Source organism: Homo sapiens, chromosome 19 (genome assembly GCF_000001405.40).
Source record: "Homo sapiens chromosome 19, GRCh38.p14 Primary Assembly".
In the NCBI taxonomy this organism is placed as follows: domain Eukaryota; kingdom Metazoa; phylum Chordata; class Mammalia; order Primates; family Hominidae; genus Homo; species Homo sapiens.
The window spans coordinates 54,638,282-55,070,928 of NC_000019.10; the positions used below are offsets into that span (position 1 = coordinate 54,638,282).

The 432,647-nt window shown below is 47.3% G+C and overlaps 14 protein-coding genes, 2 long non-coding RNA genes, 1 other non-coding gene and 7 pseudogenes across 74 annotated transcripts, besides 20 other annotated features; 19 read left to right on the plus strand and 5 right to left on the minus strand.

Annotated features, from left to right (window-relative positions):
- The first annotated feature begins 7,027 nt into the window (after positions 1-7,027).
- Positions 7,028-7,102, plus strand: MIR8061 (microRNA 8061). Its single transcript, NR_107028.1, has one exon. It is a non-coding gene; the product is annotated as a microRNA 8061 (primary transcript).
- On the plus strand, positions 9,630-10,584 carry VN1R105P (vomeronasal 1 receptor 105 pseudogene; annotated as a pseudogene).
- Positions 24,704-30,437, plus strand: LILRB4 (leukocyte immunoglobulin like receptor B4). 17 transcript variants are annotated; one of them, NM_001394933.1, is made up of 12 exons: positions 24,704-24,786; positions 25,251-25,286; positions 25,473-25,757; positions 25,905-26,204; positions 26,518-26,568; positions 26,849-26,899; positions 27,534-27,650; positions 27,959-28,034; positions 28,118-28,155; positions 28,413-28,468; positions 29,354-29,512; positions 29,592-30,437. In NM_001394933.1, the coding sequence occupies exons 1-12, from the start codon at positions 24,753-24,755 to the stop codon at positions 29,736-29,738; spliced, it is 1,350 nt and encodes a 449-aa protein (NP_001381862.1). In that variant the 5' UTR covers positions 24,704-24,752; the 3' UTR covers positions 29,739-30,437. The 17 variants fall into 17 exon arrangements, with proteins under 17 accessions (NP_001381862.1, NP_001265357.2, NP_001265355.2 ...); NM_001278428.4 differs by having other exon boundaries at positions 29,357-29,512; NM_001278426.4 differs by having other exon boundaries at positions 28,416-28,468.
- Positions 46,261-46,461: a silencer, noted in NCBI's record as "peak3558 fragment used in MPRA reporter construct". NCBI's record gives its function as "represses an SCP1 promoter by STARR-seq MPRAs in K562 erythroleukemia cells {active_cell/tissue: K562}" and the evidence as "EXISTENCE:reporter gene assay evidence [ECO:0000049][PMID:32103011]".
- LILRP1 (leukocyte immunoglobulin-like receptor pseudogene 1) lies at positions 58,314-60,217 on the plus strand (annotated as a pseudogene).
- LILRP2 (leukocyte immunoglobulin-like receptor pseudogene 2) lies at positions 69,635-75,171 on the plus strand (annotated as a pseudogene). Its single transcript, NR_003061.2, has 7 exons — positions 69,635-70,157; positions 70,321-70,605; positions 70,755-71,064; positions 71,274-71,570; positions 71,826-72,128; positions 74,616-74,666; positions 74,815-75,171. The product of NR_003061.2 is annotated as a leukocyte immunoglobulin-like receptor pseudogene 2 (transcript).
- On the plus strand, positions 86,161-98,351 carry KIR3DL3 (killer cell immunoglobulin like receptor, three Ig domains and long cytoplasmic tail 3). The gene is made up of 8 exons (NM_153443.5): positions 86,161-86,249; positions 86,966-87,001; positions 87,772-88,056; positions 89,330-89,629; positions 91,212-91,505; positions 96,972-97,076; positions 97,539-97,591; positions 97,690-98,351. The coding sequence occupies exons 1-8, from the start codon at positions 86,216-86,218 to the stop codon at positions 97,813-97,815; spliced, it is 1,233 nt and encodes a 410-aa protein (NP_703144.3). The 5' UTR covers positions 86,161-86,215; the 3' UTR covers positions 97,816-98,351.
- Positions 97,086-98,285: an enhancer, noted in NCBI's record as "BRD4-independent group 4 enhancer chr19:55246834-55248033 (GRCh37/hg19 assembly coordinates)". NCBI's record gives its function as "activates an origin of replication core promoter dependent on BRD2, P300/CBP, MED14 and CDK7 cofactors, and independent of BRD4, by STARR-seq in HCT116 cells {active_cell/tissue: HCT116}" and the evidence as "EXISTENCE:reporter gene assay evidence [ECO:0000049][PMID:35650434]".
- Positions 100,232-114,771, plus strand: KIR2DL3 (killer cell immunoglobulin like receptor, two Ig domains and long cytoplasmic tail 3). The gene is made up of 8 exons (NM_015868.3): positions 100,232-100,298; positions 101,226-101,261; positions 103,699-103,998; positions 105,514-105,807; positions 109,054-109,104; positions 113,368-113,472; positions 113,935-113,987; positions 114,086-114,771. Exons 1-8 carry the CDS (start codon positions 100,265-100,267, stop codon positions 114,236-114,238), a joined length of 1,026 nt encoding a protein of 341 aa, NP_056952.2. The 5' UTR covers positions 100,232-100,264; the 3' UTR covers positions 114,239-114,771.
- On the plus strand, positions 116,475-129,600 carry KIR2DP1 (killer cell immunoglobulin like receptor, two Ig domains pseudogene 1; annotated as a pseudogene).
- Positions 125,524-126,723: an enhancer, noted in NCBI's record as "BRD4-independent group 4 enhancer chr19:55275257-55276456 (GRCh37/hg19 assembly coordinates)". NCBI's record gives its function as "activates an origin of replication core promoter dependent on BRD2, P300/CBP, MED14 and CDK7 cofactors, and independent of BRD4, by STARR-seq in HCT116 cells {active_cell/tissue: HCT116}" and the evidence as "EXISTENCE:reporter gene assay evidence [ECO:0000049][PMID:35650434]".
- Positions 131,141-132,783, minus strand: LOC101928804 (uncharacterized). 2 transcript variants are annotated; one of them, NR_110738.1, is made up of 3 exons: positions 132,741-132,783; positions 132,460-132,656; positions 131,141-131,610 (listed from the first exon to the last, which is right to left on the minus strand). It is a non-coding gene; the product is annotated as an uncharacterized LOC101928804 (long non-coding RNA). The 2 variants fall into 2 exon arrangements; NR_110737.1 differs by having other exon boundaries at positions 132,389-132,656.
- Positions 131,512-146,041, plus strand: KIR2DL1 (killer cell immunoglobulin like receptor, two Ig domains and long cytoplasmic tail 1). The gene is made up of 8 exons (NM_014218.3): positions 131,512-131,603; positions 132,568-132,603; positions 135,052-135,351; positions 136,884-137,177; positions 140,331-140,381; positions 144,641-144,742; positions 145,205-145,257; positions 145,356-146,041. Exons 1-8 carry the CDS (start codon positions 131,570-131,572, stop codon positions 145,530-145,532), a joined length of 1,047 nt encoding a protein of 348 aa, NP_055033.2. The 5' UTR covers positions 131,512-131,569; the 3' UTR covers positions 145,533-146,041.
- Positions 148,081-152,137, plus strand: KIR3DP1 (killer cell immunoglobulin like receptor, three Ig domains pseudogene 1; annotated as a pseudogene).
- On the plus strand, positions 165,329-176,236 carry KIR2DL4 (killer cell immunoglobulin like receptor, two Ig domains and long cytoplasmic tail 4). Of its 2 annotated transcripts, NM_001080772.2 has the most exons (8): positions 165,329-165,410; positions 165,610-165,645; positions 166,512-166,796; positions 167,670-167,963; positions 170,552-170,602; positions 174,844-174,947; positions 175,409-175,461; positions 175,561-176,236. In NM_001080772.2, exons 1-7 carry the CDS (start codon positions 165,371-165,373, stop codon positions 175,418-175,420), a joined length of 822 nt encoding a protein of 273 aa, NP_001074241.1. In that variant the 5' UTR covers positions 165,329-165,370; the 3' UTR covers positions 175,421-175,461; positions 175,561-176,236. The 2 variants fall into 2 exon arrangements, with proteins under 2 accessions (NP_001074241.1, NP_001074239.1); NM_001080770.2 differs by lacking the exon at positions 174,844-174,947.
- KIR3DL1 (killer cell immunoglobulin like receptor, three Ig domains and long cytoplasmic tail 1) lies at positions 178,187-192,497 on the plus strand. The gene is made up of 9 exons (NM_013289.4): positions 178,187-178,253; positions 179,253-179,288; positions 180,034-180,318; positions 181,432-181,731; positions 183,284-183,577; positions 186,747-186,797; positions 191,080-191,184; positions 191,647-191,699; positions 191,818-192,497. Exons 1-9 carry the CDS (start codon positions 178,220-178,222, stop codon positions 191,992-191,994), a joined length of 1,335 nt encoding a protein of 444 aa, NP_037421.2. The 5' UTR covers positions 178,187-178,219; the 3' UTR covers positions 191,995-192,497.
- KIR2DS4 (killer cell immunoglobulin like receptor, two Ig domains and short cytoplasmic tail 4 (gene/pseudogene)) lies at positions 194,426-210,294 on the plus strand. 2 transcript variants are annotated; one of them, NM_001281971.2, is made up of 8 exons: positions 194,426-194,517; positions 196,798-196,833; positions 199,295-199,594; positions 201,147-201,418; positions 204,587-204,637; positions 208,903-209,007; positions 209,470-209,522; positions 209,621-210,294. In NM_001281971.2, the coding sequence occupies exons 1-6, from the start codon at positions 194,484-194,486 to the stop codon at positions 208,927-208,929; spliced, it is 720 nt and encodes a 239-aa protein (NP_001268900.1). In that variant the 5' UTR covers positions 194,426-194,483; the 3' UTR covers positions 208,930-209,007; positions 209,470-209,522; positions 209,621-210,294. The 2 variants fall into 2 exon arrangements, with proteins under 2 accessions (NP_001268900.1, NP_001268901.1); NM_001281972.2 differs by lacking the exon at positions 204,587-204,637.
- KIR3DL2 (killer cell immunoglobulin like receptor, three Ig domains and long cytoplasmic tail 2) lies at positions 212,162-228,926 on the plus strand. 3 transcript variants are annotated; one of them, NM_006737.4, is made up of 9 exons: positions 212,162-212,228; positions 212,939-212,974; positions 213,717-214,001; positions 215,466-215,765; positions 217,338-217,631; positions 220,798-220,848; positions 227,524-227,628; positions 228,089-228,141; positions 228,241-228,926. In NM_006737.4, exons 1-9 carry the CDS (start codon positions 212,195-212,197, stop codon positions 228,448-228,450), a joined length of 1,368 nt encoding a protein of 455 aa, NP_006728.2. In that variant the 5' UTR covers positions 212,162-212,194; the 3' UTR covers positions 228,451-228,926. The 3 variants fall into 3 exon arrangements, with proteins under 3 accessions (NP_006728.2, NP_001229796.1, XP_047294751.1); NM_001242867.2 differs by lacking the exon at positions 220,798-220,848; XM_047438795.1 differs by lacking the exons at positions 220,798-220,848; positions 227,524-227,628.
- Positions 230,660-230,763, minus strand: RNU6-222P (RNA, U6 small nuclear 222, pseudogene; annotated as a pseudogene).
- Positions 235,954-253,139, plus strand: FCAR (Fc alpha receptor). Of its 12 annotated transcripts, none has more exons than XM_047438406.1 (6): positions 235,954-236,042; positions 236,986-237,084; positions 242,555-242,758; positions 246,954-247,244; positions 249,726-250,013; positions 251,368-253,139. In XM_047438406.1, the coding sequence occupies exons 4-6, from the start codon at positions 246,965-246,967 to the stop codon at positions 251,580-251,582; spliced, it is 783 nt and encodes a 260-aa protein (XP_047294362.1). In that variant the 5' UTR covers positions 235,954-236,042; positions 236,986-237,084; positions 242,555-242,758; positions 246,954-246,964; the 3' UTR covers positions 251,583-253,139. The 12 variants fall into 12 exon arrangements, with proteins under 12 accessions (XP_047294362.1, XP_047294363.1, XP_011524927.1 ...); XM_047438407.1 differs by having other exon boundaries at positions 237,049-237,084; XM_011526625.4 differs by lacking the exon at positions 242,555-242,758.
- Positions 237,258-237,458: a silencer, noted in NCBI's record as "peak3560 fragment used in MPRA reporter construct". NCBI's record gives its function as "represses an SCP1 promoter by STARR-seq MPRAs in K562 erythroleukemia cells {active_cell/tissue: K562}" and the evidence as "EXISTENCE:reporter gene assay evidence [ECO:0000049][PMID:32103011]".
- Positions 242,992-243,286: a silencer, noted in NCBI's record as "tiled region #15416; K562 Repressive DNase unmatched - State 4:PromP". NCBI's record gives its function as "represses a minimal TATA promoter and a strong SV40 promoter by Sharpr-MPRA in K562 cells {active_cell/tissue: K562}" and the evidence as "EXISTENCE:reporter gene assay evidence [ECO:0000049][PMID:27701403]".
- Positions 254,358-255,108: an enhancer, noted in NCBI's record as "NANOG-H3K27ac-H3K4me1 hESC enhancer chr19:55404005-55404755 (GRCh37/hg19 assembly coordinates)". NCBI's record gives its function as "activates a minimal SCP1, AML or CMV promoter by ChIP-STARR-seq in primed H9 embryonic stem cells {active_cell/tissue: H9 hESC(primed)}" and the evidence as "EXISTENCE:reporter gene assay evidence [ECO:0000049][PMID:30033119]".
- Positions 255,109-255,861: an enhancer, noted in NCBI's record as "OCT4-NANOG-H3K27ac-H3K4me1 hESC enhancer chr19:55404756-55405506 (GRCh37/hg19 assembly coordinates)". NCBI's record gives its function as "activates a minimal SCP1, AML or CMV promoter by ChIP-STARR-seq in naive and primed H9 embryonic stem cells {active_cell/tissue: H9 hESC(naive and primed)}" and the evidence as "EXISTENCE:reporter gene assay evidence [ECO:0000049][PMID:30033119]".
- Positions 259,917-299,927, plus strand: NCR1 (natural cytotoxicity triggering receptor 1). 8 transcript variants are annotated; one of them, NM_004829.7, is made up of 7 exons: positions 267,867-267,940; positions 268,018-268,053; positions 268,242-268,526; positions 270,964-271,242; positions 271,737-271,784; positions 273,887-273,937; positions 274,409-274,792. In NM_004829.7, the coding sequence occupies exons 1-7, from the start codon at positions 267,907-267,909 to the stop codon at positions 274,588-274,590; spliced, it is 915 nt and encodes a 304-aa protein (NP_004820.2). In that variant the 5' UTR covers positions 267,867-267,906; the 3' UTR covers positions 274,591-274,792. The 8 variants fall into 8 exon arrangements, with proteins under 8 accessions (XP_047295683.1, NP_004820.2, NP_001138929.2 ...); NM_001145457.3 differs by having other exon boundaries at positions 273,890-273,937; XM_011527530.4 differs by lacking the exons at positions 273,887-273,937; positions 274,409-274,792 and adding an exon at positions 299,855-299,927.
- Positions 282,046-282,547: an enhancer, noted in NCBI's record as "H3K4me1 hESC enhancer chr19:55431695-55432196 (GRCh37/hg19 assembly coordinates)". NCBI's record gives its function as "activates a minimal SCP1, AML or CMV promoter by ChIP-STARR-seq in naive H9 embryonic stem cells {active_cell/tissue: H9 hESC(naive)}" and the evidence as "EXISTENCE:reporter gene assay evidence [ECO:0000049][PMID:30033119]".
- Positions 282,548-283,047: an enhancer, noted in NCBI's record as "H3K4me1 hESC enhancer chr19:55432197-55432696 (GRCh37/hg19 assembly coordinates)". NCBI's record gives its function as "activates a minimal SCP1, AML or CMV promoter by ChIP-STARR-seq in naive H9 embryonic stem cells {active_cell/tissue: H9 hESC(naive)}" and the evidence as "EXISTENCE:reporter gene assay evidence [ECO:0000049][PMID:30033119]".
- Positions 285,234-327,962, minus strand: NLRP7 (NLR family pyrin domain containing 7). Of its 5 annotated transcripts, NM_001405531.1 has the most exons (13): positions 327,759-327,962; positions 309,362-309,568; positions 309,188-309,224; positions 303,154-303,469; positions 302,650-302,724; positions 300,607-302,185; positions 299,763-299,960; positions 297,980-298,150; positions 296,208-296,378; positions 295,288-295,458; positions 292,218-292,385; positions 289,324-289,494; positions 285,234-285,591 (listed from the first exon to the last, which is right to left on the minus strand). In NM_001405531.1, the coding sequence occupies exons 4-13, from the start codon at positions 303,428-303,430 to the stop codon at positions 285,459-285,461; spliced, it is 3,114 nt and encodes a 1,037-aa protein (NP_001392460.1). In that variant the 5' UTR covers positions 303,431-303,469; positions 309,188-309,224; positions 309,362-309,568; positions 327,759-327,962; the 3' UTR covers positions 285,234-285,458. The 5 variants fall into 5 exon arrangements, with proteins under 5 accessions (NP_001392460.1, NP_631915.2, NP_001120727.1 ...); NM_139176.4 differs by lacking the exons at positions 309,362-309,568; positions 327,759-327,962 and having other exon boundaries at positions 299,763-299,876; positions 309,188-309,249; NM_001127255.2 differs by lacking the exons at positions 309,362-309,568; positions 327,759-327,962 and having other exon boundaries at positions 309,188-309,249.
- Positions 300,856-301,565: an enhancer, noted in NCBI's record as "H3K4me1 hESC enhancer chr19:55450505-55451214 (GRCh37/hg19 assembly coordinates)". NCBI's record gives its function as "activates a minimal SCP1, AML or CMV promoter by ChIP-STARR-seq in naive H9 embryonic stem cells {active_cell/tissue: H9 hESC(naive)}" and the evidence as "EXISTENCE:reporter gene assay evidence [ECO:0000049][PMID:30033119]".
- Positions 312,341-313,031: an enhancer, noted in NCBI's record as "NANOG-H3K27ac hESC enhancer chr19:55461990-55462680 (GRCh37/hg19 assembly coordinates)". NCBI's record gives its function as "activates a minimal SCP1, AML or CMV promoter by ChIP-STARR-seq in primed H9 embryonic stem cells {active_cell/tissue: H9 hESC(primed)}" and the evidence as "EXISTENCE:reporter gene assay evidence [ECO:0000049][PMID:30033119]".
- Positions 313,722-314,411: an enhancer, noted in NCBI's record as "H3K27ac-H3K4me1 hESC enhancer chr19:55463371-55464060 (GRCh37/hg19 assembly coordinates)". NCBI's record gives its function as "activates a minimal SCP1, AML or CMV promoter by ChIP-STARR-seq in primed H9 embryonic stem cells {active_cell/tissue: H9 hESC(primed)}" and the evidence as "EXISTENCE:reporter gene assay evidence [ECO:0000049][PMID:30033119]".
- Positions 327,003-362,857, plus strand: NLRP2 (NLR family pyrin domain containing 2). Of its 6 annotated transcripts, NM_001174083.2 has the most exons (14): positions 328,093-328,186; positions 331,718-331,872; positions 331,942-332,014; positions 336,219-336,263; positions 339,471-339,542; positions 343,336-343,401; positions 343,881-345,447; positions 346,766-346,936; positions 347,870-348,034; positions 351,741-351,911; positions 352,221-352,391; positions 355,988-356,158; positions 359,036-359,206; positions 362,479-362,857. In NM_001174083.2, the coding sequence occupies exons 2-14, from the start codon at positions 331,735-331,737 to the stop codon at positions 362,615-362,617; spliced, it is 3,120 nt and encodes a 1,039-aa protein (NP_001167554.1). In that variant the 5' UTR covers positions 328,093-328,186; positions 331,718-331,734; the 3' UTR covers positions 362,618-362,857. The 6 variants fall into 6 exon arrangements, 5 of the variants coding, with proteins under 5 accessions (NP_001167552.1, NP_001167554.1, NP_060322.1 ...); NM_001174081.3 differs by lacking the exon at positions 328,093-328,186 and adding an exon at positions 327,003-327,096 and having other exon boundaries at positions 331,718-332,014; NR_145325.2 differs by having other exon boundaries at positions 331,718-332,014; positions 351,741-352,112.
- Positions 335,504-335,793, plus strand: RPL36AP50 (ribosomal protein L36a pseudogene 50; annotated as a pseudogene).
- GP6-AS1 (GP6 antisense RNA 1) lies at positions 367,946-406,036 on the plus strand. Of its 2 annotated transcripts, none has more exons than XR_001754012.3 (3): positions 367,946-368,018; positions 368,136-368,183; positions 404,519-406,036. It is a non-coding gene; the product is annotated as a GP6 antisense RNA 1 (long non-coding RNA). The 2 variants fall into 2 exon arrangements; XR_001754013.3 differs by having other exon boundaries at positions 367,946-368,008.
- Positions 373,576-374,135: an enhancer, noted in NCBI's record as "OCT4-NANOG-H3K27ac-H3K4me1 hESC enhancer chr19:55523225-55523784 (GRCh37/hg19 assembly coordinates)". NCBI's record gives its function as "activates a minimal SCP1, AML or CMV promoter by ChIP-STARR-seq in naive H9 embryonic stem cells {active_cell/tissue: H9 hESC(naive)}" and the evidence as "EXISTENCE:reporter gene assay evidence [ECO:0000049][PMID:30033119]".
- Positions 375,424-399,983, minus strand: GP6 (glycoprotein VI platelet). Of its 3 annotated transcripts, none has more exons than NM_016363.5 (8): positions 399,922-399,983; positions 394,225-394,257; positions 393,858-394,115; positions 389,297-389,581; positions 386,937-386,990; positions 380,371-380,430; positions 377,402-377,452; positions 375,424-376,884 (listed from the first exon to the last, which is right to left on the minus strand). In NM_016363.5, the coding sequence occupies exons 1-8, from the start codon at positions 399,953-399,955 to the stop codon at positions 376,640-376,642; spliced, it is 1,020 nt and encodes a 339-aa protein (NP_057447.5). In that variant the 5' UTR covers positions 399,956-399,983; the 3' UTR covers positions 375,424-376,639. The 3 variants fall into 3 exon arrangements, with proteins under 3 accessions (NP_057447.5, NP_001077368.2, NP_001242946.2); NM_001083899.2 differs by having other exon boundaries at positions 377,398-377,452; NM_001256017.2 differs by lacking the exon at positions 386,937-386,990.
- Positions 376,697-377,261: an enhancer, noted in NCBI's record as "H3K4me1 hESC enhancer chr19:55526346-55526910 (GRCh37/hg19 assembly coordinates)". NCBI's record gives its function as "activates a minimal SCP1, AML or CMV promoter by ChIP-STARR-seq in naive H9 embryonic stem cells {active_cell/tissue: H9 hESC(naive)}" and the evidence as "EXISTENCE:reporter gene assay evidence [ECO:0000049][PMID:30033119]".
- Positions 377,741-378,241: an enhancer, noted in NCBI's record as "H3K4me1 hESC enhancer chr19:55527390-55527890 (GRCh37/hg19 assembly coordinates)". NCBI's record gives its function as "activates a minimal SCP1, AML or CMV promoter by ChIP-STARR-seq in naive H9 embryonic stem cells {active_cell/tissue: H9 hESC(naive)}" and the evidence as "EXISTENCE:reporter gene assay evidence [ECO:0000049][PMID:30033119]".
- Positions 378,242-378,742: an enhancer, noted in NCBI's record as "H3K4me1 hESC enhancer chr19:55527891-55528391 (GRCh37/hg19 assembly coordinates)". NCBI's record gives its function as "activates a minimal SCP1, AML or CMV promoter by ChIP-STARR-seq in naive H9 embryonic stem cells {active_cell/tissue: H9 hESC(naive)}" and the evidence as "EXISTENCE:reporter gene assay evidence [ECO:0000049][PMID:30033119]".
- Positions 389,336-390,040: an enhancer, noted in NCBI's record as "H3K4me1 hESC enhancer chr19:55538985-55539689 (GRCh37/hg19 assembly coordinates)". NCBI's record gives its function as "activates a minimal SCP1, AML or CMV promoter by ChIP-STARR-seq in naive and primed H9 embryonic stem cells {active_cell/tissue: H9 hESC(naive and primed)}" and the evidence as "EXISTENCE:reporter gene assay evidence [ECO:0000049][PMID:30033119]".
- Positions 400,822-431,239, minus strand: RDH13 (retinol dehydrogenase 13). Of its 6 annotated transcripts, none has more exons than XR_007066569.1 (8): positions 424,687-424,867; positions 420,876-420,994; positions 418,372-418,527; positions 410,378-410,482; positions 410,048-410,260; positions 409,106-409,207; positions 406,624-407,028; positions 400,822-403,855 (listed from the first exon to the last, which is right to left on the minus strand). XR_007066569.1 is itself a non-coding variant. In NM_138412.4 (8 exons), the coding sequence occupies exons 4-8, from the start codon at positions 418,496-418,498 to the stop codon at positions 406,793-406,795; spliced, it is 783 nt and encodes a 260-aa protein (NP_612421.1). In that variant the 5' UTR covers positions 418,499-418,527; positions 420,876-420,994; positions 426,015-426,131; positions 431,041-431,239; the 3' UTR covers positions 406,035-406,792. The 6 variants fall into 6 exon arrangements, 3 of the variants coding, with proteins under 3 accessions (XP_011524710.1, NP_612421.1, NP_001139443.1); NR_027381.2 differs by lacking the exon at positions 400,822-403,855 and adding an exon at positions 409,765-409,976 and having other exon boundaries at positions 406,035-407,028; NR_027382.2 differs by lacking the exon at positions 400,822-403,855 and adding an exon at positions 409,765-409,976 and having other exon boundaries at positions 406,035-407,028; positions 408,824-409,207.
- Positions 406,244-406,745: an enhancer, noted in NCBI's record as "H3K4me1 hESC enhancer chr19:55555893-55556394 (GRCh37/hg19 assembly coordinates)". NCBI's record gives its function as "activates a minimal SCP1, AML or CMV promoter by ChIP-STARR-seq in naive H9 embryonic stem cells {active_cell/tissue: H9 hESC(naive)}" and the evidence as "EXISTENCE:reporter gene assay evidence [ECO:0000049][PMID:30033119]".
- Positions 423,210-424,177: an enhancer, noted in NCBI's record as "H3K27ac-H3K4me1 hESC enhancer chr19:55572859-55573826 (GRCh37/hg19 assembly coordinates)". NCBI's record gives its function as "activates a minimal SCP1, AML or CMV promoter by ChIP-STARR-seq in naive H9 embryonic stem cells {active_cell/tissue: H9 hESC(naive)}" and the evidence as "EXISTENCE:reporter gene assay evidence [ECO:0000049][PMID:30033119]".
- Positions 427,877-428,077: a silencer, noted in NCBI's record as "peak3563 fragment used in MPRA reporter construct". NCBI's record gives its function as "represses an SCP1 promoter by STARR-seq MPRAs in K562 erythroleukemia cells {active_cell/tissue: K562}" and the evidence as "EXISTENCE:reporter gene assay evidence [ECO:0000049][PMID:32103011]".

Consider the following 432,647-nt stretch of genomic DNA (forward strand, 5'->3'; position numbering starts at 1 on the left):
CACTGCAGTCCCAGCTACTTGGGAGGCAGAGGCAGGAGAATCACTTGATCCCAGGAGATGGAGGCTGCAGTGAGCTGAGATCCCGCCCCTGCGCTCCAGCCTGGTCAACAGAGCCAGACTCTGTCTCAAAAAATTAAAAAAAAAAAAAGTCATGACATATAAAATAGAATTTTCCATTCTATAACAGGCATATTTTAAACTCTACAGTTTTTCTGTTTCAAAATAATATTTTTTTAAATTTTATTTTAATGTTTTACTTTATTTTATTTGGCAGTTTAAAATTCTACATATTTAGGATGTGCAACATGGTATTTTAATATGCCTGTGAAATCGCTAGGTCAAGCTAATTAACATCTGTAACATCACGTAGTTATCTTTCTGTTAAGAGAACATTTAAAATCCACTTTCTTACCAATTTTCGCGTATGCAATCCATTGTTAGCAACTGTAGTCACCATACTGTACAACAGATCTCCTAAACTTACTCCTCCTGTCCAACTGAAGTGCGGTATCCTTCGATGCAGCTCTCTGATTCCACCCCAGCCCAGCTCCCGGGGACCACCTTCTACTCTCTACTTCCATGAGTTCAACTGGGGCAATCCGCACATAAGTGAGATCAGGCAGCAGGTGTCTTCCCGTGCCTTCTTTATTCCGCGTAGCGTGACGTCCTCTAGGCTCGTCCATGTTGTCACAAATGAAACAATTTCCTTCTTCTAGAAGGCGGAATAGTTTTTCGCTGTGTTTATACTGAGCGCTTCATTTTCTGTATCCATTCGCCTGCTGATGGACGCTTGGCCGGGTTCCATGTCTTGGTTATGGTGGCTAAAGCTGTCATGAACATGGGAGGGCGGGCATCTCTTCAACGTACTGATTCCATTTCCTTTAGATACACACCCAGCAGTGAAATTGTTGAAACACAGGGTAGCTCTGATCATTAACTTCTGAAAAACATCTATAGTATTTTTGTGGTCATTGTACTCATTTACATTACCACTAGCGGAGGGCAGCGGTTCTATTTTTTCTACATTCTCGCTAACACTTGTTATTCTACTCTTTTTCATAGTAACCATCCTAACAGATGTGAGGTTATAGCTTCTTAAAGTTTATATGTATGTAAGTATATGCCTATATGTATATATGCAAATGTATGTATTCATACATAAACATCCATACGTACATATGTGCAGATACGTATGTACATATATATGCATGTGTATTGTATGTATATATGTATACACAGGTATACACATATATGTGTAGAAAGTGAAATTTTGCAGTGAGATATCACCTCACAGCTGTTAGATTGCCTATTATCAGAATGGTGAAAGATCAGTGTTGGTGAGCATGAGGAGAAAAAATCCTTACACACCATTGGTGGACATGTAAATTAACACAGCCATTTTAGAAAACAGTATGGAAGCTCCTCAAAAAACTAAACATGCCACCACCATATAATCCAGCAAGCCCACTGCTGGGTGTATACCAGAAGAAATGAAATCGGCCACAGAAGAGACGTCCACACTCCTAAGCTCATTGCAGCACTATTCACAATTGCCAAGTTACAAAAACAATTCTATATTTTTGAAAAAGGATTCATTTCTCCTGTCCCTGTAGAGAAAACGGGCTCAAATTACACATTAGCTGAGCTCTGAGTACTCACTCATGTGTGTATCTATGAGGGTGCATGTTCGTGTGTGTTTCAGTATGTGGTTTTTCCATTCTGTGTACTCACCCATGTCTGTAACTATGAGGGTGCATGTTCACGTGTGTGTGTGTGTGTTTCAGTGTGTGGTTTTTCCCATTTTTCCTCCCTTGAGGATATCGCATTGTATGTTTTGGATTCTTTGATCTTCCAATTAAATTACATCATTTAGAATTGCTTTCACTAAGTGTGAAACAATAAAAATTTTTTTTAATTGTGGCTCTGGAAATACCTTCCTTTCCCTTTCACTCTGTATCAAGATTTGTAAATTTTTTAAAATTTTTGTTGTTATTTTAAGTTCTGGGGCACATGTGCAGGATCTGCAGGTTTGTTACACAGGTAAACATGTGCCATGGTGGTTTGCTGCACCTGTCAACCCATCACCTAGGTATTAAGCCCAGCATGCATTGGCTGTTGTTCCTAATCCTCTCCCTGTCCCAACTCACCCTCCTCCAACAGGTCCCAGTGTGTGCTGTCCCCCTCCCTGTGTTCATGTGATCTCACTGTTCAGCTCCCACTTATAAGTGAGAACATGCAGTGTTTGGTTTTCTGTTCCTGCATTGGTTTGCTGAGGATAATGGCTTCCAGCTCCATCCATGTCCCTGCCAAGGACATGATATTGTTCCTTTTTATGGATGCATAGTATTCCATGGTGTATATGTATCACATTTTCTTTATCCAGTCTATCATTGATGGGCATTTGGGTTGATTCCAGGTCTTTGCTACTATGAATAGTGTTGCAAAAAACATATGCATGCATGTATCTTTGTAATAGAATGATTTATATTCCTTTGGGTATATACCCAGGGATTGCTGAGTCAAATGGTATTTCTGGTTCTAGATCTTTGAGGAATCACCACACCATCTTCCACAATGGTTGAACTAATTACATTCCCACTAACAGTGTAAAAGCATTTCTATTTCTCTGCAACCTCACCGGCATCTGTTTCTCCTTGACTTTTTGATAATCGCAATTCCAACTGGTGTGAGATGGTATCCCATTGAGGTTTTGACTTGCATTTCTCTAATGACCAGTGATGTTGAGCTTTGTTCCATGTTTCCTGGCCACATGAATGTCTTCTTTTGACAAGTGTCTGCTCATGCCTTTTGCCCACTTATTAATGTTTTATTCCTGTAAATTTGTTTAAGTTCCTTGTGGATTCTGGATGTTAGACCTTTGTCAGATGGACAGATTGCAAAAATTGTCTCCCATTCTGTAGCTTGTCTGTTCGCTCTGATAATGGTTTCTCTTGCTGTGCAGACGCTCTTTAGTTTAATTTGATCCCATTTGTCAATTTTAGCTTTTGTTGCAATTGCTTTTGGTGATTTCGTCATGAAGTCTTTGCCCATCTTTGTCCTGAATTATATTAAATAAAGTCTTTGTCCTGAATTATATTAAATAAAGCATAAGGGAAAAGATGTAGAAGGGAAAGTACATGTAATGGTTAAGGCGTCTACTGCCAATCCCTCCCCGTTCCTCAAGATGAAGCCTGACATGCTGGGTTTAATGTGTGAGACAAGCTGCCGACAGGTCGTTTGCCTTTGTCTTTAATAATTTAGATTAACACAGAAATCTTCACCATGAATTTCTGAAGGCCTTTCTTTAGTATCTCCTGGTGTTGAATTTGCTGTTGGAAGGTCCAATCCCAGTGAGCATGCAAATCCATTGGAAATAATTTGCATTTTTACAAATAAATAATTTTAGGATTTTTTTTTTGTTTCCAGGACAGACTTCCTTGTATTTTTTTAATGAGTTAAAAATTATATAATATAAAAATAACATTTAAAAACCCACAATTCAGGCCGGGCACGGTGGCTCATGCCTGTAATCCCAGCACTTTGGGAAGCCGAGACGGGCGGATCACTTGAGGTCAGGAGTTTGAGACCAGCCTGGTCAACATGGCAAAACCCCGTCTTTACTAAAAATACAAAAATTAGCCAGGCATGGTGTCAAGCACCTGTAATCCCAGCTACTCGGGAGGCTGAGACAGGAGAATTGCTTGAACCTGGGAGGCAGAGGTTGCAGTGAGCAGAGATTGTGCCACTACACTCCAGCCTGAGTGACAGAGCAAGACTCTGTCTCACACAAAAACAAAAACAAAAGCAAAAACAACCCCTCACAATTCAGCCTAGGATATGTTTATTAAATTTACATTTGTCTTTTTGCTTAAGATTGCTTTGGTATTCGTCCTCTTTTTGGTTCCATATGAATTTTAGGATTGTTTTTTCTAATTCTGTGAAAAAAATGATGTTGATATTTTGATGGGAATTGCATTGAATCTAAATATTGCTTTGGGAAGTGTGATCATTTTCACAATATTGATTCTTCCAATCCATGAGCATGGGATATATTTCTATTTTGCTGTGTCATCTACAATTTCTTTCAGCAGCATTTTGTTGTTCTTCTTGTAGAGATCTTTCACCTCCTCGGCTAGGTATATACTTAGATATTTTTAATTTTTGCAACTGATGTACAAGGGATTGAGTTTTGCAGCAACCTGGATGAGCTGGAGGCCATTATTCATGACACCACATCCAGCTAATTTTTGTATTTTTTGTAGAGATGCGGTTTTGCCATGTTGCCCAGGCTGGTCTTGAACTCCTGGGCCCAAGTGACCCGCCCGCCTTGACCTCCCAAAGTGCTGGGACTGCAGGCATGAGCCACGGTGCCCGGCCTATCATAGCACTTTTGATCATTGGGATAATTCCTCCTCCTTGTCATTTTTGGACACATGCTTCCCACATGCCTCATCTTCCAGAGAGGGTTTCCACCAGGGCTGTGCTGGGAGTTAAGGCTGGAAAAGGGGAGATGGTTCCAGCTGCCAGTGCCACATGAGTCTACTCAGGGCTGTAACCAGCAGGGAAGGTCCAGTGTGAGCCTCAGACTCGCATGTGGGACAGACGCCCATGTGTGACAACGCTGCAGTGAATCTGTTTCACACACATGGAGGAGGCGGCTCAGGGCTGACCATGGACCTGAGTCAATGAGCAGAGATATCCCAGTGCCATCCACAAACACAGGGGAGAAGGAGCCACAACTTCTCACTTTCATCCAAAACCCCGACCCCTCCCTGTCTGTGAGGGCCTGGGGTTCTCCTCTGTCTCATACAGAGGCAGAAACCTCCCCCTTAGTGACCCCCAGACTTTGCAAGTCACCAGCAGCCGCTCGGCTCTGGCCTCTTCTGCTTCTTAAGGTTTCCTGCCTATGACAGGAAGTCTCATTTCTCATTTTCTTCATCGGACCATGGCTACATATTTCAGACACATTATAAGTAGGTTTTCCCAATGTTAGGAGCAGATGTGGGCTGTTGAGCATTTAAGTTGCTCACCGTGACTGTGCAGTCCAACACCAGGATCCACTCATGTTTCAGCCCCTCAAGACTTAACCCGGTCTGGAAATGTACCATGACTGAGGCCCTCCCATGACCCAGGCACCACTGGCCCCCAAAACCACTCAGGAGGGGGGTTCATGACAACAGGCTCCAAATGAGGAAACCGAGGCTCAGAGATGGGACTTACTGCCCAAGGTCATGCACGCAGGGATGAAGGTGAGCAATTCAGAAAAAATTAACTCCCTATCCCACCGCCAAATCAGAGCTCAAGACAAGTACTTGTTCCCAAAACCTTGAAGGCAGACTGAGATGCAGGGGAATGCCCAAGGAAGCGGGGCTGGGGGTGGGAGGGACCCCGAGGAGGCAGGAATGACTCAGAGGTTACTTTTAAGGGAAGGGGAGCTGAACGCTATTAAAAAATAGGAAGAAAAAAAGAAGGGAAGTCTAAGAAGGAAACTGGAAGAAATAAAACCCATACTCCAAAGACAAAAGAAGAGTCAGCATTTCTTTATTTCTCCTTTTTTTCTCATTGCCAATTGCAGCTCAACTTGAATTTCACAGCCCGATGTGAGATGCGTCTCTGCTGATCTGAGCCTGTCCTGCAGCATGGACCTGCAACTTTCCTGAAGCATCTCCAGGGCTGGATGCCATGGTAAGGATCCCGCAATGCTGTGTTGATGGACGGGCTGAAGGAGGGAAGGAGACCCCACGGGGAGGCTCTGAGAAGAAGAAAAAGCCCCCAGTCACTCTCACTTGGACAGGACAGACTCAGAAAGGTGCTGTGTCCTGTGTCCTGACCCTTGATGAGATGAGGACAGATGAGGCAAATCGCAGAAAAGGGTCAGGGAGATACCATTTCTGTATGAAATATCTGAAGACAGCCTGGTGCCTGCCCCAGTCCCAGCCTTGGGGAAATGAAAGCCAGGCTCCTGGAGAGGGCAGTTCCCCTTCTTGTGGGGCTGATGACGGGACAACCTCGTGATGGAGAACCCAGGCTCCCAGTAGATTTACTCCATCCAGGAACTGTGGTCTCGTCCATCTGCACAGCCAGGGGCTGTGGAGGAGATGCCATGACTTCCACCCGCAAACCTCTGATCTGTCTTGATGAAATTGAAAGAGGGAGAGGGGAGACTGTAGCCTGGAAGGAATCCCACCTCACAACTTGGTCCTGATTGAATAGAAGACCCCAGAGGTTCACAGAGATCCCAAGGTGGGGAGGATCTGCCCAGGGTTCAGGAGGCGAATCTCCCTCAGGAAGCTCCGTGACCCCCTCCTTAGTGTCGCTCCTGTGCCTCAGTGGGATTTGGAGAGGATGCCTTAGATTAGAGGGTATTGTTCAGTGGGATTTGGAGAGGATGCCTTAGATTAGAGAGTATTGTTCAGTGGGATTTGGAAAAGATGCCTTAGATTAGAGGGTATTGTTCAGTGGGATTTGGAGAGGATGCCTTAGATTAGAGGGTATTGTTCAGTGGGATTTGGAGAGGATGCCTTAGATTAGAGGATATTGTTCAGTGGGATTTGGAGAGGATGCCTTAGATTAGAAGGTATTGTTCAGTGGGATTTGGAGAGGATGCCTTAGATTAGAGGGTATTGTTCAGTGGGATTTGGAGAGGATGCCTTAGATTAGAGGATATTGTTCAGTGGGATTTGGAGAGGATGCCTTAGATTAGAGGGTATTGTTCAGTGGGATTTGGAGAGGATGCCTTAGATTAGAGGATATTGTTCAGTGGGATTTGGAGAGGATGCCTTAGATTAGAGGGTATTGTTCAGTGGGATTTGGAGAGGATGCCTTAGATTAGAGGGTATTGTTCAGTGGGATTTGGAGAGGATGCCTTAGATTAGAGGATATTGTTCAGTGGGATTTGGAGAGGATGCCTTAGATTAGAGGATATTGTTCAGTGGGATTTGGAGAGGATGCCTTAGATTAGAGGGTATTGTTCAGTGGGATTTGGAGAGGATGCCTTAGATTAGAGGATATTGTTCAGTGGGATTTGGAGAGGATGCCTTAGATTAGAGGATATTGTTCAGTGGGATTTGGAGAGGACGCCTTAGATTAGAGGTATTGTTCAGTGGGATTAGGAGAGGACACCTTAGATTAGAGGGTATTGTTCAGTGGGATTTGGAGAGGATGCCTTAGATTAGAGGGTATTGTGTCTTTCAGCAACAAAACCGTACAAAAAACACCTGGGCATTTCACATCAGTGGATAAAGCATATCTTGTGCCAAATCAGGACCAAACTGCGGTGAAATTTAGGGTTCACACTACAGTTAATCACTTTTGAGGAAAGCATTCCAGGTTGGTGCCTATCTCTGTGATAAACATCTCCCTTCCTGGCTACAGGTAATGGATTAAAGTAACACTGGCCGAACAGACACTATCTTCACTTGATGATTATACTGAAAAATAGCCATAAAATTGTTCCCTCCAAATCCAATTCCCCTTTTGACTTTAGACAATTCTCTAAAGAAGATATACAAATGGCCAACAAACATATAAAAAACATGTATATATGCGTATATATACATATATATACACACACACACACACACACACACACACACACACACCATGGAATACTTCAGTCATAAAAAGGAACAAAATAATGGCATTCGCAGCAACCTGGAGGCAGTTGGAGACCACTATTCTAAGTGAAATAACTCAGGAATGGAAAACCATCATCATATGTTCTCATAAGTGGGAGCTAAGCTATGAGGATGTAAAGGCATAAGAAGGATATAATGGACTCTGGGGACCCAGGGGGAGCAATGGGAGGGGGTGAGGGATAAAAGACTACGCATTGGGTACAGTGTACACTGCTCGGGTGATGGGTGTTCCAAAATCTCAAAAATCACCACTAAAGAACTTATGCATGCAACCAAACACCACCTGTTCCCCCAAAACTACTGAAACTTAAAAATAAATAAATAGATAAAAATAAATTCACCACATTCAAAATGACAACCGCTGAAGCCCCAGTGGGCGCATGTTACAGGGTGCTCTTTTAGTTTCGGCCTTCCATAGGCAACTTGTGTGTATCAGCTCCATTAGACCCCTGCCTTCCTGCAAGGACAGACGGCTCTCTGTATCCCAGGGTTCTCGCCTTGGTGTACCGGAAGAACCGGATCACATGAGGGCTTGGAGAATGAGTGCAAGGTTTGATTGAGTGGAAACAGCTCTCAGCAGAAGGGCGATGGTTTTCTCCTGGAGTCGGGCCCCTGGCGGCCCGGGATCCTCTCTGACTGTCCCAGCCAAGCTCCATGTCGTTCTGCCAGTCGGTGGCCTGTGGTGTGCTGGTGCCCGTCCTTGCGTTCCTCTCGACATCCAGCCATCTGTGTGTTCCTGCACTGACGTGCTCCTCTCAGCCGCCAGTGTCTTCTTCTTCCGCTGATCTGCGGACGTCCAGCTGCTTGTGTGTCTGCCTGCTCAGGTCTCGGAGTTGTTTTTTTTGTTTGTTTGTTTGTTTTTTAATTATACTTTAAGTTTTAGGGTACATGTGCACAATGTGCAGGTTAGTTACATATGTATACATGTGCCATGTTGGTGTGCTGCACCCATTATCTCGTCATTTAACGTTAGGTATATCTCCTAAAGCTATCCCTCCCCACCCGCCACCCCACAACAGGCCCCGGTGTGTGATGTTCCCCTTCCTGTGTCCATGTGTTCTCATTGTTCAATTCCCACCTATGAGTGAGAACATGCGGTGTTTGGTTTTTCGTCCTTGCAATAGTTTGCTGAGAATGATGGTTTCCAATTTCATCCATGTCCCTACAAAGGACATGAACTCATCATTTTTTATGGCTGCATAGTATTCCATGGTGTATATGTGCCACATTTTCTTAATCCAGTCTATCATCGTTGGACATTTGGCTTGGTTCCAAGTGTTTGCTATTGTGAATAGTGCCACAATATAGTTCAACCATTGTGGAAGTCAATGTGGTGATTCCTCAGGGATCTAGAACTAGAAATACCATATATTAATCACCTCAGTTAGTTATTATTTCTGTGTGCATGTGTGTGTGCAGTGAAAATACTTAGGATCTACTCTCAGCTAATTTTAAGTGTACAATACAGTATTGTTACCTATAGCTTTCATTCCATACATTAGCTTTCCAGAATTATTCATTTCGGAGAATTGAAACTTTGTATCCTTTGACCAACATCTTATTTTTCCCATTTCCAGCCCCTGCTAACCACCATTCTACTCTCAGCTTCTATGAATTTCACTATTTAGATTCCACAATTATGTGAGATTATAAGATATTTATCTATTAAGAGTTGGATTCATTTCACTTAGCATAATGTCATTTGGGTCCAATCCTGCTATCACAAATGATCTGATTTTCTTCTTTTTCAAGACTGAATAAAACTTTATATTTATTATACTATGTTATCTTAATCCATTCCTCCATCAATGGGCATTTATGTCATTTATTTACCTCGGCTATTGTGAATACTGGTGCAGTGAATTCATCAGTGTGGATATATCTCTTCAAGATCTTGATTTGAGTTCTTTTGGATAATTATCCGGAAGTTGAAATCTGGTGTCTTATAGTTCAATTTTTAACATTTTGAGGAAATGTGATACCGTTTCTATAATGGATGGATCGGTTTCTGTTAACTTAAATCAGGGTATTGTCTTTCTCACTCAGACCGCTGCTGGAATCCTTGGAAATTCTTCACTCCTTTACTTTTTTAGCTTTACTTTTATCACTTCACAGATATTGAGACCCAGAGACCTGATTCTCAGCCAGCTGGTCTTAGCCAACAACCTGGTTCTTTTCTCTAAACGAATCCCCCAGACAATGGCAGCTTTTGGAATGAAATCCTTCCTGGACGAGGCTGGATGAAACTTGTCTTCTATCTATACACAGAGTGGCCAGAGGGGTTTCCCTCAGCACCGCCTGTCTCCCCAGTGGCTTCCAGGCCATGAAGCTTCAACCTCAGTATCTCTAGGAGGATGGAACTCCGAATTAGGTCCACAAAGTGCATTGTTTTCTGCTGCCCCCTCTGCTGGATCTTGCAAATTGTGGCATATACCCATATTGCAATGCATGTAACTGGCCCAATGAAGAGCAAAAACGTGAGTATGGAATAAATGTATAGGTACTCTCCTCACCCATTCTAGGATGATTGCTATTCTTAGCAAATGCAGTCATTTTCTCCCTTGTGGATGGTATGTCTTTGGCCCTCATGGACTACACCAGCAGCTCCATGATCCTCTTCTTATATAGACACAAGCAGACAGTCCAATGCATTCGCAGCCACGGCCTCTCCCCCTGAAAATCTCATGAAACTAGAGCCACACACACCATCCTCGTCCTGGTGAGCATGTTTGTCTCCTCTCATGGTCTAGCTGGTATTTTATCACTGTGGGTAACCTGGATTCAGAACCCAAGCCATTGGCTGAGAAGCATCTCTTTCCTGGTGTCTGCAGGATTCCCGACATTCAGCCCCTTTGGGTTCATTGTCAGTGATGCCCGCGTCTCACAGTTCTGCACTGTCTGCTGGACAAGGAAGACAAATGCTCCAAGTGTGGTCTCTGGGCTCTAAGTTCCCTCTAGACAATTGCGTCCTTTATTTAATCACTTCTCCCCACAATATCTGTTGGATCATACATTATGCCAGTTAATACGCAAGGACTTTGGGACTCAGTATTGAATAAAAATGATAATAACCATAGCCTCATATTGCTTCTTAGGCTCTCAAAAAATGAACGCAGTGTAAAAATTACCCAGATGTATGTCAGTTCCTCAGAAGATTAAACACAGAATTACCATATGACCCGGCAATTTCTGGGAAAATTAAAGCAAGGATTTAAAAGGATGCTCATATACTCATGTTCATAACAGCGTTATTCACATTAACAAAAAAGTAGAAAAAACCCAAAGATGGATAAATGGATAAACAAATGTTATAGAAACTAGGAAATACTGTTCAGTCTCTCAAAGAAATGAAATTGTGACTGACATACACTATAATATGGAGAGCCTTGAAGATATTATGCTAAGTGAAATAAGCCAGTCTCATAAAGGACAAATATTGCAAATATTGCTAAGATTCTATCTATATGAGCTACCTGTCAAACTCACAGACTCAGGAAGTAGAATCACGGTTAACAGAGGCTTGGGGGCCTGGAAACTGAGAGTTGGTGTTTACTGAATATAAAGCTTCAATTGGAAAGATAAAATACTTTGGGGATGGTGATGGCGATGGTTGCATAGCAATGTCAAACCACTTCACAATACTGCACTGTAGAGTTAGAAAGAGTAAATATGGTAAATTTTATTTCATTTGTTTTTTTTTTTACTATAATTTAAAATGAGAAAGAGTAGTAAAAACACACAAAAGAGAGGAGCTAACAGATAAAAAGTGCACTAAGTTAGCCAAGCCAGAGCTTTAAGAACCATTATCACTTCTCTCTCTCTTTCACCCCACAATCAACATTAATCAGGTCCAACCATGTGTTCTGCCTTCTTAGCACTGCTCACGTGTGTCCCCTCCTCTCTTATTTCCATGCACTCTGGCCCAGCTGGGCTTCTTCTCTCTTTGCCTGTGATTTGCTCTGTTGTCCTCCCTGGCTCAGACGTGCAGTCCCAGTCTCTCCTGATGCTTTGTCCCCACATTGAGGGCACTGCTGTTTCCCCACAGGCCACTCCTTTTTTTTTTTTTTTCTTGAGACAGAGTCTTACTCTGTCACCTAGGCTGGAGTGCAATGGCACGATCTCGGCTCACTGCAACCTCCACCTCCCAGGTTCAAGTGATTCTCCTGCCTCAGCCTCCTGAGTAGCTGGGATTACAGGTATACACCACCACACCCAGATAATTTTTTGTATTTTTTTTAGAGACAGGGTTTCACTGTGTTGGCCAGGCTGGTCTCGAACTCCTAACCTCGTAATCCTCCCACCTCAGCCTCCCAAAGTGCTGAACTCCTAATACACCCTCTGTCCTTTCCCACCTTGTCTGTGCCCTGGAGGCTGACTCTATGGATTGCATCATCAGTGTCTCCTTGCCTTTAGCGTCTGATTGAGTTCAACCATGGAGGCACTGTCAGGAGAGCAGAGGGTGAGAGGAGAGAGAGGCCGGGGAATCAATTCCCACACATATGCCCTGCCAGGCTGTGGTTTGTCAGCAACTGTGCTCCTCTACCCATGACATCAGCTCCCGCAAGGCACCTCCCATCTCCCACACAGGGCTCTCTCCACCCCTTGACCTCCCATCCTGGGAGTGGCAGTGGCTTCCTGGGGTGCTTCATCCCTCTCATTTGCCCACACCTTTATACACTTCTTTTTCTTTTTTCTTTTCTTTTTTTTTTTTTTTTTTTGACGGAGTCTCACTCTGTCACCAGGCTGGAGGGCAGTGGCACCATCTCAGCTCACTGCAAGCTCTGCCTCCCAGGTTCACGCCATTCTCCTGCCTCAGCCTCCAAAGTAGCTGGGATTACAGGCGCCCGGCTAATTTTTTGTATTTTTAGTAGAGACAGGGTTTCACCATGTTAGCCAGGATGGTTTTGATCTCCTGACCTTGTGATCCACCCGCCTGGGCCTCCCAAAGTGCTGGGATTACAGGCGTGAGCCACCGCGCCCGGCCTATACACTGCTTTTTCTATTTCCATTTTTATTTTAGAATTGGGGGTACATGTGTAGGTTTGTTACCAAGGAATATTGTGTGGCATTGAGGTTTGGAGTAAGACTGAGCCCCTCACCCAGGTAGGGAGCATGGTACCCAACAGGTAGTTTTTCAGCCCCATCCCCCTCCTCTCCACCCTCAGTGGTCCCCAGCGTCTACTGTTGCCATCTTTATGGGAAGATGTGTACCTAATATTTAGCTCCCACTTATAAGTGAGAATATGTGGTATTTGGTGTTCAGTTTCTACATTAGTTTACGTAAGATAATGGCCTCCAGCTGCATCCATGTTGCTGCAAAGGACATGAGTTCATTCTTTTTTATGGCTGTGTAGTCTTCCATGGTGTATATGGACCACATTTTCTTTATTTGGTTCACTGTTGATGGGCAACGAGGTTGATTCCATGTCTTTTCTATTGTCAATAGTGCTGCAATGATCATCCAAGTGTGTGTGTTCTTGACTAGAATGATTTATTTTCCCTGGATATATACCCAGTAATAGGACTCCTGGGTCAAATGGTAGTTCCATTCCTAGTTATTTGAGATATCCTCAAACTGCTCTCCACGGCGACTGTTAGTCCTAGCTCTTTGAGAAGCCAAGGTGGGAGGATTGCTTGAGGCCAGGAGTTTGGGGCCATTCGATTCTCTAACTACTACCCCTGCTGTATAGAAATGTCATTGATATGGATTTGTTTTTATTTTCTTATAAATCCTAATGGACTTTGAATTTTCTATTTAGAGAATCTTACTACCTACAAGTAATGAAAAAATCTCTCTAGCCCTCATATATCTTATTTTTAGTTTTTTACTTTTACTGATATTATTACATCAGTTAGGACACCTCAGTAGAAAATGGAATAAAAGTGGAAAGACCATTAAGCCTCGTTTTGTTCATATTTTAGTGGAAATTGATCTAAGCTTCATCATTAAATATAATATTTGCTATTGATTTGTTGCTGGGCATCCTTTAACATGTTTATGATGTTTCATTCTATTCCTAATTCATTAAGATTTTTTAAACCATAAATAAGTGCAGATTATAGTAATATTGAGCAAATATTTTCTTCTCACCTCCAATGGGCCACCCTCTAGACCCCCTACCCTCACCCTCATCTCCCCTACCTCACCGCGGGTCTCTGTCCTCAGACCCCTGCTGCAGGGGACCCCTGGAGGTGACATATGCTCAGCTGGACCACCAGGCCTTCACTTGGAGGACAGCCCAGGCTGTGTCCCCAGAGTCCATGGTGCCCATGGCTGAGTCTAGCATGTACACAGCCCTCGCCAGGCACTGACTCCGGGACCACTGCCCCCTGCGCCTGAGGAAGTCATGCTTGGAAAAGCCTCAAGAAGCCATCTGGAGGGCTTCCCCTTGGAATCATCCTGGTCTGCAAAACCAGTCAACTGTTCTGGAGATAAGAGGTAGAGCCCAAAGTTCTCTAGTCAGCATCTAGAAAGTTCATTAACCAGGTGATTCCTTCCACAACTGACCAGCACCTCAAAGAGGTGGCATTGCAGCTACTTCTAGAAACCCAGCTGCAATCACCTGGCTGTTTCCAGACACCTAGTTCCAGTCACCTGGTTGTTTCCAGTGATCCAGCTGCTGTCACTTCTCTGTTTCAAGACACCCAGCTCCAGTCTCCTGGCTGTTTGCTGAGTCTCAGCTATAGCCATCCCAGCTGATTCCATTAACAATGTTGCATCCCCCTGCAGTTTCCAAATGTCTTCTGTAAATCCCCCCAGCTGCCCCAGCAATCGTCTACTCAGCTGATCCTGAACATTCTCCTAGAGTTTAGTTGTTGACCTTGAGAATGAGCTATACATATGGATCTGAGAGCTGAGACCAGTCCTCTGGGTCATGCTTTACTTCATGCACCAATGAATAGTTTAAAGACCTCACATCTGGCAGTCCTGTGTCATGTTCTGGGGTGTATAGATCACTTGGACCCAATCTCTGCCTTCATGTTGTTCAAGGTTACATGGGGTTAACAAGAGCTACAAAGGAGGTGTCAGTATTTTTTTAAGGATTTCATTGGCAGTGATTGCATATATTCAAGATGCACAAGGTGATAATTTGATATACATATACATTGTGAAATAATAGCCACGGTCAAATGAATCAGCGCATCCATCACCAGCTACGCTGTACATAAGATCCCCTGAACTTGCTCATCTTAGGCCTCCAAGATGGAGCATATGATCAGGGATCAATTAAGGTGTCTGAGCGGATGCATGGATGGGTGAAGACAGAGAGCTAATCCCACTTATGCACTTACACACATATGCACATGTACTCACACATTCACACATGCACACACATGCACAAACCTGAACGCACTCACACATGTCAGGAGACCTCTGAATCCTCTGTGCGCTGGGACTTGGTTGTCTCCACCCCTCTTAGAAAGTTAGATGCTCTCCCTATTCAGATTAAAACGGAAAATTACTTGAGAACCACTAGGGGGAGACAGTACCTCATTTGAATTAATTTTTGTGCACATTTAAAATAAACAATAACACACTTACCATGGGCATGCCTTTGGCCGGATTGCAAAGGTAAACATATATCAAAGCATCTCATGGTACCCAATAAATATATACAATTATTATTTTTCAATTAAAATATCGTAATAAAATAACAGAAAAGAAACCTGCATACTTGTAACAGAGTGGATTTTTAAATGTCGTTTTATACAAGAAAAAGAATATTTTTTAAAAAACTCAACAATAACTCAATCAGCTTATCCTATGGAGCAATTACTAGTTGAATACTATGCAAACATCAACACATTCACTAGTCTTACATATGCCCCACAGCTTGTCCTATTTTTTCCCCACTTGTGGGGATTTTGATAGTTGTTGAGTATGTCTAATCCAATTATACATTCCAGAGCAAGGAATAAAGCCACAGGATGCATTTGGTGGCCAAGAAAATTCAACAGGAGACAAATCTGAGCTAAAGGTTCATTGACTACCTGACCTCCATAAGCTTCTAATCTGACTGGAGGGTCACCATGATGTTTTGGGTCTTCTGAAGTTAGTGTTAGCTCAGAGCCAGTGTCTAGTTGCACCCAAAATATCTGATCATTTCCTTTACCCAGTACACAGCTACCATGATAAAGGCCATAGGTCCATTTAAGGGAAGCTGAGATAAATATAATTGTTTAACTTTTTATAGTATATACCGGGGCAGCGCCTTCAAGGATACCTGGTCTTCCCTTTAATTCAAGGGGTTCTGGGTCTATAAACTGGTGAAATTCTAGTAATTGATTAAGAGACTGTAACTGTCTATTTTATGATTTTAATTAGATTCTTGTTCTCTTTGCCAAGAAATGTTCTGCTTATACAAATCAAGTAAGAATGAAGTAAGTTTCCTATCTATTTCACGTCTTAGAACGCTGCGGTCAACTAGACAACACTAAAGGGCTGCATGAGACAGTCTATTCTGATTACTGCCTTGATTCTGCTTTCCATTATGATCACCACACCCAGTTCTATGATAACCACACCCAATTCAACACACCAGATTCTCACCTTTGTCGACTGACTTCTGACACTTGAGTCCTGCCACTCTAGGATCCAACTACTCCCCTTACATTTAGGTTTCTCGGTTCAGTGGCAGCAGTTCCCACTGGAAGTTCTGGCCTCTCCTAATACACCCTCTGTCCTTTCCCACCTTGTCTCTGCCCTGGAGGCTGACTCTATGGATTGCATCACCAACATCTTCTTGTGTCTAGTGTCTGGTTGAGTTCAGCCATGGGAGGCACTGTCAGGAGAGCAGAGGGTGAGAGGAGAGAGAGGCCGGGGAATCTATTCCCACACGTACGCCCTGCCAGGCAATAAACTGTGCTCCTCTACCCATGACATAAGCTCCCACGAGGCACCTCCCATCTCCCAGCTCAGTCCTCAAGGTGACTTTCCAGAGACCTAGTTACATTCGGCTGTTACTAAAGAGTCAGCTACAGTCATCTAGCTGTTTCCAGTGACCACCCCCAATCCCCCATAGCTGCCTGCCTGTTTGCAGAGACCCAGCTACATGCACCTAGCTGTTTCTAGAGACCCGGCTACATCCACCTGGCTGTTTCCAGAGACCCGGCTACATCCACCTGGCTGTTTCCAGAGACCCGGCTACATCCACCTGACTGTTTCCAGAGACCCGGCTACATCCGCTGGCTGTTTCTAGAGACCCGGCTACATCCACCCAGCTGATTTCATTATCACTGACGCAGTCCCCAGCTGCTCCTATGTCTCCTGGAAATCCCCAATTGCCCCAGAGACTTTGTTGTAATTTTCTGTTCAGCTGACTCTAGGGATCTTCCTGGAGCTTAATTGCTGGCCTTAAGAATGGGCCATATTTATGCAACTGAGAGCAGAGCCCAGTTCTCTGGGCCATGCTTTCCTTTGTACATCAACAAATAATCCTAAAGACCTAAAGTCTGGCAATCCCACGCCAGGTCCTAGGGTGCACAGGTCACCTGCATCCAGTCTTTGCCTTCACAGTTATTCAAAGCTGAGCAGGGAAAAAGGAGAGCCACAGAGAAGTTCAGTGTTTTCCTTTTTATCTTTTTAAAAAATCCTTTTTTATCCTTAAAATGATTTAATCAACCAAGATTGTATATATTGAGGTGTACAACATGATGATTTGATATACGTATACATTGTGTAATGATTGCCACAATCAAATTAGCACACTCAGGACAACCAGTGCCCTAAATAGATCCCCTGGATTTGTACACGTTATGCCTTAAAGTTGGTGCCAGAGTTCCATTTATTTATTTTTATCCATATATAATAGTTGTATATAGGTTTGGGGTACTTATGATATTTTGATACTTGTATGCAATGGGTAATAATAAAATCAGGGTAATTAGAATATCCATCACCTCAAATATTTATCTTTTCTTTTTGTTGGGGAGCATTACAATTCTTTTATTCTAGTTGTTTTGAAATACACAATATATTATTGTTAACTATACTTCCCCTACTGTACTGTCAAATACTCAGTTATTTCTCCTATCCAGCTGTATTTCTATACTCCGTAACTAACATCTCCTTATCTCCCACCCTTTCCAGCTCTAGTAACCACCAGTCTACACATTTTTTTTTTTTGAGACAGAGTCTTGCTGTGTCACCCAGGATGGAATGCAGTGGCGTGATCTTGGCTCACTGCAACCTTTGCCTCCTGGGTTCAAGAGATTCGCCTGCCTCAGCCTCCTGAGTAGCTGGGATTACAGATGCATGCCACCACGCCAGGCTAAAGACAGGGTTTCACCATGTTGGCCAGGATGGTCTCGAACTCTTGACCTCAAGTGATCCACCCGCCTCAGCCTCCCAAAGTGCTGGGATTACAGGCATGAGCCACCACGCCCGGCCTTTTTTTTTTCTTTTGAGACAAGGTATTGCTCTGTTGCCCAAGCTGGAATGCAGTGACACAATCATGGCTCACTGCAGCCTCAACCCTCCAGGGCTCAAGCGATCCTCCTGCCTCAGACTCCCGAGTAGCTAGGACCACAGTGCACACCACCACGCCCAACTAATTTTTGTATGTTTCGTAGAGAAGGGGTTTTGCCACATTGGCCAGGCTGGTCTGGAACTCCTGACCTCAAGTGAACCACCTGCCTTGGCCTCCCAAATCACTGGGATTACAGGCACAAGCCACCACACCTGGCCAACCAGTCTACTCTCTCTGTTTAGGAATCCACTTCTTTAGCTCCCACGTATGAGTGAGAACATTCGAGATTTGTCTTTCTGTTCCTGGCTTATTTCACTGACCATAATGACCTCCAGTTCCAACTATGTTGCTGTAAATGTCAGGATTTCATTCTTTTTTATGGATGACCCCTCTTCCATTGTGTATACATACCACATTTTCTTTACCCTTTTATCCACTGATGGACACTTAGGTTGATTCCGTATGCTGACTTGTGAAGAGTGCTGCAATAAACACACGGGTGCAGGGACTCTTGTGATGTCCTGAGATTTTTTTCCTTTGCATGAATATTCAGTAGTGAACTCACTGGATTTTACGATAATTGCAGTTTCAGTATCTTGAGGAATCTCCGTGTTTTTTTTTTTTTTCTTTTTTTGAGACAGAGTCTCACTGTCGCCCAGGCTGGAGTGCAGTGGCGTGATCTCGGCTCACTGTAGGCTCTGCCCCTCGGGGTTCACACCATTCTCCTGCCTCAGCCTCCCGAGTAGCTGGGACTACAGGTGCCTGCCACCTCGCCTGGCTAATTTTTTGTATTTTTAGTAGAGACAGGGTTTCACCCTGTTGGCCAGGATGGTCTTGATCTCCTGACCTCGTGATCCGCCCGCCTCGGCCTCCCAAAGTGCTGGGATTACAGGTGTGAGCCACCGCGCCCGGCCGGAATCTCCATGTTTTCCATAATGGCTGTACTAATTTATATTCCCACCAACAGTGTCTAAGAGTTATTTTGTCAGCACATCCTCACCAGCATGTTTTTATTTTATTTTATTGATCTATTTATTTATTTGTTTGTTTGTTTAGATGGAGTCTCACTCTGTCGCCCAGGCTGGAGTGCAGTGGTGCCATCTCAGCTCACTGCAACCTCCAGCTCCTGGGTGCAAGCGATTCTCTTCCCTCAGCCTCCCGAGTAGCAGGAGCCTCCTGATTACAGGCGGGCGCCACCACGCCCGGCTAATTTTTGTCTTTTTAGTAGAGACGGGGTTTCAACATGTTGGCCAGGCTGGTCTCAAACTCCTGACCTCGTGATCCGCCTGCCTCGGCCTCCCAAAGTGCTGAGATTACAGGCGTGAACCACTGTGCCCAGCCCAGCATGTTTTTATATGTTTCTTTGATAATAGACATTTTAACTGAAATAAGATGATACTCATTGTAGTTTCGATTTGATGCCAGTGATGATTGTGGGTTTTTGTTTGTTTGTTTGTGTTTTGAGATGAAGTCTCGCTCTGTCACCCAGATTGGAGTGCAGTAGTGTGATCTTGGCTCACTGCAACCTCTGCCTACTGGGTTCAAGTGAGCCTCCTGCCTCAGCCTCCTCAGTAGATGGGACTACAGGTGTATGCCACCACGCCCAGCTGTTTTTTTTTCTTTTTTTGTATTTTTGGTAGAGATGAGGTTTCACCATGTTGCCCAGGCTGGTCTCAAACTCCTGGGTTCAAGTGATCCACCTGCTTTGGCCTCCCAAAGTGCTGGGATTACAGGTGTGAGCCACCGCGCTTGGCCGATGATTAGTGTTTTATATAGCTGTTGGCCATCTGTACATTTTCTTTTGAGAAGCAACTATTCAGATGCTTTGCATACTTGTTAATGGAATTATCTGGGGATTTTTTGTTGAGGTGTGTTTCTTCTAGGCCTAATTTGTTGATAGTTTTAATGATGAAGGGATGTTGAATTTTGTCAAATGTTTTTTTAACATCTATTGTGATGATCATATAATTTTTTTTTTTTTTTTTAGACAGAGGGTCTCTCCTTCACCCAGGCAGGAGTGCAGTGGCGCGATCTTGGCTCACTGCAACTTCCACCTCCTGGGTTCAAGAGATTCTCCTGTCTCAGCCTCCCGAGTAGCTGGACTACCGGTGCACACCACCACACCCAGTTAATATTTTGCATTTTTGAGAGAGATGGGGTTTCATCATGTTGGCCAGGCTGATCTCGATCTCCTGACCTCAAGTGATCCACCCATCTCAATCTCCCAAAGTGCTGGGATTGCAGGCATGAACCACCGCGCCTGCCCATGATTATATGTTTTTTGTTCTTCCTTCTGTTGACATGAGATATCATATCTATTGATTTGAGAATGTTGAAATATCCTCCCTTCTGGCTGCTGTGTGGACTGCGAGCTCTCCTACCCTCCATGGTCTTCCAATCCCACTGTCCCCAGGCCAACTGCTCCCAGACTATGCAGTAGTCTCATGTGCATGGAGCAGTTGCAATTGATCCTGGTGGTGACAGAGGGGTTGGTGTTTCAGGCATGGCACAGTCAGAGGAGGTCCCAAGGAGAGACCAAGAGGTAAACTTAAGTAGAGCTGCACCCCTTCCTTGGCATCTGTAGAACCCTGGATAAAATCAAATACGCCAACCCAAATGCCCATCAATGATAGACTGGATAAAGAAAATGTGGCACATATACACCATGGAATACTATGCAGCCACAAAAAAGGATGAGTTCATGTCCTTTGCAGGGACACAGATGAAGCTGAAAACCATCATTCTCTGCAAACTAACACGAGAACAGAAAACCAAACATCACGTGTCCTCACTCATAGGTGGGAGTTGAGCAATGAGAACACATGGACACGAAGAGGGGAAAATCACACACCGGCACCTGTCACGGGCTGGGGGGCTGGGGGAGGGATAGCATTAGAAGAAATACCTAATATAGACAACAGGTTGATGGGTGCAGCAAAATACCATGGCACGTGTATACCTATGTAACAAACCTGCACGTTCTGCACATGTATCCCAGAACTTGAAGTATAATAATAAAAAAAAAGAAAACGAAACAATGAAACATGGGTTCTTATGAATCACAGAACACCCGTGACCCCAAGTTAAGATGGAAATTTATGATTCATTCCAACTAGGTCCTGTTTTCAGTATCTCACAAAAGCTTGACTCTAGAGTGAAATATACTTGGAAATGAATGAACGACTCTTGTGGTCTTTTTACTTCTTGTAAGGCTTTAGGATCCACCCGTTTGAATACCTATGACCAGGACCTCCTGCAATGCTTCTCTCTCCACCTCCAGGCATCCCTTCATTCAGATAATACCAATTCATCATCACCATCTGACCTCTCCTTCAGCTTCTTCACCACCCTCCATCTCAATTGCTTTCTGTTTTTCTTCTTTATTTTTTGAACTTCAACTTTTATTTTAGATACGAGGATACATGCTCAGGTTTGCTACATGGAACTATTGCACCCAGGTGGTGAGTGCAGGACCCAGTGGGTATTTCTTTTATCCTGTCCTATTGCGTTAAATCTTTCCTTCCCGGGACTGGTCCTATCTCTAAACTTTTTGCGTAGTGATTTTATCAACTTAATTTTTGCTAGGATGCTAGATTTTCTAGGAGGGGAGGTAATTTGAAATGAAGTCTGGGTTACTGTGAATCCAGTATATCTGCTTTGCTCGCCTTTATCTCTTGTGTCCTGGGATGGCCACAGGTTGACATGTTTAAATGTTTCTTAAGTGAGGATGGATAAGATTTACTGAGTGGTGAGTGCACGAATACAAAAGCAAAATGAGGCCGGGCGCGGTGGCTCACGCCTGTAATCCCAGCACTTTGGGAGGCCAAGGCGGGCAGATCACCTGAGGTCAGGAGTTCGAAACCAGCCTGGCCAACATGGTGAAACCCCATCTCTACTAAAAATACAAAAGTTAGCCGGGTGTGGTGGCAGCTGCCTGTAATCTCAGCTCTCAGCTACTCGGGAGGCTGAGTTAGGAGAATTGTTTGAACCCAGGAGGCCGAGGTTGCAGTAAGCCAAGATTGCACCACTGCACTCCAGCCTGGATGACAGAGTGTCACCCTGTCACAAAAAAAAAAAAAAAAAAGAAGCAAAATACAAGAAGTCCAGGACTGGTAAAGGCAAGGCATGTTGAGCGGTTAGAAAAGGGGTGATGACATCGAAAAACCTCCTGGCATTTCCCAGTCCTTGCCTAGCACAGGTTACTCTGAAAGCAGGACTTAAGACAAGGATATGAGCGCAGGTAACTGATTTGGGAACCAAGTTTAAGGGAATAGGGTTCCCTTATGAAAGAGAGAAGGAGAGGAATTCCTGAAATCAGCATGCATTGCGGACACCACTACAGCAGGTAATATGGACAGGTCCACACCAGGATCTCTGATAATGTGCAGACCATCATCCAGAACTTCCCGCCAAAACAGGAGATACTCGCCAATATGTGTATGGCTTTCTAGCCCCCATTTCTGGGAGTTTCTTTTTCCCCAGCCACTGTCAGACGCATCAAGCTTTGGCTGAAATAGCTTCCAATAAGGTCCTTACACACAAATGTGGAGAGACACATGGAAATCCTCGAAATGAGATACTGTCCCGTGATTCTGAGAGTGACCCAAAAGGATACGGAATGAGGTACTAAAAGCAGGTGCTTGGAAACCTGAGGGCAGTGGTGTTCATGCGTTTCCCGGCACTTTGACTTTCAGCCTCCTGCAAGCCTCTCCTTCTTTGCCTTCCTGACCGTTAGATACAATTAATTTGGGGTTTGTTTTTTCTGCTTCCTCTTTCCCCTCCCACCCTATGTTTCAGTTCTAAAGTTAGAAGGTCCTCTCATCCTTTTAAGAAGAACAGAGACAGAAAATGGTTAGTCACCATCTAGGACAGACTACAATTCCAGATCATTGCAGGACGTGCCCACTCAAATGGATGATTATTGAGAGCTGGCCACCTGAAGTGTTTTACACAGGCAGTGATCTAAGGGTTGAAGCTATCTGGCCTTTTTGCTTGCTTGTTATGTATTTATGGCTTTTTTCCTTTTCAAAATAATTTTACTAAATATTTAATTCACCAACTATATATATTTATGGGGTACAATGTGTTATAAATGTATACACTGTGGAATGATGGAATCAAGACAGTTAACATGTCCATCACTCCGCATACTAACATCTGTGAAAACATTTAAAATCTATGCTTGGCTGGGCGTGGTGGCTCATGCCTGTAACCCCAGCAACTTTGAGAGGCTGAGATGGGCGGATCACCAGAGGTCAGGAGTTCGAGACCGGCCTGGCCAACATGGTGAAACCCCATCTCTATTAAAAATACAAAAATTAGCTGTGAGTGGTGGCGGGTGCCTGTAATCCCAGCTACACAGGAGGCTAAAGCAGGAGAGTCTCCTGAACCCAGGAGGCGGAGGTTGCAGTGAGCTGAGATCACACCACAGCACTCTAGCCTGGGCGACAGAGTGAGACTGCATCTCAGAAAAGAAAAAATATATATATATATTTTGGAGCTACATCGTGCTAGCGCTGCAGAGAATGAGTTTTGTTTTGCGACACAGTTTTTAGATGTCTACCGGGCTCTGGTGGAGATGGAATGTTTGGCCTCAAGTGGGCAGGTCCCATGGGACATGAGTAGCCGACCATGACCTGGCTGCGTACTGGCCCACCAAGCATTCGACTGGCGTGCCCAGCCACTCTCCGTCATCGCAGAGAAGTGCTCTATGTGAGATTTGGTTAAAGGAGTCCCTGAAGGCCTGTGGGAGGCAGAATAGTGACCTCCCAGAGATGTCCACCTCCTGAGGCCCAGACCCTGTGAGTTGGGGAAGCTTATGTGGCAAAAGGGACTTTGCAGATGTGATTAAGTCAAGGATCTTGGGTTGGGGAGATTACCCAGGTGGGCCTGATGTAATCACAAGGGGCTGAGTAAGTGAAAGAGGAAGACAGGAGGGTCAGAGTGAGAGAAGGAGGTGAGTGCATGGAAGCAGGGGGCAGATAACGGGACTGGTGGCTTTGAGGTTGGAGGGAATGGAGAGGCAGGAATGCGGGAGCCTGCAGAGGCTTGAACAGGCGAGGGAACAGATTCTCCTTGGAGCCTCCAGGAGGACACGGCTCTGATAGCAGCTTCATTTTAGCCCAGGGAGACCCATTTTGGACTTGTGACCTCCGGGACGGTAAGTCAATAAACCTACATTATGTGAAGCCACTAAGCTTGTGGTGATTTGTTATGGCAGCAAAAGGAAGCTTTATGGTTCATCTGTACCCTGAAAATGCAGGTTTTTGGTTTTTTTTTTTTTTCACTTGTTCAATGATGTACCCCCAGTGTCAGGCGCTTTGCAAACACACGATACATACGGGTTGATGTTTGGTCAAGAGAGGAATTAAGACCAGGCAGACAGCAGGCTGGGATCAGAGAGACCCCATTTCTGTCTGAAATGTCTGCAGAGAACCTGGTGCCTGCCTCAGCCCTAGCTCTGGGGAAATGAAAGCCAGGCTGGGGTTCAAATGAGGGCAGTTTCCCTTCCTGTGGGCTGCTGATGGAACAACCCCATGACGAGAAGGACCCAGCCTCCAAGCGGCCACACCCTGTGTGTCTCTTTGTCCTGCCGGCACTGAGGACTCATCCATCTGCACAGCTGGGGCCCCTGGGAGGAGACGCCATGATCCCCACCTTCACGGCTCTGCTCTGCCTCGGTGAGATTTAAAGAGGGGGAGGGGAGACCCGAGTCTTGGAGGAAATTTGCCTCACAGCCAGGCCCTGGTTCTTTAGGAGACTCAAAAATCTCAGGGTAGCCGGGCGCGGTGGCTCACGCCTGTAATCCCAGCACTTTGGGAGGCCGAGGCGGGCGGATCACGAGGTCAGGAGATCGAGACCATCCTGGCTAACACGGTGAAACCCTGTCTCTACTAAAAATACAAAAAATTAGCCGGGGGTGGTTGCAGGCGCCTGTGGTCCCAGCCACTCGGGAGGCTGAGGCAGGAGAATGGCGTGAACCCGGGAGGCGGAGCTTGCAGTGAGCCAAGATCGCACCACCGCACTCCAGCCTGGGTGACAGCGAGACTCCGTCTCAAAAAAAAAAAAAAAAAAAAATCTCAGGGTAAAGAGAGGACCTGCTCAGGCTTCCGGGGCAAATCCCTCACAGGGAACTCTCTTCCAGGGCTGAGTCTGGGCCCCAGGACCCACATGCAGGCAGGTGAGTCTGTCCCCAGCTGTCCCAGGTCCCTCCTCCTCACTGGGACAAGGGGCCACCCATGGGCAGCTGGGGGAGGAGACAGCAGTTCTGGGTGACTGATGAGGATGACGGGGGGGTCCTGGGGCTGAGAGCTGGGATCTGAGGGCTGAGGAAGGTCTTGGGATCCAGCCTCTGATTTTCTTCCAGGGCCCCTCCCCAAACCCACCCTCTGGGCTGAGCCAGGCTCTGTGATCAGCTGGGGGAACTCTGTGACCATCTGGTGTCAGGGGACCCTGGAGGCTCGGGAGTACCGTCTGGATAAAGAGGAAAGCCCAGCACCCTGGGACAGACAGAACCCACTGGAGCCCAAGAACAAGGCCAGATTCTCCATCCCATCCATGACAGAGGACTATGCAGGGAGATACCGCTGTTACTATCGCAGCCCTGTAGGCTGGTCACAGCCCAGTGACCCCCTGGAGCTGGTGATGACAGGTGAGAGGACACTCAGGGGTCCCAGCCCCAGGCTCTGCCCTCAGGAAGGGGGTCAGCTCTCAGGGGCATCTCCCTCTCACAGCCCAGCCCTGGGGATGATGTGGGAGGTGGGAGCCCCATTTAACACGGTGCCTCCTTCTCTCCTAGGAGCCTACAGTAAACCCACCCTTTCAGCCCTGCCGAGTCCTCTTGTGACCTCAGGAAAGAGCGTGACCCTGCTGTGTCAGTCACGGAGCCCAATGGACACTTTTCTTCTGATCAAGGAGCGGGCAGCCCATCCCCTACTGCATCTGAGATCAGAGCACGGAGCTCAGCAGCACCAGGCTGAATTCCCCATGAGTCCTGTGACCTCAGTGCACGGGGGGACCTACAGGTGCTTCAGCTCACACGGCTTCTCCCACTACCTGCTGTCACACCCCAGTGACCCCCTGGAGCTCATAGTCTCAGGTGAGGCTCCTGACCCTGTCCTCTCTGAGCTCAGTGGCTCCGTTCATGCCCTGCTGCCAGGAGAGCTCTGGGCAGGGATGGAGGGAGAGGGGCTCAGCCAGTGGGGGACTCAGCCCTCAGAGGGGAGGAGGACAACAGGGGCCCTCCCAGGCATGCCCATGCTCTTCTCCCTCACCTAGGGTCCAGAAGGTGCCAGGTGGACAGAGAAATGGTCCTTGGGAAGCTGCAGGGCAGATATAGGGAGAGGTTCAATTTGATGTGGAGACCCAAGGGCAACCCCAGACTCTCACCCTCCTCTTGTCCTTCTACCCAGGATCCTTGGAGGGTCCCAGGCCCTCACCCACAAGGTCCGTCTCAACAGCTGGTGAGTCTCAGAGGCCTCTGTCCAGAGAGTTTCCAAAGCCCGAGGCCTGTCTCAAGACATGCTCAGTGGATCTAAGTCCTCGTTCCAATTCTCAGCTGGGCTTGCTTCCACGGGTGTGGGAGTCGGGCAGCGACTTGGGAGGCACCACAGGCTCCCAAGGCCCTGAGGCTGGGCTGGTGAGGGGTGAGGGGGTCAAGGCTGAAGGAGATGTTGCGGGGAGAAGCCGAGCTGATGTGGGGAGCAGGGCAGCCCCAGCCCTCACATCCCTGTTCTAACCCAGCAGGCCCTGAGGACCAGCCCCTCATGCCTACAGGGTCAGTCCCCCACAGTGGTGAGTGAGGGGCTCTGAGTGGGAGGTGGGCAGGGTCTAGGGGAGCCAAGGGTGGGTTCTGTCCTAGGTTAAGGCTCCTCTGGAGGTGGTGATGTGGACAGGCCCCTCCCCTGCATGGGCCTCAGTTTCTCCAAGTGTAAAGGAGAGAGGCCTGCGGGTGGGAAAGTTCCTTTCAGCTCTGACTCCCAGCTGTGCCCTCCTGGGAGAGGAGGCCTCCCAGGGAACCTCCCAGACCCGATTCCGCAGGGGCCTGTCCGGTCCCACCTGCAGCAGAGACGGTGACCTGGGGCAGGGGAGGGGAGCAGGGCGGTGGTTCAAGACAGTCAGGCTCTTTCCCTGCAACTCTGGGGCTTGGCTCTGGTGCAGGAACAAGGGCTGCAGCTCAGACTCCCGGGTTTCCTTCCCAGCTCTGCCGCTTCCTGGCTGGAGGGGTCTGGGGCAGGCGATTCCCCTCTCTGAGCCTCAGTTTGTGCATCTGTGAAATGGGTGGAGAGAGGGTGGCAATCTCAGGTTGCACAACTGCTGTGAGGGTTGGAGGTAATGAAAGAAAGACCCAGCACACACAGTAGGTGCACACACAGTAGGTGTGCACATCAATGACATCATCCCCATTCCTGATGTCATCACGCCCAAGGTCTGAGAAGGCACTGGGAGGTACTGATCGGGGTCTTGGTGGTCTCCATCCTGCTTCTCTCCCTCCTCCTCTTCCTCCTCCTCCAACACTGGCGTCAGGGAAAACACAGGACATTGGGTAAGTAGGAAATTGGGGGACCCGTGGGCTGATGGAGGGTGGGCTCAGGGCACCAGCCAAAGGGACTCCAGATAGGAGAGGTCATCTTAGAAACTCTGCTCCAGAAATTCCCAGTGAGAAAATCTAGAAAGAAGAAAATGAATGAGGGAGTAATGGAAGTGCTTTATTCTTTCGGTTTTTCTAAACTTAGAAAGTATTTAAAACATCCTTGCAAGTGTATTTTCAGGTTTCCTTTCCTCTTGACTTGCATGTGCAAGGCAGGTGGTTCTAACGTTCCCAGAGCTGAGACTCTGTCCATCTTCCCCCAGCCCAGAGACAGGCTGATTTCCAACGTCCTCCAGGGGCTGCCGAGCCAGAGCCCAAGGACGGGGGCCTACAGAGGAGGTAATTCTGCCCAAAGACCTCAGACTCCCACCCATCCCAACAGCCACCTCACTGTCCCCTTACACTCCCGTATCCTCCCCCAGGTCCAGCCCAGCTGCTGACGTCCAGGGAGAAAACTTCTGTGAGTGAGAGGCAGAGAAGGTGCACCTGGGGTGGAGCTGGGGGTCCCAAAATTTCAATAGCAATGGGGGCAGGAGCACAGGCTAGGATTGGTCAGGGACTCAGGGAGAAGTGGTCTGAACCCACATTGTGGGACCTCGGGGACATCACAGCCCCTCCCTGCGTTGCAGTGGCACTAATGGGAACAGGGCAGGGACCAGCAGGAATGAGAGGTCCCAGGGAACCTTCCCAGGAGATGAACCCCTTGCTCTACCCCAGCAGGTGCTGCCGTGAAGAACACACAGCCTGAGGACGGGGTGGAAATGGACACTCGGGTGAGAACCCGCCCCTGTCCCCGGCACCAAAGGCCTCCTGGTGCCAGATCTAATCCTGCAGGACTTCTCTGTCCTCCTTCCCCCGGCTCTCAGCATCGTCACGGTGGACCCCTCCTTGTCCAGCACGCTGCCTCCTGCCTGCTGGGACCTCACTCTCTCCTGCTGTCCTGGGACCTCATGGGCCTCCTCCCGGGTCCCCTTCCTGCTCCTCATCCTCTGTTTGGCCATCTGGTTGTTAGAGAGCTCCCCAGGCCTCAGGAGGATGACGAATAAATGAACCACTCCAGTCCCCTGGGCTCCCCTTCATTCATTCATCTAGTGAGTGTTCCCAGGGAGCTCACTGTGGATGGGGCTCCCCATGGGAGCTGCAGACACAGCAGGGAGCAAAGCCGCCCCCGCCTCCTGAGCTCACCTCGTGGTGGGAGACAAAATGCAAATAAATGCATCGTGTCCAGGAGTGCAACGTGCTGTAAGGAACATAAACCAGGTAAAGGGCAGAGAGTGTGGGGCAGTGGGGCCAGTCTGAATGGAAAGGGAGGGCTGTCTGCTCAGCTGTCATCTGAGAAGCCTGGACGGAGAGGGCCACGTGATCCTCTAATGGACGAGCCCCTGCAGGCAGAGGAAACAGCCGTGCAAAGGCCCCGAGGCAGCAGCGAGCTCTTGCAGGAAGGCCGCGTGAGGCTGCAGCCAAATGGGCAAGGTCAGAGTGAGGAGCAGAGACCAGAACCACAGGGAGGGAGCGGCCAGACCCTCCACGGCCTTAGGGCATCCCTGAGATTCCGTCAGGAAAGGGATGTAATCGGATCACCCTGGGAACAGTGGGGAAAATTGACTCCAGGGAGTCAGGAGGATTCAAGGACACCCCCCACCACTGTCTCTCTCCAGCAGAGCCCACACGATGAAGACCCCCAGGCAGTGACGTATGCCAAGGTGAAACACTCCAGACCTAGGAGAGAAATGGCCTCTCCTCCCTCCCCACTGTCTGGGGAATTCCTGGACACAAAGGACAGACAGGCAGAAGAGGACAGACAGATGGACACTGAGGTGAGTCCTTTCCTCTCCAGGCCCCCAGGCCTCCCCCACCCCCACCACGTTCCTTCCCTCTCACTCTCCCCCGCTGCAGGCTGCTGCATCTGAAGCCCCCCAGGATGTGACCTACGCCCGGCTGCACAGCTTTACCCTCAGACAGAAGGCAACTGAGCCTCCTCCATCCCAGGAAGGGGCCTCTCCAGCTGAGCCCAGTGTCTATGCCACTCTGGCCATCCACTAATCCAGGGGGGACCCAGACCCCACAAGCCATGGAGACTCAGGACCCCAGAAGGCATGGAAGCTGCCTCCAGTAGACATCACTGAACCCCAGCCAGCCCAGACCCCTGACACAGACCACTAGAAGATTCCGGGAACGTTGGGAGTCACCTGATTCTGCAAAGATAAATAATATCCCTGCATTATCAAAATAAAGTAGCAGACCTCTCAATTCACAATGAGTTAACTGATAAAACAAAACAGAAGTCAGACAATGTTTTAAATTGAATGATCATGTAAATATTACACATCAAACCAATGACATGGGAAAATGGGAGCTTCTAATGAGGACAAACAAAAAATAGAGAAAAATTAATAAAGTCAAAATGTTTATTCTTGAAAACATTAATGATACATGAATCTTGGCCACAATGAGAAAAATAAAAATGAAAAAAGAGCAGGCATCCATTTCCATACAGGAACAAAATAGGAGGCAGCACTACAGACCCTACACACAGCTTTACAGAGGTGAAAGAAAACTGTCAGCAATTCTATGCTGACATAACAGAAAATGTAGATGAGATAGATGAAATACGAAAAATTACAGTTTACTTAATGAACATAAGGATAAATAGAAAAACTGAATCATCATACATAAACATATATAAAATGCATTGATCCTGTAATCAAAAATGTTCCCACAAAGTAAATGCCACTTCAGCAAGGTTTGTTGGTGGTTTTTTCAAACTCTTATGCACTCATGAAACACACAGACACACACACACACAAACTTGCATAAATTTTCCCTGAGAATATTTTGTATATATTTACACAAATACATTTGATCAGACTAGGAACAAGTTGATACCAAAACCTGAAAAGGAAACTACAGAATGGGAAAGTCATAGAAGATCTCTCACAGAAATATAAATCCCTTAACAAATATTAACAAGTAAGATTCATGTCTCTATAAAATAGACAGTATATCATGACCACACTGGTTTTTTGTTATCCTTTGATTTTGTTTATGAAAAGCAAGGATAGCTTAATTTTCAAAAACTCAATCAATGTAATTCAGTATTTTAACAAAAGGAATGAAAAATTATCATCTCAATAGACAAAGCTTTTGTCTGAGCACCTTTTCATATAGCTGCTGACCATTTGTATGTCTTCTTTTGAGAAATGCCTGTTCAGCTACTTTGCCCATGTTTCAAGTAGTTTTTGGTTTCTTGCTGTTGCTTTGTTTTAGTTCCTTACATATTTTTGCATATTAACCCTTTATCAGGTATACAGCTTGCAACTATTTTCTCCCATTTCTGAGTTGTCTCTTCATTCTGTTTGCAGAAGCTGTTTAGAAGCCACACCTTTTGTCTATTTTTGCTTTTGTTGCTTGTGTTTTCAGGGCCATATCCAAAAAAACCTTGCCCGGACCAACGTCTTGAAGCTTTTCTCCCACCCATTTTTGTATATGGGATAAGGGTTCAATTTCATTCTTCTTCATATGAATATCCCCAGGATGTGTCCTATGCCCAGCTGCACAGCTTACCCTCAAACAGAAAATAATGAAGCCTTCTTCCTCCCAGGAAAGGGGACGTTCAGCTGAGCCGAGTGTGTATACTGCTCTGGCCATCCACTAGCCCAGGGAGGACCCAGACCTCCACACTCCATGGAGACTCAGTTCTCCTAGGACCATTTATTCAAAAGGACTGCCCTCTCTTGTTCTTGGAAACTTTGTTGAGGATCAATTCACCATAAATATGTGTGTTTCCTTCTTTGCTTTCATCCCTGTTGCACTGATCACTGTACCTGTTTCTATTCCAGTTCCATGATGTCTTCCTGGCTGTAGCTTTGTAGGATATTTGGGGATTCCATAGTGTGATATCCCCTTCTTCCCTTTGCTCAAGATTGTTTTGGCTATTTGGGGTCCTTTTGTAGTCCCATTCAAATTTTAGGATTGTTTTTCTATTTCTGTGGAAAACGACCTTGGAATTTTGTTAGGAATTGCATTGAGTCTGCAGGTATGAACTTTTTTTTAAAGTTCCAGGGCACATGTACAGGACCTGCAGCTTTGTTACATAGGTAGGCTTGTGCCATGGTGGTTTGCTGCACCTATCAACCCATTACCTAGTTATTAAGCCCAGCATGCATTAGCTCTTTTTCCTGATGCTCTCCCTCCCTTCATCATCCGCCCTCCCACTACAAGCCCCAGTGTGTGTTGTTCCCCTCCCTGTGTCCATGTGTTCTCATTGTTATACGAACATTTTAACAATGTTAATTCTTGCAGACCATGAACATAAGCTACCTTCCCATTTATATGCGTCTTGTTCAATTTCATTCATCAATGTTATAAAGATTTTAGTGCAGAGATATTAAACCTCCTTGGTTAAATTTAATTCTAAGTAATTTTTTAGCTATTATAAGTGTAATTTTTCTTTCGATTTCTTTCTGGATAGTTTGTTTTTAGTATATAGAGATGCTACCAATTTCTGCATGTTGATTTTGTATCCTGCAACTCTACTAAATTCGTGGATCAGTTCTAAAAGTTGTTTGGTTGAGTCTTTAGAGATTTTTATATATAAAATCATGTCAGCAAACAGAGACAATATCACTTTTTATCTGATTTGGGTGCTTTTGTGTATTTTTATTGCCTAATTGCTGTGTCTAGGACTTCTATTACTATGCTGAATAGAAGAAGTGAGAGCATATACTTTTGAGCAAGGATTCTTCCATCCTCCTCCTACAGAAAGGGCAGGTTCTAATTGCACTCTGGCTGAACTATTAGCACTTCTCATGCACTTGTGTGCTCAGCCCTCAGTCAGCCTCATTGGAAAGGGTCCAACTGAGGAAGGCACCAGATGTATTTGCTGCTAAGTCCTGGCCACAGACAGTGGATGACAGATGATTATTTAAATAAAGATTAGCTTTCCTTTCAAAGTTGGAGTGCTAACCCACCCAATGTCCCTAAGGCTTCAGGGCAGGACCATGGAAAGAGGAGGAGGAAGGTTCTGAGAACTAGACAAGGGGCACTGAGGAGGCAGAAATGAATCAAGTGCTGTATCCAGGGAGATGTGGAGGAGACTGTTAGAAAATAGTAACAAAAAAAGGGAAGCCCAAGCAGAGAATTGTTTGGTAGAAAGAATACCCACGACCCAGGGTCAGTGGAGGAGTTATGTTTTCTTCCCCTATTTCCCTGCATTTCTGCACTATGCACAGTGATATCGCTGTCACTTTCTCAGCCCTGCAGGCTTGTCAGAACCCAGTGACCGCCTGGAACTGGTGGTGACAGATGAGAGGACACTCAGGGATCCCAGCCCCAGGCACTGCATTCAGGAAGGGGTTCAGCTCTCAGGGGGTGTCTCCCTTCTCACAGCCCAGCCCTGGGGTATGATGTGGAAGGTGTGAGCCCCATTTAACATGGTGCTTCCTTCTGTCCTAGGATTCTACAGCAAATCCACCCTCTCAGCTCAGCCCAGCCCTGTCCTGACCTCAGGAGGTAAGGTGACACCATTATGTCCTTCACGGCTGGGATTTGACAGGTTCATTCTGACCGTGGAAGGTGAACACAAGCTATTCTGTCTCCTGGACCCCGAAAAACAGTCCGATGGACAGTTCCAAGCCCTGATCCTGGCAGACCCCATGACTTCTAGCCACAGGTGGAGGTTTACCAGTCTGGTTTAGCAGACTTTAGCACCTGAGACCAAGAGCTCCAGCAGCTCACTAGATTCTGACCATACCTGGAGGCAACCTGGTGAAAGAAGAGGCTTGGAAGGAACCAGCCCTCTGAGTCCCAGCTCCTCGCACACTCCAGGTGTGCCTAGGGAGCCCTCCCATTTGACTCCACAGGGTCCTGTCATGGCCCATGGAGAGAGGTTGACCCTCCTGTGTTGCTCTGATGTTGGCTGCAAAATATTCTCTCTGTCCAAGAAAAAGATACATCACCTTCCCCAGAGTTCTGGCCAGAAGTTCTCCCAAGATGACTTCCCCTTAGGCCCTGTGAGCATCTCCCATGGGGGCCAGTACAGATGTTCAGTGGACACAACCTCTCCTCTAGGTGGTCAGCCCCCAGTGACCCCCCTGGACATCCTGATCGCAGGTGAGAAGCCCAGCGGGTTCAGTTAGGGACCCAGGCTCTGTACAGGCCCTGCCAGGGGAGCCTAGGTGGTGATGGTTGGGATGAGGGGTGGGGGTCTCAAGGGAGGGAGAGGCAGAGAGAGAGAGAGGATGGATTGGGCGGGGACGGGGAAACTCAGAGAAAACAGAGACAGAGATACTGAGGGTCCCAGAGAGAGGCCTGGGGAAGTCTCAGCTCAGAACAAGGTGGGGCGGCTCCTCACCCATCCTTCTTCTCTCCAGGACAGATCCGTGAGACAGCCTCCCTCTTGGTGCAACCAGGCCCCACTGTGGTCTCAGGAGAGAACATGGCCCTGCTGTGTCAGATGCAAAGCTGGGTGGACAGACACTTTCCTTCTATCTGAGGAGGATGCAGCTGACAAGACCCCACCCTCGTATCTAATATCAAAGTACCCTACTCTGTGGTAGAGGTTGAATTCTCCATGAGTCCTGCGACCTCAGCCCATGCGGGGACCTACAGGTGCTATGCCTCATAGAGTGTTTACCCCAAGCTGTTGTTCCCCCAGTGACCTCCTGGTAATACAGGAGTTACTAAGAAATTGTTTTAGGCAGATAGTAAGGGTAAAGGTTCTTGGTGGAAATTTTCCAGTAATAAGGAACAATCCCTGAACCATCTCTTTTCTAACAGAAATGACAGCTTAAATGGCCCGGCCAGCAAGCTTTAATGTGCAAATGCCAACCATTAAAAACTGGGTTCACTCAATATGGTGATTCCTACTGTCTTCTCTTTGTTACCACCTGTGCCAAGTGTGATGGCCACCTCCAGACAACACCATGTATTCAAAACATCATGGTGACCCAAATGAATGAAAAAGCCCTTTTTAATATGCATTTTTAAAGGCCTACAGAAAACCAGGGCCAAACCTCTCAATTACTCTAAACTGTCTATAATGGAACAAAAGCCAAATAAAAATCTTGTAGCCTTTATAAAAAGGCTAAAAGAGGCACTAAAAAAGTATATCTTTTTATTCTCTAATCCAGTTAAGTAACAGCTCATCCTGAGGGACAAATTTATTACACAGGCAGCTCCCAATATTAAAAAAAAAAAAAAAAAAACTACAAAAGAAAGCTACAGGACCAAATAGCACCTTAAAAAACCTCCTGAAGGTGGCCACTTTGGTCTTTTATAATATGGACCAGGAGGAGTCCCAAAAGAAAGAAAAAAAGCTCAGGAGAAGGACAAAGTCTCTAGCAGCAGCTTTGAAGGCTCGCAAAGTCCCAGATCACCAAGATGCATCCTCTAGTTGCTATTAGTGTAGCAGGCCAGAATGTCCAGTCAGCAAAATGAAGCAACCTCCACTCTGTCCAGCCTGTGGCAAAAACCACTGAAAACAGAACTGCCCCCAGACATGGAGGTCACTGAGTTCAAAACCAGTCTCACAGATGGTCCAGCAAAACTGATGGATCCTGGTGCTTGAACCTAGGCTCCAGTAGCTCAAACTGCCATTATAGCACAAGAGCCCTGGATAATTCTGGAAATTAAAGGAAGGAAAGTAGACCTCCTTCTAAACACTAAAGCTAGTCTCTCTCTCTTTTCTATTCTCTAATCCAGGCCTCCCTTCTTCCTTCATCACAACCGTAAGGGGCATCTTAGGAAAAAGTCTAATCCAATATTTTCTCAATCTTAGTTAAAACATGCTTTCGGTCAGGCACGGTGGCTCACGCCTGTAGTCCCAGCACTTTGGGAGACTGACGTGGGTGGATCACCTGAGGTTGGGAGTTCAAGACCAGTCTGGCCAACATGGAGAAACCTCATCTCTACTAAAAATACAAAAAATTAGCCAGGTGTGGTGGCACATGCCTGTAATCCAAGCTACTTGGGAGGCTGAGGCAGGAGAATTGCATGAACCCAAGAGGCAGAGGTTGCAGTGAGCCGAGATCGCTCTATTGCACTCCAGCCTGGGCAACAAGAGTGAAACTCCATCTAAAACAAACAAACAAACAAACAAAAAATCAAAAAAACATGCTTTCAAGCCATTGAAGCCATTGTCATGATAGCTCTACTAGTCAGAAAAGCCTGCAAGTTAACCCTAGAAAATAAAAATAATTTAACTGTTTACAGCCCACATAATGTAGCAGAATCACTGTCCTCTAGGGGGAGCTCTTAGCTGGTAAACAGCCCGTAAAGCAAAAAGTAAATAAGGCAGAATAAGCAGTAGTCACTCTCTCCAGGCACAAACACTCAATTAGCTGAGTTAATAGCTCTTTAAAAAGCACTTAAATTAAGCAAGGAAAAGGCAGCTAACATTTACACTAACTCCAAGTATGCTTTCTTGGTTCTCCATGCTCATGCTGCCATTTAAAACAAAAAAACATGTTCTTACTGCTAATAAATCTCCTATAAAAAATCACCAAAAAATTAGCAAGTTATTCTTATTTTTTCTTCCACAAAAAGTAGCAGGGATGCATTGTAAGAAACATCAAAGAATAAACAATAAGGTAGCCAAAGGAAATAAGTTAGCCAATCGGGCAGCTAAGTCAAAGGCATAAAAGCTTCAAGGCCTTAATGCACTTCAAGCCCCTTCTAATCTAAAAAGGCTCCATAAGAGAAATCACACCTCAGTATTCCCCTGAAAAAATAGAATAAGCCACTTCTCAAGGGCATACTTTTCAGCCCTCAGGATGGCTACAGTCAGGATGGCAAATTTATTGGTCAGCCTCCAGCCAACAGAAAGTTCTTGAAGTCCTAAGCTTTTCACTCAGGAAAAAATAAAACTTATCAATGGGCTCAAACATTGTTTTCAGACGGGAAACCTCTAGAATGGTTAACCACGTAACCTCTCTAGCTCACTTCCAACAAAAATTGACACAATAGCAGAAGCCCAGCCCTAGGAAATAAAACCACCTTTATTTAACTCAGGAAATTTAGTATTAGTAAGAACTCTCATCTCTGTCTCCTTCCCTAAGCCAAGCTAAAAAGGGCCCTACACTGTTCGTCTTTCAACCTCCTCGGCAGTAAAAGTTACAGGAATCAACTTCTACATGCATCACACTCAAGTCAAAGCCAAAAAGCTAAAAAACCAACCCCTAACAGTAAAAAAAAAAAAAGCTAAATATTAATGTAAAAAAATAGAAGATCTTAAGCTAAAAATCATAGAAGATAAGTAACTAAGTAAGGGCTACACATCTTACTCAGTCCCACTCCTACCCACCAAATATGTTTTATTATTTCTAACCTTTTCTCACAAAGTTCACGGCCAAATATTAAAACTTCTTTTTAACACTTATTTGCAGCAAAATTTAAATATTCATAAAATCACATTTGTAACTTTCTGAATCCCCAAAGGAAAATGTTATATCTTGGCAAGTTTTTTTTTTTTTTTTTTTGAGACAGAGTCTCGCTCTGTTGCCCAGCCTGGAGTGCAGTGGTGCAATCTCAGCTCACTGCAAGCTCCGCCTCCCGAGTTCACACCATTCTCCTGCCTCAGCCTCCCGAGTAGCTGGGACTACAGGCGCCCGCCACCACGCCTGGCTCATTTTGTGTATTTTTAGAGAGACGGGGTTTCACCATGTTAGCCAGGATGGTCTCGATCTCCTGACCTCGTGATCCACCCGCCTGGGCCTCCCAAAGTGCTGGGATTACAGGTGTGAGCCACCACACCCGGCCAGCAAGTAAAGTTTTAAACAAAAATTACTGGCCAGAAAAAAAAAAAAAGCCATTCTTGTGAAAATTGTTGTAGTCACACTGCTATTTGCAATGAAACTATACTCTGTGGCACCCACAATGTAGAATTCTGGTTGTAAAATTGTAATTGTGGTAATATTTTGCCTGATTATCATCCTTATAACAAAATTAATAATTGCAGAAAAAATTTAATCAAGGTTGTTTTGCTTATAGCAGAAGTAATAGTAACGAATAAAAAGCAAGCATTAAAGTTTTACTAGCATTAAGTGTAATAAAACTTTTTACCAAAGGTTGGTGATATAATGCACTGTAAGCTATAAAAAGGTTATAAAAACATTTACATAAAAAAGGATTTTGTATGGTGAATACTTGTCCTAAAAGAAAATAACTGGTTGTTTAAAGGAAGAATGTTTAGGACAAGTCTAAAAGTTTAAGTGTGTTGTAAGAGAGTCTGTGAAAGTCATAAAAAATTTAATAATTAAAAAAAGTCAAAATTAACGCTAAAGTTATTTTAGCCACCCAATAATGTATTTCTCCCAATCATACTGCAAGTAGTAAAAATGGCCTAAGCCTAAAGTTATTCTCTACTGGCACGTTAAGGAGGAAACATATGCTTTTCTCTAGGAAAAAGTTACTTTTACAGTAACGTTCCTGGTAATGTACACCGACATCTAGTGGAGGAAAACCTGTATTGCAATCCATTGATACAACAACAGGTGTCAAACTCCACTGTCACTTAGGGTCTGTAGGACTGCCACTAACGATGGTATTTTTTTTTTTTTTGAAACAGAGTCTTGCTCTGTTGCCCAGGCTGGAATGCAGTGGCACAACCTCAGCTCACTGCAACCTCCGCCTCCCGGGTTCAAGTGATTCTCCTGCCTCAACCTCCCAAGTTGCTGGGATTACAGGAACTCACCATCATGCCCGGCTAATTTTTGTATTTTTAGTAGAGATGAGGTTTCACCATGCTGGCCAGGCTGGTCTTGAATTCCTGTCCTCAGGTGATCTGCCCGCGTTGGCCTCCCAAAGTGCTGGGATTACAGACATGAACCACCACACCCAGCCCCAATGGTGGTAATCTTAATACTCATATTCTAACCCTATATTTTAAACCTTCTTGTAAAATTTCTCTCTTTTTGCCTAAAAGTAATTAAACTCCAAATGGTGCTGCAAGCAAAGCCACACATGGACACGCCATTCTTTTGAGAAACCTTAAATCAACCTCAGAAAAAGGCCCAACTGCTGTTCCCCCACACAACACCCCTTTTCAGCAGGAAGTAGCCAGAAAGAAACATGATCCAACACGCACTAACAGCAGTTAGCTTTGCCTCTCTTTAAGGGGAGGAATAATACAGGAGTTATTAAGGAATTATTTTAGGCACATAGTAAGGGTAAAGGTTCTTGGTGGAAATTTTCCTGTAATAAGAAACAACCCCTGAACCATCTCTTTTCTAACAGAGAAGCTGTCTTAAAGAGCCTGGCCGGCAAGCTTTAAAATTCAAATGCTGGCCATTAAAACATGGGTTCATGCAATATGGTGATTTCTGCCATCTTCTTATCACCACCTGTGCCAAGCGTGATGGCCACCTCCAAATAACACAAAGCATCATGGTGGCCCACATTTGCATATTAAAAGGCTAAGGTGGGAGGAACAAGTTTTTCGAGGGCTATGTAAATGACACACCTGGCCTAACCAATCCCCTGGGCCCTATGCAAACCAGACACTTGCCTCCTCCAGCCTCCCAATATAAGCAACCACTTTTCCACCACACACGGGGTTCTTCTTTGTTCCAAGCTCCCCTCCCTTGGCTCTGTACAGAGGAGCTCTTTTCTTCTTTCTTTCTTCTTTCTTGCCTATTAAACTTTTTGCTCCTTAAAACCACTCCACGTGTGTCCTTATTGTTTTATCTAAACTGGCATGAGACCAAAAACCCTAGTCACCAAAGCCATATCACTGGAGCTCATGGTCTCAGGTAAGAAACCTCCAACCCGTGTCCATTGAAGCTGGCATTAGTCGTGTGAATGTAGAACTTCATGTTAGTAACACAGCTTTTAAAATGTTTCCCTAAATTGAGGCGGAGCTTGCAGTGAGCCAAGATTGTGCCATTGCACTCCAGCCTGGGCGACAAAGAGAGACTCCGTCTCAAAAAAAAAAAAAAAAAGTTTCCCTAAATTGTATATTTTTACTGTATACAACATGTGGTATTGCAACATTCCTATTTGTGGGTTGGCTAAATCGATCTAATAAACATACACATCAGTTCACATACTTACTACTGTTTGTGGTGAGAACTCTTAAATCTACTCTCACAGTGATTTTCAAGAATAGAATATATCGTTATTAACTATAGTCACCATGTTGTAGCATAGATCTGGAAGTTATTCTGTCAAACTGGAATTTTGGACCCCTCTATCAACATCCTCCCAAGATATAGGAATAAATGTGAGCACATCAAAAGACACCCAAACCATTACTTATTATAAAAATTCATAGGAATCCACAGTGAGACACTACTTCAAACACTGGATTGGCCATATTCTGAAAAATAACAAATGTCAGGAAGGGTGTGCGGAAAGAGAACCTTCACGCACTGCTGGCATGATTGTGAAATTTTTCGGTGACTGTGAAAAGTGGTTTGGAGGCCGGGCGTGGTGGTTCACGTTTGTAATCCCAGCACTTTGGGAGGCCGAGGCAGGAGGATCACCTCAGGTCAGGAGTTTGAGACCGGCCTGGCCAAAATGGCAAAACCCCTTCTCTACTGAAAGTGCAAAAATTATCTGGGCACGGTGCAGGTGCCTGTAATCCCAGCTACTCAGGAGGCTGAGGCAGAATAGCTTGAACCCAGGAGCAGAGGTTGCAGTGAGCCGAGATCGTGCCGCTGCACTCCAGCCTGGGTGACAGAGCCAGACTCCATCAAAAAGAAAGAAAGAAAGAGAGAGAGAGAGAGAGAGAGAGAGGGAGGGAGGGAGGGAGGGACGGAGGGGGAGAGAGAGAGAGGAAAGAAAAGAAAGAAAGAAAGAAAAAGAGAGAAAGAAGAAAAAGAAAAAAGCGGTTTGACAGTTCCTTAAAAGATGAACCTAGGAAGGCTTATATGCTGTTGGTGGTAAATTAGCTCAACTTCTATGGAAAACAGCATAGAGGTTTCTCAAAGAACTAAATACAGAACTGCCGTTTGACCCAGCAATCCCACTACTGTAAAAGAAATAATTATATTAAAAAAGACACACGCACTCGTATGTTCACCGTGGTGCTATTCACAATAGCAAAGTCATGGAACCATCCTAGATGTCCATCCATCGTGGCATGGATAAAGTAAAAGTGGTAAATATATAGCCCAGAATACAGCATAGCCATAAAAAATAGTGAAATCATGTCCTTTGCAGGAACATGGATGGAGCTGGAGGCCATGATCCTACGTGAACTAACTCAGAATCAGAATACCAAACACTGCATGATCTCACTTACAAGTGGGAGCTACACAATAGGCACTCATGGACATAAAGATGGAGATAAACACAGGGAAACCCAAAAGGGGGGAAGGGTGGGAGGAGGGCAAGAGGTTAAAAAAATATATTAGGGCTGGGTGCGGTGGCTCACGCCTGTAATCCCAGCACTTTGGGAGGCAGAGATGGGGGGGATCACCTGAGGTCAGGAGTTCGAGACCTGCCTGGTCAATGTGCAGAAACCCCATCTCTACTAAAAATACAAAATTAGCTGGGCATGGTGGTGCATGCCTGTAATTCCAGCTACTCGGGAGGCTGAGGCAGGAGAATTGCTTAAACCTGGAAGGTGGAGGTTGCGGTGAGCCGAGATCGCACCACTGCACTCCAGCCTGAGCAACAAGAGTGAAACTCCATCTCAAAAAAAAAAAAATCTATCTATCTATTTATATATATATATACACACACACACATACATACACCAAACAAGCACATGTACCTTTTGAATATAAAATAAAATAAAATAATAATATAAAATAAAATAAAAAATAAACCTAGAATTACTCTATGATCTAGAAATTTCACTTCTAGGTATGTGACTAAAGGTTTAGGTTATACAAGACGAATGAAGTTTGCAATGTACCCTACAACATTTTGTCTTTAGTTAACAATACTGCATCATGAAGTTAAAAATTGGTAGGAGAATTAACTCTTCCTACCACAATAAAAAAAAAGACTGATAGTAGATATTGTGAAAGGAAATTAAATTTTGGGACCCCACACTCATTTAGCTAAGGGGGAAAGTCAAGCTGGGGACTGGGTCACACAAACCTGCCTCTCCATTTTGGTTCGTGAATAAGATGGCTACAAGGTGAAAAGCTACATGCCTCCCCCACGTTTTGCCCACAAGAAGATTCCTAGTGAGCTGTTAAAATTTCACCATGGCAATGTAAATTGATAGCTTATCTTTCCAATGTATATTGATAGCTTATCTTTCCAGTGTATACTGATAGCTTATCTTTCCAGTGTATATTGATATCTTATCTTTCCAGTGTATGATAGCTTATCTTTCCAATGTATACTGATAGCTTATCTTTCCAGTGTATACTGATAGCTTATCTTTCCAGTGCATACTGATAGCTTATCTTTCCAGTGTATACTGATAGCTTATCTTTCCAGTGTATGTTGATAGCTTATCTTTCCAGTGTATATTGATAGCTTATCTTTCCAGTGTATATTGATAGCTTATCTTTCCAGTGTATATTGATAGCTTATCTTTTCCAATGTATATTGATAGCTTATCTTTCCAGTGTATATTGATAGCTTATCTTTCCAGTGTATACTGATAGCTTATCTTTCCAGTGCATACTGATAGCTTATCTTTCCAGTGTATACTGATAGCTTATCTTTCCAGTGTATGTTGATAGCTTATCTTTCCAGTGTATATTGATAGCTTATCTTTCCAGTGTATATTGATAGCTTATCTTTCCAGTGTATATTGATAGCTTATCTTTCCAATGTATATTGATAGCTTATCTTTCCAGTGTATATTGATAGCTTATCTTTCCAGTGTATATTGATAGCTTATCTTTCCAATGCATATTGATAGCTTATCTTTCCAGTGTATATTGATAGCTTATCTTTCCAGTGTATATTGATAACTTATCTTTCCAGGTACAGTCTCCCCAGCCCATCAGACACAAATGCATATCTGATCATTCCCCCACCCAATTTTGTCTATGTTTATCTTATGTAAAATGCAGATTCACTGCATATTTTCCTCTGCCCCATTTGTTTTTGTCGTCTGATGTAAAAAGTGCAGATTCACTGAACCAGACAAAGGCATGAATGACTATTTTTAAAAAAAATACAGATTCACTGAGCTAGACAAAGGCATGCGTAACTATTTTTCCTTACCCTCCTCTTACATGAAAATTGTGTGCTTCTCAATATCCCGCCCTTTACCCTTTAAATTTGGATCCCTCAAAATCATCTTCAGAGAAAGGCATAGATCTGTCTCCCAGGCACATCTTTAACTTTGGCAAATAAATCTCCTGAAATGATAAGAGACTTATCTCATTGGACAATATCCAAACACTTGTGCCCAAGTGTTTATAGAAGCATTATTCACAATAAAAAGATAAAAGTATCACAAATGTCCACCAACCAACGTGTTGCATCCATATGTTAGAAATTTACTCATCCATAAAAATGAAGTACTGATGCATGCTGCAATTTGGAGATTCAAAATATGAAGCTAAGTGAAAGAAGCCAGATCCAAAGGTCACATACTATATGATTACATTTATATAAAATGTCCAGCAGCTGGAAATCCACAGAGACAGAAAGCAGATTGATGGTTGCCTGGGGCTGAGCAGGGGTAGGGAGAGGAGAGGGACTGCTCCGTGGAACGGGGTTCCTTTTGGGGTGATGAAAATCTTTGGGAACTAGAGGTGGCAGTTGCTGCAATGAAAATCTACTAAATGCCACAGAGTTGTATATATATATATATGTATTTTTTTTTTGAGACGGAGTTTCACTTTTATTGCCCAGGCTGGAGTGCAGTGGTGTATTCTCGCGTCTCTGCAACTTCCGCCTCTCAGTTTCAAGCGATTTTCCTGCCTCAGCCCCCCAAGTAGCTGGGATTGCAGGTGGCCACCACAACACCTGTCTAATTTTTCTGTATTTTTAGTAGAGACGGAGTTTCACCATGTTGGCCAGGCTGGTCTTGAACTCCTGACCTCAGGTGATCCACCCGCCTCGGCCCCCCAAAGTGCTGGGATTATAGGCGTGAGCCACTGCGCCCGGCCTAGAGTTGTATACTTTTAAAGGGTCAATTTTACATTATCTGTATTTTACTTCAGTGAATGGAAATTTAAGAAAAAAGAGCATGGTTCTATGCAGATTTCTTTTATCTTAAAAAGTTGCAACATGACCCAGTGTTTTTTTTTTTTAATGTGAGGTAGGATTCCTAATAAGTGAGAGACGTCCTAAGTCCCACAGTGTTCAGACATGAAGCTGATCTTTTCACCTTACATCTTAAATTCTAATGTGGCTGAGTACAGAATTCGGGATGAGCTCCAGGATTCCTGCAGTCTGTAACTTTTTCTGACACTTTACCATTCCACCCGTGATGACGGATTGTTCCTGACTTACCTTTGGAACATAAAGGCTCTTACACCACGTGTCTGGATCTGGTAAAAGAGATTACACGAGATTGAGAGCCTTACATGTCTCAGGCAATACTCATCCTCAAACCAACCCTGAGATATGGGTCATTATCTTCTTCTATAAGGAGGAAAATGGGAAAGAGGTGTTACATGATCAAGGTCAACCATCAGTAAATTCCACCCTCATGTCTTACATTAACACCTGTTCATTTCCTCCAGGGATCACTCTTGCCCAAAGCATGGAGACAGAATCCATGGTATCAGCTGAGGGCTGTGAGCAGGGAAGAAAAGAGGTAGTAAGGAAGGAGAAATGACTCAGATGTTTTGACAGAGAGTGACCCTGTTTGCCCCAAGAACACTTGCGGGTTACAGTCCTAATCTTACCCCCAAAGTGTTCCCAGACCAAACTGAGGGTGGGGCTGCTATTTCTCATGGCCCAATAATGAGATGCGGATGAACTGGGGAGGGAGAGAGTTTTTATTTCTGTTACCGGTTACAGGGAGAAGGCCTGGAAAACATTGCCAGACCAACTCAAAATTACAAAGTTTCCCAGAGCTTATATACCTTCTAAGCTATTTATTAAAAAATGCAGCTATTTTCTAAGCTATCTTCTAAGCTAAGCTAAGAAGATAGCTAAGCTTCTTCTAAGCTAAGCTAAGAAGATAGCTAAGCTTCTTCTAAACTATCTAAGCTAGATAAGCTTCCAAACTATCTTCTAATAAGTTTAGAAGATTCTAAGCCATTAAGCTACCTAAGCTATAGTCTTCTAAGCTATCTTCTAATCTAAGCTTAGAAGCTTAGCTATCTAAACTAAGCTAAGATATTCTAAGCTTCTAATATCCATCTTTCACATCACCCATTTCCTGCATGGGATATGGCACGCCAGAGACCCAGGGGATGTTTTCTGCATGAATCTAGTAATAAACAAATACCTGCATCCCTCAGGGCTGATAAAGAGTCTATAAACCTCAGATGGAGAGTCTAGAATGTTAGAACATAAACCAGGGAATGTGTCAGATGCCTAAGAACCTTCACAGCAATTCTAGCAATTCTTCATAAAAGCAGCTGTCATTTACTGAGCATAGTTCATCAGGTTATCTCTAGGCATATAATGAAAATAATAATCATAGTAAAAAATAGCCCACATTATTGAATGACTGCTAAGAACATGGTAGAATTTCACTTTGTACATCACATGTATTAACTATGTAGTTCCCCACCAAAACCATGTAAGGTAGATACTAGCACTATACTAAGTTTATATATGACACAATAGCAATGTGGGTAACTTTCCCTAACTCACGAAGTTAAAAGGGGCAGAGCTGTGATCAAATCTCAGGCTTCCTGGCTCCAGAGTCTTCCCTGTTAGTTCAACTGATTGCTTCCTATGAGAGGTAGAATATAATAATCTCTGATTGTCAACCCACCAAATATCCTTACAAAGAAGACATTTTTATTATTGCAATTTTATAGAAAAGCAAAGTGAGCCTCAGAGAGGCAAAGTGACTTTCCCAAGGAGACAGAGATAGCAAGAGGCAGATGTAGGTTTTGAAAGTACTGTGATGTAACTCCAAGCCTGTTGCTTTTTTTTTTTTTTTTGAGACCGAGTCTTACTCTGTTGCCCAGGCTGGAGTGCAGTCACGTGATCTCAGCTCTCTGCAAGCTCTGCTTCCTGGGTTCATACCATTCTCCTGCCTCAGCCTCCCAAGTAGCTGGGACTACAGGCACCCGCCACCACGACTGGCTAATTTTCTTTTTTTTTTTTTTTTTGTATTTTTGGTGGAGACAGGGTTTCACTATATTAGCCAGGATGGTCTCCATCTCCTGACCTCATGATCATCCCTCCTCAGCCTCCCAAAGTGCTGGGATTACAGGCGTCAGCCACTGTGTCTGGCCCCAAGCCTGTTGCTTTTTAGTCAATACCCTATAAACTGGTTTCCTGAACATGGTCTGGAAAGAGATGACCTGAGGTGGATGAGGAAGAGCCAACTCTAAATGCCACCCTGGGCCGTGCTAGTGGTTGTCCTGCTGGGTGAGCGGCTAACATCATAAGCTTCTGAATTCCATTCCTATTCAGAATCCATGGAGTGGATGTGTCTTTTTCCAATTTATTCTGATGCATTCGCTAAATATTTATTAGACACCTTCAGGGAATCTCTATTTAGGAGTCTCTAAGAGGGGGCCCAGCTCATACAAATGTATCAACTAACACACCAGAAAACAGTGGAAGCCTTGTTGCTTCCTGGACTCTGACCATGGTGCTGAAACTAGAGTTCATGGCAACATCCCAGTCAGTGCTGTGGACAGCGACCACAGGAGCCACTCTCCTGGGGCTGGGGCCTGATAGAGGAAATAGGAATGGTGTCTAGATACAGGGCCAGGTCTGTTGGAGACCTTGAATAGGAGCCAAAATTGAACAGGATGTGGGGAAGCTCAAGAGGTTGATGACGTCTAGCTGGACCATGGAATGTTGCTATCTAAATAGGCAATTATTTTTGTACTCTACACCAGGGTAGGCAGACAGGAAGCCAAGAGGGAAGCATCCTGGAACTTCCTTCGTCATACAGAATACTGAGTTTCCTTGGCTGCTCATGAGTGTATATTATGAGTGCAATAAAGTTTGAGTGCGATTATCCCTTAGACTAAAATCTGTTTTTGCAAGAGTTTTCTTCAGAGAAATGGAACCAATCAGATGTTTATTTATGTATATACCTATCCTCTGTCTATCTAGCTATCTGTTTATTTCTCTAGGAATGTGCATTATGAATACAATATGGCCCCTCTTACTGTGGGCCAACGTTTGTTCCATGTTTTAGCCAATGAACCAGACAAACTGTTAGAGCCATGTCTAGCTCACTGAGATGCAACATTAAATGCAGGATCTCTCCTTAGTAGGTCCATATCAATAACATTGGCCTGGCTCAACTTTATCTTCCTTTCACCATTATCCAACACCCTTAATGTCCATTCGCACACATGTTCCCTAGATTTCTAGGTGTATAAATCAGAAGAACTTAGTAGTCACTTTGGAGTGTAGCACATTTCCCCATGGATCACACATTGAACCTATGGCTTAGAAGCAAAGATGGGTAGTGGGGGCGGATCCTGAGGAAAATTAGCACTGTCTTGCATGGCAACTGCCTCCGCGGAGGCCACTATTGTTTCCTCAGACAGTGCAGGGTTAATCTCCTCAGATGCACGGGGAGAGAATGCTTCCATTGTCAAAGAGCATGATTAAGGAACTCACTGTCCTTACCTTCATCAGTGTCTTTCACACATCCCTATTCCAAATGTCAAGATTCCACACCTTCCGAATCAATACCCTTAAAGTAGACACCCTTTGAGGCTGGGAATTCCATTTGTATTGTAATTTAGCCACTTGAAGGGTGAGTTTCTGGGTTTGCTTTTTCTTTTTCTTTTTTTTTTTTTTTGAGACAGAGTCTTGCCCTTGTCCCCCAGGCTGGAATGCAATGGCACGATCTCGACTCACTGCAACCTCCACCTCCTGAGTTCAAGCAATTCTCCTGCCTCAGCCTCTTGAGTAGCTGGGATTACAGGCACCAGCCACCACACCTGGCTAATTTTTGTATTTCTAGTAGAGACGGGATTTCGCCAAGTTGGCCAGACTGGTCACGAACTCCTGACCTCACATGATCTGCCCACCTCGGCCTCCCGAAGTGCTAGGATTACAGGCGTGAGCCACCGCACCTGGCCCCAGGTTTGACTTTTCAAAGGCCTCAGCCCTGTGGCTACAAATGATGAGTATCTTTTAGGGCAGATATAGAAGTCTTAGCTCATTTATGTTTGCACTTGAACTGAAAATTCAAATCTTTGAATTCATCCTCTTCTTTCCCCAACTTTGTCCAGTGACAACCCAGCCAATCTCATTATGCTCATTAGTTTTCAAAAACATTCAAAAGTATTATGTACATGATCACTCAGATTCTTTTTTTTTTTTTTGAGACGGAGTCTTGCTCTGTCGCCCAGGCTGGAGTGCAGTGGCATGGTCTCCGCTCACTGCAAGCTCCGCCTCCCAGGTTCATGCCATTCTCCTGCCTCAGCCTCCCAAGTAGCTGGGACTACAGGCGCCCACCACCACACCTGGCTAATTTTTTAGTATTTTTTTTTTTTTTAGGAAAGATGGGGTTTCACCGTGCTAGCTAGGATGGTCTCGATCTCCTGACCTCGTGATCCACCCGCCTCGGCGTCCCAAAGTGCTGGGATTACAGGGGTGAGCCACCGCACCCGGCCCACTCAGATTCTTATAAATGTTTGTTAGGCGTTTCCAATGATGACATTTGGTGTATCCCTATGGCCACATCATGTTATGCACTATCAACACTACTGGAAATGGAGTCATTAGTGTTTTTAAATCTAATCAAATTAGAAAGCCGATTTCAGAAACTTTGGATCCAATTCAGAAAACTCATCCTTAAAAATTCTGTTCCTTTGGAATCATCCCTGGAACCAAAATGATTTTTTTTTCAAGGGTTCTCCAGAGAAATTGAACCAGCAGAATGTTTATTTATGTGTCTATCTGTGTATCTATGTATCTATCTATGTATCTATCCATGTATCTATGTATCTATCTATTTATCTATCTATCTATTTATTTGTTTATCTATTCATTTACCTAGGAATTGGCTCATGTGATTGTAGGAGCTTGGTGAGTCCAAAATCTGCAGGACAGTAGAGTATCCTGGAGACTCAGGAAAGAGTTGTAGCAAACTAAAAAATCCAAAGACAATCTGCTGGAAGAATTTCTTCTTGCTCAGGGGAGCTCTCTGCTATTACTTTATTGTTATTTTGCTCACAAGACATGTATCATCCTATAACATATTGGATTTTCTATTAATTTTTGTTGTTGTCTAATATCCATCTTTCTCAACTATAATATTGATTCAATACAGACACTTTTTTAGAAGTCTTTCTGTCTTTTTTCTGATACATCTTATACACCAAGAATCACGTTTGACCCATTAGATACTTAATGTGTGCCCATGAAAACAGTGAATAAAAGTGTCTCCACTTCTTCCAAGTTTATTTTTAACACTGGAGCAAATGATTTCTACTTGATTCTCTCTTTTTTTCTCCCTTCCAGGCTGCCTTTAGTGCAAAGTCCTCAGAATGGAAAAATATTCTTGGGGGAGGCAAAACCTTAAGGTTGGCAAGAAACAAACCCCAGCCTTATCCTTACTTTCCTTCTCTCAGTTAGATCTCAATGTCCTTGGCTGCAATGCCGTCTCTACCTAGTCTACTTCAAGCTTCCCAGATATGATTTCCTCTCTAAGTTTCTCTGTCTCTTCCTGTCTCTGTCTCTCTATTGTTCTGTTTCTTTCCATCTCTCTCTTTCTTGCTCCAACTTTCTCAGTCGACTAAAACTAATAGCTACGAATAGCTTTCAGTAATTTGAACATTTCACGGATGTTTTTCTAGATCAACTGAAATCCCTATGCAAACACTGTCACTGTACTTGCAGATGAAATGATAATCACTTCCCGGCAAGAAAAGGATCTCATGGTAGTCTTAAGCCTTTATCTCAGGGTTAAGATGCCCCCTTTTGTGGAGGTGCTTAGACTGTGACTATGGCAGTTGCTTTCCCAGCAAGAAACTGCATTTGGTAAGTGGACCTTCTTTCAGTTAGAGAGCCATATTCTTAGAGATGTAGAATATTTGTTGCAACATATATGTGTGTGTGTATATATATATATATATATATATATATATATATATATATATGGTGTAAACATCCCGGTCTATTTCCCCTAAGGTCAAAACTGAACATGGAAAAGAAACATGGGGCAGGGGTATTTTCTGAGAGTTCCTGAGACACAGAACCACCCCAGCCTTCCCACTCAGGGCTGCCTGGCATCTCCTGTTTACCTTCTCTGTCATAGCCCCATCTGAAAGACTCTGTCTGAATAAATATACCAAACCTCATAGTCTTAGCTCTCCTCTTTGTACGAGGGGTAAGAGTGTGTTCAGGTCTTGGCTCCTGTTCACACACCTGTTGTCTAATGGCAACTGGTACTTAGGACATTTGAAATATCTCTGGTGGCTGCATGCTGCACTTTGGTTGGCAATGGCTGTACGTCTCTGAAAACCTTCTGTGATGATTGCAAAACGGTACACTTTCATCTCCTTTCTTATGGGTTCCGGGGAGCCGAATGCACTTGATTTCACCAGTAATATATGTCTATAGACAATTTCTCAGATCGGCGTGAAGAAGGTAAATTATATCTTTCATTTAGAAAAATATAAATCTCACTTTTACAAAACGTGACTAAGAATTGTCAAGGCTTAGAGAGCAGGAATAATCAGGGACTATATGGGTGTTCATGTCTAATAAATGCAACTCTGATCCTTAACCGTATTTAAAAGCGCTTTCAGAGTTCCGAAACCTTTTCATCTGCTCCAGATTCACTGGGTTCTGAAGCCAAAGCTTTCTGAAACTGTTCCTCCTCTCAGCCCCTAAGTGGTGAACGCTTGGTCTGTTCTGACAGCTGAGATCCTAGCCACGGGAGCGTGAGGTGAGGAATTTCCTGTCACCATCCCAGAAAGTAAAATATAGCCTCATTATTTCCTAATTGTGTTTCCATAAGAAAAACAAAGAATTCGATAAAAGAAACAAAGACCAGTATTTACTTTTTCATAAATGATTGTAGTTACTGAAGGACATATGGGGCCCGTAATCACAACGGGTCTAGGACTCACAGGTATTTTCTCGTCTCCATTATTTACCATAATTGTGTCATTCTCACTCCTGCTTACATGATTTATTTGGTATAATTTAAATGTATTTGTATGTTTTCTCTATGACTTAATGGGCAACATGCCCCTTTCTCTAACTTGTGTTTGTTGGTTTGTTGATCTCTGATACAAATTTGCTAAATATATTCTAGTTGTTGTTATAAAATATTTTCTTTCCAAGAAAATTTTTCAACAGGTTCATGTGCACACCATATATGAAATTCATATTCTTTTCTTATTCTCTTATTTTTCTCCCCATCCTCTACAACACTTGGGCCAAACTGTTATGGATTATTGTGTATCCACCAAGAAATGGCTTTGAGTTTTTAAAGTATCTATTTCTCTGAACTAATCTGTAATTTCCAAGAATCTAATATTTCTCAATTTTTAACACCAATTATTTTACTTTGTAATTTAACAACTTGTTAATTATTAAACAAGTAAAAAATGCAAAAATAAAAACTATGTTTTGATAGTTTCTAATTTATATTCTTTGGAAAATGTCTAAATTTTAGGAAATTAAAATTTTTTTCGAATTGAATGTGGCTAGAAATAATAATTTTTCACTGCATGGCATTACGTAAGTGTAATAGAATTCTACTCTCATCCTACTTTAGATAATGCCAAACTGAGAAACCATTATTAATTTATTTTGTTTTTGTCTAGACATGAAAATGAAAAGTTGCCATCAGAAGAATCATTATGGAAAGTGAAAATATGGTGCTAAATTAAATATGTGGCAAATAAATGTGTTTTTTTAACTTTTAGGTTCAGAGGTACATGTGCAGGTTTGTTATATAAGTAAATTGTGTGTTACAAGGGTTTGAAGTACACATTATTTTGTTATCCAGGTGATAAGCATAGTACCAAATAGGTAGTTTTTCTGTCCTCACCCTCCCCACTTCCTCAACCCTCAAGGAGGTCCCCCTGTGTGTGATTACCAAGGAGGCCCCACTGTGTGTTATTACCTCCTATGTGTCCATTATGTATTCAGTATTTACTTCCAACTTATAAGTGACAACATATAGTATTCAGCTTTCTTTTTCTGTGTCAGTTCTCTTAGAATAATGACCACCAGGTCCATTAATGTGGCTGAAAATGACAGTATCTTATTCTTTGTTTTGAGGCAGAATCTGTCTGTCACCCAGGCTGGAGTGCAGTGGCACTATCTCAGCTCACTGCAGCCCCCGCCTCCCAGGATCAAGCAATTCTTGTGCCTCAGCCTGCCGAGTAAATGGGATTACAGGTATGCACCACCACACCCAGCTAGTCTTGTTTTGTTTTGTCTTGTTTTTTGAGATGGAGTCTCGCTGTGTCGCCAGGCTGGAGTGGAGTGGCGTGATCTCGGCTCACTGCATCCTCTGCCTCCCGGATTCAAGCGATTCTCCTGCCTCAGCCTCCTGAGTAGCTGGGACTACCAGGTGCACACCACCATGCCCAGCTAATTTTTGTATTTTTAGTAGAGACGGGGTTTCACCATGTTGGCCAGGATGGTCCCAATCTCTTGACCTTGTGATCCGCCCACTTCAGCCTCCCAAAGTGCTGGGATTACAGGCATGAGCCACTGCATCTGGCCAGTTTTTGTATTTTTTTTTTTTAGTAGAGATGAAGTTTTGCCATGTTGGCCAGGCTGGTCTCAAACTCCTGTCCTCAAGTTATCCACCCGCCTCGGCCTTTCAAAGTGCTGGGATTACAGGTGTGATATATATGATATATATGTGTCCTCATGGACACAGAGAGGGAACTTCACACACCAGGGCCTGTCAGGGGGTTGGGTAGGGGGGTAGGGGAGGGATAACATTAGGAGAAATACCTAATGTAGACGACGGGTTGATGGGTGCAGCAAATTGCCATGGCACTTGTATACCTATGTAACAAACCTGCACGTTCTGCACATGTATCCCAGAACTTACAGTATAATAATAATAATAATAATAAAAAGAGTGGTCTCTGGGCTATAAGTTCCCTGCAGAGGATTGCATCATCTATTTTGTCACTGCCCCCACCCTAATGTTTGTAGGCTCATATATTATGCCAGTTAATATGCAAAGACTTAGGGATTCAGTACTGAATAAAAATGAGAATGGCCATGGCCTCATATTGCTTATGAGACTGCCAAAACCGAACGTGGTGTACATAATTACCCAGATGTATGGTGACTTCTTAAAAAATGAAGCATAGCCTTGCCATGTAATCTTGCCATTTTACTTCTGTGTATATATCCAGGGGAAGTCAAAGCAAATACTTGAGCAGATATTTATACCTCCATGTGCACAGCAGCATTACTTACAACAAACAAAAAGAATAAACCACCCAATGTTCATAGATGGATGAGTGGAGACATAAACTGTAGTGTAGACATACAGTAGAGTATGTATGTCTTACAAGGAATGAAATCATGATTGCCACATTCTACAACACGGGTGAAACTTGAAGATGTTATGCAGACTGAAATCAGGCAATCACAAAAAGACAAGTATTGTATGATTCTATTTATATGAAGTGCATAGAATAGGCAAACCCATAGAGACAGAAAGTAGAATATTGGCTTCCAGGGGCTGGGGTTGGGGGAGAGAAAATGGGAATTGGTATTTAATGCATACAGATTTTCAGTTTAGGATCATGAAAAAGATCTGGAGATGGATGGGGATGATGGTTGCGCAACGGTGTGGATGTACTTCAGCAAGGTGCTGTGGCTCACGCCTGTGTGTCTGCGTGCTAGGGTCTCGGGGGTTTTATAGGCACAGGATGGGGGCGTGGCAGGCCAGGGTGGTCTTGGGAAATGCAACATTTGGGCAGGAAGTGCCCGTCCTCACCTAGGTCTGTGAGGGTGGAGCCCTAGCCAGGGACCACGCCCTCCTCTGCCCAGCACTTCCCTTCCCTCTTCTGTATTATTTAAAGGGACTACACCCTTCCCTTCCCAGCACTTCTTTATCACCACTTAGAAAGGCCATTATCAAAAAGACAAAAAATAACAAGTGGTGGCTAGGATGCAGAGAAAAGGGGACTCTTGTGCACTGTTGAAGGCAACAAGAAGGAGTGTGGTCATTACAGGAAACAGTACATAGGTTCCTCATAAAACTAAAAAGAGAACCACCCTATGACCCAGCCAGCCCAGTTCTGGGTATAGATCGAAAGGAAAGGCAATCAGTATATTGAAAGGATAGCTTCACCCTGGTGTTTACTGCAGCACTATTCACAATAACCAAGATTTGGAAGCAACCTAAGTGTTTATGTACAGATGAATGGATAAGGAAAATGTGGTACATTTACACAATGGAATATTACCCAGTCGTTAAAAAGAATGAAATCCTGTCATTTGTGGCAACACGGATGAGCCTGGAGGAAATAAGTGAGATAAGCCAGGCATAGAAAGACAAAGGTAGCGTGTTCTTACTCATGTGTGGGAGTTAAAACAGTTGATCTCAGAAGCAGAGAGCAGAGTCGTGGTAACTAGAGGCTGGGAAGGGTGGGAAGAGGGGAGAGGGAAATGCTGGTTAAAGGATACAGAATTACAGCTAGATGGAGGAAATAATAAGTTCTGGTATCCTACAGCACTGTAGGGTGACTATAGTTAACAATAGTTTACTGTACAGCTAGATGGAGGAAATAAGTTCTGGTATCCTATAGCACTGTAGGGTGACTATAGTTAACAATAGTTTACTGTACAGCTAGATGGAGGAAATAATAAGTTCTGGTATCCTACAGCACCGTAGGGTGACTATAGTTAACAATAGTTTACTGTACAGCTAGATGGAGGAAATAAGTTCTGGCATCCTATAGCACTGTAGGGTGACTATAGTTAACAATAGTTTACTGTACAGCTAGATGGAGGAAATAAGTTCTGGTACCCTACAGCACTGTAGGGTGACTATAGTTAACAATAGTTTACTGTACAGCTAGATGGAGGAAATAAGTTCTGGTATCCTACAGCACTGTAGGGTGACTATAGTTAACAATAGTTTACTGTACAGCTAGATGGAGGAAATAAGTTCTGGTATCCTATAGCACTGTAGGGTGACTATAGTTAACAATAGTTTACTGTACAGCTAGATGGAGGAAATAATAAGTTCTGGTATCCTACAGCACTGTAGGGTGACTATAGTTAACAATAGTTTACTGTACAGCTAGATGGAGGAAATAAGTTCTGGTATCCTACAGCACTGTAGGGTGACTATAGTTAACAATAGTTTACTGTATATTTTCTTTTTTAGATGTTTTTATTATACTTTAAGTTCTAGCGTATCCTAGAAGCTTTATTCAGTACTGAATCCCAAAGTCTTTGCATATTAACTGGCATAATATATGAGCCTACAAACATTAGGGTGGGGGACAGTGAAAAAATAAATGATGCAACCCTCTGCAGGGAACTTATAGCCCAGAGACCACTCTTTTTTTATTATTATTATACTTTACGTTCTGGGGTACACGTGCAGAACGTGCAGGCTTGTTACATAGGTATACATGTGCCATGTTGGCTTGCTGCACCCATCGACTCGTCATTTACATTAGGTATTTCTCCTAATGCTATCCCTCCCCCAGCCCCCCAGCCCCAGACAGTCCCCAGTGAGTGATGTTCCCCGCCCTGTGTCCAGGTGTTCTCATTGTTCAATTCCCACCTATGAGTGAGAACATGCGGTGTTTGGTTTTCTGTCCTTGTGATAGTGTACTGAGAATGATGGTTTCCAGCTTCATCCATGTCCCTGCAAGGGACATAAACTCATCCTTTTTTATAGCTGCATAGTATTCCATGGTGTATATGTGCCACATTTTCTTAATCCAGTCTATCATTGATGGACATTTGGGTTGGTTCCAAGTCTTTGCTATTGTGAATAGTGCCACAGTAAACATACGTGTGCATGTATCTTTATAATAGCATGATATATAATTCTTTGGGTATATACCCAGTAATGGGATTACTGGGTCAAATGGTATTTCTAGTCCTAGATCCTTGAGGAATCGCCACACTGTCTTCCATAATGGTTGAACTAATTTACACTCCCACCAACAGTGTAAAAGATTTCCTGTTTCTCCACATCTTCTCCAGCATCTGTTGTTTCCTGACTTTTTAATGATTGCCATTCTAACTGGTGTGAGATGGTATCTCATAGTGGTTTTGAGTTTATTGTATGTTTTCAAAGAGCTAGAACTCCTGGGCTCAAGTGATCCACCTGCCTTGGCCTCCCAGAGTGCTGGGATTAAGTGCGTCTTTATTATAACTTATAATTGACACATAATAATTGTATATATTTGTAGGGTATAGAGTTGATATTTCAACACATATATATAATGTGTAATGGTTAAATAAGAGTAATGAACATATCCGCCATTTCAAACATTTATCGTTTCTTTGTGTTGAAAACATTCAAAATCCTCTCTTCTAGCTATCTGAAAATATACAATAAACTCTTAATGAGTCAATAGGTTGTCGTTGGTGGCACTTCTTGTGGTTATAGGGATTACTCTTTGCTGTCCGTGTTTGTTGAATGGTTCATTTCTTACACACCTAATTATCCATGGAAGGTAGTTCTTAGTGCTCTCCTGGGGGTCAGACTGAAAAAGAGGGGATTGTTCCAGCTATCCCTGCTGCATGATCTCAACTCCTCCAAACATATCATCTGCTTAGGGTTTTGCCCAGCACAGGAGGGTCTAGTGTGAACCTCACACTCACACGTGGGACAGACACCCATATCTGACAATGTCGCGGTGAATCTGTTTCACACAAACAAGGGAGATGATTCAGTGTGGACCACGGGCCCATGTCAATGAGCAGAGATATTTCCAGCGCCTGTCCACACACACAGGGGAGGAGGAACCACAGCTTCCAGCCTCACCCAAAGCCCTGACTCCTCCCTGCCTGTGAGGACCTGGGGTTCCTCTTCTGTCCCACACACAGAGGTGGAAATCTCCCCCACTAATGAGCCCTGGGTGGTCCCAGGCACCAGTGGTCCCTCAGCTCTGGTCTATGATCTGTCTTACGGCACCCTGTCTATTTCAGGAATTTGTTATTTAACTTTTTCTACATTAAGACCATGACTACAGGATTCAGAAATATCGTAACTAGGTTTCTCAGTGTTCAAAGTTGACGTCGGCTCTTCATGGGGGCATCAATCATCGTCCTCCACTGTGGAGCCCAACATCAGGATCCTCTCCCATCCCCACCCTCCTGTCTTAACTGGTCTAGAAATTAACCATGGCTGAGCCCCTCCCATGTCCTGGGCACCACTGACCCCCATAGCCACTGTGATGAGTGGGGATCATGACAACAGGCTCCAAACGTGGAAATTGAGGCTCAGGGATGGGATATTACTTCCCAAGGTCACACAGGCAGGGGATGATAATCAGGAATTAAATAAAAGTCACCTCCCAACCCAATGTCCGAAATCAGAGCTCAAACCTAACGTAATTGCTCCAAAAACCTTAAACGTGGATTAAGGCACAGAGGAAGGCCCAGGAAGTGAGGGGCACTGAGAAGGCAGGAATGACTTAGAGGTTTGTTCTCAGGGGTGGGGGGTGGATGCTGCTGCAAAAAGAAAGGAAGGAAAGACAGAGGGAAGGAAGGAGGGAGAGAGGGAGGGAGGAAGAGGACGGAAGGAAGGAAGGAAAAAAATAGGAAGTTTGGTAGAAAGGAAGAGACTGTTCTTGAAGGGACAAGAAAGGGACTGTTTGGCAGAAAGGAAACACACACTCCAGGGACAGAAAAACATATGTTTTATTCTCTTTATTCCCTGCATCTCTCTTGTGTTCTCACTGCCACATGCAGCTCAGCCTCGGCTGCACAGCCAGGTGTCAGGTGCGTCTCTGCTGATCTGAGTCTGCCTGCAGCATGGACCTGGGTCTTCCCTGAAGCATCTCCAGGGCTGGAGAATCACTGACCATGGTAAGGACCCCGCAACGCTGAGCTGATGGATGGGCTGAAGGAGGGAGGGAGACCCCATGGGGAGGCTCTGAGCGGGAGGAGGTCACCCTCGCCTGAAAGGGGCTGACTCCGGAAGGCATCAGGTCTATTTGCTGTTGTGTCCCGGCTCTCGGTAAGATAAAGACAGATCAGGCAGACAGTGGCCTGGGGGCAGGGAGACCCCATTTCTCTCTGAAATGTCTGCAGAGAGCCTGGTGCCCACCCCCATCTCAGCCCTGGGGAAATGAGAGCCAGCCTCCTGGGGAGGGCAGTTTCCGTTCCTGTGGGCTGCGGATGAGATAACCCCATGACAAGAAAGACCCAGCCTCTGAGGGGCCACACCCTGTGTGTCTCTCTGTCCTGCCAGCACCAACGGCTCATCCATTTGCAAAGCTGAAAGGAGGCAGAGGAGACGCCATGACCGCCGCCCTCACAGCCTTGCTTTGCTTTGCTTTGGTGAGATTTGAAGAGGAGAGAGGAAACCCCACAGGCCCTGGTCCATCAAGAGATCCCAGGGCTTTAGGGAGCTCCCAGGCAGGGGAGGACTTGCTCAGGCTTCACGGGGCAAATCCCTCACTGGGAATTCTCTTCCAGGGCTGAGTCTGGGCCCCAGGACCCGCATGCAGGCAGGTGAGTCTGTCCCCAGCTCTCCCAGGTCCCTCCTCCTCACCCTGGACAGTTGGGGATGGAGACAGCAGTTCTGGGCAGGCAGCTGGGATGATCTGAGGGGTGGGGAAGGTCTTGGGATCCAGGCTTTGATTTCCTTCCATGTACTCTCCCCAGGCCCACCCTCTGGGCTAAGCCAGGCTCTGTGATCAGCTGGAGAAGCCCCATGACCATGTGGTGTCAGGGGACCCTGGAAGCCCAGGAGTACCATCTATATAAAGAGGGAAGCACAGAGCCCTGGGACAGAACGAATCCACTGGAGACCAGGAACAAGGCCAGATACTCCATCCCATCCATGACACAGCACCATGCAGTGAGATATCAGTGTTACTATCTCAGCCCTGCGGGCTGGTCAGAGCCCAGTGACCCCCTGGAGCTGGTGATGACAGGTGAGAGGACACTCAGGGGTCCCAGCCCCAGGCTCTGCCCTCAGGAAGGGGGTTGGCTCTCAGGGGTGTCTCCCTCTCACAGCCCAGCCCTGGGGATGATGTGGGAGGTGGGAGCCCCATTTAACATGGTGCCTCCTTCTCTCCTAGGATTCTACAGCAAACCCACCCTCTCAGCCCTGCCCAGCCCTGTGGTGGCCTCAGGAGGGAAAGTGACCCTCCGATGTGGCTCACAGAAGGGATATCACCATTTTGTTCTGATGAAGGAAGGAGAACACCAGCTCCCCCGGACCCTGGACTCACAGCAGCTCCACAGTGGGGGGTTCCAGGCCCTGTTCCCTGTGGGCCCCGTGACCCCCAGCCACAGGTGGAGGTTCACATGCTATTACTATTATATGAACACCCCCCAGGTGTGGTCCCACCCCAGTGACCCCCTGGAGATTCTGCCCTCAGGTGAGGGAGCCACGGCCTTCTCTAACACACTTTCCGGACAGCTGACAGGTTGTGGGGAGTTTGGCTGGTGACTGAATCTGGAAAGGACCCACAGTGATGTGTTGATGGATGGGCTGAAGGCATGAGGGAGACCCCATGGGGAGGCTCTGACATGGGAGGACAGAGCTCTCCCCCTGTCCTGGCCCCTGGAGAGACCCTGACCCTCCAGTGTGGCTCTGATGTCGGCTACGACAGATTCACTCTGTACAAGGAGGGGGAATGTGACTTCCTCCAGCGCCCTGGCCAGCAGCCCCAGGCTGGGCTCTCCCAGGCCAACTTCACCCTGGGCCCTGTGAGGGGCTCCCACGGGGGCCAGTACAGATGCTCCGGTGCACACAACCTCTCCTCCGAGTGGTCGGCCCCCAGTGACCCCCTGGACATCCTGATCGCAGGTGAGGAGCCCAGCGGGTTCAGTCAGGGACCCGGGCTCGGCACAGGCATTGCCGGGGGAGCCCAGGTGGTGATGGCCGGGATGAGGGGTGGGGGTCCCAAGGGAGGGAGAGACAGACAGAGACAGGGGATGGGGGGAGGGGGAGACTCAGAAAACAGACACAGAGACTGAGGGTCCCAGGGAGAGGTCTGGGGAGGTCTCAGCTCAGAACAAGGTGGGGCAGCCCCTCACCCATCTGTCTTCTGTCCAGGACAGATCCCTGGCAGACCCTCCCTCTCAGTGCAGTTGTGGCCCACAGTGGCCTCAGGAGAGAACGTGACCCTGCTGTGTCAATCACAAGAGTGGATGCACACTTTCCTTCTGACCAAGGAGGGGGCAGCCCATCCCCTGCTGTGTCTGAGATCAAAGTACGGAGCTCATAAGTACCAGGCTGAATTCCCCATGAGTCCTGTGACCTCAGCCCACACGGGGACCTACAGGTGCTACGGCTCACTCAGCTCCGACCCCTACCTGCTGTCTCACCCCAGTGGCCCCGTGGAGCTCGTGGTCTCAGGTGAGGGCGCTGACCCTGTCCTCTCTGAGCTCAAAGGCTCAGCTCAGGCCCTGCCCCCAGCAGAGCTCTGGACACTAAGGAAAGAGGGGAGTGAAGGGAGAGGGTCCGCAGGGGAGGGTCCAGCCCATGGGAAGATGGAAATAGACAGGGACCTCCCACCCCTGGCTCCCACCCCTGAAGTCTCAGTAGAGTAAAGTGCAGGGAGGGCTGGGAGGAGACGGGGGGTGAACCTCAAAGGAGTTGAGATTAGACTGAGGGTGGAAGACGGAGGCCCCACCTGCTCCCATCCTGGTGTCTCCACCTCAGAATCAGAGCCTCTGTGTCCCAGTCCCCAACAGACGCCCTCCTGGAGAGAGAAGCATCCAGGCTGCCGGTGCCACCTGCATCCACCCCCGACCCCCCCCCACCCCGCCCCACTTCCTGCTTTCCCCTGCAGCCTCCCCAGCACTCAGCGCACACCTGAGCCTCACAGGGACTTGCACGTGCTCCCGCAGCAGCTCAGGGAATGTGCACCGCTCCTCTTCTGCGCCGTTGACATTTTTTATTTGGGTTTTTAAAATCTCATATTGGCCTTTTTGTCCAAGCTGGTGAAAGTAGATTTGCAGCATCACCTATTTTTATTCTCACCCGGTTTCGTAATAGCCCTGATCTCACGTGCTCCCTGAGGTTTTGTAAACTTCAGGTAGAAATGTGGACTTCCTTCGTTCTGGACATTTGCTATGGAGGGGGTAGGGCTTATCTTTTCAGAAAAAGTCAAATGACTGGTACCACTCCTTGAAACCCTACAGCACTTTCCAGACCTCAGAGGGAGGGAGAGAGAGGCAGAGACAGAGACAGAGAGACAGAGAGAGAGATATTGGGGCCGCTCTTTCCTGGCCGGTTCATCCTGGCCTATTCTCAATCCACCAAGGCCCCGAAGCTCATCTCCCCTCCTCCTCTGCCTCCTCCTCCACCCTGTAGACAAGCGGCCATTCCTTTCTGAAGAACAGGCTGAGACCTTTCTGGGACCTGCTCTTTCTGGAGCCTCTGTTGCTCCCTGTCTGGGTCTCCACACGCCTCCTTCCTGGCCCTTTTTCCTATTGAGGAATCAGCTTCAATGTCACCTCCAAGTGTGACCTTCACTGACGACACAGCTCAGCCCAGTCCTGCCTGCTTCTCATTTATGTCAAGTAATTAACCAACCTACACCATGCGGCTGAATTCCTTCTCTCTCTCTTCCACTCTCTGCATATACGTGTGTGTGTGTGTGTGCGCGTGTGTGGTCACACCAACATCTTACGTGACATTGAAACCTAGTTATCCGTATATCTATACAAATAATATATATTCACACATAAATATAGGTCTCTACCAATATATCTAAAACCATTGCTACGACTAGTAAATTTCCACTGCTGTGTTTCTATATGTTTGCTGTTTGTCTCCAGGTGAACCCACACTTCAAGAAGGCAGAGATAGTTTTTAAGGCCCACTATATATATAAAACAGATATATATTTGTGTTTGTGTTTTTCTGTGTGTGTATCACATTCTACCTGTTGCTGCCTATACGAATAATTAGCTACCTAGAGATTAAATGGACAATGAAACTCCAGGTGAAGTGGCTGAGGGCATGAAGGGGAGGCAGCCCCAGAATTTCACCCCTTTGTGCTTCTGACATTGAGGCTCCCCTGATGACTAACCCTCATCCACGGAGCCTGGGTCCTCAGCTGGTGGATCCGTGAAACTCTCATCTCCGGGGGAGTTGGCTCATGTTCTCCTGTGTCCCAGGCTGCACAGAGAGCACACAGGCCTTAGTGACCTCTGTACTGGGGACCACTTTCCTTGCAGATCCTGAGCTCTCAGGATGCAGGAAAACTCTCTCCCAGATGACTCAGGAGCAATGTTTAAATCCATAGAACACAGGAAAACTGAAATCGTTCAATGAGGAGACTAGAGGGAATCCTGCTAGCGGAGGAAGAGGTTTTTTTTTTTTTTTTTTAGAAATTCTGTAAAAGTCACATCATGAGACATTAAGTAATAAAAAAAAAATTGCAGAGCCCAGGTGAGAGGCTGGGCTCAGGTCTCTTTTTCTCTGTTTTGATTCTCTGGAGCAGCTGATACCCTCAGCCCATCACAAAACAAGTCTGACTCTGAGACTGGTATGTGAGGAGATACTCTCAGTGATGGGGCTGGCACTGAGGGTTGGGTCCTGTGAAGGGGAGGTGGGTGCCCTGGGTGGACAATCTGATCCACCCTGACCTCTGTGACCTCTTTGTCCACCATCCCCAGCCTCACACCTTCAGGATTACGCAGTGGAGAATCTCATCCACATGGGCGTGGCTGGCTTGATCCTGGTGGTCCTCGGGATTCTGTCATTTGAGGCTTGGCACAGCCAGAGAAGCTTCCCAAGATGCAGCCGGGAGGTGAACAGCAGAGAGGATAATGTACTTTATAGAGTCGTGAAGCCTCAGGAACAGATCTGATGATCCCAGGAGGTTCTGGAAGAAAATCTAGGGCCGATGCTATCTGGACTGTCTGCTGGTCATTTCCAGAGGAAGGAATCAATGTCCGAGTGCAGGGACATTTTCTGGGGTGATCCATGGAGAACCATTAAAATGTGATACCTTTCCTCTCCATTAATGTTGACTTTCCTTGGTTGGATCTGCCTCTTTTCCCACACTTAGACATGAGGCTCCATCCCACATGGCAGCGTTGGGTCCACACCTCTGCACACCTGCATGCTCTGGTCCATGGCGTGTCACACAGTCCTCTTCATTTCTCATTGCCACACTTCCTGGTGTACTTTACTGGGTCTTCATGTCTTCAGTTCAGAGTTCCGCACCTGGTTTAGGAACTAATTCAACGGGAGAAGATCAGAGTCCGACCAGGAAAAGATAAATGCACCGTGATGCCCTCACCTCCTGTGTGGACCCTATGAGCTCTTCCCTCCTTATCAGATGCTATCTGTGTAGTTTCTCCTGAAATATCACCACCTGGAATCAACACACTGGCATTTGAAGTCACGACCCAATGGTATGCTAATTCTGAAAAAGACATTTTTTGAAATGCTATGATTAGTGGCATTTACCAATTTCCTTGACGTAAATTCTTTTTTCATGGCCATAATCAAGATGCCAACGAGACATCCCTGAATGCAGGGTTGGGAAGCGTTGGACAGACTTGTCTTCACTCATAAGCACCAGGCATCTGATAGCTCACGTATACATCTTATTACCTTCCATTTTAGAGTGAATAATCATTTCTACTTCAGTATTTTGGCACAGGTAAAAGCAGTCCCATTACTGCGCGTATACCCAAAGGAATATAAATCATTCTATTGCAAAGATACATGCACACATGTGTTCATCGCAGCACTATTCACAATAGCAAAGACATAGAATCAACCCAAATGCCCATCAATGATAGACTGGATAAAGAAAATGTGAGACATATACACCACGGAATACTATGAAGCCATAAAAAGAAACAAGATCATGTCCTTTGCAGGGACATGGATGGAGCTGGAAACCATTATCCTCAGGAAACTAACACAGGAACAGGAAATCAAACGCTGCATGTTCTCACTTACAAGTGGGTGCTGAACAATGAGAATGCGTGAACACAGGGAGGGGAACAACACACACTGGGGCCTGTCGGGGGGGGGGTGGGGTAGGGGTAGGGAGAGCATTAGGAAAAATAGCTAATGTATGCTGGGCTTAATACCTAGGTGATGGGTTGACAGGTGCAGGAAACCACCATGGCGCACATTGACCTATGCAATAAGCCCACACATTCTGCACATGTACCCCGGAACTTAAAATAAAAATAAAAATTAAAATTAAATTATGACACCATGATCCTAGCATATCCAAAAAAGACAAAAATGCCAATATCAAATGTCGGAGAAAATAGGGCTGAATTAAAAATCCAATACAACGCCGGGCGCAGTGGCTCACGCCTGTAATCCCAGCACTTTGGGAGGCCAAGGTGGGTGGATCACTTGAAGTCAGGAGTTTGAGACCAGCCTGGCCAAACGTGGTGAAACCCTGCCTCTACTAAAAATACAAAAATTAGCCGGGTGTGGTGGCACTCGCCTGTAGTCCTAGCTACTAGGGAGGCTGAGGCAGGAGAATCACTTGAACCCGGGAGGCGGAGGTTGCAATGAGCTGAGATCATGCCACTGAACTCCAGCCTGGGTGACAGAGCGAGACTCCGTCTCAAAAAAAAAAACAAAAAAAAAAAACCCTCAAAAGCTCAGGCAGCAAAAGCAAAAATAGGCAAATGAGATCATAGCAAACTGCAAACCTTCTGCACAATCAAGGAAACAAACAGCAGAGTGAAGAGACCACCTACAGAATGGGAAAGAATATTTGCAAGCAAGAGATTAATCTCCAGAAAATACAAGGAGCTCAAACAATGCAGAGGTTTTGAAGGATGGTGATGAGAAGGTTCTGCTACTTACAGAAAGGAAGTTTAGGAGAAACAAAACCACAAACCTAGGTGGTGGGATGGCTTGATCTGCTTCTGTCTGTGACTCACTTAACAGTCTTAAACACATCTCCCTAAGCCTCCTTCCCCCGGTGGGATTCCTGGGTCTTGTGAGGACCTCATCGGTCCCTCTGGTAAACCCAGGCACAGAGTGGAGCAGCTCTTGTTTTCTCAGGATCTTCCCCTTCACATACAATTAACGCACCCACACGATGCTACTCTTAGAACCCTTCAAATAAATGTTTCCCGGTTCATTCACTACCAGAATCCAAGCTCAGCTTGTTCCCCAGCTTAGGACTGAGTGGTATCTTGGAGGTAGTTTCCACCATAGCCCCCTTCCTCTGCTATAAGGCTCAGTGACACACCAGAGACACCCCCTCCAGCCAGGCTCCTGGAAGGTCTGGATGAAGACTGGGATGCTGAGGCATTGCTCAGCAATGTGGCTTAACTCAAACTTCTATGTGAAACTTCCAACCACTTTCAGCAAGGGGTCACTTCCAGCGTCTTGGGGTGTGAGGGCACTTTGGTTGGTCCCTGCAATATCAGACCCTATAAAGATCCTACAAACATGTTGCAGACTCTTTGAAGATTCTGGCACTTTCAGACATGCTGTTGGGAAATGGTGACACCCATAACCTTCTAGTTCCAGGACAGGGAGCCTTAGCCCAGGGCTATGTTTTCTGAGGGTCCTCAAAGTAAACAGTTCTATGTGCCAGGAGAACCCTAAATCTCATATGGTTCTAAGGGCAGAAAGCCACACACGCACCGGCAAAAAGCAAGAGATTCAAGGAAAAGCTGAGCAAAGACAGACAGGAAAACACACACATGATGAGCCAGCTTGTAGAGCTAGAACTGAGATGGAGAGAGGCACGAGTGGGTAACAGAGTGTGCTCCCCAGAACAGGTGGAGAGAATGCCTTTTTCATGCCCTGAGGATAGGCTGGGTAAGGCTTGTGCTCGACAGTCAAGGACTATTTTTTTCCCCAGGCGTCTACAAGAGACCTTCCTTCTCAGCTCAACTGTGCCCTGCAGTAAGTAATGATGGAGAGAATGTGACTTTGCTCTGCAGCTCTGGAAGCTCATTTGACCTGTGCCTTCTAACGAGGAAGGTAAGGCCCCTGGACACTGGCTCACTGGGGTGCAGAGACAGAGTGGGGCATTCAGGCCAACTTCTCTCTGGGTCTTGGGGCTGGTGATGGGACCTCTAGATGCTGCAGCTCTCTGTCGATGGCTCTGCCTGTGAGTGATCAGCCCTAGATGACCACTGTTACTGGGGGTAGCCCATGCCTGCTGCATGCCCTGTGAAACACTAAATCATATAGCCACGTCTGAGGGACAGCCTGCTGGAGACATGGGAATCTTAGGGATTCCAGACAAAATGAAGCAATGAGAAACACAAAGAGGAAAAGAGAGGTTGAGTATGACAGTGGTGTCAGGGTGTAGGGTGGTAGACAGGGCAGCTCCACACTCTCCACTGCTTCCTGTCTGGAGGCCCACTTTGGGGTCCTACTTATCCAGGTGAGTGAAGGAAGAGGTCAGGACAAACACAGGAGGTGAAGCCAGATACAGTGTGGGGAGATAAGCAGTGGCCTCAGCCTCTAGCCCTTTTCCATCTTCCAGAAGCCCCTCCTGAGCTCTCATCACAGACAGATTTCCCATTTGGAAACCCAGATATTTATCATGCCGGGGGGGGGAGGCAATGTCTCTTGATTATGGGGACTTTCCATCACCAGGCACCTGCTAGTCCTCTCTATACCTTCCCTTCAGGAAAGGAATTGTCCCTCATGGGATTCCAGGGAAGAGACCCCAGGACCCCTATCAGTCACTAGGGAGATGACAGAGTAGAGGAAGTCAGGGGACCAACCCTCCACAGAGAATGGTCCTACTTCAGTGGGGTGAGGGAAACTCTCACTCATCCATTTGCTGTCCTGTTACCTCGGAACCCTAAGAGAACTTGTTAGTCACACACAGAATCTACCCCTGAATGTGGTGTGCAAAGTGGGGCTCTTAGCCTCCAGTGTGAAGTCCCTGGGAAGATGGAATGTCCCTGTGTGAGTGAAGGCTGTGCCACCGCCCAGCTATGTGGCCTTGGGCTAGGCAACCCCTCCCAGGTCCCCAGTTCCCCATCTGCATCGGAGACTGTGGCCAGTGCGGGAATCCACAAGGCCCTTCAGCCTCCAAAGCTCTGGGACAGAGGCCTCGTCCACAGGGAGGAAGGGGTCAGAGTGACCTGAGTCCCTACTCAGGAGCGAGTCTAATCCACTCTCCATCGGGGCCTGTGGGGAAGGGAAGATGAAGAAACGGAGCCTGCACCTGGCTATGTGGGCGCAGTAGATTAAGGGGAGGATGAGGGTTCCTGAGAGTGTGTCATGTGGCAGAGACCCTGCAGCACACTCAGGAAGGGCTCTGGAAGGATCCAAGGAAATTTTCCAAGAAGAGGGCAGAGTAAGTGACAGAGACCCTCAACCATGGATTTCACTGAGGTGCCCATGATGACATAGGGAGAACGGGGGTGTCTGGGCAGGAAGAATATCGTCAGGGTGAAATGAATGGTGATGAGCTTCGTGTCAGAGCTCCTGTGGAGGGAGGGGCCTGGCCCACATGAAAAGGTCTCTGATCCTACCCCAGCCCCCAGCCCCTGTTCTCCAGGATGACACTGTGGGAATTCCATCAGGAGGGGTGTGATAGGGCTGGTCTTCCTGGCTCGATTCACAACACTGGCTGGGGACTGGGAACCCATGGGGAGCCACAGGTGGAAAGGGAGGAGCCTCAGTGAACCCAGCAGGAACAAACATAGGGTCTGACATGATGGAACTCACTTCCTGGAGGCCAAGAAAGACACTTGCGGGACAAAAGGGAAAGAGCGGTGGCTTGCTTAGTTCCATTCACTGACAACCCACAGGAGATGTCCAGTCCTTTTTTGATTTATTATTTTATTTTATTATATTTTATTTTATTTTATTTTATTTTCACATGGAGTTTTGCTCCTATTGGCCAGGCTGGAGTGCAATGGCACGATCTTGACTCACTGCAACCTCCACCTCTCAGGTTCAAGCGATTCTCCTGCCTCAGCCTCCTGCATAGCTGGGATTACAGGCGACTGCCACCACAGCCAGGTAATGTTTGTATTTTTAGTAGAGATGAGGTTTTGCCATCTTGGCCAGGCTGGTCTCAAACTCCTGATCTCATGTGATCCGCCTGTATCAGACTGCCAAAGTGTTGGGATTACAGGCGTGAGCCACCACACCCAGCCTTTTGTATTTTTAGTAGAGATGGGGTTTCACCATGTTGGTCAGGCTGGTCTTAAACTCCTGACCTCAGGTGATCCATCCACCTCGGCCACCCAAAGTGCTGGGAGTACAGATGTTAGCCACCGTACCCAGCGAGAGTTTCAGTGCTCTATCGGATTCCCTGCCTACTCCATGTTGCATGTAATGTTCCACCTCAGGGATGTTTCTCTCCTTTCTGTCTCCTTCCTCTTCTCCTTCTCCTTTTTTCTTTCTAATTTTTATTTTTTTGAGACAGAGCCTTGCTCTGTTACCCAGGCTAGAGTACAGTGGCACGATCCCAGCTCACTGCAACCTCTGCCTCCTGGGTTCAAGAGATTCTCCTGACTCAGCCTCTCAAGTAGCTGGGATTACAGGCACCCGCCATCACACCCAGCTAGTTTTTGTATTTTTAGTAGAGACGAGGTTTCACCATGTTGGCCAGACTGGTCTTGAACTCCTGCCCTCAGGTAATCCACCCGCCTGTGGCCCCCCAAAGTGCTGGGATTACAGGCGTGAGTCACCACTCCCAGCCCTGAATGATCTTTCCTCTTTAGTGTGTTCTCACAACCACCTCTCACTGAGCTTTCTTGTTTTTTGTTTTTGTTTTTGTTTTTGTTTTTGTTTTTGGCAGAGTCTGGCTTTGTTGCCTATGCTGGAGTGCAGTGGTGCAATCTCAGCTCACTGCAACCTCCGTCTCCTGGGTTCAAGCGATTCTCCCACCTCAGCCTCCTGAGTAGCTGGGATTACAGGCACCCACCACCACACCCAGCTAATTTTTGCATTTTTAGTAGACACAGGGTTTCACCATGTTGGTCAGGCTGGTCTCGAACTCCTGACCTTGTGATCTGCCAGCCTCAGCCTCCCAAAGTGCTGGAATTACAGGCATGAGCCACCACTCCCAGCCCTGGATTATCTTTCCTCTTTAGTGTGTTCTCACAACTACCTCTCACTGCTGGGTTTTCTCTCTTTCTTTTTTTTTTTTTTTTTTTTTTTTTTTGAGACAGTCCGGCTTTGTTGCCCAGGCTGGAGTGCAGTGGCGCGATCTCGGCTCACTGCAAGCTCCACCTCCCAGGTTCAAGCGATTCTCCCACCTCAGCCTCCCTAGTAGCTGGGATTACAGGCGCATGCCAGCACACCCAGCTAGTTTTTGTATTTTTAGTAGAGACAGGGGTTTCACCATGTTGGTCAGGCTGGTCTTGAACTCCTGACCTTGTGATCTTCCTGCCTCGGCCTCCCAAAGTGCTGGGATTACAGGTGTAAGCCACTGCACCCAGCCAGCTTTCTCATTCTTATCCCTTAGTTCTCTGCCAGGGAATAAGATAGAAACCATTCCCTCAACCACATTCTAGTCATGGTCCCTATTCTCATGTTTCCACTTCTCTCTCTTTGGTAATAAATCAATTAATTGAGAAACAAGTAGCTAAATGTTCATCTTCTGCTAGTCTGCATCCCCTTATTTTCCCAGAGCCTCCCCTAATGAAACTGACTTTATTTACTGAACGCAGGAAATGGGTCTCTCCAGATCAGGATGACTTTCTGCTGGGAAATATTTGTCTTTGCATCAGTGGGGAAAAAGAAAGCCGATGTCATGAGTGGAGGCTCTGAGAAAATAAGGGCTGTGTTTTCAGTTTAGACCCAGCTAAGTTGGGAGCTGACATAGATATGATGTTGGGTCCACCCTCCACGGGCAGGTTTTCAGACAAAGGATCCCTGGCAATCAGGGGACACCTCAGGTCTGGGCTGAGATGTGTGCAGAGGGCCTGGGTCCTCCTGAGCCCCTGCACTGGGGGGGGAATAAGAGACAGGCCCAGCAAGGGGCTGTCCACTTCCTGTGGGTTCACAGCTGTGGGGACCCAGGCAGGCGGCAGCAGGCTCTGACTTAACCACATCCGTGCATCTGTCTGTCATGGAGGGCCATGTGGTCACCTGTCCCACAGCTGGAGCACGCAGAGCAGGCATCATGGTGTCCATCCTCACTGTTCTTCTGTGCCTCAGTCAGTGGTGGAGAGACGAGGGACAGGAGGGGCACTGGGCTGAGGTGGGGAGGGTCCCACAGCAGCCTTGTTCACCAGAGAGCCTCAGGGCTCCAGTGGCTACTGGTGCTCCAACAGGAAGGGAAGCAGCCACACCTCTGTGTTCCAAATCCCCCACAGGAAACTCTTCTCCATGGCTGAGTCTGGGCCAGAAAGCCCAAGCACTTGCAGGTGAGTCTCTGCTAACCTCCCATGCCTGACCTCACACTCAGCACCTGGACTCTCATCTCAGGGGCTTCTGAACTGAGGGTGAGAAAATCAAGAGGGTCTGTGACCTGAGCTGGGAATGAGGAGCGGGGGAGGTCTGTGGACCCCAGCCTGTGGTTTCTTCCAGGGACCCTCCCCAAACCCAGCCTCTGGGCTGAGCCAGGCTCTGTGATTACCTGGGAGAGCCCCATGACCCTCTGGTGCCAGGGGACCCTGGATACCCAGGGTTACTATCTCACCAAGGAAGGAAACCCCATGACCTGGTACCAACAGAGCCCACCAGAGCCCAGGAACAAGACCAACTTCTTCATCCCATCCATGAGAGAGCACCATGCAGGGAGATACCACTGTCACTATCTCAGCCCTGCAGGCTGGTCAGAGCGCAGCGAGCCCCTGGAGCTGGTGGTGACAGGTAAGAGGACACTCAGGGGTCCCAGCCCCAGGCTCTGCCTGCAGGAAGGGGGTCAGCTCTCAAGGGCATCTCCGTTCTAATAACTCAGCCCTGGGGGATGATGTGGGACGCGTGAGCCCCATTTAAGACAGTGTCTCCTTCTCTCCTAGGAGCCCACAGAAAACCCACTCTCTCAGCCCTGCCGAGCCCTGTGGTGACCTCAGGAGAGAACGTGACCATCCAGTGTAGCTCAAGGGTGGGATTTCACAGGTTCATTTTGATTGAGGAAGGAGAAAACAAGCTCTCCTGGATGCTGGACTCACAGGAACTCTCCAAGGGGCTGTCCCTTGTCCCTGGCCCTGTTCCCTGTGGGCCGTGTGGCTGCCAGTCACCGGTGGATGTTCAGATGCTATGGGCATTACACGAACTTCCCCTGGGTGTGGTCGGAACCCAGTGATACCATGGAGATCCTGGTCTTAGGTATGGATGTCTTCCTCCTTGCCCTATTTATTTTTGAGAACTTACTCTCACGGAGCCCCATGTAGGAGGGTGGAACAAGGGAAGTTTGGGACTCCTGAGCCCAGAGACACTGAGTGTGAGAGACAGTGAGACCTGCAGGGCCAGGAGGGGAGAAGGAAGGGGTGTGGGAGGAACCAGCCCTCCTAGTCCCGACTCTTCTTTCCCTCCAGGCGTGTCTAGGAAGCCCTCCCTCCTGACCCTGCAGGGCCCTGTCGTGGCCCCTGGGGAGAATCTGACCCTCCAGTGTGGCTCTGATGTCGGCTATGACAAATTCACTCTGTACAAGGAGGGGGGACATGACCTCGTCCAGGGCTCTGGCCGGCAGCCCCAGGCTGGGCTCTCCCAGGCCAACTTCACCCTGGGCCCTGTGAGGGTCTCCCACGGGGGCCAGTACAGATGCTACGGTGCACACAACCTCTCCTCCGAGTGGTCGGCCCCCAGTGACCCCCTGAGCATCCTGATCGCAGGTGAGGAGCCCAGCAGGTTCAGTCAGGGACCCAGGCTCCGCACAGGCCCTGCTGGGGGAGCCCAGGTGGTGATGGCCGGGATGAGGGGTGGGGGTCCTAAGGGACGGAGAGACAGACAGAGACAGGGGATGGGCGGGGAGGGGGAGACTCAGAGAAAACAGAGACAGAGACACTGAGGGTCCCAGGGAGAGGCCTGGGGAGGTGTCAGCTCAGAACGAGGTGGGGCAGCCCCTCACCCATCCTTCTTCTCTCCAGGACAGATCCGTGGCAGACCCTCCCTCTCGGTGCAGCCGGGCCCCACGGTGGCCTCAGGAGAGAACGTGACCCTGCTGTGTCAGTCACGGGAGCAGTTGGACACTTTCCTTCTGACCAAGGAGGGGGCAGCCCATCACCCACTGCGTCTGAGATCAGAGCACCAAGCTCAGCAGCACCAGGCTGAATTCCCCATGAGTCCTGTGACCTCAGCCCACGCGGGGACCTACAGGTGCTACAGCTCACGCAGATTCTTCCCCTACCTGCTGTCTCACCCCAGTGACCCCCTGGAGCTCGTGGTCTCAGGTGAGGCCGCTGACCCTGTCCTCTCTGAGCTCAAACCTCAGCTCAGGCCCTGCCCCCAGGAGAGCTCAGGACGCTAAGGAAAGAGGGGAGTAAAGGGGGAGGGTCGGCAGGGGAGGGCCCAGCCCATGAGAGGGTGGAAATAGTCAGGGACCTCCTAATCCTGGGCTCCCACCCCAGAGACCTCAGATGGGGCTAAAGGCCAGGGAGGGCTGAAATGAGATATGGAGAAACCTTGGAGGAATCATGCTTAGGCTGAGGGTAGAAGATGGAGGCCCCACCCACTCCCCACCTGGGCTCCCCTGGCGGCCCCAAAATACTCAGTGCATACCTGAGACGAAGGGGAGATCATGCACCTGCTCACTGCAGCAATGCAGGCAAATTATTCAACAGCAAACCTCGTGTGCAATTCCTTTCTGTCCTTTATTTTTTATGTCCACATATCTAGTTTCTCTTTCTGTTTCTGAAGATTTCAAAGCAATGCTGGCATTTATAATTTACACATTTAATTTGTTAGGTAGCGTTATGATGTAAAATAACTGTGCTCTGATTTTCTTTGGGATTAAATTAAATATGTGCATTCATGATGGAGAATAACTTCTCATTAATAATGTCTTTGTATCCAATACATTTAAAATTAAACTTTATACAGTTAGCAGATGCTTGAAGTTGTATTCATAAAAATTGTGGACATTGTGAATTTTAAGCATTGTTTTACTACTTGAATAATTTGAAAGTCTTTGATTCCTTTCTATTTTCTAAAATTAGTTACGTATGGATGAGAAAGCTATTGGTTTGGGTATGCTAATTTTAGTTCCTATTAACTTACCACAGACACACTCCCTTTCAATCCTTTCCGAAATGATCTCTTCTGATTTATTGATAATAATTACATTAACCACAAGAAAATGGAGGACAAACTTGTTTGTTTCTAAATTATATAATACTCTTCTCACTTCAAATATATATGTATGTGTTTATATATACTCACACACTATTATATATCTTATAATATATATTATGTATTATATATTTATATATACACTATTATATATCTTATATATTATGTATTATATATTTATATATACCCACACATTATTATATCTTATAATATATATTATGTATTATATATTTATATATACCCACACATTATTATATCTTATAATATATATTATGTATTATATATTTATATATGCACTATTATATATCTTATATATTATGTATTATATATTTATATTACCCACACATTATTATATCTTATAATATATATTATGTATTATATATTTATATATACACACACTATTATATATCTTATTATATATTATGTATTATATATTTATATATACTATTATATATCTTATAATATATAATGTATTATATATTTATATATACACACACTATTATATATCTTATATATTATGTATTATATATTTATATATACATACTATTATATATCTTATAATATATTATGTATTATATATTTATATATATACACTATTATATATCTTATTATATATTATATATTTATATATGCACACACTATTACATATCTTATTATATATTTATATGTATACACACACTATTATATATCTTATTATATATTATGTACTATATATTTATATATACTATTATATATCTTATAATATATAATGTATTATATATTTATATATACACACACTATTATATATCTTATATATTATGTATTATATATTTATATATACATACTATTATATATCTTATAATATATTATGTATTATATATTTATATATATACACTATTATATATCTTATTATATATTATATATTTATATATGCACACACTATTACATATCTTATTATATATTTATATGTATACACACACTATTATATATCTTATTATATATTATGTACTATATATTTATATATACTATTATATATCTTATAATATATAATGTATTATATATTTATATATACACACACTATTATATATCTTATATATTATGTATTATATATTTATATATACATACTATTATATATCTTATAATATATTATGTATTATATATTTATATATACACACTATTATATATCTTATTATATATTATATATTTATATATGCACACACTATTACATATCTTATTATATATTTATATGTATACACACACTATTATATATCTTATATATTATATATTTATATATACTCACACTATATCTTATAATACATATTATGCATACACATATGCATAATACATATTATCTATACACATATGCATAATACATATTATGTATACACATATGCATAACACATATTATGTATACACACATATTTACACCTATGCATATATGTATGTATGTATGCGAATGTACCTCTGCCACGGCAGGGAAAGGTTCTATCACACAACTACAGAGCAGTTAGGAGAAGTGTAGACACAAAGGAATGCAGCAACTGAGGGACATGTTGGCTTAAGTCTCTTCAACTCCTCACACACCTCCCCCTTTTTTGGTTGATTCTCAGGAGCAGCTGAGACCCTCAGCCCATCGCAAAACAAGACAGACTCCAAGACTGGTGTGTAAGGAGATGCTCTCGGTTATGGGGCTGGCACAGAGGGTCAGGTCCTGTGAAGGGGAGGTGGGTGCCCTGGGTGGACATCCAGGGGTCCCGGGTGATGTTGATCTGCCCTGACCTCTGAGACCTCTTGGTCCACCATCCCCAGCCTCACACCCCCAGGATTACACAGTGGAGAATCTCATCCGCGTGGCTGTGGCTGGCTTGGTCCTGGTGGTCCTCGGGATTCTGCTGCTTTAGGACTGGCACAGCTAGAGAAGTCCCCAAGATGCAGCAAGGAGGTAAATACATGAGAGAACAATGCACCCTTCAGAGTGCCAGAGCCTTGGCAATGAATCTGATAGTCCTAGGAGGTTCTGGAAGAAAGTCTGGACCATCATTCGGGAAACCGTCTACTGAGAAAGTCGAGAAGGGGAGGCTTGGGTCAGGTTCAGGAAGATGTCTGGGTGCCTGTAGAGAACGCTTCCTCCATTAAACTTCCATTAAATGGCAGTGCTTTCAGTCCTGCTGTTGTGGATCCTCCGTGTCTGCCCCTCCCTTCCTTTCGCTCTCTGTGATGTGAAGGCACGTCCCCCATGGTGGGTTTGCATCCACACCCCTGCGATCACGTGCTCTGGTCCACTGTCATGTAATACATTTGTCTTTGTTTCCAACTACCGCATTCTCTAAAGTGAACTATTGATTCTCCATCTTTTCAGTTCTGAGCATAGATCTGGATTAAATAACTGGAATAGGTGGGCAGATTTGTATTTGGGACTTTGAAACATGAGTCTGAGGCCAGGCACAGTGGCTCACACCTGTAATCCCAGCACTTTGGGAGGCTGAGGTGGGCGGATCACTTGAGGTCAGAAGTTCGAGACCAACCTGGCCAACATGGTGAAACCCTGTCTCTACTAAAAGATACAAAAATTAGCTGGGTGTGGCAGTGAGCACCTGTAATCCCAGCTGCTCAGGAAGCTGAGGCGGGAGAATAGCTTGAACCCGGGAGGCGGAGGTTGCAGTGAGCCAAGATCTTGCCACTGCACTCCAGCCTGGGCAACAGAGCAAGACTCCATCTCCAAAAAAAAAAAAAAAAAGGGAAATATGAGTCTGAAATGATGCCCTAGCACCCTCTCTGGACCCTGAATTCCCTTCACTCTTCATCGGATGATACCTGTGTACTTTGTCCAGAAATATCATCTCTCAGAATGAGCACACTAACGCTCGAAGGCTCAGCCTCATGGTATTCTGTTAAACTGGCTCTCTGAAAAAATTATTTTCTTAAGAAAACTCTGAACATATAAAGCCCCAGATTTATGGTATTTGCTGATTAGTGTGGTATAAATACGTCCTTTATGGCCAACTTCAGGGTGCCCATATGACGCCATTGAATGCACAGTTGGGAAGTAGTCAAAAGAATTGTCGTTCACACGAGTATGAACCAGTTGTAAAGTTTATTTAAAGGTTATAATAATTTCTGCTTCATTCTTATGGTGTAGTTTCAGTAAAATTGTAATGTCAAAAATCATAGCACAATGGAGGGAAAAGAAAAAAATAGGCCGGGTGTGGTGGCTCATGCCTGTAATCCCAACACTTTGGGAGGCCGAGGCAGGAGGATCACCTGAGGTCAGGAGTTCGAGACCAGCCTGGCCAACATGGTGAAACGCTGTCTCTACTAAAAATACAAAAATTAGCCAGACATGGTGGCGCCTGCCTGTAATCCCAGCTACTTGGGAGGCCAAGGCACGAGAATCGCATGAACCCAGGAGGCGGAGGTTGCAGTGAGCCGAGATCACTACAGCCTGGGTGATAGAGCAAGACTCAGTCTCAAGAAAAGAAAAAAGTAGCAAAATCATTTTTTGGAAAGAATATTGAACATGTAGAATTTTAGTACATTAATAGTAAGAGTACAAATTGCTTTAATCAATTAAGGAAGTGTATTGGAATTATCTAGTTAAAAAGAGGAGGCACATGGCTGTGACCCTTCTTAATTATGTACTTAATTATGTACCCTAGAGATAAATGTCTACTTATGTGTCATGATACACTCACAACTGTTATAGGAATGCTGTTCCTATTAGCCAAAGCTATAAAATACCAAAGTCCACCTACGAAAAAAATAAACATAGTGTGGTAAATAGACTCAGTGGAATATTACAAGGTAGTAAAATGCATAAATGAAAATAACAAACAGCACCATACTTCAATTTTCAAGCATAAAGTCAAGTAAATGAAGTATTATTTGAAAATGTGTGCATGGTTATTTCATTACATAAAGGTCAAAAGGAGGGTACATTTATTATTTAGGAAAACACACCTAAGATATCTTTGTAAAATCTGTAAAATCAATAGTACTGTTTCCCCTCTTTCATTCCTTATCTTGAAAATGCTTGTCTCTTTTTCTGCCATGGCTTTCTACCTTGCTTGATATATTACAATTTTGTAACCTGCTTATTTCATCATATGTCATAAGTTCACATGTATATCCCATGAATTATTGAGGGTCTTATTCATTTCAAGTGGCATTTAGGTTTTTAAAAATATCTTTTGGCGACCAGGTGCAGTGGCTCATGCCTGTAATCCCAGCACTTTGGGAAGCCAAGGCAGGTGGATCACGAGTTCAAGAGACAGAGATCATCCTGGCGAACATGGTGAAACCCCGTCTCTACTAAAAATACAAAAAAAAAAAAAAAAATAGCTGGGCATGGTAGAGGGTGCCTGTAGTCCCAGCTTCTCAGGAGGCTGAGGCGGGAGAATGGCATGAACCCGAGAGACGGAGGTTGCAGTGAGCCGAGATCGTGCCACTGCACTCCAGCCTGGCAACAGAGTGAGACTCTGTCTCAAAAAAAAAAAAAAAAGAAAGAAAGAAAGGAAGAAAAAAAAATCTTCTGGCATTAACTATTAAGAAATTGCACTATAAAAAGAGAATATAATGCATAAGACGGCAATTTGAAAAGATTCAGATATAATTTTTTCTTATCTAGTAAATACTTAGTAATTTGTCTAATGCATGCCTTAAATACATACCACTTTATGCAGAGGTTGCCATGAGCCGAGATCGCGCCGTTGCACTCTAGCCTGGGTGGCAGAGCAAGACTCCATCTCAAAAAAAAAAAAGAAAATCTCACAGAAGGAGACCCAGAGCTTCCAGCCTCGCCCAGAGTCTTGGCTCACTCCCTGTGTGTGTGGACCCTAGGGAGCCTCTTCTGTTCCCCACAGAGGTGGAAACTTCCTCCTTAATAACCCCTTGATGGTCCCAGGCACTGGTGACCACTGAGCTTTGCTCTCTCTTTTTTCTTATGGTTCCCTGTCTACTTCCAGGGCTATCACTTTACTTTTTGTGCATTAGACCATGAATAATGTTTTAGAAACATTCTATCAAATTTCTCAGTGCTAGGAACAACTGAGGTTTTTGATTGGGTGCCTCAAATGTCTACCCTTACTGTGGAGTCCGACAACAGGATTCTAACAAGTCCCAACCCCTTCATGCCTTAACCTGGTCTGGAAATAAATTATGTTTAAGCCATCCCATACCCCAGCCACATCAAGCCCCACAACCACTCTGAGAAGTGAGATTTATAGCAAAATGCTCCAAACAAGGTAACTAAGGTTCAGACAAGGGATGTTAATGTGTCCATTTACATAAACAAAAAATGGTAGATGATCAGCTTTCCCTTTGAAATCAGAGTACTAATCTGACTCATTGTTCCCTGAATTTTAGAGGCAGGACCTCAGGAGGAGCTAAGAATCCTACCCCAGGAAAATTACCAATATCAGAAAGGAAACAATGACATCAGTACAGATCCTACAGAATTCAAAAGATTCTAAGTGGACATTATGAAGACATTATTCAGCTTAGATGAAGTGGTCACATATCACAAGAAAACAAACTGTCTAAAACAATCTCTGAAATACCTAGACATTCCCTGAATCATTGAGTTATTAAATAAAATACATTTTAAAATTAAACTCTTTTCAGGAAATAAACTTCAATGTCCCCTAGTGCACTCTCCAAAACATGTAGATGGGAATAAATACTGTTCTGAAAGACATTTCCCTGGAATTACAACCATTCAATATATTTTAAAAGGCAATCATAAAAATATAAAAAGGATATATCAGGAGAAGAAATGTAAATGGCCTAAATTCCCCACATAAAAGGCATAGAGTGGCAACGTGGATAAAAAGCCAAGAGCCAACTGCCTGCTGTCTTCAAGAGACCCATCTCACATGTAATGACACCCACAGGCTCAAAGTAAAAGGATGAAGAAATATTTACTAGGCAACCAGGAAACAAAAAAAAGGAAGGCATTCCTATTCTTATATCACATGAAACACACTTTAAATCAACAGCAATCAGGAAGGACAAAGAAGGGCATTACAAAATGATAAAGGGTTCAATTTGACAGAAGACTTAACTATTCTAAATATATATGCACCCAAATTTGGAGCACCCCGATTCATAAAACAAGTTATTCTTCACCTATGAAAAGAGTTAGACAGCCACACAATAATAGTAAGGGACTTCAGTATCCCACTAACAACGTCAGATGAATCACTAAAACAGAAAACTAACAAAGAAATTCTGGTCTTAAAGACAACACTTGACCAATTGGACCTCATAGACATCTACAGAGTACTCCACCCAACAACTGCAGAATATAGATTCTTCTTATCTGCACACACAAAAAACATATCATATTCTAAGACTGGCCACAAAGCAAGTCTCAATAAATTCAAAGAATCAAAATCATAACAAGGCACACAATAAAAATAGAAAAAAATACCAAGATGATCTCTCAAAACTACAGAAAAACATGGAAATTTAACAACTTGTTTCTGAATGAATATTAAGAGCCATCTATGACAAATCCACAGCCAACATCATATTGAATGGTCAAAAGCTGGAACTGTACCCCTTGAGAACTCTTGGGTGAACAATGAAATTAAAGCAGAAATCACAAAACATTATTTAAAATTAATAAAAATAGAAACAAACTTACCAAAACCTTTGGGATGCAGTTAAAGCAGTGATAAGAGGAAAATTTATAGCAATACATGCCTCATCAGAAGTTTAGAAAGATCTCAAATTAGTGACTTAACACTGCATCTAGAGGAACTATTAAAAAAAAGGAACAGTCCAAACCCAAGGCCAGCAAAAGATGAGAAATAACTAAAGTCAGAGAGAACTGAATAAATTGAGACCAAAAAGTCCATACAAGAGATAAATAAAACCAAGAGTTTTTCTTTGAAAAAAAATAAACAAAATTCATAGACTGTTAGCTAGATTAACAAAGAAAAAGAGAAAAGATCCAAATAAACACAAATAGAACTGACAAAACAATGTTACGAACAATCCCACAGAAATAGAAAAGATCGTCAAAGACTATTATGAACACCTCTATACAAACAAGCTAGAAAACCTAGAAGAAATGGATAAATTCCTGGTAACACAAAATTTATCATATTTCAACCAGGAAGAAAGTGAAAACCTGAACAGACCAATAACAAGTTCAGAAATTTAATCAGTAATAAAAACCCTACTAACTAAAAATAGCCCAGGACCAGATGGATTCACAGCCAAAATCCAACAGCCATACAAAGAAGAACTGATACCGATCTTACTGAAACTTTTGGAAAAAATCAAGGAGTGGGGGCTTCTTCCTAACTCATTCTATGAAGCCATCATCACCATGATACCAACATCTGTCAGAGACATAATGAAAAAAAGAAAACTACAACTAAATATCCTTAATGAACATAGACATAAAATCCTCAACAAAATGCTAGCAAATTGAATCTGTCAGTGCATCAAAAGTTAATTCACATGATCAAGTAAGCTTTATTTTTGGGATGCAAGGTTGGTTCAACCTACAAAGTCAACGAATGTGATTCACCTCATAAACATAATTAAAAACAAAAACTATATGATCATCTCAATAGATGCAGAAAAAGCTTTCTGTAAAATCCAACATCCCTTCATGATAAAAACTGTCAATAGGCATCAAAGGAACATACCTCAAAATATTAAGAGCCATCTATGACAAACCCACAGCCAACATCATATTGATGGGCAAAAGCTGGAACCATACCCCTTGAGAACCGAAACAAGACCAGGATGACCACTCCCGCCATTTTAATTCAACATGGTACTGGAAGTCCTAGCCAAAGCAATCAGGCAAGAGAAGGAAATAAAAGGCATTAAAATTGGAAAAGAAGTAGTGATACTGTCTCTCTTTGCTGATGAAATAATTTTATACATAGAAAACCCTAAAGACTCTGTCAGAAGGCTCCTGAAACTGATAAACAAATTCAATAAAGTTTCGGGATTAAAAAAATGTACACAAATTAGTAACATTTCTATGCACCACTAACATTCTAGCTGAGAACTAAATCAAGAACACAATTCCATTTACACTAGCCACAAAGAAAATAAAATACCTAGGAATCCATCTAACCAAGAAGGTGAAAATTCTCTACAAGGAGAACTACAAAACACTTCTGAAAGAAATAAGAAATGATACAAACAAATGGAAGAATATTCCATGCTCATGAATTAGGAGAACAAATAGTTAAAATCGCCATACTTCCAAAAACAAATTGCAGACTCAATGCTATCCATTTCAAAATGCAATGTCATTTTTCACGAAATTATAAAAATTTATTCTAAAATGTATTTGGCACCAAAAAAAGAGCCTGAATACACATAGGAATCCTAAGCACAAAGAACAAAGCCCAGGCATCACATTACCCAACTTCAAACTATACTACAATGCTATAGTAACCCAAACAGCATGATACTACTACAAAAACAGACACATAGACCAATGAGACAGAATAGAGAACCCAGAAATGAGGCTACATACCTACAATCATCTTTGAAAAAATTGACAAAAACAAGCAATGTGGAAAGTACCCTTTCTTCAATAAATAGTTCTGGGATAACTGACTACTCATATGCAAAATAATAGAACTGGACCCCTAACTCTCACTATATACAAAAATTAACCCAAGATAGTTTAAAGATTTAAATGTAAAACCTCAAAATATTAAAATTCTAGAAGAAAACCTAGGAAATATCCTTCTCAAGATAGACTTTGGCAAAGAATTTATGGCTAACTCCCCAAAACCAATTGTGACAAAGACAGAAATTGGGACCTAACTCAACTGAAGAGCTTCTGCACAGCAAACGAAAGTATCAACAGAGTAAACAGATAACCTACAGACTGGGAGAAAATATTTGCAAACTATGCATCTGACAAAGTTCTAATATCCAGAATCTATAAGGAATGTAAACAAATCAACAAGCAGAAAACCAAAAAACCTCAATTAAGTATGACATGAACAGACACTTCTCAAAAGAAGATGTACACATGGCCAAAAAACATATGAACAAATGCTTATTATCAGTAATCATCAGAGAAATGCAAATTAAAACCACAGTGAGATACCATCTCACAACAATCAGAGAAGCAGAAGCAATTACTAAAAAGTTTTTTGTTTTTTTTAATAACAGATGCTGACAAGATTGTGGAGAAAAGGGAACACTTATACACTCTTGGTGGGAATGTTAACTAGTTCAGCCAATGTGATAAGCAGTTTGGAGACTTCTCAAATAACTTAAAATAGAACTACTATTCAATCAAGCAATCCCACTACTGGGTATATACCAAAAGGAAGGTAATTAACTATGTCAAAAAGACACATGCACTAGTATATTCATTGCTGTGCAATTCAGAATAGCAAAGATTTGCAGTCAACCTAAGTGCTCACCAACAGTGGATTAGTTAAAGAAAATGTGCTACATATACACATGGAACATTACATGGCCATAAAAAATAATGAAATCATGTCCTTTGCAGCAACATGAATGTAGCAGGAGGTCAATCTCCTAAGTGAACTAACCCAGGAACAGAAAACCAAATACCACATGTTATCACTTATAACTGAGAACCAAACATTGAATACACATGAACATAAAGATGGAAACAACAGATACCGAGGACTACAGATGGGGGGAGGAGTAGGGAGGTATAGGCTGAAGAAACACCTGTTGGATTCTATGCTCATTGCCTGGGTGATGGCATTGTTGGAACCACAAACCTCAGAGTCACACAATATGCCTATGTAACAAACCTGCATGCATACCTTTAATCTACAGTAAAGGTTGAAGTTATTTAAAAATAGGAAGAAGAATTACCCTATACCTAAAGCTAAGATTTTTCCCTTTGAATATTCGTTTCTTCATCACTGTAGATAAGCAGGGAAAGAAAAATTATTATACTATACTAGCCTTTTATGTGACCATGAGGATTTGGGGTAGGTAGGTGGACAGCTTAGATAATTCACCAGGATATTGATACAGGCTCCATGGCTGGAAATAACCAAGGATGAGTGCTGTGTTTTGAGTGGTCTCCCCCAGAAACGTTTGTTGAAATCCTAACCCCTGGTATGTATGAATGTGAATTCATATTATATAAAAAGGAATAAATAGCCTGAGCACAGTGGCTCACACCTGTAATCCCAGCACTTTGGGAGGCCAAAGCAGGTGGATCATTTGAGGTCAGGAGTTCTGGCCAATATGGCAAAACTTCATCTCTACAAAAAAAAAATACAAAAAAAAAAATTGGCTGGGTATGGTGGCGCATGCCTGTAGTCCCAGCTACTCAGGAGGCTGAGGCAGGAATTGCTGAAACCTGGAAGGCAGAGGTTGCAGTGAGCCAAGATCATGCCACTGCACTCCAGCCTGGGTGAGACGGCAAGATATTCTGTCAAAAATAAATAAATAAAAAACAGAAGAAGAAATACAAGAATGACAGCAAACTTTGTATTCAAAACTATGAAAGTAAGAAATAGGTGGACCAACATTTTTAAAGTGCTACAAGAAAATATTTCAAACTAGAATCTTTCAACCTGAAAAGGAAAACATTTTCCTGCAATAAAGGTGCCATTAAAAATGTCTCACAATTTATTACATGAAGCATTGTTCTACAATAAATGTTAAGCTCTTGAAGCAAAGATTAATGATACCATTTAGTAACTTGAAATTCAAAAAAGTGGAAGTATCCCAAGAGGCAAATACGTGTGCAATTATTAAATGTTTCATATCAACACCCAACCTTATGCTGTCTACATAAGCTGCACTTCAAATACTAATCCACAAGATGTAAATATTGAAAGAATGACATTACATTGTCATGATAATGCCCAGTGCAAAATATGCTTCTAGTCAGTTGTATACATAGAATAGGTAAATGTTTGTAATAAAAAGTATTCCTCAATAGAAGTTTCTTAACTCAAAGAATGAAATATTTCACCATGCACATACAAAGAAGAGATATATGGAGATATGAAGAGGAGTACTTCATAATGACAAAGAGGCAAATTCATAAATAAGACATAATAATCCTAAATGCCTACACACCTAAAGCTGGAACCTCAAAACACATTAAATTAAAGGCATAATTCAAAACATAATCAATCACATCCAAATTGCAGCTAGAGATAGCAACATTCACCTCACTTCCAGAACAAGTACACAGAAAATTATTAAGCATATGAAAGACTTGAAAAACATTTGTGTAGGCGGCGGGTGCATAAGGTTGGGTGTTGATATGAAACATTTAATAATTTCAATAATCCTAGCACTTTGGGAGGCCAAAATGGGAGGATCACTTGAGGCCAGGAGTTTGAGACCAGCCTGGGCACCATAGTGAGACCCCGTCTCTATTTTTTTTAAATAAAGAAAAACATTTGAATGATTTTTTTCTTAACTGACATTTAGAAAACATCCACCTCAAATCTTCCTAATCCACAAACTTGTCTAGCACCCCTGGAACATTCACCAAAATAAATTTTTAAATGCTGAATCATAGGTAATATGATAGATGAAACAGTTGAATTAAATTATAAATGTACAACAAGGAAATGCTGGGGAAATTATCAAATATTTTAAAATTAATAAACACACATAGCAATAAACAATGAGTGGAAGAAAAACATTTCAAAGAAAGGTGGAAAATATTTTGTATCAATTAAAAATGAAAACACATCTCGGCAAATGACTGGGGATACAGATAGAACAGTGTTAAAGGAAAATAAGCCTCAAATGTCTGTGTTAGAAAAGAAGGAAGAGCTGAGTAAATAGGTAACTTTCGCTTGCAGAAATACTACACATCAGCAAATTAATTCCAAAGTAACGTCGAGGAAAAACATAAAATGGCAAGCAAATATATACGTGCATATGTACGTATATTCATAAATGACAAACAGGACAGAAAAATCAGTGACATCAATTTTGTTCCTTAGAAGAAACAGGAAAATTGACCCCAAAAAACTTTCCAGGCCACATTTGGTCATGATGGAAATATTTTGGCACTTCCTGGTTAAGCTCAACACCAACTTGCACCCAAAACCAATAATTTCATTCCTAGGTAAATATGTCTAATTAATTCAGCATATGTATGCAAGGGATCACACAGAAACACGATTATCAAGGCCCGAGTTATAAAAGAGAAAATCCGGAAACAACACAAATGTCCATGATAAAAAGAGTGGATAATTACATGTTGATAAAGTTATGTATGGACTATTAAACTGCAATCCAAAAGAATAAAATAGAACTATAAAATTCAATATGTATATGGTGTCATAGAAACACAAATGTGAGAAAAAGAAAGAAAAATACAAAATTTATATTTTTTAAAATTTGAAACAACTATATATGTGAGTGCTTAGGGTGTGTGTGTGTGTGTGTGTGTATAACCATATGTATATAAACGCACACATACGCACACATATAGAATGTCCCGGCCAGGCATGGTGGCTCACACCTGTAATCTCAGCACTTTGGGAGGCTGAAGTAGACAGATCACTTGAGGTTAGGAGTTCAAGACCAGCCTGGCCAACATGGAGAAACCTCCTCTCTACTAAAAGTACAAAAATTAGGTGGGCGTGATGGTGGGTGCCTGTAAATCCAGCTACTTAGGAGGCTGAGGCACGAGAATTGCGTGAACCTGGGAGGTGGAGGCTGCAATGAGCCGAGGTCTCACCACTGCATTCCAAACTGGGTGACGAAGTGAGATTGCGTCTCAAAAAAAAAAAAAGTTCTAAAAGTTGTGACTTGGGTGTGGCAGATTGTGACATACTGCCAGCTGCTAGAAATGCTGGGGCAGGAGGATTGCTTGAACTCTGAAGTCAAAGAACAGCCTGGGGAAAATAGCACATGAAGAAGAGTTTGAATCTCAGATAAAAACAACAAAAATACATCAAAAGTCTTTAATGTAAGCCAAGCATTCAGTCATCTCCTGTATGAGAGATTGGATCTGAGACGTGTTTTGAGTTGGTTATAGTGAAGGATGCAAGGTGTCAATTCTAGTTGGAACAATTTCCAGGAAGCCATGTTCCGCTCTTGACCAAACAGCCACTGGGCCTCATGCAAGGTAGAAATAGCCTGCATACGTCATCCTCCCATGATGTGGTCAGCATGTAAACTGCATGAGCCCCTCACAACATCCTGTGTGCTGCTGAACTGAGCTGGGGCGCAGCCGCCTGTCTGCACCGGCAGCACCATGTCGCTCATGGTCGTCAGCATGGCGTGTGTTGGTGAGTCCTGGAAGGGAATCGAGGGAGGGAGCGCTGGGGTGGAGATCTGGGCCTGGAGTGGAGATCTGGGCCTGGAGTGGAGATATGGGCCTGGAGTGGAGATATAGGCCTGGAGTGGAGATATGGGCCTGGGGTGGAGATATGGGCCTGGAGTGGAGATATGGGCCTGGAACTGTAGATATGGGCCTGAAGTAGAGATATGGGCCTGGAGTAGAGATATGGGCCTGGAACTGTAGATATGGGCCTGGAGTGGAGATATTGGCTTGGAGTGCAGATATGGACCTGGAATTGAGATACGGGCCTGGAGGTGGAGATATGGGCCTAGAGTGGAGATATGGGCCTGGAGGTGGAGATATGGGCCTGGAACTGTAGATATGGGCCTGGAGTAGAGATACGGGCCTGGAGTGGAGATGTTGGCTTGGAGTGCAGATATGGGCCTGGAATGGAGACACGGGCCTGGAGGTGGAGATACAGGCCTGGAGGTGGAGATATGGGCCTGGAGTGTAGATATGGGCCTGGAGTAGAGATATAGGACGGAGGTGGAGATATAGGCCTGGAGTGGAGATATGGGCCTGGAGTAGAGATATAGGACGGAGGTGGAGATATAGGCCTGGAGTGGAGATATGGGCCTAGAGGTGGAGATATGGGCCTGGAGTGGAGATATGGGCCTGGAGGTGATGTACAGATGGATCATCCATCATGATCTTTCTTTCCAGGGTTCTTCTTGCTGGAGGGGCCCTGGCCACATGTGGGTGAGTCCTTCCCCCAAACCTTAGGTTGTCATCTCCCCACATAAGATGATGCTCCTGAAACGGGAGGCAGGCGACACAGGGGGTTGACTGATGGGCTGACCATGGGAAGCCATGTGGGAATCTCTCATGAACTAGGAAAAGGAAGCCAGGGGAAGCTTCGCCACAGTTCTGTCCTAGCCCTCCCCGGCCTTTCTTTCCCTTGGCTGAGTCTGTGGGGACCCAGGGGGAGACTGAAGTGCTCAAAGGAGTGGTGTGCAGGGAGGAAGTGGTGTCACCGGCAGAGGAAGGGAGAGAAGCAGTGCAAGGAACAACAGGCCTCTGAGGACAAGAGCATAACTCACACCCTCCAGCGTTTCCATGACGGTAGGGGCTGCAATGTGGCTGCTGTCATTCTACCTAAGAGGTGGGGGAACCACAGTCATGACCCTGACATTCCAGATCTTCTAATAGGGGCTCAGTTGTTTATTATGGTTCATGCATTAGCTGATCATGCCCTCCATCCTGTGTCTACCTTGTGTTCTTTTATGTAAGTAATTTTGCAGTGTTAAAATCTAGTAAGAGTCGCTTCTTCAGCACCTGCTCAAAGTTCTCAGCTGACACTTGCTGTAGGGAGACGCCATGTCTATGCGGGATGGGTCCTTCCTGTAGCCCTGGGCACCCAGGTGTGGTAGGAGCCTTAGAAACGTGGAAATGGGAGAATCTTCTGAGCACAGGGAGGGAGGGGCGGCTCCACATCCTCCTCTCTAAGGTGGTGCCTCCTTCTCCCCCAGGTGGTCAGGACAAGCCCTTCCTCTCTGCCTGGCCCGGCACTGTGGTGTCTGAAGGACAACATGTGACTCTTCAGTGTCGCTCTCGTCTTGGGTTTAATGAATTCAGTCTGTCCAAAGAAGACGGGATGCCTGTCCCTGAGCTCTACAACAGAATATTCCGGAACAGCTTTCTCATGGGCCCTGTGACCCCAGCACATGCAGGGACCTACAGATGTTGCAGTTCACACCCACACTCCCCCACTGGGTGGTCGGCACCCAGCAACCCTGTGGTGATCATGGTCACAGGTCAGAGGCTTTCTGTCTGGGCTTCTCACTGTCCCACCTCCTGAATCCCAGAGCTTCTGGTGGGGGCGTCCATCAGGGTCCAATCATCCAGGCCCCGACTGTATTTGGGGTAAAGGGGGATTCAGTACAGAGAAATAGTTGCTGTGGTGGGAAGAATAATTGTCCCCAGTGATGGCTACATGGTAATCCATGAACCCTGTGACTATTTATGTTATAGGGCAGGGGACTGAAGAGGAAGATGGAGCTCAGGTTGTTGATGAGTTGACCTTGCGATGGGGAGACAGCCTGGACTGTCCTGCTGTGCTCAGAGTAATCACAAGGGTCCTCATGAGAGGAGGAGGAAGAGGAAAGTGGGGTTAGAGCAACGTCGTGGGAGGGAGACTCCATCAGCCACAGCGGGCTTTGAAGATGGGGGAAGGCCATGAGCCACAAAGGCAGGTGGCCTCTAAGGGCTGGAGAAGTCAAGGGAACTGATTCTTCCCTGAGTCTCCAGAGGAAACACAGCCCTGCAGATGCCTTGATTTTAGCCCAGAGAGAACTGGGTCCGATTTCTGTTCTCCAGAAGTGGAAGAGGTCATTGTATTCTCTCCTGCCCCATGTTTGTGACAATTTTCTCCAGCAGCAACAGGAAACCAACACAGGAACCCAGGTGAAGCACAGGTTAAGAAACCAAACAAGGAGAAGGTTGGCTACACTGATTTTAGCATGGGTGGGATACTGATGCTACCACCAGGCTCGATCCACATAGGGAGGGGTTGATGCTCCTGGAACCAGCACCAGGGGCCACCCTATGGAAGCTGGGGCCATGGAGAAGGCACAGACATGAAAGGAGAGGCTCCCAATCCCCATCAGGAACAGGGACACTGATGCCTGCCTTACTGATGAGTTCGTACCTCCTGCCGGCCTTTCCAATCTGTCCAAAAGAGATTGATTCAGGCTGCTAAGAGCCTGGACATGCAGCCTGTCATGGTTCCTCTTCCACCCCCACATAAACACCAGGAAAGAGATTAGTGGGAAACAGATACAACAGCCTAAGAGGTGACACTGAGCACAGTGGGAAGGGAATCAGGGCTACTAGAGACAGAGAGACAGGGAAGAGGGAGGGAGACAGATGGAGGGACCTGCAACAGGGGTTATGGGCACAAAAGAACACGGAGACACAGACAGGAAGGAGAGAGATAGACACCATGGAGGGGAAGCCTCACTTATTTCAGGTCCCATGAATGGGATGAGAAAGGGAGACGCCTTCTGAACTCACAACCTCTCTTCTTAGGAGTCCACAGAAAACCTTCCCTCCTGGCCCACCCAGGTCCCCTGGTGAAATCAGGAGAGACGGTCATCCTGCAATGTTGGTCAGATGTCAGGTTTGAGCGCTTCCTTCTGCACAGAGAGGGGATCACTGAGGACCCCTTGCGCCTCGTTGGACAGCTCCACGATGCGGGTTCCCAGGTCAACTATTCCATGGGTCCCATGACACCTGCCCTTGCAGGGACCTACAGATGCTTTGGTTCTGTCACTCACTTACCCTATGAGTTGTCGGCTCCCAGTGACCCTCTGGACATCGTGGTCGTAGGTGAGAGAATACAGACCTGCCTCTCACCCTTGCTGGGAGATGGAGTGAATGATCTAGGACTGGAAGCCCCAGGTGGTCATGAGGAAGATGAGTGTGGGGTTCCTATGGAGAGAAAGTGACTTGGTGAGGTCTGTACCAACAAAGGCAGAGAAACAGGAGACACAAGTACAGACCTCATGTCATAACATAGAAGCCAGACACAGGGGCCATACAAGGTGTTAGAAAAAGAGATAAAGAGGTAAAGAAGACACAGAGAGACAGACATATCCCAGAGAGAGGTGTCCTTCTATGCTGACTTTGTTCAGAGACCAGGCACAGGTTAGAAGGTTCCATTCTGTTTTACCTCTACAAAGTGTTCTCTCCCAGGAGAACCCAAAGAGACACATCTATCTGGCCTGAGTTGGGCCATGTGGCCCCAGGCTGGTGGCACCTACAGATGTTGTGTTTATTCTTAAACCTCTGCCTTCCGTGCAGTGGAGCTGTCATCGTCCCAGGACACCATGGCCCCAGGTGAGGGAGCAGAACACCAACCCCTGTATGCTGTGAGTTCCTGGAGTCCCCATACTGGATTCTGAGGCTCATATTCAAATAGCACCACATGTTATAGGATTACTGAGAACAAAAGCCCACAGAGAGACACGGAGTGAAATCAGGGAAATCAAAAAGCAAAGACATGAACACACACACAGAATGAGCCAGAAGAAGGGAATTGAGAGACTCACAGACACATAAAGAGATAGAAAAAGAGGGCAGAGAAGTGGAGCGTATGATGGAAGGAAGCAGAGAAAAGCCCTAAAATCAGAGCCCTGAGGGAGGGGCACAAAGACAGGGAAAGATAAAGATGTGAGGATGGATTGCAGAGACTCCAAAAGGGAACTAGAGAGACTGAGAGGCAGAGAAAGACAAGGAGATGGAGAGAGACAGATGATAGATGGACAGATAGATATAGATAGATGAAAGATAAAAGGTAGATGATAGATAATAGAGAGACAGGTGATAGACAAATAGATGATGAATGACTGATAGATGATATAGATAGACAAGTAGAAAGACAGACAGATGATATATAAATAGATATAGAGAGATAGAAAGACAGATAAACACATGATGATAGATGGATAGATGCATACATACATACATTGATTGATAGATGATAGATAACAGAGAGATAGGTCATAGATACACAGATGATGATAGATGATAGATACATACATAGATAAATGATAGATCGATCAATAGATAATAGATAGAAATATGCAGAAAGTTATGAGCAAGACAGAAAGTGAGAGACTCAGAATTAAAGAAAGAGGAAGATCAAGTCAACCAGTCCAAGGAGGGTCAGAGAGAATAAAATGGTACAAAAAAAGAAAACATAGCTAGGGATGGAGAAGTGAGGTCAGAGACCTAGAGAGACAGAGAAGGTGGAAGGAGGAAATAGACATGAAGAGAGATGGGGGTGGAGGGTGAGAGAGAGAAAGAGAGCATTAAGTCATAGAGCAGGGGAGTGAGTTCTCAGCTCAGGTGTGAGGAGAGCTGTGACAAGGAAGAACCTCCCTGAGGAAACCACCTCTTCTTCTTCCAGGTCTATATGGGAAACCTTCTCTCTCAGCCCAGCCGGGCCCCACGGTTCAGGCAGGAGAGAATGTGACCTTGTCCTGCAGCTCCCGGAGCTTGTTTGACATTTACCATCTATCCAGGGAGGCGGAGGCCGGTGAACTTAGGCTCACTGCAGTGCTGAGGGTCAATGGAACATTCCAGGCCAACTTCCCTCTGGGCCCTGTGACCCACGGAGGGAACTACAGATGCTTCGGCTCTTTCCGTGCCCTGCCCCATGCGTGGTCAGACCCGAGTGACCCACTGCCCGTTTCTGTCACAGGTGAGAAAACACCATGCCTGTCCCATGTCTTGTGATCCTAGAGCCATAGCTGAGGAGCTTCCTGCTGATGATGGAGAGAAGCATGGACAGATGCCGAGACAGAACACACAGCATGGGTGTAAGGGCGGGGTCAGGGCGCAGGATGGCAGACAGGGCACCTCCAAACCCTCCTGTATGGCCTGCAAGGATGCCCTTGATCAGGGTTCCAGGCACCCAGGCAGATGGAGAAAGAGGTCAGAACAGACCCAGAGGAGGGAGACTGGGCTCTGCCTGGGGAGATCAGAGGTTCTCTCAGCCCCTCAACCTTACCCACTTCCCAGAAGCCCATCCTGGCCTGTCACCCACAGAGAGATGTCATCACCAGCAACGCCTACACCCTTTTCTTTTTGTTTGAAGAAATATTTATTGAGGTGAAATATACCTATGTAATTTACCACCTTTACCATTTTTAAGTGTGAAGTCTACTGTTCATAAATACATTTATAGGCTGGGCACGGTGGCTCACGGTTGTAATCCCAACACTTTGAGAGGCCAAGGCAGGTGGATCATTTGAGATCAGGGGCTCAAGACCACCCTGGCCAACATGGGGAAAATCCATCTGTACTAAAAATACAAAATAATAATTATAATGATAATAATTAGCCGAGCATGGTGGCACATGCCTGTAGTCCCAGCTACTTGGTAGGGTTGGGCAGGAGTTGCACTTAATTGCAGGAGGCGGAGGTTGCAGTGAGCTGAGATCATGCCACTGCACTGCAGCCTGGGCAACAGAGAGAGACACTCTCTCAAAATTAATTAATTAATTAATTAGTATTCTTTTTTTTTTACCCTCCACCCTTCCCTTCCTGGCCTCTGGTAGCCACCATTCTACTCTCTACCTTTGTGAGATCCACCTTTTAGCTCCTGCATATGAGTGAGAAATGGAAATACTTGTAATGACCTCCAGTTCCATTCATGTGGCTGTAAATGACAGGATGTTACTCTTTCTATGGATGAGTTGTCCCTATTGTGTGTGTGTACCACATTCTCTCCATCCATTCACCCACTGATGGGCAGGTAGGTTGATCCACATCTTGGCTACTGTGAACACTGCTGGAACAGTCATGGGAGTGCAGATGTCACTTCGATACGCTGATGTCCTTTCCTTTGGGTTTACACCCAGTCATGGAATTGCTAGATCCTCTGGAAGTGTCTTTTTACATTTTGTTTTATGGTTTTTGTTTTTGTTTTTGTTTTTTTTAGACTGTTTCACTCTTGTTGCCCAGGCTGGAGTGCAGTGGCGCCATCTGGGCTCACTGCAACCTCCACCTCCAGGATTCAAGAGATTCCCCAGCCTCAGCCTCCCAAGTAGCTGGGTTACTGGCTCCCACCACCACACTCGGCTAATTTTTATATTTTTAGTAGAGACAGAGTTTCGCTATATTGGCCAGGCTGCTCTTCAACTCCTGACCTCAAGTGACCTACCCACCTCGGCCTCCCAATGTGCTGGGATTACAGGCATGAACCACTGTGCCCGACCTCATTTTATTTTTTGAGGAACTTCCATACTCTTCTCCTCTGTAATGGCTGTACTAATTTACATTCGTATCAGCAGTGTACCAGATGCAACCCTGGTTGACTCAGCAGAGCAAGAGACGTGCAGTAAGAGAGAATTTAGCTTATTTATGCACACGACACTTCCACTCACTCACTCGTTCAGCCAATGCCCCATGCTCAGGCTGTGCAGTGTGGAATCTTTTCCTATTGTTGCCATAACAAATTTCCACAAGCTTCGTGGATGAAAACATGTTTTTCTTAATTATCTCACAGTGCTGTAACTCAGAAGTATGAACTGCATTTCACTGGGCTGATATCAAAGGGACAGTAAGGCTGGATTTCTTTTTAAGGTTCCAAGCAAGAATCTGCTCCTTAACGTTTCCCAGCTCCTAGAGGCTCCCACGTTCCTGGGCCCCTGGTCCCCTTCCTCCTTCCTCCTTCCTCAAAGCCCACAAAGGCTGGTCACGTCTCACATGGCATCATTCAGACTCTTCTTCTTTACCCACACCTTTTTCTCTGAATCCTGCTCTGCCTTCTTCCTCATCTTTTAAGGACTTTGGGATTCTATTGGGGTCACCAAGATAATCCATCTCAATCTCCCTAAAATCATCCAGCGTACCCTCTTTTTAAGTTCAGCTGATTAGCAACCGTAATGCCATCTGCAATCTTCATTCCTCCTTTCCTGTAAAATAACATATTCACAAGCTATGGAGGCTAAGACAGGGACATTTTGGGGGTGGGGCAGCATTCTCCTGCCTTCCACAAATGGTAAACAGGATGCATTTGGCCTCTGCTCTTGGGACGCTGATATTGCAGATGGGTAAATGCGAGGGCAGAGAATGAATGCACAAGGGTACCAATAAATGAATGATCCATTGGGAAGCATCTGTGCACCAAATCTGGGGTTTTTTGTGTGTGTGTGTGTTTTTTGTTTTCTTTTTTTTTTTGAGTAGAGTCTCTCTCTGTTCCACAGGCTGGAGTGCAGTAGCACAATCTCAGCTCATTGCAACCTCTGCCTCCTGGGTTCATGCAATTCTCCTGCCTCAGCCTACCGAGTAGCTGGGATTACAGCTGTGCGCCACCACACTCGGCTAATTTTTTTGGTATATTTTTTTAGTAGAAATGAGGTTTCACCATGTTGTGCAGGCTGTCTCAAACTCCCAATCTCAAGTGATCCCACCGCCTTAGCGTCCCTAAGTGCAAAGATTACAGGCGAGAGCTACTGCGCCCAGCCAGGATTTAAAATAAGTAATAGATAATGCTGAGTATATAATTTCAGGTGACAGAGAAGGTCTCACTGATCAGATAATATTTGTGACCTTAATGGAAAAAATGGATTCAACCCTTGGAAGATTGGCGGAAGGATTTTCCACACTGAGCTCTCAGCCGTGAAGGCACAAAGGTGGAAACATTCTTAGTTCAAGGAAGAGGCTCTGCCTCAAATGCTGGGAATGAGATGGGGAGAATGACAAGACAACTGTAGAGAGATGGAGAGCACACTGGGTACACAGGAAACTAAGGAGGAACAAGGAGCATGTTTTTGATACTCACAGCCCTTGGATTCAACTCAGAGCTAACTAGGAATCCCTACCTGATTAACAGTGACCGACATGAAAATAAGGGAGGCCCAGGTGCGTAACTGGAATCTAGGAGACCGTGGAAAAGGCAATTCCCGCCCCACTGGTGAAACGTAGGGTTGATTTACACACTAAATGAATGAAAGATGGATATAAGCTATGCTTGTGAGGTAGAATCATTTGCAGGGAGGGCTTGCTGGGTTTGATTTTTCCTAGTAGTTTAATCCTTGTTTCATTAATTTCTTTCTGAGATGTGTTTTTTTTCTACATCTAAATCAATACCTGGCAGAGGAGCGATAGACACATGAGGGGTGGTGCAAATGAAGGGACCTAGTATAATATAATATACAAGACTGTGGATGGGGGCTCACACCTGTAACCCAACACTTTGGGAGGCCAAGGCGGGTAGATCACTTAAGGGTAGGAGTTTGAGACCAGCCTGGCCAACATGGTGAAACCCCGTCTGTACTAAAAATACAAAAATTAGCCTGGTGCATTGGCACCTGCCTGTAATCCCAGCGACTGGGGAGGCTGAAGCAGAAGAATGGCTTCAACCCTGGAGGCAGAGGTTGAACTGAGATCGCATCACTGCACTCCAGCCTGACACAGGGGGACTCTGTCTCAAAAAATAAAAATAAAACATACATAATTATGACACACAGAAATTACAAAGGCAACTGGATACCAACCATCATTTTTCTATTTCTCTGTGTTTAATTCTTTGACCCTTTATCTTATCCATTAAACAATCAGGTTAAACCTCTTCCTTATTTGGCTTTCTGTGAGCTTGGGATCATATGGAAAATGTGAAAGCCTCCTGAACCCACCAGCACAGGTCCTGGAATAGAGAACGTGCTCTGTTCATGGCATAAAACTTGCCCCTTCACCCAAATCCCCCAATTCATCTCTACTTCCAATCACCTATGGAGATACAGATAGATCATGGGGAGGTAAACACTAATACTCTTTGGAGTGAGCTCAGATCTTGGACTCAGAGACCAGTGCCAGCACTAGCCCCTGGTCACATTTCGTACTAACTCACAGAAGGACAGGCTGTATTGAAACAATAAACGACGGAGAGGGCGGTCCTTCCCCGTGCTTCTCGGGTGGAATAGCAGCCTAATATATGTCTCAGCAGATCACAAAAAGTAGCATGTTGTTCCTGGGCTACATCATTATTTCATGGCTGTTTGATTTAAGTCAGTTCTACTTCACTTTTTTTATCTTGATTTCATTTTTTCTTTCTTTTCTTGGAGAATGTAATTTTTTTGAGTCAAGAGGGTTGTGGTGGTAGAAACTGTAAAGCACATTCGCTGTGTATCAATCCCAATCCAGTCTTCCCAGAGAAGATTCTAAACACCTCCTGGAATGCACCTGGGCCTATACCAATTCCTATCACTCACCGTCACTCCAGGGAGACAGAACACACAGAGAACACATTACACAGGCAGGTTCATTACTAACAGATAAGCAGCGAGTGACAACAGAAACCTACATTTCAATGTGAGCCAGTCCCTCAAGGCTCAGAAAAGCTGCTCGAGACATGTGGAGTCACCCCATATGCAGTGTATCTGGGGGAAATCAAAAAGCAGCCCAGCCTGGGTTTTGTACCCTGGAGCCACAGGAAGCACTCAGCTAAAGCACTGCATGACGTCCTCCTCCAGGAAGAACAGGAAGACAGCCCAGGCTGTTCTGGGATGTTCCTCCTGATCTCAGGACGTTGCTGTCTTAGTCCATTTTTGTTGCTCTAAAGGAACACTTGAGCCTGGGTAACTTCTAAAGACAAGAAATGTGTTTGCCTCACAGTTCTGCAGGCTGTACTGGAAGCATGGCACCAGCATCTATTTCTTGTGACGGCCTCAGGCTGCTCCCACTCTGGCAGAAGGGAAGGAGGGTCTGTCTGTGCAGAGACCACAGAGATCACACGGCAAGAGAGGGACCAAGGGGGAGGGGGAGCGATGGAGCTTCCAAGCTCTTTTAACAACCAGTTCTCCAGGAACTAATAGAGGGGGAACTTGCTAACCCCGTCTCCTTGGAACAGCATTGATCTGTTCATGATGGATCCACCTCCATGACCCAAACAACTCCCAAGAGGCCCAACCTCCCACTCTGGGGGTTACATTTCAATGTGAGGTTTGAAGGGGTCAAACATCTAAACTAAAGCAGTTGTATCCTCAGCACGTTCTATGGTTACTACAACTGAGAAAGCAGGAGGAAGCTAGGTCTCCCGCCATCTGGGTGCTTGTCCTAAAGAGACGTTGTATGTGGTTACCTGTCAATCAAGAAATGTGAGACAATTCATATAGAGGAACTGCTATGATTAGCTTCTTATTGGTGTCTTGTCTTCCTCCAGGTAACTCCAGAAACCTGCACGTTCTGATTGGGACCTCAGTGGTCATCATCCCCTTTGCTATCCTCCTCTTCTTTCTCCTTCATCGCTGGTGTGCCAACAAAAAGAGTAAGTCTCACGAAGCAGAAGCCAGAGAGCTCAGGGCCATGTGGGGAAGCAGGATGGGAGCACTCAGGTGTGTGTTCCTCACAGACTGGATGGTCCCTGGCCCAAGGCAGGAGCCACAGAGGCAGGACTTTCTAGAGAGAGCACCAGACTCCCTGCCTCTGCCTTCAGCTCACAGACCATTGCCTGATTCTGAACCGTATCCTCACATCCCCTGCAGCCACTCACATCCAGGAGAAGGTTCCATGACAGGCAGAAAGTGGGACACAGAATCAATAGGATGGGAACTCAGAGCTATACATGGGATGGATCCTTGAGCTCAGAGAGATAGAATGTCTGAGTCTGCTGTTGGCAACTGAGGGACCTCAGGCACCTATGGCCTCCCCCTGTATGTTGGTATCTGCTTATGAAATGAGGACCCAGAAGTGCCCTCCGAGCTGTTTTGACGACTTCCGTCTTCTACAGATGCTGTTGTAATGGACCAAGAGCCTGCAGGGAACAGAACAGTGAACAGGGAGGTAGGTGCTCCTCCGCCCAGCCTCGTGGCTAGTCTTATTCCCAAAGAGTCCTGGAAAATGTGAGCACCCTCCCTCACTCAGCATTTCCCTCCCTCCAGGACTCTGATGAACAAGACCCTCAGGAGGTGACATACGCACAGTTGAATCACTGCGTTTTCACACAGAGAAAAATCACTCGCCCTTCTCAGAGGCCCAAGACACCCCCAACAGATACCAGCGTGTAACACGGAACTTCCAAATGCTGAGCGCAGATCCAAAGTTGTCTTCTGTCCACTAGCACCACAGTCAGGCCTTGATGGGATCTTCTAGGGAGACAATAGCCCTGTCTCAAAACCGGGTTGCCAGCTCCCATGTACCAGCAGCTGGACTCTGAAGGCGTGAGTCTGCATCTTAGGGCATCGCTCTTCCTCACACCACGAATCTGAACATGCCTCTCTCTTGCTTACAAATGTCTAAGGTCCCCACTGCCTGCTGGAGAGAAAACACACTTGCTTAGCCCACAATTCTCCATTTCACTTGACCCCTGCCCACCTCTCCAACCTAACTGGCTTACTTCCTAGTCTACTTGAGGCTGCGATCACACTGAGGAACTCACAATTCCAAACATATAAGAGGCTCCCTCTTAACACGGCACTTAGATACGTGCTATTCCACCTTTCCTCAGAGTATCTTTCAGCCTTCTGTCAGCAGTAAAACTTATAAATTTTTTTTATAATTTCAATGTAGTTTTCTATTCTTCAAGTAAACATGTCTGCCCTCATGGTTTCTTCAATGGGACTCTTTTCTTGCCTAAGGCTTCCGGTGTTATCATTACCACGTCCACATAACCCCATCTGTTCTCCGCTGGGTTCTCAGCCCTGGACTCTGAGCTTCTGGAAGCATGGTGGAGCCTGAATTGTCTCTGAGACTCCAATTTCCATCCAAAGATGCAGCACATAGGAGGTTCCAAGGATGGTGAATCAGATGAACAAGTGATATTCTTACTCTCTGCAGATCTGGAAAGCTGGCAGAGTCATTCCACGATGAAACATTTGTAGAGTCATAGGCCTTGTTAGTCTCATCTCCACAGGGACACGTATCAACACATCATCTTTCATACTACTATAAATAGACAGTCACTCCTCCATATCTCTGGGGTTTACACATGTTTATTGAATCAGCAATAAATCAAAAATATTTTGAGAAAAAAAATCCCCGAAGTTTCAAAAAGCAAAAAACTATGTTGAATCGACACAAATTGAGTGGCGTGTAGGCTGTGTCAGGAATTATAAGTAATCAAGAGATGATTTCATGTATACAGGAGGATGTGCATGGGTTCTATGCAATTGCTATGCTATTTTTTTTTTTTTTTTGAGACAGTCTCACTCTCTCACCCAGGCTGGAGTGCAGTGGCGTGATCTCAACTCACTGCAACCTCCGCCTTCCAGGTTCAAGCGATTCTCTTCCCTCAGCCTCCCCAGTAGCCTCCCCTAGGATTACAGGCACGTGCCACCATGCACAGATAAATTTTTTTGTGTGTATATTTTTAGTAGAGATGGGGTTTCAGAATGTTGGACCAGCTGGTCTTGAACTCCTGACCTTGTGATCTACCCAGCTCAGCCTCCCAAAGTGCTGGGATTACAGGCGTGAGCCACGGTGCCCAGCTTCACTATGCCATTTCATGCAAGGGGCTTGAGCATCTGCAGATTTTGGTATCTGAATGGGGATCCTGGAACCAATCACCCAGGTATAGTGAAGGACCATGGTATATAATTTTTATTTGTCAATCTTAAAAATAAAGCATAAAAAATTTACAACAACAAGATAAAAAATAAGAAGTGTTTTTATAGTGTGAGGATAAGTTTAGATTTATTTTTTCCTACGTGTAACCCTATGGTCCTGTGTTATTTGTTGAGAAAATATTCTATTCCACCTTAAACTACATGGCAGCCTTTGTCAACTATAAAGGGACTGTGTATCCACAGATGTATTTTAGACACAGTTTTCTGTCCAGTGGTTCTCTGTATCCCCTCTCATGAGGATGCTGCATTTTATATAAACTTATAGAACCCCTTAAAATTTGGTAACCTGAGTCCTCTGATTTGTTATTATAGGTTATTTAGTTTGCTTTTTTTTTTTTTCTTGAGACAGACTCTTCCTCTGTCACCCAAGCTGGAGTTCAGTGGCTTGAGCTCAGCTCACTGCAACCTCCGTCTCCCAGGTTCAAGCTATTCTGATGCCTCTGGTTTAGTAGTAGAAACTCAAGCAGGAAAATTAGAATGGCTTCTTGTCACAATTACTCTGATAATGTTAATAATACCTGTTAGACATTTTGCACATTACATATGAAGAAGAGTTTGAATCTCAGATAAAAACAAAAATACATCAAAAATCTTTAATGTAAGCACAGAATTCAATCATCTCGTGTATGAGAGGTTGGATCTGAGACGTCTTTTGAGTCTGGTCGTAGTGAAGGACGCAAGGTGTCAATTCTAGTGAGAACAATTTCCAGGAAGCCATGTTCCGCTCTTGAGCGAGCACCCACTGGGCCTCATGCAAGGTAGAAAGAGCCTGCGTACGTCACCCTCCCATGATGTGGTCAACATGTAAACTGCATGGGCAGGGCGCCAAATAACATCCTGTGCGCTGCTGAGCTGAGCTGGGGCGCGGCCGCCTGTCTGCACAGACAGCACCATGTCGCTCATGGTCGTCAGCATGGTGTGTGTTGGTGAGTCCTGGAAGGGCATCGAGGGAGGGAGTGCGGGGATGGAGATCGGGGCCCAGAGTTGGAGATATAGGCCTGGAAGTGGAGTTATGGGCCTAGAGATGGAGTGATGGGCCTAGAAGTGGAGATCTGGGCCTGGAGTGGAGATCTGGGCCTGGAGTGGAGATATGGGCCTGGAGGTTGAGATATGGGCCTGCAGTAGAGATATGGGCTTGTAGTGGAGACATGGGCCTGGAGATGGAGATATGGGCCTGGAGATGGAGATATGGGCCTGCAGTAGAGATAGGGGCCTGGAGTGGAGATATGGGCCTGGAGTGGAGATATGGGCCTGGAGTGGAGATATGGGCCTGGAGGTGGAGATATGGGCCTGGAGGTGGAGATATGGGCCTGGAGTGGAGATATGGGTCTGGAGGTGGAGATACGGGCCTGCAGTAGAGATATGGGCCTGGAGTGGAGATATGGGCCAGGAGTGGAGTTATGGGCCTAGAGGTGGATATCTGGGCCTGGAGTGGAGATATGGGCCTAGGAAGGAGATATGGGCCTGGGTGTGGAGATATGGGACTGGAGAGGTGATATGGGCCTGGAGTGGAGATATGGGCTTAGGGTGGAGATCTGGGCCTGGGGCGGAGATATGGGACTGGATTGGAGATAGGGGCCTAGGGTGGAGATCTGAGCCTGGATTGGCGATATGGGCCTAGGGTGGAAATATCAGCCTGGAGTGGAGATATGGGCTTGGGGTGGGGATATGGGCCTGGAAACTGGGTCTCTGCACAGCCGACAGCCCTGTTCTTGGGTGCAGGTAGGCACTGAGGGTGAGTTTAACTTCAGCCCAGGAAGGGCCTGGCTGCCAAGACTCACAGCCCAGTGGGGGCAGCAAGGGAGGCCTGGTTTGCCTGCAGATGGATGGTCCATCATGATCTTTCTTTCCAGGGTTCTTCTTGCTGCAGGGGGCCTGGCCACATGAGGGTGAGTCCTTCTCCAAACCTTCGGGTGTCATCTCCCCACATAAGAGGATTTTCCTGAAACAGGAGGGAAGTCCTGTCGGGGAGTCTCTCATAAACTAGGAAGAGAGGACCCTGGGGTGCTCAGCCCACATTTCTGACCTCGCCTCCCTGGCCTCTCAACCCCTTGGCAGAGTCAAGTTCTGTGGGGACCAGGGTTAGACTGGGGTGCTCAAAGCTGGGGTGTGTGGTTGGGAAGTGGTAGGAACAGCAGATCCTCTGAGGACAAAGGTGTTACTCACACACTTCAGCGTTTCCATGATGGTAGGGGCTGCAGTGTGGCTGCTGTCATTCTACCAGAAGAGGTGGGAAACCACAGCCATGGCCCTGACATTCCAAATCCTCTGATGGGGGCTCAGTTGTTTATTTTCGTTCAGGCATCCGCTGATATCCATTCACAAAGGACATGCCCTCCACCTCATGTCTACCCTGTGTTGTTTTATGTGAGTAATCTTACAGTATTAAAATCTAGTAGGAGTCTCTTTACTCAGCACTTGCTCAAAGTTCTCAGCTGAGGCTTTTGTTGTAGGGAGACACCATGTCTTTGCGGGATGGGTCCTTCCTTCAGCCCTGGGCACCAAGGTGTGATAGTAGCCATAGAAACGTGGAAAGCGAGGAGAATCTTCTGAGCACAGGGAGGGAAGGGCAGTTCCACATCCTCCTCTCTAAGGCGGCGCCTCCTTCTCCCCAAGGTGGTCAGGACAAGCCCTTGCTGTCTGCCTGGCCCAGCCTTGTGGTGCCTCTAGGACATGTCATTCTTCGGTGTCACTCTTATCTTGGGTTTAACAACTTCAGTCTGTAAAAGGAAGGTGGGGTGCCTGTCCCTGAGCTCTACAACAGAATATTCTGGAACAGCCTTTTCATGGGCCCTGTGACCCCCGCACACACAGGGACATACAGATGTCGGGGTTCACACACACACTCCCCCAGTGGGTGGTCAGCACCCAGCAACCCCCTGGTGATCGTGGTCATAGGTCAGAGGGCTCCTGTCTTGGATTCTCCTTGTCCCACCTCCTGAATCCCAGAGCTTCTGTTGGGCATGTCCTTGAGGGTCCCATCACGCAGGCCCTGACTGTATTTGTGGTAAAGGGGGATTGAATACAGGGAAATGGGTGCTGTGGTGGGAAGAATAATTGTCCCCAGTGATGACTACATTCTAATCCCTGGAGTCTGTGACTATTTATGTTATAGGGGAAGGGACTGAAGGGGAAGATGGAGCTCATGGGGAGACAGCCTGGACTGTCCCACTGGGCTCAGTGTAATCACAAGGGTGCACATGAAAGGAGGAGGAAGAGGGGAGTGGGGATTAGAGCAGTCCAGTGGAAGTCTTCACCAGCTTTGAAGGTGGAGGAAGGCCAAGATCCATGAATGCAGGTGGCCTATAGAGGCTGGAAAAGTCAAGGAACTGATTCTCCAGAGTCTCCAGAGGGAACAAAGCCCTGCAGATGCCTTGATTTTAGCCCAGGAAAAATAGGGTCCAATTTCTGTCTCCAGTACTGGAAGGTGTCAGTGTGGTCTCTCCTGCTGCCATGCTTCTGATAATTTTCTACAGCAGCAACAGGAAACCAACACTGGAACCCAGGTCAAGGACAAGTTAAGAAACAACCCAAGGAAAGCCAGGCATGGTGGCAGGTGCATGTAATCCTAGCGACTCAGGAGGCTGAGGGCAGGAGAATCACTTGAACCCAGGAGACAGAGGTTGCAGTGAGCCTAGACCACACCACTTCACTCCAGCCTGGGTGAAGGAGTGAGACTCTGTCTCCATAATTAATTAATTAATTAAAGAAACCAAACAAGGAGAAGGTTGGCTACCCTGAGATCAGCAAGGGTGGGATGATGATGCCACCACCAGGCTCCATCCACATAGGGAGGGGTTGATACTCCTCCAACCAGCACCAGGAGCCAGCCTATGGAAGCTGGCACCATGGAGAAGGCACAGGCATGGCAAGAGTGGCTCCCAGTCCCCACCAGGAACAGGGTGTGTGGACACTGGTGCCTGCCTTATTCATCAGTTCATACCTTCTGCCAAGGATTGCAATTCATCCAAAAGAGATTGAACCAGGCTGATAAGAGCCTGGATGTGCAGCCTATCCTGGTTCCTCTTTCACCCCCACATAAACAGCAGGAAATACATTAGTGTGAAATAGATACAACACCCCAAGAGATGAGGCTCAGCCCAGTGGGAAGGGAATCAGAGGCTACTAGAGACAGAGGGACAGAGAAGAGGGAGGGAGACAGATGGAAGGACCTGCACCAGGAGTTAAGGGCACAGAAAAGAACATGAAGACACAGAGAGGAAGGAGAGAGACAGACACCAGCAAGGGGAAGCCTCACTCATTCTAGGTGCCATGGATGGGATGATAAAGAGAGACACCTTCTAAACTCACAACCTCTCTTCCTAGGAGTCCACAGAAAACCTTCCCTCCTGGCCCACCCAGGTCCCCTGGTGAAATCAGAAGAGACAGTCATCCTGCAATGTTGGTCAGATGTCAGGTTTCAGCACTTCCTTCTGCACAGAGAAGGGAAGTTTAAGGACACTTTGCACCTCATTGGAGAGCACCATGATGGGGTCTCCAAGGCCAACTTCTCCATCGGTCCCATGATGCAAGACCTTGCAGGGACCTACAGATGCTACGGTTCTGTTACTCACTCCCCCTATCAGTTGTCAGCTCCCAGTGACCCTCTGGACATCGTCATCACAGGTGAGAGTGTCCGGACATTCTCATTGTCATTGGGATGCAGAGTGAATGATCCACGACTTGGAACCCCCAGGTAGTTGTAAGGAAGATGAGCTTGGTATTCTTATGGAGAGAGACTGACTTGCTGAGGTTTGTACCAACAGAGACAGAGAAACAGGAGACACAAGTACAGACCAGGTGTCATAACAGAGGACAGACACAGGGGCCATACAGGGAGTTAGAAAAGACAGAAAGAGTTAAAAGAGACAGACAGACAGACATGTCCCAGAGAGAGGTGTCCCTCCATGCTGACTTTGCTCACAGACCTGGCACAGGTTAGAAGTTTCATTTCTGTTTTACCTCCACAAAGTGTTCTCTACCAGGAGAACCCAAGGACACCCATATTTATGACCTGAGTTGGGCCCTGTGGCCTCAGGCCTTGTGGCACCTACAGGCCATGTTTATTCTGACACCTCTGCCTTCCATGTAATGGAGAGTAATCGTCCCAGGATATCATGGCCCCAGAACACCAACCCCTGTATGCTGTGTGAACTTGTGGTCTCCAGACTGGATTCTGTGGCTCACATTCCAAATAACCCCACATATGAAAGGATCACTGAGAGGCACAGAGAAAAATCAGGAACACCAAAAAGCAAAGACATAAACACACAGAGAATGAGCCAGAGGAAGGAGATTGAGAGACTCACAGACACATAAAGAGAGAGAAAAGAGGGCAGAGGAGTGGTGAGAATGATGGCAGGGAGCAGAGAAAAGCACTAAAATTAGAGTCCTGAGAGAGAGGCACAAGGACATAGAAACATGGAGATGTGGGGATGAATTGCAGAGATTCCAAAGAGAACTAGAGAGACCGAGAGGCAGAGCAAGACAGATGATAGATGGATAGATATAGATAGATGATAAATAGGTAGATGATAGATAATAGGTTAAAGATACATAGATGATGATTGATTGATTCATTAATAGATAATACATAGAGATGATGATGATGAAGACAGATAATACGTACAGATAGAGAGGCAGACAGAAATCATAGAGAGAGAGATGATACATACATATAAATAACAGATGATTGATGGATAGATAGACAAGTGATAGATACATAGATGATATATAGATATAGATGACAGGTAGAGAATTTGTAGATAGGCACCGAATAGATAAATAGATAGATCGACAGATAATAGATAGAAATATGCAGAAAGTTATGAACAGGACACAACGTGAGAAACTTAGAATTTAAAAAAGTAACATCAAGTCAACCAATCCAAGGAGAGTCAGAGAGAATAAAAGAATCCAAAAAGGGAAAACATATCTAGAGGTGGGGAAGCGAGGTCAGAGACCTAGAGAGACAGAGAAGGTGGAAGAAGGAAATAGACATGAAGAGAGATGGGGTGGAGGGTGAGAGAGAGAGAGAGAGAGAGCATTAGGTCATAGAGCAGGGGAGTGAGTTCTCAGCTCAGGTGAAGGGAGCTGTGACAAGGAAGATCCTCCGTAAGGAAAATGCCTCTTCTCCTCCAGGTCTATATGAGAAACCTTCTCTCTCAGCCCAGCCGGGCCCCACGGTTCTGGCAGGAGAGAGCGTGACCTTGTCCTGCAGCTCCCGGAGCTCCTATGACATGTACCATCTATCCAGGGAGGGGGAGGCCCATGAACGTAGGTTCTCTGCAGGGCCCAAGGTCAACGGAACATTCCAGGCCGACTTTCCTCTGGGCCCTGCCACCCACGGAGGAACCTACAGATGCTTCGGCTCTTTCCGTGACTCTCCATACGAGTGGTCAAACTCGAGTGACCCACTGCTTGTTTCTGTCACAGGTGAGGAAACCCCATATCTGTCTCATGTCCTATGATCCTAGAGCCTTAGCTGAGGAGCTTCCTGCTGATGATGGAGAGAAGCATGGACAGATGCAGAGAGAAGACGAAGCTTGGGTGTGAGGGAGGGATCAGGGCACAGGATGGCAGACAGGGCACCTCCAAACCCTCCTACACGGCCTGCATGAAGGCCCGCGGCCAGGGCTCCAGGCACACAGGCAGATGGAGAAAACGGTCAGGAGAGACCCAGAGGAGAGAGACTGGGCTCAGTTTGGGAAGATCAGAGGTTCCCTCAGCCCCTCAACATTACCCATTTCCCAGAAGCCCATCCTGGCCTCTCACCCACACAGGGATGTCATCACCAGCAACCCCTACACCCTTTACTTTTGTTTGAAGAAATATTTATTGAGGATAAATATACCTATATAGCTTACCACCTTTAACATTTTTTTTTTTTTTGAGGCAGAGTCTAGCTCTGTCCCCTATGCTGGAGTGCAGTGGCACAATCTCAGCTCACTGCAACTTCCGCCTCCTGGGTTCAAGTGATTCTCCTGCTTCAGCCACCTGAGTAGCTGGTGCTACAGGCGCGCACCACCACGCCAGGCTACTTTTTGTATTTTTAGTAGAGAGGGGGTTTCACCATGTTGGTCGAGCTGGTCTCCAACTCCTGACCACGTGATCCACCCGCATCTGCCTCCCAAAGTGCTGGGATTACAGGCATGAGCCACCACGCCCAGCCACATTTACCATTTTTAAGTGTAAAGTCTAGTGGTCATAAATACATTTATATATATATATATATATATATATATACACACACACACACATATATAAACATATATATATATATATATATATATATATATATATTTTTTTTTTTTTTTTTTTTTTTACCCTCCACCCTTTTATTCCTGGCCTCTGGAAGCCACCATTCTACTCTCTACCTTCATGAGATCCACCTTTTAGCTCTGTATATGGGTGAGAAATGGGAATCTTTGTAATGACTTCCAGTTCCATCCATGTGGCTGCAAATATCAGGATGTTATTCTTTCTATGGATGAGTAGTCTCCACTGTGCGTATGTACTACATTCTCTCTATCCATTCATCCACTGATGGGCAGGTAGGTTGACTCCACATCTTGGCTACTGTGAACAGTGCTGCACCAATCATACGAGTGCAGATATCACTTCGATATATTGATTTACTTTCCTTTGGATATAAACCCAGTAGTGAAATTGCTGGATACTATGAAAGTTCTCTTTTTAGTTATTCGTTTGTTGTTTTGTTTTTGTTTTTGAGACAGTTTCCCTCTGTGCCCAGGCTGGAGTACAAGTGAAGTCATCTTGGCTCATTGCAACCTCCGCCTCCTGGGTTCAAATGATTTTCCTGCCTCAGCCTCCCTAGTAGCTGGGATTACAGGTGCACGCCACCATGCCTGGCTACTTTTTGTTTTTTTTAGTATAGATGGGGTTTCCCCATGTTGGCTGGGCTGCTCTCAAACTCATGACCTCAACTGAGGTGCCCGCCTCGGTCTCCCAAAGTGCCGGGATTACAGGCATGATCCACCTCACCCAACCTCTTTTTAGTTCTTTAAAGGACTTCCACACTTTTCTCCGTAAAGGCTGTACTAATTTACACTCCTACCAACAGGGTATTAGGGTTCTCCTTTCTCTACCACTTTGGCAGGATTTCCTTTGCCTGTCTTGCAGCTAAAAGCCATTTTATTTTATTTCATTTTATTTTGAGATGGAGTTTCGCTCTTGTCACCCAGGCTGGAGTGCAGTGGTGCGATCTCGGCTCACCACAACCTCCACCTCCCAGGTTCAAGCGATTCTCCTGCCTCAGCCTCCCGAGTAGCTGGAATTACAGGCACACGCCACCACGCCCAACTAAATTTTGTATTTTTAGTAGAGACAGTGTTTCTTCATGTGGGTCAGACTGGTCTCAAACTCCCGACCTTATGAGGTTCACCCACCTCAGGCTCTCAAAGGTCTAGGATGACAGACGTGAGCCACCACGCCCGGCCTAAAATCCATTTTAATGGGGTGAGATGAAAACTCACTTTGATTTTAATTTGTGTTTCTCTGATGATGAGTGAAACTGAGCACTTTTTAGTATGTGGGGAAATTTCATGTGTTTTGCTCCTTTTTCAATTAAATCGTTTGTTTTATTGAGTTGTTTGAGCTTCTTATATTTCTAGTTATTAATCCCATCTCAGATGCATAGTTTGCACATATTTGCTCCCAATCTGTGGGTTGTCTCTTCACTTTGTTGGTTTATTTTTAGCGGTGCAGAAGTTGCTTAGTTTGAGGTAATCCCAATGGTCTATTTTTGCTTCGATTACTTGTGTTTTGAAGGTTTAAAACAAAATGTCTTCCTTCAGACAAATGTCCTGGAGCATTTCCCCAATATTTTCTTCTACGTGTTTCATAGGTTCAGGCCTTAGACTCACATCTTTAATCCATTTTCATTTGAGTTTTGTGTATAGTGACAGGTAGAGGTGCAGTTTCATTCCTCTGCATGTAGATGTCCAGGTTTCCCTGCACTGTTTATTGAAAAGACTGTCCTTTCCTGATTGTGAGTTCTTGGCACCTTTGTCAAAGTCCATTGGATGGGCTGGGCATGGTGGCTGACACCTGCAATTTCAGCACTTTGGGAGCCCAAGGCGGGTGGATCACCTGAGGCCAGGAGTTCAAGATTAGTCTGGCCGACGTGATGAAACATTGTCTCCACTAAAAATATAAAAATTAGCTGAGCATGGTGGTCAGCACCTGTAATACCACTACTCAGGAGTTTGAGGCCAGAGAATTGATTGAACCCAGGAGGCTGTGGTGGCAGTGAACCGAGATTGCACCTCTGCACTCCAGCCTGGGTGACAGAGCGAGACTCCATCTCAAAAGAAAAAAGAAAAAAACATTGGAGGTAAATGCATGGATTATATCTGTGTTCTTCATTCTGCTCCATTGTTCTACGTGCCTTTCTTTATGCCAATGTGATGCTGTTTTGCTTACTACAGCTCTGTAACATATTTTGAGATCAGGTAGTGTGATGCTCCTGTTTTCTCTTTATACCTTGAAGTCTCAAGACAGTGGGCGTCACATACAAAAATTACGGAAAAAAGGATCCCAGGACTCCCAGGGCCCAATATTAGATAACAGAGTGTTGGCCATGAACCAACCTCAAAGATTTCCATTGAGTAGAGGACAGACACCCTCATTTCCTCACCTCTCTCCTGTCTCGTGTTCTAGGAAACCCTTCAAATAGTTGGCCTTCACCCACTGAACCAAGCTCCGAAACCGGTGAGTACAGAACCCTCTTATATCCGCTTTTGGAAACCTGGGGAGGTAGAAACCTTCGATGCAGGCATTGACTCAGCATCTCGCAGCTCTGACATTGTACGCCTGTCTTCTACCATCTCCGAACTCCAGATACTCCAACAGCGAAAGGGATCTGGGCCCAACCTAGGGCTCAGTGAAATCTCTTAATCTCTCATTTTATGGAGCTGAGACCTCCTACAAGCTAGAAGAATGATTGCCAATCTGACATCCTTCTCAGGAAAAATGCAATGTTTGTTCTGCCTGCATTCCTAACTGGAGGATAAATTCCTGGGGGCTTGAGAGAGGGAAGGGAAGGGAACATCTGATGAGGGCGAGGTGTTTTAGAGAAGTTCCACTTGCCAAGGAATGAATTACTGTTGGTCATGAAGCAACCCTGGCTGACTCAGCAGAGCAACAGCCTTGCCGTAACAGAGAACGGAGCTCATGCACGCACACTTCGACTCACTGACTCATTCAGCCACGGCCCCATGCTCAGGCTGTGCAGTGCGGAACCTTTTCCTATTGTTGCCATAACAAATTTCCACAAGATTCGTGGGTGAAAACAAAACGGTTTTTTAATTATCTTACAGTGCTGTAGCTCAAAGTAGGAAGTGCATCTTACTGGGCTAAAATCAAGGTGACAGCAAGGCTGCCTTCCCTCTGAGGATTCCAGGCAAGAATCTGCTTCTCACTTATCCCAGCTTCTAAAGGCTCCCAGTTCCTTGGCTCCTGTTCCCCTTCCTCCTTCCTCAAAGCCCACAAAGACTGGTCACATCTCACATGGCATCACTCAGTGCCTTCTTCCTTACCACACCTCTTTCTCTGAATGCTGCTCTCCCTTCTTCCTTATCTTTTGAAAACTTGGGGATTCTATTGGGTTCACCAAGATGAAAATCCCTCATAATCTCCTGGAAATCATCCAGGATACCCTTGTTTTAAGTTCAGCTGATTAGCAACCGCAATTCCATCTACAATCTTCATTCCTCCTTTCCATGTAAAATAACATATTCACAAGCTATGGAGGCTAGGACAGGGACATTTTGGGGTGGGACAGCATTCTCCTGCCTTCCACAAACGGTGAACAAGATGCATTTGGCTTCTGCCCTTGGGACACTGATATTGCAGATGGTTAAATGGGAGGGCAGAAAATGAATGCACAAGTGGATCTATAAATGAATGATCCATTGGGAAGCATCTGTGCATGAAATCTATTTTTTGTTTGTTCTTTTGTTTATTGAGACAGAGTCGCCCTCTGTCTTCCAGGCTACAGTGCAGTGTCACGATCTTGGCTCACTGCAACCTGCGTCTCCTGGATTCAAGTGATTCTCCTGCCTCCGCCTCTCGAGTAGCTGGGATTACAGGCAACTGCCACCGTGCCCGGCTAATTCTTTTTGTATATTTTTTGTAGAGAGGATGTTTCACCACGTTGGCCAAGCTTGTCTGAAACTCCCAACCTCAAGTGATCCGACCGTCTCAGCATGCCAAAGTAATGGGACTACAGGCGTGAGCCACTGTGCCCAGCCAGAATTCAAAATCAATAATAGATAATGCTGAGTGTATGATTTCAGGTGACAAAGAAGGTCTCACTATTCAGATATTTGTGACATTAATGAAAAACACGGATTGAACCCCTGAAAGATTGGCGGAAGGATTTTGCACACACAGCTGTCAGCCGTGAAGGCACAAAGGTGAAAACAATCTGATGTGGAAGGAAGAGGCTCTGCCTCAAATGCTGGGAATGATGTGGGGAGAATGACAAGACGACTGTAGAGAGACGGAGAGCACACTGGGTACACAGGAAACTAAGGAGCAACAAGGAGTGTGTGTTTGACACTCACAGCCATTGGATTCACCTCGGGGTAACCAGGAATCCCTACATGATTAATATGACTGACATGAAAATAAGGGAGGCTCAGTTGCATAACTGGAATCTAGGAGACCGTGGAAAAGGCAATTGCCACCCCACTGGTGAAATGTGGTGCTGATTTAGACACTAAATGAATGAAGTAGATGGATATAAGATATGTTTGTGAGGTAGAATCATTGACTGGAAACGCTTACTGGGTTTGATTTTCCTACTTGTTTAATCCTCGCTTAATTAATTTCTTTCTGAGATTTATTCATCCTACACATAAATCAATACCTGGCAAAGGAGTGACAGATATATGAGTGGTGGTGGAAATGAAGAGACTTATTATAGCATAATATACAAGTCTGTGAACAGTGGCTCACGCCTGTAACCTAGCACTGCAGGAGGCCAAGGTGGGTGGATTCCATGAAGTCAGGAGTTCCAGACCAGCCTGGCCAACGTGGTGAAACCCTATCTCTACTAAAAATACAAAAATTAGCCGAGCACGATGGTGCATCCCTGTAATCCCAGCTCCTATTCTGGAGGATGAAGCAGGAGAATGACTTCAACCCAGTAGGTGGAGGTTGCAGTGAGTGGAGATTGCATCACTGCACTCCAGCCTGGGGGACACAAGGAGACTCTATCTCAAAAAATAAAAATAAGAAATACATAAATATAATAAAACACACACGAATGACAAAGGCACCTGAATTCCAATCATCGTTTTTCTATTTCTCTATAATTACTTCTTTGATCCTTTATCTTATCCATTAGGCAATGAGCTTAAAACCTCTTCCCTATTTGGCTTTCTGTGAGAATGAGATCACATAGAAAATGTGAAAGCCCTCAGAATCCTCCAGCACAGATCGTGGAATAGAGAAAGTGCTCTGTTCATCGCAACAAAAAACTTGCCCACTCACCCAAATCCCCCACCTCACCCCTACTTCCAATCACCTGTGGAGATTCAGATAGGCTATGGGGAGGTAAACATTGATACTCCTTGGAGTGAGTCCAGATCTTGGAATCAGAGATCAGTGCCAGCACTAGCTCCTGCTCCCCTTTCCTACTAATTCACAGGAGGACAGGTGGTATTGAAGCAATAGATGGCCGAGGGGGTGGTCCTTCCCCCAGCCTCTCGGGTAGAACAGCAGCCTAACATGTGTCTCCCGAGATCACAAAGAGTAGCACGTTTCACACGGGCTTCAACACTATTTCCTGGCCATTTGACATAAGAGAATTCTACTTAGCTTTTTTTATCTTGATTTCACTTTTGTTTCCTTTTCTTGGAGAATGCAAGTTGTTTGATTCAAGAATGCTGTGGATGTAGAAATCCTAAAGCACATTCGCTGTGTATCAATCCCAGTGCAGTCTTCCCAGAGAAGACTCTAAATACCTCCTGGACTGCACCTGGGCTTATGCCAATTCCTATCACTCACCGTCACTCCAGGGAGACAGAACACACAGAGAATACATTACACAGGCAGGTTCATTACTAACAGATAAGCAGCGAGTGACAACAGAAACCTACATTTCAATGTGAGCCAGTCCCTCAAGGCTCAGAAAAGCTACTCGGGACATATGGAGTCACCCCATTTGCAGTGTAGCTGGGGGAAGCCAGAGAGCAGCCCAGCCTGGGTTTTGTACTGTGGAGCCACAGGAAGCACTCAGCTAAAGCACTGCATGACGTCCTCCTCCAGGAAGAACAGGAAGACAGCCCAGGCTGTTCTGAGACGTTCCTCCTGATCTCAGGACGTTGCTGTCTTAGTCCATTTTTGTTGCTCTAAAGGAACACTTGAGCCTGGGTAACTTCTAGAGAAAAGAGATTGGTTTGCCTCACAGTTCTGCAGGCTGTACTGGAAGCGTGGCACCAGCATCTATTTCTCGTGACGGCCTCAGGCTGCTCCCACTCTGGCAGAAGGGAAGGAGGGTCTGTCTGTGCAGAGACCACAGAGATCACACGGCAAGAGAGGGAGCAAGGGGGAGGGGGAGCGATGGAGCTTCCAAGCTCTTTTGAACAACCAGCTCTCCAGGAACTAATAGAAGGGGAACTTGCTAACCCCGTCTCCTTGGGACAGCATTGGTCTGTTCATGATGGATCCACCTCCATGACCCAAACACCTCTCAAGAGGCCCAACCTCCCACAGTGGGGGTGAAATTTCAATGTGAGGTTTGAAGGGGTCAAACATCTCAACTAAAGTAGTTGTATCCTCAACACGTTCTATGGTTACTATGAGAGCTATAACTGAGAAAGCAGGAGAAAGCTGGGTCTCCCTCCATCTGGGTGCTTGTCCTAAAGGGGTGTTGTATGTGGTTACCTGTCAATCAAGAAATGTGAGACAATTCATAAAGAGGAACTGCTATGATTAGCTTCTTATTGGTGTCTCCTCTTCTTCCAGGTAACCCCAGACACCTGCATGTTCTGATTGGGACCTCAGTGGTCATCATCCTCTTCATCCTCCTCCTCTTCTTTCTCCTTCATCGCTGGTGCTGCAACAAAAAAAGTAAGTCTCACGAAGCAGAGGCCAGAGAGCTCAGGGCCATGTGGGGAAGCAGGATGGGAGCACTCAGGTGTGTGTTCCTCACAGACAGGATGGTCCCTGGCCCAAGGCAGCAGCCACAGAGGGAGGACTTTCTAGAGAGAGCACCAGACTCCCTGTCCCTGCCTTCAGCTCACAGACCATTGCCTGATTCTGAACTGTATCCTCATGTCCCCTGCAGCCACTCACATCCAGGAGAAGGTTCCATGACAGGCAGAAAGTGGGAGACAGAATCAATGGGATGGGAACTCAGAGCTATTCATGGGATGGGTCCTTGAGCTCAGAGAGATAGAATGTCTGAGTCTGCTGTTGGCAACTGAGGGACCTCAGGCTCCTATGGTCTCCCCCTGTATGTTGGTATCTGCTTATGAAATGAGGGCCCAGAAGTGCCCTCTGAGCTGTTTTGTTGACTTCCGTCTTCTACAGATGCTGTTGTAATGGACCAAGAGCCTGCAGGGAACAGAACAGTGAACAGGGAGGTAGGTGCTCCTCGGCCCAGCCTCGTGGCTAGTGTTATTCCCAAAGAGTCCTGGAAAATGTGAGCACCCTCCCTCACTCAGCATTTCCCTCTCTCCAGGACTCTGATGAACAAGACCCTCAGGAGGTGACATATGCACAGTTGAATCACTGCGTTTTCACACAGAGAAAAATCACTCGCCCTTCTCAGAGGCCCAAGACACCCCCAACAGATATCATCGTGTACACGGAACTTCCAAATGCTGAGCCCTGATCCAAAGTTGTCTCCTGCCCATGAGCACCACAGTCAGGCCTTGAGGGGATCTTCTAGGGAGACAACAGCCCTGTCTCAAAACTGGGTTGCCAGCTCCAATGTACCAGCAGCTGGAATCTGAAGGCGTGAGTCTGCATCTTAGGGCATCGCTCTTCCTCACACCACAAATCTGAACGTGCCTCTCCCTTGCTTACAAATGTCTAAGGTCCCCACTGCCTGCTGGAGAGAAAACACACTCCTTTGCTTAGCCCACAATTCTCCATTTCACTTGACCCCTGCCCACCTCTCCAACCTAACTGGCTTACTTCCTAGTCTACTTGAGGCTGCAATCACACTGAGGAACTCACAATTCCAAACATACAAGAGGCTCCCTCTTAACACGGCACTTAGACACGTGCTGTTCCACCTTCCCTCATGCTGTTCCACCTCCCCTCAGACTAGCTTTCAGCCTTCTGTCAGCAGTAAAACTTATATATTTTTTAAAATAATTTCAATGTAGTTTTCCCTCCTTCAAATAAACATGTCTGCCCTCATGGTTTAGGTAATGGGACTCTTTTCTTGCCTAAGGCTTCCGGTGTTATCAGTACCATGTCCATATAATCCCATCTGTTCTCCACCGGGTTCTCACCTCTGGACTCTGAGCTTCTGGAAGCAGTGTGGAGCCTCATTTGTCTCTGGGACTCCAATTTCCATCCAAAGATGCAGCACATAGGAGGTTCCAAGGATCGGGAATCACATGAACAAGTGACATTGTTACTCTCTGCAGACCTGGAAAGCTGGCAGAGTCATTCCACGATGAAACATTTGTAGAGTCATAGGCCTTGTTAGTCTCATCTCCATGGGGACACATATCAACACATCATCTTTCATACTATAAATATACGGTCACTCCTCCGTATCTGTGGGGTTTACAGGTCTTTATTGAACAAAGTATAAATCAAAAATATTCAGAGAAAATATCCACAGAGTTCCAAAACTCATAACTATGTTGAATGGACACAAATGAAGCTGTGTGTAGGCTGTATCAGGAATTATAAGTAATCAAGAGATGATTTCATGTATACAGGAGGATGTGCATATGTTATTTGCAAGCGCTGTGCCATTTCATATAAGAGGCTTGAGCATCTACAGATTTTGGTATCTGAGTGGAGATCTCGAAACCAATCACCCACGAATAGTGAAGGATGACCGTATATGACTTTTATTTCTCAAATTTAAATATAAATCAAAAAATGTACAACTAGATAAAAACTAAGAAGTGTTTTTATAGTGTGAGTTAGATTTATTTTTTACTAGGTGTAACCCATTGGTTTAATATTATTTATTGAGAAGACATTCTATGCCACCTTAAACCACACGGCAGCCTTTGTCAACTCTAAAGGGACTGTGTGTACATGGATGTATTTTAGACAGTTTCTGCTAAGGGGCTGTCTGTGTCCACACACTTGATGATGCTACACTTTATGTAGCCTTATAGAACCCTTTAAATTTAGTAGCCAGAGCCCTCTAATTTGTTATTATAGGCTATTTGCTTTTTTTTTTCTTGAGGCGGAGTCTTGCTCTGTCGCCCAGGCTGGACTGCAGTGACACAATCTCAGCTCACTGCAACCTCCGCCTCCCAGGTTCAAGCGATTCTCGTGCCTCAGCCTCTTGAGTAGCTGGCGTTACAGGTGCCTGCCACCAGGCATGGCTAATTTTTGGATTTTTAGCAGAGACACGGTTTCACTATGTTGGCCAGGCTGCTCTCAATCCCCTCATCTCAGTTGATCCGCCCACCTCGGCTTCCCGACGTGCTGGGGAAACTTGATTTTCTATAGCATTATGTTACTGGATATTTCTGTAAAATTTAAAATGAGGGAGGCAGAGAGACAGAGAGAGATCAAACTCCAGAGTTGGGACTCTGGAATCTTGGGTCATGAGACAAATTTTAGATTAAACTACAAAACTCCAGAATTTACAGGTGTGGTTTTTGCTGATAAAGTACAATTCTAACATTGTAAATAATTGCATAATCCTTCCCTGGGAATTTAAATCATTTTAACTGGTTCTGCTGTAATACTAGAAATACAAGCATGAAAAATTCTAATGGTTTATTAGTCACAATGACTCTGAAAACCTTAATAATACCTATTAAATATTTTGCATATTACACATGAAGAAGAGTTTGAATCTCAGATAAAAACAATAAAAATACATGAAAAGTCTTTCACGTTAGCACAGATTTTAGGCATCTCGTGTTCAGGAGGTTGGATCTGAGACGTGTTTTGAGTTGGTCATAGTGAAGGACGCTAGGTGTAAATTCTAGTGAGAACAATTTCCAGGAAGCCGTGTTCCGCTCTTGAGCGAGCACCCACTGGGCCTCATGCAAGGTAGAATGAGCCTGCGTACGTCACCCTCCCATGATGTGGTCAACATGTAAACTGCATGGGCAGGGCGCCAAATAACATCCTGTGCGCTGCTGAGCTGAGCTGGGGCACGGCCGCCTGTCTGCACCGGCAGCACCATGTCGCTCACGGTCGTCAGCATGGCGTGTGTTGGTGAGTCCTGGAAGGGAATAGAGGAAGGGAGTGTGGGGTTGGAGATCTGGGCCCAGAGGTGGAGATATAGGCCTGGAGGTGGAGTTGTGGGCCTGGAGTGGAGATCTGGGCCTGGAGTGGATATATGGGCCTAGAGATGGAGTGATGGGCCTAGAAGTGGAGATCTGGGCCTGGAGTGCCGATAGGAACCTGGAGGGGAGATAGGAGCCTGGAGTGGAGATATGGGCCTGGAGGTGGAGTTATAGGCCTATAGTAGAGATATGGGCCTGGAGTGGAGATTTGGGCCAGGAGTGGAGATATGGGCCTAGAGGTGGATATCTGGGCCTAGAGTGGAAATATGGGCCTAGGATGGAGATATGGGCCTGGTTGTGGAGATATGGGACTGGAGAGGAGATATGGGCCTAGAGTGGAGATATGGGCTTGGGGTGGAGATCTGGGCCTGGGGTGGAGATATGGGCCTGGAGGTGGAGTTACGGGCCTTCAGTAGAGATATGGGCCTGGGGTGGAGATATGGGCTTGGGGTGGAGATCTGGGCCTGGAGTGGAGATATGGGCCTGGAGGTGGAGTTACTGGCCTTCAGTAGAGATATGGGCCTGGTGTGGAGATATGGGCCTGGATTGGAGATATGGGCCTAGGTTGGAGATCTGAGCCTGGAGTGGAGATATGGGCCTGGATTGGAGATATGGGCTTACAGTGGAGATCTTGGCCTGGATTGGCGATATGGGCCTGGATTGGCGATATGGGCCTATGATGGAAATATCGGCCTGGAGTGGAGATATGGGCCTGGAGTGGAGATACAGGCCTAGGGTGGAAATATTGGCCTGGAGTGGAGATATGGGCTTGTGGTGGGGATATGGGCTTGTGGTGGGGATCTGGGCTTGGAGGCTGGGTCTCTGCACAGCCGACAGCCCTGTTCTTGGGTGCAGGTAGGCACTGAGGGTGAGTTTAACTTCAGTCCAGGAAGGGCCTGCCTACCAAGACTCACAGCCCAGTGAGGGCAGCAAGGGAGGGCTGGTTTGCCTGCAGATGGATCGTCCATCATGATCTTTCTTTCCAGGGTTCTTCTTGCTGCAGGGGGCCTGGCCACATGAGGGTGAGTCCTTCTCCAAACCTTAGGGTGTCATCTCCCCACATAAGAGGATTTTCCTGAAACAGGAGGGAAGTCCTGTCAGGGAGCCTCTCATAAACTAGGAAGAGGGGACCCTGGGGTGCTCGGCCCACAGTTCCGACCTCGCCTCCCTGGCCTTTCATTCCCTTGGCAGAGTCAAGTTCTGTGGGGACCAGGGTTAGACTGGGGTGCTCAAAGCTGGGGTGCGTGGTGGGGAAGTGGTAGGAACAGCAGATCCTCTGAGGACAAAGGTGTTACTCACACTTCAGCGTTTCCATGACGGTAGGGGCTGCAGTGTGGCTGCTGTCACTCCACCAGAAGAGGTGGGAAACCACAGCCATGGCCCTGACATTCCAAATCCTCTGATGGGGGCTCAGTTGCTTATTTTCATTCAGGCATCTGCTGATATTCCATTCTCAAAGACATGCCCTCCACCCCATGTCTACCCTGTGTTGTTTTATGTGAGTAATCTTACAGTATTAAAATCTAGTAGGAGTCTCTTACTCAGCACTTGCTCAAAGTTCTCAGCTGACACTTTTGTTGTAGGGAGACACCTTGTGTTTGCGGGATGGGTCCTTCCTTTAGCCCTGGGCACCAAGGTGTGATAGCAGCCATAGAAACTTGGAAAGCGAGGAGAATCTTCAGAGCACAGGGAGGGAGGGGTGGCTCCACATCCTCCTCTCTAAGGCGGTGCCTCCTTCTCCCCAAGGTGGTCAGGACAAGCCCTTGCTGTCTGCCTGGCCCAGCTCTGTGGTGCCTCCAGGACATGTGATTCTTCGGTGTCATTCTTATCTTGGGTTTAACAACTTCAGTCTGTAAAAGGAAGATGGGGTGCCTGGCACTGAGCTCTACAACAGAATATTCTGGAAGAGCCTTTTCATGGGCCCTGTGACCCCAGCACACACAGGGACGTACAGATGTCGGGGTTCACACCCACACTACCCCAGTGGGTGGTCGGCACCCAGCAACACCCTGGTGATCATGGCCACAGGTCAGAGGGCTCCTGTCTTGGATTCTCCTTTCCCACCTCCTGAATCCCAGAGCTTCTGGTGGGCGTGTCCTTGAGGGTCCCATCACCCAGGCCCTGACTATATTTGGGGTAAAGGGGGATTGAATACAGGGAAATGGGTGCTGTGGTGGGAAGAATAATTGTCCCCAGTGATGACTACATTCTAATCCCTGGAGTCTGTGACTATTTATGTTATAGGGGAAGGAACTGAAGGGGAAGATGGAGCTCAGGTTGTTGATGAGTTGACCTTGAGATGGGGAGACAGCCTGGACTGTCCCGCTGGGCTCAGTGTAATCACAAGGGTCCACATGAAAGGAGGAGGAAGAGGGGAGTGGGGATTAGAGCAGCGCAATGGGAGACTCCACCAGCTTTGAAGGTGGAGGAAGGCCAGGAGCCATGAATGCAGGTGGCCTGTAGAGGTTGGAAAAGTCAAGGAAATGATTCTCCAGAGTCTCCAGAGGGAACGAAGCCCTGCAGATGCCTTGATTTTAGCCCAGGAAAAACAGGGTCCTATTTCTGTCTCCAGTAGTGAAATGGGTCAGTGTGCTCTCTCCTGCTGCCATGCTTCTGATAATTTTCTACAGCAGCAACAGGAAACCAACACTGGAACCCAGGTCAAGGACAAGGTAAGAAACAACACAAGGATAGCCGGGTGTGGTGGCAGGCGCATGTAATCCTAGCGACTTGGGAGGCTGAGGGCAGGAGAATCACTTGAACCCAGGAGACAGAGGTTGCAGTGACCCTAGACCACACCACTTCACTCCAGCTGGGGTGAAGGAGTGAGACTCTGTCTCCATAATTAATTAATTAATTAAAGGAACCAAACAAGGGGAAGGTTGGCTACACCGAGATGAGCAAGTGTGGGATGATGATGCCACCACCAGGCTCCATCCACATAGGGAGGGGTTGATACTCCTCAAACCAGCACCAGGAGCCAGCCTATGGAAGCTGGCACCATGGAGAAGGCACAGGCATGGCAAGAGTGGCTCCCAGTCCCGACCAGGAACAGGGTGTGTGGACACTGGTGCCTGCCTTATTCATCAGTTCATACCTACTGCCAAGGATTCCAATTCATCCAAAAGAGATTGAACCAGGCTGATAAGAGGCTGGATGTGCAGCCTATCCTGGTTCCTCTTTCACCCCCACATAAACAGCAGGAAAGACATTAGTGTGAAATAGATACAACACCCCAAGAGATGAGGCTAAGCCCAGTGGGAAGGGAATCAGAGGCGACTAGAGACAGAGGGACAGAGAAGAGGGAGGGAGACAGATGGAAGGACCTGCACCAGGAGTTATGGGCACAGAAAAGAACATGAAGACACAGAGAGGAAGGAGAGAGACAGACACCAGCAAGGGGAAGCCTCACTCATTCTAGGTGCCATGGATGGGATGATAAAGAGAGACACCTTCTAAACTCACAACCTCTCTTCCTAGGAGTCCACAGAAAACCTTCCCTCCTGGCCCACCCAGGTCCCCTGGTGAAATCAGAAGAGACAGTCATCCTGCAATGTTGGTCAGATGTCAGGTTTCAGCACTTCCTTCTGCACAGAGAAGGGAAGTTTAACGACACTTTGCACCTCACTGGAGAGCACCATGATGGGGTTTCCAAGGCCAACTTCTCCATCGGTCCCATGATGGAAGACCTGGCAGGGACCTACAGATGCTACGGTTCTGTTACTCACTCCCCCATCAGTTGTCAGCTCCCAGTGACCCTCTGGACATCGTCATCACAGGTGAGAGTGTCCGGACATTCTTCTCATTGTCATTGGGATGCAGAGTGAATGATCCACGACTTGGAACCCCCAGGTAGTTGTAAGGAAGATGAGCTTGGTATTCTTATGGAGAGAGACTGACTTGGTGAGGTCTGTACCAACAGAGACAGAGAAACAGGAGACACAAGTACAGACCAGGTGTCATAACAGAGGACAGACACAGGGGCCATACCGGGAGTTAGAAAAGACAGAAGGAGTTAAAGGAGACAGACAGACAGACATGTCCCAGAGAGAGGTGTCCCTCCATGCTGACTTTGCTCAGAGACCTGGCACAGGTTAGAAGTTTCATTTCTGTTTTACCTCCACAAAGTGTTCTCTACCAGGAGAACCCAAGGACACCCATATTTCTGACCTGAGTTGGGCCCTGTGGCCTCAGGCCTTGTGGCACCTACAGATGCCGTGTTTATTCTGACACCTCTGCCTTCCATGTAATGGAGAGTAACCGTCCCAGGATATCATGGCCCCAGAACACCAACTCCTGTATGCTGTGTGAACTTGTGGTCTCCAGACTGGATTCTGAGGCTCACATTCCAAATAACCCCACATATGAAAGGATCACTGAGAGGCACAGAGAGAAATCAGGGACACCAAAAAGCAAAGACATAAACACACAGAGAATGAGCCAGAGGAAGGAGATTGAGAGACTCACAGACACATAAAGAGAGAGAAAAGAGGGCAGAGGAGTGGTGAGAATGATGGAAGGGAGCAGAGAAAAGCACTAAAATTAGACTCCTGAGGGAGAGGCACAAGGACATAGAAAGATGGAGATGTGGGGATGAATTGCAGAGATTCCAAAGAGAACTAGAGAGACCGAGAGGCAGAGCAAGACAGATGATAGATGGATAGATATAGATAGATGATAAATAGGTAGATGATAGATAATAGGTTAAAGATACATAGATGATGATTGATTGATTCATTAATAGATGAGACATAGAGATGATGATGATGAAGACAGATAGATAATACATAGAGATAGAGAGGCAGACAGAAGTCATAGAGAGAGAGATGATACATAGATATAGATAACAGATGATTGATGGATAGATAGACAAGTGATAGATACATAGATGATATATAGATATAGATGACAGGTAGAGAATTTGTAGATAGGCACCGAATAGATAAATAGATAGATCGATAGATAATAGATAGAAATATGCAGAAAGTTATGAACAGGACACAAAGTGAGAAACTTAGAATTTAAAAAAGTAACATCAAGTCAACCAATCCAAGGAGAGTCAGAGAGAATAAAACAATCCAAAAAGGGAAAACATATCTAGAGGTGTGGAAGCGAGGTCAGAGACCTAGAGAGACAGAGAAGGTGGAAGGAGGAAATAGACATGAAGAGAGATGGGGTGGAGGGTGAGAGAGAGAGAGAGAGAGAGCATTAGGTCATAGAGCAGGGGAGTGAGTTCTCAGCTCAGGTGAAGGGAGCTGTGACAAGGAAGATCCTCCGTAAGGAAAATGCCTCTTCTCCTTCCAGGTCTATATGAGAAACCTTCTCTCTCAGCCCAGCCGGGCCCCACGGTTCTGGCAGGAGAGAGCGTGACCTTGTCCTGCAGCTCCCGGAGCTCCTATGACATGTACCATCTATCCAGGGAGGGGGAGGCCCATGAACGTAGGTTCTCTGCAGGGCCCAAGGTCAACGGAACATTCCAGGCTGACTTTCCTCTGGGCCCTGCCACCCACGGAGGAACCTACAGATGCTTCGGCTCTTTCCGTGACTCTCCCTACGAGTGGTCAAACTCGAGTGACCCACTGCTTGTTTCTGTCACAGGTGAGGAAAGCCCATGGCTGTCCCATGTCCTATGATCCTAGAGCCTTAGCTGAGGAGCTTCCTGCTGAGGATGGAGAGAAGGATGAACAGATGCAGAGAGAAGACGAAGCTTGGGTGTGAGGGAGGGATCAGGGCACAGGATGGCAGACAGGGCACCTCCAAACCCTCCTACATGGCCTGCATGAAGGCCTGCGGCCAGGACTCCAGGCACCCAGGCAGATGGAGAAAGCGGTCAGGAGAGACCCAGAGGAGGGAGACTGGGCTCAGTTTGGGAAGATCAGAGGTTCCCTCAGCCCCTCAACATTACCCATTTCCCAGAAGCCCATCCTGGCCTCCCACCCACACAGGGATGTCATCACCTGCAACCCCTACACCCTTTACTTTTGTTTGAGAAATATTTATTGAGGATAAATATACCTATATAGCTTACCACCTTTAACATTTTTTTTTTGAGGCGGAGTCTAGCTCTGTCCCCTATGCTGGAGTGCATTGGCACAATCTCAGCTCACTGCAACTTCCGCCTCCTGGGTTCAAGCGATTCTCTTGCCTCAGCCACCTGAGTAGCTGGTGCTACAGGCGCGCACCACCATGCCAGGCTACTTTTTGTATTTTTAGTAGAGAGGGGGTTTCACCATGTTGGTCAAGCTGGTCTCGAACTCCTGACCACGTGATCCACCCGCATCAGCCTCCCAAAGTGCTGGGATTACAGGCATGAGCCACCACGCCCAGCCACATTTACCATTTTTAAGTGTAAAGTCTAGTGGTCATAAATACATTAATATATATATATATACACATATTTTTTTTTACCCTCCACCCTTTTCTTCCTGGCCTCTGGTAGCCACCATTCTACTCTCTACCTTCATGAGATCCACCTTTTAGCTCCTGTATATGGGTAAGAAATGGGAATCTTTGTAATGACCTCCAGTTCCATCCATGTGGCTGCAAATATCAGGATGTTTTTCTTTCTATGGAAGAGTAGTCTCCACTATGCAAATGTACCACATTCTCTCTATCCATTCACCCACTGATGGGCAGGTAGGTTGACTCCTCATCTTGGCTACTGTGAAGAGTGCTGCACCAATCATACGAGTGCAGATATCACTTCGATATATTGATTTACTTTCCTTTGGATATAAACCCAGTAGTGAAATTGCTGGATACTATGAAAGTTCTCTTTTTAGTTTTTCGTTTGTTGTTTTGTTTTTGTTTTTGAGACAGTTTCCCTCTGTGCCCAGGCTGGAGTACAAGTGATGTCATCTTGGCTCATTGCAACCTCTGCCTCCTGGGTTCAAATGATTTTCCTGCCTCAGCCTCCCTAGTATCAGGGATTATAGGCGCACGCCACCATGCCTGGCTACTTTTTGTTTTTTTTAGTATAGATGCGGTTTCCCCATGTTGGCTGGGCTGCTCTCAAACTCATGACCTCAACTGAGGTGCCCGCCTCGGTCTCCCAAAGTGCCGGGATTACAGGCATGATCCACCTCACCCAACCTCTTTTTAGTTCTTTAAAGGACTTCCACACTTTTCTCCGTAATGGCTGTACTAATTTACACTCCTACCAACAGGATACCAGGATTCTCCTTTCTCTAACACCTTGCCAGCATTTCTTTTGCCTGTCTTGCAGCTAAAAGCCATTTTATTTTATTTCATTTTATTTTGAGATGGAGTTTCGCTCTTGTCACCCAGGCTGAGTGCAGTGGTGCGATCTCGGCTCACCACAACCTCCACCTCCCAGGTTCAAGCGATTCTCCTGCCTCAGCCTCCCGAGTAGCTGGAATTACAGGCACACGCCACCACGCCCGACTAATTTTTGTATTTTTAGTAGAGACAGTGTTTCTCCATGTGGGTCAGACTGGTCTCAAACTCCCGACCTTATGAGATTCACCCACCTCAGGCTCTCAAAGTTCTAGGATGACAGACGTGAGCCACCACGCCCGGCCTAAAAGCCATTTTAATGGGGTGAGATGAAAACTCACTTTGATTTTAATTTGTGTTTCTCTGATGATGAGTGATACTGAGCACTTTTTCGTATGTGGGGAAATTTCATGTCTTTTGCTCCTGTTTCAATTAAATCATTTGTTTTATTGAGTTGTTTGAGCTTCTTATATTTCTAGTTATTAATCCCATCTCAGATGCATAGTTTGCACATATTTGCTCCCAATCTGTGGGTTGTCTCTTCACTTTGTTGGTTTATTTTTAGCGGTGCAGAAGTTGCTTAGTTTGAGGTAATCCCAATGGTCTATTTTTGCTTCGATTACTTGTGTTTTGAAGGTTTAAAACAAAATGTCTTCCTTCAGACAAACGTCCTGGAGCATTTCCCCAATATTTTCTTCTACGTGTTTCATAGGTTCAGGCCTTAGACTCACATCTTTAATCCATTTTCATTTGATTTTTGTGTATAGTGACAGGCAGAGGTGCAGTTTCATTCCTCTGCATGTCGATGTCCAGGTTTCCCTGCACTGTTTATTGAAAAGACTGTCCTTTCCTGATTGTGAGTTCTTGGCACCTTTGTCAAAGTCCATTGGATGGGCTGGGCATGGTGGCTGACACCTGCAATTTCAGCACTTTGGGAGCCCGAGGTGGGTGGATCACCTGAGGCCAAGAGTTCAAGATTAGTCTGGCCAACGTGATGAAACATCGTCTCCACTAAAAATATAAAAATTAGCTGAGCATGGTGGTCAGCACCTGTAATACCACTACTCAGGAGTTTGAGGCAAGAGAAGTGATTGAACCCAGGAGGCTGTGGTGGCAGTGAACCGAGATTGCACCTCTGCACTCCAGCCTGGGTGACAGAGCAAGACTCCATCTCAAAAGAAAAACAAAAAATACATTGGAGGTAAATGCATGGATTATATCTGTGTTATTCATTCTGCTCCGTTGTTCTATGTGCCTTTCTTCATGCCAACGTCATGCTGTCTTGCTTACTACAGCTCTGTAACATATTTTGAGATCAGGTAGTGTGATGCTCCTGTTTTCTCTTTATACCTTGAAGTCTCAAGACAGTAGCCGTCACATACAAAAATTACGGAAAAAAGGATCCCAGGACTCCCAGGGCCCAATATTAGATAACAGAGTGTTGGCCATGAACCAACCTCAAAGATTTCCACTGAGTAGAGGACAGACACCCTCATTTCCTCACCTCTCTCCTGTCTCATGTTCTAGGAAACCCTTCAAATAGTTGGCCTTCACCCACTGAACCAAGCTCCAAAACCGGTGAGTACAGAACCCTCTTATATCCGCTTTTGGAAACCTGGGGAGGTGGAAACCTTGGATTCAGGCGTTGACTCAGCATCTCACAGCTCTGACATTGTACGCCTGTCTTCTACCATCTCCAAACTCCAGATACTCCAACAGCGAAAGGGATCTGGACCCAAAACAGGGCTCTGTGAAATCTCTTAATCTCTCATTTTATGGAGCTGAGATCTCCTACAAGCTAGAAAAATGATTGGCAATCTGACATCCTTCTCAGGAAAAATGCAATGTTTGTTCTGCCTGCATTCCTAACTGGAGGATAAATTCCTGGGGGCTTGAGAGAGGGAAGGGTAGGGAACATTTGATGAGGGCGAGGTGTTTTAGAGAAGTTCCACTTGCCCAGGAATGAATTACTGTTGGTCATGAAGCAACCCTGGCTGACTCAGCAGAGCAAGAGCTTTGCCTTAACAGAGAACGGAGCTCATGCACGCACACTTCGACTCACTGACTCATTCAGCCACGGCCCCATGCTCAGGCCGTGGAAAAGGCAATTCCCAGCACTGCAGGAGGCCAAGGCGGGTGGATCACTTGAAGTCAGGAGTTCCAGACCAGCCTGGCCAAAATGGTGAAACCCTGTCTCTATGAAAAATACAAAAATTAGCCGAGCATGGTGGTGCATCCCTGTAATCCCAGCTCCTACTCTTGAGGATGAAGCAGGAGAACGACTTCAACCCAGGAGGTGGAGGTTGCAGTGAGTGGAGATTGCATCACTGCACTCCAGCCTGGGTGACACAAGGAGACTCCGTCTCAAAAAATAAAAATAAGAAATGCATAAATATAATAAAACACACACGAATGACAAAGGCACCTGAATTCCAATCATCATTTTTGTATTTCTCTATAATTACTTCTTTGATCCTTTGTCTTATCCATTAGGCAATGAGCCTAAAACCTCTTCCGTATTTGGCTTTCTGTGAGCATGAGACCATATAGAAAATGTGAAAGCCTGCTGAATCCTCCAGCACAGATCGTGGAATAGAGAAAGTGCTCTGTTCATCACAAAAAAAACTTGCCCTCTCACTCAAATCCCCCACTTCACCCCTACTTCCAATCACCTGTGGAGATTCAGATAGACCATGGGGAGGTAAACATTAATACTCCTTGGAGTGAGTCCAGATCTTGGAATGAGAGATCAGCACCAGCACTAGCTCCTGCTCCCCTTTCCTACTAATTCACAGGAGGACAGGTGGTATTGAAGCAATAGATGGTGGAGGGGGTGGTCCTTCCCCCAGCCTCTCAGGTAGAACAGCAGCCTAACATGTGTCTCCCGAGATCACAAAGAGTAGGACGTTTCACAGGGGCTTCAACACGATTTCCTGGCTGTTGGACATAAGATAACTCTATTTCGCTTTTTTATCTTGATTTCACTTTTGTTTCCTTTCCTTGGAGAACGCAAGTTGTTTGACTCAAGAATGCTGTGGATGTAGAAATCCTAAAGCACATTCGCTGTGTGTCAATCCCAGTGCAGTCTTCCCAGAAAAGACCCTAAACACCTCCTAGACTGCACCTGGGCCTACGCCAATTCCTATCACTCACCGTCACTCCAGGGAGACAGAACACACAGAGAATACGTTACATAGGCAGGTTCATTACTAACAGATAAGCAGCGAGTGAAAACAGAAGCCTACATTTCAATGTGAGCCAGTCCCTCAAGGCTCAGAAAAGCTGCTCGGGACATATGGAGTCACCCCATTTGCAGTGTAGCTGGGGGAAGCCAGAAAGCAGCCCAGCCTGGGTTTTGTACCCTGGAGCCACAGGAAGCACTCAGCTAAAGCACTGCATGACGTCCTCCTCCAGGAAGAACAGGAAGACAGCCCAGGCTGCTCTGGGACGTTCCTCCTGATCTCAGGACGTTGCTGTCTTAGTCCATTTTTGTTGCTCTAAAGGAACACTTGAGCCTGGGCAACTTCTAAAGAAAAGAGATTGGTTTGCCTCACCGTTCTGCAGGCTGTACTGGAAGCATGGCACCAGCATCTATTTCTCGTGATGGCCTCAGGCTGCTCCCACTCTGGCAGAAGGGAAGGAGGGTCTGTCTGTGCAGAGACCACAGAGATCACACGGCAAGAGAGGGAGCAAGGGGGAGGGGGAGCGATGGAGCTTCCAAGTTCTTTTGAACAACCAGCTCTCCAGGAACTAATAGAGGGGGAACTAGCTAACCCCGTCTCCTTGGGACAGCATTGATCTGTTCATGATGGATCCACCTCCATGACCCAAACACCTCTCAAGAGGCCCAACCTCCCACAATGGGGGTGAAATTTCAATGTGAGGTTTGAAGGGGTCAAACATCTCAACTAAAGTAGTTGTGTCCTCAGCACATTCTATGGTTACTTTGAGAGCTATAACTGAGAAAGCAGGAGAAAGCTGGGTCTCCCGCCATCTGGGTGCTTGTCCTAAAGAGGTGTTTTACGTGGTTACCTGTCAATCAAGAAATGCGAGACAATTCATAAAGAGGAACTGCTATGATTAGCTTCTTATTGGTGTCTCATCTTCTTCCAGGTAACCCAAGACACCTGCACGTTCTGATTGGGACCTCAGTGGTCATCATCCTCTTCATCCTCCTCCTCTTCTTTCTCCTTCATCGCTGGTGCTCCAACAAGAAAAGTAAGTCTCACGAAGGAGAGGCCAGAGAGCTCAGGGCCATGTGGGGAAGCAGGATGGGAGCACTCAGGTGTGTGTTCCTCACAGGTAGGATGGTCCCTGGCCCAAGGCAGCAGCCACAGAGGCAGGACTTTCTAGAGAGGGCACCAGACTCCCTGTCCCTGCTTTCAGCTCACAGACCGTTGCCTGATTCTGAACTGTATCCTCATGTCCCCTGCAGCCACTCACATCCAGGAGAAGGTTCCATGACAGGCAGAAAGTGGGAGACAGAATCAATGGGATGGGAACTCAGAGCTATTCATGGGATGGGTCCTTGAGCTCAGAGAGATAGAATGTCTGAGTCTGCTGTTGGCAACTGAGGGACCTCAGGCACCTATGGCCTCCCCCTGTTTGTTGGTATCTGCTTATGAAATGAGGACCCAGAAGTGCCCTCCGAGCTCTTTTGTTGACTTCCGTCTCCTACACATGCTGCTGTAATGGACCAAGAGCCTGCAGGGAACAGAACAGCGAATAGCGAGGTAGGTGCTCCTCGGCCCAGCCTCGTGGCTAGTGTTATTCCCAAACAGTCCTGGAAAACGTGAGCACCCTCCCTCACTCAGGATTTCCCTCTCTCCAGGACTCTGATGAACAAGACCCTCAGGAGGTGACATACGTACAGTTGGATCACTGCGTTTTCACACAGAGAAAAATCACTCGCCCTTCTCAGAGGCCCAAGACACCCCCAACAGATACCAGAGTGTACACGGAACTTCCAAATGCTGAGTCCAGATCCAAAGTTGTCTCCTGCCCATGAGCACCACAGTCAGGCCTTGAGGGGATCTTCTAGGGAGACAACAGCCCTGTCTCAAAACCGGGTTGCCAGCTCCCATGTACCAGCAGCTGGAATCTGAAGGCGTGAGTCTGCATCTTAGGGCATCGCTCTTCCTCACACCACAAATCTGAATGTGCCTCTCTCTTGCTTACAAATGTCTAAGGTCCCCACTGCCTGCTGGAGAGAAAACACACTCCTTTGCTTAGCCCACAATTCTCCATTTCACTTGACCCCTGCCCACCTCTCCAACCTTACTGGCTTACTTCCTAGTCTACTTGAGGCTGCAATCACACTGAGGAACTCACAGTTCCAAACATACAAGAGGCTCCCTCTTAACACGGCACTTAGACACGTCCTGTTCCACCTTCCCTCATGCTGTTCCACCTCCCCTCAGAGTATCTTTCAGCCTTCTGTCAGCAGTAAAACTTATATATTTTTTAAAATAATTTCAATGTAGTTTTCCCTCCTTCAAATAAACATGTCTGCCCTCATGGTTTCGGTAATGGGACTCTTTTCTTGCCTAAGACTTCCATTATCATTACCATGTCCACATAACCCCATCTGTTCTCCACTGGGTTCTCACCCCCGGACTCTGAGTTTCTGGAAGCAGGGTGGAGCCTCATTTGTCTCTGGGACTCCTATTTCCATCCAAAGATGTAGCACATAGGAGGTTCCAAGGATCGTGAATCACATGAACAAGTGATATTCTTACTCTCTGCAGACCTGGAAATCTGGCAGAGTCATTCCAAGATGAAACATTTGTAGAATCATAGGCCTTGTTAGTCTCATCTACACAGGGACACATATCAACACATCATCTTTCACACTATAAATATACAGTCACTCCTCCATATCTGTGGGGTTTACAGTTCTTTATTGAACCGAGTATAAATCAAAAATATTCAGAGAAAGTATCCACAGAGTTACAAAAAGCAGAACTGTGTTGAATGGACACAAATGAAGCTGTGTGTAGGCTGCATCAGGAATTATAAGTAATCTAGAGATGATTTCATGTATACAGGAGGATGTGCATAGGTTATTTGCAAACTCTGTGCCATTTCATATAAGAGGCTTGAGCATCTACAGATTTTGGTATCTGAGTGGAGATCTCGAAACCAATCACCCACGAATAGTGAAGGATGACCGTATATGACTTTTATTTCTCAAATTTAAATATAAATCATAAAAAATGTACAACTAGATAAAAACTAAGAAGTGTTTTTATAGTGTGAGTTAGATTTATTTTTTCCTAGGTATAACCCATTGGTTTAATATTATTTATTGAGAAGACATTCTATGCCACCTTAAACCACACGGCAGCCTTTGTCAACTCTAAAGGGACTGTGTGTACACGGATGTACTTTAGACACTGTTTCTGCTAAGGGGCTCTCTGTGTCCACACTCTTGATGATGCTGCACTTTATGTAGCCTTATAGAACCCTTTAAATTTAGTAGCCAGAGCTCTCTAATTTGTTATTATAGGCTATTTGCTTTTTTTTCTTGAGGCGGAGTCTTGCTCTGTCGCCCAGGCTGGACTGCAGTGACACAATCTCAGCTCACTGCAACTTCTGCCTCCCAGGTTCAAGCGATTCTCATGCCTCAGCCTCTTGAGTAGCTGGCGTTACAGGTGCCTGCCACCAGGCACGGCTAATTTTTGGATTTTTAGCAGAGACACGGTTTCACTATATTGGCCAGGCTGCTCTCAAACTCCTTATCTCAGTTGATCCGCCCACCTCGGCTTCCCAACGTGCTGGGGAAACTTGATTTTCTATAGCATTATGTTACTGGATATTTCTGTAAAATTTAAAATGAGGGAGGGAGAGAGACAGACGGAAAACAAACTCCAGAGTTGGGACTCTGGAATCTTGGGTCATGAGACAAATTTTAGATTAAACTACAAAACTCCAGAATTTACAGGTGGGGTTTTTACTGATAAAGTACAATTCTAAGATTGTAAATAATTGCATAATCCTTCCCTGGGAATTTAAATCATTTTAACTGGTTCTGCTGTAATACTAGAAATACAAGCATGAAAAATTCTAATGGTTTATTAGTGACAATGACTCTGAAAACATTAATAATACCTATTAGATATTTTGCATATTACACAGGAAGAAGAGTTTGAATCTCAGATAAAAACAATAGAAATACATGAAAAGTCTTTCATGTTAGCACAGATTTTAGGCATCTCGTGTTCGGGAGGTTGGATCTCAGACGTGTTTTGAGTTGGTCATAGTGAAGGACACTAGGTGTCAAATTCTAGCGAGAACAATTTCCAGGAAGCCGTGTTCCGCTCTTGAGCGAGCACCCACTGGGCCTCATGCAAGGTAGAAAGAGCCTGCGTACGTCACCCTCCCATGATGTGGTCAACATGTAAACTGCATGGGCAGGGCGCCAAATAACATCCTGTGCGCTGCTGAGCTGAGCTCGGTCGCGGCTGCCTGTCTGCTCCGGCAGCACCATGTCGCTCTTGGTCGTCAGCATGGCGTGTGTTGGTGAGTCCTGGAAAGCAATAGAGGGAGGGAGTGAGGGGATGGAGATCTGGGCCCAGAGGTGGAGATATAGGCCTGGAGGTGGAGTTATGGGCCTGGAGTGGAGATCTGGGCCTGGAGTGGATATATGGGCCTAGAGATGGAGTGATGGGCCTAGAAGTGGAGATCTGGGCCCAGAGGTCGAGATATAGGCCTGGAGGTGGAGTGATGGGACTGTAGTGGAGATCTGGGCCTGGAGTGGAGATAGGAACCTGGAGGGGAGATAGGAACCTGGAGGGGAGATATGGGCCTGGAGGTGGAGATATGGGCCTGGAGTGGAGTCATGGGCCTGGAGGTGGAGTTATGGGCCTGCAGTAGAGATATGGGCCTGAAGTGGAGACATGGGCCTGGAGTGGAGATATGGGCCAGGAGTGGAGATATGGGCCTAGAGGTCGATATCTGGGCCTGGAGTGGAGATATGGGCCAGGAGTGGAGATATGGGCCTAGAGGTCGATATCTGGGCCTGGAGAGGAGATATGTGCCTAGGATGGAGATACGGGCCTGGGTGTGGAGATATGGGACTGGAGAGGATATATGGGCCTGGAGTGGAGATATGGGACTGGAGAGGAGATATGGACCTGGAGTGGAGATAAGGGCCTGGATTGGAGATATGGGCCCAGGGTGGAGATCTGAGCCTGGATTGGAGATATGGGCCTGGATTGGCGATATGGGCTTAGGGTGGAAATATCGGCCTGGAGTGGAGATATGGGCCTGGAGTGGAGATATGGGCTTGAGGTGGGGATATGGACCTGGAGGCTGGGTCTCTGCACAGCCGACAGCCCTGTTCTTGGGTGCAGGTAGGCACTGAGGGTGAGTTTACCTTCAGCCCAGGAAGGGCCTGGCTACCAAGACTCACAGCCCAGTGGGGGCAGCAAGGGTGCCCTGGTTTGCCTGCAGATGGGTCATCCATCATGATCTTTCTTTCCAGGGTTCTTCTTGCTGCAGGGGGCCTGGCCACATGAGGGTGAGTCCTTCTCCCAACCTTCGGGTGTCATCTCCCCACATAAGAGGATTTTCCTGAAATGGGAGGGAAGTCCTGTCAGGGAGTCTCTCATAAACTAGGAAGAAGGGACCCTGGGGTGCTGGGCCCACATTTCTGACCTTGCCTCCCTGGCCTTTCATTCCCTTGGCAGAGTCAAGTTCTGTGGGGACCAGGGTTAGACTACGGTGCTCAAAGCTGGGGTGTGTGGTGGGGAAGTGGTAGGAACAGCAGATCCTCTGAGGACAAAGGTGTTACTCACACACTTCAGCGTTTCCATGACGGTAGGGGCTGCAGTGTGGCTGCTGTCATTCTACCAGAAGAGGTGGGAAAACCACAGCCATGGCCCTGACATTCCAATCCTCTGATGGGGACTCAGTTGTTTATTTTCGTTCAGGCATCGGCTGATATTCCATTCTCAAAGGACATGCCCTCCACCCCATGTCTACCCTGTGTTGTTTTATGTGAGTAATCTTACAGTATTAAAATCTAGTAGGAGTCTCTTACTCAGCACTTGCTCAAAGTTCTCAGCTGACACTTTTGTTGTAGGGAGACACCTTGTGTTTGCGGGATGGGTCCTTCCTTTAGCCCTGGGCACCAAGGTGTGATAGCAGCCATAGAAACTTGGAAAGCGAGGAGAATCTTCAGAGCACAGGGAGGGAGGGGCGGCTCCACATCCTCCTCTCTAAGGCGGTGCCTCCTTCTCCCCACGGTGGTCAGGACAAGCCCTTGCTGTCTGCCTGGCCAAGCCCTGTGGTGCCTCCAGGACATGTGATTCTTCAGTGTCATTCTTATCTTGGGTTTAACAACTTCAGTCTGTAAAAGGAAGATGGGGTGCCTGTCCCTGAGCTCTACAACATAATATTCTGGAACAGCCTTTTCATGGGCCCTGTGACCCCAGCACACGCAGGGACCTATACATGTCGGGGTTCACAACCACACTACCCCAGTGGGTGGTCGGCACCCAGCAACCCCCTGGAGATCACGGTCACAGGTCAGAGGGCTCCTGTCTGGGATTCTCCTTGTCCCACCTCCTGAATCCCAGAGCTCCTGGTGGGCGTGTCCTTGCGGGTCCCATCATGCAAGTCCTGACTGTATTTGGGGTAAAGGGGGATTGAATACAGGGAAATGGGTGCTGTGGTGGGAAGAATAATTGTCCCCAGTGATGACTACATTCTAATCCCTGGAGTCTGTGACTATTTATGATATAGGGGAAGGGACTGAAGGAGAAGATGGAGCTCAGGTTGTTGATGAGTTGACCTTGAGATGGGGAGACAGCCTGGACTGTCCTGATGGGCTCAGTGTAGTCACAGGGGTCCACATGAAAGGAGGAGGAAGAGGGGAGTGGGGATTACAGCAGCATAATGGGAGTCTCCATCAGCTTTGAAGGTGGAGGAAGTCCAGGAGCCATGAATGCAGGTGGCCTATAGAGGCTGGAAAAGTCAAGGAACTGATTCTCCTGAGTCTCCAGAGGGAACGAAGCCCTGCAGGTGCCTTGATTTTACCCACGACAAACAGGGTCCGATTTCTGTCTCCAGAATTGGAAGGGGTTAGTGTGCTCTCTCCTGGTGCCATGCTTCTGATAATTTTCTACAGCAGCAACAGGAAACCAACACTGGAACCCAGGTCAAGGACAAGTTAAGAAACAACACAAGGATAGCCAGGCATGGTGGCAGGTGCATGTAATCCTAGCGACTTGGGAGGCTGAGGGCAGGAGAATCACTTGAACCCAGGAGACAGAGGTTGCAGTGAGCCTAGACCACACCACTTCACTCCAGCCTGGGCAAAGGAGTGAGACTCTGTCGCCAAAATTAATTAATTAATTAAAGAAACCAAACAAGGAGAAGGTTGGCTACACTGAGATCAGCAAGGCTCAGATGATGATGCCACCACCAGGCTCCATCCACATAGGGAGGGGTTGATACTCCTCCAACCAGCACCAGGAGCCAGCCTATGGAAGCTGGCACTGGCATGGCAAGAGTGGCTCCCAGTCCCTACCAGGAACAGGGTGTGTGGCCACTGGTGCCTGCCTTACTGATCAGTTCATACCTCCTGCCAAGGATTCCAATTCGTCCAAAAGAGATTGAACCAGGCTGCTAAGAGCCTGGATGTGCAGCCTATCCTGGTTCCTCTTCCACCCCCACATAGACAGCAGGAAAGACATTAGTTCGAAATAGATACAACAGCCCAAGAGATGAGGCTGAGCCCAGCGGCAAGGGAATCAGAGGCTACTAGAGACAGAGGGACAGAGAAGAGTGAGGGAGACAGATGGAAGGACCTGCACCAGGAGTTATGGGCACAGAAAAGAACATGAAGACACAGAGAGGAAGGAGAGAGATAAGACACCAGGAAGGGGAAGCCTGACTCAATCCAGGTGCCATGGATGGGATGATAAAGAGAGACACCTTCTAAACTCACAACCTCTCTTCCTAGGAGTCCACAGAAAACCTTCCCTCCTGGCCCACCCAGGTCGCCTGGTGAAATCAGAAGAGACAGTCATCCTGCAGTGTTGGTCAGATGTCATGTTTGAACACTTCCTTCTGCACAGAGAGGGGATGTTTAACGACACTTTGCGCCTCATTGGAGAACACCATGATGGGGTCTCCAAGGCCAACTTCTCCATCAGTCGCATGACGCAAGACCTGGCAGGGACCTACAGATGCTACGGTTCTGTTACTCACTCCCCCTATCAGGTGTCAGCTCCCAGTGACCCTCTGGACATCGTGATCATAGGTGAGAGTGTCCAGACTTTCTTCTCATTGTCATTGGGATGCAGAGTGAATGATCCAGGAATTGGAGACCCAGGTGGCTGTAAGGAAGATGAGCTTGGTATTCTTATGGAGAGAGACTGACTTGGTGAGGTCTGTGCCAACAGAGACAGAGAAACAGGAGACACAAGTAGAGACCAGGTGTCATAACAGAGAACAGACACAGGGGCCATACCGGGAGTTAGAAAAGACAGAAAGAGTTAAAGGAGACACACAGACAGACATGTCCCAGAGAGAGGTGTCCCTCCATGCTGACTTTGCTCAGAGACCTGGCACAGGTTAGAAGTTTCATTTCTGTTTTACCTCCACAAAGTGTTCTCTACCAGGAGAACCCAAGGACACCCATATTTCTGACCTGAGTTGGGCCCTGTGGCCTCAGGCCTTGTGGCACCTACAGATGCCATGTTTATTCTGACACCTCTGCCTTCCATGTAATGGAGAGTAATCGTCCCAGGATATCATGGCCCCACAACACCAACCCCTGTATGCTGTGTGAACTTGTAGTCTCCAGACTGGATTCTGAGGCTCATATTCCAAATAAGCCCACTTATGAGAGGATCAGTGAGAGGCACAGAGAGAAATCAGGGACACCAAAAAGCAAAGACATAAACACACAGAGAATGAGCCAGAGGAAGGAGATTGAGAGACTCACAGACACATAAAGAGAGAGAAAAGAGGGCAGAGGAGTGGTGAGAATGATGGAAGGGAGCAGAGAAAAGCACTAAAATTAGACTCCTGAGGGAGAGGCACAAGGACATTGAAAGATGGAGATGTGGGGATGAATTGCAGAGATTCCAAAGAGAACTAGAGAGACCGAGAGGCAGAGCAAGACAGATGATAGATGGATAGATATAGATAGATGATAAATAGGTAGATGATAGATAATAGGTTATAGATACATAGATGATGATTGATTGATTCATTAATAGATGAGACATAGAGATGATGATGATGAAGACAGATAGATAGATAATACATAGAGATACAGAGGCAGACATAGAGAAATCATAGAGAGAGAGAGATGATACATAGATATAGATAATAGATGATTGATGGATAGATAGACAATTGATGGATAAATAGATGATATATAGATATAGATGACAGGTAGAGAATTTGTAGATAGGCACCGAATAGATAAATAGATAGATCGATAGATAATAGATAGAAATATGCAGAAAGTTATGAACAGGACACAAAGTGAGAAACTCAGAATTAAAAAAAGTAACATCAAGTCAACCAATCCAAGGAGAGTCAGAGAGAATAAAACAATCCAAAAAGAGAAAACATATCTAGAGGTGGGGAAGTGAGGTCAGAGACCTAGAGAGACAGAGAAGGTGGAAGGAGGAAATAGACATGAAGAGCGATGGGGTAGAGGGTGAGAGAGAGAGAGAGAGAGCATTAGGTCATAGAACAGGGGAGTGAGTTCTCAGCTCAGGTGAAGGGAGCTGTGACAAAGAAGATCCTCCCTGAGGAAACTGCCTCTTCTCCTTCCAGGTCTATATGAGAAACCTTCTCTCTCAGCCCAGCTGGGCCCCACGGTTCTGGCAGGAGAGAATGTGACCTTGTCCTGCAGCTCCCGGAGCTCCTATGACATGTACCATCTATCCAGGGAAGGGGAGGCCCATGAACGTAGGCTCCCTGCAGGGCCCAAGGTCAACGGAACATTCCAGGCTGACTTTCCTCTGGGCCCTGCCACCCACGGAGGGACCTACAGATGCTTCGGCTCTTTCCATGACTCTCCATACGAGTGGTCAAAGTCAAGTGACCCACTGCTTGTTTCTGTCACAGGTGAGGAAAGCCCATGGCTGTCCCATGTCCTATGATCCTAGAGCCTTAGCTGAGGAGCTTCCTGCTGAGGATGGAGAGAAGCATGGACAGATGCAGAGAGAAGACGCAGCCTCGGTGTGAGGGAGGGATCAGGGCACAGGATGGCCGACAGGGCACCTCCAAACCCTCCTACATGGCCTGCATGGAGGCCCACGGCCAGGGCTCCAGGCACCCAGGCAGATGGAGAAAGCGGTCAGGAGAGACCCAGAGGAGGGAGACTGGGCTCAGTTTGGGGAGATCAGAGGTTCCCTCAGCCCCTCAACCTTACCCATTTCCCAGAAGCCCATCCTGGCCTCTCACCCACACAGAGATGTCATCACCAGCAACCCCTACACCCTTTACTTTTCTTTGAAGAAATATTTATTGAGGATAAATATACCTATATAGCTTACCACTTTTAACATTTTTTTTTGAGGTGGAGTCTAGCTCTGTCCCCTATGATGGAGTGCAGTGGCACAATCTCAGCTCACTGCAACCTCCGCCTCCTGGGTTCAAGCGATTCTCCTGCCTCAGCCACCTGAGTAGCTAGTGCTACAGGCACGCACCACCACGCCAGGCTACTTTTTGTATTTTTAGTAGAGAGGTGGTTTCACCATGTTGGTCGAGCTGGTCTCGAACTCCTGACCACGTGATCCACCCGCATCAGCCTCCCAAAGTGCTGGGATTACAGGCATGGGCCACCAGGCCCAGCCACATTTACCATTTTTAAGTGTAAAGTCTAGTGGTCATAAATACATTTTTATATATATATATATATACATTTTTTTTACCCTCCACCCTTTTCTTCCTGTCCTCCAGTAGCCACCATTCTACTCTCTACCTTCATGAGATCCACCTTTTAGCTCCTGTATATGGGTGAGAAATGGGAATCTTTTTAATGACCTCCAGTTCCATCCATGTGGCTGCAAATGACAGGATGTTATTCTTTCTATGGATGAGTAGTCTCCACTGTGCGTATGTACTACATTCTCTCTATCCATTCACCCACTGATGGGCAGGTAGGTTGACTCCTCATCTTGGCTACTGTGAACAGTGCTGCACCAATCATACGAGTGCAGATATCACTTCGATATGTTGATTTACTTTCCTTTGGATATAAACCCAGTAGTGAAATTGCTGGATACTATGAAAGTTCTCTTTTTTTTTTTTTTTTCTTTTTTGAGAAAGAGTTTCCCTCCTTAGCCCAAGCTGGAGTCAAAGTGGTGCAACCTTGGCTCATTGCAACCTCCGCCTCCTGGGTTCAAATGATTTTCCTGCCTCAGCCTCCCTAGTAGCTGGGATTACAGGTGCACACCACCATGCCTGGCTACTTTTTGGTTTTTTTAGTATAGATGCGGTTTCCCCATGTTGGCTGGGCTGCTCTCAAACTCATGACCTCAACTGAGGTGCCCGCCTCAGTCTCCCAAAGTGCCGGGATTACAGGCATGATCCACCTCACCCAACCTCTTTTTAGTTCTTTAAAGGACTTCCATACTTTTCTCCGTAATGGCTGTACTAATTTACACTCCTCCCAACAGGGTACCAGGGTTCTCCTTTCTCTACCACCTTGCCAGCATTTCTTTTGCCTGTCTTGCAGCTAAAAGCCATTTTATTTTATTTCATTTTATTTTGAGATGGAGTTTTGCTCTTCTCACCCAGGCTGGAGTGCAGTGGCGCTATCTCGGCTCACCACAACCTCCACCTCCCAGGTTCAAGCGATTCTCCTGCCTCAGCCTCCCGAGTAGCTGGAATTACAGGCACACGCCACCACGCCCTACTAATTTTTGTATTTTTAGTAGAGACAGCGTTTCTCTATGTGGGTCAGACTGGTCTCAAACTCCCAACCTTATGAGATTCACCCACCTCAGGTTCTCAAAGTTCTAGGATGACACAAGTGAGCCACCTCACCCGGCCTAAAAGCCATTTTAATGGGGTGAGATGAAAACTCACTTTGATTTTAATTTGCGTTTCTCTGATGATGAGTGATACTGAGCACTTTTTCGTATGTGGGGAAATTTCATGTCTTTTGCTCCTTTTTCAATTAAATCATTTGTTTTATTGAGTTGTTTGAGCTTCTTATATTTCTAGTTATTAATCCCATCTCAGATGCATAGTTTGCACATATTTGCTCCCAATCTGTGGGTTGTCTCTTCACTTTGTTGGTTTATTTTTAGCAGTGCTGAAGTTGCTTAGTTTGAGGTAATCCCAATGGTCTATTTTTGCTTCGATTACTTGTGTTTTGAAGGTTTAAAACAAAATGTCTTCCTTCAGACAAACGTCCTGGAGCATTTCCCCAATATTTTGTTCTACGTGTTTCATAGGTTCAGGCCTTAGACTCACATCTTTAATCCATTTTCATTTGATTTTTGTGTATGGTGACAGGTAGAGTTGCAGTTTCATTCCTCTGCATGTAGATGTCCAGGTTTCCCTGCACTGTTTATTGAAAAGACTGTCCTTTCCTGATTGTGAGTTCTTGGCATCTTTGTCAAAGTCCATTGGATGGGCTGGGCTTGGTGGCTAACACCTGCAATTTCAGCACTTTGGGAGCCCGAGGTGGGTGGATCACCTGAGGCCAGGAGTTCAAGATTAGTCTGGCCAACGTGATGAAACATCGTCTCCACTAAAAATATAAAAATTAGCTGAGCATGGTGGTCAGCACCTGTAATACCACTACTCAGGAATTTGAGGCAAGAGAATGATTGAACCCAGGAGGCTGAGGTTGCAGTGAACCGAGATTGCACCTCTGCACTCCAGCCTGAGTGACAGAGCAAGACTCCATCTCAAAAGAAAAAATAAAAAACCATTGGATGTAAATGCATGGAATATATCTGTGTTATTCATTCTGCTCCGTTGTTCTATGTGCCTTTCTTTATGCCAATGTCATGCTATTTTGCTTACTACAGCTCTGTAACATATTTTGAGATCAGGTAGTGTGATGCTCCTGTTTTCTCTTTATATCTTGAAGTCTCAAGACAGTGGGTGTCATATAAAAAAATTATGGAAAAAAGGATCCCAGGACTCCCAGGGCTCAATATTAGATAAGAGAGTGTTGGCCATGAACCATCCTCAAAGATTTCCACTGAGTGGAGGACAGACACCCTCATTTCCTCACCTCTCTCCTGTCTCATGTTCTAGGAAACCCTTCAAATAGTTGGCCTTCACCCACTGAACCAAGCTCCAAAACCGGTGAGTACAGAACCCTCTTATATCCGCTTTTGGAACCCTGGGGAGGTGGGAACCTTGGATTCAGGCGTTGACTCAGCATCTCACAGCTCTGACATTGTACACTTGTCTTCCACCATCTCCGAACTCCAGATACTCCTACAGCGAAAGGGATCTGGGCCCAACACAGGGCTCAGTGAAATCTCTTCATCTCTCATTTTATGGAGCTGAGACCTCCTACAAGCTAGAAGAATGATTGCCAATCTGACATCCTTCTCAGGAAAAATGCAATGTTTGTTCTACCTGCATTCCTAACTGGAGGATAAATTCCTGGAGACTTGAGAGAGGGAAGGGAAGGGAACATCTGATGAGGGCAAGGTGTTTTAGAGAAGTTCCACTTGCCAAGGAATGAGCTCCTGTAGGTCATGAAGCAACCCTGGCTGACTCCGCAGAGAAAGAGCCTTGCCGTAACAGAGAACAGAGCTCATGCACGCACACTTCGACTCACTGACTCATTCAGCCACGGCCCCATGCTCAGGCTGTGCAGTGTGGAACCTTTTCCTATTGTTGCCATAACAAATTTCCACAAGATTCGTGGGTGAAAACAAAACGGTTTTTTAATTATCTTACAGTGCTGTAGCTCAAAGTAGGAAGTGCATCTTACTGGGCTAAAATCAAGGTGACAGCAAGGCTGCCTTCCCTCTGAGGATTCCAGGCACGAATCTGCTTCTCACTTGTCCCAGCTTCTAAAGGCTCCCAGTTCCTTGGCTCCTGGTCCCCTTCCTCCTTCCTCAAAGCCCACAAAGACTGGTCACATCTCACATGGCATCACTCAGTGCCTTCTTCCTTACCACACCTCTTTCTCTGAGTGCTGCTCTCCCTTCTTCCTCATCTTTTGAAAACTTGGGGATTCTATTGGGTTCACCAAGATGAAAATCCCTCATAATCTCCTGGAAATCATCCAGGATACCCTTGTTTTAAGTTCAGCTGATTAGCAACCATAATTCCATCTGCAATCTTCATTCCTCCTTTCCATGTAAAATAACATATTCACAAGCTATGGAGGCTAGGACAGGGACATTTTGGGGTGGGACAGCATTCTCCTGCCTTCCACAAACAGTGAACAAGATGCATTTGGCCTCTGCCCTTGGGACACTGATATTGCAGATGGTTAAATGGGAGGGCAGAAAATGAACGCACAAGTGGATCTATAAATGAATGGTCCATTGGGAAGCATCTGTGCATGAAATCTATTTTTTGTTTGTTCTTTTGTTTATTGAGACAGAGTCGCCCTCTGTCTTCCAGGCTACAGTGCAGTGTCACGATCTTGGCTCACTGCAACCTGCGTCTCCTGGATTCAAGTGATTCTCCTGCCTCCGCCTCTCGAGTAGCTGGGATTACAGGCAACTGCCACCGTGCCCGGCTAATTCTTTTTGTATATTTTTTGTAGAGAGGATGTTTCACCACGTTGGCCAAGCTTGTCTGAAACTCCCAACCTCAAGTGATCCGACCGTCTCAGCATGCCAAAGTAATGGGACTACAGGCGTGAGCCACTGTGCCCAGCCAGAATTCAAAATCAATAATAGATAATGCTGAGTGTATGATTTCAGGTGACAAAGAAGGTCTCACTATTCAGATATTTGTGACATTAATGAAAAACACGGAATGAACCCCTGAAAGATTGGCGGAAGGATTTTGCACACACAGCTGTCAGCCATGAAGGCACAAAGGTGAAAACAATCTGATGTGGAAGGAAGAGGCTCTGACTCAAATGCTGGGAATGAGGTGGGGAGAATGACAAGACGACTGTAGAGAGACGGAGAGCACACTGGGTACACAGGAAACTAAGGAGCAACAAGGAGTGTGTGTTTGACACTCACAGCCATTGGATTCACCTCGGGGTAACCAGGAATCCCTACATGATTAATATGACTGACATGAAAATAAGGGAGGCCCAGGTGCATAACTGGAATCTAGGAGACCGTGGAAAAGGCAATTGCCGCCCCACTGGTGAAATGTGGTGCTGATTTAGACACTAAATGAATGAAGTAGATGGATATAAGATATGTTTGTGAGGTAGAATCATTGACTGGAAAGGCTTACTGGGTTTGATTTTCCTACTTGTTTAATCCTCGCTTAATTAATTTCTTTCTGAGATTTATTCATCCTACACATAAATCAATACCTGGCAAAGGAGTGACAGATATATGAGTGGTGGTGGAAATGAAGAGACTTATTATAGCATAATATACAAGTCTGTGAACAGTGGCTCACGCCTGTAACCTAGCACTGCAGGAGGCCAAGGTGGGTGGATTCCATGAAGTCAGGAGTTCCAGACCAGCCTGGCCAACGTGGTGAAACCCTATCTCTACTAAAAATACAAAAATTAGCCGAGCACGATGGTGCATCCCTGTAATCCCAGCTCCTATTCTGGAGGATGAAGCAGGAGAATGACTTCAACCCAGTAGGTGGAGGTTGCAGTGAGTGGAGATTGCATCACTGCACTCCAGCCTGGGGGACACAAGGAGACTCTATCTCAAAAAATAAAAATAAGAAATACATAAATATAATAAAACACACACGAATGACAAAGGCACCTGAATTCCAATCATCGTTTTTCTATTTCTCTATAATTACTTCTTTGATCCTTTATCTTATCCATTAGGCAATGAGCCTAAAACCTCTTCCCTATTTGGCTTTCTGTGAGCATGAGATCATATAGAAAATGTGAAAGCCCGCTGAATCCTCCAGCACAGATCCTGGAATAGAGAAAGTGCTCTGGTCATCACAAAAAAAACTTGCCCACTCACCCAAATCCCCCACCTCACCCCTACTTCCAATCACCTGTGGAGATTCAGATAGACCATGGGGAGGTAAACATTAACACTCCTTGAAGTGAGTCCAGATCTTGGAATCAGAGATCAGCGACAGCACTAGCTCCTGCTCCCCTTTCCTACTAATTCACAGGAGGACAGGTGGTTTTGAAGCAATAGATGGCCGAGGGGGTGGTCCTTCCCCCAGCCTCTCGGGTAGAACAGCAGCCTAATATGTGTCTCCCGAGATCACAAAGAGCAGCAGGTTTCACACGGGCTTCAACACTATTTCCTGGCCGTTTGACATAAGAGAATTCTATTTCGCTTTTTTTATCTTGATTTCACTTTTGTTTTCTTTCCTTGGAGAATGCAAGTTGTTTGATTCAAGAATGCTGTGGATGTAGAAACCCTAAAGCACATTCGCTGTGAATCAATCCCAGTCCAGTCTTCCCAGAGAAGACTCTAAACACCTCCTGGACTGCACCTGGGCCTATGCCAATTCCTATCACTCACCGTCACTCCAGGGAGACAGAACACACAGAGAATACGTTACATAGGCAGGTTCATTACTAACAGATAAGCAGCGAGTGACAACAGAAACCTATATTTCAATGTGACCCAGTCCCTCAAGGCTCAGAAAAGCTCCTCGGGACATATGGAGTCACCCCATTTGCAGTGTAGCTGCGGGAAGCCAGAAAGCAGCCCAGCCTGGGTTTTGTACCCTGGAGCCACAGGAAGCACTCAGCTAAAGCACTGCATGACGTCCTCCAGGAAGAACAGGAAGACAGCCCAGGGTGTTCTGAGACGTTCCTCCTGATCTCAGGAAGTTGCTGTCTTAGGCCATTTTTGTTGCTCTAAAGGAACACTTGAGCCTCGGTAACTTCTAAAGAAAAGAGATTGGTTTGCCTCACCGTTCTGCAGGCTGTACTGGAAGCATGGCACCAGCATCTATTTCTCGTGACGGCCTCAGGCTGCTCCCACTCTGGCAGAAGGGAAGGAGGGTCTGTCTGTGCAGAGACCACAGAGATCACACGGCAAGAGAGGGAGCAAGGGGGAGGGGGAGTGATGGAGCTTCCAAGCTCTTTTTAACAACCAGCTCTCCGGGAACTAATAGAGGGGGAACTTGCTAACCCCGTCTCCTTGGGACAGCATTGATGTGTTCATGATGGATCCACCTCCATGACCCAAACACCTCTCAAGAGGCCCAACCTCCCACAGTGGGGGTGAAATTTCAATGTGAGGTTTGAAGGGGTCAAACATCTCAACTAAAGTAGTCGTATCCTCAGCACGTTCTATGGTTACTATGAGAGCTATAACAGAAAAAGCAGGAGAAAGCTGGGTCTCCTGCCATCTGGGTGCTTGTCCTAAAGAGGTGTTTTATGTGGTTACCTGTCAATCAAGAAATGCGAGACAATTCATAAAGAGGAACTGCTAAGATTAGCTTCTTATTGGTGTCTCATCTTCTTCCAGGTAACCCCCGACACCTGCACATTCTGATTGGGACCTCAGTGGTCATCATCCTCTTCATCCTCCTCTTCTTTCTCCTTCATCGCTGGTGCTCCAACAAAAAAAGTAAGTCTCACGAAGCAGAGGCCAGAGAGCTCAGGGCCATGTGGGGAAGCAGGATGGGAGCACTCAGGTGTGTGTTCCTCACAAACAGGATGGTCCCTGGCCCAAGGCAGCAGCCACAGAGGCAGGACTTTCTAGAGAGGGCACCAGACTCCCTGTCCCTGCCTTCAACTCACAGACCGTTGCCTGATTCTGAACTGTATCCCCATGTCCCCTGCAGCCACTCACATCCAGGAGAAGGTTCCATGACAGGCAGAAAGTGGGAGACAGAATCAATGGGATGGGAACTCAGAGCTATTCATGGGATGGGTCCTTGAGCTCAGAGAGATAGAATGTCTGAGTCTGCTGTTGGCAACTGAGGGACCTCAGCCACCTATGGTCTCCCCCTGTATGTTGGTATCTGCTTATGAAATGAGGACCCAGAAGTGCCCTCCGAGCTGTTTTGTTGACTTCCATCTTCTACAGATGCTGCGGTAATGGACCAAGAGTCTGCAGGAAACAGAACAGCGAATAGCGAGGTAGGTACTCCTCGGCCCGGGCTCGTGGCTACTGTTATTCCCAAAGAGTCCTGGAAAATGTGAGCACCCTCCCTCACTCAGCATTTCCCTCTCTCCAGGACTCTGATGAACAAGACCCTCAGGAGGTGACATACACACAGTTGAATCACTGCGTTTTCACACAGAGAAAAATCACTCGCCCTTCTCAGAGGCCCAAGACACCCCCAACAGATATCATCGTGTACACGGAACTTCCAAATGCTGAGTCCAGATCCAAAGTTGTCTCCTGCCCATGAGCACCACAGTCAGGCCTTGAGGGCGTCTTCTAGGGAGACAACAGCCCTGTCTCAAAACCGGGTTGCCAGCTCCCATGTACCAGCAGCTGGAATCTGAAGGCGTGAGTCTGCATCTTAGGGCATCGATCTTCCTCACACCACAAATCTGAATGTGCCTCTCTCTTGCTTACAAATGTCTAAGGTCCCCACTGCCTGCTGGAGAAAAAACACACTCCTTTGCTTAACCCACAGTTCTCCATTTCACTTGACCCCTGCCCACCTCTCCAACCTAACTGGCTTACTTCCTAGTCTACTTGAGGCTGCAATCACACTGAGGAACTCACAATTCCAAACATACAAGAGGCTCCCTCTTAACGCAGCACTTAGACACGTGTTGTTCCACCTTCCCTCATGCTGTTCCACCTCCCCTCAGACTAGCTTTCAGTCTTCTGTCAGCAGTAAAACTTATATATTTTTTAAAATAACTTCAATGTAGTTTTCCATCCTTCAAATAAACATGTCTGCCCCCATGGTTTCGGTAATGGGACTCTTTTCTTGCCTAAGGCTTCCGGTGTTATCAGTACCATGTCCATATAATCCCATCTGTTCCCCACTGAGTTCTCATCCCCGGACTCTGAGTTTCTGGAAGCAGGGTGGAGCCTCATTTGTCTCTGGGACTCCAATTTCCATCCAAAGATGTAGCACATAGGAGGTTCCAAGGATCACGAATCATATGAACAAGTGATACTCTTACTCTCTGCAGACCTGGAAAGCTGGCAGAGTCATTCCACAATGAAACATTTGTAGAATCATAGGCCTTGTTAGTCTCATCTCCATGGGGACACATATCAACACATCATCTTTCATAATATAAATATACGGTCACTCCTCCATATCTGCGGGGTTTACAGGTGTTTATTGAACCAAGTATAAATCAAAAATATTGAGAGAAAGTATCCACAGAGTTTCAAAAAGCATAACTATGTTGAATGGACACAAATGAAGCTGTGTGTAGGCTGTATCAGGAATTATAAGTAATCTAGAGATGATTTCATGTATACAGGAGGATGTGCATAGGTTATTTGCAAACGCTGTGCCATTTCATATAAGAGGCTTGAGCATCTACAGATTTTGGTATCTGAGTGGAGATCTCAAAACCAATCACCCACGAATAGTGAAGGATGACCGTATATGACTTTTATTTCTCAAATTTAAATATAAATCATAAAAAATGTACAACTAGATAAAAACTAAGAAGTGTTTTTATAGTGTGAGTTAGATTTATTTTTTCCTAGGTGTAACCAATTGGTTTAATATTATTTATTGAGAAGACATTCTATGCCACCTTAAACCACACGGCAGCCTTTGTCAACTCTAAAGGGACTGTGTGTACATGGATGTATTTTAGACACTGTTTCTGCTAAGGGGCTCTCTGTGTCCACACTCTTGATGATGCTGCACTTTATGTAGCCTTATAGAACCCTTTAAATTTAGTAGCCAGAGCCCTCTAATTTGTTATTATAGGCTGTTTGCTTTTTTTTTCTTGAGGCGGAGTCTTGCTCTGTCGCCCAGGCTGGACTGCAGTGGCACAATCTCAGCTCACTGCAACCTCCGCCTCCCAGGTTCAAGCGATTCTCGTGCCTCAGCCTCTTGAGTAGCTGGCGTTACAGGTGCCTGCCACCAGGCACGGCTAATTTTTGGATTTTTAACAGAGACACGGTTTCACTATATTGGCCAGGCTGCTCTCAAACTCCTTATCTCAGTTGATCCGCCCACCTCGGCTTCCCAACGTGCTGGGGAAAACTTGATTTTCTATAGCATTATGTTACTGGATATTTCTGTAAAATTTAAAACGAGGGAGGGAGAGAGACAGACAGAGAGCAAACTCCAGAGTTGGGACTCTGGAATCTTGGGTCATGAGACAAATTTTAGATTAAACTACAAAACTCCAGAATTTACAGGTGTGGTTTTTGCTGATAAAGTACAATTCTAAGATTGTAAATAATTGCATAATCCTTCCCTGGGAATTTAAATCATTTTAGCTGGTTCTGCTGTAATACTAGAAATACAAGCATGAAAAATTCTAATGGTTTATTAGTCACAATGACTCCGAAAACATTAATAATACCTATTAGATACTTTGCATATTACACAGGAAGAAGAGTTTGAATCTCAGATAAAAACAAAAAAAATACATGAAAAGTCTTTCATGTTAGCACAGATTTTAGGCATCTCGTGTTCGGATAAAAATACATGAAAAGTCTTTCACGTTAGCACAGATTTTAGGCATCTTGTGTTCGGGAGGTTGGATCTGAGACGTGTTGTGAGTTGGTCATAGTGAAGGACGTGAGGTGCCAATTCTAGTGAGAACAATTTCCAGGAAGCCGTGTTCCGCTCTTGAGCAAGCATCCACTGGGCCTCATGCAAGGTAGAAAGAGCCTGCGTACGTCACCCTCCCATGATGTAGTCAACATGTAAGCTGCATGGGCAGGGCGCCAAATAACATCCTGTGCGCTGCTGAGCTGAGCTGGGGCGCGGCCGCCTGTCTGCACCGGCAGCACCATGTCGCTCATGGTCGTCAGCATGGCGTGTGTTGGTGAGTCCTGGAAAGGAATAGAGGGAGGGAGTGCCACATCCTCCTCTCTAAGGTGGCGCCTCCTTCTCCCCCAGGTGGTCAGGACAAGCCCTTCCTCTCTGCCTGGCCCAGCCCTGTGGTGTCTGAAGGAGAACATGTGGCTCTTCAGTGTCGCTCTCGTCTTGGGTTTAACGAATTCAGTCTGTCCAAAGAAGACGGGATGCCTGTCCCTGAGCTCTACAACAGAGTATTCCGAAACACCGTTTTCATAGGCCCTGTGACCCCAGCACATGCAGGGACCTACAGATGTCGGGGTTCACACCCACACTTCCTCACTGGGTGGTCAGCACCCAGCAACCCCCTGGTGATCATGGTCACAGGTCAGAGGGCTCCTGTCTGGGATTCTCCTTGTCCCACCTCCTGAGTCCCAGAGCTTCTGGTGGGAGTGTCCACCAGCGTCCCATCATCCAGACCCTAACTGTATTTGGGGTAAAAGGGGATTGAATACAGGGAAATGGGTGCTGTGGTGGAAAGAATAATTGTCCCCAATGATGACTGCATTCTAATCCCTGCAGTCTGTGACTATTTATGTTATAGGGGAAGGCACTGAAGGGGAAGATGGAGCTCAGGTTGTTGAGTTGACCTTGAGATGGGGAGACAGCCTGGACTGTCCTGCTGGGCTCAGTGTAATCACAAGGGTGCACATGAGAGGAGAAGGAAGAGGGGAGTGGCGATTAGAGCAGTGCAATGGAAGTCTCCATCAGCTTTGAAGGTGGAGGAAGGCCATGAGCCATGAATGCAGGTGGCCTATAGAGGCTGGAAAAGTCAAGGAACTGATTCTCCTGGGTCTCCAGAGGGAACGCAGCCCTGCAGATGCCTTGATTTTAGCCCTCAAAAAACAGGGTCCGATTTCTGTCTCCAGAAACGGAAGGGGTCAGTGTGCTCTCTCCTGCTGCCATGCTTCTGATAATTTTCCACAGCACCAACAGGAAACCAACACTGGAACCCAGGTCAAGGACAAGATAAGAAAGGACACAAGGATAGCCGGGCGTGGTGGCAGGTGCATGTAATCCTAGCAACTCAGGAGGCTGAGGGCAGGAGAATCACTTGAACCCAGGAGACAGAGGTTGCAGTGAGCCTAGACCACACCACTTCACTCCAGCCTGGGTGAAGGAGTGAGACTCTGACTCCAAAATTAATTAATTAATTAAAGAAACCAAACAAAGAGAAGGTTGGCTACACCGAGATCAGCAAGGGTGGGATGATGATGCCACCACCAGGCTCCATCCACATAGGGAGGGGTTGATACTCCTCAAACCAGCACCAGAAGCCAGCCTATGGAAGCTGGCACCATGGAGAAGGCACAGGCATGGCAAGAGTGGCTCCCAGTCCCCACCAGGAACAGGGTGTGTGGACACTGGTGCCTGCCTTACTGATCAGTTCATACCTTCTGCCAAGGATTCCAATTCGTCCAAAAGAGATTGAACCAGTCTGCTAAGAGCCTGGACGTGCAGCCTATCCTGGTTCCTCTTCCACCCCCACATAGAAGCAGGAAAGACATTAGTTCGAAATAGATACAACAGCCCAAGAGATGAGGCTGAGCCCAGCGGCAAGGGAATCAGGAGCTACTAGAGACAGAGGGACAGAGAAGAGGGAGGGAGACAGATGGAAGGACCTGTACCAGGAGTTATGGGCACAGAAAAGAACATGAAGACACAGAGAGGAAGGAGAGAGATAAGACACCAGCGAGGGGAAGCCTCACTCATTCTAGGTGCCATGGATGGGATGATAAAGAGAGATGCCTTCTAAAGTCACAACCTCTCTTCCTAGGAGTCCACAGAAAACCTTCCCTCCTGGCCCACCCAGGTCCCCTGGTGAAATCAGAAGAGACAGTCATCCTGCAATGTTGGTCAGATGTCATGTTTGAGCACTTCCTTCTGCACAGAGAGGGGAAGTTTAATGACACTTTGCGCCTCACTGGAGAGCTCCATGATGGGGTCTCCAAGGCCAACTTCTCCATCGGTCGCATGACGCAAGACCTTGCAGGGACCTACAGATGCTACGGTTCTGTTCCTCATTCCCCCTATCAGTTGTCAGCTCCCAGTGACCCTCTGGACATCGTGATTACAGGTGAGAGTGTCTGGACATTATTCTCATTGTCACTGGGACACAGAGTGAATGATCCACGACTTGGAGGCCCAGGTGGTTATAAGGAAGATGAGCTTGGTATTCTTATGGAGAGAGACTAACTTGGTGAGGTCTGTACCAACAGAGACAGAGAAACAGGAGACACAAGTACAGACCAGGTGTCATAACAGAGGACAGACACAGGGGCCATACAGGGAGTTAGAAAAGACAGAAAGAGTTAAAGGAGACACAGACAGACATGTGCCAGAGAGAGGTGTCCTTCCATGCTGACTTTGCTCAGAGACCTGGCACAGGTTAGAAGTTTCATTTCTGTTTTACTTCCACAAAGTGTTCTCTACCAGAAGAACCCAAGGACACCCATATTTCTGGCCTGAGTTGGGCCCTGTGGCCTCAGGCCTTCTGGCACCTACAGATGCCGTGTTTATTCTGACACCTCTGCCTTCCATGCAATGGAGAGTAATCGTCCCAGGATATCATGGCCCCAGAACATCAACCCCTGTATACTGTGTGAACTTGCGGTCCCCAGACTGGATTCTGAGGCTCACATTCCAAATAACCCCACATATGAGAGGATCACTGAGAGACACAGAGAGAAATCAGGGACACCAAAAAGCAAAGACATAAACACACAGAGAATGAGCCAGAGGAAGGAGATTGAGAGACTCACAGACACATAAAGAGGGAGAAAAGAGGGCAGAGAAGTGGAGAGAACAATGGAAGGGAACAGAGAAAAGCACTAAAATTAGAGTCCTGAGGGAGAGACACAAGGACATAGAAAGATGGAGATGTGGGGATGAATTGCAGAGATTCCAAAGAGAACTAGAGAGACCGAGAGGCAGAGCAAGACAGATGATAGATGGATAGATATAGATAGATGATAAATAGGTAGATGATAGATAATAGGTTATAGATACATAGATGATGATTGATTCATTCATTGATTAATCGATGATACATAGAGATGATGAAGATGAAGATAGATAGATAATACATAGAGATAGAGAGGCAGACAAAGAGAAATCATAGAGAGAGAGAGACGATACATAGATATAGATAATAGATGATTTTTGGATAGACAATTGATAGATAAATAGATTATATATAGATATAGATGACAGGTAGAGAATTTGTAGATAGGCACCAAATAGATAAATAGATATATCGATAGATAATAGATAGAAATATGCAGAAAGTTATGAACAGGACACAAAGTGAGAAACTCAGAATTTAAAAAAAGTAACATCAAGTCAACTAGTCCAAGGAGAGTCAGAGAGAATAAAACAATCCAAAAAGGGAAAACATATCTAGAGGTGAGAAAGTGAGGTCAGAGACCTAGAGAGACAGAGAAGGTGGAAAGAGGAAATAGACATAAAGAGAGATGGTGTGGAGGGTGAGACAGAGAGAGAGAGCATTAGGCCATAGAGCAGGGGAGTGAGTTCTCAGCTCAGGTGGGAGGGGAGTTGTGACAAGGAAGAACCTCCCTGAGGAAACTGCCTCTTCTCCTTCCAGGTCTATGTGGGAAACCTTCTCTCTCAGCCCAGCCGCGCCCCATGGTTAAGGCAGGAGAGAGCGTGACCTTGTCCTGCAGCTCCCGGAGCTCCTATGACATCTACCATCTATCAAGGGAGGGGGAGGCTCATGAACTTAGGTTCCCTGCAGTGCCCAAGGTCAATGGAACCTTCCAGGCCAACTTTCCTCTGGGCCCTGCCACCCACGGAGGGACCTACAGATGCTTCGGCTCTTTCCGTGACTCTCCCTACGAGTGGTCAGACCTTAGTGACCCACTGCTTGTTTCTGTCACAGGTGAGGAAACCAGTCTGTTCCCCAAATAGTGGGACTCAGATGGACTACAATGGCCACATTCAGGGGAGCCTCAGATGGAGGGGGTGGCCATGGGGGTGTCAGCCAGAGATGCTGGACAGAAGAGACACAAAGCAAACATACAGAAAGAGGCATAGACAGACAGACAGAGCGAGGCAGACAGATCACATTAGGGTTTGGGGTGGTAACTGCAACCCTACCTGAAGCTTGCAGATAGAGCACAGGCCACATAAACCACTTCCCAGTCTTTGTACAGAAGCCCACCTGGGACACATGTAAACAGCATCAATGCTGACTCAGGAGCATGAAAGGCCGGGCTCAGATTGGAAAGACTAGAGGTAGCATTGGCCGCCCGCCATTGCCCATTTCCAGAAGCCCCCACCTCTCACCAAAGAGTGATTTCCACATGGGGGGCACAGATGCAACCATCGTTGGGGGAGCCCCAATGTCTCTTGATGGGAGGCATTTTCCACCCTAGATGTTTTTTGCTCTCTCCACACCTTGGAGACTCAGTGGGGGAGTCTTCTCTGGGGACTCGGGGAGGGCCTCCCTGGGACTCGCAGGATTTCCAAGCTAGATGACAACATGACAGGTGGAAACAGGCCCATTCCTTCGCCAGGGGCCCCAAGCTCCATCCCAGGAGATGAGAAGAGGCTCTTCTCATTGGTCAGTGGATCCCTGAGGGGACAGAGGCTCAGCACTGAAGGCTGAGAAGGATCTGCCACTTCGCTCAGTGGCCTCAAGCCAGACATCTTCCCTACAGACTTGCAGTGATTCTCCATCAGCATTTAGGGCTGTGGCCACCAACCTGGGTGTTGGTCTGTAGGAACTTTTCATTTCTGACCTTCCATAACTGAGTTCTCTTCCTAAATGTGGAATGCCTTGTACTCCATGTTACTCTCTCCCCAGAAAGAATGTGTGGCTTGTCTGCTCTCCAGCCCTGTCATGGAGATTGATAATCCTTAGGGAGCAAGAGGAGAGGGAAAGAACAAAGTATGAGACCACCTAGGTGCTACTGGTTGAGGTTCCATTTGCCAGTGAAGGGACTTCACTCAGCCGAGGGGGCAACTCAGGGAAGTCAGCCGAGGGAGGGCATTAGAGTAGAGAGAACTGAGCTCACCCAGTAAATGACCCCTTCACTAACTCATTCATCTAATATTTATTTCACACCTACCATCAGTTCTCTCTGTTTCACGGCCAGGAGTAGACAGCACGGCCAAGCTCCTGGGTTCATGATGCTCACATTGCTGTGGGGTGGGAGAGAGAGGCAGAACATGAATGAATGAATGAGAGAATGAATGAATGAGTGAATGATGGAATGAGTGAATGAATGAATGAATGAATGTATGAATTAGTGAGTGAATCCTTAGCACTTGGTGAAAGTGCCATGCACAGAATGAAATGAATGAACGTGGAACGTTGTCATTTGGAGTGTACAGGAGGGAACGTCTCACTGAGACCTCATCAGAGAGATCACATTTAAACTCCGATCTTAGAGACAAGAGGGAGTGAGCCCTGGGGAGTGTGTTGAAAGGAACTTTCATGGACTTAGGACATTGGGGATGACCCTAATGTGAGAATGAGCTTGGTGTGTTCCAAGAAGTCCATGGACCTGCCATATGGTGAGGGCTGGTCAGAATCCAGAGAGATTTCTAAATGCCCTTGTGCTTGTAAGGAAAGTGAGTCCTGTGGTTGGGAGTGGACTTATACCTTGGGTCAGGTCCAGCAATTATCTTTCTAAATCCTCTCTAATTGCCTGAACCACTTCTATCAACAACTGAGAAAAGAGGAGTGTTAAACACCCCACTGTGGCCGTGGATTTGCCTACCTGTCCATTTATTTCCGCGACTCTTCCTCCATGTATATTTGCAGGAATATTACTGGGAGTGGTTAAGTGTAAACTGATTATATATTCCTGGTAAATTTAAAATGCTATAAATTTACCTGCTTTTTTCCTACATTTTATGCTTAATGTTTTCCGCTGATTTTTCCCAAAGACTAATTTTGTCTAATTTTAATATAGTTATACCACATTTCTAACAGTGATTGCTTGGTATATTTCTACATTGTTTAATTTCAAACTCCATGAATTGTTAACATTGAGATGTGTCCTTTGTAAATTTCAAACAATTCGCCTTAGAAAGTAAGACTTTCTGACAATCTTTTGTTCATGTTTGAGCAGTTCTTCCAATCATATTTTTGTTATTATTACGTTGTGTTTTCCTGATTCCCTTTTTTTCCCACTGACTTCTGTGGTTTTCTATTTCAAACATTCTATTTTTGATCTATGTCGTTTAGGAATACATATATGGTGTACTCATCCTGAAGTTGTTACATATTTTTAAAATTGAAATTAATCATTTCAGAGATTAAACTGCAAATATAAAAACATATTTCCACTCTTCCTGTGTAAGAACAGGATTTTAGAGCATATTTAGTACATATGTTTGTATTTACTTATATGATGTTTTGTTTTGTGGTATACATAATTCTATCTTTTTCAGAAATTACACAGGGGCGTGTTTTCATACACTATCGTATGGTCCATATTCATTTTTGGCATAGCCATATTTTTAGTTCTTCCTCTGCTCTTAGTTATTGTCAGAATCTTCGACACCCCATCTGGTTTCACTTTCTTTATCTTTGAGGCACGGTCATCAGAATTTCCTTTAGGGTCAGTGAGAAAAGCTTTCTTTGCCCTTTTGTCTTTCAGTTCTGTTTCTTTCCTGCGTTGATCTTGGACAGTAACTGTACTATGTAAGGAATTGTCGGTGGCTGGCGACGGTATCTTAGCTGGGTAAAGATGCTATTCTACTGGCTTATGTTTTCCTTTTTTCTGTGGGGAAGACAATGCTTGGCTCCCTATAAATCCTTACCAGCTGATCCTTTTCCTCTGGCTAATTTTAAGGGTTGGTTGTGCTTTTATGCTGCTTTTCTGTAATGTTGAACGTGAGGTGTGTTTACTTCATTCTGCCTGGCATTCACTGGATTTCTTGAACCTGTGGATTGATGGATGTGTCTACTTCCTCCAAATAATCAACAATTGCCTCTTTAAAGATTGCTTCTGACCTGTTTTCTCGTTCTTTCTTTTTGGAACTCAAGTTAGGAGCATTCTAAAACTGTTGTCAATTTTTACCCTGTCACAAAACTGCTCTTTCTTGTTTCAGTTATTTGCTTTTTCTGTGCATTAATATTGATGGTTTCCTCTGTCATAGAGGATAAATACTCTCTTCACTGTTGTGTACACAACATTTTAACTAGTTATTCTGGTTTAAATTTAATATTGACTTTATCTACATATCACAATTGATTACTGTGTACAGACTTTCTTTTCTATTAGTATAAATTTATGAGGTACACTTGTAATTTTGTGACATGAGTATGTTGCAGAGTAGTGAAGTCAGGACTTTTACTATATCCATCACCCAAATACCGTACATTGTACTCATTAAGCAAATTCTCATCACTCACCCACGTCCCGCCACCCTCCAGCCTTCTAGCCTCCGCTGTCCGTCATTCCACACTCTACGTCCATATGTACACATTACTCCCCTCCCATGTAGAGTGAGAAGATGTGGTATTTGTCTTTCTGAGTGGTTTTATGTAAAATAATGGCGTCCAGCTCCATCTATGTTGCTGCAAAAGACATGGTTTTATTTTTATGACCAAATAGTATTTCGTTGTGTATACACGCATCCTTTTTTTAATCCAATCATTCATTCACAGACACTTAGATTGATTTCATATCTTTGCTATTGCAAACAGTGCTGCAATAAACATACAGGTGCAGGTATTTTTTGAGTAGATACCCAGCAGCGGGACCCCTAGATCGAATGGTGCTTCTATTTTTGGTTCTCTGCCAAATTTCCATACTGTCTTCCATAGAGGCTATACTAATTTACATACCGGCCAACAGTGTATAAGAGTTTCCTTTTCTCTGCATCCTTGCCAACACCTGTTATATGTTTCACTTTTTCTTTTTTTCTTTTTGAGATGGAGTCTTCCACTGTCACCCAGGCTGGAGTGCAGTGCCGCCATCTCCACGCGCTGCAACCTCCACCAACCAGGTTCAAATGATTCTCCTGCCTCAGCCTCCTGAGTAGCTGGGATTACAGAACCACACCACCATGCCCAGCTAATCTTTTGTATATTTAGTAGAGATGGGGTTTCACTATGTTGGTCAGGCTGGTCTCAAACTCCTGACCTCATGATCCACCCGCCTCAGCTTCCCAAAGTGCTGGGATTACAAGCGTGAGCCACCACTCCCCACCAGCATTTTTAGTAATAGCCATTCTGACTACTGTAAGATGATATCTCATTGTGGTTTCAATTTGCATTTCTCTGATGATTAGTGATGTTCATACGCTGTTTGGCCATTCGTATGTCTTCTTTTGAAAAATGTCTATGTATATCCCTTTGCCCACTTTTTAATGCTATTATTTGAGGGGTTATGTTTAGTTGTTTGAGTTGCCTAGAAATTCTGGATGTTAGTCCTCTGTTGGGTGCATAGTTTGCAAACATTTCCATTCATTCTGTGGGTTGTCTGTTCACCCTGCTACTATTTCCTTTGCTTGGCAGAAGCTCTTTCGTTTATTAAGTCCCATTGGTCTAGTTTTATTTTTATTGCCTGTGCTTTTGAGGTCTTAGTGATGAATTCTTTGCCCAGACCAATGCCCAGAAGAGTTTCTCTTTGGGTTTCCACCGGTGATTTTATAGTTCTGGATTTACATTTAAGCTGCTAATTACCTTAAGTTAATTTATGTGTATGATTACAGATACAGGTCCAGTTTTATTCTTCTGCATATGGCTATTTAGTTTTCCCAGCACCTTTTATTGAAAAGGAAATCTTTCTCCAGTGTATGTTTTGTTAACGTCGTCAATGATTATTCACTGTAGATATGAGGCTGTATTTCTGGGCTCTCTATTCTGGTCTATTGATCTCTGTTTCTGTGTCTATACCAGCACTGTGCTATTTAAGTTACTATAGCCTTAGAGCATAGTTTGAAGTCAGATAGCGTGATGCCTCCAGGTTTCTACATTCACCTAGAATTGCTTTCTCTATTAGGATCTTTTTTGGTTCTGTATGAATTTTAGGATTGCTTTTTCTAATTCTGTGAAAACTGGTGTTACTATTTTCATATAAGAATTGCACTGAATCTGTAGATTGCTTTAGGCAGTATGGTCATTTTAACAATATTAATTCTTATGATCCATGAGCGTGGGATTTTTTTTCTTTTTTTTTTTTTGTATTATCTATAATTGCTTTCATTGGTGTCTTACACCTTTCCTGGTACAGATCTTTCACCACCTTGGTTAAATGTATTCCTGAGTGTTTTAATTTTGCGTATCTATTGTAAACGGCATTGCCTTCTTGATTTGGTTCTCAGCTAGATCATTATAGGTGTAGAGAAATGCTACCGGCTTTTACATATTGATTTTGTATTCTGAAACTTTACTTAGTTCATTTATCAATCATAAGAATTTTTGGCAGGGTCTTTAGGATTTTCTAGATTTAAGATCATAGCATCAGAAATAAAAATAATTTTACTTCCTCTTTTCTAATTTGGATTTTTAATTCTTCCTGTTGCCCAATAGCTCTGACAAGGCTTCCAGTACTATGTTGATAGGAAGTGGTGGATGTCCGTGTCCTTGTCTTGTGCCAGTTCTCAGAGGAGTGCTTTTAACTTTTCCTGTTCAGTATGATGTTGACTCTAGATATGTCATCTATGGCTTTTATTATTTTGAGGTATGTTCTTTCTATGCCTAAGTTTTTGAGGGTTTTCATCAGGTAAGGATGTTGAATTTCTTTTCAGATGCTTTTCTTTATGTCTATTGAGATGATCATATGGTTTTTGTTCTGGATTCTGCTCGTTCTTCTAAGTGGATGAGACATGCCAGAAAAGCATTTAGTCAGCCATCTTGGAAACAAGCATCTCAGATGTTTTCTTTCTCTATAGCTCATTCTTTCTTACCAGTGTTTTCAATTTTGTACTTAATTTTGTAAAGAGAGTAAATGATATAATTTCCACATATGTTTCCTCTGCCAAATCAGACTCACTATGCTTCCTTTCCTTGTATACATAACCTACCCAGCAATACACACAAACATTTATTGCTTTGGAGAATTAGTTTGGGAACATTTTTGAAATGTACAAAAAAATGTATATCTTCAAAAGAAATTTCTTTTTGTGGCAAAAGACTTCTGAAGGTGCTCATGATGATATAGGGAGAAGAGGGGTTCTGGACAGGAAGAATTTTATGAAGGTGAGATGGGGAAATAGCTCCATTTCAGAGCTTCTGGGGAGAGAGGGGCCTGGCCCACATGGAAAGGTCTCTGATCTTACCCCCACCCTCCAGCCCCTGTTCTCCAGAACTATACTGTGGAGAGTTCCATCAGGATTGTTGTGGCTGGTCTGGTCTTCCTGGCTCTTTTGGCAATGCTGGCTAAGACCTGGTGGAGACATGAGGGGCCACAGGTGGAAATGGAAGAAACATGACTGAAGCTGGCTGGAGTGAATGGCGCGACATTCTGTCTGTGGGAGATTGGCCAGATGGGTTTCAAGTGTGTTGTATCAGCTGTGACTTTTAGTAATGTTCTTGCTACCACAATATCCACTCGTCCATCCCGAATAATTGTGATGAAATATTGTCCTTGGGATAATATTCATTTGCTAAAGACAGGGATGATACCTCAAGGTGCCACTATATACATCGAGGGGATCCACAAAAGTCCATTCAGTAAAATGTAGTTGGCATCTTAGGGTAGGTTGATTCCACCTCTAAAAAAGTAGGTACAACATCAGGTTGATTTTTCCGAAGAAAAGTGGTGATTGGCCATCTTTAGTCTCAATGTAAACGGTAATACTGATGAGTGTGGAAAAGGCAGGGAAGAGGATTGACAATAAGTGACACTCATTGTTTTCATCTGAGCTTTGAGACTGAAAGAGGAACACAGGAGTGAGATGTATGGGAACAAACCCCTTCTTTTTCCAGCTAAACAGAGTGGAAGTTGGACACTGAGTTTTGGCGTACAGCAAAATCCTAAGTCCATTGTTGGGTTGAACACGGCCATGTTGTACATCCTGGTTTCACAGCAGACACTGGAGGAAAACAGCCTGTATTCATAAGAGGCTGTCCCTCGGGTCACTGCCCAGAATATCCGGAGTTGGTGCTCACAGGGTTGGGAACTCTCCTGGACCAGACAGGCTCTGGATATGGGGGGGTACCAAGCTCCCCGGGGCCATGCCTCCACAGCTCTCTTCTCACCTCATTCTTGACCATTTCCCAAACCTCTGACCTCACCTTCATTCATCCATGGTGAACACGCTAAAACTGGCCTTCAAAGCTTGAGACAGAGGAAAATTGGGCTTCATCTCTGGGAACTAAATTGGGGAGTGGAGACTCAGTTCTGGCCTGACAGGAGGGAGAAGACCCTGGATCCCAGTGTGGATGGGAAGAAGTATGTGTTTCTCTTTTGTGCTTGGACCCTGTGTCCAAGCATGTCTGAGATGTGATGAAGATGAATCTTCCTTTCCTTGTCTATTTTCTCATGCCAGAGAATTGGAATCTTATATTCCATTAACTCTTTCTGTTCTGTTCATCCAGATTCTATGAAGGAGAAAGGAAAAGATGTGATACTGTAATTTTGCTCCATTTGTCTAAAATGAGTAGGCTGCAACTCCTCTTGAAGTGATACCTTTTCTAGCTCTTGTTGGAGGTGTCTCAGGACTCATTACTTCGGGGAACCTGCAACTGTGTCAGTCTGGGGAAACTGCAAATATTCTTGTCTTACATTTGTCTCCAGCCAATTGTGATGGACTCCAGTGACCTGCAATTGCTGTTATTGCAGGTAAAATGTACCTGAGTCAGGCCACAGTTCTCCTGGACTATGAGCCCCTGGCCATGTTCCTGAGGCAATTCTGTTCATCTAAATATAATAATAATAACACACTAAAAATGGCAAGCCATTGTTAATTCCTGAAGTCTCATTTGAAAATTACTAAATGTCTGTTATTTTTTGGTGTTTACATTATATGTAGACAGATAAACTACACACACACACACACACACACATGCACACAGAAGAATGGATTGTTTCATGTAGAAAAGTAAATAATTCAAGATGAAAGGATGAAATGTCATGGCACCTACTATTCTATTTTAGATAAAGGGTCTATGAAAAGATTGATTTCTTTTTATGTTTTATTTGTTGACATTTGAACACAAACTATGTAAGTGAGGGAGTCGATTTGAAAGGGAGAAGAGCAAGTTCAAACACATTCAGGTGAGGTCATGCTTTACATGTTTTAATTGAAATGATCCATCTTGGGAGTAGATCAATAACTGAGATGGTGCCAGGAATGTTAAAAAGCTTTTGTCAGTCCTAAATATTGACAAATAAAATTTAATTAAAGTCTTAGAAGAAAACACAAAGGAAAACTTCACAACATCGGATTTGGCAGTGATTCTTTAGATGTGACAACAACGGCACAGGCTACTACAGAAAAAATAAACAAGTTAGACTTTATGAAAATTTTGAAATATTGTGACTCAAAAGACAACATCAGTTACTTCACATGGCAAGGAAAAAGAACTTTTAAGACGATATTATCAAAGTAAAAAGACAACCCACAGAATGGGAGAAAATGTTTTCAAACCACACCACCTGTAAGGGATTAACATCCAGAATATACAGACAACTCCTAAAACTCAATCACAATAAACTCAATTCAAAAATGGGCAAAGTACTGAAACAGACATTTCTCCAAAGAACATACGCATGAAAAGATATTCAGCATCACGAATCATTAGGGAAATACTAACTAAAACTACACCAGATGCCATTTCATACCCCTTAGGATGGGTATCATCAAAACAACAACAACAACAACAACAAAGTTTCTATACATTAACAACAAACTATCCAAAAAAGTTTACAAGAAAATAAGCCCATTTGCAATAACTACAGAAAACAAAACATGCAGGAATAAATTCACCCAAGGAGTAGAAAGATCTGTATGCAAAAGCTATAAAACATTGATGAAAAAACTCAAGAAATAAACAAATAAATCGAAAGATATTCCATGTTCACGGATCAGAAGGATTAATGTTGTTAAAATGTCCATTCTATCCAAAGTGATTCAATGCAACCATTATCAAAAATCCAATGACATTTTTTTTACAGAAATAGAAAAAACAGTCCTAAAATTCATGTGGAACCACAAAAGATCTCAAATAACCAAAGCCATCTAGAGGGAAAGGAACAAAGTTGGAAGCATCACATTACCTAAACACAAACTACATTACAAAATTACAGTAATTAAAACAACACAGTACTTGCATAAAAACAGACACATAGACCAATGGAAGTGATTCATAGCCCAGGAAAAAAATGCATGCATTTAGGGTCAAACAATTTTTGGGATGTGTCAAGAACACACAATGGAGAAGGAACAGTCTCTTTAATAAATGGGATTGGGAGACTGCATGTCCACATGCAGAAGAATGGAAGTGGACATTTGCCTCACAAAACATACAAAGTCAACTCAAGATAGATTAATGACTTAAATGTAAGATGAAAGACTATAATCCCAGCAATTTGGGAGGCCAAGGTGGGCAGATCACCTAAGGTCAGGATTCCAAGACCAGCATGGCCAACATGGTGAAATCCCGCCTCTACTAAAAATACAAAAACAGCTGGGTGTGGTTGTGGGTGCCTGTAATCTCAGCTACTCGGGAGGTTGAGACAGGAGAATCACTTGAACCCAGGAGGTAGAGGTTGCAGTGAGCCGAGATCGCACCACTGCACTCCAGCCGGGGCAACACAGTGAGACTCCATCTTAAAAAAAAAAAAAAAACTACTAAAAGAAATCAAGGGAAAACTCCACTGGCTTGGGCAAAACCATTTTGGATATTAACCCAAAGGCCCAGGCAACAAAAGCAAAAGTAGACAAATAACATTATATCAAATTGAAAGTTTCTGCAAAGAAAAAAAAAACTCAACAAGTGGAAAGACAACCTATGGAATGGGAGAATATATTTGCACCCATACATCTAATAAGGAATTAATATCCAAAATATATAAGAAACTCAAACAACTCAATGGTAAGAAATCAAATAACCCAACTTAAAAAAATGGGCAAAGTATCTGAATAAACATTTCTAAGAATAAGACAAATCACCAAAAGGTATATGAAAAAATGATTAGCATTACTAAACATCAGCTAAATAAAAATTAAAACTAGAATGAGATATCACCTCACACCTCTTAGAATGACCATTAACAGTCTGGGCATGGTGGCTCATGCCTGTAATTCAGGCACTTTGGGAGGCCGAGGCAGGGAGATTACCTGAGGTCAGCAGTTCGAAACCAGCCTGGCCAATATGGTGAAACCCCATCCCTACTAAAAATACAAAAATTAGCAGAGTTTGGTGGCGCACACTTGTAGTCCCAGCTACTCTGGAGACTGAGGCAGGGGAATCGCTTGAACCCAGGAGGCAGAGGTTGCAGTACACCGAGATTGTGCCACTGCACTCCAGCCTGGGTGACAGAGCAAGACTGAGTCTCAAAAAAAAAAAAAAAAAAAAGACCATTATCAAAAACATAAAAAATAACAAGGGTTAACGAGGATGTGGAGAAAAGGGAACATTTGTATGCAGTTGATGGGAATGTAAATTAGCACAACCATTATGGAAAACAGTCTGGAAGTTCCTGAAAAAATTAAACATAGAATTCCCATATGTGTCTGCAATCCAACTACTGCGCATGTATCCAAAGGAAGTGGAATCAGTATGTTGAAGAGATATCTGCATTCCCATGTTTACAGCCGCATTATTCATAACAGCCAAGATGTGGAATCACCCTTACTGCCCATCTATGGGTGCATGGACAAAGAAAACGTGGTATACGATAGGAACGTAATGAAGTACTATACAACCTTTACAACAAAGAAGGAAGTCCTCTCATTTGTGACAATGTGAAAAAACTTAGAGGACATTATGTTAAGGGAAACAATCCAGGCACAGAAAGACAAATGCCACATGATCTCATGTGTGGAGTGTAAGAAGTGGAACCTAGAGGAACAGTAAAATGGTCGTCGAAAGAACCTGGGATGGAGAGAGATTGAAGAGATGTTGGTCAAAGGATGCAAAATTTCAGTTAGAAGAAATCGGTTCAAGAGATCTATTGTATGTCTTGGTGACTCCAGTTAATAGCAACATATGGTGTATTGAACATTACTAAGAGATTAGATTTTACATGTTCTCACCACACACACAAAACATACAAGTATGTGAAAAAATAAATATGATAAAGAGGTTGTTTCATCCATTCCACAATGTGTACCTATATGAAAACATCATGATGGACACCACAAATACCCTTTTCCTCATTAATTAAATTTGTTTTGGTTTTTTTTTTGAGATGCAGTTTCACTGTTGTTGCCCAAGCTGAGGTGCAATGGCGTGATCTCCGCTCACTGCAACCTCTGCCTCCCAGGTTCAAGCGGTTCTCCTGACTCAGCCTCCCAAGCAGCTGGGACTACAGTTGCGTACCACCCCGTCCGGCTATATTTGTGTTTCTAGTAGAGACAGGGTTTCGCCATGTTGGCCAGGCTGGTCTCGAACTCCAGACCTCAGGTGATCCACCCGCTTCGCCCTCCCAAAGTGCTAGATTTCAGGCTGAGACACCACACCCAGCCTGTACATTGACTTTCTGCCCTTAAACTGTGCTGAAGTTTGTTTCTCAGATGTAGGAGCCTTTGGGCAGAGACTATGGGGTTTCTAGGTATAGAAATTATCTCATCTTCAAACAGAGGTAATTTGACTACCTCTCTCTGCTACTCTCTTCTTACTTGGATGCCTTATAATTCTTTCTCTTTCCTGATGGCTCTGTCTAGGACTTCAAGTACTATGTTGAATAGGATGGTGAGAGTGGGCATTCTTGTCTTGTTTCACTTATGAAGGGAACTTCTTCCAGCTTTTACTCATTCAGTATGATGTTGGTTGTGGGTTTGTCACAGGCGGCTCTTATTATATTGAGTTATGTTTCTTCAATGCTTAGCTTGTTGAGGGCTTTTAACATGAAGAAATGCTTAGTAAAAAGTATGTTCTACATGTGTGTTGAGAAGATCATGTGGTTTTTGTTTTTAGTTTTGTTTAGGTGATGAATCACATGTATTGATTGTGTATGTTCAACCAACCTTGCACCCTAAGAATAAAGTTGACTTGATCATGGTGGATTCACTTTTTGATATGCTGCGGGATTCAGTTCTTAGTATTTTTTGTGGATTTTTGCCTCTATGTTCATCAGGAATATTGGCATGTAGTTTTCTTTTGTTTAATGTTCTTTTCTGTCTTTAGTATCAGGGTGATGCCAGCCTTATAGAATGAGTAAAGGCCACCCTGGGCAAACAGTGAGACCCATCCCTTTTTAAAAATTATGAGTTTTACAAATTTAAAATGCATAGTGAAAAAGTTCTTACAAACTCCAGAAAGATAGGTGTAAATAAGAGACATTTGTAAGAATGACAGCACATTAAATGTGTAGATTTCAACCTTCAGTTATTGCAATATTCCAGTATCAAGTTGGAGGATGTTATCAGTCTGATATTTTTTCCTCAAATGAGAGAGAGAAAGAAAGACACACAAACAACACAGGGAGAAAAAAAGCACACGTTACAGAGAGACAAAAAGGGAGACAGGGAACTGTGAATTTGGACTCTTGTGTCATAAGACAAATTCTAGATAACACGACCAGACCTTCAATTGACATATTGTGTTTTTGCTAATAAGGTGGAATTCTATGATGCGAAATAACTATATAGTCTTTTCTACTGGGATTTAAATCATTTTATCTGTTTCTGGCTTAACAGGAAAAATACAACCATGGAAAATTATGATGATTTATTTAATACGATTGCTCTATAGTGTTAATAAAACCTATTAGGTATTTTGCATATTACATATCAAGGAGAGTTTGAATCTCAGGTAGAAACAAAAAAAAATACATCAAATTTCCTCATGTGAGTGCAGAATTCAATCGTCCCGTGCAGGGGTAAGTGAGTCTGAGATGTGTTTTGAGCCTGGCCGTTGCGCATGATGTGAAGTGACAAGTCTAGTCTGCAGTTTTCAGAAACCCTCATTCCTCCCTTGACTGATTCACCACTTGAACCTCATATGACGTAGAAGAAGCCTACCTATGTCCCCTTCACATGTTGTGGTCAATGTGTCAACTGCACGATCCGGGCCCCTCACCACATCCTCTGCACCGGTCAGTCGAGCCGAGTCACTGCGTCCTGGCAGCAGAAGCTGCACCATGTCCATGTCACCCACGGTCATCATCCTGGCATGTCTTGGTGAGTCCTGGAAGGGAAGGAGCACCAGGGTTACACTATGGGCCTGCAGATTGGGTGTCTCCCCAGCAGAGAGCCATGTTCTGAAGCAAGTGAGTGGTGAGGATGAGTTAATTTTCAGTCCAGCGTGGCGCCCAGTGGCTCAGGAGGAAAGGGTAGGTTGCTGCCGAGATGAATAGTTCATCATGATCTTTCTTTGCAGGGTTCTTCTTGGACCAGAGTGTGTGGGCACACGTGGGTGAGTCCTTCCCCAAATGATGGGTTGCCATCTTCACCCCAATACAAGTGAATTTTCCAGAAATGGGAGGGAGGCAGCACAGAGGGTGGGCTGATGGGCTGACCATGGGAAGGCCTGGGGGGAGTCTCTCATGAACTAGTAAGAGGAGATCCTGGGAGTCTCTCATGAACTAGTAAGAGGAGATCCTGGGAGTCTCTCATGAACTAGTAAGAGGAGATCCTGGTATGCTCAGCCCTCTGTTTTGTCTTAGCCCTCCCCAGCCTTTCTTCCCCATGGCTGAGTTGAGCTCTGTGTGGCCCAGGCGGGATACTGAGGTGCTCAAAGCTGGGGTGTGTGGGGGGATGTGGTGTCACCGACAGAGGAGGGAAGGGTAGCAGTGTTAGGAACAGCAGGTCCTCTGAGGACAAGAGGGTAACTCACACCCTCCAGCGTTTCCATGACGGTAGGGGCTGCAGTGTGGCTGCTGTCATTCTGCCAGAAGAGGTGGGGGAACCACAGCCACGACCCTGCCATTCCAAATCCTCTGATGGAGCTCAGTTGTTTATTGTGGTTCAGGCATTAGCTAATATTCCATTCACAAAGGTCATACCCTCCACCCCATGTCTACTTTGTGTTCTTTGGTGTAACTAATCTTGCAGTATTAAAATCTAGTAAGAGTCCCTTACTCAGCACCTGCTCAGTTCTCAACTGACACTTTTGTTGTAGGGAGACGCCACGTCTATGCGGGATGGGTCCTTCCTGTAGCCCCAGGCACCCAGGTGTGGTAGGAGCCTTAGAAAGAAGAAATGGGGAGAATCTTCTGAGCACAGGGAGGGAGGGGCAGCTCAACATACTCCTCTCTGAGGCGGCATCTCCTTCTCCCCAAGGTGGTCAGGACAAGCCCTTCTGCTCTGCCTGGCCCAGCGCTGTGGTGCCTCAAGGAGGACACGTGACTCTTCGGTGTCACTATCGTCGTGGGTTTAACATCTTCACGCTGTACAAGAAAGATGGGGTCCCTGTCCCTGAGCTCTACAACAGAATATTCTGGAACAGTTTCCTCATTAGCCCTGTGACCCCAGCACACGCAGGGACCTACAGATGTCGAGGTTTTCACCCGCACTCCCCCACTGAGTGGTCGGCACCCAGCAACCCCCTGGTGATCATGGTCACAGGTCAGAGGGCTCCTGTCTGGGCTTCTCCTTGTCCCACCTCCTGAGTCCCAGAGCTTCTGGTGGGGGTGTCCACCAGAGTCCGATCATCCAGGCCCCAACTATATTTGGGGTAAAGGGGGATTGAATACAGGGGAATGGGTGCTGTGTTGGAAAGAATAACTGTCCCCATCGATGGCCACATTGTAATCCTTGGAGCCTGTGACTATGTTATAGGGCAGGGGACTGAAGGGGAAGATGGAGCTCAGGTTGTTGATGAGTTGACCTTGAGATGGGGAGATGGCCTGGACTCTCCCACTGGGCTCAGTGTAATCACAAGGGTCCATATGAGTGGAGAAGGAAGAGGAGAATGGGGATTAGAGCAGCATCGTGGGATACTCCACCAGCCACTGTGGGCTTTGAAGGTGGAGGAAGACCACGAGCCACGAAGGGGCTGGAGAAATCAATGGAACTGATTCTCCCGAGTCTCCAGAGGGAATGCAGCCCTGCAGATGCCTTGATTGTAGCCCAGGAAGAACAGGGTCTGATTTCTGTCTCCAGAAGTGGAAGGGGTCAGTGTGTTCTCTCCTGCCGCCATGTTTGTGATAATTTTCTCCAGCAACAACAGGAAACCAACACAGGAACCCAGGTGAAGGACAAGTTAAAAAACCAAACAAGAAGGTTGGCTACCCTGAGATCAGCAAGGGTGCACTGCTGATGCCACCACCAGGCTGGAACCACATAGGGAGGGATCGACAGGAAGAGTTGGGGGTGGAGGGTGAGAGAGAGAGAGAGAGCACTAGGCCATAGAGCAGGGCAGTGAGTTCTCAGCTCAGGTGGGAGGGGAGCTGTGACAAGGAAGAACCTCCCTGAGGAAACTGCCTCTTCTCCTTCCAGGTCTATATGAGAAACCTTCGCTTACAGCCCGGCCGGGCCCCACGGTTCGCGCAGGAGAGAACGTGACCTTGTCCTGCAGCTCCCAGAGCTCCTTTGACATCTACCATCTATCCAGGGAGGGGGAAGCCCATGAACTTAGGCTCCCTGCAGTGCCCAGCATCAATGGAACATTCCAGGCCGACTTCCCTCTGGGTCCTGCCACCCACGGAGAGACCTACAGATGCTTCGGCTCTTTCCATGGATCTCCCTACGAGTGGTCAGACCCGAGTGACCCACTGCCTGTTTCTGTCACAGGTGAGGAAAGCCAATGTCTGTCCCATGTCCTATGGTCCTAGAGCCTTAGCTGAGGAGCTTCCTGCTGATGATGGAGAGAAGCATGGACAGATGTGGAGAGAAGATGCAGCATGGTGTGAGGGTGGGATCAGGGCACAGGATGGCAGACAGGGCACCTCCAAACCCTCCTGCATGGCCTGCATGGAAGCTTGCAGTAAGGGCTCCGGGTACCCAGGCAGATGGAGAAAGTGGTCAGGACAGACCCAGAGGAGGGAGACTGGGCTCAGTTTGGGGAGATCAGAGGTTCCCTCAGCCCCTCAACCTTACCCATTTCCCAGAAGCCCACCCTGGCCTCTCACCTACACAGAGATGTCATCACCAGCAACCCCTACACTTTTTCTTTTCCTTTGAAAAAATGCTGATTGAGGTTAAATATACCTATATAATTTATCAACTTTACCATTTTTAAGTGTAAAATCTAGGGATCATAAATACCTTTATATGCTGTGTGCGGTGGCTCATGCCTGTAATCTCAGCATTTTGAGACGCCAAGGCAGGTGGATCATTTAAAATCAGGGGCTGGAGACCAGCCTGGCCAACATGGGGGAACCAATCTTTACTAAAAAGACAAAAAAAATAAAATTAGCCAGGCATGGTGCCAGGCGCCTATAATCCCAGCAACTTGGGAGGCTGAGGCGGGAGAGTGGCTTAAACCCAGGAGGAGGAGGTTGCAGTGAGCTGAGATCATGCCACTGCACTGCAGCCTGGTGACACAGAGAGACTCTGTCTCTAAATAAATAAATAAATACTTTTATATTCTTCTTTTGTTACCCTCCACCCCTTCCTTCCTAACCTCTGGTATCCACCATTCTACTCTCTACCTTCATGAGGTCCACCTTTTACATCCTGCATGTGAGTAAGAAATGGCAATCCTTGTAATGACCTCCAGTCCATCCATGTGGCTGCAAATGACAGGACGTTACTCTTTGTATGGATGAGTTGTCTCCATTGTGTGTATGTACTACTTTCTCTCTATCCATTCATCCACTGATGGGCAGGTAGGTTGACTCCACATCTTGGCTACTGTGAACAGTGCTGGAACAGTCATGGGAGTGCAGATGTCACTTCAATACACTGAAGTCCTTTTCTTTGCATTTACACCCACTAGTGGAATTGCTAGATCCTCTGGATGTTCTCTTTTTAGGTTTTGTTTTATGCTTTTTGTTTTTTTGACATAGCGTTTCACTCTTGTTGCCCAAGCTGGAGTGCAATGGCACCACCTGGGCTCACTGCAACCTCTACCTCCAGGATTCAAGTGATTCTCCAGCCTCAGCCTCCCGAGTAGTTGGGATTACTGGTGCCCGCCACCACGCCTGGCTGATTTTTGTATTTTTAGTAGAGACGGGGTTTCACCATGTTAGCCAGGCTGGTCTCGAACTCTTGACCTCCAGTGATCTGCCCACTTCAGCCTCCCAAGGTGCTGGGATTACAAGCGTGAGACACAGTGCCTAATCTCTTTTTAGTTTTTAAGGAACTTCCATATTCTTCTCCTCTGTAATGGCTGTATTAATTTACATTCCTATCAACAGTGTATTAGGGTTCTCCTTTCTCCACCACCTTGCCAACATTTGTTTTGTCTGTCTCTGAGATAAAACCCATTGTAATGGGGTGAGATGATAGCTCATTGTGACTTCATTTGCATTTCTCTGATGATTAGTGATACTGAGCACTTTTTCATATATGCAATGTATATATGTTCATTTGTATGTTTTGTTCATTGAGAAATGTCTGTTCAGGTCTTTTACTAATTTTATAATTAAATTATTAGTTTTATTGAGGTGTTTGAGCTTCTTTTATATTCTAGTTATTAATCCCATCTCAGATGCATAGTTTGCAAATATTTGCTCCCATTCTGTGGGTTGTCTCTTCTTCACTTCATTGGTTGCTTCCTTTGCGGTGCAGAAGCTGCTTGATTTGATATAATCCCAATGGTCTATTTTTTTGTTGTTGTTGTGATTACTTGTGTTTTTGAGGTTTTAAACAAAATGTCTTCCCTCAGACAAATGTCCTGGAGCATTTCTCCAGTGTTTCCTTTTAGACATTTAATGGATTCAGGTCTTAAGTCATTAATCCATTTTCATCTGATTTTTGTGTATGGTGAGAGGTAGAGGTGCAGTTTCATCCCTCTGCATGTAGATATCCAGTTTTCCCTGCACCATTTATTGAAATGACTGTCCTTTCCAGATTGTAGATTCTTCGAACCTTTGTCAAAGTCCATTGGATGTAAATGGGTGGATTACATCCGTGTTCTTCATTCTGCTCCATTGTTTTATGTGCTTTTCTTTATGCCAATGTCATGTTGTTTTGCTTACTACAGCTCTGTAACATATTTTTAAGTCAGGTAGTGTGATGCTCCTGTTTTCTCCTTATACCTTGAAGTCTCAAGATAGTTGGTGTCACCTACAATGATTATGGAGAATGGGATGCCAGGACTCCCAGGGCCCAACATTAGATAATAGAATGTTGGCCATGAACCAACCTCAAAGATTTCCATTGAGTAGAAGACAGGCATCCTCATTGCCACACCTCTCTCCTGTCCCGTGTTCTAGGAAACCCTTCTAGTAGTTGGCCTTCACCCACTGAACCAAGCTTCAAAACTGGTAAGTGAAGGACCCCTCTTATCTCTGCTTTTGGAAACCTGGGGAGGTAGAAGCCTTGGATTCAAGCGTTGGCTCAGCACCTGCCAGCTCTGTGATTGTGGGCCTGTCTTCCATTGTCTCTGAACCCCAGACACTCCAACAGCGAAAGGGATCTGGGCCCAGCACAGGGCTCAGTGAAATCTCTTAATCTCTAATTTTCTGCTGCTGAGACCTCAGGGTAGAAGGATGAGTGCAAATCAGACATTCTTCTCAGGAAAAATGCTGTGTTTGTTCTGCCTGCATTCCTAACTGGGAGGACAAATGCCTGGGGGCTTGAGAAGGGGAAGGAAGGGGAACATTTTTGAGGGTGGTGTATTTGTAGAGAAGTTCTACTTGCCAAGGAATGAGCTCCTGTCTGTCATGATCCAACCCTGGTTGACTTAGTGGAACAAGAGCTTTGCGGTAAGAGAGAACGTAGTTCATCCGTGCACATGACACTTCCACTTACTCGTTCAGCCACTGCCCCATGCTCAGACTGTGCAGTGTGGAACCTTTTCCTATGTTGCCATAACAAATTTCCACAAGCTTCGTGGATGGAAACCACATTTTTAAAAAATATCTCATGGTGCTGTAGCTCAGAAGTATGAAATGCATCATCTCACTGGGCTAAAATCAAGGTGACAGCAAGGCTGCCTTCCCTCTGAATGTTCCAGGCAAGAATCTGCTTCCTCACTTTTCCCAGCTCCTAGAGGCTCCCACATTCCTTGGCTCCTGGTCCCCGTCTTCCTCCCTCAAAGTCCACAAAGGCTGGTCACGCCTCTCACACGGCATCACTCAGACCCTTCTTCCTTGTCCACACCTCTTTCTCTGAATGCTGCTCTGCCTTCTTCCTCATCTTTTAAGGACTTTGGCATTCTATTGGAAACACCAAGATAATCCATCATAATTTCCCTAAAATCATCTAGGATACCCTCCTTTTAAGGTTAGCTGATTAGCAACCGTAATTCCATCTGCAATCTGCATTCCTTTTTTCCATGTAAAATAACATATTCACAAGATATGGCGACTAGGACAGGAATATTTTGGGGTGGGGCGGCATTCTTATCCTTTCCACAAATGGTAAACAAGGTGCATTTGGCCTCTGCTCTTGGACACTGATATTGCAAAGGATTAAATGGGAGGGCAGAAAATGAATGCACCAGTGGACCAATAAATGAATGATCCATTGGGAAGCATCTGTGCATGAGAATGATTGATTGATTGGTTGTTTTTATGAGACAGTGTCTCCCTCTGTGCCCCAGGCTGGAGTGCAGTGGCGGGATCTCGGCTCACCGCAACCTCCACCTCCCAGGTTAAAGCGATTCTCTACACTCAGCTTCCCGAGAGGCTGGGATTACACCCATGTCCCACCACGCCTGGCTAATTTTTTTTTGGTATTTTTTTTTAGTACAGACAAGGTTTTACCATGTTGCCCAGGCTATCTCAAACTCCCAACCTTAAGGGATCCGCCCGTCTCAGCCTCCCAAAGTGCTGAGATTAGAGGCGTGAGCCAAGGCGCCGAGCCGTATTTTAAAAGAAATAATAGATAATGCTGAGTGTATAATTTCGGGTGACAGAGAAGTTCTCACTGATCAAATAATACTTGTGACCTTAATGAAAAAAATAGATCAACCCCTGGAAGATTGGCGGAAGGATTTTCCACACAGCTGTCAGCCGTGAAGGCACAAAGGTGAAAACAATGTTATGTGGAAGGAAGAGGCTCTGCCTGAAATGCTGGGAATGACATGGGGAGAATGACAAGACGACTGTGGAGAGACAGAGAGCACACTGGGTACACAGGAAACTAAGGAGCAACAAGGAGCGTGTGTTTGATACTCACAGCCATTGGACTTACCTCGGGGCTAACTGGGAATCCCTACATGATGAATAGTGACTGACATGAAAATAAGGGAGGCCCAGGTGCATAACTGGAATCTAGGAGACTGTGGAAAAGGCAATTCCCGCCCCCCTGGTGAAATGTGGTGCTGATTTAGACACTAAATGAATGAAAGATGGACACAAGATGTGTTTGTGAGGTAGAGTAATTTGCAGGGAGGGCTTGCCTGGTTTGATTTTTCCTAATTGTTTAATCTTCACTTCATTGATTTCTTTCTGAGATTTATTTTTCCTACATGTAAATCAATACTTGGCAGAGGAGTGAGAGATACATGAGGGGTGGTGCAAAGGAAGAGACCTATTATAATATAACACACAAGGTTCTGAACGGTGGCTCACACCTGTAACCCAACATTTTGGGAGGCTGAGGAGGCTGGATCAAGTGAGATCAGGAGTTCGAGATCAGCCTGGACAACATGGTGAAACCCCATCTCTACTAAATATACAAAAACTAGCTGGGGGTGGTGGCGCGTGCCTGTAATACCAGCTATTCGGGAAGTTGAAGAAGGAGAATGGCTTCAACCAGGGAGGGAGAGGTTACAGTGAGCCAAGATCGCGTCATTGCACTGCACCCTAGGTGACAGAGTGAGACTCCATGGCAAAAAATAAAAATAAAGAATACATAAATATAATATAACATACACGAATGACAAAGGCACACCAATTCCAATCATCATTTTTCTATTTCTCTATAATGACTTCTTTGATCCTTTATCCTATCCGTAAGAAAATCAGGCGAAAACATCTTCCTTATTTGGCTTTCTGTGAGCATGAGATCATATGGAAAATGTGAAACCCACCAGCACAGGTCCTGGAATAGAGAACGTGATCTGTTCATGGCACAAAACTTGCCCCTTCACCCAAATCCCCCACCTCACCCCTACTTCCAATCACATTAATGATACAGATAGATCATGGGGAGGTAAAAACTAATATTCTTTGGAGTTCAGATCGTAGACTCAGAGACCAGTGCCAGCACTATCTCCTGGTCACCTTTTGGAGTAATTCACAGAAAGACAGGCTGTATTGAAGCAACAGATGATGGAGGGGGTGGTCTTTCCCCCAGACTCTCGGGTGGAACAGCAGCCTAATATCTGACTCCCAAGATGACAAAAGTAGCATGTTGCCCACGAGCTTCATCATTATTTCCTGGCTGTTTGATATAAGACAGCTCAACCTCACTTATGTTGATTTCAATGTCACTGTTTTTTCCTTTTCTTGGAGAATGTAATTTGTTTGAGTCAAGAGGGTTGTGGATGTAGAAACTGTAAAGCACATTCACTGTGTATCAATCCCAGTCCAGTCTTCCCAGAGAAGACTCTAAACACCTCCCATACTGCACCTGGGGCTGTGCCAATTTCTATCACTCACCATCACTCCAGGGAGACAGAACACACAGGGAATACATTACATAGGCAGGTTCATTACTTATAGATAAGCAGCGAGTGACAACAGAAACCTTCCTTTCAGGGTGAGCCAGTCCCTCAAGGCTCAGAAAAACTGCTCAGGACACATGGAGTCACTTCATGTGCACTGTAGCTGGGGGAAGCCAGAAAGCAGCCCAGCCTGGGTTTTGTACCCTGGAGCCACAGGGAACACTCAGCTAAAGCACTGCATGATGTTCTCCTCCAGGAAGAACAGGAAGACAGCCCAGGCTGTTCTGAGACGTTCCTCCTGATCTCAGGATGTTGCTGTCTTAGCCTATTTTTGTTGCTATAAAAGAACACTTGAGCCTGGGTATCTTCTAAAGAAAAGAGATGTGTTTGGCTCACTGATCTGCACGCTGTACTAGAAGCAGGACACTACCATCTATTTCTGGCTGCGGCCTCAGGCTGCTCCCACACTGACAGAAGAGAAGGGGGTCCTGCGTGTGCAGAGACCACAGAGATCACATGGCAAGAGAGGGAGAAAGGGGGTGTGATGGAGCTTCCAAGCTCTTTTTAAGAATCAACTCTCCAGGGTACTAATAGAGGGAGAACTTGCTAACCCCGTCCTCTGGGGACAGCATTAATCTATTCATGATGGATCCACCCCCATGACCAAAACACCCCTCCCAATAGGCACAACTCCCACACTGGGGATTAAATTTCAAAGTGGGGTTTGGAGGGGTCAAACATTGAAACAATAGCAGTTGTATCATCAGCACATTCTATTGTTATTATGAAAACTATAACGGAGAAAGCAGGAGAAAGCTGGGTCTCCCGCCTCGTGGGTGCTTGTCTTAAAGAGGTGTTTTATGTGGTTGCCTGGCAACCAAGAAATGAGAGACAATCCACAAAGAGGAACTGCTATGGTTAGCTTCTTATTGGATTCCCATCTTCCTCCAGGTATCGCCAGACACCTGCATGCTGTGATTAGGTACTCAGTGGCCATCATCCTCTTTACCATCCTTCCCTTCTTTCTCCTTCATCGCTGGTGCTCCAAAAAAAAAGTAAGCCTCACGAAGCAGAGGCCAGAGAACTCAGGGCCCTGTGCGGAAGCAGGATGGGAGCACGCAGGTGTGTGTTCCTCACTGGCAGGAAAGTCTCTGGCCCAAGGCAGGAGCCAGAGGCAGAGCTTTCTAGAGAGAGCACCAGACACCCTGCCCCTGCCTTCAGCTCACAGACCGTTGCCTGATTGTGAACTGTATCCTCACGTCCCCTGCAGCCACTCACATCCAGGAGAAGATTCCATGACAGGCAGAAAGTGGGAGATAGAATCAATGGGATGGGAACTGACAGCTATTCATGGAATGGGGTCTTGCACTCAGAGAGATGGAATGTCTGAGTCTGGCTGTTGGCAGCTGAGGGACCTCAGGCACCTATGGCCTCCCCCTGTGTGTTGGTATCTGTTCATGAAATGAGGACCCAGAAGTGCCCTCCCAGCTGTTTTGATTGCTTCCGTCTCCTACAGATGCTGCTGTAATGAACCAAGAGCCTGCGGGACACAGAACAGTGAACAGGGAGGTAGGTCCTCCTAGCCCAGCCTCATGGATACAGTCTTATTCCGAAATAGTCCTGAAAAATGTGAACACCCTCCCTCACTCAGGATTTCCCTCTCTCCAGGACTCTGATGAACAAGACCCTCAGGAGGTGACATACGCACAGTTGGATCACTGCATTTTCACACAGAGAAAAATCACTGGCCCTTCTCAGAGGAGCAAGAGACCCTCAACAGATACCAGCGTGTGTATAGAACTTCCAAATGCTGAGCCCAGAGCGTTGTCTCCTGCCCATGAGCACCACAGTCAGGCCTTGATGGGATCTTCTAGGGAGACAACAGCCCTGTCTCAAACCCAGCTTGCCAGCTCTAATGTACCAGCAGCTGGAATCTGAAGGCGTGAGTCTCCATCTTAGAGCATCACTCTTCCTCACACCACAAATCTGGTGCCTGTCTCTTGCTTACCAATGTCTAAGGTCCCCACTGCCTGCTGCAGAGAAAACACACTCCTTTGCTTAGCCCACAATTCTCTATTTCACTTGACCCCTGCCCACCTCTCCAACCTAACTGGCTTACTTCCTAGTCTACTTGAGGCTGCAATCACACTGAGGAACTCACAATTCCAAACATACAAGAGGCTCTCTCTTAACACGGCACTTAGACACGTGCTGTTCCACCTTCCCTCGTGCTGTTCCACCTTTCCTCAGACTATTTTTCAGCCTTCTGGCATCAGCAAACCTTATAAAATTTTTTTGATTTCAGTGTAGTTCTCTCCTCTTCAAATAAACATGTCTGCCTTCATTCTTTAGGTGACTCTTTTTTTGGCTGAAAGTTTCCAGTGTTATCATTACCATGTCCAAATAACTCCAACTGTTCTCCACTGGGTTCTCACCCCTGGACTTGGAGCTTCTGGAAGCAGGGTGGAGCCTGATTTGTCTCTGAGACTCCAATTTCCATCCAAAGATGCAGCACATAAGAGGTTCCAAGGATCGTGAATCACATGAACAAGTGATATTCTTACTCTCTGCAGACCTGGAAAGCTGGCAGAGTCATTCCATGATGAAACATTTGTAGAGTCATAGGCCTTGTTAGTCTCATCTCCACGGGGACACATATCAACACATCATCTTTCATACTATAAATATACAGTCGGTCCTCTGTATCTGTGGGATTTACAGGTGTTTATTGAACCAAATATAAATCAAAAATATTCAGAGAAAAAATCCACAAAGTTTCAAAAAGCAAAACTATGTTGAATGGACACAAATGAAGCTGTGTGTAGGCTGTATCAGGAATTATAAATAATCAAGGGATGATTTCATGTACACAGGAGGATGTGCATGGGTTATTTGCAAATGCTGTGCCATTTCATGTAAGAGGCTTGAGCGTCTGCAGATTGTGCTATCTGAGTGGAGATCCTGAAACCAATCACCCACGAATAGTGAGGGATGACTGTATATAATTTTTATTTCTCAATTTTAAATATAAAACATAAAAAAATTACAATAACAAGATAAAATAAACAAGTGTTTTATAGTGTGAGAATACGTTTAGATATATTTTTCTCTATGTGTAACCCTTGGGCCCATGTTATTTATTGAGAAGACATTCTATTCCACCTTAAACCACATGGCAGCCTTTGTCAACTATAAAGGGACTGTGTGTACACGGATGTATTTTAGACACTGTTTTCTGCTCAGTGGCTCTCTCTCTGTCCACTCTCTTGAGAATGCTGCATTTTATGCAGCCTTATACAACCCCTAAAATTTGGTAGCTGGAGTCCTCTAGTTATTTATTATAGGCTATTTGCTATGCTTTTTTTATTTTTCTTGAGGCAGAGTCTCGCTCTGTTGCCCAGGCTGGAGTGCAGTGGCACGATCTCGGCTCACTGCAACTTCCGCCTCCCAGGTTCAAGGGATTCCGTGCCTCAGCCTCTTGAATAGCTGGCATTACAAGTGCCTGCTACCAGGCATGGCTAATTTTTGTATTTTTAGCAGAGACATGGTTTCACTATATTGGCCAGGCTGGTCTCAAACTCCTGACCTCGGTTGATCACTCACCTCGGCTTCCAAAGTGCTGGGGAAATTGATTTTCTATAGCATTATGTTACTGGATATTTCTGTAAAATTTAAAATGAGGGAGGCAGAGAGACAGAGAGAGAGCAAACCATGAGTTGGAACTCTGGAATCTTGGGACATGAGACAAATTCTAGATAAATCTACAAAAATCCAGAATTTACATGTTGTGATTTTTGCTGATAAAGTACAATTCTAAGATTGTAAATAATTGCATAATCCTTCCCTGGGAGTTTAAATCATTTGAACTGGTTCTGCTGTAATACTAGAAATACAATCATGAAAAATTCTAATGGTTTATTGTCACAATTGCTCTGAAAACCTTAATAATACCTATTAGATATTTTGCATATTACACAGGAAGAAGAGTTTGAATCTCAGATAAAAACAATAAAAATACATGAAAAGTCTTTCATGTTAGCACAGATTTTAGGCATCTCGTGTTCGGGAGGTTGGATCTGAGACGTGTTTTGAGTTGGTCATAGTGAAGGACGCGAGGTGTCAATTCTAGTGAGAGCAATTTCCAGGAAGCCATGTTCCGCTCTTGAGCGAGCACCCACTGGGCCTCATGCAAGGTAGAAAGAGCCTGCGTACGTCACCCTCCCATGATGTGGTCAACATGTAAACTGCATGGGCAGGGCGCCAAATAACATCCTGTGCGCTGCTGAGCTGAGCTGGGGCGCAGCCGCCTGTCTGCACCGGCAGCACCATGTCGCTCATGGTCGTCAGCATGGCGTGTGTTGGTGAGTCCTGGAAGGGAATCGAGGGAGGGAGTGCGGGGATGGAGATCTGGACCTGGAGGTAAAGATATGGGCCTAGAGGTGGAGTTATGGGCCTAGAGGTGGAGTTATGGGCCTGAAGTGGAGATCTGGGCCTGGAGTGGAGATCTGGGCCTGGAGTGGAGATAGGGGCCTGGGGTGGAGATATGTGCCTGGAGTGGAGATCTGGGCCTGGAGTGGAGATATGGGCCTGGGGTGGAGATATGTGCCTGGGGTGGAGAGATGGGCCTGGAGGGGAGATATGGGCCTGGAGGGGAGATGTGGGCCTAGAGGTGGAGTGATGGGCCTAGAAGTGGAGCGATGGGCCTGGAGTGGAGATATGGGCCTGGAGGTGGAGTTATGGGCCTGCAGTAGAGATATGGGCCTGAAGTGGAGATATGGGCCTGGAGTGGAGATATGGGCCTAGAGGTGGAGTTATGGGCCCGGAGGTGGAGTTAAGGGCATGAAGTGGAGATCTGGGCCTGGAGTGGAGATATGATCCTGGAGTGGAGATATGGGCCTGGGGTGGAGATACGGGCCTGGAGCAGACATACAAGCCTGGAAAGGAGATATGGGCCTGGAGAGGAGATAGAAGCCTGGAGTGGAAATATGGGCCTGGAGTGGAGATATGAGCCTGGAGTGGATATATGAGCCTGGAGTTGAGATAGGAGCCTGGAGTGGAGATATGGGCCTGGAGTGGACTTACCAGCCTGGAGAGGAGATATGGGCCTGGAGTGGAGATACGGACCTGGAGTGGAGATCTGGGCCTGTTGTGTAGATCTAGGCCTGGAGGTAGAGATCTGGGCCTGGAGGCTCAGTCTCTGCACAGCCGAGATCCTTGTTCCTGGGGGCAGGTAGGCAGCGAGGGTGAGTTTACCTTCAGCCCAGCAAGGGCCTGGCTGCCAAGACGCACAGCCCAGTGGGGGCAGCAGGGTGCCCTGGTTTGCCTGCAGAGGGATGGTCCATCATGATCTTTCTTTCTAGGGTTGTTCTTGGTCCAGAGGGCCGGTCCACACATGGGTGAGTCCTTCCCCAAACCTTAGGGTGTCATCTCCCCACATAAGAGGATTTTCCTGAAATGGGAGGGAAGTCCTGTCGGGGAGTCTCTCATACACTAGGAAGAGGGGACCCTCGGATGCTCGGCCCACATTTCTGACCTTGCCTTCCCCGGCCTTTCATTCCCTTTCCTGAGTCAAGCTCTGTGAAGACTGGGGTGAGACTAGGGTGCTCCAAGATGGGTGTGCAGGGAGGAAGTGGTGTCAGCAGCAGAGAAAGAGAGGGAAGCAGTGCTAGGAACAGCAGGTCCTCTGAGGACAAAGGTGTAACTCACACCCTCCAGCGTTTCCGTGATGGTAGGGGCTGCAGTGTGGCTGCGGTCTTTCTACCAGAAAAGGTGAGGAAACCACAGCCATGGCCCTGACATTCCAAATCCTCTGATGGGGGCTCAGTTCATCAATTGGCTGATATTCCATTCACATAGGACTTGCCCTCCATGCCGTGTCTACTTTGTGTTGTTTTATATGAGTAATTTTGCAGTATTAAAATCTAGTAAGAGTTGCTTCTCCAGCAACTTGCTCAAAGTTCTCAGCTGACACTTGTTGTAGGGAGACGCCAAGTCTATGCAGGATGGGTCCTTCCTGTAGCCCTGGGCACCCAGGTGTGGTAGGAGCCTTAGAAAGTGGAAATGGGGAGAATCTTCTGGGCACTGGGAGTGAGGGGCGGCTCCACATCCTCCTCTCTAAGGCAGTGCCTCCTTCTCCCCCAGGTGGTCAGGACAAACCCTTCCTGTCTGCCTGGCCCAGCGCTGTGGTGCCTCGAGGAGGACACGTGACTCTTCGGTGTCACTATCGTCATAGGTTTAACAATTTCATGCTATACAAAGAAGACAGAATCCACATTCCCATCTTCCATGGCAGAATATTCCAGGAGAGCTTCAACATGAGCCCTGTGACCACAGCACATGCAGGGAACTACACATGTCGGGGTTCACACCCACACTCCCCCACTGGGTGGTCGGCACCCAGCAACCCCGTGGTGATCATGGTCACAGGTCAGAGGCTTTCCGTCTGGGCTTCTCACTGTCCCACCTCCTGAATCCCAGAGCTTCTGGTGGGGGTGTCCGTCAGGGTCCCATCACCCAGGCCCTGACTGTATTTGGGGTCAAGGGAGATTGAATACAGGGGAAATGGGTGCTGTGGTGGGAAGAATCACTGTCCCCAATGATGGCTACATTGTAATCCCTGGAGCCTGTGACTATTTATGTTACAGGGCAGGGGACTGAAGGGGAAGGTGGAGCTCAGGTTGTTGATGAGTTGACCTTGAGATGGGGAGACAGCCTGGACTGTCCCACTGGGCTCAGTGTAATCACAAGGGTCCACATGAGAGGTGGAGGAAGAGGGGAGTGGGGATTAGAGCAGTGTAGTGGGAGGGAGACGCTATCAGCCACTGCGGGCTTTGAAGGTGGAGGAAGACCACTAGTCACAGAATGCAGGTGGCCTCTAAGGGCTGGAGAAGTCAAGAGAACTGATTCGCTGATTCTCCAGAGGGAACGCAGCCCTGTAGACACCTTGATTTCAGCACAGGGAGAACTGGATCCAATTTCTGTCTCCAGAAGTGGAAGGGGTCAGTGTGTTCTCTCCCGCTGCCATGTTTGTGGTAATTTTCTGCAGCAGCAACAGGAAACCAACACAGGAACCCAGGTCAAGGACAAGTTAGGAAACCAAACAAGGATAGCCAGATGTGGTGGTGGGCACGAGTAATCCAACGACTGGGGAGGCTGAGGCAAGAGAATCACTTGAACTGGGGATTTGTTCAAAAGAGATTGATTCAGGCTGCTAAGAGCCTGGACATGCAGCCTGTCCTCTTCCACCCCCACATAGACAGCAGGAAAGAGATTAGTGGGAAACAGATACAACAGCCCAAGAGATGAGGCTGTCTTCACAGTGGCAAGGGAGTCAGGGGCTACTGGAGACAGAGGGACAGAGAAGAGGGAGGAAGACAGATGGAGGCACCTGCACCAGGGGATATGGGCACAGAAAAGACACGGAGATGCAGAGAGGGAGGAGAGAGACAGACACGGGGAGGGGAACCCTCACTCATTCCAGGTGCCATGGATGGGATGATAAAGAGAGATGCCTTCTAAACTCACAACTTCTCTTTCTAGGAAACCACAGAAAACCTTCCCTCCTGGCCCACCCAGGTCCCCTGGTGAAATCAGGAGAGAGAGTCATCCTGCAATGTTGGTCAGATATCATGTTTGAGCACTTCTTTCTGCACAAAGAGGGGATCTCTAAGGACCCCTCACGCCTCGTTGGACAGATCCATGATGGGGTCTCCAAGGCCAATTTCTCCATCGGTCCCATGATGCTTGCCCTTGCAGGGACCTACAGATGCTACGGTTCTGTTACTCACACCCCCTATCAGTTGTCAGCTCCCAGTGATCCCCTGGACATCGTGGTCACAGGTGAGAGTGTCTAGACATTGTTCTCATTGTCACTGGGACACAGAGTGAATGATCCAGGACTTGGAACCCCCAGGTGGTCATGAGGAAGATAAGTGTGGGATTCTTATGGAAAGAGAGTGACTTGGTGAGGTCTGTACCAACAGAGACAGAGAAACAGGAGACATAAGTACAGAACAGGTGTCATAACAGAGGACAGACACAGGGGCCATACAGGGAGGTAGAAAAGAGAGAAAGAGGTAAAGGAGACACTCAGACAGACAGACATGTCCCAGAGAGAGGTGTCCTTCCATGCTGACTTTGCTCAGAGACCTGGCACAGGTTAGAAGTTTCATTTCTGTTTTACCTCCACAAAGTGTTCCTACCAGAAGAACCCAAGGACACCCATATTTCTGACCTGAGTTGGGCCCTGTGGCCTCAGGCCTTGTGCCACCTACAGATGCCGTGTTTATTCTGACACCTCTGCCTTCCATGCAATGGAGAGTAATCATCCCAGGATATCATGGCCCCTGAACACCAACCCCTGTATGCTGTGTGAACTTGGGGTCCCCAGACTGGATTCTGAGGCTCATATTCCAAATAATCCCACATATGATAGGATCGCTGAGAGACACAGAGAAAAATCAGGGACACCAAAAAGCAAAGACATAAACACACACAAAATGAGCCAGAAGAAGGAGATTAAGAGATTCACAGACACATAAAAAGAAAGAAAAGAGGGCAGAATGGAGAGAATGATGGAAAGGAGGAGAGAAAAGCCCCAAAATCAGAACCCTGAGGGAGGGACACAAAGACAGAGAAAGATAAATATGTGGGGATGGATTGCAGAGATTCCAAATAGAACTAGAGAGACTGAGAGGCAGAGAAAGACAAGGAGACGGAGAGAGAGAGATGATAGATGGATAGATAGACGTAGATAGATGATAAATAGGTAGATGATAGATAATGGATTGGTTATAGATACATAGATGATGACTGATAGATGATACATAGAGATGACGATGATGATGATAGACACATAGATATATACATAGATGATACATAAATAGAGACAGAGAGGCAGACAGAGAGGTAATAGAGAGAGAGATAGATGATACATATATAGATAATAGATGATTGATGGATAGATAGACAGACAGACAATTGATAGAGAGATAGATAAGTGATACATAAATATAGATGATAGATAATTTGTAGATAGACACAAAATAGATAAATAGATAGAAATGTGCAGAAAGTTATGAACAAGACAGAAAGTGAGAGACTCAAAATTAAAGAAAAAGGAAGATCAAGTCAACCAATCCAAGGAGGGTCAGAGAGAATAAAACAATCCAAAAAGGGAAAACATACCTCAGGGTGGGGAAGTGAGGTCATAGACCTAGAGAGACAGAAAAGGTAGAAGGAGGAAACAGATATGAAGAGAGATGGGGTGGAGGGTGAGAGAGAGAGAGAGAGCATTAGGTCATAGAGCAGGGGAGTGAGTTCTCAGCTCAGGTATGAGGGGAGCTATGACAAGGAAGAACCTCCCTGAGGAAACTGCCTCTTCTCCTTCCAGGTCCATATGAGAAACCTTCTCTCTCAGCCCAGCCGGGCCCCAAGGTTCAGGCAGGAGAGAGCGTGACCTTGTCCTGTAGCTCCCGGAGCTCCTATGACATGTACCATCTATCCAGGGAGGGGGGAGCCCATGAACGTAGGCTCCCTGCAGTGCGCAAGGTCAACAGAACATTCCAGGCAGATTTCCCTCTGGGCCCTGCCACCCACGGAGGGACCTACAGATGCTTCGGCTCTTTCCGTCACTCTCCCTACGAGTGGTCAGACCCGAGTGACCCACTGCTTGTTTCTGTCACAGGTGAGAAAAGCCCATATCTCTCTCATGTCCTATGATCCTAAATCCTTAGCTAAGGAGCTTCCTGCTGATGATGGAGAAAAGCATGGACAGATGCAGAGAGAAGACACAGCAGGTGTGAGGGCGGAGTCAGGGCGCAGGATGGCAGACAGGGCACCTCCAAACCCTCCTTCATGGCCTGCATGGAGGCCTCCGATCAGGGCTCCAGGCACCCAGGCAGATGGAGAAAGCGGTCAGGACAGACCCAGAGAAGGGGAGACTGGGCTTAGTTTGGGGAGATCAGAGGTTCCCTCAGCCCCTCAATCTTATCCATTTCCCAGAAGCCCATCATGGCCTCTCACCCACACAGAGAGATATCATCACCAGCAACCCCTACACCCTTTTCTTTTCATTTTCAAAAATATTTATTGAGGTTAAATGTAACTATATAATTTACCACCTTTACCATTTTTAAAAGTAAAATCTAGTGGTCATAAATACCTTTATATGCTGGGTGTGGTGGTTCACGGTTGTAATCTCGGCGCTTTGAGAGGCCAAGGAAGGTGGATCATTTAAGATCAGGAACTCGAGATCACCCTGGCCAACATGTGGGAAATTCATCTTTACTAAACAGACAAGAAAAATTAGCCGAGCATGCTGGCATGCACCTGTAGTCCTAGCTACTTGGGAGGCTGAGGCAGGAGAAGCACTTAAACCCAGGAGGCAGAGGTTGCACTGAGCCGAGATCATGCCACTGCACTGCAGCCTGGGAGACAGAGAGAGACTCTGTTTCTAAATAAATAAATACATCTATATTCTTTTTTTTGTTACCCTCCACCCTTCCCTTCCTGGCCTCTGGTGTCCACCATTGTATTCTCCACCTTCATGAGATCCACCTTTTATCTCCTGCATGTGGGTGAGAAATGGGAATCTTTGTAATGACCTCCAGTTCCATCCATGTGGCTGCAAATGACAGGATGTTATTGTTTCTATGGATGAGTAGTCTCCACTGTGTGTGTGTACCACAGTTCTCTATCCATTCACCCACTGATGGGCAGGTAGGTTGACTCCACATCTTGGCTACTGTGAACAGTGCTGGAACAGTCATATGAGTGCAGATATCACTTCGATACACTGATGTCCTTTCCTTTGGATATAAACCCAGTAGTGAAATTGCTGGACACTATGAAAGTTCTCTTTTTTTTTTTTTCTTTTTTGAGAAAGAGTTTCCCTCCTTAGTCCAAGCTGGAGTCTAAGTGGTGAGATCTTGGCTCATTGCAACCTGTGCCTCCTAGGTTCAAATGATTGTCCTGACTCAGCCTCCCTAGTAGCTGTGATTACAGGTGCACGCCACCATGCCTGGCTAATTTTTGTATTTTTTTAGCACAGACGGGATATCCCAATTTTGGGCAGGCTGCTCTCAAACTCCTGACCTCAAGTGAGGTGCCTGCCTCGGTTTCCCAAAGTGCTGAAGTTACAGGCATAAGCCACTATGCCCAGCCTCCTTTTAGTTTTTTAAAGAATTTCCATACTTTTCTCCATAATAGTTGTACTAATTTACATTCCTACCAACAGGGTACCAGGGTTCTCCTTTCTCTACCATCTTGCCAGCATTTGTTTTGCCTGTCTTGCAGTAAAAGCCATTTTACTTTACTTTATTTTATTTATTTATTTATGTTGAGATGGAGTTTCACTCATAGTCTCCCAGGCTGGAGTGCAAGGGTGTGATCTCAGCTCACTGCAACCTCCGCCTCCCGCGTTCAACTGATTCTCCTGCCTCAGCCTCCAAAGTAGCTGGGATTACAGGCATGTGCCACCACGCCTAGCTAATTTTTGTATGTTTAGTAGAGAGGGAGTTTCTCCATGATGGTCAGGCTGGTCTCCCGACCTCAGGTGATCCGCCCACCTCCGCCTCCTGAAGTGCCGGAATTACAGGCGTGAGCCACCGGCCTAAAAGGCATTTTAATGGGATGAGATGAAAACTCATCGCGATTGTAATTTACATTTCTCTGATGATGAGTGATGCCGAGTACTTTTTCATATACGTGATCGCCATTTCTATGTTTTGTTTGTGGAGAAATGTCTCCTCATGTCTTTTGCTCGTTTTTTAATTAAATTGTTTTATTGAGTTGTTTGAGCTTCTTATATTTCCAGTTATTAATCCCGTCTCAGATGAATAGTTTGCAAATATTTGCTCCTATTTTGTCGGTTGTCTCTTCACTTTCTTGGTTTATCTTTTGTGGTGCAGAAGTTGCTTGGTTTGATGTAATCCTAATGGTCTATTTTTTGCTTTGATTACTTGTGTTTTGAAGGTTTTAAACAAAATGTCTTTCGTCAGACAAATGTCTTCCCCATTATTTTCTTCTACATGTTTCATAGGTTCAGGCCTTAGACTCATGTTTTTAATCCATTTTCATTTGATTTTTGTGTATGGTGACAGGTATAGATGCAGTTTTATTCCTCTGCATGTAGATATCCAGTTTTCCCCACACCATTTATTGAAAAGACTGTCCTTTCCTGATTGTAAGTTCTCGGCACCTTTGTCAAAGTCCATTAAATGGGCTGGGTATGGTGGCTCACACCTGCAATTCCAGCACTTTGGGAGGCCGAGGCGGGTGGATCACCTGAAGCCAGGAGTTCAAGACCAGGCTGGCCAACAGAGTGAAACCTCGTCTCTACTAAAAATACAAAAATTAGCTGAGCATGGTGACCAGTGCCTGTAATACCACTACTCGGGTGTTTGAGGCAAGAGAATTGCTTGAATCCAGGAAGTGGAGGTTGCATTGAGCTGAGATTGCACCTCTGCACTCCAGCCTGCATGACAGAGCAAGATTCTATCACACACACACACAAAAAAAGCCATTGGATGTAAATGCATGGATTATATCTGTGTTCTCCATTCTGTTTCATTTTTTATGTGCCTTTCTTTATGCCAATGTCATGCTGTTTTGCTTACTACAGCTCTGTAACATATTTCTAAGTCAGGTAGTGTGATGCTCCTGTTTTCTCTTTATACCTTCAAGTCTCAAGACAGTGGGCATCGCACACAAAAATTATGGAGAAGAGGATCCCAAGACTCCCAGGGTCCAACATTAGATAACAGAGTGTTGGCCATGAACCAACCTCAAAGATTTCCATTGAGTAGAGGACAAGCACCCTCATTTCCTCACATCTCTCCTGTCCCATGTTCTAGGAAACCCTTCAAGTAGTTGGCCTTCACCCACAGAACCAAGCTCCAAATCTGGTGAGTAAAGGACCCCTCTTATCTCTGCTTTTGGAAACCTGGGGAGGTGGAAGCCTTGGATGCAAGTGTTGGCTCAAACCTCCCAGCTCTGTGAATGAGGGCCTGTCTTCCACCATCTCTGAACTCCAGACACTCCAACAGTGAAAGGGATCTAGGGCCACCAAAGGGCTCAGCGAAGTCTCTTAACCTTTAATGTCCTGCAGGTGAGACCTCCTACAAGCTAGAAGAATGATTGCCAATCTGACATCCTTCTCAGGAAACATGCAGTGTTTTTTCTTCCTGCATTCCTAACTGGAGGATAAATTCCTGGGGACTTGAGAGAGGGAAGGGAAGGGAACATCTGATGAGGGCGAGGTGTTTTAGAGAAGTTCCACTTGCCAAGGAATGAATTACTGTTGGTCATGAAGCAACCCTGGCTGACTCAGCAGAGCAAGAGCCTTGCCGTAACAGAGAACAGAGCTCATGCACGCACACTTCGACTCACTGACTCATTCAGCCACGGCCCCATGCTCAGGCTGTGCAGTTGGAATCCTTTCCTATTGTTGCCATAACAAATTTCCACAAGATTCGTGGGTGAAAACAAAACGGTTTTTTAATTATCTTACAGTGCTGTAGCTCAAAGTAGGAAGTGCATCTTACTGGGCTAAAATCAAGGTGACAGCAAGGCTGCCTTCCCTCTGAGGATTCCAGGCAAGAATCTGCTTCTCACTTGTCCCAGCTTCTAAAGGCTCCCAGTTCCTTGGCTCCTGGTCCCCTTCCTCCTTCCTCAAAGCCCACAAAGACTGGTCACATCTCACATGGCATCACTCAGACCCTTCTTCCTTACCACACCTCTTTCTCTGAATGCTGCTCTCCCTTCTTCCTTATCTTTTGAAAACTTGGGGATTCTATTGGGTTCACCAAGATGAAAATCCATCATAATCTCCCGGAAATCATTCAGGATACCCTTGTTTTAAGTTCAGCTGACTAGCAACCGTAATTCCATCTGCAATCTTCATTCCTTCTTTCCATGTAAAATAAGATATTCACAAGCTATGGAGGCCAGGACAGGGACATTTTGGGGTGGGACAGCATTCTCCTGCCTTCCACGAACGGTGAACAAGATGCATTTGGCCTCTGCTCTTGGGACACTGATATTGCAGATGGTTAAATGGGAGGACAGAAAATGAGTGCACAAGTGGACCAATAAATGAATGATCCATTGGGAAGCATCTGTGCATGAAATCTATTTGTTTGTTCGTTCATTTATTTATTGAGACAGAGTCTCCCTCTGTCTTCCAGGCTACAGTGCAGTGTCACGATCTTGGCTCACTGCAACCTGCGTCTCCTGGATCCAAGTGATTCTCCTGCCTCACCCTCTCGAGTAGCTGGGATTACAGGCAACTGCCACCATGCCCGGCTAATTCTTTTTGTATATTTTTTGTAGAGAGGATGTTTCACCATGTTGGCCAAGCTTGTCTGAAACTCCCAACCTCAAGTGATCCGACCATCTCAGCAACCCAAAGTACTGGGATTACAGGCGTGAGCCACTTTGCCCAGCCAGAATTCAAAATAAATAATAGATAATGCTGAGTGTATAATTTTGGGTGACAGAGAAGGTCTCACTAATCAGATATTTGTGACATTAATGAAAAACACGGATTGAACCCCTGAAAGATTGGCGGAAGGATTTTCCACACACAGCTGTCAGCCGTGAAGGCAGAAAGCTGAAAACAATCTGATGTGGAAGGAAGAGGCTCTGCCTGAAATGCTGGGAATGAGGTGGGGAGAATGACAAGACGACTGTGGAGAGACGGAGAGCACACTGGGTACACAGGAAACTAAGGAGCAACAAGGAGTGTGTGTTTGACACTCACAGCCATTGGATTCACCTCGGGGTAGCCAGGAATCCCTACATGATTAATAGTGACTGACATGAAAATAAGGGAGGCCCAGGTGCGTAACTGGAATCTAGGAGACAGTGGAAAAGGCAATTGCCGCCCCACTGGTGAAATGTGGTGCTGATTTAGACCCTAAGTGGATGAAGCAGATGGATATAAGCTATGTTTGGGAGGTAGAATCATTTGCAGGGAGGGCTTGCTGGGTTTGAGTTTCCTAGTTGTTTAATCCTTGCTAAATTAATTTCTTTCTGAGATTTATTCCTCCTACACATAAATCAATACCTGGCAAAGGAGTGACAGATATATGAGGGGTGGTGGAAATGAAGGGACCTATTATAGCATAGTATACAAGTCTGTGAACGGTGGCTCACTCCTGTAACCCAGCACTGCAGGAGGCTAAGGCCAGTGGATTCCAAGAAGTCAGGAGTTCGAGACCAGCCTGGCCAACATGGAGAAACCCTATCTCTACATGGTGAAACCCTATCTCTCCTAAAAATACAAAAATTAGCCGAGCATGGTGGTGCATCCCTGTAATCCCAGCTCCTGCTCTGGAGGATGAAGCAGGAGAATGACTTCAACCCAGGAGGTGGAGGTTGCAGTGAGTGGAGATCGCATCACTGCACTCCAGCCTGGGTGACACAAGGAGACTCCATCTCAAAAAATAAAAATAAGAAATGCATAAATATAATAAAACACACACGAATGACAAAGGCACCTGAATTCCCATCATCATTTTTCTATTTCTCTATAATTACTTCTTTGATCCTTTATCTTATCCATTAGGCAATCAGCCTAAAACCTCTTCCGTATTTGGCTTTCTGTGAGCATGAGATCATATAGAAAATGTGAAAGCCCGCTGAATCCTCCAGCACAAATCCTGGAATAGAGAAAGTGCTCTGGTCATCACAAAAAAAACTTGCCCCCTCACCCAAATCCCCCATCTCACCCCTACTTCCAATCACCTGTGGAAATACAGATAGATCATGGGGAGGTAAATGCTAATACTCCTTGGAGTGAGTCCAGATCTTGGAATCAGAGATCAGTGCCAGCACTAGCTCCTGCTCCCCTTTCCTACTAATTCACAGGAGGACAGGTGGTATTGAAGCAATAGATAGTCGAGGGGGTGGTCCTTCCCCCAGCCTCTGAGGTAGAACAGCAGCCTAACATGTGTCTCCCGAGATCACAAAGAGTAGCACATTTCACACGGGCTTCAACACTATTTTCTGGCTGTTTGACATAAGAGAATTCTACTTCGCTTTTTTTATATTGATTTCACTTTTGTTTCCTTTTCTTGGAGAATGCAAGTTGTTTAACTCAAGAATGCCGTGGATGTAGAAATCCTAAAGCACATTCGCTGTGTATCAATCCCAGTCCAGTCTTCCCAGAGAAGACTCTAAACACCTCCTGGACTGCACCTGGGCCTATGCCAATTCCTATCACTCACCGTCACTCCAGGGAGACAGAACACACAGAGAATACGTTACATAGGCAGGTTCATTACTAACAGATAAGCAGCGAGTGACAACAGAAGCCTACATTTCAATGTGAGCCAGTTCCCCAAGGCTCAGAAAAGCTGCTCGAGACATGTGGAGTCACCCCATTTGCAGTGTAGCTGGGGGAAGCCAGAAAGCAGCCCAGCCTGGGTTTTGTACCCTGGAGCCACAGGAAGCACTCAGCTAAAGCACTGCATGACGTCCTCCTCCAGGAAGAACAGGAAGACAGCCCAGGCTGTTCTGGGACAATCCTCCTGATCTCAGGACTTTGCTGTCTTAGTCCATTTTTGTTGCTCTAAAGGAACACTTGAGCCTGGGTAACTTCTAAAGAAGAGATTGGTTTGCCTCACCGTTCTGCAGGCTGTACTGGAAGCATGGCACCAGCATCTATTTCTTATGATGGCCTCAGGCCGCTCCCACTCTGGCAGAAGGGAAGGAGGGTCTGTCTGTGCAGAGACCACAGAGATCACACGGCAAGAGAGGGAGCAAGGGGGAGGGGGAGCAATGGAGCTTCCAAGCTCTTTTTAACAACCAGCTCTCCAGGAACTAATAGAGAGGGAACTTGCTAACCCCGTCTCCTTGGGACAGCATTGATCTGTTCATGATGGATCCACCTCCATGACCCAAACACCTCCCAAGAGGCCCAACCTCCCACACTGGGGGTTAAATTTCAATGTGAGGTTTGAAGGGGTCAAACATCTCAACTAAAGTAGTTGTATCCTCAGCACGTTCCATGGTTACTATGAGAGCTATAACTGAGAAAGCAGGAGGAAGCTAGATCTCCCGCCATCTGGGTGCTTGTCCGAAAGAGATGCTGTAAGTGGTTACCTGTCAATCAAGAAATGCAAGACAATTCATATAGAGAAACTGCTATGATTAGCTTCTTACTGGTGTCTCCTCTTCTTCCAGGTAACCCCAGACACCTGCACATTCTGATTGGGACCTCAGTGGTCATCATCCTCTTCATCCTCCTCCTCTTCTTTCTCCTTCATCTCTGGTGCTCCAACAAAAAAAGTAAGTCTCACGGGGCACAGGCCAGAGAGCTCAGGGCCATGTGGGGAAGCAGGATGGGAGCACACAGCTGTGTGTTCCTCACTGGCAGGATGGTCCCTGGCCCAAGACAGGAGCCACAGAGGCAGGACTTTCTAGAGAGAGCACCAGACTCCCTGCCCCTGCCTTCAGCTCACAGACCGTTGCCTGATTCTGAACTGTATCCTCATGTCCCCTGCAGCCACTCACATCCAGGAGAAGGTTCCATGACAGGCAGAAAGTGGGAGACAGAATCAATGGGATGGGAACTCAGAGCTATTCATGGGATGGGTCCTTGAGCTCAGAGAGATAGAATGTCTGAGTCTGCTGTTGGCAACTGAGGGACCTCAGGCACCTATGGCCTCCCCCTGTTTGTTGGTATCTGCTTATGAAATGAGGACCCAGAAGTGCCCTCCGAGCTCTTTTGTTGACTTCCGTCTCCTACAGATGCTGCTGTAATGGACCAAGAGCCTGCAGGGAACAGAACAGCCAACAGCGAGGTAGGTGCTCCTCGGCCCAGCCTCGTGGCTAGTGTTATTCCCAAACAGTCCTGGAAAACGTGAGCACCCTCCCTCACTCAGCATTTCCCTCCCTCACTCAGCATTTCCCTCTCTCCAGGACTCTGATGAACAAGACCCTGAGGAGGTGACATACGCACAGTTGGATCACTGCGTTTTCACACAGAGAAAAATCACTCGCCCTTCTCAGAGGCCCAAGACACCCCCTACAGATACCATCTTGTACACGGAACTTCCAAATGCTAAGCCCAGATCCAAAGTTGTCTCCTGCCCATGAGCACCACAGTCAGGCCTTGAGGACGTCTTCTAGGGAGACAACAGCCCTGTCTCAAAACCGAGTTGCCAGCTCCCATGTACCAGCAGCTGGAATCTGAAGGCGTGAGTCTTCATCTTAGGGCATCGCTCCTCCTCACGCCACAAATCTGGTGCCTCTCTCTTGCTTACAAATGTCTAGGTCCCCACTGCCTGCTGGAAAGAAAACACACTCCTTTGCTTAGCCCACAGTTCTCCATTTCACTTGACCCCTGCCCACCTCTCCAACCTAACTGGCTTACTTCCTAGTCTACTTGAGGCTGCAATCACACTGAGGAACTCACAATTCCAAACATACAAGAGGCTCCCTCTTGACGTGGCACTTACCCACGTGCTGTTCCACCTTCCCTCATGCTGTTTCACCTTTCTTCGGACTATTTTCCAGCCTTCTGTCAGCAGTGAAACTTATAAAATTTTTTGTGATTTCAATGTAGCTGTCTCCTCTTCAAATAAACATGTCTGCCCTCATTGCTTCAGGTAATGTGACACTGTATTCGCTGAAAGAAACCGCTGTTATCATTACCATGTCCACATAACCCCATCTGTTCTCCGCTGGGTTCTCACCCCTGGACTCTGAGCTTCTGGAAGCAGGGTGGAGCCTCATTTGTCTCTGGGACTCCAATTTCCATCCAAAGATGCAGCACATAGGAGGTTCCAAGGATCGTGAATCACATGAACAAGTGATATTCTTACTCTCTGCAACCTGGAAAGCTGGCAGAGTCATTCCACGATGAAACATTTGTAGAGTCATAAGCCTTGCTAGTCTCATCTCCACGGGGACACATATCAACACATCATATTTCATACTATAAATATACAGTCGCTCCTCCATATCTGTGGGGTTTACAGGTGTTTATTGAACCAAGTGTAAATCAAAAATATTCAGAGAAAATGTCCACAAAGTTTCAAAATGCAAAACTATGTTGAATGGACACAAATGAGGCAGTGTGTAGGCTGTATCAGGAATTATAAGTAATCAAGAGATGATTTCATGTATACAGGAGGATGTGCATGGGTTATATCCAAATGCTGTGTCATTTTATGTAAGAGGCTTGAGCATCTGCAGATTTTGGTACCTGAGTGGAGATCCTGAAACCAATCACCCACGAATAGTAAAGGATGACCGTATATGACTTTTATTTCTCAATTTTAAATATAAATCATAAAAAATGTACAATAACTAGATAAAAAGTAAGAAGTGTTTTTATAGTGTGAGAATAAGTTTAGATTTATTTTTTCCTACGTGTAACCCTTTGGTTTAATATTATTTATTAAGAAGACATTCTATGCCACCTTAAACCACACGGCAGCCTTTGTCAACTCTAAAGGGACTGTGTGTACACGGATGTATTTTAGACACTGTTTCTGCTAAGGGGCTCTCTGTGTCCACACTCTTGAGGATGCTGCACTTCATGTAGCCTTATAAAACCCTTTAAATTTAGTAGCCAGAGCCCTCTAATTTGTTATTATAGGCTACTTGCTATTTTTTTTTCTTGAGGCGGAGTCTTGCTCTGTCGCCCAGGCGGGACTGTAGTGGAGCAATCTCAGCTCACTGCAACTTCCGCCTCCCAGGTTCAGGCGATTCTCGTGCCTCAGTCTCTTGAGTAGCTGGCGTTTCAGGTGCCTGCCACCAGGCATGGCTAATTTTTGAATTTTTAGCAGAGACGCGGTTTCACTGTGTTGGCCAGGCTGCTCTCAATCTCCTCATCTCAGTTGATCCGCCCACCTCGGCTTCCCGACCTGCTGGGGGAAACTTGATTTTCTATAGCATTATGTTACTGGATATTTCTGTAAAATTTAAAATGAGGGAGGCAGAGAGACAGAGAGAGAGCAAACTCCAGAGTTGGGACTCTGGAATCTTGAGTCATGAGACAAATTATAGATAAAACTACAAAAATCCAGAATTTACATGTGTGGTTTTTGCTGATAAAGTACAATTCTAAGATTGTAAATAATTGCATAATCCTTCCCTGGGAATTTAAATCATTTGAACTGGTTCTGCTGTAATACTAGAAATACAAGCATGAACAATTCTAATGGTTTATTAGTCACAATGACTCTGAAAACACTAATAATACCTATTAGATATTTTGCATATTACACAGGAAGAAGAGTTCGAATCTCAGATAAAAACAATAAAAATTCATGAAAAGTCTTTCATGTTAGCACAGATTTTAGGCATCTCATGTTTGGGAGGTTGGATCTAAGACATGTTTTGAGTTGGTCATAGTGAAGGACGCGAGGTGTCAATTCTAGTGAGAGCAATTTCCAGGAAGCCATGTTCTGCTCTTGAGCGAGCACCCACTGGGCCTCATGCAAGGTAGAAAAAGCCTGCGTACGTCACCCTCCCATGATGTGGTCAACATGTAAACTGCATGGGCAGGGCGCCAAATAACATCCTGTGCGCTGCTGAGCTGAGCTGGGGCGCGGCCGCCTGTCTGCACCGGCAGCACCATGTCGCTCATGGTCATCATCATGGCGTGTGTTGGTGAGTCCTGGAAGGGAATAGAGGGAGGGAGCGTGGGGATGGAGATCTGGGCCCAGAGGTGGAGATATGGGCCTGGAGGTGGAGTTATGGGCCTGGAGTGGAGATCTGGGCCTAGAGATGGAGTGATGAGCCTAGAAGTGGAGATCTGCGCCTGGAGTGGAGATCTGGGCCTGGAGTGAAGATCTGGGCCTGGAGTGGAGATATGGGCCTGGAGTGGGGATAGGAACCTGGAGTGGAGAGAGGAACCTGGAGGAGAGATAGGAACCTGGAGGGGAGGTAGGAGCCTAGGGTGGAGATATGGGACTGGAGTGGAGATATGGGACTGGAGTGGAGATATGGGCCTGGAGTGGAGTTATGGGCCTGGAGTGAAGTTATGGGCCTGGAGGTGGAGATACGGGCCTGGAGTGGAGATATGAGCCTGGAGTGGAGATATGGTCCTGGAGTGGAGATATGGGCCTGGAGTGGAGATATGGGTCTGCAGTGGAGTTATGGGCCTGGAGTGAAGTTATGGGCCTGGAGGTGGAGATATGGGCCTGGAGTGGAGATATGGGACTAGAGTGGAGATAGGGGCCTGGAGGTGGAGATCTGGGCCTGGAGTGGAGATCTGGGCCTGGAGTGGAGATCTGGGCCTGGAGTGGAGATATGGGCCTGGAGTGGAGATATGGGTCTGCAGTGGAGATATGGGCCTGGAGGTGGAGATATGGGCCTGGAGTGGAGTTATGGGCCTGGAGTGAAGTTATGGGCCTGGAGGTGGAGATATGGGCCTGGAGTGGAGATATGGGACTAGAGTGGAGATAGGGGCCTGGAGGTGGAGATCTGGGCCTGGAGTGGAGATATGGCCCTGGAGTGGAGATATGGGCCTGGAGTGGAGATATGAGCCTGGAGTGGAGATATGGCCCTGGAGTGGAGATATGGGCCTGGAGGTGGAGATATGGGCCTGGAGTGGAGTTATGGGCCTGGAGTGAAGTTATGGGCCTGGAGGTGGAGATATGGGCCTGGAGTGGAGATATGGGACTAGAGTGGAGATACGGGCCTGGAGGTGGAGATCTGGGCCTGGAGTGGAGATATGGCCCTGGAGTGGAGATATGGGCCTGGAGTGGAGATATGAGCCTGGAGTGGAGATATGGCCCTGGAGTGGAGATATGGGCCTGGAGTGGAGATATGAGCCTGGAGTGGAGATATGGCCCTGGAGTGGAGATATGGGCCTGGAGTGGAGATATGGGCCTGGAGTGGACATATGGGTCTGGAGTGGAGATACGGGCCTGGAGGTGGAGATATGGGCCTGGAGTGGAGATATGGGCCTGGAGGTGGTGATATGGGCCTGGAGTGTAGACATGGGCCGAGTGGAGATATGGGTCTGGAGTGGAGATATGGGCCTGGAGTGGAGATATGGGACTGGAGTGGAGATATAGGCATGGGGTGGAGACATGGGCCGGGAGTGGAGATATGGGACTGGAGTGGAGATACGGGCGTGGGGTGGAGATATGTGCCTGGAGGTGGAGATATGGGCGTGGGTTGGAGATATGGGCCTGGAGTGGAGATATGGGCGTGGGGTGGAGATATGGATCTGGAGTGGAGACATGGGCATGGGGTGGAGATATGGGCCTGGTGTGTAGATATGGGCCTGGAGTGGAGATATGGCCCTGGAGTGGAGATATGGGCCTGGAGTGGAGATCTGGGCCTACGGTGGAGATATGGGCCTAGGATGGGGATATGGGCCTGGAATGGAGATATGGGCCTGGGTGTGGAGATATGGGACTGGAGTGGAGATATGGGCCTGATGTGGAGATATGGGCTTGGAGTGGAGATATGATCCTGGAGTGTAGTTATGGGCCTGGAGGTGGAGATCTGGGCCTGGGGTGGAGATATGGGCCTGGAGTGGAGATATGGGACTGGAGAGGAGATATGGGACTGGAGTGGAGATATGGGCCTGGAGTGGAGATATGGGCCTGGATTGGAGATATGGGCCGAGGGTGGAGATCTGAGCCTGGATTGGAGATGTGGGCCCGGATTGGCTATATGGGTCTAGGGTGGAAATATCGGCCTGGAGTGGAGATATGGGCCTGGAGTGGAGATATGGGCTTGGGGTGGGGATATGGGCCTGGAGGCTGGGTCTCTGCACAGCCGAGAGCACTGTTCTTGGGTGCAGGTAGGCTCTGATGGTGAGTTTCCCTTCGGCCCAGGAAGGGGCTGGCTATCAAGACTCACAGCCCAGTGGGGGCAGCAAGGAAGGCCTTGTTTGCCTGCAAATGGATCTTCCATCATGATCTTTCTTTCCAGGGTTCTTCTTGCTGCAGGGGGCCTGGCCACAGGAGGGTAAGTCCTTCTCCAAACCTTAGGGTGTCATCTCCCCACATAAGAGGATTTTCCTGAAACGGGAGGGAAGTCCTGTCAGGGAGTCTCTCATAAACTAGGAAGAGGGGACCCTGGGGTGCTCGGCCCACAGTTCCGACCTTGCCTCCCTGGCCTCTCAACCCCTTGGCAGAGTCAAGTTGTGTGGGGACCAGGGTTGGACTAGGGTGTTCAAAGCTGGGTTGTGTGGTGGGGAAGTGGTAGGAACAGCAGATCCTCTGAGGACAAAGGTGTTACTCACACACTTCAGCGTTTCCATGACGGTAGGGGCTGCAGTGTGGCTGCTGTCATTCTACCAGAAGAGGTGGGAAACCACAGCCATGGCCCTGACATTCCAAATCCTCTGATGGGGGCTAAGTTTTTTATTTTCATTCAGGCAACTGCTGATATTCCATTCTCAAAGGACATGCCCTCCACTTCATGTCTACCCTGTGTTGTTTTATGTCAGTAATCTTACAGTATTAAAATCTAGTAGGAGTCTCTTACTCAGCACTTGCTCAAAGTTCTCAGCTGACACTTTTGTTGTACGGAGACACCTTGTCTTTGTGGGATGGGTCCTTCCTTTAGCCCTAGGCACCAAGGTGTGATAGCAGCCATAGAAATGTGGAAAGTGGGGAGAATCTTCTGAGCACAGGGAGGGAGGCACAGCTCCACATCCTCCTCTCTAAGGCGGCGCCTCCTTCACCCCAAGGTGGTCAGGACAAGCCCTTGCTTTCTACCTGGCCCAGCCTTGTGGTGCCTCCAGAACATGTGACTCTTCAGTGTCACTCTAATCTTGGGTTTAACAACTTCAGTCTGTACAAGGATGATGGGGTGCCTGTCCCTGAGCTGTACAACAGAATATTCTGGAAAAGCCTTTTCATGGGCCCTGTGACCACGTCACATGCAGGGACCTATACATGCCGGGGTTCACACACACACTCCCCCAGTGGGTGGTCGGCACCCAGCAACCCCCTGGTGATCGTGGTCACAGGTCAGAGGGCTCCTGTCTGGGATTCTCCTTGTCCCACCTCCTGAATCCCAGAGCTTCTGGTAGGCATGTCCTTGAGGGTCCCATCACGCAGGCCCTAACTGTATTTGGGGTAAAGGGGGATTGAATACAGGGAAATGGGTGCTGTGGTGGGAAGAATAAGTGTCCCCAGTGATGACTGCATTCTAATCCCTGGAGTCTGTGACTATTTATGTTATAGGGGAAGGGACTGAAGGGGAAGATGGAGCTCAGGTTGTTGATGAGTTGACCTTGAGATGGGGAGACAGCCTGGACTGTCCCGGTGGGCTCAGTATAATCACAAGTGTCCACATGAAAGGAGGAGGAAGAGGAGAGTGGGGATTAGAGCAGCGTAGTGGGAGACTCCATCAGCTTTGAAGGTGGATGAAGGCCATAAGCCATGAATGCAGGTGGCCTATAGAGGCTGGGAAAGTCAAGTAACTGATTCTCCTGAGTCTCCAGAGGGAACACAGCCCTGCAGATGCCTTGATTTTAGCCCTCGAAAAACAGGGTCCGCTTTCTGTCTCCAGAATCGGAGGGGGTCAGTGTGCTCTCTCCTGCTGCCATGCTTCTGATAATTTTCTACAGCAGCAACAGGAAACCAACACTGGAACCCAGGTCAAGGACAAGTTAAGAAAAGACACAAGGATAGCCAGGCATGGTGGCAGGTGCATGTAATCCTAGCGACTCGGGAGGCTGAGAGCAGGAGAATCGCTTGAACCCAGGAGACAGAGGTTGCAGTGAGCGTAGACCACACCACTTCACTCCAGCCTGGGTGAAGGAGTGAGACTCTGTCTCCAAAATTAATTAATTAATTAAAGAAACCAAACAAAGAGAAGGTTGGCTACACCGAGATCAGCAAGGGTGGGATGATGATGCCACCACCAGGCTCCATCCACATAGGGAGGGGTTGATACTCCTCAAATCAGCACGAGGAGCCAGCCTATGGAAACTGGCACCATGGAGAAGGCACAGACATGGCAAGAGTGGCTCCCAGTCCCCACCAGGAACAGGGTGTGTGGACACTGGTGCCTGCCTTACTGATCAGTTCATACCTCCTGCCAAGGATTCCAATTCGTCCAAAAGAGATTGAACCAAGCTGCTAAGAGCCGGGACGTGCAGCCTATCCTGCTTCCTCTTCCACTCCCACATAGACAGTAAGAAAGACATTAGTGTGAAATAGATACAACAGCCCAAGAGATGAGGCTGAGCCCAGTGGGAAGGGAATCACAGCTACTAGAGACAGAGGGACAGAGAAGAGGGAGGGAGACAGATGGAAGGACCTGCACCAGGAGTTATGGGCACAGAAAAGAACATGAAGACACAGAGAGGAAGCAGAGAGACAGACACCAGCGAAGGGAAGGCTCACTCATTCCAGGTGCCATGGATGGGATGATAAAGAGAGACACCTTCTAAACTCACAACCTCTCTTCCTAGGAGTCCACAGAAAACCTTCCTTCCTGGCCCTCCCAGGTCACCTGGTGAAATCAGAAGAGACAGTCATCCTGCAATGTTGGTCGGATGTCATGTTTGAGCACTTCCTTCTGCACAGAGAGGGGAAGTTTAACAACACTTTGCACCTCATTGGAGAGCACCATGATGGGGTTTCCAAGGCCAACTTCTCCATTGGTCCCATGATGCCTGTCCTTGCAGGAACCTACAGATGCTACGGTTCTGTTCCTCACTCCCCCTATCAGTTGTCAGCTCCCAGTGACCCTCTGGACATGGTGATCATAGGTGAGAGTGTCCAGACATTCTTCTCATTGTCATTGGGATGCAGAGTGAATGATCCAGGACTTGGAGACCCAGGTGGTTGTAAGGAAGATGAGCTTGGTATTCTTATGGAGAGAGACTGACTTGGTGAGGTCTGTGCCAACAGAGACAGAGAAACAAGAGACACAAGTACAGACCAGGTGTCATAACAGAGGACAAACACAGGGGCCATACAGGGAGTTAGAAAAGACAGAAAGAGTTAAAGGAGACAGACAGACATGTCCCAGACAGAGGTGTCCTTCCATGCTGACTTTGCTCAGAGACCTGGCACAGGTTAGAAGTTTCATTTCTGTTTTACCTCCACAAAGTGTTCTCTACCAGGAGAACCCAAGGACACCCATATTTCTGACCTGAGTTGGGCCCTGTGGCCTCAGGCCTTGTGGCACCTACAGATGCCATGCTTATTCTGACACCTCTGACTTCCATGCAATGGAGAATAATCGTCCCAAAATATCATGGCCCCAGAACACCAACCCCTGTATGCTGTGTGAACTTGTGGTCTCCAGACTGGATTCTGAGGCTCACATTCCAAATAACCCCACATATCACATATGAGAGGATCACTGAGAAGCACAGAGAGAAATCAGGGACACCAAAAAGCAAAGACATAAACACACAGAGAAAGAGCCAGAGGAAGGAGATTGAGAGACTCACAGACACATAAAGAGAGAGAAGAGGGCAGAGAAGTGGAGAGAATGATGGAAGAGAGCAGAGAAAACCACTAAAATTAGAGTCCTGAGGGCGAGGCACAAGGGCATAGAAAGATGGAGATGTGGGGATGAATTGCAGAGATTCCAAAGAGAACTAGAGAGACCGAGAGGCAGAGCAAGACAGATGATAGATGGATAGATACAGATAGATGATGGATAGATATAGATAGATGATATATAGGTAGATGATAGATAATAGGTTATAGATACATAGATGATGATTGATTGATTCATTAATAGATGATACATAGAGATGATGATGATGAAGATAGATGGATAGATAATACATAGAGATAGAGAGGAAGACAAAGAGAGAAATAATAGAGAGAGAGAGATGATACATATATATAGATAATAGATGATTGACGGATAGACAATTGATAGATAAATAGATGATATATAGATATAGATGACAGGTAGAGAATTTGTAGATAGGCACCGAATAGATAAATAGATGGATTGATAGATAATAGATAGAAATATGCAGAAAGTTATGAACGGGACACAAACTGAGAAACTCAGAGTTAAAAAAAGTAACATCAAGTCAACCAATCCAAGGAGAGCCAGAGAGAATAAAACAATCCAAAAACGGAAAACATAACTAGAGGTAGGGAAGTGAGGTCAGAGACCTACAGAGACAGAGAAGGTGGAAGGAGGAAATAGACATGAAGAGAGATAGGGTGGAGGGTGAGACAGAGAAAGAGAGCATTAGGCCATAGAGCAGGGGAGTGAGTTCTCAGGTCAGGTGTGAGGGGAGCTGTGACAAGGAAGATCCCCCCTGAGGAAACTGCCCCTTCTCCTTCCAGGTCTATATGAGAAACCTTCTCTCTCAGCCCAGCCGGGCCCCACGGTTCAGGCAGGAGAGAATGTGACCTTGTCCTGCAGCTCCATCTATCCAGGGAAGGGGAGGCCCATGAACGTAGGCTCCCTGCAGTGCGCAGCATCAACGGAACATTCCAGGCCGACTTTCCTCTGGGCCCTGCCACCCACGGAGGGACCTACAGATGCTTCGGCTCTTTCCGTGACGCTCCCTACGAGTGGTCAAACTCGAGTGATCCACTGCTTGTTTCCGTCACAGGTGAGGAAACCCCATATCTGTCCCATGTCCTATGATCCTAGAGCCTTAGCTGAGGAGCTTCCTGCTGATGATGGAGAGAAGCATGGACAGATGCAGAGAGAAGACGCAGCATGCCTGTGAGGGAGGGATCAGGGCGCAGGATGGCACACACAGCACCTCCAAACCCTCCTGCATGGCCTGCATGGAGGCCTCCGATTAGGGCTCCAGAAACCCAGGCAGATGTAGAAAGCGGTCAGGAGAGACCCAGAGAAGGGGAGACTGGGCTCAGTTTGGGGAGATCAGAGGTTCCCTCAGCCCCTCAACCTTACCCATTTCCCAGAAGCCCTTCCTGGCCTCTCACCCACACAGAGATGTCATCACCAGCAACCCCTACATCCTTTTCTTTTTGTTTGAAAAAATATTCATTGAGGTTAAATATACCTATATAGCTTACCACTTTTAACATTTTTTTTTTTTTGAGGTGGAGTCTAGCTCTGTCTCCTATGCTGGAATGCAGTGGCACAATCTCAGCTCACTGTAACCTCCGCCTCCTGGGTTCAAGCGATTCTCCTGCCTCAGCCACCTGAGTAGCTGGTACTACAGGCGCCCATCACCACGCCGGGCTACTTTTTGTATTTTTAGTAGAGAGGGGGTTTCACCATGTTGGTCGAGCTGCTCTGGAACTCCTGACCACGTGATCCACCCGCCTCAGGCTCCCAAAGTGCTGGGATTACAGGCATGAGCCACCGCGCCCGGCCACGTTTACCAATTTTAAGTGTAAGGTCTAGTGGTCATAAATACATACATATAAATTTTTTGTTTGTTTGTTTTATCCTCCACCCTTTTCTTCCTGGCCTCTGGTAGCCACCATTCTACTCTCTATCTTCATGAGATCCACCTTTTAGCTCCTGTATATGGGTGAGAAATGAGAATATTTGTAATGACTTCCAGTTCCATCCATGTGGCTGCAAATATCAGGATGTTATTCTTTCTATGGATGAGTAGTCTCCGCTGTGCGTATGTACTACATTCTCTCTATCCATTCATCCACTGATGGGCAGGTAGGTTGACTCCACATCTTGGCTACTGTGAAGAGTGCTGCACCAATCATACGAGTGCAGATATCACTTCGATACATTGATTTACTTTCCTTTGGATATAAACCCAGTAGTGAAATTGCTGGATACTATGAAAGTTCTCTTTTTAGTTTTTCGTTTGTTGTTTTGTTTTTGTTTTTGAGACAGTTTCCCTCTGTGCCCAGGCTGGAGTACAAGTGATGTGATCTTGGCTCATTGCAACCTCCGCCTCCTGGGTTCAAATGATTTTCCTGCCTCAGCCTCCCTAGTAGCTGGGATTACAGGTGCACGCCACCATGCCGGGATACTTTTTGGTTTTTTTTAGTGTACATGGGGTTTCCCCAGGTTGGCTAGGCTGCTCTCAAACTCATGACCTCAACTGAGGTGCCCGCCTCGGTCTCCCAAAGTGCCGGGATTACAGGCATGATCCACTTCATCCAACCTCTTTTTAGTTCTTTAAAGGACTTCCATACTTTTCTCCGTAATGGCTGTACTAATTTACACTCCTACCAACAGGGTACCAGGGTTCTCCTTTCTCTACCACCTTGCCAGCATTTGTTTTGCCTGTCTTGCAGCTAAAAGCCATTTTATTTTATTTCATTTTATTTTGAGATGGAGTTTCGCTCTTGTCACCCAGGCTGGAGTGCAGTGGTGCGATCTCGGCTCACCGCAACCTCCACCTCCCAGGTTCAAGCGATTCTCCTGCCTCAGCCTCCCGAGTAGCTGGAATTACAGGCACACGCCACCACGCCCGACTAATTTTTGTATTTTTAGTAGAGACAGCGTTTCTCCATGTGGGTCAGACTGGTCTCAAACTCCCGACCTTATGAGATTCGCCCACCTCGGGCTCTCAGAGTTCTAGGATGACAGACGTGAGCCACCTCGCCCGGCCTAAAAGCCATTTTAATGGGGTGAGATGAAAACTCACTTTGATTTTAATTCGCGTTTCTCTGATGATGAGTGATACTGAGCACTTTTTCGTATGTGGGGAAATTTCATGTCTTTTGCTCCTTTTTCAATTAAATCATTTGTTTTATTGAGTTGTTTGAGCTTCTTATACTTCTAGTTATTAATCCCGTCTCAGATGCATAGTTTGCACATATTTGCTCCCAATCTGTGGGTTGTCTCTTCACTTTGTTGGTTTATTTTTAGCGGTGCAGAAGTTGCTTAGTTTGAGGTAATCCCAATGGTCTATTTTTGCTTCGATTACTTGTGTTTTGAAGGTTTAAAACAAAATGTCTTCCTTCAGACAAATGTACTGGAGCATTTCCCCAATATTTTCTTCTACGTGTTTCACAGGTTCAGGCCTTAGACTCACATCTTTAATCCACTTTCATTTGATTTTTGTGTATGGTGACAGGTAGAGGTGCAGTTTCATTCCTCTGCATGTAGATGTCCAGGTTTCCCTGCACTGTTTATTGAAAAAACTGTCCTTTCCTGATTGTGAGTTCTTGGCACCTTTGTCAAAGTCCATTGGATGGGCTGGGCATGGTGGCTAACACCAGCAACTTCAGCACTTTGGGAGGCCAAGGCTGGTGGATCACCTGAGGACAGGAGTACAAGATTACTCTGGCCGACGTGATGAAACCTCGTCTCCACTAAAAATATAAAAATTAGCTGAGCATGGTGGTCAGCACCTGTAATACTACTACTCAGGAGTTTGAGGCAAGAGAATTGATTGAACCCAGGAGGCTGAGGTTGCAGTGAACCGAGATTGCACCTCTGCACTCCAGCCTGGGTGACAGAGCGAGACTCCATCTCAAAAGAAAAAATAAAAAAAATTGGATGTAAATGCATGGATTATATCTGTGTTCTTCATTCTGCTCCGTTGTTCTATGTGCCTTTCTTCATGCCAACATCATGCTGTTTTGCTTACTACAGCTCTGTAACATATTTTGAGATCAGGTAGTGTGATGCTCCTGTTTTCTCTTTATACCTTGAAGTCTCAAGACAGTGGGCGTCACATACAAAAATTATGGAAGAAAGGATCCCTGGACTCCCAGGGCCCAATGTTAGATAACAGAGTGTTGGCCATGAACCAAACTCAAAGATTTCCACTGAGTAGAGGACAGACACCCTCATTTCCTCACCTCTCTCCTGTCTCATGTTCTAGGAAACCCTTCAAATAGTTGGCCTTCACCCACTGAACCAAGCTCCAAAACCGGTGAGTACAGGACCCTCTTATATCCGCTTTTGGAACCCTGGGGAGGTGGAAACCTTGGATTCAGGCGTTGACTCAGCATCTCACAGCTCTGACATTGTACGCCTGTCTTCTACCATCTCCGAACTCCAGATACTCCAACAGCGAAAGGGATCTGGGCCCAACACAGGGCTCAGTGAAATCTCTTCATCTCTCATTTTATGGAGCTGAGACCTCCTACAAGCTAGAAGAATGATTGCCAATCTGACATCCTTCTCAGGAAAAACGCAATGTTTGTTCTGCTTGCATTCCTAACTGGAGGATAAATTCCTGGGGGCTTGAGAGAGGGAAGGGAAGCGAACATCTGATGAGGGCGAGGTGTTTTAGAGAAGTTCCACTTGCCAAGGAATGAGCTCCTGTTGGTCATGAAACAACCCTGGCTGACTCAGCAGAGCAAGAGCCTTGCCGTAACAGAGAACAGAGCTCATGCACGCACACTTTGACTCACTGACTTATTCAGCCACGGCCCCATGCTCAGGTTGTGCAGTGTGGAAGCTTTTCCTATTGTTGCCATAACAAATTTCCACAAGATTCGTGGGTGAAAACAAAACGGTTATTTAATTATCTTACAGTGCTCTAGCTCAAAGCATGAAGTGCATCTCACTGGGCTAAAATCAAGATGACAGCAAGCCTGCCTTCCCTCTGAGGATTCCAGGCAAGAATCTGCTTCTCACTTGTCCCATCTTATAAAGGCTCCCAGTTCCTTGGCTGCTGGTCCCTTTCCTCCTTCCTCAAAACCCACAAAGACTGGTCACATCTCACATGGCATCACTCAGACCCTTCTTCCTTACCACACCTCTTTCTCTGAATGCTGCTCTCCCTTCTTCCTCATCTTTTGAAAACTTGGGGATTCTATTGGGTTCACCAAGATGAAAATCCGTCATAATCTCCCGGAAATCATTCAGGATACCCTTGTTTTAAGTTCAGCTGATTAGCAACCATAATTCCATCTGCAATCTTCATTCCTCCTTTCCATGTAAAATAACATATTCACAAGCTATGGAGGCTAGGACAGGGACATTTTGGGGTGGGACAGCATTCTCCTGCCTTCCACAAATGGTGAACAAGATGCATTTGGCCTCTGCTCTTGGGACACTGATATTGCAGATGGTTAAATGGGAGGACAGAAAATGAATGCACAAGTGGACCAATAAATGAATGATCCATTGGGAAGCATCTGTGCATGAAATCTATTTGTTTGTTCGTTCGTTTGTTTATTGAGACAGAGTCTCCCTCTGTCTTCCAGGCTACAGTGCAGTGTCACGATCTTGGCTCACTGCAACCTGCGTCTCCTGGATCCAAGTGATTCTCCTGCCTCACCCTCTCGAGTAGCTGGGATTACAGGCAACTGCCACCATGCCCGGCTAATTCTTTTTGTATATTTTTTGTAGAGAGGATGTTTCACCATGTTGGCCAAGCTTGTCTGAAACTCCCAACCTCAAGTGATCCGACCATCTCAGCAACCCAAAGTACTGGGATTACAGGCGTGAGCCACTTTGCCCAGCCAGAATTCAAAATAAATAATAGATAATGCTGAGTGTATAATTTTGGGTGACAGAGAAGGTCTCACTAATCAGATATTTGTGACATTAATGAAAAACACGGATTGAACCCCTGAAAGATTGGCGGAAGGATTTTCCACACACAGCTGTCAGCTGTGAAGGCACAAAGGTGAAAACAATCTGATGTTGAAGGAAGAGGCTCTGCCTGAAATGCTGGGAATGAGGTGGGGAGAATGACAAGATGACTGTAGAGAGATGGAGAGCACTCTGGGTACACAGGAAACTAAGGAGGAACAAGGAGTGTGTGTTTGACACTCACAGCCATTGGATTCACCTCGGGGTAACCAGGAATCCCTACATGATTAATAGTGACTGACAAGAAAATAAGGGAGGCCCAGGTGCGTAACTGGAATCTAGGAGACTGTGGAAAAGGCAATTGCCGCCCCACTGGTGAAATGTGGTGCTGATTTAGACACTAAATGAATGAAGTAGATGGATATAAGATATGCTTGTGAGGTAGAATCATTGGCTGGAAAGGCTTGCTGGGTTTGATTTTCCTACTTGTTTAATCCTCGCTTAATTAATTTCTTTCTGAGATTTATTCATCCTACACATAAATCAATACCTGGCAAAGGAGTGACAGATATATGAGGGGTGGTGGAAATGAAGGGACCTATTATAGCATAATATACAAGTCTGTGAACGGTGGCTCATGCTTGTAACCCAGCCCTGCAGGAGGCCAAGGCGGGTGGATTCCATGAAGTCAGGAGTTCCAGACCAGCCTGGCCAACATGGTGAAACCCTATCTGTACTAAAAATACAAAAATTAGCCGAGCATGGTGGTGCATCCCTGTAATCCCAGCTCCTACTCTGGAGGATGAAGCAGGAGAATGACTTCAACCCAGGAGGTGGAGGTTGCAGTGAGTGGAGATTGCATCACTGCACTCCAGCCTGGGTGACACAAGGAGACTCCGTCTCAAAAAATAAAAATAAGAAATGCATAAATATAATAAAACACACACGAATGACAAAGGCACCTGAATTCCAATCATCATTTTTCTATTTCTCTATAATTACTTCTTTGATCCTTTATCTTATCCATTAGGCAATGAGCCTAAAACCTCTTCCCTATTTGGCTTTCTGTGAGCATGAGATCACATAGAAAATGTGAAAGCCCGCTGAATCCTCCAGCACGGATCCTGGAATAGAGAAAGTGCTCTGGTCATCGCAAAAAAAAACTTGCCCACTCACCCAAATCCCCCACCTCACCCCTACTTCCAATCACCTGTGGAGATTCAGATAGACCATGGGGAGGAAACATTAATACTCCTTGGAGTGAGTCCAGATCTTGGAATCAGAGATCAGCGACAGCACTAGCTCCTGTTCCCCTTTCCTACTAATTCACAGGAGGACAGGTGGTATTGAAGCAATAGATGGTCGAGGGGGTGGTCCTTCCCCCAGCCTCTCGGGTAGAACAGCAGCCTAACATGTGTCTCCCGAGATCACAAAGAGTAGCACATTTCACACGGGCTTCAACACTATTTCCTGGCTGTTTGACATAAGAGAATCTTGCTTCGCTATTTTTAATCGTGATTTCACCTTTGTTTCCTTTCCTTGGTGAATGCAATTTGTTTGACTCAAGAATGCTGTGGATGTAGAAATCCTAAAGCACATTCGCTGTGTATCAATCCCAGTGCAGTCTTCCCAGAGAAGACTCTAAACAAATCCTGGACTGCACCTGGGCCTATGCCAATTCCTATCACTCACCGTCACTCCAGGGAGACAGAACACACAGAGAATACGTTACATAGGCAGGTTCATTACTAACAGATAAGCAGCGAGTGACAACAGAAGCCTGCATTTCAATGTGAGCCAGTCCCTCAAGGCTCAGAAAAGCTGCTCGGGACATATGGAGTCACCCCATTTGCAGTGTAGCTGCGGGAAGCCAGAAAGCAGCCCAGCCTGGGTTTTGTACCCTGGAGCCACAGGAAGCACTCAGCTAAAGCACTGCATGACGTCCTCCTCCAGGAAGAACAGGAAGACAGCCCAGGCTGTTCTGAGACATTCCTCCTGATCTCAGGATGTTGCTATCTTAGTCCATTTTTGTTGCTCTAAAGGAACACTTGAGCCTGGGTAACTTCTAAAGAAAAGAGATTGGTTTGCCTCACAGTTCTGCAGGCTGTACTGGAAGCATGGCACCAGAATCTATTTCTCGTGACGGCCTCAGGCTGCTCCCACTCTGGCAGAAGGGAAGGAGGGTCTGTCTGTGCAGAGACCGCAGAGATCACACGGCAAGAGAGAGAGTAAGGGGGAGAGGGAGCGATGGAGCTTCCAAGCTCTTTTTAACAACCAGCTCTCCAGGAACTAACAGAGGGGGAACTTGCTAACCCCGTCTCCTTGGGACAGCATTGATCTGTTCATGATGGATCCACCTCCATGACCCAAACACCTCTGAAGAGGCCCAACCTCCCACAATGGGGGTGAAATTTCAATGTGAGGTTTGAAAGGGTCAAACATCTCAACTAAAGTAGTTGTATCCTCAGCACGTTCTATGGTTACTATGAGAGCTATAATTGAGAAAGCAGGGGAAAGCTAGGTCTCCCGCCATTTGGGTGCTTGTCCTAAAGAGACGTTGTATGTGGTTACCTGCCAATCAAGAAATGCGAGACAATTCATAAAGAGGAACTGCTATGATTAGCTTCTTATTGGTGTCTCCTCTTCTTCCAGGTAACCCCAGACACCTACATGTTCTGATTGGGACCTCAGTGGTCAAAATCCCTTTCACCATCCTCCTCTTCTTTCTCCTTCATCGCTGGTGCTCCGACAAAAAAAGTAAGTCTCACGAAGCAGAGGCCAGAGAGCTCAGGGCCATGTGGGGAAGCAGGATGGGAGCACGCGGATGTGTGTTCCTCACCAGCAGGATGGTCCCTGGCCCAAGACAGGAGCCACAGAGGCAGGACTTTCTAGAGAGAGCACCAGATTCCCTTCCCCTGCCTTCAGCTCACAGACCATTGCCTGATTCTGAACTGTATCCTCACGTCCCCTGCAGCCACTCACATCCAGGAGAAGGTTCCATGACAGGCAGAAAGTGGGAGATAGAATCAATGGGATGGGACCTCAGAGCTATTCATGGGATGGGTCCTTGAACTCAGAGAGATAGAATGTCTGAGTCTGCTGTTGGCAACTGAGGGACCTCAGGCACCTATGGCCTCCCCCTGTTTGTTGGTATCTGCTTATGAAATGAGGACCCAGAAGTGCCCTCCGAGCTCTTTTGTTGACTTCCGTCTTCTACAGATGCTGCTGTAATGGACCAAGAGCCTGCAGGGAACAGAACAGTGAACAGCGAGGTAGGTGCTCCTCCGCCCAGCCTCGTGGCTAGTCTTATTCCCAAAGAGTCCTGAAAAATGTGAGCACCCTCCCTCACTCAGCATTTCCCTCTCTCCAGGATTCTGATGAACAAGACCATCAGGAGGTGTCATACGCATAATTGGATCACTGTGTTTTCACACAGAGAAAAATCACTCGCCCTTCTGAGAGGCCCAAGACACCCCCAACAGATACCAGCATGTACATAGAACTTCCAAATGCTGAGCCCAGATCCAAAGTTGTCTTCTGTCCACGAGCACCACAGTCAGGCCTTGAGGGGATCTTCTAGGGAGACAACAGCCCTGTCTCAAAACCGGGTTGCCAGCTCCCATGTACCAGCAGCTGGAATCTGAAGGCATCAGTCTTCATCTTAGGGCATCGCTCTTCCTCACACCACGAATCTGAACATGCCTCTCTCTTGCTTACAAATGTCTAAGGTCCCCACTGCCTGCTGGAGAGAAAACACACTCCTTTGCTTAGCCCACAATTCTCCATTTCACTTGACCCCTGCCCACCTCTCCAACCTAACTGGCTTACTTCCTAGTCTACCTGAGGCTGCAATCACACTGAGGAACTCACAATTCCAAACATACAAGAGGCTGCCTCTTAACACAGCACTTAGACACGTGCTGTTCCACCTCCCTTCAGACTATCTTTCAGCCTTCTGCCAGCAGTAAAACTTATAAATTTTTTAAATAATTTCAATGTAGTTTTCCCGCCTTCAAATAAACATGTCTGCCCTCATGGTTTCGGTAACGAGACTCTTTTCTTGCCTAAGGCTTCCGGTGTTATCATTACCATGTCCACATAACCCCATCTGTTCTCCATTGGGTTCTCAGCCCTGGACTCTGAGCTTCTGGAAGCAGAATGGAGCCTGATTTGTCTCTGAGACTCCAATTTCCATCCAAAGATACAGCACATAGGAGGCTCCAAGGATCGTGAATCACATGAACAAGTGATATTCTTACTCTCTGCAGACCTGGAAAGCTGGCAGAGTCATTCCACGATGAAACATTTGTAGAGTCATAGGCCTTGTTAGTCTCATCTCCACGGGGACACATATCAACATATCATCTTTCATAATATAAATATACAGTCGGTCCTCCATATCTGTGGGGTTTACAGGTGTTTATTGAACCAACAATAAATCAAAAATATTTTCAGAAAAAAATCCCCGAAGTTTCAAGAAGCAAAAAACTATGTTGAATCGACACAAATTGAGTGGCGTGTAGGCTGTGTCAGGAATTATAAGTAATCAAGGGATGATTTCATGTATACAGGAGGATGTGCATGGGTTCTATGCAATTGCTATGCTATTTTTTTTTTTTTTTTGAGACAGTCTCACTCTCTCACCCAGGCTGGAGTGCAGTGGCATGATCTCAGCTCACTGCAACCTCCGCCTCCCAGGTTCAAGCGATTGTCTTCCCTCAGCCTCCCCAGTAGCCTCCCCTAGGATTACAGGCACGTGCCACCATGCACAGATAAATTTTTTTGTGTGTGTATTTTTAGTAGAGACGGGGTTTCAGAATGTTGGACCAGCTGGTCTTGAACTCCTGACCTCGTGATCTACCCAACTCAGCCTCCCAAAGTGCTGGGATTACAGGCGTGAGCCACGGTGCCCAGCTTCGCTATGCCATTTCATGCAAGGGGCTTGAGCATCTGCAGATTTTGGTATCTGAATGGGGATCCTGGAACCAATCACCCAGGAATAGTGAAGGACCACAGTATATAATTTTTATTTGTCAATCTTAAAAATAAAGCATAAAAAGTTTACAACAACAAGATAAAAAATAAGAAGTGTCTTTATAGTGTGAGGATAAGTTTAGATTTATTTTTTCCTACGTGTAACCCTATGGTCCTGTGTTATTTGTTGAGAAAATATTCTATTCCACCTTAAACTACATGGCAGCCTTTGTCAACTATAAAGGGACTGTGTATCCACAGATGTATTTTAGACACAGTTTTCTGCCCAGTGGTTCTCTGTATCCCCTCTCATGAGGATGCTGCATTTCATATAAACTTATAGAACCCCTTAAAATTTGGTAACCTGAGTTCTCTGATTTGTTATTATAGGTTATTTAGTTTGCTTTTTTTTTTCTTTCTTGAGACAGACTCTTCCTCTGTCACCCAAGCTGGAGTTCAGTGGCTTGAGCTCAGCTCACTGCAGCCTCCGCCTCCCAGGTTCAAGCAATTCTCGTGCCTCAGGTTTAGTACTAGAAACTCATCAGGAAAATTAGAATGGCTTTTTGTCACAATTACTCTGATAATGTTAATAATACCTCTTAGATATTTTGCACATTACACATGAAGAAAAGTTTGAATCTCAGATAAAAACAAAAATACATCAAAAGTCTTTAATGTAAGCACAGAATTCAATCACCTCATGTGTGAGAGGTTGGATCTGAGACGTCTTTTGAGTCTGGTCATAGTGAAGGATGCAAGGTGGCAATTGTAGTCACAACAATTTCCAGGAAGCCATGTTCCGCTCTTGAGCGAGCACCCACTGGGCCTCATGCAAGGTAGAAAGAGCCTGCGTACGTCACCCTCCCATGATGTGGTCAACATGTAAACTGCATGGGCAGGGCGCCAAATAACATCCTGTGCGCTGCTGAGCTGAGCTGGGGCGCGGCCTCCTGTCTGCACCGGCAGCACCATGTCGCTCACGGTCGTCAGCATGGCGTGCGTTGGTGAGTCCTGGAAGGGAATAGAGGGAGGGAGAGTGGGGATGGAGATCTCGGCCTAGAGGTAAAGATATGGGCCTGGAGTGGAGATATGGGCCTGGAGTGGAGATATGGGCCTGGGTGTGGAGATATGGGCCTGGAGGTGTAAATATGGGCCTGGAGTGGAGATATGGGCCTGGAGGGGAGATATGGGCCTGGGTGTGGAGATATGGGCCTGGAGTGGAGATACGGGCCTGGAGTGGAGATATGGGCCTGGAGTGGAGATATGGGCCTGCAGGTGGAGATCTGGGCCTGGAGTGGAGATATGGGCCTGGAGTGGAGATATGGGTCTGATGTGGAGATATGGGCCTGGAGTGGAGATATGGGCCTGGAGTGGAGATATGGGCCTAGAGGGGAGATCTGGGCCTGGAGTGGAGATATGGGTCTGATGTGGAGATATGGGCCTGGAGTGGAGATATGGGCCTGGAGTGGAGATAGGGGCCTGGAGTGGAGATATGGGCCTGGAGTGGAGATCTGGGCCAGGAAGTGTTGATCTGGGCCTGGAGCCTGGGTCTCTCCACAGCTGAGAGCCCTGTTCTTGGCAGCAGGTAGCAGGGAGGCTAAGTTTACCTTCAGCCCAGCAAGGGCCTGGCTGCCAAGACACACAGTGCAGTGGGGGCAGCAGGGTGCCCTGGTTTGCCTGCAGTTGGATCGTCTATCATGATCTTTCTTTCCAGGGTTCTTCTTGCTGCAGGGGGCCTGGCCACTCATGGGTGAGTCCGTCCCCAAACCTTAGGGTGTCATCTCCCCACATAAGAGGATTTTTCTGAAACAGGAGGGAAGTCCTGTCGGGGAGTCTCTCATAAACTAGGAAGAGGGGACCCTTGGATACTCGGCCCACATTTCTGACCTCGCCCTCCCTGGCCTTTCTTTCCCTTTCCTGAGTCAAGCTCTGTGAAGACTGGGGTGAGACTGGGGTGCTCCAAGCTGGGGTGTGCAGGGAGGAAGTGGTGTCAGCAGCAGAGAAAGAGAGGGAAGCAGTGCTAGGAACAGCAGGTCCTCTGAGGACAAAGGTATAACTGACACCCTCCAGCGTTTCCGTGACGGTAGGGGCTGCAGTGTGGCTGCGGTCTTTCTACCAGAAGAGGGGGGAAACCACAGCCATGGCCCTGACATTCCAAATCCTCTGAGGGGGCTCAGTTCATGAATTGGCTGATATTCCATTCACATAGGACATGCCCTCCATGCCGTGTCTACTTTGTGTTGTTTTATGTGAGTAATTTTGCAGTATTAAAATCTAGTAAGAGTCACTTATTCAGCACTTGCTCAAAGTTCTCAGCTGACACTTGTTGTAGGGAGACGCCATGTCTATGTGGGGTGGGTCCTTCCTGTAGCCCTGGGCACCCAGGTGTGGTAGGAGCCTTAGAAAGCGGAAATGGGAGAATCTTCTGAGCACAGGGAGGGAGGGGTGGCTCCACATCCTCCTCTCTAAGGCAGTGCCTCCTTCTCCCCCAGGTGGTCAGGACAAACCCTTCCTGTCTGCCCGGCCCAGCACTGTGGTGCCTCGAGGAGGACACGTGGCTCTTCAGTGTCACTATCGTCGTGGGTTTAACAATTTCATGCTGTACAAAGAAGACAGAAGCCACGTTCCCATCTTCCACGGCAGAATATTCCAGGAGAGCTTCATCATGGGCCCTGTGACCCCAGCACATGCAGGGACCTACAGATGTCGGGGTTCACGCCCACACTCCCTCACTGGGTGGTCGGCACCCAGCAACCCCCTGGTGATCATGGTCACAGGTCAGAGGCTTTCTGTCTGGGCTTCTCACTGTCCCACCTCCTGAATCCCAGAGCTTCTGGTGGGGGTGTCCATCAGGGTCCCATCACCCAGGCCCCAACTGTATTTGGGGTCAAGGGAGATTGAATACAGGGGAAATGGGTGCTGTGGTGGGAAGAATAACTGTCGCCAATGATGGCTACATTGTAAACCCTGGAGCCTGTGACTATTTATGTTATAGGGCAGGGGACTGAAGGGGAAGGTGGAGCTCAGGTTGTTGATGAGTTGACCTTGAGATGGGGAGACAGCCTGGACTGTCCTGCTGGGCTCAGTGTAATCACAAGGGTCCGCGTGAGAGGTGGAGGAAGAGGGGAGTGGGGATTAGAGCAGTGTAGTGGGAGGGAGACGCTATCAGCCACTGTGGGCTTTGAAGGTGGAGGAAGGCCACTAGTCACAGAATGCAGGTGGCCTCTAAGGGCTGGAGAAGTCAAGAGAACTGATTTGCTGAGTCTCCAGAGGGAACGCAGCCCTGCAGATGCCTTGATTTCAGCACAGGGAGAACTGGATCCAATTTCTGTCCCCAGAAGTGGAAGGGGTCAGTGTGTTCTCTCCTGCTGCCATGTTTGTGATAATTTTCTGCAGCAGCAACAGGAAACCGACACAGGAACCCAGGTCAAGGACAAGCTAGGAAACCAAACAAGGATAGCCAGGTGTGGTGGTGGGCACGAGTAATCCAACGACTGGGGAGGCTGAGGCAAGATAATCACTTGAACCGGGGAGGCAGAGGTTGCAGTGAGCCAAGACAACACCACTGCACTCCAGCCTGGGTGAAAAAGTGACTGTCTCAAAAATAAATTAATTAATCAATTAATTAAAGAAACCAAACAAGGAGAAGGTTGGCTACCGTGGGATCAGCAAGGGTGGGATGCTGATGCCACCACCAGGCTCCATCCACATAGGAAGGGGTTGATGCTCCTGGAACCAGCACCAGGGACCACCCTATGGAAGCTGGGGCCATGGAGAAGGCACAGACATGGCAGGAGAGGCTCCCAATCCCCATCAGGAACAGGGTGTGTGGACACTGATGTCTGCCTTACTGATGAGTTGATACCTCTGCCAGAGACTCCAATTTGTTCAAAAGAGATTGATTCAGGCTGCTGAGAGCCTGGACATGCAGCCTGTCCTCTTCCACCCCCACATAGACAGCAGGAAAGAGACTAGTGGGAAAGAGATACAACAGCCCAAGAGATGAGGCTCTCTTCACAGTGGGAAGGGAGTCAGGGGCTACTGGAGACAGAGGGACAGAGAAGAGGGAGGAAGACAAATGGAGGGACCTGCACCAGGGGATATGGGCACAGAAAAGACACGGAGACACAGAGAGGGAGGAGAGAGACAGACCTCTGGGAGGGGAACCCTCACTCATTCCAGGTGCCATGGATGGGATGATAAAGAGAGATGCCTTCTAAACTCACAACTTCTCTTTCTAGGAAACCACAGAAAACCTTCCCTCCTGGCCCACCCAGGGCCCCTGCTGAAATCAGGAGAGACAGTCATCCTGCAATGTTGGTCAGATGTCATGTTTGAGCACTTCTTTCTGCACAGAGAGGGGATCTCTGAGGACCCCTCACGCCTCGTTGGACAGATCCATGATGGGGTCTCCAAGGCCAACTTCTCCATCGGTCCCTTGATGCCTGTCCTTGCAGGAACCTACAGATGTTATGGTTCTGTTCCTCACTCCCCCTATCAGTTGTCAGCTCCCAGTGACCCCCTGGACATCGTGATCACAGGTGAGAGTGTCCAGACATTCTTCTCATTGTCATTGGGACACAGAGTGAATGATCCAGGACTTGGAACCCCCAGGTGGTCATGAGGAAGATAAGCGTGGGATTCTTATGGAGAGAGACTGACTCGGTGAGGTCTGTACCAACAGAGACAGGGAAACAGGAGACATAAGTACAGACCAGGTGTCATAACAGAGGACAGACACAGGGGCCATACGGGGAAGTAGAAAAGAGAGAAAGAGGTAAAGGAGACACTCAGACAGACAGACATGTGCCAGAGAGAAGTGTCCTTCCATGCTGACTTTGCTCAGAGACCTGGCACAGGTTAGAAGTTTCATTTCTGTTTTGTCTCCACAAAGTGCTTCTACGAGGAGAACCCAAGGACACCCATATTTCTGACCTGAGTTGGGCCCTGTGGCCTCAGGCCTTGTGGCATCTACAGATGCCATGTTTATTCTGACACCTCTGCCTTCCATGCAGTGGAGCCATAATTATCCCAGGATATCATGGCCCCAGAACACCAACCCCTAAATACTGTGTGTACTTGGTGTCCCCAGACTAGATTCTGAGGCTCATATTCCAAATAATCCTACATATAATAGGATCACTGAGAGACACAGAGATAAATCAGGGACTTCAAAAAGCAAAGGCATAAACACACAGAGAATGAGCCAGAGGAAGGGGATTGAGAGACTCACAGACACACAAAAAGAAAGAAAAGAGGGCAGAGGAGTGGAGAGAATGCTGGAAGGGAGGAGAGAAAAGCCCCAAAATCAGAACCCTGAGGGAGGGGCACAAAGACAGAGAAAGATAAAGATGTGGGGATGGATTGCAGAGATTCCAAATAGAACTAGAGAGACTGAGAGGCAGAGAAAGACAAGGAGATGGAGAGAGACAGATGATAGATGGATAGATAGATATAGATAGATGATAAATAGGTAGATGATAGATAATGGATAGGTTATAGATACATAGATGATGATTGATAGATGATACATAGAGATGATGATGATGATGATGAAGATAGATAGAAGACACATATATAAATATATAGATACATAGATGATACATAGAGACTGACAGGCAGACAGAGAGGTAATAGAGAGAGAGAGAGATGATACATAGATACAGATAATACATAGATGATTGATGGATAGACAGATAGACAATTGATAGATAAATGATACATAGATATAGATGACAGATAATTTGTAGATAGACACAAAATAGATAGATAGATAATAGATAGAAATATGCAGAAAGTTATGAACAAGACAGAAAGTGAGAGACTCAGAATTATAGAAAAAGGAAGATCAAGTCAACCAATCCAAGGAGAGTCAGAGAGAATAAAACAATCCAAAAAGGGAAAGCATACCCAGGGGTGGGGAAGTGAGGTCAGAGACCTAGAGAGACAGAGAAGGCGGAAGGAGGAAATAGACATGAAGAGAGTTGGGGTGGAGGGTGAGAGAGAGAGAGAGCATTAGGTCATAGAGCAGGGGAGTGAGTTCTCAGCTCAGGTATGAGGGGAGCTGTGACAAGGAAGAACCTCCCTGAGGAAACTGCCTCTTCTCCTTCCAGGTCTATATGAGAAACCTTCTCTCTCAGCCCAGCCGGGCCCCACGGTTCAGGCAGGAGAGAACGTGACCTTGTCCTGTAGCTCCTGGAGCTCCTATGACATCTACCATCTGTCCAGGGAAGGGGAGGCCCATGAACGTAGGCTCCGTGCAGTGCCCAAGGTCAACAGAACATTCCAGGCAGACTTTCCTCTGGGCCCTGCCACCCACGGAGGGACCTACAGATGCTTCGGCTCTTTCCGTGCCCTGCCCTGCGTGTGGTCAAACTCAAGTGACCCACTGCTTGTTTCTGTCACAGGTGAGGAAAACCCGTGTCTGTCCCATGTCTTATGATCCTAGAGCCATAGCTGAGGAGCTTCCTGCCGATGATGGGGAGAAGCATGGACAGATGCAGAGAGAACACGAAGACTGGGTGTGAGGGGGGGGTCAGGGTGCAGGATGGCAGACAGGGCACCTCCAAACCCTCTTGCATGGCCTGCATGGAGGCCCATGGTCAGGGCTCCAGGCACCCAGGCAGATGGAGAAAGCGGTCAGGACAGACCCAGAGAAGGGGAGACTGGGCTCAGTTTGGGGAGATCAGAGGTTCCCTCAGCCCCTCAACCTTACCCATTTCCCAGAAGCCCATCCTGGCCTCTCACCCACACAGAGAGATGTCATCACCAGCAACCCCTACACTCTTTTCTTTTCATTTTCAAAAATATTTATTGAGGTTAAATGTAACTATATAATTTACCAACTTTACCATTTTTAAAAGTAAAATCTAGTGGTCATAAATACCTTTATATGCTGGGTGTGGTGGTTCACGGTTGTAATCTTGGCGCTTTGAGAGGCCAAGAAAGGTGGATCATTTAAGATCAGGGACTCGAGATCAGCCTGGCCAACATGCGGGAAATTCATCTTTACTAAACAGACAAGAAAAATTAGCCAAGCATGCCGGCATGCACCTGTAGTCCTAGCTACTTGGGAGGCTGAGGCAGGAGAAGCACTTAAAGCCAGGAGGCAGAGGTTGCACTGAGCCGAGATCATGCCACTGCACTGCAGCCTGGGAGACAGAGAGAGACTCTGTTTCTAAATAAATAAATACATCTATATTCTTTTTTTTGTTACCTTCCACCCTTCCCTTCCTGGCCTCTGGTATCCACCATTCTATTCTCTACCTTCATGAGATCCACCTTTTATCTCCTGCATGTGGTGAGAAATGGGAATCTTTGTAATGACCTCCAGTTCCATCCATGTGGCTGCAAATGACAGGATGTTATTGTTTCTATGGATGAGTAGTCTCCACCGTGTGTGTGTACTACAGTTCTCTATCCATTCACCCACTGATAGGCAGGTAGGTTGACTCCACATCTTGGCTACTGTGAACAGTGCTGGAACAGTCATATGAGTGCAGATATCACTTCGATACACTGATGTCCTTTCCTTTGGATATAAACCCAGTAGTGAAATTGCTGGACACTATGAAAGTTCTCTTTTTTTTTTTTTCTTTTTTGAGAAAGAGTTTCCCTCCTTAGTCCAAGCTGGAGTCAAAGTGGTGCGATCTTGGCTCATTGCAACCTCTGCTTCCTAGGTTCAAACGATTCTCCTGACTCAGCCTCCCTAATAGCTGTGATTACAGGTGCACGCCACCATGCCTGACTAATTCTTGTATTTTTTAGCACAGACGGGATATCCCAATTTTGGGCAGGCTGCTCTCAAACTCCTGACCTCAAGTGAGGTGCCTGCCTCGGTTTCCCAAAGTGCTGAAGTTACAGGCATAAGCCACTATGCCCAGCCTCCTTTTAGTTTTTTAAAGATTTTCCATACTTTTCTCCATAATAGTTGTACTAATTTACATTCCTACCAACAGGGTACCAGGGTTCTCCTTTCTCTACCATCTTGCCAGCATTTGTTTTGCCTGTCTTGCAGATAAAAGCCATTTTACTTTACTTTATTTATTTATTTATTTATGTTGAGATGGAGTTTCACTCATAGTCGCCCAGGCTGGAGTGCAAGGGTGTGATCTCGGCTCACTGCAACCTCTGCCTCCCGCGTTCAACTGATTCTCCTGCCTCAGCCTCCAAAGTAGCTGGGATTACAGGCATGTGCCACCACGCCTAGCTAATTTTTGTATGTTTAGTAGAGAGGGAGTTTCTCCATGTTGGTCAGGCTGGTCTCCCGACCTCAGGTGATCCGCCCACCTCCGCCTCCCAAAGTGCTGGAATTACAGGCGTGAGCCACCGGCCTAAAAGGCATTTTAATGGGATGAGATGAAAACTCATCGCGATTGTAATTTACATTTCTGTGATGATGAGTGATGCTGAGCACTTTTTCATATACGTGATCGCCATTTCTATGTTTTGTTTGTGGAGAAATGTCTCCTCATGTCTTTTGCTCGTTTTTTAATTAAATTGTTTTATTGAGTTGTTTGAGCTTCTTATATTTCCAGTTATTAATCCCATCTCAGATGAATAGTTTGCAAATATTTGCTCCTATTTTGTGGGTTGTCTCTTCACTTTGTTGGTTTATCTTTGGTGGTGCAGAAGTTGCTTGGTTTGATGTAATCCTAATGGTCTATTTTTTGCTTTGATTACTTGTGTTTTGAAGGTTTTAAACAAAATGTCTTTCATCAGACAAATGTCTTCCCCATTATTTTCTTCTACATGTTTCATAGGTTCAGGCCTTAGACTCATGTTTTTAATCCATTTTCATTTGATTTTTGTGTAAGGTGACAGGTATAGATGCAGTTTTATTCCTCTGCATGTAGATATCCAGTTTTCCCCACACCATTTATTGAAGACTGTCCTTTCCTGATTGTAAGTTCTCGGCACCTTTGTCAAAGTCCATTAAATGGGCTGGGTATGGTGGCTCACACCTGCAATTCCAGCACTTTGGGAGGCCGAGGCGGGTGGATCACCTAAAGCCAGGAGTTCAAGACCAGGCTGGCCAACAGAGTGAAACCTCGTCTCTACTAAAAATACAAAAATTAGCTGAGCATGGTGATCAGTGCCTGTAATACCACTACTCAGGAGTTTGAAGCAAGAGAATTTCTTGAATCCAGGAAGTGGAGGTTGCATTGAGCTGAGATTGCACCTCTACACTCCAGCCTGCATGACAGAGCAAGATTCTATCACACACACACAAAAGAAAGCCATTGGATGTAAATGCATGGATTATATCTGTGTTCTCCATTCTGTTCCATTTTTTATGTGCCTTTCTTTATGCCAATGTCATGCTGTTTTGCTTACTACAGCTCTGTAACATATTTCTAAGTCAGGTAGTGTGATGCTCCTGTTTTCTCTTTATACCTTCAAGTCTCAAGACAGTGGGCATCGCACACAAAAATTATGGAGAAAAGGATCCCAAGACTCCCAGGGTCCAACATTAGATAACAGAGTGTTGGCCATGAACCAACCTCAAAGATTTCCATTGAGTAGAGGACAAGCACCCTCATTTCCTCACATCTCTCCTGTCCCGTGTTCTAGGAAACCCTTCAAGTAGTTGGCCTTCACCCACAGAACCAAGCTCCAAATCTGGTGAGTAAAGGACCCCTCTTATCTCTGCTTTTGGAAACCTGGGGAGGTGGAAGCCTTGGATGCAAGTGTTGGCTCAAACCTCCCAGCTCTGTGAATGAGGGCCTGTCTTCCACCATCTCTGAACTCCAGACACTCCAACAGTGAAAGGGATCTAGGGCCACCAAAGGGCTCAGCGAAGTCTCTTTACCTTTAATTTCCTGCAGGTGAGACCTCCTACAAGCTAGAAGAATAATTGCCAATCTGACATCCTTCTCAGGAAAAATGCAGTGTTTTTTCTGCCTGCATTCCTAACTGGAGGATAAATTCCCGGGGGCTTGAGAGAGGGAAGGGAAGGGAACATCTGATGAGGGTGGGTGTTTTAGAGAAGTTCCACTTGCCAAGGAATGAATTACTGTTGGTCATCAGGCAACCCTGGCTGACTCAGCAGAGCAAGAGCCTTGCCGTAACAGAGAACAGAGCTCATGCACGCACACTTCGACTCAGTGACTCATTCAGCCACAGCCCCATGCTCAGGCTGTGCAGTGTGGAAGCTTTTCCTATTGTTGCCATAACAAATTTCCACAAGATTCGTGTGTGAAAACAAAACGGTTATTTAATTATCTTACAGTGCTGTAGCTCAAAGCATGACGTGCATGTCACTGGGCTAAAATCAAGGTGACAGCAAGGCTGCCTTCCCTCTGAGGGTTCCAGGCAAGAATCTGCTTCTCACTTTTCTCAGCTTCTAGAGGCTCCCATGTTCCTTGGCTCCTGGTACCCTTCCTCCTTCCTCAAAGCCCACAAAGACTGGTCACATCTCACATGGCATCACTCAGACCCTTCTTCCTTACCACACCTCTTTCTCTGAATGCTGCTCTCCCTTCTTGCCCTTCTTTTGAAAACTTGGGGATTCTATTGGGTTCACCAAGATGAAAATCCATCATAATCTCCCGGAAATCATCCAGGATACCCTCCTTTTAAGTTCAGCTGACTAGCAACCATAATTCCATCTGCAATCTTCATTCCTCCTTTCATGTAAAATAACATATTCACAAGCTATGGAGGCTAGGACATGGACATTTTTGGGGTGGGACAACATTCTCCTGCCTTCCACAAACAGTGAACAAGATGCATTTGGCCTCTGTTCTTGGGACACTGATCTTGCAGATGGTTAAATGGGAGGGCAGAAAATGTAGGCACAAGGGGACCAATAAATGAATGATCTATTGAGAAGCATCTGTGCATGAAATCTATTTATTTATGTATTTACCTACTTGTTTATTGAGACGGAGCCTTGCTCTGTCGTCCAGGCTAGAGTGCGGTGGCATGATCTCGGCTCACTGCAACCTCCACCTCCTGGGCTGAACTGATCTCCTCCCTCAGCCTCTCCAGTAGCTGGGATTACAGACCACAACCACCACGCCCGGCTAACTCTTTTTGCATATTTTCTGTAGAGAGGATGTTTCACCATGTTGGCCAGGCTGGTCTCAAATTCCCAACCTCAGGTGATCCAATAGCCTCTGCCTCCCAACACGCTGGGATAAGAGGCATGAGCCACGGGGCCAAGCCAAATTTTCAAATCAATAATAGATAATGCTGAGTGTATTATTTCAGGTGACAGAGAAGTTCTCACTAATCAGATATTTGTGACATTAATGAAAAACACGGATTGAACCCCTGAAAGATTGGCGGAAGGATTTTGCACACACAGCTGTCAGCCGTGAAGGCACAAAGGTGAAAACAATCTGATGTGGAAGGAAGAGGCTCTGACTCAAATGCTGGGAATGAGGTGGGGAGAATGACAAGATGACTGTAGAGAGACGGAGAGCACACTGGGTACACAGGAAACTAAGGAGCAACAAGGAGCGTGTGTTTGACACTCACAGCCATTGGATTCACCTCGAGGTAACCAGGAATCCCTACATGATTAATATGACTGACATGAAAATAAGGGAGGCTCAGTTGCATAACTGGAATCTAGGAGACCGTGGAAAAGGCAATTGCCGCCCCACTGGTGAAATGTGGTGCTGATTTAGACACTAAATGAATGAAGTAGATGGATATAAGATATGTTTGTGAGGTAGAATCATTGGCTGGAAAGGCTTGCTGGGTTTAATTTTTCCTGGTAGTTTAATCCTCGCTTCACTAACTTATTTCTGAGATTTATTTCTCCTGCATCTAAATCAATACCTGGCAGAGGAGGGAGAGCTAGATGAGGGGTGGTGCAAATGAAGGGACCTAGTATAGCATAATATACAAGGCTGTGAACGGTGGCTCACGCCTGTAACCCAGCACTTCAGGAGGCCAACGCGGGTGGATCACATGAAGTCAGGAGTTCGAGACCAGCCTGGCCAACATGGAGAAACCCTATCTCTACTAAAAATACAAAAATTAAACAGGCATGATGGTGGTGCATGACTGTAATCCCAGCTACTCTGGAGGAGGAAGCAGGAGAATGACTTCAGCCCTGGAGGCAGAGGTTGCAGTGAGTGGAGATCGCATCACTGCACACCAGCCTGGGCTACACAGGGATACTCTGTCTCAAAAAATAAAAATAAAAAATACATAAATATAATAATATACACAAATGATGCAGGCACCTGAATTCCAATCATCATTTTTCTATTCCTCTATAATTACTTCTTTGATCCTTTATCTTATCCATTAGAAAATCAGCCTAAAACCTCTTCCATATTTGGCTTTCTGTGAACATGAGATCATATGGAAAATATGAAAGCCCCCTGAACCCACCAGCACAGGCCCTGAAATAGGGAAAGTGCTCTGTTCATCACAAGAAACTTTCCCCCTCACCCAAATCCCCCACCTCACCCCTACTTCCAATCACCTGTGGAGATACAGATAGATCATGGGGAGGTAAACGCTAATACTCCTTGGAGTGAGTTCAGATCTTGGAATCAGAGATCAGCACCAGCACTAGCTCCTGCTCCCCTTTCCTACTAATTCACAGGAGGACAGGTGGTTTTGAAGCAATAGATGGTGGAGGGGGTGGTCTTTCCCCCAGCCTCTCAGGTGGAACAGCAGCCTAACATGTGTCTCGCGAGATCACAAAGAGTAGCACGTTTCACATGGGCTTCATCATTATTTCCTGGCTGTTTGACATAAGAGAATTCTACTTTGCTTTTTTGATCTTGATTTCACTTTTGTGTCCTTTTCTTGGAGAATGTAATTTGAGTCAAGAGGGTTGTGGATGTAGAAACTGTAAAGCACATTCACTGTGTATCAATCCCAGTCCAGTCTTTCCAGAGAAGACTCTAAACACCTGCTGTACTGCACCTGGGCCTATGCCAATTTCTATCACTCACCGTCACTCCAGGGAGACAGAACACACAGAGAATACGTTACATAGGCAGGTTCATTACTAACAGATAAGCAGCGAGTGACAACAGAAGCCTACATTTCAACGTGAGCCAGTCCCTCAAGGCTCAGAAAAGCTGCTCGGGACATATGGAGTCACCTCATTTGCAGTGTATCTGGGGGAAGCCAGAAAATAGCCCAGCCTGGGTTTTGTACCCTGAAGCCACAGGAAGCACTCAGCTAAAGCACTGCATGACGTCCTCCTCCAGGAAGAACAGGAAGACAGCACAGGCTGTTCTGAGACGTTCCTCCTGATCTCAGGACGTTGCTGTCTTAGTCCATTTTTGTTGCTATAAAAGAACACTTGAGCCTGGGTTACTTCTTTTTTTTTTTTTTTTTTTTTTGTATAGTGCTTCTGATGAGCTTTTTTTTAAAATTTTTATTATTATTATACTTTAAGTTTTAGGGTACATGTGCACAATGTGCAGGTTAGTTACATATGTATACATGTGCCATGCTGGTGTGCTGCACCCATCAACTCGTCATTTAGCATTAGGTATATCTCCTAATGCTATCCCTCCCCCCTCCCCCCACCCCACAACAGTCCCCAGAGTGTGATGTTCCCCTTCCTGTGTCCATGTGTTCTCATTGTTCAATTCCCACCTATAAGTGAGAACATGCGGTGTTTGGATTTTTGTCCTTGTGATAGTCTACTGAGAATGATGATTTCCAATTTCATCCATGTCCCTGCAAAGGACATGAACTCATCATTTTTTATGGCTGCATAGTATTCCATGGTGTATATGTGCCACATTTTCTTCATCCAGTCTATCATTGTTGGACATTTGGGTTGGTTCCAAGTCTTTGCTATTGTGAATAGTGCCACAATAAACATACGTGTCCATGTGTCTTTATAGCAGCATGATTTATAGTCCTTTGGGTTTATACCCAGTAATGGGATGGCTGGGTCAAATGGTATTTCAAGCTCTAGATCCCTGAGGAATCGCCACACTGACTTCCACAATGGTTGAACTAGTTTACAGTCCCACCAACAGTGTAAAAGTGTTCCTATTTCTCCACATCCTCTCCAGCACCTGTTGTTTCCCGACTTTTTAATGATCGCCATTCTAACTGGTGTGAGATGGTATCTCATTGTGGTTTTGATTTGCATTTCTCTGATGGCCAGTCATGGTGAGCATTTTTTCATGTGTTTTTTGGCTGCATAAATGTCTTCTTTTGAGAAGTGTCTGTTCATGTCCTTTGCCCACTTTTTGATAGGATTGTTTGTTTTTTTCTTGTAAATTTGTTTGAGTTCATTGTAGATTCTGGATATTAGCCCTTTGTCAGATGAGTAGGTTGCGAAAATTTTCTCCCATTTTGTAGGTTGTCTGTTCACTCTGATGGTAGTTTCTTTTGCTGTGCAGAAGCTCTTTAGTTTAATTAGATCCCGTTTGTCAATTTTGGCTTTTGTTGCCGTTGCTTTTGGTGTTTTAGACATGAAGTCCTTGTCCATGCCTATGTCCTGAATGGTAATGCCTAGGTTTTCTTCTAGGGTTTTTATGGTTTTAGGTCTAACGTTTAAGTCTTTAATCCATCTCAAATTAATTTTTGTATAAGGTGTAAGGAAGGGATCCAGTTTCAGCTTTCTACCTATGGCTAGCCAGTTTTCCCAGCACCATTTATTAAATAGGGAATCCTTTCCCCATTGCTTGTTTTTCTCAGGTTTGTCAAAGATCACATAGTTGTAGATATGTGGCATTATTTCTGAGGGCTCTATTCTGTTCCATTGATCTATATCTCTGTTTTGGTACCAGTACCATGCTGTTTTGGTTACTGTAGCCTTGTAGTATAGTTTGAAGTCAGGCAGCATGATGCCTCCAGCTTTGTTCTTTTGGCTTAGGATTGACTTGGCAATGCAGGCTCTTTTTTGATTCCATATGAACTTTAAGGTAGTTTTTTCCAATTCTGTGAAGAAAGTCATTGGTAGCTTGATGGGGATGGCATTGAATCTATAAATTACCTTGGGCAGTATGGCCATTTTCACGATCTTGATTCTTCCTACCCATGAGCATGGAATGTTCTTCCATTTGTTTGTATCCTCTTTTATTTCATTGAGCAGTGGTTTGTAGTTCTCCTTGAAGAGGTCCTTCATATCCCTTGTAAGTTGGATTCCTAGGTATTTTATTCTCTTTGAAGCAATTGTGAATGGGAGTTCACTCATGATTTGGCTCTCTGTTTGTCTGTTATTGGTGTATAAGAATGCTTGTGATTTTTGTACATTGATTCTGTATCCTGAGACTTTGTAGAAGCTGCTTATCAGCTTAAGGAGATTTTGGGCTGAGACAATGGGGTTTTCTATATATACAATCATGTCATCTGCAAACAGGGACAATTTGACTTCCTCTTTTCCTAATTGAATACCCTTTATTTCCTTCTCCTGCCTAATTGCCCTGGCCAGAACTTCCAACACTATGTTGAATAGGAGTGGTGAAAGAGGGCATCCCTGTCTTGTGCCAGTTTTCAAAGGGAATGCTTCCAGTTTTTGCCCATTCAGTATGATACTGGCTGTGGGTTTGTTATAGATGGCTCTTATTATTTTGAGATACGTCCCATCAATGCCTAATTTATTGAGAGTTTTTAGCATGAAGCGTTGTTGAATTTTGTCAAAGGCCTTTTCTGCATCTATTGAGATAGTCGTCCGGTTTTTGTCTTTGGTTCTGTTTATATGATGGATTACATTTATTGATTTGCATATATTGAACCAGCCTTGCATCCCAGAGCCTGGGCAACTTCTAGAGAAAACAGATTTGTTTGCCTCACAGTTCTGCAGGCTGTACTGGAAGCATGGCACCAGCATCTGTTTCCTGTGACGGCCTCAGGCTGCTCCCACTCTGGCAGAAGGGAAGGAGGGTCTGTCTGTGCAGAGACCACAGAGATCACATGGCAAGAGAGGGAGCAAGGGGGAGGGCGAGCGATGGAGCTTCCAAGCTCTTTTTAACAACCAGCCCTCCGGGAACTAATAGAGGGGGAACTTGCTAACCCCATCATGTGGGGCAGCATTAATCTATTCATGATGGATCCACCTCCATGACTCAAACACCTTCCCATAGGCCCAAACTTCCACACTGGGGGTTAAATTTCAATATTTCAGTGTGAGGTTTCAAAGGGTCAAACATCTAAACTAAAGCAGCTGTATCCTCAGCATGTTCTATGGTTTCTATGAGAGCTGTAACTGAGAAAGCAGGAGAAAGCTGGGTCTCCCGCCATCAGGCTGCTTGTCCTAAGGAGATGTTCCATGTGGTTACCTGTCAATCAAGAAATGAGACAATCCATAAAGAGGAACTGCTATGATTAGCTTCTTATTGGATTCCCATCTTCCTCCAGGTATCTGCAGACACCTGCATGTTCTGATTGGGACCTCAGTGGTCATCTTCCTCTTCATCCTCCTCCTCTTCTTTCTCCTTTATCGCTGGTGCTCCAACAAAAAGAGTAAGTCTCACGAAGCAGAGGCCAGAGAGCTCAGGGCCATGTGGGGAAGCAGGATGGGAGCACGCGGGTGTGTGTTCCTCACTGGCAGGATGGTCCCTGGCCCAAGGGAGGAGCCACAGAGGCAGGGCTTTCTAGAGAGAGCACCAGACAACCTGCCCCTGCCTTCAGCTCACAGACCATTGCCTGGTTCTGAACTGTATCCTCACATCCCCTGCAGCTACTGACATCCAGAAGCTTCCATGACAGGCAGAAAGTGGGAGACAGAATCAATGGGATGCCAATTGAGAGCACTTCATGGGATGGGGTCTTGAACTCAGAGAGATAGAATGTCTGAGTCTGGATGTTGGCAGCTGAAGAGCCTCAGGCACCTACAGCCTCCCCCTGTGGGTTGGTGTCTGCCCATGAAATGAGGACCCAGAAGGGCCCTCCAAGCGGTTTTGATGACTTCCGTCTCCTACAGATGCTGCTGTAATGGACCAAGAGCCTGCGGGGGACAGAACAGTGAATAGGCAGGTAGGTCCTCCTCGGCCCAGCCTCACGGATACAGTCTTATCCCTAATAGTCCTGAAAAATGTGAGCACCCTCCCTCACTCAGCATTTCCCTCTCTCCAGGACTCTGATGAACAAGACCCTCAGGAGGTGACGTACGCACAGTTGGATCACTGCGTTTTCATACAGAGAAAAATCAGTCGCCCTTCTCAGAGGCCCAAGACACCCCTAACAGATACCAGCGTGTACACGGAACTTCCAAATGCTGAGCCCAGATCCAAAGTTGTCTCCTGCCCACGAGCACCACAGTCAGGTCTTGAGGGGGTTTTCTAGGGAGACAACAGCCCTGTCTCAAAACCAGGTTGCCAGATCCAATGAACCAGCAGCTGGAATCTGAAGGCATCAGTCTGCATCTTAGGGGATCGCTCTTCCTCACACCACGAATCTGAACATGCCTCTCTCTTGCTTACAAATGCCTAAGGTCGCCACTGCCTGCTGCAGAGAAAACACACTCCTTTGCTTAGCCCACAAGTATCTATTTCACTTGACCCCTGCCCACCTCTCCAACCTAACTGGCTTACTTCCTAGTCCTACTTGAGGCTGCAATCACACTGAGGAACTCACAATTCCAAACATACAAGAGGCTCCCTCTTAACACGGCACTTACACACTTGCTGTTCCACCTTCCCTCATGCTGTTCCACCTCCCCTCAGACTATCTTTCAGCCTTCTGTCATCAGTAAAATTTATAAATTTTTTTTATAACTTCAGTGTAGCTCTCTCCTCTTCAAATAAACATGTCTGCCCTCATGGTTTCGATAATGTGACTCTTTATTCGCCAAAAGTTTCCAGTGTTATCATTACTATGTCCATATAACCTGATATGTTCTCTACTGGGTTCTCAGCCCTGGACTCTGAGCTTCTGGAAGCAGGGTGGAGCCTCATTTGTCTCTGGGACTCCAATTTCCATCCAAAGATGCAGCACATAGGAGGTTCCAAGGATCGTGAATCACATGAACAAGTGATATTCTTACTCTCTGCAGACCTGGAAAGCTGGCAGAGTCATTCCAAGATGAAACATTTGTAGAGTCATAGGCCTTGTTAGTCTCATCTCCACAGGGACACATGTCAACACATCATCTTTCATACTATAAATATACAGTCGCTCCTCCATATCTGTGGGGTTTACAGGTGTTTATTGAACCAAATATAAATCAAAAATATTCAGAGAAAAAATCCACAAAGTTCCAAAAAGCAAAAATACTATATTGTGTGGACACAAGTGAGGTGGTGTGTAGGCTGTATCAGGAATTATAAGTAATCTAGAGATGATTTCATGTATACAGGAGGATGTGCATGGGTTATATGCAAACGCTGTGCCATTTCATGCAACAGGCTTGAGCATCTGCAGATTTTGGTGTCTGGTAGGGAGGGGGGTTTCCTGGAACCAATCACCCATGAATAGTGAAGGACAACTGTATATAATTTTCATTCATCAATTTTATAAATAAATCATCAAAATGTATGATAATAAGATAAAAAATTAGCAGTGTTTTTATGGTGTGAAAATAAGCTTAGATTTATTTTTTCCTGCTTGTAACCCTCTGGTCCAATGTTATTTACTGAGAAGACATTCTATTCCACCTTAATCCGCATGGCAGCCTCTGTCAACTATAAAAGGACTGTGTGTACACAGATGTATTTTACACACTCTTTTCTGCTCAGTGGCTCTCTGTGTCCACTCTCATGAGGATGCTGCACTTTATGTGGCCTTATAGAACCCCTTAAAATTTGGCAGCCTGAATCCTCTAATTTCTCCTTCCTCTTTAAGATTGCCATTATTATTATTATTGGCTATTTGCTTTTCCATGTAAATTTGTAATCATTTTTCTCATTTCCACCAAAAACAATGCTTGTAATTTTGTTGTGACTCCCTTACATCTACAGGTAAGTTCTGTCCTATAGAAACATAATGCAAACCACATGCATTCTTTCAAACTTGCTAGTATCCAAATTAAAAAGCTAACAAGAAACAGATAAAATTAATTTAAGTTAACCCAATGGACCCAAAATATTATTAACCCAACAGACCCAAAATATTAACCTAATAGATCCAAAATATTATTTTATTATACAAGTAGACTCAAAATATTATCATTTCAACATGTAATCATGTGTCATCTTGGAAAACATCAGATCCCTGTCTAGGTGGGCAAAGATTTTTCTTCGTAATATCTCATTTCCACATTTCCACTTGGCACAGAAACTGCCCCCAAGGCTCAGGATACTAAGATGCAGTAGGAATGGGTAGATGTATCTGGAGGAAAGTGACTGAATGAAATTGAGACATCAGAGTCTGGGAAACTCACTAGAACTACAGGGACAGTGTGGGGGAGGGAATTGGGAGATGTTGATCAAAGGATACAAACTATCAGGTATTCAGGAGGAATGGGTCTGAAGATCTCTTGTACAGCTTTGCCACTATGGTTGACAATACTGTACTCTATACTTGAAATTTACCAGGAAAGTAGATTTTTTTTTTTAAATATGGAACACTTCACGAATTTGCGTGTCATTCTTGCGCAGGGGCCATGCTAGTTTTCTCTGTATCGTTCCAATTTTAGTATATGTGCTGCCGAGGCAAGCATGGGAGAGTAGATTTTTTTTTTTTTTTTTTTTTTTTTTGAGCTGGAGTCTTGCTCTGTCACCCAGGCTGGAGTGCAGTGGCGCGATCTCGGCTCACCGCAAGCTCCGCCTCCTGGGTTCACGCCATTCTCCTGCCTCAGCCTCCCGAGTAGCTGGGACTACAGGCGCCCGCCACCACGCCCTGCTAATTTTTTGTATTTTTAGTAGAGACGGGGTTTCACTGTGTTAGCCAGGATGGTCTCGATCTCCTGACCTCGTGATCCGCCTGCCTCGGCCTCCCAAAGTACTGGGATTACAGGCATGAGCCACCACGCCCGGCTGGGAGAGTAGATCTTAAGGGTCCTCACCACAAAAAAAAAAAAAAGAAAGAAAGAAAAAGAAACCATAGGCCGGGCGCGGTGGCTCACGCCTGTAATCCCAGCACTTTGGGAGGCCAAGACGGGCAGATCACTTGAGGTCAGGAGTTCAAGACCAGCATGGCCAACATGGTGAAACCCTGTCTCTACTAAAAATGCAAACATTAGCCAGGCGTGGTGACACAAGCCTGTAATCCCAGCTACTCAGGAGGCTGAGGCACGAGAATTGCTGGAACCTGGGAGCGGAGGTTGCAGTGAGCCAAGATGGCACCACTGCACTCTAGCCTGGGGGACAGAGTAAGACTTCCTCTCAAAAAAAAAAAAAAAAAAAAAACAATAACCCTGCGAGATGATGGATATAACTAGCTTGACTATGATGATCATGTCACCATGTATACATACATCAAAACATCAAGTGTAATACACCTTAAATATATACAATTTCCATTTGTCAATCATATCTCAATAAAGCTAAAAGAAACCTCTAAGTTTCAACTTTATTTTCAGAAAGCTGTGCCATGCTTACCTCAGTGCCTAAGTATACTCTAATTCATGGAAATGGCCTTTAAAACTGCAGAGAGTGGCTGGGTGCAGTGGCTCACGCCTATAATCCCAGCACTTTGGGAGGCGGAGGTGGGCAGATCACGAGGTCAGGAGTTCGAGATCAGCCTGGCCAACATGGTGAAACTCTGTCTCTACTAAAAATACAAAAAATAGCTGGGCATGGTGGCAGGTGCCTGTAAATCTGAGATACTCAGGAGGCTGAGACAGGAGAATCGTTTGAACTGGGGAGGCAGAGGTTGCAGTGAGCCGAGATCCTGCCATTGCACTCCAGCCTGGGCGACAGGGTGAGACTCCATCTCAAAAAAAAAAAAAATACTGCAGAGAGTTAAGGCCCTCACTGGACACTCTCCGGTACCTCTGAGGTCAGTGGATAGAGAAGCAGCTCCCCTTCTTCTTCCTCGAAACAAAGGCCTCCTTCCTTCTTAGGTGTTTGAGACAAATTCTCCACACAGGTGCAGCTGAGTGCTGTAAAGTCCCACTGAGAGTTGAAGGTCCCCACTGCCAGTCACAGTTCGGTCCCACTGAGGGTTGAAGGTCCCCACTGCCAGTCACAGTTTGGTCCCATTGAGGGTTGAGAGTCTCCACTGCCAGTCACAGTTTGGTCCCATTGAGGGTTGAGAGTCTCCACTGCCAGTCAGTTTGGGCTTATTAGGGTTTATGCTGTGCACGGAGAATGGAACCTACCAATCAACTCTTAGTGACCAGTTAGACAGATTCAAGGCAAATTTCCCTGCTGGGAAATCCCAAATCCCAAAATATGCAGAGACCAATAGATGCCTCAATTCTTCCGTGTCTCCGTCTAAATCCTTGGGTCACTGTGACTCCTGTAGTTATGTGGCTTGTAATTCCTTGGGCCGTAGAATGGCTATGATAGGCCCTGTGCTAAGGGGACTGGTGACAGTTGAGACAGGAACATGGAAGCTATAGTAGTCAGGGTTCTCCAGAAAAAAAAATAATCAACACTAATAATGATAGATATATAGATAATGATTGATAGACAAATAATGATAGATATATAATGATATCACAAATAATGATAGACATATAGTTGGATAATGACAGATATATAATGATTGATACACAGATAGGGTATTTATATATTGGCTTATGCAACTATGTAGACTGACAGGTCCCATGATCTGCCATCTGCAAGCTGGAGACCCAGGGGAGTCCACGTGTAGTTCCAGTCTACGTGCAAAAGTCTGAGAACCAGTAGAGTTAGTGGTATACGTAACAGTCCAAAAGCTAGCAGGCTCATGCCGGGCATGATGGCTCACGCCTGTAATCCCAACACTTTGGGAGACCAAGGCAGGCAGATCACCTGAGGTCAGAGTTCAAGACCAGCCCGGCCAACATGGTGAAACCCCATCTTTACTAAAAATACAAAAATTAGCCGGGCATAGTGGCATTCGCTTGTAATCCCAGCTACTCAGAGGCTGAGGTACGAGAATTGCTTGAACCCAAGAGGTGAAGGTTGCAGTGAGCCGAGATCATGCCACAGCACTCCAGCCTGGGTGACAGAGTGAGACTCTATCTCAAAAAAACAAACAAACAAAAAAAGCTGGCAGGCTTAACATCTAAAGAGTCAATGTTTTAGTGAGAGTTCAAGAGCCAGAAAAGACTGATGTCCAGGCAAAAGGAACTTCATCTTACATTACCAGTTCAATGTTTTGTTCTATTCAGGTCCCACCTGATTGAATGAGGCCGACTCACATTAGGGAGAGCAATCTGCTTTATAAATTACACTAATTCCATTGATAATCTCATTCAGCAACACCCCCACAGACACACACAGAATAATGTTTAACCAAATATCTCAGCACCCCATGGCTACGTTACCATTCCTGTTCCACAAAAGGAGGAAACAAAAGAACAAAACCACACCAAATGTTGTGGTAAGTTGACAAAATCTGTTCCAGCCCATTAGTAAATATTGGCCACTGAAGTTCCTGAAATTCAACAATTAGTAAGTATCTCTCTCCCAATAGAAAGCCACGTCATTTGTAAACCATAACAATAGCTTTTGTTTTTTTGAGACACAGTCTCGCTCTGTGTTGCCCAGGCTGGAGTGCAGTGATCTTGGCTCACTGCAACCTCTGCCTCCTGGGTTCAAGTGGCTCTCCTGCCTCAGCCTTCCGAGTAGCTGGAATTACAGGCACCCGCCACCACACCCAAGTAATTTTTTATATTTTTAGTAGAGACTGGGTTTCACCACATTGACCAGGCTGGTCTTAAATTCCTGAACTCAAGTGATTCACCTGCCTTGGCCTCCCAAAGTGCTGGGATTACAGGCATGAGCTACTGCACCCAGCCAACAATAGTATTTTTAATTAGGTCATCCTGCCTTTACAATCTCTGCATTTTAAATACTCAACTAAGAGTACAGCCATTATTTGTCTTTCACCCAAAGTCCCATTCAAGTGAGAACAAAGGAATGAATAAATAAGGCATAAGTAACAAAACAACAAAAAAAGAAAATTAGAATGCGGTCAATTTCATGCAATCATCAACACCAAATTTCCAGAACGTAGTATTTCCAAATTTCCCGAACGTAAATATGTATGTGGAAATTAACAAAATGTGGCAAAACAAAAGGTCACTTAAATTTGCACAAATGAAACAGTCAACATGGAAGCTGATCGGCTTTCTGAAATATGGGACAAGCTCAGGACTTCAAAATACTTCGGCGTTGGAAGGGCTAAGTTATGATGTATTAAAATGAAAATAAAGTGGGGCGCGGTGGCTCACGCCTGTAATCCCAGCACTTTGGGGGACCGAAGTGGGTGGATCACGAGGTCAGGAGATCGAGACCATCCTGGCTAACACGGTGAAACCCCGTTTCTACTGAAAATACAAAAAAAATTAGCCGGGCGTGGTGGCGGATGCCTGTAGTCCCAGCTACTCGGGAGGCTGAGGCAGGAGAATAGCATGAACCCAGGAAGTGGAGCTTGCAGTGAGCTGAGATCACGCCACTGCACTCCAGCCTGGGCGACAGAGCAAGACTCCGTCTCAAAAAAAAAAAAAGAATAAATAAAATAAAATAAAATAGTAGAAGGTTTAATTAGGAATATTTCACTCTCCATACCTGAAGAATTCGTGATAGCCAGGAGTCTACAATCAAAATAACATAAATAATAAGATAAAAATAAAATTAATTTGAAGCCATAAAAAAAGAATGAGTTCATATGTTTTGTGGAAACATGGATGGAGCTGGAGGCCATTATCCTTAGCAAACTATACAAGAACAGAACACCAAATACAGCAGGTTCTCACTTATAAGTGGAAGCTAAATAATAGAACTCATGAACACAAAAAAGGGAAAAACAGACAATGGGGTCTCCTTTAGGGTGGAGGGTGGGAGGCGGGAAAGGAGCAGGCAAAGTAACTATTAGGTACCAAGCTTATTACCTAGGTGATGAAATAATCTGTACAACAAACCCCCATGACACAAGTTTACCTGTATAACAAACCTTCCCATGTACCCTTGAACCTAAAATAAAAGTTAAAAAAATACTCAATGAGCAACAATGTACATTATTTGAGGATAATTATATTAAAAGCCCAGACTTCACCACTACACAAAATATCCACGTAATAAAATTTCACTTGCGCTCCTTAAATTTATACAAATAAACAAAAAAGTATAATAAAATAGTAGATTCTTTCTTTAGAGATGACAAATAGTGCCAGAGAAAATGCCTCCACACTCTGGCATTGAGATCATCTCCAGGATAAGGGTATACTGCATGCCTGGTCAAGTCCAAGTAAATATACTCAGACCATGAATCTCAGAGATGAAACATAGGTTCAGAACAGACAAAGCCACAGAGCTTTTGACTAATGGCCCAGTGAAGGCAATGTCTGCCTGTATGGTATCCACCACCTTATATTCTGTCCCAAGCCCGTCTATTTGGATGTAGCATCTGGTTCAAAGATGAATTTGAACACCATTAGACACTGGCTTAATGAAAATTCACTTCTCATTCGTTTCTCATCTGAAACATAAATAGAAATATAGGTCTTAGGCAGGAGGATTTCTTGATGCCAGAAGTTAGAGACTACCCTGGCCAACATAGAAAGACCCCATCTCTATTTAAAAAAATATACATATATATGTCTTCTCTTGGGCTCCACCCAAGAGCAACCTGGAACTAAGTTATTCGGCAACGAACTGTTCCACTTTGTTGTGAGGCAATAGATGTGGAAATTCCCTGACGAGGGGCTCTGTCCTCATACTTCCTGCGGAGCTTATTGTCGTAAGAATATCTGTCATCCTGCTAATGTGCATTGAAAGGAGAGCAACGGGGCTGAGGCCGTGTCAGCACGATGGACCCCAAACAGACCACCCTCCTGTGTCTTGGTGAGTTTCAGAGTAAAAGTGGGTTAGAGGGGAAGATAGAGAAATCCCAAAATAATCAGGGTGTCTCTTAACAGTGTGACTAGGAGATTTTAGTGGCTGCCAAGGAGATTCTGATCTCCTTAGTGGAAAGGCCGTCTTTGTCAATGTATCTATAACTTTGTCTCTACCCAAGCCCAAGCTAGCTTGTGGGGCTCAAGGTTTAATATTTGTATTAAACCTATAGTGTGTTATCTGGGATTCATGATGGTCCCAAGGTTCTTATCAAGGAGAGACTTAGAGGCTGGAATCTGAAAGGTAAAAATAAAGAATGAACCTCAAAACTGTGATTGTTGTGGAAGGAAAACATATGATAGAACCCCATATAGAAATATGGTTACTAGTATTTTGTTGAAGATTTTTGCATTTATGTTCAACAAAGATATTATCCAGAAGTTTTCTGTTTTTGTTGTATCTCTGCCACATTTTGTTATCAGGATAATGTTGGCCTCATAGAATGAGTTGGGGAGGAGTCCCTCCTCCAGGATTTTTTTCAATAGTTTCAGTAGGAATAATACTAGCTCTTCTTGGCCGGGCGCAGTGGCTCACACCTGCAATCCCAGCACTTTGGGAGGCCAAGGCAGGCGGATCACAAGGTCAGGAGATCAAAACCATCCTGGCCAACATGGTGAAACCCTGTCTCTACTAAAAATACAAAAAAATTAGCCAGGCGTGGTGGCGGGCGCCTGTAGTCCCAGCTACTCGTGCGGCTGAGGCAGGAGAATGGCATGAACCTGGGAGGCAGAGCTTGCAGTGAGCCAAGATCATGCCACTGCACTCCAGCTTGGGCGACACAGCGAGACTCTGTCTCAAAAAAAAAAAAAAATGCCAGCTCTTCTTTATATATCTGGTGGGATTGAGCTGTGAATCCATCTGGTACTGGTCTTTTTCTGGTCTGTCATTACAGAGGGTGATTTGTCGTAAAGGTTGGAAATGGAAGCTTGATTTTTCATAAATCTCTCTCTTCCAGTGCTCTGTCTGGGCCAGAGGATTCAGGCACAGGAAGGTAAGTGTCCTGTAAATCTCTCCCAGCCCCTTTAGACCCTCTTGGGAGCTCTAGGATAAAGAAATTGAAGAATAGCCTGAAGCACCATTCTTATTTTAATCCCCATTCTAGTTGTTTCTGCTGTGCTTCTCTTGCATAATTTCTATCTCACTTTGTTATCTCCAAACCCTTCAGACTCATTAATGCTCAGGCCTGGATTTATAGTTAGTCCTTGCCTGTGTTAGACTGTCCATGAAGGATCTGTAATTTACTGAATGCTCAAACTGCAAGAATGAGGAAGTCAGGAGTCATCTGCCCAATATCCTTCCTTATGCTGATTCTATTTTGTTTTAGCAACCCACTTCCTCCCGTCACTTCATTTAAAAGGATGCTGCCATAGTCTAACCCTACTGAACACTCTAGCATTCTGTAGTACTACTGCAGTACTAAGCATGAGGCAGTCTTAGTGTACTACTGAATATTCTGCCACCCCAACTACTACTGCCTTAGCCTCCTAATGGGTGTGAGCCCCACGTCCATCCATGTCTTCTCTCTTCCAGCTCCTTCTAAAGCCTGAATTATTTGTGTGTTGAACAATACTCATTCTTCCTATCCATGAGCATGGAATGTTTTTCCATTTGTTTGTGTCATCTATGATTTCTTTGACCAGTGTTTTGTAGTTCTCCTTGCAGAGATCTTTCACCTCCCTGGTTAGCTGTATTCCCAGGTATTTTATTCTTTTTGCAGTAATTGTGAATGGATTCTATTCTTGATTTGGCTCTCAGCTTAGATGTTTTTGGTGTATAGGAATGCTACTGATTTTTATATATTGATTTTGTATCCTGGAACTTTGCTAAAGTTGTTTATCAGATTAAGAAGTGTTTGGGCAGAGACTGTGGTTTTCTAGGTATAGAATCATATCACCTGCAAACAGGGATAGTTTGACTTCCTTTCTTCCTATTTGGATGCCTTTTATTTCTCTCTTGCCTGATTGCTCTAGCTAGGACCTCCAGTACTATGTTGAACAGAAGTAGTGAGAGACGGCATCCATGTCTTTTGCCAGTTTTCAAGGGGAATACTTCCAGCTTTTGCCCATTCAATATGATGTTGACTGTGAGTTTGTCATACATCATTCTTATTATTTTGAAATATGTTTCTTCAATGCCTAGTTTGTCGAGGTTTTTTAGCATAAAGGGATGTTGAATTTTATCAAAAGCTCTATTGAGAGGATTATGTGTGTGGGGAGGGTTGTTCTATTTATGTGATGAATCATATTTAAGATTTGTGTATATTGGCCGGGCACTGTGGCTCATGCCTGTAATCCCAGCACTTTGGGAAGCCAAGGCTTGTGGATCATGAGGTCAGGAGATCGACACCATCCTGGCTAACACGGTGAAACCTCGTCTATACTAAAAAACACAAAAAAATTAGCCAGGCGTGGTGGTGGGCACCTGTAGTCCCAGCTGCTCGGGAGGCTCAGGCAGGAGAATGGCGTGAATCCAGGAGGCGGAGCTTGCAGTGAGCCAAGTTCACGCCACTACACTCCAGCCTGGGCAACAGAGCGAGACTCCTATATCGAATCAACCTTGCATCCCAGAAATAAAGCCTACCTGATGGTGGTGGATTAGCTTTCTGATGTGCTGCTGGATAGTTTGCTAGTATTTTGTTGAGGATTTTTGCATTTATGTTCAACAAGGATATTGTCCTGAAGTTTTCTGGTTTTGTTGTGTCTCTGCCATGTTTTTGCATCAAGATGATGCTGGTCTCATAGAATGAGCTGGGGAGGCATTCCTCCTCCTGAATATTTTTGGAACGTTTCAGTAGGTATAGTACCAGCTCTTCTTTATATATCAGATGGGATTCAGCTGTGAGTCTGTCTGGTACTGGGCTTTTTCTGGTCTGTAGGATTTTTATTACTGATTCAATTTTGGAGCTCATTATTGGTCTGTTCATGTATTCAATTTATTCTTGGTTTGATCTCAGGAGGGTGTATGTGTCCAGGAATTTCTCCATTTATTCTGGATTTTCTAGTTTGTGTGCATAGAGGTGTTCATAATATTCTCTGATGATTGTATTTCTGTGGGGTGAGTGGTAATATACCCTTTGTTGTTTCTAATTGTGTTTATCCGGATCATCTCTCTTTTCTTCTTTATTAGTCTAACTAGTCATCTGTCTTACTAATTTTTTCAAAAATTCTACTCCTCGATTTGCTGATCTTCTGAATGCTTTTTCGTGTCTCAATCTCCTTCAGCTCAGCTCTGATTTTGGTTATTTCTTGTTTCCTATGAGCTTTGGGGTTGATTTCCTCTTGGTTCTCTTAGTTCCTCTTGTTATGATGTTAGGTTGTTAATTTGAACTTTTTCTAGCTTTTTGAAGTGGGAGTTTAGTGCTATAAACTTCCCCCTTAACACTGCCTTAGCTGTGTCCCAGAGATTCTGCTATATTTACCCAAAAATTCCAGAACAGACTGCTTAATTTCCATGCATTGTACAGTTTTGAGTGGTTTTCTTAGTATTTATTCCTATTTTTATTCCACTGTGCTCTGATTTCGCTTTTCTGGATTTGCTAAGGATTGTTTTTTTTTTTTTTGAAATGGAGTCTTGCTCTGTCGCCCAGGCTGGAGTGCAGTGGCGCAATCTAGGCTCACTGCAAGCTCCGCCTCCCAGGTTCACACCATTCTCCTGCCTCAGCCTCCTGAGTAGCTGAGACTACAGGTGCCCGCCACCCCGCCCGGCTAATTTTTTTTGTATTTTTAGTAAAGACGGGGTTTCACTGCGTTAGCCAGGATGGTCTCGATCTCCTGACCTCATGATCCGCCAGCCTTGGCTTCCCAAAGTGCTGGGATTACAGGTGTGAGCCACCGTGCCCAGCCTGCTAAGGATTGCTGTATGTCTGATTGTATGATTGACTTTAGAGTATGTGCCATGAGGCAATGAAAACAATGTAGATTCTGTTGTTTTGGGGGTGGAGAGTTCTGTAGATGTCTGTCAGGTCCATTTGATCCACTGCTGAGTTCAGGTCCTGAATATCTCTGTTTGCCTCAATGATCTAATACTGTCGGCGGGATGTTAAAGTCTCCCCCTATTATTGTGTGGTTGTCTAAGTCTCTTCGTTGGTCTCTCAGAACACGCTTTATGAATCCGGGTGCTTCCATGTTAGGTGCATATATATTTAGGATAGTTAGGTCTTCATGCTCTTTTTTTAATTTTTTTTTTCTTTTTCTTTTTGATTCAGCAGTTGGGCTATTACACACTCCTTAGCAGATTCCGACTTCCGTGGCCACTGTCCTGCTATGGTCTTCATGTTGAATTGAACCCTTTACCATGATTTAATGCCCTTCTTTGCCTTTTTTGATCTTTGTTGGTATAAAGTCTGTTTTGTCTGAAATTTTAATAGCAGCTCCTGCATTTTTTTTTTTTTTTGGCTTTCCATTTGCTTGGTAGATTTTTCTCCATTTCTTTACTTTGAGCCTATGGATGTCATTGCATATGAGATGGGTTTCTTATAGGCAGCATAATGTTGAGTCTTGCTTTTTTTTTTTTTTTTTTTTTTGAGATGGAGTCTCACTCTGTCACCCAGGCTGGAGTGCAGTGGTATGATCTTGACTCACTGCAACTTCTGCCTCCCAGGTTCAAATGATTCTCCTGCCTCAGCCTCCCAAATAGCTGGGATTACAGGTGTGTACCACCACGCCCAGCTATTTTTTTTTTTTATTAGAGATGGGATTTCATCACATTGGCCAGGCTAATGTCGAACTCCTGACCTCAAATGATCCACCCACCTCAGCCTCCCAAAGTGCCAGGGTTACAGGCGTGAGCCACTGCACCTGGCCTCTTGCTTCTTTATCCAACTTGCCACTCTCTGCATTTTAATTAGGACAATTAGTCCATTTACATTCAAAGTTAGCATTTACATGTGCAGATTTTTTCCTGTCATCATGTTGTTAGCTGGTTTGGTTATTATGCAGACTTGTTTGTGTGGTTGTTTTATAGTGTCACTGGTTTATGTACGTAAGTGTGTTTTCTATTGGCTGGTGATGGTCTTTTCTTTCCATATTTAGCGTTCCTCTTAGGACCTCTTGTAAGGCAGGCCTGATGGTAATAAATTCCCTCAGCATTTGCTTGTCTGTAAAGGATCTTATTTCTCCTTCACTTATGAAACTTAGTTTGGCTGGGAATGAGATTCTTGGTTGGAAATTCTTTTCATAAGAACATTAAATATAGGCCCCCAATCTCTTCTGGATTGTAGAGTTTCTGCTGAAAGGTCTGCTGTTAGCTCGATGGCATTCCCTTTGTAGGTGACCTGCCCCTTCTTTTTTGCTGCCTTTTCACATTTTTTTTTTTTTTTTTGAGACTGAGTCTTGCTCTGTTGCCCAGGCTGCCAGGCTGGAGTGCAATGGCGTGATCTCGGCTCACTGCAAGCTCCGCCTCCCGGATTCACGCCATTCTCCTGCCTCAGCCTCCCCAGTAGCTGGGACTACAGGTGCCCACCACCACGCCCAGCTAATTTTTTATATTTTTTTAGTAGAGATGGGGTTTCACCATGTTAGCCAGGATGGTCTCAATCTCCTGACCTCGTGATCCGCCCGCCTTGGTCTCCCAAAGTGCTGGGATTACAGGCGTGAGCCACCGCGCCCGGCCGACATTTCTTTCTTTCATTTCTACCTTGAAGAATCTGATGATTTTGTGTCTTGGGGATGCTCTTCTTGTGTAGTATTTTGCAGGGGTTCTCTGTTTCCTGCATTTGATTCTTGGCCTCTCTAGTGACGTTGGGGAAGTTTTCATGAACAATACACTGAAATATGTTTTCCATGTTCCTTGCTTTCTCCCCATCTCTTTCGGGGATGCCAATGGGCTATTTGGTCTCTTTTCATGATCCCATATTTCTTAGAGGTTTTGTTCATTAATTTTTATTCTTTTTCTTCATTTTTGTCTGACTGAATTAGTTCAGAGAGCCAGTATTCATGCTCTGAGATTCTTTCCTTATTTTGCTTTATTTTGCCATTAATACTTGTGATCGCATTATGAAATCTCGTAGTGTGTTTTTCAGCTCCATCAGATCCGTTTGGTTCTTTCAAAATGACCATCTCATAGATTAGCCCCTCTGTCATTTTATTGTAATCTTTAGGTTCCTTGCATTGGGTTTCAACTTTCTCCTGAATCTTGATGACCTTAATTTCTATCCATATTCTGAATTCTATTTCTGTCATTTCAGCCAGGTAAAGAGCCCTTGCTGGGAAGCTTGTGTGGTAATTTGGAGGAAGGAAGACACTGTTGCTTTTTGAGTTGATGGAGTTCTTGCTCAGTTCTTTCTCATCCATGTGGGCTAATGTTCCTTTGAGTGTGCTGCAATTTGAATTTTTTTCTTTTTTCTTTTAACCGTGATGTAATTTGAGCACAGTCAGTAGACTTCTTTTCTGGATGGTTTCAGAGGGCTGGGGCTTCGCACAGGGTCTTTATTTATAGCTAAATTCTTGTCCTTGGTTTCACAGGGAGGTATATTAGCGAGCATTTTTGGTGTTGAAGTTTGGGCTGCAATCCGGTAAATGATGCTTCAGCACAACGGCCAGTAGGTCATTCCTCATGATTGCCGCTGTGCTCCCTCTCACGCTCTGAAAGTGCGGGCTCCTCTCCCACCCAAGTGCTGGCTGCAGATCTGGGCTCGGCACTCCCAGGCTGCACATCACAGCTCTGGGGTGAGCTCAGACTTTATGTTCCCTCCGTGGCTTGGGGGCAGCAGGGGAAGGGACCTTAGCAGCGGTTGTGGCAGACGGCCTTTCACTTGTCCCTTGGAACTCCACCCCAGAGAGATGTGGAGCCACTATCAGTGCGATGAGCCAAGAGTGAGGCGACTGCACTGTGGGTCCAAGCTAGGGGCCCTGCCTAGTGATGAGCAGGGGGGACAGGTGGGTCACAGGGGTGACAGACTGGCCTCTTCTCCTTAGGGCAGTTTGCCGGAGGTGTGGTTGAAGCACTCAGAGTCTTTGCTCCTTCCCCAGTCTGAGGGCAGCAAGGCCAGTACCACCGCAGTGGCAGCGGCAGAGTGACCTTCCGTTGCCTCTGGGAGCTCCGCCACAGAGAAACGCAGACTCACAGCTGCTGGGAACGCTCCGCCAGAGGGTGGGGCTGTTGTGCCGCGGAATCAAGCTGGGGCTTGTTGAAGAGCAGGGGGTTGAGGGCTCACAGGGAGAGGAGACTGAGCTCCTCTCCGTATGGCGACTGCGGTGTGCTGGAAGCATGAATGAAGGCCGGGCGCGGTGGACTCACGCCCGGAATCCCAGCACTTTGGGAGGCCGAGGCGGGCGGATCACGAGGTCGGGAGATCGAGACCATCCTGGCTAATCTGGTGAAACCCCGTCTCTACTGAAAACACAAAAAATGAGCCGGGCGTGGTGGCGGGCGCCTGTAGTCCCAGCTACTCGGGAGGAGGATGAGGCTGAGGCAGGAGAATGGTGTGAACCCGGGAGGCGCAGCTTGCAGTGAGCCGAGATCGGGCCACTGCACTGCAGCGTGGGCGACAGAGCGAGACTCCGTCTCAAATAAATAAATAAATAAATAAATAAATAAATAAATAAATAAATAAATAAATTGAAGCATGAATGAAGGCCCCAGGCTCCTTGCTTCTTCCCCAGATCACGGGCAGCAGAGGCAGAACCCTTGCCATGGCAGTGGCAGAGGGGCTGTCAGTTGCCTCTGGGAGCCACTCCCCAGGGAAACACGAGCCACCACCAGTGAGTGTGCTGAGGGCGGGGCAGCTGCTCTGCACTCCCGAGCTGGGGGCTCTGCCTGGTAAAGTGGGGGTGGGAGCTCACGGGGAAGAGAGACTGGACTCCTCTCTGTCTGATGGCTGTGGCATAATGACCGGGCCCCCACACATGAAAAAGAATTCTGGGAACTCAAAAAGCCAGTGTGTCCCCACCATGGACCCCTTGGATTGTGTTTCAAATTTCTCCTCAATTTCGAAGAGCGTCCTGGCCATCCAGATTCTGAATTCTATAACCCTCGTTTCATTCATCTCAATGTAGCTAAGAACCAGATTTCTGGGGAACTATCGAGTTGCCAGAGTTCTTGTGTTGATTCTTTTTTTTTTTTCTTTTTTTTTTCTTTTTTGTGGCAGAGTCTTACTCTGTCGCCCAGGCTGGAGTGCAGTGGCACGATCTCAGCTCACTGCTGCAACCTTCACCTCCCGGGTTCAAGCGATTCTCCTGTCTCAGCCTCCTGAGTAGCTGGGATTACAGGTGTGTGCCACCACGCCCGGCTAATTTTTGTATGTTTAGTAGAGCCCGGGTTTTGTCACGTTGGTCAGGCTGGTCTCAAACTCTTGACCTCCGGTGATCTGCCCACTTCAGCCTCCCAAAGTGCTGGGATTACAGGTGTGAGCCACCGCGCCCGGCCTTGGTGTTGATTCTTTCTCTTGTGTGAGGGCTGGTGTTCCTTTAACTGTGATGTCGGTTGAGTACAGTCGCTTGGCTTCATTTCTGGGTGTTTTCAGATGCCAGGACTCTGCACAGGATCTTTATTTGTGGCTGAATTTTTCCCTTCATTGTATACTGGCAAAATTTTTCAGTGTTGTATTTTGAAGTGTGATCCAGTAGGTGGCACTTAAAAGGGTTGGCCAGCATACAGGATCTTAGCCACAAGGCTCTTTTGTAGTTTTGTTTCGTTTTTTGTTTCGTTTTTTGACACAGGGTCTTGTTCTGTCGCCCAGGCTGGAGCACAGTGGCACAATCTCGGCTCACTGCAGCCTCTACCTATCAGGCTAAGTGATCCTCCTGCCTCAGCCTCCTGAGTAGCTGGGACTACAAGCACGCAGCACCATAAAGAGAAAATTTTTGTAATTTTTTTTTTTTTTTTGTAGAGATGGGGTTTCACCATGTTTACCAGGCTGGTCTCAAACTCCTGGGCTCAAGCAATCTGCCTGCCTTGGCCCCCTAACTCTTGTATTTTGACAAAGTCGGCAGTAGTGCTCTGTGGTTGTGAGGAGGGGTGACTCCCTCGCCTGGTCCATTCTTGGGCCTTGGAGGAGCCTCCTACAGTCACTGGCTCTGCACCCACTGTTTCCTTTGTTAGGATTGTTCTGCCCACGGGGCTCCCTCAGGCAGGGCATGGTGGGCAGACAGGCTGTATCCTTCCCCGGCCAGCCCTATGGAGGGAGGACCACCCCGCACCTCTGCAGGCTGATGAAATCAGGTGTTTCACCCCTCTGAACGTTCTGAGAATGAGGGCTCCTCACGGCTTGGTCGCCACCTAACGTGGTGAGTCCTTCTCAGCAAGGGTGATTGGAGCCACATGATCTGCCATCTCAGTGCTTCCCAGGGGAACACAGAGCTACTGGGCATGGTGGCTCACACGTGTAATCCCAGTACTTTAGGAGGCCGAGATGGGCAGATTGCGAAGTCAGGAGACTGAGACCATCCTGGATAACATGGTGAAACCCCGTCTCTACTAAAAATACAAAAAAAAATTAGCCAGGCGTGGTGGCGGGCGCCTGTAGTCCCAGCTACTCGGGAGGCTGAGGCAGAAGAATGGTGTGAACCCGGGAGGCGGAGCTTGCAGTGAGCCAAGATCACACCACTGCACTCCAGCCTGGGCAACAGAGTGAGACTTCATCTCAACAAAAAAAGAAAAGAAAAGAAAAACACAGAGCTGCACACCCCACAGAGTTCAGGCAGAAGGGGGTCTGCAGCGCTGGAAGACCCAGCAAGCCTGGCCCGTCTGGCTGCAAGTGGCAGGGGTGGGTGGAGTCACCCACTTCACCATCTGGGTGCTTTCCAGGGAAGCATGCAGCCACGACCCCGGGCAGAGTTCAGGCAGAAGCTGGGCCACTATGCTGGAAACTGGCCTTGAGCCTTGTGGAGTAACGGCAGGTGGAGCCATCTCACTGCTCCCACGCACCATGCCCGTGGCCTCTGCGGGGGCTGTGGTAACGGCACCCGACTGCTCTGGGGTCAATGCCTGCGGAGGTCCCCCTGGCTTCAGTGTTGCCTCTGCAAAAACCCCAGTTGCAGCCAGGTGCGGTGGCTCACGCTTGTAATCCCAGCACTTTGGGAGGCCGAGGCAGGTGGATCACTTGAAGTCAGGAGTTCAAGACCAGCCTGGCCAACATGGTGAAACCCCGTTTCTACTAAAAATACAAAAATTATCCAGGCATGGTGGTGGGCACCTGTAATCCCAGCTACTCGGAAGGCTGAGGCAGCAGAATTGCTTGAACCCGGGAGGCGGAGGAGCTGAGATTGCACCACTGCACTGCAGCCTGGGCGACAAAACAAGACTCTGTCTCGAAAAATAATAACAATAAAAAATAAAGATGGCAACCATAGACACTGGAGACTACTAGATGGGGGGGAAGAAAGGGGGTTGAAAAACTGCCTATTGGGTACTATGCTCAGTACCTGGGTGACAGGATCAATCGTACTCCAAACCTCAGCATCACAAATTATTTAAATTTTTCTCTTTTTTTAATTTTTTTGTTGTTGTTGTTGAGACGAAGTCTCACTCTGTTGCCCAGGCTGGAGTGCAGTGGTGTGATCTCGGCTCACTGCAAGCTCTGCCTCCCAGGTTCACGCCATTCTCCTGCCCCAATCTCCCGAGTAGCTGGGACTACACGCGCCCGCCACCACGTCCTGCTAATTTTTTGTATTTTCAGTAGACACGGGGTTTCACCGTGTTAGCCAGGATGGTCTTGATATCGTCACCTTGTGATCCACCCGCCTCGGCCTCCCAAAGTGCTGGGAATACAGGCGTGAGCTACCGCACCCGGCCTAAATTTTTTTTTAAATAAAGAATGGTAGGTTCTTCACACCCTAATGTATTTTTACTTCTCCCACAGAGAAGGAAAGGAATGGCTTCCCCATGGCAAGCCACCTCAGTCTGGGCTTTCTTTTCTTCCAGGGGACTTTCCCATGCCTTTCATATCTGCCAAATCGAGTCCTGTGATTCCCTTGGATGGATCTGTGAAAATCCAGTGCCAGGCCATTCGTGAAGCTTACCTGACCCAGCTGATGATCATAAAAAACTCCACGTACCGAGAGATAGGCAGAAGACTGAAGTTTTGGAATGAGACTGATCCTGAGTTCGTCATTGACCACATGGACGCAAACAAGGCAGGGCGCTATCAGTGCCAATATAGGATAGGGCACTACAGGTTCCGGTACAGTGACACCCTGGAGCTGGTAGTGACAGGTAAGGAAACATCCAGGGTCCACAGCCCTGGTGTGATTTTTTTCTTATTTTTAATAGAGTATTTTTCAAGAAGTTTTAGATTTACAAACAAAAAAAAATTGATGATTGCTTCAGAGAGTTCTCAGCCATCTGGCACCCCACTTCCCCCAGAGTTAACATCTTACATTAGTATGGCACATTTCTTACCATTAATGAACAAATATCGACACATTCCCAGCTACAGTCTACAGTTTATTTACATTTTCTTAGTTTTTACCTGATAGTCTTTCTCTGTTCCAGGATCCCATTCAAGATTTCACATTGCGGCTGGGAGTGGTGGCTCACGCCTGTAATCCCAACACTTAGGGAAGCCGAGGCGGGTGGATCACCCAAGGTCAGGAGTTCGAGACCAGCCTGGCCAACATGGTGAATTCCCCGTCTCTACTGAAAATGCAACAATCGCTGGGCGCGGTGGCTCACGCCTGTAATCCCAACACTTTGGGTGGCTGAGGTGGGTGGATCACCTGAGGTCAGGAGTTCGAGACCAGCCTGGCCAACACAGTGAAACCTCGTCTCTACTAAAAATGGAAAAAATTGGCCAGGCCTGGTGGCACACGCCTGTAATCCCAGCTACTTGGGAGGCTGAGGCAGGAGAATCGCTTGAACCCAGGAGGCAGAGGTTGCAGTGAGCCAAGATCACACCACTGCACTCCAGGCTGGGCGACAGGGCGAGACTCCATCTCACACACACACACACAAAAAGATTTCACATTGCATTCAGGTGTCATGTATCTTTATTTTTTTTTTTTTTTTTTTTTTTGAGATGGAGTCCCGCTGTGTTGCCCAGGCTGGAGTGCAGTGGCACAATCTCGGCTCACTGCAAGCTCCAACCTCCCGGGTTCACGCCATTCTCCTGCCTCAGCCTCCCGAGTAGCTGGGACTACAGGCGCCCGCCACCACGCCTGGCTAATTTTTTGTATTTTTAGTAGAGATAGGGTTTCACTGTGTTAGCCAGGATGGTCTCAATCTTCTGACCTCGTGATCCGCCCGCCTGGCCTCCCAAAGTGCTGGGATTACTGGCGTGAGCCACCACGCCCGGCCCCCGAAAATGCTGGGATTACAGGCATGAGCCACCGCACCTGGCCTCCCAAAGTGCTGGGATTCCAGGCGTGAGCCACCGTGCCCGGCAGGTGTCATGTATCTTTAGGTTTGTCTTGGCTGTCACAGCTTCTCAGATGTTGCTGGTTTTCCATGACCTTGTCAGTTTTGAGGGTAGTGGTCCATTATTTTCAAGGGTACTCCCACTACTGGAAATTGTCCGATGTTTTGCTCATGACTAGACTGAGTTATGGGTCATTGCAGGCAAGACCACAGAAGCAAAGTGCCATTTCATCTCCTCATAGCAAAGGTTTAAACTGTCCATGGGAACATGACTGTGGATGTTGAGCTGGCTGTTGTTGAAAGCCTGGCTGAAGTAGTAACTGTGGCCAGACACCGTGGCTCGTGCCTGTAATCCCAGCACTTTGGGAGGCTGGGCGCCGTGGCTCACGCCTGTAATCCCAGCACTTTGAGAAGCCGAGATGGGCAGATCACTTAAGCCCAGGAGACCAGCCTGGGCAACATAGTAAGACCCCATCTGTACAAAAAATCAAAAAATTAGCTGGGCATGGTGGCACCCACCTGTAGTCTCAGTTACTTGAGAGGCTGAGATGGTAGGATCACCTGAGCCTGGGAGGTCGAGGCTGCAGTGAGCCGTGATTATGCCACTGCCCTCAGCCTGGGCGACAGAGTGAGACCCTCTCTAAAATAAATAAATTCTAAAAAAGAAAAAAGAGGCTGGGCACTGTGGTTCACGCCTGTAATCCCAGCACTTTGGGAGGCTGAGGCAGGTGGATCACCTGAGGTCAGGGATTCAAGACCAGCCTGACCAACATGGAGAAACCTCATCTTTACTAAAAATACAAAAATTAGCTGGGCGTGGTGGCGGGTGCCTGTAATCCCAGCTACTCGGGAGGCTGAGGCAGGAGACTCACTTGAACCTCGGAGGTGGAGGTTGCAGTGAGCTGAGATCGTGCCACTGCACTGCAGCCTCAGTGACAGAGTGAGACTCCATCTCAAAAAACAATAATAGGCTGGGCACAGTTGCTCATGCCTGTAATCCCAGCACTTTGGGAGGCCAAGGTGGGCAAATCACCTGAGGTCAGGAGTTCGAGACCAGCCTGACCAACATGGAGAGACCCCGTCTCTACTAAAAATACAAAAATTAGCTGGGCGTGGTGGTACGCACCTGTAATCCCAGTTTCTCGGGAGGCTGAGGCAGGAGAATTGCTTGAACCCGGGAGACGGAGGTTGCAGTGAGCTGAGATCACGCCACTGCACTCCAGCTTGGGCAATAAGAGCGAAACTCCATCTCAAAAAAATATATAATAATAACAATAATAAGAAGAAGAAAAGAATAAAGGAGAAAAGGTCTTTCTAATAGCTCACTCTTTTCTCTCTTAGGCTTGTATGGCAAACCCTTCCTCTCTGCAGATCGGGGTCTGGTGTTGATGCCAGGAGAGAATATTTCCCTCACGTGCAGCTCAGCACACATCCCATTTGATAGATTTTCACTGGCCAAGGAGGGAGAACTTTCTCTGCCACAGCACCAAAGTGGGGAACACCCGGCCAACTTCTCTTTGGGTCCTGTGGACCTCAATGTCTCAGGGATCTACAGGTGCTACGGTTGGTACAACAGGAGCCCCTACCTGTGGTCCTTCCCCAGTAATGCCTTGGAGCTTGTGGTCACAGGTAGGTACCGCCCAGTCCAGCCCTGTGTCTGGGTTGGCTGTCCAGGGCCTTGCCACCGGGCAGGAATATGAAGACGTGCACTGAGAGTGAAGTGAAGAGAGGCAAAGGCTCTCACTCCAGGACAGTGGAGAGAGAAAGGCTTCCCCACCACACTTTCCGCTTTCACTTCCTCGCTAGAGTTCTCCAGACAGGGTTCATTGAAAACTTAGTCTGTGGAGAACAGAAGGGCTAACTCAGTTTGTTTCATTTTATTTATTTCATTTTATTTTCCGGGATAGAGTCTTGCTCTTTCGCCAAGGCTGGAGTGCAGTGGCACGATCTCGACTCACTGCAACCTTCGCCTCCCAGGTTCAAGCAATTCTCCTGCCTCAGCCTCCTGAGTAGCTGGGACCACACAGACAGGGTTTCACCATGTTGGCCAGGCTGGTCTCGAACTCCCGACCTCAGGTGATCCACCTGCCTCGGCCTCCCAAAGTGCTGGGATTACAGGCGTGAGCCACCGCGCCTGGCCAGGCTGCACACATTCTTATTAGGATTCCACCTTGTTCTGGTGTTGTAGAGATGTGATTAGGTATTTAGTGAATTCACCAAGTGAGGAGAGAATGAAAAGAAAACACAACCTGCCTGGCCGGGCGTGGTGGCGTGAGCCTGTCGTCCCAGCTACTCAGGAGGCTGAGGCAGGAGAATCACTTGAACCCAGGAGGCAGCTGTTGCAGTGAGCCAAGATCACGCCATTGCACTCCAGCCTGGGTGACAGAACGAGACTCCACCTCAAGAAAAAAAAAAAAAACATGGTTGGGCACGATGGCTCACGCCTGTAATCTGAGCACATTGGGAGGCTGAGGCAGGTGGATCACCTGAGGTCGGGAGTTCGAGACCAGCCTGGCCAACATAGTGAAACCCCATCTCCACTAAAAATACAAAAATTAACCAGGCGTGGTGGTGGTGGGCGCCTGTAATCCCAGCTACTTGGGAGGCTGAGGCAGGAGAATCACTTGACCAGGGAGGCGGAGGTTGCAGTGAGCCGAGATCACGCCACTGCACTCCAGCCTGGGCAACAGAGTGAGACTCCATCTCAAAAAAAAAAAAAAAAAAAAACACACACAACCTGCCCATAATCACCTCCTTCCCAGTTTATAGCACTTCCCTGGGAAGCACAGTTCCTTGCCCGTGAACACAGTCTTGCTGACTGATCAGTGTGGTGCTGGCGAAGCATGAGCTCATTGAGGGGATGCTTGAGGGAGTCCCATTTTGGCAAGCGAAAAGGAAAATGAGCTCCCGTTTCAGGGCTCTGGGGTTGGGATGGAATGGAACACAACCACCAACCATTCATCTCCTTGAATTGTGTCTCCAGACTCCATCCACCAAGATTACACGACGCAGAACTTGATCCGCATGGCCGTGGCAGGACTGGTCCTCGTGGCTCTCTTGGCCATACTGGTTGAAAATTGGCACAGCCATACGGCACTGAACAAGGAAGCCTCGGCAGATGTGGCTGAACCGAGCTGGAGCCAACAGATGTGTCAGCCAGGATTGACCTTTGCACGAACACCAAGTGTCTGCAAGTAAACACCTGGAGGTGAAGGCAGAGAGGAGCCAGGACTGTGGAGTCCGACAAAGCTACTTGAAGGACACAAGAGAGAAAAGCTCACTAAGAAGCTTGAATCTACTTTTTTTTTTTTTTGAGACAGAGTCTGGCTCTGTCACCCAGGCTGGAGTGCAGTGGAGCAATCTCGGCTCATTGAACCTCTTGGGTTCAAGTGATTCTTGTGCCTCAGCCTCCCAAGTAGCTGGAATTACAGGCACATACCACTGCACCCAGCTAATTTTTGTATTTTTAGTAGAGATGGGGTTTCACTGTGTTGGCCAGGCTGGTCTCGAACTCCTGACCTCAGGTGATCCACCCACCTTGGCCTCCCAAAGTGCTGAGATTATAGGCATGAGCCACCACGCCTGGCCAGATGCATGTTCAAACCAATCAAATGGTGTTTTCTTATGCAGGACTGATCGATTTGCACCCACCTTTCTGCACATAAGTTATGGTTTTCCATCTTATCTGTCTTCTGATTTTTTATATCCTGTTTAATTTCTTCCTTCATTGTTCTTCTCTTTTTTTATTTATTTTATTTATTTTTATTTTTATTTTTATTTGAGACAGAGTCTCACTCTGTTGCCCAGGCTGGAGTGCAGTGGCACGATCTCGGCTCACTGCAACCTCTGCCTCCTGGGTTCAAGTGATTCTCCTGCCTCGGCCTCCCAAGTAGCTGGGATTGCAGGCTCCCACCATCACGCCCAGCTACTTTTACAGTATTTTTAGTAGAGACGGGGTTTCATCACATTGGCCAAGCTGGTCTCAAACTTCTGACCTCGTGATCTGCCCGCCTCGGCCTCCCAAAGTGCTGGGATTACAGATGTGAGCCACTGCGCCCAGCCTTCTTTTTATATTTTTAAATGTGTCTTCCCCAAATATAAATGGTTGGTAAGCATGCCAAATATATTCAATAACCCCCCTCCTTTATTTTTTTTTGTTGAAGTGAGGCTCTCCCTATGTTGCCTAAGCTGGTCTTGAACTCCTGGTCTCAAGCAATCCTCCTACCTCAGCCTCCTGCTGTGTTCATCTACAAATTGATAAGAGTGAAAGTCATAATCCTACAGGAGGATTACCCTATTTATTTCACAAACCCTATTTCTACCGGATTTTCATACAAGGAATACAGGCATGTGTTTCACCTCATTAATTTATTTTTTCACTTAGTTTTGATGATATTCACATATATTATCAAGTGTGCAAACATTAAATTCTTGTGTACAAAACTCAAATGGTCTTCCAAATAATTCCCCATTCTTTTTTCTTATAAACTTTCACAGCTTTACCCTTGACAGACTTTACTCAAGGAAATCTAAGTTGGTCATATGTGGCTCTTTCACTGATTGCTATTTACTTCATTGTCCAGTAGCTTATGTATGAAAATATAATTATAAAATGTAAGGGTCCTACTTCCAGTGAAACTGAAGGGACTTAGGCCCACTTTTATCCTTTACTGAGAGCTTATCTCTACTTGATAAAATTTCTACTGTATTCTTGGCTTAACTCAGGTCCTGTGATTAAAAAAAAAATGCAAAGTATTTCTAACTTTCTTTATTGACTGCTTTTCACACTTTATACAAGTTCTGGCCCATATCTTCAGTTTGTTCTGATTTTTTTCACCAGGTGTGGTGGCAGGTGCCTGTAGTCCCAGCTACTCCAGGGGCTGAGGCAGGAGAATGGCGTGAACCTGGGAGGCGGGGCTTGCAATGAGCTGAGATCACGCCACTACACTCCAGCCTGGGCCACAGAGCGAGACTCCGTCTCAAAAGTAAACAAACAAATAAATAATAAATAAATAAATAAAGGGAAAGTGCCACAATTTTGGATGAAGGGGGTTGAGGGACTTTACGTCAGGTCCAGGACTTGGATTACAGAGACACAATGGGGCTAGATTCCCAGAGATGGATAAGATTAAACTCATATAAGTCGTTTTGCTGACAGAAGGACCTTGTTTGGAAAAAGCGTTTTCAGAATAATAAAGTTCCTGAGCTCTTCAGAAAAGTATTTTATTGTCCTGTAACCACAGTAACAAGTAGCCACCAAAACTGATTTTTAACCCATCATCAATGACAACTCATCTCTGTGAAGATGCTCTTTTTTTTTTTTTTTTTTTTTGAGACGGGGTCTTGCTCTGTCACCCAGGCTGGGGAGCAGTGACGTGACCTCGGCTCCCTGCAACCTCTCTTTCCCGGGTTCAGCAATTCTCCTGCCTCAGCCTCCCCAGTAGCTGGGATTATAGGCACCTGCCACCACACGCAGATAATTTTTGTATTTTTAGTACAGACGGGTTTCGCCATGTTGGCCAAGCTGGTCACAAACTTCTGACCTCAGGGTGATCTGCCTGCCTCAGCCTCTCAAAGTGCTGGGATTACAGGAGTGAGCCACAAAGCCCGGCCACTCCATACGTTTTATATTGTTATGTTACCATCAGTCAGGCAGCTCCTTGCTTCTAAAAGTCATCCAATCAGACTCATTTCAGTAAACACCCAAGCATGAGTGACAACCAATCAAAGTAATATCTTCCCAATGACCACACTTTTCCAGATGACGTCAAGCCACAGAAGGCCCTGAAAATCCAACAATCTCTGAAGTATACATTTCCCAGGCTGAGCGCAGTGGCTCACACCTGAAATCCCAGCACTTTGGGAGGCTAAGGCAGGCAGATCACGAGGCCAGGAGTTCGAGACCAGCCTGGCCAACATGGCAAAACCCCGTCTCTACTAAAAATACAAAAATTAGCCAGGTGTGGTGGCACGCACCTGCATTACCAGCTACTGAGGAGGCTGAGGCAGGAGAATGGCTTGAACCCAGGAGGCGGAGGTTGCAGTGAGCCAAGATCGTACCACCGCACTCCAGCCTTGGTGACAGAGCAAGACTCCATCTCAACAACAACAACAAAAATGGTTGAAATAAAACTTCTATGTGTTGAACGATTCCTCTTTTAGGCATAGAGTTTCAGTTTTACAAGATGAAAATATTCTGGAGATCTGTTTCAAAACACCGTGAATACATTTAACACTGCTATACTGTACACTTACAATGGCTAAGATGGTAAATTGTATGTTATGTTTTTACTACAATTTTTTTTTTTTTTTTTCTGAGACAGAGTCTCACTCTTGTTGCCCAGGCTGGAGTGCAATGGTGCGGTCTCGGCTCACCGCAACCTCCGCCTCCTGGGCTCAAGCCATTCTCCTGCCTCAGCCTCCAGAGCAGCTGGGATTACAGGCATGCGCCACCACGCCTGGCTAATTTTATATTTTTAGAAGAGACGGGGTTTCTCCATGTTGGTCAGGCTGGTCTCGAACTCTGGACCTCAGGTGATCCACCCGCCTTGGCCTCCCAAAGTGCTGGGATCACAGGCGTGAGCCACCACGCCTGGCCTACAATTTTTTTTTAACTTTTTTTTCTGAGATGGAGTCTCGCTCTTGTCACCCAAGTTGGAGTGCAGTAGTGTGATCTCGGCTCACTGCAACCTCTGCCTCCCTGGTTCAAGGGATTCTCCTGCCTCAACCTCCCAAGTGTGGGAGATCAGTCAGAGTAGCAGAAGAAATTATAGGAATAGGAAGCAGCAAACCTTCTTGGAAGGCCAGGGAGGTTGGCATAGCTTCAGATAGTTTGGCTGAAAGCAGCCAGATTCTCTTTTCAGGAGCCAAACAGCTTAGGGCGCAGATACAAAGGAATGCGGAGTATTTTATCTAAATAGCTTGCTTAGTCATATGGTCCTAAAATCAACCTTTGATCATTCTCGGGCAAGATGGCCCTCTCCAGGGAGGTGGCGGGGGGCGGTGACCAGGTTAATTACCCACAGGTGTGTTGACTCAAAGCCTTTGTTAATTAAATCTGTGCTAAATAAATGCAAGCGTTGCCAGCTTAGAGGGGCTGCACTCTCTTTGGCTCCTAGTGCCGGCAGCCCCCTGGCCTGCTCTTTCACTGAATATTGGTGTCTGAGGACGTGTCTCATCTGTCGTACAGCTGGGATCTGCAGAACAGATCCCCCCCGCACCCAAGAAGCTGGGATTACAGGCACCCGCCGCCATGCCCAGCTCATTTTTGTATTTTTAGTAGAGACAGGGTTTCACCATGTTGGTCAGGCCGGTCTCGAACTCCCGGCCTCAGGTGATCTGCCCGCCTCAGCCTCCCAAAAGTGCTTGGATTACAGGCATGAGCCACTGCGCCTGGCCTTAGAAAACTTCTTTTTCTTTTTTTTTTTTTTTTTTTTTTGAGACAGAGTTTCACTCTGTCGCTACGCTGGTGTGATCTGGGCTCACTGCAATCTCCGCCTCCCAGGTTCAAGTGATTCCCCTGCCTCAGCCTCCCGAGTAGCTGGAACTACAGGTGCGCACCGCCACGCCCGGCTAATTTCTTGTATTTTCGTGGAGACGGGGTTTCACCATGTTGGCTAGGCTGGTCTGTTTCATGCGCGTCCGTGTGAAGAGACCACCAAACAGGCTCTGTGTGAGCAACAAGGCTGTTTATTTCACCTGGGTGCAGGCAGGCTGAGTCCGACAAGAGAGTCAGCGAAGGGGGATAGGGGTGGGGCCGTTTTATAGGATTTGGGTAGGTAAAGGAAAATTACAGTCAAAGGGGGGTTGTTCTTTGGTGGGCAGGAGTGGGGGGTCACAAGGTGCTCAGTAGGGGAGCTTTTGAGTCAGGATGAACCAGAAGAAGGAATTTCACAAGATAATGTCATCAGTTAAGGCAGGAACAGGCCATTTTCATTTCTTTCGTGGTGGAATGTCATCAGTTAAGGCAGGAACCGGCCATCTGGATGTGTACGTGCAGGTCACAGGGGATATGATGGCTTAGCTTGGGCTCAGAGGCCTGACATTCCTGTCTTCTTATATTAATAAGAAAAATAAAACGAAATAGTGGTAAAGTGTTGGGATGGCGAAAATTTTGGGGGGTGGTATGGAGAGAGAATGGGCGATGTTTCTCAGGGCTGCTTCGAGCGGGATTAGGGGCGGCGTGGGAACCTAGAGTGGGAGAGATTAAGCTGAAGGAAGATTTTGTGGTAAGGGGTGATATTGTGGGATTGTTAGAAGAAACATTTTTCATTTAGAATTACTGGTGATGGCCTGGATGCAGTTTTGTATGAATTGAAAAACTAAATGGAATAAGGAAAGGAGAAAAACAGGTATTAAAGGTCTAAGAATTGGGAGGACCTAGGACATCTAATTAGAGAGTGCCTAAGGAGGTTCAGCATAGCCTTGCCAGCAAAGATTATTTATTTACTTCAAGAGTTAAGAGTGGTGGTTTGGGGATAGCACCAGGAGATATCAGCTGTGATGGCTTGGAAAAACAGTGTAAACCAGCAGTGTAAACAAGAGCAGGGCATGTGTGAGTAGTTGAGAATGGTGAATAGGAGTATGACTAGACAGAAGATAGTAGGGATGACAAGTTTTTGGGGGCACATTCCAAGTTGGTCTGGTGTCTGGAATGAGACTGGGGCTTAATAAAAAGGAGCGTCTATACAGGAGCTCAAATGGGCTGTACCCTTTAGCATTCTGAGGACAGGCCTGAATTCTGAGAAAAGAAAGTGGTAAAAGTATTGTCCAGTCTTTTTTAAGTTGGTGGCTGAGCTTGGTGAGGTGTGTTTTTAAAAGACTATTAGTCTGTTCTACTTTTCCTGAAGACTGAGGACTGTAAGGGATATAAAGGTTTCACTGAATACCAAGAGCCTGAAAAACTGCTTGGCTGATTTGACTAATAAAGGCCGGTCTGCTATCAGACTGTATAGAGGTGGGAAGGCCAAACTGTGGAATTATGTCTGACAGAAGGGAAGAAATGACCTCGGTGGCCTTCTCAGACCCTGTGGGAAAGGCCTCTACCCATCCAGTGAAAGTGTCTACCCAGACCAAGAGGTATTTTAGTTTCCTGACTCAGGGCATGTGAGTAAAGTCAATTTGCCAGTCCTAGGCGGGGGCAAATCCCCGAGCCTGATGTGTAGGGAAGGGAGGGGACCTGAGCAATCCCTGAGGGGTAGTAGAATAGCAGATGGAACACTGAGAAGTGGTTTCCTTGAGGATAGATTTCCAGGATGGAAAGGAAATGAGAGGTTCTAAGAGATGGGCTAGCAGCTTGTAACCTACATGGAAGAGGCTATGAAATATCGACCGAATAGAATGGGCCTGTGAGGCTGGAAGGAGGTATTTTCCTTGGTCTAAGAACCATTTGCCTTGTGTGGGAAGAGATTGATGGGTGGAAGTTTCAGTGGGGGAGTAGGTGGGAGTGACTGATGAGAAGGAGAAAAACTGGCTGTGGGGGACAGAAATTGGCATGCTAGCTGCTTGTCTAGCTACCTTATCAGCATAAGCATAGATGTGAGAGACAGAAGTTGGAAAGCTAGCTGCTTGTCTAGCCACCTTGTCAGCATAGGCATTGTCTAGAGCAATGGGATCTGATGACTTTTGATGGCCTTTGCAGTGAATGACTCCAGCTTCCTCTGGGAGTAAAGCGGCCTTGAGCAGAGTTTTTATTAAGGAGGCATTAAAGATGGAGGACCCTTGTGTAGTGAGGAAACCTCTTTCAGCCCATATGACCGCATGGTGGGGCAGAATATGAAAGGCATATTTAGAGTCAGTATAAATATTGATGCATAGTCCTTTTGCATCAGTGAGGGCTTGAGTTAAGGCAACTAATTCGGCTTGCTGAGAGGTAGTGGAGGGGGCAGAGCGGTAGCCTCAATGATAGATGTGGAAGATACTATAGCATAGCCTGCCTTTGCTGGTGAGTGGCGATTAGGCCTGGTGGAACTGCCATCAATAAACTAAATGTGATTAGGGTGAGGAATAGGAAAGAAGGAAATGTGGGGAAATGGGGTGAATGTCAGGTGGATCAGAGAGATACAGTCATGGGGGTCAGGTGTGGTATCCGGAATAATGTGGGAGGCCGGATTGAAGTATGGGCCAGTAACAATGGTAATTGTGGGAGACTCAACAAAGAGTGAGTACAGCTGAAGGAGCCGGGGAGCAGAAAGTATATGCGTCAGGTGTGAGGAAGAAAATAGATTTTTGGAAGTTATGAGAACTGTAGAGAGTGAGTTGAGCATAGTTTGTGATTTTGAGGGCCTCTAAAACTATTAAAGCAGCGGCAGCCGCTGCTCACAGACGTGAGGGCTAGGCTAAAACAGTAAGATCAAGTTGTTTGGACAGAAAGGCTACAGGGTGCGGTCCTGGCTCTTGTGTAAGAGTTCTGACCACGCTAACCATGCCTAGGAAGGAAAGGAGTTGTTGTTTTGTAGAAGGTGCTGGGGTTTGAGAGATCACTAGGACACGATTGGCAGGGAGAGCACGTGTGTTTTTATGAGAATTATGCCGAGATAGGTAACAGAGGAGGAAGAAATTTGGGCTTGACTGAAGTAATGGGGGCTGTCTGTGAAGCCTTGCAGCAGTACAGCCTAGGTAATTTGCTGAGCTTGATCGGTGTCAGGGTCAGTCCAAGTGAAAGCGAAGAGAGGCTGGGATGAAGGGTGCAAAGGAACAGTAAAGAAAGCATGTTTGAGATCCAGAACAGAATAATGGGTTGTAGAGGCAGGTATTGAGGATAGGAGAGTATATGGGTTTGGCACTACGGGGTGGATAGGCAAAACAATTTGGTTGATAAGGTGCAGATCCTGAACTAATGTGTAAGCCTTGTCTGGTTTTAGGACAGGTAAAATGGGAGAATTGTAAGGGGAGTTTATAGGCTTTAAAAGGCCATGCTGTAGCAGGCTTTAATCCTTTTAAAGCATGCTGTGGGATGGGATATTGGCATTGAGCGGGGTAAGGTTGATTAGGTTTTAATGAGATGGTAAGGGGTGCATGATTGGTCACCAAGGAGGGAGTAGAGGTATCCTATACTTGTGGGTTAAGGTGGGGGGATACAAGAGGAGGACACAAAGGAGGCTTTGGATTGGGAAGAAGGGCAGCAATGAGATATAGCTGTAGTCCAGGAATAGTCAGGGAAGCAGATAATTTAGTTAAAGTGTCTCAGCCTAATAAGGGAACTGGGCAGGTGGGGATAACTAAAAAGGAGTGCTTGAAAGAGTATTGTCTAAGTTGGCACCAGAGTTGGGGAGTTTTAAGAGGTTTAGAAGCCTAGCTGTCAATACCTACAACAGTTATGGAGGCAAGAGAAACAGGCCCTTGAAAAGAAGGTAATGTGGAGTGGGTAGCCTCCATATTGATTAAGAAGGGGACGGGCTTACCTTCCACTGTGAGAGTTACCTAGACTGTCTGTGATGGTCCTGTAGGCTTCCGAGGCGATCGGGATCGGGCAGTGTCAGTCTTCAGCTGCTAAGCCGAGAAGATCTGGGAAGGAGTCAGAGAGCCTTGGGCCAGAGTTCTAGCTGCTCTGGGAGTGGCTGCCAGGTGAGTTGAACAGTCCGATTTTCAGTGGGGTCCCGCACAGATGGGATGCGGCTTAGGAGGAATCCCAGGCTGTGGACATTCCTTGGCCCAGTGGCCAGATTTCCAGTACTTGTAGCAAGCTCCTGGGGGAAGAGGTTCTGGAGGAACCCCTGGCAGCTGCGGTTCAGGCGTTTGGAGTTCTCGTGTGCTGGAGATGTGGCTGGGGTTTGTCTCATCTGGATACTGGAGTGGAGGCAAGGAATTGCAACTCAGAAATATGTTGCTATTTGGCTGCCTCTACTCTATTACTGTACACCTTGAAGGCGAGGTTAATTAAGTCTTGTTGTGGGGTTTGAGGGACAGAATTTAATTTTTGGAGCTTTATTTAATGTTGGGAGCAGATTTGGTAATAAAATGTATATTGAGAATAAGACGGCCTTTTGACTTAGGGTCTAGGGCTGTAAAGCGTCTCAGGGTTGCTGCCAAATGAGCCATGAACTGGGCTGTGTTTTTAAATTTGATGAAAAAGAGCCTAAACACTATCTGATTTGGGAGAGGTCAGATAAAGAAAAAGGAGCATTAACCTTGACTATGCCTTTAGCTTCAGCCACCTTTTTAAGAGGAAATTGCTGGGCAGTTGGGGGAGGGCTAGTCATGGAATGGAACTGTAAGCTGGACCGGGTGTGAGGAGGGGAGGTGATAAAAGGATTATAGGGTGGAGGAGCGGAGGCTGAGGAAGAATTGGGACCCAGCTCGGCCTGGCGAGGAGGGGAGATGTCAGATGGGTCTGTAGAAAAGGAAGATTAGAAAGACTCAGCGATGCTTGGGGTTGGGACTGACGGGACAGGCGGGAGGGAAAGAAGGAAGATTTGGGACGAGTTGCACTGGGCATAGAGACTAGGGAGGGACCGATGTGTAAAAGAATGCCTGGATGTCAGGCACCTCAGACCGTTTGCCCATTTTACAACAAGAATTATTTAGATCTTGTAGGATGGAAAAATTGAAAGTGCCGTTTTCTGGCTATTTGGAACCACTGTCAAGTTTGTATTGGGGTCAAGCAGCATTGCAGAAGAAAATAAGGCATTTAGGTTTTAGGTCAGGTGTGAGTTGAAGAGGTTTTAGGTTTTTAAGAACACAGGCTAAGGGAGAAGAAGGAGGAATGGAGGGTGGAAGGTTGCCCATACTGAAGGAGGCAAGCACAGAGAAAAGAGAGAGTAGAGACATGGAGGGAAGGGGTTCAGGGGTTCTTACCTTCCAGAAAAGCGGGAAAGGGGTCAGGGCACAGAAGTAAGGGATTGGGGTGCAGAGACAAGAGGTCGGGGTGTGGAAATAAGGGATCGGGGTGCAGAGATAAGACGTCAGGGCACAGAAATAAGGGATCGGGGGATTCTTGCCCCCTAGAAAAGCGGTACTTGCCACTAAGGGTGAAGGAGAAGGGGTTGGGGGGTTCTTGCCCCCCCAGAAAAGCAGAGAAGGGGTAGAGACACAGAGAAGGAGTTGGGGGTTCTTGCCCCCCCAGAAAAGCAGTACTTGCCACTAAGGGTGAAGGACCAAGGCAGGCATCCCCATGTGGTCAGACACCTCTGAAACGTGGGTGAATAATCAGAGAGGTGTCCCCGCGTGATTAAACACCAAGGGAAGGCTGCCTTCCCGAGTCCATGACCGGCGCTGGAGTTTTGGGTCCACGAATAAAGCGCGTCTCCTGTCTCTACCAGAAAAGGAAAGGAACTGAAATTAAGAGAAGGGAGAGATTGAAGAGTGGAAAGGAGAAAGTGGTTGAGGGATAGTGAGAGAGGTTGGAGAAGAGAGTAAAAAGAGGCTGCTTACTGGATTTAAAATTGGTGAGATGTTCCTTGGGCTGGTTGGTCTGAGGACGAGAGGTCGTAGGTGGATCTTTCTCATGGAGCAAAGAGCAGGAGGACAGGGGATTGATCTCCTAAGGAAGATCCCCTGATTCGAGTTATGGCACCAAATTTCACTCACGTCCGTGTGAAGAGACCACCAAACAGGATTTGTGTGAGCAACAAGGCTGTTTATTTCACCTGGGTGCAGGCGGGCTGAGTCCAGAAAGAGAGTCAGCAAAGGGAGATAGGAGTGCGGCCGTTTTATAGGATTTGGGTAGGTAAAGGAAAATTACAGTCAAAAGGGGGTTGTTCTCTGGCGGGCAGGAGTGGGGTTCACAAGGTGCTCAGTAGGGGAGCTTTTGAGCCGGGATGAGCCAGGAGAAGGAATTTCATAAGATAATGTCATCACTTAAGGCAAGAACAGGCCATTTTCATTTCTTTCGTGGTGGAATGTCATCAGTTAAGGCAGGAACCGGCCATCTGGATGTGTACATACAGGCCACAGGGGGATATGATGGCTTAGCTTGGGCTCAGAGGCCTGACAGTCTGGATCACCTGACCTGGTGATCCGCACACCTCGGCCTCCCAAAGTGCTGGGATTACAGGCATGACCCACTGCACCTGGCCTTAGAAAACTTCTTAAATATTAAAATGTATGTTATGTGTATTTTGCCACAATTTTTGAAAAGTACCTTCTGGTGTTTAGAGACAGAAGATGAGTGGTTGCCTAGGGCCGGGAGAGTGAGGGGATCGTGGTGATGGGCAGCTGGTCGGCATGGGGTTCTGAAGGGCAGTGATGACAACATTCTAAAATTAGACTGTGTTGACGGTTGCACCAACTCCGTGAATACCACAAAATTTAAACCATTGAATTATGCACTTTTAATGGGTAATTGTATGGCATGTAAATTATATCTCAATAAAGTTATATTTTTAAATACCAAAAAAAGGCCGGGTGCGGTGGCTCACGCCTGTAATCCCAGCACTTTGGGAGGCCGAGAAGGGCGGATCACGAGGTCAGGAGATGGAGACCATCCTGGCTAACATGGTGAAACCCCATCTCTACTTTGAAAAAAAAAAAAAAAGATTACCCGGACGTGGTGGTGGGCACCTGTAGTCCTAGCTACTCAGGAGGCTGAGGCAGGAGAATGGCATAAACTCGGGAGGCAGAGCTTGCAGTGAGTCGAGATTGCGCCACTCAGGAGGCTGAGGCAAGAGAATGGCATAAACCCCGGAGGCAGAGCTTGCAGAGAGCCGAGATTGCGCCACTGCACTCCAGCATGGGTGACAGAGCGAGAGTCCATCTCAAAAAAAAAAAAAAAAAAAAAAAAGATTAGTAATATCCTCTGTGTCACTTACCACTTAAGTGATTGAATCACGACTTGAAATTCATCATCTCAAACATGGCTTAGAGTCTGTAGAGGGGGGACAGTCCCAGGAATGCTGGTGTGGGCTTAAGGCTGAATTAAATAGATCCAGATGGCTCACACCTGTAATCCCAATACCTTGGGAGGCCGAGGCAGGTGGGAGGCTGAGGCAGGCGGATCACTGGAGCTCCTGGAGCGAAGAAAGGATGCTAGTGGAAAAACTGGTGAAATCAGAATAAAGTCTATAGTTTTATTTTTTAAAGGAGGCTGGGCGTGGTGGCTCATGCCTCTAATCCCAGCACTTTGGGAGGCTGAGGCAGGTGGATCAGTTGAGTTCAGGAGTTCAAAACCAGCCTGGCCAACTTGACGAAACCCCATCTCTACTAGAAATACAAAAATTAGCTGGGCGTGGTTGTGGGTGCCTCTAATCCCAGCTACTCAGGAAGCTGAGGCAAGAGAATTGCTTGAACCCAGGAGGCGGAGGTTGCAGTGAGCTGAGATCACACCATTGCACTCCAGCCTGGGCTACAGAGCAAGATTCCATCTCCAAATAAGAGAGACATGACAATTAAATAAATTGTGTAATCTTGGATTAAATCCTAAACCAAATATATGTCACTGGTAAAACAAGTGGTGAAATTTGAATAAAGTGGATAGATCAGACAATAGTGTCATATCAGTGCTATTTCTTGACCTTGAACATTAATAACAGAATGTCCTTGGTTTTGGGAAATATAACCTGAAGTGATTAGAGGTTTAGGGCATCATATGCAAATTAGACACACTTTCTTCGGGGAGAGAGGGAGAGGGAGAGAGGCTGAATGATGAAGCAAATGTGGTAAAATGCTAACTTTGGGGAAATCTGGATGAAGAAATTACAGATTTTTTTTTTTTTTATAGACAGGGTAACACTCTGTCACCCAGGCTAGAGTGCAGTGGCACGATCATGGCTCACTGCAGCTTCTACCTCCCTGGGCTCAGATGACCCTCTCACCTCAGCCTCCCAAGTAGCTGGGACTATAGGCGCACAGCACCACACCTGGCTAATTTTTGCATTTTTTTTTCCCCCAGGCTCGTCTCAAGCAATCCACCCACCTCGGCCTCCCAAAGTGCTGGGATTACAGGTGTGAGCCACTGCACCTGGCCAGAAATTCTTTAAACTATTTTTGCAAGTCTGGAATTATGTCAAAATTAAAAGCTCAAAATAATAAAAGACAATATTCTTATATTTCTTTGGTGAAGGTAACTATGTTATGGCTGAGAGGGTGGCTGAGGTCTGAGGATCCAGCCTACATAAGTCTCCTCCATAGAGGGCATCCAAGCGCTCCGTAGGGGGAAGGATAAAGAAAACACCCAGAGTTATGACAGCTGTGTAAGGGGAAACGCCAGCACCGAGTACTGAATCTTCAGTAAATAAGAAGGAGGCGGGCTGGGTGTGGTGGCTCACGCCTGTAATCCCAGCACTTTGGGAGGCTAAAGTGGGCTGATCACTTGAGGTCAAGAGTTCGAGACTAGCCTGGCCAACATGGGGAAACCCTGTCTCTACTAAAAATACAAAAATTAGTCGAGTGTGGTGGCACACGCCTGTAATCCCAGCTACTTGGGAGGCTAGAACAGGAGAATTGCTTGAACCCAGGAGGTGAAGGTTGCAGTGAGCTGAGATTGCACCACTGCACCCCAGCTTGAGGGACAGAGTGAGATTCCGTCTTAAAGAGAAAAAAAAAAGAATTAGCACATTTGTTTGCCTCAAGAAGATACAACTAGTCTTGTACAGTAGTCACATGTATCCACCAGGATATATTCCAAGGCCCCAGTGGATGCTGAAAACTACATAGTACCTTACATGTATATATATATGTATATACATATATACACATATACGTATATGTATACATACATGTATATATACATGTATGTATATACATATATGCATATATACATACATGTATATATACATGTATGTATATACATATATGTATATGTATGTATACACGCATACATGTATGTATACACGCATACATGTATGTATATACATATATGTATGTATACACGGATACATGTATGTATATACATATATGTATGTATACACGCATACATGTGTGTATACATATATATGCATGTATGCATGTGTGTATATATACATATATGTGTATATATACGCATATACATGTATGTGTATATATGCATGTGTATATATACATGTACGGTACTATGCAGTATATATACACATATATGTATATATGTATACATATATGTATAAATGTATATATGTGTATATATATAAAAGGTATATATGTATATATGTGTGTATATATAAAATGCATGAATTTCTTTTTTCTTACTGTAGATCTTAACAACTTCTGCATAGAATTTTTTTTTATTAAGTGGAGAGTTAGTTACTTACTTAAAAGAAATGTTTCTTGGCTGGGTGTGGTGGCTCACACCTGTAATCCCAGCACTTTGAGAGGCCGAGGCAGGAAGATTCACTTGAGGTGAGGAGTTGGAGACCATCCTGGCCAACGTGGTAAAAACCGGTCTCTACTAAAAGTACAAAAATGAGCTGGGCGTGGTGTTGGGTGTCTGTAGTCCCAGCTACTCAGGTGGCTGAGGCAGGAGAATTGCTTGAACCCACAAGGCAGAGGTTGCAGTGAGCTGAGATCACACCACTGCACCACAGCCTGGGCAACAGAGCAAGACTCTGTCTCAAAAAAAAAAAAAAAAAAGAAAGAAAAAGAAAAAGAAAAGAAATGTTTCTTTTCTTATTAAGTTCTTTAAATGAAAAGCTTTTCTTTTCACTTTTATTTTATTGAAACATTATAACACTATCTTTGAAGAAGATAGTGTTATCATTCCATTCTGATGAAACCAATTAACTTATCCAAGCATATGTATACTGTACACAGAGAAGCCAACGTCAAAACCCCTATTTTTATCTTTTTAGATTCAGCAGATACATGTGCAGGTTTTTTATGAGTATATTGCATGATGCTGAGGCTTGCATTAATGATCTAGTCACCAAATAGGTAGATTTTCAAGCCTTGCTCCCCTCCTTACCCAATGTTTAGCGCTCTCACTTATAAGTGAGAACATGTGGTATTTGGTTTTCTTTTCTTTTTTTTTTTTTTTTTTGAGATGGAGTTTCACTCTTGTTGCCCAGGCTGGAGTACAATGGCACCATCTCGGCTCACTGCAACCTTCACCTTCCAGGTTCAAGCAATTCTCCTGCCTCAGCCTCCCGAGTAGTTGGGACTACAGGCATGTGCCACCACACCCGGCTAATTTTGAATTTTTAGTAGAGACAGGGTTTCTGCATGTTGGTCAGGCTGGTCTCGAACTCCCGACCTAAGGTGATCCACCTGCCTCAGCCTCCCAAAGTGCTGGGATGACAGGCCTGAGCCACCGTGTCTGGCCAGTATTTGGTTTTCTGTTTCTGTGTTAACTCGCTTAGGATAATGGCCTCTAGCTGCATCCATGTTGCTGCAAAGGACATAATCTTGTGATTTTTCAAGGCTGTATAGCGTTCTGTGGTGTATACATATCACATTGTCTTTATCCAGTCCACCTCTGATGGGACCTGGGTGGATTCCATGTCTTCACTATTGTGAATCCTGCTGCAATGAACATACAAGTGCATGTGTCTTTTTGGTAGAATGATTTATTTTCCTTTGGCTATATACCCAGCGATGGGATTGCTGGGCTGAATGGTAACTCTGTTTGTAGTTCTCTGAAATATCTCCAAACCAAACTGCTTTCCACAGTGGCTGAACTAATTTACACCCACCAACAGTGTATAAGTGTCCCCTTTGCTCCACAATCTCACCAGCATCTGTTAATTTCTGGCTTTTCAGTAATGGCCATTCTGACTGGTGTGAGATGGTATTGTTGAGGGATAATTTAGGAATCAGAGAGACCGAGGGGTTGAGGAGGATTTATTATTATTATTATTATTTAGGTGCACCGGCCCCAGTCAGATTAACATCCAAAAAGACTGAGGCTCGAACAGAGAGTCCGGTTACCTTTTAAGCATTTTGTGGGGTTGGGGGAGATCTGTGCAGGGGGAAGCATATTACAGAAGCAAGAAACAAAGGCAGTTATTCAATTGAGACATGCATCACATTATTCCTTACTTTTCAAGAAAAATATGTTTTACGACTTGAGGTTATCCTGTCTAGTGACCTTGCAGCCGCACGGCAAGAGAAACAGGGTCTTCACAATGCCTGGGAAAGGGAGAGATAAGGCTCACTAGCCACAGACAGAAAAACAGGCAGTTCATGTTTAAAGGACTCCACCTCTTTCTCTTCCTCGGGGGGAACTGGGTTTTCTTAAATACAACTGAGTTTTTGTTTACACATTCTGTAATTTCTTTTAATTCCTGTTCCAGTATCTCACTGTGAAACTCCCTATGTTTTTATACGATTCTCAGGGGGTTTCCTCTGGGCATGATTGGGCACAACTTCCCACAGTCAGCTCTGGGTACGACCTCCACATTGCAGAATTGAGAAGTTGACCCAGAAATGCATTTTGGGCTGAGCAGACAATTGTCAGAGTTGCTGGCTAGACCACAGATGTGTCAGAGGGACCACGGCCTTTCTGTAAGCTCATGGTCAGAGGCGGAGGGGAGTTGTGAACGTTCTGATGAAAGCAGTCAACGTGAAAGCGCTCTGGTGATGGGCGCTGGTGCTCACCCACCACTTCCTGTGTATCTATCTCCCTGGCCCGCCCGGCTCAGTCCCCACTGCTCAGCACTAGGCCGGCAGAATCTGAGCGATGTCTTCCACACTCCCTGCCCTGCTCTGCGTCGGTGAGTTCTGGCGTGGAAGGGGAATGGGATCACGGTGTGCCTGGGAGGCAACAGGTCTCATTACTCCCGTCTTCCAGGGCTGTGTCTGAGTCAGAGGATCAGCGCCCAGCAGCGTGAGTCCTTCCTTCAAAGCCCAGGGTCACTCTTCCGGATTCAGGCCAAGCTCCTTCCACCCAAGCACGGCTGGGGTGAGGGGACAGGGTGCTGGCTTCCCAGGAGAGCTTGGGGCCAGCAGCTGGGTGGAGCCTAAGGTTGGGGGGAGGGGGCTCCGCTGGAACTCCAGCCTCTGATTCCCTTCCAGAGACTCTCCCAAAACCGTTCATCTGGGCCGAGCCCCATTTCATGGTTCCAAAGGAAAAGCAAGTGACCATCTGTTGCCAGGGAAATTATGGGGCTGTTGAATACCAGCTGCACTTTGAAGGAAGCCTTTTTGCCGTGGACAGACCAAAACCCCCTGAGCGGATTAACAAAGTCCAATTCTACATCCCGGACATGAACTCCCGCATGGCAGGGCAATACAGCTGCATCTATCGGGTTGGGGAGCTCTGGTCAGAGCCCAGCAACTTGCTGGATCTGGTGGTAACAGGTAACTGTCCGGTTCTCTAACTGGAGAGTGATCTCAGTCTGCATCCGGGATGCAGCATCATCTATGAACTCTTCCAAGCCCCACTCAGACACTGCTTGTCTCGGTAGGAGGCTGGAAGGAGGGGTGATCCCCATCACAATCCTTGCCTACAAGGGGTTGTCTGCAGACCGTGTCTCTACGTCCTAGGAGCAGATGTGTCCTCAGTCAGTTTCTCCATGACACAGATTCTGAGATAGATATTTGTATGCAGGGGTATGACTGAGGAATGTCCTCAAAAACAATGCCTGTGGGCCAGGCGCAGTGGCTTACACTTTGCTTCCCTCACCCATCACAGGTGGTGGGTTTTTTTTTTTTTTATCTGTTTTGAGACGGAGTTTCGCTCTTGTCACCCAGGCTGGAGTGCAGTGGTGCAATCTCCAGTCACTGCAACCTCCACCTCCTGGGTTCAAGTGATTCTCCAGCCTCAGCTTCCCAAGTAGCTGGGATCACAGGCACCCACCACTACGCCACATTTTGTATTTTTAGTAGAGATGGGGTTTCACCATGTTGGCCAGGGTGGTGTCGAACTCCTGACCTCAGATGATCCGCCCGCCTCACCCTCCCAAAGTGCTGGGATTACAGGTGTGAGCCATCACACCCAGCCAGGTGGTGGTTTTCTAAAAAAAAAAAAAAATTAGCTTTTTTTTTTTTTTAACAATATGGTTGTTTATTATTATTATCAAGTATTATACATAGTTACATATACATACATAATTGTATGTGCTATACAATTAGGTTTGTTTATACCAGCAACACCAAAAACACATGAGCAATACTTTGTGCTAGGAAGGCTATGATGTCATCAGGCAATAGGAATTTTTCAGTTTCATTATAATCTTATGGGACCACCATCATATATGTGGTACATTGTTGGCCAAAATGTCATTATGCAGCTCACAACAGTATTTCATGTCCATTCAAATATCTTCTTTTGTGAAATGTCTATTTAAATCTTTTGCCTATTTTTAAATTGGGTTGCTTATATTTTGATTGATTAGGAAAAGTTATTTCTATATTCTGTGTCATATACTTGTGTTGAAATATATATATTTTTTGTCTGTGCCTTTTCATTTGCTCAGGGTCTTTGGACCTTGTTTGGAGGTTCTGGCAGGGGAACACAGCTACTCATTTATTCTTTTTTTTTTAATTTTTTTAGTATTTATTGATCATTCTTGGGTGTTTCTCGGAGAGGGGGATTTGGCAGGGTCATAGGACAATAGTGGAGAGAAGGTCAGCAGATAAACATGTGAACAAAGGTCTCTGGCTTTCCTAGGCAGAGGTCCCTGCGGCCTTCCGCAGTGTTTGTGTCCCTGGGTACTTGAGATTAGGGAGTGGTGATGACTCTTAAGGAGCATGCTGCCTTCAAGCATCTGTTTAACAAAGCACATCTTGCACCGCCCTTAATCCATTTAACCCTGAGTGGACACAGCACATGTTTCAGAGAGCACGGGGTTGGGGGTAAGGTCATAGATTAACAGCATCCCAAAGCAGAAGAATTTGTCTTAGTACAGAACAAAATGGAGTCTCCTATGTCTACTTCTTTCTACACAGACACAGTAACAATCTGATCTCTCTTTCTTTTCCCCACATTTCCCCTTTTTCTATTCGACAAAACCGCCATCGTCATCATGGCCCGTTCTCAATGAGCTGTTGGGTACACCTCCCAGACGGGGTGGCGGCCGGGCAGAGGGGCTCCTCACTTCCCAGACGGGGCGGCCGGGCAGAGGCGCCCCCCCACCTCCCAGACGGGGCAGTGGCCGGGCGGGGGCTGCCCCCCAACCTCCCGGACGGGGCGGCTGGCCGGGGCTTTTTTTTTTTTTTTTGAGACAGTCTCGCTGCAGTGCAGTGGTACAATCTCAGCTCACTGCAACCTCTGCCTCAGCCTCAATTCTCCTGCCTCAGCCTCCCAAGTAGTTGAGATTACAGGCATGTGCCACCACACCCGGCTAATTTTTGCATTTTTAGTAGAGACGGGGTTTCACCATGTTGACCAGGCTGGTCTCAAACTCCTGACCCAGGAGGTCGAGGCTTCAGTAAGCAAAGATAGTGCCACGGCGCTCCAGCCTGGGAAACAGAGCAAGACCCTGTATCATTTTTAAAAATGGTTTTAGACGGTAAATCTTCTATTGTGTGTATTTGACCAAAATAATAATTAAAAAAAAAAAAAAAAGCTGGCTGCCAGGCATGGTGGCAGGCCCCTGTAGTCCCAGCTACTTGGGAGGGTGAGGCAGGAGAAACGCTTGAACCCGGGAGGCGGAGGTTGCAGTGAGCCAAGATCGTGTCACTGCACTCCAGCCTGGGCGACAGAGAGAGACTCCATCTCTAAAGAAAGAAAAAAAAAAATAGCTGGCTGCTCATCACTGAGTTTCTGGTGTGGTGGCCCCACCTTCTCTCATAGAAATGTATGACACACCCACCCTCTCGGTTCATCCTGGACCCGAAGTGATCTCGGGAGAGAAGGTGACCTTCTACTGCCGTCTAGACACTGCAACAAGCATGTTCTTACTGCTCAAGGAGGGAAGATCCAGCCACGTACAGCGCGGATACGGGAAGGTCCAGGCGGAGTTCCCCCTGGGCCCTGTGACCACAGCCCACAGAGGGACATACCGATGTTTTGGCTCCTATAACAACCATGCCTGGTCTTTCCCCAGTGAGCCAGTGAAGCTCCTGGTCACAGGTGAGGAAATGCTCAATTCCCCACACCCTTCGCCGCCATGTGCTACCTGGAGCCCTGAGGGATCCCCAGAGAGTGATGGGGAGGGTGTCCAAGGGACGTCCACTTCCTGGGTGCCTGGTTGGTCATGTGAGGAAGAACACCAGAAGCAGGAAGGAGGAGGGAACAGAGAAAGGAATGGTAAGGCGGGTGGATCACAAGGTCAGGAGTTCGAGACCAGCCTGGCCAAGACGGTGAAACCCCGTCTCTACTAAAAATACAGAAATTAGCCAGACGCAGTGGCGGACACCTGTAGTCCCAGCTACTCAGGAGGCTGAGGCAGGAGAATCGCTTGAACCCGGGAGGCGGGGGTTGTAGTGAACCGAGATCATACCACCGCACTGCAACCTGGGCGACAGAGCAAGACTCCATCTCAAAAAAAAAAAAAAAAAAAAAAGAATGGCAAGACCGGAGGAAACCAAAAACCCTTACTTTTTTTTCTTTATCTCCTTTTCCAGGCGACATTGAGAACACCAGCCTTGCACCTGAAGACCCCACCTTTCCTGGTGAGTAACTGGTCCTTCTAAGCTCAGACGAGCGATCAGAGCCTCCCAGTGACACTAAAAACGTGGCATTCATTCAAAATATTCATCGAGGCCAGGCGTGGTGGCTCACGCCTGTAATCCCAGCACTTTGGGAGGCCGAGATGGTGCATCATTTGAGGTCAGGAGTTTGAGACCAGCCTGGCCAACATGGCGAAACCCTGTCTCTACTAAAAATACAAAACTTAGGCTGGGCATCATGGCTCACACCTGTAATCCCAACACTTCGGGAGGCCAAGGTGGTTGGATCACAAGGTCAGGAATTCGAGACCAGCCTGACCAACATGGTGAAACCCCATCTCTACTAAAAATACAAAAATTAGCCGGGCCTGGTGGTGCTCGCCTGTAATCCCAGCTACTCAGGAGGCTGAGGCAGGAGAATTGTTGAACCTGGGATGCAGAGGTTGCAGTGAGCTGAGATCGCGCCACTGCATTCCACTCCACTGCACGACACAGCGAGACTCCATCTCACAGAAAAACAAAAACAAAACTATTATATATATATATTCATCAAGTGCATAGTATACACAGTGAACTACACTGTAACAGTCAGCCAGGCAGATATCTTGACTGTGCAGCACTTAGATTCTAGCAGGAGGAGACACACCATCGGTCAACGTCAGGATAGCACACAGGAGGGAATGATGCTATGGAAGGAAAAGACAAAGTAGAACAGACTTACAGTGATTGAAATGGCAGCTAGCAATATTAAATAGGTTTGTCCAGATGGACCTCACAGAGAAAGAAGGCATCTGAGCAAATGCGTTCAGACTTGAGTTAATCATGTGGCTGTCAGGAGAAAGGAGGCTCTGGAGAGAATGAAATGGCATCTGCCTGTGCCCTGGGGCAGGAAGATAACTGGGGTAATACAATAATAACTATGAGGCCAGGAGGGTTGAAAATGATGTTTGGAAGATGACGGTGGGATGGGCCTGGGGCGCACGGCTAGGATTACAGGAGTGAGGCCCGGCGCGGTGGCTCACGCCTGTAATCCCAGCACTTTGGGAAACCGAGGCAGGTGGATCATGAGGTCAGGAGATCAAGACCATCCTGGCTAACACGGTGAAACCCTGTCTCTACTAAAAAAAAATACAAAAATTATCCGGGCGTGGTGGCGGGCGCCTGTAGTCCCAGCTACGCAAGAGGCTGAGGCAGGAGAATGGCGTGAACCCGGGAGACGGAGCTTGCAGTGAGCTGAGATCGCGCCACTGCACTCCAGCCTGGGCGACAGAGTGAGACTCCGTCTCAAAAAAAAAGAAAAAGAAAAAGAAAAAGAAAAAAAAATAGTGAGACTTTGAATTTCACTATGTGTGAGGAGAAAGAGGTAATGATGACTTAATGAGGAAAATGAGGCTTAAATAGAAGACGGGCTGGGCCGGGTGGCTCCTGCATGTAATCCCAGCACTTTGGAAGGCAGGGGCGGCTGGATCACTTGAGGTCAGGAGTTCAAGACCAGCCTGGCCAACACAGTGAAACCCCATCTCTACTAAAAATACAAACATGAGTTGGGTGTGGTGGCGCACGCCAGTAATTACAGCTACTCGGGGCTGAAGCAAGAGGATTGCTTGAACTCGGGAGGCGGAGGTTGCAGTGAGCTGAGATCACACCACTGTACTCCAGCCTCAGAGGCCTGCCATCCCAGCCCTTTGGGAGGCCGAAGCAGGCAGGTCATCTGAGGTTGGGAGTTCAAGACCAGCCTGGCCAACATGGCAAAACCCCGTTTCTACTAAAAATATGAAAAAAATTACCTGGGTATGTGGTGTGTGCCTGTAGTCCCAGCTACTCCAGAGGCTGGAACACAGTGAGACTCTATCTCAAAAAAAAAAAAAATAGAAGACATGACTGGTGCAAAGACACATGCTCACAAGTGCTAGAATGGAATTCCTCGTCAGGTTCGTCCATCTGTGGACCCTTCCACTTTACCTGCTGGATGAAGCTCCTGGGACCCGCAGGGTGAGGTGGGACCTTGTAAAGCTGCAGAACGTCATGGGGTAGACCCAAGGGAAGGAGTGCTGGGGTGGAGGAGGTCAAAACCATCCTCTTTTCTTCACTTCCCTTATCATCAGCAGACACTTGGGGCACCTACCTTTTAACCACAGAGACGGGACTCCAGAAAGGTAAGTAGACAGCTGGGGCCATAGGCTCTGAAGGAAGGGGCTGGGCATAGAGTAGACCTAGGAAGGGAATCTAAATGGGAACAAGAGGGTGTCCTTGGCCAGGCGCAGTAGCTCACACCTGTAATCTCAGCCCTTTGGGAGGCCGAGGCGGGCAGATCATCTGAGGTCGGGAGTTCAAGACCAGTCTGGCCAACATGGCGAAATCCCATCTCTACTAAAAATACAAAAAAATTAGCCAGGCGTGGTGGCGTGTGCCTGTAGTCCCAGCTACTTGGGAGGCTGAGACAGGAGAATAGCTTGAACCCAGGAAGTGGAGGTTGCAGTGAGCCGAGATCGTGCCATTGCACTCCAGCCTGGGCGACAAGACTGAGGCTCTGTCTCAAAAAAAAAAAAAAAAAAAAAAAAAAAAAAAAAAAAAAAGAGGGTGTCCTTACATCCCTGTCAGCGATCACCCTGTTCTCCTGCCTACAGACCATGCCCTCTGGGATCACACTGCCCAGAATCTCCTTCGGATGGGCCTGGCCTTTCTAGTCCTGGTGGCTCTAGTGTGGTTCCTGGTTGAAGACTGGCTCAGCAGGAAGAGGACTAGAGAGCGAGCCAGCAGAGCTTCCACTTGGGAAGGCAGGAGAAGGCTGAACACACAGACTCTTTGAAGAATGACCATGAGACACAGTGGCCATGGGTGGATCTGAAAGCTGGTGTTGAGCCTGGGCGGCGTGAGCTCTGTGTTGGACCCACGGAGGAGGGAGTCACTGCAGGGAAAGAGGGACACTGGCATTCCATTTGTCAGAGCATCCCGGACGATGCAGAGGGTGGGAGAACTACATGCTAAATTTCTTTTTTTTTTTTTTTGAGACAGAGTTTTCTCTTGTTGCCCAGGCTGGAGTGCAATGGCGCGATCTTGGCTCACTGCAACCTCTAGCTCTCCATCCCTCGGGTTCAAGTGATTCTCCTGCCTCAGCCTCCTGAGTAGCTGGGATTACAGGCATGTGCCACCACCCCAGCTAATTTTGTATTTTTAGTGGAGACGGGGTTTCTCCCTGTTGGCTGGTCTCGAACTCCTGACCTCAAGTGATCTCCCCGCCTTGGCCTCCCAAAGGGCTGGGATTACAGGCATAAGCCGCTGCGCCCAGCCACTGAATTTCTTCTGTAGACAAATCCTATGGTCTCTTCTAGGCTCTAACTATTTTTGTACCACTTACTGCAAACCATACTTTTAACCACTCTGGTCTTTTCTGAAAAGATCTCTCCTTCTTTAACAGGATGGCCATGGAAATATTTTTTTCCTACTTTGGTCTTTTTTTCTTTCCTTTCTCTGCAGGAAGCCATTCAAAATAGTTAATAACCAATATAGAATAGGTCTGTATCAAATGGTTCAGGAGGCATTGTGGCAACAACCAGTTGTAGAGAAGCAGCTTTATAAGTGAATCCTGCCAGGCACGGTGGCTCACACCTGTAATCCCAACACTTTGGGAGGCTGAGGCGGGCAGATCACCTGAGGTCAGGAGTTCGAGACCAGCCTGGCCAACATGATGAAACCCCATCTCTACTAAAAATACAAAAACTCGGCCAGGCACGGTGGCTCATGCCTGTAATCCCAGCACTTTGGGAGGCCAAGGTGGGAGGATCACCTGAGGTCAGGAGTTCGAGAGCAGCCTGGCCAACATGGTGAAACCACATCTCTACTAAAAATATAAAAATTAGCCAGGTATGGTGGCGTGTGCTTGTAATCCCAGCTACTCAGGAGGCTGAGGCAGGAGAATAGCTTGAACCCGGGAGGCGGAGGCTGCAGGGAGCCAAGATCGCACCACTGCACTCCAGCCTACGTGACAGAGCAAGATTCTGTCTCAAAAAAAAAAAGAAAAAAAAAAAATAAGTGACTCCTGGCTGCATCCCAACCATACCCCAATTCCTTCTAACCACAGAATTATTCCATCTTCTCTTCCTTTTTTTTTTTTTTCTTTTTTTTTGTTTGTTTTGTTGGGACAGAATTTCACTTTTTTTTTTTTTAATGTAAGTTTTAGGGTACATGTGCACAACGTGCAGGTTAGTTACATATGTATACATGTGCCATGTTGGTGTGCTGCACCCACTAACTCGTCATTTAACATTAGGTATATCTCCTAATGCTATCCCTTCCCCCGAGTTTCACTTTTGTCACCCAGGCTGGAATGCAGTGGTGCAATCTTGGCTCACTGCCACCTCCACCTCCAGGGTTCAAATGATTCTCCTGCCTCAGCCTCCTGAATAGCTGGGATTATAGGCATGCACCACCACGCCCGGCTAATTTTTGTATTTTTAGTAGAAATGGGGTTTCACAATGTTGGCCAGACTGGTCTTGAACTCCTGACCTCAGGTGATCCACCAGCCTCGGCCTCCCAAAGTGCTGGAATTACAGGTGTGAGTCACCGTACCCGGCCACCATCTTTGCTTCTTTATCCACACCTTGCCTTGTTCTTCAGGGCTCTGCAGAGATATCATTTCCTCCAAGAGTTTCCACAACTCCGACTTCACAAAGATAGCACTTTTTTTTTTTTTTTTGAGACAGTCTCACTCTGTAGCCCAAGCTGGCGTGCAGTGGCACAATCTCAGCTCACTGCAACCTTCGCCTCTGGGGCTCAAGCGATTCTCCTTCCTCAGCCTCCCAAGTAGCTGGGACTAGAGGCGCGCGCCACCACACCCGGTTAATTTTTTTTGCATCTTTAGTAGAGGTAGGGTTTCATCATGTTGCCCTGGGTGGTCTCAAACTCCTGAGTTCAGGTGATCCCCCCGCCTTGGCCTCTCAAAGTGCTAGGATTACAGGCGTGAGCCACTGCGCCCAGCCAAGACAACACTTTCCTCATCCCAAAGCACCTGTTAATTCCCTGTAACAGCACTTGAACCCTGATTCGGCATGCATGTCCATTTTCCTGCCTCTACCGTGAACTCGTGTGAATTGATCTATGTCAGATTTAGTGGCTGCATTCACAGCTCCCGCAACTATAACGGGGTTCTCGGGAAATATATATCAAATGAGTGAATGTATATACGGGGCTGTGGCACAGCCTGCAACTTGAGACTTCTCACTAGGGGTCTTGAAATGCTGTCTGGACACCACCATCGCTTTCCTCCCTGAGAACTTCTACTTATCAACCCATTTATATACTCATCGCATGGGTCCTCACGCCCTCCCATTATTCTGGTGCCTCATGCCGGTCAAATTTATTCTCTAAATCTGATTTTTCCATTAAATAGCAGCCTGGCCAACACGGTAAAACCCCATCTCTACTAAAAAATACAAAATATTAGCCAGGCGCAGTGGCTTGCACCCGTAATCTCAGCTACTCGGGAGGCTGAGGCAGCAGAATCACTTGAACCCGGGAGGCAGAGGTTGTGGTAAGCCGAGATTGCACCACTGCACTCCAGCCTGGTAACAGAGCGAGACTCCCTCTCAAAATAAATAAACTGCTGACTCGCGTATTTTTTCTTTACCCCAACTCATTCCTTACATGTAGGCACCTGTAATCCTAGCTACTCAGAAGGCTGAGGCAGGAGAATCGCTTGAACCTGGGAGGCGGAGGTTGCGGTGAGCCAAAATCGTGCCACTGCACTCCAGCCTGGGCGACAGAGCGAGACTCCATCTCAAAAAAAAAAAAAAAAAAACCACATAGGCTCAGTCTTTTCAGTATCTGCTTTACTGGTTCAGTAAAAGCCAGGAAACACAACTTTGTGGTAATCTGAATGTTATTGAACTGTATTTTGTTCACTTTATTGTAAATACTAGTGAACAGTGAATAAATGGTTGTATATTCCTAATAAGAAAAAAAAAAAAAAAGACCCAAAGTACAGCGAGCTGATGCCGATCTCATTTCGCAGAGGTCCGCCTGCTCTCCCCTCTCCAAGAGTGTAATCCTATGCTTAATAAACTTATGCCGCTTTGCTATGTGTGTGTATCACACCCAATTCTTTGTTCGAAACACCAAGGGCCTGGAACTTCACAGCTTTGGCTGGTAACGGGGAGCAGGGGTAAAGACATTTAAAAGCTGCTTGTGTTAACCATAATCGCCATCCCATATATCAGACCCCCAGAACTAACTCATCTTATAACTGAATATTGTGCTTTTTTTTTTTTTTTTTTTTTGAGACGAAGTCCTGCTCTGTCACCCAGGCTGGAGTGCAGTGGCGCGATCTTGACTCTGCAACCTCCGCCTCCCGGGTTCAAGCGATTCTCCTGCCTCAGCCTCCCGAGTAGCTGGGACTACAAGTGCGTGCCACCACGCCCGGCTAATTTTTGTATTTTTAGTAGAGACGGGGTTTCTCCATGTTGGTCTCAAACTCCTGGTCTCAGGTGATCCACCCGCCTTGGCCTCCCAAAGTGCTGGGATTACAGACGTGAGCCACCACACCCAGCTACTTGTGCTTTTTGACCAACATCTTCCTCTCCTACCACCCCCAGCCCCTGATAACCTCCACCTACTCTCACTTCTAGGAGATCAACTGTTCTATTTTTTTTTTTTTTTTTTTTTTTTTGAGTCTCGCTCTGCACACCCAGGCTGGAGTGCAGTGCTGCAATCTCGGATCACTGCAACCTCCGCTTTCCGGGTTCAAGCGATTCTCCTGCCTCAGCCTCCAGAGTCGCTGGGATTACTGAGCCACCGCGCCCAGCCAGAAGACCCACGCTCCCTAAGACATAACCCACACTGGTGGCCTTTGTTCTGACTTCTCACCTGTGCTCCCCACCCGCTAGAAACTGGCTTCTCTCCCCACACTTCCTCTGAAGCTGTCTGTGTGACCAACACTAATGAGCTTCCTTCCTGGAACATGCAGTGACCCTTTTCAGCCCTTCTCATTATTGCTCCCCCACAGTTGTATTTGACACGTTGACCACTTCCTCCTCGAAGGACTCACTTCTCTGGCTTTCTCGGACACTTCTTGCTACTCGTTTTCTGACGGTTACAGTACCAACAGGTTTGCAGGCACCTCCACCACCAGAGCCAATCCCAGCTACTCGGGAGGCTGAGGCAGGAGAATCGTTCAAACCCGGGAGGCAGAGGTTGCAGTGAGTCGAGATTGCGCCACTGCACTCCAGCCTGAGTGACAGACTGTGACTCCTCAAAAAAAAACAAAAACAAAAACAAAAAAACTACAGTCTTGCTCTGTCGCCCAGGATGGAATGCAGTGGTGCCATCTTGGCTCACTGCAACCTCTGCCTGCTGGGGTCTAGCGATTCTCCTGCCTCAGCCCCCCAAGGAGCTGGGACTACAGGCATGTGCCGCCACGCCTGGCTAATTTTTGTATTTTTAGTGGAGATGGGGGTTTTACCATGTTAGCCAGGTTGGTCTTGAACTCCCGACCTCATGTGATCCGCCCACCTTGGCCTCCCAAAGTGCGAGGATTACAGGCCCCCGCACCCAGCCTAGGATCCTGCACCTCTCTAGCCTAGCAGTTCTCTGCTGGGTGATTTTGCTCTCCACTCCAGGGGACATTTGGCAATGCCCATGGTAATTTTTAATTGTCATGACTTGGGGAGGGGTTCTACTGGCATCTGGTAGGTAGGGTCCAGGGGTGCTGCTCAGCTTCCTACAATGCCCAGGGCAGCCCCAGATGGCAGCAGCACCAAGGCTGAGAAACACTGGCTCATGCAGAAAGCAACCACCTTACACCCTTCAGTGCAGGGACAAAGGCAGGGTTACGAGTCCACGGAAACTCTCCAGTCTCAGCCTACGTAAGACGTGGCTATTTTTCTTTCTTATTGTTTTTATTCATTTATTTTTCTTGAGACAGAGTCTTGCTCTGTCGCCCAGGCTGGACTGCAGTGGCGCGATCTCTGCTCACTGCAAGCTCCGCCTCCCGGGATCACACCATTCTCCTGGGACTACAGGCGCCCGCCACCTAGCCCGGCTAATTTTTTGTATTTTTAGTAGAGACGGGGTTTCACCATGTTAGCCAGGATGGTCTCGATCTGACCTCGTGATCCTCCCGCCTCGGCCTCTCAAAGTGCTGGGATTACAGGTGTAAGCCACCGCACCCGGCCTTATTCATTTATTTTTTGAGATAGAGTCTGAGCCCTTTATTTTATTTATTTAGAGACCAAGTCTCGCTCTGTTACCCAGGCTGGAGTGCAGTGTCGTGGCCTCAGCTCACTGCAACAACCTCCGCCTCCCGGGTTCAAGCGATTCTCCCACCTTGGCCTCCCAAAGTGCTGGCATTACAGACACCCACTACCATGCCTGGCTAATTTTTTGTACTTTTAGTAAGTAAAGACAGGGTTTCACCATCTTGGTCAGGATGGTCTCGAACTCCTGGCCTCAAGTGATCGGCCCGCCTGGGTCTCCCAAAGTGATGAGATTACAGGCGTGAGCGACCACACTGGCCTAATGTGTAGTTTTTTATCTGTGGCCTCCCTTCTGCCCTCCCCCTTCTGAGACTCTGAAGCCCATTACATCACTCTGCCTTTGTGTACCAACAGCTTAGCTCCCACTGAGAACATACAGAGCCAGGCACGGTGGCGGTGGCTCACGCCTGTAATCCCATCACTTTGGGGGTGCTGAGGCAGGTGTATCGCCTGAGGCCAGGAGTTCAAGACCAGTCTGGCCAACATGGTGAAACCCCATCTCTACTAAAAATAGAAAAATACATAGCTGGGTGTGGTGGCACGTGCCTATAATCCCAGCTACTAGGGAGGCTGAGGTTGGAGAATCGCTTGAACCCAGGAGGCGGAGGTTGCGGTGAGCCAAGATCACACCATTGCACTCTAGCCTGGGCAACAAGAGCAAAACTGTCTTAAAAAAAAAAAAAAAAAGTGAGAACATATGGATTCTACTCCTGTTAGAATAATGGCCTCCAGCTCCATCCAAATTGCTGGAAATGACATTATTTCATTCCTTCTAATGGCTGAATAGTATTCCATGGTACATAGACACCACGTTTTCTTTATCCACTGTAGGGACCAGCCCCACAGGGTCGGTGGGTCTCTCCCTGTGTGCGGCGACGAGAGAGTGTAGAAATAAAGACACAAGACAAAGAGACAAGAGAAAAGGCAGCTGGGCCCGGGGGACCACTACCACCAATGCGCGGAGACCGGTAGTGGCCCCGAATGTCTGGCTGCGCTGTTATTTATTGGATACAAGGCAGAAGGGGCAGGGTAAAGAGTGTGAGTCACCTCCAATGATAGGTAAGGTCACGTGGGTCACGTGTCCACTGGACAGGGGGCCCTTCCCTGCCTGGCAGCCGAGGCAGAGAGGGAGAGGAGACAGAGAGAAAGACAGCTTACGCCATTATTTCTGCATATCAGGGACTATTAGTACTTTCCCTAATTTACTACTGCTATCTAGAAGGCAGAGCCAGGTGTACAGGATGGAACATGAAGGCGGACTAGGAGCGTGACCACCGAAGCACAGCATCACAGGGAGACGGTTAGGCCTCCGGATAACTGCGGGCGAGCCTGACTGATGTCAGGCCCTCCACAAGAGGTGGAGGAGCAGAGTCTTCTCTAAACTCCCCCGGGGAAAGGGAGACCCCCCCCCCCACCCGCTGCCCCTTTCCCGGTCTGCTAAGTAGCGGGTGTTGTTAATTGACACCTTTTGCTACCGCTGGACCATGATCCGCTTGGTGACGGGTGTCTTCCCAGACGCTGGCGTCACCGCTAGACCAAGGAGCCCTCTGGTGGCCCTGTCCGGGCATAACAGAAGGCTCGCACTCTTGTCTTCTGGTCACACCTCACTATGTCCCCTCAGCTCCTATCTCTGTATGGCCTGGTTTTTCCTAGGCTATGATTATAGAGTGAGGATTATTATAATATTGGAATAAAAAGTAATTGCTACCGGCTAATGATTAATGATACTCATATATAATCATATCTAAGATCTATATCTGGTATAACAATTCTTGTTTTATATTTTATTATACTGGAACAGCTCGTGTCCTCTGTCTCTTGCCTCGGTGCCTGGGTGCCTTGCCGCCCACAATCCACTCATTATTCAATGGGCACTTCGGTTGGTTCCACATCTTTGCAATTGTGAATGGCTGAGCCAGCCATTCTTAACTGGGGGTGATTTTGTCCCCATGGGGGTATCTGGCCACATCCCGAGAGGTTTTTTGGTTGTCACGAGTTGCAGTGGGGGCAGGCTCAGGCTCATCCAAGTCCAGGGGTGCTGCTATACATCACGTGATACACAGGACAGTCCTTGCTACGGACTGAATTGGTCCCACCAAACGTCATGTACAAGCCCTACCCCAGATGTGACTCTATTTGGACACAGGGCTTTTCAGAGGTAATTAAGGCTGGTCAGGCGCCGTAATCACAGCACTTTAGGAGTTCTGTGTTTATTACTGGTAAGTGGGTAAGAGCCCAGTGTGGCAGCTCACGCGTGTAATCCCAGCACTTTGGGAAGCGAAGGCAAGGGGATAACTGGAGGCCAGCAGTTCAAGACAAGCCTGGTCAATACAGCAAGACTCCATCTCTATAAAATATTTTAAAATTAGCCAAGCATGTTTGGCATGCACCTGTAATCCCAGCTCAGGAGGCTCAGGTGGGAGGATTCCTTGAGTTTAAGGCTGCAGTGAGCTAAGATCGCACCATTGCACTCCAACCCGGCTGTGGGCAACACAGCACCACCACCATCTTGGCTGGGCACGGTGGCTCACGCCTGTCATGCCAGCACTTTGGGAGGCCGAGGCGGGTGGCTCACCTGAGGTCAGGAGTTTGAGACTAGCCTGGCCAACATGGTGAAATCACGCCACTGCACTCCAGCCTAGGCAACCAAGTGAGACTCTGTCCGCCCCACCACCCCACCAAAAAAAAGACTACTATCTTAAACAAAATCAAAATTTTTAAGTAGATAAAATATTTAGGGGAAAAAAACTTCAATTAAATATGCAGCAGAGTCCGACCCAGATGTTTTCACTCCCAGCCTCTACCTACTATCTTTGTGTCTTTATTTTTAGCAAATTCTACACGGGAACTTCATGTGCATGTAGAACCCTAAATGTTGACTCAGCCCTACCTCTCATCACCTGACCACTTCCTTTATTCACGCTGTCTCTACCACCCTTCCCATCGGTGTGAGCTGTATCCCGCTAAACACTGTTACCACCCACAGCCTGCATTACTACCAGCTGACTGTAGCCTTAAACACCACAGTGATCTCGAGCATTTGAGAAGACTTATCTTGACAAGGGCTCACGAAAGACAGCAATGCTCAACAGCAAGATAAATGAGGGCCTTCATGGGATCATTCAGTGCTGAAGCCACTCAACCTCCAGGTTTGGGTTAGTAAAAAGAACTTTGTCAGGCCAGGCACAGTGGCTCACGCCTGTCATCCCAGCACTTTGGGAGGCCAAGGCGGGCAGATCACCTGAGGTCAGGAGTTCAAGACCAGCCTGGCTAACATGGTGAAACCTCGTCTTTACTAAAAATACAAAAATTAGCCAGGCATGGTGACGCACACCTCTAGTCTCAGCTACTCCGGAGGCTGGGACAGAAGACTCACTTGAACCCAGGAGGCAGAGGTTGTAGTGAGCCAAGATCGCACCACTGCACTCCAGCCTGGGCGACAGAGGCAAGACTCCATCTCAAAAAAAAAAAAAAAAAAAAAAAGAAAAGAAAACTTTGTCATACAAGCTTTCAACCTAAAGCATTAGCCATATGCCCGTGTTTTTGTGCCTGGGACCATGACAACTTTCCCCATATCAATGCTCTTATTTTTTTTTTTTCGAGACAAGAGTTTTGCTCTTATTGCCCAGGCTGGAGTGCAGTGGCACAATCTCAGCTCACCGCAAACTCCGCCTCCCGGGTTCAAGCGATTCTCCTGCCTCAGCCTCCCGAGTAGCTGGGATTACAGGCATACACCACCCCACCCGGCTAATTTTGTATTTTTAGTAGAGACGGGGTTTCTCCATGTTGAGGCTGGTCTCGAACTCCTGACCTCAGGTGATCCGCCCGCCTCGGCCTCCCAAAGTGCTGGGATTACAGGTGTGAGCCACAGCGCCTGGCTGCTCTTATTAAAATAGTCTCATCACCTACCGCAAGCGTGGAGAGCCAAGTGAGGAGAGGGGTCAGTCCCTTTTGGCAGCGCCTGGAAGCCAGTGCTAACATCATGGTGACAACTTTTCATTCTTAAGGAAAATTGCGGAGTGACTTCTATGCATTTTCTATGAATGACCAAATACAGGGTGTGGAAAAGCTGTGTTTGCCATGGCAATGGGAAGCCGAGAGAAACGGGGAGGCGAGAGAGACAGAGACATACACAGAGACTCCCAGAGACAGCCACACAGACTCACACAGAAACAGACAGACAGGCTGGGCTCGGTGGCTCACGCCTGTAATCCCACCACTCTGGGAGGCTGAGGCGGGTAGATCACCTGAGGTCAGGAGTCCGAGAACAGCCTGGCCAACATTGTGAAACCCCGTCTCTAGTAAGAATACAAAAAATTAGCCAGGCATGGTGGCACAGGGCTGTAATTCCGGCTACTCGGAAGGCTGAGGCAGGAGAATCACTTGAACCTGGGAGGCGCGGTTGCAGTGAGCTGAGATCACGCCATTGCACTCCAGCATGGGCGACAAGAGTGAAACTCCGTCTCAAAAAAAAAAACAAAAAAAAAAAACGAAAGAACAGAGAGACACATACAAAGACAGAGATAGAAACGCCCAGCGACAGAGACACACACAGAGAAACACAGACAGACACAGAGACACACACACAGAAACAGACACAGAGACAGAGAGACAAAAAGACAGACACAGAGAAACAAAGAGAGACACACAGAGACAGAGAGAGAGAGAGACACATACACACACACACAGAGAGTAGGAGGCGGCCCGTGGGAGCCGAGCAGAACCAGCGTGAGGCAGGGCCATCTTCTGAATTAAAGGCAACAGTGACTGTAAGCTTGTGCTTTGTGAGTAACAGGATAGATTAGAACAGGGCTGGCTGCCCATGGCCCACGAGCTGTTTCTGGGAAGCCTCCGCAGGTGCCAGCCAGGCCCTGCGCTGCTTCCATGTCCAAAGGCACAGCTGAGAGCTGATGAGAGACCGCGGGGCCCACAGTGCCAAGCATATGAACTATCTGGCCCGTTTGTCAATGCGTGGGTTGATCACATAAGTTATGATCACATAAGTCACAAAGACACACTGATCACATAGATGCACCTGGCAGATAGTAGACCACATGGCGCCTGAGTTAGGGAAGAAAAGAAATAGAAGAATCAACCGAATCATCCCTGAACTTCTTAGCAATACTTCCTCCTAGACAAAGCACAGAGTACCATGTTTATTGCAGGTTTGCTCCTGAGCATGTCAATAAACGCAGCTGCAACGAGAGTGCTCTAACTTTATTATCCCTGTGAGAAAGTACATAGCGTCATGTGAAGGGGGTGCGTGACTCGTGCAGAATCTCCCAAAAATAGTGAGAAAACCAGTGTCAAATCCTACCTCTCGACAGACTCTAGTGTTAACATGTGACCCTCTGACCTGCATTCATAAGACATCTTAGAGACCCGAATCCCGCTTCCTGTGTAATTCGTAGAGCGATCCCAGGCTGCTCAGCAAAAAAAGTCACAGCACGGAGGTGCCGTTGCCCCGGAAGCATTGCAATCAATAGTCAGCTTGGGATTCTTTTCTTTCACTTCCTCCAACAGCTTCTTGATTTCCAAATTAGTTTCATAGGTCTTCAACCTGGAGGGATCAGAGAACACAAATGTTCCCAGAAATTCATTCTCAACTACCCAGGATGCCTGAATATCTGTTTTCAAACACTCAAAGCAGGAAACGTTTTTGGGATTTTCTGGGGGACAGGGTCTTGCTCTGTTGCCCAGGCTGGGGTACAGTGGTGCCATCTTGGCTCTCTGCAACCTCCAGCTCCCAAGTTCAAGCAATTCTCATGCCTCAGGCTCCTGAGTAACTGTGATTACAGGTGTGCACCACCACGCTTGGCTAAGTTTTGTATTTACAGTAGAGATGGGGTTTCGACATGTTAGCCAGGCTGGTCTCGAACTTCTGGCCTCAAGTGATCCATCCACCTCGGCCTCCCAAAGCCATGGGATTACAGATGTGAGCCACAGCACCCAGTCAGAAAAGTTTTCTAAAAAGAAATTTAGACCCACACAATGGGGATCCTTATAAGTCTAAGAAAAAAAAGATTATGGCCAGGCACGGTGTCTCGCACCTGTAGTCCCAGCACTTTGGGAGGCCAAGGCAGGCAGATTGCTTGAGCTCCGCAGTTCAAGGCCAGCCTGGGCAACACGGTGAAACCCTGTCTCTACCAAAAATAGAAAAAGTTAGCCAGGAATGGTGGTGCACGCCTATAGTCCCAGCTACTCGGGAGGCGGAGGCAAGAGGATCACTTGAGCCCAGGAGGCGGAGGTTGCAACGAGCTAGAGATTGCCCTACTGCACTCCAGCCTGGTAACAGAGTAAAACATGCCTTTAAAAAATAAATTTAAAAAATAGATAATCAGGCTGGTGCACGGTGACTCACGCCTATAATTCCAGCACTTTGGGAGGCCGAGGCGGGCAGATCACCTGAGGTCAGGAATTCGAGACCAGCCTGGCCAACATAGTGAAACCCCGTCTCTACTAAAAATACAAAAATTAGCTGGGCATGGTGGCAGACAACTGTAATACCAGCTACTCAGGAGGCTGAGACAGGAGAATCGCTTTGAACCTGGGAGGCAGATGTTGCAGTGAGCCAATACCGCACCACTGTACTGCAGCCCGGGTGACAGAGCGAGACTCTGCCTCCAAATAAATAAATAAAAAATAGTGGCAAATCAAACCTTCAGTAGAACTAAGAGAATGCCAGAGTGAACCCCAGGGTTAATGATAGCAAACTTGGCTCTAACGTGGCTGCAGCATGCAAGCCTGTGTATGTGAACATGAGGGGTGGTGATTGTGGAGACACTGGCTTGCTATGTTGCCCAGGCTGGTCTCAAACTCCTGGCCTCAAACAATCCTCCCACCTTGGCCTCCCAAAGGAGGAACTGAGGAATGAGAAAAGAAATACGCCCCAAACATATGACATAAGAGACCACAGGGGGCTAGAGATTTGTCACCAATAGTCCTTGGTGGCATTACAGACCTCGGTCCCACCAACAAGAGAAGCATGACACTATTTAGCTCAAGTTTCATGATATACCCCTAAAACCTTAACCCATTTATGCCAGAGGTTACAATTATTTGAACTGCAGACGTGTGAAAAATCGTACCTTGAGCAGGATATAAATAACTCCCACATGCTTAGCGTTCCAATAATGCAACACTGGGCATCATGAAGCAGTTTACATGCGTATCATCTCTACAACTAAAATAACTCTTGAATAAGACAAGTGGGCTGTGCACAGTGGCTCACGCCTGCAATCCGGGTACTTTGTGAGGCCAAGACAGGAGGATCGTTTGAAGCCAGGAGTTTGAGAACCTCGGCAACACGGCCACACAGTGCAGCAGAGCAAAACGTTGTCTCAGAAAAGAAAAGACAAAGGCAAGAAGAAACTAAAGGTAGATTACGTTAAAATAAGTCACTGAGGCCGGGCGCGGTGGCTCACGCCTGTAATCCCAGCACTTTGGGAGGCCGAGGTGGGCAGATCACCTGAGGTCAGGAATTCGAGACCAGCCTGGCCAACATAGTGAAACCCCATCTCTACTAAAAATACAAAAAATTAGCCGGGCGTGGTGGCGGGCGCCTGTAGTCCCAGCTGCTCGGGAGGCTGAGGCAGGAGAATGGCGTGAACCCGGGAGGTGGAGCTTGCAGTGAGCCGAGATCGCACCGCTTCACTCCAGCCTGGGCGACAGAGACTGGAGTCTCTGTCTCAAAAAAAAGACAGATTCAAAAAAAAAGACAGACTCCGTCTCAAAAAAAAGACTCCGTCTCAAAAAAAAATAAAAAATACAAATAAGTCATTGAAAAGATATACACGGGTCACAACTAAGGGAGCATCTGTAGGACGATCTTCTGAAAAGCTAAGACCCAGGACAGCTCTGGGAACTACCTATTTTTGGATATAATGATTAGGGGTGTGTGTGTGTGTGTGTGTGTGCTCATGCACACACATACACACAAGCTTCCAGTCTGTACTCCAGGATGATTTAAACTCTCAGTATGCCTAGGACTAAGTGTTTTGGGGGAAAGTTGGACAATATTCAATTCACAGAGCATTTTAGAAAAGTATCTAATTTTTAAATTATCTCCTAAGCTAGGAGTGTGCTATAGAAAGATGCCTTAAGTTGATCCCTACAAAGAGTACACACACTCCCAAAAAAACTCTTCTCTGCATGGGAAATTCACCATGTGAAACAGCCATCCCAGGGCCGAGCACAGTGGCTCACGCCTGTAATCCCGGCACTTTGAGAGGCTGAGGCAGGTGGATCACCTGAGGTTGGGAGTTTGAGACCAACCTGACCAACATGGTGAAACCCCATCTCTACTAAAAACTACAAAAATTGGCCAGGTGCAGTGGCTCATGCCTGTAATCCCAGCACTTTGGGAGGCCAAGGCGAGAAGATCACCTGAGGTCAGGAGCTCGAGACCAGCCTGGCCAACATGGCAAAACCCCATCTCTACTAAAAATACAAAAATTAGCTGGGTGTGGTGGCGAGCGACTGTAATCCTAGCTACTCAGGAGGCTGAGGCAGGAGAATCACTTGAACCCAGGAGGCAGAGGTTGCACTGAGCCGAGATAGCGCCACTGCACTCCAGCCTGGGGGACAGAGAGAGACTCTGTCTTTAAAAAAAAAAAAAAAAAAAAAAAATTAGCCAGCTGTGGTGGTGTGTACCTGTAATCCCAGCTACTCAGGAGGTTGAGGCAGGAAAATCGCTTCAACCTGTGAGAAGGAGGCTGCAGTGAGTCAAGATCGCGCCACTGCACTCCAGCCTGGGCAACAGTGAGACTCCATCCCAAAAAGCAAAAACCAAAAAGGCCGGGTGCAATGGCTCACCTCTGTAATCCCACCACTTTGGGAGGCCGAGGCAGGTGGCTCACCTGAGGTCAGGAGTTCAAGACTAGCCTGGCCAACATGGTGAAACCCCTCTCTACTAAAAAATTAGCCAGGCATGGTGGCAGGCATCTGTAATTCCAGCTACTTGGGAGGCCAAGGTGGGAGAATCGCTTGAACCCAGGAGGTGGGGGTTGCAGTGAGCCAAGATCGCACCACTGCACTCCAGCCTGGGCTACAAGAACAAAACTCCGTCTCAAAAAAAAAAAAAGAAAAAGAAAAAAATTAGCTGGACATGTTGGCATGCCTCTAGGCCCAGCTACTCATGAGGCTGAGGCAGGAGAATTGCTTGAACCTGAGAGGCAGAGGTTGCGGTGAGCCAAGATTGCGCCACTGCACTCCAGCCTGAATGACAGAGCACGACTCCATCTCAAAAAAACAAAAACAAAAAACAAAACAAAACAAAACAAAAAACCCATACCTGAGTATCTTCAAGGATCCAGTTCTTTGTCTTAGAACCCCAAAGAGCTTAATTATGCCACTCTTCCACAAATGATTCTGGCCCAGGTCCAGAGTTTCAAGCTTCTGATTGCTGAGGAGAGCAGATCCAAGATGCTGACAATAGAAAGGCATGAGGGAGCAGCTCCAGAGGCTGTTGAGGAAGAACATGGAAATCCACGCATTCACTGAGCAGGTAGTGGCTCAAGCGTGTAATCCCAACACTTCGGGAGGCCAAGGCGGGTGGATCACTTGAGGCCAGGTGTTCGAGACCAGCCTTGCCAACACGGTCAAACCCCATCTCTACTAAAAATACAAAGATTAGGCAGGGCGTGGGGACAGACACCTGTAGCCCCAGCACCTTGGGAGGCCGAGGAGGGTAGATCACCTGAGGTCAGGAGTTCGAGACCAGCCAGGCCAACATGGCAAAACCCCATCTCTACAAAAAATTAGCCATGCATGGTGGTGTGTGCCTTTAATGCTAGCTACTTGGGAGGCTGAGGCACAAGAATCGCTTCAGCCTGGGAGGCGGAGGTTACAGTGAGCCCAGATTGCGCCACTGCACTCCAGCCTGGGCAATAGAATGAGACTCCATCTCACAAATATATAACATAAAATGAAAATACAAAAATTAGCCAGGTATGGTGGAACCACCTATAATTCCAGCTACTCGAGAGGCAGGAGAATCGCCTGAACCAGGAGGCAGAGGTTGTAGTTAGCCAACATATCACCACTGCATTCCAGCTTGGGTGAAAGAGTGAGACTTGGTCTCAAACAAAACAAAACAAAAAAACAAGCAGCATATTTGCTGGGGCTCCAGTAGTGAGGAAAGGCAGAGGGGAGTGAGCAGAAGAAATCCTTGTCCTCAGAGTTTTTAGTGACAGCAGACATCTCGATATGTTCTATTGAAGACAATGGATGATGGTATTAAAATAAACAGGGTAGAGGTAAGTCAAACAGAGAGGCATTGATTGGCTAGACTTATGCTGGTCATTTAAGTCCTCTTTTGGAAAGTGATATGAGGAAAGAAACTGAAGGATGGTAGATCATGAACCAGCATGCTAACTGGGGGAGGGAATCTTGTAAATAAAATACTGAGCTAGTGAGAAAGTAGAATGATTTATGGCTCATAACTTACACGAGGATCCCCCATAAGGCCCTGTAGGCCACTGTAGAAGCCTTTGGTTTTGTTTTTTTTAAGGCAGAGTTTCACTCTTGTTGCCAAGGCTGGAGTGCAATGGCGTGATCTCGGCTCACTGCAACCTCCGCCTCCTGGGTTCAAGCGATTCTCCTGCCCCAGCCTCCCGAGAATCTAGGATTACAGTCATAGCTGAGATTACAGGAACAAGACACCAGGTAATCCACCCGTTTGCATTGAGCTTTTGAGTCTTTGGAAATAAAGGTATCACGGTCTGGCTTGAGGCTTGAAATATTCCTCAGGGGGATGGGTTAAGAAACTTCAGGAGGCCAGGAATGGTGGCTCATGCCTGTAATCCCAGCACTTTGGGAGGTTGAGGCAGGTGGATCACTTGAGGTCAGGAGTTTGAGACCAGTCTGGCTAACATGGTGAAACCTGGTCTCTACTAAAAATACAAAAATTAGCTGGGTATGGTGGTGCACGCCTGTAATCCCAACTACTCAGCTCAATCAGGAGAATCGCTTGAACCTTGGAGGCTGAGGTTGCAGTGAGCCAAGATCGCACCACTGCACTCCAGCCTGGGTGACAAAGCGAGACTCTGTCTGAAAAAAGAAAAAAAGTACCCTGTGTTCTAGTGTTTTTTTTCTTTACTCTACAGCAAAGCTAAGTAGTAATGACGTGCAGATTCTCTTTGCATTAGGATTGCAGATTCTAGTTGGAAAATAGGTTGCATCCAAGAGATGCAACTGACAAACTTTGGGGAGAGAAGTGATGAAGAGCTCGCCATTCCATTTGTGGAGACTTTGCATTTTCTGGGGGTGGTATCCCACCTATGGTTCCCTGGGTTTATGAGGTGGGGCAGGCTCACTGCTTCCTGATTACTGGATCCCAGCAGAAGCAGCATGCTGCTGAAGTCCAGGTCACTGGGGGCCATTGTTATATATATTTCACTTCTCCAGGCCCTCTACCTGACTTTAGAAGTGCCCACCCACATATATTCAGTTTCTGGAGGGGTTTGATCTTAAAACTGGATCCGAAGTGATACAGTCTGAGATATTGAAAACATAGAAATTGGCCGGGCGTGGTGGCTCACGCCTGTAATCCCAGCACTTTGGAAGGCCAAGGCGGGCAGATCATGAGGTCAGGAGATCGAGACCATCCTGGCTAACACTGTGAAACCCATCTCTACTAAAAATACAAAAAAAATTAGCCAGGCACGGTGGCGGGCATCTGTAGTCCCAGCTACTCAGGAGGCTGAGGCAGGAGAATAGCGAGAACCCGGGAGGAAGAGGTTGCAGTAAGCCGAGATCGCGCCACTGCACTCCAGCCTGGGCAACTAGAACGAGGCTCCGTCTCAAAAAAAAAAAAAAAAAAAGAAAACATAGAAATTAAGGATTTCCAGATTTCCAAACACTTTAAAAATGAGGCCAGGCATGATGGCTCATGCCTGTAATCCTAGCACATTGGGAGGCCGAGGTGGGAGGATTCCTTGAGCACCAGAATTCAAAACCAGCCCGGGAAAGATGACAAGACCTCATCTCTACAGAAAACAGTTACCTGGCCATGGTAATACATGCCTGTAGAGCCAGCTACTCAGGAGGCTGAGGTGGGAGAACCGATCAAGCCTGGAAGACCGAAGCCGCAGTGAGCCGTAATCACCCCACTGCACTCCAGGCTGGGGGACAGAGCAAGACCCTGTCTCAAAAAAAGAAAGAAAGAAGAAAAAGAAAATCGCCTACCGTAGGTGTTTTAGGTTACAGTTTGGATTCTCTAATGCCTGACAGAGAATCCACAATCCACGAGCTATCTGGTTGATACTCAAGTCCAGGTTTGTGAGGCTGCAGGCTTCTTGGAGCGCCTCTGAGAGATATCTACAGCCAAGCTTGGTTATGCTGCATTGCTGTAACCTACAGGATAATCAAAGGAAGAGAAGCCTGTTATCCCTCTGGCTAACGCCCTGTGAAGCAGTTATTTCCAACACTATATACCTTCCACTTATATACTGGAATGCAGTGCTGCACTCTTGGCTCACTGCAACCTCTGCCTCCCAGGTTCAAGCGATTCTTCTGCCTCAGCCTCCCAAGTAGCTGGGATTATAGGTGCCCGCCACCTATATAACCAGACTTGGTGGTGCACGCCTGTAGTGCCAGCTACTCAGAAGACTGAGGCAGGAGAATCGCTTGAATCCGGGAGGCAGAGGCTGCAGTGAGCTGAGATCGCGCCACTGCACTCCAGCCCGGGCGACAGAGCGAGACTCCGTCTCAAGAAAACAACAACAACAACAAAAAGTATTTATATAAAACATAGGTGGCAGGTAGGAATTGACCCATGAACTGGAGCTATATACTTCCAGGTGGGCTTGCACATAAAAGCATGCAAATGGGCCGGGCACAGTGGCTCACGCCTATAATCACAGCAGTGGGAGGCCAAGACGGGCAGATCATTTGAGGTCAGGAGTTCAAGACCAGCCTGGCCAACATGGTGAAACCCCATCTCTACTAAAAAATACAAAAATCGGGCCGGGCGCGGTGGCTCAAACCTGTAATCTCAGCACTTTGGGAGACCAAGGTGGGTGAATCACAAGATCAGGAGTTCAAGACCAGCCTGGCCAAAGTGGTGAAACCCCATCTTTACTAAATACAAAAATTAGCTGGGCACGATGGCTCACACCTGTAATCTCAGCACTTTGGGAGGCTGAGGCAGACAGATCACCTGAGGTCGGGAGTTCAAGACCAGCCTAAGCAATATGGAGAAACCCGTCTCTACTAAAAATACAAAATTAGCCAGGTGTGGTGGCACATGCCTGTAATCCCAGCTACTCAGGAGGCTGAGGCAGGAGAATCTCTTGAACTGGGGAGACGGAGGTTGTGGTGAGCAGAGATTGCACCATTGCACTCCAGCCTGGGCAAGAGCGAAACTCCATCTCAAAAAAAAAAAAAAATTAGCCAGGTGTGGCGGCCCATGCCTGTAATCCTAGCTACTCAGGAGGCTGAGGTAGGAGAATTACTTGAACCCAGGAAGCGGAGGTTGCAGTGAGCCAAGATCGCACCACTGCACTCCAGCCTGGTGACAGAGAGAGACTGTTAAAAAAAAAAAAAAAACATCCAAATGGCCTTCTGATTCCATCCATTTCCAGCTCTGCCTGGGACAACAGCTTAGGCTCTGGGTTCAGACCGACCCAGGACAGGATCTGAGCCCTGGGTCACTTATTTTCTGCGTGGTTAGATTATGGAAATTTCACTTTCCCTGTCATTTTATTTCATGTTTAAGTTTTGTCTTTAACTGACACATTCTACATATATAGGGGTATAGTGTGATGTTTTGGTGCAGGTACACTTCGTATAACGATCAGGTAGGTGACTGTTTGTTTAACAATAGTTATTCTAAGCCAGGCACAGTGGCTCATGCCTGGAACGCCAGCACTTTGGGAGGCCGAGGCAGGCAGATCACTTAAGGCCAGGAGTTCAAGACCAGCCTGGCCAACATGGTGAAACCTCATCTCCACTAAAAGTGCAAAAATTAGCCAGGCATGGTGGAGGGCACCTGTAATCCCAGCTACTTGGGAGGCTGAGGCAGGAGAATCGCTTGAACCTGGGAGGCAGAAGTTGCAGTCAGCCAAGATTACACCACTGCATTCCAGTCTGGGCGACAGAGTGAGACTTCATCCAAAAAAAAAAAAATGAATCTCAGAAATGACCACTAGCTAGAATTTCTGAACAGGAACAGGTCTTCAACCCTATGCAATCTCTTGAATATTTTTCTAACCATAATTTTAATGTGAACAGGTAGCTCACGCTGGGCTTCTTTCCATATAACAAGATTCAGCCAACTATAGTTCGTGGGTCAATTCCAACCTGCCACCTATGTCTTTTACAAATAAGGATTTTTGTTGAGTTTTTTTTTGTTTTTTTCTTGAGACGGAGTCTCACTCTGTCGCCCGGGCTGGAGTGCAGTGGCGCCATCTCAGCTCACTGCAGCCTCTGCCTCCCAGATTCAAGCGATTCTCCTACCTCAGCCTTCTGAGTAGCTGGTACTATAGGCACGCACCACCAAGCCTGGTTAATTTTTGTATTTTTTAGTAGCGATGGGTTTTCACCATGTTGGCCAGGCTGGTCTCGAACCTTAGGTGATCTGCCCACCATTCACCACCTGTTCCCCAATAACCTATGGAAATAAAAGTTTAAAAAAAGGTGCCACTGGCCCTACCACATAACTCAATCTACCTCCAATAGCAGGCAGTACTATGTCATAGGAATTTGAAAGAACACACACAAAGCATCAGATCCGAGAACCAACTACTCATCTCAAATCTTCCTTCATAGCAGGAAGAGGCTCTGCTGACATGCAAATATTAACATGTTTCTACCTGTATCTGCCTGGTTTTTTTTGTTTCTTTGTTTTTTTGAGAAGGAGTCTTGTTCTGTCGCCCAGGCTGGAGTGCAGTGGTGCGATCTCGGCTCACTGCAACCTCCGCCTTCCAGGTTCACGCCATTCTCCTGTCTCATCCTCCCAAGTAGCTGGGACTACAGGCATCCGCCACCACACCTGGCTAATTTTTGGTATTTTTAGTACAGACAGGGTTTCACCATGTTAACCAGGATGGTCTCCATCTCCTGACCTCATGATCCACCCGCCTCGGCCTCCCAAAGTGCTGGGATTACAGGCATGAGCCACCACGCCTGGCCTCTGCCTGTTCTTTAATTCTTACCAGGTTTTTAAAAGTTACATTTGAAATGAATTAACAAGTACTTTCATGTCTCTCCTGCTTGAATTCATGTGCACACACACACACACCCAGCAGGGACTTACACCAAGGTCTGCAGTTTACAATCAGGGTAACTCAAGCCCTCACACAGAAACTTCACCCCTGTATCCCCAATGGGGTTCTTGGCCAAGCACAGGTGTGTCAGCTTCTTGCTGACAACCAAGACAGCAGCAAGGTCCTTGCAACTGGCTTCTGTAAGACGACAGTTTTCCAACCTGCAAAAATATGAAACAAATGGTAGAAGGATGAGAACATTTCCACAACTCCAACCTGCTCAGTGATGTCCACATGCTAGGGTACTCAGCTTCAGCCCTTCCTGTTCATCCCCTGCCCTCTGTCCTGTGGGAGTCATCATGGCCACAAAAGAGCAGGAAGGCGAGAAGGCCAAGATGCAGCGGTCCACCTGGAGCCATCACAGGACACAGGTGTTGTTTTTGAGACGGAGTCTCGCTCTGTCGCCCAGGCTGGAGTGCAGTGGCGCGATCTCGGTTCACTGCCAATCGCCGCCTCCCAGGTTTACACCATTCTGCTGACTCAGCCTCCTGAGTAGCTGGGACTACAGGCGCCCACCACACCTGGATAATTTTTTGTATTTTTTAGTAGAGACGGGGTTTCACCATGTTAGCCAGGATGGTCTCGATCTCTTGACCTCGTGATCTCCCCGCCTTGGCCTCCCAACGTGCTGGGATTACAGGCATGAGCCACCGCACCCGGCCTGTTTTTGGTATTTTTAATAGAAACAGGGTTTCACCATGTTGGCCAGGTTGGTCTCGAACTCCTGAACTCAGATGATCCGCCCACCTCTCTGCTGAGATTACAGGCAGGAGCCACCGTGCCGGGCCTGAAGCAGGTGTTTATTTCAGCAAGAGGCGCCACGTGGGTGGCGCAGTAAGTCAGGTGTTACCCTTTCTCTTCTATAGCCCCAGAACTAAACCAGAGCTGCCCATGGGAAGAGGAGACTTACGACAACATCTGCAGGAAGTGTTTTGGGCGTGTCATGGTCTTGTACAGCAACATGGCACCCTCATCCAGGAGCACATTGGCTGAGAGACGCAGGTGCTTCAGGGACTGGTTGGCTTTGAGGACATAGAAGAATTCAGCCCACTGCTCCGGGGTGGCACAGTGACCTCCCAACCTGTGAAAAGAGTGGGAAAAGTCATTCTTCTGGGAGGACAGAGTATACCCTATCAGCTTTTTTTTTTTGAGACAGAGTTTCACTCTGTTGCCCAGTCTGGAATGCAAAGGCGTGATCTCACCTCACTGCAGCCTCCGCCTCCCGGGTTCAAGCTATTCTCCTGCCTCAGCCTCCGAAGTAGCTGGGATTACAGGCATTCGCCAATTTTTGTATTTTTAGTAGAGACGGGATTTCACCATGTTGGCCACACTGGTCTTGAACTCCTGACCTCAGGTGATCCACCCACCTTGGCCTACCGAAGTACTGGGATTACAGGTGTGAGCCACCGCGCCTGGCCCAGATCAGCTTCTTCTGCTTCACTTCCCAAGACATTATGTCTTTGGTTTATCTCATTCTACTCATGCCTCCAACCCTGGCCTGAATTACTGGAGAGATCTAATGTTGCCTCTGCTTCTTCAAGTATCCCCATGGCCATTAGGGTAACATCCAGCCACTTCTCCAAGAGATTGTAATACAATTCTGTGCAATGTTTCACCAAAACGGCCTGTGTGGATGATTTTGCAGGGGGGAAAAAAAAATTTTTTTTTTGAGACAGGATCTCGCTCTGTTGCCCAGGCTGGAGTGCAGTGGCATGATCACAGGTCACCACAACCTGTCTCCTGGGCTCAAATGATCCTCCCACCTCAGCATCCACTGTAGCTGGGACTAGAAGGGGCAAATTGATGCTTAATACTCAAAATAAAAATTTTATCCTGGCCAGGCGCAGTGGTTCATGCCTGTAATCCTAGCACTTTGGGAGGCCGAGACAGGCGGATCACTTGAGGTCAGGAGTTCGAGACCAGCCTGGCCAACATGGTGAAACCCTGTCTCTATTAAAAATACAAACATTTGCCAGGCGTGGTGGTGCACGCCTGTAACCCCAGCTACTCGGGAAGCTGAGGCAGAACTGCTTGAACCCAGGAGGCGGAGGTTGCAGTGAACGAGATCGCGCCACTGCGCTCCAGCCTGGGTGACAAGAATAAAACTGTCTCAAAGAAAAAAAAAAAAAAAAAAGATTCTCATTGAGTGCAGAGAAGGTTGCATGCTCCTTATGAATACCTAACTCCTGATGATCTGAGATTGATGATCCATTCTCCTCAGGCTCCCAAAGTGCGAGGATCATGCACTCCATAGGATCAGGCACCAACGATTAGCTCCTGTGCCTGATCTGAGATCGAACAGTTTCATCCCAAAACTACCCCCAAACCCGTCTGTGGAAAAAACTGTCTTGTGCAAAACCGGCCCGCGGTGCAGAAAAGGCTGGGGGCCACTGCTCTCAATCCCAACAATTAGGCAAGGTGCAGTCAGGAATAGCATGTCCCTAAAGCTGGAACCCAGCACAGAATTCGGGGTGTTTCTTTGCATGGATAGCTGGTTATGCAACACAGAAGACAAGCTGGTGGGGGAAAGAGGAGAGGCCGACTCCCCCACACAGGCCTGTTTGAGGAATACATTCCCTGTCTGGGACGGCATCTGGAGTGGTTACCCTTTTTCCTAGATCCCCCAGCAACACGGTGCAGTGGACTCCAGGTGCTGGGGAGAGCCGTGACCGTGAGACCCACCTCAGGTACTGCAGGTTGCATTTATGATTTCTGAGCAGGTCACACAGCATCAGCATCATCGTGCGTTCCCACTCGATGTGCCCTGCCAGGGTCAGGTGCGTGAGGGTCTTCTTCCCAATGAAAGCAAGACAGAAGTCCCGGTACGCGGTGTCAGGGGTGACGTTTTTAATCCTAGGGAAAAGCAGAAGAGATTCCACTTGGAGTGATTAATACTCACATTGTGTGGAGGCATGTATAAACAAAAAGCTGTTTCACATTTAGAAATTATTAGAAGTTCTTGGCCGGGTGCAGTGGCTCGTGTCTGTAACCCCAGCACTTTGGGAGGCTGAGGCAGGAGGATAACCTGAGGTCAGGAGTCTGAGACCAACCTGGGCAACATGGTGAAACTCCATCTCTACAAAAAATAAATTAGCTGGGGCCGAGGCAGGCAGATCGCCTGAGGTCAGGAGTTCGAGACCAGCCTGGCCAACATGGGGAAGCCCCGTCTCTACTAAAAATACAAAAATTAGCTGCACATGGAGGGGCATGCTTGTAGTCCCAGGTATTCGGGAGGCTGAGGTAGGAGAATCACTTGAATCCAGGAGGCAGAGGTTGCAGTGAGCCGAGACCGCACCACTGCACTCCAGCCTGGGCAACAGAGCAAGACTCCATCTCAAAAGAAAAAAAAATTCGCCGGGTGTGGTGGCTCACGCCTGTAATCCCAGCACTTTGGGAGGCCGAGGCCGAGGCGGGTGGATCACGAGGTCAGGAGATCAAGACCATCCTGGCTAACACGGTGAAACCCCGTCTTTACTAAAATTACAAAAAACTAGCCGGGCGTGGTGGCGGGCGCCTGTAGTCCCAGCTACTCGGGAGGCTGAGGCAGGAGAATGGCATGAACCCGGGAGGCAGGGCTTGCAGTGAGCCGAGATTGCTGCACTGCACTCCAGCCTGGGGAACATAGCGAGACTGTCTCAAAAAAAAAAAAAAAAGTCAAGAAGCAGAGGATCAGGAAAAACAACTAAGGGGTACTAGGCTTAATACTTGGGTGACAAAATAATCTGTACAACAAACTCCTATGACACACGGTTACCTGTGTAACTAACCTGTACTTGTACCTACTTTTTGGTTTGTTTTGGTAACAAAACAAACCAAAAAAAAGATAGCTGGGGCCAGGCATGGTGGCTCATGCCTGTAATCCCAGCACTTTCGAAGACCGAGGCAGGCGCATCACCTTAGGTCAGGAGTTCGAGACAAGCCTGGCCAAGATGGAGAAAATTCCACCTCTACTAAAAACACAAGATTAAGTCATTGCACTCCAGCGCCTAGGTGACAGAGTGAAACTCTGTCTCAGAAAAAATAAAAAATAAAAAAGGGGCCAGGTGCAGCGGCTCATGCCTATAATCCCAGCACTTTGGAAGGCCGAGGCAGGCAAATCACCTGAGGTCAGGAGCTCGAGATCAGCCTGGGCAACACGGTGAAAACCTGTCTGTGCTAAAAGTACAAAATTAGCCGGGCAAGGTGGCACATGCCTGTAATCCCAGCTACTCGGGAGGCTGAGGCAGGAGAATTGCTTGAACCTGGGAGGTGGAGGATGCAGTGAGCTGAGATCGCGCCATTGCACTCCAGCCTGGGCAACAAGAGTAAATCTCCGTCTCACCAAAAAAAAAAAAAAAAAAAAAGACAGCTGGAAAATCCCCAAATACATGGAGATGAAACAGCACATTTCCAAATTTAAAAAACAAAAGTACAAGAAGCTTAGTCATCGTTCAGGGTCTTCCTTGCAAGATGAGCTTCTACTTACTCCACTTTCTGCAGATGACAGGTGCTACGGGTTACGTGGTCACAAAGAATCCGCACAGAAGAGTCACTCAGGAAGCTTTGTTTCACTTCCAGAAACTTGAGGTTGCTGTTTGAGCTGAAGAGAGAGCAGAAATCTGTCCAGAGGCGAAGAGAGCGAAGATCCTGCCGAGCCCAGTTCGGAATGGTTAGGTAAGTGCACCTGCAGGAGAACACACGTTCATCTCTTAGGACTAGTACCTGCATGGTGAGATGGGCATCTGCAAACCACATTTCAATGGCAAAAACCACAATTACTTTTGCACCAACCTAAAACAGTGTCTATAGTAAACAATATTGCATCACATGCTTTGCTACCAGTATAGATCTTAAGTTTTACAAAAAAAATAAAATAATAGATAAGGCTGAGTGAGGTGGCTCATGCCTGTAATCCCAACACTTTGCTAGGCCAAAGTGGGAAGATCACTTGAGCCCAGGAGTTTAAGACCAACTTGGGCTAGAAACTGAGACCCCCATCTCTACAAAAAAATAAAATAATTAACCGGGCAAGGTGGTGCACGCCCATAGTCCCAGCTACTCGGGAGGCTGAGGCAGGAGAATCACTTGAACCCGGGAGGCGGAGGTTGCAGTGAGCCAAGATCGCGCCACTGCACTCCAGCCTGGGGGACAGAGCGAGACTCCGTCTCAAAAATAAAAAGCCCCAATTCCTAATTGCCAAGTCGTGTCTCCACGTTGAACATGAAGCTGGAAAGAAGTCCAGCCAGAGGGAAATTCTGACAGTAAGCGACAGGGCAAAGGAGACGCTGGCCTCTTCCTAGTGGAGCGTGGGATGGGAAAACAGTTCTTACCTTTCAAATTCAATGTCCAGTTCAAAATCCATGTAATTCTCCAGGAACACCCCCTTTGCTACCTGCAGTGAGAGTTTCTGCAAGTCTTGACAATGCTTCAGGCTGAAGGAACAATGCATCACTTCAGAAGTATTTGTCAGGTGAATAGAAATTTCCTTGAACGGGGCCACCACCACCTTCGCCAGCTCCTCCTCCTGAGACTCATACAGGCAGCCCAAGACCTCCTTCAGGTCGGTCACGGATAAGGGCTTATTTGCATGAAGATGTGCTTTGCATTGCAGCAATTCCTGTTTGATGTCCGGTGACATCCGGCAGCCAAAAGTGGCCTCCAACTCCTTGGCTCTCTTCTCGTTAGCGAGGCCGAATAAGAAGTGTCCTACTTGAATCAGGTCGGGGTTCTTGAGTCTTTCTTCTCCGGAAAGCAGCTTCTGTACGTCCCCGATGTCCCAGGCGTGGCCGTCCCTGTCCTCCCCCTCCTCCTTCTCCAGGGCGTAGAACAGGGCAGTGAGAAACTGCTGGAAGCTGAGGTGGATGAAGGAGTAGCAGCCTTTGGAGACTCTGTCCTGGCGGAGGATGTCTCCGTCCAGGAACAGACGGAGGTCGGACTCCTGCACCCCGAGCCTTTCCAGGTCCTCTCGGTGGAACACGGACATCTGCGCCCACAGGCCCTGCGCGGCCAGGAGGCTCAGCGTCCGCAGCGCGCCCCGCAGCTGTGCGCCCTGCGGGAACCGGCTGCAGAGGAAACGCAGGAACAGCCCCGTGCGGGTGAGGCAGGTGGGGACCGGGTCCTCCCCCTTCTCCATCTGCAGCTTCAGAGTCGTGCACACAATCCAGCACACCGCGGGGGCCGAGCCCAGCTGGAACAGGGCCGCGTTGCTCCTCATTAGCTCAAAGGCACGCATGGCTTGGTCCTCGTCTCCAAAGTGTCTCAGGAAATAGGCCCTCCTGTCCTCCTCCAGGAAGCCCTCCACCCTTACGTAGATCGGCTGCTGCGCCAGGAGCTGGAGGTCCCTCAGTGCCCTGGGCCGCGTGGTGACCAGCAAGGCTGCCCTGGGTAACATCTTCCTCTTCAGCAAACTCCCCAGGAGGACGGGCACCGGCTTCTTCTTCTCCCAGTCCCCGCAGATGTCCTGGATCAGCGCCCCAGGTGGGACTTTCAGCTCATCAAGGCCATCGACCACGAACAGGATTCTCTGTGCTTGGGCTAGGATGCTTGGAATGTCATCCTGCAATTCAGGCCAGTCTTTGGAGATCAGCTCTGCAAAACTGCAGGGGCCCATGCGGCTGAGCTCCTTGCAGCTGAGGTAGAACGCGTATCTGAGCGTCGGGCTGAGGTTGCAGTCTGTCCAGTCCAGCATACACTTTTTGGCCAGCGTGGTTTTCCCCACGCCTGCGGGGCCGTGCAGCACCACCGTGTAAGGTGTTAGCTTCCTGGGTGTTCTGGGATTCAAGAATGGAATGAACCGTTGGTTTCTCAGAGTGACGTCGTCATGGAAATTGTCAATGTCTCCTTGCCAAAAGGTGTTCTTCCAGACCAAAGACTGTTTCTCCATTGAATTTCTCCATCCTTCCTTTTCACCTGCAGTGACAGCCCATAGGACAGTTGAGGTTGATGATGATGATTTTCTGAATTATTTTGTCAAGTACCAGAAATGAGGGCCAGGCACGGTGTCTCATGCTTGTAATCCCGGCACTTTGGGAGGCCAAGGTGGGTGGATCACTTGAGGTCAGGAGTTCAAGACCAGCCTGGCCAAGATAGTGAAACCCCATCTCTACTAAAAATACAAAACATTAGCTGGGGGTAGTGGCGGCCGCCTGTAATCCCGGCTACTCAGGAGGCTGAGGCAGAGAATTGCTTGAACCCGGGAGGCAGAGGTTGCAATGAGCAGAGACGGAGCCACTACACTCCAGCCTGGGCTACAGAGCAAGATTCCGTCTCAAAAAAAAAAAAAACTACCAGAAATGAATAAAACCAGGAAGAAGTGATGCACCTTGCATGCTCTCAAACACCAAACTCATGACCATAGGACCGTATTTACCCACCTGGCTTTGCTAACTCCGAGTCTTCTTCTGCATCTCCCAGCTCAGGATTATCTATTTCTTGCACCTGTCCGTCCTCTGTAAAATACTTAGATGTAAGCCTGACACAGTAATTTACACTTCGTAAATCAGACATTATTGTACATAAAGTGTCAGCCAGGCATGGTGGCTCATGCCTGTAATCACAGCACTTTGGAAGGCTGAGGTGGGCGGATCACAAGGTCAGGAGATCAAGACCAGCCTGGCCAACATGGCAAAACCCCATCTCTACTAAAAATACAAAAAAAAAAAAATTAGCCAGGTGTGGTGAAACACGCCTGTAATCCCAGCTACTCCGGAGGCTGAGATAGGAGAATCACTTGAACCCAGAGGCGGAGGTTGCAGTGAGCCCAGATCTCGCCACTGCACTCCAGCCTTACACTCCAGCCTGGGCGACAGAACGAGACTCCATCTCAAAAAAAAAAAAAAAAAAAAAAAAATGACCAGGACACCCCAGGTTCTACTTACCCATCATCTCAGCCTTTGCCATCTTACACAATTCCGTGAGATTCATCTCTTCCAAGATGTTCACAGTCGCATTCCTTATCCAATTTTCTGAGGAGGTGTTGACCAGAATTTCTGCCAGTTTCTTGCCATCAGCCTCTTCCACCTCAGACCATGGGGTCTTCTGTAGCACGTCTTCGAGGGGAAAAGCCCATAAAAGGGATTTGAAACTCTTTAATTCATCCTCGTTCAGCTGCTCCAGAAGGGTCTGCAGAGTCCACTCTAGCTGGGGCGATGTCATAGTGCTCCGAGTATGAGACCTTAGGTTAAGGCTGAAGAACTGGGGGGAAAAAAGGAAAAACAGTTCACGAGTTACCATCATTAAATGAAACCACAGTTTCCTGTGTGCCAAGAACAAGACTGTTCCTGCTGTACAGTGAGTGGTAAAATATTCCAAAGACTGAATTAAGAGACTGAAAATCTGGCCCAGCACGGTGGCTCACGCCTGCGGCCAGGAGTTCGAGACCAGCCTGGCTAACTTGGTAAAAAGAACGAACAAAAGGCTGGGCACGGTGGCTCACGCCTGTAATCCCAGCACTTTGGGAGGCCGAGGCGGATGGATCACGATATCAGGAGATCGAGACCATCCTGGCTAACACAGTGAAACCCCTGCCTCTACTAAAAAAATACAAAAAATTAGCAGGGCGTGGTGGCGGGCACCTGTAGTCCCAGCTACTCGGGAGGCTGAGGCAGGAGAATGGTGTGAACCCGGGAAGTGGAGCTTGCAGTGAGCAGAGATCTCACCATTGCACTCCAGCCTGGGCGACAGAGCGAGACTCCGTCTCAAAAAAAAAAAAAAAAAAAAAAAAAAGAATACAAAGAATGAAGGGTCAGTGGTATGCTAGGGCCAGCCCGTGCTGCCTAATGGGGGCTTCCTATATGTACCTATACCAACGTCCATGGGCTGTGATTTCACACTGATAGTACAAAATCACAAGGGGAGTGTTTATGCCACAGAAATCAGCAAACACGGCAGGGCGCGGTGGCTCACGCCTGTAATCCCAGCACTTTGGGAGGCCAAGGCGGGTGGATAACCTGAGGTCGGGAGCTCAAGACCAGCCTGACCAACACGGCGAAACCCCATCTCTACTAAAAATACAGAAATTACAGGCGGGTGCCTGTAATCCCAGCTACTCAGGAGGCCGAGACAGGAGAATCACACTTGAACCTGGGAGGTGGAGGTTGCATGATCTGAGATCACGCCATTGCACTCGAGCCTCGGCAACAAGAACAAGACTCTGTCTCAAACAAACAAAAAAACAAATCAGCAAACACTACAAACCAAGACTTCCTCGCCACCAACCCTCAGAGCCACTTGTTTAACATTTCAGCCCACCACTGAATGACACATTGAAAACAAATAGCAAGAGGACAGATATAAATATAACTGTACTGGCCGGGTATGGTGGCTCAGGCCTGGAATCCCAGCACTTTGGGAGGCTGAGGCAGGTGGATCGCCTGATGTCAGGAGTTTGAGACCCGCCTGGCCCACATGGTGAAACCCCATCTCTACTAAAAATACAAAAGCTAGCCAAGTGTAGTGGTAGGAACCTGTAATCCCAGGTACGTGGGAGGCTGAGGCAGGAGAATCGCTTGAACCCAGGAGGCGGAGGTTGCAGTGAGCTGAGATAGCGCCATTGTACTCCAGCCTGGGCAACAAGAGCGAAACTCTATCTCAAAAAAAAAAAACTTAGCCAGGCCTGGTGGAACATACCCGTAGTCCCAGATACTTGGGAGGCTGACACAGGAGGATTGTTTGAGCCTACGATTTGGAGGTTGCAGTGAGCCAGCCACTGCACGCCAGCCTGGGTGACAGAGTGAGGCCCTGTCTCAAAAGTAAGTAACTAATGGCCGGGTGCGGTGGCTCACGCCTGTAATCCCAGCACTTTGGGAGGCCGAGGCAGGCGGATCACGAGGTCAGGAGATCGAGACCATCCTGGCTAACACGGTGAAACCCCGTCTCTACTAAAAATACAAACAATTAGCCGGGCGTGGTGGCGGGCGCCTGTAGTCCCAGCTACTCGGGAGGCTGAGGCAGGAGAATGGCGGGAACCCGGGAGGCGGAGCTTGCAGTGAGCGGAGATCGCGCCACCGCACTCCAGCCTGGGCGACAGAGCGAGACTCCGTCTGGGTTGGGGGGGCGGGGGGAAGAGGCAGCCTGGAAAATAAATAACAGAAAAAGTGACTTGCCAAGCCCGGGTGCTGATAGAGGTGGACAGCTTTACCCTTGGAGGGAACAGCAAATCTTTTTCCCCAGCTGTGACGTGTGGGGAAAAGGAGGACAGATCAGACTGTTACTGTGTCTATGTAGAAAGAAATAGACATAAGAGACTCCATTTTGTTCTGTACTAAGAAAAATTCTTCTGCCTTGAGATGCTGTTAACCTGTAACCCTAGCCCCAACCCTGTGCTCCCAGAAACATGTGCTGTGTCACACGTGGGTTTAGGGCTATGCAGGATGTGCTTTGTTAAACAGATGCTTGAAGGCAGCATGCTTGTTAAAAGTCATCACCACTCTCTAATCTCAAGCACCCAGGGACACAATACACTGCGGAAGGCTGCAGGGACCTCTGCCTAGAAAAGCCAGGTATTGTCCAAAGTTTCTCCCCATGTGATAGCCTGAGATAAGGCCTCGTGGGAAGGGAAAGACCAGACCGTACCCCAGCCCGACACCCGTAAAGGGTCTGTGCTGAAGAGGATTAGTATAAGAGGAAGGCCTTTTTGCAGTTAAGAGGAAGGTATCTGTCTCCTGCTCGTCCCTGGGCAATGGAATGTCTCGGTGTAAAACCCGATGGTATGTTCCATCCACCGAGATAGGGGAAAACCGCCTTAGGGCTGGAGGTGACACATGCTGGCAGCAATACTGCTCTTTAATGCACCAGATATGTTTATGTATGAGCACATCAAGGCACAGCACATTTCCTAACCTTGTTTATGACACAGACATTTGCTCACATGTTTTCCTGCTGACCCTCTCCCCACTGTTACCCTATTGTCCTGCCACATCCCCGTCTCCGAGATGGTAGAGATAATGACCAATAAATACTGAAGGAACTCAGAGACCCGGCCGGCGCGGGTCTCCTGAGCCCACTTTTCTTTCTGTGTACTTTGTCTCTGTGTCTCTTTCTTTTCTCAGTCTCTCGTCCCACCTGACAAGAAACACCCACAGGTGTGGAGGGGCAGGCCACCCCTTCAGTGAGGTATAATTACATATATCCTATTTTAGGATGGAGCAGGAAGAGCATGAGAGCCCAGGAGTTCCAGACCAGCCTGGGCGACACAAGGAGACCTTGTCTCTATTTTTTAAGTATTTTTAAAGTAATATATACAACGTTTACTTGTCAAAGTGTACAGCATGGAGCGATGTTATATATACAGTGAAATGATTACCACAATCCAGCTAATTAACATATCCACTGCTTCATATAGTTGCCTTTCGTTTTTGCAGTGACAACGCTTGATGTACTTAGAAAAATTCAGGGTTTTTTGGCCAGGCACGGTGGCTCACGCCTGTAATCCCAGCACTATGGGAGGCCGAGGCGGGCAGATCACAAGGTGAGGAGCTCAAGACCATCCTGGCTAACACGGTGAAACCCCGTCTCTACTAAAAATACAAAAAAAAAATTAGCCGGGCATGGTGGCGGGCGCCTGTAGTCCCAGCTACTTGGGAGGCTGAGGCAGGAGAATGGCTTGAACCTGGGAGGCGGAGCTTGCAGTGAGCCAAGATCGCGCCACTGCACTCCAGCCTGGGCGAGTGAGACTCCCTCTCAAAAAAAAAAAAAAAAAGAAAAGAAAAGAAAAATTCAGGGTTTTTTTTTTCTTTTTCAGAAAGTCTTGCTCTGTCGCCCAGGCTGGAGTGCAATGGTGCGAGGCTTACCACAACCTCCTCTTCCCGGGTTCAAGCGATTCTCCTGCCTCGGCCTCCCAAGTAGCTGGGATTACAGGTATGCCCCACCACACCTAATTTTTTTTGTATTTTTAGTACAAACGGGGTTTCACCATGTTGGCCAGGCTGGTCTTGAACTCCTGACCTCAGGTGATCTGCCCACCTCAGCCTCCCAAAGTGCTGGGATTACAGGTATGAGCCACCAGGCCTGGCCAAGTATTTTTTTTCCCAAGTACATTTTTTTCTTTTTTTCTTTTTTTTGAGATGGAGTCTCCCTCTGTTGCCCAGGCTGGAGTGCAGTGGCACAATCTCGACTCACTGCAACCTCCACCTCCCAGGTTCAAGTGATTCTAGTGCCTCAGCCTCTCAAGAAGCTGGGATTACAGGCGCACCGCATCACGCCGGGCTAGTTTTTGTATTTTTAGTAGAGACAGGGTTTCTTGTTTTTTTCTGAGATGGAGTCTTGCTCTGTCACCCAGGCTGGAGTGCAGTGGCGCGATCTGGGCTCACTGCAAGCTCCGCCTCCCAGGTTCACGCCATTCTCCTGCCTCAGCCTCCCAAGTAGCTGGGACTACAGGCGCCCGCCACTATGCCCAGCTAATTTTTTTTGTATTTTTAGTAGAGATGGGGTTTCACCGTGTTAGCCAGGATGGTCTCGATCTTCTGACCTCGTGATCCGCCCGCCTCGGCCTCCCATAGTGCTGGGATTACAGGCGTGAGCCACCGCGCCCGGCCGAGACAGGGTTTCTCTATGTTGGCCAGGCTGGCCTCGAACTCCTGACCTCAGCTGATCCACCCGCCTCGGCCTCCCAAAGTGCTGGGATCACAGGCGTGAGCCACCGCATCTGGCCATTTACATTTTTTTTTTTTTTTGATGCAGCATTTCACTCTGGTTGCCCAGGCTGGAGTGCAGTGGCGCAATCTCAGCTCACCGCAACCTCCGCCTCCCGGGTTCAAGTGATTCTCCTGCCTCAGCCTCCCGAGTAGCTGGGATTACAGGCATGTGCCACCACGCCCAGCTAATTTTGTATTTTTAGTAGAGATGGGGTTTCTCCATGTTGGTCAGGCTGGTCTCAAACTCCCGGCCTCAGGTGATCTGAAAGTGCTGGGATTACAGGCGTGAGCCACCGCGCCCAGCCTACTTTTTTTTTTTTTTAAACAGGGTCTTCATCTCATCCAGGCTGGAGTGCAGTGGCTCAATCACACCTCATTGCAGCCCCCACCTCCTGGCTCAGGTGATCCTCCCACCTCACCCCACAAGTAGCTTGGACACAGCACAAGGTCTGGCCTTCTTTGTTTTTTGAGACGGAGTCGCACTCTGTCTCCCAGGCTGGAGTGCAGTGGCGCGATCTCAGCTCATTGCAACCTCCCCCTCCTAGGTTTAAGCTATTCTCCTGCCTCAACCTTCCAAGTAACTGGGATTACAGGCATGCACCACCACACCTGGCTAATTTTTGTGTTTTTAGTAGAGACAGGGTTTCACCATTTTGGGCAGGCTGGTCTCAAACTTCTGGCCTCAAGTGATCCACCCGCCTCGGCCTCCCAAAGTGTTGGGATAACAGGCATGAACCACTGTGCCTGGCCTTATATTTTTTTGTAATGACAGAGTTTTACCATGTTGCCCAGGCTAGTCTCAATCTCCTGAACTCCTCTAAACTATATTTGAATAGAAGTCCTTAAGACATTAGGCCAGGCGTGGTGGCTCACACCTGGAATCCCAGCACTTTGGGAGGCCGAGGCAGACAGATTACCTAAAGTCAGGAGTTCAAGACCAGCCTGGCCAACATGGTGAGACCCCGTCTCTACTAAAAATACAAAAATTAGCTGGGCATGGTGGCACGTGCCTGTAGTCCCAGCTACTCAGGAGGCTGAGGCAGGAGAATGGCGGGTGAACCCAGGAGGCGGAGTTTGCAGCGAACCAAGATCACGCCACTGCACTCCAGCCTGGGCGACAGAGGGAGACTCCGTCTCAAAAAAAAAAAAATCAAAGATCCTTCCAGCATCCTCGCACCAACCATTAAGGCTTGGGAAGGGCTATGGTGGAAACTCAACCAATAGCTTCTTCTCCCTTAAACGAGAAGACAAAGAAATCGATGCAAGAACCAGCACTCACCTCCCTCAGGTCAGGTCTTGCTTCCAGCCTGTGTTTCCTGCAAAGGAAACGGATAAAAAGGGGAGGTCTCTGGCCCTTGGTACGCTAGGTGGAGAGACAGCTTTCCCGCCCAGGGTGGAACCGCCCCACTGAGATTAACATTGGGTGGCTCCCAACCACTGACCTCAGGCTCACCTTGACATCACCTGGGCCCCATCCTCAGGGATTTGGCTGTAATTGGGCTTCAGTGGGCTTTGGAGAATTACGGCTTGCTGAATCTCCCCAGGTGAGATTAATGTGCAATTCCCTTCCTAGACCACCCGGGCCAGGTGTGATAGGCGACAGAACAGGAAATACACATTTTGGGTTTTGCAGGGTACCTGGCTCCCAGCTTTAAAAACTCTTGTAGAGAAAAAAAATTAAACAAAAATAAATAAAAATTAAAAAAAAAGAGGACAAAAACTCCCGTGACTTCCTAAGTTACAAATACAATAAGTCTACTTTGTGGCCAACTGTGGTGCCTCCTGCCTATAAATCCCAGCAGGCTGAGAGGCCTAGGCCAGTGGATCCCTAGGGGCCAGGAGTTTGATACCAGCCTAGGCAACATAGCAAGATGCCATCTCTTCAAAAATATTTAATAATTAGCCATGCATAGGCTGGGCGTGGTAGCTCATGCCTGTAGTCCCAGCAATTTGGGAAGCCGAGGCGGGTGGATCACCTGAGGTCAGGAGTTGGAGACCAGACTGGCCAACGTGGTGAAACTCTGTCTCTACTAAACATACAAAAAATTAGCCAGGTGTGGTGGCAGGTGCCTGTAATCCCAGCTACTCGGGAGGCTGAGACAGGACAATCACTTGAACTAGGGAGGTGGAGGGTGAGTGAGGCACGATCACGCCATTGCACTCCAGCCTGGGTGACAAGAGCAAGACTGTCTCAAAAACAAAAACAAAAAAATTAGCCATACATGATGGGCTGCACCTGTAATCCCAGCTATTCAGGAGGCTGAGGTGGGAGGATCACCTGAGCTCAGGAGTTTGAGGCTGCAGTGAGCTGTGACTGGCCATCTCACTCCAGCCTAGGCCACAGAGTGAGACCCAGTCTCAAAAAAATAAATAGATAACTGATATTTAATTTTTTTTTTTGGATGGAGTCTTGCTCTGTGGCCCAGGCTGGAGTGCAGTGGTGCAATCTCCATTCTTGCAACCTCTGCCTTCCAGGTTCAAGCAATTCTGATGCCTCAGCTTCCCAAGTAGCTGGGACTGCAGGCACATGCCACCATGCCCAACTAATTTTTTGTATTTTTAGTAGAGACAGGGTTTCACCATATTGGTCAGGCTGGTCTCAAACTCCTGATGTCAGGTGATTACAGGCATGAGCCACCGCACCTGGCCTAAAATTGTTTTTAAATAAAACAGTGTATGTTGTGGAAAGCATTCAGCACAGAATTTTGGTAGTTTAAACTGTTAATTTAATGGAAGCAAATGGTCCCACAAATGAAGATGTATATATCAGTTGCAGCATGCCATCTATAGAAATAGGCACTATGGAGGCCTGGCATGGTGGCTCACACCTGTAATCCCTGCACTTTGGAAGGCTGAGGCAGGTGGATCATCTGAGGTCAGCAGTTCGAGACCAACCTGGGCAACATGGCAAAAAACCCCTGGCTACTAAAAATAAAGAATTAGCCAGGCATGGTGGTGTGCACCTGTAATCCCAGCTACTCAGGAGGCTGAGGCGTAAGAATTGATTGAACCTGGGAGTTGGAGGTTGCCGTGAGCCGAGATTGCACCACTGCGCTCCAGCCTGGGCGACAGAGACTCCATCTTTAAAAAAAAAAAAAAAAGATGGCCAGGCGCAGTGGTTCATGAATGTAATCCCAGCACTTTGGGAGGCTGAGGCGGGAGGACTGCCTGAGTCCAGGAGTTCAAGACCAGCCTGGGCAATATGGCGAGACTCCCTCTCTGAAGAAAAAGAAAATAAAAACAATAAAAATAAATTATATTCTAGCTGACAAAAAGAGAGAGAGAGTATATTTTGTTAAAACATTTGGCCTTTAGTCCTAGAGCAGCTATGGAGAGATAAACATGAAAGAGGTATCTCTTGTTATACATACCCAGGCCCTGCAACCACACCTGAGTTTATGTAAATGAGGTGACTTTTGGAAAGCCCCTAGATAACCCCACAAGTGCGAGGGACTGGCTGCCAAAGAAACCGTCAGTGATTAGACATTGGGAACTTTCAGCCCCAGGCTCCAAGTGGCCTCCAGGGAGGGGAGAGGGGCTGAAGGTTGAATTGATTATGAACTGCCAGCTATGTGATCAGCATTGCCCACCTAAGGAATCCTCCATAAACCCCAAAAGAAAAGGGTTTGGGCCGGGTGTCCTGTGGCTCATGCCCGTAATCCCAACGCTTTGGGAGGCCTAGATGGGAGGATTGCTTGAGCCCAAGAATTCTAGGCCAGTCTGGACAAAATAGCAAGACCCTGGCTCTACAAAAAATAAAAAATTAGCCAGGCGTGGTGGAGTGCACCTGTAGACCCAGCTACTCAGGAGGCTGAGGCATGAGAATCACTTGAACGCAGGAGACAGAGGCTGCAGTGAGCTGAGATAGCGCCACTGCACTCCAGCCTGGGTGACGGAGTTAGACTGTCTCAAAAAAAAAAAAAACCAGGAAAGAGTTCAGAAGAGCTTCCTGGTTGGTGAACCCGGGTGCATTCGTGTGCCAGGACTGTGGTGCACCCCAGGTCCACAGGGACAGAAGCTCCTGCACTTCGGACTCCTCTAAACCTCCCCCTACGCATCTCTTCCTTGGCTGTTCATTTGTATCCTTTAAAATATGAAAGGGCGGGTTGCCCCTCCACACCTGTGGGCATTTCTCGTTAGGTGGAAGGAGAGACTTGGAAAAGAAAGAGACACAGACAAAGTATAGAGAAAGAAATAAGGGGACCCAGGGGACCAGCATTCAGCATATGGAGGATCCCGCCAGCTTCTGAGTTCCCTTAGTATTTATTGATCATTTTGGGGTGTTTCTCAGAGAGGGGGATGTGGCAGGGTCATAGGATAATAGTGGAGGGAAGGTCAGCAGATAAACACGTTAACAAAGGTCTCTGCATCATAGACAAGGTAAAGAACTAAGTGCTGTGCTTTAGATATGCATACACATAAACATCTCAATGCCTTACGGAGCAGTATTGCTGCCCGCATGTCCCACCTCCAGCCCTAAGGCGGTTTTCCCCTATCTCAGTATATGGAATATACAATCGGGGTTTACACCCATACATTCCATTGCCCAGGGACGAGCAGGAGACAGATGCCTTCCTCTTGTCTCAACTGCAAAGAGGTGTTCCTTCCTCTTTTACTAATCCGCCTCAGCACAGACCCTTTACTGGTGTCGGGCTGAGGGACGGTCAGGTCTTTCCCTTCCCATGAGACCATATTTCAGGCTATCACATGGGGAGAAACCCTGGACAATACCTGGCTTTCCTAGGCAGAGGTCCCTGCGGCCTTCCGCAGTGTTTGTGTCCCTGGGTACTTGAGATTAGGGAGTGGTGATGACTCTTAAGGAGCATGCTGCCTTCAAGCATTTGTTTAACAAAGCACATCTTGCACAGCCCTTAATCCATTTAACCCTGAGTGGACACAGCACATGTTTCAGAGAGCACAGGGTTGGGGGTAAGGTCATAGATTAACAGCATCTCAAGGCAGAAGAATTTGTCTTAGTACAGAACAAAATGAAGTCTCCTGTGTCTACTTCTTTCTACACAGACACAGTTACAATCTGATCTCTCTTTCTTTTCCCCACAAAAATATCCTTTGTAGACCAGGCACAGTGGCTCAGGCCTGTAATCCCAGCACTTTGGGAGGCTGAGGCAGATGGATCACTTAAGGTCAGGAGTTTGAGACCAGCCCAGCCAGCATGGTGAAACTGCGTCTCTACAAAAATACAAAAATTAGCGGGGCATGGTAGTTCAACGCCTGTAATCCCAGCTACTCGAGAGGCTGAGGCAGAATTGTTTGAACCCGGGAGGCAGAGGCAGAGGTTGCAGTGAGCCGAGGTCGCACGACTGCACTCCAGCCTGGGTGCAACAGAGTGAGACTCCATCTCAAAAAACAAAAAACAAAAACAAAAACAAAACAAAAAATGAAAACCCACTTTTAGTAAAAAAAATAAAAATGAAAAAATGTGAATCAGGCTGCACTCTGGCCCACATCCTGGCTGCTGTGTATCACGTGGCTCTAGACACTGCACTTTTGCCTCCTCATCATTGCTGTAGATAGGATTTCTGACAGCAGGGTCATTAGACGAATTTTTTTTTTTTTTTGAGACGGAGTCTCGCTCTGTCGCCCAGGCTGGAGGGCAGTGGCGCAATCTCTGCTCACTGCAAGCTCCGCCTCCCGGGTTCACACAATTCTCCTGCCTCAGCCTCCCGAATAGCTGGGACTACAGGTGCCTGCAACCATGCCTGGCTAATTTTTTTTGTATTTTTAGTAGAGACGCGGTTTCACCATGTTAGCCAGGATGGTCTCGATCTCCTGACCTCGTGATCCTCCCGCCTAGGCCTCCCAAAGTGCTGGGATTACAGGCGTGAGCCACCGCGCCCGGCCCCATTAGACAAATTTGTATCTGCACGGTTCCTACAGATAAACTCTGGGACATTAGAATTATAAGGCTTTTGTTTAAGGATGGTTTCAGATGTTTTTCAGACCTTGAATTCCAGCCAAATAGCTGACACTAACCAGTTTGAAGACCCCAGTGAGGAATGGGATCAGCATGAGAACACTGCGTCTTCATGCCCCTGTCTCCGCCAGCAGTCAGCATGGCCACACTCTGGCCCACACCAAAACACTTAAAAACCCTAGCCCCGGCCGGGTGCAGAGGCTCACACCTGTAACTCCAGCACTTTGGGAGGCCAAGGCAGGTGAATCACCTGAGGTCAAGAGTTCAAGACCAGCCTGGCCAACATAGTGAAACCCCGTTTCTACTAAAAACACAAAAAATTAGTCGGGCGTGGTAGCGGGTGCCTGTAACCCCAGCTACTCAGGAGGCTGAGGCAAGAGAATTACTTGAACCTGGGAGGCGGAGGTTGCAGTGAGCAAAGATCCTGCCACTGCACTCCAGCCTGGGTGACAAAGCAAAACTCCATCTCAAAAAAAAAAAAAACCCTAGACCCAAACTTCTGGGGGAGATGGATTGGAGGTTTCCTCCCATCTCCTCATTCCTCAGCCCTGTGATTAAACTTCCTTCTCTTCTGCAACACAGTGACCCGGCAAATTGACTCACAGCGTGCATTGGGCAACGGACCTACTGTCAGAGGCGTGTAACCAGGGCAACTCCATCTTGAATAGGAGCTGACTAAAATAAGGCTGAGACCTACCGGGCTGCATTCCCAGACAGTTAAGGCATTCTCCAAAAAAAACAAAAATGACAGGCACGGTGGCCCAGCACTTTGGGAGGCCGAGGCGGGTGGATTACCCGAAGTAGAGTTTGAGACCAGCCTGGCCAACACGGTGAAACCCCGTCTCTACTGAAAATACAAAAATTAGTCAGGCGTGGTGGCTCGTGCCTGTAATCCCACCTACTTGCGAGGCTGAGGCAGGAGAATCGCTTGAGCCGGGGAGGCGGAGGTTGCAGTAAAAAGAAAAAAAAAAGCATTCTAAGTCACAGGATGAGATAAGTCAGCACAAGATACAGGTCATAAGGACCTTGCTGATAACACAGGTAGCAATGTAGCAGGACCAGCCACAGACAAAACTCCTCAGACACCGAGTTAAAGAAGAAAGGGGTTTATCCGGCCAGGGGCATCGGCAAGACTCCCGTCTCAAGAGCCGAGATCCCCAAGTGAGCAATTCCTGTCCCTTTTAAGGGCTCACAACTCTAAGGGGGTGTGCGTGAGAGGGTCGTGATCGACTGAGCAAGCAGGGGGTACGTGACTGGGGGCTGCATGCACTGGTAATCAGATCCAAACAAAACAGGATAGGGATTTTCACAGTGCTTTTCTATACAATGTCTGTAATCTATAGATAACCGATTAGGTCAGGGGTCAATCTTTAACTACCAGGCCCAGGGTGTGGCGCCGGGCTGTCTGCTTGTGGATTTCATTCCTGGGCCGCGGGGCTGTCTGCTTGTGGATTTCATTCCTGGGGCGCGGGGCTGTCTGCTTGTGGATTTCATTTCTGCCTTTTAGTTTTTACTTTTTCTTTCTTTGGAGGTGGAAATTGGGCATAAGACAATATGAGGGGTGGTCTCCTCCCTTAGCAATAAAGAATCCAGCCAGGCCGGGCGCGGTGGCTCACACCTGTAATCCCAGCACTTTCGGGGGCTGAGGCGGGTGGATCACACGGTCAGGAGATTGAGACCATCCTGGCTAACACGGTGAAACCATCTCTACTAAAAAAAAAAAATACAAAAAATTAGCTGGGCGTGGTGGCGGGCGCCTGTAGTCCCAGCTACTCGGGAGGCTGAGGCAGGAGAACGGCGTGAACCCGGGTGATGGAGCTTGCAGTGAGCGGAGATCGCGCCACTGCACTCCAGCCTGGGTGACAGAGCGAGACTCCGTCTCAAAAAAATAAAAAATAAATAAAAATAAATAAAGCATCCAGTCAAACTCCATCAAAACCAAGATAGTGACGAGAGTAACCTCTGGTTGTCCTCACCGCTCCACTCCCAGCAGCCCCATGACAGTTTACAAATGCCATGGCAATGTCAGGAAGTTACCCTATGCTGTCTAAAAAGGGGAGGCATGAATAATCCACCCCTTGTTTAGCATATCCATAGAAATAACCATAAAAATGGGCAACCGGCCGGGCGCGGTGGTCACGCCTGTAATCCCAGCACTTTGGGAGGCCGAGGCGGGTGGATCATGAGGTCAGGAGATTGAGACCATCCTGGCTAACACGGTGAAATCCCATCTCTACTAAAAAAAAATACAACTAATTAGCTGGGTGCGGTGGCGGGCGCCTGTAGTCCCAGCTACTCGGGAGGCTGAGGCAGGAGAATGGCCTGAACCCAGGAGGCGGAGCTTGCAGTGAGCCGAGATAGTGCCACTGCACTCTGGCCTGGTGAAAGAGCGAGACTCCGTCTCAAAAAAAAAAAAAAAAAAAAAAAAGGGCAACCGAGGCCGGACGTGGTGGCTTACGCCTGTAATCCCAACACTTTGGGAGGCCGAGGCGGGCATATCACCTGAGCTCAGGAGGTCAAGATCAGCCTGGCCAACATGGTGAAACCCCATCTCTTACTAAAAATACAAAAATTAGCCAGACGTGATGGCAGGCACCTGTAATCCCAGCTACTCAGGAGGCTGAGGCAGGAGAATCACTTGAACTGAAGTGATTCAAGGCAGAGGTTTCAGTGAGCCAAGATCACGCCACTGCACTCCAGCCTGGGCGACAAGAGCAAAACTCCATCTCAAAAAAAATAAGGGCAACTAGCAGCCCTATGGGCTGCTGTCTATGGAGTAGCTATTCTTTTACTCCTTCACTTTCCTAATAAGCTTGCTTCCACTTTACTCCATAGTCTCGCCCTGAATTCTTTCTGGTATGAGATTCAAGAACCCACCATGCCCAGCTCGTCCTTACTTGCTTTTAAAAAATATCATTGGTGGCCGGGCGCGGTGGCTCACGCCTGCAATCCCAGCACTTTGGGAGGCCAAGGCTGGCGGATCACCTGAGGTCCGAAGTTTGAGACCAGCCTGACCAACATGGAGAAACCCCGTCTCTACTAAAATACAAAAAAATTAGCTGGGTGTGGTGGTGCGTGCCTGTAATCCCAGCTACTCAGGAGGCTGAGGCAGGAGAATCACTTGAACCCGGGTGGCAGAGGTTGCAGTGAGCCAAGATCATGCCATTGCACTCCAGCCTGGGCAACAAGAGTGAAACTCCGTCTCAAAAATAAATAAATAAAATCATTGGAATAATTTTCTTCTTTAGGAAGAGCAGCCTTGGGCCAGGCATGGTGGCACATGCCTGGAATCCCCGAACTTTGGGCAGCCCAGGTAGGTGGATTGCTTGAGTTCAAGAGTTCCAGACCAGCCTGGACAACATGATGAAACCTCTTCTTGATCAAATATACAGAATTTCGACTGAGCACAGTGGCTGTAAGCCCAGCATGTTGGGAAGCTGAGGTGGGTGAATCATTTGAGGTCAGACCAGCCTGACTAACATGGCGAAACCCCATCTCTACAAAAAATACAAAAGTTAGCCAGGAGGTCGTGGGCGCCTGTGGTCCCAGCTACTCGGGAGGCTGAGGCAGGAGAATGACGTGAATCCCGGAGTCGTAGGTTGCAGTGAGCCAAGATCGTGCCACTGCACTTCAGCCTGGGCGACACAGCAAGACTGAGGTTGCAGTGAGCTGTGATCCTCAACCTCCTGGGTTCAAGGGATTGTCGAGCCTCAGCCTCCCAAGTAGCTGGGATTATAGACATTCGCTCCCATGCCTGGCTAATTTTTGTATTGCAAAAATGCACTCCAGCCTAGATGACAGGACTGCACTCCAGCCTGGATGACAGAGCAAGACTGTGTCTCAAAAATAAATAAATAAATAAATAAATAGCCAACTGTGATCGTGCATGCCTGTAGTCCCAGCTACTCAGGAGGCCAAGGCAGGAGGATCACTTGAGACTGGGAGGTCATGGCTACAGTGAGCCATGATCTCGCAACTGCACTCCAGCCTGGGCAACAGAGGGAGAGAAAGGAAGGAAGGAGGGAAGGAGGGAAGGAGGGAAGGGAAGGAGGGAAAGGAAGTCAGTCTTGTGGGACAAGGAAGGAAGGAAGGAAGTCAGTCAGTCTTGTGGGACTCAGCCCTGAACCTTTGGGATCTGATGCTGTCCCCAGGTAGGGAGTGTCAGAACTAAATCAAAGGAGAGGACACCCAGCTGGTCTCTGCTGGAGAACTGGTTGTTGGTGGGGAGAAACATACATTTTTGGTGAAGTATTCTGTGTTGAGTGTGAAAGTAGGAAAAACAGGACTGGGTATGGTGGTTCATGCCTGTCATTCCAGGATTTTGGGAGGCCAAGGCAGGCGGATCACTTGAGGTCAGGACTTTGAGACCACCCTGGTGAACATGGCAAAACCCCATCTCTACTAAAAAAAAATACAAAAATTAGCTGGGCGCGGTGGCAGGTGCCTGTAATACCAGCTACTCGGGAGGCTGAGGCAGGAGAATCACTTGAACCCGGGAGGCGGAGGTTGCAGTGAGCTGAGATTGTGCCTTTGCACTCCAGCCTGGGAGACAGAGCAAGACTCTCCCTCAAAAAAAAAAAAAGGCCGGGCGCAGTGGCTCACGCCTATAATATCAGCACTTTGGGAGGCCGAGGCAGGTGGATCACTGACACCCAACACCACGCCTTCTAATTTTTTGCATTTTTAGTAGAAACGGGGTTTCACCATGTTGGCCAGGCTTGTCTCGAACTCCTGTCCTCTGGTGATCCACCTGCCTTGGCCTCCCAAAGTGCTGGAATTACAGGCGTGAACCCAGCAACTTTTCCCCCTTTTATCATACCTTAATTTGCCTCCACCACCCCCAGAAGCTCCAAGTCTCTACGCCTTTTCATTTATGTATGTATGTATTTATTTATTTATTTATTTATTTTATTTTGAGACAGGGTCTCCCTCTATCTCCCAGGCTGCAGTGCAGTGGCGTGATCTTGGCCCACTGCAACCTCCACCTCCCGGGTTCAAGTAATCCTCCTGTCTCAGCCTCCCAAGTAGCTGGGATTACAGGGCACACCACCACACCTGGCTAATTTTTGTATTTTTAGTGGAGACTGGGTTTCACCCTGTTGTCCAGGCTAGTCTCAAACTCCCGACGTCAGGTGATCCACCCATTTCGGTTCCCAAAGTGTTGAGATTACAGACCGTGAGCCACTGGGACGGACACCCCTACTCCTTTCTTCTTCTTCTTCTTTTTTTTTTTTTTTTTGAGATGGAGTCTCCCTTTGAAGCCCAGGCTGGAGTACAATGGTGCGATCTTAGCTCACTGCAGTTTCCTCCTCCCGGGTTCAAGTGATTCTCCTGCCTCAGCCTCCGGAGTAGCTGGGATTACAGGCACACACCACCACACCAGCTAATTTTTGTATTTTTAGCAGAGATGGGGTTTCACCATGTTGGCCAGGCTGGTCTCAAACTCCTGACCTCAGGTGATCCACCCACCTTGGCCTCCCAAACTGCTGGGATCACAGGCGTGAGCCACTGCACCCTACACTCTTATACTCCTTTCTGTAGCTCAGGCAGCTAGATGAGCTTCAATCATCTGGCCCTTCCTCCAGTCTCACATTTTTGTGGGACTCCTGTGCATACATAATTGAATCTGGTTTTTCTTCTGTCAAACTGTTTTGTGTCAATGTAATTCATAGCCCATCCAAAGAACCTAGGAGGGTGGAGGGAATCCATTTTCTCTCCTCCACACTGGAGGGCCATGGAGCCCAAGAGTTCAAGACTGGCCCGGTGTACAAAGTGAGACCCAGTCTCTATTTAAAAAAGATGGGGAGGGGGCCGGGCACGGTGTCTCACGCCTGTAATTCCAGCACTTTGGGAGGCCCAGGTGGGTGGATCACCTGAGGTCAGGAGTCCGAGACTAGCCTGGCCAAGGTGGTGAGACCGTGTCTTTACTAAAAATACAAAATTAGCTTGGTATGGTGGCAGGAGCCTGTAATCCCAGCTACTTGGAAGGCTAGGGCAGGAGAATCGCTTGGTTTGGGATTTTCTCCCTGAGGCACTTGCTATCTCCAGGATTATGGGTCTCAGGTGAAAGAAAGACAAAGAAGGAGAGAGAGACAGAGAGGGACAGGGAAAGAGAATTTCAGACTTATCTAACATTGACACTTAGGAGAAGTAGGGAGAAAGAGGTGGGAAAATAAAGTGGCTAGGTAAAAATGAACATGTCAGTAACAATAATAGCATTAACAATAACTAGTATTGCCGGGTGCAGTGGCTCACGCCTCTAATCCCAGCACTTTGGGACGCCGAGGTGGGCGAATCACAAGGTCAGGAGTTCAAGACCAGCCTGGCCAACATGGTGAAACCCTGTCTCTACTAAAAATACAAAAAGTTAGCTAGCTGGGCATAGTGGTGCATGCCTGTAATCCCAGCTACTCTGGAGGCTGAGGCAGGAGAATCGCTTGAACCCGGGAGGCAAAGGTTGCAGTGAGTCAAGATCAGGCCACTGCACTCCAGCCCAAGGGACAGAGTGAGACTCTGTCTCAAATAATAATAATAATAATAACTAGTGGCCAGGCACAGTGGCTCACGCCTGTAATCCCAGTGTAGCAGGACGAGCCACAGACAAAAACCTCTCAGACACCGAGTTGTAGAAGGAAGGGCTTTATTCAGCTGGGAGCATCGGCAAGCTACTGTCTTAAAATCCAAGCTCCTCGAGTGCACAGTTTCTGTCCCTTTTAAGGGCTCACAACACTAAAGACTGCGCATGAAAGGGTCATGATTGAGCAATCTAGGGGATACATAACAGGGGTTTCGTGCACTGCTGGTCAGAGAGAAAGAATAGGGCAGGGAGTTTCACAGTGTTCTTCTATACAATGCCTGGAATCTATGGATAACATCGGGTTCTAAGTCATGAGTTGATTTTTATCTACTAGGTTTACGCCAGGCAGGCCCAGGCCTGGTTTCGGGTCTGGTTTTGGGTCTGGTGCCTGGCGCCGGGCTACCTGCCTTTGGTTTCACTTCCTTGTTTTTTTCTTTTTCTTTTTTTTTTTTTTTGAGACAGAGTCTTGCTCTGTCGCTAAGGCTGGAGTGCAGTGGCACAATCTCGGCTCACTGCAAGCTCCGCCTCCTGGATTCAAGCAATTCTGCTGCCTCATCCTTCCGAGTAGCTGGGATTACAGGCGCACGCCACCATGCCCGGCTAATTTTTGTATTTTTAATAGAGACGGGGTTTCACCATGTTGGCCAGGCTGGTCTCAAACTCCTGACCTTGTGATCCACCCGCCTTGGCCTCCCAAAGTGCTGGGATTACAGGCGTGAGCCACCGTGCCCGGCCTCCTTGTTTTTTTTCTAAAACAAGTACTGAGTATAAAACAATATAAAACAATATGAGACGGTTTCTCTCTTCCCTCACCAGCACTTTGGGAGGCTGAGGCAGGTGGATCACAAGGTCAGAGTGGATAGCACTTTAGGAGGTTGAGGTGGGAGGATCCCTTGAGCCCAGGAGCTCAAGTCCAGCCTGGGCAACATAGCAAGACCCCCATTTCCAATTTTAGTGTATGTGCTGCCAAAGCAAATACTCTGAGACCCTGTTTCTACAAAAAATAAAAAAATTAAAATTAGTGCTTGGAAAAAAAAATTAGTGCTTGACCAGGAGGCAAGCACACCTCCTCATCCTCTCATGGATGTCTGTCTGTAGAAAGTAAATGGAGACAGCTTCATTTTACCCAACTGCTCCGTTTTAGGTCCGCTCCTGAGCTTCTGTTGTTCCCAGCCATGCAACCCTGGGAGCCGACTCCCGGCTGCAGAGCCTTGTCAGAAGCAGGCAATGTACACAGAGACCCAAGGCCTGGTGTAGACAGGCTTTCACAGACCTGGGCATTTTGTTGAATTGTTTTTGAATTGTGGTTTCTTATCAGTTCATCCGATACTCTGTTCTAACCACGTAGTTCCTCTTTTGGATCTCCAAACCCCTTTGCAGGTTCCATCTACCCGAACCAAACTCACTTATTCCAACAGAAGTCTGGTGTTTCTTGTTTTTTTTGTTTGTTTGTTTCTTTCGTTTTGTTTTTTGAGATGTTGTCTCCCTCTATCACCCAGGCTGGAGTGCAGTGGCGAGATCTCAGCTCACTGCAACCTCTGCTTCCCGGGTTCAAGCAATTCTCCTCCCTCAGCCTCCTGGGTAGCTGGGATTACAGGTGCCTGCCGCCACACCCAGCTAACTTTTGTATTTTTAGTAGAGACGGGATTTCACCATGTTGGCCAGGCTAGTCTCGAGCTCCTGACCTCAAGTGATCCACCCATCTCAGCCTCCCAAAGTGCTGGGATTACAGCCTTAAGCCACCGCGCTCAACCAGAAGTCTGTTTAAATCCATCCTTCTCCCCAGCCACCCATGAGTTATGTGACCTTGGGGTTGCTACTTAACATTTCAGTCTCAATTTCCTCAATAGAACAAAAGTTAGAAGAATTGTAACAAAAGATAGTTTTATTTTTATTTTTATTTTTATTTTTTGAGATGGAGTCTTGCTCTGTCACCTAGGCTGGAGTGCAGTGGTGTGATGGTGGCTCACTGCAAGCTCCGCCTCCCGGATTCACGCCATTCTCCTGCCTCAGCCTCCCAAGTAGCTGGGACTACAGGCACCCGCCACCGTGCCCAGCTAATTTTTTTAATTTTTAGTAGAGACGGGGTTTCACCGTGTTAGCCAGGATGGTCTCGATCTCCTGACCTCGTGATCCGCTTGCCTCGGCCTCCCAAAGTGCTGGGATTACAGGCGTGAGCCACCATGCCCAGCACAAAAGATAATTTCTTAATCCCATGCATTTGAGTCTTAAAAAAATATTCTATATAATTCCAAGGTCAAAGAAGAAATAACAAAGGGCATTTTTAAAAATGCTAGAACTGAGTGGTGGTGAAATTGCTGTTGAAATGTGTTTGTTGCACTGATGGAAATTTATAAATGTAAATATTTATATTAAAATATAAAATAATGGGCCAGGCATAGTGGCTCACACCTGTAATCTCAGTACTTTGGGAGGCCAAGGCGGGAGGGCCATGGAGCCCAGGAGTTCAAGACCGGCCCGGTGTACAAAGTGAGACCCAGTCTCTAGTTAAAAAAGAGGGGGAGTGGGCCAGGCACAGTGTCTCACGCCTGTAATTCCAGCACTTTGGGAGGCCAAAGCAGGTGGATCACCCGAGGTCAGGAGTCCAAGACCAGCCCGGCCAAGGTGGTGAAACCCCGTGTCTACTAAAAATACAAAATTAGCTTGGTATGGTGGCGGGAGCCTATAATCCCAGCTAGGGCAGGAGAATCACTTGAACCCGGGAGGCAGAGGTTGCAGTGAGCCAAGATCATGCCACTGCACTCCAGCCTGGGCAACAACAGAGAGACTTCATCTCTAAATAAATAAATAAATAAATAAAAGAAAATACAAATTTTTTAAAAAAGGTACTGTGGCTGGGCGTGGTGGTTCACACCTGTAATCCCAGCACTTTGGGAAGCCGAGGCAGGTGGATCTCAGATCAGGAGTTCAAGAAGAGCCTGGCCAGCATGGTGAAAACCTATCTGTACTAAAAATTAGCCTGGCATGGTGGCAGGTGCCTGTAGGAGGCTGAGGCAAGAGAATTGCTTGAGCCCCGGAGGCAGAGGTTGCAGTGAGCCGAGACCACACCACTGCACTCCAGCCTGGGCAACAGAGCGAGAGTCTGTCTCAAAAAGGAAACAAAAAAAAAAGTACCTCCAAATTATGGTAGGGTGTCCATATTAAGAAGGTAGAAAAAGGTCGGGGGAAGTGGATGCCTGTAATCCCAGAACTTTGGGAGGCTGAGGCGGGTGGATCACCTGAGGTCAGGAGTTCAAGAACAGCCTGGCCAAAAGGGTATGGTGAAACCCCATCTCTACTAGAACTACAAAATTAGCCGGGCGTGGTGGTACATGCCTGTAATCCCAGCTACACAGGAGTCTGAGGCAGGAGAATCACAGGAAACCGGCAGGCAGAGGTTGCAGTGAGCTGAGATCGCGCCATTGCACTCCAGCCTGGGCGACAAGAGCAAAACTCCATCTCAAAAAAAAAAAAAAGAAAAAATGAAAAAGAATTTATTGAAATGTGCAGTCTGAAAACTGCTCCTGCACATTTTCATTCATCCTTCCTATTCCCTCCATCCCTCAATTTTTTTTTTTTTTTTGAGACAGAGTTTCGCTCTTGTTGCCCAGGCTGGAGTGCAATGGCACGATCTCAGCTCACTGCAACCTCTGCCTCCCAGGTTCCAGCCATTTTCCTGCCTCAGCCTCCAGAATAGCTGGAATTACAGGCATCTGCCACTACGCCTGGCTAATTTTTTGTGTATTTTTAGTAGAGATGGGATTTCACCATGTTGGTCAGGCTGATCTCGAACTCCTGACCTCAGGTGATCCACCCGCCTCGGCCTCCCAAAGTGCTGGGATTACAGGCATGAATCACCACGCCCGGCCCCTCATTTTCTTTTCTTTCTTTCTTTCTTTTTTGTTTGTTTGTTTTTGAGACAGAGTCTTGCTCTGTCACCCAGGCTGGAGTGCAGTGGCGCGATCTCAGCTCACTGCAAGCTCCGCCTCCCGGGTTCACGCCATTCTCCTGCCTCAGCCTCCCGAGTAGCTGGGACTACAGGCGCCCGCCACCACGCCCGGCTAATTTTTTGTATTTTTAGTAGAGACGGGGTTTCACCGTGTTAGCCAGGATGGTCTCCATCTCCTGACCTCGTGATCCGCCCGCCTCGGCCTCCCAAAGTGCTGGGATTACAGGCGTGAGGCACCACACTGGGCCCCCTCACTTTCTTATTCTTTCTAGGATAGGCAACTGAGCGCGGCAGTGAAGAGCTGGGCTTCCGGAAGCTGACAGCTGTTTGTGATCTTCAAGACCTCAGACAGGTTTTCTAAATATGCCTTGCCTTCATTTTCTCAAGGAAAGTGAAAAATGGGTAGGATCATGGCAATCACTACTGTGTAGCAATGTTTAGAGGACTTAATAAGTAAACACAGGGTCAAGCATGGTGGCTCACACCGGAAATCCCAGCACTTTGGGAGGCCGTGGTGGGAAGATTGCTTAAGCCCATGGGGTTGAGACCAGCCTGGGCAACATAGTGAGACCTCCATCTCTATAAAAAATACAAAAATCTAGTCAGGCGTGATGGCGTATGCCTGTAGCCTTCAGTAAGCTATGATTGTGCCACTGCACACCAGCCTAGGCGACAGAGTGAGACCCTGTCTCAAAAAGAAAAAACGAAAAGAAATATAGATGTACATATACATATGTTGGTTCTAAAACATGAAAAAGGCTGGGCGCGGTGGTTCGTGCCTGCAACCCAAGCACTTTGGGAGGCCGAGGCGGGCGGATCACGAGGTCAAGAGTTTGAGACCAGCCTGGCCAACATAGTGAAACCCCATCTCTACTAAAAATACAAAAAAAAGGCTAGGCGCAGTGGCTCATGCCTGTAATCCTAGCACTTTGGGAGGCCGAGGTGAGCAGATTACCTGAGGTTGGGAGTTCAAGACCACCCTGTCCAACATGGTGAAACCCCATCTCTACTAAAAATAAGAAAATTAGCCGGGTACAGTGGCACGCGCCTGTAATCCCAGCTATTCAGGAGGCTGAGGCAGGAGAATCGCTTGAACTCTGGAGGCGGAGGTTGCAGTGAGCCAAGATTGCGCCACTGCACTCCAGCCCGGGCGACAGTGCCAGACTCAGTCTCAGAAAAAAAAAAAGCAAAACAAACAAAGAAACATGAAAAAAAGCTATAAAACCCAACTTTTTTCTTTTTTTTTTTGAGACGGAGTCTCACTCTGTCGCCCAGGGTGGAGTGCAGTGGTGCGGTCTCGGCTCACTGCAACCTCCGCCTCCTGGGTTCAAGCAATTCTCTGCTTCAGCCTCCCAAGTAGCTGGGATTACAGGCACCCGCCACCACGCCCGACTAATTTTTTGTATTTTTAGTTGAGACGGGGTTTCATCATCTTGGCCAGGCTGGTCTTGAAGTCCTGACCTCGTGATCCACCCGCCTTGGCCTCCCAAAGTGCTGGAATTACAGGCGTGAGCCACCGCGCCCGGCCAAAACCCAACTTTTTAGTCTTATTTATATGGTGTTTTTTTTTTTTTTTTTTTTTTTGAGATGGAGCCTTGCTCTGTCGCCCAGGCTGGAGTGCAGTGGCGCGATCTCGGCTCACTGCAAGCTCCGCCTCCCGGGTTCACGCCATTCTCCTGCCTCAGCCTCCCGAGTAGCTGGGACTACAGGTGCCCGCCACCACGCCCGGCTAATTTTTTGTATTTTTAGTAGAGACGGGGTTTCACCGTGTTAGCCAGGATGGTCTCGATCTCCTGACCTCGTGATCCACCTGCCTCGGCCTCCCAAAGTGCTGGGATTACAGGCGTGAGCCACTGTGCCCGGCTATATGTTTACAAAATTAATACTGCCAGCCAGGCACGGTGGCTCACGCCTGTAATCCCAGCACTTTAGGAGGCTGAGGCTGGCAGATCACCTGAGGTCAGGAGTTTGAGACCAGCCTGGCCAGCATGGCAAAACCCCGTCTCTATTGAAAAAAATACAAAAATTAACCAGGCGTTGTGGCGCATGCTTGTAATCTCAGCTACTCGGGAGGCTGAGGCAGGGGAATCACTTGAAGCCGGCAGGCGGAGGCTGCGGGGAGCCGAGATCGTGCCGTTGCACTCCAGCCTGGGGAACAGAGCAAGACTCCATTAAAAATAAAATAATAATAATACTGTGAATGTGAAACTGATGAACTTGGTGCTTTTCATGCGTCTCATAGTTGACGTGTCATTGATATTTCACTTGAAATACGGTTGGATTTTTATTAATAATATACCTGGGGTGATGGGAGAAGGTAGCCAATCACAGCTGAGGCTTCTAAGCGGTGATTCTCAGCCTCGGCCGCAATCACAATTATCTGGGACTCTCGAAAGAACTCCAGGGTCTGGGCAGTCCCAGTGTAACCAATCAAGCAGAATCTCTAGGCGTTCGTGCTTTGAAATGAGGCTCCACATAGGTAAGTTTAACAGGCAGTCAAGATGGAGGACCACAGGTGGAGATCGGGAAGCTCAGGTGAAGGACCGCCCCCCAACACCCCCCGCCCCCAAAAGACCTCTCAGTAATTCCGGTGGATACAGGAAGTGCTCAGCAACGATTACGCCCCGAGGGCCAATCACAGGGCTGCGGCCGAGAAAGAAGCCTTAATAGAGCTTTCTCAACCTGCAGCCCTCATCTCCGCCGGCGAGTAGGGCCAGGTGTTGGGAGGTGAGTAGCTCTCCGGCAGCTCTGCAACTTCATTTCTTTATTTCTCCATTCCACAGTTGGTAAAATTTCTCCTTTTATTTCATATATTTTTTTTCTGAGACGGAGTCTCGCTCTGTCGCCCAGGCTGGAGTGCAGTGGCGCGATCTCTGCTCACTGCAAGCTCCGCCTCCCGGGTTCACGCCATTCTCCTGCCTCAGCCTCCCGAGTAGCTGGGACTACAGGCGCCCGCCACCACGCCCGGCTAATTTTTTGTATTTTTAGTAGGTGGCTCACGCCTGTAATCCCAGCACTTTAGGAGGCTGAGGCTGGCAGATCACCTGAGGTCGGGAGTTTGAGACCAGCCTGGCCAGCATGGCAAAACCCCGTCTCTATTGAAAAAAATACAAAAATTAACCAGGCGTTGTGGCGCATGCTTGTAATCTCAGCTACTCGGGAGGCTGAGGCAGGGGAATCACTTGAAGCCGGCAGGCGGAGGCTGCGGGGAGCCGAGATCGTGCCGTTGCACTCCAGCCTGGGGAACAGAGCAAGACTCCATTAAAAATAAAATAATAATAATACTGTGAATGTGAAACTGATGAACTTGGTGCTTTTCATGCGTCTCATAGTTGACGTGTCATTGATATTTCACTTGAAATACGGTTGGATTTTTATTAATAATATACCTGGGGTGATGGGAGAAGGTAGCCAATCACAGCTGAGGCTTCTAAGCGGTGATTCTCAGCCTCGGCCGCAATCACAGTTATCTGGGACTCTCGAAAGAACTCCAGGGTCTGGGCAGTCCCAGTGTAACCAATCAAGCAGAATCTCTAGGCGTTCGTGCTTTGAAATGAGGCTCCACATAGGTAAGTTTAACAGGCAGTCAAGATGGAGGACCACAGGTGGAGATCCGGAAGCTCAGGTGAAGGACCGCCCCCCAACACCCCCCGCCCCCAAAAGACCTCTCAGTAATTCCGGTGGATACAGGAAGTGCTCAGCAACGATTACGCCCCGAGGGCCAATCACAGGGCTGCGGCCGAGAGAGAAGCCTTATTAGAGCTTTCTCAACCTGCAGCCCTCATCTCCGCCGGCGAGTAGGGCCAGGTGTTGGGAGGTGAGTAGCTCTCCGGCAGCTCTGCAACTTCATTTCTTTATTTCTCCATTCCACAGTTGGTAAAATTTCTCCTTTTATTTCATATATTTTTTTTCTGAGACGGAGTCTCGCTCTGTCGCCCAGGCTGGAGTGCGGTGGCGCGATCTCGGCTCACTGCAAGCTCCGCCTCCCGGGTTCAGGCCATTCTCCTGCCTCAGCCTCCCGAGTAGCTGAGACTACAGGCACCTGCCACTATGCCCAGCTAATTTTTTTGTATTTTTAGTAGAGACGGGGTTTCACCATGTTGGCCAGGCTGGTCTCAGTCCGCCTCGGCCTCCCAAGGTGCCGGGATTACAGGCGTGAGCCACCGCGCCCAGCCTTTTTTTTTTTTTTTTTTTTTTTTTTCTTCTCTTTTTTGAGGGTCTTACTCTGTTTCCCAGGCTGGAGCGCTGTGGCAGGATCTCGGCTCACTGAACCCTTGACCTCTCAGGTTCAAGCAGTCCTCACGCCTCAGCCTTTGAAGTAGCTGGGACCGTGGGAGGGTGCCACCACATCTGTTCTGGCTAATAATATTATTATTACCACTGTTTGCAGAGACTCACTAGATGTAGGGTCTTAATATGTTGCCGAAGCTGGTCTCTAACTCCTGGGCTCAAGCGATCTTCCTGCCTCAGACTCCCAAAATTCTGGGATTATAGGCAGGTGCCACCGCGCCCGGCCTAAATCTTTTCTTCTGTTAGAAATTAAGTGGTTCTGCCTGTCTCAGTGGCTCACGCCTGTAATCGCAGCGCTTTGGGAGGCCGAGGCGGGAGGATCACCTGAGGTCGGGAGTTCGAGACCAGCCTGACCAACATGTAGAAACCCCATCTCTACTAAAAATATAAAATTAGGTGGGCGTGGTAGCGCATACTTGTAATCCTAGCTACTCAGGAGGCTGAGGCAGGAGAATCACTTGAACCCGGGAAGCGGAGGTTGCGGGGAGCCTAGATCATACCATTGCTCTCCAGCCTGCGCAGCAAGAGAGAAACTGTCTCAAAAAATAAAATAAAATAAAATTCAGTGGTTCTGACTGGGGAAAGAGTAGCAGATGCTTAGATCTAGAGAGACTCTAGTTAAGGTTGGCTCATAAGAGGATAGTTGTGTGTGCTTTTATTTCTGTTCTCTTGGGGGATTTAGGATAGAGCTATAGAGAGCTCCAAAAAAAAAAATATATTGGAACAGGTCAGATGCTGTGGTTGCTGTGTGTGGAGTCCTGGGCAGTGCTAAGGTTTTGTGTCTAATGAGTCCTCTTAACAAGAAGGTATTGTTTTTTATTCACTGAGGTGAGGGAGCCTCTTAGCATCATTCTAGTCCAGCTTCCGGACCTGAGTCTTATGCAAATACCTATGCCAGTTGCCATTCTCACGCTATTCACAGCTATCATATAAAGAGGTGTTATACCCTTTCTGTAAAGTTTTTGTTGCTACTGCTATTTTTTTTTTTTTTTTTTTGAGACAAAGTCTAGCTCTGTTTCCCAGGCTGGAGTACAGTGGCGCTATCTCAGCTCACTGCAACTTCCACCTCCCAGGTTCAAGCAATTCTCGTGCCTCAGCCTTCTAAGTAGCTGGGACTACAGCCGCCTGTCACCAACCTGGCTAATTTTCGTATTTTTAGTCGATATAGGGTTTCACTATGTTGGCCAGGCTGGTCTCAAGCTCCAGACCTCAGGTGATCCTCCCACCTTGGACTCCCAAAGTGCTGTGATTACAGGCGTGAGCCACCGCACCCGGCCCTGTTGTTTTTAAAATAGAGACAGGGTCTTAAGTTGCCAGGCTGGTCTGGAACTTCTGGACTGGAGTGATCACCCACCTGAGCTTCCCAAAGTGCGGGGATTGCAAGCGTCAGCCACCACCCCCAGTGTTGTGTTTTTGTTTGTTTTACCAGGCTGGAGTGCAGTGGTGCGATCACAGCTCACTGCAGCCTTAACTTCCCTGGCTCAGGTGATCCTCCCACCTCAGCCTCCTCAGTAGCTGGGACTACAGGTGCATGCCACTATGCCCAGCACAATTTTTTTTTTTTTTGTATTTTTTTGTAGAGACAGGGTTTTGCCATGTTGCCCAGGCTGGTCTCAAACTCCAAGCAATCCTCCCACCTTGGCTTCCCAAAGTGTTTGGGGTTCCAGGTGTGAGCCATGGCCCCCCGGCCAGCTTCAGTAAAGTAAAAGCCACACACCTGTGTCCTGAGACCAGGCTCCACCACTAAGTTATCTTTAAGCCTTTTTTTTTTTTGAGACAGTTTCACTCTTGTCGCCCCAGGCTGGAGTGCAGTGGCGCCATGTCAGCTCACCACAACCTCTGCCTCCCACTCCCAGGTTCAAGCGATTCTCCTGCCTCAGCCTCCCAAGTAGCTGGAACTACAGGCACCTGCCACCACGCCCGGCTAATTTTTTGTATTTTTAGTAGAGACGGGGTTTCACTGTGTTAGCCAGGATGGTCTCGATCTCCTGACCTCACGATCCGCCCGCCTCGGCCTCCCAAAGTGCTGGGATTGCAGGCGTGAGCCACCGCGCCCGGCTGTGTGTTTGCATTATCATATTCAGCCCAGTTTTCACGAAGTTTCTTGTCTCCTGGGTGATCCACGTAGCTCCCCACTTCCTTATCTGATCTATGCTTGTCCTTTCATTGTTGTGTTACTACTTTGCTATAATGAGAGAGTGTTTTCGCTTTATAGGTTAACTTTTAGAACCTGAGCAGCCCCTCAGGGAAAACCCTGACAGTAGCTGGTTATTTTGCAATTAGAAAAACTAGCTGGGCACTGAGGCAGGTGAATCACGAGGTCAGGAGTTCGAGACCAGCCTGGCCAACTTGGTGAAACCCCCCATCTCTACTAAAAATACAAAAAAATTAGCTGGGCACAGTGGTGAATGCCTGTAATCCCAGCTACTTGGGAGGCTGAGGCAGGAGAATTGCTTGAATCCGGGAGGCAGAGGTTGTAGTGAGCCGAGATTGCAGCACTGCACTCCAGCCAGGGTGACAAAGTGAGACTCCGTCTCAAAAAAAAAAAAAAAAAAAATACAAAAAGTAGCTGAGCGTGGTGGTGGGTGCCCATAATCCCAGCTAGTCGGGAGGCTGAGGCAGGAGAACTGTTTGAACCTGGGAGGCAGAGGTTGCAGTGAGCTGAGATCGTACTACTGTACTCCAGCCTGGGCTGCAGAGTGAAACTATCTCAAAAATAAGTAAATAAAAGTAAAATGAGTTGAGGTCTTGCTCTGTTGCCCAGATGGGAGTGCAGTGGCACAATCAAGGCTCACTGCAGTTTCAGTCTCCCAGGCTCAAGCAATCCTCCCACTGCAGCCTCCTGAGTAGCTGGGACTACAGGCATGTACCACCACCCACTGCTAACTTATTTTTCATGGAGATGGGGGTCTCACTATGTTGCCCAGGCTGGGAGTTTGTTCTTGAAGAAGCAGGGTAGATGGTGAGTGTCCTTGTTCGTGGCACAGCAGGAACTGGCATTTGAGACAGGAGTGCTAATCACCATCCCTCTCCACTCCTCCCTTGATTGTCATCACAGCTCCCACGTGGGACAAGATGGTGTCTTCGGCGCAGATGGGCTTCAACCTGCAGGCTCTCCTGGAGCAGCTCAGCCAGGATGAGTTGAGCAAGTTCAAGTATCTGATCACGACCTTCTCCCTGGCACACGAGCTCCAGAAGATCCCCCACAAGGAGGTAGACAAGGCTGATGGGAAGCAACTGGTAGAAATCCTCACCACCCATTGTGACAGCTACTGGGTGGAGATGGCGAGCCTCCAGGTCTTTGAAAAGATGCACCGAATGGATCTGTCTGAGAGAGCAAAGGATGAAGTCAGAGGTGAGTGGAAATCGGTCCACACTGTGTCCTAGGAGGAAGCAGGCGTCCTCTCCAGGACTTTAGAAATTCAGAAGGCCAGGCGCGCTGGCTCACGCCTGTCGTCCCAGCCCTTTGGGAGGCTGAGGCGGTTGGACCACCTGAGGGTCAGGAGTTTGAGACCAGCCTGACCAACATGGTGATGAAACAGCATCTCTACTAAAAATACAAAAATTTGCTGGACGTGGTGGCAGACACCTGTAATCCCAGCTACTCCGGGAGGCTGAGGCAGGAGAATCACTTAAATCTAGGAGGCGGGGGTTGCTATGAGCCGAGATCACGCCATTGCACCCCAGCCTGGGCAACAAGAGCAAAATTCTGTCTCAAAAAAAAAAAGAAATGGCATTGAGGCTTGGAGAGGGACTGCTTGTTCTGAATGCAGGTGCTGGATCTTCATAAACCCTGGTGTCTGTCCTGGTCCTTATTTTCTACCTACTTCTTTTTTTTTTTTTTTTTGTCCTTTTATTTTTTTATTTTTTATTTTATTATTATTATTTTTTTTATTATACTTTAAGTTTTAGGGTACATGTGCACATTGTGCAGGTTAGTTACATATGTATACATGTGCCATGCTGGTGCGCTGCACCCACTAACTCGTCATCTAGCATTAGGTATATCTCCCAATGCTATCCCTCCCCCCTCCCCCCACCCCACCACAGTCCCCAGAGTGTGATGTTCCCCTTCCTGTGTCCATGTGATCTCATTGTTCAATTCCCACCTATGAGTGAGAATATGCGGTGTTTGGTTTTTTGTTCTTGTGATAGTTTACTGAGAATGATGGTTTCCAATTTCATCCATGTCCCTACAAAGGACATGAACTCATCATTTTTTATGGCTGCATTGTATTCCATGGTATATATGTGCCACATTTTCTTAATCCAGTCTATCATTGTTGGACATTTGGGTTGGTTCCAAGTCTTTGCTATTGTGAATAATGCTGCAATAAACATACGTGTGCATGTGTCTTTATAGCAGCATGATTTATAGTCATTTGGGTATATACCCAGTAATGGGATGGCTGGGTCAAATGGTATTTCTAGTTCTAGATCCCTGAGGAATCCCCACACCGACTTCCACAATGGTTGAACTAGTTTACAGTCCCACCAACAGTGTGAAAGTGTTCCTATTTCTCCACATCCTCTCCAGCACCTGTTGTTTCCTGACTTTTTAATGATCGCCATTCTAACTGGTGTGAGATGATATCTCATAGTGGTTTTGATTTGCATTTCTCTGATGGCCAGTGATGATGAGCATTTTTTCATGTGTTTTTTGGCTGCATAAATGTCTTCTTTTGAGAAGTGTCTGTTCATGTCGTTCGCCCACTTTTTGATGGGGTTGTTTGTTTTTTTCTTGTAAATTATTTTCTACCTATTTCTATCGCTTTCAGGTATCGTACAGTTGGCCTAACATATCTGTGGATTTAACCAATCCTAGATCAAAAATAATGGGGGCAAAGACAATTAAAAATAACAATACAATAAAATGCACATGAACTATGGTTATTTAACTCTTCTTGAGAGAGGATCTCACTCTGTCACCCAGGCTGGAATTTAGCAGCACGATCTCGGCTCACTGCAACCTCCGCCTCCCGGGTTCAAGCGATTCTCCTGCCTCAGCCTCCCGAGTAGCCGGGATTACAAGCATGTCCCACCATGCCTGGCTGATTTTTTTTTTTTTTTTTTTTGTATTCTAAATAGAGATGGGGTTTCACCATGTTAGCCAGGATAGTCTCGATGTCGTGACCTCATGATCTGCCCGCCTCGGCCTCCCAAAGTGTTGGGATTACAGGCGTGAGCCACCGCACCCAGCCAGCAAGTGCATTTAGAACTACTCTACTTTCTACCCCATAACTTTTTTTTTTGTTTGTTTGAGACAAGTCTCACTCTGTCACCCAGGATGGAGTGCAGCAGCACAATCTCAGCTTATTGCAACTCCCGCCCCCTGGGTTCAAGTGTTTCTCCTGCATCAGCCTCTTGAATAGCTAGGATTATACAGGCACCTGCCACTGTGCCTGGCTAAATTTTGTATTTTAATAGAGATGGGGTTTCACTATGTTGGCCAGGCTGGTCTTGAACTCCTGACCACGTGATCAACCCGCCTCAGCCTCCCAATGTGCTGGAATTACAGGTGTGAGCCGCCATGCCCAGCTACACTTTTTTTTGAAACGGGGTCTCGTTTTCTTGCTCAGGCTGGAGTACAATGGGGCAATCACAGCTCACTGCAGCCTTGACCTCCCAGACTTGAGCAATCCTACCACTATGGCCTCCCACCACACCTCGCTCATTCTTGTATATATATATATTTTTGTAGAGATAGGGTTTCACCATGTTGCCCAGGCTGGTCTCGAACTTCTGTGGGCTCAACCGATCCTCCTGCCTTGGCTTCCCACAGTCCTGGGATCAGAAACATGAGCCACAGTGCCTGGCCAGTGCAGCTTTATTTACAGTAACCAAGATATAGAGTCAGTCTAAGTGACCATCAGTGGATGAATAAAAAATGTGCCCGTTGGGTACCCTGCCTACTGCCTGGGTTATGAGATTGTTGGGACCCCAAGCCTTAAAAAGGAAACATGGTAGGCCGGGCACAGTGGCTCACGCCTGTAATCACAGCACTTTGGGAGGCCAAGGCGGGTGGATCACTTGAGGCCAGGAGTTTGAGACCAGTCAGGCCAATGTGGTGAAACCCTGTCTCTACTAAAAATATAAAAAAATCAGCCGGGCGTGGTGGCACACTCCTGTAGTCCCAGCTACTTGGGAGGCTGAGGCAGGAGGATTGCTTGAACCAGAGAGTCAGAGGTTGCAGTGAGCCAAGATCGTGCCACTGCGCTCCAGCCTGGGTGACAGCAAGACTCCATCTCAAAAAAAAAAAACAAACAAACATGGTATTAATTACACAATGGAATACTCCTCAACCTTAAGGAACTCCTATCTTTTTATTTAAAAATTGCCAGTTTTATTTCAGCTAGAGATCACTTTTTAGCATAATGTTTCCTGTCTTTAACAATGGGTGAGGGTTTTTTTTTTTTTTTTTTTGGTTTGGTTTGGATTTTGGTTTTGCTTTTGAGTCGAAGTTTCACTCTTGTCTCCCAGGCTAGAGTGCAATGGCGCGATCTCGGCTCACTGTGACCTCCTCCTCCCAGGTTTAAGTGATTCTCCTGCCTCAGCCTCCAGAGTAGCTGGGATTACAGGCGCCTACCACCATGCCCGCTAATTTTTGTATTTTAGTAGAGACAGGGTTTTACCATGTTGACCAGACTGGTCTCGAACTCCCGACCTCAGGTGATCTGCCCACCTCAGCCTCCCAGAGTGCTGGGATTACAGGTGTGAGCAACCATGCCCGGCCAAGGGTTTTTAACTTTAGCTGACCTCCGGAGGTTACAAGTTTGAAAACGGCAGGAGGAAACCCAGAGAGTTGTAAACTTACGAAGGTCTGGGCTCTGAAAAAGATACAAATTTTCTTTCCATGCCAATAGCGCTCACACAGACATGGTGAATGTTCCTGAAACCCGCCGGACTTTCTGTAAGAAGTGTGGCAAGCACCACCCCCACAAAGTGACACAAGGCAAGGATTCTTGGTATGCCCAGGGGAAGTAGTGTTATGACAGGAAGCAGAGTGGCTATGGTGGGCAGACTAAGCCGATTTTCCGGAAAAAGGCTAAAACTACAAAGAAGATTGTGCTAAGGCTTGAGTGCCTTGAGCCCAACTGCAGATCTAAGAATGCTGGCTATTAAAAGATACAAGCAGCCAAGCGCGGTGGCTCACGCCTGTAATCCCAACACTTTGGGAGGCCGAGGTGGGCGGATCACAAGGTCAGGAGTCTGAGACCAGCCTGGCCAAAATGGTGAAACCCCATCTCTACTAAAAATACAAAACTTAGCTGGGCATGGTGGTGTATGCCTATAGTCCCAGCTACTCAGGAAGCTGAGGCAGGAGAATCGCTTGAACCTGGGAGGCAGAGGTTGCAGTGAGCCAAGATTGTGCCACTCCAGCCTGGGCAACAGAGTGACACTCTGTCTCAAAAAAAAAAGATGCAAGCATTTTGAACTGGAAGGAGATAAGAGAAAGGAACAAGTGATCCAGTTCTAAGTGTCATCTTTTCTTTTATGAAGGCAATAAAATCTTGAGCTTATGGTAAAATGCAAAATTTTCCCCCCTTCTCCTTTTTCAGAAGCAGCTTTGAAATCCTTTAATAAAAGGAAGCCTCTATCATTAGGTAAGTTACCTCATTTATAACTTTTATTCTTCATGTGAGATCTGGGGACTCGGGCCTTTGTTTTAAGGAGAATGTGCTGAGCACTAAGAATGCAAAGAAATGCCGGACTTAGCATCCCTGCTCCCAGGGCGGAGCTGGTCTCGCAGGTGCGTAGCAGTAAGACCTGGGAAGCTGAAACACGATCGCGTTTGTTGGAAATCTATAAATACATACAAAGCGGGGAAGGGTAAGCTTGGCCTTTGAATCTGGATAAGGTAGAGACTTTTCTTTTTTGAGATGGAGGCTTGCTCTGTCACCTAGGCTGAAGTGCAGTGGTACGACCTCGGCTGACTGCAACCTCTACCTCCTGGGTTCAAGCAGTTCTCCTGCCTCAGCCTCTAGAATAGCTGGGATTACAGGTACCTGCCACCAGGCCCGGCTAATTTTTTGTGGTGTTTGTAGAGATGGGGTTTCACCATGATGGCCAGGCTGGTCTTGAACTCCTGACCTCAAGTGATCTGCCCACCTCAGCGTCCCAAAATGCTGGGATTATGGGCATGAGCCACCACCACACCCGGTTTTGTTTTTTTTTTTTTTTTTTTTTTTTTTTTTTTTTTTTTGAAACAGGGCTTCACTCTGTCACTTAGGCTGGAGTGGTGCAATCATGGTTCACTGCAGCCTTGACCTCCCAAGCTCTGGTGATCCTCCTGCCTCAGCCTCCTGAGTAGCTGGGACCACAGGCACTTGCCACCATGCCTGGCTAATTTTTTTCACTTTTTGTAGAGACAGGGTCTTGCTATGTTGCCCAGGCTGGCCTCGAATTACTAAACTCAATCAGTCCTCCTGCCTCACCCTCCCAAACTGCTGGGGTACAGGTGTGAGCCATGACACCTGGCCCTTACCAGCTACTTATATCCTGAAGATTATTATTATTTTTTTTTTTTTTGAGATAGAGTCTCTCTCTGTTGCCCAGGCTGGAGTGCAGTGGCGTGATCTCGGCTCACTGCAAGCTCCGCCTCCCGGGTTCATGCCATTCTCCTGCCTCAGCCTCCCGAGTAGCTGGGACTACAGGCGCCCACCACCACGCCTGGCTAATTTTTTTGTGTTTTTAGTAGAGACGGGGTTTCACCGTGTTAGCCAGGATGGTCTCGATCTCCTGACCTTGTGATCCGCCCGCCTCGGCCTCCCAAAGTGCTGGGATTACAGGCGTGAGCCACCGCGCCCGGCCCCTGAAGATTGTGTTTTGAGATGGGGTCTTGCTGTGTTGCTCCGGCTTGATTGCAGTGGCACAGTCATAGCTCATTGCAGCCTCAACCTTCCAGGCTCCAGAGATCCTCTTACCTCAGCCTCCTGAGTAGCTGGGACTACAGGTGTGCACTGCCACACCTGACTAATATTTGTATTTTTGGTAGGGACAGTTTCACTATGTTGCCAGATATGGTGTCAAACTCCTGGTCTCAAGTGATCCTCCCACCTTGGCCTCCCAAAGTGCTGGGATTACAGACATGATTCACCACACCTGGCCATGAAGACTTTTTTTTTTTGGACAAAGTCTCACTCTGTTGCCCAGGATGGAATGCAGTGGCATGATCTCAGCTCACTGCAACCTCTGACCTCCGCCTCCCGGTTCAAGTGATTCTCTTGCCTCAGCCTCCCGAGTAGCTGGGATTATAGGTGTCTGCCACCAAGCCCAGCTAATTTTTGTAATTTTAGTAGAGATGGGGTTTCACCATGTTGGCCAGGCTGGTCTTGAACTCCTGACCTCGTGATCCACGTGCCTCAGCCTCCCAAAGTGTTGGGATTACAGGTGTGAGTCACTGCGCCTGGTCTCATGAAGACCTTTTTTGAGACAGAGTCTTGCTCTGTCACCCAGGCTGGAGTGCAGTGGTACAATCTCACTGCAGCCTCCGCCTCCCAGGTTCAAGTGATTCTCCTGCCTTAGCCTCCCAAGTAGCTGGGATTACAGGCGCCTACCACCACGTCTGGCTAATTTTTGTATTTTTAGTAGAGACAGGGTTTCACCATGTTGGCCAGGCTGGTCTCAAACTGCTGACCTCAAATGAACTGTCTGCCTCAGCCTCACAAAGTACTGGGATTACAGGCATGAGCCACCTCACCTGGTGGTGAAGACTCTAAAGGCTCTTCTCAGATCAGCCTTTGTCCTGAATTTCACATGCCCGTGTCCAGTTCCCTCCCCAGCATCTTTTCAGGAGTTCCATGGACTCACCTCTTCATTATCCAGGGTTAAGCTGCAGATATTGTTATTAGGATTCCACCTTGTTCTCTCTCTTTTTTTTTTTTTTTTTGATACGGAGTCTCGCTTGCTCTTTTGCCAGGCTGAAGTGCAGTGGAGCGATCTTGGCTCACTGCAATCTCCGCCTCCTGGGTTCAAGCAATTCCCTTGCCTCAGCCTCGCAAGTAGCTGGGACTTACAGGTAACACACCACCATGCCCGGCTAATTTTTTGTTTTAGTAGAGACGGGGCTTCACCATGTTGGCCGGGATGGTCTCGATCTCCTGACCTCATGATCCGCCTGCCTTGGCCTCCCAAAGTGTTGGGTTACAGGCATGAGCCACCATGCCCGGCTGATTCCACCTTGTTCTTACATTCTTTCCCAGTTCATTTTAAATTTATCTACCTCATCAGAAACTAGGGGGTTAGGCCTGGCAGGCAGATCACCTGAGGTTGGGAGTTCGAGACCAGCCTGACCAACGTAGAGAAACCCTGTCTGTACTAAAAATACAAAATTAGCCAGGTATGGTGGCACATTCCTGTAATCCCAGCTACTCCGGAGGCCGAGGCAGGAGAATCACTTGAACCCAGGAGGCGGAGGTTGCAGTGAGCCGACATCACACCATTGCATTCCAGCCTGGGCAACAAGAGCAAAACTACATCTCAAAAAAAAAGAAAAACTAGGCAGTTAATCCTCAAAGCCTTTCCAGTGGCCTTATGCGTGAGTAGTTTGTGTGTGTGTGTGTGTGTGTGTGTGTGTGTGTGTGTCTTTCACACCATGTGTTCTGAACTACTTAGGAATTCTCACCAGAAAGGCACATAAACCTGGGATCATGGCCTAATGTACTTTCACTTTTACATCCAGTACCTTATCAACGTCCTTTTTAGTACCTAATCTAGGCTTCACTACTGAGACTCAGGGGTCCAACTTGAGCCATCTTGGAGTCCCACTGCCAGCACAGCAACAGGCCTGTAATGCCGCCCTTTTTCTCCAGGGATAACACGGAAAGAACGACCACCTCTAGACGTGGACGAAATGCTGGAGCGCTTCAAAACAGAAGCACAAGGTGGGTGTCAGGACCTCCAATGTTGGAGTCAGCTGAGGAAGCCCCCCGTTCTTGCTGCTATCTCCTGTTCCTTTGAAGAACCCCATCTCTCTCCAATCTTTTCCTCCACTATTCTTAATGTGCCCACTGTCTCCTGGAGAATGCCAACCTCCCTTCCGTAAGAATAGAGGGAAGAACGAACGTTGCAGAGAATTAGAACTCAGTTTGTAGAAAGTTAGGAGCACAGCGCAGAGAGTTTTTGTTTTTGTTTTTGTTTTGAGACAGTTTCTCTGTTGGCCAGGTTGGAATGCAATGGCGCGATCTCGGCTCACTGTAACCTCCACCTCCCAGGTTCAAGCGATTCTCCTGATTCTCCTGACTCAGCCTCCTGAGTAGCTGGGATTATAGGCACCTGCCACCACACCCAGCTAATTTTTTTTTTTTTTTTTGAGACGAAGTCTTGTTCTTGTCACCCAGGCTGGAGTATAGTGGCACCATCCCTGTTCACTGCAACCTCCGCCTCCCAGATTCAAGTGATTGTCCTGTCTCAGCCTCCTGAGTAGCTGGGACTACAGGTGCATGCCACCACGCCCAGCTAATTTTTTTTTGTACTTTTAGTAGAGACAGGTTTCACCATCTCATTCAGGGTGGTCTCAAACTCCTGACCTCAAGAGATCTGCTCCACCCACCCCCAAGTCTCCCGAAGTGCTGGGATTACAGGCGAGAGCCACCGTACCCGGCCTTCTTTAAATTATTTAAAAGTTGACAGGTGGCCAGGTGTGGTGGCTCTCACCTATAATCTCCCAGCACTTTGGGAGGCTGAGGCGGGTGGATCAAGAGATCGAGACCATCCTGGCCAACATGGTGAAACCCAACTCTACTAAAAACACAAAAATTAGCCGGGTGTGGTGGCACCCGCCTGTAGTCCCAGCTACTCAGGAGGCTGAGGCAGGAGAATCGCTTGAACCCGGGAGGTGGAGGTTGCAGTGAGCCAAGATTGTGCCACTGCACTCCAGCCTGGCAACAGTGCGAGACTCCATCTTAAAAAAAAAAAAAAAAAATTGACAGGCATAAATGTATTTATGGTACATTGCTCAGACAACTTTAATATAAACAACTTACAGAGAAAATTGAGTCTTTTGGGTAGGTGACTTGCCTGAGCTGACTTTGTGATAGGTTTTTTCTGTTTTTTTTGTTTTTGAAATAGAGTCTCACTCTGTCATGCAGGCTGGAGTGCAGTGGCCCCATCTTGGCTCACTGCAATCTCTGCCTCCTGGGTTCAAGGGGTCTTCCTGCCACAGCCTCCCCAGGTGCTGGGACTATAGGTGCCCACCACTATGCCTGGCTAACTTTTGTGTTTTTAGTACAGATGGGGTTTCAACAGGGTAGCCAGGTTGGTCTAGAACTCCTGACCTCAAGTGATCCACCTACCTCGGTCTCCTAAAGTGCTGGGATTACAGCTGTGAACCACCGCACCTAGCCTGTGATCAGTTTCAGATCAGCCTTGCTTACTCCACATTCCCTCTTATCTTCCTGGTAGCATTTTTGTTTTTTCTTGAGAAAGAGTTTTGCCCTTGTCGCCCAGGCTAGAGTGCAATGGTGTGATCTCGGCTCGCCACAACCTCCACCTCCCAGGTTCAAGTGATTCTGCCTCAGCCTCCCGAGTAGCTGGGATCATAGGCGCCCACCACCACATCTGGCTAATTTTTGCATTTGTTAGTTTTATTTTTAGTAGACAGGGTTTCACCATGTTGGGCAGGCTGGTCTTGAACTCCTGACCTCAGGTGATCCACCCACTTCGGCCTCCCAAAGTGCTGGGATTACAGGCATGAGCCACCGTACCTAGCCCACATTGACTTTTGATACAGCAAGTATTTCTTGCTATGGCTCTGTATAATAGAGGTGAGTAACTTGGTTGAAGGAATTGTTTGCCCTGTTCATCTCTCTAGACACGGCCAATGTCATTCCTGGCACACAATCTTTTTTTTTCTTGAGATGGAGTCTCACTCTGTTGCCCAGACTGGAGTGCAGTGGTGCAATCTTGGCCCACTGCAACCTCTGCTACCCAGGTTCAAGCGATTCTCCTGCCTCAGCCTCCCAAATAGCTGGGAGTACAGGTGTGTGCCACCACGCCCAGCTAATTTTTTGTATTTTAGTAGAGACAGGGTTTCACCGTGTTAGTCAGGATGGTCTGGATCTCCTAACCTCGTGATCCGTCCGCCTCAGCCTCCCAAAGTGCTGGGATGACAGGCGTGAGCCACTGTGCCCAGCCTAGCACACAATCTTGACAAAGAATTTCGGTGCGACTTGGGGTACTGTGGTGCCTGCTCTATCATCATGCTTCAGCAGGAAATGTGGGTGAATAGTGCCTGGTGGCATGGCAGGTAAAGAAATGTTTTGTTTTGTTTTTTTTTTTGAGACAGTCTTGCTCTGTCACCCAAGCTGGAGTGCAGTGGCGCAATCTCGGCTCACTGCAAGCTCCATCTCCCGGGTTCACGCCATTCTGCCTCAGCCTCCCCAGTAGCTGGGACTACAGGCGCCCGCCACACGCCCGGCTAATTTTTTGTATTTGTAGTAGAGACAGGGTTTCACCGTGTTAGCCAGGATGGTCTCGATCTCCTGACCTTATGATCCACCCGCCTTGGCCTCCCAAAGTGCTGGGATTACAGGCGTGAGCCACCGCGCCCAGCCGCGGGTAAAGAAATTTATGAAGACAATCGTAGGTAAAGGAAGGCAGATTTATTGGAGAAAGTAGGAAAAGACATTGGCAGAGAGACCCCAGCGGGCAGGTTGTCATGAGTAGCTCACTGCCAGGAGACCAAAGCTTCCTGCAGATTTTATAGAATAGGGCTTGGGCTGATTGATAATGTCAACAGGGGGTTTAACTTGCGGTCTTCTTTCAGCAGAAGTGTTTGATAAACTGAGGCGTTTCATGGCAAACAGGGAGTTTGTGAGCTCTGTGTGTGATCTGGCCAGGAAGGCCAAACATCTTGGGCCGTATCTCCTGGACCATAAAAGCAGACCTGGCCCAGTGCAGTGGTTCATGCCTGCAATCCCAGCACTTTGGGAGGCTGAGGTGGGTGGATCATCTGAGGTCAGCAGTTTTAGACTGGCCTGGCCAACATGGCGAAACCCCATCTCTACTAAAAATACAAAAATTAGCCTAGACGCAGTGGCACATGCCTGTAATTCCAGTTACTTGGGAAGCTGAGGCAGGAGAATCGCTTGAACCCGGGAGGCGGAGGTTGCAGTGAGCTGAGATTGCGCCACTGCACTCCAGCCTGGGCAACAGAGTGAGACTGTCTCAAACAGACCTATAGCTGACCTGTTTCCTCTTGTTTGTATGCCCTGAACCATGGAGGAAAGCTTATTTATTTATTTTATTGAGATGGAGTCTTGCTCTGTTGCCCAGGGTGGAGTGCAGTAGTGCGATCTCTTACTACAACCTCCATCTCCCAGGTTCAAGCAATTCTCGAGCCTCTTGGCCTCCCAAGTAGCTGAGATTACAGGCATGCGCCACCACGCCTGGCTAATTTTTGCATTTTTAGTAGAGATGGGGTTTCTGTGTTGGCCAGGCTGGTCTCGAACTCCTGAGCTCAAGTGATCCACCCCACCTCAGCCTCCCAAAGTTCTGGGATTATAGGCATGAGCCACCACACCTGGCCGGAAAACACATTTGTAGCTTATTTGCTTTATCTGATCCCGTGCCCCCCCTCCCCCCCGCCCCATCAGCCTGCCTCCTTTTCTCTAATTGGGACTCCACAGGAAATACACCTGATTTTGTGTCAATCTCACATGAGTTTGTATTTTGTAGCGTTTACAGAAACGAAAGGAAATGTCATCTGCCTGGGTAAAGAAGTCTTTAAAGGAAAAAAGCCAGGTCTGTACCATATCTTCCTGCAGGGAGCTTGGGATCAGATTTCTCTTTATAAACTTGAAGTCCTCTTAACTTTCCTATGTAACACAAAGCATTTATTTATGTATGTATGTATCGAGACGGAGTTTTGCTCTTGTTGCCCAGGCTGGAGTGCCGTGGCGTGATCTCGACTCACTGCAACCTCCGCCTCCCAGGTTCAAGCAATTCTCCTGCCTCAGCCTCCCGAGTAGCTGGGATTACAGGCATGCGCCACCATGACTGGCTAATTTTTTATTTTTAGTAGAGACAAGGTTTCTTCATGTTGGTCAGGCTGGTGTTGAACTCCCAATGTCAGGTGATCTGCCTGCCTCGACCTCCCAAAGGGCTGGGATTACAGGCATGAGCCACTGTGCCCGGCCAACACAAGGCATTTTGTTATTTTGGTTTTCCCTATGGGTAACTGATTGCATCCTCTCTCCCTTCCCTCCTCACCAATGATAAAGACAAAGACAATAGGTGCAGGTATATATTGAAGACGAAGTTCCGGGAGATGTGGAAGAGCTGGCCTGGAGATAGCAAAGAGGTCCAGGTTATGGCTGAGAGATACAAGATGCTGATCCCATTCAGCAACCCCAGGGTGCTTCCCGGGCCCTTCTCATACACGGTGGTGCTGTATGGTCCTGCAGGCCTTGGGAAAACCACGCTGGCCCAGAAACTAATGCTAGACTGGGCAGAGGACAACCTCATCCACAAATTCAAATATGCGTTCTACCTCAGCTGCAGGGAGCTCAGCCGCCTGGGCCCGTGCAGTTTTGCAGAGCTGGTCTTCAGGGACTGGCCTGAATTGCAGGATGACATTCCACACATCCTAGCCCAAGCACGGAAAATCTTGTTCGTGATTGACGGCTTTGATGAGCTGGGAGCCGCACCTGGGGCGCTGATCGAGGACATCTGCGGGGACTGGGAGAAGAAGAAGCCGGTGCCCGTCCTCCTGGGGAGTTTGCTGAACAGGGTGATGTTACCCAAGGCCGCCCTGCTGGTCACCACGCGGCCCAGGGCCCTGAGGGACCTCCGGATCCTGGCGGAGGAGCCGATCTACATAAGGGTGGAGGGCTTCCTGGAGGAGGACAGGAGGGCCTATTTCCTGAGACACTTTGGAGACGAGGACCAAGCCATGCGTGCCTTTGAGCTAATGAGGAGCAACGCGGCCCTGTTCCAGCTGGGCTCGGCCCCCGCGGTGTGCTGGATCGTGTGCACGACTCTGAAGCTGCAGATGGAGAAGGGGGAGGACCCGGTCCCCACCTGCCTCACCCGCACGGGGCTGTTCCTGCGTTTCCTCTGCAGCCGGTTCCCGCAGGGCGCACAGCTGCGGGGCGCGCTGCGGACGCTGAGCCTCCTGGCCGCGCAGGGCCTGTGGGCGCAGACGTCCGTGCTTCACCGAGAGGATCTGGAAAGGCTCGGGGTGCAGGAGTCCGACCTCCGTCTGTTCCTGGACGGAGACATCCTCCGCCAGGACAGAGTCTCCAAAGGCTGCTACTCCTTCATCCACCTCAGCTTCCAGCAGTTTCTCACTGCCCTGTTCTACACCCTGGAGAAGGAGGAGGAAGAGGATAGGGACGGCCACACCTGGGACATTGGGGACGTACAGAAGCTGCTTTCCGGAGTAGAAAGACTCAGGAACCCCGACCTGATCCAAGCAGGCTACTACTCCTTTGGCCTCGCTAACGAGAAGAGAGCCAAGGAGTTGGAGGCCACTTTTGGCTGCCGGATGTCACCGGACATCAAACAGGAATTGCTGCGATGCGACATAAGTTGTAAGGGTGGACATTCAACGGTGACAGACCTGCAGGAGCTCCTCGGCTGTCTGTACGAGTCTCAGGAGGAGGAGCTGGTGAAGGAGGTGATGGCTCAGTTCAAAGAAATATCCCTGCACTTAAATGCAGTAGACGTTGTGCCATCTTCATTCTGCGTCAAGCACTGTCGAAACCTGCAGAAAATGTCACTGCAGGTAATAAAGGAGAATCTCCCGGAGAATGTCACTGCGTCTGAATCAGACGCCGAGGTTGAGAGGTGAGAACCGTTTCACTCTACCAGTCGTTCCATCTTTAGCCTCATCCCATGCCCCCTTAGGAAGAGGCCAGAGCCTCCTATGCACTGTGGCTTAGGGTCAGGAATTCCCTCTTGTTGGACTCTTTGTTTGTTTTTGTTTTGAGATGGAGTCTTGCTCTGTCGCTCAGGCTGGAGCGCAGTGGCGCGATCTTGGCTCCCTGCAACCTCCGCCTCCCGGGTTCAAGTGATTCTTCTGCCTCAGCCTCCTGAGTAGCTGGGACTACAGGCGCCTGCCACCTTGCCCGGCTAATTTTTATATTTTCATTAGAGACGGGATCTCAGCATGTTGGCCAGTCTGGTCTTGAACTCCGCCTGACCTCAGGTGATCCACCTGCCTCAGCCTCCAAAGTGGGATTACAGGCATGATTCACCATGCCCGGCCCAAATATATTTTTTTAAGACAGGGTCTTGCTGTGTTGCTCAGGCTGGAGTACAGTGGTGAAATCAGCTCACTGCATCCTCAAACTTCTGGGTTCAAGTGATGTTCCTGAGTACCTGGGATGACAGGTATTAAGTGTGCACCATCATGTCCAGCTAACTTAAGTGGGGGTTTTTTTTTGTGTTTTTTTTTTTTTTTTTTTTTTTGGAAAGACAAAATCTCACTATGTTGTCCAGGCTGGTCTTGAACTCCCAAAGCACTGAGATTACAGGCATGAGTTACCACACGCCCTGCCTGAATATTTCTTATTGATATGTATAGATATGTATATTCCCAATCTTTTTTTTTTTTTTTGAGACGGAGTTTCACTCTTTTTCCCAGGTCGGAGTGAAGTGGCTCGATCTCGGCTCACTGCAACCTCCGCCCCACCAGGTTCAATGATTCTCCTGCCTCAGCCTCATGAGTAGCTGGGATTACAGCCACCCACGACCATGCCCAGCTAATTTTTGTACTTTTAGTAGAGACGGGGTTTCACCATGTTGGCCAGGCAGGTCTCGAACTCCCGACCTCAGGTGATCCACCCGCCTCAGCCTCACAAAGTGCTAGGATTATAGGCGTGAGTCACCGTGCCCGGTCTATATTCTCTATCTTTTATCAATGATGTGCTTAGCATTTTAACTTATTTTTACCCTCTATTGGATTTTTGTCTAAGAAGAATAGGTTCTTTCTCCTGTGATGCTTCTTGGGTGTTGAGTTGTCTGATGGTGGTGCTAATAAGTGATTACATGGTCCAGCTTTCAATTGTACTCATTTGTCAGGGGTATATGCCCAGAGAAACCCTAAATACTTCAGCCGTGATGGACACACATTTGGTGTAACCCTTTCTTCTCTTCCCTATAGATCCCAGGATGATCAGCACATGCTTCCTTTCTGGACGGACCTTTGTTCCATATTTGGATCAAATAAGGATCTGATGGGTCTAGCAATCAATGATAGCTTTCTCAGTGCCTCCCTAGTAAGGATCCTGTGTGAACAAATAGCCTCTGACACCTGTCATCTCCAGAGAGTGGTGTAAGTAGAAACTAATTCATGAACTCAAATCCTTAGGGTATGAAAATGGTACAATGTTAACATCGGAGCAATATTCAGATTCCTGTACTAGACTCTTAAGTGCTCGAGACACAGGGAATTGAGAGAGTCCTGTCCTTAAATTTATTTTGTGGGATAATCGTATAAAGTAATTTCTAGGGGCTGGGCATGGTGGTTCACACTTGTAATTCCAACACTTCGGGAGGCCGAGGCAGACAGATCACTTGAGGTCAGGAGTTCGAGACCAGCCTGGCCAACGTGACAAAACCCTGCCTCTACTAAAAATACAAAAATTATCCAGGCGTGGTGGCAGGCACCTGTAATATCAGCTACTTGGGAGGCTGAGGCAGGAGAATTACTTGAACCCAGGAGGCGGAGGTTGCAGTGAACCAAGATCCTGCCACTGGACTCCAGTCTGAGTGACAGAGCGAGACTGCGTCTCAAAAAAAAAAAAAAAAAAAAAGAAAAAGAAAAAAAGGGCCGGGCACAATGGCTCACGCCTGTAGTCCCAGCACTTTGGGGGCCCAAGGTGGGGGGATCACTTGAGGTCAGGAGTTCAAGACCAGCCTGGCCAAGATGGTGCAAGACCCTGTCTCTACGAAAAATACAAAAATTTGCCAGGTGTCGTGGCAGGTGCCTATAATCCCAGCTACTCCGGATGCTGAGGGTAGGAGTCGCTTGAATCCGGGAGGCAGAGTTTGCTTTGCAGTGAGCCGAGATCGCGCCACTGCACTCCAGCCTGGGCAACAGAGTGAGACTCCATCTCAAAGAAAAAAAAAATCTGTAAAGATGGACAAAAATTTAAACATGGAAAAAATAGTTCCTAAAGTTTAAATATATCGAGCCCCTGGTTTCCATTTAAGTACGATACAGGTGTACACACTAAAGATTTCACTTTCGTTCTCTTTTCCCTAGGTTCAAAAACATTTCCCCAGCTGATGCTCATCGGAACCTCTGCCTAGCTCTTCGAGGTCACAAGACTGTAACGTATCTGACCCTTCAAGGCAATGACCAGGATGATATGTTTCCCGCATTGTGTGAGGTCTTGAGACATCCAGAATGTAACCTGCGATATCTCGGGTATATCTCTTAATCATTAAAATCCTTCATCATACAAACATAAGCTACCACAAGCTTATGTGGCAATTTTGTGTAAATAAGAAAAAGTTCGTTATTCTGACTAGAAACAGTACTAAGGGCAGATGACCCAGGATGCAGCATGGGCTGAACTTGAGTTTCTACTTGCCTTGAACAGTAAACACCCTGGACAACCATACGTGAGGACCCTGAATCCAAAGAAACTCCCAGAATCTTTATCATCTTTTTTTTTTTTTTTATGAAGTCTTGCTCTGTTGCCCAGGCCAAAGTGCAATGGCACGATCTTGGCTCACTGCAACCTCTGTCTCCTGGGTTCAAGTAATTCTGCTGCCTCAGCCTCCCAAGTTGCTGGGATTACAGGCACCCGCCACCACGCCCGGCTAATTTTTGTGCATTTAGTGGAGCTGGTTTCGCCACATTGCCAGGCTGGTCTCGAACTCATGACCTCAGGTGACCTGCCCTCCTCAGGCTCCCAAAGTGCTGGGATTATAGGCATGAGCCACCATGCCCAGCCAGAGTCCTTATGTTTTGGTTTTGGTTTTGGTTTTTTCTTTTTCTTTTTTCTTTTTGAGATGGAGTCTCGCTCTGTCACCCAGGCTGGAGTGCGTTGGTATGATCTCAGGTCACTGCAGCCTCCACCTCCCAGGTTCAAGTGATTCTCCTGCCTCAGCCTCCTGAGTAGCTGGGATTACAGGTGCACACCACCACACCTGGTTAATTTTTGTATTATTAGTAGAGATGGAGTTTTACCACATTGGCCAGGCTGGTCTCGAACTCATGACCTCAGGTGATCTACCCCCCCACCCCCACCCCACCCCGCCGTCGGCCTCCCAAAGTGAGGCATGAGCCACCGTGCCCAGCCCAGAATCTTTATCTTCTATCAGAGATCATTCACTCATGGTTCATGCTTCTCCTGTATGATGATTCAGAATACCAGCTATTGACATTTTTCAAGCAAGAACCCTTCAGGAACATCAAGTTGCCCCTTTTCTGTTAGTCCTCTGGTTTGAGAGCTCTCCCCTTGGGAAGCTGTCCAGTGGCTGCCCAGGCGATGAGAACCTACATGCATCATGGGGTTCCATGAAGCCTCACTTGGCCACACTGGTGTAGTAGGTGGTCATTGGCCTCAAATTATTGCCCTGGGCCAGGCGCAGTGGCTCACGCCTGGGAGGCCGAGGTGGGTGGATCACTTGAGGTCAGGAGTTCAAGACCGGCCTGGTCAACATGGTGAAACTCTGTCTCTACTAATAATACAAAAATTAGCTGGGCATGTTGGCGCACGCCTGTAGTCCCAGCTACTCAGGAGGCTGAGGCAGGAGCATCATTTGAACCTGAGAGGCGGAGGTTGCAGTGAGCTGAGATCACACCACCGCACTCCAGTCTGGGCAACAGTGTGAGACTGTCTCAAAAAAAAAAAAAAAAATCTTGGCTGGGTGCGGTAGCTCATGCCTGTAATCCCAGCACTTTGGGAGGCCAAGGCAGGTGGATCACAAGGTCAGGAGTTCAAGACCAGCCTGGCCAACATGGTGAAACCCCACGTCTACTAAAAATACAAAAACATTAGCTGGGCATGGTGGCGCGTGCCTGTAATCCCAGCTACTCATGGAGGCTGATGCAAGAGAATTGCTTGAACCTAGGAGGCAGAGGTAGCAGTGAGCCAAGATCACGCCATTGCACTCCAGCCTGGGCAACAGAGCAAAACTCCATCTCGAGGACAGAAAAAAAATTGATTGCTCTGGCTCTACTGATACAATCTTAGGCTGCTTAATGGGATCTTAGTTGAATAGGATGCTGTACATCTTACAGGTATTGGAAGGTTGAATGAAACCAAGCCCATGCATTCAATAGTGGCTGCTATCATTACTAACCGTTGCAATTACCCTCTTTTCTTTTTGCCTGAGAATAATGGGATGCAGGGTGAGGGGGAATATTGGGTGAATTAAAGATTTGGGTCACTAATTTCTTTCTTTTTTTCTCAAGATATAGTCTTGCTCTGTCTCCTAGGCTGGAGTGCAGTGCCACAATCTTGGTTCACTGCAACCTCTGCCTCCCGGGTTCAAGTGATTCTTCTCCGTCAACCTCCCAAGTAGCTGGGATTACAGGCACCCACCTGTATTTTTGTATTTCTAGTATTTTGTATTTCTAGTAGAGACAGGGTTACGCCATGCTGGTGGCCAGGGTGGTCTCAAACTCCTGACCTCGGGCAATCCACCACACCCAGCTAATTTTTGGTATATTTAGTAGAGCCGGGGTTTCACCGTGTTGGCTGGGCTGGTCTCGAACTCCTGACCTCAAGTGACATCCATCTTCCAAAATGCTGGGATTACAGCCATGTGCCACCACGCCCAGCTAATTCTTGTATTTTTAGGAGAAATGGGGTTTCATCATGTTGTTCCGGCTGGTCTTAAACTCCTGGCCTCATGATCCACCTGCCTTGGCCTGCCAAAGTCCTGGGATTACAGGCATGAGCCACTGTGCCCAGCCACTCATTTCTTATGAATTTATTCTAACACATTTTCCGGATGAACAGGGCACCTTGAAACATAGGTTAGTGGGCTGGGTATGGTGGCTCCTGCCTGTAATCCCAGTACTTTGGGAGGCCTAGGCTGGTGTATCGCTTGAAGTCAGGAGTTTTTTGTTTTGAGACGGAGTCTTGCTCTGTCGCCCAGGCTAGAGTGCAGTGGAGTGATCTCGGCTTACTGCAACCTCCGCCTCCTGGGTTCAAGTGATTCTCTTGCCTCAGCCTCCTGAGTAGCTGGGACTACAGGCACGTGTCGCCACGCCCATCTAACTTTTGTATGTTTAGTAGAGCCGGGGTTTCACCATGTTGGCCAGGATGGTCTCAAACTCCTGACCTCCTGATCTGCCCACCTCGGCCTCCCAAAGTGCTGGGATTACAGGCATGAGCCATTGCCCCGGCCAAAGTTAGGAGTTTGAGACCAGCCTGGCCAACATGGTAAAACCCCATCTCTACTAAAAAATACAAAAATTAGCCAGGCAAGATGGCATTTGCCTGTAATCCCAGCTACTCAGGAGGCTGAGGCGGGAGAATCTCTTGAATCTGGGAGGCAGAGGTTGCTGTGAGCTGAGATCGCGCCACTACACTCCAGCCAGGGCGACAGAGCATAAATAACTCCCTTTCAAAAAACCAAACAATGAAACATAGGTTAGCGGAGTCTGCATCCAACATTAGAGTCAGATTGACTAAGTTCTGTATTTCCAGCTGATTCCTGGGCGATGTTGGTGCCACTGGTCTGACCACCCTTTGACAACTGCTGCTCCAGATAATTCAAGTCGGGGTATAACACAACCAGTGAGATGTAAACCAAAGACGATTCCACGGTTAGATTCTCAAGAATGACTTGTTCTGCCGGGCGCGGTGGCTCACGCCTGTCATCCCAGCACTCTGGGAGGCCGAGGTGGGCAGATCACCTGAGATTGGGAGTTTGAGACCAGCCTGACCAACATGGAGAGACCCCCACCTCTACTGAAAATACAAAATTAGCTGGGCATGTTGGTGCATGGTGCATGCCTGCAGTCCCAGCTACTCGGGAGGCTGAGGCAGGAGAATCACTTGAACCCAGGAGGCGGAGGTTGCTGTGAGCCGAGATTGCGCCACCTGGGCAACAAGAGTGAGACTCAGTCTCAAAAAAAAAAAAAAAATGACGTGGTCCTATTTCTCCCACAGGTTGGTGTCTTGTTCCGCTACCACTCAGCAGTGGGCTGATCTCTCCTTGGCCCTTGAAGTCAACCAGTCCCTGACGTGCGTAAACCTCTCCGACAATGAGCTTCTGGATGAGGGTGCTAAGTTGCTGTACACAACTTTGAGACACCCCAAGTGCTTTCTGCAGAGGTTGTCGTAAGTCTCTCCTCTCTTACAGAGCAGCTGTGCTTTCGATCTGGGGCCACAGACGAGCAATGGTCATGCCTGACTTGGCTGTATGGAACCTCTCGCTGATGTGAACACCTGTTCCCATGTTTAGATCCAGGCCGATGGCCTGTGAATTTTGTTCTTCTCTCATTCCTATTCCTTCATAGGATCACCAGTGCATGATAGAAGGTGGGGAGTTCACAAGAAGGGGCTTTTGGATGCTGGCACTTGTGGAGCTAGCCGGGAAGGTTGAAGTTGGACCTGTCAACCGTGTTGCCATTTGTGATTCTTTTGTAGGTTGGAAAACTGTCACCTTACAGAAGCCAATTGCAAGGACCTTGCTGCTGTGTTGGTTGTCAGCCGGGAGCTGACACACCTGTGCTTGGCCAAGAACCCCATTGGGAATACAGGGGTGAAGTTTCTGTGTGAGGGCTTGAGGTACCCCGAGTGTAAACTGCAGACCTTGGTGTAAGTCCGTGCTGGCTGCCTGTGTGCGTGGGTGTATATGCACACGCCCCCCACCTCCGGGTTTGAGTAGGGTGGTTATGAGAACACTTAATTCCTCTAAAAGTTCCAAGCATGATGCTAATGACAACTGGTAAGACCTGGGTAGATGATGGTAGGAAAAAAGTATAAGTAGTAGTAGAGTAGTAGTAATATTCTATAGGGATTTGGGGAATGTAGCTGGTTTTCGGGTTTTTTTTTTCCTCTTTATGTATGTATGTATTTTAGAGATGGGATCTCGCCGTGTTGCCTAGGCTGGTCTCAAACTCCTGAGCTCAAGAGATCTGCCTGCCTTGGCCTCCCAAAGTGCTAGAATTACAGGCATGAGCCATGTCACCCCATGCTGTGTTTTCTCTTAATCTGTGTTCTTAGAACTATAACTGTAACATAAATTGCATGCAATTGGTTGTAAATGGAATTCATTTACTTATTTTTTAATGAATGATTTGCAAATCAGGTAGTCTTCTGGGCCAGTGTACGCTCAGACTCCCAATGGAAGCTATTGGAAGCTACATGCTCAATGTGATCCTCCTTTTAATACTAAAATCACAGGACACGTGGCCTGGCATAGTGGCTCACGCCTATAATCCCATCACCTTGGGAGGCCGAAGCAAGGCAGATCCCTTGAGGGCAGGAGTTCAAGACCAGCCTGCCCAACATGGTGAAACATTGTCTCTCTACTAAAAATACAAAAATTAGTCACGCATGGTGGGACATGCCTGTAATCCCAGTTACTCAGGAGGCTAAGGCAGGAGAATCACTTGAACTTCGGAGGTGGAGGTTGCAGTGAGCTGAGATGGCACCACTGAAGTCCAGTCTGGCCAATAGAGCAAGACTCTCTCAAAAAAAAAAAATTATAGGACAAATCTTTAGAAAGGAATTGGGGCCTGGCATGGTGGCTCATGCCTGTAATCTCAGCACTTTAGGAGGCGGGCAGAACACCTGAGGTCAGGAGTTTGAGACCAGCCTGGCTGATGCAGTGAAACCCTGTCTCTACTAAAAATACAAAAATTAGCTAGGCGTGGTGGTATGGTCCTGTAATCCCAGCTACTTGGGAGGCTGAGGCAGGAGAATCGCTTGAAGTCGGGAGGTTGCAGTGAGCCGAGATCGTGCCAGCCTGGGTGACAGAACGAGATTGTCTCAAAAAAAAAAAAAAATTGTATCTGCACTGATGGTTTCTGTTCAGAGATTCGATTTTATGTTAACATCTCTGGTATTTTTTTTTTTTTTTTTTAAGATGGAGTTTTACTCTTGCCCACGCTGGCAATGGCATGATCTAGGCTCACTGCAACCTCCGGCTTCAAGGAGGTTGATTCTCCTGCCTCAGCCTCCTGAGTAGCTGGGATTACAGGCACTCACCACCACGCCGGGCTAATTTTTATATTTTTAGTAGAGATGGGATTTCACCATGTTGGCCAGGTTGGTCTCGAACTGACCTCATGATCCGCCCGCCTCAGCCTTCCAAAGTGCTAGGATTTACAGGCATGAGCCACTGCGTCCAGCCATACATATCTCTGGTATTCTTTGTCTCTAACATCACCTCCAACAGTTAGGAACTGTCCTCTTCCTATGAAGTAACTAATCTAGGATATGTACCTGGCATCTGAAAACTACCCACTTAAATTTAATGACATATTCAGTTCATGGCTGGAGACGATGAGTAGAAGGAAAGGATTCTTCCCACACCCACTATATCTAGGCCCTGAAACATTAAAAAAGAAGTCCCACAAGCAGTGAGATGTCACCGACTCACTAACTGTATCTTCAAATGAATGTCTAGTTTTTTTGGTTGTGTGTGTGTGTGGTGTGTGGTGTGTGTGGTATTTTTTTGGGGGGGGGGGGGTTTTCTTTTTTTTTTTTTTTTGGTTTTTTTTTTTTGATAGTCTTGCTCTGTCGCCCAGGCTGGAATGCAGTGGCTCCATCTCAGCTCACTGCAACCTCCACCTCCTGAGTTCAGGTGTGATTCTCCTGCCTCAGCCTCCCAGGGATTAAGGTGCATGCCACCACGCCCAGCTAACTTCTTTATTTTTAGTAGAGACGAGTTTTCACCATGTTGGTCAAGCTGGTCTCGAATTCCTGACCTCAGGTGATCCACCCACCTCAGCCTCCCAAAGTGCTGGGATTACAGGTGTGAGCCACCGTGCCGGCCCCCTCAATTCAACTTTTTGATCCATGCCCCTATTTTGCTAAGTTGTCAACTTCCCTTTAGTCTTATGTGGGTTTTCCTCCATTACAGTCATGGAAGTTTCTAGAAGGCCGGGTAGGGTCTTTGAGAGGCCGAGGCAGGTGGATCATGAGGTCAGGAGTTCAAGACCAGCCTGGCCAACATGGTGAAACCCTGTCTTTACTAAAAATACAAAAATTAGCCAGGCGTGGTGTCGGAGCCTGTAATCCCAGCTTACTTGGGAGGGTGAGGCAGAGAATTGCTTGAACCTGGGAGGCGGAAGTTGCAGTGAGCTGAGATTGTGCCACTGTACTCCAGCCTGGGTGTCAGAGCGAGACTGTCTCAAAAAAAAAAAAAAAAAAGTTTCTATACATTCATAAAGTTTCAAGATTTGGGGGTGTGTTTTCACTTCTCCATCGTCATGGACTCCAATCTGCCATCTATTTCCAAGGCCCTTCCAGGTCCTGTGTCCCTCAGCTAGTGGTATGCTTCACTTGGGACCCAGAGATACATGGGCATTATAGTTCAAATTATAATTAAGTTTAGAACTCTATTGAGACAGAAGAAAGAAAACAGAGCTAAGGTGAAATATCTCTGATAATCTGTGTTGGTTAATATCTAGGATCCTAGTACCAGATATGTTGGAGTGTGAGCTGGTGTCTTCTGCCTGTAAGACACTACCTCTCTAGCAACTGAATTTAGCAAATACAATCGTAATCCCAGCATGTTAGGGAGGCCAGGGTGGGCAGATCATCTGAGGTCGGGAGTTCAAGACCAGCCTGGCCAACATGGGGAAACCCTGTCTCTACTAAAAATACAAAACTTAGCTGGGTGTGGTGGCACGCGCATGTGTGTACACACACACACCCCCCTGTAATCCCAGCTACTCGGAAGGCTGGGGCACAAGAATCGCGTGAAACCAGGAGGCGGAGGTTGAAGTGAGCCACCGTGCCAGCTGAGAATCCTTTTTACTTCTCCAACTTCTGTTGGCCACCTGCATTCCTTGGCTTGTGGCCCTTCCTCCAACTTCGGCAGAGCATCTTCAAACGTTGCCCTGGCTCCCTTATCACGTCACCTCCTGCTGGCTTTGACTCTCAGCTCCCTCTTATGAGGATCCCTGTGATTGCTGGACCTACCCAAATAAACCAGGATATAAACCATCTTAAGATGCTCAGTCACCTCTACGAGGTCCCTTTTGCTCGCAGGTGCCAGGAGTTGGGACTTGGACATCTTTAGGGGAGGCCATTCTTCTGTCCACCACACCACCCCATGATTCCATTTCCATGTCACCACTGTCTCTAAGTGTGTCTAACCCACGGCTCAAGAGTCAAAGGTGCATCACAGCAGTGAGAACTCACAGGTTCGGGTTTGCTTTCTTCCTGTGGTTGATTTCTAGGCTTTGGAACTGCGACATAACTAGCGATGGCTGCTGCGATCTCACAAAGCTTCTCCAAGAAAAATCAAGCCTGTTGTGTTTGGATCTGGGGCTGAATCACATAGGAGTTAAGGGAATGAAGTTCCTGTGTGAGGCTTTGAGGAAACCACTGTGCAACTTGAGATGTCTGTGGTGAGTTAACTTATAAGTTCAACTTCCTATACTTACACCTTACTGAATCTGTGGCTAGTGTAAAATAATCAGTGAAGCCGACTTCCCAAGTTATATAATTGAGAGGACCTTTATAGAGTCGATCGAGCATTTACTAGGATGGTTAAAGGAATAAGTTCTAGTCTATGTCTAAGTTTTTGTTTTTTTTTTTCTTGAAGTTTTGCTCTTGTCACATAGGCTGGAGTGCAGTGGCGTGATCTTGGCTCACTGCAACCTCCGCCTCCCAGGTTCAAGCAATTCTCTTGCTTCAGCTTCCCGAGTAGCTGGGATTACAGGCGCCCGCCACCATGCCCAGCTAATTCTTGTATTTTTAGTAGAGACAGGGTTTCGCCATGTTGAAGGTTCATCTCAAACTCCTGACCTCAGGTGATCCGCCCATCTCGGCCTCCCAAAGTGCTGGGATTACAGGCGTGAGCCACTGCGCCAGGCCCTATGTCTAAGTTCTAGTCTGTGTCATGCAAAGAACACCTGTGAAATTTTAAGGATACAGTGCCTCAAGCCATTCAGCCAAAAGCCACTGCCCAGCACCCCACATTCAGAGAGGTGGGAATTGGGCCAGGCACAGTGGCTCATACCTGTAATCCCAGCACTTCGGGAGGCCGAAGCGGGCGGATCACTTAAGGTCAGGAGCTCAAGACCAGCCTGGCCAACTTGAAACTCCATCTCTACTAAAATATAAAAATTAGCCGAGCATAGTAGTGGGTGCCTCTTTTTTTTTTTTTTTTTTTTTTGAGATAGTTTCACTCTTGTTGCCCAGGCTGTAGTGTAATGGCGCGATCTCAGCTCACTGCAACCTCCACCTCCTGGGTTCAAGTGATTCTCCTGCCTTAGCCTCCCACATAGCTGCAAATAAACAGGCATGTGCCACCATGCCTGGCTAATTTTGTATTTTTAGTATAGACGGGGTTTCTCCATGTTGGTCAGGCTGGTCTCGACCTCCGGACCTCAGGTGAGAGCCACCGTGCCCAGCCAGTAGGTGCCTTTAATCCCAGCTACTTGGGAGGCTGAGGCAGGAGAATCACTTGAACCCTGGAGGCAGAGGTTGCAGTGAGCTGAGATCCTGTCACTACACTCCATCCTGGGCTACAAGAGCAAGACTCCATCTCAGGAAAAAATAAAAAAGAGGTAGGAATTAGATATCGTGCCAGAAAATGCTGGCTCTATCAGCAGGTGAGTGGTCTCAACTTGGCTATCTTACAAATACCTTGTGAGTTAGCTACAATCAGATGCACTTGAACCTGGAATCCTATCTGGGAGGCAATCTTAAAAGAATTTGACTCGGGATGGGCAAGGTGGCTCATGCCTGTAATCCTGGCATTTTGGGAGTCCAAGGCAGGTAGATTGCTTGAGGCCAAGAATTTAAAAACAGCCTGGCCAACACAATGAAGCCCTGTCTCTACTGAAAGTACAAAAATCCGCTGAGCATGGCTGTGTACCTCTGCTCCCAGTTACTCAGGAGGCTGAGGTGGGAGGATCACTTGAGCCTGGGAGGAAGAAGTTACAGCGAATTGAGATCACGTCACCTCACTCCAGCCTGGGTGACAGTGAGATCCTGTCTCAAAAAAAAAAAAAAAACAAAAAAAACAAAGGCGCCTTTTTAATCACTCACTGACACGTGTAGAGGAGCAAAAAGTTTGAGTTGCTGGTTGGCCCAGGAGGTCAAGGCTGCAGTGAGCCAAGATGGCGTTACCACACTCCAGCCTGGGCAACCGAGTGAGACCGTGTTTCAAAAAATAAAGTGGCAGGGTGCAGTGGCTCATGCCTGTAATTCCAGCACTTTGGGAGGCCGAGGCAGGTGGATCACCTAAGGTCAGGAGTTCGTAGACCAGCCTGTCTCTACTAAAGAGACAGGTGAAACCCTGTCTCTCTAAAACCACAAAAATCAGGCAGGCATGGTGGCACATAGCTATAATCTCATCTACTTGGAGGCACGAGAACTGCTTGAATCCAGGAGGCAGAGGCTACAGTGAGCCGAGATCATGCCACAGCACTCCAGCCCTGGCGAGAGAGCAAGACTGTCTCAAAGAATAACTTCAAAGATGGAAGTTATTTAACCTCTCTGCTCAAAAGCCTCAGTGCTTCCCTATGTCAATCCAGGTAAAATCCTATATTGACGATGGCTTCAGGGTCTTCTGTGAGCTGGCCACTGCTTACCTATGACCTCATCTTGACAATCCTCCCTGTCTCACTCATGCCCGCTGCCTGGATGTTCTATTTTACGTGTCAGTCACATGTATCTTCAGGGCCTCTGCACAAGCTATTTCTCTGCCTGGAGAACTCCCCCCCGAGCTCTATGACTCGGTCTCTTCACCCCCTCACCTCCAACCATTGTAGCCAGAACCCCCAGTTATTCCCTGTACCCCTTGCCCTTCAGAACCCCTCATCGCCTCCATATTTTCCTGTTAGCAGATGAGCCCTGAGGGCGGAGACGTTTTGTTTGTTTTTTGAGACCGGAGTCTCACTCTGTCACCCAGGCTGGAGTGCAATGGCGCGATCTCGGCTCACTGCAACCTCCGCCTCCTGGGTTCAAGCGATTCTCCTGCCCCAGCCTCCTGAGTAGCTGGGATTACAGGTGCCTGTCACCACGCCCAGCTAACTTCTGTATATTTAGTAGAGACACGGTTTTACCATGTTAGGTTGGTCTTGAACTCCTTGACCTCAGGTGATCCATCCACCTCGGCCTCCCAAAGTGCTGGGATTACAGGCGTGAACCACCGTGCCCGGCCTGAGACTTCTGTTGGTCATGCAGATCCCCAACACACGAGGGTGGGCTTGGCTTGCCGGAGGGCATCGATCAGCACTGGCTGCATTAACGTGTTGATTTCTGTGTTTCCCCAGGTTGTGGGGATGTTCCATCCCTCCGTTCAGTTGTGAAGACCTCTGCTCTGCCCTCAGCTGCAACCAGAGCCTCGTCACTCTGGACCTGGGTCAGAATCCCTTGGGGTCTAGTGGAGTGAAGATGCTGTTTGAAACCTTGACATGTTCCAGTGGCACCCTCCGGACACTCAGGTATGATCCATTTACTTCCCCATCAGGCTTTCTCCAGAGTGGTAGGTTTAGGGGAAGCATAATGACATGGACCTGCTGTAGGAGACTGATCTGGTAGCTGGATTACAGGTTCCCGCCATCACACCCAGCCAATTTCTGTATTTCACTTGGAGAAACGGGGTTTCACCATGTTGGTCAGGCTGGTCTCAAACTCCTGACCTCAGGTGATCCGCCCGCCTCGGCCTCCCAAAGTGCTGGGATTACAGGCGTGAGCAACCGCACCCGGCCACCTTTTTTTTTTTTTTCCTTTGAGGCAAGAACTCACTATGTTCCCCAGGCTGGAGTCCAGCAGCACAATGATGGCTCGCTGCAGGCTCGCTCCAGCTCCTGGGCTCAAGCAATCCTGCCTCAGTTCCTGAGTAGGTAGGTTTATAAGCATGAACCATTGCACCCAGCCACGGCTGCCGTCTACCTGCTCATGATAGCCATTTGTCACTGGGCTGTGTTTTGTTTGTTGCATTTTGTCAGGGTTTTGGGGTTTTGTTTTGTTTTTTCTTTCTTTTTTTTTTTTTTTTTCTGAGATGGAGTCTCACTCTGTTGCCCAGGCTGGGGTGCAGTGGTTGCTAACTGCAACCTCCACCTCCCAGGTTCCAGCTATTCTCATGCTTCAGCCTCCCAAGTAGCTGGGATTACAGGCATGCACCACCACACCTAGGTAATTTTTGTATTTTTAGTAGAGACAGGGTTTTGCCATGTTGGCCAGGGTGGTCTCAAACTCCTGACCTCCGTGATTTGCCCACCTCAGCATCCCAAAGTGCTGGGATTACAGGCATGAGCCACCGCACCCGGCCTGAGTTGTATTTTGATACCATGGCATCAAAGAACCAAGAAGCCCCTTCCTAGGAATGTGGGAACTTCAGAAATTCTCACAAGCAATATACTCTACTGCTGGCTTAAAATAATCTTTATGTAGAAGAAACATAGATTACTTGTTTATTTAACATGAAACTCAGCCTAAGATACTTTGTAAGTCAAAAGACATATGGACACTAAGGGTTTTTTTAAGCTTTAAGTTTGTTTGTTTGTTTATTTATTATTTATTTTGGAGACAGTTTTACTCTTTTTTTTGGGGTGCATCTTTTTTCTTTTTTTTTTTTTTTTTTCCTTTTTTTTTTTTTTTTTTTTTATTGATCATTCTTGGGTGTTTCTCACAGAGGGGGATTTGGCAGGGTCATAGGACAATAGTGGAGGGAAGGTCAGCAGATAAACAAGTGAACAAAGGTCTCTGGTTTTCCTAGGCAGAGGACCCTGCGGCCTTCCGCAGCGTTTGTGTCCCTGGGTACTTGAGATTAGGGAGTGGTGATGACTCTTAACGAGCGTGCTGCCTTCAGGATCTGTTTAACAAAGCATATCTTGCACCGCCCTTAATCCGTTTAACTCTGAGTGGACACAGCACATGTTTCAGAGAGCACGGGGTTGGGGGTAAGGTCACAGATCAACAGGATCCCAAGGCAGAAGAATTTTTCTTAGTACAGAACAAAATGGGGGGCTGACCCCCCCACCTCCCTCCCGGACAGGGCGGCTGGCCGGTTAGAGGGGCTCCTCACTTCCCATTAGGGGCGGCCGGGCAGAGGCGCCCCTCACCTCCCGGACAGGGCGGCTGGCTGGGCGGGGGGCTGACCCCCCCACCTCCCCGCCCGGCCAGAGTTTTACTCTTGTTGTCCAGCCTGGAGCGCAATGGCGCTATCTCGGCTTACTGCAACCTCCGCCTCCCGGGTTCAAGAGGTTCTCCTCCCTCAGCCTCCCAAGTAGCTGGGACTACAGGCATGTGCCACCACACCTGGCTAATCTTGTATTTTTAATAGAGACAGGGTTTCTCCATATTGGTCAGGCTGGTCTCGAACTCCTGACTTCAGGTGACCCGCCTGCCTCAGCCTCCCAAAGTGCTAAGATTACAGGCGTGAGCCACCATGCCTGGCCTGCATCTCCTCTGTTTAACTGGTACTCCGGGGTCCACTGAGTAGAAGTTGCCAAAGTGGGTGATAGAGCGGGTAAGCAGGTATTAGAGCTATAGCCCAGCTGTACTCAGCAATTCCATTTTCTGTGTATGATAATCAACAAGCATCTCAAACTGCACAATGGCTATATACCATTACAAGGTTAACCTGATGTTATGTTTTTCTCTATCAGATCAACATGGTTGAGAATAAGAGGAATGAAAAAAAGGATTAAAAAGAGAAATGAAAGTCTTTAATATTACATTTTATTATTTACTTCATTTATTTTTTAGACAAAAATCTCACTCTATTGCTCAGGCTGGAGTGCAGGGGCCCGATCTCAGCTCACTGTAACCTCCGCCTCCCAGGTTCAAGTGATTCTCCTGTGTCAGCTTCCTGAGTAGCTGGGATTATAGGGATGCACCATCACACCCAACTAACTTTTATATTTTTAGTAGAGATGGACTTTCACCATCTTGCCTAGGCTGGTCTCAAACTCCTGACCTCAAGTGATCTGCCCACCTCACTCTCCCAAAGTGCTGGCATTACAGGCATGACCCACCACATCTGGCCTCATTTTATATTTAAAAATAAAAAATAAGCAAATCAAGCCAGGTACAGTTTAGGCAACATGGTAAAACCCCAACTCTACTAAAAATACAAAAATTAGCTGAGCATGGTGGCAGGTGCCTGTAGTCCCAGCTACTCGGGAGGCAGAGGATAGGATGGCTTGAACCCAAGAGGCACAGGTTGCAGTGAGCTGAGATGGTACCACTGCACTCCAGCTTGGGCAACAGAGAGACTGTCTTTTTTTTTTTTTTTTTTTTTTTTTTTTTTTTTTTTTTTGAGATCGCCCAGGCTGGAGTACAGTGGCACGATCTCGGCTCACTGCAAGCTCCGCCTCCCGGGTTCACACCATTCTCCTGCCTCAGCCTCCTGAGTAGCTGGGACTACAGGCGTCCGCCACCACGCCCGGCTAATTTTTTGTATTTTTTTAGTAGAGACAGGGTTTCACCGTGTTAGCCAGGATGGTCTTGATCTGCTGACCTCGTGATCCACCCGCCTCAGCCTCCTAAAGTGCTGGGAATTACAGGCGTGAGCCATCACGCCCCACCTGAGACTGTCTTTTAAAAAAAAAAAAAAAAAATCAATGTGGAACACTCCTTTGCCACCTAGAATAATCAGGAAAGGTGACCCATGCCCTGTGCCTCCTTAACAGACTTTCAGGTACTTGGGAATTTGAAACAAATCTCCTTGATGCACAAAGTAACCTTTTCTTCCCCCATTGTACCCCAGGTTGAAAATCGATGACTTTAATGATGAACTCAATAAGCTGCTGGAAGAAATAGAAGAAAAAAACCCACAACTGATTATTGATACTGAGAAACATCATCCCTGGGCAGAAAGGCCTTCTTCTCATGACTTCATGATCTGAATCCCCCCGAGTCATTCATTCTCCATGAAGTCATCGATTTTCCAGGTGTTGGTGAACTGCCTGTGACTCCTCTCCTCCCCGGCCCCTACCCCTCAGGGATAATGAGTTCATTGCTGGGCTAGATGTTTTAGCCATGATTCTGCCTCTGTTTTATACCTGCACACATCCTTATCTTTGTTACATATGAAATATCTGTATCACGGGTATATTGAGAGAAATAAAGGTGAGAGCATTCACAAATGAAGCTGTTACTTAATAATGGGCTTTGACAAGTTAGAGAAAAGATATCTTACTGGGTAGAACCTGGGGGGTGGGGGAAGTGACAGTGTTTAATTGCATTGATTTCTATTGCCTTGTCAATCTTTGCCTTGCCTTGGTATTTCCTTTCTTTTTTCTTTTCTTTTTTTTTTTTTTTTTTTTTAGACTGAGTTTCACTCTGTTGCCCACGCTGGAGTACACTGGCACGATCTCAGCTTACTACAACCTGGCAGGTTCAAGCGATTCTCCTGTCTCAGCCTCCTGAGTAGCTGGGATTACAAGCATCCCCCACCACACCCGGCTAAATTTTTTTGTATTTTTAATAGAGATGAGGTTTCACCATGTTGGCCAGTCTGGTCTCAAACTCCTGACCTCAAGTGATCCACCCACCTCAGCCTCCCAGAGTGCTGGGATTACAGGCATGAGCCACTGTACCCGGCTTTTTTTTTTTTCTTTTTCTTTTTCCTCAAGCATGAGTGTTGCTCTGTTGCCCAGGCTGGAATACAGCAGCATGATGATAGCTCACTGCAGCCTCAAGCTCCCAGGTTCAAGCGATCCTCCAGCCTCAGCCTCCTCAGTAGCTGGGACTACAGGTGCACACCACCAAACCAGGCCAATTTTTGTGGGATTTTTTTTGAAGACAGGGTCTCACTATGTTGCCCAGGCTGATCTCAAACTCCCAGGCGCAAGTAATATTCCTGCCTCAGCCTCCCAAAGTGCTAGGATTACAGGTGTGAACCACTGTGCCTAGCCTGTCTTGTTACTTGTTGACCTGCGTGGATCACTGCCTGCTGAGTATTACTTGCCAGAGGATTTCTCCTACCAATCTACAATATTTTAGGTGCTTCGGTGTAGCTCATATATGACCATGTCATTGCTCTGATTTTGCTTTTTAAAAATTCTAACTTAAAATAGAATCTCGGCCAGGCACGGTGGCTCACACCTGTAATCCCAGCACTTCGGGAGGCTGAGGTGGGTGGATCACGAAGTCAGGAGTTGGAGACCAACCTGGCCAACGTGGTGAAACCCCGTCTCTACTAAAAATATAAAAAATTAGCCAGGCATGGTGGCACATGCCTGTAATCCCAGCTACTTGGGAGGCTGAGGCAGGAGAATTGCTTAAACCCAGGAGGTGGATGTTGCACTGTGCTGAAGACTGCACTACTGCATTCCAGCTTGGGCAACAGAGTGACTCCTTCTCCAAAAAAAAACAAAATCTCATGGTATGCATAGTTTTTCACTATAGAGTCTCCATTATTTCCTTGTGATACAGAATTCCAAATTCAACAAAGCAGCAGTGCAAGCTCTACGCTGTAAAACCACAAACAAAACGAACTGTACTATAAAGACAACACTAGTTGGCAAAGTTGCTTCTCATGGGGAGACTTTGTTGCTGTCTGTGTTTACTGGATGAGCAAACAAATGGACGGTAAGGGGGAAAAAGAACAGTACAAATTTTTATTAAACACTAATCATGTTTTTTTTTGTTTGTTTTGAGACAGTTTCTTCTTGTTGCCCAGGCTGGAGTGCAATGGCACGATTTTGGCTCACTGCAACCTCCGCCTCCCCGGGTTCAAGCGATTCTCTTGCCTCGACCTACTGAGTAGCTGGGATTATAGGCATGTGCCACCAAGCCTGGCTAATTTTGAATTTTTAGCAGAGACGGGGTTTTTCCATGTTGGTCAGGCTGGTCTCGAACTCCCGACCTCAGGTGATCCACCAGCCTTGGTCTCCCAAAGTGCTGGGATTACAGGTATAAGTCACCGCACCTGGCAACATTTTTTTCTTTTTTTTTTTTTTTTTTTTTTTTTTTTTTGGTGGCAGAATCTTGCTCTTTCACCCAGGCTGGAATGCAATGGCACGATCTCGGGTCACTGCAGCCTCCACCTCCCCAGTTTAAGCAGTTCTCCCATCTCAGCCTCCCATGTAGCTGGGACCACAGGTGTGCACCACTGCACCCAGGTAATTTTTGCATTTTTGGTAGAGATAGGGTTTTGCCACGTTGTCCAGACTGGTCTTGAACTCCTGAGCTCAGGTGATCTGCCCACCTTGGCCTCCCCAAATGCTGGGATTATAGGCATGAGCCACCACACCTGGTCAAAAGTAGTTTTAATATTTAAATTTAAAACTAAAAAAGTTAATCTCTCTTCCTACTTTCATTTCTTCATCAGGGGCTATTGGTTTATTCCCACCGACTAGATCCAAGTTCTCTGATACTACCTTTAAACCACTCCATCACTTTCCAGTTCCACTGCATACAGTGTGGGCTTCTGAGGTTTCCTGGTTCAAGGTGTCCTTGTTCAATGCGGCATGGGTCATTCCCTGAGCATTTTTTTTTTTTTTTGACAGTCTCGCTCCATTGCCCGGTTTGGAGTGCAGTGGTGTGACCTCGGCTTACTGCAGCCTCTGCCTCCCAAGTTCAAGCAATTCTGCCTCAGGCTCCCGGATAATTTTTGCATTTTTAGTAGAGACAGGGTTTCACCGCGCTGGCCAGGCTGGTCTCGAACCCCTAACCTCAAGCGATCTGCCTGCCTCGGTCTCCCAAAGTGCTGGGATTACAGACATAAGCTACCGTGCCCGGCCTCCAGAGCATCTTTATTCTCAGTTTCAGCGGGAAGAAGGGGGAAGGTTGGTAAAAAGAGAGGCACAAAGTTTAAAAAGGACATTGCGTGAAGAAACTAAAGGTTTCTCCTTCTCCACACTATTGACATTTGGGATCGGATCACTACTCGTTGGGAAACGTCCTGTACATTTCCAGGGTGTTCGGCACCATCCCTAGCCTCTACCCCCTAGATACCAGCTCACATCCTCACAGTTAACAGTGATCAAAAATGTCTCTGGGCAGTAGAAAATATTTCCTGAAATGCAAAGTTTTCTTAGGTTGAGAACCATTGTAATCTAGCCCCATCTTTAGAGAAGAAATTGAGTAACGGATCTACATCCATTGAGGAACTATCGACACCCCAGGGGCCCATGAAATGTAAACTCGCACTCACAATTAACCATCTTTCTCCAACGTGTGTATTTCATGTAGCCACACTCTCAGATGCCCACCCCCATGACCTACAAGTCCTAAACAGGGAAACCTGTGGCACATGGGTTCATGTGTGTCTGAATCTATACGTTCAGAGATGAACAAGTACTGCTCTCCCTATACCTGTGACCACTCGCCTCCGCCCATCACTGAATTCTGAAAATGTGGCCTCAGGCTCACAGCAGCATTAGCACTTGCTTGCTCTGGATCTCATCACATTGATGATCAAGAACAAAGTATTCACTGGGTTCTCTGCTAAGGATACAAAAAAAACCATTCCACAATTCCACGGCCATGTTTGCACCCAGGAACCACGAGGGCTGGGTTAGCCCAGATGGTGGGCTTGGGAAATGTTCCTGGAGCAAAAAAAAGAGCCAGAAGTCATGAGAGCCTGACCCCCTCCCCCAACGCGCACACACACACACCACTCTCTACCTCCAAGCCTCATTTTCAGGCTTCTCAAAGCTAAGGTCACTCCCATGAGCTAAGCCGCGCTTTTCTCAATCCTCAGCTCTTCCACAAGAATAGGAAGAACTCTCTCCTGTTCAAGATCCTGTGGCTCAGCTGCAGCTCTGGAAGAAAGACCCCGGTGAGGGTCTTGCTTTTCACAATCCCCAATCCCAGACCACATCCTGTGCCCCAAAACAACTTCCATGGTAACCACATCCTTCAGGAAGTGAAGTCAGGCAGGAAGTCAAGTCAGAAGACGGAATGGGCTGGGCATGGTGGATCGCACCTGTAATCCCAGCACTTTGGGAGGCAGAGGCAGGTGGATCACATGAGGTCAGGAGTTTGAGACCAGCCTGGCCAACATGGTGAAACCCTGTCTCTACTAAAAATACCAAAAGTAGCCAGGCTTGGTGGTGCATGCCTGTAATCCCAGCTACTCTGGAGGCTGAGGCAGGAGAATCGCTTAAACCCGGAAGGCGGAGGTTGCAATGAGCCGAGATCGCACCATTGCACTCCAGCCCGGGGGACAGAAAAAAAAATGTAGCTGAGCATGGTAGTGCACGTCTGTGATCTCAGCTACTTGGGAGTCTGAGGCAGGAGAATCACTTGAACCCAGGCGGTGGAGGTTGCAGTGAGCCAAGATTGTAATAGTCCAATGTGTTCACCTTGCCCACTGCCTAGACAGAGCTGATTCGTCAAGACAGGGAATCGCAATAGAGAATAATTCATGCAGAGCTGGCTCTACGAGAGACCAGAGTTTTATTATTATTCAAATCAGTGTCTCCCAGCATTCAGGAAGCGTTTTTAAGGATAACTTGGTGGGTGGGTGGGAAGCCAGTGAGCCAGGAGTGCTGTTTGGTCAGGGATGAAATCGTGGGAGCCAAAGCTATCTTCTTGCACTCAGTTCCTGAGTGGAGGCCAAAAGATAAGATGGGCCAGTTTATTGATATGGGTGGTGCCAGCTGATCCATCAAGTACAGGGTCTGCAAGTTAAACGCTGATCTTAGAAGCAGTTTAGGGAGGGTCACAATCTTGTAGCCTCCAGCTGCATGACTCCTAAGTCATAATTTCTAATCTCGTGGCTAATGTTCGTCCTACAGGGCCAATCTAGTCCCCAGGCAACAAAGAGGTGTGCTTTGGAAAAGGGCTATCATCTTTGTTTAAACTATAAGTTTCTCCCAAAGTTCAGCCTATGCCCAGGAATGAAAAAGGACAGCTTGGAGGTTAGAAGCAAAATGGAGTCAGTTAAATCTCTTTCACTGTCTCAGTCATAATTTTGGAAAGGTGGTTTCAAGCTGGCACAACTGCACTCCACCCTAGGAGACAGAGCGAGACCCTGTCAAAAAAAAAAAAAAAAAACAAGAAGTGAAGTCAAGATAGGAGGTAAATTCGGAAGACAGGAAGTGGTGGTAGAAGACAAGAAGTGAAGTCATACAGGAAGTAAAGTCAGAAGACAGGAAGTGAAGTAAGAAGACAGGAAGTGGTTGTAGAAGACAGGAAGTGAGGTCATACAGGAAGTAAAATCAGAAGACAGGAAGTGACGTCAAACCAGGATTTGCAGTCGGAGGCAGGCAAGAAGTGAAATCAGAAGACGGGAAGTGGCTGAGGGGAACGTCTTTTCTCTCTCCTGCTCAGCCCGAAGTGAACAGGTAGCATCAGGTGTGCCATTTCAGTGACTGGGCACAGCCCAGGCACCCACATCTCTCTGCAGCGCCTATTCTTGGAACACCAGAGACCTCTACACTATTTTCTGTTGCTTTTTTCCTTCATTTTCAGAGATGAGATCCTGGATTGAATGACTACTATGGAAAGTGATTGACCAAGGTAAGTCACAACTATCTTGTTCTTTAATTTTGGTGTTGTTTGTTATGACTTGTTAGCCGTCTAGCACTCATAGCTTTGCATTTCCACTCTGCATTACTTGTATTTTTATTATTTTGTGATATTCGTAATAATTTATTATAAAACTGTGTTATTTTTGGATATTTTTAAGTTAAAATGCGATTTTTTAACTAAGTGGCAGTATGCAAAGCAAGTGGTTCAGAACTCTCCCCCATTAATAAGTCTTCTCTCCTGAAAGAAACAATTTTGAGACTTCCTGTTCTTAATTCTGTTTAACAGCATACTTCTAAAAGAAAAAGTGTATACTGTTATTATTTATTGTGTTACAAAAATATACACGCACCTTTCATGCACGTCCGTGTGAAGAGACCACCAAACAGGCTTTGTGTGAGCAATAAAGCTTTTAATCACCTGGGTGCAGGTGGGCTGAGTCTGACAAGAGAGTCAGCGAAGGGGGATAGGGGTGGGGCCGTTTTATAGGATGTGGGTAGGTAAAGGAAAATTACAGTCAAAGGGGGGTTGTTCTCTGGCGGGCAGAGTCGGGGTCATAAGGTGCTCAGTAGGGGAGCTTTTGAGCCAGGATGAGCCAGGAGAAGGAATTTCACAAGACAATGTCATCAGTTAAGGCAGGAACAGGCCATTTTCGCTTCTTTTGTGGTGGAATGTCATCAGTTAAGGCACGAACCGGCCATCTGGATGTGTACGTGCAGGTCACAGGGGATATGATGGCTTAGCTTGGGCTCAGAGGCCTGACATTCCTGTCTTCTTATATTAATAAGAAAAATAAAATGAAATAGGGGTAAAGTGTTGGGACAGCAAAAATTTTTGGGGGTGGTATGGAGAGATAATGGGTGATGTTTCTCAAGGCTGCTTTGAGCAGGATTAGGGGCGGCGTGGGAACCTAAAGTGGGAGCGATTAAGCTGAAGGAAGATTTTGTGGTAAGGGGTGACATTGTGGGATTGTTAAAAGAAACATTTGTCATTTAGAATTATTGGTGATGGCCTGGATACAGTTTTGTATGAATTGAAAAACTAAAGGGAATAAGGAAAGGAGAAAAACAGGTATTAAAGGTCTAAGAATTGGGACGACTCAGGACATCTAATTAGAAAGTGCCTAAGGAGGTTCAGCATAGCCTTGCCAGCAAAGATTATTTATTTATTTTAAGAGTTAACAGTGGCGGTATGGGGATAGTACCAGGAGATACCAGCTGTGCTGGCTTGGAGAAACAGTGTAAACTGGCAGTGTAAACAAGAGCAGGGCATGTGTGAGTAGTTGAGAACGGTGAATAGGAGTATGACTAGACAGAAGATAGTAGGGATGACAAGTTTTTTGGGGCACAATCTAAGTTGGTCTGGTGTCTGGAATGAGACTGGGGCCTAATAAAAAGGAGTGTCTACACAGGAGCTTAAATGGGCTGTATCTTGTAGCATTCCAAGGACAGGCCTGAATTCTGGAAGCGAAAATGGTAAAAGTATTGTCCAGTCCTTTTTAAGTTGGTGGCTGAGCTTGGTGAGGTGTGTTTTTAATAGACCATTAGTCTGTCACTGAATACTAAGAGCCTGAAAAAATGCTTGGCTGATTTGACTAATAAAGGCTGGTCTGTTAGCAGACTGTATAGAGGTGGGAAGGCTGAACTGAGGAATTTTGTCTGACAGAAGGGAATGACAAGGCTAAACTGAAGAATTATGTCTGACAGAAGGGAAGAAATGACTGCGGTGGCCTTCTCAGACCCTGTAGGAAAGGACTGTACTTACCCAGTGAAAGTGTCTACCTAGACTAAGAGGTATTTTAGTTATCTTACTCGGGGCATGTTGAGTAAAGCTAATTTGCCAGTCCTGGGCGGGGGCAAATCCTTGAGCTTGATGTGTAGGGAAGGGAGGGGGCCTGAATAATCCATGAGGAGTAGTAGAATAGCTGATGCAACACTGAGAAGTGATTTCTTTGAGGATAGATTTCCACAATGGAAAGGAAATGAGAGGTTCTAAGAGGCTGGCTAGTGGCTTGTACCATAGCATAGCCTGCCTTTGCTGGTGTGTGGCGATTAGGCCTGGTGGAACCGCCATCAATAAACTAAGTGTGATCAGGGTGAGAAACAGGGAAGAAGGAAATGTGGGGAAATGGGGTGAACGTCAGGTGGATCAGAGAGATGCAGTCATGGGGGTCAGGTGTGGTATCTGGAATAATGTGGGAGGCCAGATTGAAGTCCGGGCCAGGAACAATGGTAATTGTGGGACTTAACAAAGAGTGAGTACAGCTGAAGGAGCCAGGGAGCAGAAAGTATATGCATCAGGTGTGAGTAAGAAAATAGATTTTGGAAATTATGAGAGCTGTAGAGAGTGAGTTGAGCATAGTTTGTGATTTTGAGGGCCTCTAAAAGTATTAAAGCAGCGGCAGCCACAGCACGCAGATATGAGGGCTAGGCTAAAACAGTAAGGTCAAGTTGTTTGGACAGAAAGGCTACAGGGTGTGGTCCTGGCTCTTGTGTAAGAGTTCTGACCGCGCTAACCATGCCTAGGAAGGAAAGGAGTTGTTGTTTTGTAGAAGGTGCTGGGGCTTGAGAGATCAGTCAGACACGATCAGCAGGGAGAGCACGTGTGTTTTTATGAGAATTATGCCGAGATAGGTAACAGATGAGGATGAACTTTGGGCTTGACTGAAGTAATGGGGGCTGTCTGTGAAACCTTGCAGCAGTACAGCCCAGGTAATTTGCTGAGCCTAATGGGTGTCAGGGTCAGTCCAAGTGAAAGCGAAGAGAGGCTGGGACGAGGGGTGCAGGGGAATAGTGAAAAAAGCATCTTTAAGATCAAGCATGGAATAGTGAGTTGTGGAGGAAGGTATTGAGGACAAAAGAGTGTAGGGGTTGGGCACCACAGGGTGCATAGGCAAAACAATTTGATAAGGCGCAGATCCTGAACTAATCTGTAAGACTTTTCCGGTTTTTGGACAGGTAAAATGGGGGAATTGTAAGGAGAGTTTATAGGTTTTAGAAGCCCATGCTATAGCAGGCGAGTGATAACAGGCTTTAATCCTTTTAAAGTGTGCTGTGGGATGGGATATTGGCATTGAGCAGGGTAAGGGTGATTAGGTTTTAATGGGATGGTAACGGGTATGTGATCAGTTGCCAGGGAAGGAGTAGAGATGTCCCATACTTGTGGGTTAAGGTGGGGGAATAGGAGAGGAAGACGCGAAGGAGGCTTTGGGTTGAGGAGAAGGGTGGCAATGAGATGCGGCTGTAGTCCAGGAATAGTCAGGGAAGCAGATAATTTGGTTAAAATATCTCGGCCTAATAAGGGAACTGGGCAGGTGGGGATAACTAAAAAAGAGTGCATAAAAGAGTGTTGTCCAAGTTGGCACCAGAGTGGGGGAGTTTTCAGGGGTTTAGAAGCCTGGCCGTCAATACCCACAACAGTTATGGAGGCAAGAGAAACAGGCCCTTGAAAAGAAGGTAATGTGGAGTGGGTAGCCTCCGTATTGACTAAGGCGACGGACTTACCTTCCACCGTGAGTGTTACCCGAAGCTCGGCATCCGTGATGGTCTACAGAGCTTCCGAGGCGATTGGGCAGCATCAGTCTTCAGCCGCTAAGCCGAGAAGGAGTCAGAGAGCCTTGGGCCAGAGTTCCAGGGGCTCTGGGAGTGGCTGCCAGGTGAGTTGAACAGTCCGATTTCCAGTGGGGTCCCGCACAGATGGGACACGGCTTAGGAGGAATCCTGGGCTGCAGGCATTCCTTGGCCTGGTGGTCAGATTTCTGGCACTTGTAGCAAGCTCCTGGGGGAGGAGGTTCTGGAGGAACGCCTGGCCGCTGCGGTTCAGTTCCCTTCTTGTGTGCTGGAGATGTGGCTGGGGTTTGTCTCACAGTGGAGGCAAGGAATTGCAACTTTTTTCTATTATTGTACACCTTGAAGGCGAGGTTAATTAAATCCTGTTGTGGGGTTTGAGGGCCGGAATTTAATTTTTGGAGTTTTATTTAATGTCGGGAGCAGATTGGGTAATAAAATGTGTATTAAGAATAAGACGGCCTTTTGACTTTTAAGGGTCTAGGGCTGTAAAGCTTCTCAGGGTTGCTGGCGAACGAGCCATGAATTGGGCTGGATTTTTATATTTGATGAAAAAGAGCCTAAACACTATCTGATTTGGGATAAAGAAAAAGGAGCATTAACCTTGACTATGCCTTTAGCTCCAGCCACCTTTCTAAGAGTAAATTGCTGGGCAGGTGGAAGAGGGCTAGTCACTGAACGAAACTGTAAGCTGGACCAGGTGTGGGGAGGGGAGGTGATAAAAAGATAATACGGTGGAGGAGCGGAGGCTGAGGAAGAATTGGGACCTAGCTCAGCCTGGGGAGGAGGGAGAGGTCAGACGGGTCTGTAGAAAAGGAAGATTAGAAAGACTCAGCGACGCTTGGGGTTGAGACTGAGGGGACAGGCAGGAGGGAAAGAAGGAAGATTTGGGACGAGTTGCACTGGGCACAGAGACTAGGAAGGGACTGATGTGTAAAAGAATGCCTGGACGTCAGGCACCTCAGACCGTTTGCCCATTTTACGACAAGAATTATTTAGATCTTGCAGGATGGAAAAATTGAAAGTGCTGTTTTCTGGCTATTTGGAACTGCTGTCCAGTTTGTATTGGGGTCAAGCGGCATTGCAGAAGAAAATAAGGCATTTAGGTTTTAGGTCAGGTGTGAGTTGAAGAGGTTTTAAGTTTTTGAGAACACAGGCCAAGGGAGAGAAGGAGGAGGAATGGAGGGTGGAAGGTTGCCCATAGTGAAGGAGGCAAGCCTAGAGAAAAGAGAGAGTAGAGACACGGAGGGAAGGGGTTCGGGAGTTCTTACCTTCCAGAAAAGCGGGAAAGGGGTTGGGGCATGGATATAAGGGGTTGGGGCACAGAGATAAGAGGTTGGGGCATGGAAATAAGGGATCAGGGTGCAGAGATACGAGGTTGGGGTACTTGCCCCTCTAGAAAAGCGGGACTTGCCGCTAAGAGTGAAGGAGAAGGGGTTGGGGGTTTCTTGCCCCCCAGAAAGGTGGAGAAGGGGTAGAGACATGGAGAGGAGGGGTTGGGGAACTTGCCCCTTCCCCAGAAAAGTGGGACTTGCCACTAAGGGTGAAGGACCAAGGCAGGCATCCCTGCGTGATCTGACACCTCTGAAGCGTGGGTATATAATCAGAGAGGCGTCCCTGCAATGATTAAACGCCAAGGGAAGGCTGCCTTCCCTAGTCCGTGACCGGCGCCGGAGTTTTGGGTCCACAGATAAAACGTGTCTCCTTTGTCTCTACCAGAAAATGAAAGGAATTGAAATTAAGAGAAGGGAGAGATTGAAGAGTGGAAAGGAGAAAGTGGTTGAGGGACAGTGAGAGAGGTTGGAGAAGAGAGTAAGAAGAGGTCGCTTACCCAATTTAAACTTGGTGAGATGTTCCTTGGGCTGGTGGGTCTGAGGACCTGAGGTCGTAGGTGGATCTTTTTCACAGAGCAAAGAGCAAGACAGGGGATTGATCTCCCAAGGGAGGTCCCCCGATCCAAGTCACGGCACCAAATTTCATGTGCGTCCATGTGAAGAGACCACCAAACAGGCTTTGTGTGAGCAATAAAGCTTTTAATCACCTGGGTGCAGGTGGGCTGAGTCCGACAAGAGAGTCAGCGAAGGGGGATGGGGTGGGGCCGTTTTATAGGATTTGGGTAGGTAAAGGAAAATTACAGTCAAAGCGGGGTTGTTCTCTGGCGGGCAGAGTGGGGGTCACAAGGTGCTCTGTAGGGGAGCTTTTGAGCCAGGATGAGCCAGGAGAAGGAATTTCACAAGACAATGTCATCAGTTAAGGCAGTAACAGGCCATTTTCACTTCTTTTGTGGTGGAATGTCATCAGTTAAGGCAGGAACCAGCCATATGGATGTGTACGTGCAGGTCACAGGGGATATGATGGCTTAGCTTGGGCTCAGAGGCCTGACAGCACCTACCTAAAAAATTCCAATAGCACTAAAAGGGTGTGTACAAAATGCAGTGGCTGACTAACCATCTCCTCCATTGCTCCGCCTAAGAGACACCCACTTTTAGCTGTTTTCTTTAGGAACTTGTTAATATTAGGTTTCTAAAAACATGTAACCATGTGAATGAGCTTAGACTTACTGGATTCCTATCATAATAGGCGGGGCCTTAGTTATTCTACAGCGTTGTTCTTACTGTTTTTTCTCTTCCAATGTTTATCTCTATGTCTGCATATCAACATTCAGTATCACATTTTTTTTTTTTGAGACAGAGTCTCACTCTGTCACCCAGGCTGGAGTGCAGTGGCGCAATCTCAGCTCACTGCAGCCTCAGTCTCCTGAGTAGCTGGGACTACAGGCGTGTGCCACCACGACTGGCTAATTTTTGTATTTTTAGTAGAGACAGGGTTTCACCATGTTGGCTGAGCTGGTCTCGATCTCCTGACCTCGTGATCTGCCCACCTCAGCCTCCCGAAGTGCTGGGATTACAGGCATGAGCCACCACGCCCGGCCAGTATCACATGTTTATACCCACAGATATTCGCAGCCGAGAATTTTCGGGTAATATAACTTGCTTCTTTTATTTTTGTTGTTGTTATTGTTCCCCTAAAGTTTATATTTGTTTTTTATTTTTATTTTCTTTTGAGGCAGGGTCTCACTCTGTCACCCAGGTTTGACAGCAGTGGTGCAATCATGGCTCACTGCAGCCTCAACCTCCCCGGGCTCAGGTGATCCCCAACCTCAGCCTCCTGAGTACCTGAGAGTAGGCATGTGGTACCACACCCAGCTAATTTTTTATATTTTTTGTATATGAGACAAGGTTTCACCATGTTGCCCAGGCTGGTCTCGAACTCTTAGGCTCAAGCGATCCCGCCTCAGCCTCCCAAAGTGCTGGGATTACAGGTGTGAGCCACTGTGCCTAGGCTATACTGGTCTTTTTAAAATCTACTTAGTTTACTTGACCTCTAAAATTATTTTTCCTCTGTCTTCTGATAGCATCTCAGTATGATTTTCCACTATGTTAAGACGAGGAATTGACCCATTCTTACATTTGGAGGCTTCTCTAAGCAACTTTCCCATTCCCCCTTCACCCAAGCTGTGTGCTCACTAGCCCTGATTCACAGCCGTCGTCCTGGAACTTCTTGGTGCCATCCTTCTGTCTTTTCCCAAGTGACTCACCTACCTCAACCTCCCAAAGTGCCGGGATTACAGGCGTGAGCCACTGTGGCCAGCCATTCTTTTCCTTTTTTAAAACAATTTTTATCTTCTTTATTTTAAGTAGAGATGGGGTCTCACTATGTTGCCCAGGCTGGTCTTGAACTCCTGGGCTCAAGCGATCCTCCTGCCTTGGCCTCCCACAGTGCTAGGATTACAGACATGATCCACTGCACTTGGCCCAGTGGTACAGTTTTACACTCATTAGATGGTCAAGAAATGCCTAAACGCTATAATAAATATAGAACTTTACCTTGAGAAGACCTAACATTTCCTTCAGAAAGTAAATATGAGAGGGGTGGAGACGGTGCATTATCTTATTTTTATGATTTTAAAAATGTATACAGAATTGTACATATTTATGGGGTGGACAGCAATATTGCAGTACATGTATACAACGTGCTATGATCAAATCAGGGTAATTGACATATTCATCCCTGTATTTTTTGAGACAAAGTCAGGCTTCGTCACCCGAGCTAGAGTGCAGTGGTGTGATCTCAGCTCACTGCAACCTCTGCCTCCCAGGCTCAAGCCATTCTCCCACCTCAGCCCCCTGAGTTGCTGGGAGTATAGGGATGCACCACCACACCTGGCTAATTTTTGTGTTTTTTTGTTTTGTTGGTAGAGATGAGGTTTCACCATGTTGCACAGGCTGATCTTGTTTTCTAATGTGAAGGGAAGCGGGCAACGTGCTAGTTTTACACTAAGGAAAATGAATGACATACCCAAACTGCCTGCAAGACCCGTTCTGAGAGACGAAAGGAGATTTGTTAGACCGCAGTGGGAGATGGAGTGAGGGTGAGAGTTTCTGGGGAAAACCAGACAAGAGCACAGAGGGCCAAAGGGAAGCACGGGAGGATTTTGCACAGAGGATGGAACAGAGTCAACCCTGAGAGCTGGGAACCTTAGAGATCCGTCTGGAGCCCATATTAGAGAGGTTGAAGAAAGAGGCCAGTATGTGGTCCAGCCAGGGTACCATGTCATCCACAGTGTGCAGGGAGGAGGATGGGGTCTCCACAGATTCCTTCCATCCCAAATGGAGGGTGCCCTCAGACAGAGAGGCAGACAGACAGACAGACACTGGCCGAACGGCTCCCTGATGGAACACCAGGAGGAGGCAGCATGGCCTCGTTTCCACAGCTGTAGCCTCTGCCCTCCTGCTTCCACGCTCCACACACGCCAGTCTTTGAGTCGCCTCCCATGCCATGATCCCTCCCTTGGATACGACCGTGCCTGGGGTTCAGCGGTCATGAACATAACCCGCGGCTGTGAACATCCTGTCGGCCTCCATCCTGACCCCCGTTTGATTTCCGGGTCAGCGGGAGGGGCGGGAGGGGCGGAAGCGGCCTCTGCACAGCCCTGCCCCTGTGCCGCAGGCGCTTCCTCCGGCTGTGCCAGTCCTCTGCCAGAAACCCCGCCAGGATTATTAGGATCACAGCCCCGAGGCATATCCGGACCAGGTTGCCCTTGGTGTAGTACTGGCGGGCAGGACCTGGAGGAATGAGGAGAGGCAGGAGCAGGTGAAAGAGCCCACCTCCAGGACCCCCTCCAAGCCACATCTGGGCTTCTCAGAGATCCTATTATTCTCTACTAGCTAGGGGATGCCGCTCACTTTCCTGGAGGGTCCCTCCCTTCCCGAGTAGGGGTCAGGGCCAGATGACCCCAATTCTCTAAGTAGCACCTCTCCCTCCTGTGCTCTCACAGGGCTCTGAGACAACTCCTCCCCAGACACAGATGCTGCCTCGTTATCTGATGCATTGCAAAAGAGAGGACAGTTATAAGGGGTGGGGAAGAGATGGAATCTCTCTTTCTCTGACCCTTTTTAAAATCTCAACCTTCCCACCTGATCTTAATGCCCAATTCTGAACCCCATACGCTGATATTCTGCCTTTACTCTACACACTGGAACCCAAGATCTGAGAGCTGCAGCCCCTGCGTAGACAAAGGAGTTGGCTTTGGTGAAGAGACGGGTGAGAAGGAAGGGGGTCTGGAGAGGATGACTTACTCACCAGCTGGAGAGTCTGACTCCTTTGGACTGGCGGTGATACTCCTAGAAGTCTCTGGGAACCAAACAAAGGCTAAGTGTGAAATGAAACCATATTCCCGCCCCCTGTCACTGTGCCTACTCCGAACACACACACACATGGGGAGGCACAATTCCACAGCATTTAAGAAAAGCATGGGCCGGGCACGGTGCCTCATGCCTATAATCCCAGCACTTTGGGAGGCTGAGGTAGGAGGCTGGCTTGAGTCCAGGAGTTCAAGACCAACCTGAGCAACATAGAAAAACCCTATCTCTACAAAAAAATACAAAAATTAGCCAGGCGTGGTGGCACGTGCCAGTAATCCCAGCTACTCAGTGGAGGCTGAGGCAGGAAGATCACCTGAGCCCTGGGAGGTTGAGGCTGCAGTGAGCCAGGATTGTACCACTGCACTCTAGCCTGGGAAACAGAGCGAGACCCTGTCCAAAAAAAAAAAAGCAAGAACTGTAGAGTCAGGCTGTCCTCCAGATTTGAACCCCAACTCTATCACCTATTAGATGTCAGTTATCTGGCAAGTGACTCAGCATCTGTGAGCCAGTTCCCCATGTGTCCAATAAAATTAACAAGATCCCTTATAGGTTGATGTGAAAGTCAAGATAATAATAATGGTAGAAATATAAAGCACCGTGCTTGACATATGAGCACCTCATACGTGCCAGCTTTTTTTTTTTTTTTTTTGAGACAGAGTCTGGCTCTGTCTCCCAGGCTGGAGTGCAGTGGCCCGATGTCGGCTCACTTCAACCTCCGCCTCCTGGGCTCAAGCGATTCTCCTGCCTCAGCCTCCCGAGTAGCTGGGACTACAGGCGTCCGCCACCACGCCCAGCTAAGTTTTGTATTTTTAGTAGAGATGGGATTTCACCATATTGGCCAGGTTGGTTTTGAACTCCTGACCTTGTGATCCGCCCGCCTAGGCCTCCCAAAGTGCTGGGATTACAGGCGTGAGCCACTGCACCCGGCCTCCAGCTCTCTTATTCCTCAAGTATCTCCTGAGACTCGCCAGGTACTCAGCCATGTGCTGGGCCATGGGAACCCAAATATTAATAAGACATTGTCAGGCCAGGCATGACACTGGCTGAATGCCTGTAATCCCAGCACTTTGGGAGGCCAAGGTGGGCGGATCACCTGAGGTCAAGAGATCGAGACCATCCTGGCCAACATGGTGAAACCCCGTCTTTACTAAAAATACAAAAAATAGCTGGGCATGGTGGCACACACCTGTAGTCCCAGCTACTCAGGAGCCGGAGATTGCAGTGAGCTGAGATCGCAGAGTGAGCCGAAATCACAGATCACAGAGTGAGCAGAGTGAGACTCCGTCTCAAAAACAACAACAAAAAACAAAAAAACCATAAGACATTGTCCATCTGCGGTTCCCAGACTATTGCAGGAGACCAAAAAGTAAAGCGATTTTTTTTTTTTTTTAATACGGAGTCTCACTCTGTTGCCCAGGCTGGAGTGCTGTGGTGTGATCTCAGGTCACTGCAACCTCCAACTCGTGAGTTCAAGCGATTCTCCTGCCTCAGCCTCCCAAGTAGCTGGAATTACAGGTGCCCACCACCACGCCCGGCTAATTTTTGTATTTTCAGTAGAGACGGGGTTTCAGCATGTTGGCCAGGCTGGTCTCCTGACCTCAGGTGATCCACTCACCTTGGCCTCCCAAAGTGCTGGGATTACAGACAAAGCGATAATTTTAATATACTGTAAAAATTGCTGTAATAGGCAGCCCACAAGACACTGAGCGAGAGCAGAGGAAACCATCGATCCAGCCTGGACGGTCAAGGCTTTCTTGAGGAATTGATGCCATGGGGAAATGGAAGAAAAGGCAGAGTGAGTGGGTTGGGTGCAGAGTCAGGAGAGGTTAGGAAGCCTCCAGGAGAGCTTCAAGTGACTGTGTGTGGCTGAGAACAGCATGGGAATGCGTGGAAGGTATGCAGACAAAATTGGAGGGATCAACAGGGGCTGGATATCTAAGCTCACAGAATAGCAAGCTGAGGAATTGGAACTGCATCCTGAGGGTGATTGGGAGGTTCCGAACTGAAGATAGGGAAGGCTTCCATCACAGAACTCCCTGGGATATGCCGGGCGCGGTGGCTCATGCCTCCAATCCCAGCACTTTGGGAGGCCGAGACAGGTGGATCATGAGGTCAGGAGTTCAAGACCAGCCTTCCCAAGATGCTGAAACCCCGTCTCTACTAAAATACAAAAATTAGCCAGGTGTGGTGGCATGCACCTATAATCCCAGCTACTCGGGAGGCTGAGGCAGGAGAATCGCTTGAACCCGGGCAGCAGAGGTTACAGTGAGCCGAGATCGCACCACTGCACTCCAGCCTGGGCGACAGAGCAAGACTCCACCTCAAAAAAATAAAAAATAGAACTACGTGGGATCAGGTGCCTCATGAAAGCCAGAGTCATGTGGGCCCAGTGGAAGTATCTAACCTATTATCAGGGAATCTGTGAAGGTGTTTAGTCTGGAAGGAAATGGAGATTTTCCAGGACAGGCAAGGGGAAAGAGACTGAGGAAAGCGTATCTGCAGAGGCCTGGAGCGGTTAGAAGATGTGCTGTGTCCAGGTGCCTACAGTCTGTGTGCGTCCGAGCATGGGCTCTACCTGGACACAGTGAGGAGCGAGATTAAATACCTGGATCACAGCCGAGTCCAAAGCCTAGGACTTCATCCTGGGAGCAGTGCGTAGGGATGGCGGTCGTCCCGCCACAGCCTTGGCTCCGCCATCTTTGAAATGGCCCCATCACCCAAAACGCTCCTCCTTCTGAACCCCAGAGCTCCACTCTGCACCCATGCTCTAGCCTCACACCAAGGACTTTCTTGGTAAGAGACGGACAGTTCGGTGAAGTGATTAAAAGCCTACAGGCTTAGATAATGGAAGAGAGAGCTCCGTCCTCACACTCCTTTCTGCTGAGCATGAAATGCCTGGTTACTCACCAGTTGTGAAGACTTCGTTTGTGAATGAGACGGTCAGTTCAGCGGTGGCTTCTGAGAATTCTAAGAAAGCAAAACAATGTTAGGTCTTCCCCGTGGTTCCCTATATCCTCTAGATATCTCCATTCCCCTTTTGAGATATCTAGGCTCCCTGAAACCCCTTTCTCTGACACACTGCACAGACACTGAAGACAGACAAATTCGAAAGGTGTAAGACTTATCTTCCATGACCGGCTTAGTAAGAAGCAGATCCGTTCAGCAATTGATAGACACTTGGTTTTTTTTCCACGTTTTGCTGTTATGAATATTGCTGCTGTGAACATTGACGTACAGGTTTTTGTGTGAACATAAGTTTTCTGTTCTCTTGGGTACACACCCAGGGGTGGTGGAATCACTGGGTCATACAGTAACTCTGTGTTTTACTTTTTGAAGAACTACCAGACTTCTTTCTTTTTTTTCTTTTTTTTTTTTTTTTGAGACAGAGTCTCATTCTGTTGCCCAGGCTGGAGTGCAGTGGCGCGATCTCAGCTCACTGCAACCTCCACCTCCTGGGTTCAAGCGATTCTCCTCCCTCAGCCTCCCGAGTAGCTGGGATTACAGGCACCTGCCATCACGCCTGGCCAACTTTTTTTTTTGTACTTTAGTAGAGGCGGGGTTTCACCATGTTGGCCAGGATGGTCTCGATCTCCTGACCTCGTGATCCACCCTCCTTGGCCTCTCAAAGTGCTGGGATTACAGGCTGCGCCTGGCCACAGACTGTTTTTCAAAGCAGCTGCACCATTTTATATTCCCACCAGCAATATAAGAAGGTTCTTCCAAATCCTCACCAATACTTCTTGTCCGTTTGTTTTGTTTTAAAAATCATAGTCATCCTAGTTGGCATGGTGAATTTTATGGTATGTGAATTATATCTCAGTTTGAATAATAAGATGTGGATCCATGTCTTCGTGAGCCTAGAGGAAGAATGAGCTCGTGTTAGCCTCAGAACACGGGATCTCCACCTTCCAACTTAGGCCATTTTCTTTTTTTCTTTTTTTTTTTTTTTTTGAGACAGAGTCTTACTCTGTCGTCCAGGCTGGAGTGCAGTGGTGCAATCTCGGCTCACTGCAAGCTCTGCCTCCCGGGTTCACACCATTATCCTGCCTCAGCCTCCCGAGTAGCTGGGACTACAGGCACCCGCCACCACGCCTGGCTAATTTTTTTGTATTTTCAGTAGAGATGGGGTTTCACCGTGTTAGCCAGGATGGTCTCGATCTCCTGACCTTGTGATCCACCCGCCTCAGCCTCCCAAAGTGCTGGGAATACAGGCGTGAGCCACCGCGCCCGGCCAGGCCATTTTCTTAACCAGGGGCCTCCTGAGGCCACCAAAATATTCCTGAACTGCCTCAGCTGATAAATACGAAGCTCTTGTTGCAGTGGGTACTATCCTGGGAGTCTTTTTATGGTGGAACCAGCTTGGAAAAAACTAGTTTATGCTCAGCTCTCGGTGGCATAATGAGAGTGTGGGTATTATTTGGTCTTTGTTATTTCTCTTCGTGTGAGATGCATTAATAAACCTTTTTTTTTTTTTTCAATTAAAATTTCAGTTCCAGAATCCATGTGCAGGACGTGCAGGTTTGTTACATAGGTAAACGTGTGCCATGGTGGTTTGCTGCACCCATCAACCCATCACCTAGGTATTAAGCCCCACACGCATCAGCTATTTATCCTGATCCTCTCCCTCCCCCAATTCCCCCTACAGGCCCCAGTGTGTGGTGTTCCCCTCCCTGTGTCCATGTGATCTCATTGTTCAGCTGCCACTTACAAGTGAGAACATGCAGTGTTTGGTTTTCAGTTCCTGTGTTAGTTTGCTGAGGATAATGTTTTCCAGCTCCATCCATGTCCCTGCAAAGGACATGATCTCATTCCTTTTTATGGCTGCATAGTATTCCATGGTGTATATGTACTGTATTTGCTTTATCCTTTCTATCATTGATGGGCATTTGGGTTGATTCCTTGTCTTTGCTATTGTGAATAGTGCTGCAATGAACATATGTGTGCATGTATCTTTATAATACAATGATTTATATTCCTTTGGGTATATAACCAGTAATGGGATTGCTGGGTCAAATGGTATTTCTGGCCAGGCGCAGTGGCTCACACATGTAATCCCAGCACTTTGGGAGGCCGAGGTGGGCAGATCACCTGAGGTCAGGAGCTCAAGACCACCCTGGCCAACATGGTGAAACTCCCGTCTCTAGCAAAAATCCAAAAATTAGCCAGGCGTTGTGGCATGCACCTGCAGTCCCAGCTACTCGGGAGGCTGAGGCAGGAGAATCACTTGAACCCTGGAGGCAGAGGCTGCAGTGAGCCGAGATCATGCCCCTGCAATCCAGCCTGGGTGACAGAGTGAGACTCTGTTTAAAAAAAAAAAAAAAAAAAAAAGGTGGCCCTGGTGCGGTGGCTCACGCCTGTAATCCCAGCACTTTGGGAGGCCGAGGCAGGTGGATCACCTGAGGTCAGAAGTTTGAGACCAGCATGACCAACAAGGTAAAACCCCATCTCTACTAAAAGAAAAAAAAAAAAAAAAGCCAGGCATGGTGGCAGGCGCCTGTAGTCCCAGTTACTTAGGAGGCTGAGACAGGATAATTGCTTGAACCTGGGAGGTGGAGGTTGCAGTGAGCCGAGATCGCACCACTGCACTCCAGCATGGGCTATTGAGCAATACTACATCTCAAAAAAAAAAAAAAGGAAAAAGGATTTCTGGTTCTGGGTCTTTGAGGAATCACCACACTGTCTTCCACAATGAACTAATTTACATTCCCAACAGTGTAAAAGCATTCCTATTTCTCCACAGCCTCGCCAGCACCTGTTGTTTCTTGACTTTTGTTGGTTTTTTTTTTTTTTTTTTGAGATGGAGTCTTGCTCTGTCGCCCAGGCTGGAGTGCAGTGGCACAATCTTGGCTCACTGCAACCTCCGCCTCCCGGGTTCACGCCATTCTCCTGCCTCAGCCTCCCGAATAGCTGGGACTACAGGCGCCCGCCACCACGCCCGGCTAATTTTTTGTATTTTTAATAGAGACGGGGTTTCACCGTGTTAGCCAGGATGGTCTCGATCTCCTGACCTTGTGATCTGCCTGCCTCGGCCTCCCAAAGTGCTGGGATTACCGGCGTGAGCCACCGTGCCCGGCGTTTCTTGACTTTTTAATAATCGCCATTTTGACTGGTGTGAGATGGTGTCTAAATGTGGTTTTGATTTGCATTTCTCTAATGATTGGTGATGTTGAGCTTTTTTTTGTATGTTTACTGGCTGCATAAACGTCTTCTTTTGAGAAGTGACTGTTCATGTCCTTTACCCACTTTTTAATGGTTTTTTTTTTCTTGTAAATTTGTTTAACTTCCTTGTAGATTCTGGATATTAGACTTTTGTGAATTGATAGATTGCAAACATTTTCTCCCATTCTGTAGGTTGTCTGTTCACTCTGATGATACTTTCTTTTGCTGAGCAGAAGCTCTTTAGTTTAGTTAGATCCCATTTGTCAGTTTTTGCTTTTGTTACAATTGCTTTTGACGTTTTTGTCATGAAATCTTTGCCCATGCCTGTGTCCTGAATGGTATTACCTAGATTTTCTTCTAGGGTTTTTATAGTTTTCGGGTTTTGCATCCAAGTCTTTCATCCATCTTGAGTTAATTTTTGTACAAGGTGTAAGGAACGGGTCCAGTTTCTATTTTCTGCATATGGCTAGCCAATTCTCCCAGCACCATTTATTAACCCACAGCCAATTTCATACTAAATGGGCATTTCCCTTGAAAACCAGCACAAGACAAGGATGCCCTCTTTCACCACTCCTATTCAACATAGTATTGGAAGTTCTGGCCAGGATAATCAGGCAAGAGAAAGAAATAAAGGATACTCAAATAGGAAGAGAGGAAATCAAACTATCTCTGTTTGCAGATGACATGATCCTATATCTAGAAAACCCCATCATCTCAGCCCAAAAGTTTCTTAAGCTGATAAGCAACTTCAGCAAAGTCTCAGGATACAAAATCAATGTGCAAAAATCACAAGCATTCCTATACACCAACAATAGACAGGCAGAGAGCCAAATCATGAAGGAACTCCCATTCACAATTGCTACAAAGAGAATAAAATACCTAGGAATACAGCTAACAAGGAAAGTGAAGGACATCTTCAAGGAGAACTACAATTCACTGCTCAAGAAAATCAGAGCGGACACAAACAAATGGAAAAACATTCCATGCTCATGGATAGGATGAATCAATATCGTGAAAATGGCCATACTGCCCAAAGTAATTTATAGATTCATTGCTATTCCCATTGAACTATCATTGACATTCCTCACACAATTAGAAAAAACTATAAAATTCATATGGAACCAAAAAAGGGCCCATATAGCCAAGACAATACTAAGCAAAAAGAACAAAGCTGGAGGCCTCAGGCTCAGACTTCAGACTATATTACAAGGTGATAGTAACCAAAACAGCATGGTACTGGTACAAAAACAGACACATAGACCAATGGAACAGAATAGAGATCTCAGAAATAAGACCACACATCTACAACCATCTGATCTTCAACAAACCTGACAAAAACAAGCAATGGGGAAAGGATTCCCTATTTAATACACCTTGTTTTGATTTTGATTTCAACACAGCGTGTGGTATTTGCATGCCATGTGATACAGTTTGAATATGTGTTCCCACCAAATCTCATACTGGATTATGATCCCCAATGTTGGAGGTGGGGGCCTGGTGGGAGGTGTTTGGATCATAGGGGTGGATCCCTCATTGCTTGGTGCTTTCCTTGCAATAGTAAGTGAATTCTCACAAGATCTGGCTATTGCAAAGTGTGGCATGTCCCCCAGTCCCAACTCTCTCTCTCTCTTGCTCCTGCTCCCACCACATGAGACAGCTACCCCCTCTTTGCCTTCTGCCATGACTGTAAGCTTCCTGAGGCCTCCCCAAAAGCAGAAGCCAGCCTTCTGCTTCCTATACGGCCTTCAGAACCATGAACCAATTAAACCTCTTTTCTTATCAATGATCCAGTCTCAGATATTTATAGCAGCACAAAATCGGCCTAATATAGCATGAAATATTGCTCAGCAATCAAAAGGAACACATCATTGATACATACAGCAGCTTGGATGGGCCTCAGGGGCATTGCACTGAGTGACAAAAGGATATCTCAAACGGTTGCATACTGGATGATCCCATTTACATCAGATTCTAGAAATGGAAGATTATAGAGATGGAGAACAAATTAATGGATACCAGGAGTTAGGGATGGCAAGGGAAGGAGAAGGGTGTAGGTGTGAATATAAAAGGGTAGCCCAAGGGAGGCCCTTGTGAGACGGAAGAGTTCTGTACAGTGACTGCGGTGATGGTGACGCGAATCTACAACTGTGACAAATTGGCATAGAACTAGACACCTACTTTATGCCAATGTCAAATTCCTGGTTTTTATGTTGTACTCTAATTACGTAAGATGTAACCATTAGAGGAAACTGGAAAAAGAGCACATGGGATTCTTCTGTTCTATCATTGTAGACTTCCTGTGACTCTAGAACCATTTCAAAAGAGAAAGTTCAAAAATTCAGTCAGAAGCACACGCACACATATGCACGCATGCACACACACACATATGCACGCATGCACACACATATGCACGCACACACACATATGCACGCACACACGCACATGCACGCACACACACATATGCACGCACACAGTATGTGACCATCTTCCATGTCCCTGCCCACTAGGCATAATAGCCCTCACTCTGCCCTCAACCCCGCAAATCTCATCCTTATCAACCTCGGCTCTTTCCAGCATGTTTCTCCTGCCTTGGTGCTTCACTCTGAGACACAGGGAATGTTAGACACGCCCAGCCTCCAGCCTAGCGTATGATATTCTTAAAGTGCAGGCCGTAGTCTGGTACACCGTATTCAGCTGAGATGTTTGTGAAAGTGGAGGGGATAACACGCCTCACACAAAACTTACCGCAGTGGTTCTCAAAGCAGCATTCTGGAGCCATAGCATCAGCATCACCTGGGAACTTACTAGGAATGAAAATGACTGGATTCACCCCAGACCTACTGAAGCAGAAGCCCTGGGGGCTCAGAAATCTATTCTTTAAGCCTCCAGGTGATTCTTATGCTCATGGAAGTTTGAGAACCGCTGATCAATGCATTCAGTGACTCAGAAACAGAGTCCCGGACTCTACAGGTTTGTTGGTTGGTTGGTTGGTTGGTTGGTTGGTTAGTTTGTTTGTTTTTGTCACCCATATTCAACCAGCTGGACTCCACAGTATAGCAAGCCACTCCGATTATTCTTCTGCATGTTATATGTGATAAACCATCCACCTAGAGTAGGATTGGGGGCAGCATCTTAACATCTAACTACTTAGGACACCCACCCTGTTTACAGGCAGAAATAAAGGATTTTTAAAACAAAGCAAATCTGTGAAAGAACCAACTGAATTAAATCGAGAAGTCTAGGCAGAGAGGAGAGAGAGAAGGGGTCCGTGTACCTCATACGCTGTGCACCAGAATGGACCCTGCAGAACCTACCTGCTACCGGGGAAGGTGGTTCTGTTGGTAACCGGCTGGGGGTCACAGAGGTTCCTGGGAAATCAGAAAATGAGATAAATCTGTGCTCTGTCGCTGTGGGTCCTGAACAAATAACGAAACATCTCCGTGACTGAGTTTCCTCACCGGAAAAATGAGCCTAAAGTAGCTTACATCACTGGACTGTTGTGGATGTTAATAAGCATTTGAGCTGGGTGCAGTGCCTCATGCCTGTAATCCCAGCACTTTGGGAGGCTGAGGAGGGCAGATCACTTGAGGTCAGGAGTTCAAGCCCAGCCTGGCCAGTATGGTGAAACCCCGTCTCCACTAAAAATACAAAAATTAGCCAGGCGTGGTGGTGTGCACCTGTAATCCCAGCTGCTCGGGAGGCTGAGGCAGGAGAATCACTTGAACCTAGGAGGCAGAGGTTGCAGTGATCTGAGATCGCACCACTGCACTCCAGCCTGGGTGACGCAGTAAGACTCCATCTGAAAAAAAAAGGCTTAGCCAGGCGTGGTGGCTCACACCTGTAATCCCAGCACTTTGAGAGGCCGAGGCAGGCAGATCACCTGAGGTCAAGAGTTCAAGACCAGCCTGGCCAACATGGTGAAACCCTGTCTCTACGAAAAATACAAAAATTAGCTGGGCATGATGGCAGGTGCCTGTAATCCCATCTACTCAGGAGGCTGAGGCAGGAGAATCGCTTAAACCCAGGAGGTGGAGGTTGCAGTGAACTGAGATCACTCCACTGCACTCCAGCCTGGGTGACAAAGTGAGACTCCCCCCAAAAAAAAAAAAAAAAAAAAAAGCAGCAGCATTTGTAAAGCACACCTGGCACATTCTGGGCTATTAACAAGGAAATGCATGCAGCTCCCGTCCACCTTTTTCAACCTCAGTTCTATTTCTTCTGGATTCCTGTGTCCTACCCCTCACTGTGACCCTGGGGGCAAAACAGATTTTTCTACCAAAAACTAAATGATGTATTTTGTTTGATTTAATATGACATTGTTAAATGTACTGATCAGTGGCGTTGGGTATGTTCACATTGTGGTACAATATGTTGACCTCTAGAACTTATTTTTCTTGCAAAACTGAAATTCTGTGCCCATTAAACACTAATTCCTTCTCTCTCCTCTTTCTGGCCCTTAACAACCACCATTGTACTTTGTGTTTCTACAGTGTTGACATTAGATACCTCCTTTGACTAGAATCATACAGTAGTTGTCCTTTTGTGACTGACTTAGCATAATGTCCTCAAGGTATATCCATGTTGTAGTATGTGTCAGAATTTCCTTCTTTTTTAAGGCTGCATAATATTCCATTGCATGTATATAACCACATTATGAGGTATGCTGCTCTTTTTTGAAAGAAACCCCCTTTAAGAATGGTAGTCAAGTCCGACGCGGTGGCTCACGCCTGTAATCCCAGCACTTTGGGAGGCCGAGGCGGGCAGATCATGAGGTCAGTTCAAGACCAGCCTGACCAACATAGTGAAACCCCGTCTCTACTAAAAATACAAAAATTGGCCGGGCATGGTGGCAGGCACCTGTAATTCCAGCTACTCGAGAGGCTGAGGCAGCAGAATCGCTTGAACCCGGAAGGCGGAGGTTGCAGTGAGCTGAGATCGCGCCACTGCACTCCAGCCTGGGTGACAGAGTGAGACTTCGTCAAAAAAAAAAAAAAGAAACCTCCATTCTCCCAGCTGCCTGTAGCCCAGGGCTTCCTGCCCTCCCACTTCCTTCCCACCTCTGGCCCCGCCCCTGCAGCCCAGGGCTTCCTGCCCTCCCACTTCCTTCCCACCTACGGCCCCGCCCCTGCAGCCCAGGGCTTCCTGCCCTCCCACTTCCTTCCCACCTACGGCCCCGCCCCTGCAGCCCAGGGCTTCCTGCCCTCCCACTTCCTTCCCACCTACGGCCCCGCCCCTGCAGCCCAGGGCTTCCTGCCCTCCCACTTCCTTCCCACCTACGGCCCCGCCCCTGCAGCCCAGGGCTTCCTGCCCTCCCACTTCCTTCCCACCTACGGCCCCGCCCCTGCAGCCCAGGGCTTCCTGCCCTCCCACTTCCTTCCCACCTCTGGCGCCGCCCCTGCAGCCCAGGGCTTCCTGCCCTCCCACTTCTTTCCCACCTATGGCCGCGCCCCTACAGCCCAGGGCTTCCTGCCCTCCCACTTCCTTCCCACCTACGGCCCCGCCCCTGCAGCCCAGGGCTTCCTGCCCTCCCACTTCCTTCCCACCTACGGCCCCGCCCCTGCAGCCCAGGGCTTCCTGCCCTCCCACTTCCTTCCCACTTATGGCCCCTCCCTTGGAATGGCCATCAGGACCTATAAAGGCTGAGGAAGAAAGGTTTGGTCTGCACTACCCCTACCTGTGACCACAAGCTCCAGGGGGTCGCTGGGGGCTGACCACAGGTATGGGTCCCTGCTGGAGAAGCTGTAGCATCGGTAGGTTCCGCTGTGGGCGGCGGTCACCGTGATGATGGGAAAACTAGCCCTGTACCATCTCTCGGGATTCTTGTAGGGCGCAGGGTCCCCTTCCTTGTACAGAGCAAATTGGTCAAAGCCATACCGAGTCTGACACTGTAGGGTTACGTCCCCTCCTGACGACACCGCCGGGCCGGGCTGGGCTGAGAGCGAGGGTTTGGCAAAAACTCCTGGGAGAAAAAGAAAGTCTGATGTTGAAGGCAGGAGCCAGCATCTCAGCTGAGACTGGGGAGGTCCCCACACCTGCCTAAGAGCTGGGGAGCTTTTTGGCTGTATCCCTCCCAGAGAGCGCACTCCCCCACCCAAGCTCACAGAGAGGTCGAGTCACCCAGTGGTTGAGGAAGGAGGCTGTGCTCACGTCCTAGTGCTTGGGTGCAAATCCTAGTTCTGCCTTCAGGGGCCTGGTGGCCCTGGAGACAAATCTCCCTCTGTATCTGAGCCTCACTGCCTTGTTCTGTTAAAATGGGGATGACTGAATGAGACAGTACACAGTAATTTGCAGAGTGCCTGTTGCCTAGCAAGCGCTGGAGTAAGTAAATAGCTTAAGCTTATACTGTGCTGTAAGCTTGTATTGCCACATACAATTGTTACGTTGTAAATGTGGCTGACAGTGCTAGCTTCCGGGTGCCTTCCAAACTTATGATGTATATCAGTTCAGTGAATCCTCAGAGACCTATGGAGTCCTCACTCTTAATGTCCCTATTTTATAAATGAAACTAAGGCACATGGCATTAAATAATTTGTCCAACTCTAGGTAACAATACTGCAGTGTACAGCTGAAATTTGCTAAGAGGGTAGATTATAAGTATTCTCACACACAAAAAAGTTAACTGTGTCAGGTGATGTATGTTAATTAGCTTGCTAGTAGTAACTGTCTCACAGTGGATTCGTATATCAAAACATCAACTTGTACACCTTGGATATATTCCATTTTTGTTTTTCAATTATACCTCAACAAAGCTGGACATATTTTAATTTAAAAATAAATAAAAAACTTGTCCAAGATCATAAGTGGCAGAGTTGAAATCTGCACTCACAGAGTTTGATTCCAGGGTCTCCGCTCCTAAACACGAACCTACACTACTCTGATGTGAGGTTGTTGTCATAGACCGGTGTGGTGATGCATGCCTGCACACAGGAGTCAGAAAAACAAAGGTTGAGGCTGGGTGCGGCGGCTCACACCGGTCATCCCAGCACTTTGGGAGGCCAAGGTGGGAGGATCGCTTGAGCCCAGGAAGGCGAGGCTGCAGTGAGCTATGATCACTGTACACTAGCCTGGGTGACAGAGTGAGACCTTGTCTCAAAAAAAGACAGAGAGAGAAAGCAAAAGAAAGGAAGTAAGGAAGATAAAAATATAAGCTGCCTAATAATTATGGCATTCACTCAACAAGAAGAAAAAGAAAGAAAGAGGAAGGAAGGGAGGGAGGGAGGAAGGAAGGAAGGAAATATATAAGCTGCCTGATAACTGTAACATTCACTCAGCAATATTTTCTCTTAATTTTCACTTAAGCAACTATTATGTGTCTGTCTGTATTCTTTTTTTGTTGTTTCATTTGTTTTGTTTTGTTTTGTTTTGTTTTGAGACGGAGTCTCGCTCTGTCACCCAGGCTGGAGTGCAATGGCATATATATATATATATATATATATATATATATATATATATATATATATATATATATATATTTTTTTTTTTTTTTTTTTTTTTTTTTTTTTTGGGAAACAGAATCTCACTCTGTTGCCCAGGCTGGAGTGCAGTGGCATGATCCCAGCTCACTGCAACCTCCACCTCCTGGGTTCAAGCGATTCTCCTGCCTCAGCCTCCCGAGTAGCTGGGACTACAGGCATGCACCACCATGCCCAGTTAATTTTGTATGTTTAGTAGAGACAGGGTTTCACCATGTTAGCCAGGCTGATCTCGAACTCCTGACCTCAGGTGATCCGTCCACCTCGGCCTCCCAAAGTGCTGGCATTACAGGCGTGAGCCACCGTGCCCGACCAGGAATTAAAAATAGACAACCACCACCAAGATAAAAAAAGGTATACTTCACATACCAGATAGTGAGGAGGGCCACTTTGACTAGGGTGGTGGGGGATATACTTAGCGAGAAGAGAGTATTTGAGTCTGACCCTGAAAGAAGTAATGAGGCAGCCAGGCTGGTCCATTCTAGTAGCAGAGAGGAGGCCAGTGATGCTGTGGAGGGGAGTGAGGCAGGGAAGAGGGGAGGGAGGCAGGATTTATAACGCGGAATAGACCACAGTGCAGCTGGCCAGGAATTAGGGTGGCGTGAGTGAGGCACTCTCCTGGGATGTAAAATTTAATTATTCCCAAACAATTAACATATTTGAAAAAATTATTGAAAATTTGAAGAGTAGGTCGTTAAAACTCACATTATTCTGTTTGAATACTTTATTCCCCTGAAAGATTTATTAGAATTTTACATTCTAGGCTTTTGTGGATGCAAGCGCATCAGTGCTATTTCCAAAACCTACTTCTAGAAAATAACCATTTAAAAGTGCACTAACTGGGTGCACCTATAGTCCCAGCTACTAGGGAGGACCACTTGAGCCCAGGGATTTGAGGCTAAAGTGAGCTATGATCATGCCTGTGAATACAGCGAGTGTACTAAAGCCTGGGCAACATAGTAAGACCTCTTCTCTTTTTTTTTTTTTCCCAAGACGGAGTCTTGCTCTGTCGCCCAGGCTGGACTGCAGTGGTGCAATCTCGGCTCACCGCCTCCCAGGTTTAAGCGATTCTCCTGCCTCAGCCTCCGGAGTAGCTGGGATTACAGGAGTGCGCCACCGCGCCCAGCTAATTATTATTATTTTTTTTAGTAGAGACGGGGTTTCACCATGTTGGCCAGGCTGGTCTCAAACTCCTGACCTTAAGTGATCCACCCACCTCAGCCTCCCAAAGTACTGGGATTACAGGCGTGAGCCGCCGCGCCCGGCCCAACCTCTTCTCTTAAAAAAAATAAATAAATAAGAAAAGAAATTAGAATATTTGCACCAATCAAGAGTCTAAGGAGACATAAATACTAAATGCACTGTGGGGCCCTGGACGGGGTCTGGGAACAGAAATAGGATATTAGTGGAAAGACTGGTGAAATTCAAATAGCCTGGAGTTTACTTGATATAATATAGTTGTGTCTATGGTTAGTTTTTTGTTTGTTTTTTGATACAGGGTCTCACTCTGTCACCCAGGCTGGAGTGCAGTGGCGTGATCACAGCTCCCTGCAGCCTCGGCCTCCCTGGCTCAAGCGATCCTCCTGCCTCAGCCTCCTGAGTAGCTGGGACTATAGGTGTATGCCACCATGCCCCACTAATTTTTAATTTTGTTTAAAGATGAGGTCTCACTATGTTGCCCAGGCTGGTCTTGAACTCCTGAGCTCAAGCAATCCTCCCGCCTCAGCCTCCCAAAGTGCTGGGATTACAGGTGTAAACCACTGGGACCAGTGCTACGTTTATTTTTTGGTTGTAACAAATGTAAGATGTTAACATGAGGGGATCCTGGGTGAAATATTTCCATTAATATTATCTTTGGAACTTTTCTGTCAGTCTAAAAATTACTCCAAAACAAAGTTTTAAAAAGAATCCCGAGCCAAGCACGGTGGCCCGTGACCGTAGTCCCTGCTACTCATGAGGCTGAGGCAGGAGGATTGCTCAAGGCAAGGAGCTCCAGGCTGCAGTGAGCTATGACTGCTCCTATGAACAGCCACTGCACTCCGGCCTGGGCAGTGTAGCAAGACCCCATCGCTAATTTTTTTAAGTGCATTAAAACACAGATAAAGGGTTGCCTGTTTTTCGTTTTGGCACAGACTCTGGTATGACTTGACACAGGCACTGGCTGATTCTGCCTTTATTTGAAATTCTGGTTTTTTTCATTGTGGATGTTTTTGCAATTTATTTTGATTTTTTTAAAAATTGCATGAAAATGTTATTCACAGCCAGATGCAGTGGCTCACGCCTGAAATCCCAACACTTTGGGAAGCCAAGGTGGAAGGATAGCTTGAGCCCACAGGAGTTCGAGACCAGCCTGAGCAACATAGCGAGACCCTATCTCTCTCTCTTTTGTATTTTAATGCCTTTTGTGAAAACTGTCAAGAGACCCCATCTCTATAAAAACATAAAAAATGAGCTGGGCGTGGTGGTGCACACCTGTAATCCTAGCTACTTGGAGGGCTGAGGCGGGAGAATCGCTTGAGCCCTGGAGGTGGAGGCTGCAGTGAGCCAAGATCGCGCCACTGCTCTCCACCCTGGGTGACGCAGCAAGACCCTGTGTCCAAAAAACAAAATATTATTCACATTGATCCATAAATGTCGTGGCACCACCACCCGCTAGGCCAGTGCCTCGTTTGCCTCACCCTAATCCCTGCCCTCAATGTCCCCCGTATTTGTGTCCTGAACGGAGGACCACGCAGTCCCAGGCTCCGATCCCCCTTCCTTTACCCGTGGCAACGAGCTCCAGCTGGTCGCTGGGCAGGGACCAGAGGCTTCCGTTCTGGTAGGAGCAGCGGTAGCGTCCAGCCAGACTTCTCTTCATGGCCGGGATGAAGAGGACTGCCTGATCCTGGTACCTGCTGGAACTCAGCTTCTCCAGGCGGTACAGGTCCACGCCCGGAGGTCCCTGGCACCGGAGGGTCACTGGCTTCTCCAGGGGCACCAGGGAGCTGGGCAGAGCCTGGAGGGAGGGCTTGGGGAGCGGTCCTGGAAGAGGAGCAGGGCTGGGTCAGCCTCCCCGCAGACCCCGCCTGGACCCCGCTGCTCCCGCGCTGGCGGATCCCGCAGGAGGGAAGGGGTCTGGGGAAGGACTCACCACTCTGCGCTGGCACACGCCCCAGACACAGCCCTGAGGAAAGAAGAAAGGGACCAGATGCCAGGACTCGCTTTTATGGACATTCCTGCCTGCTGGGCGCGGTGATAAGACATTTGCATGCATATGCTTTACTCTGTCCTAATAATTTCTTCAAAAGACACACAGGAATGTAATTTAAGTGAGAGAAACCGGTCAGAAAAAGCCACATAGTTTATGAGGTCATTTACATGAAATATCCAGAATAGGTAAATCTATAGGAGATGGAGAAGAAAGCAGATCCATGGCTGGGGGTGGTGGGAGAGGAGGGCAAGGCATGGTGGCGTACTGCTCTCTGTGGACTTGTTCGTGTTAGACACGGTGGGCTCGTTCGTGTTAGACACGGTGGACTCGTTCGTGTTAGACACGGTGGGCTCGTTCGTGTTAGACACGGTGGGCTCGTTCGTGTTAGACACGGTGGACTCGTTCGTGTTGTGTTAGACACGGTGGACTCGTTCGTGTTAGACGCGGTGGACTCGTTCGTGTTAGACACGGTGGACTCGTTCGTGTTGTGTTAGACACGGTGGACTCGTTCGTGTTGTGTTAGACACGGTGGACTCGTTCGTGTTAGACACGGTGGGTTCGTTCGTGTTAGACACGGTGGGTTCGTTCGTGTTAGACGCGGTGGGTTCGTTCGTGTTAGACGCGGTGGACTCCTTCGTGTTGTGTTAGACACGGTGGACTCGTTCGTGTTAGACACGGTGGACTCGTTCGTGTTAGACACGGTGGACTCGTTCGTGTTAGACACGGTGGACTCGTTCGTGTTGTGTTAGACACGGTGGACTCGTTCGTGTTGTGTTAGACACGGTGGGCTCGTTCGTGTTGTGTTAGACACGGTGGACTCGTTCGTGTTGTGTTAGACACGGTGGGCTCGTTCGTGTTAGACGCGGTGGGCTCGTTCGTGTTAGACGCGGTGGGCTCGTTCGTGTTGTGTTAGACACGGTGGGCTCGTTCGTGTTGTGTTAGACACGGTGGGCTCGTTTGTGTTGTGTTAGACACGGTGGGCTCGTTCGTGTTAGACATTGCCCATTGACTTCCTCAGTGGATGTGAGGAATGGGACCTGAGACATTGCTGTCCCTTCGTTTCCTCCCTTCAGTCTCCCAATATTAAATAATATCCAAGTACATTACAATAGTATGCAATTGTATAGACAAGTATTGTAAATACTATTGCATATTGTATATTATTGTATTTTATTGTCTATGTAATATATGCGATAAAACCCCACACTAATGGGATGCATTGGGCTCCAAGGATGGAGCAGGATGGAGCCTCAGCGTGTAAGTCAGGACGTCTCAGCATGTGCTGGCCATGGGTTTCCCGGTATTTACAACATTTGCTTGAATCAGTATTCCATGATTACATGATAGGATATAATATATATAATAATCGTTTCAAATAGCCTGAAGGAGGATGGGGAAAGTTCCCAACACAGAAAGGATGCATGTTTGAGAAGATGGGTGTGCTACTTACCCTGATCTGATTACTATATGTATATACACATATAGTGCATATATGTAAACCTACATCTATACATACATGTGTATGTACATATACACGTGTGTACATACACACGTGTATATGTATGTATATGTATATATGTATGCATGTGTGTGTGTGTGTGTGTGTGTGTGTATACATATGTATACAAATACATGTACATAAGCGATCCCCTCCTGGAATTGCTTGAGCCCAGGAGGTCAAGTCTGCTGTGAGGTAAGATTGCACCACTGGCCGGGCACGGTGGCTCATGCCTATAATCCCAGCACTTTGGGAGGCCAGGGTGGGCGGATCACAAGGTCAGGAGTTCAAGACCAGCCTGGTCAACATGGTGAAACACCATCTCTACTAAAAATACCAGAAATTAGCTGGGCATGGTGGCACGTGCCTGTAATCCTAGCTACTGGGGAGGCTGAGTCAGGAGAATCACTTGAACCCGGGAGGCGGAGGTTGCAGTGAGCCAAGATCACGCCACTACACTCCAGCCTGGGCAACAGAGCAAGACTCCATCTCGAGGAAAAAAAAAAATGATATTGCCCCATTGCACTCCAGACTGACAACAGAGCAAGACCCTGTCTCAGAAAACGAAGAGGAGGAGGAAAAAAAAAGTACTAATTATCTGAAATTCCAATTTAACCAGGCATCCAGTGTTTTATCTGGTAACCCTCATTCTTACACACACACACACACACACACACACACAAAGGCGGGATAGTTGTCATTCCCACTGTAAACATAAGGAAACTGGGCAGAGGCCAAGCAACCTTGTGTAGCTCACATAGCAAGAAGTGGGTGAACCCAGCTCATGTCTTGACTCTGAGCTCAGAGAGTGACAACTTGTCACCAGCGCCCCCATAGCCACCACCCTTTGTCCACCCCAGGCTCCCTCTGCACCCCAACGCAAGCTCCGGCCGCTTCTCTGTCCCCCTCCTCCTGCCGCATCACAGCCCACCTCAGCCTCTTTGTAGGTTTCCATGCGACGCTGTACCATGGCTGGGAGTCTTCCAGGCGCCGTGCTGAGCGCCTTCTGTGCATGGACTCCAAGTCGCCATAATCGTACGGGTTACCCACCATTATCAGTCCCCTCTTATACATCAGGCTAGTGAGACAGTATCTTATCCACAGTCCTACAGCTGGCAGGAGTAGATTCAAACCCTAGCAGCACCAATTAGTGGTAAAGAGTGTGGACTTGGGAACTTACAGGAGTAGAGAGCACAGTGGTGGTTACCGGGGCGGTGGGGTAAGGTTTGGGGAGATGTTGGTCAGAGGAGGACAGTTTCAGTTGGACAAGAGGAGTATGTCTTGGAGATCTACTGCACATCATGGTGACTGTAGTTAATAACAACATATTGTACACTTGCATATCACCGATAGTAGATTTTAAATGTTCTCACCGGCCGGGCGCGCTGGCTCACACCTGTAATCCCATTTTGGGAGGCCAAGGTGGGCGGATCACCTGAAGTCAGGAGTTCGAGAGCAGCCTGACCAACATGGTGAAACCCTGTCTCTACTAAAAATACAAAAATTAGCGGGGCGTAGTGGCAGGAGCCTGTAATCCCAGCTACTTGGGAGGCTGAGGCAGGAGAATCGCTTGAACCTGGGAGGTGGAGGTTGCAGTGAGCCAACGTCATGCCACTGCGCTCCAGTCTGGGCAACAGAGTGAGACTCCATGTCAAAAAATAAAAATAAATAAAAATAAATGAGCGTGGAATACTACTCAGCCATTAAAAGGAGTGAAATAATGTCTTTTGGCCAGGCACAGTGGCTCACATCTGTAATGCCAGCACTCTGGGAGGCCGAGGTGGGTGGATCACGAGGTCAAGAGATCAAGACCATCCTGCCCAACATGGTGAAACCCCATCTCTACTAAAAATACAAAAATTAGCCGGGCATGGTGGCGGGTGCCTGTAGTCCCAGCTACTCGGGAGGCTGAGGCAGGAGAATCACTTAAACCCGGGAGGTGGAGTTTGCAGTAAGCCGAGATCACACCACTGCACTCCAGCCTTGGTGAGAGAGCGAGATTCCGTCTTTAAAAAAAAAAAAAAAAAGTCTTTTGCAGCAACTTGGATGGAGCTGGAAGGCATTATTCTAAGTAAAGTAATACAGGAGTGGAAAACAAAAATCTGTATATTCTCACTTATAAGTGAGAGCTAAGCTGTGGGTATGCAAAGGCATGCAGAGTGATGTAATGGACTTCAGAGACTCAGAAGGGAAGGGCAGAAGTGGGGCAGGGATGAAAAACTACACATTAGGTACAAGGTACACTAGTCAGGTGACAGGTGCACTAAAATCTCAGAATTCACCAGAATATAATTCATCCATGTAACCAAGAACCACTTGTATCCCAAAAGCTACTGAAGCAACAAGCCAGATGCAGTAACCTGTACAGGCCACACCTGTAACCCCAACACTTTGGGAGGCCGAGGTGGGTGGATCGCTTGAGCCCAGGAGTTCAAGACCAGCCTGGGCAACATAGCGGACCCCCGTAACTAAAAAAATTACAAAAACAAGCCAGGCATGATGGTGTACAACTGTAGTTCCAGATACTCAGGAGGCTGATGGGGAGGCACTGGTTGAGCCTGGGAGGTTGAGGCTGCAGTGAGCCATGATCATGCCACTGCCCTCCTGCCTGGGTGACAGAAGTGAGGCCCTATCTCAAATAAAATTAAATAAATAAAAGTTAAAACAGGCTGGGTGCGGTGGCTCACGCCTGTAATCCCAGCACTTTGGGAGGCCGAGGCGGGTGGAACCTGAAGTAAGGAGCTTGAGACCAGCCTGGCCAACATGGTGAAACCCCGCCCCTACTAAAAATACAATAATTAGCCAGACCTGGTGGCAGATGCCTGTAATCCCAACTATTCGGGAGGCTGAGGCAGGAGAATCACTTGGACCCGGGAGGCAGAGTTTGCAGTGAGCTGAGATCATGCCATTGCATTCCAGCCTGAGCGACCGACTGAGCGAGACTCCATCTCAAAAAACAAACAAAAAGAAAAAAAGAATACATCCATGGATGGATAATGAATGAGAGGTTGTTTATATTCACAGTTAACCCTCTCATCTCCAGTAATGCAACCATCTTCTTCCTGCTTAGCCTTTTGGAGATGCTGTCCCTTTAGTGGTCAAATTCTGAAGAAATCAGGAAATAATGCATTCGACATGCCCAGCACAAGTGAAGATCAGGCAGCAGAAATGCATTCGACCTGCCACCCATCCATCAGGAGACTATTTACTCCACTACTGTAGGGGATACTGACAAATTAAATCCATACCTAGTCCAGATATCAATTCCACAATTTTTTTTTTTTTTTTTTTGAGACGGAGTTTCGCTCTTGTTGCCCAGGCCAGAGTGCAATGGTGTGATCTTGGCTCACCGCAACCTCCACCTCCCAGGTTCAAGCGATTCTCCTGCCTTAGCCTCCAGAGTAGCTGGGATTACAGGCATGTGCCACCACACCCGGCTAATTTTGTATTTTTAGTAGAGATGGGGTTTCTCCATGTTGGTCAGGCTGGTCTCAAACTCCCGACCTCAGATGGCCCACCCGCCTCGGCCTCCCAAAGTGTGTAAGCCATGGCACTCAGCCTTTTTTTTTTTTTTTTTTTTTTTTTTTGAGATGGAGGCTCTCTCTGTTGCCCAGGCTGGAGTGCAATGCCTGACCTCAGCTCACTGCAACTTCTGCCTCCCAGTTTCAAGCAATTCTCCCACCTCAGCCTCCCACGTAGCTGGGATTACAAGCACCCGCCATCACGCCCGGCTAATTTTTGTAGAGATGGGGTTTCACCATGTTGACCAGGCTGGTCTTGAACTCCTGACCTCAGGTGATCCACCCACCTCGGCCTCCCAAGGTTGAGATTACAGGCGTGAGCCACTGTGCCTGGCCCACATTTTTTAAAAAAGGGGCAACTGCAGTGTAGTAGAACAAAGTTGTGACCAATGCTAGGATACTCTGTTCATTTCCTGACCCAGCCATGAATACACTGGAATAACTCATGCAAAATGCCAGCTCGCTGGCCCCCCGTTTCCCCACCCAACAAATGAAGGGGCTCTTACAGGTTCCTTTTTGTCCTGAAATTCATCACCAATGCAAATTTCTTAAAAATCCTTTGTCTGGCAGTCCATGCCTGTCCTTCAGCATTTCCCAGATCTGACCCTCAGGACTCACCAAGACAGAAGAGGGCGGTCGGGGATGGAGACATGGTTCCTCAGCCCTGTCCTGAGCTCTGTGGCCAGGGAGGGAAGTGGTGGGAGCCTGGGGCACAGGCTCAGGATGTGATGAGGATGAAGAATGCTCTCCTCCCTTCCTCCACCAGCCCCGGCCTTTCCTAATTGAGACTCATCGAGCCGTAGCCGGCTCCTCAGTACAGTGACTTGCACACAAGCTCCAAGGAGCCGCGCTTATCTCCTCTGGCCAGCCTGGCGTTGCACCGTTTGTCCGCCTGCTGGGGCCTGGTCTGTGTTCCCGTGCTCCCATAAACTCCCTGATGTCACTAGGAAAATACGCATCAAAACCACAGTGAGATATGACTTCACACCTTCTGGAATGGCTGTATTTTTTTTTTTTCTTTTGAGACAAAGTCTCGTTCTTTTTGCCCAGGTTGGAGTGCAGTGGCGCCATCTCGGCCCACTACAACCTCCACCTCCCAGGTTCAAGCGATTCTCCTGCCTCAGCCTCCCAAGTGGCTGGGATTATAGGTATGTACCACACCAGGCTAATTTTTGTATTTTTAGTAGAGATGGGGTTTCACTGTGTTGGCCAGGCTGGTCTTGAACTCCTGACCTCAGTTGATCCACCTGCCTCGGTCTCCCAAAGTGCTGGGATTACAGGCATGAGCCACTGCACCCGACCGGCTATAATTTTTTTTAATGGAAAACAGCAGATATTGGTGAGTATGCAGAGAAATTGAACTGCGCGTGCATTGCTGGCAGGGACGTAACATGGCGCCCCTGCTGTGGAAAACAGTTCCAGCAGCTCCTCCAGAAGTTAAACGTGGGATTGCCATAAAATCCAGCAATTCCACTTCGGGGTACACACCTAAAAGAACTGAAAACAGGGTCTCTAACATATTTGTACACAGTGTTCATAGCAGCTTTATTCACAATAGCCAAAAGGTGAAACCACCCACATGTCCATCAACAACAATGGATAAACAACATGTGGTATATACACACAAGGTAATATCAACCAGCCTTAACTAAAAGAATAAAAATCAGCCAGGCACAGTGGCTCACGCCTGTAATCCCAGCACTTTGGGAGGCCGAGGCGGGCGGATCACCTGAGGTCAGGAGTCCGAGACCAGCCTGGTTAACATGGTGAAACCCCATCTCTACTAAAAATACAAAAATTAGCTGGGCGTTAAATTAGCCGGGCATGGTGGCAGGTGCCTGTAATCCCAGCTACTTGGGAGACGGAGGCATGAGAATCGCTTGAACCTGGGAGGCAGAGATTGCGGTAAGCCGAGATCGCACCACTGCACTCCAGCCTGGGCGGCAGAGTGAGACTGTCTCAAAAATAAAAATAAGGCCGGGCGTGGTGGCCCATGCCTGTAATCCTAGTACTTTAGGAGGCTGAGGCAGGCAGATTGCCTGAGCTCAGCAGTTCAAGACCAGCCTGGGCAACACAGTAAAACCCCCAAAAAATACAAAAAAAAAATAGCCGGGCATGGCGGCAGGCACCTGTAGTCCCAGCTACTCCGGAGGCTGAGACAGGAGAATGGCTTGAACCCGGGACGCGGAAGTTGCGGTGAGCCGAGATCGCGCCATTGCACTCCAGCCTGGGTGACAGAGCGAGATTCTGTCTCCAAAAAATAAAAAATATTATAAAAGAATAAATTCAGATACATGCTACAACGTGATGGACCTTGAAGACATTATGCTAAAGGAAATATTCCGGACTTGACAGATAAATACTGCATTGTGCCGCTTATCTGAGGTATCGAGAGGAGTCAAATTCATAGAGACAGGGATTAGAATGGTGGTTGCCAAGGCCTGGGAAAAGTGGGGAGTTACTATTTAATAGGGAGCGCTTAGGTTGAAGATGATGACAAAGTCTGGGGGATCCATAGTGGTGATGGTTACACAACACTGTAAATGTATTTATATTTAATGCCATTGACTGTTTTTTGTTTTTTGGTTTTTTGAGACGGAGTCTCACTCTGTCGCCGAGGCTGGAGTGCAGTGGCGCGATCTTGGCTCACCGCAACCTCCGCCTCCCAGGTTCAAGCGATTCTCCTGCCTCAGCCTCCTGAGTAGCTGGGACTACAGGTGCGTGCCACCATGCCTAGTTGATTTTTTGTATTTTTAGTAGAGACGGGGTTTCACCGTGTTAGCCAGGATGGTCTCGATCTCCTGACCTTGTGATTTGGCCTCCCAAAGTGCTGGGAATACAGGCATGAGCCACCGCGCCCGGCCAGTGCCGTTGACTTGTATGTGCACTTACAGGTGGTTAAAATGAGAACTATCAGGGTGTTGATATCTAAAAACCTCCCTGCCATCATCTTCCCTACATCTCTCATTCAGTGACCATGGTTGAATGCCTGCCACCTTTCAAATATTATGTCAGGCACTCAGTATTGGCAGTTTTATCCATTATAAATGCTTTAAGCTGCATAGAATTTTAAACGTGTTAATAAAAGTAGTTATAAATCTTTAATACATAAGCTGGCTTTAAAATTATTGGTAAAATAAGATTAGAAATGTCTTAAGAATTGTTGGCGTTTTTGTTTGCACTTATTGAACGAGTGGTTTCATGCTTATCCCTGCAGAATACTATGAGATTTGTCATAAGGGTTATAAAACTATAAACCCGGCTGGGCGTGGTGGCTCACGCCTGTAATCCCAACACTCTGGGAGGCCGAGGCAGGCAGATCACCTGAGGTCGGGAGTTTGAGACCAGCCTGACCAACATGGAGAAACGCCATCTCTACTAAAAATACAAAATTAGCTGGGTGTGGTGGCGCATGCCTGTAATCCCAGATACTCAGGAGGCTGAGGCAGGAGAATCGCTTGAACCCGGGAGGCAGAAGTTGCAGTGAGCCGAGATTGCGCCACTGCACTCCAGCCTGGGCAACAAGAGTGAAACTCCATCTAAAATAAATAAAAATAAAACATTTGTTTTTTGTAGAGTTGGGGTTTCACTATGTTGCCCAGGCTGGTCTTGAACTCCTCCTGGGCTCAAGCAATCCACCGACCTCAGCCTCCCAAAGTGCTGGGATTACAAGTGTGAGCCACTGTGCCTGGCCCTATTGGGTCCTTTTAAAAGATACATAAAAAATCAAATGCAACAGTGAAGTCAATCACCCGATGGCAGAAATTGGGGTGCTCCTGGCATGTGGTCGGTCGAAGCCAAGGACACTGCTCAGCATTCTGCAGTGCACAGGACGGCCCCGCCCAGGCGGAGAATGATCCGGTGACACATATAGGTGGGAAGGATGCACGAATGATGGCGTTTAGGAAGAATATTATCACTTCTTTCCCGTAAGAGCAACTTAGAGCAAGAAAATGGTATTATTCTTAGGGCCTTCTCTCTTATGGAGGCTCCAAGCCAGGGTTGCCATGGCAGAAGATGCTGGGCTTGCTTTTTCCTTGAGAGAACTGTACTCAAGATGATGTAACTGTCACCCCGGGTGCCACTTGGGTGCTTTGGAGAAGCGCTCAGACGCGACACGCCGTGACGACTCCGCGGCAGGCAGCCGGACCTGTCCTCTGGCGTGCGGTTCACGGGCTGTGTTTATCCCCCTGGTTCCTTCACAGCCACCTTGGGAAATACGTTGCCTCTGAATCACGCCAGGCAGGCTCTCACTGTGTGTGCTGCGGGGCTGGAAATCAGGGTGACACTCCGCTACCGAACAGCCTGACTAGGAAGCCAGAAAGACGCTGCCGGCTTTAGTTTGTCCTTTGACTTTCCTTGATATGAATGAAGATAGAGCACTTCCACACTGCACAACAGGAAAAGCCCAGAACGCTTCCTGGAGATAGCGAGGGGGTGATGCAGCGGACAGCTATGGCTGATGACCCCCTCACCTCTGACTCCCCCTCCCTCCCTGCTTTCTGAACGCACATCCATCACCAACCATAGGTTCCTGTTTGGGGTTTGCTGGCTGGAAAAAAAAAAAAAAAAAAAAGGAAAGCTGGCTTTCTAGTAAAAACCACTTCCTTTGCTCATTTATCAAACTCAAACGCTAGGAGGGCCACCTAACATCCTCCGTCCCACGCAATGGGGTGTTTCTGGAGCACTCCGGTTTATCAGGGACCCTGTCAGTTGCCATCGCACATGTATATGGGGCCAGCCCCTGTGCCACCGAAGAGGGGGGATATTGAAAACATGTTACAGCCAGGAGCGGTGCCCCCTTGGTTCAAGCAGTTCTTCTGCCTCAGCCTCCCTAATAGCTGGGATTACAGGCGTGCACCATCACGCCTGGCCACTGTTATGTAGTTTTTACCACAATTTAAAAAAGGAAAGAGTGCCTGGGTGAGTCCTACGCACCTATTCGGAGAACCAAAGGCTTTGAGGTTATCCTCGGCCCACCCATCTGATGGGAGTGTTTCTCAAACTTGCTTTTCCGTGATCTCCCAGTAAGAAATACCTACTACACACACACAGTCTCCGGTCGGCATGCTTAGGGTAGTCTTCCAATTCCCCCTCCTGGTATTTACACCCTGGAGTGGTCCGCTCCTCTTGGGCTGAACCTGTAACTTGCTCCCAAGCAAGAGCACACAGCAAGCTCACGCACGTGGTTGTTGGTGTGATTCTGTTTCTCCAGATTGTCTCCATTCCTCCCTGGCTTCTCCACAGGGCCGCTCACCATGGCAGCCGGCTCCATCACCACCAGCCAGCGAGAGGGCAAGACAAGAGGGCTGACGAGGGACGCTACCATCACAGAGGTCAGTTTTGTAACCTAACCACAAGACTAACCTACTGTCACTTCTGCCCTATCCTACTGCTAGAAGCCAGTCGCTACATCTCCCCCACACTCAAAGGGAGGTGGTCGCACCGTGGGGTCCACTGGAAGTTGCCTACCAGACTCAGGTCATCCCAAACACACCCTCTAGCCATTTGGTGTGGCATCGGAAAGAAAACTAAGGCCAGGTACGGTGGCTCATGCCTGTAATCCCAACAATTTGGGAGGCCATGGCGGAAGGGTCACTTGAGCCCAGGAGTTTGAGACCAGCCTGGGCAACATAGCAAATGTTATGTTGCCACCTCTACAAATAATTAGCCAAGTGTGGTGGCATGCACCTGTAGTCCCAGATACTCAGGAGGCTGAGGCAGGAGAATCACAGGTCGAGGTTGTAGTGAGCTGTGACGGCACTGCACTCCAGCCTTGGCAACACAGTAAGACCTCGTCTCTAAAAAAGCAAAAAGGGCTGGGTGCACTGGCTCACACCTATAATCCCAGCACTTTGGGAGGCCAAGACGGGTGGATCACCTGAGGTCAGGAGTTCAAGATAAGCCTGGCCAACATGGTGATACCGTCTTTAATTAGCCAGGTGTGGTGGTGGGCGCCTGTAATCCCAGCTACTCGGGAGGCTGAGGCATGAGAATCGCTTGAACATGGGAGACACAGGTTGCAGTGAGCTGAGATCATGCCATTGCACTCCAGCCTGGGCAACAGAGCGAGACTAGGTGGCTGTTCTGTGTACTGTGGGATATTGAGTAGCATCCCTGGCCTCCCCAGTATCTCAAATATGAAAACATGTTTTCTATCTCGATTACTGAGCTTTTCGGTGCCTCCTTCGGTTCTGCACCTAAGCTAAGAGCCCCTTCATCTCACCCTGATCTCTATCCAGTTTCTAACACAGCAGTCTTGTAAGATGCCCGGACTTAAACGGTTATTTCCTGTGAAACAGGTGAAAGGGGCTTTCATCTCTAAAAAGTCGGAACTTTTTTTTTTTTTTGAGACGGAATCTTGCTCTGTCACCCAGGCTGGAGGGCAGTGGCATGATCTCGGCTCACTGCAATCTCCGCCTCCCAGCTTCACACCATTCTCCTGCCTCAGCCTCCCGAGTAGCTGGGACTACAGGCGCCCACCACCATGCCCAGCTAATTTTTTGTATTTTTTTAGTAGAAACAGGGTTTCATTGTGTTAGCCAGGATGGTCTCGATCTCCTGACCTCGTGATCCACCGCGCCCGGCCAAGTCTGAACTTTTGCATGGCCTGTTGCCCTGGTGATAAACTGATGCCTTGTTTCCTAAAAGGAATAAAGCCATGAGTTGCCTTTGTTCAGCTCATGGGCATTCACCCATGCACAGAGGAAAAATAAAATCTACGACTCGGGTACATTTTCTTCTTTTTTTTTTCTTTTAAATGAGCAAGTTTGAGAGTCTGCAGTTTGGACTACCATGAGAATTGATAGGAAGGTGGGAGTCCCAGGCAATCCCAGGTCCTGTAGCAGCAGCTGGTGGGGTTCCCACTCCATGCCGTGCAGAGCCTGAACTCAGGATGACACCTGCACCTGCTCTCTGGCTGGGCTCTGGCACAGGAAGCCCTCAGCAAACACCCCCGGCACAGCCATGCCATAGCCAGACAACAGCTCGCTGTACCACACCATCATGGGAGACAGCAGTTATTCTGAGCATCTCACTGCTGAAGAAACCAAGGCTCAGAGAGGACCATGCATGCACAAGGTCCCACAGGGACCCAAGAATCCACCAAGTGTCAGACAACTTGCCCATGCTCTTCACGGAGCACCTTGGAACCCTCCCCGACAGGCACCGCTGGCTCTCCTGACGTGGCCTGCAAGTGCACGGAGCCCCTTCCTCCTCGGCCATTCCCAGTTTAGATTCCCAGGGGAAGCATCAGATGGCCCCTCTCCCCTGCTGGCAGCAGAGCAGACGGAACCAGCCAGAGCCCAGGGCAGTGCTCACCTGCAGGCCAGTCCACTGCGGCCAGCACCGCCCCCTAGAACCTACTGCGGGCATGGCGGCCGCCAGTCCTGGGTCTCCCGGCTCAGGTAGTGCCAGGAAGCTGCGGGCATGGCGGACAGCTGTCCTCGGTCTGGAGGCGCCATCCTGGCTTTCAAATCTGCTCCAGAGGTTATCTGGGGAGGGGCTGCTCCCTCACAGAGGGAGCCTCTAAGCCCACCAGGCGGGCACTTTCAGCCCAAAGCCTCCGGGCCACCTCCTCATCCTCAGCCTCGGGGGCCGGGGCCTTCTGTTTGAGTCCATCGAAGTACTTTCCGGAAACATCCGCCAGTTCCTCCGCCACGGCCAGGTATGTGCTGGGCTGGGCGGCCAGCTCGGGGCTCTTGACCAGCAGCCAGAAGATGGGCCCTGCAATCAGCCCACAGGGCATTTAGTCCACACTCGCTCAGAGAGAAGGAAGGAAGCCCCGCTCCCCGGTCAGGGAGCTCCGGGTCCCTGGAGTCCCACAGAGCCCTCCTCTAGCCCTTTCCCCTTGGCTGCCTCCATCTGCAGTTCCCTTCCCTGGCACTGCCCAGGCAAATCCCACCAGACCAGGGATCAGACCAAAAGCTGCCTCCCCCAAGGAGCCTTCCTGGCTTTGTCCAGGAAAATGGAAGCTCTCTTCCTCTTGGTCAGCCCCAGTCCTCACCCTACCCCATTTCTCCTTTAATAACATCTTATTAAATGCACCTGGCACCAGCCTCAGGTTAAGGATCTTTTTTTGGCCAGGCGAGGTGGCTCAGGCCTGTAATCCCAGCACTTTGGGAGGCCGAGGCGGGCGGATTACCTGGGGTCGGGAGTTCCAGACCAGCCTGGCCAACATGGTGAAACCCCATTTCTACTAAAAATACAAAAATTAACTGGGTGTGGTGGCGGGTGCCTGTAATCCCAGCTGCTCGGGAGGCTGGGGCAGGAGAATCCCTTGAACCTGGGAGGCGGAGGTTGCAGTGAGCTAAGATCACACCATTGCACTCCAGCCTGGGTGACAATAGCAAGACTTCGTCTCAAAAAAAAAAAAAAAAAAGGGCTGGGCGTGGTGACTCACGCCTGTAATCCCAGCACTTTGGGAGGCTGAGGCAGGTGGATCACCTGAGGTCAGGAGTTCAAGACCAGCCTGGCCAACGTGTGAAACCCTGTCTCAACTAAAAATAAAAACTTAGCTGGGTGTGGTGGTGGGCGCCTGCAATCTCAGCTACTTTGGGAGGCTGAGACAGGAGAATCACTTGAACCGAGGAGGCAGAGGTTGGAGTGAGCCAAGATTGTGCCACTGCACTCCAGCCTGGGTGACGAGCAAAACTCCGTCTCAAAAAAAAAAAGACATTTATTTATTTATTTATTGAGACCTGGTGTCTTGCTCTGTCACCCAGGCTGGAGTGCAGTGGTGTGATCTCAGCTCACTGCAACCTCTGCCTCCCGGGTTCAAGCGATTCTCCTGCCTCAGCCTCCTGAGTAGCTGGGACTACAGGTGCACACCACCACACCTGGCTAATTTTTGTATTTTTAGTAGAGACGGGGTTTCACCATGGTGGCCAGGCTGGTCTCGAACTCCTGACCTGAGGTAATCCGCCCACCACAGCCTCCCAAAGTGCTGGGATTACAGGCGTGGCTATTAGCCTCGCCAAGTTAAGATTCTTGATGCCAACCAATCACCCACTCCATGTTTTTCAGGATTATAAACACTAGTCATAAAGCATGAACTGCCTGGGGGTGGTGGCTCACACCTGTAATCCCAGCACTTTGGGAGGCAGTTGGATCACCTGAGGTCAGGAGTTTGAGACTAGCCTGACCAATATGGTGAAACCCCACCTCTAGCTGGGTGTGGTGGTGTGCACCTGTAATCCCAGCTACTTGGAGACAGGAGAATCGCTTGAACCTGGGAGGTGGAAGTTGCAGTGAGTGGAGATCATGCCATTGTACTCCAGCCTGGGCGACAGAGCAAGACTTCATCTCAAAAATAAGTAAGTAAAGCTCCAACTGTTTGTTCCACCTATTCTCTGGGCGGGGTCCTGTGCTGGCCCTTTCAAGGAAGGTCTCGTATAACCCCCCCAGTGACTGTGAGGTGAGTCCTATTAAGGCCTGCACTCTGCAGATGAAGAAACAGGCTCAGAGGGGTAACAGCTCTTCCCCAGGAGGTGCAGCTGGTTTGGGGTGAAGCTGGAGTTACCCTGAGTACAGCCTGACTCCAGGCGTCAGCTCCACGGCCTCTTCCTCTGAGACACGGTTTTCTCATCCGCCAGCAGGGCTCTGCCTGCTTCCCGGGGCTGTTAGAGGCTGGCAGGCCAGGTCAACGGAGGAAAGGGACCTGTGCTCTGTGCCTCAGAAGACGTAGGCGAGGAGCAGGCATGAGGCCTCAGGGACGGTCTCTGAGGGAGGGTCCTGGGCCCTGGGCTGAGAAAGCAGGGGTGGAGGGCTCCACGTGGAGACCCCAGGCTGGGAGGGGACTCACCGAGTGTGGTGCTGGAGAAGGTGGAGCCATGGATGCCCGTGTGTCTGCCCAGCTCTGTCCTGGCCACGCCGGGGTGCAGGGCGTTGACAGTCACACCAGAGCCTGGGGAAGAAAGAAAGAGAAGACTGAGGGAGGGGTCCAGCCTCACCTGGGAGGCTGTGGCAGCCCACACCCAGCTGTGGGGCTTCCGGGCACCAGGCTGCTTCCTGCACTCAAACCCCATCGTCCCTCTTGCTCTGGAATCTTAGTGAAGTGGTCTTATCTTGCGGAGCGGCTCTGCCACATGGCTGCTGGGAGCCGAGCTTTCCTGGAGGGCTTCATAAACCCAGAACGCTGAGCTTACCCCGGGAGCCTGCATCGGTGCGTGGCGGTGGGACCTAAGATACTGTAACTCTGACCAGCTCCCAGTGGGGCTGGCACCGCTGGTCCACAGACCGTCTTTCAGAAGCAAAGGCCTAGCACAGATTTCTCAATCTCAGCACTGTGGATGCTGTGGGTTGGGAGGAGTGAGGGGCCATCCCGTGCGCTGTAGGACATTGAGAGCATCTGGGCCTTTACCCTCCAGATGCCCAGAGCAATCTCTCCCCAAGCCAGCTGTGATCACTGTGTTTCCAGGCATTGACAACTGCGGGTCAAAACTGCCCCTGGTTGAGACTCACTGGCTGGAGCCAAAAGGCTGAGCTGCCTGCCCAACAGCAGCAGGGAAGGACATCTGATCCAGGCAGACTAGACCACCTGGGATGAACAGACAATCCTCAGAAGAACGATCGATTAGTGATGTCTGCTTCAGGCACCAGAAGCGGGCAGCGTGGTCCACATGCTCTACTTTTGCTGACTCTGTTCTGGATCCACCGTTTGGCCTCCCATCAGCCTAGGATCATGGAAAGGCCGCTCTAGGCTCAGAGTAAAGCAAGAGGGAGGCCGAGCCTAGCGCCCCCGTACCTTGCAGCCGCCGGCTCAGCTCCTTGGTGAAGAGGACGATGGCGAGCTTGCTCTGGCAGTAGGCGGCTTTGGTGTTATACTTCCTCGTCTGCCAGTTCAAGTCGTCAAAGTCTATGTGCCCAGCAACATGGGCCAGGGACGAGAGGTTGATGATCCGCGAAGGGGCTGAGGCTTTCAGCTTGTCCAGCAGCAAGTTTGTCAAGAGAAAGTGACCTGGATTAAGGATGATGAAAAGGTCACTTTTGACTCACACCTAAAATCCCAGCACTTTGGGAGGACGACGGGGGAGGATCGCTTGAACCCATGGTGCAGCCCCTGCCCAGGCCTCACCCAGGTGGTTAACGCCAAACTGCATCTCGAAGCCGTCCTCGGTGGTCCAGTGGGGGCACCGCATCACACCCGCGTTGTTGATTAGAATGTCCACTCGCTCCTCCTCTGGAAGAGAGGGGTGGAGGAGGAGACATCCCGGTGAGGACAGACCCCAGCCTGATGCACCAGCAGAAACACTCCTGTGCTCCCACAACCTGTGAATGTGGCCTGTGCCGGAAACAGGGTCTGTGCCGAAGTGGCCATGTCAGGATGCGGTCATTAGGGTGAGCCCTAATCCAATGACTGGTGTCCTTATAGGAAGGGAAAACAGAGACAGAGACACATGGGGAGAAGGCCATGTGTGGACAGAGGCAAAGACCGGAGAGGCACAGCTCCAAGGTGAGGGTGGGCCGCCCCCGCTGGAAGTGGAAGAGGCTGGGAGGATTATGGCCCGTCTCACAGGTCACAGCCACAGGGACACCGCGATTCAGACTGCCGGCTTCCGGAACCGTGAGGGAATGCACGTCTGAGGGTGTAAGCCACTGGGTTTGCAGTACATTGTTACAGCAGCTCCAGGACACTCACACGCCCTCCGCACCTCCATCTAAGCCTTGGGACTCCTTCCTGCCGGAGCCCCGAGGCCAAAAACGGGAGGTTACCGGTGGGAGCCCCGGCACCGCAGGCGTGGTTTCATTCCCAAACCTGCCACCTCACTCATACAAGCAACCAAAGGACACACAGATGGAGACTGCAGCCTCAGTTTCCTCAGCTGTAAAATGCGCTGAACCACAGGGCCTTCCTCCCTGTACCACTCAGCTCGGGTTCCGTAACAAAGTGCCACAGACAGGTGGTTTAAAACCTCACAGACCTGGCCGGGCACAGTGGCTCACGCCTGTAATCCCAGCACTTTGGGAGGCCGAGGTGGGCAGATCACCTGAGGTCAGGAGTTTGAGACCAGCCTGGCCAACATGGAGAAACCGCGTCTTTACTAAAAATACAAAATTAGCCAGGCGTGGTGGCATGCACCTGTAATCCCAGCTACTCAGGAGGCTGAGGCGGGAAAATCGCTTGAAACCAGGAGGCAGAGGGTGCAGTGAGCCGAGATCGCATCATTACACTCCATCCTGGGCAATAAAAGCAAAACTCCATCTCAAAAAAAAAAAAAAAAATCACAGTCCCAGAGGCTGGAAGTCCCAGATCAAGGTGTGGGCAGGGCTGGTTCCCTCTCAGGGCCCTCAGGGAGGATCCGCTCTGGTCTCTCTCCTTGGCTCACAGGTGACCATCTCCTCTCTCCCTCTTCCCTTCCTCTTCCCTTTGGAGCTGTCTCTTTTTTTTTTTTCATTTTTCCTTTTTTAATTTTAGATTTTTCAGACATGGTCTCACTATGTTGCCCAGGCTGGTCTCAAACTCTTGAACTCAAGCAATCCTCCTGCTTTGGCCTCCCAGAGTGCTGCAATTTCACTGCCCCCAGCCTATTTTTTTTTTTTTGGGGGGGGGAGATGGAGTTTCACTCTTGTCACCCAGGCTGGAGTGCAATGGTGCGATCTTGGCTCACTGCAACCTCTGCCTCCCAGGTTCAAACAATTCTCCTGCCTCAGCCTCCCAAGTAGCTGGACTACAGGCATCCACCACCACACCGGGTTAATTTTTTGTATCTTTAGTAGAGACGGGGCTTCACCATGTTGGCCAGGCTAGTCTCACACTCCTGACCTCGTGATCCACCTACCTCAGCCTCCCAAAGTGCTGGGACTGCAGGCGTGAGCCACCACACTCAGTCTACTTGGCCTATTTTTTATATTTCTTTGAGACAGGGTCTCCCTCTGACACCTGGGCTGGAGTACAGTGGCGCAATCACTGCTCACTGCAGCCTCAACCTCCCAGGCTCAAGCAGTCTTCTTGCTCAGCCTCCCAAGTAGCTGGGGCCACAGGCATGCGCCACCATGCCCAGCTAGCACGTCTGTTTCTGTGCGCAAATCTCCCCTTTTCATAAGGACACCAGTCACTGGATTAGGGCCCACCCTAATGACCTCATTTTCACTTCAGGACCTCTGTAAACACCCACCTCTAAATGAAGTCACATGCTGAGGGATGGGGGTTCAGGATCCCAACCTATCCTTGGGGGTGGAGGACACAATGGAATTCATAATGCTCCCGAAGTGGTTTTCGGCGGGGATCGTGAATTAGGTGTCCAGCGCGTAACACACAGACACCATCTGGTTCTCTGTGTGAGAAGGAGGGGGTTGCAGCACACCCGTCATGAATACCAGCTCTGGAGCAGGACAGACAGGTTCAAAGCCTGGCTCCACCCCGACCAGCTGCATGATCCTGGCCAAGTCACATCACTTCTCTGTGACTCAGTTTACTCCTTGTAAAAAAAAAAAAAAAAAAAGGATAATAACATCACCTGCCTGGTACAACTGTATACTTACTCATTCAGTAAGTATTTTCTAAGCACCTATTACTGGGCACTGGAAATACAGGGTGGACAGCACAGCCGAGGCCCCGTCCGTGTGGACCGGACATTCCAGTGCAGCTGAGAGCCACTTCCACTCGTGAGAGAATCTACCCGTGACAGAGCTGCGTGGAAGCTGACAGGAGGCCCCTCTCAGGAGGTGACGCAGAAACTGGGACCGGGAAAATGAGGCAGGGCCCACGTGCGGAGACCCAGGGAAGGGGGATGCAGGCAGCAGGCGCAGCACGGGTAAGGCCCAAAGGCGGGACAGGGAGACTCCACTCACAGCTGGGCGCCCAGGAGTGCCGCCAGCTTCTGGTGTTTTGTTTTGGTTTTTTTTCTTTTTTTTTTTGAGATGAAGTCTCACTCTGCCACCCAGGCTGGAGTGCAGTGGTGTGATCTTGGCCCATGGCCCACTGCAACCTCTACCGCCTGGGTTCAGGCGATTCTGCTGCCTCAGCCTCCCGAGTACTGGGATTACAGGTGCCCGCCACCGCACCCTGCTAATTTTTGCATTTTTAGTAGAGACGGGGTTTCACCATCTTGGTCAGGCTGGTCTTGAATTCTTCACCTCGTGATCCACCCGCCTCTGCCTCCCAAAGTGCAGGGATTACAGGTGTGAGCCACCGCGCCCAGCCTGTTTTTTTTTTTTTCTTTTTATGAGAGGGAAGCTCACTCAGTGGCCCAGGCTGGAGTGCAGTGGCGCGATCTCAGCTCACAGCAACCTCCGCCGCCAGGGCTCAAACGATCCTCCCACCTCAGCCTTCCACATAGCTGAACCACAGGCGCCCGACACCACAAGCAGCTACTTTTAAAATTTTTTGTAGAAATGGGGTTTGGCTATGTTGCTTAGGCTGGTCTCGAATTTCTGAGCTTAGGCAATTCGCCCACCTCGGCCTCCCAAAGTGCTGGGATTGCAGGCGTGGGCCACAGTGCCTGGCCTGTTGTTTTGTTTATCTGGGAACTGCCTCAACTTTTTTTTTTTTTTTTTTTTTTTGGACACAGGGTCTCACCCCGAGTGCAGTGGTACAATCAAAGCTCACTGCAGGCCGGGCGTGGTGGCTCACATCTGTAATCCCAGCACTTTGGGAGGCCGAGGCGGGCAGATCACCTGAGGTCAACCAGCCTGACCAACATGGTGAAACCCTGTCTCTACCTAAAACAAAAAAGTAGCCGGGCATGGTGGCAGGTGCCTGTAATCCCAGCTACTCAGGAGGCTGAGGCAGGAGAATTATTTGAAACCAGGAGATGGAGGTTGCAGCCTGACCAACAGGAAGAAACCCCGTCTCTACTAAAAATACAAAATTAGCCGGGCGTGGTGGCGCATGCCTGTAATCCCAGCTACTCGGGAGGCTGAGGCAGGAGAATCACTTGAACCCAGGAGGTGGAGGATGCCGTGAGCCAAGATCCCGTCATTGCACCAGCCTGGGCAACAAGAGCAAAACTCCGTCTTAAAAAAAAAAAAAAAAAATCCCTCACTGCAGCCTCAACCTCCCAGGCTCAAGCAATCCTCCCACCTCCACCTCCCAAGTAGTTGGGACTACAAGTGCACACCATCACGCCTGCCTCATTGTTTTTTATTTTTTTTTTGAGATGGAGTCTCACTCTGTCACCCAGGCTGGAGTGCAGTGGCGCCATCTCGGCTCACTGCAAGCTCCACCTCCCGGGTTCACGCCATTCTCCTGCCTCAGCCTCCCAAGTAGCTGGGTTACAGGTGCCCGCCACCACGCCCGGCTAATTTTTTTGTGTTTCTTAGTAGACACGGGGTTTCACCGTGTTGGCCAGGATGGTCTCGATCTCCTGACCTTGTGATCCGCCCGCCTCAGCCTCCCAAAGTGCTGGGATTACAGGCGTGAGCCTGCACGCCTGCCTGATTGTTTTGTATTTTTTGTAGAGATGAGGTCTTGCTATGTTGCCCAGGCTGATCTCAAACTCCCTGATAAACAAGGCTGTGGGTACCTGCTTCCTGGGGCTCTTTGCTTTGTGTTCTTTCTAGTCGGGAGCTGGGAAGAGCCACAGCTTCCAGCTTTGTCAGAGTGTCATCTCACAAACTGATCTTCCCAAAACTTCTGTCTCCCAAAGTGCCGGGATGACAGGCGTGAACCGCTGCACCTGGCCTGCCCCAGTGTGGTAGAATACACACCACATAAAATGGACGATCTTCACTATTTTTAAATCCACTGCTGTCTTTATTCCTGGCTGTTGATCTTAGGAAAACACCAAGAAGCTGGTACTTGATTTGCTAAAAAAGTCACAGACACAGCTTTACTTAATCCTCTAGAGAGGCTGGGCGTGGTGGCTCATGCCTGTAATCCCAGCACTTTGGGAGGCCGAGGTGGCTGGATCATGAGGTCAGGAGATCGAGACCATCCTGGCTAACACGGTGAAACCCCGTCTCTAGTAAAAAATATAAAAAATTAGCCGGGCGTGGTGGCAGGCGCCTGTAGTCCCCCGCCACTCGGGAGGCTGAGGCAGGAGAATGGCATGAACCCGGGAGGCGGAGCTTGGAGTGAGCCGAGATGTGCCACTGTCCTCCAGCCTGGGCGACAAAGCAAGATACCGTCTCAGAAAAAAAAAAAAACCCCTCTAGAGAATCCCAGAAAATAGAAGGAATTATTCCATTTCCCGGAAGAGGAACGTGTGGCTAAGAGAGGAGGCATCACCTGCCCAGGTGTGTCCAGCCGGGGTCCTCACTGTCTCAGGGACCTCAGTGCTCCGGACACCTGTGTCCACAAGCCAGAGACAGGATCAGAGGCGCCCTGGGTGGGATTGCCTGGGACAGTGTGCATGAAGGTGACAGTGCTGTACCTGGTACACAGCAGGTGCTTAATAAATGTTCATCCACCTCTGAGACTCTGAGGCATTGCCCTCTCACTGTTCTTTGTGATCTCACCGTAGTGCCTCTCACCTACCCGACAACAGTGCCGGCTCTTTCTTGATCCCCAAGGGCACAGCAGGGGCTCAGTATGAATGAATGAATGAACCAACGAATGTGCACCTGCACCTGCCTCCCTAGGGCTGTGAGTGGCACAAGGACAGCTCTGGTTCATCTCACACCTCCAGCACCTGGTCAGGTCTGAGATCACGTCTGCTAAATAAATGAGGTCCCACAACTCCCCCATTCCTTGTTCATTTCCTGAGTACCCGTTTACTGAGCGGGGCACATTGACTCTGAAGAAGAAAGCTTTGGCCCTTTCAGTGCCAGACTAGAAAAGAAACAAAGCAGCTGGGCATGGTGGCTCATGCCTGTAATCCCAGCACTTTGGGAGGCTGAGGCAGGCGGATCACAAGGTCAGGAATTCGAGACCAGCCTGGCCAACATAGTGAAACCCCGTCTCTACTAAAAATACAAAAATTAGCCGGGCATGGTGGCACCCGCCTATAGTCTTGGGAGGCTGAGGCAGGAGAATCGCTTGAACCCAGGAGGCGGAGGCTGCAGTGAGCCAAGATCGCATCATTGCACTCCAGCCTGGGTGACAGAGCAAGACTCCATCTCAAAAAAAAGGTCTTGCTCTGTCATCCAGGTTAGAGTGCAGTGGCACAAATACGGCTCACTGCAGCCTTGAACTCTCGGGCTCAAGTGATCCTCTTGCCTCAGCCTCCTGAGTAGCTGGGACTGTAGGCACATGCCAGGATGCCCGGCTAATTTTTTTTTTTTTTTAATCTTTGGTACACACAAGGTCTCACTATGCTTCCTAGGCTGGTCTCTAACTCCTGAGCTCAAGCAATCCTAAGAGAAGAGATTTTAAATGTGGTCACCACAAAAACAGGTAAGTATTTGAGGTAATGCATATGTTAATTAGCTTGATTTAGCCATTCTACAATGTATACAATGTACATCATGCTGTACATAATATATACAAGTATACATGTCAACTAAACAATAAATAATTTTAGTGTATTCTTGAGTCTATTTAAAGATGAACAAGAATAGAAAAGCTAGAGGATGGTCCCAGTTTTACATAAAAATATATAAATACACACACAAACCTATTATAAACAAGACTAGAAAGATCCATAAAAGTGATTCTCCTGGGGCTGGTGCAGATCAAAGTTGTTTAGTTCTGTCTTCTTTTTTATTGAGACAGAGTCTCACTCTGTCACCCAGGCTGGAGTGCACTGGCACAATCTCAGCTCACTGCAACCTCCGCCTCCTGGGTTCAAGCAATTCTCCTGCCTCAGCACCCTGAGTAGCTGAGATTACAGGTGTGCACCACCACGCCTGGCTAATTTTTGTATTTTTAGTAGAGACAGGGTTTCACCATGTTGGCCAGGCTGGTCTCGAACTCCTGACCTCAAGGGATCCACCTGCCTCAGCCTCCCAAAGTGCTGGGATTAACAGGCGTGAGCCACTGTGCCCAGCCAGTTCTGTCTTCTTTACATTGCAGTATTTTATAAATGTCCCATAACAAACACATATTTCTTTAACCATGGTGGGGAAGGCACTTGATCAATAAATGCTTAATAAGGTCAGGTGCGGTGGCTCACGCCTGTAATCCCAGCACTGTGGGAAGCTGACCTGGGTGGATCACTTGAGCCCAGGAGTTGGAGACCAGCCTGAGCAACATGGTGAAACCCCAGCTCTAAAAACAAAACAAAACAATAAAACAATAATTAGCTGTGTGTGGTGGCGTATGCCTGTACTCCCAGCTACTTGGGAGGCTGAAGTGGGAGGATCCCTTGAGCCCAGCAGGTTGAGACTGCAGTGAGCCATGACTGCACCACTGCACTCTAGCCTGGGTGACAGAGATGGATCCTGTCTCAAACAAACTAATTATTCAGGTAGGGCACGGTGGCTCACACCTGTAATCCCAGCACTTTGGGAGGCCAAGGGAAGCAGATCACCTGAGGTCAGGAGTTCGAGACCAGCCTGACCAACATGGTGAAACCCTGTCTCTACCTAAAACACAAAAAATTAGCCAGGCACGGTGGCGGGTGCCTGTAATCCCAGCTACTCAGGAGGCTGAAGCAGGAGAATCATTTGAAATCGGGAGACGGAGGTTGCAGTGAGGCAAGATCACACCACTGCACTCCAGCCTGGGCAACAGAGCGAGACCCCATCTGTCTCAAAACAAACAAACAAAACAAAGTCAGCCGGGCGCAGTGGCCCACGCCTGTAATCCCAGCACTCTGGGAGGCTGAGGCAGGAGAATCACCTGAGGTCAGGAGTTCCAGACCAGCCTGGCCAACGTGGTGAAACCCCGTCTCTACTAAAAATACAAAAATTAGCAGGGTATGGTAGCAGGCATCTTAATCCCAGCTACTCAGGAGGCTGAGGTCCGCGCTTGAACCCAGGAGGCAGAGGTTACAGTGAGCCGAGATCGCGCCATTGCACTCAGCCTGGCCGACAGAGTGAGACTCCCTCTCAAAATAACAGTAGTAATAAATAAATAAAGTCGTTGCTTGCAGGCTGTACAAAAAAAGGCAGCAACTGGACTTGGCCCCTAACTCATAGTTTGCCAAAACTCTGCTCTAAAGTTTGCTTGCTTCATTCACTTCTCAGAGCCTGGCCCTGGGAGCCGCCTATCCCAGTCCTCATCCCACATGGCCAGCGTTCTCCTACCTTCAATGATCTTTGCTGCAAACTCTCGGATAGACTTGAGGGAAGCCAAGTCCAGGTGCCGGGCGTTGACATGGTGATTGAGGGTCTCCCCGCGGATGTCCTTTGCTGCCGCCTCACACTTCTCCATGTCTCGGCAGGCCAGGATGATGTTGCCTCCTGAAAACCCAGGATGGAAAAAGATTTAAATTAATAATCCACTCCTGGGTACTGACCCCAGAGACATGAAAACATACGTCTACACAAAAACACATCCACCAATGTTCACTGCGGCATTCTTCACAAAAGCCAAAAGGTAGAAACAACCAAATGCCCATCTGTGGATGAAGGGACAACAAAATGTGGTCCATCCATAGAGATGGAATATTAGACGGCCGTGAAAAGGAGTGAAGCACTGGCTCATGCTACAGCAAGGATGACCGTCAGAAACACTGTGCTCGGGGAAAGAAACCAGACACGAAAGACCACACAGCGTACAATCCCATTTACATGAATTCTATGTATATGATTTCACACCTATGAAACGCCCAGAATAGGCAAATCCATAGAGAAAGAAAATAGATTCTTGGTTTTCTAGGGCAGGGGGTGGGGAGAGGGAATTACAGCTTGATAGTTACAGTGAGCAGGTTTCTTTCTAGGGTAACAGATGTTCTAAGATTGATTTTAAAGATGGTTGCATCATTCTGTGACTATACTAAACATCACTGAATTGGTCGGGCACGGTGGCTCACACCTGTAATTCCAGCACTTTGGGAGGCCAAGGCAAGAGGATTCCCCATCCTCTCCTTTTTTTTTTTTTTTTAGATGGAGTCTCACTCTGTCACCCAGGCTGGAGTGCGGTGGCGCAATCTCGGCTCACTGCAACCTCCACCTCCTGGGTTCAAGCAATTCTCCTGCCTCAGCCTCCCGAGTAGCTGGGATTACAGGCACCTACCACAACTAGCTAATTTTTTATTTTTTTATTTTTAGTAGAGACAGCGGTTTCACCATGTTAGCCAAGCTAGTCTTGAACTTCTGACCTCAGGTGATCCACCCCGCGGCCTCCCAAAGTACTGGGATTACAAATAAGCCACAATGCCCAGCCTCCAATTTTTTTTGTTGTGGTAAAATACAAATCACTTAAAATTTATCATCTTAACCCCCTTTTCTTTTTGTTTATTATTATTTTTTTTTTTTTGAGTCAGTCTCACTCTGCTGCCGCGGCTGGAGTGCTGGCGCCATCACAGCTCATTCAGCCTTGAACTCCTAGGCTCAAGTGACCTGGGACTATAGGTACCACCTGTGCCAGCATGCCTGGCTAACTCTGGTAGAGATGGGGGTGTTGCTATGGTGTCCAGGCTGGTCTGGAACCCCTGGCCTCAAGTGATCCTCCTGCCTCAGCCTCCAAAAGTGCTGGAATTATAGATGTGAGCCACCGAGACCCGCCCTCTTAGCCATTTTTAAGTGTCCAGTTCATTGGTATTAAAAACATTTATGGCTGGGCCGGGCATGGTGGCTCACACCTGTAATCCCAGCACTTTGGGAGACCAAGGCAGGTGGATCACCTGAGGTCAGGAGTTCAAGACCAGCCTGGCCAACACATTACAAACTTAGCTGGGTGTGGTGTTGCATGCCTGTAATCCCAGCTACTCGGGTGGCTGAGGCAGGAGAATTGCTTGAACCCGGGAGGCGAAGGTTGCAGTGAGCCAAGATCATGCCACTGCACTCCAGCCTGGGCGACAAGAGCAAAACTCCATCTCAAAAAAAAAAAAACAATAATAATAATTCCTAATGTTGTGCAACCATTACAACCATCCATCTCTCAAATTGTTTCATCTTGCCAAACTAAACTTCCGTTTCCATTAAACAGTAACTCCCCATTCTCCCCTCCCCTCCTGACCCCTGGCAAGCACCATTCCAACTTCTCTATGAATTTAACTGTAGGTAGCTCCTGTAAGTGGAATCATACCGTATTTGCTCTTCTGTCGACTGGCTTATTTCACTTCATGGAATGTCCTCAAGGTTCATCTGTTTCAATGCCCTTTTTTTTGTTTTGCTTTGTTTTGTTTTGTTTTTGAGTCTCACTCTGTCACCCAGGCTGGAGTGCCGTGGCGCCATCTCTGCTCACTGCAACCCCTGCCTCTCAGGTTCAAGCGATTCTCCTGCTTCAGCCTCCCAAGCAGCTGGGACTACAGGTGCCCACCACAACTCCTGGCTAATTTTTGTATTTTTAGTAGAGAGGGGGTTTCACCATGTTGGTTAGGCTGGTCTCGAACTCCTGACCTCGTGATCCGCCAGCTTTGGCCTCCCAAAGTACTGATTACAGGCGTGCACCACCGCGCCCGGCCAGAATGCCCTTCCTTTTTAAGGCTGAATCATATGCCCCTGTCTATAGAAGCCACATTCTGTTTCCCTGTTCATCTGTGGATGGGTGCCTGGGTTCCTTCCACCTCCGGACTGTGAATAATGCTGCAGTGAGCATGGATGTACAGATATCTCTCTGAGAGCCAAAGCAGGGGAGATTTTACCTCTCCTGGCCAGTTCCAAGGCGGTCTGCTTCCCGATGCCTGTGTTGGCACCCGTCACGATGACCGTCTTCCCAGGGATGGTGGCCTTGCTGGGGCAAGCCCCACCGGTGACATAGTCCCTGAGGGTGAGAAGCGGCACGGTCAGTCCTGTGGGCCCACTCTCACCCCACGTGCCCCTGACTGAATGATCTCAGGCAACCTTGTCTGAGCTCACTCACATACCCCAACTGAAACACAGACATCATCACATCACACCAAGGGACCTCTGTCATGTTCTCCATAAGTGGCTCCACCCAGTGTCTGGCGTGTGGAACGCCTTCAGCAAGTGACAGTCATTATTTTATAAATGCTCACTGCATGAGATTCCCGGCCAGGTGAGGGGGCTTGCACCTGTAATCCCAGCACTTTGGGAGGCCAAAGTTTTGGGGGTGGGGGGGGGCGGGGGCGGATCACTTGAGGTCAGGAGTTCGAGTCCAGCCTGGCAAACATGGCGAGACCCCGTCTCTACTTAAAATACAAAAATTAGCCAGATGTGTAGGGAAAAGAGAGATTAGACTGTTACTGTGTCTATATAGAAAGGAAAGACATAAGAGACTCCATTTTGAAAAAGACCTGTACTTTGAACAATTGCTTTGCTGAGATGTTGTTAATTTGTAGCTTTGACCCAGCCACTTTGACCCAATCTGGAGCTCACAAAAACCTGTGTTGTATGAAATCAAGGTTTAAGGGATCTAGGGCTGTGCAGGAAGTGCCTTGTTAACACAATGTTTCCAAGCAGTATACTTGGTAAAAGTCATCGCCAGTCTCTAGTCTCAATAAACCAGGGGCACGATGCACTGCAGAAAGCTGCAGGGACCTCTGCCCTTGAACACAGAGTATTGTCCAAGGTTTCTCCCCGTGGGATAGTCTGAAATATGGCCTCGTGGGATGAGAAAGACCTGACCGTCCCCCAGCCCAACACCCGTAAAGGGTCTGTGCTGAGGTGGATTGGTAAAAGAGGAAAGCCTCTTGCAGTTGAGAGAGAGGAAGGCCACTGTCTCCTGCCTGACCCTGGGAACTGAATGTCTCGGTATAAAACCTGATTGTACATTTGTTCAATTCTGAGACAGGAGAAAAGCCGCCCTATGGCGGGAGGCGAGACATGTTTACAGCAATGCTGCCTTGTTATTCTTTACTCCGCTGAGATGTTTGGGTGGAGAGAAACATCAATCTGGCCTACGTGCACGTCCAGGCATAGTACCTTCCCTTGAACTTAATTATGTCATAGATTCTTTTGCTCACATGGTTTTTGCTGACCTCATTATCACCCTGCTCTCCTACTACATTCCTTTTTGCTGAAATAATGAAGATAATAATCAGTAAAAACTGAGGGAACTCAGAGGCCGGTGCCGGTGCAGGTCCTTGGTATGCTGAGCGCCGGTCCCCTGGGCCCACTGTTGTTTCTCTATACTTTGTGTCTTATTTCTTTTCTCAGTCTCTCGTCCCACCCAACTAGAAATACCCACAGGTGTGGAGGGGCAGGCCACCCCTTCACAGGCGTGGTGGTGCACACCTGTAATCTCAGCTACTCAGGGGGCTGAGGCACGAGAATTGCTTGAACCTGGAAGGCGGAGGTTGCAGTGAGTCGAAATGGTGCCAGCCTGGGCAACAGAGCGAGACTCTGTCTCAAAAAAATTTAAATTTAAATTTAAAATGCCCGCTGCACGAGATTCCCAAGGCTGCTGTACGCATTACCACAGACTTAGTGGCTTAAAACCACATAAGTGCATCCTCCTCCAGTTCGGCAGGTCAAGAGTCCAAAACATGTCTCACTGGAATAAATCAAGGTATTGGTAGAGTCAGGTTCCTTCTGGAGGCTCTAGGGAAGAATCCACTTCCAGCTCCTACAGACCGCCACATTCCTCCACTCTTGGCCCCGCCTCCATCTTCAACCTGCATCCTCACTGGAACCTCTCCTTTATTTATTTATTTATTTACTTATTTATTTTTGAGACAGAGTCTCGCTCTGTCGCCCAGGCTGGAGTGCAGTGGCTCAATCTCAGCTCACTGTAACCTTCGCCTCACAGGTTCAAGCGATTCTCCTGCCTTAGCCTCCTGAGTGGCTGGGATTACAGGCACATGCCACCACACCTGGCTAATTTCTTTTGTATTTTTAGTAGAGACAGAGTTTTACCACGTTGGTCAGGCTGGTCTCGAACTCCTGACCTTGTGATCCGCCTGCCTTGGCCTCCCAAAGTGCTGCGATTACAGGCGTGAGCCACCACACCCAACAACCTCTCCTTCTATCTTCCATCTCCCCTCTGACTGAGCCTCCTGCTCCCTCTTATAAGGACCCTATAAGACTACAAGGCAGGACCGGCACAGTGCCTCACACCTGTAATCCCAGCACTTTGGGAGGCCAAGACAGGAGGATCACTTGAGGTCAGGAGTTCGAGACCAGCCATGGCCAACATGCTGACACCCCATCTCTACTAAAAATACAAAAATTAGCAGGGCTTGGTGGTGCACGCCTGTAGAGTCAGCTACTCGGGAGGCTGAAGTGGGAGGACCACCTGAGCCCAGGGAGGGTGAGGCTGCAGTGAGCTGTGACAGCATGACTGCACTCCAGCCTGGGTGACAGAGAGACCCTGTCTCCAAAAAAAAAAAAAGACTACATGATAATCATAAGATCCTTCACTTGGCCGGGCACGGTGGCTCACGCCTGTAACCCCAGCACTTTGGGAGGCCAAGGTGGCCAGATCCCCTTTGGTCGGGAGCTCAAGACCAGCCTGACCAACATGGAGAAACCTCGTCTCTACTAAAAATACAAAATTAGACAGGCGTGGTGGCACATGCCTGTAATCCCAGCTACTCAGGAGGCTGAGGCCGGACAATCGCTTGAACCCGGGAGGTGGAGGTTGTGGTGAGCCGAGGTCGTGCCATTGCACTCCAGCCTGGGCAACAACAGCGAAACTCTGTCTCAAAAAAAAAAAAGATGCTTCACTTAACACATCAGCGAGAACCTCTGACACGTGAGGTAATGTCGTCACACCTTCCGAGGATTAGGACGTGGACCCCTCTACGGAGTCACGACTCTGCCCACCACACCCATGTCCCACAGAGGCTAACGCTGGCAACAAGATAGTGTCCAGCAACAGGAGGCTGAGCAGGTAAACAGCACTGCACCCACAGGAGAGAAGGGCACCATGCAATACAGTGGCCACCAGCCACAGAGGCTAATTTTTAAGAAAGTTTAAATTAAGTAGGCTGGGCGAGGTGGCTCACGTCTGTAATCCCAGCACTTTGGAGGCCGAGGCAGGCGGATCACCTGAGGGCAGGTGTTTGAGACCAGCCTGGCCAACATGGCAAAACCCCGTCTCTGCGAAAAATACAAAAATTAGCCGGGCGTGGTGGCGCACGTGTGATCTCAGCTCCTGGGGACGCCAAGGTGGGAGGATCACCTGAGCCCAGGAGGTCAAGGCTGCAGTGAGCCAAGATCGCGCCACTGCACTCCAGCCTGGGCGACAGAGCCAGATTCTGCCTTTAAAAATAAACGAACAAATAAATAATACAAAACAACAAAATAAAGAGTTTAAAAGTCTGGAAGGAAAGCAACATTTACAAGGGCCCAGGCTCGCCCTTCCCTCCGAGTGACCTTGGGCCGGTGACCTGGCCGGCCAGAGCGCAGGTTTGCCCCACTCCGGGCGGGCACTGCGGGTCGGGAGCTACGGGGCCTGGACCCGGGTGCGAGGGGCGGGGGTCTCCGCCGCCTTCCCGGCCCCTGCGCTGGGGGCCCGCCTTGACCGCGCACGCGGGGCTAGAATGTACTCACTTGAGCAGCACGGCGGCGCCTGCTACCGTGCCCAGCGCCGACAGCGGCAGCAGGTAGCGGCTCATGCCGGGCCGGGGACAGGCGTCAGGCGTCAGGGGTCGGCGCGGAGCTTGCTGCACACCAGCCGCCTGGGTAGCTCCGAGGAAGAGCGCGCGACGCAGCCACAGGCGAGCGGAGGCGCAGGCGCGGCTGGGCCCGCGTCCGGAACTGGGCTGCGAGGGGCGGGGCGCGGGCGGAGGGGGCGGGGATCCTAGGGACGGGACCTATGAGCATCGGTCCTGAGCGCTGTCACAGCTGGGATTGGTGGTTTCAGGAGCCTGTGGGCGTGGCTAGTCCGGGGGCGGGGCCTATGGTTTGTTCGAATGACGTCACACTTGCCGCAGCGTATAAGGCGCTACGCAGTTCTGGAGTGAAATAGGTTCGAATCCCACCACTGTCAATTCCAGACTGTGACCCTCTGTGTGTCTTTCAACTATATCAGCCTATTCCCTCATCTGGAAATGTGTGTTTACCTTCTTCATAGACTTTTGGAGATAATTTGAGAATTTCCATGCACAGAAACAAGGATCTAGTAGCCTGTGGGTACCCAAGCTCCTGGGGTCCTGCAGGAGAAGGCGGCTGGGGGCCTGGACTCCTGGGTCTGAGGGAGGAGGGGCTGGGGGCCTGGACTCCTGGGTCCAAGGGAGGAGGGGCTGGGAGCATGGACTTCTGGGTCCGAGGGAGGAGGGCCGGGTGCCTGGACTGCTGAGTCTGAGGGAGGAGGGGCTGGGGGCCTGATTCATTCCCAAATTATCAGAATCTCATCCCCATGTCTGGCCCTGCACAGAGATATCTTCCCTGAACTCTGCCTGAACTACCTTTCTTAGATTGAGTATTGCACACACTCCTGCACTTACCTGTCCATGTTTGTCACCCCCACCAAACCGGGATGCACCTCTGGGCACCTGCTTCCCCTTGCACTGCTCACAGCGAGTGTATCTGATCACCACCTCCTACCCCTGACTGTGCCTGAGGTGCCAGGAGCAGACACCGCTGGAAACAGGGAAGAATTCAACCCAATCTAACTAGGAGTAAGTTTTCTTCCTCATCAGATGAACTGTCATCTTCTTATATGAGCCCTGCCATAATGGAGATTATACAGGCAGGAAGAGCTATTTTAAGACCTTAGTCAATGGCCGGGCACGGTGGCTCACGCCTGTAATCCCAGCACTTTGGGAGGCCGAGACAGATGGATCACGAGGTCAGGAGATTGATACCAGCCTGGCCAACATGGTGAAACCCTGTCTCTACTAAAAATACAAAAATTAGCTGGATGTGGTGGCACTCACCTGTAGTCCCAGCTACTCAGGAGGCCGAAGCAGGAGCATCACTTGAACTCGGGAGGTGGAGGTTGCAGTGAGCCGAGATTGCCCTACTGCATTCCAGCCTGGCGACAGAGTGAAATTCTGTCAAAAAAAAAAAAACCTTAGGCCTGTAGACCTTAAGCTCTCACCATCTCAAACGTATTAAACCAGTTACACAATGCCAAATGCTGTATAAGAGGCACTTGGAGGAGTCAAATTCATAGAGACAGAAAACAGAGTGGTGGCTGCAGGGGGCTGGAGATGAGATTGGGAAGTCACAGGATTTGTTTTTGTTTGTTTGTTTGTTTTGTTTTGTTTTTTGAGAGACAGTCTCACTGTGTCACCCAGGCTGGAGAGCAGTGGGCGATCTCAGCTCACTGCAACCTCTGCCTCCTAGGTTCAAGCGATTCTCCTGCCTCAGCCTCCCGAGTAGCTGGGGCTACAGGCACGTGTCACCACACCCGGCTAATTTTTGTATTTTTAGTAGAGACGGGGTTTCACCATGTTGGCCAGGTTGGTCTCAAACTCCTGACCTCAGGTGATCCACCTGCCTCGGCCACCCAAAGTGCTGGGATTACAGGCATGAGCCACCGCACCCGGCCGGGAAGCTGTTTTTTAATAGATACAGAGTTTGTTTTGCAAAATAAAAAAAAGACCTGAAGGTGGACGGTGGTGATGGTTGCACAACAATGTGAATATACTTAACATCACTGAATTGTACACTTAAAATGGTTAAGATGGTACATTTTACTTTATGCATAGTTTACCAAACTAAAAATAAAGAAAAATTTTAGACTGGGCATGGTGGCTCATGCCTGTAATCCCAGCACTTTGGGAGGCCAAAGTGGAGAATAGTATGAGCCCAGGAGTTTGAGAGCGGCCTGGACAACACGGCAAAACCTTATCTCTACAAAAAATACAAAAATTAGCAGGTTTGGTGGCACGCATCTGCACCCTCAGCTACTTGGGAGGCTGAGGTGGGAGGTCTGCTTGAGCCCAGGAGGTCAAGGCTATGATGAGCTGTGATTGTGCCACTGCACCCCAGGCTGGGTGACAGAGCAAGACCCCATCTCAAAAATAATAATAATAAATGTTTACATTTAATAACATGGGCAATTGGTTCAGATGTTCATTTTCTCAACCTTGAAAAAAAAACAACACTGTTTTTCCCTGTCTTTTTCTCCTTTTCTGTAAACTGAAATCCTAATATCATTGACTTCCAGGACAGAGATCAGCAAACTTTTTCTACAAACAGCCAGATAGTAAATAATTTCAGCTTTGTGATCCACACAGTGGCTGTTGCACCTCCTCTGCCAGAGGAGCTGGGAAGCAGCCACAGATGATGTGAAAACAAGTGAGCACAGCTGTGTTCCCATAAAACTTTATTTATAAAAATAAGCAGTGCGCCACAGTTCGCCAGCTCCTGTTTGAGAGTCTCTCTCCGATGCCCAGGCTGGAGCGCAGTGATGCAATCTCAGCTCACTGCAACCTCTGCCTCCTGGGTTCAAGCGATTCTCCTGCCTCAGCCTCATGAGTAGCTGGGATTACAGGCGCTCGCCGCCACACCTGGCTGATTTTTGTATTTTTAGTAGAGACGGGGTTTCACCATGTTGGCCAGGCTGGTTTTGAACTCCAGGCTTCAGGTGATCCACCTGCCTCAGCCTCCCAAAGTGCTGGGATTACAAAGCGTGAGCCACTGCGCCCAGCTACCTGTCATTGAATTTGGAAGGATGGCATGAAGTCATTCATAACAAGGACTTAATCCATAGTAAGTGCCAGAACATTGCTGGCTGTTAATATGGTTATTATAAAGAGAACAATGCATGCATATTCCTCCTCTGAGGATCTCCTACCTGATTCCCAGACACACCCAAGGGAGTTAGAACATCTGTTTGGACTCCAGGTGGGCTGTCCACGCCTTTACCATTTTCCTGGTTGTTAACATGTTCCTGATCAGCACTGGGTGCTGTCCCAGGTGCTGAGAGGATTCTCCCACAATGCCCTTTGCTTTCCCCATCAGAGGGTTTATGGCACCCAATTCTCATTCACATTCTGTCTCTCCTTTCTCGTTCTTCTCTATCTCTCCTCTCTCTGTCTCCTTTTCTCTTCCTCTCTCCCTCTCTGTCTTCTCTCCCTCTCTCTCCCTCTCTCTTCCTCTCTCTCTTCCTCTGTCCTCTTTTCTCTCTCTCTCTCCCTCTCTCTCACATCTCTCTTTCCCTTCCTTTCTCTTTCCTCTCTCTTCCTCTCTCCCTCTCCCTCCTTCTGTCTTCCTCTATCCCTCTCTTCCTCTTTTTTCTTCCTCTCTTCTTGTCTCTTTCTCTCCTCTCTCTCTCCCTCTTTCTCTTTCTCTCTCTCTTCCTCTCCCTTCCTCTTCCTCTCTCTCCTTCTTTCTTCCTCTCTCTCTTCTTGTGTGTGTCTCTCTCTCTCTGTTCTCTCTCTCCCTCTCCCCCCAACTCTCTTTCCCTACACACATCTTAAGAGGCCTCAGCAGTGTAAGGTAAGTTTAGCGACCCTGTGGCTGTGTAGAGATAAGCAAAGGGGGGCAAGGAGCTCCAGTGGTCCCAGACTCCAGCCATTTGAGTCTTTGCAGCCCAAGCACTGCCCCAGCTTCTTGACAGCCCCAGCCATCACCAAAGGGCACACAGATAAGCTGCCTCCACCAAGGCCTGTGCAGATGGTAGGTTTTTGAGTAAAATAGATATGATCCTTGTCTGAAGCCACTGAGTTTTAGAATAATTTGTTATATGGCCATAGTAACTGGAATGATTGCTGTAGGTTTATTTTATTTTATTCATCCTTGCTGCATGCAACACATGCATGGCTCAGTAACTAGAAGGAAAGAAGAGAAGAAGGGAGGGAGAGGCAGAGGGTGGACAGGAGAGGATGGTAGGAAGGAAAGACAGGAAAGGAGGGTGTTGGTGGCCTTGCCTGCAAGCTGAGCAGACACCACGCAAACAGGTGACCTCCCAGTTAAGATGGAGGGGACTCAGGGCTCAGGAGGGGCAGAAGGTCCCCGTGTCGGAGAGCTGGGCAAGCTTTCTGCAGGAAATGATGGGGATCACGGCCATGTGAGCCGGCAAGATTTCCCTCAGCCAGGGAGGAGACTCCGGGCTGTGGGAACAGCTTAAGCAGAAGGCATGGGACAGGAATGCATATGAGAGATATTGTGGGAGGAGGGAGGGCTGCCTGGGCTGGCATGCAGGGTATGGGAGGGGGTGGAAGGGCTGAGGCGGGAGCCATCAGTAAAAGGACCCAGAGCGCGGCTCCAATGCCATGGTAGGAAGCTTGGCGTTGACTCAGAGGGCGCTGGGTACCGCTGAAGAGTGTTGAGCCAAGGAGGGTCATGTCACGGGCAGATACATGTTTTAGAATTTCTTCTTTTCTGGCTGAGATGTAGAGTATGGACTGGAGAGAAGCACAGGGGACATAGGAAAGGTAGTTCTAGAAAGAGGGGCTGTCCCACCAGGGAAAGTCAACCAACTGTTCCCCAGTATCCATTCCTCCCTTCCAGCTCATGGCACTAAAGCCACTGATTGATTAGCTGGGTGCTATCAATCTCTCTCTCATCTCTCTCTCCCTCTTTCTCTCCCCCTCATCTGTGTCTTTTCTCTCTCTCATCTCTCTGTCTCCCTCTTTCTGTCCCCCTCCTCCGTGTCTCCTCTCTCTCTCTTCTCTGTCTCATATCTCTCTCATTGCTCTCTCCCTCTTTCTCTCCCCCTCCTGTGTCTCCTTCTCTCTCTCTCTTTCTCCCCCATCTCTCTTTCTCTCCCCCTTCCTCTCTTTCTCCTCTCACTCTTCCTGTTTCTCTCTTTCTCTTTCTTCCTCTCTTTCTCCCTGTCTCTCTCTTCCTCTTTTCCTTTGTCTCTCTCTCTCCCCCCAACTCTCTCTCCCTACACACATCTTGAGAGACCTCAGCAGTGTAAGATAAGTTTAGCTACTCCACGGCCTGGCACGGTAGCTCACGCCTTTAATCCCAGCACTTTGAGAGGCCAAGGCAGGCAGATCACTGGAGATTAGGGGTTTGAAACCAGCCTGGCCAACATGGTGAAACCCTGTCTCTACTACAAGTACCAAAAAATTAGCTGGGCATGGTGGCACGCGCCTGTAGTCCCAGCTACTCGGAAGGCTGAGGCAGGAGAATCGCTTGAGCCTGGGAGGCGGAAGTTGCAGTGAGCCGAGACCACACCTCTGCACTCCAGCCTGGGTGACAGAGTGAGATTCTGTCTCAAAAAAAGAAAGAGGAGGCCGGGCACTGTGGCTCAGGCCTGTAATCCCAGCACTTTGGGAGGCCGAGGCATGCAGATCACGAGGTCAGGAGATCGAGACCATCCTGGCTAACACAGTGAAACCCCGTCTCTATTAAAAATACAAAAAAATTAGCCAGGCACGGTGGCGGGTGCCTGTAGTCCCAGCTACTCGGGAGGCTGAGGCAGGAGAATGGCGTGAACCCGGGAGGCGGAGCTTGCAGTGAGCCGAGATCGCGCCACTGCACTCCAGCCTGGGCGACAGAGCAAGACTCTGTCAAGAAAGAAAGAAAAGAAAAGAAAAAAAGAAAAGAATAAAGGGAGGGAGGGAAGGGAAAGGAAGGGAAGGAAGGAAGGAAGGAAGGAAGGAAGGAAGGAAGGAAGGAAGGAAGGGGAGGGGAGGGGAGGGGAAGGGAGGGAAGAAAGGCAGGCCCTGATGTTCAGGGAGCTGAGAGTGAAGTCACCGGCTCCAACCCAGGATCCAAACTCAAGTCTGTCTGGGGTCCTATCCCCGTCACCACCCCCCGCCCCGACCCATCCCCCAGAGACCTGGGAAGGAGCCAGGCTCCTCCGGTTTCAGGAAAGGGCTGCACAAACCACCCCGCCACGATCCCTCCCAGAGAACAAACAGCTCCCGGCCACCGGCAGTCTCCCTCCTCCTCCTGCCAGGCTGGTTCCCAGACCCACCCTCCCTGTGTCATAAGCGCCTCTCCCCGCACTCTCACCAGGGCTGGCTGTTCTCAGAGGAACGCCCAGGAAAAACCTACCCGAACCCCTTTCAGCTGGGAAGGGGACCCGCCTGGGCTTCCTCACCGCCGATGAGACCTCCCTCGTCGTACACTTAGAGCTGCCTGTGTTTTCCTTCCTTCCTTAAGCGGGCTGGGAACTCTAGACACTCAGGGATGGGCCAGCCCATTAGAGTAAGCATTCGGCCACCTCTAGGCTGCTACGGTCACTGCTGCTGTCACCATCAACGTGACTGTCTCACACCTCACTTCCTCCGGCCAGCCACACCCCTGCAGATTTAACCCGCCAGCCTCCCTAAGGTTTCCTCTGCCTGAAATCCTCTCTGCATTCCTGGCTCATTCTCGAAATTGAGGTCAAAGCTCAGATGCCGCCTCCTTCCCTGACCACCCTACCTGAAGCAGCCGCACCTGCCTGCTCCTAGTCACGCCGTTCCTTCACCTGTTTCGTTTCCTCCACAGGGTTTACCACAATCTGAAAGTCTTATTCATGCAGGTGTCTACTTGTTTATCTCCCCACCACACCTACTAGGATGACAATATCACAAGGGCTGGGGTTTCATCTGTCTCCTCCTCCTCTGTATCTCCAGCACATGAAACATGCTTGGCACACTGTAGGTGCTTAAGTATTTGCTACTACATCACTTTGGGATTTTGCATAGGACACTCCCAATGCTTAGAATGTCAATCTTTGCTTCATTGTCCTTGGCAAACTCCTATTCATCCTTTGAAACCCCATCCATTTATCCCTTAACCAGGAAAGGCTTCTGTGCCTCATACAACCACCCATAAAGCTGGATTAGGGCTTTCTCTGGGGACACCCTTGCCCTGTGCCACACTTCCATTAGCGCACATATCCCCCATGAATTGTGCACACCAGCAGGGTCTAGAGTACGGCACACATTTTGTCTCAGGAGCTACGTATTGAATAAATAAATTAATTACTTTTTTTGAGACAAGGTCTTGCTCTGTCACCCAGGCTGGAGTGCAGTGGTGCAATCGTGGCTCACTGTACCTTGACCTCCCAGGTTCAAGCAATCCTCCCACCTCAGCCTCCCAAGCAGCTAGGACCACAGATGCAGGCCACTATGCCTGGCTAATTTTTAATTTTTTTTTTGGTAGGGATGGAATCTCCCTATGTTGCCCAGGCTGGTTTCAAACTCCTAGGCTCAAGGGATCCTCCTGCCTCTGCTTCCCAAAGTACTGGGACTATAGGTGTGAGACGCCACACTCAGCCTCATTATTTAATATGTAAGTAGCTATATCTCTCTGAGACCCAGCCCCATCTAATTTATAACCTCCCTCCTTCTCAAGAACATGCCTCAGCTCCCATTGCCAGGGAATCTGACCTTTCTCCTTGTCATAGGATTTTTTTTTTTTTTTGAGTCAGAATCTCAGTCAGTCACCCAGCCTGGAGTGCATGGCGCAATGGCTCGCTGCAACCTCTGCCTCCCGGGTTCAAGTGATTCTCCTGCCTCAGTCTCCCTAGTAGCTGGGACTACAAGCGCACGCCACCACACCCAGCTACTTTTGTAGAGATGGGGTTTCACCATGTTGGCTAAGCTGGTCTCGAACTCCTGATCTCAAGTGATGGCCTCCCAAAATGCTGGGTAACAGGTGTGAGGCACCAC

Coding starts and splice junctions, on each gene's coding strand:
- LILRB4 (NM_001394933.1), top strand. CDS start 24,753: ATGATCCCCACCTTCACGGCTCTGCTCTGCCTCG. Junction 26,205..26,517: donor CCTGGAGCTCATAGTCTCAG/GTGAGGCTCCTG, acceptor CCTTCTACCCAG/GATCCTTGGAGGGTCCCAGG. Junction 28,156..28,412: donor CGTCCAGGGAGAAAACTTCT/GTGAGTGAGAGG, acceptor GCTCTACCCCAG/CAGGTGCTGCCGTGAAGAAC.
- KIR3DL3 (NM_153443.5), top strand. CDS start 86,216: ATGTCGCTCATGGTCGTCAGCATGGCGTGTGTTG. Junction 89,630..91,211: donor TCTGGACATCGTGGTCGTAG/GTGAGAGAATAC, acceptor TTCTTCTTCCAG/GTCTATATGGGAAACCTTCT. Junction 91,506..96,971: donor ACTGCCCGTTTCTGTCACAG/GTGAGAAAACAC, acceptor GTCTTCCTCCAG/GTAACTCCAGAAACCTGCAC.
- KIR2DL3 (NM_015868.3), top strand. CDS start 100,265: ATGTCGCTCATGGTCGTCAGCATGGTGTGTGTTG. Junction 100,299..101,225: donor CGTCAGCATGGTGTGTGTTG/GTGAGTCCTGGA, acceptor CTTTCTTTCCAG/GGTTCTTCTTGCTGCAGGGG. Junction 103,999..105,513: donor TCTGGACATCGTCATCACAG/GTGAGAGTGTCC, acceptor CTTCTCCTCCAG/GTCTATATGAGAAACCTTCT.
- KIR2DL1 (NM_014218.3), top strand. CDS start 131,570: ATGTCGCTCTTGGTCGTCAGCATGGCGTGTGTTG. Junction 131,604..132,567: donor CGTCAGCATGGCGTGTGTTG/GTGAGTCCTGGA, acceptor CTTTCTTTCCAG/GGTTCTTCTTGCTGCAGGGG. Junction 145,258..145,355: donor ACAGAACAGCGAATAGCGAG/GTAGGTACTCCT, acceptor CCCTCTCTCCAG/GACTCTGATGAACAAGACCC.
- KIR2DL4 (NM_001080770.2), top strand. CDS start 165,371: ATGTCCATGTCACCCACGGTCATCATCCTGGCATGTCTTG. Junction 165,411..165,609: donor CATCATCCTGGCATGTCTTG/GTGAGTCCTGGA, acceptor CTTTCTTTGCAG/GGTTCTTCTTGGACCAGAGT. Junction 165,646..166,511: donor GAGTGTGTGGGCACACGTGG/GTGAGTCCTTCC, acceptor CTTCTCCCCAAG/GTGGTCAGGACAAGCCCTTC.
- KIR3DL1 (NM_013289.4), top strand. CDS start 178,220: ATGTCGCTCATGGTCGTCAGCATGGCGTGTGTTG. Junction 181,732..183,283: donor CCTGGACATCGTGGTCACAG/GTGAGAGTGTCT, acceptor TTCTCCTTCCAG/GTCCATATGAGAAACCTTCT. Junction 191,700..191,817: donor ACAGAACAGCCAACAGCGAG/GTAGGTGCTCCT, acceptor CCCTCTCTCCAG/GACTCTGATGAACAAGACCC.
- KIR2DS4 (NM_001281971.2), top strand. CDS start 194,484: ATGTCGCTCATGGTCATCATCATGGCGTGTGTTG. Junction 194,518..196,797: donor CATCATCATGGCGTGTGTTG/GTGAGTCCTGGA, acceptor CTTTCTTTCCAG/GGTTCTTCTTGCTGCAGGGG. Junction 199,595..201,146: donor TCTGGACATGGTGATCATAG/GTGAGAGTGTCC, acceptor TTCTCCTTCCAG/GTCTATATGAGAAACCTTCT.
- KIR3DL2 (NM_006737.4), top strand. CDS start 212,195: ATGTCGCTCACGGTCGTCAGCATGGCGTGCGTTG. Junction 217,632..220,797: donor ACTGCTTGTTTCTGTCACAG/GTGAGGAAAACC, acceptor CCCGTGTTCTAG/GAAACCCTTCAAGTAGTTGG. Junction 228,142..228,240: donor ACAGAACAGTGAATAGGCAG/GTAGGTCCTCCT, acceptor CCCTCTCTCCAG/GACTCTGATGAACAAGACCC.
- FCAR (NM_002000.4), top strand. CDS start 236,009: ATGGACCCCAAACAGACCACCCTCCTGTGTCTTG. Junction 236,043..237,048: donor GACCACCCTCCTGTGTCTTG/GTGAGTTTCAGA, acceptor TCTCTCTTCCAG/TGCTCTGTCTGGGCCAGAGG. Junction 247,245..249,725: donor CCTGGAGCTGGTAGTGACAG/GTAAGGAAACAT, acceptor TTTCTCTCTTAG/GCTTGTATGGCAAACCCTTC.
- NCR1 (NM_004829.7), top strand. CDS start 267,907: ATGTCTTCCACACTCCCTGCCCTGCTCTGCGTCG. Junction 271,785..273,886: donor TGAAGACCCCACCTTTCCTG/GTGAGTAACTGG, acceptor CCTTATCATCAG/CAGACACTTGGGGCACCTAC. Junction 273,938..274,408: donor AGAGACGGGACTCCAGAAAG/GTAAGTAGACAG, acceptor TCCTGCCTACAG/ACCATGCCCTCTGGGATCAC.
- NLRP7 (NM_001405531.1), bottom strand. CDS start 303,430: ATGACATCGCCCCAGCTAGAGTGGACTCTGCAGACCCTTCTGGAGCAG. Junction 298,151..299,762: donor TGTCATCTGCAGAAAGTGGA/GTAAGTAGAAGC, acceptor GCTTTTCCCTAG/GATTAAAAACGTCACCCCTG. Junction 296,379..297,979: donor TGCAACCTGCAGTACCTGAG/GTGGGTCTCACG, acceptor CTCTTTTCACAG/GTTGGGAGGTCACTGTGCCA.
- NLRP2 (NM_001174081.3), top strand. CDS start 331,735: ATGGTGTCTTCGGCGCAGATGGGCTTCAACCTGCAGGCTCTCCTGGAG. Junction 345,448..346,765: donor TCAGACGCCGAGGTTGAGAG/GTGAGAACCGTT, acceptor TCTTCCCTATAG/ATCCCAGGATGATCAGCACA. Junction 352,392..355,987: donor TGTAAACTGCAGACCTTGGT/GTAAGTCCGTGC, acceptor GTTGATTTCTAG/GCTTTGGAACTGCGACATAA.
- GP6 (NM_001083899.2), bottom strand. CDS start 399,955: ATGTCTCCATCCCCGACCGCCCTCTTCTGTCTTG. Junction 389,582..393,857: donor GCTGGAGCTCGTTGCCACGG/GTAAAGGAAGGG, acceptor TTTTTCTCCCAG/GAGTTTTTGCCAAACCCTCG. Junction 376,885..377,397: donor TCAGACTCTCCAGCTGGTGA/GTAAGTCATCCT, acceptor TCATTCCTCCAG/GTCCTGCCCGCCAGTACTAC.
- RDH13 (NM_001145971.2), bottom strand. CDS start 424,751: ATGAGCCGCTACCTGCTGCCGCTGTCGGCGCTGGGCACGGTAGCAGGC. Junction 420,995..424,686: donor GGCGCCGCCGTGCTGCTCAA/GTGAGTACATTC, acceptor TCTCACCCTCAG/GGACTATGTCACCGGTGGGG. Junction 409,208..410,047: donor GCTGAGCCGGCGGCTGCAAG/GTACGGGGGCGC, acceptor TTTCTTCCCCAG/GCTCTGGTGTGACTGTCAAC.